Below are 576,716 nucleotides of genomic sequence, written 5' to 3' on the forward strand. Positions count from 1 at the left end.
GCACCCAGGAGATCCTTAGATGTCACCTTTGTCCTATTCCTGTGCTGTCTAGTTGAAATAGTTTGAGAGCACCACAGAAAGACAAAAGGCGCATGAGCCCTGGCCCTTGACGTGCCCTGCTAAGAGCATGATGTGTTTTCTTCTGCCCCCAGCCTTGTGCTCTCAACAGCTTTTGTCATCAACGCTTGATTAGGCCACAAAGCCAGACTGTAATTTCGGAAGTCTCACAGCTAAGCAATCCATCATTAGCATCCAGCCAGCTCTGCCACAAATAACACCGCGGATGTGTGGTTTCAGGTAGGGATCGGCAAGGTTGCTTCACAGAAACCTGAAGGCTGCTTTTGCTAACAGCACGTAGCTCTCCAAGGAGTTCCCTGCGTGAGTACTGGTGGTAAGATTTGGCATCTTTTCTGTAACTGTCTGCCCCCTTATATCTTCAACCTTGGATCCAGGTTCCCCTCAGCTCCACGTGGAGACATGTTGTTCAACATGAAACTTTCGGTCTTGTACAGTAACCCAGAGTGACCATGGCCTACTGCTAGTGCCAGGTGGTCACGTGGCTCTGCCACCTGACCTCATGCTCTCTCCACGTCGGAAGCACTGAAGGCCTTCAGCCCTGTCACAAGGCCATGTTCACACAGGATGAAGACAGTGGCCACAAGGATGCTCACTAATTACAGACTGAGCGCCCAGAGCATTGAAAATGACAACAGCAGGCTCAGCAGGTTCTGGCTTAAGTCATCAGCCCTCAGTCCACCAATGAGAAAGCCAGGCTATTTATATGTATCTTTTGAAAGCAAGCTCATTGTGAATGGACAGCAGCTAAACTTTAGTCCCCTCAATGTGTGTGTGTGTGTGCTGTTAACTGTCCCTAAACAAGCTGCCTAGTCACGGCCAGCTCCCTTTGGCCCGAGGCATATGGATTTTAAGTTCCAACAATGGAGCCCTTACCTGTCTTGCTCAGAATATATGGCTTAGTCTCTTTTTCTACTATTTCCATGCTAAGATGTCAGGGAGGCAACTTCAGAAACATCTGGAAACCCATGAAGTTCCTGACTGTGGTCCAATGAGCACATGAATGTTGCCTCTGCCCGCATGGATCTCTTGGGGTTCTGTGCCTACACACACACTGGCTGGGGGCCTGGTCCTGGCCACAGCCCCTGTGGAAGTTGGTCTCTCCCCTCCCCTAGAAGAGTTGACCCTCACTGGGTGCTCTGAACTTTCTTATCGAACACTGACCATCCAGCTCTTCCAGCCAGAGCCAGGCCTGGGGTTGGAGATGGTAAACAGGTAAGCACGGGGCACTGTAGAGAGCTGAGCACTCGCTGGGCAGTTGAGGGCTTGAGTCGGCCCCACACCCCAAGTGGCCAATGACTCTGCCTGACACACAGGCCTGGGCCCCGCAGTTCAGGCCAGTATGGGAAGCTCTATGTGTGGCATAGTGGGGTGAGGGCCTGGTGGCAGAAATCAAGAGTTCCATCCAACCCAGAGCTCAGAACCTTTGTCTAAGCAGCTGGCTCGTTTTATACTCAAGCTCTGTCAGGAAATAACCCAACCTAATAATACCCTACATGGCTCATACCCATGTGAAGATGAGACATCCCCATTCAGACTTTTTTAAGTTTTGGATTTTTTTTTTCAAGACAGGGTTTCTCTGTGTAGCCCTAGTGTAGGGACCAAGGAATGAACGTCTACCTCAACAAGACACTTCCCCTTGGCCTCTTAGGAGGCAGCATGTTTGAGGGCAGTTCAATGAAAGCGGCACCTCCTGGCCATCGACGCATTTCCCTGGCCCCAGGAACCTGGCTCTGCCTCATTCCAGGGCATGAGGCCCACGTGGAACCATGACTATCACTCACTGGCCAGCACTCTAGAGCTGCTACTAAGATCCTAAGTCTCACCTCACAATGCCAGGTCCTCCTTGGCCTTCCCATCTTACAGGTTCCAGTATCCACTCATCCCCCAAACCCATCCAGAAGAAAAGCATTCCTCAGTGAGAGGCTGGGGAGCACAGTGAAAACTTTGGTTTCTGCAGCCAAGGTGCTAATATTCAGGCATCTGCACTGGACTGCCCTTGGGGTCCTGGCAGGATACGTCCTCAGCGGCAGCCACTAAGAGCACCTCCTATGCACATTCGCTATGTTCCCTTATAAAAGGTGGACCTTGACCACCTCCCCATGTCTCCCTCTGTCTCTCTCTTCTGCCACTCTTGTCCCCAGGGATCTGTCTCCGTCCCCTTCTCTGTCCCCTTTTCTGCCCTTTCTCTCTCCTCTTCCAGTAAACCTCCCATGTGAGCCCTGTTGTATGGTGTGACTCCTGGCCATTTTTTACATTATAACACAAAGAGCCTGGACTTGAATTATGTCTGTCTTTTTACGGAACGTGTAACTTGGACCATTATGCTAAGATATCTCCAAGTTAACAAATATAAGCAAATGGCAGTGCCTGCCACGGTTCTCCCATCAAGAGAAAATGACAGTGGAGCTGAGCTCAGTCGTATCCTGAACTCCTAGTGTGTGGCGGGCAGACTTCTGGGCCTTGAGAGCAGCCCTGTGGAATTTGCAGTCCTTGAGGAATTTACATTTCTGTTATGGGCGTGATACACTTAATCGATGGCCCTGCAGTTGCCATTTATTGATACCAACTTCTCACGTTGTTGAGGCGTCCATGGGACGTACTTTTCTTTTTTTCTGTAGGTCAAGTAACTGCTTGGCTACACACTGATTGCCCAGTGTGCTTTCTGAGCCGTGAAAAGGACTGGGCACTCTGTGGTTCTTTTGAAGGTTATGTGTCTACCTTCAGTCATGCTTCTGTTTCTCACACCATCCCTGACGACCTCGGCTGCTTCTCCAACTAGAGGAAGCTTGTCCTCCCTCCACCTCTACCCCACAGCGCATCTGTCCAAAACCTTCCTCTTCCCACCCTGAATGTAGATGCTCTCCAGGGCTCTTAAACTGTTCGTGAGCAGGGTCCAACTCCCAAGTCTAAACTAGATCCTCCCTACCCAACAGCATCTGGTGAATACGATGTGTGCTGGGTACAACCTCACTTCTTTGTCTTGGTTAAATAATATGTATCCCAGTAAAAACTTGGGGAAATTCTGGGTTCTCGTGCTCAATGGCCTTGTGACTTTGGCTTGTTCGTTTGTTCTTAAGGCCTTCCCTTTGAGGAGCATAGTGGCCCCAGGGCTGTCTAATGTATGTGCCTGTTGTTCAGGATGCCACTGCTACTTTTAGCCTCTGAGCTCACCTTCACCAGTCATTCACCAGGGATGGAGAGGTTTTGCTCAAGACCCTACAAACCATTCTTAAAATCGGTCCATTCCATCTAGTGTTCTCCCTGCGTGACACAAACAAGGAAACCAGGGCAGGGAAATGACCTGGGTCACAGCAAAACTGAACCACCCACACAAGCACACCGACAAGTGGATCGCCAGCTTACACCAACACCTTTGCGAGTCAAGCCTTCTTCCTGCTTACGCTAATACATGCATGCCATTTCCTGTGACGTCTGCAGCCTGTGAGGGACAGCCTGCTGACAAATGTCGAAACCTACACAGAGCATCAGGGAGAATCGAGCCAACCTAAGAGGGGTGCGCCTGAGAGAAGGCTATTTCCACCAGATGTTACAGCCCCATCGTAGCTCTCAGGTCTAAAAGATGCGGTTATGGGGCACATGTACATATTCTTCATACATAGAGTCCAGGATGACAGAATCTGGATTAAATTGAAGCTGGCATTGGAGTGTGACAGATATGACAGGCTGTGGTCTCTGTAAGAAGCCAAGCTAAGGCCAGACATTCATAAGAAAGAATAAGCCTCCATATGATTATTGGGGAACTGAGTGATGAGAGCCCCAAAGAGCAAAGAGCCAAAAGAGTAAAAAGAACAACAACTACATTTAGGCTCGAATATCCCTAGGGTGTAGTGGGAAGCGGCAGGACTGCGTCCCGCCACCCGGCCACCGGCTAGCTTTACACCCGAAATAATTACACGGAAACTGTATTCTTTTAAAACACTGCCTGGCCCATAGTTTCAGCCTCTTATTGGTTAATTCTCATATCTTCCTTTAACCCATATTTAGTAATCTGGGTAGCACCACGAGGTGTGGCTTACCAGGAGAGATCTTAACCTGCGTCCATCTCGGAGAGGAGCAGCATGGAGACTCACTATGGTGAATGCCTGAAGAGTCTCCCCCACTCTACTTCCTTGTTCCCACAATTCTGTTCTGTCTACTCCACCTACCTAATTTTCTGTCTCTTAAAGGGCCAAGGCAGTTTTCTTTATTAATAATGAAAGTAACACATAGACACTCCTCCATCACTAGGGCCCGAGAAAGTTGGGGGATAAGCAAAACCAGATATGGCTTCTTTAAGAAACCATCGTACAGCAGAACACTTAAACAACCTTTTCCACAATAAATAGAAACAAACAACCAAACAAAAAGCTACGTAAAAATGTCTGCCACAGTGCAAGGTACCAGCATGCCACAGCTAGGAAGGTTGAATGCATTTCCTAGTCACACACATCCGTCCGTGCTGCGAGCATTAGGCTTGGCTCTCAGGAACCAAAAGCTGGCAGAGCCAGCTGACATAGCCATGGGGAGGACCCAGCTGTAGCTAAGCAGTTTAGAGTTTGCTCTCATGGTCAAAAAAGACTAGAGATCCACAGTAAAAGAGATCCAGAGGGGGGTGCAGAACCTCTAAACAGGTTCTAGTGTTTTTAAGACTGGTGTGGGCTTAAGAAAGAAAAGAAAACGGGTGTAGACAATCATGGAAAGAAATAAATAGCTTAAAAATAATGAAGTCTTGGTGTGGGACAATGGTCTGTATTCTGTCAATTATATTTTAAATAAATGCTGATTGGCCAGTAGCCAGGCAGGAAGTATAGGTAGAACAACAGGAAGTAGAGGTGGGCCAATGAGACCAGGAGAATTCTGGGAAGGGGAAATCTTGGTGTGTTGTCCTGTTGCAGCTACAGAAGAAGCAAGATGTAACTGCCTCGCTGAATAAGGTACTGAGCCACGTGGTTAACATAGACAAGAATAATGGGCTAATATAAGTTGTAAGAGTTAATAAGAAGCCTGAGATACTAGGCCAATCAGTTTATAACTAATGTAAACCTCTGTGTGATTTCTTTGGGACTTAATGATTGCAGGAACCGGGCAGGACACATAAGATGGGAAACAGGGCCGGGCGGTGGTGGCGCACGCCTTTAATCCCAGCACTCGGGAGGCAGAGGCAGGCGGATCTCTGTGAGTTCGAGACCAGCCTGGTCTACAAGAGCTAGTTCCAGGACAGGCTCCAAAGCTACAGAGAAACCCTGTCTCGAAAAAACCAAAAAAAAAAAAAAAAAAAAAAAAAGATGGGAAACAGGTATGCAGGGAGTCTGGATTCTGTTTGTTGCTATATTGATTTTGCATTTTTTGATTGCTGATAAGCTGAGAGACCTGGAATTGAAAGAGGGACTATTAAAATAAACCAGCCTAAATATTTTAGGAATGCCTTAACTTTAAAATGGAATTCAAAATTGTAAAAGATGCATTGCTTGGAGAAGAGGCTTTGTTTTTGTTCCCACAGGAGACAAGAGGCTGTGGGTTTCTTCCTGGTTACTATGGATCAGGTTTGATCAGGGGCGACCTCCTGAATTTTGGCAGGTGATACTCCATCAACAAAGATTACAGCTGGTCTCCCCAGGACTTGACCAATATCTCAAATTTTCTCAGGGACCCTAAAGATGCCTTCACTCACAGACAACAGGAAGCCATCTGGAGCACATGTTGCCCACATTCCCTAGAGATGGCGTAGGTGGTCTTTGGTTGTTTGGTGAGTTATGAGTGTTGGAGGGGGATAGAGGGATATAGGGTAAAAAGACAACTATTAATCTCAGATATTTTACATTGGCATGGATTTTGGTATATTGATATAAATTTAAAGTTATTTTTGTTACACTGTATGTATGTTTCTCCTCCTGTTTGGGGCATTGTACTTATGCAGTTCATTTAAAAATTCAATGTAGAGTTAAGAAATGAGGTGAAGTGTAAATCTAATTAATCTTTATCACTAAAATTTGGGAGTCAAATATTAGCGTAAGAACCTGAAAGAGCAGAGCATGGGGAACAGACACTAGGTGCTTCCTACCTCTTCAGTGATCCCCTCTTCACTCTGCCTTATCACTTCCTGTTTCCTGTCTGTACAGACCTCCAGGCCACTATGGTTAACCAGTGCCAGCTCTAACCTCTGACTCCAAGTAAAGTTTATTTGTCAGAACACAGAATATCCCACAACAATGAGGTTAGTAGTTAATCTATAATAATCAAACTTGTAGTCAGATTCAGTATGTTTTCAAGGTTAACAGATATATATTAGAGAGATAAATGATTTTCATACACTTCAAAGATCTGCAGATATGGCGTTCATGATGTTTTGTTAACTTGGGGTTTTATGTGACAGTGAGACACATCTGCTCCTGGAAGCACCAGTTTACTTCCTTTTATGAAGATGCGCATTGAAGAAACTCCATATGGAGTTTGCTTTCAGTGTGGCAAGGACACATGAAAGACTGTAGAACTTCGCTAAAACAAGGCAAGACAGTCCTTTGAGATTCCTGCTTCACAGAAGAGTCTGCCAGATACTCTAGGCCTGTAGGCTGGGATGGATGCCCCAATGTTGCAGATGAACTTTGGGTGACTGTCCAGACAGCCAGATGTCTCTGTTGTTAGGTATATTACATCCTTCTGGGGTCTTTGATGGAGCTAAAGATTAAGTAGTTAGACTTACACTTAGCTATGGTAGAAAGTAAATTAGATATAAAACTTTGGAATCACTAAGATAAGATAGATAATGGAGTATTTTCACTAAATTTGCTAAATACAAATGGACTGAATATTGTTAATAAATTCTTACTTGATAACTGTTTTTGTTATATATAGTTTTACTATTTAAAAATTAAAACCTTTCATTTTTATTTTGACAAAAAGGAAGAAATGTTGTAGAATATTAGTTAGAGATGTGTTACATTTGTTTATGCTGTGGAACATTTGTTTAATGATGCAAAGATGGGTTGCATTTTTTTAGGTTGCATTTGTTTAACTCTATGAAGCTGTATTACTTTGCCTGTCTAAAACATTTGATTGGTCTAATAAAGGCTGAATAGCCAATAGCTAGGCAGGAGAAAGGATAGGTGGGGCTGGCAGGCAGAGAGGATAAACAGAAGGAGAAATCTGGGAAGAGAAGATCAAGAAACAAGAAAAGGGAGATAGGAAGACTCCAGGGGTCAGCCACCCAGCTACACAGCAAACCATGGAGTTCGGAGTAAAAAAAAAGGTATATAGAATAGAGAAATATAAAAAGCCCAGAGGGAAAAGGTAGTTGAGGTAATTTAAGAAAATCTACCTAGAAACAAGCCAACCTAAGACCAGGCATTCATTCATAAGAATCAGTCTCCATGTATTTATTTGGTAGTTGGGTGATGGCCCCTCAAAGAGCAAAAAGTAAAAAAATAAAAGCAAACAACACCTCTCTCTCTCTCTCTCTCTCTCTCTCTCTCTCTCTCTCTCTCTCTCTCTCTCTCTCTCACACACACACACACACACACAGAGAGAGAGAGAGAGAGAGAGAGAGAGAGAGAGAGAGAGAGAGAGAGAGAGAGTTGGGCTGTTAAGAATGAAATGGTCTAACCTCTTCAATAACTGACTTCCCCTCTCTGGTTCATCTGACCACACCCATTGTAGCCAAGTCATCGGGGTAGGGGTGGGAGTGGGTGGCTCGTGTCTGTGCAATGCATGGATGGGTGTGTTCACACGTGAGGAGTGAAGCAATACCCTGCCTTTCTATACTTGCTGTCCTTTGGCCTTGGACAGACACTAGAGACCTTCTGAATGGCTCTGTCCTGACTCCTTCCAGGACAGCAGCTTAAAGTCCCAAGTCCACAACCCCTGTGAATGACTCAGAGATGTGCTTTTAAGCATCTTCATAGTCAAGATGCCTACTGTAGTCAATGGCAAAAGAACACCTTGAGTCGAGTGCTTTCCTTTTGGGACCCATGAGTTTCCCATCTTGGAAACTCAGATCAAAGTTGACAAGGCACAAGTGAGGAAATGTATTCCTGATGAGGGCTGTTGCTCACCTTAGTGTAGAGTCTACTCTTGGGTTTGGGACCAAGCCAGAGCCATTCAGCCTTTAATAATGCTTGTTTAAAAAAACAGCAACGCTGGGCCTGGAGAGATGGCTCAGAAGTTAAGCACACTTGTTGCCCTTGTAACAAGTTTAGTTCCCAGCACCCACACGGTGGCTCACAGCTATCCGTAGCTCTAGTTCCAGGAGGTCTGATGTTGCCTTCTGACCTCCACAGTTAGTCAGGCACATGTATGATGAACATATATATGCAGGCAAACACACACACACCAAATAGTAAATCTTGAAAAACAAGCATTAAACCTAGCACCTCTACAGCCATTGCTGTGCACACGAGAGTCGAGTGTAAGCCATGAATGCTGTAGCTTCTTGTTTTGCACACAGGACCAGGACATACCATGCCTCTGTGCCTTTAGCTGAAGAAGGGGCAGAGTTCACCAAAGAATGAGACCTCAGGATAAGAAGCCACCAAGAGTCAGACAGTGGTGGCACATGCCTTTAATCCTTGCACTCAGGATGCAGAAGAAGGTGGATCTCTGTGAGTTCAAGGTCAGCTTGGTCAACAAAGTGAGTTTCATGACAACCAGAGCTACACAGAGAAATCTTGTTTCCAAAAAAAAAAAAAAAAAAAAAAAAAACAAACAAAAACTAATACATACAGAGAGAGGAAGGCAGAAGTTTTCCCAGTTGTAATGCTAACCCACCACTGTGTGGTGAGTTATTGATCGCTTGCCCTGCTGTGGCTTAGGCAACTCCATCAGCAGGCACTGTCACCATCTTGGAAGTAGGGACTCTAAGTACAACATTAGTTCTTTTATATGAATTTCTCCATGTTTGGTACCTTAGCCTCCTTAATTTCAATCATTCTAAAGGTGAGTAAACATCCCTGGAAGGCAGTTTGGCAATGTGAAAAAAAAGAACCCTTTGGCCCATTCCAATTTCTAGGAACTTATACAAGAAAACTCGTTGGAAAGACATAAATATTTATGGACCCAAAATTATTTTAGGGTTAATTATTTTGAATCAGAAATTAACCTAAAGGTCCAAAGAAGAAGAAGTCTGTCCAGTATGCTATCCACCTACAATGAAGTGTATTCATCGTGGAAGCACATTTAAGACATGGGAAAGTTCTTAAGATGTAAGATTGGATAAAACAGTGGAAGGTGTGACCCAGTGCTGCTGAGCTCACTGGCACATGGTGAAAACAGTTTCAAATTACAGTAAAATATTAATAATGGTAAATCAGTAGAGCATAAGACTCTTAATCTCAGGGTCATGGGTTCATGTCCCACGTTGGGTGCCAATATGTAGGCAGAGGCTGTTATTTCATGACATCTCACTGACTCTGCCTTCTTTCTCCCAGCATTCAGTTTAGCTTTCTCACTTAGCTCTATTCTACCCTGTCATAGGCCCAAGCAGCTTCTTTATTAACCAATGGCATTCACAGCATACAGAGGGTAATCCCACGTTGGGTATCTCTAGATATTTTCCCCATTTTCTGCTGTGGGTGGAATCAAAGGTCCTACCACTGAGCTGTATCCCCAGCCATTAGGGGGTAAAGGTTTTTAGGAGTTTTGTTTGTTTCTGTTTCTGTCACTGATTCCGCTGACCACAGGAAGAGTGTTAGTGTCCCCAGTCACTGTGCTTAGGGAACCAGTCTCCAGGATTAGAAGAGGATTTCCCAACACACTTCCTCTGAAGACAAACTCTGTAAGTGAAAACTTTTCATCAAAGAGAAACTGGAATTTACAAGCAAAGGACCAAAAATGAGAATGGTGTCTTAGAGCTACTCTCACTGTGGTAAACACCATGGCCAAAAGCAGCTTAGGGAAGGAAAGCTTTATTTCATTCATTATTAAAATATCAGTTCATTATTAAAAGCAGTGAGGGCAGGATCCTGGAGGCAGGAGCTGGTGCAGAGACCATGGAGGGGAGCTGCTTACTGGCTTGCTTCCCATGGCTCACTCAGCCTGCTTTCTTTTTTTGTTTGTTTTCGGGTTTTTTTGTGTTTGTTTTTGTTTATTTTGTTTTTTGAGATAGGGTTTCTCTGTGTAGCTTTAGAGCCTGTCCTGGAACTCTCTCTGTAGACCAGGCTGGCCTCAAACTCAGAGAGCTACCTGCCTCTGTCTCTCAAGTGCTGGGATTAAAGGCATGCACCACCACACCCAGATATATCTGTTTTTAACACCTGTATTTTTTTCTAGGTTCAGTGTATTTTGTATTAGGAAGCAAAGACAGACTGTCTTTTATTGGACAGGATGATTTTCTAACTTGTTAAAATTTCATATAGATTATTTTTATTCTTCAAAAATTTCATACGGTGCATTTTGATCATATTCACCCTCACTTCTCCCCCAGACATCTGTATTTTGTTACAGGTATTTTCATATATAGTCTCTCATCTGAAATTCCTATATGAAATAGGCAAGTTACTGCATTTAAGGCTGGGGATCCCAGATATGGAAAAGGAATGTGGCTCCATTCAATACTTTTCTCATTCCTGTGACCACACGCCTGGACAGTTAAGGGAGGAACAGTCCATCTTTACTCAGGTCTGAGGATGCAGCCTGGCGGTGAGGGTGCTGTGGCAGGATCCCATCCATGGCAGCTGGAGGAGGTTTGCTCGCAGCTTAGCAGAACAGGAAGTGAAGAACGAGGAAGGCTGGTGTTGCTGTGATACTTTTTCTCTTTCCCCTTCTGTATGTGTCCAAGTCATCAGACAGTGCCCCCAACATTCAAGGTGAGCCTCTCTCTCTTCCTCAGTCAACCCTCTCTGGAAACACCCTCAGAGACAGGTGTAGAGGTGTCTCCTGGGTGATCCTAAATCTAGTCAAGTGGGCGGTCATGATTGATCCTTCCTGTGACTGATCCAAGTTCATGAAACCATCACTAATTGAGCTGAACCAGCTGTGGGTTCATCTCGGGCCCTTTGGCTTACGCTGTTCCCTGAACGCATGACTCACGCTCTCAGTAATAAAAACTGCGATCACTCTGAACACTGCTCCATGGGACCCCTAGGACCAGATGTTTGTTCCTCATTCCCTCGATCCTTGCCACCACCGTAAATAGCTCCTCAGCTGAATTTTCACATTGGACAAAACTGAAACTAAAAAAGGTTTAGGAATTTGTCCAATGTCACGTAATAAACACTGAACTTGAGACTCCAATCAATATTGTCTGTCTCCAAAGCTTGGGGCAGAGAGTTTGTCACCAAGAGTGTTACTAACAAAGAATGGGACTGGGAGGGGATTAATATCTATGCTGAACCCGTTGAGCATTCTTTCTTAATGCGAGGGTGTTTATGTGTGTGCAGATATCTGGGTATATTTATGGGCACACAGGCCTACACCTGTAGGCCTGAGAACAATCCTGGGTGTCATCCTCCGGAACACCATCTACTTCCTTTCAGACCAGGGCTCTCATTGGCCTTGAGCTCACCAATTGATCTAGGCTGACCAGCCAAAGAGCTCCGGCCATTCTCCTGTCTTCCTTCTCTGCACAGACATCGCAAATACACACCACCACGCCTGGCATTTTTACCTGGGTTCTGACATTGAATTCAGGTCCTCATGCCCGCAAGATTGCTTTACCAATGGAGCTATCTCTAACCCTTGGGACATTTTTAATAGTTTTTGAAAGGGTAAATAAAACCCTAGTGATCTGTGTGGGTCTGTGGCCTATGTGACCACCCACACAACACACTCAGAAGGTCCTGTACTTCACTATGGCTCTGTCCTCATCTTGGAAATTTTTAAAAATTTATTTATTTTTATGTGGGGTTTTGACTGTGTGTATGTCTGTGTGAGGGTGCTAGATCTCCTGAAACTCGAAAAATGCTCAGCTGTGAGCTGCCTTGTAGGTGCTGGGAATTGAACCTGGGTCCTCCAGAAGAGCAGCCAGTGCTCTTAACTGCTGAACCATCTCTCCGGTACCCCATCTTGGAATTCTTAATAATTTTATTTTTGTACGTATTTTGTAAGTGAAGTCTGGGGAAACATTGGAACAGGTCTGTGGGCAGAGGAGATAGGTCAATAGGCATGCCCACACTGTTCCGTGGTGCCCCATTAATGAGAAGTACTTGCAGTACTCATGACATGCAATCCCAGTTGGCCATGATATGTGGGACACAGTACCAAGTATGGGTCTGTGTGTCGTGGGGTATTCATTAGAGAAAACTGCTTGGGCATGGATTTAAACCCATAAAAAAAATCTTTGTTAGCTGACTGGCAACTTCACTAGGTGCTCCAGATCCCAATGCAGCATCCAGCCTTTCTCAGGTTGTGCTCTCAAGCACAAAACCCATGTTCTGGGTTGACACACTTCAGTTAAATAGAGCAGTTTGCCAGAAGCAGAGCTACAGAAGCTAAAAAGCATATTAAAGACCTTTGATGGGTTAGGTCTTTATTTTCATTCTTGGCACATGGTGCTGTCTATGTGCAGGGTCTTAAAGCCTGAATGACACTTCCATCATGGAGTCAGTTGTGTTAAAGTCAGGTCTGGTCCCTGTCACAAATGACTGGGTTACCCAGTAGAGGCCGCACTTTGGTTTCTAACCGGACCATTCTCTAATGAGGAGAGATGGTAGTTGTTCTGAGAAATGCATCCAAGCACAGAATCCTCTTATCCCAGCTTATGTCAATTGTCTGCGTCAGCCAATGACAGCCTGGAAGTGATGAAGAAGAAGAACAAATGAGCCACCCCTGCTTCCTTTCCTTTCAGGCCCCCGCCCCCTACTCCCTCGCAGACAGAAGTTGAGCTTTGGGAAAATACTCAGCAGAGTTTTAAACTAGCCCTGAAAGCCCAAGTGGTATTTTGACAAAACCCAGAATCTCGAATGTTCATATGGGTGATTTTTGTGGTTGTGGGCGTACACGATCATTAGAGAGAGAAGTGTACCGTGAACCTTGAAACAACACAGCGCCAGCTATCAGCATTACTCATTTACAGCCTTGTTTCTGCCCCACCGTTCTCTTCTGTTACCTGCCTGCCAGGGAGATTTGCTCCTAAGGAAAACAATTTCATCCTGAGTCAGTGAGTGCCTGGCAGCCCTTGGAGGTTTGTCCCATTCACCCTGTTTTCTTTCTGAAGAAATGACGTGGGTGACTGTGATCTGGGCAGGTCTACGAGAGGACTGAGTAGAATGGATCATTATATTTACTTGTAGAGTTTAATATGAGTACTAGATTTTTCTTTATAAAATATAAAACATGAAGGAAATAGAAAATCACACAGCCCTAAAATAATCCAATATGTAAATATTTTTACTCATAACAGGTTGCTGGTTAGCATCCCCACCCCTGCCACAATTGATGAAAAGACCAAGACCCCGTTATCGGTAGAGTGTTCACCTGCCATGGGTGAGGTCCTGATTCAGTAAACAGAACTAAAAAGACAAAAACAGAAACATAATTGCATAATTTTCTAGAAAAAAATATGTTTGCCATTTCATAGACAAAGGCTCTTGGCTGTGGCACAGAAGGGTGCTATGTACCTGGACTGACGAAAGCCAGGCCTGTCACTGGGGTGTCTGAAAGGGCTACGGTGTTAGCTGTGGGGAATGGAAGCTAGAACCTTACCCACACCATCCCCAGATGACACTGCCTTGTCAGCCTCTCATGAATCATGCATTAGTAAATCTTTAGCAGTGAACTCTCTGGGAGTTGAGAGATTAGGGCTGACTAGTATTGTTGGAGATCTCTGTGGCATCCACATGAACCCCCATGGCCCAAAAAGAATAGCTGGACAACCCTCAGAAGTAGGTGAAAGCATATATTTATTTTCTATCAGAAGAACAAACGCAGTTATGAAAAGGAAGAAAACAGGCAAGGCATAGAGGAACACATCCATAATCCGAGCACTCAGGAGCCTGAGCCGGGGGGATTACAGAGAAAACAGACTGGGCTGCGCAGCAAGACCCTGCTGAGGGCATGGATGAGAAGGAAGAGGAGGCAGTGGCGGAGGCAGCAGAGGCAGCAGCAAGCAGTGGCGGTGGTGGCAGAGGAGAGCGATCTGTTTGCCAGTGAATGAGGGCATTCGCTTTCGGCTGGCACTGGAATGTAGGGCTGAAGCCATGTAGGGGAAAATATGATCAGGTTCTCTCACTTGGTTCTGCCGTCGACATTTACATGAACCAAGTAAGATAATGGTGTGTGTTGGACATTGGTTTCTAGAATCCTCCTTTAATCCATTCACAGAAGGCTGTTATGAAACATAACATAGACACTACCGGCTCTGGTTATGCAGAAGTAAAGAGCAAGTTTCAGAGGTTCATAGATGAAAGGCCTCTGTGTCCTCTATTTGGAAAGGGGAAAATAGTCACAAGTATAAGTTAAAGTTGTCGCAGAGCCTAGTAGCAGATCTAAAAAAGCACCAGTAAGACCACTTAATTGGAAGAGGGGGAGAGAGGTGTTAGAAAAGAAGAATTTTAATCGGTATTAATGTCATTTCCAAACTGGCGAGTCAATACATATAATTTAGAGCCAGTACATCTTGAGGCAGAAGTGTTATTATATTATTTATAATTACAGAGGTTAGTTTCTATAAGAACAAATGACAAAAAAAGTATTTGCTATGAAAGAAGGCAGTCCCAGAAGATCCAAGGGCTGTCCAGAGACAACTCCATGGCAGCGAGAAGGGACTGGGGGAAATGGGGTGACTGAGGGTGGCAGCCACATGTACAGAGTCCTTCTGGGATGAGGGAAATGTCTAAAGTCAGATACAGTGACAGCCGCGCTGCTCCATAAAGAGCTAAAATCACTCTGTGTCATGTAAGTCAAATATTTTACTTTATTATTGTTTGTTTCTTAAGAATTTCATACAAGAGTATTTCATATGTATTTCCATCTCCTCTCCCCTTACTCATGACCACCTCTTCTATAATTATCATTACATATATGCATATATGTGTATAACATACAGAGAGATTCAACCTATTGAATCGTGCCTCTCACTACTTTTGGAAACTTCATATTTGGGAAGTGGACTAGTAGGGTTTTTTTTTTTATATATTATCACTTCCTTTAGTTCGCTGTGACCAAATTGTGCATTTGGGACAGGAATCCTCCAGGACCGGTATTGGGGCCTTCTTGGCCTGTCCTGTCTAGGACATGATGTCATCTTATTCTTGGTGGTGCTGGCCTGAGACTCTTGGTCAAGACGCCATCACTAATGCCAAGCATGTGAAACAGAATAGTTTTGTACAGTTAGGACAATTATATAAGTGTGAGCATTTCTTATATCAGATGATAAACAACTCCATATTACTGGCACATAAATCAGTAATGACTGAGGGATTGCCACTTTTTTGCTTCACAGTTGAGGATGCTCTTGACTTTATTTCCTCTCTTTTATGTGGGTACACACATGTGAAGGCTGGAAACTGATGTTGGGAATCTCCCTGACTTCACCACCATATTTCTGGAGACAGGGTCTCTCAGTTGAACCCAGAGCTCATCGATTTGGCTGATCTGGCTAGCCAGCTTGCTCTGTGATCTTCCATCTCTGCCTCTGAGTGCTGGGATTATGGGCAGGCTGCCATGGCCACCCAGCATTTATGTGGGCTCTGGGGATCCGAACTCTGGTCCTCACAGCCACACAGCAAAGCTCACCCAGTGAGCCATCTCTCCAGCCCAGCATTTTTTTTTTTTAAGGCTTCAAAGCAAACAGCAAATAAATAGCAAGGATCTCTGCTTCCTTTCTGGACTTGATGTAATTACCTTACATCAATTTTCGGGATTATTTTTCCTAGCTTTGTGAAGCACTTTGGGTGTGTGCACCGCTTGTTGGGCAGGCAGTGTGCGCGATGAGGGGGAGGTTGTCTTTAAGAATCTTGGGGAGGAAAACTTGTCTGAGGAGAACTTTTATTGTTTATTATTTGGACTTTCAACATGAAAAGGTGAAGAGTTATTTTGGTGCCCTTTATTTCCCACTCCTCCCAAAAAGTGATACATGCTTTTCTACAAAATGGTTTGATTTTTCATCAGTTTTTTATATTTTATTTAGTCCCTTGAGAATTTTCTACAATGAAATTGACCGTATCCACCCCTCCCCCAGCTTCTCCCAGCCCCTTCACCACCCCGGCTTCTCTGCGCATTAAATTGGGTCCTCTTTAAATGTTCTTCTCCGCCTGTCAAGTCCAAGCTGTGGGGCTCATATGCTCTTGGGAATGTGGCCTCCCGCTGGCATACGGTCAGCCTCTCAGTGGCAACAACACTGTTTTTTTTAGAAAACCTGATTCCACAGCATGATCTAACCTCATGTGAGACCGTAGAGACCCAGGCACCATGCACACGGCCTGCCTGGGTCTGCGTAGGGTCCTCTGCATTTGTTACGGCTTCCAGTTTAATAGTATGGGATTCCCGAGCATGCAAATGAGCGGGTTCTCTTGATTCTTCTGCTTTTCTTGGGCTATCTTCCTTTGGATTTTTTGTTTGTTTGTTTTCGTTTGGTTCAATTACTATGTGTTAGCTTTTGGTTTATCCTATTTTATTATTTAATTACTATTCCTTAGAAGCCCATTGTTTTCTAATGAGAGACAGAAAGGGAGTGGATATGGATGGGAGGGAGGTTGGCAGGAGCTGAGAGGAGTAGAGGGAGGGGAAACTATAATCAGGATATATTATGTGAGAAAAAAATCTATTTTCAATAAAAAGGGAAAAAAGAAGAAAACCGTGATTCTTCTCCCAGCAGCTATCAACTGCTAAAAGCTCCTCGGTAGCGGTGGGGCTTCATGCCTGTCTTCTCTCTCTTGGTGGGATTTGGTCAGGCTGGAGCTTGTATGGGTTGTATGCACGTTGTCCTAGCTGCTGTGCGTTCCTATTGCAGCTGCCCTGTTACACCTGGAAGATACTGTTTCTTTGTACACACTTACTGATACTGTGTTTCTTTGCACACACTTACTGATACTGTTTCTTTGTACACACTCACTGATATTGTTTCTTTGTACACTCTCACCAGCTCTGGCTCTCACCTGGAAGATACTGTTTCTTTGTGCACATTTACCAGCTCTGACTCTCACAGTCCTTCTGCCCTTTCTTACACAATGATTCCTGAGCCTTGAGGAGAGTACACAGTATAGATCTCTCTCCACCTTGGCCAGTTGTGGATCTCTGTGTTATACATCTACTGCCAATAGAAGCTTCTCTGTTGTGGGCTGAGAGATGCATTGATCTATAGGTATAACAGTAAGTCCTTAGGAATCAGCTTAATGTACTATGTCCACTCTGCAGAACAATAGTAGTAGGTTTTTCCCTAGGGCCTGTGAGCTGTGGAACGATAGGATCTTGGTCCCCAGCAATTTGTGAAGCAGAACTTAAATACAATCAGAAAATGACTGGTAACTCCTTCGATGTTTGTGCCACTGTTGCTCCAGTGGGTACTGGTTTCCTTCTTAACTTGAGGTAAGGCAGTGGTGTGCCCCTGGGGTGTTGACTGTCATTGTTGCTCTACCTCCAGAGTGTGCTCTCCCTGGCCCCCAAGCTTGCATCTCCACATGACTTTATTCATAGTTGCTAAAGCAGATGGTGATACTGAGTGAGACAGCTACAACCCATCCTTTCCCCTGAGGTGACGGCCAAGCCACTCTGTGCATAGGAGAGGCCCTGCAACACCATCTCAGAGACAAAACCCCAGCTCTGAGATATTCCTCTCCTCTCGACTTCATAATGAAGGTTTGTAAATTGGTGGCTTTTGCTTCCTCGGGTAAAATGGAGCTATTTTAAGAAAAGGGGTGGCTCCTTACAGCTTTACTCGGTCTGCTTGTGCAGCTGTAACAGAATGCCACAGGTGGGGGAGATTTCTGAATAAAGAGCCGTAATTGACTTCTACGGTTCTGAAGGATGGGAGGCCCAAGCCACTGGACCACATCTGGTGAGGGGGCCCCTCACAGATTCATAACACAGTAAAGGCCAGCACTTGGTGACAGAGTTCTCTAGCGAGAGAGTGAAATCACCATACCTCCTTGTTTAATAACTCCTCACTCCAGGAAAACAAGGGCATCAGCCCAGTAAGGGGAGCAGACCTCTCATCGCTAGGGCAAGGTCAGGCAGGAGCAGGGCCAAAGGGCCCTCCGCAGCTATCTCATCTGCCTCCCAGCTCCCAGGCATCACAGTCTATAAATAAGAATCCCAGCTTCCTCTCAGACAGAAGCATAACTGAGTCAGCGACCCTGTTCCATATGGTTTAGTCTGTGGTTCTGATGCAGACAGCAGGCGGGTCCCTTGTCCAGAAAGAAAGAAACGGTGATAAAGAGAAAATACTGTTTTACACACTAGAGACCAGTCCAGAGCCATAGGTAAAAATGCAGTCAGACCTGAAGACAAAGGGCAGGGATGCAGATGTGGTTCAGCTGGTACACTGCCTGCCCAGATGCACAGAGCCCTGAGTTTGAGCTCCAGACACACACGTTAGCAATGTTAGCACGCATCTGTAATACCAGCACTGGAGAGGTGGAGACAGGAGCAGCATCGAGAGGTCAAGGTCACCTCTGCGTGCACAGTGAGTTCAAGGCCACCTCTGCGTGCACAGAGTGAGTTCAAGGTCATCTGATGCAAAAACAGGAGCTCATGATGTATTTTTCTCATTTCTTATATTCTAGAAACTTCGCAAACCAAAACATTGAAAAGCAAAACAATGCTTCGAGGAAAGACCCGCCCAAGACGACAATGAATATTTTAATCATAGGACTTGCATATATTGTGATAAAGATGAATTACTACCAACACCAGGGGTAAGGATGACTGAGATCTAGACCTAAAAACAAAATCTGCCAAAAAATGTTGTGATTTTAAGTTCATTTGCTTAAGTTTAAAAAGTGTCAGTTAACAACGATATGGAGTACCCAGTTAGCTTGCTGCATCGTTTTAATTTTTTAATTATTATTGTATGTTATGTGTATGGGTGCTTTGCTTGCATGCATGTCTGTGCACTAGGTGCATGCTTTGTCAGTGGAGTCCAGAGAGGGCATCAGATGCCCTAGGACTGGGGTTGGCTGGGCCACCACATGGGCGCTGGGAACTGAACCCAGATCCTCTGGGAAAGCAGCAATGCTCTAACTACTGAGCGGTCCCCAGTCCCCATTTTGATGCATCTTGATGTGGTAAACAGGGCACCACAGTTTGGCACAACACAAGGGTAGAACCGAGTCCTCTAAGAACCATTTCCATGTCCTGGGTTTTGTTTCTTGATATTCTGAGGCACACACATTTCTTCTGCCTTCTCTTGGTTCCAGAGTCTCAGTGAGGGAGCCTGAACTTAGCTGCTGGTCCTCCACCGTCTGTTTTCTTATAATCCTTATTGGTTGGAGATGTTGTTCAGTGGTAAGCATTTACCTATTGCATGTGACAGCCTGGGCCAGATCCTCAGCAACACCTCCCCAAATGTGTTTTTCTCAGACCAAATGATTTTCATTTCCTACGCTTTAAATCTCTCCCTCCCTCATCACTCAGAACCACTCTTCACGTGGATGGCTGTGGAACTCACTTTTGCTGCTTATTCCAAAGGTCCCTTAACCATCAGTCTCCTGGGGACTGGAGTACCCTGGCAAGCAGCCTCAGAGGAGAGAGACAGAGAGCACAGCCTTCAGAGGGAGAACGCCACCCTACTTTCCTTAGCGCGCCTGCCTCCAGAGCCAGGAGAGAGTGCAGGTCTGGTGTTTTAAGCAGCTGGGCTTTTTAATCTGTTAGAGAGGCCGGTGCTAAGATCTGGAGGGGTGAGGGCAGAAAGCGAGCTGAAGAGAGGCCACACAGTGACTCCCCAAGTGGGTGTAGAGGACATAGACACCCCCAGATCTGCTGCCCCCTCCACATGCCAAGGAGCTGGACTGGGAAGCACAATGCAAACTCTGTGGACAAAGGACCGTGTTGTTTCCCCGTGTGCCTGATGCAGGCACCAGCCCTTGACCCTGGGGGTGATAAATGGCTAATGTTTGAGTGAAGGGTTAAACAAGCAGAGGAGAGACAGCACGGGCCTCCCACGTGCCAAATCACCAGCTGCTGCCCAGGATCCCGAAGTCTCTGACTCTGTGGATGCCGGAGAGGCTGCTGCTGAACCAGGACCACACTGAAACTCTGCTGGGAGCTGGGGTGCTTTGCACGGAGGCCCGTGATGTCGAGGCTTAGGAGCGCAACAACACAAAGTCCACCCTGCGGAGGAGACCAACCAAAGGAGGAGCCGGCGGCCTCACCTCTGTCCCCAGGGCTGGCTAACAGGAAGTGGTGTCTGCCCACCTCCCCATTGGCCTACGCCACCATCTGTGTCTTCACTAGTCTTCAGCAATGTCAGCTTTAGTCAGTGAGTATCAACTACTCAAGGGTGGAAGAAGGTTCTTCCTCCTGTGCCCACTGAAGGAAGGGGAAAGACAGGTGCAGCTGCCTTTGAGAAAGGGCTTTCCCTGGCTTTGCCCACACACCACCACCTCCCAGCAGGGTGGCAGATGATAAGGATGGGTGATCGGATAAACAAGGTGAGGCATGAAATACAATAGAAGACATTGCCCTTAAAGAGAGGGAGTTCTGACCTTGCCAGACAATGGCTGAGCCTTGAGAATGCTTTGATAAGTGGAAGAAGCCAGCCCCACTAAGAGTGGATCTACACAGTCTGCTCACACAGGAGGGGTCTAACTCAGAGAAGGAAAGCAGTGGCTGTCGGGGACTGGGGGGTGGGGGATTAACTGCAGAGTTGTTTAATGGGACAGAGCTTCAGTTCTGTAGATGGATGATGTTGGTGAGTGTACTTAATGCACTCTTTTTTTTTTTTTGGTTTTTCGAGACAGGGTTTCCCTGTAGTTTCTAGAGCCTGTCCTGGAACTAGCTCTTGTAGACCAGGCTGGCCTCGAACTCAGAGATCCGCCTGCCTCTGCCTCCCGAGTGCTGGGACTAAAGGCGTGCGCCACCGCAGCCCGGCTGCACTCTTAACTGCTACCTTACCTATATCTCACTGCCATTTTCAGGACAATTGCGGGGCACCTGTAACCTCAGCACTGGGGAGGCAGAAGCTGGGAACTCAAGATGACGATAGCTGCATTGGGGCTGGGTGGGGAGTTTCTCCTCAATAAATACCTAAATAAACAATCAGCAAATAGCTGAAACTCGCTTTCATTTCCATAGTAAAGCTTCTCTGTAGGCTTCCAAAGCCTAAACTTCCTCAAAGCTGACCAGAAGGAGAAAAATGACCCGACCAGGTGCTCCAGTTTTGTAATCCTGGAGCTGTGGAGGGGCGAGCTGGGGGGAGCCGGTCTCTTCGGCTGCAGAGCAAGTTTGAGGACCCAGACATAAACTGTTTTCAGTCAGTTTTGCTTTCCCACACAAAGGTAGAGCGGTTCTCTGAGCTGCTGTTTGCAAAGTGGGGTCCCAGGACCAGCACAAGCATTTTAGACTGTCAAACATGAAGGTTCCCTGCCCCGATTTGGCTCTTAGCAAATCTCAAGGTGGTGCCTGGCGCCACACATTTTAACCAGCCTCCAGGTGACCACTCACGAAAGGAGTCCTCTCCAGCTGTTATGTGGGACAGTTGCACCTGCCCTGTCCGACAGGGTCTGGGAGCAGCCAGAAACAGGTGTCCTGCAGCAGGGTTTGAGCGACATTAAACTCGTTCCTCCAAGGGTGGAGCCCCGGCCGGCCCCGCCTCGCACTCCTACAGCCCCACAGGTAGCCAGCTGGGCAGGGCCTGGAAACAAAGTCAGGGAGGCTGCACTCCGGCTCGCCAGTCGCCAGCCAGGAACCTTGGAGTCGCCACCATGGGTACGTGCGCATGGGTAGCTGGGGCGGGGTCTCCGGGAGCAGGGACACTTCTGTCGCGCGCCCCCGCGCGCGGCACCGGGCGAGATTGCGAAGCAGGTGCCACCGGACGGGGAATGACTCCGTGCTGGCAGCAGGGAGCGGACTGGCAGTAGGCTGGAAACCAGGCACAAAGTTTTGAAGTCCCCTCTAGGTGGTCAGACGCCAAGGATGGGGGAATAAATGCGATACCCGCCTCCCGCCTCCCGCCTCCCGCCCCACGCCTGCCTCTTAGAGACTCCGGTTTTCATTCTCTCGAAGCCAAGTGGCTGTGGTCTTGGAGTTGGGCTGAGTTCTGCGAGAGATGGCAGGAAGGGGCGGTGCTGTGGGGTTTTTTTTTTGGGGGGGGGACCGTGGGGCTTTGCTCTGCCCGTGCCTCTAGCTGAGAGAGTGACCCTGGAATTCTCTAGGAAATCCCTGGCCCCAGGGTAAGTCAAGCCGCTTCTCTGTGACCTTCTTCGGGTTCTACCACAGCCCTCAGATTTAAAAGACACACAAATTCAGTAGCCCATCCTTGAGCAGTCCGGAGTAGACCTGCTCTGCTTCAAAGCAAGCCGGCTCTGGAAATGACTTAGAACCACAGACGAGGCCCTGAGGCCACCGGTCCCCTCAAAGCCGGGATAACAACGTGACTCTTCCAAAGCCCCGCGCTCGCGTTGATGGCCAGTGTCTGCTTTTCGGGCTGCGCGGGCACAGGCCGCTGAGAGCCCACGTGACCTGCTGGCATTGTGTTGATTTTACCTCGCTACCCTTCCCCTCCCGCCTCACTTCCTACTGGACCACACCAGGAGTTTTAGAAATAGCAGCAAGGGAGTGGGTCACACGTTGAACGTTGTCTGTAGCAAAGTGCTGTTCCGGAAAGAGTTCTCCTGTCATTTTAGACGGAAGGCATCAGGCTATGTACCATACCCTGCTTCTAAGAGGAGCTCCGGATCGCACTCCTCCTGACGCTCTTGTTACTTTGCTGGGAGCCGCTTTGAGCTGCTTATGTTGGACTCTGATGTCTGGTGCCTGGGTTATCACAGGATTCGCTTTGTGGGAGATGTGTTTTGCCCTTCTAACAGATAGCTCCGGTGAGGACAATTCTCAGAAACCTGGAAGAAAAGAATATTAATATTAATTACTAGTTAATTAATGGATATTAACGACTTAATTATCGATTAATTATTAACGAATAGGGATGAATTGATCTTAATATTAAAAGCATAGTGCTCCAGAGGAATGGACGTTTCCTTGTTTGTAAACTTCCTCAACTGGAGTTATGCAGCAGGGGTTGGCGTGAGAATAGAAGCCAGAGGTTTATGTTCAAACCAGGGTTTGATTTGTAGACATCTCAGCTTTTCAAGATCGAGAGCAAGGAAATGGATAATATAATTAAAAAGTGGTTTTGAGGCAAAAAAAAAAAAAAAAAGCTGTAGTGACTTGCCGTCTTGAAAACAATTGTTGGCAGTTAGAATGGGTCAAAAATGTTTCGGGTACTGTGTGATGGAGGGTGGGTGAAATAGAGGAGAGGGGTTCTTAGAGAGGCAGATGTCCTAAGCTAGCTGGCTTCTTCGTGTGTGGTTCCGGCGTTCACACCGGACAGCCTCCCTCCCCCAGGAGGTCCCCCAGGAGAGGTCCGAATGAGGATGACCGGGAAAGAGGGACCTGTGACTCTATGGCACTCAGGCTGTGGAGGTGCCTGGACTGTGGATGTCCATGGCTCAACCTGGCCGGTGTCTGGTTGAAAAATTAAACCTCAGACTTGTTTCTAAGCAGAGATCGGCAGTCTTTTCTAAGCAGGGCCACGGTAGTGACAGCTGGGCTCTGTCCTTGGAGTGTAGAAACAGCCCCAGACACTCTGCCAACACGTGGGTGGAGCTGTCCCAATAAAACCAGTTACAAGTACTGACTGTCGGGCTTTGTATAGTTTTCTTTTCCCTTTTAGCTGACTTTAAAAAAAAATACTCCTTTTAAGTTTTTATTGAATTTTATTGATTTATTGTGTATGTGTACGTGCACACACCTCACCCACCCTTGTGGTTTTTGAGACAGAGTCTCATTCTGCAACCCAGACTGGCCTCACACCCATAGTAATCCTCCTGCTTCAACCGGAGTGCTGGGGTTGCAAGTATGAGCCAGCACACCTTGCATTTTATATAATTTTCCATGTACTCACAAAATAGACTCCAATTTTTTTCAATCACTTAAAAACAACCCATCATTCTTAGCTGCTGAGCTGGATGCAGCCTTGAACCCATGTTTGCTGATGGCTGACTGAAGGCATGCATGCTGGACGAGAGGCTGTTTCCACACTGGCCTCTCGGAGTGTCTGGTCTCTGAACAACAGAAACTCTCACAGACTGAGGAGCAACCTCAGGAGAGAGCAGCGGCATCGCCTTTGGGAGTTCACTGTTTCTAAGACTTGGTTCTTTCCTGTCATCTCTCTTACCTAAAACTTTGCAGCAGCCGAGGCTGGATTAGATGCTGCTATCAAACACGTTCCACGCTTCAGGTCACTGATGTACTTACATGGGCTCTGACAGTTAGAGTCAAGCTCCCACCTGTGTCCCAAAGCTTCAGGTTACTTGAGAAGTCGGCATCCTTAGTGACGCGTGCCCTTCCTCAGATCTCAGCCCCATGTGCATGTCTAAGGAGTTTTTCCAAGTCAGCCTCTTACTTGGGTGTGAAGGAATGCCCCAGTCTTGCCTTCCCTCCCACCTAGCCATTTAAAAGTCCTTCCTCATTTTCTCCAGTGTACAGGGCTGAAGAGGCAGGGAAGCTGGCATCCTGCTCCAAGCTGGGAGTGAGTAGCTGGCAGCTGAGGGTTCTATACATGGATGGAAGACCTGGCTAGCAGCAAGAAACGAGAGAGAGCTGCTAAGCTGGGCTCTTGCTAGTATTTCTAATTGTATTTTTCCTTTCTTAACTTTTTTTTGAGGTGGGTTCTCAATTCAAATGCTTTGGATCTGAAATGCTCTTGAGCTTCTCATCCTCCTGTCTCCACTTCCACAGTGTTGGGGTTACAGATGCGCTCCGCCCATCTTCTGTGGCATACAAGGTCAAATCCAAGACTTTGCCCATGATAGGCAGTCACTCTTTCCACGGTGCTCCATCCCTACGTGGCTTTCTAACTTTACACACATGAACACACCTGAATGAGCGCCACCCCTCAGTGTCTGGCTCCATGGAACTGGGATAGGAGCCAAGGATGGGCTTCTACACAGTTCTCAGGATGCCCTTGCTGCTGGTCCCAGGACCACCCTCTGAGAATGATGGCTTACAATGACTCTAAGTGATCGTGACTGACTGCTCCGTCTTCTCCTTGACCCTTGCCCATGTTTAAATGTTGCTATTGTGTTTTATAAGTTAGATGGTAGTAATAATTAGTCCAGCCTGTCCCCTGGGTATGTGTGAGGACACGTCCGTGGTGATGGGAAGATTTGTGGCAGTTTGAAATATGACTGCGGAGGCCAGGAGAATCAAAATGAAGCGATGGTCTCCCGGGCCTGGCAGAGTGGACCTAAAGTCCCTGATTTGCACAGATGCTTACTTCCCACAGAAGGCCATGGAGGAGCCCTCCTGGAGCAGATCATATCCTCAGGGCAGGAACCGAAGTTCTTAGAAACACTTCTGTCCTCTGAATTAACATTTCTGCTAAGATGTGACGGCAGGGGAAGCAGCAATGAAGATGGAGGAGCTGCCTGCCATCTTCCTGCTAGATCTTGGCTTTGCTGTTTACAAGTCCACGGTGCCTCCTGGGGGGGGGGGGGGCGGACTCTAGAGAGAAATCATGCTTCTCGTTTTCTCGGATTTTCCGATTTTTAACTTTCATTCTGCCCTTGAAATTCCCAAGGCATCTCAGGGGGAGCAGAGAGCAGGCTAGTCCACCTTCCAGGGAACCTCGCTAGCAGAAGGAAGGGCATGCTCCCATTCTCCAGGGAGAACCACTCGGGACAGAATGTCCACATAGCATGGGACTACACTTAGAGGCTGTGACTTCTCCACCCTGCTCTGTTTCTAGTCTGGGGCCAGAGCTCCGTCACACAGTGGCAAGTGGATTCTACCCCTTGCAGGAGGGAAAGTGGGTAGGTTTCTCAGGTGAACTGATAAGGGAATAAAAGCAAGGGCGAGTCCTGAGGGACATCTGCACATTCCTCCCCGGTGACAGAGAGGAGGAAGAGCATAGTTATCAGGAGCAAGTGACAATGATTGACTCAGAGAATCCTGTAACGCTGAGGTTGCAACACAAGGAACCGGAGAGTCTCTGTTTTGTAACTTCGTCCCTTGGTTTACAAGCGCAGCTGCTATTGGCTGTCAGGACAGAGGTAAAGCTCAGCTCAGTTTGGAAAATGCTGCTGCTGGGGCTAGAAAGATGGCTCGGCAGTGATGGGTACTTTCTGTTCTACAGAGGACCCAAGTTTGGTTCCCAGCATCCACATAAAATACCACCTGTAATTCCAGCTCCAGGGGCCTTACCTTCTGGAATCTATGGGCACCTGCACTCACACAGCATACATATGAGTGCGCTCTCTCTCTCTCTCTCTCTCTCTCTCTCTCTCTCTCTCTCTCTCTCTCTCTCTCTCTCTCTCACACACACACACACACACACACACATACTCATACATAAAATAATCTTTTTTTAAAACAGAAGAAGAAAAGGAAATACACTGTCCAGGGAGAAGAGGGAGGGCAGCTCCCTCACCAGATCGCAGGAATTCTCAAAGCAGGGAAGATTTCCAGCCACTGGATAGGAGGTGGGTAGAGGGGATAACGCACATGCGCCTCACTAGGAGATTTTGGTTTAAGAATCAGATTCGGGACTAGAAAGGATACAAAGTATTCTTAGGCAGGAAGACATAGGCAAGGTTCTGAAAGCAAACCCTTTAAAATGCCGGCAGTCTGCCTGAAGTGAAAAAGCTTTTGTAACAAAGGGTTCACTTGTCATTTGAAACATTCTTGAGGGAAAGAATCCTCTCTTCAAGACAAACACGTGAATTTACAGGATTGCCCCTTTCCCAGGGCTCCTGGAACTGAAGTAGCATAGTGTTCTAAAAGGACCAGAGTGTGTACTCACGACAGGGGAGCTCGGAGTTCAAAGTCAAGGTGCCGGGAGGTTGTGCTCTGTCTGAAGACTAGGGGGCGTTGAGGGGGCACTGATCCAGGCCTTTCTCTTGGCTTCTGGGGACACTGAAGCCATTGGCTCAAAGACATTGCTTCAGTCTCTCATTCCATTGTCACATGGTCATCTTCCTTCTGTGTCTCTTTCTCTTCTCTTGTAAGGACGACATTCACGTTGGATTAACAGCCTTCACCTAGATGATTCACCTAGACGAGTTACCCTTGCAGCAAGTCTGTTTGTAAAAAGGCCATATTGTGACATTCTGGAAAGCGCTATGTCACCCCCACCTAGTATCAAGGAAATGTTATAGCACATACATACGGAATTAAGTTGTAATATGTATAGCATGTAAAGATGACTGTATTGGGGTTAGCAGCAGCATCCTAGATGCCACATTGGGTGGCTAGTGTCTCCCCAGCAACATAGATAAACTTTTGTGTCACAATCCCAGTCAATCCTAAACAACCCATTTAGTAACAAAAGGGGGTGGAAAAATTACCCCCACAATATAGGTATCATCTGGTGAAATCTATGCAGGGTGTGGTGGTGCACACCTTTAATCCCAATACTCGGGAAGTAAAGGCATGCAGGTCTCTGTGAGTTCAAGACCAGCTTAATCTATGTAGAGAGTTCCAGGACAGCCAGGGCTACAGAGTGAAAAACCTGTCTCAATACCCAGGCAGAAATGTGTCAGTGAAATCAGAATCACTTGCGCTGACAACGTCAGCACAGCTGACTTAATCTAAAGCTATGCGTTATGGGGTAGCGGGGGGAGGGGTGTGAAGTCTCCAGACTGTCTTTGTGCATACCGGGGGGAGGGGTGTGAAGTCTCCAGACTGTCTGTGCATACCGGGGGGAGGGGTGTGAAGTCTCCAGACTGTCTTTGTGCATACTGTTCAATCATTCATACGCATTTTCTCTTCCTCCATGCTTGTTCAACCCCAGATTATAAAACTTGAAAAGGAAAAAGTTACTTAACACTTACAGAATTTAAAATGCACACATTTTACCAACATCTACTTCTAGAATTTTCTTATCTTTTTATATTGACAATGAAATGTGAACAATCTAACTGTCAGTAAGGGAAGCATTTTCATTCTGCCCGACGCCTTTCAGATTAATTTTGCCATAGTAAAGCAGGTTTGTATTTTTCTAGTCCTGATTTATCATCTTAAGAACAGAGCAAATGTCACATATGGAAGTTGTGGTCTCAGTTGTCTTCAGAACAAACTCTGCAAAAGACCGAAGGCTAACTCTCTTAAGTCAGCAATATATGGATAGTGTGGATCTTGTTCTCTGCTGTGAAAATAGACAGGATCAAGTGTGTATCCACCCAGCCCACACATCCCTGCTGCTGGTAGGCAGGTTTCTGCCCTGTTGGGAATCTCCAGCTTGAGCTGGAGGAAATGTGTGCTGGCAGCCACCCTTCTAATGCTTCCTCTGTCTCCCTCCAGAGGTCTCTTCTTTAATCAAGGAACACAGCCATCTCTTCTGTGTTTAGTCAGTGGTTAGACACACTGGCTCCACTGAGCTCTCTAGATAAGAGCATCTGGAGTCTAGATGTGGCCCTGATTGTGCTTACATCTCCAAGGGTTCTAGGAACTGTTCTGGAAACATCACTCCAACCTGCTGACTGAGTGTAGTAACCAGGACAACTCACCAATGGCCTAAAGTAAACAAGCCTTGTGGAAACTGAAATCTGAGTTCAGATCACATCGGAACTTGTGCCCCCTGGTTCTGCACTTGGCCTTTCTATGATAGCGGTCCTGTTGACATGGGTCCATTCAGATAAGAATTGCTGACTTTGGTGTGTGGCCAGCAGAGAGCTCTGGATTCTATAAAAAGAACTGAGCGACCTCTGCCCCAGAATGATGAAGGCAGTTCTTGGGAAGACACACCTTTCAAAACACAAAATGCTTCCCGTTGGATGGCTGGGTCCCTCATCTCAGGGTTTTGCTTGAGAGAGGTTGGACACTCTTTTTCCACGATAAAGTTCTAGATGTGATGAAAGGCCAGCTAAGGTCTCAGCCCGCTTAATATTTCCCATAACCACATAAGCATTTAATGTAAATCAGTGCTAGGTAATATTTAACCAAAATGCACAGCTCCTGCTGTGGAGATACAGGGCCCTCCCCTGTGAACCAGAGTGCCTAGGGACATGAGAAGGGTGTCACTGGTGAAACTCGCCCTGGCTCTGTGGACTCTGGGCTGACAACTCTCCCTCAGGAGGACATCCTGGGCTCTAATGTCAGTCTCACTCCCTGCTTTGTCCTTAGAAGGCCGTGGGGAGGCCATGAGGTTTAAATAAATAGAACATTAGGGGCACTGCTGTTTCCTCAAGAACACAAGCCACCCTGGGATAAATCAGGACGTTGATGAACACCCATAGCCTGGCTTGCCTCCTCTGTCCTGCTCCCCGGGCCCTGAAGAACACCCGTAGCCTGGCTTGCCTCCTCTGCCCTGCTCCCTGGGCCCCGAAGAATACCCGTAGCCTGGCTTGCCTCCTCTGCTCTGCTCCCTGGTGACTTAAGACTACTCCTTGTGTGCGGATGAACGCTGACAGTGGAGAGTGTCTGTAGCTAGTGTACCGTTTTACCGTGGTTCTATCAGGAATAAGGTGATGTAGGAGGTTATGTACCCCAAAGACTCGGCAAGGATGGAGAATGGGAAACCACAGAGCAGGTCGCCTTGGGAGAACCCTCAGACATCACGTGTAAGGGGGAGGAAGACACCGAAACTTGCAACAGTAATGGAGCAGTAGAAAGGGCTGACCTCAGAGAAGCAATGACCGTCACCTGAGGCTACAGCTACACTGGACTGAGCCCATAGGGGAAAACGTCCCCTCCCTCTGATCTACCCAGGGCTCCTCATAGGCCAAACACAGCAGAAATTGTCGGGTCCTGTGGATGAACAGAAGGAAATGCTTGTGGGGGGGTGGGAGCGTGGAGGGTGGGGCCCGGGGGTGGGAGCTGGTTACTTTTCTCACTGCTACGAAATAGATGAAAAGAGAAAACTTAAGAAAAGTTTGGTCTATCCAGGCTGAGTGTACAGCCCATCCCAGCAGGGAAGTCATGGCAGCCAAGGGATAGTCACAAGGCCTCCACAGACAGGAAACAGAGAGGAACGGCCTCTGGTGCTCAGCTTGGCTTCTCCTTGTTCCCTGCAGCCCGAGGGTGCCGTTCACACTCAGGGTAGGTTTTCCCTTCTCAGGTAAACCTTTCTGGAAATACCCTTGTAGCTTGCCTAGGGATTTATGCCCACAGGGACTGTAAATCCAACAGAGACAGAATGAAGTTAAGGCTAACCACCACTTAGCTCATGTATCAGGGTCAGGATCTGAACCGTGCGGGAAGATGGACACATCCCACTCTCTGGAGACTTGTTCCATGAGTGCTGGAGAGTGCCATTCAAGGTGGAAGATTCTAGGCCTTAGAGCCTCCATTTTACTAGTGCATGAAGCCGGGTAGAGAAACCTTCACAGAAACTCTTTTTCCATAGTGTCTGCGTGAGCTCATGTGTGCGTGCATGTTTGTATCAGTCACAGGAAAGCTTGCAAGAGCCCGTTCTCCGAGCCCGTGTCTTCAACCTTGACCTCAGTGCCCTTCCCCTCTGGGCCTCTGGGCAATCCATCTTGTTGGCCCTTTGTAAGCTCTTACAAAGCAGGGGGCGTTGTTTATCTTCATTTTGCTATTCAGTTACCCAGGCTTGCCCAGGACCCTGGATGTCAGCAGGCAGAACTGAGATTCAATCACAAGTCTGACTCCCTGGCTCTCATTTTATGCATGACACCTTCAAAGCAACCCTTTCCATCAAAGAACTCTTAACTGGGGGGGGGGGGGGAACCAGTTTGTTATGGTGTGAAATCTCTGACTCCAGCTTCTAGAGCAGGAAGAGCTGGGAGCTGGAGTCCTGAGAGACCAGGAGGGTGTTGTTTCCTTCCTTGGAGCAAGGACTAAAATAGCAACACACTCTGAAGTGGGCAGAAACACAAGACAGTCTGGTCTGATGTCTGGGGGTCACAGCTGAGCTGGGCAAGTGGAGAGGGCGCCCAGTTCAGCTGACAGAAACAGGAAGGGCTGTACCTGCCAGGGAGGTGAATGGGGGCTGGTTTGGCAGGGGAACTACATGGTCTAGGTCAAGAAAGGAGCTCCTCTTGCAGAACTGGGGTTTTGCTTGCTGTGGGACAGATGTGGGAGTCACACAGACTGACCGTACATGGTGGCAGTTCTGAGGAAAGATTGTGAATGGGGAACAGAGACCAAGACACGGAGCAGTAGCGGGTCAGTACCGGCCCAGCTTCTCCTTTGCTTCCTTCTCTGGGTAGTTAGCCGGTCTTCCTGGTTCTCAGGGCCAGAGGAGTGATGATCTTTACACACAGAGATCTGCCAGGCAACAATACCACAGCTGACATGCGCTTCTCAGAGTGTGAGGTCCCCAGACTACAGCATCCAAGTCACCTTGGAGCTTATTGACAGGGAGAGCCTCCCTATGTCTTGATACAAGGCACAGTGACCAGAGTGGTTTCCAGCAGAGCTGTCTCCAGAGTGTTCACCCTGCGCAGGGCAGGGTGCGGGGGCCACAGCCAGGGCTTCAGGGTCACTTCCAATTCCCCCGTGCAGCAGTTTTCAACGCGTGCAACCCTGCAACTGGATAGAAAATGCAGTCGCATGTGTCTGGCAGACCCACAGAGTCAGCAGCTCTGAGCTGGCCCAGCAGTCTGTTCCCACAAGCCCCCCAGAGAGTCTCAGAAACAGCTCAGTTTGTAACCCGCGACTGCTGAGCCATTGGCTCCTTAACAGAGGCAGGGAGCCTCAGGAGCAAAGAACTCTAAGATGAAGTCAATGGAGTCTGGGAAACGGGAAGAGGGTGGGTTCCCCTGAAAAGGGACACAGCAGAGAAGGTCTAGTGAAGACCAGAGACACCCCAAAATTCAGAGGAGGGATCTTGAGGAGCAGAGGTCTCTGCTTCTGAGGTCATGGGACTGAAGGGTGCTCCTCAGATTTAGGAAGTAAAATGCCACACTAAGTTTGGATTCTCATGGTTCTTGTTTTCACCATCTTCTAATTTGTTCTGCTGACAATAGCTGTTGTCACAGTGCGTAGCGTAAAAGAGACAGGGATGTTGAGGTGTGTCACATGCTTCTTCCACTGAGAGACTCAATCCCGTAGGGAGGTAAGAACAGGAATGACCCATCCTTACACCACACTGTGTGAAGGGAACGTCAACACCAAGGCTAAAACTTGAGTAGAAAGGGACACACTAAAGGGGGTAGGGCACCCAGCAACAGGTGGCCATCTCCTGTGTTATGAACTTTGAGAGAACACTCAGCATATTCAATGGATAAACAGTTGGGTTTCACAGGGTCATTGTGTGGAGAAGGGGCAGAAGGAAGGCAGGGTTAGGAACAGGAAAGAGTGGTTGAATCCTCTCTCTGAATTAGGCACCCCAAAGCACGCTGCACCTCAATGATCTAACCCTCAGAGGACTCTGAGGAGCCGTGAGGTCGTGAAGACCACGCTGGAATGCTTGGGTTTTATACAGAGGTGGCCTTTGAAGTGTTTGAGGAGGAAATGGTTTGGGCATGATTTTCTGAGCGCTGGTTCTTTTTCCCTCCTGAATGATCACAAGCATTGCCTGAGGACACCAGTCCTCACTGCAGATGTGATGGGAGAGTCCTGGCTTGGGATCCCAGAGGACACCAAAGCTAATGGTGAAGAGAAGCCAAGGGTGCTGAGTCGGACACGACTTTAACATTGGTGTTCTGTTTTTCTTTCAGGGATGTCCAAGTCGCGGGTAAGCATGCTTTGCCCTTTTCATCCTTGGAGTTGTGCAGTGTTCTGTCCCTCGGTGGCTGCAAATGGGCTTTGTTCACTTGACACAGGCTGTGCTTGGGGAGGAAGGAGCTGTCCTGGGTTCTGCCAATGTTCATTTCCTGCTCATGCTGGTTGATTTGTTTCACTGCAATCTATGTGGGGATGACGGTCATAGGCTATAGAAATCACAGAATTCAAGATTCTGGGTCTGAATGGCACTGAGAATTTATTAAGTGTGCCATGGATCTTTGTCCAGCCTCCAGTGCTGGTGTGTGAGTGTGGACCAGTGATGGACATGTCTGGATATTATTTTCCTTTTTGCCAGAGCTGCTTTGGGTACCCCGTGAGCATCTTCTTCATCGTGGTCAATGAGTTCTGTGAAAGATTCTCCTACTATGGAATGCGTGGTAAGTCTCGGGCTCACCTCGCCCTTCTGTCAGAGCGAGTGTTCCCTTCGCCAGCCCTAACTCGGTGCCTCTCTCCCGCCTGCCCCCTCGACAAGCACTCCTGGTCCTGTACTTCAGAAACTTCCTCCGCTGGGACGACGACCTGGCCACGGCCATCTACCATACGTTCGCTGCCCTGTGCTACCTGACTCCAATTCTCGGAGCCCTGATCGCAGACTCATGGCTGGGGAAGTTCAAGTGAGTGACTGGGACTTTCTCATCATGCAAGCGCAGACGCTCATTGTGAGCTTTGTGGTTTGGCAGGATAGGCGCAGGGAAGGAAGAGTCAAGGAGAAGAAGTTTGTGGGACATCTGTGGCCTTGTTTCTGCTTGCTATCACGTTCCTAACACAGCACTGTGAACTCAGGAAGGTTGTGCGTTTATCATGGTTTGGTTTGGTTTGTTTATGCCCAGCCCCAACCAAACTGTATCATTTTCAAATAGTGTCAGGGACACTGCCTGTCACTGGTGAGGCTCGGCGTGCAGAGACGGGACAACAAAAACTGCCTGACACTCGGGCCTTGCCACCGCAGGCTCGTGTGACTTGGTGGATGGAAAGTCACTGTGAGCACTCACCTAACCAGAGGACATCTCGTGGGACACTGCCAGGCTCTAACCAGAATTTCATCCTGTGCTCCTATGCTATCCATCCTGAGAGCGGGCGGATCCATGACTTTGCAGAATGGAAACAGACAGCTACCGTGCAGTAAACTAGCGTCCTCTCGCCCTCTCTAAACACAGGACAATCATTTCATTATCCATCGTCTACACTATCGGGCAGGTGGTCATCGCGGTGAGCTCCATTCACGACCTCACCGACCACAACCATGATGGGACTCCTGACAGCCTTCCTGTGCACGTGTGAGTCCATGCTACTGTGCCCCACCACCACCCCCTCACCCCCTCACCCCCTCACCTTCTCACCCCTCACCTCTCACCTCCTCACCCCCTCACCTCCTCACCTCTCACCCACTCACCTCCTCACCTCTCACCTCTCACCCTCTCACTTCCTCACCTCTTACCCTCTCACCTCTCACCCCCTCACCCCCTCACCTCCTCACCTCTCACCTCCTCACCCCCTCACCTCCTCACCTCCTCACCTCCTCACCTCTCACCCTCTCACCTCCTCACCTCTCACCCTCTCACCTCCTCACCTCTCACCCTCTCACCTCTCACCCCCTCACCTTCTCACCTCCTCACCTCTCACCCTCTCACTTCCTCACCTCTTACCCTCTCACCTCTCACCTCTCACCCCCTCACCCTCTCACCTCCTCACCTCTCACCCCCTCACCCCCTCACCTCCCAATCCTGAGGGAGCAGAGACAGACAGACCAGGGGGGCTCACTAGCCAGCCAATGTAGCCAGGAGGAAGAACCCCAGACCAAAGAGAGACTTCATCTATCTCATTTTAAATACTTTAAGCAACATTAGCAAAACATTGCAAAACTTCAGATTTATAGTACCTAACTTTGGACAAAATCTAATATCCTAAATGCTATGGGTTTTCCCTTTTCAGATAATTTTTTTTAGGTCAGCATACAAAGTAATGACGTCATTTCCATGTGTGTGTCTTTATACTTTGTTGTAATTCTTCCTCCTGCCCCATGACTTCTTTTTTTTAATTCAGGAGGTAAAATGTTTGCAGCTAACCTGGAACATAACAAAACTAAAATTGAAATAGAGAGCCCTTGGTCCCACAACCTAATCATAACCATTTCTCATTTGATCTGCTGCTCTCCAGCCTTTCCCACTGGCAGCAAAGGGAGGAGATCGCAGCGCCTGGTCAGGTGGTCTGCTTTGCAATTAAGTCGTGTTTCCAATGTCATTCCATGACCATCATGAGTCCGTTTTGATTGATACAAGGCTTACGTTGGTTCAGTTGGAATTTGTGTGCTTGTGTGTGTGCTGAGAACCACACCGTGCATACTAAGCATTGACTACCCCTGAGCTATGCCCTCAGCCCTTTAACGAATATTTTCATGTAATCTTTCTTTTATTAGAAATGATAAGGCTTCCCCAAAGTCCACATATAAATCTTTGTTTAGATTTCAAGATATTTTCAGTTTCATGGGTGAAAAATCATTAGACAAAGATATGACTTAAAGGCCCATGGTGTCTTCATTCAATGATCAGCCCGGGTTCCTGTGCATTATTGGGTTCCTGTGCATTACTTGGGTTGCTGTGCATTACCTGGGTTCCTGTGCATTACCTTCTTGTTGAGGCCGAACCTTCAGGTGACAGCCGCTGCACCTGGTCCTGTAGGGAGAGTGTGGGGGAGGCTCCCTCTCTGAGGACCCTACCCTCAAACCACTCCTTTCTCCAGAGCGCTGTCCATGATCGGCCTGATCCTGATAGCCTTTGGCACAGGAGGAATCAAGCCCTGTGTGTCTGCATTTGGTGGCGATCAGTTTGAAGAAGGTCAGGTAAGAACGTGAATTCTGCACGAGCCCCATTAATGACTGACAGCCCTCTAGAGATCAAATCTCTGGAACAAGTCCGATCTCTGTTCCATTCTTCTCCAGGATGCTTGAAAGTAGAATACTAACCAGTGAGTTCTGCTCTGAGCTCCATCGTCCCCCGTGGTTCCCAGCCGAATTGTCGTAATCTAATTTTGTCCGTTCCGTGACAGGAGAAGCAGAGAAACCAGTTCTTTTCCATCTTTTATTTGGCCATCAACGCTGGAAGTCTGATCTCCACGATTGTCACTCCCATACTGAGGGGTAAGAACGATCTATGAGAAAGTCGGGTAACGGAGGCCAAGTCTTCAAGGTGTGGCGGTGCACAACTTTAATCCTAACACTGGGGAGGCAGAAGCGGGTGGATCCCTGTGAGTCGGAGGCCAACCTGGTCTCTACAGGGAGTTCTGGCCCAGCCAGAGTGACTCGCTGAGACCGGGTCTCAAAACAAAGCCTGAGTTCTCGTCTTGTTGGCTTTGTTTTGTCCCTTTTTCCTCCAGTGGCCAAGCTGCCTCACATGCTGAGATATTTGTTAAAATCTAAACTGTAAACTTTCTTACATGTTTTAGCCCCTTCCAATCTCTCTTGACTCCTTATTCTAGGACCCCTGGAGGCCCCTAGTCATCCTTCCCACAGCATCGATTTTCTAATATAGGATGCGTTACATGGGGAATGATATCGTCCACAGCGTTTTTGGGAAGACATATAGCGGGCTATGGCTGACTTTTGGTCCTTGCCTCTTTATCCCCCTGTGGTGTTTCAGTGAGCTGGGAAGAACTTAGAGGGCAAGGTTTGTCCTTCAGTTTCTAGAAGAAATCCTCAGATGTGTGAGAGGAGTGTTGGCGTATGCATATAATCCCAGCACTTCGAAAGTAGACACAGGAAGCTGTAAGTTCAAGGCTAACCTAGGCTTACAGTGAGACCCTGCCCCACAGAACCAAGGGCAAGTAAAAAGAAATGGCGCCAAACCAGAGAAATACCAGGGATGAATATCAATAACTCTCAACCACAACCTAATCTTCGCTTGTTCATGCCCCACAGAGAGCTTGTGAAGTCTCCACGCAGAGTGGGAGGTTTTCTCCATTATACAAACTAACAAAGCCTCAGTGTCTCGGGTTGAATCTGATTAAGTTCTGAAGTTAGGATCATAGTTTAAAGATGGCAGACACTTAGCCCATCCTAATTTGGTTTTTATTCTTGAACTACAACTCCCTCACTTCCTCTCCCACTTCCAGGTTCTTCCGACCAATGTACATGTTTGAATTACAGAACAGGTCAAAGGAGTGGCTTCCTAAAGTAAAATCACGACTGCACATGCGTAGTAAACGGACTGTGTGACAAAGGTTCCTACCACTTCCTTAGTGATGAACTGAGGAACCACAACCCCTCAAACAGGGATTTGATTGACAGCGCTCGAAGGACAGGCCCTTCGGCTTTGTCATGAATGGGGACCACGTGTGCAGTCGTGAGCAGGAGCATCTACCCAACCATCACTTCCCAGTAGTTAACTATTCTCCACAGGAGTGTGAAACACCCAATTTAAGACAAGACCCAAATCCCTGTGGGATCCAGTCCTTCCAGAAGGTGCCAACATCCCATTAAAAGCATCTGTAGGAATCCCCTGTTGCCTTTACAAAACCTTAATGCTTTTGCTTACAAATCTGAGGGTTTTCTGCTCTCTGCCCTCGGTCAGAGTGACCAAGTATGGGTCACATCCAGGAACCTGGATATATCATCTAGGTCTGACTGCTTCCCCCTATGAAGGCAGAGTTGAGGAGCTGTGACCAAGGCCAGATGGACCTGAAAGCCTAAAAATTAGTTACTGTCTGTCCCTTCTTAGATCACATGGCCCTTAGCTACCATACTGACAGGACACTCGCAATATTGAAAGGTAGTGCCCTTGCCTTATTTCTCTGAGTCCCACATATTCAAGTTAAAGTGTCCAGGTCATGGTTAACTCCACTGGTGAGAAAATTCACTGGGACCAGTGAGGTAGCTGCACAGGTAAAAGTGCTGACAGCCTGGGTTTGACTCCTAGACCCACATAGTAGGAGAGAATGGAATCCTGTCCTTTGACTTCCAGATGCACGCCATCACATACATACAGAGAGAGAGAGAGAGAGAGAGAGAGAGAGAGAGAGAGAGAGGCAGACAGACAGAATAAATAAATGAATGAATATCAAATTTAAAAAGAAAACCCATAGAACAAGCTACAGAGATAGTTTACTCAGGTGGCCATGACATCATTGAGGCAAACAACTAAATCCAGAGCATGAAGCAAAAACAATATGGTGTAATCAGGGAGGGTTTTTTAAGAAATAGGATGTATATTAGAAATATTATATATTATTAATATATTATTATAATATATTAATATCAATAGAATATTAATATTCATTATTAATATATAGTATTAATATATATTAGGAAAACGATACATTTTAATCATTATTTCTCCTTAGTTCAGGAATGTGGAATCTACACTCAACAAGCTTGTTACCCCCTGGCCTTTGGGGTTCCGGCGGCTCTCATGGCTGTTTCTCTAAGTAAGTAAAAATCGGTTGAAGGGACACAAGCCCATGCCCAGGTCAGACTCCATATTATCATGGCTAATTTTTTACATCCATGTGCCAAGTTGTAAGAGAAAGTATTGTGAAGACCTGCATTGGATGTTTGGCATGCGCTCCCTCTAGGAGAGGAGAAAGTGAGGTGGCCATATTATAGGAGGGAAATGGGATCTAAAAGGGCTTAGATTTGGGTTCACCTAAGCAGATGAGAGGAGGTAATAAAGTCTAAGCCTCGCTAGCCCAAGACTGAAAGCTTCTATTGTTGCCAGTATGTATCAGCTTGAGTAAAGAATCTAGTTCAATGAATACCCTGCTAGGATCTAAGTTCCCATTGTACATCATCCCAAGGGTGTCTACTCCGCCCCTTTCCTGCTGGAAGGAATATGTGTACTTAGTAGTTATATTTATTTGCACGTGTGTTTTTTTATATCAGTGGTTGTATTTTTTTTAGATTATTTTTAGCTAGTATGCAGAATGGCAAGCTTCATTATGACAGTTCATACATGGCTGTCATTGACTCTTTCTATCTTTTTCATGGTCACTTCCGCCATTATCTATGCCAGTCCTTCCTCATCCTTCTGGCTGCTCCCCTTCCTCCCCAGAAACAGCTCCCTCTACTTTTGGGAGAGAGAGAAATGGATGGATAGATGATAGATAGATAGATAGATAGATAGATAGATAGATAGATAGATAGATAGGTAGGTAGGTAGGTAGACAGACAGACAGACAGACAGACAGACAGACAGGTAGGTAGGTAGGTAGGTAGATAGATAGATAGACGGATAGATCGATGATAGATGGATAAATAGATGATAAAGAGAAGATAGATGATAGATAGTAAATGATAGATAATAGATGATAGATAGATAGACAGACAGACAGACAGACAGACAGACAGACAGACAGACAGACAGATAGAATCTAGATTCTACACATGTGTATTAGTTTTGAGTATTTTTATTCTTAAGAAATGAAAAGATGTAACCTGGAATGTTCTGAGCTGAGAGTTAGTGTGAGAAAGACCTGGCCCCGGTCCTCTCAAGTCTCCTTCGACCTTTCTCCAGGTTTTGTTTCCAGGTCTTACTAGTATCAAATAGAACTATTTTTTACCTCTTTTTTTTATATTGAAACAGTTTTGCTTTGTTTTCCCATTATGAAACCACTGTCCTTACCCCTTCCCAACATCTCTTTTCTCCTATCATCCTTCAAAGATGGCTGCCCCCTCCAAAGGGCTTATGTATGCTTCCCTCAGTTCTGAGTAGAAAAAGACACTTCAGGTGAATTCTTATCTATTCCGTGTAAGTCATTCTTAAGAAAAAGATTCTGTGTCTTCTTATGAAAGAATTAAGACCCACAGGCATCTGAAGCTCTTCTAGAAATTTTTGTGCTTGAGTTAGGCTTCAGTTTGTCAAAAAGCCGAAAGGTTAAAACAGTGCCAGTATCAGCAAGTTGGTCATGAAGGGCATCTACAGAACAGTTTTGACCCTGAGGGCAGTGATTGTCAATGCCTCAGGCTTAACGAGGAGAAGCACGTGATCCATTGATACTCTGAGTTATCAAACTGTGGCATTGGGTGATCTGGAAACCTAATGTAGGATCTCCTACAGAACTGCTGTCTTCGTGGATCCTCTTCACAAAATGCCTATTGTTACCAAGCCCCACAAAAGAATAATAGCCTCACTGAAAAGGGTCTCTCGTATTTATCAAAGCAGCTGTAGAAGCAACTAATTATAGCCCTGCTTCTTCTGTACAATATTTGGGGGTGGGGTGGGGATTCCACCATTGATGATTAAGTAAACCTTTCAATCCCTTTCTCCTGAATATAAGAACAGGAAGAAAATTCCTCTTGCTATTACAGTAAAAAATATTAACGCTGTATTTATTTTCATTGTAGAATAATGTAAGCCGATGGCATGCAAAAGCTCCTGTGCCCTTGGTCTCCTTTAAATAGCTAGAACTTGTGTTCAGATAGCTGTGCTGAATGGCGGTGGGGGATAGAAGGCGTGAGGCTGTGGTTGTGTGTTGCTGCACAGGCATCCTGCTTCCCAGAGGCCCTGGGGGTTGCTCTAATCAGGAGCAGTTCTTCTCCTTGAGGCAGGGAAATGGCGCTATACGCAATCCCATGCTTCCAGACAATGGGATGGTGCAGATACATTAGCGTCTTTCAGACCACAGGGAGCCCTAGCGAAGGCCACAGTGACACCTCTTCCTCTGCCCTGTGCAGTTGTGTTTGTCCTCGGTAGTGGGATGTACAAGAAGTTCAAGCCCCAAGGCAACATCATGAGCAAAGTGGCCAAGTGCATCGGTGTAAGTGCTCTCTTCCTCCCCGCTCCCCGCTCCCCGCTCTCCCCGCCCCCTTCTCCCCCACCCCCAGGCCACATTAAATCATTCCAGAACTTTCCTCTGCCTTCCACCTCCTTCAAATCAAAGTTCAATTTAAAAAAACAAAGAAAAATTCAACAAAGTTTTTATTTTCCCTTTAAGATTATTTTTTAGGGCACTTGGGAGTTTTTTCTGTATACAACCTACCAAATAGAGCTAGGTGGTGGTGGTGCACATCTTTAATCCCAGCAGAGGCATGAAGGATCACGGAGGCAAAGGCAGGTGTATGTCTGAGTTCAAGGCCAACCTTGTCTACAAAGCAAGTTCCAGGACAGCCAGGGCTGCACAGAGAAAACCTGTCTGGGACTGGGTTTTATGTGTTTTGGTATTTGCTTGTTAATTGGCTGTAAGAAAACTTAAATACAAATGTGTTGGAACATTCCTATTGAGCATGCTTTTCTAGACAGACTGGGGGTAAAGTACTGACAATGGGGACCCAAACACAGGCATCTGGATTAAAAAGAGAACCTGTTGAACATTTCAGCAAATGCGTCATGCTGGTATCCATTAGTTAAAAATGGGCTCTTCCTCCCATGTTTGTCCATTAAGAGGGAATTCATTGAAATGTATTTTTCTGGTATAGTTGATTCTCTTTTTAAATTAATTTTTCTTCCTTTCTTCAGTTTGCCATCAAAAACAGATTCAGGCATCGAAGTAAGGAATTTCCCAAGAGGGAACACTGGCTGGACTGGGCTAAAGAGAAATATGACGTAAGTCACCATTCCCATCTACTCCAGTGGACCTGGCTGCTCAGGAAGCAGGAGTGAAAAGAAAGCTCAAAGCAGAGTGTTAGCTACGTGGGCAACATGTTCAGGGTGTCTGCCTCACACTTAATAGCACGTGGAGTACAACTCTGCAGGCAGCTTTGCAAAGCCTTCCAAACAGTGGTCATCATTCATTGGTCATGGTAGATGTGAGCCTGTGTAGCTGTCCATTCTGGTCAGCTTCCATTACGTGGAACAGAGGAGTGGGGGTGGTGGTAACCTAGGGATTGGCATGGAGTAAGCTCTGGTGGCTGAACCCCTAAACAGCTGTTCTCCCTCGGACGGTCAGGTGTGCAGAACGTTCTGGTTTCCTAAAGCCTGTGGCCATGCTCTTTCGACGGAATAACCACCCCCAGCTTGCCCTAGATGCAAATATCCCAACTTTGCAACAAAGTAGCAACTGCTTCTGACTCCAGCTGCGGCTGATTTGTCTACCTGCAGGAGCGGCTTATCTCCCAAGTTAAGATGGTCGTGAAGGTGATGTTCCTGTATATTCCACTCCCCATGTTCTGGGCCTTGTTTGATCAGCAGGTATGTGTGAGCACCGCTAGGTCACCTGGTCCCACTGCATGCTCAGTTCCAAAAACACTCTCTTCCAGTTTTTTTTTTTAAATTTTGCTGATTTAATTGTTGCATCAGATTGAGTTTATTGGTTAAAACATACCCTGAGAGGTTCCGTCCACGTGTTGTTGTGAATCAATGAAGAAAATGAGGTTTGTTTACATAGAGTAACCCTGGGGAGATTGCCTCAGAGCTTCTGGGACCCTTGCCAATCAGAACCGAGGGTAGGGTTTTGTTCTACTGACCCCGTATGGCAGAAAGGTATTGAAGAGATGTGTGGAATGTTCTACTTAAAGGGGCTTGATGAAGATCTTCTTAAAAACAGAACAGTGAGCTGAAAGCACCAGACAGGCTTGTAAATGGCTGGACCCAAGTCCTCCTACTCCAAGCAGGTGCCTGACCAGACCAGACTTGTGGCTTTGTTCTTTCTTTTGCATTGTTGAAACAGTCACACACTTATACAATGTATTTTGATCATATCCATACACAATTACCTCCTTCTAACTGACCCACCCCACGTCCCTCTCAGCTTCATGATTTCCTTTATTGTTGTTATGATAACCCAGGTCCAGTTAGTGCTTCCCATATGTGCACAGATGTGATTTGAGGCCATGTGTAGGACACACACTGGGGTCTACACAATCATGTCAGTTAACCCAGCATACAACAGTGGCTAGTTGAACAAGGAGATACTGTTTCTTCAAGAGACTGAACAACTAGGTGATATTGTACAGACAGGACTAGTGGAAGGGTGGGCAGTCCCTGGAGAACATTTGAGTGTGCACACACCTCCTTGTCTGTAGTGTGAAGCACAAAGCATCCTGGCAGGACCAAGGAACCACCTTGCGTGTTGTGTGGGAGTCTAACTGGGATCAGACTTGCATGAGAAATACAGGCATCCCTGATACCTGGGGGGTGACTTGGGCTCAGAACTCAGAACCTTTCTGAACACCTGACCACCCACCTCTGCTGTGAGGCCCACATTGGACATTGCATACCAGGTCCTCTGTGAGTGGGGCATACTAAGAACTCAAACAACACAACTCTGCTGTTTTCCTTGTCTTCCCCATGGAGTCGATGATCCACTGTGTGTTTAGTTGGCGGTAAAAATCATCACATCCTGTAAGAAACAGGTGAACTGCAGCTAGGCTGCCCAGATTTAAGGCCACCTCTGTCTTTGTTGAGACGCATTTAAACCCCCTCTGTAGCTTTCAGAAGATGGTTCTTTACAATTGTGATATTCGATACTGACGCCAGCATACATAGAACACCGTGTCCTGATGAGCTCACCCTGAGAGGAGATACCGTGTATTCACACAGCCTTGTACTTTTGCGTCCTCTGAGGATAGCTTAGTCTCGGGTCCTTCATGAATCCTAGGGCAGAGTTAGGTCTGCTGGCATACCACTGGTCTCTGTCTTCTTAGTATTGTGACAGAGTAGAGGCCAGCAGGATGTTTGTGATGACTTCAAATCCCATACCATCTTTGTCCTGACTTAGAAGGTTCAGTGGTGGATTATCACATTCTAAAAAGCCACACGCCCCCATGACGCAATCGACGTGCTCATTTTCCAGGGCTCCAGGTGGACACTGCAAGCAACAACCATGAGTGGGAAGATTGTAAGTCTGTCTGTCCTCATGGTCCTTCTGTTCTGGTCACCACCTCTTTGTATCAGTCCCCTGGCCCCCTTTCTCCCTCCCTTTTATGACATTTTTTTCCAGTAATATTTTCCTCCTCTTTTTTAGGGAAGTATTGAAATTCAGCCAGACCAGATGCAGGTAGGAGAAACCCCTGGGGTCCCTTTCCAAGGCCCACCTGCTTATTGAGACAGCGGTAACGGCCCCTCTCCACTTCCTCTGCAGACTGTGAATGCCATCTTGATTGTCATCATGGTCCCCATCATGGATGCTGTGGTGTACCCTCTCATTGCGAAATGTTTCAATTTCACGTAAGTACCTGCTTGATTGGGGTTGGTGGAGATGCTGTTTGGTTCAGGGTTTTGCAAAGACTCTGCTTCCAGAAGCGTCCACCTAGATCAGCGTTTCTCAACCTATGCATCATGACCTCTTTGGGGATCAAATAACCCTTCACAGGGGTCACCTAAGACCATCAGAAAACAGAGATATTCTTATTATGATTCATAACAGTAGCAATACTATGGTTATGAAGTAGCAACAGAAATCATTTTCTGGTTAGGTGCCACCACCACATGAGGAAATGTATTAAGGGTGGCAGTGTTAGAAGGTTGAAAACCATTGACCTAGAGGGGGGACATTTGTTCACTTTATTTTTGCGGTACTGGGGATTGAATGAAGGAGACTCATACGTGCCAAACAAATGTTCTATTGACGTAGAACCCCAAGCTTCTTTTTCCTTTCTATTTTGAGATCAGGCTAGTTTTAAACTCACTCCGTGGCCCAGGTAGGCCCTGAACTTGCAAACCACCCAGGGAGATGGGCTTACAAGCTGTTCTACAAGGCCTGATCATGGTGAAGACTTTAAAGAAATCAATTTAAGAGAGATCAGATGCATGGGGGATGTCTCATTGGGTAAGAGACCTTGCTGTACAAGCGTGAAGGTCTTTGTTCAGACCCCTAGGACCTATGTCAAAAGCCAGGCGTGGGCAGTATGCACCCACAACTTCAGAGCTGGAGGCAGAGACAGGCAGATCCCTCAAGTGTGTTGGCCAACCAGTTCAGCCAAACATGATAAGCTACATATCACTGAGAGATCCTGCCTCATAGAAATAAGGTGGCCAAGGTCAGAAGACACCTGACAGCCTATGGCCTCCTCATGTGCATCCATGGGCTTGTACAAATCTACTCATTTGCATAATGCACACATACAGTTTTAAAGGGAGATGTTTACATGCAATATTTCTGAAAATGCTCTATTAATGGAAGCCTGAGAAAAGCTGATCATCAAGGCTTTCATTTGTACATATGTGAAGTGTTAGTTGTGACCCCAGGATTTCTAGAAGTTAAATGTGCTAATACAGATAAGGGTTCTATTTGGCCTCATTAGTCTGGCCATGAATAACAACAGGAAAAAACTCAGAGATGGCTCGCTCAGCCATGAGGAATGGTTGCCTCTCAAGCACATGGTCCAGGGCACCCAATACCTGTGATTCCACTCCAGGGGATCTGACACCATCTTCTGGCCTTGAGAGTGTCCTCACATGCGTGTGTACATACACTCAGAGCATAATTAACAAAGCCCAGAGACAGAAATTGGGGTTCAACCTGAAGGTCAGAAAAGCAAAACAACCAGCCAATGGCTCTTACCTCTACTCAGTCCGAAATGGCAATCCTGCCTCCAGGAATCTCAGAATGAGACTGTGTGAGAGCTGCCTCCTCCCATCTTATATTCCTCTCTAGGACTGGGATTAAAGGCATGCACCACTACCACCTGGTTTCTATGGTAAACTAGTGTGGCTACTGGGATTAACGGTGTGTGTCACCACTGCCTGGTCTGTAAAGCTGACCGGTGGGCTTGTTTTACTCTCTGAACTTCAGGCAAGCTTTATTGATTAAAATACAAATGAAAGATCCCTACAGACACTCACAAAACAATGACAGCTCCAGAGGTAGCTATCTTTGCAGCGAAGTGGCTGGGCTGGGAGAGGCTGAGGCTTTCCCCTTGGGGCCCATCTTGGTTTGTCTGGGTGAGACAGGCTGATGTCCACTCTCCTCCTGTCCTCATCAGCTCCCTGAAGAAGATGACAGTAGGGATGTTCCTGGCTTCCATGGCCTTCGTGGCGGCTGCGATTGTGCAGGTGGAAATCGATGTGAGTTTTCTCCTGGACCCCTCGTAAGCTTTCTTTGGGGCTGGAAAGATTCGAGGAGACAAGGGGGCTCTCCCCATAAGCAGTAGGAACTGCTAGGGTGAAGAACAGTGGGAGGGTGCTAGCGGGGAGGAGGGCGCACAGATTGTCCACCAGTTAGCACTGTGGGTTCTGTCCTGGCAGGGCCCAGGAGGTCCTGGACTGATGGGCGGGCTTCATTAGTTGGAAAGACAGCGTGAGTAGCTTCTGTCTATAATACAGTTTCCCTAATGGGAGATGAGTTCACAGAGTTGTTCTGGACTCTTTGACGAGAAGAGGCTTGTCGTTCACAGACAGGCACTTCAGAAACACCTGCACCGTCCTCTTCAGGGAAAAACACATTTTGGATTTTAATATATCTACTAAGGGTTAATGACTAAACCCATCCTAAAACCTGTTGGGTGCACTTTTTCTAAACCAGCCCAATGCTGCCTGCTGGAGATAAGGCTTTAGTTCTAGAGAAAAGGATAACGTGATCCATAAAACTGGAAGAGAGACTCTCTCTCTTCTCTCACACACAGTTTATGGCAGTGAACATTCATAAATAAAAGTTCCCGTCTTAACCATTTCTAAGCACGCGGCTCAGTATATTTCCTTTACTGTGGATCCCGCCCCAAACATACTTCCAGAAATTTCCATCTGCCCAATGAAGCTTCTGTGCCATTCAGAGCTAACGTCTCGATTTGTCTCTCCAAGGCCCACCCCCCACCCCACCCCACCCCCGTCCAGGCACCATTCTACGGTCTATCTCTAGGATTCTGCTCCGAGCATCAAAGGATCATATTTGTTGTGCAATTTCTAATTGGTCTTAATAATAAAAACCCCGGGTCATATATAGGGGTAAATGCTGAAAGATCGGAGAAGCAGAAAATGTCGCTGATTCTTACCTCTACCGAATCCTCAGACCAAATGGGGTATCCTGTCTCTAGGGATCCTCAGACTGAATGCCGTGATTGCCTGTGTCCTCCCACCTTATATTCCTCTCTCCGCCCAACTGTATCCCTTCCTGTCTCCACCTCCCAAGTGCTGGGATTAAAAGCATGTGACTCCCAAGAGCTGGAATTAAGGGTGTGAGCCACCACTGCCTGGCCTCTATGGCTAACTAGTGGCTTAGCCCTGCACTCTGATCTTCAGGCTGGCTTTATTTGTTACAGCACAAAGAAAATATCACCACATATAATCATGGGGCATTCTTCCTTTTGTATTGGCTTCTTTTATAATGCCCTCAAGGTTTACCCTTTTTAGAGGATATAAAAAGATTCCCTTTGTTTTTAGTGCTAAATAATGTTCCATGCCTATGCCAGATGTAACCAGCGGGCTTGTCCAGCTGTTTGCCACGTCTCCCTGGATGCCGCTATAGACGGCAGAGGAGAGTGACTCCCAGACCCAGTGTGACAGTGGCTGTCCAGAAGTCCTCACTGTTGATTTCCTTCTCTCCTAGAAAACTCTTCCCGTCTTCGCTACAGAAAATCAAGTCCAAATTAAATTCTTGAACATAGGAAACAATAACATGAATGTGTATCTTCCTGGAGAGAATGTGACCCTTGACCAAATGTCTCAAGTAAGTGAGAGGCCATGGGGCCTCCTTGTTCGTCACCTCCCCTGACTTGCAACACATTTCAGAGGATCCATTCTTATGGGTCCTCGTATAAACGCCAGAGCCAGTCTAAGATTGGTGCATGCCGATGCCCACGACATACTGCTCTCTAGGCCGGCAGGCCTCTGACTTGAATATGGGCACTCATCACACTGGTACCCTGGAGGAGGCAGACTTGATCTGTAGGCCAGAACTACTGCATTTCTGTAACTTCCCGCATGCTGCTGCTCTAGGAAAGCTGCCCTTGCCATCAGCAGGGAGGTTCTGCGGCTCCAAACTGGGCTGGCAGTGTCCCTGAGGAGACTTTGAACAGTCTCCACAGACAGCTCTTTGTCGTTACAAACCAAGAGTGTGATGCTGGCATTTCACGTGTGGAAGCCAGCGGACGCTCAGCCTCCATGGGGAGGCACACACAATGCTGTATACAGAGGTATATCTGTCCTGGTGTTCACAATGCTGTTGTCGAAACCCTGCTCTTAATGTCATTGCCCTTGAATACTGGTTCCCAGCCTTGAGTCTGGTCACTTGGAGAACCTTGAGGTCCTAACCTCAATGATGTGGGTTCATCTACTCTCATTCCTGGTCCACCATACTTAGAGCAGTGAACTTAGACCTGACAAGCCGATGGCCTTGATGAAGGTGAACTTAGACCTGACAAGCCGATGGCCTTGACGAAGGTGTTGGAAGCTTGACTCCTGGTCATCAGGAAGCCATATTGATGTCACCAGAGCCATTGCTTTTCCTCTGGTCGTTTTTGTGTTTATTTTTGTTTTTGTTTTTCTCAATGTGTATGGGTATTTCGCCTACATATGTACCTGGTGCCCTCAGAGGCCAGAGGAGGGTATCAAAGCCCTTGGAAATGGAATTATACATGGTTGTGATCCACCATATGGATGTTGGGAATCAAACATAGATCCTCTGGAAGAACAACCTCGTAACCGTTGAGCCATCTCTCCATCCCCAGTTCCTGTACTGTTCTTTACATAGTTTTTTTTTTTAATGCCCTGGCAATGCTGAAGTATGCATGGGCAGCCTGTATATGGCAGTTCTGTTGAACTTGTCCATATTGGGTTTCATGGTCTAAATTGATGAGGACAACTGACCAGGTCTCTTCCTCAAGAGGTTACCGGATCTAATTACACCAGATCTCATTATAGACGGTTGTGAGCCACCATGTGGTTGCTGGGAATTGAACTCAGGACCTTTGGAAGAACAGGCAGTGCTCCTAACCACTGAGCCATCTCTCTAGTGCACCATAAATGATTTCACAGAATGAGCTTCCTTAGAGCAAAACAAAATAAAGTGTTTGGTGAATGATATAGTCCCTGTGGCAATACAGAAGAACCGTATGGAAGTGTCTGTGTGGGTGGGAGGCCAAGTGTGAAGCCCCTACAAGGTATTTTGGATGTATATGAACATGGATTGGCATGTAACATGGTATTACAGTGTTCAAATGCAGTGCTGACTCTACCTCCTCCCCCACCTCACCCCCATCTAGACAAAGGGTTTCATGACTTTTGATGCAAACAAGCTGACAAGCATAAACATATCTTCTCCTGGATCTCCAGTCACTGAAATTTTCCCTACGTTTGAGCCAGGCCAACGCTACACCCTTCTAGTATGGGCCCCCAATGGTAACCTTGTGGTAAGTAGGCAATACGTTCAGCTTTCTCTTGGCTATTTGCAATATTAGAGACACAGCTTTCAAGTTTAGATTTTATTCTGTGTTTGAGTATTTTATCTGTATACACTTTATGTGCACCACATGGGTACCTGGTATCTGGGGAAGAGGTCAAACAGGGCATCAGATCCTCTGGAAGTGGAGTTGTGGATAATCGTAAACCACTATGTGGGTGCTGGGAACCAAACCCAGGTCTCTGCAAGAGCAGCAAGTGCTCTCAACCACTGAGTCACCTCTCCAGGCTCAGGACACAACTTTTTATTGGTATGACATTGCTTTATCTACGTAGAGTACTATATTAGCCAATCTTCTTTCTTCAAGAACACAGGTTATTTGACTTCCAGTATAGGATTTGGCTGGTGGATAAGAAGGATTAATATTAATTATGATTTAAAAGGAAAAGTAGGAGCCAGGTGTGGTGGTGCACACCTTTTTCACCAGCTCTAGGAGGCTGGACTGTTAGCAAGACCCTTCTTAGATGGGCATAGTGCCACACACCTCTAATCCAAGCATTCAGGGCAGATACAAGAGGATTTCTTTGACTTCGAGGTCAGTCAAAGTGACACAGAGGGACCCTGACTCAAAAAAGCAAAAATAATAAAAATGTAAAGGTAAATAATGTTTTGCTGTGGTGATGAGTGTGTGCCCACGCTTATGTGTCCACACACTCTTTCGTGTACATGTGAAAACATCCCATGAATACATATGTACATGTATAAATATCGCATGGATACATATGTAATTCTCAGAGACGTTATGAGATAAATCACTTAATGTGTCTTTATTTGTATGAGTCTTTTAAATGTGCCCTTCATTAGAGCAGCCTTACAAAAGTATGGTGTGCATACCAAATACAAGGAAGAAAATAATTATGGAATATTTGTTGACAAAATACAGACATGTCATTTGGTATATGAATTGTAAAGATGTAGTTGAACAAAATAAACTTCAGTCAGTCTGAAGGGAATTTGAATAAAAACATACAAAAAACTCGATGTGCAATTAATGCAGTTGGCCATCTGCTTAATCAGGAAGCTGTTGAGGGGCTCGTTCTATCAGGGGAGTGTCCAGCCTGTGGCCCGCAGGCAGCACACACTCCAGGGTATCTCTGAGCGTGGCCCAGCACAAATGTGCGAACTTAAAGCCTTAGAAGAGTCGTTTTGCAATGATTTCCCTAATTCATCTGCACGACTCTCACACATGAACTTTGTGTTGACAACACAGTGTTGAAATGTCCAAAGGTTGGACAGTCTGAATTGTTGGAGAGTCATGCTCTTTGGAACCACTGACAGTCAGGGATCAATAACAGCAGAAGCATGTGTTAGTCTGGTGGGAACGCAGGGATGAAGAAAGGGAACCCTTATCTCCTAGGACAAGGGCCAATATCATGAACTCAAAGTCTGAAGCGTTAGTGTGAATTGATTCTAATGGGCTAAATATTAGGAAATCATTTTATTGTTTTATTTATGTATGTGTGTATGAGTGTGTGTGTTGTATGTGTAATGAGTCTTTTTCTGACCCACCAATCAGCTCCCAAATAACAACACAGAGACTTACATTAATTATGAAAGTTCAGCCTTTAGTTTAGGCTTGTCTCAACTAGCTCTTTAGCTTAAGTTAACTCATTTATATTAACCTACATTCTGCCACATGACCTTAACTCTCTTTCATCTTGCACTTCTGCTTGTTCAATGTCTTCTCCTGTCCCCACCTTTCTTCTTCCCCACATCCTCTCTGCCCCAGAAATCTGCCTAGCTATTGGCCATTTAGCTTTTTATTAAACCAACCAAAGTGACACATCTTCACAGTGTACAAAAAGATTATTCCACAATCTATGTGTTTGTGTATATATGTGTGTATGCATATGTATTTGTGTGTGTTGTGTTATGTGTGTATATGTATGTGTGTTGTATATATGTATATGCATGTGTGTTGTATATATGTGTGAATGTGTGTTCGTGTCTATATGTCTGTATATGTTTATGTGTGTATGTTTACGTGTATGTGTTTATTCTTGTGTATGTATGTGTGTATATCTGTATATATGTGTGTGTTGTGTGTATGTGTGTGCACATGCACATGATGGCACATAAGAGAGCAGAGTATGCCTGCCACAGTGTGTGTAAAGGCATGAGAGCACAGCTGTGGCCTGAGTACATGGCTTCCAGGAGGTGAACTCAGAGAGACAGGCTTGCACAGCAAGGCCTTTACACACTAACCATCTCACTGGCTCAGGAATATTTTTATATTATTTTTTTCTCTCTCTTAGGTGAAAGATGGGCTTAACCAGAAGCCAGAAAAAGGAGAAAATGGAATCAGGTATGGAGATTTCTTCTGAAACTGTGTTTTCAGCTTCTAGCAGAGCTTGGCACATTTCCATAATCAAAGCTAGTTATAACACGGGCATGGTAGTGCTCCATCTACAAGAGAGCCGGCTGCTTCAGCCAACACAATCCATCATCTTAATAAACGAGAGCAGAAAGTCCACTTAGCTTGTCAACTGATGTAGAAAATCAATCTGGCAGAATTTATGATTCATTCATCTCATACACACATTCTCTCTTACACACCACTCACACACATATACACACTCACATGCATACACTCTCACACACACATTCTCTCTCACACACTCTCACATACACATACTCTCACACACACACTCTCTCACACACATACTCACACACACTCATACACATTCTCTTACACACACACGCTCACACACACACATACTCTCATACACACTCACACACACATTCTCTCTTACACACACTCTCTCACACACATATACTCACACACACACTCATACACATTCTCTCTCTTACACACACTCACATGCTCACACACACTCACACATATTCTCTCTCTTACACACACTCATGCTCACACACATACATACACTCTCTCACACACTCACACACTTACACACACTCACACACACATACTCACACTCACATACATACTCTCACACACACACGCTCACACACAGATCTGCTCTGTGGTTTATATTTGGCTCTGAACTGGAAGCTCCTGTGGGGGTTCATTTTGTCCTCAGAGCATTTCCATTGCTTTGATTCCTCAGAAACGGCCCTAACACTGGAAACCTTGGACAATGGAGATTATGGTATTTAGGCTATTTGTTTATGTGTATATTTGTATGTACATATGTATTCATTTATTTATGTGAATGTGTGTGTGTGGTGTGGAGGCCAGAGGGCAACTTTCAGGAGCTGTCTCCATCTTACACCCACGTGGGTCCTGGGGACCAATCTCAGGCCGTCAGGTCTGAGAGCAGACGCCTTCACCCACTGAGTCATCACCTGCCAGTCTCTTTAAATCTTAGCTTATTTATTTAGTGTGCATGTGTTGGGGGGCATGCGTGTGCCACGTGCACGTGTCAGAGGACAGCTGTAGGAGTCAGTTTTCTCCTTTCACTGGTAGACTCCAGGAATCAAACTCAAGTTGGCAGCTCACTAGTACAAGGTGTTTAAAAGCTTGTGTGTGTGTCTGTGTGTGTGCGTGCACACATTTACTGGAAGTCAGCTGTTCACGAGTATAACTGAAGTTTTTAAAAGCTTGTGTATATGTGAGCACACACCAGAAGTCAACTGATCACTAATATAACTGAAGTGCCTAAAAGCTTGTGTGTCTGCGTGTGTGCATGCACACACTTACTGGAAGTCAGCTGATCATGAGTTTTAAAACATACGCACACACTTACCAGAAGCCAACCCTCGTGTGGTCTTCACGGGTGTCCACATTGTTTTTTGGGCAGAGCCCCTGGCTGGTACCTGGGATGCACCAGAAAGGCTGGCTGGCCAGTGACCCCAGCCTCTGCCTCCAAAGCTTCAAGTGTGCTGAGAGTTGAACTTGGAGCCTCCTGCTTTAGAGGCAGGCACTCAGCTGACTGAGCTACCTCTTCAGCCCCTAAAAGATTAATATAAACAGTGTCTTTGTGTGTAGTCTACGTGATGAGGTTGTAAATATAAAAATATCTTCAATGGAGTCTTGAATAAGAGAGATGCATAGCATTAGCAACATGCTGGCCCCTCCCACCCACGTGTGTGGTACTAGACAAATCACTTTTCTGTTAATAAGTGGCCCCTCCCACCCACTTGCGTGATAATAGACAAATCACTTTTCTGTTACCTGGCAACAGGACTGATGGTTTCCATGGTGCCCTGGAGGCAATATGGAAGGTTCTAGAATACTAGGAAAGGTTTGATAAGCAGAATGGCTCCATGAAATCAGACTTTCTGACTAATACATAAATTAAAGAAAGGAGACACAAAATTTCAAGCAAATGAGGTTTTATATTACACCATCAGCACATTGTGAAATTTAAATTGTCATGTTTTAAATAAATTGGCAAGAATTCATGCAAAAGTTGGGTGAGGGGCTGGAGAAAGAGTTCTCAGTCCAGAGCACACAGCTGGCAGTCCACAACCTCCCGTGGCTCCGACTTCAGGTGATCAGACATCCTCTCTGCCTCCGCTGACATCCACATGCACGTGTCACACACCCAAGGGCCACATACATAGACAGAAACAAAAAGTAAAAATAAATCTTTTCAAAATTGGTTGAGAATTTAATATTTTTTCCTCCTGCATTTTCACTAGATGTTGCTATATATTACATATTCATAACCAATGTGTTTCTTAGCATGCTTTTAAACATATAATAATATAAAAGTTATTGTCACCAGCATATATTGCTCTATAGTAATGCTACCAATAATACTATGTAACGTGTATAACTTTACTATTACATATTGACATCTGCGCCCCTTATCTGTTCCCTTGACCACACACTGGCCTTCCGTTGCTTAGATCTCTAGTCCAGGAAATTCAGCTCCTTCTCAGTCTCTTAAAACATAATCATAATCAGTATCCTCACCTCATTCTTCATGTGGATATAGTTTCTCTATGGAAGTAGTCCTTAAATTTTTATTATTTTTAATAAAAAATATTGTGATCCTATATCCACTATATATGAATATAGTATCCATGGGGCTGGAGGGGGCTCAGCAGTTAAGACGAGGTACCACTCTTGCAGAAGATCCCAGTTTGATGACCAGAACCCAATCCAGCATTTTACACCTGCCTGTAACTCCAGTTCCAAGGTATCTGATATCCTCTTCTGGTCTCTGAGGGCACCTGCATGCAAAACACACACACACACACACACACACACATTAAATATTGATATGGATTTTATAAAAATTTTTTTGGCCAGGTGGTGGTGGTGCACTCGGGAGGCAGAGGCAGGCAGATATTTGTGAGTTTGAAGCCAACCTAATCTGCAGAATGAGTTCCAGGATATCTAGGGCTGTTACACAGAGAAACCGTGTCTCAAAAAATTATTTGTGTGTGTGTATATATAATTTATATATACAAATAATTATATAACTATAAATATATATATACTATTCTATGAAATAAATGTCATGAAGCTGGTGAAACTGGGCCATATATTTTAGAGATACAGTGGTTAAGTTGTTCTTTATAGTATTTAGATGGCCATCATTACTTCTTGTTCTATGTATTGAACAATCTGCTATAGTCTGTCACCTAACTATTTGGTGGGCAAAACAAACAACTAACTCCCTTGGGGAAGCACCATGCTCATACATAGGGCAGTATAAGAATCTCAGGGTTTTCGGCAGCATAGAGTCTCTAGCCTATGTTATGGTTACATCTGTAACCGTCTGTTCTCGATGCAACATCCTGTACGGACCTAGGAAGGCAAGTAGCTCACCTGCTTCCTCCTGAGGTTTAGCAAGGGCAACAATGTCAAGGCTGATGGATATGTAGGGGCATTCATTAACTAGGCATGGAAACAGGGACAGGTTCCCTTACTTTCTAGAAGACAGCCAGGCTTTGTTGGTGCTGCTTTCATGGAAACTTTCAGAGTTCAACATGTGAAGGACCAAATAAATATAATCATTGCTGGGAGGGCATTCTCATGAATGGGTGGGCAGAGACAACCGTAAGATAGCTAACTTCCTGCCTCTAGACCCCAGGAATTTTCTGTATGCATCTCTAAATCCCTTCACAAAGGAACATAGCCTAACATGGGGTCCCAGACTTGGGACAGAGAAGAAATCATTCCATGGTTTGGTTATGCAACAGATGGCTTTCTGTTCCAGATTTGTCAATACCCTTAACGAGCCGCTAACCATCACGATGAGTGGGAAAGTGTACGCAGACATCGCCAGTAACAATGTCAGCAACTACCAGTTTTTTCCTTCTGGCGTGTAAGTACCTTTTCTGGGCAACTTGTTTCCAAATTCAAGGTTGCTTAGTATTTTTCTTTAAAAAAAAAAAAAGAAAGAAATGAAGGAAGGAAGGAAGGAAGGAAGGAAGGAAGGAAGGAAGGAAGGAAGGAAGAAAAGAAAGGATACTCTAATACCAAGAACTGTAACCTCTGTTTTCTTTCTTTTAATAGAAAAGAATACACAATAAACGCCACAGAGCTTGCACCGAACTGTCCAAGCGACTTTAAATCCTCCAGCCTTGACTTCGGCAGTGCCTACACCTATGTGATCACAAGGGCGGTTAGTAGCTCCTTCCACCACAGCAGATAGCCCGTTCATCCTCCTCACAGACACTCAGGATGTGCTCACGATTAACAAGAGGAATTAGGATCTGTAAATGGGCTTAGAACTAGTTCAAGTCACCACTAATTCTTTTTTTTGATTGTGCAAGAGTATGTGTGCACACATGCACGTGTGTGTGTGTGCATGCATGTGTGTGTGTGTGTGTGTGTGTGTGGTGTGTGTGTGCACGCGCGCATAGGTACAACCTTTAGGAATCCATTCTCTCTTTCCACTGTGTGAGTTGCAGGGTTCAAACTCAGGTCATTAGGTTTGATGGCAAGCCCCTTTCCCCACTAGTCCACCACTGGTCTCTAACTTATTGTTGACTTTAGTTGACCCAGCAGACTTAGTTACACAGTAGCTAAACGTTCCTTCCAACCAGTATTTGATGCTTCCTTATGGACTGTTGACTTTAGGGGGCACGGTTTTAACTGACTGGCTTCCAACATTGCATTTAAAATGGGCACTGGCTTTATAAGGTGTGAGATTTAACCTTAGAAGGTCAACTCAATTTGTCTGTACGAACTGATGTTAGTCTAAACGGTGCCCTTCTCAACCACCTGCTTGTTGCTTTGGTGGTCTAGAATGACGGCTGCCTGGAAGTGAAGGAATTTGAAGACATCCCGCCCAACACGGTGAACATGGCGCTACAGATCCCGCAGTACTTCCTCCTCACCTGTGGCGAAGTGGTCTTCTCCGTCACGGGACTGGAGTTCTCCTATTCCCAGGTCCTTGTTTCTTCCTCCCCTCTGCTGCCTGCTGACCTCACAAAACTGCTGCGGGAACTTGATTTGAATCTGGGATGTCCGCATGCTTAGAGCCTCTTTTGTTTGTTGGTTGTGTAATACTGGATCTTAGTATGTAGCTCAGTTGATGAGAGTCTTTTCTAGCACGCATGCAACCATGGGTTCAAACCCCAGCACTGTCTGAAACCAGGTATGATGGTGTCCTCCTGTAATCCCTGCCCTGGGGAGGTACAGGCAGGGAGGTCCAAACTTCAAGATCATCCTTGGCTATATAGGAAGTCTGAGGTCAGCAGAGATATATAGCACCCTACCTCAGAAAAATACTACTTTTAATTTTTTTTTTTTTTTTTTTTTGCTTCTAAGTATATTTGGCTAAAGTCTTATTTCGGATTTCTATTGTTGTGAAGAGACACCACGACCACGGCAACTCTTATAAAGGAAAACATTTCACTGAGGTGGCGGCTTACAGTTTCAGGGGTTCAGTCCATTATCATCATAATGGGGAGCCTGGCGTTGGTAGTGTGACAGCATGCAGGCAGACCTGGTGCTGGAGAGGAGCTGAGAATTCTGTCCACAGCTTGATCTGGCAACAGGAAGTGAACTGAACTAAGCGTAGCTTGAGCATAGGAGACCTCATAGCCCCTCCCTCCCCCCAGTGACACACTCCTCCAGCAAAGCCACAGTCACTCCAACAAAGCCATACCTCCTAATTTTGCCGCTCCCTATGAGGGGCCAATTACATTCAAACCACCACAGCTAATTAAACAAATTTTATTAGTACCCTAATTGGAGCTTAATATCTAAATATTTGTTGAAACTGCAGTCAAAGCCATTCCAACCTAGCATCTTTTCCTTCAGTATTCGTGATAGCCAGCATGGGCAGGTCACCCCTTTCTGGGATGACCACACTGTCTGACAAACGCCATGTCTGTGACATAGTTGTCAAGAACATGAGGAAGGACATGGCAGAAGGCTAAGTTTGCAGCCCAGAGAGTAGTCCCCTTTGGGGGAGAACATGCCTAGAAGTCTGTGAGCAAAGGCCGTCCACTATAGATCTGCTGTTACTAAGACACTTGTGTGTGGAGAGAGGCCTCTCCTCAGGAGGGATTTTGTGCCTCATCACATAAGCGATGCCCTCCTTATAGTAACATGACCTTGACCTACTTATACACATATTTATATTTAGAACAGGGCCGTGCTATGTAGCCAAGGGTGTCCTCAAATTCATGGTTTTCCTGCCTCAGCCTCCCAGGTGCTGGGTTATAGGTGTGAGATACTACACCTACTAAACCTGACTTCTAACCTGCCCATCCAGGATGCTGGGTGAAGGGAGGAGTGGGTGGGGCTCTTCTGGTCTGAAGCAGGACTCGGGTCCTAATCCATTCTGCTTTGGTCCCCCAGGCTCCTTCTAACATGAAGGCGGTGCTTCAGGCAGGCTGGCTTTTAACTGTAGCGGTTGGCAATATCATTGTGCTCATTGTGGCAGGGGCTGGTCACTTCGAGAAACAGGTATGAGGGGAAAGAAGGTTGGGTATGCCTATTTTTTTTCCTGTCTTTTTTGAGACCAGGTCTTACGTACACCACAAGGTGGCTTCAAACTTGCTGTGTAACTGAAGCTGACTTTGAACTTCCTGGCTATTAGTGGTTATCACCATGACCCTCCCTAGCTATCTATAAATAAGTATCCATTAGAGTCAATGGCTGAATGACATTACCAGGTCCGTTCGCTGCAGCTGCCGCACTGGTGCTGGGCAGACTCGCTGCTGACTCTTGTTGCTTGGAAACCGACACCAGATTAACCTGCCTGCTGGGGTCTACTATAAAAGGAAACACTCATTATCAATTCTGTGAATTCAACTCAAGAGCCCTAAACTAGACATGTGGACTAGGAGTGTAGCTCCACACAGTAAAGCACTTGCCTAGCATGCACAAGGCTCCAGGTTCTAGTCCCAGCATTGGTAAAAATAGTAAAGAAAACCAGAGTCCTTGTGCAGAGACGTCACAACAACTTAAAGGCATTCTTTCAATAGTTATACCTTCCCATTTAGAGTACAATGAAACACAGGCTTGTCTGATGCTCATAGTGTTTGCTCAGCTTGGTTGCCCACAAGGGCTACATTGTTTCCTTGGTGGGAATGGCCATAGGGCTTCATGCTTGGTCATTGCTGGTTCTCATCCCTCTGGCACCTGCCATAAACCTGAAGCATTTCAGAAAATTGCTGGGCAGTGGTGACACACACCTTTAATCCTAACCCTCGGAAGGCAGGGCCAGGCAGATATCTGCAAGTCTCAGAGGTCTGCAGAGCAAGTTCCAGGGCAGCCAGAGTTGCACAGAGAAACCCTGTCTCAAAAAATCCAACAACAACAACAACAAAAAAATCAGAAAATTTCTCTCATCTTCCCAAAAGATTTGCACACCCCATGTTAGTAGGAAAATGTCCCCTGTTTTTTGAACATTTGAGAAAACCCAGTGTGTCTCTGCTGGATACCCCGCTTTTTCTAGCTGTTTGATTTAAGGTGTCTTCCACCCAGAAGTAGCAAGGAGATGGGCATAGAGCACCATGTTAACGTGACCTGTGGTTTGTTTCTTTGTTTCCTTGCTCCAACGCTGGTCCTCCCAAGTGGGCCGAGTACGTTCTGTTCGCCTCCTTGCTCCTGGTCGTCTGTGTGATATTCGCCATCATGGCTCGATTCTACACCTACGTCAACCCCGCAGAGATCGAAGCACAGTTGGATGAGGAAGAAAAGAAAAGGAGCATAGGAAAGGACAACCCCCTCTCCACACTGGAACCTGATTCACAGACAAAAATGTGAAGGTCAGGAGGCAAGGGAGTCACACGGAGTTTACGGGGCACCCCGACCTCTGCCCTTGCAGAGCCTTTGATGCAGAAGACTTCAGAATCGTGAACCAAAATATTAACTAATAACAAAGCTGTTTTCTAAGCTGCCAGCGGGAGCCTTTTAATCTTTTTTAAAATTTTTTTTATTTTTATTGTTTTTGGTTTTTTAAGACAGAGTTTCTCTTTGAACAGCCCTGGCTGTCCTGGAACTTATTTTGTAGAGCAGGCTGGCCTTGAACTCAGAGATCCACCTGCCTTGGCGTGCATGACCACCGCCTGGTTTTATTTAAAGCACACACTTTATTTTTTTCTAACACTGGGCCATGCCTTGCATTTCTGCCACAGAAGTGAACTGAGTTCAGACTAACTTAATTTTGAAAAGGTAACCATCCTGTGTTATTTCTAACGCTTTTATGAAAACAATGTTGAGTTTACAGAGGGCTTTTTGAAAAAAAAATAGAAGATAGTGAGTGTCAGCAGTTTGAGGTGAAAACTATGCCTTAGGTTTTGTTCGTTTGTTTTTCTAGTTTCTTTGCCTTTCCTTTTTAAATTATGTGTCACTCAAAAGACCGCCCAGTGAAGCATAGTCATGAGCTGTGAAATATCACTGGTATGGAATAAATTCTTGTTCTTAAGGATATGTGTTTGTGTGTCTTCTCTGGCCATACTACTTAGTACATGCTCGTTAAGATGTCCTCAGAAGTTAATAAACACATTAACAAATGCAATACCCACATAGGGGAACCCCAGGGACATGAAACACCAAAGTTTATTTCTTCTGTGTTGTAGGAGGCTGCTTGTTTGTTTCCAGCTGAATGATCACACAGAAACCATATTATTTAAACCACTATTGCTTGGCCAATAGCTTAAGCATATTTCTGGCTAACTCTTATATCCTAAACTAACCCATCTCCATTAATCTGTGTATCGCCACATGGCTGTGGCTTACCAGCAAGGTTCCAGCTGACAGCTCGCATCTTTCCACTCTGGTTATACATCTCATTGTGTTTTTCTTGAATTGATAAATATTCTGTACTTAAAGTAGAGGTTCCTTCTAAGATATTATGCACACCTACTGCCTAATTCATCCTACAGATATTTGGTGCATTTTTTTTTTTGCTTTTTTTATTCCCAAGACAGAATTTCTCTGTGCAGCCCTGGGTGTTCCAGAACTTGCTCTGTGGACCAGGCTGGCCTTGAACTCACAAAGATCCGCTTGCCTCTGCCTCCTGAGTGCTGAGACTAAAGGTGAGCACCAACATCACCCAGCTTATTTGTTTGCTTTAAGCTCCCACTCTTTTCTTTATGGGCGTGTCTTTTTTATTGGTATTGTGTCTGCATCTGTGTGTGTCTGCCATGTGTGTCTGTTGTGTATCTGCCTGCCATGTGTCTGTATGCCTGTATGACTGCATGTGTGTATATCTGCTGAATCTATGTGTGTGTGTGTCTGTCTATCTGCCTGCAATGTGTATGTACATCTTTGTGTCTGCTGTGTGTGTGTGCTGTGTGTGTCTGCCATGTGTCTATGTCTGTATGACATGTGTGTGTCTGCTGTGTCTGTGTGTCTGTCTGCCTACCTGCCACATGTATGTCTTTGTGTCTGCCGTGTGTGTGTATGTGTGTATGTTTTTGTGTCTGCCGTGTGTGTGTGTGTGTGTGTGTGTCTGCCATGTGAGTATGAGTAACCTTAGCCAGGCAAGGATCTCATTGGAGCTGGAGTGACAGGCAGTTATAACCACAACACAGAAGCTAGGAACTGAGCAGGGATCCTCTGAGCAGACAGTGCTCTCACCAGCTAAGCCACCTCTTCAGCCCAGTTGTTTGTTTTGAGAGAGGGTCTCATATATCCAGGACTGGCCTCAAGCTTGCTGTGTAACTGAAGATCTTGAATATCTGATCCTCCTGTCTCCACTGCCCAAACCCTGGAATTATAGGTATGTGTCACAATGCCCAAATTTAGTTGGTTCTGTGGACAGAACCCAGGGCTTTCTGTGTGGTAGATAAGTGTTCCATCAACTGATTTTCATCCCTAATCTACTACATGGAATGGAGCTATAGTTTAATAATCCTTGATGCCAAGCCCAGGATGCCTAGCTTGTATTCCTGTACAAACAGGCCACAGTTCTTAGACTTCATGCAGGACATACAGGAAAGTGACCGTTAAACTTTGCCAAGATAAGGTAGAACAGTCCTTAAAGTTTCTTGCTTCACAGAAGAGTCTCCCAGATGTCCTAGGCCTGTAGGCTGAAGATGGATGCCCTAACATTGCAGAGGAACTTTGAGTGGCTGTCCAGGCAGTCAGATGTCTCTGTTGTTAGGTATATCCTTCTGGGGTCTTTGATGGAATTAAAGACTAAATAGAGTTATAGTTTTCCTTAGTCATGATAGAAAGTAAATCAGGTATAAAACTTTGGACTCATTAAAATAAGATAATGGAGAATTTTCTCTAAATTTGCTAAATACAAATGGACTGAATCTTCTAAATGTAATTCTTACTTGCTATTTGTTTTTATTGTATAAAGTTTATGTTAAAGTTAAAAACCTTTTCTTTTTATTTAGACTAAAGGGGGAAATGTTGTAGAATGTTAGTTGGAGATGTGTTACATTTGTTTATGCTGGGGAACATGTTTAGTGATGCAAAGATGTGTTGCATCCTTTTATGTTGTGTTTGTTTAACTCTGTGAAGCTGTGTTACTTTGCCTGCCTAAACCACCTGATTGGCACAATAAAGAGCTGAAGAGCCAATAACTAGCCAGGAGAGCAGTATAGGTGGGGCTGGCAGAGAGAATAAATAGAAGGAGAAATCTGGGAAGAGAAGATTGAGAAACAAGAAAAGGAAGAGGAGAGGAGGACACCAGAAACCAGCCACCCAGATACACAGCAAGCCACAGAGTAAGAAGTAAAGAATATAAAATAAAGATAAAAGCCCAGAGGCAAAAGGTAGACAGGATAAGTTTCAATTAAGGAAAACTGGCTAGAAATAAGCCAAGGTAAGGCTGAGCCTTCATAAGAAAGAGTAAGACTATTTATTTATTTGGAACTGGGTATCAAGGCTCCCAAAGAATAAAGAGAAAATAAAAACCAACTCCACACTCCAGCCCCTCTTCCTCCATTTCCACACCACTCCTTGCAAGAGTTTTGCTGATCTTGCTCCCTGACAGGTGTTGGTTTCCCAGCTTTCTTGCTCGGTTCTGGGAGCACCGTGTTCACCGTCTCCACCACCTACTGATCTTCCCCTAAGTGGGGCCTTCTGACTTCTCAGGCCTAGCTTTTTGCGTCTCTCGGCTCGTTCCTTGGACTTCAAATGCACCTGGCAACAACCCTAGTATGAAAGCCTAGACTCGAGGGGACACTAATTCTGCCGCTCTGACTTCACCTGGCCCTTCTCTCTTCCTGCTGCCTTTCTCTAAATTCCATGCTGATTGGCAATACCCCAATCAGTGCGCCATCCAACTGTGTAAGTGCTGTTCTGCATGGGGAGGGAAACGCTAGAACAAACCTTACGCTTTATCCCTAAAGTCCAGGACACTGTCAGTAGTTGATCCCTTTCCATTGCCTTGGTCCCGTGCTGTGTGTTTTGTTTGTTTTCGTTTTGCAGATGAAATTTGTCTCTGGGGGCTAAGTATCTTCAAGTCAGTTTTAAATTTTAAAAATGCTTGAGAAATGCTTGACTATTGTTGGCTATTTTAACCATTATGGACTCTGCAAAAAAAAATCATATTCTCACGTTATGACAACTGACAGATGCTGAACACACATGGAACGCTGGGCATGTGCAGACTGTCTCTGGACTCAGCAGTCTCCTGAATCACCCGCAAGTGTGGAATCCAGCCACTGTCCTGCAGTGGGAAAAGCGAGTGGCCCACTCAAGGCCGTCCCCACAGCCTGGCTCTCCAGCTGCCAGCCCCACATCTGCTACCAGGTTTAACCTACTGTAAGGCAGGCGTCAATCTTAATCCTGTTAACAATAAGGAAGGTCTCACAACCTTCATTTTGGAGATAAAGAAACTTGAGGAAGAGGGCTGGAGAGAAGCTAGTCATTTAAATCATTTGCTGCTCTTGCAGAGGACCCAGGGTTGATCCCAGTGCGGTTCAGGCATCTCTAACTCCAGTTCCAGGTAGTCTGACGCCCTCTTCTGGCCTCTGAAGGCCGGTGCACACATGCACTTACAGGTAAACTGCTCACACATGTAAAATAAATCTAAACACACACACACACACACACCACATTGTTTTAAACTGGGGAAGAGCAAACTTGCCTAATGACTGAGCCAAGATTTGAATTCAAGTATAACTGAGTCTTTTCCCAGGAGGCTCCAGCACCTGTCGCTTACCACAACCTGCCTGACCTTGAGGTTATTGCAGCTCTGACTCATAACACAGTAAACTCTATGGTTAAGGTTGTGGAAACGGAATCAGGGCAAGGCAGTGTGGATGACGGGGCCCTAGGGACTGATGTTCACCACCAGCTCCCTGGGATGGACACCCACATCCGCCTCGATGGCCTTCTGTGGGGATGCAAGACTGGAATGCTGGCTCAAAGGACTAATCAAGGAGGCAGGACGACCTTGACCGGCTCAGAGGCGGCTGGGGCTCTCCTTAGGCTGCTCTGCAGACACTAACTTCCTCCCCTCGAGCCTGATTGGAGACACTCATCGCCAAGAGAGGTCATGAAGGTAAACTCTGGCCTCACCATGAAGAAGGCAGTGGCGGAGAGGTGAGCTGGGGAGCAGGGCACAGGGACCCAGATGTGGGACCCGTGGGACCCAGATGTGGGACCCGTGAGACCACAGGAGGGGAATGGCAGTGTCAGTGTGGCTGGATCCCGTGCCTACCCGCGCAGATTCTTACAACTGTGGTGGGATACACAGGAAGTAGAACTAGTCCTTTTTAAGGGTCCAGAACCATGGCAGAAGTCACACAAACACAATTGTGCAACCGTCCCCTCCATGAGTCGTCAAGACACTTTTCCCTGCAGAACTGAAACCCTGTGTTCACTGAATCCTTCCCCCCCCCCCCCCCACTTCCCCTCTTCGGGCCGCCAGAGTGAAGAAACAAACAGGTCAATTCTCCTGCTGGCTTCTGCCTCCACTCACCTGTACCCTGCTTTCTGGAGAGTCCTGGGTGTCAGAGCTTCTATCTCAACCCTGATCAAAGGCTGCTAATGAGGAGGCCTGGGCCTCTAGGGCTTCCAGCTTATTATTTTTTTGTTTTATTTTGTTTTTTTTTTTTTTTTTTTCAGTGAGGCCAGTACCACCACTGTCTGCTATAAGCAGGGACTAAGAGGCTTTGATTTGACCCTCTAGCATCCTGTGGGTACTGGCAATTTCGGGGTCATATGAGTTTTTCATTTGATTTAATGTCTGGCTTCTCTAATGAGACTTTTCGGCTCCATAGTTTAAAGGCTCAAACAGAACAGGAACCGAGTGTGACAGCTGCTATTCTGGGGCCCCGAAACAAAGAGCCCCACACTTCCTAGGGCAGAGTGTCCCGAGAGGAAGAAAGGAAACCCTAAGAGCTGTCTGCTTAGTGGGAACCAAAGACAGGCCTGTGTGCTGGGGAAGCAGCCTATCCTCACACTGAGCCAAGCCTTCTTCCTCCCTGTTCCCAATGCTTAGGTCTCTTGGTCTCCAGTTCACAGAAAGGCCAGACAGCTCGGAACTGGGCTGACCGACTACGCAATTGACCAGCAGAGGGAGCCAAGTCTCTTTTCCACATGGTGCCTGAGCGCAGTAGGCACTTCTTTTGTTGTTCTAGTTGGTTTGGTTTGGTTAATCCCAATGGCGAGAATAAGACCACTACCACAATTTGAGTGGAATTTCAAGCAAGCATGATTTTTATTGGGGTGCACCCAAGAGCTGGCCAGCGACTGCCTCCTAAGTCGGATTAAAGAGAGCAGCCCTGAATTCATTTCTTGGGCCCCTTTTAAGGAGTAAAATCACTAGTAGTTTTACTGAAGAGAGATAATGGAGCAATAAGAAAATAAAAAAAATTATATACATCATGTGTTCACCCATCCTGTGATAAGGAGGGTCAGGGAGGGCCTGGATGGGTCAAGGTATTCTCAGAAACAAATCAAAGTCATAGGCTGGGAAGGTCGGGTTCCAGGAAACAGAGCTACTACACTCTCACGGTAAATAGAAACTTATTTTTAAAAACACAGCATAACGGCTCCTCCTTTACAACGGAGTCAGGCAGGTTCTTCAGGTCCCTCTGTGTAGCCCTGGCTGTCCCATCGCACTGTAGACCAGGCTGGCTTTGAACTTATAGATCTTCCTGTCTCTGTCTCCCGAGTGCACGCGCCATGGCCGCCAGACCTGATTTGTTGGTTTGTTGGTTTGTTTGAGAGAGGGTCTCACTGTACAGCCTTAGCTGGCCTGGAATTCACTAAACAGATGGATCTGGCCTCCAGCTCACAGACCTCTTCCTGCCTCTCTGCCAGCTGAGGTTAAAGGTGTGAGCTACCGTGCCTAATGAGAAGAGACTCGCCAGTTCAGCAGCCCCTACCGCTCAATGTCAATTTTAGCTCCAAGATAACTGACAACCAGTGGCCGACACACTAAAAAGACCACTGACCTTCAGTGGACCAAGCTTCAGAAAGCCACTAACTACAGTTTGACTTGGGTTCTTGGAACAGTATATAAACTAGACAGACTTCGTGACAGGTCCCACATGTGTATTCAATAATTATTTACTAAGAACCATGCAGGCATCCAGGAGAAAGGGAAGTGAAAGCCAGTCAGAGAGCTTAGAGAGAGAAGAGAGGAGGTGGGTGGGGAGAGAGGGAGGGAAGGAGAGGGGGAAAGAGAGTCTGACTGTCCCCAAAGAGATTGTCAACAAAGATGAAATAAGGATATACACGGAAGCTCTAGGTAAGAAACAGAAAGTACGCACACTGCTGGGGGTGTGGAGTGTGGAAGAGGCTTCCACCCCAGAGCATGGCCGGACCGTATGACACACGGAGGAGGCTTTCCCCAGGTAAGTGGAGTAGTCTGACCAAAGTGTAACCAATTTGAGGATACCTTGTGTGTGGGTTTGAAGCACTGGGGAGGCTGTGAAAGTGTTATGGAATAAGAGAAACACCACGCACACGCACAGACAACACACACATCACAAATGCGCACACGCACAGACAACACACATCACACATGCACACACGCACAGATAACACACATCACACATGCGCACACACAACACACACATCACACATGCACACGCGCACAGATAACACACATAACACATGTGTGCACACAACACACATTACACATGTGCGCGCGCACAACACACATCACACATGTGCATACGCGCAGATAACACACACATCACACATGCACACACACATATGCCCGCACACACACATCACACATCTCATGCACACACAACACACATCACACACGTGCACGCACACACACACACACACACACAAGGCTGGTCAGCCACGTTCCGAGGGCTGCGGCAGGGGGTGAGAACTGTAAATGTGACTCTGTGCCTTTGCACAGGCTGCAGAGATGATGCCATCGTGGGTAAAATAGAGCGAGGGTCCCTTGGGGCTGCTGTGAGGGGGTCAGGCCAGTTGAGTTCATTCTCCGTTCAACCATTGCTTACTGATCACTCGCGCTGAACCAACCCGGACTAGACACTCAGGGTACAACAAATATTAAAAGACCCAAGTCACTGTGGCAGCATGGACAATAATGTGATCAACAAGGAACCCGTGGGCAAGGGTCTGATACCGGAGAAGGTGTTGAAGATTTAAAGGTTTGGACCAGGCTTAGAGATGTAGCTTAGCCGATAGTGTGTGTCTGTCAAGAAGCCCTGGATTCTCTCTAAATAATAAAGATGTCACTGGTCGGTAGAAAGGGCGCTGAGATTAATTACCCTTCAGGGAAGCTTTGTGGGGATGATTGGAGCCGTCTGGGTCATGATGAAGGTCTAGAAGGGACATGGCCTGCAGTTCTAAAGGGCAAAGGGAATTTCTTGTTTTTGTTTCTATACCATGGTGAAAGTTCCATTCCATGTGACTTAGCCTGTGTACCAGGAGCCATCAGGCCCAAAGACACTAAATCAAAGCCAAGTTGTAACTCACGCTTGTCTTGGGGCCGGGAGAGGCTGGCTGGGCTTGCAGCTGTCATAGGGAGAGAGTCTGCATGGCCACAGCAGGTGTTTAGGATCATCCTGGACCAGAGCATGGAGGCTTCAGTGAGTGTGGTGGATGATTTGGAGGGGGGGGGGCAGCAACAAGAGGTTCTCTTATGGAGATCTAACAGCTTAGATCCCCCTTCACAGTAAAGCCATGCGCAGTGCCTTGTGCCTGTAACCCCAGCCCTTGGAGGTGGAGGCACAGGGGCCAAGAGTTCAGGTTATCATCAACTACAAAGAGAGTTAAGACTCGCCTGGACACAAAAAAGGGCAACTCAAGAAAGGAAGGTCAGAAAGCTTGTAAACCATCCACAGGGGGTTGAGGGCAGCAGTTCAGGTCTATCCTCTGAGCCAAACTACTGCCGCCTTCAGGAGTTCATCTGGGCCTGTTTGCCAAAGGTCATCAACACCTGGCAGTTAATGGTCCCTCCTGGAAGGAGGGCATTGTGAGGGTCATAAGACTTGCACCTGAGTATCCAGCGACCTCTCCCAACCAGCTGTCTGCAATTCTGTCTTGATTGCACATGGCCTCTGGGTCTCAGGGAAAGATTAGAGGATGTAGGTGGGGAAGGGTCAGGGGAGGAGCCCCTCTACATAGGCACTGGAGAGTCATAAGGCACATAGGTGCCAACCTCCTGTGCAGTCCTGTCTGTAGCCTTGAGCCCAGAAAAGCTAGTAAACCTTTTGGTCCTCAGAATGAACCTGAGTGCAGTCACTCTTGGCTGTCAGTGGGAGTAGGAGGAGGAGGTGGGGGTGTTTACTTCTCCCCCGTGGGAAGGCATTTTAGCAACAGAAGCCATAGCTGGGGGCAGAAGGTGGGAGAGAGGGGACCACTGTTGGGTGCCTAAAGAGGACGCGTTTAGGGTCTTTGAGAAGTTGCAGGAGGCCATCACACAGGTTGAGAGAAAGGGAAGTGGTCAAGGGTGGGAACAGAGGGGCTGTATTTGGTCACAGCTTTATATGACATGGGGAAGACACTAGTTTCTCAAAAAAAAAAAAAAAAAAACCAAACCCTCACACTGGCCAGTGCTGAGGTGGGATCCTGGTTGGCAGAAGAGGTCAAACGTTGAATCGGGATCCCTCATGGCATACAGAAGGGCAATTCAGACCAGGGAGGTGGTGGGCGGGGGCTGCTGGGACACTTTGAAGGTGAATGAGGCCAGAGGATTCTGTGATGGCCTGGATATAGGAGATACGAGAAGGACATTGGGACTTCCAGGATGGCCCACCCTAAGGGCTCTGAGTGTTTAAATACTCAAAGTTGTCCTCAACGGAAGTGGATCAGCATCTCCTGGCCACCCCCAAGGAGGCTGAGGTGTGAGACAGTCAAGCAGTGTGTGTGAAGGACCAGGTTTGCTCCTACAGAGAGATGTTCTATCTCCCCTCTCATCTTCCCTCCCCTCTCCTTTTCCTCTTCTCTCTCCACCGTCATTATCCTGTTATCTGCTTAATGAGTTTCGTCAGAGAGGACTAGAAGACACTTCGGTTCCCTTTTGTCCCTTCACGGTCTTGGGAGCAGAGAAGACCCTACAAAGACCTTTGGCCAGAAGGAGCCATGTCTACAAGACTCCGCATTTGAGCGCCAGAGACAGTATCAAAGCATGGTCACAGTTTGCATTGCAGAAGCCAGGGGCTCAACTTGAGGTCCATTTGCTTCTTATGAGTTGTGTCCTCCACAATCAGAACCATGAGCCCACGCACCCTGAAGTTCGTCTGGTCAGGCTGTAGCAATGAGGAAAGTAACTAACACAGGGAGTAAGCGCTTGCCATTCTGAAACTCAGATGAGAAATATGGGTTGCCTGGCAGTGTTGCCCTCAGAGAGATGCTGTAAAATTTTATATTACAAGGACCAACCATCCCCATTCGTCCAGAATTGAGGGGATCTGTGGACAGAGGTGAGCGGAGAGCTTGAATGAAATGAAACTGGAAGTAGGACAGTGCATGGACTTTGCACATAGGAGGTGCTCTATACGAGCTGCTGTTTGGCTTTGCACATAGGAGGTGCTCTATACGAGCTGCTGTTTGGCTTTGCCCATAGGAGGTACTCTATACGAGCTGCTGTTTGGCTTTGCACATAGGAGGTACTCTATACGAGCTGCTGATTGGCTTTGCCCATAGGAGGTACTCTATACGAGCTGCTGATTGGCTTTGCACATAGGAGGTACTCTATACGAGCTGCTGATTGGCTTTGCACATAGGAGGTACTCTATACGAGCTGCTGATTGGCTTTGCCCATAGGAGGTACTCTATACGAGCTGCTGATTGGCTTTGCGCATAGGAGGTACTCTATACGAGCTGCTGATTGGCTTTGCGCATAGGAGGTACTCTATATGAGCTGGTGATTGGCTTTGCACATAGTAGGTACTCTATACGAGCTGATGATTGTTTTATTTCTTCACCAACAAATACTTAGCAAGCACCTACTATATACTAAATGTGGATTAGTTCATGGAGATGCAAACTGGTTGCACCCTTGCCTGCTTTGGTAGATTTTAAGGCATTTGATGAGCACTCAGACTAACTCTTTGGGGTTTGACCATGATTGAGTGAATAGTAAGGACTGTATGACTGGACACTGGAGAGGTAGCCTTAGGCATGTTTTTCGCCTGGTCCCTGTAGATGCCATCAAGCATAACGGGCATCTCGGGGATTTCCTATTTCTGCATAATGGGCGTCTCAGAGGCTGGGCAAGGACCAGAGCAACCCCAGATGCCCATAAGTTTTGACTCAGGTCACCCTCATGTTTATCTGGGTCCCATTGTAGCCACAAGATGGCAGAAGAGTACATTTGTGGGTAGCAGTAACAACCACATTGTTTTGTAAATGTCAGACCTATCAGGACTTTTTCTTGTGTAGACATCAGAAGACCTTGTTAAACACTAAGCCTTTATGTTTCTAGACCTTTCGATCTTGAGATGTTGGAAATGTACTTAACTGGTCCAGGGATTCCAGCAAGGGTTGCATTGCTCTTTCTCAGGGCGGCACCGGGGTACAGGATGGCACCAGGGACTCAGGATGGCACCAGGGGTACAGGATGGCACCAGGGACTCAGGATGGCACCAGGTACAGGATGGCACCAGGGGTACAGGATGGCACCAGGGGTACAGGATGACACCAGGGGCACAGGATGGCACCAGGGGTCCAGGATGGCACCAGGGGTCCAGGATGGCACCAGGGGCACAGGATGGCACCAGGGGCACAGGATGACACCAGGGGTACAGGACGGCACCAGGGGTACAGGATGGCACCAGGATACAGGATGGCACCAGGGGCACAGGAGAGCAATGGAGTTTACTGAACTGGGGGATACTGAGGAAGAGACTCTCATCTGTAAGGCATTTCCCACACGTGGGTTCTGCATCAGCTCACTAATGTCTTACTCATTCGTTTTCATTCACTGTATATTGTTTTCCAGGCATTGATGCAGGCCCCATGACCTAGCAAATACGGAGACAATGGGGGCTGTTGATAAATCCTAATGAAAGCTGAGCAGGAGTTCAGAGAATAGTGAACGACCACTATCATATTATTATAAATGTCATTATCTACCAAAAAAATTTCTGTTGGTTTCAATATCTTGCAGTTTTTCCCAGAATCTTCTGCAAAATGCCAATCTAGGAACATATTCCAGAGTTCCAGAGATGTACTTTATAAACAATCTTGGTGTATCCATTGCTTTTCTGGTCTGAATCCTATTTTTGCCTTTCATCCTCCTTGGATCTCTCAAGTCTGGAAATATGCTTAGTTAGCTTCCTCTTCCTTTTGGTTGACGCTTGGCTGGGTACAGAAATCCAGATGGAGGTGGCTGTCTCTTGGGAATTTTGAGAGCACCCTTCCTTGACTTTCAGTTTCTGATGATGCTATTGAAAGCCCAGGCCAGTCTCCATATTTAATATTTTATTTGGTGTGTTAGCTACACATGGCTTCAACAAAATACCTGGCAAAAGGCAACATTGGTGAAGCAAGGTTTGTCTTGGCAGTTTGAAAGAACAGCCCACTATGAGGGGAAGGCACAGCAACAGGGGCCTCAGGCAGCTGCACACATTGTGACCGCAGTCAGGAAGCAGCGAGAGATGAACCCTGATGCTCAGGTAGCTTGTTCCTTTCTATTCATGTAAGACTCCAGCCCAAGGGGTGGGGGGGGCACCACAAACATCCTGGTTGGTTCTCCCTGCTCAGTCAATGTTTCTGAAAAAATTATCAGTTTGAAGAATCTGTGTATATAAAATGAGATACCTTAGGATGGAAATTCCTTAATGTTTCCTATACAATTCATGCACATAATCTGAGAGTAATTTAAATTTATTTATTTATTTATTTATTTATTTATTTATTTATTTTTGAGGTGGGGCCTCACTATACAGACCAGGCTAGCCTGGATCTCACAGGTATCCACCTGTCTCTACCTCTTGAGTGTGGAGATTAAAGATGTACATTATCACACCCAGCTCCCTGGAGAGCCATCTCCAGCCCCTGAGAGTCAACATACAGGATTTTTTTACACATTTGCATTCTGAGTGCCGCCTGCCATGTGAAGGCGGGTGTGGAATTTTCCATTTCCAGCTTTATATCAGCAGCCAAGAATTTTCAGATATTTAAGCATTTTAGATTTGACGTTTTGGATTAGGGATGCTCAGCCTATAATTTGAAACTTCATGGTGATGTGTCTGGTGTGTCATTTTTATCCATTATGTTGGGTGTTCATGGAGTCTTGCAAATGGAGAGCACATGTCCTTTGATTATCAGAAATTGTGATGATTTTATTTTTAATTTCCTCCCTTCCATTGCCCTGTTTGCAATAGAAGTCTTAACTCAGTGTTCTCACTCCTTGTCCAGCCTTGGGTACTCTTACCCTGCATGGTGTCCTCCTAGTTCCTGTGTTCTGTTTTGCTCTGAAATTGCCTCAGCTATGTTCCAGGCTTTCCCATAGATTTTTATTTTTATTTCTGCCATCATGTCTTTAAAGGATCTTTTAAATTCTGACTTGAAAGCTGGTTGTGGTGGTGCTCAACCATAATGCCCTGCAAGGTGGTGGCAAGAGGTTCAGAGACTCAATGTCATCTTCGTCTATGTGTCTAATCTGAGACTAGCCTGGCCCATAAAACCCTAGTTAAATAGATAGACAGGCAGATAGATAAGAATGGGTAATTTAGGTATTTGGGGGTCAGAGGCAGGAAGATCTCCTCAAGTTGAAGGCCAGTCTAGGCTACAAAGTAGCCTAAAGTATCACCATCCAGGGTGATATATCAGGATCCTGTCCCCCAAAAAGAAAAAATTCCACACACAATAAATTAATAAAACTGAATCTTTATCTGTTACAATACCCGGTAATATTTCATGGTTGCAACATGTGACATTGCCACAACCTGCTTAATAATCAGAGAGACTCAGAAAGCTGAAGGGAAGGGACCTGAGAGAGCCAATCAGCGCTAGAGGGACCCCAGACAGCCAATCAACGCTAGAGAGACCCCAGACAGCCAATAAACACTGGAGGGGCCCGAGACAGCCAATAAACACTGGAGGGGCCCGAGACAGCCAATCAACACTGGAGGGGCCCAAGACAGCCAATCAACACTGGAGGGGCCCGAGGCAGGCAGTCAACGCTGGAAGGATACAGGTCCTAGTCAAATAGCTACTTTGTCTACTGGAGCAGGGTTAGTTAGCATTGAGGTTTCTGATTCTCCAAATGGCCACAAGGGTGTAGGAACAACGAGAGCAAAAGCAGTGAGGGCAGCGTGGAGGAGAAATGACGGTCATGACGTCACCGTGGGTACGACCTCGATGGAGAGAGCCCCTGAGACTCCCCTGTGCTCTCCCCAGCGCCTCAGATCCCACGCTGTCCTAGGACCACTTCCTTCCAGAAAACTCTGTGATCAGGTTTCTCATCCTGCTAAGCAGTCGACGTTAGCTAGCTTTTGGTTTCTAGGTTAAAACAGTTATCTTTTTTTCCCTTTTAATAATATTTTATTTTGGGCCGGGCAGTGGTGGCGCACGCCTTTAATCCCAGCACTCGGGAGGCAGAGGCAGGCGGATCTCTGTGAGTTCGAGGCCAGCCTGGTCTACAAGAGCTAGTTCCAGGACAGGCTCTAAAAAAGCTGCAGAGAAACCCTGTCTCGAAAAACCAAAAAAAGAAAAAAGAAAAAAATAATAATATTTTATTTTAATTAAAATATAATTACATCATTTCTCCCCTTCCCTTTCCCCCCTAAAACCTCTCCGGGGTCCTCCCCCTTTAAACCTCTCCCCTACTTCTGTCTGAGTCAGTGTTCTTTTTGCTGTAAAGAGACTCCATGACCATAGCAACTCTTATAAAAGACAGCATTTAATTGGGGCTTACTTACATTGAGAGATTTAGTTCATTGTTGTCATGGTGGGAAGAAGGGCAGCATGCAAGCAGACATGGTGCTGGGGAAAGGAGCTGAATGTTCTACATCAGCAGGCAGCAGGAAGAGAAAGATACTGGGACTGGCTTGAGCATTTGAAACTCCAAAGCCTACACATCCAACTCTATGATACACTTTCTCTAAGAAGACCACACCTTCTAATCCCTCTCAAGAAGCACCACTCCCTAATGACCATGCATTCAAATCTATGATTCTATGGGGAACATTCTTATCAAACCACGACAGCCCCCAGATACTTACTTTAAAACCTACGACCTTTTTATTATTACATATAATATGCATAAATATGTAAATACAAGCTGCTGCACCCACTTATTGTTGCTTATACATAGGTGATTTCACAGCTGAACACCTGCTATTGGGTGGCCAATTAGGGGGCTCATCCCTGGGGAAGACTAAATCTCCCCCTCTCAGCAGCCACTGTAGTTCTTTATCTAGGTTTGAGGCTCCTTGAGATTACCCCTTCCTCATAAACATGCTTATTAGTGTTGACCTTGTCATGTCTGGCTTAGGCAGCCGTGTTGTTGACACATCATGAGTGAAGTTTCCCCGTCGTTCTAGAAGGCACAGCCTCACAGCAGACTCTGGTTTCTAAAGTGTTTCTGCCCACCCCACCCCACCCCACCCACCTTCCCTGAGCCTCGGGTATAGGAGCTGTCCTGTAGATGTAATACAACACATTGTATCATGTGCTGTAGATGTATCCATTGGGGCGGGATACATGCTCACTTGTTCTCTGCCTTTTGACCAGTGTGGCTTTCTCTAATTGTCTCTGCTGCAGAGACTTCTTAGATAAGGGGAGAGCCATGAATATAAGGTAAGTAGAAAGCACTTAGGTATTACACTGTCCCCTTAAACAATTCTTGTTGTTTGGAGACAGGGTCTCACTATGTAGGTCTGGCTGTCCTGAAACTCACCATGTAGACCAGGCTGGTCTTGAAATCACAGAGATCACCTGCCTCTTCCTCCCAAGTGTTGAGATTGAAGGTCATGCCTGGCTGGCCTGGCCACTTAGAACAATCTTAAGGAGCCACAGTAGAAACTGTTTTATTTTGATGGTTTGACCTGAGAGAGGACTTGGATTTAGATTAGGAGAACATGGCTTCTTTGTGGGACCCATGGGAATCAGCCTTGGCCTTTATTCTTGCCTCTGGTTATCCTACCAAGGGGTCTCTTAACATCACAGATATCTTTCTGTGATTTGGATGTAGGCTTTGAAAACAAATAAACCTATGGATGGTGACACACTTCTGCAATGCTAGCATTCCAGAGGCTGAAGTGGGAGGGTCGCTGTGAGTCCCAGGCTAGCTTGGACTGCTCAGCAAGACCTTGTCCCAATCAGTCAATAGATAGATAGGTAGGTAGGTAGGTAGGTAGGTAGGTAGGTAGGTAGATAAATAATAGAAGATTGATAGACAGACAGACAGACAGACAGATAAAAGTGGGCCAATGAGATGGCTCAGGGGGTAGAGGTGCTGACCATTGAACTTGACAACCTGACCTTGACCCCCAGAATCCCTGCAGTGGGGAGAACTGACTCCCAGAAGTTGTCCTCTGGCCTCCACACACACAACACACATGCACACACATGCACAATATATAAAATATTTAAAATGAAGGCTAGCATATTGTTATAACAATTACTGAAACATTTTATTGCATATGGCCTAAATGGCAAGGTGTTTAGTATTAAAATGAGACTGAGAATTGAAAAAAAAATACTTTGCAGTAAAAAAAAATATCTGAATTCCAGCATAACTGAGGACCACAGTAGCCTCGGCCAGCTTTAATCTACACAACCAACACTTCCAAGGACAGAGGACGAGGAATTACCACACCAGTTCTCCTCTAGAAGGAAGCCACCCACTCTGACCTCTCCGAATAATCAGGGCTTTTGTTCTCATTCTATTGTAAAATAATGATAATGATGATTAGGCAGCGACCTCTGTGAGATATGAAAAGATTCTTCAATTAAAAAGATAAACTTGAGGGCAAGGATTTTTATCTTTGATAATAACCACATTAGCCAAACTAATGAATTCACGGTCAGTAGGAGTCCAAGGAACCGTATTTCTGCAATGTAAGAATTGTCTCAAGTTTCTCACGAATTAGGGTGCTTGGAATTGGGATTTTGAAAGCCAGCCGAGGTGAACGCTCACGATCACACAGAAGAGGTGATTGTGACACGGAGGGCTACCAGCACGGAGCACACCTCACTGGCCCCTTGCGTTAACTCACTCACTCTTCCTACAGGGCCTGGAGTCAGCTGCTACCCCATTTTGCTGATAGAGCTCAGCCAGCCTTTGGGCATTCTAACGCCTCGAAGGGGTTTTCTCGTCGGTTATTTAAAGCCAATCTAAGGTGCGCTTTCAGGAAGCGTTGCTCAAGTGCAACCCAGGAAGGACCTAGATTATGAAATTGAAGAAGATTGTTAAAAGGAAGCCTTGGACAAGTAAGATGGACTCTCCCTACACTGCTGTGTAAAGTAACACAGGCAGACACACACCTCGCAAAGCTTTCTTGATTTGCTGAAGGACTTTGTTTTGGGATGAGGAATTCTAAATTTACATGGACAAATGAACACATAAAAATATGAGGAAACCTCTTTGGAGCACCAAGGGCTGGAGAGAGGGCGCCCTGGTTGAGAGTGCACTGCTCCTGCAGAGGACCAGAGTTTGGTTCCTAGCACCCCACACCCAAGCAGGTGCTTCACAGCAGCCTCTCACTCCACAGGGTCTGATGCCCTCTTCTGGATTCCACGGGCACTGCATCCACATAAGATGTTTTTTTGAGGCAGGGTCTCTTGCTGTGGAATAATCCTCTTGAACACTGTGAAGAGTTGTCACTCAAATTGGTTTAATAAAATGCTGATTGGCCAGTAGCCAAGCACAAAGTGCAGGCAGAGCGGCAGAACCAAGAATGATGGGAAGAGGAAGGGTGGGGTCAGAGAGTTGCTGGCAGCAACAGAGAGATCAAGATAGGCAGCTGAAAAGAGGAAAGGTAGCAAAGCATAAATAGAAATATGGATTAATTTAAGTGTAAGAGTTATCTAGTAACAAGCCTGAGCTATTGGCTGAGCATTTATAATTTACATTAAGCTTTCGAGTCAATTATTTGGGAAGCGGCTGCCAGGTGTTTGGGAACAGGCAGGCAGGAGAGAAATGTCCAATTACAGTCTCTCTATATGGTCCTAGATATTCTGGAGCTCACAATGTAGACCAGGCTGGCCTAGAACTCACAGGGATTCACCTGCCTCTGCTTCCAGAGTACTGAGATTAAAGGCACGCACCACCATGCTCAGTTTCTACACATTATTTAAAAATAATAACAATAAATCTTTTACAATGAAAAAGAAGAGCACCGAGGAAAGACTATTCTGTAAGGTCAAGGACCATGAGAAATTACAACATTTATCTTCCTTGGGGGCTAAGTTAGCCAGCCCCAATTTCATGGTGCTAGAGAAAGACACCACAGATGTGGGAAGAGGGGTGCAGGATGCACTAACAGACAGAGGCCTGAGGTCAGGAACCCAGATCTCCCTTAATGAGCATGACGTGCATGCTAGATTATTGCAGAAGGGACACTTCCTCTGTCTTCAAGGCTGTTTGCTGTATCTTCCTTAAAAAATAGGCTGGAACTGGGCGGTAGTGGCACACACTCCCAGCTCTCGGGAGTCAAAGGCAGGCTCTATGAACTTGAGGCTATCCTGGTGTGCTCGAGGCTAGCCTGGTGTACAAAATGAGTTCCAGGGCAGGCTCCAAAGCTACACGGGAAAGCACTGTCTCAAAAAACAAAAAGTCCAGAATGCAGACACTTTCATCTCAGCAACTGTGCACACATGTGAGTGAGACCCAGAGGTCTCTGTCAGACAGCAGATATCAGAGCAGACTCGTGAGGCAGACGTGTTGACACATGCCTGTAATCCCAGCACTGGGGAGGCTGAGGGTGTGCAGTTTGAGGCCAACCTGGGCTACATGTGAGGTCTTCCTGGGAGGGAGAGAGGGGAAGGAGGCCCTAGTTATATGGTCATTTAAAGTGTAGTAAAGATGTCATCGCAAATCAATTGGACAAAACATGGACTTTTCAACAAATAGCGGCAGGAAAATAGAGCAACTCTACGTAGAAAAATTAAATTGGATTCAAATGTTACTCAGAATGAGTTCCAAATGAATCAAAGATTTAAATATTTTGAAAAAGAAGCAATGTGAAATTACACACATCAATGTAGTAATTATATATACAGTGCCGCTGGAGAGCAGGAGGACTTAGCTTGATATAAAATGTCCTCCTTTTTTCCTTTTTCCATTTGTGTGTGTGCTATGTTCAACATATATATATATGTGTGTGTGTGTGTGTGTGTGTGTGTATACCCGTATATACATATATATCAACATATATACGTATATACATATATATATATATATATATTTCACATGGTTGTGGGCACCCATGGTTGTGGGTTTACATGTGTACTTGTGTGTGTAGGCAGAGACTGCTTGTTCATTTCCTGGCCACCCAAACCCAAAATAATCACACAGAAACTGTATTAATTAAAACACTCCTTGGCCAATGGCTGATGCATATATCTAACTAGCTTTCATATCTTAAATTAACCTATTTCTATTATCGTATATTTTACCACGAGGTTTTACTGGTACCAGCATATGAGCGTCTTTCTCCTTCGGTGGCTACATGGCGTCTCCTTGACTCCGCCTATTCTCTCTATATAGCTCTTCCAGCCTGGCTATATTCTTCCTTGCTATAGGCCAAAGCAGCTTCTTTTATTAACCAATGGTAATAAAACATATTCATAGCATACAGAGGGGAATCCTACATCATGAGTGTGTACTCATGTAAGGCCCAATGTGCATGTCAGGAATCTTCCTCAGCCTCCAATCTCCTTTATTCACAGAGGCAGGGTCTCTCAATCAAACCCAGAGCTCACTGATACAGCTAGTCTGGCTAGCTGGCTTGCTCTGAAATCCCCTATATGTTAGTTACTTTTCTGTTGTTGTAGTAACATACTGTGACCAGAAGTGAAAGTTTATTTGGTCTTGTGGTTCAAGAAGGTTTAAGGGTCCCTTGTGACAGAGGGGCGGGCACAGTAGCAAGCCCAGGCATGGAACAAGAAGCTTACATCATCAAATGCAAGCACAATGAAGGAAACAAACTAAGTGGCACAAGCCTTTTAACTCTCAAATGTGGCCCCAGAAGGGCTGTACTGCCCTATCACGGCCCCAGACAGCACCACCGCCTGGTGCCCAAGAGTGCAAAAGCCTGAACCTGTGGAGGATAGCTTTCATTCAAACCTGCTACACCCCGCCCCCCGTTTCACTTCTGCCTGGCTTTTCCATAGGTTCTGGGGGTTTGAACCCTGGCTCTCATGCTTGCTTGGTGAGCACTTTACCCACTGAGCCATTGTCCCAGCCCTGAAAGCTAATAGATCTATGAATAACAAAGTCAGAATCCTTCGCATTCCAGATGCCATCAGGACAGATGCTAAGACAGCTGGGGAAAGCTTATCTGATGTGATGAATAATTTGATGCCACTCAAGACTAACCTTTAGATTGGTGTGGTTTAAAGCCTATCTGCCTTAATGGGATTGGTGTGTGTGTGTGTGTGTGTGTGTGTGTGTGCACAGGGGGAGGCTCATCCAGAGAGTGTGGGGGGGTGCTCATCCAAAGAGTTGGAAGCCTTAAAGATAGGAATCTCCCAAGGAAAAGAATTTTACCCCCAGACTAAATTCACTTTTTGTTTGTTTTTGTTTGAGACTGACTTTTACATGCCAGCTCAGGCTGGCCTCAGACTTAGGGCAATCCTGATATAAGCAACCATGCTATGGTAGTTTGAATGAGAATGGACCCCCATGGACATAGATTTGAATGCTTGGTCACCAGGGAGTGGAACTATTTGAAAAGGATAAGGAGGTGTGGTCGTACTGAGGGGAGTGTGTTACTGGGGTGGACTCTGAGGCTACAAAAGCCCATGCTGGGCTCAGTGTCTCTCTTTCTCTATCTATGTATCAGAACGTAGCTCTCAGTTATTGCTGCAGCAACTGCCTCATGCCACCTGCTGCCCACTGTGATGATAACGGACCAGACATCTGGAGCTGTGAACAAGTGCCCCATTAAGTGCTTTTTTATTATGAGTTGCCATGGTTGTGGTGTCTATATTAGGGCTTCTATTGCTATGAAGAGACACCATGACTATAGCAACTCTTTTTTTCACCCCAGACAAGGTTTCTCTGGCTGTCCTGGAATTCTTATAGACCAGGGTGGCCTTGAACTCACAGAGATCCACCTGCTTTTGCCTCCAAAGTACTGGGATTAAAGGCTAAAGGCATGCGCCACAATGCCCAACCACAGTAACTCCTTCTTCCTTCCTTTCTCCCTTCCTTCCTTCTTCCTTCCTTCCTTCCTTCCTTCCTTCCTTCCTTCCTTCCTTTTGGTTTTTCGAGACAAGTTTTCTCTATGTGACAGTCCTAGCTGTCCTGGAACTCATTTTGTAGACCAGGCTGGCCTTAGACTCACAGAGATCCACCAGCCTTTGCCTCCCAAGTGCTGGGATTAAAGGTAATCACCACTACTGCCAGGCCACAGTAACTCTTATAAAAGAAAATCCTTAACTGGGGATGGCTTACTGTTCAGTAAGCATGGTAGTGTGCAGGCAGACATGGTGCTGAAGAGGTGTCTGAGAATTCCACATCTGGATCTACAGGCAGCAGAAAGAGAATGCCACACCAGGCTTAGTTTGAGCATCTGCAATCTCAAAGCCCATCCCACTTCCTCCAACAAGGCCACACCTACTCCAGCAAGGCCAGACCTCCTAATAAAGCCTCTCCTTACTGGCAGGGGTGGAGCATTTTTATGCAAACCACCACCACTCTGTCTCTTCATAGCAATAGAACAGTGACTAAGACGCATACTCAGCTTCTCTCTCTCTCTCTCTCTCTCTCTCTCTCTCTCTCTCTCTCTCTCTTTCTTTTTTACTGTTTTTTACTGTAAAGCCTGTCTCTATCTCATGGTAATCCTCCTGCCTCAGCCTCCTGATATTACAGACATACAGCAACACATTAGCTTAGAACTACTGGTGCTGGGTAATGGTGGCACAGGCCTTTAACCCCAGCACGTGGGAGGCAGAGGTAGGTAGATCTTTGTGAGTTCAAAGCTAACTTTGTTTACAGAGATAATTCCAGGACAGTTGGGGCTGTTACACAGAGAAACCCTGTCTCAAAAGACCAAAACAAACAAACAAACAAAAAGTAAACAAACAAGCAAAAGATAATTGCTGGCTGTGCTTTTTTATTACCTCTTTTGTGATGGTGGAACTTGAGCCCAGGGCCTTTTGCATGCTAAGGAAGCCTGCTGACACTGAGCTACGTCCCCTGTCCCCCGTGTGGATTAACTTCAGACTCAGGCTCCAACCCCTCCCTCACTTGCTTTCTCATTCCCCTGATGCATCCTCAAAGTTCTCCTGGCAACACATTGACTGAATGGAGAGGAAGGGGAACTCTGTAGTGGGGAGACCGTGGGGGCACCTGATAACTGAGCAATCAGTAGTGGTGGGACAGGCCTGTTGCCTCCTGATGTCCTGATGTCCGGCCCTGCTAAGGAAGTGGTAAACTTTAGGCCGAAATCAAACCCCAAGAGGGCAACCCAGCTCCAATCAAGAGGAATGCAGATTGCAATCATGGGAGGACGAGCTCAGACAGGGAGGCATTTTCACAAAGAAATGGCCCATAGTCTTCAAAACATGCCAGTAGCACTAAAGGAAAAAGAAAAATCAGGCTGATGAACCAGTCCTAATTAAGGGAAAATAAAAAGGCATGTCAAAAGACCAAATTCTGATCAAGGGGTGATAGTTACAAATGCCGTCAATGGGAAATCCGTTAGGTAACAGCATGTCACCATTATTATAAAATCCTCTAACTTCTGCTATAGTTAAAAAAAATGTTCTTGTTCTGAGAGACAAAGGGGGGGGATTCTCTTCTTTTTCCAGTGTCAACTGACAAAAATTCAGATGTATCTTGATATAGAACATATCTGTAATCCTGGCCCCCAAAAAGCTAAGGCAGAAGGATTATGAGTTGAAGGCCAGCCTGGGCTACATAGTGAGTTCAAGACCAGCCCAGGTTATAAAGTAGGCAGGAGGCCAGCCTGATTACCTAGCAAGACCATCACACACACACATACACACACACACACACACACACACACACACACATGCACACAGAGAGAGAGAGAGACATGTACAGACACACACAAAGACATATATAGGCACACACACACACACACACACACACGCACACACACTTTAGCTCCTGAACTATAGGTATGATAAGCAGGGAGAATGTCAAGTCTTGGCAAGATTCAAGAAGCAAGACCACATTGTCTTGGGTATGGACCACATACATTCTCACATGTTTTCATTACACCCTGATCTGGAACACTGATTCATGTTTGAACTACAGTTCGACACAATAAGTCTGCATGGTGTTCTTTGTTTGAATAACTGTTATTACTACACTCACAATTCACGGTAACCTACGTGCACAAAGTCAGTATGTCCCCAGGGATAATGCAGTCAACTGCTTGAGTGTCCAAAGGCGAGCCTGACTTCGAAGCTGACTCACAGACACTCGCCAATCACCATGGTCATGCTGGACCGTGGTTGGTCTGGTGACCGGATGTTTGCAGGAAGACAAGAGTAGCAGGACTCAGACTCCTCCAGGTGATGCCTGAGTCCTTTGGATTTCTAGATTCGCACCTGGCATTCAGTCCCCACTGTGAGGCCACAGAGTACAGTCTGTCCTATGTCAGCCCCATGGAGAGCTGATTGCTAGTAAGTTTCCATTGAAGGAATTATGCAGGGTGTGTGAATGAATGTTCAGTAGATTGGAGACCTGCTGATATTCAGTCATGGGTAGCTTTAAAGGCATCTGCAGTGACCTGTAGGGGGCAGGGTTGATTGTTCTTTGTTCTCTGTGTGTGTCTGTGTGTCTGTGTGTGTCTGTGTATATGTCTGTGTGTGTATGGGTCTCTGTGTGTGTTTGTGTATGCGTGTGTGTATTTGTGTGTCTGTGTGTGTATGTGTCTGTGTGTGTGTCTGTCTGCATGTGTCTGTGTGTGTGTTTGTGTGTGTATGTGTGTGTGTCTGTGTATGTATGTGTCTGTATGTGTCTGTGTGTGTTTATGTGTCTGTGTGTGTTTGTGTCTGTGTGTGTATCTTTGTGTGTGTTTATGTGTGTGTCTTTGTGTGTGTTTGTGTCTGTGTGTGTCTGTGTGTATATGTGTGTCTGTGTGTGTTCATGTGTGTGTATATGTGTGCATGTGTGTGTGTGTGTGTAGGTGCACTTGTGTATCCCACATGCAGGTAGAAACCAGAAAAGGTAACCGAGTGTCCTTCATGAGGGCCACCAGCTTTTCTTCAGATACAGATCTTCCACTGGGACATGGAACTCGCTGGTCAGGCTACACTGACTGGCCAGCAAACCCCTGTGTCTGTCTTCCTGACCCTGGGGTTGTAAGTACAAATGGCCATGCTCAGGATTTTATGTGGGTTCTGGGATCAAACTCGAGTTCTCATGTAGAGGTATCTCCCAGCCTATACTCCTTTTATGAGACAGGGACTCATGTAACCCAGGCTAGCCTAGGTCTTCCCATCTTCACCTCCCAAATGCTAGGGTTACTATCATGAGCTACCATGCTCCACACCCTCTGTAGACGGGTATCTACAATCAGTTGATTTAAGAGTCTTTCCTTTCTTTATCCCTTCCTTTCTTCTTCTGTCCTCCCCCCTTCTTTCTTTTCTGAGACAGAGTCTCACTCTGCAACCCTGGCTGGCCTAAGATTTGCTATATGCACCAGGATGGCTTCGGACTCACAGAGACCCCCCTGCCTCTGCCAGTAGAGTTCTGGCATTAAAGGTGTATGCCAACATGCCCAGCTAGAGATCCTTTTAAATTATTTTGGGATGGCACAGGCATCTGGGAATGCTTAGCAGAGAGGGCTGGGGTGGGTTTCCAGAAGGGAATATCTGCGTGTGTGACACTACCCCTCCTGCAGCTTCCTGTGCTCTGATGAATGTCACCCTGGAGAGCAGGGCTGCTCCCATCCACCCAGCGCTCTGCTCTGACTCAGCACCTGGCTTATGGGCTTGCTCTTGTTTTCCGTTATAGCAACCTTATCTGGTGAGTCAGGACCAGCCGTGGAGGAGTGCACTGAGGTTCTGGGGGAGGAGGCAAAGGCAGACTGTCCCCATCTTGGCCAGAAGGCTTCTCTGGCAATAGGCTACAGAGGGAATGGAACAAGGTCATTTCAAGGGTACAGTCCCTCTCTCTTTCTCCAGTAACATCCACTAGGCTTGCCACTCTGACAGATTTTCATCTAAGCGTCTGAGTCCTCCTGAGGCATCAGTCAGGGCAAATGAAAGGAAAAAAACAACAATAACAGCAACAAGCAAAAGAGCTGAGAGCTGACAAGATGGCTCGGTAGGTAAAGGCACCTGCCACCAGGCCTGATGACCTGAGTTCAATCCCCAGAATCCACACGGGGGAAAGAGGGGACTAACTCCCAACTGTGATCTCCATATGCGCACCATGGTGTGCGCGCGTGTGCGCGCACACACACACACACACACATACATACACATGCACACACACACACAGACACACACATACACATGCACACACACAGACACACACACATGCACACACACACACAGACACACACATACACATGCACACACACACACACATACACATGCACACACACACACACAGACACACACATACACATGCACACACACACACAGACACACACATACACATGCACACACACACATGTACATACACACAGACACACACACACGCACATACACACACACACACGCACATACACACAGACACACACACGCACGCACATACACACAGATATGCATACACAGACGCACACGCACACACAGACACACACATACACATGCACATACACACAGACACACACATGCACAGACACACACACACGCACGCACATACACACAGATATGCATACACAGACGCACACACACACACAGACACACACATACACATGCACACACACAGACACACACACATACACATATACACAGACACACACACACACGCACATACACACAGATATGCATACACAGACGCACACACACACACACTACACAAACAAATAATAAAGTAACAACAACAACAAAAAGAAGTGCAATTCCTTCGATTGAAAGGAAGGGAAGTCTCCTAACCTCTGCGCTCACATCAATCCCTGCAGTTAGAGGGTGAAAGAAGGCAGAGGTTTCTCCACTCTCTCAATCTCCCCATCACCTAGTTACAGATATTTCCATTGAGGAACACGACCTATGAGCATGAAAACACCAAATTGAAGTCCACAAGAACAGAGAGCTTCCTAAGTGACCAAGGACGATTGTTGCTAGCCCACATGCTTGCTTTTGTCTCTAACCTATAAAGCCAGGTAGATGGAAAAATCCCCGAGAACTATGCCACTCTGGGTGGCATCAGACCCTTGAGGTATATTGTCCTATCACCCAGAAAGCCTTGAGACCCCACTATCACACTTCCCAGAACAACAAATATCCCTGTGATATTTTCTTCCATCCTGCCTGGTGTGTTCCCTGGGTCACAAGCCCAGAACTCTCCTGATTGGAAACTCCCATCACCTTCTGCAGGCTCCCTCCTTAGAGCCCCCAGTCACAGGGAAGGAGCTGCAAGCTCATGTCCACCTCCATCACTTGCTTGTGCAATACCTCCACCAAGACTTCACTCTGGAGAGGGAAGAAGTCACCCCGAGGAAGGGCAGGTAAGAGAAGGGGACCCTGGAGGGAGGTCTTCTGGAATACTCGTAGTTGTGCATTCTGCAGCAAGGTCACCAACACACAGTGACAGAATCCACCCAATGCAAGTGTAATCAGGCCAGTCTGCCCGGCTCCCTTTGTTCCCTTGTGATTTGATAAAGGGACAAGATGTCTCTTTCACGCTTGTTCCTTCCTGAGCGTTGGTAGTCGCCAGGCTCTGGTCAGTTCTTAAAGACACCTGAAGCAATAAGATCACAGCCAAGAGTCTGACAGCTAATAGAGCCTCTATGAGAACAGAGTTCCAGAGGCTGTGACTTGTAGGGATTCAGCAACCAGCCCAGAAAGCTGAGGGATTCCCCTCTAACGCCTAGGACTAGACAAATAACCAACAACTCCTCAGTTTCTTTTCCCTCCTAACTTTGAACCAACCAGAGAAACTGTAGTTGTAAAGCTGTCCCATTGGCTGGTGAACACACTCCTGTGGGCTTTTTACCCAAATGACACTCAACCCGAGCAACTGGATTTCATTTTAGGACCTTTATGGGTCAGCAAGAATACTTTCAAGAAGCTTAAGACAAGACGTGTTGTGCATTATCAGAATCCCTTATGGTTCCATTATCTCCCAGCCCCTCTCGGTTGAACTGTAATGTTGGAGTCCATTACGGCCCTGGGAGGCTTTCCCAGCTGCCGTCATTTAGAACCATCAGCTCTCAAATCCAAGATTTTTCACATCCGATCCTGCTTTGTGCTTACTCATCCCGCTCCTTCCCGTCTAACCCTGAACCTTCGTCTAGCATTGAGAGGCTCTGGTGCTATTAAAATCGCCAGAGAGCTGCAGCACGCTTTCTAATGGAGGCTGCGAGACTGTGGAGCATGGCATTCTTCGCGTTAGAAGCGCTGAGAAGGGAAAAATAAGCCGCTTTGACCTGCATGCCAGGAAATTTCTCGGTGCGCTAATGAAATGAAGACGCTCTAGACCGGACGAATGACCAGCTGAAGAGCAGTTCATTGAGATGATCTTTTATTATGAAGAGTCAGGATAGTTGTTTATTATTATTATTATTATTATTTATTATTATTATTATTAATTAATCAACAAGGCTTCCCAGGCTAGGTCATGCTCCCTTCTCACTGAAAGCTGTGTGCCTTTGTTGACTGAGACTGTTCAAGGGACTCTGAATGATTAATGGGAAGGTATGGGGAAGGCCTGGAGCTGGGCCGGGCCAGCAGTGTCCGTAGGGAAAATGGCTGACTGCGCCTGACCTCGACTCTGCCTTCTTGATGGCTCTTCAGCACGGTGTAAAAGAATAGGGTGCACCTCTAATCCCAGGGCTCGAGGGCGGGGGTGGAGGGGCGCTGAGGCCAGAAGCCTGTTGCAAGTCTGAGGCCAGCCTGAGCCACATTGTGAGACCTTCAAAAAAAAAAAACAAAAAAACAAAAAAAAAAACAAAAAAACAAACAAACAAAAAAAAAAAACCCAAACCCAAACCAAACCAAAAACCCATGCTGGGGAGATAGTTGAGTTGGTAAAAGGCACAAAGACATGTGTTTAATGCTCACAACTACTTTTTTTTTCCTTTTTTTTTTTTTTTTTTTTGGTTTTTCGAGACAGGGTTTCTCTGCAGCTTTTTTAGAGCCTGTCCTGGAACTAGCTCTTGTAGACCAGGCTGGCCTCAAACTCACAGAGATCCGCCTGCCTCTGCCTCCCGAGTGCTGGGATTAAAGGCGTGTGCCACCACCGCCCGGCTTCACAACTACTTTTTTAAAGCCATAACTCTTTGTACTCAACACAACTGAGAGAAGGAGACAGATGCCCTGGGCTCCACCAGAACCTGGTCTGCGATGCCTGGGCCAGTGAGAGACACAGCAAAAAGAAAGAGAGGTAGAAACTACCTGAGAAATGGTACACGTGCATGTGCGCGCACACGTGCACACACTCAAGAGGGAGGGTGCCTCTTCGACCACTTCAGCGGTAGGAATGGAACCAGCAGACCTGATGCGATTGCTGCCTGTACACCAGCCAGGAACTTGGTGTTGTCCACCGTACAAGGAAGCTTTCGCAAGGAGTGTTTCCCACCACAACCGTTTCTCAAGAGCAATCTTGTACATCAGGAGGCATCATCAAAGTTTAGTTTTCGTTTTCCGTGGCACACTGAGATCTCCACAGGACGCGTCCTAGGGCTCAGGGCCCCTCCATCTGGCTTTAGTGATTCTCCTAGAGCTCAGGATATGGATTGAAGAATGTCCGTGTGTCAAGTCCTGCCTGAAGGTGCACTCTGGAGCTGACTTCCCTTCTCATAAGTATTGTTACAGAAAGCATGCTCTCTGCGGATCTTTCTCGCAGTGGGGACTGGACAGAGAGCCTCATGCATAGTAGGCAGGCTCCCTACTCTGAGCTGTCTCCAGGCCTGTGATCCTGGACTTGGATCCTGGACTTGGAGACGCTGCTGGACTGCCATTCCTAGAGCAGTTCTGTCCAGTCTGGGGGGGGGGGGGGGACGGGCACTACCTGCCTCTCCACCCATGAAGTAGCCTCACAGGACACCCAAGAGTCAGCGTCAGAAGGCTCAGGGGACAATGGCATTTGCTTATCCAGTCCAGTGCTTAGAAAGCATGGTCCCTGGGCTACAGCCTCTGAGAGACCCACCCGTGAGGCCCTCCCAACTTCACCGCCACAAGCCCACAGGTGATTTCAGTGCTGATGAGGAAAGAAGTCAGGACTTCAAGGAGGCTTTGTTGGCATATGCTGCTCTTACTCGCCTCCCGGAGATTCAGACTGGCTCCCTAGGAAGACAGAGGTGATCAAGACTCAAACTCCAGAGTGTCCTGCTGTATCCTGCCCCACATCCTAGCAGGAAAGCCACAGATCCCATTGCGGGGGGGCCTGTGCAAAGCTGATCCAGGGAATCCAGAGCTGGAGGTAAGTAAGGCTTTGGTTTTTAATTTCATGCATCCCGTAATATATATGCACATATATAATGTATATTTCACAAAGAACTTTATATTATCTGGAAAATTGTCAGAATAAATTTCTCCTCTAGTTGTTTTATATCTATTGGCTCATATGCCAGACATTGCCTGGTCGATCCTCAGAAATACCACATCAGAAATATCTGTTGATGGAGGGACCTGAGGCTAGCAGGAGGCTTTGCATTTCTGTTCTCCCACTGACCTGGGGTTTGCATAGTGCTGCATTCATGGTTTTGATTCTGATCATGAAATGGGAAAAATGCCAAGTAAGTACCTGGAAAAGGAATTTTGATTTGAATCATCACCCCATTTTATGGGCTCTGAGCAAAAATCATAGAGAAATCCACCTCAGAAAGTTCTCCACACTGATTGCAATCAGAACCACCTAAAAGGCTTTAGAAAGACCTTGGAACCCTTCCTACAACCGAGACCCAGGAGTTCAGTGAGCTGCAAGCATTCTTCGGCCAGGAGGTAGCAGAGACGGGTTCTGAACCAGATTGCTTGATAGCCAAACCCTAGTTCTGGTTCATGACCCTAGCTCACAGAGTTCAAAAGTCAGATGGCACCCAAGTCACATGGTAGACACACCATGAGAGCATGCTGGTCCCTACTGACTTCCTTCCCCGTGGAAATACTTGTCACAATAAGAATGGTGTTCTACTGGTCGGGCCACTTAGGATCCACTTTACTGCCATGCTGACCACAGAGAGGAACCCTTTAAGACCCTTCCCTAACCAAAGGGCTTATGTGACATTTTAAAAAGAAAGTGCAGGGCTGGGAGTGTAGCTTACTTGGCAGGTGTTGCTTGCCTCATATGCGCAAGGCCCAGGGTTCAAGTCCAGTGTGATGGCATGCACCTGTCTCCCTAGCGCTGGGAAGGTAGAAGCAGAAAGATCAGAAGTTTACGGTCATCCTTAGTTACGTAGGTTGAGGTCAACCTAAGCCATGAGATCCTGTCCCCAAAACGAGGAGAGAGCAAGCTCACATGTCAGCCAATTGCTTGTAGTTTTTTTTGGGGGGGGAGTAAGTGGTGGTAGGAGGGTTCGAGACATAATTTCTTTGTGAATCAGTCCTGGCTGGCCTGAAACTCACTCTATAGACCAGGCTGGCTTCAAACTCACAGAGATCCACCTGCCTCTGCCTCCCAAGTGCTGGGATTAAAGGTATGTGCCACCACTGCCTGACCACCTGTAGAGCTGTACTGCTAAGCTGGCCCTTGTTTTCTCAGTTCCGAATCAAAAAGTATAACTGTCCTTGTAATGTTTTACACGTATTTATCTTGCATATGTGTATGTGGGTGCGCCCATGCCACACTGCACACGTGGAGGTCAGAGGACAGCTCGTAGGCGCCAGTCCTCTCCTCCCGCCATGTGGGTTCCAGGAGTTAAACTCAGGCCATCAGACGTCTTAGTTACTATGAAAAAAAAAAAAAAACCACCATGACCATGGCAATTTATAGAAAAGAGTATTATTTGGGTTTACAGTTCCTGGGGGCTAGAAGTCCATCATGGGAGCAAAGCAGCAGGTATAGGAACTGGAGCAGCAAGCTGAGGGATCAAAATGTTCTTGAGCCACAAGCACGAAGCAGAAAGAGCAAGTGGAAATGGCTCCAGTGTCCAGACTCCCAAAGCTTACAAAACCACACCTCCTCAACCTCCACAAACAGTGCCACCAGCTGAGGACCAAGCATCCAAACACACGAGCGTATGGGAGGCATTCTTGTTCAAAGCCCACATCAGGCTTAATGGCAAGAACCATCACCTGCTGAGTCACCCCCCCCCGCCCCCCCGCCCCCCCGCCCCTTTCTCTTTCCTTTTATCTCTTTCAAAGATCAGCAGAAGGAAACCTCAGCCTTCTTTCCCTGACACACGGCTTCCTCATGGTTTCTTCGAATACCTCCCTAGCCTGTCCTTTCCACAGCTGCTTGCCAAACTCCATGACTGACTTTCCCTCTCTTTTCCATCTCCTTCTTCCTGGGAGCCTCCTGCATTTTTGTCTTGCCTGGCCTGTGTTTTCTTCTCAAATGCTGTTGTAATTGTTCTTGGGTTTCAGAAAGGAAAGAAAGGAAGGAAGGGAAAAGGAAAGAGAGGAAAGCTCTGCCTCCTGGCATCTGGTGGGGATGGGGCTGTATGTTGTCACACCCCTTCATACTTACAAACTCTGCTCCTTCCTAGTTCAATGTCCTTGGACAAATTGCTTAACCTCCCAGTTTCTCAATTTCCTCATCTGAACAATTGGGATGATGAAAGCGGCTGTCGCCAAAGGTCTGTGAAACACTAGGAACATGGTGATCACATGTACAATGCCCAGTCACATCAGCACAGCTTTCACACCACGCTGATGCTCAACATTTTACCACCAGTTACCAGCTAGTAATCCAGAGCTAGCAGAGAGCCTAAGTTTCCCAGTCTCTGTAGAAAGGTCCCATTGTTTGATATTGCCACTGAAGATGTCCTGTCTTCTTATCTGGGCCACCCAGTGGATGCCCAGCTGAGTCTATTTCCATGATCTCCACTAGATTATTTTTCTGTGTGTGTATCTGTGGTGTGCCTGCGTGTGTGTGTGTGTGTGTGTGTGTGTGTGTGTGTGTGTGTATACATTGCATGCCTGCCTAGTGCCCACAGAAGCCTGAAGAGGGTGCCAGATTCCAAGGGACTGGTTTTACTTATGGCTGAATTTGCCATGTGGATGCTGGGAACTGAACCTCGGTCCTCTGCAAGAGCAACAAGTGCTTTTAACTGATAAGCCATCTCTCCAGGCCCATTTGTATGTTTTTTTTTAATTATTGATTTTATATTTTGTTTTGATTCTTTACTTACTCTGTTTTTAATTATAAAACTAAAACTTTTTATTTGTAAAGGTAAACATAGTAATAGTAGGGCTGGAGAGATAACTCAGTAGCGAGTTTGTTTTACAAGCAGGAGGATCAGAATTCAATCCCCAGCACCCATGCAAGCATCTGGGTATAGTGCATGCCTACAAGTCAGAAGTAGGAGGGCCCTTGGACCTCACTGGTCAGCCAGTTTAGCCTAATAAGGTGAGCTTGAAGCCAATTAAAAATGCTGTTTCAAAGACGTGGATGATATTCCTGAGGATGACACCTAAGGTTGTCCTCTGGTTTATACATACACACCTACACACATCTGTACACATGCAAATACATACATGTGCATATGTAAAGCACATACATGCAATGCATATATACATACCACCTGACATGCATATACATATATGTACAATCCACACATATATTGGCATACGTATCATGTGTTTGTGTGCATCTGTTGGGACCATTTGGAGTCCTGGCCTCCGGCTGCTCTTCCCTGCTAGTGATCTTTATTTTCCTTCTGATTTGAGTTCTGAAAGCTGTGCCAAATTTGTTTACCCGCTCTGTTTCATGAGCACGTGTTTCCTTGCCTTGAGGATGAGAGGATAAGGTTTTCACCTGTTGGCCTACCTGACTGTTGGGTATATACGCCTCCATGGTGCTATTGAATAAAGGGCTTCTTACCAGTGATTAGAGGTCCGTGTCTCTCTCTCTGTCTGTGTGTCTCTGTGTGTTTCAACCTCCAGCCCCTTGCTGGAAGCTTGCCAACTGTATGGTAGCATAGAGCGCAGTTGGGCGTTGGGTGCTGCAATTGGAGCTTCCAACGAAATCAGGAATTAGGGAACGCTGAGAGGTCGCCCTCGGAAGGTGAGGGTGGATTGGGGTATGTGTTAATCCTGACGTCCTTTGCTCAGGTTTTGGTTCCAGGCCGTGCATGTAGCAAGTGGAAGTCCAACTGAGAAAGAGGGGTAAGCGGACAGGGTCATTTCTGGCCGGTGGAGACGTATTGAGAAATTAGGATGGGAATTGTTAGCAGTATCTTCTCTGCCTTGTTCAGAGAAGTCGCTAGGGAGGAGTTTGATAATTTTGAGTTTGTAGAGGATAGTGAGGAATCATCAGAAGATGAGGAGGAAATAATATGTAGAGAAATAAGAAATTTAAAATTTTAAAGAACCTGTATTATGCTTCCATTGGGTCGCATTACCCCAGGGCATGTCAAAGAGCCCCACTATATGCCAGTCTGATGTGGGAGCAGCACTACATCCTATTAGACAGAAAAATCCCGATCTTTATATAATTCATTATATGGATGATATTCTATTGGCCGCTAAATGTCTGGGGAAAGTGTGTGATGCATTTGCTGATATGCAACAAGCCCTAGCAGCTGCTGGATTGATTATTGCACCAGAAAAGTTTCAAGCCATGCCTCTGTATTCTTATCTGGGATATATTTTTCAAAAAGGAGAAATTAAACCACAAAAGTTGCAGTTTGATTGTGCTCATCTTAAAACCTTACATGATTGGCAATGTTTTTTGGGTGACGTGCAATGGATTATTGGACTCTATATTTATTGTCAACTGATGCAATAATTGATAGACACTATCCCCAACATTCATTGTTAAGTTTCTTTAAAAATCATCCTGTTATCTTTCCACGAATAGTAAAACCTAGGCCTCTGGTGGGAGCTCGAACAGTTTTTACAGACGGTTCCCCAAAAGGAAATGCTGTGGTAGTTTCTCAAGGCCTGGTATCCCAAACACCTGTTGGTAATGTCTCTGCTCAAGCAGCTGAAATAACAGCCTGAATTCTAGCATTACAAATGTTTCCTGATAAATCAATTAACTTATATACTGATAGTATTTACTTGTTTCAAATTACTGCTCCCTTAGAGACCGCTCCTTATATTTCTCCTGTGTCCCATATACAACAACAATTATGCTGTCTGCAATATTTATTATGGTCCAGGTGGGATCCTATTTTTGTGAGTCATATAAGAGGCCATACTTAATTACCTGGACCCCTGGCCGAGGGTAATCAACTCGCAGATGCATATACGTGAATATTATTTGCCAGCCCCGAAAAAAAGGCTTCTAAACTCCATAAAAAATATCACTTAAGGGCTGGAGAGATGGCTCAGTGGTTAAGAGCACTGACTGCTCTTCCAAAGGTCCTGAGTTCAATTCCCGGCAACCACATGGTGGCTTACAACCATCTGTAATGAGGTCTGGTGCCCTCTTCTGGCCTGCAGACATACACACAGACAGAATATTGTATACATAATAAATAAATAAAAATTAAAAAAGAAACTTCCTCTTTTAAAAAAAATCACTTAAATGCTCGTTCTTTGCAGCACCATACTGGTTGTTCCAGAGCCACTGCCTTACAAATTACCACCCAATGTTCTGCCTGTGTTCCTTTTCATAATACACCCGTTGCTGGAGTTAATCCTCGTGGTCTCAAACTGAATGACATTTGGTAGATGGACACTACCCACCTACCCTTAGCTGGAAAGCTGAAATATATGCATGTTTCAGTAGATACTTGCTCTAAAGTAGTTTTTGCTTCGGTGCATAGTCGAGAGAAAATTAAGGATGTGATAGCTCATTGCCTGCTGGCTTTTGCTTATATGGGCTTACCTAATGTTATTAAAACAGATAATGGTCCTGCATATACTAGTGGAAAATTTCAAACTTTTTGTGTAAATGATGATATTAAACATATTACAGGTATTCCATACAATCCTCCTGGACAAGCTATAGTAGAAAGAATGCACATGGTTATAAAACAGTATTTCACAAAAATAAATAGGGGGGAGTATATTCTCTCTCCCAATACACAATTGGCTTCTATTCTGTTTACTCTAAATTTTTTAGCTGTGGAATGTGAGGATCACTCGGCCATGGAAAGACATTGGAATAAAAGTCCTCAATCCTTGGGATGGGTACGATGGGAAGACCTTCTTACGGGACAGTGGAAGGAGCTCACGCCCCTATTGGCTAGGGTTGTGGGGAGCTGTTTGTAAAGAGCCCCAAACTTCTGCATGGACTTCTTAATGTACCCCTTGGTTTTGTGTTTCACATTCTCATTGCACCCCACGTCCTCGGGTTCTTACAGAACTTCAGGTCCTTATTCATGACTCCGTGAGTCAGCTTTCGAGCAAGGTTTGAAATCTTCAGCTGTGGTGATTCTGCCCCCCCCACCCCCCCACCCCCACAGTCAGGTTTGCGGTAAGGATTCAGGCACTGGACAACAACCTGAGGCATCTCCTTTCTGAATACTTTCTTTTCTTTGCCAGCTCGCTGGAAGTGTCTGCTTCTGCTGTCTTGGGCTTTTTTGATGTCTTCATGGGGTTTTCATCAAATGTTGGGGTTCCCAGGTCCATCTCAGCTTCATGCTCAAGAATTGCATCATCTCCTGAGCTTTCCCAAGTGAGAGGATCCCACTGAGTCTGCCTTGTGATTACATGGTAGTAATAGATCTTCCTTTCAGGATCTCGGGCTGTCTTCCAGTTGGGAGGTAAAACAATGGTTTTTGGTTTTTGGGTTTTTTTTTTTTTAAGTATTCCTTCTTTCCCAGCCTTCTTTGATCCCCCTTCCTGATCAGACATCCCAAATTTTCTTTGATATTTCCAATTGCCTTTTTATTTAGGAGATCCTCTCTCTCTTATGTCATTTTTCTCAAAGTTTTTTTTTGAAAAATCTTTCCTTTCATTCATAACTAAAGAAACCTTAGTTGAATTGCTGCTTATTTTCAGGTGTATTGAGAGGTGTGTGGTTGGGATCCAGTCCACAAAGTACGTAGGATCCCCAACCTGGCCACAAGATGGTTACTGCAGCAAGTACATTCACTGAGGCAGCTCCTTCCTCTGCAGGTTCTTCCTCCCAGTCGGCGGGTCCTCCAGGCTGAACCCAGAGCCTTCACCCACAGAAGAGGCACTCTCTGGATCCAGAATGCTCTGGTCACTCTTCTTACCCTGCTCCTGATGTATGGTCGGTATGGTGGCAGAGCTCAGAGCACCCTTCATCACCGATATGACTTCATCTAGGTTTTTCACCTGCTTCTTAAACCTCTTGAGCAGTACAGACACATTGGAATAATCCATGGCAGCCAGCGCCTGGTCAAGAGCTTTGTTCTCTCTGACATATTCTCACTCTACGTCACAGCTGTCTGCACCTTGGAAGCTACTTCATCCACACAGGACGCCATCCAGAGGCAACTGACACAAATATTCTTCTTTTTGAGAGCAAGTTCAGAATAAACTCAGGCACACATCAGGTTTTTTAGCTGTTGGGCCTTTCTTGTTGGGAGAAGTCCCACCCTGCGTTTCTGCGCTCTTCTGATGAGTGCAAGCCATCCGTACGGGAAATGTCACAAGAGGAAGAGACGTTCAGATCCACGTTTCCTGGTGCAGCTTCGTGCTACAACTTTAGCAATGAGAATGCAGGTGTCCTCTGGTGCAGGCTAGCACAATGAACTCCAGAGATTATCTCAGGCACCCTGGTGTTGACTCGATGGTTTTATTTATAACCAGCTTTTAGAAGACCAGTTTAACCAGGTTTACACATGGTTATGCAGCTTTCTTCCTGCTTCCAAAAGCCATGGAAATTCAGGTGAAGTTTGGCTATGGTAGTGTACTGCCAGTCCTTTTCTGGGGTACCATTTTTTTAAGTACAGGCACACTAGCCAAAGATGACATTCCCAAAAGGCAGGTATGCTGCAAACAGGCAGAGATTTCATTCATTTAATTTGGCACATGGAACTAAATTTTGTTCCCAATATCTATGTATTTCAATTTGTTGTGCAGATTTTTGTCCAGTTTTACTGAGGGAAGGGCATAACTCTGTACAGTTGGTGGAGTTGTCTGTGAATGTGGAGACGTCACACCATAGACAGTTGAACACGTCTGTCCTTGACAATGTATGGTTGCTTGAGACTGTGCAGGAGACGAGCACTGCTGCTGTACACTGACAGACTGTTGGTTTGAATCCCAGACACCATAATTCTGTCCTTGGACTGGGCCTGGAGCTTGTGTTGGCATTACAGGGACATTGGAGTCTTGGTGTGCCACACGTTCCTTCTGAGCTACATACTGTGAACTGGAAACTTCCACAGAGGCTGCCACCGATGGAGGGGCAGCAAGGGATCCACACACAGGCACATATAAAACAATGTGTACATATATGTACATATACGTTCTTTTTAAAGTAGCAATAGTGAAAACAGTAACGTAAGGAACATCTTTTACTAGTCAGACCCTTCAGTAATCCTACTACATCGGGCGCAAATCTTTGCTGTGGTTTGATGCTGGGAGCACACAGCACCACACAGTTCTTTGTCTGTTTTTTGTTTTTCGAGACAGGGCTTCTCTGTGTATCCTTGGCTGTCCTAGAACTCGCTCTGCAGACCAGGTTGGCGCCAAACTCAGAGATCTGCCTGCCTCTGCTCCCTAGTGCTGAGATTAAAGGCGTGTGCCACCATCTCCGGCACAGTCCTCGTCATGATCTGTCCCATCCTGCGAGTCAGAGAACTTATAAACTCAGGTTCCTGGCAACCCAGCTGCTTCGAGAGCATCACCTCTGAGCACCTTTTGGCTGCAGGGCTGCGATCTTGGCATTGCGAACATTCTAACCCTGTGCCAGGGCGCATTCTGAATAGGTAGCTTTCCTGGTTGCTCCATGAGATGCAAAGCTAGTCTGGGGCCTCCACAGTGCATCTCCCACCCACCGTCATGCTGTGTTCTCCTGCACAAAGCAGTACTACCTTTCCACTGGCCATGCTGACCTCAGAAGGGGCAGGGTCTAGTGGGTGAACACTCAGTGAAGGGGTGCCAGTCATGTCCGCTGGTGGAAACTTTAAATCCACTTAAACTGTTTAATCCAGGCAACTCTGGATGTGGTTAAGCCAAGGCAAGGATCCAGAGTGGAAAATTGGACCAAGATCTGAGCAGTCGCTATGCTCCCAACAAAGGCAAAATCTGGTGCATTGAAGTCAAGCCTGCAGCCATTCCAGAAGCTGGTGTTCCAAGCCTTTGGAAGAAGGCCCAAACCACTGCAGGAGAGGCAAGGGTGAAGGCAGTACTTACAGCACAGGGGTTAAAGACTGCTCTGTGGCACTCTGAGAGCGAGCTCCCCTCCGTACACCCGGTGCTTATGGCGCAGGGAGCCACACTGACCTTGACTGTTAAGAGTCCTTCAATTTTTTTTTTTTAAGACAGGGTTAAGACTAGCATCAAAATGAGATCCACCTGCCTGTACCTGCCAAGCGCTGGGATTAAAGGTGTGCATCACCACACCCGTCAGGAAACCAGCCTTATGTGTATTGATAGCATCCTGGCCACTTCCATAGCTCAAAAGGTCCTCCCAGCCTGGCAAGAGAGCAGGTGAAAGTCCTTGCTGTGTGGGCCTGACTAGCAGTCTGAGGCCAGTCCCACATCAAGATGAAGGAGAGAACGGAGAGAACCCGTCCCACAAATCAATCCTCTGGCCTCATACACACAGCTTGCACACACCCTACACACATTCCCCCCCCCCACACACACACAATAATAGTGTTCAGGCCCTCTCTTGTCTCCTACAAGGTTTCTTATTACTTTACTGTCTTCCTTAATTAACTGTCAGAAGTCCTTAGCTGGACTGAGACCAAAACCCTTCCACTGAGGAGAGAGAAAAGATGGTTAGGCAGACAGAAGTGTTTCCATTGTCTTTGCAACAATGTTGCTATCGGCTGGGGGTCGGACAAGGTTTTAGGGAGCATGACTGCTGTGCACATGTGCGTTCACACACCCCTTCTCACTGAAACCCTTGTTAAGTGCTTATTTCTCTAAAAGAGACTCCTGGCAGCTACAAGATTCCTCCTCTTGTTGTGGAGATTGCTAGAGGCCTCTGGCTGGGATTTCAGAACGCTTAATGTTAAAATTCCGATAACTCAGACTCAAGGGTGAACAGACCTTTCACCCGGGTGGGTCTCAACATCACCCAAAAGTTCTTGTATTCATTTATAGTAAAAGCGGTCTGTCTTCATCCTAACATGTCCACAGGAGAGCGCTTTCTCGAAAGAGCTGAGATCAGCATTGCGCCATTGATATAAGATTAAAGCAGAGGCCAGCTGCTGTAAGATACACTCTTGCGGGGCCATGGCCGGCCAACAAGTTCCCGCTCTTCACTATCCAGTAACAGATACTTTGTTTTTGTTTAGAGACCAGATCTCATTACAGCCAGATCTAGCCAAGGATGACCTTGAACTCTTAGTCCTCCATTTCACAAATGCCAGGATCACAGCTATACACTACCCCCACAAGGCTCAGATGTTATTTTTCCCATTTTATATGAGAAACAAGACCCTCTCTCTGCAATATCAGATTCACGAGACTAGAAAAGGCCAATAGTTCTTAATATAAGATTCTGCAGACGACGACTCCAGCAGGCCGTAATGGCGGAGGGCTGGTGTGACAGTTTGGCTTCAGACAGGCTTTTAAGGCTCCAAATTCTGTGAAATCCTTGCTCTCCTTTCCTCACAGGCTGGTACTTCAGAGAGTTACAATCCTCAGCTCTTCCAGCCAATTCCCTTCCCAATTCCCTGTCCCGTGAGATCAGGATGCAAAGCCTTATGGGATAAACATCCTGAGGCAGCAGACTGCCTGCTCTCTTCTAACTCTTAGACAATGGGTCCCAGCCCCCAGCCAGGAGGGGAGAAGCCCTGGAGTCTCCTGCTGCTCTGTGACTTTGATGAGTTCTAAGCGCACCTCACACCATGGACCATGACAGTGCATTTTTACATCCAGAATCCCTTCCTGGACTTTGGCCAGTTCCTTGCTCTTTCTCATCACTGTGCTTCAAGCCAAGGCTTAGAATGAAGCTCATGGAAACATCACGTCATGGCGGTTCTTTGGGTGGCCTTTGTGCCCACCTCAGTTGCACCTTCCTCCTTACAGCTTGGCCTGCTTCCAGGTCATTTCTGGTAACTTCTCTTGGGACCTGCTGCCAATTTCCCCTTTACCTAGAGCTCAGGCTCTGTCCAGACTGTCCTCTTGCAGCTCTGAGTTCATGACAGTATCAAGGATGAGATTGGGAAGCTAAGGCTGTGCAAACAGAGCTCTGATGAGGGTGAGCTGGAGAAACTGGCTTTGTAGAAGCAGGTGTTCTGGAGAGGGATTGACATGAAGCAAGTCCTGGGGTGGGAATGCACACCATGGTAACATTTGGGGACAAAGTCTGGTTCTTCCTGTAAGTGTGGGCATGTGTGTGCGTCGTGTGTGCATGCGTGTGTGCATGTGCATGCACATGCGCGTACATGTGCTTGAGAGTGGCTGGTCTTCATCCAGATTCTACATCTCCAGGAGCTGTTGATGCGGTGGGCAGAGTTGCAAGACTGGCCTGTGGCCTTCGTTAGACTTCCTCTGCCCTTTATAAACAACGCCCTGCAGGACTAGGGAGTGAAGGCTACACCGTTTTTTGCTTCCCTTATCTGCAAAGTATGGCTTCTCAACATGACTACTCTGGACATTTGGGACTGGATAATTCTCTTTGGGGGAGGGGGTTCTTGGTAAACTACATATCTGACGGAATGCCTCCCCTCTGCCCATTAGCTGCCATTAGCAGTTTCCTCATATATGTGTGACTGCAGACATCAGTCTGCAGAATCCGAGAGATTTCCCCGTGGACGAAAGGCATTGGCAGAGAAACCAAAGCTGGGAACCACAAATCTAAGAGTCACTGTGTACTCCCAGAGTGTCAGGAGGAGGTGTGGGAGGCTAGCAGCGACCTGGGACACCAGGTTGTCACTGGGCCACAGAGTGAGGCTGGAGAGAAGCACCTGCCACTGTGAGCAGCCATCTTGACACACAGGGCTCAGGTGATACCCTGCTGTGAAATCTCAAAACCTCATCTGTGTGGCAAATTATTTAATGTGCATGTGTAGAGTTCAGCCCTTCTTTTGTGTTCACTCACTCAGCCTAAACAAGACACTACAAAACTTTTGTATTCATTAATTTTATAATTTTCATATTAATTCAATTTGTCCTTTAATAATTTCACACATATGCATATACATACATCTACATACACATACACACACATGTACATATATACATGTATAATACATTCTGATTGCTCTCAATCCTCACCCTTTCTGCTCTCCCTACCACCTGTCAGGCCCCCTCCTCCCTACAAACCCATTTCTCACTTTCATCTCTGTTTTATTTTGTACCCTGAGTTTAACCAGGGGTGTTCTGTGTCCCCAGGGCTTTGGGGCTGTTCACTGGAGGCTGGCGGGCTCAGCAGCAAGTACACAGTTGAGACAGTGACTTGTCCCCGTCCTAGAATCTATCGGTAGCCAATGGTCTGGAAGGGAGGGGTGAGGTCCCGTGAGCCCCTCCCCAACCACGACTGACCCTGACAGGCTCTCTTGTAGGTCTTGTGACCGCAGCTGCTGTTGAGTCCATGGCTGCAACGGCTTTGTCATCTCTAGAAGGTAACGTTTCTTAGCCCTTCCCCATCTTCTAGCTCTTACATTCCCCCTGTCCTCTCTTCCGCAACACCATCCAGAAAAGCATCTTAAAAAGAATATCACACTGAGGACTGATCCCAGGATCTTCCCTAGAGCGCTAATCCGGCCCTCTACACTGAACTACAATGTTTGGGTTTTTTTTGAGACCTTTTGTTTTCAGCAACAGTGGGGCACAGGTCAGAGACAGCGCCTCACTGCCCCCTTCGTGGCCTGAGGGGTTGTTTCCAGAGACCTCTACTGAGGTGAAGGAAGGATTCTTGACCTCACTACAGAGAAAAATTTCAGAAAGCATTGCTATGCAGTATGAAGTAGAGTTAGGTTTACTAAGGGAATTTTAGATGTAGAGTTAGGTTTACTAAGGGAATTTTAGCATTACCCTGAGAAGGTTGGTGGGGAGTTTAGGGCAAGGGCTTCTCGGGAAAGAGTAGCAACCTACACACCCGCATAGCAGCCATGTGTGAGGTGGGTGGCTTCTGGTTACTCTCAAAGGGTTGCTAAGGAGCTCTTCAGTAGATGAGGTCACAGTGCAGTTGCTGACGTGTGCTGCACGGGGTAACGACCCATAAGGTAAAAGTCCCAAGTCACAAGGCTGCACAGGAAGTTAAGATGTTTTTAAGATTTATTTTTATTGGGCTGGAGAGATGGTTCCACAGTTCAAAGTACTTGCTGAGTTCCATTCCCAGTAAAGATGTCTGGTAGCTCACAACCATCTATATCTCCAACACCAGGCTCTCTGACCCTCTCTACTCCCAGTGCATGTGCACATGCATCACACAAACACACACACACACACACACACACCACATATGAAAAGAATAAAATCTTTCAAAAAGAGTTGCTTCGTTGTTTTTGTTATTTGTGCTTAAGTGAATGCCGTGTGTTGTGTGGGTGTCCACTGCAGCCAGAAGAGAGTGTCCGATCCTCTGGAGCAGGAGTTGACAGGCAGCTGTGAGCCACCTCATGTAGGATCTGGGAAACCAAACGTGGGTTCTCTTGAAAAACAGCAATGGCTCTTCACAGCTGGGTCATCTTTCTAGCCCCAGGTTAATTTGTTTTGTTTTGTTTTTGTATTTTTAGAGACAGGGTTCTCCATGTAGCTCTGGCTGTCGTGGAACTCACTCTGTAAACCAGGCTGGCCTCTAACTCACAGAGATCTGCCTCTCTCTTTCTACTTTTGTGAGTTCTTGGGGACTGGAAGCAAGCTGTCAGGCTCACCTGCAAATGCCTTTACCAACTTGCTGGCCTGTTTCAGCATTCCTATCCAGTTACATCTCTACATAAAATAAATAAACACTCTGTGCCAGCAAACTTGATGGCAACTGTTGTTGCCTGTGCTGAATTTTTTTTAATGTAAATTGAATGTATATTGGTATTTTGCTTACTGTGCACCGTTTGTGTACCTGGTTCTCGGTGCCTGCTGAGGCCAGAAGAGGGCACCAGGCACTGACTGGATCCGGTGGTTAAGAGCCACTAGGAGGGGACTGGGGATCAAACCTGGGTCTTCTGCAAGAGCAGCCAGTGCTCTTAACCACTGAGCCATCTCTCCAGCCCTATATGCTGTGAGTTCTTTATTCTTGGCTGGAGAAAGACTTCCATTGGACCCTGGAGTGAAGGATTCTTCTCTTCTCATGTCTCCTTGATCTTCTGCGTCCCTCTATGCTGTCTCAGTCTAACTATTGCCCAGGCTGGCTGATAAAACTTCCAATCATGCCTCAGGCTCCAAAGTGCTAGAATCATAGGTATGTGCCACCACATGCAGCTCGGATGTACCATTTTAAAAGCTTCCAAAGCTCTCAACCCCGGGCTCTTGTGACGAGTTACTGCATTAACAATGCTAAGGATACTTGGGAAACAAAAGCCTCTTGTTATTCCCCCCAACACCACAATTAAATGTTTTCACTTCTGTCTGGTCTTCACTAAATAAATACGTTTTTCTTATACATGCCATCTCTTCGATCATGTGCCTGCCCCCCACCCCCCCCAAACACCACCACCAACAGTGAAATACAGTGACCCTCCTGAGGGTCTGGAGATGGTGGAGTACTCAGCTGGTAGAGCGCTTGCCTATAATAAGCACACAGCCCTGGGTTCTGCGCCAGTCCTGGCGATACACACCTGCAACCCCAGAACGCAGGCGCTAGAGCAGAGAGTCAGGCGTCTGAGGTCATCCCTGACTGCATAGAGAGTTCCAACAGAGGCAATCTGAAAAATAAATAAATACGTAAATACCTCTGAAGTAGATCTAACCTTAGGTTTCTGCCTTCTAACCAGCATTTAGGGGCTGATGTTACCACGAGAGGCTCCTTTGGTGCGTGAGGATGTTCTGAGAGAAACTGTGCCGGATACAGTGATGCAGGGTTCAATCCCCCAGCGGATGATACGCAGTGGCCGACTCCCGGGGGTTCACGCCCCCAGCGGATAATACGCAGTGGCCGACTCCCGGGAAGACGGCTTCAGTCCTATCTTTCACACACATCCACGTCACTTACTCACCAAAGGACTTTAAACTAGAAGTGTCCTTAGGTACCATCCAGAGTTCACGCCTTACAGATAAGAGATACGTTGACTTTTCCAGATATCATCGGGAAGTGTCGATGATGAGGAAGAACCCCAAGCCTCCTGAGTCCCTGAAGCTGACTGATTTTCAGGGCACTCTTCCTTATTGTACGTCCGTAAAGTTCTCTGAAGCAGAATGAAGCAATTGAATTAGGAAGGGGGAGCTGGAGTGGGACTGTGTCCCCAGAGTTCATAGGTTGCAAACTGGAGTCTCCAATCAGTACATCGATGATGCTTAGGGTGGGGCCTTCCAGGGGGGCACTTGGGGATAGATGAGGTCGCGAGACAGGATGCCCCCGACCTCACTAAGCTGTAAAAAGAGCAGGGTGGAGAGATCGCTCAGCAGTTAGAAACACTGGCTACTCTTCCAGAGGACTCAGGTTTGAGTTCCAGCACCTGTAAGCGGCTCATAACTCCAGCTACAGTGTCTGTAACTGCAATTCCAGAGGATCCCCTGTCGTCTTCAGTCACCAGGCACCAGCACGCTGTACAGGCAAAACATCCACACATGCAAAGTTGAATTAAAATAAATAAGACAGAGCTGAGCTGTACCCTCACCACTGCCGTGTTGCGATGCGTCGAGAAGGCCTTCATATCATGCTGGCGCCTTGCCGTTGTACTTCCTGGCCTCCACGACCACAGAGAATAAACTCTGTGTGAATTACTGAGCATGTGTTATTCTGTCATAACATCAGAATTTGAGACAAGAGGCTCATATAGTTGATTTACTGCAAAGGTTTTTTTTTTTTTATTTCTGTTTCCTGTACTGCAAGTGTTTGAGTCTCAGTCTGTAACATTTAATGGGAAATTGTTCCCACCAAAAGTGAGAAAATATGGGTTTAATCTGTTCGCTACAGTTTATGAGTACCAAGCCCTAGGCTAGCTTAATTTCTTTGAGCCTTGGTTCTATTTGAAAAAACAAAACAAAACAAAACAAAACAAAACAAAAAAACCAGTAAAGTCCAAGAGTCAATGAAAACTTGAGACTAGGTATCGAATGTTCTGTCCTTTGACCCAGTATCCCCTCACTTCTGGAAATCAAAATAACTCTGTGTTGGATAAACCACATGCTCACCCCCTTGGATTACAGCTCCTGTTTTCTGAGCCTGCCAGTGTGTGTGCCCTAGCCGGTGTGTGTCATTGTGTCATTAGACATGGGCATTGCAGGGTTACAGGAAAGACTGCTGTCCACAGGAGAAAAACTGCCTTGTCTGGAAATATGCAAGGTGTCAGAGGCAGAAACAGGAGTTAAGCTCCCATCTGCCTCCCCCCACAGCCCATTTCTTTCTACCATGTGGTGTGTGTGTGTGTATGTGTGTGTGTGTGTGTGTGTGTGTGTGTGTGTGTGAGAGAGAGAGAGAGAGAGAGAGAGAGAGAGAGAGAGAGAGAGAGAGAGAAGGTTTAATTTAAGACGTCTGCTGTGGTAACTGGGGAGGTGTCTTAGTGGATAAAGCACTTGGCCATTGAGGACTGGAGTTTGAACCCCAGCTCCCACATAAAAACCAGGCAGTTGTCACTGCCAACCTGCAACCCCAGCAGAGACGGGATTTCCAAGACCTGTTGCTAACTAGACTAACCAATCATCAAGCTCTTGGCTCATTGAGAGGCCTTGTCCCACCCCACAACTGGCAATGGTGTAGTTTTTATTCATTAAAGTATTGATTCTGGTTTTGTTCTATTTTCCTTTCCTTTCCTTTCCTTTCCTTTCCTTTCCTTTCCTTTCCTTTTTCCTTTCCTTTCCTTTCCTTTCCTTTTTCCTTTCCTTACAGTTAAGATTTTACTTTGCAGTTAGGCTGGCCTACAACTCTTGCCTCATCCTCCCCAGTATTAAACGATATTTAAGCCACCTTCTGTGGCTTAAGTACCATTATCTTGAAGGTTTTTAGTGTGGATTCCTCAGCTAGTTCTGCTGGGAGGCACCAGGGTAAAAGGAGAGTATCTCTACACCCAAGACGTGAACACAGATAGCACTAAACGCGATAGCAATAGCGTTACTGGGCTTGGGACAGGGGTGGGCAGCAGCCACGTTCTGTGGATCAAAGAGCTAAAGTCTGTAAGTTCTGGTCTGTTCGTGAGGGTTTGATTCAGATACTCTAAAAGTAGAATCTTCTACTTAATAAGTGGAAGTGCAATTTTGTTTGAAACTATTTGCTTCTTGTTCATTAATTTCTGGGTTTTTTTGTTGTTGTTGTTTTGTTTTTGCTTTAAGATAGGGTCTCACTATGTAGCCCAAACTGACTTAAAACTCACTATCCTCCTGCCTCAGCTTTCTGAGGTGTACACCATGACACAGCTGGAAATTAGACTTCTTGCAGGACATCCCAGGGTTGTCAGAGCGCCTATCACCTTCTGTCTGTGGCTTTGGTATCCTCGACTTCTGTCCCAGTGATTGCTCTACCACATACATTCCAGCTAGGCAGATGGGGGAGGAATAGGGGAACACCTCTACTTTCAGGGCCACTACGCAGAAGTTACAATCAGCAGTTCTAGGCATATCATGTTGCCTAGAATTTGGTTACAGAGGATTCTGGGAAATGCAGTCCTTATTGGAGTCACCACACACTCGATAGTTAATCCCAATTCTATCAAATAGGGAAAGAACGTATTTGAGGAATATTGTACTAAGACGGCTTGTTTATTCCTGGCTGCCTCGCAACTCAGCCCTGAAATAATCACACAGAAACTGTATTCTTTAAAACACTGCTTGACCTATTAGTTCTAGCTTCTTATTGGCTAGCTCTTACATATTAATTTAACCCATCTCTATTAATCTGTGTATCACCACATGGCTGTGGCTTACCAGCAAAGATTCAGCATGTCTGTCTCTGGCAGCGACTCCATGGCTTCTCCTCACTCTGCCTTCTCCCAGCATTCAGTTTAGTTTTCCCAGCCTAGCTAAGTTCTGCCCTGCTAGAGGTCCAAAGCAGTTTCTTTATTCATTAATGGTAATCACAGCATACAGAGGGGAATCCCACATCAGAGGGACACTTCCCAGAGAAGACTGTGGTAAAGCAAGACAGGAGAGAACCATGGTCCTGGTACAGTCTCTGAGGACCAGGAAGGGAGTGCTGATTGTGGAACCCAACAATATATCCTCAGTCCAACATATTTCCCATGCTGAAGACTGAATCCTGGTCTCAGGGATGCTCGGAAAGCCCTCTCACTGAGCAACAACCTAGCACATTTTTTGAGACAGGGTCTCACCATGTAGCTCAGGCTAGCCCAGAATTCTCAACCTTCCTGCCCCTACCTCATCTCCTATATATTGAGGTGACAGTTGTGTGTCACCTCATCTGGTGTGTACCACCTCAAGTGGCTCCAGTCCGTCTTATGCTGCAGCCTCCCATTAAGGGCTCCTGTTAACCTGTGTATCGGTGCCCCTAACACTTCAGGATCAGTGAGTCAAACTCTGTATTATTTGCCTGGGCTTTTTTTTTTTTTTTTTTTTTTTTTTTTGGTTTTTTGAGACAGGGTTTCCCTGTAGTTTCTAGAGCCTGTCCTGGAACTAGCTCTTGTAGACCAGGCTGGCCTCGAACTCGCAGAGATCCGCCTGCCTCTGCCTCCCGAGTGCTGGGACTACAGGCGTGCGCCACCACCGCCCGGCTTTGCCTGGGCTTTTAAACGTCCTTGTGTGTTTTTACCAGAGAAGACACTTGGCTCTAGTGGAGGCTGGAGGGAATGTACATTAGATGGTTTGGCATGATCTATCATCAAATATGTCCTTTGACCCTGGCATATTTATTCTACATGTGCAACGCGAATAAAATCTAGTCAAGGTTATTCCTTACAGCCTTTTTCTAATAGCCAAAGAATGGAAACTAGCCAAACCCTTTCGGCAGGAGACTAAGTAAATCATGGAATGTAGCCATCCAATGAACTGCTCCAAAGCTATTAACAAGAATGATATCCTGCTACGGACACATTTCAATATCTAGTCACACAGGAAGTTTGGGCCAATGGAACACATATATTATAATGCTCCCACAAGATTATATTACCCAGTGTCCTTGTCACCATCTCAGTTTAAGCAAAGATATTTCTGGGCTGACTTTACACAACAATGATATTTCACAAGGACATACTTCTCAGGATAGGCTGCCCCTTTAAGTGATATTTTTAAAAAACCAGCCAAAGAAAACGGAATATGTTGTCTAAAATTTTGTGTAAAGGTAAAAAATATAGTGGTGGTGAAACCCTCCACAAATGAGCAGCCACACAGTAGAACGAGCAGACGCTTCCACAGCAAGCAAAGGGTGTGTCAAAGTAGCAGGCATCCTGAGCACGAGAGAGCAGATGGAAGCAAGGGTGGGAAAGGAGAAGACTGGGATGGAAATGTGGGATGTGGAACATCTTTAAGGTTCTGGGAAGATCTAGAGCAATGTTATGTCTGGATTCTCGTCTCTCACATGGAAATATGCAGGTTTGATGGGGTGGCTCAGTGATGCCCTGAGGACAGACTCGGGGACCCACATGATGGAAGGAGAGAGCCCATCCCTCAAGTTGTTCTCCGACCTCCACCAAGTGTTATGGTGCCTGAGTGCTATACATCAAGAGCTCGTCAAAGAAAGAAAGGAAGAAGCTGGTGAGAGAACTCCAAGGGGAAAGGTACCTGCCAACCAAGCCCGGCAACCTGAGTCGGCTCCCTGGAACACACGGTAGAAGAGGACCAACTTCCATGGTTGCCTTCTGAATTCCATATCCTCGCCGGGGCTCATACTTACTCCCCTGTAAATAAACAAACATAATTTAAAAACTTAAGGAAGAAGTCCTGGTCTGGGCTATAAAAACATGGATGAACCTTGGGGAAATTACGCTAAGTGAAGTGAGGCCGCCACGGAAGGACACACATGACAGGATTCAACTTAAGTGAGATGCTTCCTGTGGTCTGGTCCTCGGAGAATGAAAACGACAGAATGGGAGGAGAGACCAAAAGGAGAAAGCCCTAAGGATGGTGGGCGGAGAGAGGGATCGGATGAGGAACGAGAACTCATTTCCAGGCCAGCGTGTGATCCACATCTCTTCCCAGGAAGGAATAATTGGAGTCTTTGGGCCAACTTCAGGATTGTATGAAGGAGGAAGCCGAAGCCTGAGAGATGGAGAAGCAGCTTCCGGAAGGTTCTAGGGTGGTTCTCCTTGATATTTCTAATTTTTAAAAAATGCTGCCCAGTCATTGTATAATGTGTTCTCTTTACAACGGGAATACTGTGTCTGTTCATGGAAAAGTCTCTTTATTGAGTAATATAATATTTTTTTAAAATCACAGCTAGGGAGAAACCTAACAGTATATTTCAGGGCTTTTAGAAAAGGACAAGAGAGAACTCTCAGTCTCGAGTCAGGGAGCCAGGGTTCCAACAGGCTACAGTGAAACACGGTGGGAAGGAGAGACCTAGGCTTGTTTTTATTAGTTTATTTATTATTTATTGGGGGTGGCAGGTCCGTGCTCCACAGTGGAGGTCAGAGGGCAGCTTGGAGGAGTCAGTACCCTCCTTCACCATGTAGGTCCTGGGGATTAAACTCAGGACTTCAGGTTTGGTGGCAAGTGCCTTAGCCAGCTGAGTTATCTTTCTAGTTCTCTCCCTCTCTCCCTCTCTCCCTTCCTCCCTCCCTCCCTCCCTCCCTTCCTCCCTCTGTCCCTCCCTCTCTCCCTCCCTCCCTCTCTCTCTCCCTCCCTCCCTCTCTCTCTCCCTCCCTCCCTCTCTCCCTCCCTCCCTTCCTCCCTCCCTCCCTCCCTCCCTCTCTCCCTCCCTCTCTCCCTCTCTCCCTCCCTTCCTTCCTTTTCAAGACAGGATTTCTCTGTGTAACAGCCCTGGCTGTCCTGGAATTCTCTCTGTAGTCCAGACTAGCCTCGAACTCACAAAGATCCGTCTGCCTCTGCCTCCTGAGTGCTGGGATTAAAGTCTTGCGCCATCGCTGGTCTCTTTCTTTTTTTATAAATAGGCTTTTGAGTAAATGGTAAAGATATGTAATTTTCATTAAGTTTTTTAAAGCTCTTGGTTACAGTCAAAGTTTTTTTTCCAAAACAAGAGTGACACACATTAATATGTATATAAGCCATGCACTTTGTATAAATAAATATAATGTATATTTAGCCTTTGAATGTTTGGAAATAAACACAAAGTATACATGTAGGCTAAACCATCAGGAATGAGTGACAGGCAAGTTCAGATCCCGTATATCCTGAACTTGTCTGCTGGCAATCTGCCTCTCGCTTGCAGCCCCTGGAAAACACAGCTCACAGGGAAGGCACTGGAACTGGACAAGGGTCAGAGACAGTGACATCCGGAGCGAGTGTGGGTCCCTGGGTCAATGTGTTGGGGGTAGCGAGTAAAGGAAACTGGCTTGCTCAAATTTAGCCCAAATGGGAAGTGGGCTGACACTCAGAAGGTCACAGAACCCACAGGCCAGAAGAGCCTTGGTTTCCACAAGGGACAGAAACCAGAGGGAACAATGTCACAGGCCAGGCCACTCCGTTTCCCAGGACCTCCTGTTTCCCATCTGCTGCCTGGCATGAGCAATACCAGGAAAGGCACATTATAAAAAGTCGTGCACGCAGGAGACAGCAGAAACAAGTGAGTAAGAATTCTAGCACTGAGGAAACAGACCAGAAACCCAAAGACTTGAATACCCAAGCTCAGAAAAACAGGTCCAAAGAAATCAGACAGAGGCAAGTCAGTGCTTGCTACAGTGTAGCAATCGAGAGTGTGGGAAGGCTCTTCAGGTGTGCGCTGCTGAGAGGAAAGGCATGCTGGCGGTGCCTGCTGCGTGGTAACAGTGTGATTGTGCTGATATTTATCCACTTAAAAGAAGACATCTCCATGTTAAATTTTTATTTTTTCTTTCCTTTTTTGGCTCTTGGCGCTCTCTCTCTCTCTCTCTCTCTCTCTCTCTCTCTCTCTCTCTCTCTCTCTCTCTCCTCTAGCTCTCGCTCTCGCTCTATAATAGGAATAAAGTCAGGCAATGAGGCAACTCCCTGGAGAAGCCCTGACACTCTCTTGAGTATGTTCTTTGGCTCTGCAATGAACTTCTTCCCAATTTCCTTTTTGAAGAGTTAAGCAATGAAGGAAAAAGCGGAGCCGTACAACAGCAGTGTAGTAATGTAGTATTTTTTAAACAGTGAGAAATGCTCCAACAGAGTCCTCCAGACACTGAAAGAGCAGGCAGAGGCCTCTGCAGAGCAGCCGCTGAGCCGCTGGAGGGGGGCGGGGCCTACAGCTTCCGAGTCGGGGCTCTAGGCCAAAGGTTACAGCTCTTCCAGAAAGTGTCTAGCAGGCTTTCTGGTTCTTGGCAGAAAACCACCCCTAGAGTGAGGCGGGGGAGGAGCGGGGGACTCCAGGTCCCACAGACTTAGATTCATGTCCCTGGAGCCACTGCCAAGGACAGAGAAATCCAGAGAAGCTTCGAAAGACAGAAGCTGGATCAGTGAGTAAACATTAAGAGTCAGAGGTCCTGGCGGCACCAGCTTTAATCCCAGTACTTGGGAGGTAGAAGCAGGTGGATTACTGCGAGTTCAAGGCCAGCCTGCTCAACAGCGTGAGTACCCAACAGCTAGCACTATGTAATGAGAACCTGTCTCAAAACTTTTTTTTAAAAAGAGAAGAAAAAAGAAAGAAGGCTGTTTGCAGAACCAGTCCTCGGCCTTGGGGAACAGCCTTTTGCTGGGGATGGGGATACACAGGTAAATGTGGTAACGACCTCCATGGGCAGGAAGCAGAGCCAGAGCAGAATTCTCAGAGAAAGGTCAAGGCCTCTCTGTGGACCACAAAGTTCCCCTAACAGACCTAAAACTGCTGTAAACACAGGTCCTCGGACTAGGGGTGTGGCTTTGCAGTTCAGCGCTTGCCTTGCCTGTCTGAAGCCCTGGGTTCCATCGTGAGCCTCGCCGCCACAAAACAGCCTCCCCCGACTCTTCAAACCCGTCTCATTCTTACCTCAGTTGCTCACACCCAAGTCAGATGGTCATTTTACAAACGGCACACAATCCGCGAGACAGGACAATGGGTTTGGATATGTTCCTAGCGACTTTCTCTCCTCTGATCCACCAAGGAGGTGAGGTCTTTGCCACACCCCTTCCCGCCCCACACCTCCTTCCTCCTCTTCACCCCCCTCTTCCTCCCCCCCTTCTCTTCCCCCACCCCATCTCCTACCCTAGGTCCTCAGCAGAAGCTCAGGCTGCTTCATCTGAAACAGAATCTCTGAAAGTTGCCTTCCTCTTTGGTTTTGTTTTCTTAAACTGAAGAGACGATAGTTTTTCCTCTTTCAAAAAATGTTTTCTTTACTTTTGAAAATTTTATCACACGTGTATAATGAAATATGTGACCCCAATTCCCCCCTTCCTACTCTCCCCATATACTCTCAACTCCTTCTCCACTTCATGTCTTTTTTTTTGATAACCCAACCAAGTCCAGTTTATAAATAATAAACAGTTTATTATTAAACCAAGTTTATTCTGTCTATATATATGAGTGTCGAGAGAGTGATGGGCTTAATATGATAAATGACGTGCATGGAAATATCACAGTGAAACCCTTTGTTTCGTCTAATCGACATATGCTAAGAAGAAAACAAAGCGAACAGAAAGAGAAGCGCAGGGTTTCGCACGTTCGTGGCGTTTTCAGTTGCTGCCTGCCCATGCCGTCAGCGCCGGCTTCTCTGACTTGGTTTGACAGCGCCCTCTCCCAAGGGCTGGCCTCTGAAGTAGTTATAAATCTACAGCATAAATCCAGAGGGACAGCTGCAGACCAGCGGCTGCCAGAAGCAGGATGAGAAAGGATGAAAGGAGCGGGTGGAGGGTGGGAGACACATTCATTATCCCGGTGGTGGTGGTTTCACAGGTGTCTACATACGTCTAAGCCTGTCAGGTTTATATTTTATGTATGTGATTCATAATTGTATTTCTTACAAAGAAAGAGAGAAAAGGCGCTGGAGATGGCTCAGCGGACAAATGTGCTTGCCACTTAACGCCTAACCGCCTGAGTTTGATTCCCAGAACCAACAGGGTGGAAGGCGAGATCAGACTCTCAGAAGCTGTCCTCTGACTGCCACACATGCACTGTGATATGTGTGCGTGCACACACACACCACACACACACGCGCGCACACACACGTACACACACGCACACACATGTACACACACGCACACACACACACAAAGTAAATAAATAAAATGTAATTTAAAAGTGTAAGCCAGCCAGTGGAGAGGTTGCTTTGTGGTTAAGAGCATGCACTGTCCCAGAAGACCCAAGTTCTCTTCCCAGCAACCAAACTGGGCTGCTCACAACCCCGTAACTCCAGGTCAAGGAGATCTAACACCCTTTTCTGGCCTCCATGGATACTGGACACACAGAATACACCTATTAACTAAATAATAATACATAGTAAATAAATAAATAAACACATAATTAAAAATAAAATACGTTATGACCATATGAAAGTAGTTACCTGGAGAATACATATTTTTAAAACCAGAATAAGGGAAGCTAAATAAGTTAAATAAGCACGAACTAACAGCTGCATACAAGAAAATTTATAAAATAAGCAAGGACATGGAGAAAAATACTTACAAAGAATGTATTTGATAAAGGACCTACATTGGTTTGGAATTGGAGATACTGGTGTTGACCAATGTTTGTCCGATAGATTGTGTTTACCTGGATCTAATCCCCTCACTCATCTTTATCACCATAGTAACAACGTCAGTAGATGTCCTCAAGTAGAAAAGCACACACATCCGGATGCTAATGAGTGGGTGTGTCTCCTGAAACAGCGTAGGGTTATCTGATGACACTGAGATTGCCTGATGCACACGGCCCTGTGCAGCCGCTGTCCTCCGGCAAAGGAACCAGAACTCTTTAGAGAAATGGCTGAATCCGGGGCAGAGGCAGAGAAAACACAGCTGAGCCTAGAGTGTCTTACGGAAGCGCTCCCCAATAACAGGAACAGGTTAGAAGAATACAGAGGCCGGTTTGAACAGACATCTAGTGGCAAATCTGGTTCGATCCAAAACCGAAATGATACAGGTATAAATAATTACAGACTACAGAGGACAAAATGGGCTCCCAGGGATTTATCCCCATAGAACCAAAGACAGTTTACAGAGCCTCGATTCACCATAAACTATGGACAAATTACAGGAGCAGGCCATGGTGACTTGCAGCTTTCGTCCCAGCATTTAGAAGGCAGAGACAGGAGGATCGCAGCTTGTCCCAAGTCAGTCCAGGCTACATGATGAAACTGTCTCAGACAAACCAACAAATAAACAGATGGCAAATCCTAAGAGGGGGAAATGTACAGCCAAACTCCACAGTCTTCGCCTTAGCCAAGCGAGCAAAATAAACACCTTTGGAATCCAACAGGCTAGAAACAGAGCATCTCCTGTTTGGGGTTGGTCCCAGTTAAACTCAGGTCCTATGTCTCTGGCAGGAATGACACAGCTTCACCTGAAAAGTCAAAGTTTTGGAACCTGTTTCAGACATTTGAAAACGAAGGAGACATGATAGCTAAGTGGCAGGATTTCCCACTGCAACAGCTGTTGTTATAAAGGCCTACGTGGGTCAAACAAAGAACTTGAACCCAATCCAGGGATGACATCATAGTAAATATAAATGCTTTTGTTCAGACGTGTAAAAAGATCTTTGCTGGCCGGGCGGTGGTGGCACACGCCTTTAATCCCAGCACTCAGGAGGCAGAGGCAGGCGGATCTCTGTGAGTTCGAGACCAGTCTGGTCTACAAGAGCTAGTTCCAGGACAGGCTCCAAAGCTACAGAGAAACCCTGTCTCGAAAAACCAAAAAAAAAAAAATCTTTGCTTGTAGAAAATGTGTGTTAAGTTTTATTAACTGTGCTCCATTAAAAAACTTAGAATGATAGAGCATCCCCTCTGCAGTGTGCTCACTGTGAACTCTAGGAAGAAAGATGGCCTTTGCACTGTGGTGCAATGTTTCTGCATTTGAGCTTGTTTCCAAAAGGAAGGAAACGGACACCAGCTCCTGCAGAACAAGTAAGAAATAACTGCAGAGCCGGCCATGGTGGACTGTCTGTTGTTCCAGCACCTTGGAAATTGAGACAGGAGGGTTGGGAGTTCTAGGCTAGCCTGGACAATATAGTCAGTCCTTATCTTGAAATATAACCCAGGGTACTGAAGGTACAGTTCCTTGTTAAAGACTTGCTTAGCATGCCCATGGCCAAGAACCATATAAGAGCACGATTCGGTAGTTAGTGACAGGAACACGTGGAGGAGATACCGTGAAGGCCAGATCTTGGCTAAAGGAGCCACCGTGTGACCAACAGAAAGACCTATACCAAGGCATATCATGAATGGAGTCTCAGGGAACAAAGGACGAAGAAACACATTTTAAATGCCATATTCTGAAAGATCTGAAGAATAGCTATCTAACTGAAATATATCTATATATAGAAAACCTAACCAATATGACTACAAGCTTGACTTTTTTATTATTTATTTATTATCTATTATAGATGATTATATTATATTTCTTAATTATACATTACATTTTAAATGAACTGCACAATCATAATACCTTAATTAAGAGCAGAAATATATATATATATACCAAAATCTATCTTGTAAATAATCATATTATTATAAATGCTCAATTATTTTTATGCTTTTTATATTCTTGTTTTGGTTGGGTTTTGTTTTTCCAAGACAGGGTCTCGCTGTAGCTCTGGCTGTCCTGGAACTCACTCTGCAGACCAGGCTGGCCTTTAACTCATAGAGATCTGCTAGCCTCTGCTTTTTGAGGGCTGGGATTAAAGGCATGCGCCACCACTGCCTTACTTTTTATTTTCTTAAAAAAAAAAAAAAGTCAAGCAAAGCCCGTAAGGAACTGTGTTTTAGTAATGGACCCGAAAGACATAAATACTGCATATTGATCTAAGATTACAGTATGGCTGTGTGGGGAGGAGGATGGGTGGAGGAAGCGTATATGTGTGGGGTCTAAGTTTAAAAAGAAGCAAGATCTCAGTAGTCAACAGAAAGTCAATGGTTGATAGGAAACTTAGAAAAAAACTCAAGCAATAATTGAATGTGTACCAAAAGAAGTAACTTATTTGATATCTTTAAGACCGTTTTTGCCTGTCTGGGACATAATTTTTCACAGGATCATTGAGACATAATTCACACACCAGACGATTCATCTATTTAAAGCATACAATTCAGGGGCCAGCAGGATGGCTCCGGGATTTTTTAAGTCTGGTGACCTGAGTTCAATCCCCACAACCTATGTAAAGGTGGAAGCAGAGAACGGTAAAAAGCACGTTTTACCATGCACAAGGTACCAGGGAACTGGTAGTGAATAAATTGTCCTTATCATTTAATATAGCCTATATTTTACTGGGCAGAGAGTAAATGGGGTAATTTTATAAGTGTAAACACACAAAACTCATACTGGGATATGAAGAGGGGAATATAAGGAGGAAAGAGACAGGAGCTTATGCAGTCTGAGGTTTGGTGGAAACAGATGCACCTGGGATATGCAGTCTGAGGACAGGATCGCCCCTTCAGTCTGACATTGGTGGAGGTAAAAGAACTCTCCAGTGACTGGCCACTTTGCTTCTCTGATCTTCAGCTTTCCAGGTTTTATTTATTGAGACCATTAGAATATGAGCAGTATGGGTTCAATTCCTGGCACCCACATGGCAGCTCACAGTTGTCTGCAACTTCAGTTCCAAAGGATCTGATGCCTTCTTCTAGCTCCCATGAGCACCAGGCACACACACGGTACACAGACATGTACGTAGACAAAATATTTATACACATAAAAAAAGATTTTTTTGAAGACATATAAAAAAAGAAGGAAGATTGGGAGTGTCTAGAGTGGAGATCTGCATTTGTTTAATATATTGTACTTGGTTACATACAGACATTTCCATGAAAGCCTTTTTTTTTTAAAAAAAAAAAAGAGCATATCCCATCCCATATCCAGCTGCTCTCCTTTGTTGCAGTTTGAGAAAGACTCTCTGATGTGGGATTCCCCTCTGTATGCTGTGAATACCATTGGTTAATAAAGAAGCTGTTTTGGACCTGTGATAGAGTAGAACAGAGCTAGGCGGAGAAGACTAAACTGAATGCTGGGACTGTGATAGACTATAGGACTTTTGAAGTTAGACTAAATAAATCTTGTCCTATATAGAATATGGTCACAACCCTCTGGGGCCATGATGTAGGATTTCCCTCTGTATGCTGTGAGTATGTTTTGTTATCATTGGTTAACAAAGAAGCTTCTTGGACCTAAGGCAGCACAGAATAGAGCAAGGTGAAAACTCCAAGAAGAGATGGAGGACAGAAGCAGGCAGAGTCAGGGAGATGCCACAAAGCCGCTGAAGGAGGCAGACGCCCTGGAACCTTACCGGTAAACCATGAGCCTTGTGGAAATACATAGAATAATAGAAATTGGTTAATTTAAGATGTAAGAGTTAGTTAATAAGAAACCTAAGCTAATAGGTCAAGCAGTGTTGCAATTAATGTAGTTTCTGGGTGATTATTTTGGGTCTGGGAGGCCAGGAAATGAACGAGCAGCCTCTGCCTACAGGGCCAGGGAGTGGAATGTGGTGGTTTGAATTTAAATGGCCCCCATAGGCTCATAGGGAGTGTCACTATTAGGAGGCATGACCTTATTAGAGGAAATACATCACTAGTGGTGGGCTTTGAGTTCTTAGAAACTCAAGCCAGTTCTAGTGGCATTCACTTCCTGCTGCCTGTGGATCCGGATGTAGAACTCTCAGCTCCTTCTCCAGCACCATGTCTGCCTGTGTGCTGCCATGCTTCTCATCATGATGATAACGGACTAAACCTCTGAAGCTACAAGTCAGCCTCAATTAAATGTTTTCCTTTATAAGAGTTGTCATGGTCATGGTGTCTCTTCACAGCAGTAGAAACCCTAAGACAGAGACCATGATGCCAGAGCAGAGAGAGACGGAGAAAAATAGGGCAGAGAGGTCTTGGGAGCCTGCAGGGCTATGTAGTCCTTGACTGAGCCATGGGATTTCTTTTGTTCGGTTTTATAAAGTTCAGTTTGATGCGGAGCCCTAGAGGCTGTGGAGCAGCGAAGTGGAACAATCTGAACCTTTTGCAACTGCCTCAGTCTACTGAGACACAGACTCCGAGGAAAGAAGCAGAAAGACTAACCTGGGAGGCCACAGAAATGATTCAAGAACAATATGATAATGTCTTGGACCAAGTGGACATATACATCATGGGGGCCAAGAGTCAGTTCTGGGTTTAAAGAGCTGTGTGCGTGTGGGGGTGGTGGTGGATGTGTATGTGCGCGTGTGCATGTGTGTATAGCATAGCACATGTGTGGAAGTCAGCAGACAACCTTTGAGAGTCAGTTCTCTCTTCCTACCCTGTGGGTCCTGGAGAAGGAAATCAGGTCACCCACCAACCCCGGATTCTGGCTATATTCTGAAGGCAGTCTAAAGGTTTGCTGGCAGATATCTAGGAGAGAAAGAGTGAGATCAGCAATGCCTCCCTGGGGGAATGACCTCTCCATTACTGAAACAGGGAAAGTAGATGAAGAGCTTCGAGAGGGAGAATTGAGGACATGGTTTAAGGTCTGCTCATAGGTGTGTCATATGCATCAGGTATTTAATTCAGCCCCTAGTCCAGAGGGAACTCTGCTTTAGCTGTGAACCCGAGAGTCATCACTCCTGCATACTGATCTCATCTAAGATTACAGTACGGCTATGGGGGGAGGAAGATGGGTAGAGGAAGCGTATGTGTGTGGGGTGTATGTTTGTTAAGAAACAAGAGCTTAGTAGTCAACAGAAAGCCAAAGGGTGATAGGCAACTTTTTTAAAAAGCGAGCAATTATTGAATATAAACTATCAGAAATAACTTGCTTGGTATCTTTAAGACCATTTTTGCCTGTCTGGGACATAATTTTTCACAGGATCATTGAGACATAATTTACACACCAGACAATTCATCTGTTTAAAGCGTACAATTCAGGGGCCAGCAAGATGGCTATACAAGCAAAGTCCGGTGGCCTGAGTTCAATCCCCACAAAGGTGGAAGGATCTTTCCACCTTTGATCACCTGATGATGATGATGATGGTGGTGGTGGTGGTGGTGTTAATTTTTTAAAACCAAAAAAGGACAATTTGGTGCCTTTCATGTACTCTTAGATTGGTGCAACCAATATCACTATAACAAAACTGAGAACATTTTCATTGTTCTAGAGAAGAGTACTGACCATTAGCTGAAAGCCTCTAAATCTCTAACCCTTTGCCCATGAAGTATTACTTAATGGGGAAATAATACTCTGCATCCTATCCCATGGGTCTGCATCCTATCCTATGGGTCTGCATCCTATCCCATGGGTCTGCATCCTATCCTATGGCTCTGCATCCTATCCCATGGGTCTGCATCCTATCCTATGGGTCTGCATCCTATCCCATGGGTCTGCATCCTGGATGTTTCCACATAAACAAAATCACACAGCATGTGGTGCTTTGCAAACTGGCTCCTCCCACTGAACAGTTGTATGTTTTATCTTTCTGCTAGCTGCCCAGTGCTTCCCCTAGGACGTAACTTTTTGGAAGAGTCTCCTTCAGTCTTTCTCTGCACTCTGCTTGCTGGGAGCTGGGTTATTTTTGTATTTAAACCAGCATTAACTTTGTTAGTGTTTATCAGCATTCAGCTGGAGACACGGCACCATTGGAATAGCGTCTGCTTAACACACACAAGGTCCTGGATTTGCTCCTCATAACACATCACCCCGCTGTGGTAGCACACGCCTGCGGTTCCAGCCTTTAGAGGGGAAAACAGAAGGATAACACATTTAAGGTTATGGGTAGAGGGATGGCTCATTGGTCAAGAGCACAAAACTGCTCTTGCAGAGGCTCCAAGTCAGGTTCAAGAATCCGTGTTAGGTGGGGATCTGACAGCCCTTTTCTGGCCTCCACGTGGATCTGCCCTCATGTGCACACACGCACACTCATTTAATTCAAGGTTCTAATTGGCTACACGCAGAGTTTGAAGCCAGCCTGGGCAACACAAGACCTTGTCTCTAAAATAAAATATATAGGGTGACGTGTGGTGGCGACGTCTTTAATCCCAGCACCTGGGAGACAGAGGCAGGCCGATCTCTGTGAGTTCCAGGCCAGGCCAGTCTACACAGAGAGTTCTGAGCCAGGCATGGCTACAGTGAGATTCTGTCTCAATAAAATAAAATAGTAAAAGGAAGTTTATTGTTATTCCCTGTGAGCCCGGTGCACTGTATGAGGTGCAGCCCTTCTGCACTTCTGTTGAATCATGTATTAAAGTTTGTTGGGTGTGAGACAGGAAGACTCCTTGAAGCTCAGGCCAGCTTGGCATCAGAGTGAGACTTTGTTTCAAAAATACTGGAGAAAGCCGGGCGGTGGTGGCGCACGCCTTTAATCCCAGCACTCGGGAGGCAGAGGCAGGTGGATCTCTGTGAGTTCGAGGCCAGCCTGGTCTACAAGAGCTAGTTCCAGGACAGGCTCTAAAAAAGCTGCAGAGAAACCCTGTCTCGAAAAACCAAAAAAAAAAAAAAAAAAAAAAAAAAAATACTGGAGAAAAAAAAGCTCTGCTTTTGATCCCCAGAACTGAAGAAACCAGGAGTGGTGGCACACCCATAATCCCGGTACCTAGAAGGCAGAGGTGAAGGATTAGTAATTAGTAATTAGTAATTAGTCATCCATGGCTACACAGAGACCCTGCAGCCAGCCTGGGCTATATGCTTCAAAGCCAAAGCAACAACAACAATTAAACCCCACAGACTCAGCGGTGCTGTTTTTGTTTCGTGAGTCCAGAAGTTCCTGTGACACCAGCTTATTTTTAGGATGCGGGACATATTTGATACGTCAGATGATGGCCTTTTACAGAAGTGGCTTCATGTTTTGGACGGAGTCTCCCTCATAAAAAAACAAAAACAAACAAAACATTAGAATGAGTCTTCTTTTCTTTGCTTTCAACTTTCAGGTCTCCATCTTATCCATCCGAAAGGATGATTTATCGAGTTTGCCAAAGGTATTTCACATGTGTTTGTTACATGAAGAAATTATGTGAGCTGAAAAATAATTCTCCAAAACAAATATGACATTTACCCTTTTGCCCCTTCCTCCCCACCAAACACAGTTAACTACACGTGTCTTGAGTTAAAGCCTTGTTAAGACTTGAAGGAGAAAGATCCTCCTGCTCCAGCGTTCCGTGTTGAACAGCTGTTCCCCAGCTGGTGGTGGCTGTTTGGGAAGTGGGGGTTGACTGGTGTAGGGAGGATGGGCCTGTGAAAGACAGAGCCGAGCTCTGCTCTCTGTTCTTTTTCTCATCCGTTCCCTGATGGGGCCTCCTGTGTCTTCCCCACAATGATGGATCGAATTCCCTCTGAAACCGTGAGCCAAAAGAAAACCTCTTTCCTTAAGCCGTGCCTGTCAGGCCTTTGCTCACAGGTAATTACACAGCATATAATCACTTGTAACTCTGACACCCTTTTCTGGCTTCTCTGGGTACCACACTCTTATGACATATTCTCTCTCTCTCTCTCTCTCTCTCTCTCTCTCTCTCTCTCTCTCTCTCTCCTCTCTCTCTCTCTCTCTCTCTCTCTCTCACACACACACACACACACACATACACACACAGCTATTAAATATTTTTTGGTCTTAAAAGAGATACAGGAAAGATGGAGGACAAAGGACCACAATGTCCTGAGCCATTCTCAGAAAATGTTCTTTATTCTAAGAAGAATGGGGAACTGCCCAAGACTTCTGTATGAGAGCGATGAGGTGTTGGGAGCAGTGAGCCCCAAGATCCTGGATTTCTTGTAAACAACTGTTTTCCCCTGATCTGAGAGCCTACAGCTGCTCTGAGCACGAGACCCTCAGGAGTTCCTGATGGCAGGAGAGTGGTTTCTGGTGCGTTTGGCTGGGGCATGGCTATCTGTATATAAGCTGCCCCTGGACACAATAAAGGGGGCATTCTGGCTTCAAGGATGACCCGTGTCTCTGTCTGTGAGTCACTGTGTGCTTCATCATCCAGCCCCTTGTCAGGTTCATGAACTGTATGGTGGCGTATAGAGCACAGACGGGCATGGTGCGCCGCAATGAGGTACAGTAGACTGCTGGAAGATTCGGAGCTGAAGGCCAGGGAGAAAGATTTGGGGTTTGGAAGTGACACACAGTCCTGGTGTGTACCTAGTCAGTCGCCTGCGTCTTCTTAGCCCTGGGCTCTGGTCAGTGGGTTTGGAGTCTGGCTGGAAATAACTGTGTGGGTAACCAGCCCCCAGGGGAGTGGATGCTCCTCAAGGTGGGGCACGAAAACAGCAAGGCTTTAGAGCAGGGGCAGCCGATAGGTTAGAAAATAGGCCGACAGAACTGACTCAACAGGATAAAGGGCGGTGAGGGCCAAGGGTGCGTCTCTGGATTCTGAGCAGGTACACGAGTTAGACCAGGCCAAGGACACAAGAGAAGCAAGGTCATGTTATAGTAGCCCAAAATGGACTTCAAAAGATGCCAAAGGCAGGTCATACTTCAAGAAGGCAGCAGAGTCACCCACGTTAGGGTCTTAAATGAAGAGAAACACAGCCAGTTACCCATGAGCTATGTCTGTGTAGGTCTTAGTGAATGGAACACAGTTTCTGTGGGATGGTCTGCTGTGCACCAGATTGGATGGGTATGACAGTATGGACCAAAAAATAAAACAAAACAAAAAACTGTGAACTGACTGAGTGATGAACGGACGCTTATAAGAAATCCCACACTAGCTCAGAAATGAGAAATAGTTATTTATTTAGGGGTAAACTCACAAACCAGAATTCTCTGCTTGAACGGAGAACAGAGATGGAATCCAGCAATCCAACAATCTGAACGAGCAGCTGGCGAAAAGGAGGGAAAAAGGGTTGGACGTAGGCTCTGCATCCACGTACATAGTACAAGAGGCCACATCCCAGTAGGTGGGCAACCACAAGCTGCAAGCCTTCCTGCAGCAAACCTGTATAACTGGAAGTTTATCTCCCACCCACCAGTTCCCAAATAAACACTTAGAGGCTTATATTTGAAATTACCTGGTGTGAGAAGGAAATACAGAACATGCAACAAACCCAGTTAGGAGTTTATTAGAGGGAGCGTGTTCAGGCCTGAGGAAGTCAATGTGCAGAGAGAGAGAGATGAAGATGGTGCCTCCAGCTTTTAAGGGCTGCCTAGTGCATGTGCACAGGGAGGGATGGTGTGGTTATGTCATGCAGATGACGGAGCTCGCGCGCAAGGGCTCACGCAGCTGCATCATACATAGATGATGCAACAATGCGGAGGGGGGGTCCTTTAAGATTCCCAAGGCCATTGGGCACTCCTGCTGGAGGGCTTGTCCACACATGCGTGGCCCTGGAACACAGAAGTGTCAGCCATGTTGTGTGGCTGATTCATTACAGTATTAATAATAAAAGTTTGGCTGATGGCTCAGGCTTATTACTATATTGCTCTTACCATTAAATTAACCCATTTCTATTAGTTTATATTTTACTCTGAGGCCATGGCTTGTTACCTCACATCTTGTTTCTCAGGCAGCTGCTGGCGTCTCTTTCAACCCCACTTTCTCCTTGTCTTCAGTTTGGCTTTCGTGCCCAGCTATATTCTGCCCTATCATAGGCCAAAGCAGTTCTATTCATTAACCAATGAAAGCAACACATATTTGTAGCAAACAGAAGGGCATCCCACAGCAAACATAAGTGGGGCTGTAAGTGTGGCCTGAAGCAGATCAGTTCTCACTCCTGAAATGCCAGGTACCTGGAGGCCCCTTTGATCCTTTGTGGGTCTGTTTGTATTTTGTTGCCGCAAATAGGAGGCAAATCCACAGTCCTGAGATCTTTTCCTTCTCCCTCTGTAGCGCAGTTTCTAATTGGTCTTAATAATAAAGTCAGGTATTAGGGGTGAAAGCTGAAAGAGAAACAGACCAGCCAAGCCACTAGTTCTTATCAGTGAGCTAGGACTGCAGGTTTTTCAATTTAAGCGTTTTCTAAATAACAGAATTGTAATTTTTAAACTTACACATGTCCAACTATAAATAAACACGTGTTAATTAAATGATTCGTCTGCTGCCTCATGCCAGAATATTCTTGGATCACAAGGAAACCAAACCCAGATTTCTACCTTACAGGCTGCATTTTTTTATGTGTGTGCATGTGTGCGTGTGCATGTACGTGTGTGTGTGTGTGTGCAGTTTTGGGTGGTGTGGGAGGTCCTGTTTATGTGTTGCTTCTATTGTGTAATGAATAAAGAACTGCTTTGAGCCTGTGGCAGGGAAGAACGGAACTAGGTGGGGAAAGCTTGGCTGTATGCTGGGAGAAAAAAGGGAGGAGTCAGAGGGATGCTATAGACCTGCAGCCTAGAGACAGACATGCTAAAACTTTCCTGGTAGGCCATGACCTCATGGTGATACACAGATTAATAGAAATGGGTTAAATTAAGATGTAAGAGTTAGCTAATAAGAAGCTAGAGCTAATGGGCCAAGCAGTGATTTAATTAATACAGTTTCTGTATGGTTATTTCGGTTCTGGGCGGCCGGGACAAACAAGCAGCTCCTTGCAACACTTGGGGATCAGACCCAGGACCTCCTGGGTAGGCAGATAGTCTACTCCCAGCCCCTCACAGATACTTTCTGATGGGGAAGGACCATAGTTCTTGTCTGACACTGGCTTTGAACTCCTGATTCTCCTGCCTGCACTTCCCACATACTATGCATATGTCACCGCCCCTGCCTGTGACAAAGGCCCTCTGGTCATATTCCTAGAAGCCTGAATCCTCTCTGTTGGCAGAGGAGCTCTCTGTTGACAAGATCAGCTTACTTACTGTTCTTGTCAGCCATGTGTTTGGGACCCTGCCTTATCTTTTTTGGTTTTTCAAGACAGGGTTTCCCTGTAGTTTCTAGAGCCTGTCCTGGAACTAGCTCTTGTAAACCAGGCTGGCCTCGAACTCAGAGAGATCCACCTGCCTCTGCCTCCCGAGTGCTGGGATTAAAGGCGTGCACCACCACCGCCCCGGCCCCTGCCTTATCTTTAATGACTTTAATGTATTTTGGATCTATTTCTAGCACAGAAATGGCCTCGATCTTTCTGTTGATTTCCATGTAGCCCAGCTGTGGAATTAGTTTCTGTTTTCCTTATTTGTGGGCTTCCGTGAACCTATCCTGTTCAGACCACTTCTGTCACTCATCAACGCACACTACTCCCCAGAGTCATGCTGTAAACAGTTTTACCGGGATTCAGCCTTGCACCTTTGTGCATGTATTGTCTGCGTAGCTGACACAACTGTAGAGTTAATTCGTAAAATATTTTCTGTCTGTGCCTTTGATGGAGGAGTATGTTGTCTATGATTTAAGGCTGCCTACTCTTCTAGTTCTGGGAAATGATTCTGGATTTCCCTAGCATGGGATTAAGCAGACACCCTTAACCCCAACTGATGGAGGACTCTCATTGGTTAATAAAGAAACTGCCTTGGCTTTTTGATAGGGCAGAATTTAGATAGGTGGAGTAGACAGAACAGAATGCTGGGAAGAAGGGAAGTTAGTCAATCGCCATGCCTTTCCTCTCTGGGTCAGACGCCATGGAGCCAGCTGCCAGGTCAGACATGCTAAATCTTTCCCGGTAAGCCACCACCTTGTGGTGCTACACACATTATTAAATATGGGTTAAAGCAAGATGTGAGAATTAGCTAATAAGAGGCTGAAACTAATGGGCCAGGTAGTGTTTAAATGAATACAATTTCTGTGTAATTATTTCAGGTGTAAAGCTAGCCGGGTGGTGGGAAGCGGCACGCTGATCATACTACACCCAACTTCCTCAGTTCCAAGGGCACAGGACTTTTGTCTGCTAACTAACTCTTTATCTAGCCTCTGTTCCACCTCTTACTCAAAGAAATCACCCAGCCCCCTCTGTCTTAGCTACTGTTTTCTATTGCTGTGATGAAGCACCGTGACCAAGGTAACTTTTACAGGGAGCATTTAATTGGGGAATTGCTTACAGTTTCAGAGGGTTAGTCCATGACCATCACGGTGTGGAGCGTGGTGTCTGGCAGGCAGGTGCGGTGGTGGAGCAGTAGCGAAAGAGACTGAGCCTGGTGTGAGTTTTTGAAAACCTCAAAGCCCACCCACAGTGACACAGCTTCTCCAACAAGGCCACACCTCCAGATCCTTCCCAAACAGTTCTACTAACTGGGGACCAAGCATTCAAATACATGAGCCTACAAGGGGTATTCCTTCACTCAAACCACCCCACTCTCCAAAATGCCATGGCCTATCACAGCCCCTTCTTTTCTCGCCTTTTCTATTTTCTTCCTTTTGTGGTACTAGGAATCAAACCACCAAGGGCTGGGTGGGCTTCACATTCCAAATCTCCTCCTTCAGCCTCCCAACGGCCTAGGATTACAGATGTATATATACCGTCATGCCTGGGACTCTCAGACTTTTGCTCAGTCACAACTATGATTCTCTTTAGGTCAAGGCTCTCGTCCTGTTCTGATGATGAGAGTCCAGGACAGACAGAATCATCCTGCTCTCGTGGGTAGGGAGAAATCAGAGGCCGAAGAGCCTAGAAAGAGACCCAGAGTCCTGGTTTGAGTCTCTAGATCTAGTTGTCAGAGGCCAGCTTCACCTCTTGGAGATTTAATTTTAATTTTAATTTTTTTCTATTTATGTGACTGGAGAGATGGACTAGCAATTTGTAGCACTTGCTGCTCTTCCTGAGGACCAGAGCTCAGTTCTCAGCATTCTTATCTGAGAGTTTACAACTGCCTGTTAACACCAGATACCAGGAGATCCAAAATCCAACACACACACACAAATAAATCTTTAAATTTACTTATTTATTTAGAGATAGGGTCTTACATAGCCCAGGGTGGCCTCAAACTCACTGTGTAGCTATGCATGACCTCGAACTCTGAAACCTCCTGTATCTATTTCTCAAATTCTGAGATTACAGGTCTGTGCCCCACATTTGATTTATGTCACGCTGTAGATTGAACCCAGGGCCTCTTGCGTGCTAGGCAATCATTCTACCAATTAAGCTACATTGACAACCCAGTCCCTCACAATTCTAATCCTAATTCTTGACTGTGGCTAACTTTAAAACATCAGATCTCAGCCAGGGGTAGAAGTATGCTTCAGTAACCCCAGCTCTTGGGAGGCAGAAGCAGGGGGATTGTGACTCCATGGGCAGTCTGTGCTACATAGGGACAACCTCAGAATTACAAGGGCAGGGATGTAGGTCAGAAGTGACATGCCCAGCATGCACAGAACCCTGGATTTGGGTCCTGGCAGCACAAGACAGACAAGGAGAACCTGTATCTTTTCAGTTATATAAGACAATAATTAGTCTTCCTATTAAAGCTGGTTTTGGCAAATTTCCCATCATCTGAAATCAACAGTTTAGAGAAACAGAAGACCTGGATCAGGAATAGAAGGCGTCAGAGGAAGACTGGACTGAGGAACTGGCCTGGGCAATGTGGAAGGCAGCTGGAAGCCCTGGCTGGGAGGCTGGTGTTCCCTGATAGCCGTGAGACTCGGTCTGAAGCAGGCGTTTGTAGAGTTTGGACTCTGTAGGTTTCCTCACAGTGTCTCCATACCCACAAAGAGTAGCATGGCATTTGGAAGGCCTGCTGATCTAAGCAGACAAGGATGCTCCCTGCCAGATGACGGTGCTCCCTACCACATGAAGGTCCTCCCAGCCAGTTGAAGATACTCCCAGCCAGAAGAGGGTGCTCCCAGCCAAAGACAGTTGGCCAGGAGCTCTGGAACCTCAGGTGTTGTCCTGTTGCCTGGGACTACGGGCATGGAAACTACTTCCCGTTGTATCACAGCCTGACACTCAGGGCGCTCTTCATCTTAAAATAGTCAAGTGTGCTGCTTTCTTCAGTGTCCTTGAGTAAGTTGCAAAAAGAAACAAACAGCCCTCAGCCAAGTTGGTCATCAGGAAGCTCTGCCGTCTTGGAAGACAGCCACGCAGTACTGCTCTAGAGAACCTGCTGGTCCGTTCCAACAATCCCACATCTGAGGTGTGCTTCTTGCCAAAGGCACAATTACGTTATCGTGAGTGAGAGTGAGCCAGAAAAGCAGGCGAACACCCGGAAGTAAACATGGGTCCAGATGGGCACGTCACACGTGTTATCTCACGTGGTCCTGCTCTTAAGACAGCGTTTGGCTCCCTGCTCTGCTCTCACGGTCTTGACATCTCTCGTATGGGCCACGCTGCTACTCTGCAGCCTGGGCTGGCCTCCAGCTAAAGGCGACTTTGCTCTAAGTGCTGGGAGTACAGGTGTGAGCTACCACACCTGGCTTTCGAGATTGTGTCCCGTATGTGTGTGGTCATGTGGTGTACACATACATGCAGGACAGAAGTCAACATTGAATGTCTTTCTCAGCCACCACTCTGCACATTAATTAATCAGTTATTTGAGACAGGGCCTCTCAGTGAACGTGGAGCTCACCACTCCGCTATGCTGGTTGTCCAGTGGGCTGTAGAGGTCTGCCTGCCTCTGCCTCCCAGCTCTGGGTGTGCAGATACTCACTGTTTCAGATGGGCGCCGAGTCTCTGACCGCCGGCCCTCCTGCTTGAACAAGCGCCTTTCTGAGGATCTCCTCAACGACTTGGTGTTTATTTGTTCTCGTTGTTGTTTGCTTTGTTTTCTGTTATGTTGAGAGAGGGCTTCAGGTAGCCTGGCTGGCCTCAAACTCATGTCTGGCATTGTCTTGACCCTCCTGCTTCTACCTCCCAAAAGCTGGGATTGCAAGTGAGACAACACACCAAGCTTTTGAATGGTTGACACATTTTCATGTGGTATACCGCTTAGTACTCTGGAGAAGCCAGAGAAGCAAGTGAGCCTGCTCCTCCAGCTTCTTCAAAACATCCCCAGGTTCCTCCTTCTTCCTGCTGAATGGAGCCATAATTTCCCCCATGGCCAAGAGTCTCATCAGCCTATGTGTGAAATTTACACTGTAGTATCTTGACTCAACAGGCTTGGCCTTGATCTCTACTCGGTTTGTCTAATCCTTGAAACTCATAGTTCCTAAACTCTGATCCAAGGGGCTCTTGGGTACAGCTGAAGATTCAGAAGTACCATGTGATACCTTATGTTTTCTAGAAAATACAGCAAGACAGACATCTGTCAGACACCACACTGACAGGGACTAATACTGTTTCAACATTAGATCATACCATATTTTTTGCAATGAAGTCATGTCATTTGCAAAGTCAATGCTATATTTTTGGCAGTTTATGAGATTTAAAAAACACACAAAAAATTCAATGTGGACAAGAAATGAAGGTCGTGGTGTCTATTATGGCTCTATGGTTCAGACGTTATACAGTGTTCAACAGGAATACATTCCTTTCAGTCAGTGAGATGGCTCAGGAGCAGAATTAAAATCTTACTTTAAGAGACTGGAGAAATGGTTCAGTAGCCGGGTGTGTTGTGTTCTTCCAGAGGACCTGGGCTTGGTTCGCAGCACCCAGGGGCAGCTCACAATCCCCAGTGCGGAGTTCCAGGAGATCTGATGCTGATGCCCTCTTCTGGTCTCCATAAGCACTGTAATATATGGTGTGCAGATACACACACAGGCAAAACACACATACATATAAAATAAAATAGTAAAATTAAAAATGTTATTCAGATATTTATACTACTTTCTCCTGCTCTCTGTGTAGATATGCATGTAAGTATACATTCATGTGTACAGGCACATGTATTCTGTGTATATATGTGTGTATGTAAGTATGAATGTATTAATGTATATAGGTGCATTATGTGTGTGGGAGTATACATACATATATGCATTGATGTATACATTAATTAATAATTAATAACACAATGTAATTATATATGTGTATATAATTACACATGTCTATGTATACATTTATATGCACAGGTGCATGTATGTATGTGATGTGCATGTATATACACATTCATGTGTACAGGATAATGTATGTGTGTAGCTTTACATATGAATATTTGTATATATTTGTGTGTACAGGTGCATGTATGTGTGTGGATGTATTTAGGTATGCTTGTACACATTCATGTATATAAGCACATGTATATGTGTGAGTTTTTGCATACATGTACACATTCATGTGTACAGGCACATGTATTTGTGTGGATGCATATGTGCATGTATGTAAGCATTCATGTGTTCAGGTGCATGCGTGTGTGGGTGTATTTATGTATTCATGTGCATGTGTATGTGTACAGGTGCATGTATGTGTACAGGTGCATGGATGTATGTATGTATGTAGAGATTAGAGGTCACTCTTGGGTGCTCTTTTGTCAGAAACCATACACCTTATTGCTTTTCTTTAAAAAAAATCGATTTTATTTATTTATTTGTTTATTGTTGGGGAATTGCACATGACATGTATGTGCAGGTCAGAGAATGATTTTGTCGAGTTGGTTCTTTCCTTCCACTGAAGATCAAACTCAAGCTGCTGAGTGTGCACAGCAAGTGCCTTTGCTGGCTGAGCCACTTCACTGGCCCTCACTTATTGTCTGTTTGTAGGCAGGGTGTCTTACTGGGACCTGAGCTCATCAATAGACCAGGCTGCCTAGTCAGGGATCTTCCTTGAAATTTACAACTCTGTCTCCACGTTCCTGGGGCTACAGGTGCATTCCACCATTCCACCATGCCCTGACTTTTTATATGAACCCTGAGGATTGAGCTCAGGGCTTCATGCTTGTGCAGCAAACACTTTGTGAACTAAGCCATCTCCCCCTACAATATTAAGGTAGAAGTATTGTTATTTATACATGTTTTTTCCTCCTTCCCTCCCTCCCTCTCTTCCTGTCTCCCTCCCTTCCTTCTTTCTTTCCCATTTGTTTTTTTTTCTTTTTCCTTTCTCTCTCTCTCTCTCTCTCTCTCTCTCTCTCTCTCTCTCTCTCTCTCTCTCTCTCTTTCTTTCTTTCTTTCTTTGAGTTAGGGTTTCTCTGGCTGTCTGGCTGTCCTGGAACTCTTTGTAGACCAGGCTGACCTTGAACTCAGAGATCTATCTGCTTGGCTATACATGGTTTCTTTTTTTTTTTTCCTTTTGTTTGTTTACATGGTTTCTTAATTGGCCCTGTTAGGAATTTCTTTGGGCTAAAAGGTGCTTTGGGAAAAAAAATCAAGGCATTATAAGGAGGATATGTAAGAAAAATCTGTGACCTCTGTCCTAGAATAATAACCCCACATCCTCCCTAACCAGAGCCAGGGAGGCTCTTGTGCTTTGGTCCCCTCCCAGGAGGCTGTGGGGCTACAGAACAGGGGGCGTCCCTCAAGGAACGGAGCCGGCACAGTCTGATTCATGTCCCAAGAAGGCGTCACACAGACTGGGCTGACAGGACACCTGTTCATCTCCCCTTTTCCTTTCAAATGACAGCCTTTAAAGTGGTTATCACAGCCTTCTCCCCAAGGAGGAGATTCTGCTTCCCTTGGGTGATCAACTGCTGTCCTGGGAAGGGCCCACTTACGCCTGGAGTAACAGAGATGCCTGCTATTCAGAGACCCAGGAGATGGGACATTTCTGTCTACAGAACTGGCATTGAACTTGACTACTGAAAGGGTTGGCATGAGTCGGCTGCCCTATTATGGGATGGAGGCACACACACACAGAGTTACTATAATGTATGTGGAAGTTTCTTCTGGGTTGGATATGACCATTGTTATCTTATTGTTTTTACATTCATTCATTCATTCATTCATTCATTCAATCAATCACTCATTGTGTTTGTTCCCGTGTGTGGAAATCAGAGAGCAGCCTGTTGGAGTCTGACCTCTTCTTACCCTCTGGGATCGAACTCAAGTTGCCAGGCTCGGGGGCACCTCCTTTACCCATCTCACCAGCTGCAGACCATGGCCATCTCTGATTCAGAGCAGCTGTCATGACCGGCATGTGACTCTCGAGTTCCCGTCATTAGCATTCCCTTGTGTAGCATCAGAGGGGCTTACTGGGGTCCCAGGCCCACGGCCCACCATCCTGGAGTTCCTCAGGAGGAATCATACGAGCTGTACGTGTGTAAAGGCAGATTGTATGAGCAGACGTGTATGTGTCCTGTGTTCATACATGTGCTGGGTAGCCTCAGGGCGGATCATATCACGCCTAGAATCTTTTCCCTCTGCAGAATGGCCCCCCACCTTGCAGCATGGCAGGTCATCTGGATTGGTTTCTTCTGTCACTGTGTTTTCTTGCCCACTGGTCCTAAGAGTATGTCCCCATAAACTTCGGTTTATCTAGTGAGATTTCATCTATGCCCCCTCTTGCCCACTGGTCCTAAGAGTATGTCCCCACAAACTTAGGTTTATCTAGTGAGATTTCATATACGTCCCCCCCCACCCCGCAATGATACTCTTCTCTCTGGAACTACGAGGACCCCACAGAGTAGCTCTTGACATCACACGGAGAGAGTGGATGAGGATTGTACCTAGCGAGAACAAGAAAGGAGAGAAGAGAAAGGGCTCTGCCCTTGCCCAAGTCCACCCGTACTAGTTACGTCTGTGCTACTGAAACCAAAATGCCTGGTAGCAACAACTGGAGAAAGATTTCTTTCTTTCTCAGTGGATTTCAGTCCATTACAGACCAAAAAAAAAAAAAAAAAAAAAAAAAAAAAAAAAAAAAAAAAAAAAAAAAAAAAAAAAACATAAAGGCAGGGAGGCTCAGTCTGTGGCAGTAGGAGTGTCTGCTAATGGCTGTTCACATACCACACACAGGAGGCAGAGAGCTACTGGAATCGGGTGGGGATGACCTATTAGTGACCCCAGAGACCTTGCACCAGCTGCTTCCTAAAGGTGCTACAAACCTCACAATAGTCACCAGCTTGGGGAGAAATACTGAAAACATGAGCCTGCTTTCTCTGTGGTCCTTGTCTATAAAGCCAACACTTGGGGGTAGAAGCAGGAGGATAAGTAGTTCAGTTACATAATGAGTTCTAGGCCAGCCTAGACTATGTGAGATATTATTTTAGGCAGATATTACACTCATAAAGCCAAAAAAGGTGGGTCCAGGCGACTCCTTTACTAACATGGGCGGCACAGTAGTACGTACGCTCAAGCAGAAGTCAGAAGTGTGGCTTTTTGCAAGGTCAGAGGCTGGGGAAACATGAGGAGGGTTTGAGAACTGCATTGTCAGTGGAGAAGACCGGCAAGAGGAACGCAAGATTCTTGTGGGTGACAGGACAGAGAAGGAGAGGTGTCAGGGTACATCCAAGAAGTCATGTTGCAATCACGAGCTGAAATACTTAAGTGACCTACTAGTGCAGCCCAGCTGAGGGCCTCGGAAGATGCCGGAGAGCTGGGGAAGACTTGGAAGATGAAGCTGAGGGAGAATGTGAACAATGCAGTAGGGTTGGGAACTGTGTTATCTCTGAGGTTCCTAGTGTTCCGAATGATGAGTCAGGATGGGTATTTTTAGAATTTGAAAGAGTTGAATCAGCAGGTCGTTGATCTGAATGGGAGGTATTTTGGTAGACGGGCGGTAAAAGTGTGTTTCTAAAGTTCGGTTAAATTCAGGATCTTGGATCTGGCCCAGCAATTTGATTTTAAGAGCTAGTATCCCCTCTAGAGACCCTACGCTAACCACACTCTGGGCAGTGAGTTGTGTTGCTTCCCTGGCTGTGACATTGAGACTGGATGACCTTTAAGAAGAGTTGTTGATGATTTCTCTCTATTTTGTGTTGCTTTTAATTCAGTATAGAAATAGTTGAAAAGATGGGGGAGGGGCAACAGGAAGTTGGATAAAGTGTTTGCAGTGCAAGACTGAGGACTGGTGCCGGGCGATGGTGGCGCACGCCTTTAATCCCAGCACTCGGGAGGCAGAGGCAGGTGGATCTCTGTGAGTTCGAGACCAGCCTGGTCTACAGAGCTAGTTCCAGGACAGGCTCCAAAGCCACAGAGAAACCCTGTCTCGAAAAACCAAAAAAAAAAAAAAAAAAAAAAAAAAGAGGACTGGTCGATTGGCCGCGGTGGCACACCTTTAATTCCAACACTCAAAAGGCAGACACGGGCAGATCTCTGGGAGTTCAAGGCCAGCCTGGTCTATACAGTAAGACCCTGTCTCAAAACAAAACAAAACAACGCTCCTAAATAAATAAGTAAAAGGACTGGCGTGCAGATCCCCAGAACCTATGGAAAAGCCAGGCAAACAGAGTGGACATATGTAATTCCAGAATTCCAGAGGCTGAGAAAAGGGGATACCTGGAGCAAACTGACTAGCTAAACGTACTGGAATCAGTGAGCTCCAGGTTTAGTGAGAGACCCTTCTTCAGTAAGGTGAGAGCAATTGCAAAAGATGCCCATTGTCAACTTTGATTTAAAAAAGAAACCTAATGTCAACTTTGGGCAGGCATAACACACACACACACACACACACACAAAATACCAAAATACCAAAAACAACCCAAAGCAAAATAGGCCCCCAAACCAACTAACCATAAAACAATAACAAACTAACCTGTTGGTAACATTTCAGATTGAAACCATAACATCACTTCAAGTTTGGCTTTGTTTTACTCAAGTGAAAAATTCTCTCTTGTACTTGCTGAGGTTGGAGGAAAGTTCTTGGTACTTGTTATGCAAAGGGCCTCAATAGCATCACAAACCTAACTAGGAAACCAAATAAAAATGGGCTGGAGAGTCAAGATGTGTGCTACATATGTCTTTTTCGCAAGAGAATTCTTGAAGGCAGGGTCATTTCTGCAGTGACGTCAGGCTTACTGAAGTCATTTGTATTCTGACTTTGAAACTGTGACTCCTTGGCACATTTTACTTTGTGTGACTATACAGCGTTCTTTGGGCCCATAATTCTTCAGACCTGATTGAAGTGAAAATTAAAATCATCTTTTTTTAAATTGATTTTTATTGAGCTCTACATTTTTCTCTGCTCCCCTCCCTGCCTCTCCCCTCCCCTTTAAACCTCTCCCAAGGTCCCCATGCTCCCAATTTACTCAGGAGATCTTGTCTTTTTCTACTTCCCATGTAGATTATATCCATGTATGTCTCTCTTAGGGTCCTCATTTTTGTCTAGGTTCTCTGGGATTGTGATTTGTGTGCTGGTTTCTTTGCTTTATGTTTAGAAACCACTTATAAGTGAGTACATATGATATTTGTCTTTCTGGGTCCAGGTTACCTCACTCAAAATGATGTTTTCTAGCTCCATCCATTTGCCTGCAAAATTCAGATGTCATTAATTAAAATCATCTTCCACAATGTATTTCCCTTGTCAGGAGCCAGGGCCAGGAGGTTTTGAGCAGCGGAGTGGCAGCCTGTTCTTGTAGGATGAATGACATCACACTTTGGGGGGTGATTTTGTTTGTGTCCTTTCTGAGTCTATTGGAGAGCAAACCCAGTCTATTGGATGGAAACCCACACCCAGCCTCGAGAGGGAGGGAAACCCCCACACACAACACTCCATGAGGCTTTGTGTACTGAAGCCTTTAGAAGTTGATTGGCAGGGTCAAGTGGCCACTGTTCAGAGTGTGACAAGCCTTGTTAATTGGCTCTTTGCTGAGAAAAATCTCACATGAGAATTTTTCTAGTGAGCCTGTTCTAGTAGGCGCGTCTAAACTACCTACAGTTCCATAGGGGCTGACCCCCGATGCAACCAAAAGCTTCCCTGTCTGGATAAGGTTTTGAGACCCTGCTCTCCTGGGACATTGCATTTCCAAACTGTAGTCACACACAGGGACAGAGCTGGAGCTAAGGGGAAAGCTCTTATTTGAACAAGGTGGCCTGAAATCAGTGCTTCTGTGTCCCCTGGATCCAGTAAACTTTTTCCTGGGAGTTCCTGCTGTGCATTCCAAGTGATTTCTTTGCCTTGGGGGCACTCACCAGAGAAACTTTCTCAGTTCCAGGACAGAGGGTTGGTGTCCCAGCTTCCCTGCGTGATAAAACCACTGGCCTACACCCTAGGAAAGATGAAGCAATACCTGCCCACAGGCACAGGAAAGGAGAGTGGAGACTAGCTCATTCCTCCAGCTGAGACTGGGAAAACCTTGGAACAAACTCCAAGTGACAGCTTATGCAAACGGGGTTACGTTTGTCCTTCCTTGTAATTCAGAAGTCTTAACCCCCACCAACCAGAAAATGAGCAGAAATGTGGCTGTTCTTGGAGACAGGGTAGATTAGAGTGCCCCTTATCTAATCTATTCTGATTGCTGTCCTTAAAAAGAGATCAGGACAAAACACACCCAGAAGACAGGGAGCGGGAGGGGAGCCAGCCTGGAGCCTCGGAAGAAACGGCCTCTGCCAACACCCTGACCTCAGACCCAGCAGACTAATGCAGGCTGCGAGGAAAAGGTGATCCGGAGTGTGTCCTGTGGGAGCCTCCTTGGCCGCTGTATGATGCTTTACTCATGCCTGCTCTCATGTAGCTGGTGTCCTTGCTATATGTCATGGGACAACGATGGCATGTGTTCTTTACATAGATGCTAATCATTTGTCTCCAGGTCCTAGACACGTGTAAGAATTGCCAAGTAGCTATTGGTTACTTATCAATCTGCTTATCTATTCAATATTTCTGTTCTACCTTATCAGGCCAAGCCAGCTTCTTCTCTCTCTCTCCCTCTCTCCCTCTCTCTTTTGGGGGTTTCTCTGTATAGATTTTTGGAGCCTGTCCTGGAACTGTTCTGTAGACCTGGCTGGCCTCGAACTCACAGAGATCCGCCTGCCTCTGCCTCCCAAGGGCTGAGATTAAAGGCATGTGCCACCACCGCCCAGCTCACATTTCTCTCTTAAAATTCACTGTGTAAACCCCTTTCTTTAATCTGTGCATTTAAATTGCTAATGACTGGGTTGCCTAGCTGTTCTCTATAAAGGGGAGTTTGGGGTGTTTATCTTCGACTCAGAAAGTCAAGAGTTATTGTTGAATTCCTGTTTTATGCCTTGTTCTTCAAGCTTGGCAGAGACTAGAATTGGTTTAGGGGAGACTGATAAACGGGGAAGCCCCTTATGTGGAAAAGGCTCCATGTAGGCATGTGGAAGTGTTCTGTGTAGCCCAGAATATGTGTCAAGAGCACAATTCATTGCTCAGTTCATGTCTTTAAGTGAACATGAAAGGCAAAGAAAGGGATTAAAATAATTTGATGTATTAGTATCTCCATGGAGACCAGAGCCATGCATAATCTTTATGGAGCCCCTCACAGTTTCTTTTTGGAATTAGGGAAGTGTACAATCTGTCATAATTATGTATGGAGGTGCAGAGAAAATGATAGGAGGCAGAGATGATGATGGCTCCCCCACTTAGCTGCAAAGGCAGCTATTATAACCGAGTTATGGTATTGTATACTTCCAAAGTTAGGAACTGGGAGACTCGGTTCCCAGGGCATCAGGGAAGTGCCCAGGGTCCAGGGTTTGCATGCCCAGCCCTGGACTGCAGGCTTGACAGGTAGTTCTCATTCACAACAGGTGTGAGTGAGTGAATGAATTAATGAATATACGCAAGCAATTCGCCATTGGGCAGGATCTGATTCTGTGTGCGGGTCTTGTCAACCTTCTCTGCTCTGAGCAAAGAAGGGAAGGAGCCATCCACTGCCCTGCAGACACTGAGTAACACCTGCAAAGGTTGTTTGCGAACCGGCAACTCCCACATGACTGACTGCTTCTCTTTCCAGGAATGTGGTACTCAGGGGAACGTGGTACTCAGTAGTACGACGAGGCCTGAGAAGTGAAGCTCAGCCAGTGAGGGAGTCACAGCCATTGAACACCCGTCACTGTGCCCAGGTCAGTCAGATCCCATTGTGAGTGACAAGTTCACCCGTGGTGGGGTACAAAAAGGGACGCTGATTATGTTCTGTAAATTATGTCACACTGCTTCCTCAGTCTCTTGTGGCTTCTCTGCTGAAACTCAGCCCAGCAAAGGCATTTCTAAGTTCTCTACAGGCTCTCTAGCGTTCCGACTGTCTCCCTTCTTCCCATCACCGCCATGCTGTAAGGCCTGACTGTGCTGACCCTTGGCATGCATTTATTTTAGTACGATGTCTTCATAAGCTGGGGTTAGCAGTGACTGAAGAAATCATCTTCAAGTACAAGGAAAATCATTGCTAAATCTTAGTATATAGCAAAATTGGGCTTCTCTCTCTCTTTCTCTCTGTGTATGCATGTGTGTAAATATTACCTTTTTATTTTTTTATTTACCTATTTATTATTTCTGGTCTCACATAGCCCAGGCTGGTCTGTAGCTCTGTATGTTGGAGAGATTAGCCTTGGACTCCTGATTCCCTATTTCTACCTCCCAGTGCTGGGGTTTTGGGTTATGTACATATTTTTCTGTGTCCTGTATTTTTCCTGACAATATGTAAGGAAAATATCTATATTATTGTATTAGTTACGGTTTCGTTGCTGTGACAAGACACCATGACTTAGGCAACTTTTATAAGAAAGTGTCTTTTGGGGCTTGTTGTTCCAGAGGGACTCTGTCAAGTGTGGCAGCTGAGAGCAGGAAGTTGAGAGCTCACATTTGGGAAGGGCACCAGGCTCTGACACATGAAAGCCCACTGCCAATGACTACTTCCTTCAGCAAGGCTGAGCCACCTATATCTCCCCTAACAGTACCCACCACCTGGGGATCAAGTGTAGGAACAGACGAGCCTATAGGGGACACTATCATTCAGCCACCACAATTACGAAACGTGTAACCTAATGAAATCTGACTAGCCCTGGCTGTCTTGGTACGCTGTAGACCCAGGTTGTCTTTGAACTCAGAGCTCTGCCTGCCTCTGCCTCCCAAATGTTGGGATTAAAGGCGCGAACTACTCACTACACCCTTGAAACACGTCACAAGGTACTTTCCCCAAGGCTGAAGTCTCTTAGCAGAGACTCTCCTGTATTTCCTTCAAGTTACTCTAGGCAGGCCCTACACCCTGCCCCCCATATTCTTTATGTGCTTTTTTGTTTTGTTTTTAGGTTCGGACTGTTTTGTAACACATAAACTCTTGGGCATCCGGGTTCATACTTCCAATGCTTTTTAGTTCACTCTTGAAAGGTAGCAAAGCTTCTCAGGTGACCCGGCGTCATCCATCATCAAGACTTTTGGAAGTGTACTGGAGGATGCTTAGGCAGTTGCCCAGGTTTCCAAACAGAATCTGGTTGACATTCTCTCCTGATGCAGGGCCCCGAGGGAGCCTGTGCTCTTGGAACACGTTGGAATACAAGGACACCTCAGACAATAATCTCTTCCCCCACCTCAGTTGCGGATTTACGCGCCTCCTATTTCTGACCCTTGGGAACTCATTTTGCATGCCTAACATGGTGCAGAATGGCCATTCCTGAAGGAGGCCTGAGGGCTCCTAGACTGTGAGATGCAGCGATTCTGAAAGACTCTTCGGCCACTTCCTATTTGCCACTAGTAAATAAAGTACTTCCTGGAGGCGCAGGGACTCAGTCCATCCTTCCTTGTTGGCTGCAGAAGAGGCAGGGTAGAAGGAGGGCAGGACTGGTGCCCAGAGTGGGCCTGGCGGCTTTAGGAGCAGTGAAGCGAGGGGAGGGCTGGGTTAGAGTCTAGACGCGGTTTCCTTCTATTGTCTACTCTTCCTCCGTCACCCCTCCGCACCCCACTTTCCCCTTCTTGTACGCAGCTAAGAGATGGCAGGGGTGGAGGGGAGTGCGGGGAGCAGCCCTTCCTCCGTCCGGCTAAGTTTCCACACCCGGCGGCCCAGGCGAGGCTGAGTTCAGTAGCCAAGACACCGAACACCAACCCTCTCTATCTACCCTTGGGGTTTCCTTCTCGGTCTGGCTGGAAACTTCGCCCAGATAGAGACGCATCCGCCCGGGTCTTTGGGAACAGGCCCCTGGCTAGGCCACTCCGGGGACGCCCCGAGTGCAGACTCCGGCCTCTGGAGGGCCTGGGCGGGTGCAGAGGGAAGAGCAGGAGGGGGCAGTGCTCTCCGCTCCTCCACTCCGCGAGCGAGGCCCACCCGCTTCTGGGTCCCGAAGACCACCCCCAGCGCGCACTGCCCCGCGCGCGACCCGCGGAGCCCCCGTGGATCCCCGCCCGGCCGCCCGCAGGGAGACGCGACTGCGGCCTAGGGCGCCCGGCGGCTCCTCCTCTCCCCCTCCCCCTCCCGGAAGCGCGGGGCGGGGTCCCCGGCCGGGCCGCGGGGGCGGGCGCGGGGGCCGGGCCGGGGCGGGGCGCGGCGGGCTGTGCGCGCCCACTCGGCTCCAGGCGGCCAGCGTTCGCGGGCCCAGGCCGCCCGCCTCTACCCGAGCAGCGCGGCGGAGCAGCGGCGGGAGCCCCGGGAGAAGCAGCCGCAGTCGCGCGAGGCTCCCCCTCCACCCCCGCGCGCGCCCCTCGCCGCCCACCCGGGGCTCCGTGTATGGGGACGCGGCTCGCCAGCCTCCGTTGAGACCGTCCCCCGGGTACGGTGGCCTCGGGCTCCAGAGCCCGCCCCGCCACCCGAGGGCTGCGCGCGGCCCCGGGCCTGCTCGCTGCGCGGCTCTGCGCGTCCCGGGCCAGGAAGTGGCGGCGCTGAGCGCCATGGCCCACTCCCCGGTGCAGTCGGGCCTTCCGGGCATGCAGGTAGGCTGGGGCGGCCGGGCTGCGGCCGGGGCGGAAGCTGGCAACTTGACGGTGTCAACACGGCCGCCTACTCCTCCCCCCCCCCACGCGGCGGGCCCGTTTCCCCCGGGATCTTCGCCAGAGGCTCGGGCGGTGGGGCTCCCCGGTATGTGCACGTGGAGGGGTCGTGGGGTCCGCGGCCTGGGGCCGAGGCGGAGTGCAGGAGGAAGCTTTGCGCTCCCCAACTCCGACGCGCAGGCCGACGGCCCATCCGGGGCAGGAGTGTGAACTAGTGTCCTTGGAGGCCCCGCTTGGGTGCCCGGGCCCTGTGTGGGCCTGGGACGGGGACAGCGCGACTCCGAGGTCCCCAAGAGTCTCCCTCCCCGGACTCCTTCTCCCCCAGACTGGAGCCCCGAGTGCAGGGCGGGGAGCACGCCCCGGCTGCTCCCAGGCCGGGCGGGCCGCAGGGCGGGGTGCAGGAAGGTGTAACCTCGCTAGGGAGCCTGTAGTTCTGGTGCGGAAAAGTGCGAGGCTGCGAAGCAGGGAGGCGGAATCCGCACCTCCGCGTGTGCCCTGGTGTGCAGAGCCCCCGTTCGCCCCCCGGGTGCCAGGACTCCGCGCCTGAACTTCTCACTCTTGAGACCCGTTTGCTCCCCGGCTTGTCCCAACCCATACTTTGTGTCTTCTTTGCCTGCCCCGTGACTTTACTGTGGAAGGGATGTGGGGGGGGGTGCAGTGAGGGAGTTGAATTTCAAATTTACATGAATGCACGGGCATTCCCCCCCCCCCCCCGGTCATTGAGGACTGTTTTCAGTTCTTTGAAAAACAATCACTAGTCTGTTCTTAACTTGTGAAGTTTGTAAGCGCACAAATGCTGACAGAATGTTTGCGACTAAGACCGCGGGACCAGTCAAAGTTTTGCTTTCCCAAGCGAGTCAACGGAAGACTTGCTAAAACCCCGAATATTGACGATTATCGTTTTATAGATGCAACAGGCGCGTTTTCTCTGGTTCAGGATTGAGTTGCAGTGTCCCAGGCCTCGGCCCTTACTGCTTCTGCCCGCCTCTTCTGAGGTTATTACTTATCCTCCCTCCTTTTTAAAAAAATTTTTTTATTCATACCTTGAGAAGAAAACTGGATTTCATTGACCAGGTTTGAACTCTAGAAAAATAGAAACAAAGTCAGCACTTTAGTGACCACTAGAACCCTAGTCATTTTATTTTATTTTTTTTAGGGATAATAAAGTTGGAGTTAAGAGCGACTGGAAAGATGTTCACGGAGCCTCACCTTGTGCTTGTAAAAACCTTATGTGACGGTCATTAGTTAAAAGTCAGTTGTGGCCTCCTACAGCTTTGCTTTGGTTTGAATTTAGAGGCAAGAGATGAGGGTGGACTGAATGAGAAACACTTTCTTACCAGTAGAGCCAGGACCTCTTGGGACATTAACCGTTTCTTCAGTCTCTTCTTTTCCTGGCAACTACAGTGTCTTAATGGGGACCCACCATTGGCGCCCACTAACCCCAGCCTTTGTAAAAGAAAGTGTTTGAAAAGATGCTTAATCCTGGCACAGTGCTGCGAAGCCGGCTCCCTCCCTTTTGTTTTTAAAGAATGGGCCCAAATTCTTCATCCTAGGAGAAGAAAAATGTCAATAACTTTACCTCCTCACATATTTTCTAAGTGATCTTGTTTGTTGTTTTTCAGTATAAAGATAATAACTTTTTTCAGTAGATTAATTTTTTTTTTTGGTCTGTTTTGGTTCCATAGAGGAGGGAAAGTGGCTTTCTACAGTCATTCCTGCCCTTGTATACAACTTCGAACCACATGATAAATTTTTGGCGTCCTATTGGAGAAAGAGCATTCCTTCCCCTCCCCTCCCCCCCCAAAGTCAAACTAGCACGTTTGTTTGCAGCCTGGAGTCAGCAGCTGCGGCCTTTCTAGGAGCTCTTTGGAGGATTACATTAAAGGCACACCTGGCCTTGACTCTAGTCAGTATAAAACTGGGGAGAAATAGGCACCCCCATTGCGATGGTTCTTATGAGGAACCGCGATCTCACCTCTGGGCTAGGACTTAGGAGACGGGTTAAATTCTTTGTCAAACTGGGTGCAGCATTGGCTGTCTATAATCCCAACCCTCAGAAGGCACAGGCAGGTGACTCTTGTCAGTTGAAGGCGGGCCTTGTTTACTTACTGAGTTCCAAGCTAGCCGAGGCTCTGAGTGAGACCCTTGATCAAACAAGTTTGGCAAGGCCGCAGAGCAGGTTCAGACAGCTCAAGGAAGAATGTTAAGAAAATTAACCTGAATTCAGGAGTGCTTTAGTATAAGGACTTTTTTTATGGCCTGCTAATCATTTTACATCTGTTGATTATTACAGATGAAGGAAGACATTATCTCTGCCTTTTTATAGCTTTGTGAATCATGAGGTAGGAGTTGAATGGGCCAAGGTAAAGTAGTGTATCAGTGGGTGGCTCTTCATTGTCCTCAAGACAGCACCCATTCCCCATGCTCCGCCTTATTGTTCCTTTGGCAACTGTTACACATCATTTTATTTTAGGTTGTATTTGCTGAAGAAAGGAGAGATACTGGATGAGTGGTTTGTTCAGTCAGTAGCCGTGATTGACAGTTCTTCCATTGTCCTTGATGATGGGGTAGACAGTGGCACACCTGGCCGGTTTTTTGTTTGTTTACTTGCATTGGCTTTTTTTTTTTTTTTGCCTGCATGTGTGTCTATGTGAGGGCATCAGATCCCCTGGAATTGGAGTTACAGACAGTTATATACTGCTATGTGGGGTGCTGGGAATTGAACCTGGGTCCTCTGAAAGAGCAGCCAGTGCTCATGAGCACTGAGCCATCTCTCCAGCCCCAACCTGACTGTTTTGATGAAACTTTAGGGGATTTTCTTGGTTTTGTAGTGGAGGATAATTAGATTACAAGTTGAGTGTGACAGTTGAGTTGTGGCTGTAAGTACTCCTGCCGTCATTGTAGCGAGCATCCCTTTATGCGTTTGAGTTCCAGTGAACCTAAGCTGGAGGTGGGAGCACCCACTTCATGCTGGAGTTTGCATTAAATTATGGTGCAAAAAAAATTAGCTTTTTGCTTATAAAATTCTTTGGTAAAAGATATTTTGTGCCGGGGGTGGGGTGGAGTGGGAGTGGGGATGGTGGCACACGCCTTTAATCCCAGCACTCAGGTAGATCCCTGTGAGTTTGAGGCTATGCTGGTCTACAGGGTGAGTTCCAGAACAGCCAGGGCTACACAGAGAAACCCTGTCTCAAAAAATAAAATTTGTATGTATGTAATGTGCCCTAGGCGTGTGAAGGGTACTGAGAACCAGACTTGGCAGGGGTCCGTTTCTGCAGTACTGTATGGAATTCTGTAGCACTTTTAAGGCTTTCCTGGGCTGTGACCCTTGTAAGAGAGAGGCTGGAAGCTAAAGCTTCAGATCCTACTCCTTGTGTTAACATACAATCTAGCGTGTTAAGAAAAAGCTGGTTTGCACAGTCTACAGGTTCATGACCCCAAGTTTAAAATGTACTGAACTGGGGAAGTGACGTGTACAAGAGGGCTGGTGTGAAGTCAGCATGCTTGAGGTTTTGAGTTAAGAGACCCTGTGTTTGCAAGTATAGATGATCTAAAGGGCTGGTTAAAGAGTCTTAGGTTCTACTTGCTGGTGTTGTCCTGTGCCCCTTCTGGAGCTCCTGGACAGCCAGCCCTGCTGTGAGGAGACCTGTGCACTGGGTGGCCAGCAAGGGTGTTCACTAGCACGTTGGAAGTCTGGGACATAAGACATGAAGAGCATTGCAGTTAATTCTGGCTCTGGCCTCCCCATCCCCTCGTGTGGCGTATTTTACAGGGCTGTGCTCTCGCCTTTTCCCCAACTGCTCTCCTGGAGATACTTGCTCTTGTTGCCCTGCTTGGAACTGCACCTGGGGGTGGGTTGGGTGTCTCAGTAGACTTCAGTCAAGTGGAGAGGCCTAGGTTCCAAGAGCTTCATGGGTGAGGCTGCACACAGAAGGAGGTTTAGCACCTTCTGGCCTCCTGTCGATGAGTCACAGGGAACCAACCATACAAGGGCTCCAGATATGCAGGTCCCTGGCCTCAGATGGTCAGCAACCCTTGCAAGGATAAGCCCCAAGAAGGTTCCGGTGACTGGGGCCCAGGAGACCAGGCACACACTTTAGCATGGGCTTCCCGAATGCAGAGGCAGGGTGTCCAGGGGCCTGGAGCTGAGGCCCGGAGTTCTTTGTGTTGTCCGTGTTCTCAGGCGTAGGTGATGGGGAGAGTGGGTTCTGGGTGTGTGCCCGGTGTGAGGATGCCCAGAGTAGGGGCGGTGGGAACTGTGGTGTTCCTGAACCGCTAACCGATGCCCTGTAGGATTCTCACAGACCTTGGTGACTTCTGTCACACATTTTGCCTTGTGTGATCACAGAAAAACTGAGGAAAGTCAGGTACATACATCTTCCTGTTACTTAGGTCTTTTTCTCCCCAAGACAAGTTCTTCATGTTGTCCAGGTTTGCCTTGAACTCAGCCTCCTGCTTCCCTCCCCATTGCTTGGATTACTTACCAGCTTATACAGTGCTTGGCTGGAGCTTGACCCAATCTTTCTGTACCCATGTTCAGTCTTAACGTTCCCTCATCGCTAAGAAATTGTTTTGCTTGACCCCTTTGTCTGTCTAGTGCTATCCCACTGAGCCACATACTATTCCCATCCCTGAAATGTCCTCCCTACCTCCCTGTAGGGAATGGGCAAGGTTGTAAATTATTTTTTAATATTTATTTTATGTGCATATGTCTGATTGCATGTGCACCATGTGTTTGCTCTGTGGTTATATCCTCGGATCCCTGGAGCTGGAGTTAACAGGCAGTTGTGAGCAGTTCCCTGTGTGTGTTAGTGCTCATTACTGCTGACCCATCCCTCCAGCTCCGAGACTTAAAACAGTTCTGTGTGTGTACGGATGTGCATGTCCTCATGCTGTGACTTGTGTGGAGGTCAGAGACACAGTTTCTGGAGTCAGTTCTTCCTACCGTTTGCGAGATACAGGATGAACTCGGTGTCAGGCATGGTGGACCCATCTTCATGTTTTTAAACATTAATAGCTTTTGGTTCTAGTCCCAGACCAGGGAATGCACTTTTTTTTCTTTTGAGTCAGGGTTTCTCTGTGTATCCCTGCTGTCCTGAACAAGGGGGCCTCCAGCTAGGAGCTGCCTACCTCTCCCAGTCTCCCAGGTGCTGTTACCACCCCTGACTCAGGGAAAGTGATTGACAGTGATAGATACAGGCACCCAGTTACCTTCAAGATTGAAGACCTGATGTCTCTGAAAGTGGTGTTTCTGGGCATGGCGGCCTCCCGGTGTCCTGATTTGGGTGCGTTTTGTCCCCAGCGCTGCTGTGCCCACCATGGAGCGGAGCTGCCTCTCTGGTCTGGTGGAGTTCTGTGTTGGTCCATGGCCAGATGCAGTGTGAGCAGCTAGTAAGGGTGAGCCTGTTCCGTCTTCCTGTGGTTTATGGGGCACACCCTCCAGGCCGTGGTCCAGGAGTCTGGTCTCTTGCCACACAACTTTATTTGGGTGATTTTCCTCGTGATTCAGACTTGCCTGCTTGGAAACGGGTACCTGCAGGAAGTGGGCCCCACCCGGCCTCCCTGCTAATGCTTTCTGTGCTGCCTTAGCTGGGGTGATTACCACTAATGGAACCCTGTGGCTGGAGTGTGTGCGGGAAGTAGACCTGCATGCGTTACTCCTGCTGGGGACGCCGGCGCTGGCCTGGCGTCCGGTGGCCATAGCCACTCTCATAACTGATTTTTACAGTGGAATCTACCAACGTGTCTTGGTGTCAAATGGCTTCGGATAAGAACATCCGACCGGTAGGGGGCTGTGCCCAATCCTAAATTGCTCTTGGAACTGGGCATTGGCTCATGCCTACTGTTGTAGCGTTTGGAAAGCTAGGCGAGAGGTGTGCTGTGAGTTCAAGTCCTGGCTGCACGGTCATTTCCAGGCCAGCCTGGACTGGAGTATAAGACTTTCTCTGGGAAAATCAAGATGTGGCCTAGCTTGCTGCAGAGTATACCGGAGCCTCTGCAGAGGCCTAAAGGCGTGTGATGGATTCGGAGACTTTCCCCCATGTTTTCTCAAGGCTTATGGTCAGCAAAAGAAACTAGCGTTGAACACTACCTGGGTGTCTTAGTGAGTGGCAGGACACGGTAAGTTTTATGCAAACGCTTACCAAAGTATAGCTAGGGTTTATCCTGGTAGTTTACGTCTCTTCCTGTTTGTACAGAGGAATTTTAGACTATGAGGTTTGAAGGTCTGGTGGGGCTCCGTGCCTTTTTTGTTTTCAGTTACTTAGGTTTTACTTAGTCTTTATTGAAAACATATATTGGATGCACAGAGTTTTGCTGGGAAGGATGACATTTGCCCGTCCCCTGCTGCCAGTTCTTACTCCCCGAAGGCCTCCCTCTGATCCCTGTGCTGACCTGTGCCATCATTCCTTGGATGGTGTGGACTCAGTTGCTGCTTGTTGATAGTTCTAGGAGTGCTCCCTGGACCCAGGATTCCGCAGATGAGGATTTAGGTCTGGGTCTGTCACCCTCTCATCACAGCACCTCCATCCTGGCAGAGCTCCTGTCGTGACCTTGGTCAGCTCTGCCAGCAGAGCCTATGCAGCCCACAGCCTGGGCCGCAGTGGCGAGTGCTGCCTCGGGGTTTCTCCAGCTCTTCCTCACCAGGTATCCTGAGCTCCTCTGCTGGGCTGGGGCCCTCCAGCTTGGTCCACTGCTCCCCTCTGGTCTCTTGGCCGGGTTCCCTAGGTTCCTTCGCTGTTGTCTCCTGGTGGACACCTGTTTTGTATACCCTGTCTTTGCTGGCACCCTTGGGTGGGGTGGTGGGCATAGTGGCAGCGTGCGTTCCCCTAGTGAATTAGGGTGTGAGCTCTTTGTGTTTACCTGTCGTTGGTGGTGTGGCGTGGTGTGAAGTTGTTGGTTTTCTTGCAGAATTTTGTTTTCAGTCCCAACGAATGAGACAAGGTCTCGTGTTCTAGACAAACACTTAGCTACTGAGTTATATCTCCTTGTAGTTATTTTTTTTGTTTTGAGACAGGATGATGATCTGTAGCCCAGGCTGACCTCCAGCCCACTCTTCTGAGCCTGGTGATACAGGCATGTATGCCAGTGTCCTGCGGGCCTCCTCTAGGGAATTTGAAGTCTGCTGCGTTCTAGCTGTGCTCTGTTGGAGTGCAGTGTGCACCAGGACTGGTTCCACCCACACAAGCCCTCCTGCCCTTGAGTCAGGAACAGTTTCTTTGTGTTGTGAAGGGGCACAGCTATGTCTTGGTGTGAGTGTTGTCTTTTTAAATTTTTATTTATTTATTTTTTGCAGGTACTCAGGAGGCCTTTAGTGAGGCAGCTGATGTCTTGTGATGAGTGTTTTTTTTTCCTCCCTTTTTGAAACCACCATTTGGATGCTGTGCCTTCTCATCTGGTCCTTACCTGTGATCTTACCCTGTTAAAGCTATTTTCTGTCCCTTGTCTTTGTCACTGACTTTCTGGGCTATTGTTTCAACTTTTCAAGTCTCCCAGTGAGCATTTCTGCGCCTGCTTCCTTTTCTTTTCTTTTCTTTTCTTTTCTTTTCTTTTCTTTTCTTTTCCTTTCTTCCTTTCTTTTATTATTTGTTTTACATACCAACCACAGTTCCCCCTCCATCCCCCTACTCCCACTCCTCCCCTCCCTCCCATGGGGAGTCAACAAAGCCTGGCACATCAAGTTGAGACAGGATCATGTCCTTTCCCCCTGCATCAAGGCTGAGCAAGGCATCCATCCCACCATAGGGAATGGGCTCCAAAAAGCCGGCTCAAGCACCAGGGATAGATTCTGGTTCCATTGTCAGGGTCTCTCAAATAGACCAAGTTACACGACTGTCCCCTGTCTGCAGGGGCCTAGTGTGGTCCCATGGCGGCTCTACAGCTGTCAGTCTAGAGTAGCGAGCTCCCACGAGCTTGGGTCAGCTGTCTCTGTGTTTCCTCACCCAGTCATGATCTTGACCCCCCCCACTTGCTCATACGGTCCCTCCTCCCTCTCTTTGGACTCCAGGAGCTCCGCCCAGTGCTCAGCTGTGGATCTCTGCATCTGCTTCCACCAGTTACTGGATGAGGTTCTGTGTTGACAATTAGGGTGGTCACCAGTCTGATTACAGGGGAAGGTCGGTTCAGGCATCCTCTCCACCATTGCTGAGTGTCAGCTGGGGTCATCCTTGTGGATCCCTGGGAATTTCCCTAGCACCAGGTTTTTCCCTAACCCAGTAATGGTTTCCTCTATCAAGATATCTCTTTCATTGCTCTCCTTCTCTGTCTCTCCCCAACTCCACCTTTCTATTCCCTCATGTTTTCATCCCCATCTCCTCCCCTCTGCCGTCCACCCCCTCCCATGCTCCTAGTTTACCCAGGATCTCATCTGTTTCACCTTCCCAGGGAGAGATCCATGCACCCTCTAGGGTCCTCCTTGTTGCCTTACCTCTGGGGCTGTGGATTGTAGTCTGGTTTTCCTTTGCTTTACATCTAATATCCACTCATGAGTGAGTACATCCCGTATTTGTCTTTCTGGATCTGGGTTACCTCACTCAGGATGATTTTTGTTTTTTCTAGTTCCATTTGCCTGCAAATGTCATGATGTCATTATTTTTTACACCTGAGTGATACTCCATTTCTCCATTGTGTAAATGTATCACATTGTCTTTATCTAGTCTTTGGTTGAGGGGCATCTAGGTTGTTTCCAGGTTCTGGCTATTATGAATAATAATGCTATGAACATAGTTGAGCAAGTGTCCTTGTGGTATGGTTGAGCATCGTACTAATGTTGGGTCCTGAGGTAGATTGAGTCCCAATTTTCTGAGAAATCGCCATACTGACTTCAAGTGACTGTACAAATTTGTACTCTCACCAGCAATGAAGGAGTGTTTCCCTTACCCCATATACTCTCCAGCATAAACTGTCATCAGTGTATTTGATCTTAGCCGCTCTGATAGGTATAAGATGGAATCTCAGAGTTGTTTTGATTTGCATTTCCCTGATGACTAAGGATGTTGAGCAATTTCTTAAATGTCTTTTGGCCATTTGAGATTCTTCTGTTGAGAGTTCTTTGTTTAGGTCTGTACCCCATTTTTAAATTGGATTGTTGGTATTTTGATGTCTAGCTTCTTGAGTTTTTTTTATATATTTGGAGAGCAGTCCTCTGTCAGATGTGGGGTTGGTGAGCTGTTTCCCCATTCTGTAAATTGGGCTGTGTTTTCCTGTTTTCCTAGACTCTGAGAGCTTTTGTGATTCTCAGTGTTCCTCATCACAGTTGATTTTCCTTTTTGTTTGAAGTATGTTTTATGTCATGAGCATAATTCTTTCCAAATGTCTACTTTTTTCCTTTATTTTTCTCTTCCTCCCTCCCCTTCCCCCTATAGGGTCTCACTTTGTATCCTTAAAGTTGGAAATGTTGCCCAGGCTGTCCTTGAACTCACATCTTCTCACCTTCATCTGAGTGCTGCATCACACTGGCTGTGGGGAGCTGACTCTAGTGTTTTTGGTCACTCACTCCTGCTGGACAAGACCGGTGGGAATGGTCTTCTAAAGTTGTTACCTTTTCGAGGAAGCCTTCTGAACCTTCGGCCTGTTCTTTTCCCCCACTCACCTCTCTCTCCCTCTGCTGGGAGCCCCACCATCTTCACCTTAGTGGAGCTGCCTGGGGTACAGAGATAGATACAGTGTCTACAGTTGTTCCTGGAGGTCTGGGAGGGAGGGGCCTTTGAGCTGTTTGATGACTTCTTTGTCAGACTTACCTTGCTGGGTCACTGACTCAAGGCACCTCTGTGGGGAGTCTCTGCAGAGATATCTCTGTGGGGATGTCTTTGTGGAGATATCTCTGTGGGGGAGTCTCTGGAGATATCTCTGGGGAGTCTCTGTGGAGAGACTAGGACACAGTTATTGACAGAAGCAGTGTAAGGAAGGAAGGGTTTATACTTGAGGAGGGCGCCCATCATGGACTGGAAGCTGGTGTGGGGTGAGAACCAGCTGGCCACCTTGTGTCTCCAGACAGGAAGCAAAGGGATGTTGGTGTTGAGCTGGCTTTTTCCTTCCGGTTTCTAATCAGTTCTGGGCCCTGATGGTGCCAGGAGGTTCCGTGTGGGCCGGCCTTCAGTTAAACTTCTATGCAGACTCCCTCAGATACACCAGGATGTGCTCTTAGGTGATCATGCCTCCAGGTCAAATGGACAGAGATTGATGTCTGCCCACCGAATGGGGTGCCTCTGAGAAGCCCCCGCCGCCAGTTTCTGGTTGTTGGGGTCAGTGCTTTTCCCACTGAGCTCCTACTCGTCTTCTCCTGTCTTTCACGAGCTGGAAACTTGGTCTCAGATGCACATTTTCATGGTTAGGATGTAGCTTCTGGGGAGCAGGGCTTGACAAGATCATAGTACAGCCATTAGGATGGGGTGGATCTGTGGGGAGGAGACTCCTGGGCTGGCATGTCCCCATTATTGCATTGTGGTCCCTGGCCCTTGGACTTGCCATCCTGGGCTATGAGAAGTTGGCTTGTCCTGTAAATGACTGGTCTGCAGTGTCCCTTACGGTATTAGGACAGGTTCAGCGCTCTCTGCGCTCCCTAGCAGGAGCAGACTCCTGGCCTGGGCAGGTGGAACAGACAAGTCTTGCCTTTGGCTGGATAATAATGAGGATGTCGTTGAAGGGTCCACACTGAACCTGGCCATGGGGGTGGGGATGGAGAGAGGGAGCTTTGCACAAATGGCTGAGTTATGTAGGAATCCTGAGCTGGGGAGGGGAAGGGAAGCTCAGCCTGTGGGGTGGAGAGGTGTAGGGTAGGGGTGTGGTTAGAAGTGCTGGGCGGAGCCACAGGTACTGAGTGACACTGTGGCTTCTCCGAGACCTAGCATTAACCTTGCGGTGCATATATCAATTTGGAAATATTAGTCTTCAATGTGTGCTGCCTTTGTAGAAGCCTTGTAGGAGGGGTCTGATCTCCTTGAGTGCAGTACTGGGTGAGCCCTGGGGTGGTCAGCAGGGCTGCAGCGGGAAGGCTGGTGGCACCATTCAGCAGGCTCTAGGATGGAGGACTCCCTGGCTCTGCTGTGAGGAGAGCCTGGCTTTGGGTCCCGTGTTGTGTTCCTCTTCCAGGCATTGGATTCCTCTTGCTGTGCTTCCCAGCCCAGTGCAGCTGGGAACCCATAGTGTGCAGGGCTCTTTTTTCAATATGTATATACTTATATTTTTAGAGTTTTAGTGATGGGGACCCAGGGCCTTGTAGGGAACATTGTGCATCAGAGCCACACCCTAGCCTCAATATGCGTATACTTTTAAAGAGGAGGAGGAGTTTCATATGTGGTCATTGTTTTCATTACTTTTGATAGAACGTCTTCCCCAGTTAGAGTGATGGGGCCGCCACTCGCCATGGTTGGTGGTCTTCTGTCTGGGCTGATGCAAATTTGGTGGTAGTAGTTGTTCTTGTGAACTGTTTGCCTGACTGCTGATGAGGGGAGCCTGCCCAGGGTGTCCAGCCTTCCTGTAACAGTGCAAGGGATAGCATGGAGCTTGGTCTCTGCTGCTGCTCTCCAGCTATGAGGGAGTGAGTGCCCAGGCTGACTAGAGGATCTTCAGGCCCTCAGACAGTTGCTTTGTTCTTCCTGGTTAGGAGTCGAGCTCCAAGTTAGTTTCTTGGAATTATGGATTGAGGGTGTGGTCCCTAGGCCCCTCATCTCCTTTCTGCTGAGCCCTGTAGGTCTCAACCCTTTTTGAGGGCATTGAATAACTTTCACAGGGGGTCACCTTAGACCATTGGAAAACTGATATTTACATTATGATTCATAACAGTAGCAATGAATGAATGAACACTTATGAAGTAGCAGTGAATATAATTTTATGGTTGTTGGTGGGGGGTGGGGTCCCACAACATGAGGAACTGTATTAAAGGGTCACAGCATTAGGAAGGTGGAGAGCAATGCAATGGGCCCTCCAAAGCTGGCTCCCTGCACTGCCTGTCAGGTATTGTCCAGAGTGAGTTGTTGCCCACAGGGAAGAAGCCTTGGTGGAGGTTGCTGGGCTGCTCTCTCCCCACCCTTTGATTCTGAGGTCTGAGGTGGGGTTGCAGGTCTGGGCAGGTCTGGGCAGGTCCCAGGTGTGTTGCCGCCCCGCTGTTGTGTGCCTGCTTGGAGTCACAGTCACACTGGGAAAGCAGCACGTGTGGCTCCTGTTTGTGTGTGATCTGTGCAGTTCCAGGCCAGCCTGTGTGTCACAGGACAACCAGGTCTCAAAGAGCCAGAGCCAGAGCACCTGGCCGCTGAGTTAAGATCAGTGCCTGCAAGCCGAGGCTTGCATTTTATTTGGGAAGACTGACTTTGGAACCTCTGTTGTAGATTTGGGGCAAAGATACCTTTAAGCTGCACAGCTTGGCCCTTTCCTCTTGTAGCGTGTGCTTCCAAACTGCGGGCTGCTGCAATGTGTTCATGTCTTTTGACCCTGGAAACTTCTTTTTAAGGAGCACGTTGTTTGGAAATTGTCTGGATAGCTTATCCCGGCACCTCGTGTAGACTTTCATGTGATTTCCACTGAAGCTACTTTCTGGTTCTTCAAGATCTGGGATAACCCGGCTTCTCCTGGGCTGTTTTGCAGTTACCTCTCTGTTGGGTCAACTCAGTCTCCCCATACACCAGCCTTTGGCTTCCTGAGTTTGGATCTGTCCCTTTGAGTCCATGGCTGTGCCTCTCAGCTGGTGGCTCCAGATTACACAGCTGCACACGCCAGATCCCTGACCTTGTAGCCACCTCTGTTCTGCCTTGTGGTGATGCCCGGGAGAGTGGCTCGCAGGCACTTTTCTCTGCCATCAGCATTGACACTTCTCTTTTTTTAAAAAATATATTTATTTATTTATTATGTATACAATATTCTCTCTGCCTGAAGACCAGAACAGGGCACCAGACCTGATTACAGATAGTTGTGAGCAACCATGTGGTTGCTGGGAATTGAACTCAGGACCTTTGGAAGAGCAGGCAATGCTCTTAACCACTGAGCCATTTCTCCAGCCCCGACACTTCTCTTGAAGTTCATGTTTAACACCAAACAGAGCATGTGTTGTGCCCGCAGGACCCCCCTCCTTGCATGCGTGTGTGCGTGTGTATGTTGTTCCTCAGTACCCTCTAGTTTGCTTATTGAGCTGGAGTTTCTCCTGGCCTGAGCTCACACTGAGCAGGCTCGCTGACTGGCCAGCTGAACCCCAGGTCCCTGTCTACACCACCTGGTGCCAGGATCACACGCAAAGCATCCTTGCCTGCCAGCAGCAGCAGCAGCAGCAGCAGCAGCACCTGGGTCTGGGGAGCCAGCTCAGGTCCCAGCACTTTTCTTGGCTCCATCTGTATGTCAGTGTCTTGCTCTGTGCCCCAATCTGGCCTTGAACTTAATACCCTCTTGCCTGAGCTGGGATCTGCTGTTTTCCCCAGCATTAAATATATTTCTGAACTGAGAAAGAAAAACAAAACAGTCCAGTGTTTTTTTTATTTTTTTAACTTTTATTTTTTAACTTTGGGTTTTTTTTTTTTTTTTTTTTTTTTTTTTTTTGAGATCGGGTTTCTCTGTGTAACTTTTTTTTGAGATCGGGTTTCTCTGTAACAGTCTTGGCTGTCCTGGAACTCTTATTTTTTAACTGTTTGCGCTGTTAAGAGTAGTTCATGTACAAGCGACTGAAGTAACTGATTGATTGGCTGTTTAGTTCAGAAGTGACAGCTATGCTTGTATTAACTCTTCTGAGCTGGTTAGATTATACTTCCAAACTTTGAGGATTTTTTTAAAATTTTAATTGCAGTGTGACGGTTGTGAAATTTGTTAGAGTTGTTCATTATGTGTGTGTGTTTGAGCTCCAGGGCAGACAGCACAGGGTGGAGTCAGTGAATGCTTGCTGCACGAAAGCTGGACGAGCACCTCGTTACGTGGAGAGATGAAAAGCTCACATGACGTGAAGCTGCACGTTTCCCAGCAGTGAGCTGGCAGAGGTGGAGGCGCGGGTGTGTGGACAGAGTGGATGCAGTCAGCATCCTCCAGATTGGCCCGGGCTGCAGCAGGTGTGCCTGGTGCCAGTTCATTCCCAGGCCTGGAGCGGAGGCCTGTTTGTGCTCACACCGCTTGAAACAGTTCTTCCCTTCCCTGCATTTGATCCCCACCTGTTGGGCGTGTGACTGTTTAGATAGAGCACACGGTTTGTGTACAGGATTGAGATGGCCCTCCCCACTTGTGTAAGTTCGGTCTGTTTGTGCTCTTACACAGTGTGGGATGTGCCGGTTCTAGTCTCTTGTGGAGGTCTTTGCTGTGGTAGCCGTTCTGCTCAGAAAATGTGTCTTCAGTTCACCCTTGGCATCTCAGAGCCACTGGTGTGAGAAGTTAAGATGACGTAGGAATGGCAAGCTCTTTGTTGAGACTGGGCCTCTCATTGTGTAACTCTTAGTGTCCTGGAGCTTGCGTGTAGACGGACCAAATGTGGGTGGCACACCCAGCTCATGTCCCTCTCTTTATGTGTGGACTGTCGCACAGGTCTTTTCTTCAACGGTAGCTGTCCATGGGAGCAGCTCCGGTCCTCTGTGTACAGCGGAGGATGGGTCAGCCTGGCTCTGCTGTTCCTTATCTGCCCGGTCTGCTGGCCCCTTTCCTGCGCTGGCCTTGCAGTCTGGGCATAGTCTGTTTAAGCAATGTGAACTGGGTGTGGGGCCTGGGAGAGGCCTGGGCACTCCCTTCCCCCAGGAAACACCCAACCCTCAGCCTGTGTGTTCCTGCCCTGAATATGGCAGGTTTCTCTTTGCCCATCCCCTCCCCCTCGTGTACATGAAACTTTATGTCGTGGCACTCATAACATCGACACCTATCCATGGAACCATAAACACTGTCCTGAATTTCTGTAGACACAGGGAGAAGTAGTTCAGGTCCTAACAGGCTTTCGTCCGCCTGTAATGCAAGACCTGCCTCGTCTTCAGGCCAGTTGTTTTTTTTTTTTTTTTTAGAAGAAAATTTCTTTCTCTCTCGCTCACTCGTGTGTGTGTGTGTGTGTGTGTGTATGTATGTATGTGTGTGTGTCTATATGTCTGTGTGGTTCTACGGGGTGGCTCATCCACAACAGACTTGCAGAGGTTATTGTTCGGTACAGTGTGGGCCCCATGGATGGAGCAGGTATTCAGCCTTGGTGGCAATGGCCTTAGCTCAGTGAGCCTTCAGGTCAGAATTCTCACTAGAAACATTGGTGTGGTGTGTTGATGAGAAGAAACAAGTTGAACATTTTCTTTTGCCTTTGGAGAAAGAAACAGTTACCTCTCCCCACTGAAACATTGGATTTTCTGTGTTAATGGCTTTGCACACTTTGAGCAGCGACCCTTGTAAGGCTGGGCCACTTGCTCCTTGTCCAGCCGTGCTGAGCTGCTTCTAGGTTCTTGACTTTGAAACACACGCAGAGACCGGGTGAAGGCAAGCAGGCGGAATTGTAGGGTGGAGGTTTGGAGTTCTGTGCGTGTGATCCCTATGTGTGGATTTGCGTGCACGTAAGGGTTTGGGACTGTGAATGTCTTCCTCAGTCACATTCCATGTTACTCTTTGGGACTGTGATGTCTTCCTCAGTCACATTCCATGTTCTTCTCACTGCTCTTGGAGCGTGTGGATGTCTTTAGAATGAACTAGCCAGCTCTGGGCAGCTGCCTTTCACCGTGACCTCCCTGGTACTGGGAGCATGGGTGCTGGGCACCCTTACGTTTGCATGGCAAACGCTTTTCCTGACTGGATCATCTCCCCAGTCCCCACCCTCCCTCTTTGTACTAGTCCAGGCAGGCTTGAACTCTGTAGCTGGAGACAAGAGCTCGAGTCCTGCTTTCATCTCCCAAATGCTGGGCTTAGAGCAGCGTGTGCCAAGTGTGTGCACACCCAGTGTTAGAATTGTCTGTCGTATGACTATTTGGTGATTAACATTTTTGTTTTAAAATAGCCTTAAAAAAACCAGACTTCTATTTTATGTGTATGGGTCTTTTGCTTGTGTGTGTCCGTGCACCATATACATACAAGCTGCATGTGGGTGCTGAGAACTGAACCTGGACCCATCCCCCAAGAACAGAAAGTTCTCTTAACTACTGAGTTCTCTTTCCAGTCCCCAGTTGTTTCCCAAATTTTGCTCCTATTTGTTACCTTCCTTTCCTTCTTCCTTTCCGACATGATCTTACTGTGTAGTGCAGGATGGTTTCGTCTTGAACTGCTTTCACCGCCACAGTGCTGGGGTTAAAAGTGTGCACCACCGCTGCCCAGCTTTCGTGACTGCTTCTTTAGTTTTCAGAAATGAAAACTTTGCAGCATCCTGAGGGAGGTGGAGTTTGGGGGTTGGGGACAGCTGCTTGTGTCCCAGTCCTCGGGCTTTGGTGTAGGAAGCCAGAGGTCTGTACGAGCATGTTGCTGTTTGCTTTGAATTGGATCTCACTGTAGTCCAGGATGGCTCAGAATTTGTCATGGTACAGGAGAGCCTTCTGCTCACAGCGGTTTGTCTGTCTTAGCGTCCTGATGGCTGAGATGACAGGTGTGAGCCGCCATACCTGGCTGCAGAGAGTTTCTCAGAGTTTATTAAAGGCATTTGCCACCAAGCCTGGTGACCTGAGTTCTGTCTCTGGGATCCATATAGAAGAAAGAGAATCATTTCCCTTGAGTTGTTCTTTGAGCCTACCATGCATGCCGGGGTACCCCCACTCCATAAAGAAAGACTTTCTTCTTACTTTAAGAGGGAGTTCAAGCAGGTTGTACAAAAGCATAGCGACTTGAAGTGGAATTGAGTGCCCAGATACAAACAAGGAGCTGGATTTTCCTGAACTGACTGGAAGGAAGGAGGGGACAATGTGAAGTCAGAGGTTGTCCTGTGGTGTGGCTTGGTCTGTAGCCTGCGATGGTGGGAAATTCTTGGGAATTTTTTTTTTTTACTTCTTGAATTTTGAGGTGTTTGAATTGATGAGCAGCTGTGGATTGTAACAAGTACCGTGTGGCTGGACTGGGCAGGAAGAATGAGCTGTGCTGTTCCTGTCTTGAAGTAGGGAGACTGGTGGGAGGAGGCGGGTGCAGGAAGAGCAGGCATGGTGATGGGGTGTGCGTTGTCCTCAGAAGGGTGGCCATGTGGGTTAGCAGACATGGGCCCACTCCCTGGCACAGTGGAAGGTGAAGAACCTGTAGTGACAGATAGGGAATTCTGTAAGTGGACTGAAGCAGAGGGTGAGGACAGCCAGGTCCACGAATGGGTTTGGACTTGGGGAAGAGTCCAGGCCAGGGAATGACTTGCTAAGTAGGTCAGTGGCTTCAAGCAACATATGAATGGGTGTGACCCCCTGAGTGACTAAGAGGGAGGAGCCCTTGGGGTGGTCACCAGGCTTAACCTCCTGATCCTGGAGTTCCGCACTGAGACTTCTAGGCCGAGCCCTGCTGCCCCGCTGGCTACGGGGTGCCCAGGTGGAATCCTGTAAATGGAGGCTGCGCTTTCATTTCCTGGCCTCCCAGACCCGAATAATCACACAGAAACTGTGTTAATATTTGACCAATGGCTTAGGCATAATCCTAGCTCTTACATCCTAAATTGACCCATTTCTATTAATCTATGTATCGCCACAAGGCTGTGGCTTACCGGCAATGTTCTGGCTTTGTAGTGTGAAGTGGCGGGGCTGCATCCCGCCACCCGCCGCTGGCTAGCTTTACCCAAAATAATTACACGGAAACTGTATTCTTTTAAACACTGCCTGGCCCATAGTTTCAGCCTCTTATTGGTTAATTCTCACATCTTCCTTTAACCCATATTTAGTAATCTGTGTAGCACCACGAGGTATGGCTTACCAGGAGAGATCTTAACCTGCGTCCATCTCAGAGAGGAGAATCATGGCGACTCACTATGGCGACTGCCTGAAGCTTCTCCCCAACTCTCCCAGAATTCTGTTCTGTCTATTCCGCCTACCTAATTTTCTGTTCTCTTAAAGGGCCAAGGCAGTTTTCTTTATTAATTAACCAATGAAAGAAACATAGACAGATAACTCTCCTCCATCATTTCCCCTTTTTCTGTTTAAACAAAAAAGAAAGGCTTCAACTTTAACATAGCAAAATTACATATAACAAAACAGTTATCAAGCAAGTATTACAGTTACAATATTTAAATCTATTTTATCTTTTATCATAACTAAGGAAAGCTATAACTATCTATTTATTCTTCAACTCCATCAAAGACTCCAGAAGGATACAATGCTACCTAAGTAAACAAGAAATAAGTAACTTATAAAACTCTAGAAATGACAGAGACAACTCGCTGCCTGGACAGTCACCCAAAGTTCCTCTGTACCGTTGGGGCATCCATCTTCGGCCTTCAGGCCCATAAGTATCCAGCAGACATTTCCATGAAGCAGGAAATTCCAAAGACAGTTCAGTCACTTTCTGCTGTGTCCTGCAGAACGTCTCGCAGACTCTTTAATGAATCAGGAACCCCAAAAGGCCATCTCACCTTTAGGCAAGTTCAGCAGTCCTCTTTCTGTGGGTTCCTTGTGTCCAGTTTATGCAACAGTCCAGCCAAGAGCAGTTTCTTGCCCAAATGGCTAACAAACTCCATAAGTAGCCTCTTCGATGCCCATCTTCCTCTTGAAGTATATGGTGCTGCCAGGAGCAGACGTGTCTCATTGTCACGAAAAGCCCTAAGTTATTAAAAATCTTAAATGCCATGTTCTGTAGTCTTTGAAAGATATGAAGAATGCCTATTTAACTAAAATATATCTCTATATATCTAGAAAATCTAACATAACTACAAGCTTTACTATTATCGATGATTATCCAGTAACAACGTATATTTCCTAATTATACATTACATTTTTAAATGAACTACACAATTATAATACCTTAATCAAGATCAGAAATACATATATATATAACAAATTGACCTTAAAATCCATACCAATGAAAATTATTCATATCTATATCATATCCCCCTTTAAATGTAAAAGAACATTTATAAACAATATTTGGGAATGTGGGCGCAGTTATTTCTCTCCAAACTGCTTCCTGCTGAATGGGGGCGCTGTTATTTAGGTCTTTTATGGTATAACCTGTGTGCTAGGTTCCTCTCAGTTGGCAGTTGAGTGAAGTAATTTTTTGAAGATGTTCACAGCAACCTTTCAGGAGGGCGTGGTCTATCATACCATATTGGGATAGAAGCAATCCACAGAGTCTCGTCCTCTGTGAAAACAAAAGAAGAAACTCTTTTCCAAAGCATCATGTTCTTAGATCCAAATCCTAAAGTCATACCGTTAAGATGTCCATTCTGGTCTAGCCTGGCAGCCCATATAATGAAATGTCTCTCTGTACTTAGCTCCTTTACAGTCAAAAATTTCAAAGAAAACACAATAAAATACATAATCCAGACTCTCTGTGAATTTTCCATTTTTCCGTGGCTTATTTTCACTCTATCACTTTACTTTATTCTGTCTCTTTAAAGACTTTACCCTTTTTTTTTTAAAGGCATTAACTTTATTTTCTATATTTTCTTCTCTCTCAAGACTACATACATTCATCCAACATTGTGACTCATTTAAAAGTCTTTTATGTCTGAATCTGTCCTATTGTGAATCTGTAATTTTTTTACTGTCGAGAAACATGTTTGATTTGAGCCTTTACATTGCTAAGCGCTTAAGACTCTAAGCTGTGACATTCCTAGGTCAAAAACAGGTACTGTGAGCTTGCCACGCCCAGTCCAACATGGTGGAGCCGCTTATGACTCTGAATCGGTTGCACCTCTGAGCTGCAGAGCAGCATGCTGCACTGAATGGTGGCTCCACCTCTCTCCAATTTCAAAATGGAGGACGTACCATTTTCTGCTAGCTCTGGGGCTGCCAGGTAGGAGCCACACTCAGCACTTTAACTCTGAGACTGAGCGTGCAGCACAGAAACTCTTTTCATCCAAGTTACAATCAAATCTGACCGCAGAGCACTGTGCAGTCTGAAAACATCTCTCTGTATGGCGGCAGAAATCCGCCATGTTCTCCCGCTCGCCTAATGTGAGAATTAACCAATAAGAGGCTGAAACTATGGGCCAGGCAGTGTTTAAAAGAATACAGTTTCCGTGTAATTATTTCGGGTGTAAAGTTAGCCGGCAGCCGGGTGGCAGAACGCAGCCCCGCCGCTTCACACTACATGGCTTCTTTCTCCTTTGGTGGCTACATGGTGTCTCCTTGATTCTGTCTACTCTCGATCTCTGTTCAAATTTTTACTTTGGAGCTATTGGCCAAAACAGCTTTATTCATTAACTAATAAAAGCAACACATATATAGAAGGAATTCCCTCCCACATTAGAAATATTTTAAAAGCTTAAAAATTTGTTTTTATGTTTGTGGGTGTTTTATTTGCATGCATACCTGCGCACCATGAGCATGCAGTGCCCTTGGAGGCCAGAAGATGGCATTGGATCCCTCAGAACTGGAGTTACAAACTGTTGGAGGTGGGAATTTAGCCAGTGCTCTTAACTGGAGAGCCATCGCTCCAGCCCCCTTTGAAAGGTCTACTGAAGAAAATCCTGTGTCAGGGCTCCTCATACCTACCATATATATTTTGTTTGGCTCTGAATCTCTTCGGCAGATAGTTTAGTGAGGAGGTCACGGCGGGTTGGTGGCAACACTTAACAGGGAGGGTGTTTTAAAATCTTGGTCTTGGGTTCATCTTCAGAACTCTGCTGGTGTCTCTTACAGATTGTCACATAGGCTTTTATTGTGAGTGAAGTGTGTGATTTTTGTGGTCCCTGAGCTGTTACTTGAAGCTGGGTTTGGTGTTGCCCAGAGCACATGGGGTTTTCTGGTGTTGGATACTCATTACTGGTGATTGCGGTTTGCTGTGGTAGAGTTTTTCTTGCCCACTTTGGGCAAAGAGGAGACTAACTTGAGCACACCCCTGAAAGGCCAGATTTGATTTCCTGTGTCCTATTCCTGCTCACAGGGACCCTGTGGCTCTCCCATGTGTCAGATGGTTCTCGTACCTTTCCTGAGGGGATCCTGAGAGACAAGGAACACTGTCAGTCCTGCTGGGACAGGGTCTTAGTGCTTGTTGGCCACACAGTGTCCCCAACCCAGGGCAAACCCTGTGACAAGGTTGGGACCCTGGCCAGTTTCTTCCTTACCCCTTGAACCCAAGCCAGGTTACCAACTGTTCCGCAAGGTCGGGTAGAGAAGTCCCAACGGAGGGAGAGCTCTCCTTCAGGTTGCAACTTCTCGGGTGGCTTCCTTCCTCGTACATGGCCAGGGGATGCTGGAAAGGCCTCCCTGAAGAGCTCGTCTGTGGCAGAGCAAGGCCGGCATATGCAGGGAGTTGTTATTTGGAGAAAACGGCTCAGGAGTTTGCTGCTGGAGGCGGTTTTCAGCCCAGCATCCCTATTAGAGTTGCGTGTGTATCCTGTACAGGTGCCGGCTGTGACCGAGGAGGGGCCGCAGTTGTGGGCGTAGTCCCAGGAGAGGAAGGATGAACGGCAAGAGCAGTGTTAGAATGAGTGTGTTCTGGATGTTTTTCATATTAAATTATTTTTTGTCACTTCTGTTTAAAGGAAGCATTTTAAAATGTCAGTTTTAATGGGAAAGAGATTTGGGGCACCTCTTAACTGATTTGTTCTCTTTGTCCTGCAAGAGGCACTGTGTTGACAGTGATGTGGGGATGACAGTGGACAGAACCTGCTGCTCTTAGGAGATGGGCAGCGAGCGCGTAGGAAGCTGGGCTCTCTGGGGTTTGGATGGTGGCAGCGTTTAATGCCCTGGCCTTTCTTCAGGGAAGTTGTAAGTGTCCACCGTTGTCCTCCAGAGCAACCGAGTTACTGCCATAGGCACGGCTTCACGGTCATTGAGAGTTCACAGTGGGTATTAGGACTTGCTTTTAAATTCTGTTTTTGCTACATGTATGTATGTTGCATGAATGTATGCATGTTCATCATGACTCAGTGTGGAGGTCAGAGGACAGCTGGGGCAGGGAGAGGATTGGTTCTTACCCTCTACTCTGTGGGTCCCAGCGATTGAACCCAGGTTGTCAGGCTTGGTGACCTGTGTCTGCTGAGCCATCTGGCTGGCCCTTGAACTCACTTTATCTGTTTATTTTGGTGACACTAGGAATTAAACCCAGGACCTCACACATGTCAGGCAAGAATGCTAACACTGACCCCCCCCCCCCCCCAAGTCCAGAGCTAACACTGACACCCCCCCCCAAGTCCAGATCTCATTTTTTTTTTTTTTTTTTTTTTTTGGTTTTTTCGAGACAGGGTTTCCCTGTAGTTTCTAGAGCCTGTCCTGGAACTAGCTCTTGTAGACCAGGCTGGCCTCGAACTCAGAGATCCGCCTACCTCTGCCTCCCGAGTGCTGGGATTAAAGGCGTGTGCCACCACCGCCCGGCTCAGAGCTCATTCTTAATGTAGTCTGTGGGTTTGGACCAGAAGATAGTGACTGTCCACATTACTGTGTCCTCTGGAATAATCATGCCATCATGACACATAAATCATGCCTGCCGTTAGGTTCTGCGGAGCACTTTCTGTGTGCACCATGTTTCCTGGCAGGCTTTTTTAGTTTTATCAGGGCCAGAAACTCATCTTGGTGTGGGGTGATCCTGGCCCCTTAGCTCAGTGTGCCACAGAGAAGGCCGGTGTGCTCTGTGGAAGGTCATCTTGTGAGAGGCAGCCTGCAGACTGTTACTATGCCCTCAGAGGCAGGGCGGGGGGATTTCAGACACTCCTCAAAGCTACTCACACGTGGGGTCTGGAGGAGCTGGATCTAGAGGCTGAGAAGGTTGAGAGGGGTCTCCATCTGTGTGGCTCTGGGGAAGCCATCCTTCATGCGGGCGGAGACTTGACTGCAGCTGCCCAAGAATGTGAGCTCAGTGAGCGTGGGTTCCCCAGGGTGAAGCTGGGTTTGTTGTTGGAGCCTTAGAAGGTGAGGGCGAACACTCCTCTCTCCAGGTGCCGTGTGCCCTCCCGACCAGGAGAGTCAGTGGGGTGCTTCTGTGATACCTTCCGTCTCCTTTCTGTCTGTGTGTTCCCGTGGAGCTGGGACTGTCTTCTCACCTAGGTGTGCTCATGGAGATTGGGGCTCCTTTCAGCCAGGCCTCTTTGCTTCGGTTGGGCCCCCTCCAGTTTTCCTCATAGGACCTTCCAGAGTGAGTAAGGCAGGGGACTGGCTCCTCAGGGCTTCTGTACATGGCCTGCCTTCACCTCTCAGTTTGGTATCTAAACAAACAGGTCCCTGTTCTGTCCTGGTTCCTGTGATGGCTGTTGGTCTACATGGTGTCTTCTCCCCAAAGAGTTTGGCTCTTTTTAGGTGAACCTTTAGCTCCCGAGGCTGGAGCTGGAGGATGAGTTCGTGGTCAGCCTGGGCTACAGTGTTGCAGAACAAGGGAGGATGGTGTACAGCTCTTGCTTAGGATGGCTCTCTCTTCGTGTGTGTGTGTGTGTGTGTGTGTGTGTGTGTGTGTGTGAGATGTATGGTCAGTAGTAAAATGAAACCGTTGAGCTGTATGATTTTATCCTAATGCTGAGCTGCGGGGACTTTCTTTTCCTTTCCTGACAGTTTCCATTTGAGATTCACCAACCTCTGTCCTGTACTTAAACCTCTATCAGTACTTAAAGTGCTTTTTCCATCTTGAGATATGGTTCTTGGACCCACTAAGATTTATTGCTTGTCTGCTTTGTGTAACACGTGTGCTGGAGCCCAAGAATGCTCACAGGCCACACCCAATGCTGTGACTGACACTTGGCAAGCCGCCCTTGCTGGGGAGCATATCATGTGTGGGTGGAGCCTGGACTCGGTGACAGGCACAGAAGAGAAGAAAGCTCCACCCCCCCCCCCCCCCCCCCGACCGAAAGAACAGGTGTCAGAAAGGGGTAGAAGTGGTAAAAAGTAAATATGGGGGGTGGGTGTTGCCTCCTTGATCAATATGGTGATTTGATTCAGATCATCCCTGATGTGGCTTTGATGGCTACTTTGCTTATTTCCGATTTGCTTAAGGGACAGAGATGAAGCCTAGGTACGTCTCCATTACTATGGTCAGACCATAGTATTGTGTGTGTGTGTGTGTGTGTGTTTGTGTGCGTGTGTGTTCTGCCTGCATGCGTGTCTGCGCATGCCTGGTATCCAGGAAGAGGGAGGGCCTTGGGTTCTTGGGCATTGGAGTTCCAGATGGTTGTGAGCTGCCATATGGGGGCTGGAAACCAAACCCAGGTCCCTGGAAGAGCAGTCAGTGCTGCTCTTCACTGCTGGGCCATCTCCAGCCCTGCAGATATATTTTAAATTGAACTTAATCCTTATTGTAAATAGGAGATTGAGTGATGTCTGCTTATTGGTGAGATGTTAGAGAATACGACTGATACAAGACTGCTTAAATGGCTCGATTTTACTTGGCCGGAGTCTAGCCTCTGAAATGAAACATCTAATGCAAAAATAATATAAAAATGTAATTTCAACTCTGAGAAAGACTGGTTCATGGGATACCAGTGTTGGCTCAAGGTGGGTGTGGTGTTGCTGCTGTGTTGTGTGCAGGAAGATGAACCTGCAGAGGGACAGGTGTTTCTGCTTAAAGCAGGAAGTGGAGCCGCAGACTTTGACCTCATGTCAAGAGTTCTTTCAGTTTTGGGTGACTAGCAGTGGGATTGATGCCCAAACCTAGAATGTAGACCTATGGAGCGTGTACAGGACATAGGTGGTTTATAGTGTACTGTGTAGTCCTAGCATCTGTAGGACATAGGTGGTCTATAGTGTAGTGTGTAGTACTAGTGTCTATAAGGACATATGTGGTCTATAGTGTAGTGTGTAGTCCTGGCGTCTACATAGGTGGTCTATTGTGTAGTGTGTAGTCCTGGCGTCTATAAGGACATAGGTGGTCTATAGTGTAGTGTGTAGTCCTGGCGTATCGCCCTCACAGACCACACCTGCTTGGTCTATGGTCCAACAACCCAAAGATAAACAGGCGGCGTGTCTGTCTGCAGTCTCCACAATGGGCCTTATCCCACAAGCGCAGGCAGGGCCACCTCCATCAGAGAAAGTCTACAGACATAGGTGGTCTATAGTGTAGTGTGCAGCCCGACAGTGTCTCACCTTTAGGTGCTATAAATAAGCCATTAATGCGTTAGCAACATGCCTGAGGAAGGATGTGGAGGTATTGACCATGAGTCAGGAAAGGAATAGGTTGGCTGCACTGTGGTCTGTTTGTCCCCAGATTACATATCAGTCTCCAATGCTGACACCGAATCCCCAGGTCATAGTGAGGGTGGGGCTGTTTGTTACCTGAGCAGGCTGAGGAGAACCATGCTAGTTTGAGGCCAGCTTGAGCTATACATTGAGTGGGGAAGAGGCCATTTGGGATGTATTGGTGAGGGTAGAGACCTCACAGATGCGGTTAGTATCTATGTATGAGGCCAGAGGGGCTTGCTAGACCCTTGCCTTGCAGATCTGCCAGGACCTTGTGTTGAAGATTTCCATCCTCCAGAGCTGTGAGCAGTGTGTGTGTGTGTTGTTTGTAAGTTCCTAGTCTATGGCACTTGGTTCTAGCAGATGGAATAGATGAAGATGTGAGTCCAGCTGTGTCCATCAGCTGTGTGTGCTATCTGTACAGAGCTGCTGGTTACTGGGGAGAGTGCCTGGGAGAACTTATGTCTGCTTGGTGGAGTGGTTTATTTTTATAGAGCATCATGTGGCATGAGGGGGTAATGAAGTGCGTGTACGGTCACGTGTGTGATTTGGGGTAAACTCTGGAGATGGTCATCCTTTTGTCCCTTGCATGATTTATTGTCCCATATTCAGCCACCAGTGAAAATGTCCAGAGTTGTCTATGATTCTCTGCTATTGCAAATGTAGCTCAGGAAGAAAAAAATGCATTTAAAGCTTTGGAATAAAGTACAATGGGAACATTTGTTATTACCAGTAAAGAAAAAAACCCACAAACCATTTTGGGTCTAGTGAGATGGCTCAGGATAATGCTGCTCTTGACTCCGACAACTGCGTTCAGTCCTCAGGACCCACGTGGTAGAAGGAGGGAAAGTCTCAGAAAGGTTGCCCTCTGCTGATCTCTCCACATTTGTGTCCTTGGACGTCCAGTTGCATATGTATATAATACTTACACACTCATAAGAAGTGAATTCAAAGCCTTTGTGCTGGGTGTGGTGACTCACACCTTTAATTCAGCACTAAAGGGTCAGAGACAGGAGGATCTCTCTGTTTGAGGCCAGCCTGGTCTATATAGTGAGTTCCAGGCCAGCTAGGGCTAAATAATGAGACCCTGTTTCTGGGGGAGGGGGTAAACCACCACCATCACAGCAAAATGAAATTTCTTGAGGGGCAGCAGTGGTGCCCACCTTTAATGCCAGCACTCGGGAGGGAGGCAGAGGCAGGCCAGCCAGGGCTACACAGAAACCTTATTTCGAACAAACAAAAAACCAAAAAGTCCTTCCTATTTTATTACTGTGTGTGCAGTTTGTGTCTGGTTAACACACAGGAAGAGGAATGTTGAGAGGCAGATGGCTAGGAGGAGGGGCCATGGACACACATGTTGAACCCATGTGACACATGTTCTTGTCTCACACATGTCAAGTTCTCCAGAGGGGTTTGCCCGCCGGAGTGGAGAGAGTTAGGGTCTTAAGAAGCAGGGCACAGGGCCTGGTGAGCCTCGGCATGGTGGCGAATGGCTGAGAACTACAGCTTGGGCTGGGTTTACTGGAGTGTGCAGTGTGTGCGGTGGAGGCTGTGGTCCTGGGGTGTAGGGAAGACATGGGCCACGCTGTTCACCTGGCTGGGTGATTAGAGAGAGTTGGCAGCAAGGCCAGGCTACTGCTGCTTGATGGGTAAGTTGAGAGCCCCGCAGCGGAGACTGGGTTCATAGGCTGAGCCTCTACCATGGCATGCCAGAACATGAATCATGGACTGGAGAACCAGCCTTACCCCTCCTCCACCAAGTCATTACGTTCCCCACCTCCGTCATAGAAGTTGCCTTTAGAAACCTTTAGGGAGAAATGGGGACTTGAGACATTGGAGATCTTGGAGATGGGGTGTGAACGCCTCAGCAGGGCAGCAGGAAGAGTCAGTGTGTTCTGTATGTCTGTAGTTGAGAACACCCGCCTTGTTTGGTTCTTTAGAAGTTGCTGCCGCTTGCTTGCTCTTGGCACACCAGAGCTGGAGAGAAGTGGACATTTGACTTTCTCCGATGGAGGTGGCTCTGCCTGCGCTTGTGGGATAAGGCCCATTGTGGAGACTGCAGACAGACACGCCACCTGTTTATCTTTGGGTTGTTGGACCACAGACCCAGCGGTGTGGTCTGTGAGGACGATAACTGCTGGGGCCTAGGGCTGGTCTGGAGCCTGAAGCTGAAGAAAGCCCCAGCTCACCATAGCTCTTAGAACTGGGTCTCGTTCCCCGGTCTGATCTCATCATTTAAGAAGAGAAGAAAAGCAAAGTTCCGAGCAGCCCTTTAAAATGACCCGCTCTGGGAATGTCGGTTTGCCTTTGCAGCTCTTGGTGGCCCAGAGAAGCAGACCTTTGAAAATAGGAACACTTTTCTCATTTGAGCTCTGCCGCAGCTCCCATGCTGCGTGAATGTGATGCAACCCCTTCGTCTGTGTATGGCTGCAGGGGACCTGTGTGCATGCCTGCCTTCTCTGCCTTCATCATAGTGAATGTCTTAGTGACATTCCAAGACACACTGCCCACAACTTCTGTAGTCTTAGACCTTCTGTGAAGAGACAGAAGGCTTCAGGAGGGGCGGTGAGTGGCATCAGAGGGCCAGAGATGCTCGGTGGTTAAGAGCACTTTTTGCTCTTGCAGAAGACCTGCGTCTGGTGTCTGTTTGGCAGTCCACCATCTGTGCCCACAGTTCCTGGATCTGATACTCTGTTCTGGTCTCCACGGGCATTGAACACATGTGGTGCACATACATACATGCAGGCACTGCACACATGTGGTACACATACATACACGCAGGCACTGCATACACGTGGCACACATTTATATGCAGGCACTGCACACATGTGGCACACACATTTACATGCAGGCAAACACTTATAAACATCGAATTAAATTGCTGGATGTGGTGGCACAGGCCTTTAATCCCGGCACTTAGGAGGTGTGAGTTATGGCTGGCCTGGTCTTGCCTTACAACACTCTTGGTCCCATCTCAATAACTTCAGAAAGCCAGCAATGAAACCTAAACAGATACTTAGTGGGTTTGTTTGTTTTTTGAGCATTTTTATCTTATTTGTTGATTTTCCTCATGGAAAGAATTGTTTGAGAACAATACAAGCACAGTGTTTGATATCACACAATTCAAAACACCTAATGTTCTGTAGAAGATCACTCATCCAGCCTTGTTTAGGGTGGTGAATCTGTCTGCTCGCTGACCTCTGCACCAGTAGGGTTTGATCCAGGAATAAACAGTATTTCTGAACTCAACTCTGGCCTGTTATATCTGCCATTTTCTCTGTGTGTATGTATGTACGCACACGTGAGGGCAGTGCTGGCGGAGGTGTGTGGATGTATGCTTGCACACGTGTGAGGCTGGTGGAGGCCAGAGGTGTTGGATTCTCGGGAACAGGAGTCACAGGCAGCTGGAAGACAGCGTGTGACTGCAGAGTCGTCTCTCCAGCCCCAGCCTGGCCTTTTGATCTCGCATGTGCTCCTCTCCTTCAGAGCAGAAGTGTTACAGCCCTGCTTTCCCCACAGAATAAATGAATAAAAAACAATAGGTTTAGTGTTAACTATTGGGACAAGGAGAGTCGATAACCACTGCTAGCATTTTAGTGTCTGTCTTTCTACACTTCTATTCTGTAAGTGTGTATAATATGAGACAGAATCAATCCCTGTAATTAATGCTATCTGTCCCTCTCAGGCTTGTGTGGTGAATACCTATCTCTGGTGGCAGGCCTGTGTGTTGAATACCTATCTGTCTGGTGTCAGGCCTGTGTGTTGAATGCCTATTTCTGGCTATTGTCAGGCCTGTGTGTTGAATACCTATCTCTGGCTGGTGGCTGTGTTTTGGGAATTGTGGAAATCAGAGGTTGACAAACCTACCCGGAAGAAGTAGGCCCCAGGGCTGATGCAGATGTTTGGTCCGACCTGTCTGTGTTTTGTCTGTTCTCTTCCACATGTTCCCACTCAGTGATATTTTGCAGAACTGAAGACACTGAGGGGAGACTTTCGGGGAGCTGTGTTTTGTCCCTGGTGTACGGAAGGCTGAGCCAGGGCTGTACAGCAGACAGGTGCTTCAGAGCCTCATTACCCTGGAGTTTATCTAAACAGGGAGGAAAAGGCCATAATGTGATCAGACAAGTTGCACTTGGCACTTTGATTGACGTGGCAAATAGAGAAGTTGGAGAAGGCAGCATTTATGATCCATCCCAGAACCTGACTGAAGGAACAGCAGGCAGCTCACAAGGAAGGCCTACCTTAGCTGGGCCTTCGGAGACAGGCCAGAGAGGCCGGAGAAACTACAGCAAACCCCTCAAAGGAACAAAAAGCGTGTATCAAGGAAAAGAGCATGGGATTGATTTTTTTTTTTTTTTTTTTTTAAAAAAAACAACCTCTGTACAGCATTTAGCTTAGATCCAAACACTGAAGCTAACACACCCCTCTGGTACTTTGGTGAAAACTCCGTGGTAGACTCAGATGGAGCCCCCACCCCTGTAAGGTAGACTGACCTTTCTGAGTTATTTGATGTAGAGGACAGATTTGTCACCTGTCTGTCCTTTAGGCTCCCTGGGATGTTGATGTTCTGTGTAGCTGGTTCATCTCTTTCTCATGGGCTCCCTCCTGCCAGTCTCTGCTTTCTCCTGTCTGTGCTTCATCCATGTTGAATGTTGGTTGCTTTTTTTGCAAGAATGTTGTGAGCCCAGTCTTCATGGAAAATTAAATCAATTTCCAGAATTCCTGGCCAGTGTTTCCAGGGACACTTGACCCAGAAGTTAACTTTGAGGCGTCTATAAAGAGTGCACGGATCTACTAACGATAACGTCATATAAAGTCTAGAAATCAGCCTGTTGCCCGGGTCTCTCTTCTAGGAGGCTGTAGACACCTCATTGTCTGTCATATGTCAGAAGCAAAGTCCCCCTGGCAGTGGCTGTCCTGTGTCTTCACTGCAGGCCTGAGTGTTCAAGACAGAGAGTGGACGGACTTAGCTAGGTGGGTGCTGGTGCAGGGTGGGCTGAGTGCTCACCTGTGAACGCACATCCGAGCTAAGCATTTAGCACAGTGCTTTCGGGCCTCCCTGTCTGCATGGCTGTCCTTTCCTTGATGTGACCCTGATGGCAGATAGTGTCCTGTTCTTTTTTTCTCTGTGGCCTGAGGCCATTTCTTAGGGTCGGCACCCTGGTCTGCTGCTTCTCATCTGGCAGTTTCTCGTGTGTTCCTTATGAAGAACACGAAAAAGGGCTGAGGTCCCCTGTGCAGTGCTGAACATGAGAACTCACTCGGGTTTCAGGCGGTGGTTTTGTCTGGAGGCCAATTTTAGAACTTTGTCCTTGTGAAGGGCTGAGGTTTGTAGGGTCTGACCTCTGTCAGAGTTGAGTCACTATACCTGACTGACCGAGAGCTGCAGTTTAGTATGCGAGTGCCTTATGGGCCGGCCCAGGGAGCAGATTTGTTTTATTCATTGGGTTTGGCCTTCAGGGACTTAGGTCTTCTTTCGCGGGGGTGGGTAGAGGGGTTTTGTTGGAGGGTGGTGTTTGTAGCAGGGTCACACTTGGCCTCCCCCTCGCTGGCATTTTTAAGCCCAGAGGAGCTGAAGGCAGGCTCCTGTGCGTGCTGGCTGGAGGTTCTGAGATTTTGCTTTCTGTTCCGTTTTGCCCACAAATCCACCTGCTGTTACTGGGCTGCATATTTGGAGTTGGGCTGAGAGGTTGAGTTGTGGTGGCCATACATGGTTAAGTGTTCACGGTTGGTGTGCAGACAGGAAGTGTAATGAAGAAGCGGGGAGGAGGCTCTGCTTTCAGACCTCACTCTTGACCTCCAGGGAGAGGGGCTTAGCAGAGGGCTGTGTGGGGCGGAGGACCCAGGAAATCCACTTTGCCAGACTCTGCCATGTGGTTTAGTGTTTGATTTCTTAATCTGATATTAGTGAACCACCCTGAAAAGTTTCTTGGGTCTTGCAAAGCAACTTAAATGATGGTCCGCTGACAAGCAGCAGTGGACTTGAACCCCAAATCTGAGCTGTGGTTTGGATAAAGTTTGAGTGTATGCCCCAGGGCTTCTTATGTTGGAAGCTTGGTCCCCAGTGTGACTGTTAAAAAGAGGTGAGAATTGATTGCCCTGGGAAGAGATTAAGGAGGTCCTTCCAAAGTGACGGCTGTTAGAGAGGAACGAAGAGCCCGTCCCTGAAGTGTTCCCGCTTCACCTCTTTCCTTGTGCTTTCTGTGTGGCCCACGTGCCTGTGTGACACAGTCCAGGGAGCCAGCACTCTGCCTTTGACCTTCAAAACTGTGAACTGAATAAACATCTTTACTTTCTGATCCAACCTCAGGCATTTTGTTACAGGCACAGAAAACAGGCTTACATAGTTGATGGAGTTCACCTGTATTTCGGTTACTGTGGGTAAACGTGGGACTGGGGCTTGAACTAGCAGAGAGAGTTTTCTGGTGCGGTTGTTTGAAGGACCGCGTCATTTTAGTTGGGCCGTTTGTCCTTTGCCCAAAGAGGAAGTAGCCTGGGGACAGTGCTTGTTCCACAGTGTTTATCTAGCCTTGTGCCTCCCTAGAGCAACTCCTGTGTCCAGAGCTCAGTGCAGTCAAGCGTGGCCTTCGATCTTCAAGTGGGGTAGAAATATAAAGTTATAAACAGGCTGTGACTGCACTCTGTGGGGGTGCTGGGGAACAGTGGAGAGAAGGGACGGGGAGCCATGGCTCCTGATGCTGTTTCTGGGCAGTCTCTGGAGAGTGTGTCAAAGGCCGTGCTTAGAGGGAACTGAGTCATTCTCTTTTTCAAATGCAAGACTTTATTTCTCTGCTGCAATAGCACCGAGGCACCCACAGTGGACATGAACATGGGATACACTGTTGCACACTCTGAGAGTCGGTGGCTTTCAGGAAGACATACATCCTCATGCTATTGAGGTGTGGCCTCAAATCTTGTCTCTGCCAGTGCTTACTTCATGACCTTGGCAAGTCTTTGAAGTGGTTAGGATTAGGCAATTTACTTTTTGGCATAGGGCATATCTCTAGAGAGGTAAATATTAAATTGGCTATTAATAAGAAGTAACAAATATCTAAAAGGAAGTAATTTTAAATTTTCCCTTAAGCCTCCGCACCCTGGCCTGACCCTTTTACATCATGAGCTTTGTTTCTCCTTATCAAAACTTCCTCAGACCACTCAAGGGAAAACTTTAGGGAAGGGTGTTAACGTTAGTTAGCAGGGGCAGCCACTGAACTTCCCCACCGTGCATCAGGGCGTTTCTTTCATTTGGAGGTGGGATCTTGTGTGTAGGCCGGCCTTGAACTTGAGATCCTCCTGGCGTCAAGGTGTGTGTGGGGGGGGACCTCCAGTTGTGCTCTGGCCATGCTCAGAGCACTCCATGAATACGGAGCCTCCCAGTTGTGGTCAATTCCAGCTTTAGCACCTCTGCTGCCTGTTGGCTCCTGGTGAAGACTAGATGTGTAAAGTGTGTTTAAGTCAGCAAGCCACGAACCAACACAAAGCAGTTTTTTGTTTTGTTTCAAAAGTTCCTTCGTTCACTGGAGTTGTCTGCTGTCATCCTGTATTTTCCCAGAAGCGAGAGGGAGGCGTTTGCTCTTAGGGATGCTGCGGTCTTTCTGTGTAAAGATGGGTCAGGTTGAGTCACAGCTTTGCTGAGATGTGTGTATCCGGATGCTTTTCTTTCAGGTGTGCAGTTCAGTGGGTGTCCTCAGAACTTCAAATGGTGTGCTTGTTTTAACTCTCTGACAGTCTGTCTTCACATCCCAGCCAAGGTGACAGCAAGTCTACTTTGTCTACTGTGGATCTGTAACCTTGCCTTTCCCATCTCCACATGCCTTTGGCTCTTTTCATACAGTGTGGTGATGGTCTTCTGTGTCTGTGGTGCTGGGAACTGAGCCGTGTGCTTAACTACATAGGTACTCCACTTAGCACTTAGCCTGTGCCCCAGCCTCTTCCTCCTTATTTTGAGAGAGGTTCTCAGTAGTCTACAGCCAAGGCAGGCCTTGATTCATCTACTTTAGACCCCTGCAGAGCTGGGGTTGCAAACTCAACAAAGATAAGGCTACCCCTGCCTCACACCACCTTGATCACCAATGTTTAGGTTTTGAGAAATGACCATACTGCTTTCTGACCTTGCTTTGTCTTTGAACAGCAGGAGTTTGGGGTGGTCCTATTTCTCTGCACTGACCACCTGGTGGGCAGCATCTTAAACAGGGGTCTTTTGCAGGAATGACTTCCCTGTTTGCCAGAAGAGCAGAGCCAAGCTCAGCTGGACACAGAGATCTTGAGGCTTCCCAGGAGGATCCACGGGTCTGGGCCCAGCTGGAGCTGAGTAGATTAGCAGCAATAGCCCTCACTCAGCAGCCCCATGCTGTTGTTGGTAATTGTCCTCCCAGCGCCTTGCACTTACAGAAGAGGGATTGAGGCACAGAAAGTGACAGAGTTGAGAACAGATGTAGGGAGTCCGGGGTTGGTTCCTTAGTGTGTATCTAAGACGCGGTAGGATGTTCCAGGTAAGAAAGACTCCTTGCCTTTACTGAGGACTGCAGTCCCCCTGCCTGCTGGCCCTTCCAGGGTCCTTGTTCTGCAGACAACAGGACCAACACCTGCAGCTTCCAGGTCATCTTACTGTCACATCAGCCTGTCAGACTCTGTCCTCTTCTTTGAGCTCAATGTAAGGGACAACTCAAAGTAAATGGTGCGGTGGCCCAGAGGTGAGAGTCCATTCAAGGGTGGGGTTCCTGCCTCAGATGGTTGTGTGTGATGTTAGAGACATGGGGATGAGCATCCCTCCTCATCTGAGCAATCTGAGAGGACCAGCTGAGCATTCGGTGGATGGCTGTCACTGTGTGTGTGTCCTTGGTGAGTCTAGCTAGTCTGAGGGAGTCATGGTGACGTGGGACAGGAAGAACGCTGGCTTTAGAACTCACTAGAGCTGCGTGCCACCACTGTCCCCGAGTCTCTGGGGACTTAGGGACTCTCGGGTGGAGTTGCAGTGTGCTCACCACTGTGTTTCTCTCCTCTCGCCGGGCAGCTGGAGCTCTGGTAGTCTGACGACAGATGTGTTTCTCAGTGCTGGTGGTGATGCACAGAAGTGCTCTGGAGATCATGGCAGTTCCTGGTTGTCCTGTCCCTGATCCGCAGTATAATTGGTCACTGTCTTGGTCAGGAGATGGACCAGTGTTGCATCGGACATCTCATGAGCTAAAAAAGGGTGTGTGTGTCTGTGTCTGTCTGTCTGTCTGTCTGTCTTGTCTCTCTGTGTTTCCATCCTTGTGTCCTGAATTCTCTGAAGTGCACACTGAACCTCTTAAGAAGTGTCCTGACCCAGCCAGCCTGGCATGTCACCACAGAGTTCTCTTTCCTCCCAGGGTGGCACGGGACAGCTGGCTTGGTGCCAGTTGCCCAAGGGCTCCACAGAGAGCCTCAGGGTTTCAGTGAGAAGCAGGGCTTGGTTAACATGAATGCCTCGTGATCAGTGTCGCCCTTACAGCCCCTGTTGTCCGTCTCTTCCCCTCCCCGGAGCTGAGAGGCCCCTGTGTTCAGGAAATGGGCAGTCCTGGTTGGGCTTTTGAGGCAGGTGAGCTTCTTAGCGATCTTTAAAAGCCAAGCCCCCTTAGGTAAAGGAAATTCCTTATTGATTGAAGTCTGCATATCCCCAACTGTTTGGTCTGATTCCTAGACTGCTTGGTTTCTTGACACTGACTGTCTCTGCTTTTGTAAAATATTCATGGGCAGGTGAGCTGGCCTGTGAGGGTGTGGAGGCCGCATCGGATTTACTCCTGGTGGTGTTCTAGTGTGACAAGAGTGTGCTTTGCCAGGAGGCACCCCGTGAAGTGTGCTGTGTGGCTTACTGCACTTTGCTGAATTCTGCTTCCCGGCTGCGTATGAGCCTGAGATTGTGCAAGATTTGATCTCGGCTTTTCTGGGGCCTGCTATGGAGTCCGTGTTCCCTTTCTCACGGGATTGTTATGGAGCCTAGACAGGAGTGCTTTTAAGTCAGCCCAGCATGTTGCATTTTTTAAAAAAAAATTTAAATACTTATTTTACATCTGGCTGTGGTTTTACCTCCCTCCTCTCCTTCCCAGTCTTCCCCTGCCTCTTCTGTCCCCGCCCCATCCACTTATCTGCTTTTGTTCAGGAAAGAGGAGGTTCCCTAATGATATCAACAAAGCATGGCATATCAACTTCTCCTATGTATTAAGGCTGGACAAGGCGACCCAGTATAAGGAGTAGGGTCCCAAAGTTGTGTAGCAATCCGGCCCCCCCCCCCCCCCCGGTTTCTCAGTAGCTTTGGAGCCTGTCCTGAAACTTGCTCTGTAGACCAGGCTGGTTTGGAACTCACAGAGGTCCTCCTGCCTCTGCCTCCTGAGTGCTGGGATTAAAGGCCTGTGCCACCGCTGTCCGGCACGCTGCCTTCGTGAGGCAGCGGAGCTGATGTACTTAGGAACTATGTGCCCAGGCTGCATATGCGTGAACGTGGGTCTTTGTTGCTTTTCATTTTGGTTTTAATAAAAATTCCAATATTCATTTCCCAATGAACTATCTTTTATTTGGAAGTCCGTGTGGTTTTTCAAACGTTTGCCCAACATACTAGCCCTGACTTCATCTCTGGGCCTGCTCAGTGCCTCGGCAAAAATCCTGACCTCTACTCTCTCGGTCTCTGTCTCTGTTGTGTGTGTGCGCGCATACATGCCCCATGTGTGCAGTCTGGTACAGAGGCTAGAGGAGAATGTTGTAGCCTGTGCTGTCACCCTCTGTCTTACTCCCTGGTGACTTGAGCTAGGCTGGCAGCCATCCAGTCCAAGGGGTCCTCTCGTCTCTAGAGCTGGGGTTACGGGGTGTGCGCAGCCATACACAGCTTCTGTGTGGGTGTCAGGGTTTGAAGTCAGGTCCTATAGCACGCAGGCAGTCTAGCTGCAGAGCCGGCTACCTCCCTTCTCTGTTTAGGGAGACGTCCCGAAAATCCCACTGATGACCACTAGGGGAGCTAGGGAGCTGCAGAGGGTTCATCCTTGGGACTTAGATGGCAGTGTCCTCTGGGTGGGGATTTTGTTGGAGAATTGTGACCACAGGCTAGTTGAAGGCCAGAGCTTTGGGTCTCATTTTGATTCCCTGGCTAGTTAGGAACCCTAATGACGCTCAGGCTAGCCTTGAAGTTGGAACTCTCTAATGAAGACAGGTCTGATATCCTCTGCTGTCAGATGCTGGGATTTAAGGCATGCACCACCACACCCAATTCCCCTTAGTTTACTTGCCCTGAGTTTGTCTTGTTCCCAGTCGACGTTTCTTAAGTTATTCCATCTATCTCCTGCCTCTGGTCTCTTACCTCCACATAGACCTTTCTTGCTGTGTAGCTGGGTGACTGGCTCTCAAGTCCTCGTCTCCTTTTTCTTGTGTTTATCATCTCTGACTGCCAGCCCCTCCTGTCTTTCTCCTGCCTAGCTATTGGCCATTCTACTCTTTATTGGACCAATCAGGTGTTATAGACAGGCAGAGTAACACAGCTTCACGGAGTTAAACAAATGCAGCATAAGAGAATGCAAACACGTCTTTGCATCGTTAAATGTTCCGCAGTGTAAACAATGTAATATCTCCAACAGTCTCCTAGTTGTCTGGACACGGGTGACATTTAAAGCCTCTCTGTCGCACCTTTATTATCTGCCGAGTCAGTGGAATGATTAGTCAGGTGTTCTAGCCTACATGGTTGTGGTCAATGCTGGGCTGTGGGGCTGAGTTTATTCAGCGGAATATTGTGAGACAGCCCAAGGCGGTTTAGGTGAAGAGCCGCTGCTGACAAGAATAGAGTTCACCTCGCAGGGACTCACTGGAAAGGTCACCGAGAGCGAGGAGGGGCTTTTCTGTATGGACCCGCAGTGCAGGTCTCGTTTTCATAGTGGTCCTTGGCCAGCTAACTTAGCAGCGCCACTGACTTTGAGAGAACGTTGGTGACTGCAGCCGACTGCCGACTCTGTGAGCCTCTTTGAGCCAGTTTGCTAAAGATGAGATTGTGCTGGTACATGTTTTGTCAACCTGACATAAACTAGAGTCAGCTGGGAAGAGAGGCTGTCCCCGAGAAGGTGCCTCCGTTAGGCTGAGCTCTAGGTCAGTCCGAGGGCAGTCACCACGATTAGTGAGTGAGGTGGGAGGGCCCAGCCAGTGTGGGTGACGTTCACAACCCTGGCTACGGGATGAGCTGAAACCGCAGGTGAGTCTGGAGACTGCAAGATGAGAACCGAGCTGCCAGGCACCTTCCCTCTCTGCTGTCACTCACATGGGCTCTTTCCAGATGCCCCTGGAGCTGGGCTGGAAGCTATATGTGTCTTACTGGTGTGGGCTGCCTGCTGAGGTGAAGTCATACTGCTGAGCTAGGCCACTGGGCGCTCTTTGGCCATACTTCGCAATCTTGCAAGAGCATAACCTCATGGCGATGCTGTGTTCATCTCCCCAAAGGTTCAGATTCAGCTGACCAGGCTGAGACATGAAGGCGGCCCAGGTGGAGAACCTCTCCCTAGCAGGGAGGCCTGCTTGTCAGGGCATCTCTGTTCAGAGAAGAGAGCCCCACAGCCCTGGGAGGGTCCGTGGGGTGCTGGTGGTGATGTTCACCCAAGCCCACTCACGCGTTAGCGCGTTTGAGGATGAGGTCCAGGTCGGAGGAACCACACAGACCCACATGGTGGCCTGGGTCAGGGAGGGTGGCTGCAGCCAGGAGCTTCCAGTCCTGTGTTCGTGTCAGAATGGCCTGACAGGGGTCTGGGCACAGGGACTCAGGCGAGGGTCCCTGTAAAGTGGGGCAGCCCTCATGACGCTTCCTAGGGCAGCCAGGAGGCTGTGACTGTCTTTGTTAGCTGTGTTTTGAGAGCTGCAGAGACCTCTTTTGGCAGCGGGTTTCTCTGGAAAACTCCCTATAAGAGGACACTTGGCTTTTATGAGGTCTTTTGATTTATAACCTTTGTGTTGACTTCTGTGTGTATTGTCTGAGTTTATAAAAAGAACAGCTGTGGGGAAACTGTGTTTGAACTTTAACCCTAGCAGAGTGCGGGAGCTTCCGGTTGGCAGGCTCCACGTGTGCAGACTACTGCCAGGACTACCGTCCCCACCGAGAGCTGACAGAGACTGATGTGCAGCTTAGCCCGCCGAGTGGGGCTCAGGAATGTCTTTTGCTTGCCAGTTATCTTGAAGGTTTGTTACCCATGAGGAAAATCATTGTATTAAAAATTAGAAACATAGTATGAAGTTCACCTGGAAAAAATTCAGCCTAAGGAAATAGCCCAGTTGTGTTGAGTCTGCAGTGTGCGTGCATACATGTGCATGCGTGTGCGTGCTGTGCTCATTGTGTTGTTTGTTGCCTGTGTCCTCTTGTTGATCATTTTGACCAGGCCTTTGAAGTAGGGGGTGGAGGCCGCTGTAAAGATGGAGGGTTTGGAGAAGTCGTTTAGAACGGTGGTCATAGTTTTAGGTGTAAGGGTAAGAAAGGAATTGGGAACAGGGTTTCTGGTAGGTAGTCATGAATGTCATTGGCAGTCTGGGGTGGGAGAGCCAGGGACACAGAAATACCCCCCCATTTTTTTGGGGGGGGGAGACAATTTCTGAGTAACTATGGAATCTAGTTAGGGAGAAGTGTTGGAATATTATTTTCAGGTGTGTGACTTTTGTTTATGCTGCATTTCTTTAACTCTGTGAAGCTGTGATTCTTTGCCTTTCTAAAGGACCTGATGGTCCTAAGTAAGAGCTGAATGGCCAATAGTAGGGCAGGAGCAAGGCTAGGCGTGACTGGTGGGCAGAGAGAATAGAAGAGGGACTGAGAGCAAGGGGAGGAGAGGTCAGGGGTCAGCCACCCAGTCACCCAGACAGCCACAGGGAAAGAAGGAGGTAAGGTTTGCAGAATTAAGAAAGATAAAAGCCCAGAGGCAAAAGGTAGTTGGGGATTATTTAAGAAAAGCTGGCAAGAAACAAGCTAAGCCAAGTCTGAGCATTCACACCTAAGAATAGCCTCCATGTGTGAGTTACTTGGGAGCCGGTTTGTGGCCCCAGGAGGAAAAATCCAAAAGAGTAAAACAGCGGCAGCAGTGAAAGGCGGGGACTCTGTGGCCCAGTTCACCCTCAGGAGAGTGCGCTCTAGGCCGAGGGTTTGCCAGGTTCAGAGCAGTAGGTTGCCGTGCCCGCTACCAACTTACTTCCCTGGTCCAGACCTGTGAAGCATCCTGTAGTGACAGGGGTGGTGATTGACAGACCAGGCATTAGAGCATCAGACCTAGGCAGGGGCTTTGTTTTCGTGGAGAGACTAGGGGGCGCTTACACTGAGCAGAGTGGGCTCTCAGTGGGCTCTCACCGCAGGGCTTGTGAGGACTTCATCTTTCATTGCCAGAGCGGCTTGAAAGAAAATGGTAATAGCTGTTCAGGTTTACAGCACAGAGTACTTAAGTCATCATAGAACTATTTTAATGACTTCTCTCCAGGGGTCTGAAGTATATAGTAAGTGCTGTAGAAGCCTGGGCCCAGTGTGGTCGGGCGCTGCACACCGTGTTTTCTCCTCAGAGACCCCAGAAGCCCTAGGTGACTGGTGAGCTTGTCCACCAGCCTTCACGGAGAGGTCAGGCTCTGCTTCCTATTAGGGGTGTGTGTGTGTGTGTGTGAGAGAGAGAGAGAGAGAGAGAGAGAGAGAGAGAGAGAGAGAGAGAGAGAGAGAGAGAACCGAAGTACCCACTGTGCTTTCCCAGAGAGCACAGGATGAATATACAGTAGAGCAATGCTCTCAGATGGTCTTTCTTGTTTATGTGAAATCTGGTCACCTTCCTGGGTCAATGTTCAGCTTCTCCTGGATTTGGATGCACAGATTGTTCCTCTTGAGACTGTAGCTAGACTCTGTCTAACCTACAGGGCACCATAGTCGAGCAGCAGGGCTGCCAGAGAGCACCAGCTGTTTGCCGTTGTGACCAGAGATTGCCTGCCAGCTGTACTGTGTGCTCTGAGAGAGGATACTAGGATGTGTACTAGCTGCCAGGCCTTGCGTGTGCTAGGTATGTGCTGGACCACATCTGCGTCCCAGCAGGCCGTTTCCATGACACACTTGGCAAGCCAGGTGAGTCTGAAGTCAGCTCTCCTTTAGGAATGGCTGAGCTAGCCCCTCTGCCGCCACTGGGCTCTTCAGGGGGGCCTCTTGCCTGGATAACAGCCAGCGCAGCTTGGTCTTTATGAGTTGTACTAACGTCCCTCTAGGCTTTGGTGTGGTCTGAATATGTGGATGTTTGGTTTCCAGATGTGGCCTTACTGGAGGAGAGGTCACTGGGACCCCAGTGGGCTCTCAGGTTCGAAAAGCCCATGCCAGGCCCAGTCTCCCTCACTCTGCCCTGAACTTTCCAGTAAGATGTGAACTCTCAGCTGTTGCTCCAGTGCCTGCTCCCGCCCCCCCCCCCCCCCCCCCCCCCATGATGTTGTGGACTGATCCAAGAAAGCGGTGCCTGCCTTTATAGGTTGTCTGGTCATGGTGTCTCTACAGCGGCAGAACAGTAATTAGACAGGCTCATGACCATCTCGTCTGGATGGAGCTGACAGCTTTTCACAGTGAGAAAGTAAAGGGTTCTTGTGTGTGCACGAAAAGCAGAGTTGAGAGTAAAGGAGACGTAGGTGGCAGACATTTTATGTGGGAGTTGGCCACTTATTTTTCCTTCAAGGCTCATTGCTGAGCATCTGGATTTAGAGAGGCCTTAGATGTACATCGTGGCCGGGTCTTTCCCTGCTCAGCAGTGAGGCACCCATCCAGCCCTACAGCCCAGTACACTGGTGTGGTGGGCACTCGTTCTGTGTGCCTGACTGTTGTCCATACAAGCTTTTCTAGGGCGAGCCCAGGCTTTAGGTAGCCATTTGCTGTCCAAACCCACTGAAGAACTTCTATGAAGGTGTTGACTCCAGGCTCTTCTGGATGCCTTCACTGGGCATCTTAGGGTTTGAGAAGCTGGGCAGTGCTCAGTAGCATGTTTGAGCAGATGTGAGGTCACATTGAACAAACAGCAAGACTTTCCAAACCATCTTAGACCGGGTGAAAGAAAAATGGGGGATAGATTACAACCAACCCCCCCTCTCCATTCAGGAAACTCCCTCCCCAGTACATTTCCCCTACAGTGTTCTCTTTACACTACAGTTTATCTCTTAACACTGTTTTGTTGAGCCACAAGCCATCCAAGAACTTGGTGACATTCACAGTAGTGGTTTTGTGTGCCTCTCACGCTAGTTTCTTTTCTATCGCTGTGATAAAGCAGCTCACACACGTGCTTATTTGGGTTTACAGCTCCAGGAGACTGAAGTCCATGGTGGCAGGGACAGCTCACAGGGAATGGTAGGACTTAAACCCTGCTAGCCTCTGACACTCCTCCTCCAACTAGGCCACACCTCCTGATCCTTCCCAAACCGTTGCACTAACTGGAGATGAAGTATTCAGCCATATGCAAGCCTATGGGGACCATTCTTACTCAAGCCGCCACACCATTCTCCCACCCCGTCTCTCTGGAGTGTGGGGGTGTATGCATGTGCCTGTGTACCCTGTGGCTAGTGGCTGTGGTTAGCTGGAGTGTCTGTGCTCTGGAGGTGTGGACACAGCAGGTGGCTGGGTATCTGTCCTGTGCAGCTGCTCCAGGGGCCAGAACAGGCTTCTTTGTGTTGATGCAGGTGCTCAAGAGGCCTCAGTAGAGAACTGTGTGGTCCTTTAAGATGACCTTGTCAGCTGTTCAGGGTTTGAGGAACTCCCAGGCAGGCCCAGGTGCATGGGGTTGTGGGCCTGGAGCCGGTGACTTCTTGGGGGCACTCTGTTAGTTGGCTGCCTGCTGCTGCTAAGAGCTGTGTTCCACACACGCACAGTGTGCCCTTCTCCCTGCCCTTGTGGTTCAGCACCAAACTGCACGAGGCTGCAACTTCTGTCTCTTCAGGGGTCTGTGACCTGAGGTGCCATCATCTCAGCCCTCAGTGGCGAGATAGGAAGGTCTGCACGGGTCGTTTTCTCCTGAGACTAGGTGTGGGAGACGGTCCCCTATGGCTCTGCATGGGTCGTTTTCTCCTGAGACTAGGTGTGGGAGACGGTCCTATGGCTCCCATCCTCACTCCTGAGACTAGGTGTGGGAGACGGTCCCTATGGCTCTGCATGGGTCGTTTTCTCCTGAGACTAGGTGTGGGACACGGTCCTATGGCTCTGCACGGGTCGTTTTCTCCTGAGACTAGGTGTGGGAGACGGTCCCTATAGCTCTGCACGGGTCGTTTTCTCCTGAGACTAGGTGTGGGAGATGGTCCTATGGCTCTGCACGGGTCGTTTTCTCCTGAGACTAGGTGTGGGAGACGGTCCCTATGGCTCCCATCCTCACTCCTGATACTAGGTGTGGGAGACGGTCCCTATGGCTCTGCATGGGTCGTTTTCTCCTGAGACTAGGTGTGGGAGACGGTCCCATGGCTCCCATCCTCACTCTGTATTGTTTTGTGGAGTGACAGACAAGCCCGGCAGCTTCCAGTTTCTGCTTCTGTGGGTGCTGGACAGTCCTGGCTGTGGGCAGGAATGAGCTTGTGCACATGCCAGGGCTCCAGGTGGGTTGCACCACCGACTACGAGGACGCTGGCGCTACATTTGCAGCGATTTGTGCAGGGCAGGCTGGATTCTTAGGCAGGGAGCCTAGTAACAGTGGCTTTCACTGGCCTCTTCGGTGTTGGAAGGGTTTTCTGTAAATTACTATTATTTTTTTTAAAACCCTGCAAAGGAAGTACCAGCAATACACATGAGGATTGAGCAGCCAGCAGGCCAGCAGTTGGCATGCCCAGGCTGGCTTTGCTCTCAGTTCTCAGGAGCCCTCTCTAAGGGCGTCGGGCTATTCTGTGTGATTTCTAATGTGGGTCTGGTTGGTGTCTGCGTGAGCCAGGGGACATTCACTCTCAGTTTCAGGCCACCTTGGTGTGGCTGCTTGGGTATAGAGGTGAATGAGGCGTGGCCCCCAAACGTCCTCAGCTTAGTCTAGAACATAAGACAGTGCGGAAGAGGAGGGTCATGAGAAGACAGGTCAGTAGGGTGAGTGACAGTGTGTCTGGGAAGAGCTCATACCTAGGAAGCTCCCGTCCAGACTAGAAGCAGGAGTGGAGCTGACAGTGTGGTGTTGGCCTATGTATGGTGGTGGAAAGCAGTTCTCAGAATCTTCTGGAATGCTTAAAGAAGTGGATTGGATGCAACTCTCCCAACACTCGCTAGGTTTAGTGATTAGTGTCCCAGGTGATTCTGTTCATCTGGGTGGGGGAGTCACCAACCCACACCCTGGGCCCCAGAACTGGCTGACATCCCTGGGAGAAGGAGTAGAGAAAGAATGGTAGGATGGAGTTAGGTCCCAGTGGTTTCCTGGATTGAGGGCCAGTGTGAAGATTCCTTTGGCACCAGAGGCTGGAAGAAGAGCTGAGGCCCGGCTGTGGAGGCCAGGTTACAAGGGGCAGAGGGCGTGGCTGATGGGGCCCCAAGGAGGTTGCTGCATCATTGGGGACCAGCTTGCCAGACTGCGTGGATGGGGCAGGCAGGCGCAGAGGGCGTCAGGAACCTTCAGCAGAGAAGCATGTGAAGTGGGGGAACTGATGGGGTGCTTCTCGTCTGTCCGAAGTGGGAGGAACCTGAGTGTGCTGCCCGGGCAAGGAGCCAGTAGACAGGGATAGCTGGAAGGAGAGCTGCCCAGAGGGTTCCTGGTGAAGCTTTGCACAGAGATGGATTCCAGAGTCCCGAGATTAGCGTCAGCCTTGAAGAAAAGGAAGGCCACTCCCCTGCACCCTGGAGGGAAGGAGGTAAGAGGCTTGGGGCTGCTGAAGTGCAGCTTGCCTGGCTGCTGGAGGAGGGACGTGGATGCCCCCACTTAGGTCTTTGCTCCTGGCTTCTTGTGTGACGAGGGAGCGGGTGTACCAGCTGAGTTGGATGCAAGATGCTGCGCGCCCCCCCCCCCCCCCCCTCGTTCTCCAGCATCCTTTGGGGATATTCCCAGAAATGACTTTGAAGCGTGCTTGCCTAGTAAACCTGGCAAGTTTAGAAATGGAGGAAATTTTAGAGTTTCCTACCAGCTTTCAAAACAGCCCCCACTTCAGGAGACTACCCTCAGATCTGAGCGCTATCTCAGACTGTCTTGGAGAAACTCGTGAGTGTCTGAAAGGCGCTGGAGCTGGTGGCAGGACTAGAAACAGCAGCTGTTCAGGTCAGGGCTGCTCTGTCCATCACCCCGCTAAGCCACGGAGTGCTGTGTTTCAATTGCAAAGGAAGGTGAATGTGGGAGTGCATTTAGCTTCCTGTGAGCCAAGGAGGTCATGGCCAAAGCCTGTGTGTGACAGGGCAGTCCCTTCCATTGTGCTGAATGCTGAGTGACAGCCTTTCTCCATGTGTTCTGTGGTAACTCCACGGCACATTTCACATCGTGTGTACCGTGTCCAGCATGTAGATTTATTTTAGCTGTATGAGTGGATACCCTCTGCCTCCGTGTGATGATTAGTGCCTGGTTCTTGTTATACGGTGTAGCTCAGCAAGGCTCCCAAGTCACATCGCTGTAAGCCAGATGCTTGGAAAGCGTGTGAGTGTCTGGTGCCCATTGACAGCAAGGTCGTTGTCATTGTGTTGCTGGTGTTGGCATGTCCTGTGCCTTTGACCTACCTTGTCACTGCTCAGAGATGACCTTCTTTCATGCCTCCTTCTCAGGCCCCTTCTTGCTCTCTTGCGCCCCCCCCCCCCCCCCGAATGCTACTTCTTTGAAGGATTAATAATAGACTTTTAAGGATCAGCCTCTTCTTTCACTGGGAAAATGTGGTTACCAGACTGGCTTTGGGGCTTCTCACGGCCTTGGGAGTTACAGGTTTTGGGTGTCACTGGTATTTTGCTCTGGACAGGACTGTGTCCTGTCCCCTGTTTGATACAGAACACCCCCCCACACACACACTATTTCCAAATGTTACTGCCCCTGCTGAGAGCCCTGGGACCCAGCATCCAGATTATCGTTGGGACATGGGTGCTGCACGTAGTGGCTCCTTCAGGCTGATTCATGCTCACGTGCTCTAAATGTATCTCAGTGGTTACGTCCTTGTGGGCGGTGGGATCTGGCTGCTGTTCTGGTGAAGAGAATAGCTGTAAGGGACAAGTAGGGCTGTATTTATTTGGGGTGGAAACAATCTGTTAAAATTAGGCTGTATTCTCCCCGCCCCCCATTAAGCGAGAGCCGATTCACCTGTAGTGCAGCCAATGTTCATCTGTTGTTAGGATTTGCTGGAGATGGGCTGAGAAAAAAGTGGATTTTTTTTGCTTGGAGCAGACTAACTTCTCACCTCTTCCCTCCCCTGCCTACTGAACCCAGGGACTCATACATACTAGACAGCCTTCTACCGTGATCAGTGCTACTAGCCCAAGATCAAGTTTTTAAAGTAGCTAAATATTTACCCTGGTACATTTCAGTATACGCGTCAGGCTTTGTCGTCTTTATTCAAAGTTTGCGTTGTTCTTGTCCCACACTTGCTGTGTTTGTTTAACCCACATGCGTAGATACGACCCAGGCCTTCTAGATCCTGACCCTGGAAAACGTAGTCGCAGCAGCCTGGTCCTTGTCACAGAAAGCAGAATGTCCCTCCTAGGCCCTGGCTGACACACTCCATTCTGGGTAGAGTGAGTGTCCGGTTGTGACTCTGGGAACACACACACACACACACACAATTCTAGGTGGAGTGAGGGTCCAGCTGTAGCCCTGGGAATACTGACATCTCCTTCCTTCTCTCCCGCAGAACCTCAAAGCGGACCCAGAGGAGCTTTTTACCAAGCTGGAGAAAATTGGAAAGGGCTCTTTCGGTGAGGTGTTCAAAGGCATTGACAATCGGACTCAGAAAGTGGTTGCCATAAAGATCATTGATCTGGAAGAAGCTGAAGATGAGATAGAGGACATTCAACAAGAGATCACAGTGCTGAGTCAGTGTGACAGCCCATACGTAACCAAATACTATGGATCCTATCTGAAGGTAAGGCTTAAAAATAACGCTGCTTCCTTCCCCTTGTGCCACACTGGGCTGAGCGGGGAGAGGGACAGACGCAGAGTACTCTGATAACACAGCAGGTTTCTAGAGCAAGGAGAGATTCTTTGACCTTTGCGTTCAAAAGACGTGGCTTTGATGGCGCTATTATCATCGAAAATGCCACTCACTGGATTTTATTTTTGGTGAAAGCAGTTGGTGTTGACATTCTGCTTCAGAGAAGAAGCTGAGCGGGCTTTGTTGAAACTGTTGATTAATTTATGACAGTAGCCACTGATCACTCATAGGAGGCTATGAACCTCCTGCCACCCTAGCCCATGTGTCTTCATAGTTAATTTGTCGGCTGTGCTTTACGGTGGTGCTGTTTTTATGCTGCAGAGAGTTGATGGTGTTGATGAGGTAGCGGAGTAGCTAAAGCGTCTACCCTCGGCTCGTAAGAAGCCAGGTGAATCAGGTCAAGCAGAAGGGACAGCAGCGGAGCACTACGGAGGGTCCCTGGCCTGCCCCGTTCTTTCAGTGGTGAAGTTGTATTAATAGTAATATAATGTGGGTCTCAACCCCTCTGGGGGTTGAACAACCCTTTCACAGGGGTCGCCCCCGACCATGGGGAAACACAGATATTCACATTAGGATCGTTTCAGCAAAATTACAGCTGTGAAGTAGCATTGGAAATAATTGTTTGGTTGGGGTCAGCACAGCATGAAGAACTGTATTAGGGGCTGCAGCATTAGGGTTGGGAACCGCTGCGTTCATGTGGTTTGACCCCGCATAGAAACTGTCATGGTGGATCTCCTAGGGTCATCCCATCACTGAGAGCCCAGGGCGGCTCCTGTGTTCAGGCCCTGGACAGGCGGCTGTGTTGCTGAGCTCATAGAAGTGGAGTCCTTAAAATGGAGATGTATTTAGAACACTTAAGAACTGGTGCAAAACATCTCTTGATTTCTGTGGAAGCCAGAACTTCCTCTCCTATGTAGAAGCGAGTGTTTGCTAAGGCAGAGGTGAGTCCGTCCCTCCTCTGGCTGTCTGCTGGACACATCTGCTCTGGTGCGAAGGGGAGGGGAGGGATTGGTTCTTATGGAAACGTGACGGTTATCAGTCTAAGGTCTAAAAATTTTGAGACCCTTTGGTTCACCAAAATGAGCATTGGGAAATGAGAATTAGGACGTAATGCTATTCTCTTGTTGCTGTGAGAGAGAATGACAGTCTGTGTTTGCTGGGTTTATGCAGCTTTTGAACTGAAAATGGTGACTTCTAGGGTTACGTGGCACCGGGTTTGAACCTCATCAGCATTCATTTTTGTGTGGGGCTGCTAGTGCTTGTTTTCTTTTTAATCCCTGCTTCCTCATTTGTGAAATGGGAAAAAAACCAAACCAAACCATAGTAAGCACTTGGAGGTTGCGAAGACGAAATGTGGACTAGTAAGTGAAAGCTGTCCCTCCGCCTCCTCATCAGAATCACCGCCTCACTCCTGCGTGTGTGGTGACAGTGGGTGCTACCGCGAGAGCCGTGCTGTGGGGGCACCCAGCTCAGCCCTGGGGAATGCCCAGGCCTCTGTGTAGCCTTAGACGGCTCTGGTTGATCTCACGGAGGTTGCCGGTGAGGTGTGGACAAGTCTTACAGAATTTGGATATTTGCAGCTGGATGGTTATGGGTGACTGTAAAACCTTTTTTTTTTTTTTTTTTTTTTTTTTTTAAATCATTCTTTACTACTAATCCACTTAGCTTATATTTTAGCAAATACTTATCTAAAGTTAAGAAATTTTGGAGATAGGGTCAGAAAAAAGTGGAATTTTTGCTTAGAGTGAACCACTTTCCCTTCTCTTCTTTTTCCTGGGGATTGAGTCTAGAGCTTCTCGTATACCAGATAGTCTAGACTCAAGTCATAGAACTGTAAAATATTTTTTTCTTCCAATGTTAAAAATTATGGTCATTGTGACGGTTGATTTTAATCGTCAGCTTGACAGGGCTCACCCCGAGACCCTCACCGAGGCCCCTCTACATCACGCTGGCCTGCAGACACGGGCTCAGCAGGACGGTCTTAGAATAACTGACATGGAAAGACGCACCCCACTGTGGGCAGTGCGTTCCCTAGATGGAAGACCTGTGGATGGAGTTGGTTTCTTTTACTCTTTTGGGGGTGGGGGTGGGGAGAGCAGCCACCAAGCTCCCAGATAAATACACAGGTTTATTCTTACTTACGAATGTCCAGCCTTAGCTTCTTTCTAGCCAACTTGTCTTAAGTTACCCCGTCTACCTTTGCCTCTGGGCTCTCACCTTCCTCTAGGCTCTGTACCCTTGATGTCCACTCTCCTTTTCTCACTCCCTCTCCTCCCAGATTTCTCCTCTTATTTATTCTCTCTGCCAGCAACCCCATCTATCCTTCCTTCTGCGAGGCTGTTGGCCATTCAGCTCTTTGTTAGGCCAATCAGGCAAAGCACCACAGTAGCATAAGCACGCAGCATCCAAGCTTTCCCCTTAGGTGAATACGTAAGGCCTGGGAAAGTCTGAAAGGTGACAACATACCATTTCAACTGAATTCACTGCTGTTCAAGTATTTAATTTGGGGAAAAGTAAATCAGCTCGGATATTAACCAGACGCCTCTGCCTCCTCCTCCTCCCACGGCCACTGTACTAACCTTTGTACCGCAGTACACGAGGACTAATGGGATGGGGTGGGTGGAGGCAGGACCAGGGGCTGCTGTGGAGTTGCCAGATGGTCGGTGTGGTTGGGGTGCAGAGCATCCTGCTGCTGTATTTGGGGGAGATGGCCAGCCTACCAGATCTCTGTTGAGGGTCTCTCATGGTCACAGCTAGGGCTCTGCTTCCATCCTCCTGCAGATGCTCCACCGATAGGCGGCCTCTCAGCTGCCCACTTCTTAGAGGATTACTGCAGGGTCGGGGGGCCTGTTGGGCTTATCTCAGAGTTCATGTCTGAAAGCTCATTGTTAGTGTCCTGCTCTTCTGGAAACATTTCTCTGGTCTCTGCCATCATCCCAATTCTAAAGCAAGTCACATGTGAGACCCTGGTAAAGAAATTAAATGTGTGCCTTTCAAACCTTCAGTGCTGTGTCCTCTTGTCAGCATCACTATTAGGGACACAGCCACATGGGGTCATTATCTCATTTTGGGTTCAGATCCTGAGTTTACAGTGAGGGTTTTAATTTCTTTTGAATATCAGTTCCTAAAAGTTGTTAGGGTGTTTTACCCACAAGATTCACCGAAGTTAATACTGAAAAGGTCCCTGAGGAGTTCTGGGAAGGACCTATTCTGGTGAAGGGTCAGTGTGCCGGGTGCATTCCACACCTCGCTTTAGAGTGGCGTTACTCCGCCATATTCTTCCTTTTTTTTTAAAGTTGAGAAATAACTGAAATAACTTTATTCATGAAAGTTGGCCAGAGTCCTCTTAGAACCTCTGAAACTGCTCCTTGGCAGCCCTGAGCACATCAAGCGCAGGGCATGCGTGCTCCCATGGTGACAGTGTTGTGTTCTGCACATCCCTGAGATGGGAACAGGTGCACAGACACGTTCTCGTGATGCTTCTCAAGGCCATGGCACTGTGGAGGTAAGATAGTCCTAGCCCATGACAGTGTCCTCGGCACCAGATGGGGTCTGGCCTCGGATGGAGACGGTACCAATGAAAGGACAGTTCTTGTCTATATAGGTGTCCTCTGTGGCCTCCTTGGGTGTCTTCTAGAGCCTAGACCAATGTTTTTGTAGTACCGAGGGAGTTTCTCCTTCCCAGCAGAACACACTTCTTGGTTTGAAAGATGGAGGATTGCTTTTGGTAAGCATGCTCGGTTTGAATGCCCGTCATCTTCCTGGCAGGAGAGGGAAAGAGGTGTGCCAGCTCCCAGGTCTCCTCCTCACTGCCTGCCCCAGAGGAAGCGAGAAACCAGTCTTTATACTGCCCAGGAAAGAGACAGAAAGATGTTGGTGTGAGTGGCCAGTGTCTGTGAGTCTGTCCAGGTCTGGACTATCTCCTCCAGCATAGTACATGGCCTCTTTCTTGACCTTAGATATTCTGAATTAGCACAACAGAATGCAGTTATTAGCGTCTTTCTGTAACCTGTGTGCTGGCTAGTCTTAATGTCAGCTTGGCACATGGTAGAGCCATTTCGGAAGAGGTAACTTCAGTTTGAGGAAATGCCTCTGTCAGATTGGTCCATGGCAGTTGGGCATTTGATTGGTATGGGAGGGTCCAGCTCACTACAGACAGTGCCACCCCTTCGCTATTGGTCTTGGATGCTGTAAGAAAGCAGGCTGAGGAAGCCATGAGGAGCAAGCCAGTAAGCGGTACTCCTTCAACGCCTCTGCTTCAGTCCCTGCTTCCAGGCTCCTGCCCTGACTTCCCTGAGTGATGGGCTGCCAGCTGTAAGATGAAATGACCCCCCCCCCCCCAAGTTGCTTTTGGTCATAGTTTTATCACAGCAATAAAAACCCTAAGACACTCTCTAGGGAGACACGCATAGCGCACACACTGTGGCTCTCTGCCTTGCCGGTACTGTGTTACAATCAGAGGAACATTAGGTCCTGTTAGAACCGGACAGATATTTCTCTTCATTCGGACGTTCTTTCTAGCTGTTTTTCAGAAAGCCGACCCCTGGATTTGTCCCAGTTCCAGCACATTTAGGGATCCTGATGGCTGCTCACTAGGGTGTGCGTCTTGGTTCAGTTACAGAAATCGACACCTAGTAAGTCTCGTCAAAGTGCAGGCTTTCTTACTCCTATTTCTAAAGACAGAATCCCACCATGTTTTACTGGAGTGGAAGAAATAAAATACTGTTTTAATATTGGTACACGAGAGATGATTTGACATTTTTGGGGCTGGAGTCACTGTACCAGTTTTAAAGGGCCAGGGGATGTCGCAGCTCGCCCATGTGGAGGGTGTGTGTGAACCGTGGGTGTAGCTTGTGGTCCTGTCCCACGCATTGGTTCCCACTGCCCACTTGGCGGCCTTCCCTCGCTGGGGTCTGAGAGCCAGTTCTGTAGATTGCTCTGTTGTCAGTGCTGCTGGCTTTTAGTGAGTAGAGGTCTGGGATGGCCCCATAGTGTGTAGGACCACCCGAGTGCCAGAAGTCTGTGTGTGTGATGTAGCGGTGTATTTAATGTTTACTTGCTGGATGTCTTAGCCATAGTTGAGTTGTGATGTGGTGTCTGAGAGCCAACTTCAAAGGGAGGAAGAACTTGTTTTTGTTTCCCTTGTCAGGTGTGTCTTGAGTAACTTTTGTTTTGGGAAAACTATTTGTTTTTTGCAAATGGTTGCCAATAATGGTGAAGTATGATTTCTTGCCATCTGTTTGCTTTGTTTTAGATAGTCTCCAAGTGGCTACAGAACTTTCTGACTGTCTACTTAGGGTGCTCTCAAACTTGCCATCCTCCTGCCTCAGCCTCATAAGCACTGAGACTCCAGACATGTGTCACCATGCTGGATTCTCTCTGGGCTCTGATGATACCCTGTCCTGGCTATTGATGTTGAGCATGGTTTGCCTTTTTTTTAATTACTGCTAAGAAAAGTTTCAATTTTTCAAATCTTAAAGGCAGTATTTAGTTATGCTTAGCTGTGTTTTATTGTGAGCAGTCAGTTTGGCTAACTGTACTCACCAGTGTTTCTGTGAGCAGTCAGTCTGACTATGACTGTTGCTCGCCTGTGTTACTGTGAGCAGTCACTCTGTGTGTTCACCTGTGTTACTGTGAAGTCAGTCTGTGTCTGTGCTCACCTGTGTTTCTGTGAACAGTCAGTCTGACTGTGTCTGTGCTCACCTGTGTTACTGTGAACAGTCAGTCTGTGTCTGTGCTCACCTGTGTTGCTGTGAACAGTGTGTCTGTGCTCACCTGTGTTACTGTGAACAGTCAGTCTGACTGTGTCTGTGCTCACCTGTGTTACTGTGAATAGTCAGCCCGACTGTGTCTGTGCTCACCTGTGTTGCTATGAACAGTCAGTCTGACTGTGTCTGTGCTCACCTGTGTTACTGTGAGCAGTCAGTCTGACTGTGTCTGTGCTTGCCTGTGTTACTGTGAGCAGTCAGTCTGTCTGTGCTCGCCTGTTGGATTCTTTGTCCATATCGTCTAGGATGTGTTCATTCAGTTTTTCTGTCTCTAGCACTTGAGATGACAATTTAAACTACTTTTCTTTTCTGTCCCTGCTTCTAAGTGTGGTGTATTCTTTGTTGGTGAACATTCTTGATTTTAGTGAGAGGAAACTGTCGGATTTCTGTTGTGGGGGTGCTGTTTAGCGAACATAGCTGCTTCCTTGGGTTAGAAATTAAATTTTATGATTTACCTGTTCCATGTGTTGTGAGGCTGCAGGGCCCAGGGAAGAATCTTGCATCCTGCAGACTGCCAGGGTGAGCCATGCTTTCTCTGATATTGAGTATTATCACACATTGGTTTAAAGTTCCCTTGAGTGGGGTGCTTGTATTGATAGGACTTGGGGTGACTTGTTACAAGTTTAGATGGAAATCTACAAACTCACTTTTGGGGAACTCTTGTGGAGAAACAGGATAAGGTACACCTAGAAAGAAGAGGGGGAGTCTGCTGCTGCTGGCGATTTGACCTCGTATCCCAGAGATCTGGCGACCCACACCACAGACCTCTTCACCGTGTGTTCACCCAGCCTTGGGACCTGTTTCTTTTTCTGCCCACCAGCCGGGGTGAGTCTGTTGTCAGCTTACTTTTAGTGTGTGTGAGTCAGGGGCCACGAAGACCGGACAGGGCCTTCTGGGTCTTGTCGGTGCTGTTCTCTGGATGAAGAAGACGTGGCAGGAAGGTTGTTGGTTGGACTGGGCACAGGGGCAGAAGTGCCACAGTTGGTCCATAGTTTGTGGTTCTGACCCTGACTAGTGTCTCTCACTTTTCTGGTTCCCTTTCATTGGTGGTTTGTCCCCCTCTGTCAGAAAGGGTGAGGGGACGAAGAGGGCGTGTTGTTGGGGCCCCCTGAGAGGCACCCTTGATGGCCTTGTGCTGGGTTTTCTGGCCCTGTTTGTGGCCTGTTTTCAGTTTTCTCTCTGCTGGAGCAGTCTGCACAGCAGTGGCTGGAAGGTGCACCGCATCATTTCACACCTGCCTGCAGCCTGCGTCTGTCGCATGGCATCTTCAAACCACCTCGTGTGCCCTGGTGTGGAATTCTCAGTGTATTGTTGGGTGGCTCACCATGAGACATTGGAAGAACGGATGGATTTGTACAGTAGCCAGTGCTGGCTACATGTAGCTCCGGGAGTCTAGGCAGTGAATACATGGCTGGGGAGTTGGGCTCCTTCCGCTATGGTGAGATGCCCCTTCACATGCCAGAGTAGTGGTGTGTCAGTCGAAGGGAGTTCCTCAGGGTAGCCTAGCGCTGCCCTCCCTGTCCTGTGGTCCAGTTCTACAACACGGCCCTCGTCTCTCACTGTTCCGTGGTCCTGCACTTCTGCTTGTTGCCACTGCCTTGTTTCTTACCCATGGGTGGTCTCGGCTACCTTGATGGGGGGTGCTGACCTCTTGCACAGTGCCTTTTCATCCTTGCACCCTAGGGTAGCCCCTAAAAACATGGTGGGTTTTGTTGTTGTTGTTTTGGTTTTTTCTTGACAATGGAGACTTCTGGCTCTTGACTGAGATGGACAGACTTACTTTCTGGTCATCTCTAAAAAGTGTAGCAGAGTTTTGCCGTTTTAAAAGTTACAGGACCCAGTTTTATTGGTATGTTTAAAAGTTGGTTCTTCAGAGAAATAAAATTTATCTGCAAGTGATCCCCTCTGAATATATGAAACATCTTAATAAAACTTCGTGTGTGTGGTTTATATTTAGAGACAGGGCCTTATGGGCTGATGAAATTCAGTCTGTCCTTGAACCCGTGGCCCTAAAGTTTGTTTCTACACCGAAGTGCTAGAGTGTTCTTAACATTGCTTGTAGCAGGAGTCACCTGAAGACACTTGTCCACAGGGAATGGTGGTGCAGAGAAGGTTCTGCCCCTCGTGTAGCTGGGGTGTTGGGAGTGACTGCACTCATTTCTTAATCGCTGTGCTGTTCTTGGACTACGCGCTCAGCTTGGTGTGCTGAACTCAATTTAGTTGTTGTCAGATCGGCTCTCTGATGATTGGCTTCGGTTGGACCTGGTGACTTTTCTTGTTGTCAGACAGTGGAAATGGGCTGGTGGCAGGGTGACCCTGGTCCAGAAGTGGACTTTCTGCAGTGTGCATCTCTAGACGCTTCCCTCTCCCTTCCAGTCAGACCAGTGTAGGCAGCACTTGGATGTAGGCGGCCTGTGGAGTGCATGTTCCCAGTCCCTGTGGTGAGGTGGAAGGAGCTTCTGATGAAATGTGCAGTAGCCAAGTTCTGTAGACTTATTACAAGCCCTGTGGCTACCTCTGTGCCGAAGTGGGCCATGAAGACCGCTTGCCTGTCCTTCGTCTCCTCAGTTCTGCATCTGTATTCCAGAATGCTTTTCTTCCTGGAAGTTGAGCTGCTATTCAGAGCCGACAGGTTTGTCATGAAGAACCGGGACATGAGCATTCCCGTGTGAAGGCGCGGTGATTTCTCAGATTTTAGGGACGTTGGCTGGTGTGTGGTGAGAATGGGACTTGGGAAGGAAGAGCTTTGGTTCCATCTGTGGCTTCCTCTCCTCAGAGGATGGCAGCTCAGTAGTCGGTGGGCCCGGAGACCTGCACTTCCTCATGCATTCTAAACCTGTCTCAGTCCCTACCTTGTGCACGTGTGAGAGCCTGAAGCTGTGTCTGTAGCTTCCAGCTGAGGCACGGCTCTTGTTGGGTAGGGCTGAGAATCCCCTGGGCTAGCAGTCTTGAGTAGGGGAGAAGCTCGGCGAGTTCCGGGTGACTGCTGTGGTAGTTGCCACTACCTGAGCCTGCTGCCTATCTTACCACAGAAAGACAGTGGATCAGACCCTTGGTTTGAAAGAAAATGGCCCCCAAAAGAGTAGCACTGTTAGGGGGTGTGGCCTTGTTGGAGAGAGTGTGTCCCTGTGGGGGTGGGCTTTGAGGTCTTCTACACTCAAGCCATGTTCACTGTGTACTTCCCGTTGCCTGTGGATCCAGATGTATAACTCTCAGCTCCTTCTCCAGCACCATGTCTGCCTGTGAAATACCATGCTTCCTACCCTGATGGTAATGGATTAAACCTCTGAACCTGTAAGCGAGCCACCCCAATTAAATGTTTTCTTTTTAATGTTGTCATGGTCATGGTGTCTCTTCACAGCAGTGGACACCCTGAGACGCCTGTACTGAGGTTATGTTGGAAGAAGGTGGTTTTGTCTGTAATTATAAGACAGTCCTGATTTCCAAGTTGAAAGAGGACTAATTTTTAGAAAATATAGGAAAGAACTTTAATGTTGAGCATATAAAGATCGTACTCTGGAAGAGAATGTGTTTCTCACCTCCCTTTCCCTCTGCGATAGGATGGGGAGAGTCACGTTGGCACAGTAGTGGGCATTGTGTGGGGTGGGTGTTCTGCCTGCACGATCCCCTGTGCAGAGTGGTTGCTGGGCCTGTGGATGCTGGCCACGGCCAGCTGGAGTCACTGGGGTGGGATGAGATGGGGGTGAGGAGACTTAAGGGTCGTCACTGTGACAGTTTGTGTTCTTTCTGAAAAGGGGACTTTATTTTAGCCCTAGCAGAGGGTCTCAAACCTGTGCCCATGTTAGGGTTTGCCCTTATGAGACTCTGTGGTGTGGAAGGACCAGGATGGCTCCTGGCTTTGGCACGGTCTCAGTGTCCCACGCTGTATGCTTGTTTCCTAGGGGGTGCTGGAGCCTCTGCAGGCCTTGCCCTTTCTTTCCCTGTGCCACGTGGACTGCTTTGATCCATCACTCATGAATGCCAGGTTATTAAAAGAATTTACTATTGGACCGAATTTTCTATTATTTGGCCTAATATTATAAAAGATTGGTTATGACTTTTTCTGATTTTTGCCAAATGTGCCTCCGCTTTGTAGTCAGGAAATTGTAGTTGGCTCATTGGCAGGGCGGTTGGCCATGGGGCACATTGTAGCCCCTTTCTGCTACCTCCTGAGCAAACAGTTGCTGGGTCTTTAGCCTGGACTTGTCACGGATGCACACAGCGGAATCCGCTCGCTGCTGGGCTTATAGTTGAGGCTCCTGGGGTGCACGAAGCTGGGGGTTCTTTCTGCCTTACAGAAGATGTGAGGCAGATGTTCCCAGTGTGTTCAAGGTGTGCTCTTCCCCATAGGCAGTTTTTCTAGGCATTTGCTTTCTGAAAACTGCCAGGAGAATTTCCTGTGTGAAGAACACTCCCTCCTGGTAGGTAGAGCTGTGCACGATCACTGAGGTGGTCCTCTGTGACCCTTGGCCCTTGATGGCTGCAGGGCCCTGCCCCAGGGTTACATGTGGCTACCATGCAGGGAGAACATAGTGGCCTTGCCCCCAGAACCTCTTAGCTATAGTGAAGCAAAGACAGGTGACCTCAATCTGGGCTCTGAAGGCTGGTGGGGGCAAGGGCGGTCAGTTGTGCTTGGTGAACACAGCAAAAGGTCACATCTGGGGCAGGAGGGGAAAGATCAGGGCTAGTTTCCTGGTCTGCAGAGAGAGTTCCAGGACGGCAGGACTGTTGCACCAGAGAGACCTTGTCTTGAAAAACAAAAACAATAAAGAAGAAAAGGAACTGACTCTACTGGGTGAGGGGGAGGAGATACGCTAGTTTCCCATGGCGGTGTTGTAGGTGCGTAGTCAAGGTTCTCTGGCTGCTGCTGCTGCTCAGTGCATTAGGGCCACAGTGAGCTCAGCCACCCACATCCCAGGTCCTGAAAGTGGAACTCTTTCTCATCATTTTGGTCAGTTAGAGACTCGAGTTTGAAAGCACATGGGGTGTGAGTGACGGGATCTAACAGTGGCAGCGTCCTCTTCTTCCTTCTCTGTCTTCCTTTCAGAGTTGGAGCAGCAGTGTGAATGACCAGGTTGGTCTTAGGAAGACTGTGCCGGTGAATCTGATGTGATGTCCCTGTGTGTGGAGAGGAAGGGTGGCCACTGGAGGACATCGGGATGAACTTTAGAGGTCCAGGTGTGTGCGCGGTGTGTGCGCGGTATGTGGCGGTGCTGGTGATAAATTCCAAGACTCTGGAGACTGGAGATGGGCAGGAAGATCACATGTCTGAATCCAGACTGGACTCTTGAGAAAGACCCTGTACAAACTCACTCTGGGTGTGTTGTCCTGTGCAGTTTCTGGAGTGACGTGGCTTGTGGCTTATGTCACACCGCTGTACTGAGCTAGGCCCAGCACCTGACACTTCTCCTGGAGGCAGCTGGCTCTGCTGGCTGGAAGCTCTGGGCTGCCTTTGGAGCCACAGTGCTTCAGAGGAGATGCAGTGGGTGCTGCCCGATGAAGTAAGTGTGGTGTGTCTGGGCTAGCAGGCTTGATAGCATGTTCTCAAGAGCTTGCCAGGCTCTCAGGAAGGCTCTGTACGCAGCATTTCCTGAAAGGATTTAGTGTGTGACTCCATGTCCAGGTTCTAGGTCACTCCTAAAGTGATCTCTAGCCCGAGCACATGCACCGACCAGGAGACTGAAGCCTGGGTAGGAGCCCAGTGTGGAGAGGCCAGCTTAGCACCAACAAGTGTCTCTCTCCTGTCTGTCTGCTCCAAATCCATGGATCCATCTTTTCAATCTTGGGTGGTAGCAAACTGTGGGAGTGCACACACTTTACAGACCCCTTCAACGATGCACGTGTGTAGTATTTACATTGATGCCTGTCAGGTTGTCTAGCTATGAGAGACTGTCTATTATGTCAAATACTGTGTTGTACAATCTAAGGGGCTTGAGATCTCCCCTCGACTCTCCGAGATGGCTTGCTGTTGGAGCTTTGTGGTGGTTTGAATAGGTTCCTTGAATGTATGGTTTGTCTGCCATTGGAGACAGGGTCTTGAACTCTAGGCTCCCCTTGCTTTCAAATGTTGGGGTGACAGGTGCTTATTGCCACCCACCTCTGGAAAATGGTTTAAAATGTGGCTGGCAGGACAAAGGGCCATGAAACATTAAATAGACAATTACTGAAATTTTCTTAAGGTAAAATGTAGTTGTTTCCAGGGTTGTGATGCTGTGAGGTTTGTGTGTATTCTCCTACACAAGGGAGGTAGAGCAGTCTAGCACTCGAGAAACCCCAGGAGGTGAATGCTGCCGTGAGCTCAACCCTTAGCTGACTGGCATCTGGGTGTCTGTCACTGTGAAGCTTTTCCGCCAGACTTGTGTTGAATCTGTGTGCAGACATTTCTGAGGTTTCTCTGACCTTGGGTGTGGGGGCTTACTTTCCCTGCAGTTAGCTTGGAGTTAGGGAGTCATGTGATACAGTCCTGTCAGAGTGGTCTGGCAGTGTGACCTCTCATATCCACGTAGTCCTACTTATTGCCTTCCCTGGCTCTACTACCGTGGCAGGCTCACAGGTTCAGCACCTTGCTTGGCCTCAGGTCCTGGGGAGACAGCTTCTGCAGCAGCTCGCGGAGCCTCACCCCTGCTTTCGGTTTATTTTTAAACAAACCTTCATTTTGGACCCTGTGTTTTCTGCCTCAGTCTCTCCAGAGCTGGCACTGCAGGGTCTTTGCCAACGAGCTGGGCCTCAGCGGACCAGCTGGCCATGTCCGAGGATTGGTGAAACAGGGGTGGTCACTTTAACTCAGCACACGGGGGGCTGCAAACGGGAGGCTGCGAACATTGGTCCGCACATCAGTCCACAGGGACCTGCTTCACAGAGCAGACCTTAGAGGTTGGCTGTAGAGTAGTGACTGCCGGAGCTTGGAGAGGTGAGGGGTGGGTGGAGGAGAAACTCCCAGTGTCTCAGCTTAGGAGGGGAACTGTGGTTGGCCACAGTTAGTTGGAGTTTTCTGAATTGCTAGCAGAGAAGATTTTTGAATTTTTCCTAACCCGAGGGCGTGATGCCGAGTGAGGTGAAATACCAGTTACCTCGATGTCACCGGTGCCCTAGATGTGCTCCGTGAATGTGTGCAGTTGTGGCACGGGGTGGACAGGCCGAGGATGCCAGGTCCTTATTTGTAGCTGCTTTCAGGGGAACTGCTGGGAACGTCTCCCAGTGGAGACAGAAGGGGAACCGGCCACAGCCACAGGACCTCTCCTCACTCCTGGCGGCTTCTCCCTCCCTCTCTCCCAGTCCTGTCCTCTCAGTGAACTCACAGGACGTGTCAGGTAGTGGATACCCTGCCTAGGGGAGACAGCTCAGCTCGAGGGGTGCACTGACAGAATACTCTTCCCCAGTCTCGGTCTCCACCAGTAGGCCTCCTCACTCTCTGGGAACTCTGCAGGGTTTGGATGCTGACCTTCATCAACACGTTCTCAGTGTCTCCATTCCAGCTCATAGGATGCCACTCCTCCTAGTAGGTGACCTCAGGTTGAGAGCTTGCCTCGCGCTGTAGCCCAGCAAATCACAAGACTGCTCTTGCCTTGATTCTTGAGGCTGCAGGTCACACTGTCCCCAGGGCACACCTTACAGCACATACAGGCTGGTTCTGATAAACAGGGCTTGCTTTGATCATTTGCTCCTCCGTTCTTTTGTTCAGGCTTTAACCACAGCAGTGGCGGTAAACTGACGGTCATTTATCCCCTTCTCTCTTAGGAAGTAGCTTAAGAGAGTATCTAATTGATACCCAAGGCCAGACCGCTAACCTCTGAGAAGCTAGCTGTGCAGCGCTGTAGTGCTGGGTGAGGTGGGGTGGTCATGGAGACGAGAGGATCCTTGAGCATCAGTCAGCTTAGGCCAGTTGAGCTCCATCTTCGGTGAGAGACCCAGTCTCAGGATACGGAGGCCAGCCAGATAGCTCAGCAGGCAGAAACACTTCTGCTAAGTAAGTCCAGTTCTTGTCTGTTGTTCTCTGACCTGTCTGCTGTTGTGCAAGGACACTTGTATGCACATGGTCCTTCTGTAGACTGTGAATATATATTCCTCTTAGTGGTTATAATAAAACTGAATTTACCTATAGCTAGGCAGAATAAGGCTAGGCGGGAAAGCTAAATGGAGATCAGGGAGAGCAAAGTGCGGAATCAAGAGATGGGAGCCAGCTGCCAGGGGAGCACACGCTGTGCCTGCAGTGATCAGAGCGGTTCTCTCTTGCACATGGGCTGGTGGCCCGGAGAGGAGGATGAGCTGGCTCCCCCTGTGTTACTGTGCACTCAGCTACTTAAGGCTGACCAGGGGACCCCGTCCTCCCCGTGCAGCAGTCTGTGTGGGCGACCAGGGGACCCCGTCCTCCCTGTGCAGCAGTCTGTGTGGGTGACCAGGGGACCCCGTCCTCCCCGTGCAGCAGTCTGTGGGCTACCAGGGGACCCCATCCTCCCCCTGCAGCAGTGTCTTCTCCAGCACAAGCAGCATTCCAGGTTGTCTGGCACAGCCGCCATGGTTGTACAAACATGGTTGTTTTCTGTGTAATAAATTTCAAACGAAAGCAGTTGCCCTCGTCTGGGAGAAAATCAGAACGGCTTGTGGAATCTGTGATGTCATCACAGTGACGGGAAAAAGCAGAGACCCTCACTTGCTCCTGGTGGACCTAACAGCAGCCTGGGGATCTTGCTTTGAGATCACGAGGGAATGCTTACTTCACCGTCAGTTATGGGGGAGGCTCGGTGCCAAGGAGCTTATAAACTGTGCTGTCTCTGAGGCTGGGCCCAGAATTATTTCTCTCCCGAACACACTGTGCTAGTGTAATTGAAGAAGGTCCCTGGAGACATGTGGCAGTTCTGCTTGGAGTTTTTATCTAAAAGACTGAATCGAAATAAAACCCCACTTAGGCTAAATATTTTACAGAAATGCAGCTGTTTTCAGGGCGATATTACCTATAATAACTTAAATATTAATGAACTTTGTAGTTCTTTTTGTTCCAACACATTCATGTTTTGCATATGTAAACTTCAGTCTGGGATCTAAACACTGCTGCCGAGCACTCTCTATTCCAAAGCTGCTGTGCTCCTGAGACATGGTGTGTGGTAGGGAGTGGAATATTAACTATTATACAGTGGGCTGCCTGGTGAAGAGGAGGCTTAGTTCTAGGAGGTCCCGCAGCGCTGCGCTCAGGCTGGAGGCTGGATGACATCTGTTAGGAATATACTGAGTGGATCCCCGGGACAAGGCCCTTTGCCTAAGACTCCCCAGAGGCTCCCTGCTAGGTTTTCAGTGCTCTAGTGGTCCGTGGGCAATGTGTTAAGTATGGCAGTACTGACTGTAATCCCAGCACTAGAGACAGGAGGGTCAGGAGTTCAAGGTCATCACCAGCCACATAGTTTGAGGCCTTCCTAGGCAAGGTGAGCCTTTTTTTCCCAAAAACCCAAAAGCATATGGAGAAACAGACAAAAATCTCAATTCTAAAACAAGCTAAGCCAAACTTGAGAGGTAGGAGGTGGCTCAGTGGTTAAGAGTGTTGGTTTATCAGTATGTAATGACCTTATCTCCTCTTTATTTGTGTGTGATAACCCCGCCTCTTGTTTAACTGTGTGATAACCCCGCCTCCTTGTTTAACTGTGTGTGATAACCCCGCCTCCTTGTTTAACTGTGTGTGATAACCCCGCCTCCTTGTTTAACTGTGATAACCCCGCCTCCTTATTTAACTGTGATAACCCCGCCTCCTTGTTTAACTGTGATAACCCCGCCTCCTTATTTAACTGTGTGTGATAACCCCGCCTCCTTGTTTAACTGTGTGATAACCCCGCCTCCTTATTTAACTGTGATAACCCCGCCTCCTTGTTTAACTGTGTGATAACCCCGCCTCCTTGTTTAACTGTGTGATAACCCCGCCTCCTTATTTAACTGTCTGTGATAACCCCGCCTCCTTATTTAACTGTCTGTGATAACCCCGCCTTCTTGTTTAACTGTGTGATAACCCTGCCTCCTTATTTAACTGTGTGTGTGATAACCCCGCCTCCTTGTTTAACTGTGATAACCCCGCCTCCTTATTTAACTGTGATAACCCTGCCTCCTTGTTTAACTGTCTGTGATGACCCCGCCCTGTTCAGTTGTCTGTAGCAACTCTGTCTCCTTGTTTAACTGTCTGTGATGACCCCGCCTCCTTGTTTAACTGTGTGATAACCCCGCCTCCTTGTTTAACTGTGTGATAACCCCGCCCTGTTCAGTTGTGTGTAGCAACTCTGTCTCCTTGTTTAACTGTGTGTGGTAACTGTCCGTCTCCTGTTCAACTGTCTATAGTAAACAGAGGTGCTGAGGTTTCTCTATCCTAGAGCTCAGTCCACTTGACCTCAGCTTTTCTCTGTCCGTGTGTCTGTCTTTTTTTCATTCTCTGGTTTTCCCCATCAGGCTCATCTCTGGAGCTGGTCTAGACATGATTAGTTTGTGTAAGAAGTTCAACTGTACATTAAGAGAGTACAAACATTTCTGAGCTGCTCCCCCACCCCCGTACAGAGTAATCAGTGGCTAATGCCTGCCTTAGTTTGGGCTGCCACATCAGTAGGGTGTTAGCATTTTGTTAAACGGGATTTTTACAGTGTGTGTATATGCACACGCCCGTACACGTGTGAACCATTTCTCTGAGGGATGCAAGACACCACGGTAATTTGATAGTCCTGTGGTTGGCAGCTTGGGGGCCGTGGGTGGCAGGGAAGCTCCTCAGTGTATATATTCTTTGGTACTTTAAGAATAATTTTTGACTCCTAAGTTGACTTAGTAAGCAGATTGAGTAGTGATCTTATTTCCCTGAGAAGAGGGTCACTGATGGTTTACATGGAAGTTACCATAAAAAATTATTCTGTAAACTTTGTTGTCGTCACCGTTGACCTGCTTGTGTGTTTTCTGGCGTTCAAGTCCCACTAGGAACCTTTTTTTCTGAGGTCTGAGGTCAGTGGTCCTCCTGAGTAGTCTAGCGTGGCTCCTTCTCCAGCACAGGCTCCTCAGACTTCCTTACCCCGACTGAGGCCTCTGGTGTGAAGATGAGTCATTTTCAGGTTTCGTTTTGCTTTCAACCATTTGATCTGGTTAATTGGGCCAGTTTGGTTTCACCAGGTTATTTCCAGGCGTTTGTGGGTGCTGACGTGACTTGTGTTTGCCTAGTGAACCCCAGAGTGCTTCCATTTCATTATCTCTGGATCACACGAACTGTGAGGTTGGAGTTACTGAGGGAGGTAGGTGTGTGTGTGTGTGTGTGTGTGTGTGTGTGAGGGAGGGAGGGATGGGGGGAGGGAGGGAGGGATGGGAGAGAGGGGAGAACATCTCCTGCCTAGAACTCTTGCAACACAGGCTGGCCTTGAACTCGTGGTGGTCTGTGTGCCCGTCTCCCAGGTGCTGGCACTATGGGGGCCCAGGCTGCCTTCCAGCTCAGTTTGGCAGGGTTGTCCTTGTGTGGCACTGTAGGGATTGAGATGCAGTGAGTGAGGCTGTGGGGAAGGCGGCCCAGTGGCCACTCTGCTTGCTCACCTTTTGGTTGCCGAGACGGGTTAGCCCTCTTCCTGGTGGGGCAAGGAGACCCTAGGTGTTCTTGGGTGCAGCTGCTCTCCTGGGCCCTGTGCCTGGGCAGTGCCCTGCCTGATCCGGGAGGAAGCGGGGCAGAAATGGGGTGCTCATCTTTCTGTATCTTCTTGGCCTTTGACCGCCCGACCGTTAGGTCCCTGGTAGTCTTGGGATGACAGAAAACTGTGTCAGTGCCCCCTGTGTATCAGGAGAGTGTTTGGTTTCCTTGGTGGGCAGGTTTAGGAGGGGAGCTGCGGGGAACTGTGGGAGGTGGCGCTTTTTGAGGGGCAAGGGCATCATCACTGGGTTTTGTTTTTCAGGAAGAATTGGGGTGACAGCAGAAAGGTTGCTTCCCTGGGCACCATTGCACAGTGGGGTGGACACTGGGTAGGGTGGAGGAGGGGTTGGGAATGGGGGTGGGGTTAAGGCTGCCCAGAGCTTGTTTGGCGGCCAACAAACCTAAAGCCTGGGAGACAAAAGAAATGGGAGCTCAGTCAAACCAGTCCAGTCATGAAGCCATGAAGGAAGTGACCCAGAGCCACTTAGGAAACCAGGCTGCTCCATCTCTGTTCAGAAAGCAGCTTCCCTGCAGGAAGAGTGGGCTGAGGGACGTCTGCTACAAGCTTGTTTGCAGGAGGAGGTTCAGGTTTTCTTGAATGTGTTGGGGGATTATTTTTGTTCATTTGAGGACAGTTTCTCACTGTTGCATTGCTGGCCTATAATTTACTCAGCAGCCAAGACTATCCTTGAACTCACTGCCTCTGGTTCCCAAGCTGTGTGCCCAGAGCCACTGTGCCGCTGTCCCTTCCTCTTCCCCTCCTCTTCTGAGTCGGCGTACACGCTGGCATTTCCACACGGCATCATGCTTGTCCTTTGCCCATTCTTCTACTTAAGTTTCTGGAAGTCTGGCCAGATCCTTCTTCAAATAGCCCTGACAGGAAGACTTGAATAAATACCGTGTGTGTGACAGTGTGGATCCCAGCACGCATTCTGGGGCTTGGTGCTGCTCTCCAGCCTGGCCTTGCCTTCGTATATTTTAAGAAAATACTCTTCATGCACTGGCTTCAGATGGCAGACTTTGCTTTAAGTTCTACAAGGACCTTCTGCTCATGTGGTCTGTGCGTCAGTACCTCCCTGACAGTCACATACAACCCGCATGTCACCTCCCTGACAGTCACATACGACCCGCATGTCACCTCCCTGACAGTCACATGCGGTCAGCATGTCACCTCCCTGACAGTCACATGCAGTCAGCATGTCACCTCCCTGACAGTCACATGCAGTCAACATGTCACCTCCCTGACAGTCACATGCAGTCAGCATGTCACCTCTATGACAGTCACATATGGTCAGCATGTCACCTCCCTCTCATGGTGAGGACTACAGTCACCTAACTGTTCCCCCCGTATGCCTGGTGCCTCAATTTGTTGTTATGCTGAAATGGATCAGAAACAAACACCAGACAGATAGATGGTCATTGATTTAAGACAAGAAGAGAGAAGGCAGGTGAATTTTCCGAGCTTAAACCACTAAACTTTGGTTGCTGCTGGGGAAGTGGGGAGGGGACTTCAGTGGTGCAGCCCTGTCCTGAAGGACAGGAGCTCAGGAAGGGTGCTTCTGTGTGCACAAGTGCTACCATGATGGAGAAAACAGTGAAGGCTGCCGCCTTAGCTGTAGTCCTTGCTCTGGACCCTTCGGGCCCTGATTCAGGACCCTTTGCAGATGGCAGAGTAGCTTCAAGAGAGCCCTGGGAGGCAGAGTCACACACAGGTACGGCAGGGCTGAAGGGAGAGCATTTGGTGACTCTGGGTGTGCTAGAAACTGCCGGCCTTCCTACAGGAGTGGATCCGAAGCCACCTTAGGGTCTATGGGCCGAGCGCATGCTCTTCCCGTTGCTCATGGGGCTGGAGAAGCTGGTGGCTTGAGCTGCTGCGGTGATGGTGGACTGGAAGTGTCCTGTTCCTGACTGTGGTGCATACAAACTCTCACTTGGCTCCAGGTCCTCAAACTGGGCTGTGTGAGGGTGCCCAATGGGTAGTTTCAAGACAGAAGTGCTTTCTGCCCTCTTCTCTAGCAGGGTTCCTGGCCAGTGCTCTGCTCAAGGTCATAGTGCAGGAGGGCTTGTGTCCGATTGCCATTTGCACACTTGCTTTGGTGTTTATAGAAATGTGAGTCCAGCATAATAACGTCTTCTTTCCAATTGCTTAAATACTTTTTCTAGTTTTGTTTTAAAGCTAACTCCCCCCTCTTTGTTCTGCTTCTGTAGGACACTAAATTATGGATAATAATGGAATATCTTGGTGGAGGCTCTGCCCTGGATCTAGTAAGTATCACTGTAGCTGTGCAGCACACCTCAGCCTGTTCCCCGTGGCTGTGCAGCACACCTCAGCTTGTTCCCCCGTGGCCGTACAACATACCTCAGCCTGTTCCCCCATGGCCATGCAACACACTTCAGCTTGTTCCCCCGTGGCCATACAACACACCTCAGCCTGTTCCCCGTGGCCATACAACACACCTCAGCCTGTTCCCCGTGGCCATACAACACACCTCAGCCTGTTTCCCCTGTGGCAGTGCAACACACGTCAGCCTGTTGCCCGTGGCCATACAAGACACCTCAACCTGTTCCCCTTTGGCCACGCAACACACCTCAGCCTGTCCACCCCCTCCCCATCCCCCCATGGGCCGTACAACGCACCTCAGCCTGTTCCCCTGTGGTCGTACAACACACCCTCAGCCTGTTCTTACTCATTGTTGGTTTGAACAGGAATTCTTTATCCATTTCACTACTTTTCAGGAAACAAAAAACTATTCCTAACCTGTTTTTGTTTCTTATACAGAATTTAAAATTATAGTGCTGTTTTGAAAGCACTGGGGGAGAGGGTTGCTTTGTGATAAATCAGTAAATTAACCTGCAGAGCAATGAAGACTTTTTTCTGTAGTTGATTATTTTATCTTAGAGCTAGTGCATTTTTCAGATCAAAATCATCACCCTCTGGTTGAGTAGCTATTACTACTGTTTTTTTAAGTTTTATGTGTATGGGTGTTGTACCTGCATATATATGCCAGTATGCTTCTTCTGTGCCTAGTGCCTGCAGGGTCCAGAAGAGGGCTTTGGATCCCTGGGAACTGAAGTAACATGCACTTGTGAGCCTCTGTGGAGGTGCTGGGGAGGGAACCTTTGTGTTCTAGAAGAACAAGAGCTCCTAATTGCTGGACCGTCTTTGCAGCCTGCTGTCATGGTTCTTATGTTTCAGATGGGAACAGCTCCCAGCCTAAGCTCATCACATTTTCATTCCCAGAGTTGGGGCAGAATCTGATTATTGAGGTTGGGCATCAGGCGAGATGTTGCACACACGGCCACCTTTGATCTTGCCCATAGTGCACCAGCATGGAGCAGGCTTAACTCAGTATTCTCCTTCTGGAGAAAATAGTGCCTTACACTGTTGACTGAGTGTTTTCTGTCCTCCCACCAGGTCCCATAGCCGTTTAGCCCCAAAGAAATCAAACAGAGGTCTATATTAATGATAAACTGATTGGCCCATTAGTTCAGGCTTCTTATTAACTCTTATAACTTATATTAACCCATTATTCTTATCTATGTTAGCCACATGGCTTGGTACCTTTTTCAGCGGGGCAATCACATCTTCCTTCTTCTGTGGTTGGGACAGGACTGGGGAGGAATGGACTTCCTCCTTCCCAGAATCCTCCTGTTCTCATTGACCCGCCTCTACTTCCTGTCTGGTTGTCTTGACTATACTTCCTGCCTGGCTACTGGCCAATCAGCGTTTATTTAAAACATAATTGACAGAATATAGACAGTTGTCCTGTACCATTACATGCCAGCCCACAGAGAGGGCCATGGACGCTAGGAGGAGATGCTCTTTCGTGCTGGGCTTTGCAGAGCTTGCAGATGAGCAGCTCCATAAAGTGGAGCTTCTGTGAGGTGGAGCTTCCTTCTGTGTGTCTGACACACTTGCCCAGCGCTTGTCCTCCGTTTCTCTCATGTCCACGCAGTAAAAGTAGCGTGGCTGGGGGCTGAGGAGATGTCTGCTGGCGGCAAAGTGCGTGCCATGAAGCTCGAGGACCCGGATTCAGATCCCCATCACACACGTAAAAGCTGACACCAGAAGCCATGCATTGGCGGCATACTCCTCGGGAGGCAGAGTCAGGTGGATCTTTATAAGTTTGAGGTCAGCGGTCAGCCTGGTCTACAAGAGCTAGTTTCAGGACAGGCTCCAAAGCTGTCCTGTCTCAAAAAACCAAAAAAGAAAAAGCTGACACCAGAGATTGTATCTCAGGGTGGCAAGGTTCAGGCGGAACGAGCCCTGGCTTGCTGATCAGCTTAGTCTAGCCAAATCACTGTGAGACCTGATATCCAAAAAAAAGGATGGAGAACGGGCTTGAGGATAATATCCAGTGTGGATTGCTGGACTCCAGACGAGCGCAGACTTACACGAGCACGTACACACAGCACATGAATGCGATTGTGCTCTTCTGACCCCTGTCCGTGGTGGGCTTGTGAGTGGCCGCCCCCAGTTGGCTGGATCCTTCCCTTCAGCAGTGGAGGTGAGGGGAGGCTCAGCAGGTTCTCTCGGGAAAGCGGTCCCCAGCCCACCTCGAGAGCTGTTTCTTCTTATGATGTCACTGCCAGGTAGCTTCCTGAGAGGAAGATTACTAAAACGACATGTCTCCAGAAAGCTACTACACTGTGGGAATCCCACATTGTTGTTAACGATACGGATTGCTTAAATACTGTTCAGAGTGAAGATTTCAGGGAAAAGTTAATACACAATGGGAAAAACCCCAGCTGAATATATTTTATGGTCCTTTTCCTAAATACCACACAGCAAAAAACCCAGCTTTTCATTTTTTCACTCTTGGCGATGCAGGGATGTAGACAATCGCTTCCTTTTGTGCGGTTGGATTCACTGCTGCCCACAGTGGATTTGATTTGTGGCACACACAGAGCTGCTCTCAGGGACCCCGTCTCCCCGACAGCTGCAGACCAGTCCTTCGGTGTCTCTCAGTGTGTCAGCGTGTTCATTCGTAGTGCTGCAGTAACTGGTGTGTGCGCAGTGTAGAGATTGCTGGCCACTTTAAATTTTGCATGTGGTTTGAGAGTTCCAGGACCTACAAACATCTTTGAAGAGAAAGGGCGTTCCTTTATAGGGTCCCTGTGAGTGGGCGTGGACCGGCCGTGGCAGCGGGAAGGAAAACAGTGGTTCCACTGACAGGGCAGCTCAGACGATGAGATCCATGAGCGTAAAACAGGCATATATTTGATTTTGAACGTGCTCAATTGGTTGACTTTTTGTAAAGTTAAAATTAAATAATAAAATATTTGTAGGACCTTCACCCCCCAGTTCCACTCTTGAGTTCTTTGGCATCTACTCTGGAATCTTCTGTGAGTCATCTCTGACAGGTCCAGCTGCCTCCAGGATGCCTACCATGACTTAGAGAGCTGTTCATACCCTGTAATCCAGGCCTTAGCAACGTGCTGCGGGTTAGAGTCTCATAGCCCAGTCAGCACAGAGCAGAGCTGCTGCTTTTTGGAGCTGAGTCTGTGTGGAGATCACACACACACACGCACACGCACACACCATCCACCCCTCCAGCCTTCCTATGTAGAGCTGCACATGAGGACACACAGGGAGGGTGGAGCTGATGAAGGTTCGTGAAGCTCTGAGAGGAAAGGTTGTCGCTGATGGAAAGATGAGGCAGTCTGCTGCCAGGGAGCCTAAGAGCCAGTCCGGGAATCTAATTATGAAGGAACGTGGCTGTATAAGACTTACTTAATCAGACAGAGACGTTTGACAAACTTAAAAATGAATGTACAACATGGTTTTGAAAAGCAAGGTAGAATTTGGGGGATTTTAGGGTGAGCTACTGTCAGTAGCTGGAACAGCATTTCTGACAAGGTGGAATGGATTTCTTCCCACACACACTATCACTGAGGGCTTTCCATGGTCTTATTCAGAGTCAAGATAGGGAGTGGACATGTGTCTCGTTCCATGGTGAGAATGAAGTCATCAGGCCGCACGATGCTTCTGTAGAACCCAAGAAGATGGTCTGTAGTTGGGTAGATGTGTGATCTCTCCAGCAGAGGAAGAATGGAGGGTGTGTGTGTGGCGGGGGGGGGGAGGAATTAGGAGTCATCTATGGATGGGATAAAGCATTTGGAGGGTGGGTGGATGTGTCTGTGTGTGTGAGTGTGTGAGGGGGAGGTATTAGGAGTCACCTATGGATGGGATATAGTGCGTTTGGAGGCTGTGTGTGTGAAGGTATTAGGAATCACCCGTGGATGGGATATAGTGCATTTTCCCATTGTGGTCACCTTTCTCCCGCTGTGCTAAAACACCATGATCAAAAGCAACTTAAAGGAGAACACTGTGTTGGCTGATGGTTCCAGGGTACGAGTGCATTGTGGAAGGGAGGCCCACAGTGGCAGTAGGCGCGGGGGCAGGAACAGGCAGCCGAGGGCCTGGTGTGAGAACGACAGACGGGAGAAGCACCTCTGTCTTCCCTCCTCCTGAGGGGCTGGAGCAGTGTGTTTTCTTCAGTCTGAAGATTGAACCTGTGGATTCCGTGAACACTGAAGAGTAGACACGGAGGAAGCAAGTACTTGTGTGTCAGTGTGTTCCAGACTATGGTCTTTGGAACAGGGTTTCAATATGTTTTCCGAAGGAAAAAAAAAGAGGCTCTTGGTCAGATAACTGGAAAAAATTATGCTCTGTAGAGCAGCACAAATCGTGCTGTTCTCATGTGAGCACAGTATCTCGGCTAGAATTGGCAGTGATTTCCCGGCAGGCCAGTGGACCCCTCACTTTGATTTTCTTTGCATATATAATCTCATGAAGGAGAGCTGAGAGAGGCTTCTAAATGAAGGAAGCCAGAGAGGCTTAGGTGCTAGGCCGCCAGGAGAAGGGCCTCCGGGGTGAGCCGGAAAGCTGCCCCAGGCATGGTTGGACTGCAGTACAGGTGGCTCTTAGGGTTCTCTAGAGGAGGCCGCAGAGTGGATCGGCTGACCCAGCAGTGACTGCCTGTGTGTGGACAGTTGTTCAACCCCGAGGCTGGGTACCTCAGCTGGTCTTCGGTGTGTGCTGGACTCCTGGAGATGTAGGCAGGCAAGCAGCCAAAGAGAGGTTTCTGAACCATGTCCTTCATCCAGACTGCCAGCAGGAAGTGTGACTCCGGTTAGCGGTGGGTCTTTCCACCTCAGAGGCCTGGACTAAAGGTGTGTCTTCTCATCTCAAAGATTGGATTAGAAGTGGATCAAAATGATTTAATTCTAATCATTTAATCAAGTGATTTAATTAATCAGAAATCCCTCACAGGTGTGCCCAACCATTTTTGGGTTTTAGTTCATTTCAGATGTAGTCAAGTTGACAACGGAAAGAGCCATCACAGTGACCAAAGGCCTCAGTGGACACCCACACATGTCCTTTTGGGATGTCCAAAGGGAAAAGAGCCATCACGGTGACCAGAGGCCTCAGTGGGCACCCACACATGTCCTTTTGGGATGTCCAAAGGTGTCACAAGGTCATGAGACGCGCAGTGACCCCAGCTGTCGTTTCCTTGGGAGTAAGATACATGGGCTAGTTTTGTTTCTTATTTTATAATAGTTATTTTATTTCTGTATATGAATAATGCTTTGCTTGAATGTGTGTATATGTACCATGTATGTGCCTGCACAATTCAGAAGGCTTTGGATACCCTAGAGCTGGAGTGAGTGATAATTGTGAACCATCATGTGGTGGTAGGAGGTCCTCTGAGAGAGCAATAAACGGGCTTAACTGCTGAGCTAGCTTTCCAGCCTGGTTTTTAATTTTTGAGACAATTGGAGGACATCAGAGCCCAGGCTGGCCTGGAACTTGGGGCAGTCCTGCTGTTAGGACCACCTTTTAAAGGGCTAGCTGACCACGCAGGTCTGTGCTTCTCCTGGCTTAGGGGACCTGTTCTGTAAGAGCTGCTGTTAGGGCTTCTGTCTGTGGACTGTCTCGGTGCCACAAGTTCAGTGACCTTTCCCACGAGTGAGGATGGATGCACTGTGTCTTACCAATGCTTCCTGTCTGCTGCTTTTTCTGCTTTTCCTTTTTCTTTAGTTTTCCAAGTCAAGGTTCTGTCTGTTTCTTTTTAAACAGGGATGTGTACACATTACATTGCTTCCTTACAACTTCTTACGAGAATTGATACTAAGGAGTCAAGAGAAACAGCTCCTTTGAGTTTCTCAGAATTAAAGCAATTATTCTCCCAGTTAAAGCTAATAAATGTTTTATGTGTGCATTCTATAACACATTCTGAAAGTCTTGGGGATTGAGTGATCTGGGAAGTTCTGGTGAGGGGTAGTATCTTGAGGAAGGAGTGGGCTCACTCTCCCCACAAGGTGCCCATCCAGCCATCCTCCTCTGAGTCTTGGCCAGTGCTCTCCTCTTAACTGATTCTCAGGCTAGCAAACATTTTTATAGTCGTCCCCTCCTCAAATTTAAGTAGAGTTAATTTTTTCAACATTTTGTTTTTTAGCAACAGGGTTTTATTATGTAGACCCAGCTGACCTTGAACTTGCAGAGATCTGCTGTTTCTGACTCCCAAGTGCTGGGATCAAAGGTGTGCGAGCACCATGACGCCTGGCCCTTTAATACATTTCAATTGTTTAGACAAAATATCTGCTTTATGTGAAGATGCCTTTCATTTTGATTATGTTGTCTATTTAGCATGGATTTTGTTTCGTAAACCCTGTGTAAGATAGCTTCTAAGTGACTAATGATCTTTTTTTCTTGTTAGTTAGAACCTGGCCCTTTAGATGAAATTCAGATTGCTACCATATTACGAGAAATTCTGAAAGGACTTGATTATCTACACTCAGAGAAGAAAATCCACAGAGATATTAAAGGTGGGACCCACTCTTGTTTTTATTTATTTTTTTGAAACACCAAAGTGGTCAAACTCTCTGTACGTCTGTCCTGCCCACTCTGTCTGTCGGGGTTAGGCGGGCTGTTGTAAACCCCAGGGCACCTTGCTATAATGGGCCCTCGTGCCCAGTGGGGAGAGCGTGCGTGGACTCCCAAGGTGACCCTGAGTATAACTGTGTATGCTGATGTCCTGCTTGGTTGTCTTGCAGCAGCCAATGTTCTGCTCTCTGAACATGGAGAAGTGAAGCTGGCTGACTTTGGAGTAGCTGGCCAGCTGACCGACACCCAGATAAAAAGGAACACCTTCGTGGGCACTCCCTTCTGGATGGCGCCTGAGGTCATCAAGCAGTCAGCTTATGACTCAAAGGTGAGAGCCCGGCCCATACCCAGACATTTGTCCCTTTGGTTTGCATATGTAGCCTTCCTTTGTGGTAACTGGTAGGCCACGGAGGTAATTTTGTGACCTTGGTTCACATCAACTTCCTTCTCCACCTCCCCATGTGCCATTGGCGACCTTGTCCTTCTGGGCTCAGTGACTGTTTGATGTGGTGGGGACCAGGAAGGCGCGAGTATGAGAGTGGGCACAGGCGGCCTTCTGAGACTGCAGACCCTAGACATAGATAGTTTAGGGCAGGCAGTGCTGTGCACAGAAACACGAGGCGGGTGGGGCCTTGGCACAGTGGATGAGGGCAGGGCCTGGACAGAGCTCAGCTGCTCTACATAGGGCATCTGGAGAGAATCAGCGATCCCACAGAAAATCCCACAGCAGGATGGAGCAACCGTGGTTCTTTAGTGACTGCCACCATTTGTTCTTTTTTTGGTCTCAGGACTTTTAGTCCCAGAGGCGGGAGACTGGAGGTGTTGCCCATCAGGCTGCCTGCTTGTTCCTGTGTTTCTTGCTTTTGTCCTTTAATTCTCTAAAACCTTGTAATAGCTCATTCTGTTTCCTTGGGTCAGCGGCCCATGTGCAGTAAACATGGTCATGGCAGAGAATTGGCTTTCCTAAGCCCCAGACTTCTACACAAAAACAAATTTAACACAGAGACGAGCATAGGTTGGACATTGCTCTTTGTCTTTCATTTGTTTATGTCTTGTCTGTGTGGGTCTGTATGTACGGTGCTGGCGCTCTGGAAGGCGTGAGATCCCCGAGATGAGTCAGGCAATGTCAGCCTAGGGACACAGCTAGGATTCTTATGAGAATAGTATGTGCTCTTCAATGCGGAGCTGTCTTTCCAACCCCTCAAAAAAAGAAAAGAAAAAAAGATTAACTCAGTCCCCCTCCCCTTTGGAGACAGTTTTGCTCCGAGAGCCAAGCCTGACAAGCTGGTCGCCTACCCGCTTTGGGATTGCGAGTATGTGTTAGCATGCCAGACCCCGTATGTATGTGTTAGCATGCCAGACCCCGTATGTATGTGTTAGCATGCCAGACCCCGTATGTATGTGTTAGCATGCCAGACCCCATATGTGTTAGCATGCCAGACCCCGTATATGTTTGTTAACATGCCAGACCCCGTATGCCTTTGCTTTTCTTTCTTCCTTTTTTTAATGGGACCCTTCTCTGTGTGTAGCAGATTTCCTGCCTCATTAAATGATGCTTGAAGCATAGGATAACTTGCCTTTGGGACTCTTGTAAGGTATATGACATTACAGCATGCCGTAACGTAGAGGCATCTCTTGCTCTGGCTTGGTGAACTCAGAGAACTGTGGTGACACCGTAGCTCGGGTGGACGCTCAGGCCCCGGATCCAGCAAGCAGCAGACACCCTCAGGCTTCTCAGTTCTGTCTCTGCATTTGCTGCTCGCTGGTCTCGTGTCTTCTGGGGAGTAGATGACCTCATGGCTACTTCTCTGAAGTCCCATCTTGTCCTTTTCCCCGAGTTCTGTCATGTAGGAAGGTAGGTCTGTCCATGTCTGAATTTTGGTAGAAGAGAGACTAGAATAACTACCCTGGTCATTCTCTTTCAGTTGCAGTAAATTAGCTTTTCAGCCGTGGCCCTTTTCTGTTGTAGCCATGGGCACTCCCTTTCTTGTTTCCCAGAGAGCTTTCCTGGTCTTCTTGCCATGATGCGTCTCTGCGGTGGCTCCTTGGTGCAGTTCCACACCGGTGGTTTTGGATAAGGCTGTCCTCCCCTTACCTGATATCCACTTGAATCCCCAGGTGCGCATGTCCTAACGGTAGACACACAGTTATGTTGGCTGGGACTTGCTGTCGGTTCTTTATTTTGGAAACGTCATTAAGTTAATGGGTTGTTCTGAGCTGGACTACTTAGCGCTGCTGGTGGAGTGCTTGGGAAGGCCTCTTCTGTCTTCCTGCTCCTATGTATTAGGGTGGTGATGTGGGATTCCCCTCTGATGCTGCGATTACCATTGGTTAATAAAGAAACTGTGTTGGGCCTGCGCAGGGAATGGGGGGGGGGACACTAAACTAAATGTTGGGAGAAAGGAGGCGGAGTTTAGGGAGAAGCCATGTACTCCCCCCCCCCCCCCCCCAAAGACAGACACCGGAGGGAACTTTACCCAGTAAGCCACAGCCACATGACAATACACAAATTAATAGAGACAGGTTAAATCAGTATGTAAGAGTTAGCCAATAGGCTTTCTCTTCCGGTCTCCTTGGCCTCGGCGGCAGAAGCAAGATGAGGAAAGGAACGTCATCCTTCGGAAAGCGTCGCAACAAGACGTGCACGTGGTGCCGCCGCTGTGGCTCTAAGGCCTACCACCTTCAGAGTCTACCTGTGGCAAATGTGGCTGCCCTGCCAAGCGCAAGAGAAAGTATAACTGGAGTGCAAAGGCTGAGAGACGCAACACTACCGGGACTGGGCGGATGAGGCACCTAAAAACTGTCTACCGAAGATTCAGACAAGGATTCCGTGAAGGGACAACCCCTAAACCCAAGAGGGCAGCTGTTGCAGCATCCAGTGCATCTTGAGGATTTCAGTCTGTCATAAAATAAATGTTCTGGTTTCCAAAATGGAAAAAAAAAAGTTAGCCAATAAAAAGCTAGATCTAATGGGCCAAGCAGTGATTTAATTAATACAGTTTCTGTGTGATTATTTCGGGGCTAAGCAGCCGGAACTAACTAGCGGCCTCCTCCTACAGGATAGATTGGGTTTAAACATGGATCTTTATTGTGGTCTTTGATTATATGTCTTGATACTAAATGGACGTGCCAGCTCAGTGTCTGTGTTTGTCATTGGGTGCCAGATGCAGGCAGGGGGCTGCACAGTTCCCTGCGCAGGTCTGGCTGCGCAGGTCTGGCTGATGCTGGAGAGCGTGGGGACACTGGGCGTTACATCTGGTAGAGCCAGGGTCATGCTGGGTTGTTCTTGGTTAGGTTTAGGTCACCCCATGTGTGGGGGCCTGATTCTGCCTTTCTAGCCCCACTTCCAAAGTCCTCAGGCCTCTGGGTGCCACCAGTACACAGCTCACCTGAAGCAGAGACCTTCTCTGCCAGGCCTTGTGATGGGGTCAGCTGAGCTGATTGTGTGGTGCCCAGAGGTCTGGGTGGAGATTCATTGCCACAGGCCCTGAGGATACATGGTGCTGGATGCACGGTGGTGTCACGCTATGCCTGAGAGTATGGGAGTTGGTGACGGCAGTCACGCAGACTTCAGAGGGTACAGGCAAGAGACTGGCCTGCTGGGATGCAGCTCCCTTTCCTCTTTGTGAGGCTTTGTCGCTGCTTCTTGCTACCTTCATGGCTCGACTGGGGCGCGGTGGTGAGGGTTTCTGGTTGCAGAATGGCAGGTGAGTCCACTCCCAGGGGCTAAGGCTCAGGGATTGTCCTAGTCCTGTGACCACCTGGACTGGAGGAGCCATGGTAGCTGTCCCTTTAGGGCCTGCAGTGGTGATGAGCAGAGGGGCCTCCACTACAGTCCCCATGTCCTGCTCACTCTATAGTGCCCTGAGACTGCTGTGTTCCGTTCACTACAGTGACCATTTAAGGAACCCAGTGTGTGCACTGACATGGTTGTACGTGGGCTTGGGCAGCAGGCTGAGTCTCACGGCAGAGCCCACAAGACCTTATCTGTGAATAGATGTCACAGGGTTTAAACAGGGCTCTGTCTCTGCCACGACACTGGCCTCCCTGGGAGGAAAGGGCTTACTCCGCCTTAAAAGTCTACAGTCCTTCATGAAGTCAGGGCAGGAGCCTGGGGGCAGGAGCTGATGCAGAGACCACGGGCACTGTTGACTGGCTTACTTTCTTTCTCATATACCCCTGGGCCACCTGTCCAGGGGTAATGGCACCTTGAGACCCTGCTGTGTAGTGCTAGGATTTACAGTCACTAGTGTGTGTAGCTTTAGGTGGCCTTGGACTTCTGCAATGTCCCTGCCTCCGTCTCCTGAGTGCTGGGATGACTGGCCTCGAGGCCTAGTGGCTTATACGATGCAAATATGCAGTCGTATGGAGGGGCATTGTATTAATGTTTTCCATGTCTGTGTGTTTGACCATTTTTTAATAATAAACATTCTGTTGGGTTGGTAGAGCGTTTGCCTAGCGCACATGAGGTCCTAGGTTCGGTTCCCAGCACTGCAAAAGCAAACAGAACAAACTACGTTAAGTTCAGGGCACAGTGGTCAGCCCTTTACACACCCTCCTCTAGCTGCCTCTCTCTTGAAAAGGCAGCTGTCTAGTCCCATGAGACCTTGATTGTAGAGGTCTGGAGACCAAGGTGCCCACTGGACCTGCACAGCTGTGCGCCAGGTGCTGCTCAAGGGTTGACGACCATAGAGATGACAGTCAGGATCGCTCTGTATGTCAGTAAATCTGTCCACTTGTTTTCTGTGTTAAAATTATGCCAAGGGCTATATTTCTTATAATTTAAAATAATTGTCTTTTTCAGAACCTGAGATTGAGACACATACACACCATGCTTGTCTGAATATACTCTTGTTTGCTCTGGTCCTTACAGGCAGACATCTGGTCCCTCGGCATCACAGCAATAGAACTGGCCAAAGGAGAGCCCCCGCATTCCGAGCTGCACCCCATGAAGGTGTTATTCCTCATCCCAAAGAACAACCCTCCCACACTGGAAGGAAACTACAGCAAACCCCTCAAGGAGTTTGTGGAGGCCTGTTTGAATAAGGAGCCGAGCTTTGTGAGTGCACCCCTTTCTGTGGTCTCAAGCCGGTGCATTTGCCCTGGGGGTTGTTCAGTCGTTCTGAGTGCACCCCTTTCTGTGGTCTCAAGCCGGGTGCATTTGCCCTGGGGTTGTTCAGTCGTTGTGAGTGCACCCCTTTCTGTGGTCTCAAGCCGGTGCATTTGCCCTGGGGTTGTTCAGCCGCTGCTGGCTGTCACCATGACCTCATACAACTCTGCAGATGAGTTTGATTTCTTTAAATTACGGAGATTTGTTGTCATTTTCTATGTTAGGGATTTAAGTTGTAATTGTTTTGTTTAAAGTTTTCTAGCATTTCATACCCCGTTGCCCCTGAGGGGTTTTCTCCTTGGTGTGGGGTGGGATCACAGTTTTCAGTGTTTACAGACAAGGTCAGGCTGGGAACTGGGAAGCTGCTTCAGCAAGAGCAGACGCTGACCTGAAGAAGACGGAATAAACGTTTCCGTTGTCTGTGCTGGAGACAGACAGGATACCCGTCACCCACCGTCTCTGCTTCCTCTCTTTCCCTCCGAGTTTACTCTGTGATGACAAAGCCGGGGCATTAGCTACTGGGAGCTCTGCTTCATTTCCTGGAGAACTGGAACTTTCCTTTGAAAGCATTCTGTGTACCTGTGTCACAGGTAGCATCATGTGGGTTTCTGTGAGCAGAGTTATCTGGAGGCCATGCTTCATTGAACCTCAAGAATATTCATGAGGGGTCCCGTAAACCCTTGTCTAAAAGTGACGAGAAAAATAAGTTTTACAATAGCATCATGTAGTTCCCCCAATAGGGTACCAGTTCTGGCAAAGGAATTAATCAGAATCTAGAGCACCATGGGGGCTGCAGGCTGAGGGCAGCAGATCAGCATTTGGTTACTGGGTTGGGTGTCGGCATGGTGGGTGTGGTCTCGAGGGCAGTCCAGCTGTTTGTTTATATCACGTGCTTGTGTAATGCACAGGGTAGTACAATGTGCTCGGGAAGAGAGACCCAAGTGTGTAGCATATTCTTCTAAAGCTGGTCCAGTACTCATTTATTTTTGGGGTACACCCTCCGCTTTGGCTTGAGAAGGCTGCGAAACTGAAAACATGGCAGTTGGTTGTGCTTGGAGGGTCACGGGCAGCGGGTGGAGGGGGAGGGATTGCTGAGGCCACCCGGGTTCTCAGGTATCATGGTAGAGAACATGCTGTTCTTGTTAAGAAAAAACATAGATTCCTGGAGCAGGGGGACTGTGGTGTGCCGGGCTGCACCTCTGTGTCCGCTGCCACTGCTTGGGTCACTCTGCATGTTGAGGGAGCTTTGTGCTTTGTGCCGGTAGGTGGGGGAGCCACTGGCTAAACTGGGTGAGCTGTTCGGTTGGAGCTGTGCCATGTCCAGGTGGTTATCAAGCTGTTGGCCCCCGTTACTGGGGTGGGGACAGTAGGTTCACATGTCTGCTTTTCTAAACTGGGAGTGCTGGTGACCACGGGAACCTGGTTGGGTCTTTCCTGACTCCTGCCCTAACCTGTTGTAGATGAGTCGAATCATCAACTTCATTTTAGTTTGTGGTATTAGCCCAACCCTATAGGAAGTCATGAAGAACATGTGTTTCCCTTATTCAGCGTCTGTCATGAGGTAGTACCACGTAAACCAGAAGATGCGCGCTCTCGGGCAGTACTTAGAGTTCTTTTGTAGTGTTCTGGGTAGGCGCGTTCTTTCTTTGGTTGAATGGTTTTGGTAGACTGTTTTGTCCTTGTTGGAACTCCCTGTCAGGTCTACCTTGTGCAGGTAGGCTCAGGCTCGGGAGTGGTGCAGCTCCTCTGGAATAAGCCTGCAGAAGAAGCAGACTAAGTAGAACCCAGTGCTGTGTGGCGCAGCGGTCCGACATTTTAGTCCAGAAGCCTGACTGTTCAGGCAGAACAGAGTAGAATGAAGGAGAAACTCCATCTCGTGATTATTTGGGCACGTGTGTTTCCAGAGACCCACTGCTAAGGAGCTGTTGAAGCACAAGTTCATCATCCGCAACGCGAAGAAGACATCCTACTTGACGGAGCTCATCGACCGGTACAAGAGGTGGAAGGCAGAGCAGAGCCATGACGACTCCAGCTCAGAGGACTCGGACGTGTAAGTTGTCCCGTTGAGCTCTCCATGGTTCTCTGTGGGAGTTTGCGTGCCTGTGTGCGTGTGTGAGTGACTAGGAATTTGGGTAGTTTAGTTCCTCATGCACGCGAGGCCGGCCCTGTGCATTGAGCTGTATCCCACCCCTCCGGACTGATGCTGAGTTCCATGTTGTACCCATGGCCTTGTTTGGAGTCTTTGGCCCAATGCACTGCCACAGAGTTTGAGTGACATCTGTGTTAACAGAAGCTTGCGCAGGACTGTGGCGAGGCTTCCTGCTCTTCATTACCCCCTGCCATTAAGGTCCCGACAGACAAAGTCCTATGTGCAGTTCTGAAGAGGAAAGAAAGATTGCTTTGGAGACTCCCAGTGTTGTCAAGCTTTGTATGGGGCAGTTACTCACTGAGTGTGGGTTCCCCACTCAGCACCCACATTTGTTGACTGATGTGTGAAGCGGTTTGGAGCCCTGCTCTCCGTGCCAGGACAGTGGAGCGTAAGCCTCTGGGATGGACCCAGTCTGAAGGTCCGGGTTACTGTTGATAGCCCGGGTGAGACCACTGACTGGGAGTCACTGAGGTGCTGTTGCTGGGGGACTGGTGTCAGCTGTGGCTGGGCCAGAGCAGAGGGCCTGGGAGCCAGGCTGGGCCAGAGTGGAGGGGCCTGGGAGCCAGGCTGAGCCAGAGTGGAGGCGCCATCCCAGTCATCCCAGCGGATTTCAGATACCAGGGGCTTCAAGACTTAGAAGAAAGCTAGTGAAAAATACACAGAGTGGTGGGATTGTTGCTCAGTACTGGCTGGCATGTTAGCGGCCCGGGTTTCAGCCCTAGTGAAGGGTTTGCAGGAGGCAGGGGTGTTGTTCAGGTTTCGGCAGCACAGGGAGTACTGTCACAGTGGTGAGGTGTCAGAGATGGAGTGTGTAGAAGACGCATAGCTTAAAGTGTCGTTGCACCATGGAGAGCGGGCAGAAGACACAGACCTGTGACACTCGGGGTATAGGCCTTAGGAAAGGGGCCAGCCCCTGGGGTCAGAGTAAAGCTGGAACATGGGCGGCAGGCAGGCACCGGGCCATTGCCGTAAGGATGGAGCAGGCCCTGACATCTTGTGTCTGGCAGTCTGTAGAGCCTTGGTGGTGGCACACAGGGCAGAAGCGGGCTGTGGACTTGGGGACAGTGACCGAGATAGTGAGAGGAGGTGACTTCTCCACCGTGAGGCTGTGGCTGCAGTAGGGCAAAAGAGGACATTTTGATCCATGGCCAGAAAGAGGTTCTTGGAAAGAAACCAAGGTTCAAGAGAGACTGACAGAGAAGTGGAGGAGGTGGCCCCAGAATAGTGGCACTGTCTGCTAGTGCAAGGGCAATCCCAGGAGCCATGGTCCTTCCTGTCTGCAGTGCTGTGTGGCGCGGCTGCAGGTGATTGGTGTGTCAGTGGGCTGGGTAGTTCAATTCGTAGCCCAGCCCACGTTGGTGAACTTGGTGGGGTTTCTGTGTCAAGGGAAACAGATGGCCAGGCATCTGGAGGCAGCGACTCTGGGGACTGGATCTTCACAATCCGGGAGAAAGATCCCAAGAATCTGGAGAATGGAACTCTTCAGCCATCAGATTTGGAAAGAAATAAGGTACAATAGTGGCTCATGCCTGCTCCTATGCCTGCGCTCGCCAGCGGCACACGAGCCTGCTGCGGGAGTGAGATGCGGGACTGGGAGTGTAGGTGCTGAGCTGTGCCCCGTCTCCTCCTGACCCTCAGCCGCATGGTGGAGTTGGATGTGGAGTGAAGCTCACACAAGAAAGAGAGCTCTGTGAGCTCCTGCCGGACTTCAGCGTACCCTGATTTTATGCTGGCGCTTTAATTTTGGACCCCTTAAAAATGAGTGTTGTGTTTAGAGACTTAATTTTGATGGGGTGGTTTTCAGCCCACTTAAATGTACAAGAAGCTGTGTCTTAAAGATGTTGTGGAGCACAGAGGCCGTGTGGACCAGTAGCCAACTCTGGGGCCCACAGGTCTCCTGAAAGGGGTGGTGGGAACTGGGCCTCTTGTACAGGGACTGCGTGGAGTTCCTGGTGCTAGCCCGCCACAGTAATTTCCCGTGGGTGCCCAGCTGCACAGGTAGCCCCTTGACCATCTCCCTCACATAGTGAGCCCGAAGGGCTTCCAGGAGGATTGCAGAACCCTTGCCTGGTCCTGTTTCTAACGATGCCCTCTTCTTCCCCAAGGTGAAGGACATCCCAAAGAGGCCTTTCTCTCAGTGTTTATCCACCATTATTTCCCCTCTGTTTGCGGAGGTAAGATCCTTGGCTGCCTTTCTTGGGGGTGGGGATAAGGTTAGGAGGGAAGAAGAGGGGACCGGGGCTGTCGTTTGTAGGTGGCTACCAGTACGAATTGGGGGCAGAGGCAGGCTCAGCTTCTGCCTTGGCATCCATGCTGACGACTGGCCATGGGCCCCGCCTTCCATAAGCAAAGCCGATGAGTAGGGAAAGCCGTGTGGATTTCCTGATCTGTCAATGGCTGCGTAGGTTTTACTGGACTCAGACTGCTGTAATTATTCCTCAGTGACAATCTCAAATCCACCAGAATGTGATAATATTCTGAAGTCAGCAGCATTAGGGGTAGTAGGCCAAAACTAGAGGTGAGGGTTCAGTGCTTGTAATAGTCATCAAAGCTCCGTAAACATAACCTGTTCAACACGTGAGCACCGTCCACAGTGGAATGTCCCCATTGCTGCTACTCCGCCCACGTCAGGGACCATCGCACACGTTAGTGATGGGGCCATTGCATCCGCACTGCTGTGGTGAAAGGGGGCAGGGCTCTGGTTCTCCTGTCTCTTTGCTTCTGCTTTGAGACACACAGATCAGAGGCAGGTGAGTGGCAGGTTGCAGATTAGTCTCTAAATACTGTGCTTGGAAGTGGCAGGGGCTGTTAGCTAACAGACAATGCCACAATGGGCCCTGCTTCTGTGGGCCTCCCCAGTGTCAGCCTTGGCCATCTCTCCATGGCCCCTTAGAGACAGGGTAAGGAATCCCAAGCTCTTAGGACGACAGTGGTCTGGTTGTTTTCAGCATCCTCGGAGTCAAAGCTGAGTGTTTTCAGGCATGTTTACAGACATGGATGAGGGAGACTGGGGACCAAGCTGCCGCTGTCAGTGCTGGGAGGTCTGTAATCCTGAACTGAGCTCAGTCTTGCTGTGAGGGGCTCTTGTGCCTGTGTCCCATGCAGTGAGCACCTCCAGGAGAAGGAGGTGTGTCTAAGCACACAGTTGTGTGACTCACGGGAGTACAGGACAGTGTTGCCCGAGTCCCAGGACTCAGGGTTGCCACATGTTTATGTAAGAACACTTGACAGCGCTCTTGACCCCAAAGGCTGTGTGTCTGAGTTCTGCCCCAACCCACAGTAATCCTTAAGGAGTGAACCAGGGTTGTGTGTGGTCAGCATTGATAGCACTTTCTGGGGTAAGGTGAGGGCTGAGTTCATCGTCTGAATTGTATATGGAGGTGTGCACCATCAGAATCGTGTGTGGGGTGTGTGTGTGTATGTGCACGGTCAAGCTCGTGTGTGAAGAGTTGTGTAGAGTTGCTTGCCTGTGTTGTGGCCTGGTGGAGTCAGGCGAGGACCTTCTTTTGCTCTCTGTATACACAATGTTCACAGAGACCCCAGATGGCCACAGAGCTCATGCCTGATTCCTCATCAGCCTGGCCTGGCGGTGGGGGTGATGGCGTCAGGGTTGCTGCCCGGTCTGTGCACATTTGTCTCACTGCTCTCGTGTGCCTTTTCAGCTGAAAGAGAAGAGCCAGGCATGTGGAGGAAACTTGGGGTCAATAGAAGAGCTTCGGGGAGCCATCTACTTGGCGGAAGAGGCCTGCCCTGGGATCTCTGACACCATGGTGGCTCAGCTCGTGCAGCGGCTGCAGAGGTAAATGGCTCTGGGCTAGAACTGGGCTGTAGGACAGCCTGGTGGAGCTGGCGTGGCTTCTGGGACTAGACAGCTGACACAGGCTACAGCTGGGTGTCTCCTGGATGCTTCATTCTTGTCTGGTCCTGTTATCTCCCCAGACCCGGGCTTACAGCATAACCTCTGGGGAAAGGCTTGTTCTGAACGTCACACAAGAAAGAGGTGACTCCCGAAAGGACCCCAGAACCTTGCCTATATAGTTCTTACCAGAGAAATGCACGCTGCCTTACACACCTCTGCAGTGGTCTTGTGAGCAGAGAGGTAAAGCCCAGTCACACTGCTCACTGGGAACTGGGTTTGAAGCCTTGTTCAGATACCAGCAGCTTCGGTGCAGTGGACTCCGAGCCAGGCCTGGAGCCTTGCCTGTGGGTCTGTGCTGTGCTCTGCCTCGGCAAGCTTCCATCCCTGTTTGGTGGCTTTGGGCACATAGCCTTTGTGTTGAATAGATCTTACTGTTAGGGCTAAAAAATAAAAATGACTTCGTTGGTGGCTCCCAATCTTGAGGCCATTGAAGGAGAGAGAGGTCTTTTTAAGATAGCTCATCACAAAAATAAAGGAAAATACAGCTTAAAACCAGCTGTATGCTCATCCAACAGGTTGTTGTAAGTTCTTTAACTATATTTGATAATTTCCTTTGCCAACTTACAATCATTATAAACAATTATCTAGTGAGATATTTTGCATTGTTTTCTTTGGTATTAAACCTTTGAAATCTGGTATGAATTCTACATGGCTACATCTTTCTCAGTCCAAACTCAGATTTCAAGTAGACACCCATGGCCTTTGTGGTAAGTGGGTCCTCCTAAGTCATCAGATGAGTGGCAGGGTCCTGATCTTGTCTCTGTAAACATGGCTGTGGCGTTCCATTTTTCTCCTTGGTGTTCCTGAAGGCCAACCAGCCACAGGGTGGTCAGACAGTCTTCTCAGAGTGACTTCTGTACGGAGTGTCTTCAGTGAGAGCACTGCCTCCACCCACAGAGGGGAGCTCACCCCATCACGGGGCATCTGCAGTTCTTGATGTCTGAGTCTTGATGTGGCTCAAGTGTGCTGCTAAGAGCATCCTGTAGACCTGTTGATGTTCAGTGTATTATAAAGGGACTCTGGCTCTCTCCTGTGACATGATGGCACATTTGTAAACTGCTGAGCTTAGCCTCAGACTAGCCCGAGCGCTCCGTCTTTGGCAGTACCAGTTTTCAGAATAGGTCCTGGGCTGGAGCAGGCTCGGCACGTTAGGTGCATTCTACAAGCAGGAGTGTAGGCCAGCACCATACACCGGCCTCGCACACTGCTGTGGGGCTGTAAGTCCAGCCTGGGATGGGGAGTTGGCCACAGAGGCACCAGCCAGCCGGGTCGGAAGGGCAACCAGAAGGGCAAGCTCTAACCAGGAGGACAGGCTGCCTGGAGAGTGGTAGAGGGAGAGCCTTCAAGCGGGCCCTTGGCCCCATGTACAAAGGAGACAATCCTAGGTATCCTAGGTGTCATTTGCTGACTTAGTGACTGTCCTTTTCCACAGAGGCTGAACACAGGCTTGCTTTTTATGTATTATGAGTTTTTGTGTTAGAACCATCTGTTAACCTGCTGATTCTTGTGCTTGGGTTCTTTGACGTTTTGCCCTGGTGTCAGAAAGGATGTTTACTGGTGTCTCTTTGCTTTCCCTTAGATACTCCCTGAGTGGCGCGGCGGCTCACTGAAATGCCTTCTGCATCTGGGTTTGCTCTTTCCTTTCTTCATCTTCCTTCTTTTTAAAAGTCAGTAAGAGCCTTTGCTGACTCTGCGAAGAGGTGTCATGGAGGCCCACCCTCCTGTAGCCGCCAGCACCTGCCCAGGGACACAGTCCTCACCGTGCCACACCAGGTGGAGTCCTTCCGATGGGGTGGGGGGCTACTCCTTCAAGCAATTATTTTATTTTTTTATTGTTTTTAATTTTAATCATAGTGCACATATTCAAAGAAAGTATCTTTAACAAACCCTGAAATGTATATTTGGGCTGTGACAAGGCGGTTGGAGACTCGCGACCTCAGGTACCTGCTTTATGTTGCTTGCGCCTCCCCCGGGAGACGAGTTGCTCTGGTGGATCAGTGTACAGATTTGTATATAGCGTCATTTTTACAGAAAAACTTTTGGCGTGCATAAGGAATCACTGTGTACACATTGGCCAAGTGCTTCTGTAGATAATGTCTGTGGAGTAAATATTTGACAGGCCAGAACTTGAGTCTATTGCCTTGCCTTTATTACATGTAAATTTTGAATTTCGTGACCAGTGATTTGGATTTTATTTTGTATTTACAGGGTCTGTCATTAATAATAATTACCCTCCCCCCATGGAACACTCCTGATTGTACCTCAACAGATGCAAACTTCCCCCTGGGTTTCCCTGTGCCCCCTTTGGTACACTTGGAAGTTTTTCTTTCTCATCGATGGTACTGTCTCTTAGTGTTGCAGTTGGAACACATCTTGTCTCACAGAGCTTTAAATTATTCTGAGTTACTCCCGGATGAAGCGCGTTCATCTAATCTTTGTTGAGTTGTGCCACTGTGTCTGCACCAGATGTACCGTCCTGTCCACTCCTTTCTTTCCGTGGAGCCTTGTGAAATCTGCATATCATCTACCCCACCTGGAAGTGTCTGAATGCTCACACAAATAAATTTTATAACTCGCTCATTTTGCATACTCTTCTTGAAACATGGCACCGCAGAGCAGACGGGCACCTGCTGTGCACGTTTGTGGTTGTGTAAATGTGTGTAGAGACCCCAGGGGAAGTGCCCAGATGTCCAAAAGCCAAATGTCCAGGTTAGTGCCCTATGCAATTGTGTTGTGTGTTGGTCACTGAGGTGTGGCCAGTACTGTGGGTTTGTGGAGCTGCTGAAGCTCTTGCTGGGGACGTGAATGGTGGTTTCAGTTCTTTTCAAGGAGCTGGGTCTGCTGGTGATGTCTGCCAGCTCCCTGTTTCTTCATGTGCTACAAAGCATTGCTTGGCAGGGCGGGAATTAATGAGTTCTCAGAGCAGTTCCTGCCGGTCTTACTCAGGCCGCTATAGTTTGTGCTTTGATCCTAATTCTTGTCCTCTTGTTGGAGTGCTAGGTCTCGAGGAAGATAGTTGTTTTTGGAGCAGGACCTGTGGATGAACTTAGGGACCTCGTGCCCGGTGTATGATGGCCTCAGCGCTACAGGAAGGGCGGGCCGGTGCTGGAGGTGCTGGTTGTGAGGACCGCTTAGAATAAATGGGGCGGGGCTAGGATTTTAGACTTAAATCGTGATAGTCTAAGCGTAGATTTGGGTTGGATTAATAATACACTTTGGCTAGGGGAAATAGAACCACCTTGTTAGTTTTTGGATTTTTTTGTTTTTTGAGTCTATGGGTGTTTTGCTTGTATGTGTGTCTGTACATCACATGTGTGCAATGCCCTTGGAGGCCAGATGAGGGTGTTGGATCCCTTGGGACTAGAGTTGTAAGCTGCCATATGGGCGTTGGGAACAGAATCCACGTCCTCTGCAAGAGCAGCCAGTGCTCTTAACTTCTGAGCCATCGCTTTGGCCCCAGTACTGTTAATCTGTACCAAGAATGTTACCTTGAACAATGAAGTTTGAGACTGTTTTATGTTTTCTGAGTATTCTGTACTGCAGTGCTGTGTGCTTTCCTGTATGAGGCTGTTGCAGAGTCAATCTGTTCTGCGGATGAGCATCCTGAGGGCAGCAGGCATTTCTAATGTATGGAGCCCTGCAGTCTTACAAATGGATAGCAATATAAATCTTGATAGCGAAGCCAGTCTCTTCTTCCTTTGTAGCGCTGGGACATGAGCCCAGGGCTTGGTATGTGTTGGGTGAGGGCTTTCCTTGCAGTCCCTGCCCCGTCTTCAACACGAGCCATTGTGGTGGAGCTGCTGAGGGGACTGGGTCTTCGTTAAGCGTGATGTGTGTGTTGTGTGACTGTAGGCAGATCCTCTGCAGTCCCTAGACTATATGTAAGGCACAGCCTCCTTGTGAAAGCAACACATGATTCTTTGGGAGTTTATTAGAAACTCCACTGGGGGTGTGGGGTTTGACAGTTTAAAAGTGGATTGCCTTAGAGTCTCCTGCAGGTAGCCCTGTGCTCCTCCAGCACAGAATCAGGTGAAGTGTTCCACGGACACATTGTGTTTTCACTTGGTCCTTTGTTTAGAGCAGGGCCCATCTCAGATCTGCCACCGGTGCCTGCCTGGCATCACAGGCTGTGGTGGGCGAGCTCAGCATCTCCCAGAAGTCCCTCAGTGCTCCCTGCAGGCTGTTCACAGCTCACGGGCGCAGTTTCTGACGGTGACGAGGCCACCGTCTGGGAGAATGAGGCTTCAGGTCTGGCTCATGAGACAGACGGTCATCTGGGAGCTGCAGGATGGCTAGGAACTCAGGATCCTTTCGCCTTGGCCTCCTGAGAGCTGGGATTACAGGTGTCCCCCGCCATGCCAGCTCATTGATGGCTCTGTCCCAGGGGGTAACAGCCTCTTGAGTAATCCACCAGTCAATATGGGAGATTGTGGGTTCCTGCGTGGAAGAAGCCCACTGTTCTGTTCCCGAGTTGCTCATCAAGGTTCCTGTTTGGTTCTCTGTGTAGTGTTTTATACTTTCTTGGGCAAAACCTGTAATTGGTTTATATGCATTATATTTCTTAAAAAACCTGGCTTCTGTGTTTCTGCTAAGATATGGCAATGAAGGTGGAAACACTCTGGAGTACCATGCTGTCATCAGAGGTCAATAAAGTTCTCAGAAGTGACTGTTGTGTTTGTGTTTTGGGGCCATCAGACTCTCCTCTGCAGCTGTATGAGGCCAGAAACGCCTGTCACACAGTCTGAAATCACACTGAAGAAAATCATCTTGTCTCCAGCCCTCCAGGAATTTGGTAACTCGGGGAGCCTGTTCCCAGCACTGCTGGTGCCTGGTGATGGGAAGACTCACCGCAGAGTCTGGATGGCCATGACCTCTAACCCCCCCCCACCCCCCCCCTTCTCACTTGGGTGTGTTTTCATCAATGTGCCAGAATGTTGTATTGCCTCAGTACCATGCCTGGTGGGTGTCCTATCCCCTTTCCCACCCACCAGTACCCCCCTTCTTCCCACCACACAAAGACAAGACAAAGCTGTTGGTTTTGCCTTCAGACTTTCGTGTGCTGGATTGTGGCATGAGGTATTTTATTCCCTTTTGTTAGTATTTAGAACCATCTGGTACATTGTAAGGCAAATGATTGACACATCTCACTCCTTGTCCATCTGTGAGTCATGGACACAGCCACAGCCCCTAGACTCGGGGGGGGGGGGGTCTGCTCCTGGGATGCAGGGCACTGGGTGAGGACTGTGCTGATCTGGCCAGCTTGCATTGTAGAGGGCTCTGTGCATGAAGGGAATGGAAGCCACCCAGTCACCCTAGGGAACAGGCAAACAGTTTTCCACTGGGAGGCTCAGGTTGTGTTTGGCAGCCAGGTTCCCAGAAGACTCTGTACAGGACGTGGGCTGTCCTCCTGTCCGTACCCCATGCCCAGAAGGAATGAGTATAGAAGGAAAGACTTGAAGACAGGCACCATAAGAGACTACTAGAGAGTGTGCAGGTTCAAACCATGGCGTCAGGAGGAACTGGGTCCAGTTACCAGGGCTGGGACTACGTACCATGACCATACAATGCTTCTCCGGGAAGCTCACTCAACGCCCCATAACGTAACAGCACAAATGGCCCCGGTCAACAACATACAGCTTCTCATGCTTGTGAAACAGACAGGAAAACATCACAGCCTAAGAGCCCCCACTGTACACACCACGCACGGACAGTGACGCCCAGGTATTGCACTGGAAATCCGCTTTTCTTAACAGAAAACCCCACTACAGTTTGTAAATAGGAATCACAAACAATTTGGTCAGCTTCCACCAAGAAAATGGGTCTGGTAACCAGGTCTCCCTGGAGCCAGACCCCTCTGTGGAATGGAGTGCACCACAATTGCTCATTAGTCAAGGAAAGTGAGTCCTACCAACGTCCTATTATTATAAAAGTAGAAAGATTGGAAAAGAAATGAAATCCGAAAATGATCTCATTTGCTTAAGACTGCGCCATGTGTTGTAGACACTGGAAAAAAAATCCATTCTGGAAAATAGCAGTCCACAGGTGAAAGACCACGCAACCCTTCCCTAGGAAGAGAAAGCGCACTTGTGTCTCAGGTGAACGGATGCGTGGGCCCTGCCCTGGGGTGCGCCTGCAGGGCAAAGACTGTCATTTGGCACTCTTGATGACAACATCTCAATACTGGCACAAGCTAAAGCGCCCCATGAGAATGGCAAGACAAGCCCTCCCATCCCTAGGCCTGGAGGGGAAAGACTGCTGAAGGAGAGATCAGTATTGGAGAAGACAAGGTTTGGAGAAAAGCCTGTGGAGGGAGGTGGGCGGGAGCTCTGCACATCTGTGCTCAGACTGGTGTGGATTTCGCTAGGCTTCCTTGTATCTCCCAAGAGAGCAGCCATGGCTGGAACAGCCAGTGTGTCCAGCCATCAGTACAGGTGAGATTCTTTGTGACTCAGGATGTGGGCCCGGGAGGCTGAGCTGGTAGCACTTCGTATGACTTCCATCCACCTAAACAACGGAGGGGACATTTTACCTTGGGTGTCTATATGCCTATGTTAGTTTATGCTAATGTTTGAGAACCATAGCACACTCTACATGAGGCAATTCCAAGGGCCGTGTAGGGCTACAGTCCCACATGACACACCAAGTCTGGGCACTGCTAGTTGTCACAGTTGGGGGTGTTACTGACACCAGCTCCCAGGGTTTATCCCAAGTGACTCTGTTCAACATGTCTTGGTGTATATATGAAGGAGGCCACTGCTCTTAGGATTCAGCATGGTAAGGCTCTACACCTTCTAGTTGGTGATGTAGACTGAGAATCACTGCCTTCTGGGCCCATCTGCAAGCATTACTAGGGTCTCCTGGTGGATCTAGAAATGCTTTGGGCCAGGGAAGAAACAAGCAGCAAGGCCAGAAGAGAACTTGCTCCCAAGGTGGGGAGCTGGCACGCTGGGGCCCCTGGTGGTGCTAGGGGATGCTCTGACATGTGTTCACGTCCGGTCATCTGGCCACCTGCTTCACTGCTGACTTCTGGCTGGACAACGACCACTGCACCAACGCTCAGCTCACTAGGTCCACTGGGATTGCGTGTGTACCAGCTTCCTGGCATAACGTGCACACGGTAGGGGACCCGGCCGTGTTGGCACGTGCTCACCACGTGTGGTAAGGACTGACGTCACTGAGGAGTTGGGATGCCACACTGTCTAGCCAGGACTATATGAGGCAGGCCTACAGAACACACACTAACTTCCCTAGAGCACACCCAGGAGGGGCACCTACCTCTCGAACGTGTACTCGCTCTCAGCCCTGAAGTAGTACACGTGGGACTTGAAGTGCAACTTAAACACATAGTCCTTGTGGATGCTCTCAGACTCCGAGGGGATGGTGAGCGAGTAGCCCAGTAGAGGCAGGCTGGCGAGGGGGTGATTGTCCTGCAAACAGAGGTGGCTGTGAGGAAGTGGGCAATAGTTGATCAAGGGCTAATCTTGAAAGCCAGTCTTGGCCGGCGTGCCATGGTCCCACTAGTGAGTCTGTAAAGAACATGGTCTCCCTCTAGGAGAAGACATGCTCTGTCTCCTCCCTTAAGAGCCAGACACTTGGCTAGGAGGCCCCCCCTAAAGACAATGTCTCCCCATAATGCAGTGCCTGGAGTCACCGTGAGGTCTGCCTTCCTGAGTCCTCACTCAGAGAAGCAGCATCAGTCCTTTGGGGTGTTGGCTAGAGCCTAATACACTTTTAAATTCCCTACAGTGCTTTAGGCTCCCTTGCTCTTTGGGAAAACACCCCGGCCCTCCCAGCTGGTGGCTGGCCCGCCCTGGGCCCCCCGGTATCGCCCTTTTCCTCGAGTTCCCACTTGGGTCCGTTCTTCGTCCCTGAACATCTGTTTGTGTCTACTGTTAAATTCAAGAACAGCAAGAGGGACCCCGAGTCTTGTGTTTAACACCCCCCCCCCCCCAGCAGCAGCTGTAAGGGAGAGCGTAGAGGCCATCTGAATAGATGGGCAGTGTCACTGTCTTAGAGCTGAAGGTCTCGACGGATGTGGCTGGCTGGAACCCCGCACTGCCCGACATCCGCGTGTGTTTCATGGAGCAGGTAGACCCCAGGTCAGGGCCAGCTGCCCTGTGGGCACTCACTTGGTGTGATTTGTAGAAGAACAGGCAGAAGTTGGTGAACACGACCCACAGCTTCTGCCACCCGTTGCTGTTCTTGAACTTCCTCAGCAAGTTCCCAGACAGCTGGTTCTGAAAGACAAGTGGGGGCACTGGGAACACAGATCCATGCCATCCACTGCATCTCAGGAGCCTCTGACGTTGGCTCCTGAAAACCTAGCACCAAGAGCAGGTTTCTCACAGCAAGATTGTTGTGTGCAGAGGCCATCGGACTGCATGATGAATTCCTGTCACAGATCATGTCTTCACAGGTGTCCTTAGCTGTCGTCACCCTTGAATATGACCTCGTTAGGGAGTGGGGGGTTGCAGGTATTGTGGTTAGTTACAATTAGTCATGCTAAGAAGGGCCCTAACTAAGTGACTCAGGGGCACCATGCAACAATAGACTGTCAGGAATGGCCAGGGATGCTGGTCTTTTCCCTGGGAGACTAAGGATTGAAGGAGTCCCTTCTGAGCAGCTCTATGCTGCCACCTAGTGGGGATGTCCAGAAGCCATGCCAAGCCCCTGATTCCTGTAGGTTCCTGTAACAATTCTACTGGGCAAGGACACAGACTCCTGCACAGGCTCCCCTGACAGGACAACCTTTCCTCCCTCTGTCAAGCTGCCACGAGCAGAGGGCGGTGAAACAAGTTGGAAGGGTAATGGTAGTGAAGGCTAATTAGTACCGCCCACAGTTCACCAAAAATAGGTGGAATTATTGCACATCTTAAACAACCAGGCTGGAGAGAGCTCAGCCGCTCAGAGCACATTCTGCAGAGGACCAGAGTTGGGTTCCCAGCACCCTCTTGGCTTCCACAGGTATGACACATTCACAGAACCCCATACCCCGCCATACTTCAAAACCTTGAAGATAACTTCACGTCTGATTTACTCCATTTTCATAAATGCCACTGTCGGTAAGACCCCAGTGGCTAGGAACTGGTATCGGAACAGCCGCTCAGCCTGACGGAACAGTGCGAGCTGAGGGGTTCTGCTCACACCACAAAGTGCTTCAGCTATCCATCCAGCTGCCACTGCTGTAGGAAGGGCACGGGGAGGTCCAGGGAGTAGCAAGCCCCTCACAAACCCTTCTGTCTGGCCTTCCTCTTAGAACTCGCCCTAAACAATGTCACTGCTTTGTCCTTGTGGTGTCTCTGGTCACCACCCCAGTGAAGGTTCTAGCAATGTCTGGCCTGTCAAATGCCACCATGCTGAGCCCATGTTCATACGGATGGCTCGGCTCAGCCTCCAGTTGTTGGGGCTGGATTCTGAAACAGTGGGCACCCTAACGTGGTGCTGTTGAGGGACTAACACTACTGTGTCCTACAACCTCTGCCTCTAGTACAGCTTCAAGTTCAGGTCTAATGTCCCCACCTCCAGGGCATGTGATCTATCACAAGTGACAATCCTACAAGCAGATACCCGGATGCAGGCCAGAAGGAAGGGCAGCAAGCAGCCTCATCTGGCAGGGAGTTGGGAATGTCACCACAGGACACCAAGGCTATACACACACACACACACACACACACGAAGAAAGAGAATGTATGGGAGAGCTAGGGCCTTGGGTCCCCTTGAAAACGTCTTTAGGTCACAGCTGCTGTAGGAAACTCAGTGAAGGCCACTTGCAGAAACACAATCCCAAGACTAAGAGAGCTTAAAGCACATCTCCAAACTGCTGTTGTCCTGGCTCACATTCTATGACCCAGGCAAGTCACCCCCGTGACTAAATCCTCGTGCTGGCAGGTGGCCTTGGCAACACGATGGGCCAACTTTGCCAGGCTATATGTGGTGGCTGCTTTGCCGTGGGATTTGGAAAGGTCTAGAAGTAATCCAGAGGGAAGGCTCACCTTCAAAGCAACTATTCAGGCATGAGTCACAGCTCATGCGGAGGGCCTGGCCCTGCTAGAATCACCTCACCCGCTTCAGAACTGGCTGTCCCCGGGCGTACCCCGTTTCCCAGGTCACAGCTGCTGAGGTGTCTGGGGTTCTTGGTTCGATATGGGCCATGCTGCTGTACCTGAGCACACTTCCCCATTCTGAGTCCATGGAACAAAGGGAAACGTGGAGAACAAAGGAGGCCGGCATCTACAGGGAATGTGCCTACTCTGTCCCAGTGGTGGAGACGGCTATCGCAGGCTCACACGGGATGGGTTCTCCGCTCCCACGTACCTCCACCGCGATGCTGAAGTCCACCATGGAGACACTGGTGTTGCGGTGCCAGCACACATGCACCATCGTGTTGCCACGGTGAGGGGCCTGGCGCTCCAGTGAGGTCCGTGAGGCGCTCAGATCGTCCTCGGACTCCTGGTCGGCCGCTGTGGCCTCATCTGGGGACTCTGCAGGAAGTCGTGAAGGCGGTACAGATACCATCGTCCTCACACCCCAAGTGCCGGAGAAGGCGGGGTGGGGGTGGGGGCTCCCAGTATGGCCCAAATGCCCAGTGGGTCGGATTCTACTGAAGCATCCTCCCAGTATCCTTTGCGGTGGCTGGGAATCCTTCCTGCCCGTGGCCTGTACCCCGCTCCCCTCCATAAATACCGGCTGATACATGGCACCCCCACCCCCCGCTTGGAAGAGGTGGTGTACCCGCTCTCACAGCCACTAGGACACGGATCCCAAAGGCACGGACAGGAGGCCTACCTCTCTGGGGTTCTGCCTAGCGTGCCCTGTCCCCTGGGAAGTGGAGCCCCACCTCTCCTTGTGGCCTTGGGCACATCCCCACCCTTACTGTTGTCGGGAGGACTGCTAGCCAGGAGCTCGGGGGCGGGCCCATTGCTTTTCTCTGCCAGGTCAATGGCCGTCTGGATGTCCTCCGTCCACTTTTCCATCTCCGACCGGGAACTGCAGACAGACATGGCGTCAGCGTTTCAGACCCCGGAAGGTCAGAGGCAAACAGTACGGGTCGGGTTCAGGAGTTACCTGGCGGCCACGATGATGGACTGCCGCTGGCCGCGGAGGGTCAGGCAGTGGGGCACACCCCACTCCTCTTCACTCTCCTCGATCTGTGGAAGAGTCCGTCACGTCACTGCTGAGCAGCCAGCCAGGCACCTGTGGCATCTCTAGACACCAAACTGGCTACCCAGCCCGGGCAAGGCGGAGCTCAGAGCCGGCCTCGGGCCCACAGGAGCCCCTTCCCACAGTCAGGGAAGGTCTCAGAAAGGCTAAGGGACATTCTGCGTTAACTTCTGGAAGCTCACGCACTTCCTCTCCACCTTCTGAGAAGGTTGGCATAGCCAGGCGCCTGTGGACATTGCCCACCAGGATGTGGGGCCCTGCCTCGGTGAGGGAAAGTTGGTTTTGTCTTCACTGAAGGGGCGACTAGGGTTGGCCATGAGACACAGGCGAATTCGTACCGTACGGCTCGAGTTGACTTGCCCTGGAGTCTAGAAAGACCATCCTGTAGCCCATGTGTGCAGAGGAGGTAGTGTTTCTAGGGTCCTCCTCGCTAGTGAACACGGAAGTACCTGCTCTTCATGGGGAGGGCTTGCAGGGCTGGACACTTACCGTCATCCCGTAGAGCGGGAGCTGTCCATGGACTTTAAACTGATTGGATGCTGTTAGCCCCCGGCTGGTGTACAGCAGGACATCGTTGAACTAGAGGGACAAGCAGAAGTGTGTGGGGAAATGGGTCCCTCTTACCTCTCAGGGCCTCCCCAGCCGCGGGACCTTCCTCGCCCACTGGCCGCATGGCTCTGGGACTGTTGAGGACGCATGGCTTGCCCCACTCACCAGAAAGAACATTCGCTGCTGGAGCCCCTTCCCGGAGAGCTTGCTGAGGCTGCCCAGGCGGATGAACTCCTGTGGAGCACACAGAGTGTGGGAGGCTGAGCTGGTGCCTGCATTCTGGCCTCCGAACCCTGACCCCATGATACGTATGGCACTAAGTGGGCAAGAGAGCGAGTTCTGATCGGGCAACACTGAGACAGCACTGGTTACGAGTGGTGGATTTTATGTGCGTTTTACTCCAATCTTAAGCTGTTTCTCAGCTGGACACTAGTGCATGGCTGTAATTCCAGATACTTCAGAGGCTGAGGTAGGAGAATCAGTCAAGCCCGGGAGTTGGGGGCCAGCCTGGCAAGACTCCCATCTTAGGCCAGCATGATTGCACCTCAATTCCAGTATTTGGGAGGCAGAGGCAGGTCAGTCTCTGTGAGTTCAAGACCAGTGTAGTCTATGTAGCTGCACAGTCTCTAAGGGCTTCTCAGTTGACTCTGTGTATTTAGGGCGGCAACTTGACCAGCCAATGGTTGCACTCGTAAGGGCACTGAAGTTGGTGGGGCCATGCCGATTCCACCCTCACACGTAAAGCATTCCCTCTGCTGAGCCGGTGGCACACGTCTGGCACACGCCATGTGTCCCTGTTAGCGCCATACAGGAGCCTGAAGTTCCATGCTAATCCCATGTTCAGACACATGAGCAAAATGATTAAGAAATTTGCCCTAGAGCACCTTGGAGGCTCTCACCCATGACAAAGCCTGTGACGCTTGGCTGTATGGTTGCCATTCCAGGCTCGCTCAGAGCATGGCTGTTACTGCCGTGGGGCGGGCTGGGCTCGGAGCATGGCTGCTGAGCCCTCCAAGCAGGCCCGATGTGGCACACAGACAGTCACTGCAAGCCCCAGCTGTACTTGTCTTAGGGTGTTCTGACACCCTAAGGAGGAGATTCCTACTTTAATGGGCAGGCAGGCCCAGAGCATCTGGGGTCAAGAAGATCCCTATTCCTCAGCAAAACAGAGCTGTCTGCCCCACAGGGGAAGCCCACCTGACAGGATCTAACCTAACTCCTTTCTCTTTAACCACCACAGAAAGTCCCTCTCCCTGGGCGGAGACTCACCTGCTGACTTCAGTTCACCTGCCCTATGCTTATTCTGGTCAATTGTTTTGACCTACCGAGGGCAGCCCCTAGCCTTCCAGATGGTGTCCACACTATGTCCAGTGGCAATACACTAATCGAGGAGACAGTGTGCGCCCCGTTGTTTCTATGGGGTCTCATCCAGTCTTACGGACCTCTCAGACCTGATGCGATCCTCATCCCACAGAGTTCCACCCCTCGCTACAGGAGCTAATCCGGAAGCCACGGCAGGAGACTGCGATCCAGTGCTCTCTCCACAGTGAGAGACGTCTCTACACCGGGCGCATAGTATGGTACGTATTTTATAATGCTCAGACAATATAAATGACACCAAGTCCACTGGGCTGCCCAAAGGCTGCAGATGAGGCTGGTGTGGGCTCGGCCCCGGTAGAAGGAGAGCACACACTCATGACCATGGTCTCACATGTGACTGATGGTCTCTCTCAACTTGCTTCCCAGACACTTTCTTGGCGAGGTTTGCTGACAAATAACTAAGGCATCTCCTATGGGTCACATGGATTAAAAGCCGCCTGGGCAGGGGCTAGGGGACTCTGTGGGTACAGTGTCTGGCTGTGTGTGCTGGGGGACCTGAGCGTGGACCTAGAATCCAGGTAAGCAGGCAAGCGTGGTGGGGCGCATCTATGATTCCAGTGCTGGAGGGGTGGAGACGGGGAGGGGGACGGGGAGGGGGACGGGGAAGGAGTGGACTGGGGTAAGGTATCCCTAGGACGCAATGGCCTCCGAGCCTAGCCTACCCTGTAAGGCCCAGGCTAGTAAAAGGTGTCTCAAAAACACAAAAATAGCCAAGGTGAGCCACACTGGAGAAAGCTCTTTAGAGATGAACTCTAGCTAACACACACACACACACACACGCACTTGCCCTGGCAGAGCTGAATGTGACAAATCATATACCCTAGTACTCAGGACCAAGAGTTTGAGAGCAGCCTGGGCTACATTAATATTCCTGTCAAAAATTTAAAAAGGCAACTAGCAAACTTGTTTTCAGGAGAGCAACAGGACATGGCTAGATAAGCCCTCAAGGCCCCAGCTGCCTGGAGCTCTGTCTGCAGCAGATCAGGAAATGGGCCTGCGGGGGCAGGGGAGGAAGACAGCCAGTCATCCCACAGAGAAATCAGGTGAGAGACAGCAAGCAGCTGAGTAATTGTGTTTCCGGCGACTTCCCCTGAGGGGCACCACAGAGACACAACGAGGGTGGCTTCCTACCTTGCTGTAGGCGCTGGGCTGGAAGGAAAGTCTGTGCAACATTAGCTGTATGAAGCCCGTGCGCCCGCGTCCGACACGGGGACAAGGCGGTAACAGCAAGGACGAGTGGGACTTGCCCAGATCATTTTCCCAGGAGCTAGACCAAGACGTGTGTCACCTGTCTCTGGCATTTTCCCGCCATATGCCAGTGAGAAATTTCCATTTTCACTTACATAAATTTAAAAAGCTTTCTGAAACCCTCTTTACAATGTGTGTGGGGGCGGGGAGGAGGACAGGGGCATAAATAAGCACACTGACCAATCAGGTGGCTGGAGCTGAGGAGCCCGGAGCCTACAGCTACACTAGAACACACACGGCATTCCCCACTCCCCACCCTCTCTCAGGGGCTGGAGGAGACTGAGGCCCCCTCTGACGTTACTCCAACACCTTGAGCTTACCCTTCCTGGGATCACAAGATTGTCAATGCCAATCAAATCTTTCTTGAGCTCGTGCAGCTTCTGAAAGTTCTCCATCTTGATCATTGTCCCGTGCAATTGTGCCACCATCTCTGTGATCTCTGCCAGCGCAGCTGAGGAAGGGAGACAGGCTGCGGGTTAGCCCAGGCAGGACCTGCGGGTTAGCCCAGGCTGGACCTGCAGCCCCGTGCTCCATGATGGCCTTGTCATGGGATGCTTTGTTTCAGCCGGTGTGACAAGCTCCAGGCCTGCTCCATCCTCAGCCATGACCGCCCAGTTTGGTCCAGCAGACATTTACTGGGAATCCAATGGTCAGCAGGATGGGAAGAAGCTGTGGTTACAATGATGGTGTCGTGGCCCCATGGTGCTCACGCACAGAGGGGCAGTTTCTATCAGCATGGGATTCCGCATCCTAGGCCCTCATTAGCAAGGCCACCTATGTCTCAAGTCAGGTAGCACTTTTAGTCCACTGCCAAGGACAAATGAGCCCCAGCAGTACTAGCGAAACAGAATGCAAGTTAGCCAAGCCTGCCCAGGGTAGCACAGTCTTCTCCTCAAAGCTGGAGCGGCCTTTAGCCATCCTACGTTGGCACACCTGACCGGTAAAACCGGTGTCACGAGACAAGGAAGAAGAGAGAGCAAGAGCAGCCCAATACAAGGGTCAGGCAGAGGTTAAGGCTCTCGGAGGAGGAGGCTCGGGATTCGCTATGTAGATCAGCCTGTGCCACCATGCCTGGCTCTCTAATACTTTAGGTAAGAGCCAGGGCCTTGGCATGATGGTGGATGCACACATTCATATAATGTGTTCCGGAGCCACCGCCACAGGGCCCACGCTGTGCAGTCAGTAGACCTGGCCCTTGGCGGGACTGAGGGTAAGCTCAGGGCATGCAAACTTTAACAGACTATATATAACACGGGACAAAACCAGCTTGGGTCAAATGAACCCTGGCTCAGTGAGACAAGCGTATGTGGGATTCTAGCTCTGACCTTGTCCTGAATGACACTTGCAAGTCCCCAAGCCTCAGTTTCCTTCCAAATGGGCAACTTCAGTGATCTCCTAGCACCGTGAAGGGAGGCTTGGTACAAGGCTGGGCACTGCGCCAGGCAGGGGGCGTGAGAAGCTCAGGTAGAAAGCACGAGGGGCTGGGCTGAGGGAACAGGGTGCTAGGTCTGGGCTCTAACTGTTTGCTTCCCCACTGTGTGACCCTGCACAGGTTTCTTAGTCTTTCCGGCCTATAAAATGAGCTACCCCGAGACTCAGGCTGTGTCCGATGCCCATAAATAACAAGCAACCTGAGCCTATCAGCTATTTCCTCGGCAGGCCTGAGGTGGGAGTACTAAGTCTCACGTAGACAGGTGGAGGCTGGCTTCTGGGGCTGGCTAGAGATGAAGTTTTCCCAGGGTCCTTTGTTCCTGACCACCTGGCTGCAAAGGAGAGGAAGTGTGCAAACAGGGAAGGAAAGACATTTCAACTACCAGTATCCCCTTCCCATAGAAAGATCAAGATGATGGAAACCAGACTCGCTAAACAGCAGGTGGTCCACAGAGACCCCAGCAGGCACAGCATCCTGTCTGCGCACACTCACTGCGGCAGTGTGGGCAGTCAGGCCTGCATGTGCGTCCTTACCTCGGCAGTCCCTAAAGTCGGCATGGCTCGGAGGGTGGTGCTTGCAGAGCCGCTCCAGGACCTGCTTGTAGTGCATGAGCCGGTGCAGTGGGCGCAGGAGGAAGGTGTTGAGTGGCAGGTAACACACCTTCTGCAGCTCGAAGTCTCGGCAGAAATGCTCCAGCCGCCGGGAGCCCTTGATGGACGTCTCCAGCGCCTCCAAGGCTTCGCTGTGCTTCCACAGGTGGGCTGCCAGGTGCTTGGGGAGGAAGGGGAGACCGTCCTGGTCAGCACGTTCACACCAGTGTGACTCACAGAGACACACCAGTGTGACTCACGGAGACGGGCAAACCTTTGTGCTCACTATTTTATTACAGTTTATTTATTTTTTCTTTTCCAGACAGGGATGCAACTACAGGTCAAGCTCTCCTGTTATGAAGAGGACCCCAACTTGTGCCAGGACTGTGCAGAGCTGAACGCACCCAGTGAGGGCACACTTGACGGATTCCATCTGGACACGCGTTCCTGCGTGCTGGCCAAACGAACCAGCTGAGCTTGCTTAATCATGCACAGATGCATTTAGTGCCTGGGCTGGGAGTGGGGCAGGAAAGACCCTGCAGGCAGCATCGTGCTAACCCAGGATGCTGCATTTCTGGAAATTGCTGCCTTCCACACTGTATAAAGTCTTTAATGCCAACAATAAAACAAAATGAGCAAACTAACAAATGTAAAGTGTAACTCAATTCGCTCCTCAGAGAAAGGCGGCAGTGCACTCCCTAACCTGTTTTGCCTTCGCAGAGCCCCAGGCTGCAAACCCTTGCGGTGCTGGCATGGTGCTGTAATGCCATAGCAGCTGAGGAGGCCGGCAGAGCACAGAATGCCAGCCTGCATAAAGTGGGAAGAGGCGCTCAGAGGCGCAAGAAGGTATATTTTTAGGTCTTCCATGCTGGTTAATCGGGGAAGGCAGTGGGAGAAAGGCACATGGTGGCTGGTGACCAGTAAGTCAAGGAGATGTCCCTGGGATGGGGAGGGGCCAGATGCCTCCCCACCACTCTCAAGGCCCATGGTAGGGTCTTGCAGGCTATGCTCCCAAATAAGGGGAATTTGATTTTATTGTTTTTCTGGAAAGTGAAAACTAGGGTGGACTAAGAAAACCAAGTGGCAGGAGGAGAGGCATCTCAGGAATGGGCAATGACCGCAAGTACCACGGTAACCAAATCACTCGTGGAAGAAATGAAAAGCCCACGGGATGAGCGAGAGTGAGCTCCATGCGGCCATCCCATACAACCACAGGGCATCCTGGGAAGGATAAACTAGGAGGTGGTGGGATCAGTGTGGGGACAGAGGCGAGCAGGGGAGCAGAGGGCCTGGGCGGGGTCTCATGAGCACAGCCCAGACCGGTCTTGAGGATTTCCTGCCTCAGCCTCCTGATCAGAGCAGCTGGGATCACAGCCTCTGCGCCAGGCCCAGCTCCATGGTGTTTTTTATTTTTTATTTTTAAAGGCATTACTTAAAATGATTCTGTATGGTACTCTTATGGTGGATGCTTGTCTTCCCACTCAGAATGTCCAGTACCAAAAGTGAGCTCCAGGATGGACTGGAGGCTTTGGACAATGATTACACAGCAGTCCTGGGTCCTCAACCTTAGCTGCATTGTACCCATGAGAAATGTTAAGATTTGTGGAAACCACGAGTGGTGTGTGTGTGGGCCCCACACACTGACTAAAACTTAACATTTCACTGCAAAATCAAAATATATTTTAAAAAAGACTCTCAAGATGCCTGTTACTACACCCCTGAGTTTGGTGCATCTGCCTTGCTGCGCTGAGACTTGGCTGTGGAGCCTGCCAGGCTATTCTTGCTTTGCTAGATCTGCACCTAACTTCACAGTCTGCCACAGCTTCTCACTGATGCTGCCCCACACTGCCACATGGTGTGCCTTGGACGTGGTGAGGCAGCGAGGGATGCTTAGGATCCAGTAAGTTACATCTCGGTCTTAGTTAAGAAGCTGGGGAGAGCCAGGCGGTGCTGGGGTGCACCTTTAATCCCAGCACCCGGGAGGCAGAGGTAGGCAGTCCCTATCTCAAAAAAAAAAAAAAAAAAAAAAGGAACTGGGGAGGGCTGGAGATGTGGTTGACAGGTAGAATGCTTGCCAAATATCTGTGGGGCCCTAGGCTCAGTCTCCCAACACACACCTCCACAGATATGACATCCCCCCCCCCACACCCACACACTCCACAGCAAGGTGACTTGAGTAGCTCTTCATCATAACCCAGCAATGTAGCCAAATGGATGATGGGAATGAAAGACCCCAATCTGTGAGAGCCCTCCTACATAGTAGGTTCTTGTTTAAGCTGGACATACATCACAGTAGCAGCGTGAGTGCCTGCCTTCTTGGGGATCACCCCTTTTCTGGGAGGGTTATTGGGTCCTGAGGTCCTAACATGCCCCAGCAGCTGAGATTTAACAAGCCCTCTTAGGAATGCAGACAAAGATGTGTTCAGCAGGTGAGCAGTGTGGATCAAAGCCTTCTGTACTGCAGGCGCTGCTAAATGTGTCCAAATGAACAAGAATCTCAGACATTTGTAGCAGAGGCTTGTGGGCTAGTACTCCTTAGCTCCCTTAGGAGGAGGGAGATTTCGTTGTTTGCTCCTGTTTAAAGAGAGATTTGCCTTTGATGGGTTTAAAGACACAGAATTTACTGGAATGCTCAGATATTCCAGCATCTACGGTTTTGTTATGCCAAACATAACAAACAACGGACTGAAAATGAAATGTGCAGTTTTGTGTGTGTCGGTTTTTTAAAATATTTATTTATTTATCATGTATACAATATTCTGTCTGTGTGTATGTATGCAGGCCAGAAGAGGGCGCCAGACCTCATTACAGATGGTTGTGAGCCACCATGTGGTTGCCGGGGATTGAACTCAGGACCTTCGGAAGAGCAGGCAATGCTCTTAACCGCTGAGCCATCTCTCCAGCCCCTTGTGTGTGTCGTTTTTAAGGTCAGGGATGACCCTGTATAAACTGTTGCTTGTCTGCATTGTGGAGCTTTTAAATCAGGGAGCTACTATGCTCTGTCCAGTAACACTCCTTAGAACGGTGGGAGGATGGTCGACAGGCCAGGCAGTGCACGCCCACAGAAGGGGCTCCTACCCCTTCCCTCCACCCCTAACCGGCTCACCTTCATGCCCTGAATGTTCTTAAGCATGACATCCCCGATTCTTTGGTAATCTCCTCTGATGTGGGCATTTGAGCGGCCTTCCCTGGGGCAGCAAAGGGAGAAACACAAAGTATTAGCAATAAAACACCCACTTTGATATCTCCCTTCTGATCACCCATCTGGATCCCTCACCAGTGACTCCTGGTGCTGGAAAGAAGAATTCCTTTTGCATGCACTGGGGAGGCTGTGGTAGGAAGATCTGTCTCAGAAAACAAACCCACAGAACTCCATGTGTGTGTGAAGGAGAACCTTGGTTGGATCCGGTAGAACTGTTTCCCTTCTACACACGGGTTGGGGGATCGGTCAGCATAAAGGTCACTTACACCATTGGCTTCTGAACTGATTCAGTCCTTGAGACTAGCAGATACAGGCAGAGAGCAAGGCACAACTCCTAAGTCAGGGCTTCTGTCCCAAGAGCCCTCAGCCAGAAGGAACAGTGACTGAGGACAGTCAGGAGAGCCATTCCTGAAGAGGAGGGGCAGATGACACGGAGCGGGCAGGACGGGTGGCCAGCTGCAGGGGAGGTGGTGAGGGGCCTCCCTCACTTGGAGTACTAGGGTACCGCCTTGGCACCTCAATGCCTGCCTCAGCACCTCAGTGGGCATTCCTAACTCAGGGTTCAACCAGCAAAGAGAAAAGGTTTCAGTATTTACTGAGCATTCCCACACGCCCAATGATATGACCATGACTTAGGCGCTGGCTCAATTCAGTCCTCAAAGCAAACTTGAGAGACAAGCGCGGACCAGGGAAGCTGAGATCCACCCCGCCCCTGCCATGAGGCAATGAGCTTGCCCTTGGCCACGCTAGCTCGGTCTCTAGGGCGGCACCGCCACACCAGTGCATCTCCTAATTTAGTGGTAAGAACGGAGTTGATAAGGCTTGCACTGACACCCACTGCTGAGGCTACCCCGAAGCCACTTACAGCGAAGAGATGAGCTAACAAACGAGACGGTGAGAGCCAGGCACGGATGTCAAGTTGAATATACAGGTGCCCGGAAGCAATAAATGAGCCCGTGGCTGAAGTGACAGAGACGGGAGCCCCTGATCCCCCGGCACTGAGAAGGGACTTCTGGGGCTGCATGTGACGCTTTCTCTAGTGGGTGCTTCCGTCTATGGCTCACCAGAGAGCTGCAGGGAACCAGAGTGGGGGTGGGCAGGACCTGTGCACAGGTCTCATAAGTCCAGGAGCGTTCGTGCCAGTGGACTGGTGACTGCCTCCACCTGAGCCCCGGTTTCCGCACCGGGCACTCATGGACACTGTTTTACCTGCACACACGTGGCACAGAACATGAATGATGCTGACAAGGACCAGGAACATCTGGGTCTCTGAGGCAGCAAGAGAGTGTACCTGCTGTGCCCTCCCCAGGAGGCTGTACCTGCTGTGCCCCCAGTCACTCCCTCCCATCCTGACAAGACTCTGGAAAGATGTCTGTTAACCCCTCCGCTGCCTCTCTGCTCCCCAGGCTACTCCCAAGATGCCTGCATCCTTTGGGACTCCACAAGGAGCCCCCTTCCCTTCCTGCCTCTCTCCTGCTCCATCCCGCTCTATGTGGTTTCAATCCGTGATGCCAGCTCTACACTTCACTGTTCTTCAAACCTCAGGGTCCATGTTTCTCAGACCTTCGGACGGCTTTCCAAGGGCCACTGGGGATGGATGACTCCTGCCCCTGACTCAGACCCAGGCTCTTCCCTGGTAAGCCTTGGCCTACAGCCAAATCCTGCTTATAATTCCATCCCTCAGATGCAAGTTTGTCATGTCCCTGGTGTTTCTGGTTGTTAAATGCCCACTGAGTATACGGGCCATTTTACTGATCCAGACTTGGTTGGTCATTTAATGTTTGCTCCACCTAAACACTTGACACAGAGAAGGAATTAAATTCGTAGGACGTCTAGCCTAGAGGATGCCTTCCGTTGTTCCGAGGCATCCTGCTGCTCCTTCATCTGGGTGCCTCACATCATGAGGTTCTGGTCAGAGCTGGGAAGTTCTTTCCTCTCCCCCCACCCTACATAACAGAACCGAGAAGAAATTCCACTCAAAGGAAGACTCTTCTCTCAGCCGGATGTTCAAGTTTTTGACAAAATGGCATACACTCAGACAGAAGTGAGCTCAGCTTACACATGGGGATGTCCTGGAATCTGCCTGCATAGATGACCTAGAATTTACAAATGTGTGTGCCATTTGGTGGCACACGTATGAAGTCTCCTCATGCAATTAGTACCAGCTTAAATAAAGCCCCTCGTTCAAGACAAAATCAAATTCAGATATGTAGAGGGCAAAGAACAAGAGTGGAAGCCAAACTTAATTATTTCATGCCCTCCATTTTGAGGTGTGATCTCAAACTTGTGGTGACCCTTCTGCCTCAGCTTTCCAAGACCGCCAAGGATTACAGCCATGCGCCCTGGGCCTCCCATGTCTGCCAACTGTTTACTTTAAAAAATCTACTACTCTTAAAACTTTCAGCAGAGGACTTTCCTTCTTACGTCTACTTGTTATCAGAGCTCTTTCCCCTCCCCCTGTGCCATCTGGATTCTTGCTGTACAGTGAACACTACGTGGGAAGCAGTGATCAGTCCCCATGTAACACGGAGCCACTGATACTGCCCCCCCCGTTATTGGGCGTCAGCTCTGGATGATGTCATGGGAACAGGCTGCAGGCATCTAGCGTCTGCCCTGCCCTCTCACAGCAGACAGAGCCCTCGGGCAGTGGGTTCAAATACGGGACAAACCCCTGGGACCAGGGACAAGCCCCAAAGTCTTGCTGCCCCATGTGAGACTCAAGAGTGACCACTCTCCTCCATTGGCTGCCTCTAAGTCTACAAATCTAAGGCATGTGTCTTACTAAGAACAGCCCAAAGGTCACTTGATTATCAAGATCATGAAAAAGTCATTATAACTTGTCCAGAACATCCTCCGGATGTTAACCCCACAAGAAAAGGGTCCTTGTTTGGAAGGCGGGGCCACATAGCTGTTGTCTGAATAGTTACCACACACTAACAGAGTTGAAAATTCTTTTGACAATTTCACTAGGAAAACCAAGGCTCACACAATGTAATTAATTTACTTCCAAGAGCAACTACATGTGACCTCAGCAAAGGACCTTGCATGCAGACACACGGGGACAAATGCCACACATTTCTGAGGCTTTCTGGTCCCGAAGGGACACTTCTTTCACCAATGTGAGCTGGTCAGTCATTTGGCAGCAGACCAACCAGGAAGGGACTCTTGGACATCTCATCTGATCCTGCACTGTTTTCAGGGGGACCCTAACCTAGTTTCTACTCAGCTGCCCCTTCTTGGTAACTGTGTGTGGCATGCACAACCTAGCGTGATGGTGTTCATATGATCACCCATGGCTCTCAGTTCCCTTCTGCCTGTCTGCACACTGGCAGGATTTGCCCACCGAGCCTCGGCACCAAAGCAGAGTCCCCGTCTACCTTGGGGGTGGGGTGCAAATGTTTTCCAAGTCATCTCAAACATGAAATCTCAAAGTTGGATGGAATGCCCACCCATCCGGAGGCTGAATCCGAGTGGCTTTCTCTGAGTGTGTTTAAGCAGCTGAGTGAACAGTCCCTAATGTTTAAAAGGAAAAAGTATTCCAGCCACTTTTCAGAAGTCAACAAACTCGTTACTATATTTGGGGATGGTGTAAGCTGGTTTTTGCCAGCCTGAAGCAGCCCTTGGTCCTCCACTTCTGCTCAGGTGTGATTGTACGGCAGTTGACATTTGGAGAGGGACAGGAGTGTTGTCCAACTGTGTGGCCTGCGCATCCTAGAACATTTCCTGGTATTGGTTCTGCCTGGGAAAATCATGGTGACCACCACACATGTACCAACTCTGAGGAACTTTTGATGCAGGGAAAACTCTAGATTTCTTTCTTTTAACAGCAGTAATTGAAAATGGCAATGGGCTGGTTGTGGTGGCACATGATTCAGTCCTAACACACAGGAGGCAGAGGCAGGGGGATTGCTTTGAGTTTCAGGCCAAGATGGCCTGATCTACAAAGCAAGTTCCAGGAAAAAACAAAACCAAACCAAAAAAATCCCAAACCTAGAAAATAGCACAAAATAAAGTCTAGAGTTTGATACCAGCAACATGACACCATTGATTTCTTTGTTTGTGACCTACATGGACACAAATATAATGCTTACTGAAGGAGAAAAGAGGGGAAGAGGTCTGTGCAGGAAGTCTACCACATCAGCAAATCTAAAAGTATTCCAGAGTCAGTCAACGTTTTAGAAAGCTTAGTTTGGGCCCAGGAGATGGCTCAGTGGCAAGGTCAGAAGCTGCCAAAGCCTGAAGACCCAAGTTCAACTCCTGGGACCCATGTTAAAAATGCTGGAAATGGCTGCTTGCATGTGTTAGTCCCAGACAGAAGGTGGGGGCAGCAGCATCGCCCAGAAGGTGGGGGCAGCAGCATCGCCCAGAAGCACGGGGGCCAGTTAGCCCGGAGTGCATGGCACAACAGACACAAGAGACTCCATCCCAGTCAGAGGGCAAGAACCAACCCCTAACTTTGTCCTCCGTCCTCCATACATCCACCACGGCAGGAACCCACCCACCCTATGTATCATGCATACATATACAAAGTAACAAATTCAGAACGCCTGCTGTCCTCCTTCCTCTGTGTGGAGCACAGAGCTTCTCTTGTATGAAACAGTCCTAAGAGGACAGACCCCGACGCATAGTTTAGACGCGAGCACATACTGCCCTGCCATGGACGGCTAACCGTCTACCTGACTCCGCTGTGAGCGTCCAGCTGCGCCAGGGGCTGAACTCAGGGCCTCCTCCTGTGTATGCTAGCGAAGTGTTTTTACAATGGAGTCGTCTTCCTGGTCCCCACGTTTGTTCCCTAACTATCTTAATTAACACGAGCCAACCTGTGTTTCCCATGTCACAATAAGTCAAAGTATAAACCCCTACCTAAATCGTGTGTGTGTGTGAACAGCTGTGCAAATTGGCCTCCATAGGAAACTCGACTGTGCCCCGTTCTTCTTATCGACTGTATTCAGTCTGAGGTTGTCTGTTTTATGCAGGCATTATTGCCTTTCATGTCCTCCAAAGCCAAGCTGGCAGGAAACGGTTTACAGAGCAGTTCAAGTAGGTTCCTGGCTTTGGGCCTTGGGTAGGAAGACATGGCAATGATGGGAATGCCTGTTCTAACACCTCAAGCCAGGAGGCTGACTGGACAGACCCCGGGGCCCACAGGGTCTGTACCCAATGACCTAAGAAGCTCCCACAGACTCCGCCTCCCAGAGCTCTGCTGAGCCTTTCCAAGAGCTCCTTTGGGGATCAATCCTTTAACAAGCAAATCCGAGGTGCTCAGTCATTCCTGCAGTCATGCACTTTTGTCACGCTTGTAGACAGAAGGAAGAAAAATAATCCCCTCTGAAATGCATACCAAAGAATCCCAGATTCAGCATCTTCCAGAGGCACTGGGTAGGGGTACCAACCGTTCCCCAAATACAAATCTCATCCCCAAAGTTCACACTAAGCAGGGCTGACAGGAGCCCAGCAATCTTCATTTTTCAAATCCCTCCATGGCCTTCATCACTGGCCATACTTGGAGTTTGCACCGTGGATAACTACTTTCCGGAAATGGACAGGCGCCCTCTGCTGGAGAGACAGAGTGGTGGTGTGCACCGCTAAGGTGTCTGCTGGGCTGCTTCTCAACTCTTCCCTCTGGCACAGAAAGGACAGTACTCACGCTTCTCACAGGACTAGCCTACAGGCACCAGAACAGTTGTCATGTATTGGAGGCTGAGGCCCCTATTCTTCCAGTCATTTCATTCTGGATGGGATACAACCTCCCTACTTCCTTTTTTTGGGGACAGGGTCTCTCTGTGGTCCGGGAACTCACTGAGATCCATCCTTACCTCCCGAGTGCTAGGATTAAAGGCCTGCGCCACCACCGCCTGGCACTGCCTCATTTCGAATGTGAGCCTCAGGTTGAATGTTTTGGCTTCAGACTGTCAGCAATCCTCCTGCCTCTGTCTGACAAGTGCCAGGATGACAGGGTGGAGCCCCTACCGTTCCCACTCCCCATCTGCCTTCACAGGAGGCAGCAATGAAGTGAAGTCTGGGAATGCCTCACGCTGATGGCGATGCTGGTTCTTTCTTGCTCAGCCCCTGTTGAGTGGAGTTCTACATTTCTCATTCTCAGCGAGGCCAAGGGTGTACTCTTTGTGTTCATTCTGATTGTACTCTTCCCATCCCACCACCACCACCCGGGCCTCTTAGTAAAGCCTGCCACCTCCCTCTCAAAGGGAGGCCATTTTATACCACTGAGATATAAAATGCTACAAAGCCAGGCACCACTTAGGTCATGCTGGACCCACCCGCTGGTCTCACAAAGACCCCAGTCTAGCACCATGAGAGGTACGAGCCACAGAGCAGGCTCCTTCAGGACCCACAGTCACCAAGTGCACCCTCCCCGCCTGCCACTTCTGGTCAGAAAGCAAGGAGGGCAGAGCACACAATGCCTCTGTGGCTGCACACCACACAGCGGCTCCACTGCAGCAGGAGCAGCCCAATGCCTGCTGCACATCACATGACAGCTCCACTGCAGCAGGAGCAGCCCAATGCCTGCTGCACACCACACAGCGGCTCCACTGCAGCAGGAGCAGCCCAATGCCTGCTGCACAGCACACAGCGGCTCCACTGCAGCAGGAGCAGTCCAATGCCTGCTGCACATCACACGACAGCTCCACTGCAGCAGGAGCAGCCCAATGCCTGCTGCACACCACACAGCGGCTCCACTGCAGCAGGAGCAGCCCAACGTCTGCTGCACACCACACAGCAGCTCTACCTCAGCAGGAGCAGCCCAATGCCTGCTGCACACCACACAGAGGCTCCACTGCAGCAGGAGCAGCCCAATGCCTGGTGCACATCACACTGTGGCTCCAATGCAGCAGGAGCAGCCCAATGCCTTCTGCACATCACACTGTGGCTCCACTGCAGCAGGAGCAGCCCAATGTCTGCTGCACATCACACAGCGGCTCCACTGCAGCAGGAGCAGCCCTTTGCTATCTTTCCTGCATGTTCAAATGCATGCTTGGCAGACAATCAACCCTCCCCACCCCTGTGCATAAGCCTGCATATAACATCCTTAAAAAGCTTCATAATTTTTTTTTCTGCAAAAGGCTCTATTTTAGGTAAAGTTTTATCAGATTTTTCCATTCTACAGTATGCAAGAAATTTCCAGTTTATATATCTTCATCTCCCAGTTCAGGATTTTATTTGGTATTTAGTGGAGAGCTTCAGTGTGATTTTTTAAAATATTTATTTATTATGTATACAATATTCTGTCTGTGTGTATGTCTGCAGGCCAGAAGAGGGCACCAGACCTCATTACAGATGGTTGTGAGCCACCATGTGGTTGCTGGGAATTGAACTCAGGACCTTTGGAAGAGCAGGCAATGCTCTTAACCGCTGAGCCATCTCTCCAGCCCCCCTCAGTATGATTTTTAACTGCTTTTTTATTGGTGATATTTAGGTCACCTTAATGTTTTAATTTTGTGATGATGTCTTTGCTCATGTCGTGATATTAAAATATATCCTTATGGGGCTGCAGAGATGGGTCAGCAGGACAGGGTGCTTGCTGGACAGCCGTGAGGACTGGAGTTGAGGTTCCAGCTCCCAGGCATCCACTGACATCTTCCGTCCTCCCTCTGCTCACAGGTGACTGCACTTGCACACAGACATGCATGTAGACTTACACAGGCATGTGCCTGAGTGTGTGTGCATGCGTGTGCGTCCACACACATGCACGCACCTAAAAACATTATACCCTGTGCTGTTAGGTTGGCTCAGTGGATAAAAGTGCTTTTCGCGTGTCTGGTGACCTGCGTTTGACCTCCAGAACCCACATAAAGGTGGGAGAAGCAGTTCTGCAGCATTGTCTCTGAACTTCGCATGCACACTGTAGCCTGTCTACCCACAGATACCATGCACATCTACAGTAACAATAAAACAAAAATATTTATATCCTTATGATAAGGGAAACTGTGTGTGTGGCACAGGCTTTGTATTTTCAAAGCATTCTTTAAACTCTTAGATGCAGTACAGCATTTTCTATGTATATGTATGCATACAACATACACGCAACATATAAAGCGCACGGCAGTGACATGTCAGCTCACAAATCCTTCGCATCCCTCCCCACCCCACGGTCGCCTAGAAGCAAGCACCCCGACTTCCAAATAACTACGGAATTGGCAGAAGAAAATGCAGTGATATTTCATTTGTATTTCAATAAATACAGCTTGCCTGAAGATCAGAGAGTAAAACAGCCCCACAGGTCAGCCTTACAGGCAGTGGTGGCACACACCTTTAATCCCAGTAGCCACGCTAGTTGCCATAGAAACTGGACGGTAGTGGTGCACGCCTTTAATCCCAGCCCTGGAGAGGAACAGAAGATGGGAGGAGGCAGCTCTCACACAGTCTCATTCTGAGATCCCTGGAGGCAGGATCGCCATTTCGGACTGAGGTCAGGTAAGAGCCCTTGGTTGGCTGTTTGCTTTTCTGACCTTCGGGTTGAACCTCATATCTGTCTCTGGATTTTTATTATTGTGCTATATGAACATATGGTTTGAAGAGTTTGCAATCAAAGGTATTTGCTTTTTTTTTTTTTTTTTTTTTTTTTGAGACAAGGTTTCTCTGTGGAGCCCTGGCTGTCCTGGAACTCACTCTGAAGACCGGGGTGGCCTGGAACTCAGAGATTCTCCTGCCTCTGCCTTCTGAGCGCTGGAACTAAAGATAGTACCACCACTCCGTGTTGTTGTTACTGTTTCCCATTGGAGATATTTTAAGGATGGCTTGCTTCAGGCCCATTTGACTTCATCTCTGCTGCACACATGGGACAAAGTGGAACTCAGGGAGGACGGAGGGAGCAGGGTGCAGACAGACACACAGACTCAGACTTGTCCGTACTCACCACAGGGCAAGTCGCTGCTCGATTTCCTTGAGAAAATTAGTATGAAACTTGTGCAAAGGTTCAAAATTCGGGAAAATGAGACTTTTCAAGGCTTCGGGCATGGCGTCGTCTTTGCTGACCGTGCTCTGAAACCACTGGGGACAGAAGGGGGACAACTCAGACGCATGCAGGGGGTGAATGCTTAGGGAAGCAGGAGGCCACGCACCTTCCCGTGGGATCCTGAGCACTCCAGGACTGTCCCAGGGAGGCAGGCCTTCCTGATCCCCCCGACTCCAGGACTGTCACAGGTGGGGGGGGGCAGGCCTTCCTGATCCCCCCTCCTCTCCAGGACTGTTCCAGGGAGGCAGGCCTTCCTGATTCCCCCTCCACTCCAGAGCTGTCACAGGTGGATGTGGCCTTCCCAATTCCCCCTCCCCACTCCAGGGCTGTCACAGGGAGGCAGGCCTTCCCGATTCCCCCTCCCCACTCCAGGGCTGTTACAGGGAGGCAGGCCTTCCCGATTCCCCCAGCCCCCTCTGACGGGAAAAGCGCCTATCTCTTTGTGACTGCTCTCTCCAATGGTTCCCCATGGCTTGGTCAAGCCTGGGCTGAACTCAATGAGCAACTACTTGAACCAAGTCCCCTCTCAGGCCAGCTCACTAGGGAATTGTGAGTTCGGGATCATAGGTTACTCTTTGTTCATCCCGTAAGAAGCTGCCCCGCCCACTCCTTCATAAAAATGCTGGGCATGGGGTGGCACAAACTACCTGTCCACAGCACACACATCAGCGACATGAGTGGGAACCGGGTCCCAGTACTTGCAAAGCACCAAACACAAACCTCATCCCAACCGTGTGGGTGTATCCCTCTTTATGGGCTATATTCTTCTGCAAAATCATGGGGTCCAAGTGCCCAGGAGCCCCCAGCTTGGCTCCTAAGACTGGAGAGGCCAGAGGACAGCAGTCAAAGGCTGCTATAAAGAAAGATAACCCGAAGTCTCCCTCAAGCAAACACGATCAGTTACAGACGATGGGCAAAACCCAGAAGACAGCAGGCTGTCTACTTCTGTTTCCTCTGCTTCAGGAACGTCTTTCCTTTGCGCTCAGAAACCACCATCATAACTTTTTTAAAGAGAAAGTTCCAAATTAAATACACGATTGTCATCAATTGCCATGCCCATGATCAGGATCTATTATAATCCTCGCAGTCAGGCAGGCAGCCTAACTCCTCAGCGCCCCGCCTCTCCCAGCAGCGGGAGCCGAGAACTAGTTTAACCGCGATAAAGAGCTGTACACACCGAAGCGATGACCTCGAGGTCCTTCAGGTACGTTCGCTCAGTGGTGGACACTTCCTTAGCAATGAAGTAGGCCTTGTCGGTCGGGAATCTCTGCGAAATCCAGAAGAGAACAAAGACTGAGCAGTCACGTTTGCGTGGCAGTCTCTGAGAATGCCCTGATTGGAGATGGTGGTTCACTGACAGGTAAGTAACGGGTTAGCTACGATCAAATCTAAAGCTTACTTCCTGTGGGGGGTGTGTGTGTGCGCACACGTATCTGCGTGTGACACGTATGTGCATGTGTTCACTGACAGGTAAGTAACGCGTAGGTCCCTTGTTAGCTACAATCAAGTGTAAAGCTTACTTCCTGTGGGGTGTGTGTGCGCACGAACATATCTGCGTGTGACACGTATGTGCATGTGTTCACTGATAGATAAGTAACAGGTAGGTCCTTTGTTAGCTACGATCAAGTCTAAAGTTTATTTCCCTGAGTGTGTGTGATGTGGGATGTTCTTCTGTATGTGTGTTGCTTTTATTAGTTAATGAATGAAGCTCCTTTGGTCCATGGCAGGGTAGAATATAGCCAGGCTGGAAGAGATCTATGGAGAGAGTAGGCGGAGTCAAAGCAGATGCCGAAAAATGCAGAGGCATGTAGCTTCCCAAAAAGCAAGAGGTAACAAACCATGAGCCTTGTGGTGAAATATAAAATATTAGAAATGGGTTACTGTAATATGTAAGAGCTAGCTAGAAATACACCTAAGCTATTGGCCAAACAGTGTTGTAATTAATATAGTCTCTGTGTGATTATTTGGGTATGTGCAGCCGGGAAATTAACAAACAGTCTCCGTTTACATGGGCGTGTGCTGAGGGAGCAGGCTAAAAGATGGCTTTTGATATATAAATAGTACTAGAGGACTCTTAACTATTTAGGCAAGGGTTACGCAATCTCCAAGGAAACTCAGCCATGAGAAATCAGCAACCCGAGACCTGGTGCCATGAGCTGGCAGAGCTGTGGTTGAGGTGTTACAAGGTGGCATTTGCAGTGAGTGTCAGTGGCTGGATCAGGAGATGGGGATGGCAGTGTGCCTTGGCTCCCTGGCGCCTGGGACTCAGATGGGCAGAGCAACCCAAAGTGGGCCACTATTCACGTCTTGTTTTTTCCTTAAGCAGTAAGCAAAAGGAAACCTTGACAAGTGTCATGATAGATTGTTTGTAATCTAATAAGGCTTGCCTGAAGATCAGAGAAGCAGAGTCGTCAATCACTGGGGAGTTCTTACCTCTACCAAAGCTCAGACCGAAGGGATGATCCTCTCTCTACTAATCCCCAGACTGCACCTGTCGAGCTCTTGTGTCCTCCTGCCTTATATTCCTCTCTCCTTCCAGTCACATCCCTCCTCTCCACCTTCCTAGTGCTGGGATCACCTTCGTGTGAGCTCCGTTTCTCTTTTAGACAAATTCAATCTCGTGTAGCCCAGGGTGGCTTTGAACTCACAGAGATCCATCTGCCTCTGTCTCCCAAGTGCTGGGATTAAAGGTGTGTGCCACCACTGCCCCACCTCTATGGCTAACTAGTGGGTTAGCTCTGCACTCTGATCTTCAGACAAGCTTTCTTTGCTACAGCACAAATACCGCGACAGACAAGACTGGGGGTATTCATGTTCACAGCGGTGTCATTCACAATAGCGACACACGAGACGAATAAAGACTGCACCCCGAGGGCTGGGTCAACAAAGCGTGCTCCATCGGCACGATGGCTCCAGCCACGTGGAAGGAGGCATTCTGATCCACGCCACAGAACAGGGATGGACCCCAAGGACGTGAAAGAAACCGGTCAGAAACAGACAGCTGCGGTGAGCAGTCTGGGTGGGTTGTCAAGGAATGGGGAATTATTAGTAGACAGGACAGAGGTTTTCTTAGGGGCCATGAAAAGGCTATAAAAACGGAGTCCTAGGGCAGCTGTATATTGAAAGCCGGCATGTTTTACGTTGTGGTTATTTTCCTACCCCCCCTTCCCCACGGATCTGCACCTTTCGCCGGCCCTCATCCTCATCATCGGTCCTCGGGCACGCTTGGTCATTCAGGAGCGGGCTGACCAAGGGGGAGGCCTGCTTGGTGTCGGGACTCAGGCTGGGAGACAAGGTCGCGTTGGTCGGGGCGGCTCCTCCCTGGGAGTTGACGGACAGCTCTGAAAGGTGAGGACTGCCAGTCAGGGAGCCTGTTCGGGGAGGAGAAGTTTTAAAAGAAAAAAAAGAGTAATTTCTTCTGGGATTAGAGGGTCCTTTCCAACGGTTACTTCTGTAAATCTTAGAACATGGCTACCACATTGCAAACGTAAGGCACTGCTTTCTAAGTTTCCCGCCCTCTACGTTGCAGCTGCCTTGAGAGGAAGGGTACCCGGAGTCCGCCTCCCTCAAGGCAGCCCCAGTTACGTAATTAAAGGTAAGACAGAGAGACCTCTGCACAGGTCACAATTAAGGGTGCTTAACAGCATAGCACAACCCTATTTTCATCTCATAACTACTACTTCTGCTTCTAAAAACTACTCCAGGGAGTCGTGGTATCTACGTCACAGGGAGACACAGAACGAATGCTTAGCACTAAGCTAACAGGCATCTAAAGCAGCTGGTGTGATCAGGACAGGGCCACATCTGGTGACGATGCGTCACAGCTAACAGCGGCCAAGCAGCTAATTCCCCACGCTACAGAGAACAGAAGCAAGCTCGGTGTACCTGGTGATGTCACTCCAGTCTGCTACTGTTTGGGACAGAAACACTAGCATTACACGCAACGGTGGTCATTTAAAGACGCAAGCTGGAGATCCCATTAGCATAGTTTCCCTTTGTGAATCAGGAGTGACAGGCCGTAAGTTAGTCCTCTAGAAAGGATAGTGTGTTAAACAACAGGAAAACGCAGGTTACCTATTACAGACAGTCGCAGACGTTACACACGGGACGCTCTGCCGATAATCATTTTGCAAGGATCACGTAGCCTTTGAGGCTACGTGAGGTGTTTCAAAGCACACTTCTAAGTTGTGTATTCAGACCTGATGTATTGGTAATTCGGATGCAGAGTCAACACTGGGTGAATGATTTTCGATGATACGGGAATGAAGGCAGTGCCTGCCCCCACGTTCAGTTCCGATCCATCGCCCCTTGCCACCCACTATTTGGTTAAGGATCTCCACAGGAAAGAGTTTTCTGGGGATATCCTCACGCCCCTGACATGATTTTCTCCCTCTTTAGTTGTTCATGTGGATTCTGGAAGTACAGGATACAGCAGCCTAGAGCGGGGCTAAGGCAGGGCGACAGCGACTTTGATCCCAGCAGGTACAAATCATCACGAAATCACTGCATCTCCCCTGCTCCCAGGTTGCTCTGTGAATGACATCACCCACACAGAGGTGAGGAGCCACCGCACCCAGAAAACAACAAAAAGCAGCTGCCATGCCTACCAACAGCTGGTCAGTCAGTGATCCTTGGAAAACAAGATTAGAGAAGGTGAAGGCTTGCAGAAGTCTGAATTTAAAAAAAAACATCCTCACATTTGAATAAACCTCATTGAAATGAAGTCCTGGTGTTAGATACAGGCCCCAGCACCCCCACACACCACCAGATCCCAGAAATCCCGGAGAAAAAGGCCAGAAATCACTTCACAAATGTCAATTTTATTGACACTAGTGCACAACTGCATACAATGGTTAGGAAAGAACGGAACTTGTTAAATAGAAATAGTGACACACTGGAATTGCAATTCTTTTAAGATACTACACTACTCCCTTAAAAAAAATTCACAGAAAAATGTTAGAGAAGCAAAAATTCTGGCAGTTTGTGTCAGATCGAAACATCCCATGCATTTGTGAGTGGCTGAGAGTCACTGATTTGTCCACCAGTCACCTAGTACATGTGGGGCTTACCGTCAACTCTCAGGAGAGCATGCTGGGCCTGGGGCAGCAGTGACACGTACAGAGAGAGGTGGAGCCAAGGACAGAGAGTTGTTAGAGAGCTGGCTTCAGATGGGGCAGGCTGCCAGGAGACGGTTACCGGGCTGTGGACAGCTTCCAGTGACAGAGAGCAAGCTGTCACGCGGAGAGAGATAAGGTGCACACATTCAGAGATAACCACATCCACCCTCCACAGGTGAAAGGGGCGTCCCCTGGCTAACCTCCCCCAGGCAAGCTTGCAAGTTAGCTGACTGGGCAGACTGGAAGCGCATAAGGCTACAGACGGGTTCCTGGAGAGGTGACCTGATACCTTTTAAAGAAGAGAGTTGGTTAGATCTGGAAGAATTCCCATTGGATAGGATGATGGAAGGCCGGACGTGGATGCTCTGGTCACCGAAGGTACAGATAAAAGCTGGCACAGCTCAGGTCTGCCCACAGGGTTCTATACACACGGCCTAACCACGTCTGATCATCTGATTTAAAATAAGGTGCAGTCTGGGGTGGTTAGTTCCCTTTTCCCAAGAGCAAGAGTGCAGGGTGTGTAAGCCGCCAGACCAAGATGTAGAGGAATATGGACACTCTGACCTAGGGATCCACCAGGAAGGCTAAGGAAGGAGAAGGCCCAAGTTTCTGCAGTTCCACTTCACAAATACCAGCTGGACCTATGGAGACGAGAGGTTTTGAAACTTTCCAAGTGCCTTAGGGCCCCAAGAAGAAGTCACTGCTCGCCACTCAGAAACCAATGAGATATGCTGACAAGAGCAATTGGTGAGTCATTACAATTCCCTTATTAACCTCGGGATGGGATGCTTACAACCCTCTGTGCAAACCGGTGTCCAGAAGCAGGCGTGAAGGGTGTGTCTAAAGCAAGCCATAGTTCAAGGTTACACAGAGTTAGTGCGGCTACACAGAATTGGTTTTTGGATGAAGTTGCCCACGTTTCCCAGGGAAAGGGTTAACAAAGCTTGTTCAGCCTGCCATCTGTTTGGATGGCACAGTCCCAGGGGATGGGAGCAGGGAGAACAAACACAGCAGCCACCTTCACCCCTGCTCAGTGCAATGACTGAGCTTGGGCTTTTTTTTTTTCCGCCAAATGACTTTTCCCTGATAACAAATGGACATAAGGTAAATTTCTTTATCAGTGAGCTACAGGCAAATACATCCACAGGGCCCTCTGAGGAAGCGCCTGGACAGTAAGGCAAAAGGTGGGAAGAAGTTTAAATATATTACGGAAAAGATCAATTGCTCACTAAACCTCTGGAAATTTCGAATGGCTTAAAATTTTTTTTTTCCTTACTTCTAAAAGTTGTCCTGCATTATCGTAGGCACTCAGGCCAGTAACTCTCAAGCCCCTATATCTCCCAACGATTTCATTTCTCCTCGCACTAATCTGGACGAAGAGGTCCGAGTTTATGTCATCCCCAGTGGACAGCAACCCCAGCCAACAGTGCTCTTGAGGCGTGCAGTTCCGGCAATTGCCTTTTCAATCTCCTTAAATGGACACTTCGCCGTCCCACAAATAGTTATGTGACTTCAAATTAGCCCTGCTGTATTCATGGATTTCAATCTATCACCCAGCTCACAGCCTGCCTTTATAGCTTTATCGTTTTCATTTAGAATACATTCATAATTCTTTTCCTGGCCTACGGGGAAGCTGAGCTCAGAGTCTTGGGACAGGCTCTTCATCAGAAGAGATGAAATAAATGGCCGTGGGCAGAAGAGGGGTAGTGGCTTCTAGAAGTGAGCCAGCTTCCTGCCTGTCCCCTCTGAGGACTGGGCACAAGCTGCCTTTTGACCATCCACGTCTTCAGCTGTGCCAAAGCCTTGTAAACAAACTTACCTGATTCTAGGAAAGGAGAGAGAGGAAAAAGAAAATCTATTTCTCAGGTAGTTGAAACACGGAATTTCAAATACTTCTAGACCTGTCCTGTCTTGTAAATGGTCAGTAAGCTAATGTCCAAGTTTTAACTTGATAAAAAGGTTTTGTGTGTTTTTCCTATAAAAGAGAAGTAGAAAATCTCACAATTTAAACACTAGAAGCTCACTGTTTGTTAGGCACCAAAAATGAGAACGTGGATGGCCATATATATAATCTCTACTTTCAATTTTTCCTACTATTCCCTCAGATAAACTTACTTCTTTTCCAAGTTTCTAGATCCTACGACCCTTTCTCTTGTTCATGACTCTAAAATAAGAGAGTTTACCTAGGTACGCGGAGTATGTCAGAGGCATGCGTAGGAAAGATAGCAAAAAAATTCACGGCTCTTTTAAAACTCACAACCTCTCGCTAAAAGAGAAGATAACAGAACCTCACTGGCGGTGGCCGATTCAGAGAGCTCACCGTCACACCGAATCACAGATGGCTTGTGGTGGTCGCGTCCCTGCCCAACTGACTCCATGGGAATAGCTAGCAGTACCCGCCTGAAACAAGGCTCCCACATGGAAAATCAGATCAGTTGACCAAGGCTAGAGACGGTATCCTCTTCTTGATACCCCTTAGGTGGCTGGGGGTAAGTTACATGTGCCACGCAGACCCAGTGTCTTCTAAGGAAAGCAGCTAAGCACACCCCTGTCACAGTTCACCATCAAGCCATTCAGAAAAGCAACCGGGACACAGTGATGCCCGACTTGCAGAAATCGAGAGAAATGTCACTAAGGGTCAAATGGCAGCGGATGCACATGGCTGTTCTTACTTATAGGGCAAAGACGCAGGAGACGTCCTGCTTTGTTTCAAGATGGCAGGGAACTGGTGAACTTGGTGGCGCTGTTTGGGATAAGGAACACGGAGCCTCATACCAACAAAAAAATTACCATCGTGTATGAAGGACAAAGACTCAGCCATCAGTGGGAAGGAGCAATTAAAGTTTTTTGTTGTGTTTTTGTTTTACAGCAAGATGCCTGTTAGAACAAGGTTATAAGGCCTCGAGTTTAGATTAACATGAGATATTAATATCATGCAAACAGTTTACATGAGTTTGGCCTTCCATGCGTGGTCACCAAACTCATGGTTCTGAGAGCCAACAGAGCGCTTCCTGGTGATAGAATCCATGCTTTGCCGAGGCCGTGCGCTGGCCCGCAGCGCAGAAGGGCAATCAGAACGCATCCGTGCGAGCATGCAGTGAGGGTGCCCACTGAAAGGACGAGGGGCTTACCCGCTGGAGAAGCTGCAGCCCACACACTACTCCCCCCCAACAAAGCTGGTCCACACCAAGGGTCTTACTCCCATTGAGAACAGCTGTGTGAGCCCCCAGTGCAAGCTGCTGTCAGGGATGCGCTCTGCTCCCGTGATGCCGTCCCCCCTTTACAGCAATCCTGCTCTCTTCCAAGGGCTGGCCCCACCCCCACAGCTACCCTCGTCTGTCTACCTTCTCCCAGCACCCTTATGAATATGTTTCTGTCTGCCATCGAGTGAGCAGGATTGCTGTGTTCTAGAAGAAATGGGTATTCCAGGTACAAACCGGTATTTAAGCAGGGTTTTGGGTTGTTTTAAAGAAAGGACACCAAACAGTGCTCCAACAATGCAAGGGACAGAAGGTACCGCCATGCTCCAAGGATCAAGACAGAACGTTGTAAAGAAAGGTTTCTCCCCCAGGTAGGTACATGCTGGCAAAACACTGTGTACAATGGACAATGGAAAGAAGGGTTTCTCAGATTTATTAAACAAATGACAAAAATGAGAATGAAGTCCCCAGCCTTTCTACTTGAGGATTAATTCAGTGCATTAGAAAATTTTAATACAGCATATCATTAGCTCGAGGATTCAGTGCACATACAGAGAGAACAGGAGGGAACTGTGTTATAAACACGGGCCAAGCTCGTGAGCGTTGGTTAGTTAGGCCTGCAGCAGCTTCCCAAGGCAGGAGGAGGTGAGAGCAAGGGTGACCCTTTATCCACTCTGGGTGCTTCTGGAGAGAGAGGCTGGGCATCCTTAATAACCGAAGGGCTAAGTGTGGCCTTCCTGGAACCCCGCAGGCAGAGGGGTCAAAGGAGCTACAGGTGCCGTGCTCATCAGTGAGTGACGACAGACGGGTCAGCACTGCACCACACACTCCTAAGTGACCTTCTAATGTGTGCTACTTGAGAGCCGGCTGACCCAACGGAGACTCGATGCCTCAGGGCTCCCTGTACCCTGCGTGCCCCATGCCCACTCCAGACTCTGTACGCGCCTGCTCCAAGCTCTTTGCGTTCTGCAGTTTCCCACTACCCTTCCATATCCTGCGCCGGCTCCTCCGGGCCCCAGCAGGAAGCATCACTAGCTTGGCTCCGTCAAGCTAACCTTTCCAACCCCATTTTCAATCGCGCTAGATCAGGTTTCCCAAGCCAACAGCTGAGCTTCAATCCTCCTGCTGCCTGGAGCCATGGCAGAGCAACCAACCTGACCGAGAGCCTTCATGAAGAAATGCAAGTACTGCCTTCAGGGGAAGTCACCATCCAATACCACAAGATGGATGCAGGGGAGCCCCTTTTCAGGCTATGCTGGGAGGCCATCATGGGCTTAATGTAGTCATCCTGAACAAAGGAAAGCCTAGGCTATTTGGAGAGTTTGCTTCCCTGGCTTCTGGTCAGGGGTTTAATTGTTTCCTGTGTGACGGGCTTCACCCATGGCCTTCTGGGAGTGCTATGCTGCTCATTCCTAAGGACCCGCACCCTTCCCTGCCCCTGCCACAGCTGGCCCACGTACAAACCCACACTTTCAACCCTTGCTGCCAGGAGACACACAGAAGTCTCCCTAGGTTACTAAAGGAAGAACCACACAGCTTTCTGTCTGATCGTTGGCAACCAGGCCATAAGGATCTTTGATCTACACTCCGTGTCTGAACTATTATGAAACTTTAAAAACACTTTTCACTGTTACCTCTTTAAGAAAAAAACTGATATTAAGTGGCATGCTAACTGTGGTTCGAAAGTCAGGACTTCCTGCTAACAACCAGCCCCTGGTAGTCGGTCCCAGCAAACTCATTTCCTTGTCTGACATTTCGGCTGATCCCACGGAAAGGGGCGGATAACCAACGAGAGCAGTGACAGTCAGTGCTGAGACGTCACTGAAGTGATCTTTAGTCGGTCACTGCTCTGAGAAGCCAGTGCCCCCTGATCATGCCTTTCCCTCTGTGTGTTCCTCTGGGTTTAGCCAATGTGAAGCCATAGTCTGTTCTTGATCAAAGGGACTGGCTCAATTATAATGACGTTTATGAAAACTCCTGCATTTCATTTTCAGAATGTGCAGCAATAACAGAACAGACTGGAGCCAGGCCATGGGGTGAAGGCCAGCCCTGAGGGCTGAGGGATATAGAGGAACAATGTGTGTGTGTGTGTGTGTGTATGTGTGTGTGTGTGTGAGAGAGAGAGAGAGAGAGAGAGAGAGAGAGAGAGAGAGAGAGAGAGAGAGAGAGTCAGGAAACAATTTCCTTTGGGAAGGTCACAGCGAGGACTGGAAATTCTGGCTAACCAAAGTACAGGGCCCAGGCAAAGCCAAGCCATCAAGACAAGAACACAGAAAGCAAACTACACCTGCCTGGTTCATTCCTGCTCAGCCTACCTGAACTCAGAGGCTCTGCACTGAGGACTGAGGGCTAGCGCTGCCCTTGGATGCCCATTTTAAGTGGGAAAGCCGACCACAAGCACATGGTCGGCAAGTCCAGACAGAGCAACGACAAAACAGACCTCTCGGCACATTTGATATCATTTTACCAATGCTAAGAATGTTTCCTGTCTGGATTTTATCGCTTCTTCAGAAAAGGGATGCAAGGCTAATGCGACCCCTCCAACTCCAGGGGACCAGAGTGGCTGACTCTGCATTTTTGTTATTCAAGCCTGGCTTTTCTTTTTTTTTTTTTTAAGCGTGACACGGTTTAAACCGTCAGCGATGTTCTTGAGCAGAGAGTGGTTATGATTCACATCTGAAGCGCACTGCGTGAGGAACCCCTGGACATGAATCCGCTGCACAGACTTCCTCTAATTAGATGCCTGTCTAATAAAACCCCACCGATGGCACCCAGATGACCGTTCGAGGGGGCTCTGGAACTCATTAAATGCATCTCTTCATGCTAAAGGAATCTCTTCCTTTTCAGTTTGCTCTTATGGAGAATCAACTCGGGAAACCACAAACGCGTCTATACGTATTACACAATAAAATCCTACAAAATACAGTTATCTCAAGGGGCCCTAGCATAGGAAGCCCCCTGGAAATCCGAATGATCCTCCATCGCTAGTCTCTGCTATGTATTTTTTTTCACGGCCAACCCTATTGTTGGATTCCCTTACCTTGGTTCACTTTACACAAAGGTAGGTCCTTTGTAAGTCCCAGCTGAGACTCTGTGGGTTTCGGAAAGCCTCGGAGCCCGATCTACAGTGGGCGCACAGAAGGGCTGGGAAGGGTGTTGGCTTTGCTGCACTTCGCACGGGGACAGTGGGGAGGGTACATGACCCAGCAACCCTGCTACACTCAGCTCACTGCAGGCACGCATTCCCGGACTCGTGTTCTGGAGTCTTTATGAGTGGAGGATAAGGCTCCATTCTCAGCATGACAGGGTACGTGGCTTTGGAACAAACCTGTCCCTAGTTCTTTTAGGCACTAATAACTTGCTGGGACTGTCGCCTTCACAAATTCTAGCCAAGAAAGAGAAATTAAATTGCTCAGCTGGTACGAAACCAGTGAAAACTCTGCCGTACACAAGCAAAAGGTGATGCCAGTCACCTGGGCACACAAGGACAGGTCAGCCATTTGAAAACACGGAGGTAAAACCACTTCTGTAGGAAAAGGCAAAGCAAAAAGACTGCAAGAACATGCTTGGCCCTTAAGGGTCATAGGTACGATTTCTGCTATATTCACACGACAAGATCAACAGCACGCATTCCTGTTTCAGTACAGGAGAGATATGGAGAGATAAGGACAAGTCCTCTAGACAAATCACGGTCACAGTTAAACCAATCAAATGACTCAAGCTCAACCCCTAATGGACTTCAGTTTTCCTACGGCAAACTGATAGCTCTTCTTAAGACCAGACAGAATATACAAAAACAAGTTAAATCTGAAAGCACCCTAGAGTAGGAAGAGTGGCTATTCATATATACCTATCCTTGTCATTCAGAATTTTCACATCTAATTTTAATGAGAAATGCAGACAAGCGTCTCCAAAATTAAAATGTGGAGCCTGGAGAGTCTGAGGGCATTTCCTATCCCAAGAGAGAAGAGCTGACGTCAGGTGACTAAGGGGATGATCGAAATTTTGAGGCACAACACTTGGCGCCTTGCGAAGTCGCCTAACCCCCAGGAATGAGCTTGCTCACCCACAGTGAAGGTTTGCCGAGGTGAATGCCGAAGCCTCCACCAGGCTCTGCAAGCTTTCTGAACGTACAGGTTATCTACGGTAAGGTCGGTAAGGTCGGGGGAGACTGCCTCCACGAACAACTGCCGACCCCTCTCCAGTCACGTTAACTGAATCAGCTGATCAAGGAAAAAGCAAAAAATGCTTGCATTAAAAAAAGAAGTCTTCTGAATATTTAAAACTTGGCTTCTCAGCATTCCTGCTGACAAGATTCTGAGACCTACAAGCCAAGCTTGGCCTCACTTCCTGAACAAGCTCGGCTTTCCCCCTGCGATACAGCTGCGTGAGGGGAGATCTCCTAACGCCAGCAGCCTGGCGGCTCACGGAGGGTGTTACAACTCTTCTCAAAAGTTTGTCGTTACTTCAGATCTAAAAATGTTTTTCTATGATTAAAAAGTTATCAAAGACTGAAAAATACGAATGGAGGCATTTTTAAGACAGCTCTTCATTTGTGGTGCGGTCCTCGTTCTCCAGTGAGCAAGGCAGTGACCCCCGCTAACATTCTCACTCCACCCTAGGAGAGTCTCCAGGGTCGTCAGGTCTGACAGAGAACGGACCCTGGCTGTCCCCACAGAGCCGCCTGGGAAGTCCAAGCCAGAACCCTGGCCAGCAGATCCAGTCTCTGGGGTGAGAATCAGGCACTACTTATCTGAGAATGGCTCAGGGGACGCCACAGGACAGTCAAGGAAAGCCAATGAGAGAGTTGAAGCCCCAAGCCCCGTGATCTACAGCGCAGAAAGGCTGGGTGCCAGGCAGGGGCCTGCACGGTTTTGAAGAAGTCACAGAAATATCCAGGTGGGATGGCTGTTCATCGGAGTACAAAAGTCAAGGGCAGTGTGTGACAAACAGGCGGGCAGGCACGTGGCTGTTAGAGACAACAGTGCCCATGGCGAGGTACTGATTTTCTCTACCTTACCACGCAGGAGCATTTCTGCTTCACCAAGAGATTCTGAGAGTCAGAGATCCATTTTCTAAAAAGAAGCCTAATGATTTGACCCAGTAATGTAAGCCCCAAACAAATGAGCAAACCCAGGTAAATAAATGGCCACGTCTGGGGATCTGACAACATCTATAACATTTCACAGGAAACCAAAAGGACCCACGGTCTTCCTTGAGATATCCCCTTACTCTCCAGAATGATTTCACCAACACAATCTCAGCTACCAACCAACTTCCACTTGGCCTCAGATTTGTCCAGGCCTCCTTACAGGTCCCAGAAGACGACCCCCCCCCCCCCCTTTGACAGAGGGGAAAGACATGTGAAGGTCAACACTTTTCTGTGCCCTCAGTGACATCTCAAAACTCTCAGCCAACAGGAAGGGAACCTGCACACACAACTGAACACAGAGAAAACGACCATGTCAACACGATACACTGTTCACACTATCTGACCCATCATAAGCTAATTCCTGCTCCCTTCAGCCAGCAAAGCAAACCTTCAGCAACACCTTGCACCACGCTTTCTAGAAAGCAAGTCACGCGTGTGACGTTTGCGCTCCTTAAAAGTAGGGGGAGTCAGGCACGACCCATAGAGGTGTGCCTATCCCAAACTTCATCTAACAAATGTTGACTAGAAACAAACAAGTCACTGAGACGGACTCTCTGTGCGGCAACCCTGGATTCTATGACTATTTAATCAACAGCTGGCCGCCTGCCTCCCCTTCTTCCTCACTCGTCCTCCCCTTCTTCCTCACTCAGCCGCAAGCCATGCAAGCCCTTCTGACTCTTCCTCTTGGATGCAGAGCTTGGACTGGTTGGGCAGCCAAACGCCAAGGACTTCCTCGAGGGGCTCACCATGGCGGAGTCCGAATCACTGGATTCAGTCCCACTGCCGGTGGAACACTCGGTCACTTGCAGAGGTGCCAGCTGACCTACCACACTGCCGGCGCACACAGCCTGCTTGAGGGAAACCTCTGAGGTGAGGCCTGTCCCAGAGGTACCATTGGCTAGCATCCTACCCTGGGGAGCAGCCACGTTGGCCAGCCCTTCCTCTTCCTGGTCACCAAGCCTCTCCATGGCCTCTGGGGTGGGGGCTGCCTGGCTAAGGATGAGCGGATCTGTCTCTGACTTGTTATACCTGCTGGGAAGATTCCGCAGGTAGGGCCTTTGCAGGGCAGGGGAACAGTCTTCGTAGGGAGGACCCTGCTTTGGGGTGGTATCTTCTCCCATACTCTTTCCCCTAAGGTCATATCCATTTTCAGAAACATAGCCTTGGGACCCAGTTCTGTCCCAGCTCATATCTGGACTTGAACTTCTGCTGCAGGGGGACAGTGGGGTGGCCAGGGGGCTGTGGCCAGCGGAGGCCCTGAACATTTCATCTATCAGGGAACTATGTCTTGGGAGCCCAGGGCTCCCACTCAGATCAAAGGTAATATCGGCTGAGTCGTCATCAAGGAACTCTCTAGAAGGAGGCCGGGAAGACTTCGTGGAGGGAGGGGACGTCCTGTGCCTAGCCTCTGCTCGCCTCTCGTCCCTGGACAGCAGGTAAACGCCACTGGTCAAATCACCCTCATTGATGTCATTTGTTTGGGAGCGTGACTGGGACCCTGGTTCTCTGAGAAGGTCGTATTCACTATCTACATCACTACAGTCAATGAAAGGAATGGAAGCACTGCTGCCTCCGGCAGCCCGGGATGCTGGACCTGTGCTTGGCTGTGGGGGCTGTCGTTGACTTGGCTGAGCGCCCTCCTTGCCTCCCTCCTCCTCTTCCTCTTCTTCGGGAGGCACCACGGCGGTTCCGTCTGCGGCTCTGCTCCCTGGAGAGCTCTTGGACGGAGGAGCGGGGCTTTGGTGTGGTCCCGACTCCAAGGTAGAGACTTTCGCCTCCTTGGCTTGCTGGCAGCTCTGGCCGCCGGGAGACTCAGACCCTTCTCCAAATGTAAGGCTGGCGCTCTGTGGAGACTGGGCAGAGAGAACAGGGGAAGGGCAGAGGGAGATGGTTACACGGGGGAGCGGAGGGCAGAGAGAACAGGGGAAGGGCGGAGGGAGATGGTTGCACGGAGAAAAAGTGAGGAAGTGCGGTTTAATTTAAAAGTGTCTCCTTCGACTTCCAGAAGCTGGAAGGAAAGGCACAGAGAGGCCAGCGTGGCCTCCTCAGAGCAGGAACTGTGTGTGCTCAGGCAGAAAGCGAAACTCATGACCTTCGAGGTGGAAAATGCGAACCAGGCTGGGTCCCCAGCACATGAGCTGTACACTGCTTTCCAGGACCCTGATCTCAAGTGGGGATTCTAGGGGGTCTATGTAGCGGATGGCTCTTTCAGCCTATGAAAGCCTCCACAGGGAAGGGCCAATGGGACAGCAGAGAAAGCCATGACGAAGACCCCAGGAAGTCACAGGCAACTGCACTTGAGAGAAAGGCTAATATGACGGGTGAAAGTCTGACGCCAGAGTCACACAATGAGAACACCTTCTCATGTTCTTTCTCAAAAAAACTGCTAGTCTCTTTGAGAGAAAATCCTGAAAACAGTGTACAGAGACACCAGCGCTGGGTCAGTGAGCACTTGCCACACTCGGGGTAAGAGTGACCATTTCTCCTGCTGTTGCCTGATCACTAACACAAGTCCTTGGGATTCTGTCAAAAGAGTCTTCTCAGCAGGAACTATACCCAGCATTAGCTCAACAAGTGCTTATCAGTCACAAAACATTTAGCTGGTAGGTAGGCTTGGTCTCATGAATTGCCATGTGTGTTTCAACCCTCAAGCTCAAAAGATAAACGAGCAGCTGAAAAGCCGTACAACAGGCTTGCTGTGCACAGCCAGGCTCGGTTCAGAGCCCAAAGCCATCTTAGGACCAGCTGAGCCAAATCCCAGAGCAAATAAAGGAGACAGGACCAGAAAATACTATCAGCAAGCCCAAAGCTCAAAGAATTGAGGAAAAGAGCTCCGATTGTCCATGACTACCCACTGACCTGTTTTGGCACTTCTGAGTTCGATGCTGTGGGCTGTGAAGCAAGGCTCCTAGTGGAATGGATCTTGCTGTGTTTTCTGAGGGAAATCATACAAGGTAGCTAAAGTTAGGACAGCTTTGATCAAATGAAGCAAACATCTTCTGTTTGACACATTAAGTCCTTTTTCAATCAGTAAGGTACCCAAAGCTACCTTTGTGTGTGTGACATACGCACAGTATCTCAGTAACACCTGTGTCACCCGGGGATTATACTTCACTCCTCCTGAGCATCCTGTCCTAGCTGCTTAAGGACCACAGATGCCTGAGCTCTGACTGTTAGTCATGGGGAAAGTCAAGGGACAGGAGCAGCCACCAGGCATCTGAGACGGAACTGCAAGCATGAGCATCCACTTGTGCCTTTGGTTCAAAATTTTCTAGAGCAGATCTATGACAGGGGTAATGATCATATAGCATCTTATTCTTAGAAAATGTAAACCTAGGAGACAAAGGTTACCCTGCAGGGAAATGGAGACTCAAGGGAGGGACTAGAGGGCCACCGGCACAGGTCCTCTATCTTGTCCTCTGTATCCAATGAACAACTCATGGGATGGTATAAATACACCCAGTGTACACTTGTCTCTTCTTCACAAGGGAAGGCCCAGGGCATCTATGGACAGAGCTACCTCCTGTGTGGTCTTCAGCATTGCGACTGCTAACATCTAGGAAAATGGCCGAGCATTATCCTTGGATATATACACAAGGCAGTTTCTGGTGAGCTAGTGGATACACAGAGGCAAAAGCTTCCTGATATCCTGAAACACCATGAGGGATTCATGGCTTATTTTAGCAAAATTAGACTAAAGCATCAAAATGACTTGAACATCTGTTAATAGGGAGTGAGATCAATAAGATGTAAGCACCCTAATTCTCTAGACAACAAGCTAACAAAGCAAATGAGTGTTGCATGTATTCTATGCATGTGCTTATATAAAATGACAGCATGTATATAAATGAGGTACCACACACCCAGGGCAATCCTCCATTTTTTTTTAAATGAATAAGTATTGAAACTCAGAAGGCACATAAATCCAGAGGTTTCTTCTGGAAAAGAGAGATAGGAACTAAAAAAGGTTGTGACCCAAGGTACTTCTGCTAGCTGTAGTAGCAACAAACAAAAAGGACCAAATATATCAAATACTAACACATGTTGGTATCCTGTCCTCTGCAGTTTAGAAGCAGGTGTGCTCTCATACGAGATGGCACAGAAACGGCATCCTAGTCTGAACGTGAAATTAACTTGTTTCTTATGCACTTTAGACACACAGCTTGAAGGTTATTTCATATAATATTTATAATTTTGTGTATTTTTGACTGGGATCAAGTGTTGAATTTTCCACGCAGGAGTTTTAGGGTGGAGTTCAAAGTTCAGATTTCTCCAGCTCTTGTCAATGCCAAGTCGTAAGAACTTGAGTCTCCACTACGTCCTGGGGTAAATATCTAATGCACTAACACGGAAAACAAAGATTAAGAACAGACACTCACAGGCGGTGGAGAGGGCTGAGGCCATGATGTCATTCCTCACCCTTCACCTTAGTCTGGCTTGGGCTCCGCTTCTCCCTTGGGAGGCCGAGAAACACCGACAGGATCTAGGCTCTGGAGCTCAGGGAATCTGTGCTACTCACTCTGTGTGTTAATCTCGGGGTCTCCATGTTTAATCAGAGAATAAATGACCAACGACCATGCAGGGCCAGCATGAAGCCAGGAGCCCTGAGCAGAGCCTGGTGAACACCTGAAGCCAGGAGCGTCTGCTGCAAACAGCGATAGCCATAAATCCTACGGGTTCTCTCCCAACCTTACCTAACTAAAGTTAACAGAAACCTTCTCAAGCCACATCCTCAAGTGTGTCCTCTGGAGCATCAGGGCAGGCCTGGGGGACACTGTCGTCTCTACACTGGGCCCACTCGGCTCTCTCTCAGCTCTCCCCGGTCACCTGCTACTGTATTCTCTCCTCACTGTACCTTGAGGGAGCACCCAGGGTCCTAAAATGTGGTCCAACCCTCGACTTGCTGAGGTTGACTATGCGGTTGACTGGCTCACCCCAGGCTGGATGATGGAGCATTAGCTCCTCAGAGAGAGCGGCACTGGCTAGAAAGGGCTCCTTACCTTTCAAACTGCACCTTCTTGTGACCCCCTTCTTTAACATAGTCAAGAACTTGCTTCTGAGTCCGACCACTGAAACAAAGACCAGGAAAGCAAAGGGAGATGACAGGAGGCATTTGCACTTAAGCACATCTTCTTGCCCCGAGCCTTTAACCCCAGTAGAGGCAGGCAGATGGCTGTGAGTTTGAGGCCTGCCTGGTCTACAAAGTGAGTCCCAGGACAGCCAGAAGCCATACAGAGAAAGAATCCCTGCCTTGAAAAGAGAAAACCAAAACCACATCTTCTCAGGCAGGTAAGAGCAAGAGCAATTCTAAGAACCTTCAGGTTTCTGTCCATTTGACCTCTTGCTATTTTCCTTATAGATAATAAGACAAAACAGCCAACTAAATAGACCCACGTAACCATGGTTGGTTGTGAGGCTGCCGTCTTGGGAGTCTGTGCATCTGTGAGGGTTGAGAAAAGGAACACTGTACTTAGACCAGTGCTCCTCATAGCACAGTGTCAGTATTGTTTGAAAAATAAACAAAAAAACGTGAACCTAAGGTGGCTAAGTCTTTGCCTGTTGACGCAGTGCCCGAGGCAATGACACTCTTGCCTATATAAATAAAACGCTTTCTGCAGGCAGGAGAGGGGTTAGGAGATCGGCCCAGGGGTGAACGCTGGCCTGGAATGCACAAGGCCCCTGGATTCAAGCCCCCAGGACTGTTAAAAACCAGACTCACATAGGAGCTACAGGCAATGGGTGGAGGAAGAGTCAGTTTTCCTCGGGTACAGTCTCTTACAGGTTGTCCTTGCTCCAGTGGACTGTCCTACACCCAACCACATAGGGGCAGTACTAAGTGGACACAGTGGGCTTAAGAGAGAAACGAGAAGCTGGGAAGGGAAACTATAGGGGAAAGAGTAGGCATGGGTTCGAACAGAATACGTTGTATTCATGTGTGAGATTCTTAAATGATATAAAAAAGTTCATCTAGAGACTTGTGCTGGGATTTGACTGTGAAGGAGAGATGGCTGAGAAGTTCCCAAAAGCTCACACAGAACCTCGAAAGGTGCCGTGGAGGTGGCTGGGATAAGCAAGCCAGTGCCCCCCCCTTGGCCGTAGACCCAACCGTGGTTTGCCTTATCCGTCTGCGTGAACCGCAATAGCCATGATGGGTGGAGTCTCAGGAAAACATCCACATGGCGATTACACGGCTCGTGAAGCTGCACCCTCACCTGAACCGGAAAGACGACCCTCGGCTGAAGAGAACTGGCTTTGGTTTCGGCTTGGGTTCTTCAAAGAGTCTAAAAAAGGCATGATGCTCCACACAGATTTTCCAGAAGGCCTTGCAGAAGTCTCGGCCGGCCATCAGGAATTCCAGGGTGTCTTGGTATGAGCTCTGAAAAGAAATATAGCTTTTATTTTCCCTGCACTGCTCATAAGCATTCTGCTGAAATGTGGGAAAAAAAAAAAACAACAGAAGTTAATTTCTTCAATAAAATAGGAACTGTGTATTTAATGACAAGATCATTAATTCAAAGATTGAACAAAATATGCTCATTCCCAATGATGAGGCAGGTCCCCTTCCTGCCACCTTCTCTGCAGACTTACAGGAACTAATGGGAACAGTAGTAGACTCCATAAACAAACTGCATTTTCTTGGCTTCTGCTGCCTCCTTAAAAATAGTTCAAGTATAAACACACATCCTTTCCTTCAAATATCTGACTTGTGTCTCTTTCTTCTGTTTTCTTCCTCATGGCTCCTGTCCAGGTTGACCTTTTTCCTCATTTTATAAAATGGTGGATGTCACAGGCCTCCAAGTGACCCCAAGAACCACAGAGAAAATGAAATCCCCTACTTGTGTCTCCAGTACAAAAGTATTAATGACTCTCAGATAACGAACTTATGTCTTTTGATTCTGGAAGGAATATAGCAATTTTCTACTCCTACGCTCAATGTTTCCAACTTCAATGGTCATGTTACATAAATAAAAGCTCCCAGAGTCATCAGCATTCCCAGCAGCTCTGGCTATTTTGGGGGTTCTCAGAGTTTGCACAGACCCAACTTACAGTGTATGCTGTGGCCGTTCCCACATAAATGGGTTTCTGGAACTGTAATTGCATTTTCCCACTGAGAATCACTTATTGGGGGGTTTGCTTCCCAGTCAGGCCACTCAACACACTGTATCTGAATTCTGAACCTAGACCGCCCCAGTCAGCCCCTGCCTCACGGGATAAAGGGTTCAGTTTTGGATGGGGTCACACATCAGGAATGTATTATGTATGCATCTCCTGTGTGGCTTTTGGCGGATGAAGAAAACACTCTTCTCTTTCCGGAACCCATCCCAAGGTAAGTGGCAGTTTTGGGATTTCTGGGGGAACTGAAAGAGATATGTTTAGTCCACGAGAATGTGCTTCCCAAAAGTGCAAGGCAACAACAGGAATGAGCAAGTCAGGACTGCTTCTGAGCAGGGGAGGATAGCCAGGACATGGCAGAACGCTGACTGGGGTCCCAGGGTGGGGCCACAGGTGGATGTGCAGCCACAGCCTGGCTCAAGTTGTTTGTCAGGAAGGTGAAGGGTCTTCTCCTTTAAGCATGCATCCTTTTATCCCTCCTCGCAGAACCCAGATGACAGCGAGAGCATCCTCAAGCTCTTGGATACACAGTTCTCCCCAGCCCATCCTTACAGGCCAGCCACGGGGAAAGCATGCCTCATTCACAGTTCGGTGGTCCCCCCCCCTCCCCCCTTACTCCTGAGTGACTTACGTTCACATCTGGTCGGAGCTTGATAAGAAAGCGCTTCCTCTTGAAGCTCAGTTTCCGCACCTTGGCCCAGTTAAAAGCATTGATTTTCGTGAAACCCTAAGAAGAAAGAGCAACCTGTGAGCCTGGCCATACACAGGAGGCCCATGGGAACCCCAAGCAGAGAGAGGGCGGGGGGCCAGGTCAATCGCTCAGGAAAGGCCTTTGATGAATGATTCCCAGGCTCGGGGTCTACTGGCTGCCATGCTCTCTTACACTGTTATTGTTCACTAATTATAGAGTTTGGCATTCAAACCATGTCTGCCTTCATGCAGGGAAGACACTGGTCAAGGGAATGAAAAGAAGATAAATAAAAATGAAACCATGAACAACCACCATACCCATAACGACCTTCTCTCGTGGAGGTGGAGGACCAGGTATCGTATTAAGGGATTTTAGACTGCATCTCATCAGACCACACACAAAACTCAGCGAGACAGACTTATTATCTTCATTTCACAGAAAAAGTGAAGCTGGAAAATGTCTCTGAATGTAAACAGAGCCCTAAGAACGCCATGCCCAGCCATCAGAAGTGGTGGGAACAGAACAGCAGGCGCAGGCCAGGGGATCCATTCCACAACAGTCCTTTCTGCACACAACTTAACTGCCCAGCAGCGTTCAATATTTAGATCATATTAAACACACACAAAGCACATGAATTCAATTACGGTACTTTTTTTTTTTTTTTTTTTTAAAGATTTCTTTATTTATTTTGTTTACAGTATTCTGTCTGCATGTGTGCCTGCAGGCCAGAAGAGGGCACCAGATTTCATTACAGATGGTCGTGAGCCACTATGTGGTTGCTGGGAATTGAACTCAGGACTTCTGGAAGAACAATCAGTGCTCTTAACCTCTGAGCCATCTCTCTAGCCCCTAATCACGGTACTTCTTTCCTCTCTCCGTGACCTTTGGAAATGCTTAAAAGCTTGGTTTTGAAATTTAATGGTCATGGCAGAACACTAGGTTTTACTGTTCTTTTATCTTTCTTTCTTCTTCCTTTTTTAAAAAATTTTGTTTTGGGCTGGAGAGATGGCTCAGTGGTTAAGAGCATTGCTTGCTCTTCTAGAGGTCCTGAGTTCAATTCCCAGCAACCACATGGTGGCTCACAACCATCTGTAAAGAAGTCTGGTACCCTCTTCTGGCCTACAGGCGTACATGAAGACAGAATATTGCATACACAATAAATAAATAACTTAAAAAAATTTGTTTTTCATGACAGGGTTTCTCTATGTAGCCCTGGCTGTCCTAGAACTCACTCTTAGACCAGGCTGGCCTCAAACTCACAGAGATCCACCTACCTCTGCCTCCTGAGTGCTGGGGTTAACGATGTGCGCTTGTTAAGTTTGTTTTATTGCTCTTTAAAATCAGGTATTCATGGATGATCTGTGCAGGTGAAAACTACTTCCTCAGATACCATCTTGCTTTTCAAAACATCCTTCCTACGATACCCAAGTTCCAACTGTTAAGGATGTGGCTGTGTGACAGTGTGTGCCGTAAACAGATTCTATTCACGAGCAGGGGACTGCTACAACTCATGTGTGTAAGTTTGTATGTGAGTTCGTGTGAGTGTGTATGTGTGAATTTATGAGTCGGTGTGTGAGAGTATGTATGAGTGTATGTGTGAGTACATGTGTGTGGTATGTGAGAGAGAGAGGGAGAAGGAGGAAGGGAGGGAGAGAGCGTGTGCATGCGCTTGCATGTGCAGGCCAAAGGTCACAGAGACAGGGTTCTGCTGAACCTGTAGCTCACTGACTGGGATGGCTCCAGCAACCCTCCTCCTATCTCCTCCCCAGGGCTAGGATTTCAGCTGCATGACACGAGGCTCAGCCTTTTAAGTACATGCTTGCGACCTCAGGTCTCCATGCTTTCCCGACTGAGCTGCCTCCCTCTCCAGCTCCTTTTGTAGCTCAGGAAATAAGCAGAGCTGTCTGAGCTCACAAAGGTATTTATGGTGCATCACCCTTACAACTTTAAACCTGGGCAGACTGAGCAATTTATGATACATAAAAACGGGTATCACTGTCTAAGCAACCACTCACATATAGACTACCTACTTATGCTAGTTTTTAATTTTAAAATTGCATTTATTTACTCTCGTGTGGGAGGGACACACAGATGTGGAGGCCAGCGGACAATGCTACTGCGTACCAGGGATTGAACTCTGGGCCTTAGGCTGGAGGGCAGGTGCCTTTACCTATGGCTGATCTCACTGTTCCTGTCCTGCTCTGCTTAAAGAAAAGCACTGTGGAAGGATTGAGGTGGGGAGGTTGTGGTTTGGATACAGTCTAAAGTCTACAGGTTCACATGTTGGGGGTTTGTTCACCAGGCGACATTAAGAGGTAACAGGATACAGAGAAAGGAGTTGGGGCTGTGGTGTGTGCTTTAGCCCGTGAGAGAGAGGGGTCGGGATGGTGGTGTGCTGTGTGGAACTTTAGTTCTCCACCCTGTGACTATGGAAACTTTGTTCCTTTCTGCTAAGTAGCTCGGGTGGTTTTGCATAACAGAAAAGGGGTTACCAATACAAGGGTGGTCATCATTGTATTTTTTAAGATTCAAATTCTAGATAAATGCATTCGAGAAGCTGCATGGTAACCATGGACAGGCATGCAAATCAGACCTGCAGGAAGGAGGCAGAGAAAAGCGGTGCTCAGAGAAATGCATCGCACAGCGCAGGCAGGGGGATGAAGACCACGCACATCAACGGGCAAAGAGTCACAACGCCTTTAAGGACAGGACAGGCTAACAATGCAGGGCAGAGTCTGTCTCACTGAAAAATTATTGTGGTGCTGTTCTTTCCCAAAAGCACATCAGCTTTTAAAACAGGGTCTATTAAAGTCCCAAATAAGCTGATCTAACACAAGTTAATGTGAAAGGGAAAAAAAGGATCAATTTTTAACTAAGTGTCAAGATGTCACCTCTGAGTACGGGAGGCGTTTATTTGGGATCTGAGATCATCGTTCCTGTATGCTGTGTTCTCAGCACAGGCCTATTGGGAGTCCTTAGGGTCTATGCTCTGAAAGATCTATTAAACCCAAACAAATCTCTAACGTGGAGTCTCCAAGCAGGACAAGGAGAAATGCAGAAACAAGCGGACAAACACACAAACAAGTCTAGAAACCGAAGGCTTTCTTGTTCACTTGGAAATAACTACCAGAGGCCTAAGCCTGGCTACCTGCATGAACGGGGGTGGGGGTGGGGGTGGGGAAGCCCACTTCCCTCCCTCCCTCCCTCCCTCCCTCCCTCCCTCCCTCCCTCCCTCCCTCCCTCCCTCCCTTCCTTCCTCCCTCCGCAAGGGAAAGGTGCTGTGTTCTCCACACCTGAAACACTAGAATTCCTGTGTTGGCGACAGCTAGGTTGATCTTGGTGCCTTCCCTGTCCTTGGCAGGGTGCAACCGGATTCCGTACATCTCCAGCCGACGGGCCACCTCCAGGAGCTGGAAATCTGACTCTGCCGGGGTTTGTCCACTGACAAAGCAAGGGAGGAAGAGAAAGGCTGGGGGATTTGAATTCCCCTTGTCTATTAATTTCAGATTAAGCGGCTCCTCCTGGGAAATAAAAGGCACTTCATGGCGAGCCGCAGGGCTGCCCGATCAGATGGCACCCAGCTTCCACCCGCTCACCCCAAAGCCTCATGGTGAGGACAAAAACCCTATTGCCAGGGTAACATGAAACCCCACAGTCCATCTCCAAGCCAGGCAGCTTTTTAGGATCTCAGTTTCCTCTAGGTCACACAAAAGTAAAACGCTACTGTGTTAAGCAAGTTGAACTTGCGAGCAGAATGCAAGGCCCCTCCTAACTGTCGCTGGGTGCAAAGGCCTCGGAACCACAGGAGAAAAGATGTTTAGCGTCCTTCGAAAACATTCTCCTGACCAAACCAAAAAACGGGCATGTGAGAAAAGCTCTGCTGCTTCCCCACATTTAACAAGATGCCTGGCTCGACACACACATCCTCATTTTCTGTTGAGATGATTATCCGAGGTCCTCAAGCCTAATACACTCCCCTACGTTCAAGGGTCATTCTGTCTCAGAGCGAGGGTCTCAAATACTCAACTCTGTATTTTTTTTTTAAGATTTATTTATTTATTATGTATACAGCATTCTGTCTGCATGGATGCCTCCACGCCAGAAGAGGGCACCAGATCGCATTACAGAGGGTTGTGAGCCACCATGTGGTTGCTAGGAATTGAACTCAGGACCTTTGGAAGAGCCATCTCTCCAGCCCCTCAACTCTATATTTTTTGAGCGCCCAGAATGGACCACAACACCCCAGTGAAACTCTATACTCCTTCCTTCAGCCTTTGGTATATGTCGCTCAACACGTGTGTGCATGCATGAGTGTATGTGTGTATATGTGTGTGGGTGCATGTGCACACATGCACACCCATGTGCCAGGAGGCAGAAAGCTAGAACTGGAAGGCAGTAGGAACCCAAGCACGTAACTCACATGTGGCTGTGGTGGAACTCCACGATTTTGTCTTCGAGTGCATCCTGCTGAGGTACGTACTTATTTTTTGCTAAGTGTTCTCTGTCCAAGGCTTCATCAAAATCCCCAATCTCGGCTACGAAGAAACAGAAAAGAAAATGGGCCACACAGGACAAACCGTTCAGAATGTGCTACAGTCCTGGACTGGCAAACCCAAAGGTGACCCTGGATGAGCACAGCTGGTGGGGACCGTGAGGAGAGCAACCTCAGAGCAGGGATGGGAACGCTTCTCACAGGTAGAGCAACATGGCAGGTGACTTCCGCTCCTTGACGCTAGGAGCTGTGAAGAAAACGTCACGATTTTCCATCTCTTAGCCACACATATGCTGGTTTCTTCTTTGTTCTAACGCTATGCTGACACACAGTAACTGCACACACCAGCAGGGCACCGTGTGGCCTCACACACGGTAACTGCACACACCAGCAGGGCACCGTGTGGCATCGTGAAACAGATGCACAATGTGAGGTGGGCTCCTCGGGCTCACTGTTGAGCCCATCAGCTTAGACATTCATCATTCTTTTCTGAGAAAATCCTATCTCATAGTGACTCTGAAGGGTTCCATTGTCAACATATCTACTCAGCTGTGCTATGGGAAACTGGGAGTTCTTTCTTTCTCCCTATTCATCTTATACATGTAGGTGATTGCTGAGTGATTCAGTGTAAACAGACCTAGGATTTTCAGGACTTCACAAAACCAACTGTTGAAACTCTTACATGTAACAGCCCAAATCCACTGTCACAGAAGAGATGTCAGTAGGAGGAAAAGTAGACAACGTGGTTTTTGTTGTTGTTTTACCTTAAGAGTTTACCAAATTTCTCACACTGTCAGAAGTCACAGGTCGGAGTGCAACCGTGTAGACTTTCACCCACAGGCAACCCAATGGGTTTTCTTGGGCAATCTCAACATTGTCTGGAAATTGCTGCACCATAGACACGCCTGCTGGGCCTTAAAGAATAATTGCGCTCGAGCACCAGTGAGCAAATGTCTGTCGGACTCTGGGAGGCATGCCCTTCCTGTGCACCCTATTACCAGTGTAACAGACTACTAGACTGTGGGGTAATGACCAGGGCCCTGAACTAATGGAGCAAGAGTGTGGTCTCTATGACAGCTACCTTTTGTTCCGTCATGTGAAGCAGCCCGTCACATCTGGCCCACTCACCCACTGTCACCAAGAACAGCCTGTATGCTGGTCACATCGCTCTACCGAGACTATCCGTCCTGCGCTAAGCCGTGCTGACTCACCCAGCAACACTTACCGGCTGCCTCTGCCACAACAGGTGACCTTGTTCCCTAACTACCTCTTCTGGATTACATTTCCATCCCAGCACAGAAAACGGTGCCCAGAGCTGAAGGGCGCCCAGGACTGCAGACATGGTTATCAGTGGCCTGAATGGGGGCTTTGATCTCTTGCTATGGCTTCTTTTATCTGGTTTAGAAAGCACAGCTGATTCCCAGTATTCAAGATAGATCCGGGGGCTGGACAGATGGCTCAGTGGTTAAGAACACCTGCTGCTTTTCCAGAGGACCTGGGTTCAGTTCCTAGAACCCATAAGGTAGCTCCCAACCACCTGTAACTCCAGGGAACCCTCTGCAGTCTTGGTCCCTCTGTGTGTACCTGGCACACATATGGTCCACATACACACATGGAGGCAAACACTCCTAAAATAAATGAGGGGTTGCTCAGTGGTTGAGAGCACCTGCTGCTCTTTCAGAGGATCCGAGTTCAGATCCCACATCGGAAGGCTCACAACCACCTGTAACTATAGCAGAATTTATGCTCTTTGACCTCTAAGGGTACCTATATATGTGACATATACATAAACACATATAAAGTAAAAAAATCCAATCTTCAGAAAAATTAATCATGAATTAAAAAGTCTCTGTGAACGATGAATTAGCAATCAGTGCATGTTGTTCTGAAGGGAAATTTGAGGTCAGAGTCTTGAAAAACTTGACACGTTGTCATGAACCCACTTTGGTGTTTCTGTGTGGCTCTATTTAAACGTGCTATCTAATACACACTTCTCCTGACTCATCCACACAGAACTCATGCCCGAATGAAGCTCATTCGGTACACATATGTTCTTTACAACATATATCACAATGCACTTAGGAACAAAGGCAGCACTTCAGCATCATGTGAGGGGGCAGCCAATTTAGAAGGTGAAGTCCCCAAAGAGTGTAGCACCAAAGAAGCCATGGAACAATGTGACATCAGAAAGTGAAGGCAGAACTTCCTCTTGCTGGGCCTCTGCTGGAACACGTGCACAAGGCGACCAGATTTCCACCGTCCTACATGTGTCTGCAAAGGACGCTGAAGGCACAAATGTATTGGTTTGGGGATACATTTCAGTACCCTGGCAGCTCTGAAATGAGGCTATCAGAGCACTGAAGACAAGGTCTAAACTTCGTAGGGGACTAAGTTTGGGCTTCTTAGCTCTGAGCAAACTCTCTTCCATCCTGAGGATAGAAACGTGGTCGGTTAAGGGTTCAGGTTTTCCTTTGGCATCAGGGTTAACACGCACCCTGGTCTCTTCCAGATCACTTATTTGTGGTCCTCCTCAAATGCAATGGCTGCATGGGCAAATGCAATGGCTGCATGGGCAAATGCAATGGCTGCATGGGCAAATGCAATGGCTGCATGGGTGCAGAATAAACTTACTTCCGGAGCGTTCCCCTCTGCAAATTACTTGGGACAGAAGTGAAGTCTGCAGCAGTCTTGTGTCCTAACACTAACGACAAATATTGGAACACTAGATCCAAGGACAGGACAGAGTGGATTTGGTGCACTTGTCCACTGTCCATCCAAGCTTGTCCTTTAAGACAACTGAGATAACACTGTATATCTGTCCTTAAAAAAAAATCTAAGCCGGGCAGTGGTCGTGCACGACTTTAATCTCAGCACTCGGGAAGCAGAGGCAGGCGGATTTCCATGAGTTGGAACCAGGGCTATTACACTGAGAAACCTTGCCTCGAAAAACCAAAACAAACAAACAAACAAACAAACAAATAAATAAAATCATTAAGTGCACTCAGTGTCTCCGCTCTACTGAAGGCATCCACGGTAACACAAAGACAACACAGATATTCTTGACTGTGCCTCTGTGTGCCTGGGACTCCTCCTCCATCAGACCACGGTTGGTCCAAGAGGATTCGCAAAGGAATCCCAAAGAACTTACACTGTACGATGTGTGAGATCAGGAGGGCGGCGCTGGTGTCGTTACAGGTCAGCCTGCCCTGAGCCAAGTCCTGCTTCACCTGCAGAGCGAACAGGTACCTGTGAAGTCAACAGAGACGCGGGTTACACGGCGAAGCCAATGGGAGGGAAAAGCCAAGGGAGGGCCGGCGTCCAGAGGCAGCTTCCTCCTGGCAATCTGAACACACAGTAAGAAATTAGAGAAAGGTACGCAAAACCAGGTAAAGAAACAGCCTAGAGAAGCTGAGGGGCAGTGAAGTAGGGGCGTGGTCGACTGGTATTTAGTGAAGGGAGCAGGTGAGCTCAGAATCACTGGTTTTCCATGGAGGCACGTCCTCCTAATTATGCTGTATTGAAGGGGCCTCCAAAGCCAAATCTGTGACAACCTGACCACAACAAGAATGATTAACAGAGACTAAAACATACTAAGTTATATTTGTGAATTAGTAAATTATGAATTAATGAAAATTCATGAGTCCACAGTGATTGGGGGTTGGTGAAAGAACAAAAAAATTTAATATATCATATTCCACAGTCCATGCTACACAAAAGGGAAGAGGTATTTCTAGGGCTTTAGTGTTGATTATTATTCTAACTTTCTATAATGTACACCTACTTTGTAAAACAAAAGACTGCTTTATTACATTTTTAGGGTGTTGCAGTGGAACCTCAGGTCTCACACATGCGAGGTGTGGTGTCCCCCACAGGCCCAGATGCTTGAATGCTTGGTCACCAGTTCATGGTGACGCTGGGGAGGTTTAGGAGGTGTGGCCTTTGGAGGAAGTGTGTCACTGGGGGGGGGGGGGGGTGTTGAGAGTTTAAAGACCACTGATATTTCAAGTTCACCATTTTGGCCTTCTGCTTATGCTTCCAGATGTGAGCTCTCAGCTTGCTGTTCAGCCACCACCCGCCCTCTGTGACCTCTGCTCGGCCATCCTGGAACCATACACTCTTTCCTCTGAGTTTTCTTGGTCATGGTTCTGTATCAGAGCAACAGAGAGGCACCTGAAACAGCAGTGCTCGGCTGCTGAACCACACACTAATTAATTCTAAAAAAAGAAAAAAGCCCTTAACAATATCAGCCACGTAGACTTTCATAAGAACTAAATGGGGTACAGTGAGAAGCTCACCAGGTTCGCCATGCAGATGGAGTGTTCCAAACCCATAGTCACATGGACAACCCTGGTTAGCCTTGGTGTGTGTCGCGATGGGGGAGAGGGGTCTCTGTCACTCATACACATACACACACACACACACACCACACACACACACACACCAGGCAGGAATGCCCCAAATGACACAAATATGGAACAGGGACTTGGGGTGCTGGACTGACAGGAGTAGGAGGGATATAAGGCGGGGAGGGAGAAGAAGTCACAATGTGTATTTATATATAAGTATGAATCTGCCAAAGAACAAATTTATCAGACAGGATAACCCATGGGGAGGAAGTAGTTGTAACAATTCAACAAATATTAACTTAAAAAAGTAACAACCAATCTTCTTTAAATTGCTTAGGGCATTTCATGGTTAACAACTAAAAATGCAAAGGATAAAATAAAAAAAAATACAGAAAGGGTGACCATCACATAGGCAGAAAACAAAGTCAGCAGCAGCCGACAGAGGGGCTTCCCAAACTTCCTTCCTGCACGTGTGCCCTGACCTGTGTGTGCCCCTACCACCTGCTATCCTGCCTCGAAAGCCACAGGGAAGAAAAGTGGGGAACACGGAACAACCGGCTCATGAGCACAGGGTTTCCTAGAGAAGGGCTGGCCTCATCTTTCCGGATCCGGCAGTGGTGACGGCTCACTGAACCCAATACTTCACAGAGCTACGGGCCTTAATTCTGACCCATACTGTAGTTAATTTTCAAACCACTAAGAGGGTTTTATGTTTTAAAAGCATTGCACTTTGAATAATTCATCAACGCAGACACAAGGTCCTGTGTCTACAGAGAAGTGTTTTGGGACTGTTTCTGGCCAGAGTCTAGCAGGCTGTGTGGGTATTGGTGACAACCCCAAGAGGCCAGCGTGACAACAGAGGGCCTTGGACGTGTCTACACGTGTGGTGGGTACATGTTTTCCGAAGGCTGCGGGAACTTGTCACCTTCAGCCATGCTCAGTCTCTGTTCTCAGGCCGGGGTAACATGAGAAACAGCTTCCTGGGCCTGACTCCATGGCCTCTGCTAACCGCGTGGGCTGCAAGCGGAAGGGCACTGGCTGTTCTTGCTTTCGGAACTTAGCAACACCTCCGGGGCTATAAATGGAAGCAATCCAGTCAGGCCCAGGAGCCAGGCTTACTCTTTCCCAGTAGGCACTGAACACACTTAAACGCTGATAACACAAAATGCTTCCCATGGGATGGGCTGGGTCTGGGACAGTGAGACAGGAATGGCCAAAGGGCCTTTGCTTCTGGAGATGGCATGCCCACATCACACACACAATCCCCCTGCCTCATACCCTGTTGGCAGTACACTGATGCTGTGGTTCATTTCATTTGGAAAGTCTTAATAGTGTTCCTATTCGTACTAAGTAAGATAATTCAGCTTTCCTGGCGGTTAGCAGGCAGTCTACGGCAGGATTCTGGTAGAATCTATCCTGCTGGATGAAGACAGACAGACGGACACACAGAGGAAAAGGGAAAGGCAAAGTGGCTCCGTGCACCAGCACAAGGGATAAGTCTGAGCTTTGCCATGAGGAACGCTGGGAGTGGGGGCAGCTAAGAGCGCTGGCTGCGCTGCCCTAGCAGAGGCCCCGGGGCCAGGTCCCACACAGCGGCTCGCAACCATCCGAGGGCACCGGACACACGTGTGCTAATACATGCATGTAGGCAAAACACTCAGACATGTAAAATATCTTTAGATGGCAGAAAAAAGAAAAACTAGGAATCTCTTACTCAAAGAGTCTCTGGTTACTGTTTTCAATATGTACCCCCAAATCCAGTCTCCTCTCTTCCAGAAGCCTGGGCACTAGCGTCTATACAGCTGACGTTACAGTTCAATAAGCTGTTGAATAGCAACGTGCAACTTCATCTCTGTCTATAAAAACGCTATTCCTGGAGGCCCCACGTCTTAAGCACAAAGCTAGATTAACGTAGGTCCTGCTAACAGTAGCAGCTTTGCTGGGTCCTGGGCTCCTGTCCACATGCCCCTCCCCCAAGGCTCTACCACCCTTCCTTACCATCCCACACAGGCAAGTGTCTGAAGTCTCAGTAGTCACCATCATGGTAATTCTGCTTCTGTGGGAATGTGAGGGTGTGGGAGTCTCAACACAGTGGGTTTCCAAGATGTCAGACTGCTGAGCACAGTGATGGCAATTTATAGAAATATCAGATTGAGCCGGGTGGTGGTGGAGCACGCATTTAATCCCAGCACTCGGGAGGTAGATCTCTGTGAGTTCGAGGCCAGCCTGGTCTACAGCGGGAGTTCCAAGACAGGGTCCAAAGCTACACAGAGAAACCCTATCTTGGGAAAAAAAAAAAAACAAAACCCAAAAATCCCTTAGATTGGTTTTGTTCAGTATCAAGCCAAAAGAATGGGATTTCTGGAAAACGTCCCTAAAATATTGGTTCATGTTGGGAACCAAAGCCAAAAATAGAAAATGAAAACTGTGGCACCCATCCAGCGGAGATCACGTGGCTTGAAGAGTTTAGCAGTCTTGACAGATAAGTTGGAAAAAAAACCCCACCAAAACCAAACAAAGATAAACCCAAAATAACAACAAAAACCAACTAAATTAAAAACAAAAACAAAACCACACAGAGCACACTTGGCTTGACGGCAACAAGATGCACAGACTTTTAGAATGAAGATCAGAATGATAACAACAACAAACCCCTGAAACTCTAAAGATGACACATTAAATTAAACAGAGACAAAATGACTGTAAAATGAGAACTTCTGATGGGAAAGACAGATTCATGCCTCTGATTTTCAGAGCAGGAACGGGATCCGTGACTGACAGAGAACTGAGCACACTATCAACCGACTACAGCTGGGGTGGCTCAGGGTTATTTCCGCCTGTGCTCCTGCCCTAGAAACTGGGATACGGGAAGCCGGAAGCCCGGTGAAGACACTGCGCAAGGCTCTGGGTGCGACAGATGTGGGTTCTCAGCCCTGGCTGCTGCTCCTCTACCAGGTCTATCCACCATTGTTCCCAGGGGGCTGCTGGCTTCAACCTGCTCAGGGTACTTTCAACTCCTTCACTCACTGTGGATGTCAGTCAGGGCAGACGGGGCGCGTGTGTGTGTGTGTGTGTGCGTGTGCGTGTGTGTGTGTGAGAGGGAGAGAGAGAGAGAGAGAGAGAGAGAGAGAGAGACAGAGAGAGAGAGAGAGAGAGACTGAGACTCATTCACAAAACCTGAATCAGCGGGAAAGGCCTGTGTTATACTTCTCTGTGGAAATCCAAGACACCTATGTGGTGTCCTTCTTGAAATAGCCAGGTGATGGGTCACCTGGCCGAGCCAGCCCTGACTTCCTGCTCTCCTGATACGCCACGGCTCTTTAGCCCTTGCTTTCCTGTTTTAGTGACCACCAGTACCACCCACTTAGCTGCTTAAAAATCTAAGTGCCCCTCTGCCTTGCCAAGACTCCACCTCTACCCCATCATTGTGCCCCGAGGGTCCTGCAGCCACCGCGCATTCCAAACGCAACCACTTCTCGGCACTTTAGCTGCTTCATCTCACAGGTGGGCACAGTAACTGCTTGCTCACCTGGATCCCACGAGACTTCCAGCCCCACACTCCAGGGCAGCCATTTCTCAACACTACCCATCACTGGGATGCTTTCTCACCTCAATGTGTATCCCCCACACCCTGGCCTCTCTGGCTTTCTGCAAGTGTTTGGAAGTGTACAGTGTTTGTTCCTGCCATGGGCACTGTCAAATCCACCTACCTAGAGCAAGGAAGATGCAGTCTTTATTTTATAACCCCCCATACCGTGTGTGTGTGTGTGTATGAAGGTACCCAGAGAAGCCAGAAGAGGGTATCAGATCTCCTGAAACTGGAGTTACAGATGGTTGTGAGCCACCCAATTTTGTGTGCTGGGAACTGAATTCAGATCCTCTCAGGCACTCTTAACAGAATTCAGAATGGCTTCACAAAAGAGACCCCTAAAACTGACTCGGGTTATAACAGATGGGGCGGGGGATTGACACTGACGGGGCTAAGGCCACTTTCCTTCGTGGTCAGTCACAAAGAAACCAGGTCGCAGGAAGAGCGTGGCCTTCTCCTTCATCTTGTAGGAAGAGATGGAAGAGAGACGTGTTAAACATCTAAGCGCTGAAGAGATACGGTCAAATAAACATTACGAAAAATATTTGGCCAATAGAAACTAGTTAGATTTTCCTCTTTACACTACAGGGAAAAATGTCCAGTTGACAGCTACTAACCTTGTGAGTTCCTCTTGGAGTTGTGTGTGGTCAGGTGGGAAGAATTTCACCACAAACTTCAGAACAACATGCTTTGGCCCTGAAAAGAACAACAAAAATCATTAAGGTGTGTAGTCATGAGCATTTCCCAGATCACCAAAGAACGAGACTTTCGGAAGCTCATCACTGCCCCTCCCAGGTTCCCAGAGTCTAGCTATAGCTGCTAACACACATCTTCAGGTAACAGGAACTCTGCTTTCTAAGACAGGACTCTGATGAGAACTCTACACACGGTTGACGGTTCCACTGATCCCTCTGGAGCTGAGTTACACTTGGGTTTTTAACCAGCCGGCTGTATTTTACTGGATACTTTAGGTTTGTTGCTTGTTTTAAACAGGATCTTTGTAGCTCCAGCAGGCTTCACACTCACGGAGAGCTGCCTATACTGAGTCCTGAGGGCTGGGATTAAAGGCAAATGCTACCACACTTCGCAGACAAGCTACCTCTTTTCGTGAGCAGGGGAGACAATGAAAATGTAAAACACAGTTGAGGGTTGCATCTGTCTACGAAGCCTGGCTGCTACCGCTTTATCCAGCATGCTGCTAGCTCCTGAGCCCTGAGGAGGAGATAAAAAAGGGGCTTTACGGTCTCATGCCTATTTCCAAAGAGTTGAGACAAAATCAGGAAGTAGCTGGGGATTGCGGGAAGAATGTGATGAAGAACTTCGGGATTAAAGCACTGGGCGTTGCACGCAAGGAGTGCAACACACTGTACACACTTTTTATTTAAGTCAAAAACACAGAAAAACTGATGCTAAGGATCTTGAAATATTCCCCACTTAACTCTAAAAATGAGGGGAATGGCGGCACAAGCTGTCTCTGGCCAGCCTGGGGACGGGGAGAGGGAAAGAGGACGCCTGCCCTTTCATGTTGGTCAGTCACTGACTGAGCACAAAACAACCACAGCCGGACGAGTCAGACAGAGGCCACTGCCATTTCCACACCCACGGGGCCATTCAGGTCCAAAGGAACCCAAAGCTGGGAAAATCTTTGTGTCAATGCCAAGTGATGGCTTTGTCACACACAGCCAGGATCCAGTTATGACCTCACAACTGCGGATGCTGTGCCATCACTACGAAGATAGGGGACAGTCTAGAAGATCCATGGAGAGAAGCATGAACACTCTAGGGCCTGCCAGTCATGGGGGCTGTTCTCGGTAGTGTGTTCCCCAGCTCCGCTTGCTATATCACAGAAACATGAGGGAACATAGCCTCTCGTTACTTAACATGAGTCAGTGCTTACTTTAAATGCCTGGAGATGAGCATCAATTCCAATTGCAGGAGCCCCAACGCCCCACCCCACAAGACACCCCTGCAGTCTTTACTCCACAGCAATGGCTAGGAGTGGCCCATTGCTAGGGGGTTCCTAATCAGAGAAAGCGCGTTAGGGTGTGGGGTGAGCTTCAGGAGCAGCTACAGCCTGCAGCTCTGGTCTCCCCGACTCCATCTGGGCCATTTGGGCCGACTTTAAGATCACAGCTTACCTCAAAGCAGTAAGAATGATAAGCCGGGGCTCAGGGTCAGGAAACGGAGAAGGGAAAACAAGCTTCCTCTCTCCCAATGTTTTCAGGGCCCTATTGATCTCTTCAAATATGCACTCACATAGAGCTCTGCTCGTCAATCACACACACACACAATCCATCCCACTAACACACACCCTCATACACACAAATCACTCACACACCCCACACATACCACATACACTCCACACACTATATACACACCCTCACGTGCATACCATCCCCCAACCCACACTACACACACACCACTTACACATACCACATACAGCACACACAACACCCCACACACTTACACACACAACCACACACATACACACACACAAACACATTAAGCACTCTCCTCAGCCAAATGCAGCATTCTGATTTCACAGGCTTTGCAGAGGGAGATTAGAAACCCTCAAATCTATTTTATGAATACATGGCTCCACCCTTCCCCGGGGAACACGACAGTAACACAGAAACCAGCACAGAGCGGACAAGCTCAATTATTCCGAGGCTTAATAGCAAGCATTAGTCACTAATAAAGTTTGTTACAAAGTATGATGTATGAAAATGGCAGACGTGTGGGTTAGCGGGTGGTGACAGGCTGTCACAAGAGAAAGACGAGTCTGCATCTCTAATGTTTCATGTCACAGGCAGACACCTCCCCGTGGGGGTCACCTGGCCTTACGTCTGCCAGCAGCGTGAGCACGAAGGATATACTTACTTCGGATCTGTTTCGCAATGGGCTTCAGGAGGTCCAGCCACACCTAAGGAGAGGAAGAGCAAAAGGGGGCTTCAGTGGGAAGTGCAAAGATCCTGAGACCACGCTGAGCTACTGAAATGAAGACCTTTCGAGAATCTCAGGTTGTGAGCGTTGTTTTCCCCTCTAGGATATTTTACACTGCTACTTCCTTTAAAACGTTTATATTTTATCACATACACGCAGTGCCCCTAGGAGTCAGCAGGGGGCGTCGGATGCCCTAGAACTGGAGTTACAGATGGCTGTGAGCCATCATGTGTCTTCTGAATGCCTAACCCAGGTCCTCTGGAAGAGGACCGTCATTCCAGGCTCTGCTAGCTTCTTCTGTATAATCCGCAGAATCTATGCCTGAATTTGACAATTAAAACCGTTTTAAGGGGATGGGGAGAGGCAGAGGTTAGAGCACTGATTGTTCTTCTGGAGATTCTAGGTTCAACCAATAGCCAGTAACTCCAGCTCAAGGGGACCCAACACCCTCTACTGGTCTCTGTGTATAATCTATGGATGTGGTACACTAATACATGTAGGCAAAACACATATAGAACACACATACAAAATACTTACATAGAACATAAACACACACACACACACACACACACACACACACACACCTTTCTCTAAGTTCAGGTGAATAGCTAACAGGGGTAGACAGTGCCTTCCACAGCAGAATGCCCGCTTAGCAGATACGAGGCAGTGCAAAAAAGTTAAAACACTAAAAACTAAGAAAGTTTTGGGGCTGCTGAGATGGCGCTCAGAGGACCCAAGTACAGTGCCCCATGTCAGGCAGCTCACAACCATCTGCAACTCCAGCTCCAAGGGCTCTGATATTCTCAGCCTCTATGGACTCCTCCACTCCTTGTAGACATACCAACATGTAGACACACACCTACACAAACGGAAAATCCTAATAAAAATAAAGATTTTAAAGGACGAAGACATTTCCTACTCTTATTTGTGCTTTTTCATATTTCCCCATTAGCGAATGAGTGATAATGAATGATCCGTGGTTCCTGGTTGAGTCTATCAGGCACACTTCTTTGAGAAATGAAATCCGCACATGGTTATGTATACACAGAATAGGGAATCCTTGAGGGACAGGAGAGGGGAGTAAGCACTTAGAGACGATCATACGTCGCATGTTCCCGAAACCTCGGCAAACGAGCCAATGGCATTCCTGTTATCCAGGAGAGAAACCTGAGCCGTGTGTGGTGCAGAGGCAGACTGAGCTGGGTTCACCCACCCCCAAGCCCTAGCCCTCTTCCCGCCCCTCCCTGTGTAAAGTTCAAATCAGCAAAAACAGCTGGCCGTGTTAATAAAACGTAAGTTAAGCACACAAGTCTGTTTTATGGATTCTTTTTTTTTTTAAAAAAAAGAAACTCTCCTTGAACTGACAGGGATTCTCTTTGCATATCGAACAGAAACAAGGTTAACATCCTCACAGTGAGAGGAAAGGTTAGAGAAGGGAGCCGCGCGGAGAAAGCGATGTCAAGAATGACAGATATTTGCAAAGAGAAAATTTCAAAGGCAAAGAAGAAAAATGCTGACAAGAGGGAGCGATTTGTGCTGGAAATGCAAACCGAAACAATGAAATGCCACCTCAAACAACTAGATATACCACATGTGCTAACCGTGTGTGCGCGCGCCCATGCGTGTGTATGTGTCTGTATGCGCGGTGGTCATGGAGGATGACCAGGGCACAGGGAAGCATCCCCTTACTCTTATGGCCAGGCGGATGTATGGGTATGTATGTATGTATGTATGTATGTATGTATGTACGTACGTACGTATGTACTGGAGCTGTTCCAGAAGGTGACCCTTCGAACCTTCCTCTGTTGAGTCCTCTGCCTCCGGAAACTGTGCATTTATGCACACAGAAATGCATACCTAGAGAGCGCTAATTTTAACATTTTTATGAATGAAAAAATTCTCACAATAGTCTAACTGAAACAAGTAAATGGAGTAAGGTACATCTGCATGATGCATTGGCAGGTAGGCACTAAGAATTATGGTCTGGATTGTTTGAGACAGTCTCACTTTGGGGTCTTGCCAGCTTTCACTACTCAGCCTCAGGTGGGCACATGAGAGAACAAGGCTGTTATCGCAGACGTGAGGCTGACAGAAAGGAGGGAATCTGCTGGTTCCTGTTCCATCAGGCAGGCAGGCAGGCAGTCTCCTTATCTAAGAACGAATGGGACTTATTGATAAGCTACAGATGATGGGTAAAGGAAAGGACAATGATCAGAATGACACCAAGGTTTCTGCTATGAGCATGTGGCTAGTCGCTGACATCATTCCTAGTCCTGGGAAAGGGCCAGGGTTTGAAGAACTGAGAGATGCTCCTAGATCAGCTGAGAAGGGGTAGGAAATGGGAGGGTGGGTGTGTCTGGAGCTCAGGAGAGGCTGACAAGTAATTTCTCATTTGGGATTTGTTCTGTGTTGACTCTACACCTGTTGAGCCCTGAGAGTGACACCACACACACGGGTGAACACCTTTGAGACCTGTCTTAAGCTACCTGGGCTGCTGTAACAAAATGCTACAGGCTGGTCGGCTTATAAACAACAGGAACTGATATCTCATAACCCTAGAGTCTGGAAGTCCCAGAGAAGGTCCAAGTCCTGGTTCATGGCATCTTTCAGTTGTACGCTTACATGGAAGACAGGGTGAAACAGTCCAGCGTCCTTGGTCCTCCCTCATGCTCCATTCCTTTCTGAGGTAGGATATTACTGTGGTCCTCCCTCACGCTCCATCTCTTTCTGAGGTAGGATATTATCTTGCAGCTTTGTCAGGCCTGGAACTCGATCTGCTGACCAGGCTGGTCTTGAGCTTAGAGATCTATCCAGCCTCTGCCTTCTGAGTGCCAGGATTAAAGGCATGAGTCACTAACACCAGTCTCCTTTTTAAAATAGACCCTACACCATCCACAAGGGGCTCTGCCCATGGGATCCAATCACCTCTCACATGCCCTGGCTCCTACAATGTCCACTCGTGGCTTAGGCTTGTGGCACACGAATTCTGCAGACGTGTAAATACGCATGGGACATTCAGGATCAGAAGGTCTTGTGAACTGGGGAATGGCAGTGCTTTCAGAAGGATGAACATGGCAGCTGTCAAGCCAGAGGTATTTGCAGTACACGTGGGAGACTCTCGGTTCAGCAGTGGCCTGGAAGTTCAGTGGGCAGTGAAGGGGTGTGAGTATTCCTGAGTGTCTCTGCTGAGAGGGAAGGGAATGGAGGCAAGGGTGACCTGCAGTTTGTAACTCAGAAAACACTCAGGTAAGACTTGCTTGGATGAGGGGTCGAACATACAGGGAGCCTGCGGGTGTGAAGAGAGGACGCCCAAGACACTGGCACGGACCAGAAAGAATGTTTTTCAAGCTGTAAGAGGAAAACACATCTAAGGCAGACCCAGGAAGGTGACATTGCTAATCTATGTGTCACTCTGCTTCCCTACGAAATCAGAGGACCCAAGGCTCAGGGGAGAATGTTCCCAACAGTCATTGAGAGAAAAGGCTTTTCTGGGACCCTTCTGTGAACCCTGTGACCCTCAGTCCCTGTAGCTCCACGGAGGACCCGTCACCAAGAGCTCTCTTGCTGCTGACGCTCAGAGAACACGCCCACCAGACTTCTGCAAAGGGCAGAGCTACCACGTGCTGGCAACAGAGTCTCCAATTTTATGAATTGTTTTTAAACATCCCTCCCTCTGTTTTTGGCATTTCTCTGGAAGCATCAAATTCACATGGTGGTTTGAGCCAAATCGAGCATGTGGCTTTATAGCATACAGGTCTGTGAACATGAGCTCCATGTGAGTTAATCAGGCTTGAGCTGAGGAGCCCTGCGGTGACAGCACCCCAAGGCATCAATCATATCCCAGCTGAGCTGAGCCAGGGAGAGGTGCCCGGCCAGCCTCACAAGCAACAGCTGAGGGAGATGGGCTCACCTACTGTCTTAGGGTTTCTACTGCTGTGAAGAGACACCATGACAACGGCAACTTTTATAAAGGAGATCATTTAATCAGGGCTGACTTACAACTCAGAGGTTTAGTCTATTATTGCCATGGCGGGAAGCTCGGTGGTGTGCAAGCGTTTACGGTGCTAGAGAAGGAGCTGAGAGTTCTACATCTTGATCCCCAGGCAGCAGGAGAGGCTGTGAGACACTGAAACCTCAAATCCCGCCCCCAGTGACACACTTCCTCCAACAAAACCACACCTCCTAATAGTGCTACTTCCTATGAGCCTGTGGGGCCATTTACTTTCAAACCATCACACCTGTGATGCAGGACCTGCGCCTCAGTGAATGAATGAGCGTGGAACAGTCGGATGTTCTGGGCACTCTCCACCGAAGCAAAGTGAGCTGGACTCAGTCCCGGACTGGTCCCAGGAGCCCACACAGAGCCCCTGCTCGGCTTCACACTCCTAACTGCCCTGCCGGTGGGTCTCTGGAGGTGGATGCCTGGAATTCTCTGACCTCTCTGAACTTGGTCCTGCTGTCTCCTGGGCACGTCTGCAACCCACAGGGCTGACTGGGAAAGCATGCATCTCCAACCAGCCTGTGGGACTCAAGGAGGAACTTATGGGGTTGAACATCTTTGCTTGTTGAGATCTGAGGCCCTGCTGCTTTAGTTTATCCAGGCTGTGGTAAGAACTCAAACTACTCCTGATGCCTATAAAGATAGTGCCAGGATGGTGATGCACCCTCCCCTTTCCTCCCCTCCCTTGCCCTCTCCCTCACCCCCTCTTGACACTTGAGTGTGAAAGCACTTCCTACCACAGTCTATGCATTCAGTGCACACTCTCCAAAGTGGGAAAGGAACCTTAGAGACAAAACAGATTTACACAGAAATTGAGAACTGACTGAAATACAGGCAAGCCAGGGAAGATGGGCTGGGAAGCCATGTTGAACTGACCTGCAGAAACACACTCTTAGGTGGCTCTGTTTGCTGACATTCCAGAGCCCAACACCCAGGGCCTCTGCATGGAAGTGCCCTTTGGAGACATGATCTTTAAAATGGTGGCTGGGTTAAATTGAGGGCACTAGTGTAGACCCTAATCCAGTCTGTCTCTATACCTTTCTAAGAAGAGATCCTGTGAGCACAGAAGGTCACAGTGGGGTAGCACCCGTGAATAAATCAAGGAGACAAAACTCATATGCCTTCCACAGTTAATTGTTTAGTGATATGGTTCTCAAGGTTGCGTGTCAAAATCATCCTAAGGGCTTGGGCTTCTTGGTTGTTTTTAAATTTCTTTATGCAAAGCTCCTCCCCCACCTTAAACGTGACAGGGTATCACTGTGTAGCCCTAGCTGTCCTGTAACTCTCCAAGAATCAGGCCTCCTGGGTGAAAGTCACTTTGGAGATGGGAAGTGGACCCAGGACGCTGAGCAAGCAAGAAAAGAGCTCTGCACGGTAGGGTAGCTCTGCATGGAAGGGTAGCTCTGCACAGAAGGGTAGCTCTGCACGGAACTGGCCCCTGAGTCCTTGAGATGGGTCCAGATGTGTTGACTGGGTGGCTCCTGGACTCCTAGACTCAGCGATATCCTGTATCACCCTTCTAAGTGGAGGAATAGTAGGGGAGTGTTGCTGACCAGGCCCTGGGACACGCTTAGATGTGCACCCTTGGCCTCTTCTCCCTGAGTTCCTGCAGCCTGAGCACCCGCATTCAGTTTCTGGCCCTCGTGGCCGACCGCTCTCAGGATAACATTTGAGAACCCTGGCCTCGGCACAAATTTCCAGGTCTCTTGTTCGGTTTAACGTTTGGCGCTACCAAAGTGCAGACACTTTCAACACTCAGTGAAATCACTGTGTTTCACAACCGGCTTCCCACTCACCAATCATTTCTAACTTTCCATCCCGTAACCTTTTCCCACATCAGACACGCCCACCAACGTTTACATTCCTCTCAGCCAGTGAAGAGCATGCGTGCAGACTCCTGTAAGGACGAGCATCCAGCCCAGGACTGTGGCTCGTGCCTGGCTCAATTCACTGGACTCTTTTCGATCTAGACGAAGACTCAGACCCAGCACCCAACACTGACCTGTTAGAGGAAAACTGAACACCTGAACTACAGATTGCAGAGTGTGTTCATAGCAATTTACATGGAAAGCTTTAAATGAAAAGGCAAGACAGACCTGTGAGCTGAACCACAAAGCTATGGTACAGGCTTGACCTACGCAGCTGGGTACCAAGCACCTTAAACAGGTCTTGCTAGTCCAGATCTACGCAAAAGGAAGTTCTATAGTAAGGGCAAGGCATGCCTGAGGCAAGGCAGAGGCGGGGTTACTGGCTTCCTGGGAACCTTAACCCCAATATTCTATTAATCTATATTCTATCAGTCAATTCTATTGATTCATGTGGCGGAGTGCTGGGGACTGAAGGCCTGGGGCATGCTAGGGTCTACCATGAGGATACATCCCCAGATACCAAATCTACTTAAGATGGGGTCAGTGTCGGCCTTGGTCACAGCCCTCATAGAACAGGGTTACCTGTTTGTAAGTCACCTGTTTAATTTCATTACCATTGAAAAATTTCCCTGTAAAAGATGTCTTTTGGATATTATGGCTAATTTTATTTAATGTGTCAGGGAGCCTCAGCATGAGACAGGCCTGCCACCTCAGCATATTCTGAAGTATGGAAAGCCTGACCGCTGGGGCCTGCTCTGTCACTCTGTGACCACCTGTTGGCACGGACAGTGCCAGATGCTGTGGTGACAGAGCCACACACCCTCACCTCCTCCGGCTCACCTCCTGCTCTGGGTGCCCTTCACCCTGCGGTACTGTTAACCCATACACCTGGCATGTTCTTCACGGGCCCCCATCTCACCTCAGATCCAGCCCTTGGGGAAGAAGCAAGGTGAGGGACGGTAAGTATTCATAAATAAAGGACATCCAGCAAGGGACACCTGTCATGCCAAATGACTGCAGTTTCTGACACAAAAACCATCAAAAGCACACTTGCTGCGGGCATGCTTTTCTCCCGGCTATAAGGGACACAGAAAACGAACGGCAAATGTCAGGTTTTTCTTCCCCCATGGGTACCTATGCTGGCTTTTAAGAAATCAGATCGGTCCATCAGACCCAGAAACTATGCCACTCAAGACTGGCGGGCTAGTCAGAGGCATCTTAGTTATAATTCAAGGACAGAGTCCAAGAGAGAGCTGAGGGTCTTCTATGTGGCAGGTGCCTTACTGGGCTCACCCACTGCCGGAGGAATGGATGTTACCCACCCAGCTGTCTGGGTTGGGTGGACTAGCATCCTTGACGCGAGGTCTGAGGAGAGGCAGTAAAGGTAACAAGCAGGACACAGGGCTTGGGCTAAGCAGACCGGAGGCGGATCATCTACCAGCTTCATTGTGAATGGCTGGGTAAGAGTGTCTCTGAATTTGTCTGCTGTGATGTACAGATGGGAGGATACCTACCCGGGAGGAATAAAACCAAACAGAGATTGGTAACTGGGGTGTGCATGCATCAAATCTGGGCCGTAGCCTGTTTTGATATAGTTCCAGAGCAAATGGGTTGTTTTAAGTAGGGGGAAAAAACGTCAATGAAGAATTACATCTCATGATATGTAAAAGCCACAGGAAATCCAAACTTTCATGGCCACAAACAAGGTGGGTTTTCCCCATATATGCGCTAGTGCAGGCACACACGTGACGGCCAGAGAGAGACCTCAGGTATCATTCCTCAGCCGACAGCCTACCTTACTGTTGACACCAAGCCTCTCACTGGCCTAGAATTCAGCCGTCAGGAGAGGCCGGCTGGCCAACAAGCCCTGGGGACCTGCCCATCTTGCCTCTACATGGGACACGGCACACCCTTTTGCTCACAGAGTCTGTGGCTGTTTCTGTGTGGCCAGGGCAGAGGTGGGTCCATCAAGGCCTTTCTTCTATCAGACCAGCCAAGTTCTGCTGGGCCCTCCTGGTCACCAGGCCTCCACTTCAGGCTTCTGGGTCCACTGTTATCAAAAGCTACCTTTGATCAGCCTCAGACCCAAAGTACAAGGTCTTGATGCTTAGATCAATAGCACTCCAGGCAAAGACCCAACCATTTTTTTTTAAGGCTGATAAAAAAGACTTCTCTGCTCTACAGAGAGATTCCTTCAGGTACAGAAACTGCCTGGACTAAAGGGCAACAGGAAGCACACTCAGGAGGCCACAGCAATGACCTCTGCTAACTGAGAAACTACAGGGCAAGCCTAATTAAGAGTAGAGCCCAAATGACTACTTAATAATCACCACTTTCTTGTTGACAGCCTCAAGAAACATGTCTTATACTAAAGAAAGTCTTCGTTTTCCTTCCTAGGAAAACAAAGTTCTGGGTTGGAGGTGGAGTTCTGTGGTAGAGTGTCTTCTTAGCATGGGCTTGGCCCCGGGTTTGATATGATGTGAGGGAGAAAGGGAGGGAGGGAGGAAGCAAGGGAGGTACTTGGCTTGAGTATTTAAAACAATGAGAAGAGAGGCAACAGGAATTCAAATTGCCCCAGTCTGACACCTTCTCACCCAGGGTCAAAAGGCCTAACCCTAGTCTGGCAGGGACCCCGAGGAACAGCTGAGAGTTCCCCATGTATCCTACACAGAAAACTATGCAAAGCTAACTGAGGCAGTCCCAGGATTAGGCAGCTGTGAACTGCCTTCCGTTGGCGGCTGTGGACCCCCAGACCCTGAAATTCCTGTAAACAGTTTGTTATGCTTACAGCTGCTCTGAGCAAAACAACTGGCTAGCCTGTGTTTGCAGCTGCTCTGAGCATGAGACCCTCAGGAGTTCCTGATGGCAGGGGAGTGGTTTCTGGTGGATTTGGCTGGGGCATGGCTATCAGTTAAGGATCCCTATATAAGATTACCTGGAACACAATAAAGGGGGCATTTTTGGGGAATTGAAGGATGACCCATGTCTCTGTCTCTCTCTGTGTATGTCTCTGTTTCTCTCTGTCTGTCTCTGTTTCTCTCTGTCTGTCTCTGTCTCTCTCTCTCTCTCTCTCTCTCTCTCTCTCTCTCTCTCTCTCTCTCTCTCTCTCTCTCTCTCTCTCTCTCTCTCTCTGTGTGTGTGTGTGTGTGTGTGTGTGTGTGTGTGTCAATCTCCAGGCCCTTGCCCAGCTTGCTAACAGTCCTGTAATGCAGGCTGTATGCTATAGGCATAGTATTGTAGTATAAGCAGTACAGGTGCTACAGGACCGTAGTACACGTAGTATATGCACAGGACAGCCTTCAAAAGGGAACCTGGCCAAGGTGATATCACAGCTTGGTATCATAGTGATGGCGAGCCCATGCTCTTTGTAGTACCACTCAGAGCAGCCCAGAGGAAGAAACACCCCACATATCCATCAAAGGAGAAACGAGGGCACAAGATATGGTGTACATAATACAGAGACGATACAGCATTAAAAACATGAGACAAATCCTGCTGTATGAATGACCCTTGGGGTGAAATAAGCCCAGTTATAGACAGGCAACATAGCTAGGTAGATAAATAGTGCAGGGCGCCAGATACAGACATCTGGAGGAGTCAGCTCTTAGAAACAAACAGGAAACTAAATGGCAAGTGCCAGGGTAGGGAGATGGGGCATGGCAAGTTGTACAGTTGGTTCGGAGAGGTGTATGAAACAACTCTCGTCTGTACACACACCGAATGGCTGCGTGCAAAGTCAGGACCATGAGACATAGTTAAAGACTGCTTGTGACCACAGACCTCAAGTTACCCATTTGGTACACACACAAAGACAATGGAGTAGACTTCCCTGTAACCCATGCTTTCAGAACACATCCCTAGGGCCTGTGCTTCATGCGCACAGTAATGAACATGCCCAATCCTTTGGGATACTTTTCTCTCCATTTTACACATGAGGAAAGATGCCACAGTGTGCCCAATCTTCCCATTGCCAAGAGGGCTTGGCAAGGAGGCAACACTGAGTTTAGCTGCCTCTGGTTACTCAGCCTGGCACAAAGGCAGGAGGGAGCTCCACGGCTGGGAAGATGCAGATAATCATACTCCCCAGGCCCCATCAAGACTGTGCTCAGGGGCTGGAGAGATGGCTCAGCGGTTAAGAGCATTGCCTCCTCTTCCAAAGGTCCTGAGTTCAATTCCCAGCAACTACATGGTGGCTCACAACCATCTGTAATGAGGTCTGGTGCCCTCTTCTGGCCTTCAGGCATACACACAGACAGAATATTGTATACATAATAAATAAATAATTTTTTTTTTTTTTTTAAAAAAAAGACTGTGCTCAGTGCCTCCAAGACGATGCCACCAGCTACAGGGCACATTCGGGCCATCAGGCTGTAACCACACCGCGAGGCCCACTGTAGCCAATGCACACACACAGCGCATGCTGTATCTGCACAACTCAGTGAATTTCCAAAGGATTGTACATGAAACTCAGCATCCAGGCAAAGAGATGGAGGCACAGCCAGGTCCCCACTCAGAAGCTGCTGTTCTGAAGAGATTGAGGCACAGCCAGGACCCTACTTGGACCTTGAGAGTTTGTTTGAAGGTTCTAGCAGGGGAGTGCAGCAATTCATATACCCTTGACCAAAGACTGGTTCTCCTCTATTCGGGGAAGGTCATCCTCTTTGACTGAGCATGCGGTTTCAGGAGGGATGCACATGGAGCAGTGAGGGAGGAAGGGGACACCTGCCTAGCCAGCCAGATCAGCAGAATCAACCCTGGCGATCAATGGGGTGACAGATGTCATAGCCAGATTGCCCTCACATCCCAGGATCCCACTAGGACATCGCTGTTCTGAAGAGATGGAGGCACAGCCAGGACCCCACTAGGACACTGCTGCTCCCTTACAAGGTCCCATTCAATACTGCCGATCAATTTTACGAGAACAACTCATTTTTACCATTCTATGAAATCAGCTCCTAGGCAGACGCTGATGGGGATAGAACACAGAGACAAGACAGAACGATGACAGAATTCCAGTCCTCCATCTCCTGCTTCCTACCAGACTGTCTGCAGAACTTCCACAGCCTAAGCTCTGATACCAAGACAAGGAACTAATGAGATGCTGAGGATAAATCTGAGAAGGAGGGGGGCATGTTGTACTACTCCTCAGGGCAGGTACGTGCAGACGGCTGCTTCTGTCTGTCACATGCTGTTTAGAACGAGTCCTGTCTGCCATTGCAGCAGAATGCTGTGGCACACGGTAAGTGCACGCATACTGTTATGCACTGTAGTATCTGAATGGGTGGGGAGTCTGGGAATCGAACCCACAGCCTGCATGTTTGCTACCGCCGAGTTATGCCCTCGAGTCTCATGGTTCTGTTTCCATTATCTACGAAGTTGGCACTTGTCTCTTTCAACCATCACCGATACCTTTTGTTCTGCTTTTGTAGGTGTGCACACTTTTAAGGACGATCGTGAGTCATAACAAGCTGCATTACCCCCTTAAAGGAGTCCGTAAGCCTAGCATAGAGATGTTCCTATGGCTACACAGAAAGGCACTGAGTCAGTCGGAAGGGTGTGGCTGGATCCCGGTCTGCCATTAGTGAACTGACATCCCATGCGTGGAGCCGCTCGCAGACTCTCATGCCAATGCCAACTTCAGTCACAAAAGGCAATTCTGGTAGACAAGACTTATATACTCCTAGGGACAGGAGAGCCATTAGGACTATGCAGCATTTGGGCTTAGCAGGTTTGTTAGGAATAACAAGCTAGCCTGTCTTTGGGTGTTTGGAGAGCCATTATTTTAACATAAAATGGGCTTATGAAACAAGCCTGTAGCCAATGGCAACGCTCCAACCTGCCTACACGGTATTCGCTTGTTTCTGGACTCTCATCCGAAGCCTTACACCGCTAATGAACGGGAACTCAGCCTCTCACCATCTGACGCCTCAACTCATGTTTCTTCTGTATTAACGACTCAGCGGAGACACAAAACTGTCAGGGAAATGGGGACTTACGAGTTGGCAGGTCTGGAGCTACTTGCCACATCAAAGAAAGGACCCGGCCAGGGAAGCGTACAATTATGGTCCAGACTAAAAAACAACAGCATGGGCTGGGAATGAAGTTTGCGTAGCCTAGTGTATGAAAAATCTTAGACAAGGCGCGGCTAATTAATAGCAGGCTGTGTGGCAGTGGCATCAGCAGAGAGACATCACCTGCCTCACTTTAGGTTCCCAGTTCACGTGCCAGTGGCTGTGGGCAGAGCACAGGACAGCAGCCAGGGCCTCCGCATTGCCCATATCTTTCCCTGGGACACACTCCTCTCAGGGTTTGACTTTGCCGGCTCTGGCTCCCTCTAGCTACCATCGGCTCTGCCTTTCAGCGGCTTCCTTCTGTCTCAGCCTCTCTTCTTACCTCTCTGATCTTGTTTCAGTTTCGGTTGATTCTTAAAATACCGGTTGTCTAGACTCCAAACTTCTACTCCTATGCTCTAAGGAATTCACCATCTAGTCCTGCTTATTGGCCACGCCCATCAGCGTGGGACGGCTGATGAGCCCTAGCTCAGGTCTGGTGAGATCTGTCATCTCCCAAACAAGGTTCTCTGTTAGGCTTCCCCTCTTCCACCAACAGGCACTGTGACCTTAGATCACAAACTGGGCCGCTCTGAGTCCTGCTTCCCTCACTGCTCCAACGACCCCACGTAATCCTAGTGCCAACGTACCACGCTTCAGGATCCAGGCCACACTAACACAGCAGGTCCCAGTGGCTGTCCTGAGCCCAGACTGTCCGACTGTAGTTAGATGCAGTGGCCTTCTGAATCCAGGAACCAAATCGTGTCCCACGCTACCTCAAATGCACCAGCAGCTGCCCAAGCCAGCAACCTAGCACGGCCTTGGACATCCAAAGTGACGGCCCCTGAGCACTGCAATCACAGACAGGAGGGACCCACAGGAGCTGACATCAAACACACAGGTAGGATTTGACAACTGGGTATGGCAAAAATGACAATATGAGAATAACTTATTTATAGTTACTGAGATGAGTTATATATTAAATGATAACGCCTTGGATAGAAACGTAGATAAAATACATCTTTTTTTTTTCTTTTTTCTTTTTTTTTGATTTTCGAGACAGGGTTTCTCTGTAGTTTTTTAAGAGCCTGTCCTGGAACTAGCTCTTGTAGACCAGGCTGGCCTCGAACTCACAGAGATCCGCCTGCCTCTGCCTCCCGAGTGCTGGGATTAAAGGCGTGCGCCACCACCGCCCGGCTGATAAAATACATCTTAAAACGTATTCCTCCCAGTTGATTACGATCTCCTCTTTAAACTACAGAGGAGCTAGAACGATGTGGGGGGAGCGGGAGGGGTGGCTCAGCAGTGGAGAACACTGGCTGGTTTTCTGGGAGACCTGGGTTTGATTCTCAGCAGCCACATGGCGGCTCATAACTGTCACTCTAGTACCAGGGGATCCAACGCCCTCTTCTGGCCTCCACAAGCATTGTATCCACATTGTAAACAGATATGCATACAGGCCAAAACACCACCCATATACCTGTGGGTCGTGACCCCTTTGGGAGAGGAAGGCAGGGCAGAGGGAGGCTGTTTCCAGCCTCAGACACTGCTGGCAGATGCACAAATTACCTTTACATGTATTTTGGACATTTAATCAAATATATATTTAAAATACAAACTAGTGCTTTCTGGGAGTTTTCCTTCTATTTCCTTCTGTATGGCCAGAGAGGTAGGGATTCCTCCCCACCCCTGAACAGTGGGCAGGCAGGGGTGTTCAGCTGGCATCCCGGTGTCTCCTACCATGATCTTTTTGTGGTCAGGGAACTCCAGGCCGAAGTAGTCGCCCTCCACGAGATTGAGGTGGCTGCACACGGCGTCCAGCAGCACCTTCCCGGGAGCCCGTTGCTGTGGACAGAAAGAACCGGCGTTAGAAAGGCACACACACCACACTGCTCCCGGTTCCTGCATCAGCAGGGCTCACAGGGGCACTCAGGACTCGCCACCATCCACCCTGTGACACCCTGGGTGCCACTTCTGTGTCTGTGTAGTTGCTGACTCCAGACCGAGATAAAGTGATTTCCCCCCACCTCAACCCCAGCCACAGCATCTTTCCTTTTCTTGTAACAAACTGCCTTCGGTTTTGAGAAGGAGTATGCTGCTGTGTGTTATTGTGTGTTGCTGTGTTGCAGTGGGTGTGCCGCTGTGTGTTGCTATTTGTGGCTGTGTGCCCCTGTGTGCCGCTGTGTGCTTCTTTGTGCCACTGTGTGGCCCAGCCTGGTCTTGCACACACTGTCCTTCTGCCTTAGCCTCCTGAGAGCTGGACAGCAGACGCAGAAGAACAGGCCTGGCGTCTGTTTCTGAGAACAGTACTGGGTTTGCTGCATACAGAGCAGGGAACTGAGTTTTTTCACCTGCCGCGTGCAATTGTTACACTAGGGCAGGGGAGACAGCTCAGCAGGTAAGAGCTTGCCGCCAAGCCTGGCGACCGACCTGAGTTCAGTTCTCAGGTCTGCATGACAGGAGAGAAGGGGGTGACATGGAGAACACCCCAACTTAGAACCATGCCTCGGTTTCTCTTCGTAACTCCATGGACTCCTAAGACCTCGCTGGTAAGATGGATCAAGTCCTACCGCACACGCCAAGCCTCAGCAGGCAGGTGTGACGAGGTCACTGGTTCCAACACACACACAACAGTTTAGGAGCCGGCTAGCTCGAGATGCTGAATGACAGAGCGGGCTGGGAGCTGACAGGCACCGTGACGGCGTGCCCATCAGCCTGTCCTCACAGGGCCACAGGGGCCAATAAAGATGGCTCAGTGTGGGCACCACACTTCCATGGCTCTAACCAACGCCCCTTTATGGCCCCATAGTTGCCGTCATGGTATCTAGAAGATACCCACAGCTATGTGCAGCAGCACAGGGTCCTCTGTGGTAGATGTCAGGTCACGGGTCATGGTCCAGCTGTTCCACACGTACAGTTGCCGGGAGTAAGACGTGGCTACCAGAGACCCCCTTCTTCCCCATGACATGCATTCCCACGCACATTTATCCAAAGAGAGAGGCGTGAGGGAGGACGGTGGGCTACGGGTCACCAACCCTGCTCTCTGTCACCATGTTATCTGCTGTTTCTGACACGCTACGTGCACACAGTCATTCCCAGTTAGGGAGAAGGTAACCTGCTTATACCCAACCCTTCATTCTAGGTTCACTTCTCACACCAGGATGCAAGAAGCCACACGATTAGCTCATGGACAGTCACATCTTCTAGAACCTCTTTCCTTCAGTAACTCCAGCAAAAGCCAGAGACTTTTTTTTTTAATATTTATTTATTTATTATATATACAATATTCTGTCTGTGTGTTTGCCTGCTGGCCAGAAGAGGGCACCAGACCTCATTACAGACAGTTGTGAGCCACCATGTGGTTGCTGGGAACTGAACTCAGGACCTTTGGAAGAGCAGGCAATGCTCTTAACCTCTGAGCCATCTCTCCAGCCCCTAGCCAGAGACTTTTAACAAAAACATTTAAAAATGGGCCCAGGAGTAAGACTTGCGAAAGAATTCCTATATTGTACAATGTAGAGTTTCACAACCTCCAACACTGTCTGTTTAAAAGAAAAAAAAAAAGGATTCGCCAATTATCTGCCCAGCTGGCGGGCACTCATATTTCCCAAAGAATTCCTGGAACTAAGGGAATCTGATAACCTCAACTAGATTTACAGACTCTGAGAAATGAGACTTCACAGTTCAGCACTAGAAAGTTAAATACAAGCAGAGAGAAGTCAGTATACAATGGATGTTTTTAGACAAGGGCAATAGACTGATACTCATCATAGAGCGGTGGGGAGCTTCTGTTGACACCGAGGCCTTCATGAGTCAGTACAGGTGTCCACGGGCACAGCTAACTTCCTGCTCAGCCCCAGGCTACGCTAGGTCCTGCAGCCTTGCCTCAGTCTTGCAAAAGCCACCTGCATTCTGGCACAGAGCAGTGGCAGAAGTGACTGCCTGCCTGCGGGGTGGGTCATACATGCATGACCAGAATCTAGTTAACAGTGGATCTCATTCTTTTTTAAGATTTACTTGTTTATGTATATGAGTGCTCTATCTGCATGTAAGCCTGTATGACAGATCCCATTACAGATGGTTGTGAGCCACCATGTGGTTGCTGGGAATTGAACTCAGGACCTCTGGAAGCACAGAGCTCTTAACCACTGATCATCTCTCCAGTCCCTGGATCTCATTTCTTAAAATATTCTGAAAATTTACTTTTTTGTGCACATTTACATACAAGCCTCTTCTGAGGTACTGGAGCTGTCGACTCAGAGCCCAAGTGACTGCTTTCCATCCACAGAGGATGGATGACCAGGAAGCATCCTGAGTCCCCTGTGAATTCACAGCATCTTACAAGTAAATGATAACCTGATGTCTTCCAGGAACTCACCATCAACATTCCAGTGGGTAGCAGGCCACTACAGCCTAAAATGCCTACGGGTAGCAAACCATGGCAATTTAGAAGAGTCTTTTATTGAAAGAGAGAGGTGGGAGGGAGAGAAAGAAAGAGAAAAAGAGAAAGACAGAAAGACAGGAAGGAAGGAAGGAAGGAAGGAAGGATAGGTCATTACTTCCTTCCGTCCCTCTCATACGCCTCCCAGCCCTCCCCCGCCATCCCCCCTCCCTATCTCCGTCTCTCCCCTCCCGCCCCCCTCCCTCCCCCTCCCTCAAAAAGAAAGAGAAAGAAAGAAAGAAGGAAGGCAGCCAGCCATATTGGGGAGAAGGCTCCGTCTATACAGCACCTGCCACACAGGTGTAAGGGACTGAGCTGGAACCCCAGAACCTACACAGAAGCTGGCCATGATGTCATGTCTCCACCCTATTGCTATGCTGCTGGGGGGGAACAAAGACAGAGGAATCCTCCGAGCTCATTGGCCATGTCCTCTAGTCACTCGTGAGCTCCAGGTTCAGTGAGAGACTGAGAGTATTAGAAACCCAACATCAGCCTCTGGTCTCCATGCACACGCACGTGCAAACACACACGTGTGCACACCTGCAAACAGTCTAATCTGAGTAGCGGACTGGGGCGTAGTTCAGTGGGCAAATGGCTTGGCTAGCACGCAGTGAGCCCCCCACCCCCGTTTAATTCCCAATCTGTATAAAACAAATGTATGCCTGGGATTCCAGCACTTGGGAGGTAGAGGCAAGACAGCCTGGGCTACTTGAGACACTGTTTCTAAATGGACAGATAAGGTACTGTGTTGGGGGCGGTGGTGACAGCCACATCATTTAAGAAGGCAAGACACAAAGACAGTGGTGAGATATCTAGAAAGGCATTTTCTAAGAGCGGCCTTGTTATCAGGTGACATGTCTAAGTGCGACAATAGGGATTTAATATGACAGTGGCCTGCTATGGAGATTTTATCTGTCTGTCTACCCACCCATCGACCAACCTACCTACCTACCTACCACATACCTACCTACCTACCACCTACCTACCTACCCACCTACCTACCCACCTACCTACCTACCTACCTACCCACCTATCGACCAACCTACCTACCTACCTACCTACCTGCCTACCTACCTACCTACCTGCCTACCTACCTACCTACCCACCTACCTACCCACCTACCTACCTACCTACCTACCCACCTATCGACCAACCTACCTACCTACCTGCCTACCTACCTACCTACCCGCCTACCTACCTACCTACCCACCTATCGACCGACCTACCTACCTACCTACCTACCTAACTACATACTGGTTTTTCAAGATGGGGTTTCTCTGTATAACAGCTCTGGCTGTCCTGGAACTTGCTTTATAAACCAGGTTGACCTCAAACTCAGAGATCCGCCTGTCTCTGTCTCCTGAGTGCTGGAATTAAAGGAGTGTACCACCACCTCCCAGCAACATTTTTTTTAAATTTTTATTTTATGTATACGGGTGTTTTGCTTGCACGTATGTTTGTGCACATGTGCAAGCCTGGTGCCCTTGGAAGCCAGAAGAGGGCATCATATCCCCTATAGCTGGAATTACAGATGGCTGCAGGCCACCGTGTGGGTGTTAGAAATTGAACCCAGGTCTCCTCTAAGAGCAGCAAGTACTCTTAACCACTGAGCCATCTCTCCAGACCCCTGTGGGTGTTTTCTCCATATGGTTGTACTTTTGCAGATCACTAAGGTTTCCATGGCCTATAAAAATCTGAATCCAGCCAACCCCATATTCCAGTAGTCTTGATAAAATATTCTAGAAGTATTTCCCTTATGAGAGGTCAAAGCCTAACTATGATGTTTCATTCTGGAGAACAAATTGGTAATTGATGGAGGAGAGTTATCTGTCTATGTTACTTTCATTGGTTAATTAATAAAGAAAACTGCCTTGGCCCTTTAAGAGAACAGAAAATTAGGTAGGCAGAGTAGACAGAACAGAATGCTGGGTAGCAGGAGCGGGGAGACGCTTCAGGCAGTCGCCATAGTGAGTCTCCATGCTTCTCCTTTCCGAGATGGACGCAGGTTAAGATCTCTCCTGGTAAGCCACACCTTGTGGTGCTACACAGATTACTAAATATGGGTTAAAGGAAGATGTGAGAATTAGCCAATAAGAGGCTGAAACTATGGGCCAGGCAGTGTTTTAAAAGAATACAGTTTCCGTGTAATTATTTCGGGTGTAAAGCTGGCCAGTGGCCAGGTGGCGGGACACAGCCCGGCCGCTCCATTCTACAGGTAATAAATGAAACCACATAATCAAATCTCTTTCATTTTTTTTTCTTACTGGCTACTCTTAATTAAGCTCCAAGAGCATTTGAATTTTAATCTACTGCACAAACAAGTTGGCGGACTCTGCACTGTGGTCCCCGTTGCCTTCTCCATTTTAAATTGGACTTTCATTGGGCCCTATGAAATCACATTAGCGGGGCGTTCACAGGCTTGGGAAGCGATCCCTGAATCCTGAATGGTGCGCGTAGTCACAGACACGGTCTAGCACACAGAACCTTCACACAGTGCTGCACCTTCCTCCTGTGCTTGTGTTCTCAGGTTATCCTATTCTTCCAGGCAAGGACACTCTGCTCCCCAAAGACTAAAGCTGCAGTCCTGCAGATGAGGGGCACAGCCTCTCTTTTCCTCACCTCCCTAAAGGACTGACTGAATGAATCTACTGGAGAAAGCTCTCAGGAATTCTCTCACAGACAGAAATCTACAAACGTAACATCTGACCAGGCTTACAAAATTTCCATCTGCTCTGGTTTTGGAAAGCCATTTATGGGAGTGTTGCCCCTCCTCTTTTGAGGTTTAGTGTAACCATGGCAACCAGGGCGCGCGTGCACACACACACATACACACACACACCCAACAGAAAGAAATGGCTTCTCTCTAAAGCCTTGCCAGTCTTCCTAGCAACAGGACCTTTGAGAATACCGTTCTAAGTCCCGTATTCCACTGTCTACCAGTCTGACATAGGGCACTACAACTCCCCGTGGATTTTCTTAACAGCCTTATAGTCTTCTTCCTTGGACCATTTCTAAATGGGTAAATAGAGCTATTAATAAACAGTGCAGCTTGAGAAGGCTGAGATATTCTTACTAAGGGAGTGAAGTCAAGTGTAGGCATTATGTTATGAATAGGAAAATGATTTCCACTAAGTCCCTGATATAAACAAATAATTAGGTAAATTAGAGCAGACGGTAAGTGCTACTCGCTGAGTTCCAGGTCAGTGAGAGATTGTCTCTAAAAATAGGGTGGACGGAGCCTAAGGGACGGCATCTGAAGTTGTCCTTTCAGTACATATTTACACAGGCAGTGGCACACATGCATGTGAGCGTGTGTGTGTGTGTGTGTGTGTGTGTGTGTGTGTGTGCATGCATACGCACAGTGTTAGAAAACAGAACAGCTGGCTACTCTTTCTGATGGTAGAGCAATCTGAGAATAGAATATCCAGGAGTTTAAAAGAAGCCCAACTGAATGGGTCTTGACAAATGAGATTGTCAGATGAGCACACATGGATAGACATTGTATCACTCAGCAAAAGGGACACAGCTGATGTCATTACAATTCAAACTTGTTAGTTTTTCAGCTCTACAGGAAACAAATTCTGCAGTGATAGTGTTAGGTCCTGATGAGGGCTGTTAGCGGCTTCCGTGTGGCTGGCTTCTCAGTGATCCCACATGGTGGAGTAGGGAAGAAACGATTGGCAGGCTCTGTAGGTGACGAAATAGCTTAGCCGACCACGTGGGTACTATTCAAGGAGAGGGCATGAGTTCCAATCTCCAGGACTCACAGAAAACTTGGGCACAGTGATGCTGTGCTGTGGGACAGGGACAGGCGGACCCCACGGCCCACTAACCATCAGCCTAGGCAATCAGGGACAGGCGGACCCCACGGCCCACTAACCATCAGCTGGTGATGCTAGTGTTGTGGGACAGGGACAGGCGGACCCCACGGCCCACTAACCATCAGCTGGTGATGCTTGTGTTGTGGGACAGGGACAGGCGGACCCCACGGCCCACTAACCATCAGCTAGTGATGCTGTGCTGTGGGACAGGGACAGGCGGACCCCATGGCCCACTAACCATCAGCTAGTGATGCTGTGCTGTGGGACAGGGACAGGCGGACCCCACGGCCCACTAACCATCAGCTAGTGATGCTAGTGTGGGGACAGTGACAGGCGGACCCCATGGCCCACTAACCATCACCTGGTGATGCATGCTAGTGTTGTGGGGACAGGAACAGGCAGACGTGGGGCCCACTAGCCATCAGCCTAGGCGAATCACTAAACTCCATATTCAGTAAAAGCACCAATCCCAAAATATTAGGTGGAAAGCGACTGAGAGGCAAGCAGTAGCTCCCACACACAGTGGCCATTCAAAAGAACATATACCACACACACACACACACACACACACAGACAAAAAAAAATTTAAAATCAATAAAGGAGGATTCTGGCCTTTGATCTTATTGCAAAAATAGTGGCCTATGAGAACATGCACGCGGTTTTACCGCCTCATTCAGTATTAATTACTGTCTCATTCCAAACACAGCCACAGAGAGGCTTACGGATTCAACAGGTAAAGCATGGTTCAGTCCTCCCACGGGGAGTTAAGAAAGAATGAGACATTGTTACTTATTCTTCTTGTTGTTATCGTTATTGAGACAAGGTTTCAGTTATTTGCAAGGGTTGACCTAAACTCACGCTGAACCCAGGCTGGTCTTAAATGTCCAGCTCTCTGATTTCCCAGCAGCTGAACCACATACTCGTTGCCCCTTCGGACAGGTGTGATGCTAATATAGAAGTATGGTCACAAAACGGACCTTTTCAAAACTGTGTGTGCATCCGCATGTGTGCCACAGGTCAGAGGAGAGCTTGCAAAACAGCCGGTGCTTTCATCGCCCCATGTGGGTTCCAGGGATCAAACGGAGATCAGGCTTAGCAGCATGTGTCTTAAGAGCCAACCATTTTGTCCCGATCCCACAAAACGCAACTATGATCACAAAATGCCCTGCTCCTGTGGGAGCGATGGGTGGCAGGTGAGTGAGATCCATACCGGAAGGCAGGTTCCTGAAATGTCCCTGGATTTAGAGCTTAGAGCCAATGATACTCTGCCTCAGGGGATGGAGTCCATGATGGATTCACACTTGTATCTGCTTAGAATTCGGGAGAAGGTGGCCCAGCACTGTACCCCTCTATCTGAATATGCTTACCGATTCCCTGGGGACAGTGAGGAGTTACAAGTGAAATCTAACAATCTGTAGGGTTCTGGGGTCCCACAGATGGACTCTGGTGGTCCTACAGGTGGTTCCGGTCTCTACCTGAGACTGATAATCAACCTGAAGATTCAACAATAGCAGCAAATACAAAACCTGCTCCACGGGGCACAGTTTAACCCACCAGTCCAGTGAGTCTGGGAAGCAGGTCTTCACAGACATAAAGCGAGGCGACTGAGTAGTCCCAAGCCCAGCATGAGTCGGTGTCCTCGGAAGATAATGATGGGAAGGGCGGGGTGACAAAGAGGCAGAGACTGAGGGGGCACAGCTGACGGCCACGGGATGCTGAGTTATCAAGGTCAATGCTGGAAGCTGGAGGAGGCTGGGAAGGACGGAGCGCAGCTTCTCAGAGCAAACAGGTCCTGACGGTACTCTGACAGACTGTTGTTAGCATGCTATCCCGTGTCTAGTGTTCTACCATCCGGTCCTGATACACTAACAGCCACTTTAGGGCCTGGTTCTCAGCCACATGTACACAGAAACAATTCATGTTTGGCACTGTTCCCTTTAGGAGCCAGAGGTGACAAGGAGATAATGCCTCGACAGGCAGACTGGGGAAAATCCTTCACAAATCCTACACCTCAGGTTCAAGCACACCTAGCACACAAATCCTACACCTCAGGTTCAAGCACACCTAGCACACAAATCCTACACCTCAGGTTCAAGCACACCTAGCACACAAATCCTACACCTCAGGTTCAAGCACACCTAGCACACAAATCCTACACCTCAGGTTCAAGCACACCTAGCACACAAATCCTACACCTCAGGTTCAAGCACACCTAGCACACAAGCTAACTACAGGAGGTGATTTATTTTTTTCTCATGGCTAAAAAGCCCCCACCCCTTTACTGCCATTATTCTGTACGCAAATCATGTTCCACAGTTCAAGATCTCCCTATTTCATCATCTCTTCTGAAAGATTCACACCAGGTCTCGGCATCGCTCAGCTAAATTCCCAGGACGCCCATTAATTCAGCTGGGATCCTTCCTATGCTCCTACTCCACAGCCCCCAGCTCCAGACCAGCTATCCTTGAAGTGCAAGCCAAGGAGGGCACAGACTGAGAAGTTCCACAGAATCTGGATCTCTGTGTAAATGCCCACGGGTTTTTTTTTTTTTTTTTTTTTCCTTTTCCTAGAAGGATTAGCACGAGGCCACTGTCAGTCTGGGCTTAAAGCAAACTAGGGGGAAACGTCAGACTTGGGGCTAAATATAGCAAAATGAACACATGCAATGTGTCAACCGTCTCCAGACACCCTGAGAAAATGACAGTTGAAGAATAAAATGAAAAAAAACATTTTTTTAATTTAAAAAAAGGAACAAGTTCTTAGAAAAAAATGAGAGGGGGACATCAGGTGAGAGATTTCTTCGGAATTCTGGGAGATGACAGAGAAGCAAGCGGAAATCTAATTACAGAGGAGAGGAGGAGGGGAGCCCAGGAGGAGGGGAGCCCGGGGTCAGGAGCAGTCAGAGGAGGCAGAATGCTCAATGCTGGCAACGGAGGATGCTGCGTGTCTGGTAGCTTGGGACTGGGGAAGTTCTCTCCAAAGCATGCGTGCTCACAACCCTGAGAGCCTACAGGCTCCTGAACACTAATGACAGTGGAACCTGGAAGGCTGTAAAGGAGGGTGAGTGGCTGGTGACCATGAAAGAGCTCTCAGGACTAAACGAGGTGAGGCAGAAATAAAATCTCCTGAGAGTCAGAAGGTAAAGCCAGAACGCCCAACAGGAGAGAACGGGAACCAGGCCAAGCATTAGATGCCAGAGCTCGGGGCGGGCGACACCTCGGAGTTTTGAACCTGAGCTCCACGCCAAGGCCACAGAGAATGGAAATCAGCTAGCAGGAAAGGAGACACATCAGAGAGGAATCCCAGAGGGCACATCACAGAGTGGAGGAGCGAGGCTGGTCTCAAAGCCGAAAAGCTTGAGAGGAAAGAAGTGTCCAAACTGGTGTGGGAATTCTCAAAAGCACAGCTACACTGACCGCTGGATGAGAAGTACCCAGAACATGTCTCGGGGGCTTTGACATAGTCACAAAACACCACAGAGTGCACTCAGTCAGCGTATGACACGCTCCATGACACGCCCCACCCACACTATGAATACTTTAGCAGATGGCGTACAGTTATATGTATTTGGTACAGCCCACTGCCAAGTGCACACAGTATATACATGCTACTATGTCTCTTACTATCACTGTTGCTATGCCCCGTACACAGTTCCTGTGCTATGCTTTCCTAACCCTGCAGTCAGTGGCTTGGTTTACACGGGCATTACCACAGACCACGAGGTAAGTGTCACGGCTCTCCTGTCACAGGGCACCAGGAATCCTTCAGCTCCATTATAATCCCCTGGGACCGCCATCGTGGCTGGCAGTCTGTAAGGGAGAAGGTGTTTTATGTGGTGTGTAGCTATTGAGTAGGAACAGTCACAGGCCTTGGCTGAAGTTTTCCCTTTGTAACAGGCAGTGATGCCTGTGTAATTAGACACTTGACATCCGCAGGGATCCATACGTGGACCTCATCTATGTGTCACACATGGGCCATTCCGGTATGGAGGTCGTCACACCACGGCTGCACTCACGCGAGCCAAGCTACTCCGCCACAGGGCTGGGGACCCTGGGCACCCAGAACTAAGTATACTAACTCTACCGGGTCTCAGCTACGGTGACGGCCACGATGCCACGGAGGAACAAAAGACAACAGATAACCCAGGAATCAAAGAGCTGTCTGGTAGCCAGGACAGGAAAGAGTGTGATCACTACAGACAGGAAATAAGACTTCACACCTCAGCTCCGGGGAGCAGGGACAAAGCTGTCATTCTGAGCAGATGTAGCTAGATGTTTAGGTCTGCCCATTAGTCTGCACACAAACGCTGCCTTTCTCCCCCCTTAAGGAGGCTCTGGGGTGGCCACGCCGCCTGCAAGGACACACTGTCTCCTTGTTCCCCTCGGCACTGAGCCTCAGTGTTCAGAACACTCATTAAACACACATCGGATTGGGTTTCAGGGAGTCCCCGAATCCAGGACAGGAGAGAATGGGCCCTTTCAGCTTCACTGTATGTAATTCATGGGTGTTGTAACCAGAGTGCTGGGCGCAGAACTTCCTTCTCTCTGCATCCCAGGGCTATGCACAGAACGTGTGTGCACGTAGAGCTGGGGATTTCTTCTGCTCTCCTGAAAACCTGCCGTGAGGAGGGGCTGGGGAGAGAAGCCAGTCTTTCAGGGCTGTGTTAGTATGCTCCTCACATGAGGGCTTCATTGTCCTTGCAGTATTAAGAATGTCTAAATTTTATTAACAAAAAAAGATCTTGCTTAGGGGCTAGAGAGATGGCTCAGAGGTTAAGAGCACTGGCTGCTCTTCCAGAGGACCTGGGTTCAATTGCCACCACCCACATGGCTGCTCACAGCCGTCTGTAACTCCAGTTCCAGGGGACCTGACTCCCTCACACAGACATACATGCAGGCAAAACACCAATGAACATAGAATAAAAATAAATTTAAAAAATCTTGCTTGACATTTTAGGGCTTCATCAATAGTTAGGGGACAAAAGAGCACACCAAGAGTGATTAAGACAAGGAAAACCAGGCTACAGCAATCAAGGAAGGCAGGACCTCCAGTCGAAAACTTGTTTCCATGCTTCTGAGGGTCTGTCAACTCTGGCAGCTTTCTCTTCCAGCTCAGCGGTCTAAGCTGTACATGCATCCAGCCTCCAGAACCGAGTTTTCTGGGGGACGGGGTAGGGAGATAACTCCTGATATTAGACTTGCCCTCCAAAGCCTTGTTCTGAAGGAAGGTAGGAAGTGGCTATTTGTCTGGACAGAAGTGAGGGCTCTGTAAAAAGCCAACAGACAGCGATGCCCCTGGATTCTCATCCTTCTTCACACACTGCCAGAGGTTCCTGTCCTTGGCTTCCTCCAACTTTCCCCCAGGAGCCAATCTCTACGGACATTATCAGCTTGAAGACAGATTCTTCTGTCCACAGGAGCTTTCTATGGAAACAGTTCAGCCTGTTTTTAAGTTGTCAGTGGTAAGAACAGGAACATTTTCTCAACCCTGAGAAAGGGTTTTAAAGTCCTTTTTTTAAATAAAAAAAAAAAATGCAAAAGGCTCTTAAATTTTAAATTGCATCAGTTGGGGTCTGGAGAGGTGGTATGTTGATTAACTTTGACCTCTAGGTGGGGCTCATGAAGGAGAAGTGAGCAAGCCCAAAGCGATAGTTCCCACAGAGAAACTGCCATGGCACACGCTTTAACATACACAACCATAAAACACTCCGAATTCACACCTTCCAAACGCTGTCTGTGCACACTACGGAGAAAAGGCCCACCACAGCTGAACTGCTCAAAAAGTCCCCTTGTTTCCTTGTCCCAGTCAGTGGTCACCTCGCCTGCACCTTACCCTTGGGTAGTTCTAGGGATGGACGGCATCCATGAACATGGCGGCACACTGGTTCCGGGTGACTAGGACTGTCAGGGGATTTGATGACCAAGGGTTCCGTCACCCATGGTGCCACTGTGGGACTGCTTAACCATACTGGAGAGGAGTGTAAAAATGTATTAACATTTGTTATGTACAAGCACTTATGTGACATATAAACATTTCGTGTAAGTCTCGTGATTCCACTCAAAAACGTTATCTTCAGACGTGATTTCTCATCTTCCTTCTTATTAATGTTATAATCTATAACTTTCCCCGGGTTACATTTTTTAATCTTTTGAGAATTTCACACATAACTATGCTGTAGTCCCATAATTCCCAGCCGCCCTCTCAGCTCCTCCCACATCCATATCATCCCCTCTAGAACCTATGACCATCTATAAAGACTACCTTGCCATACATATGAACACTCACACACACCACACTGAGTCCGGGGACCCAGCATCTCCTTTGTTAATTCACAGTGGTTTGCAGCTCCAGGCTCAGTGTCCTTCCCACAGAATGGACACCAGTCATGGGAGCAGGAACACTGAAGACAGATGGCAGACAGGACAAACACCAAGGCTAGTGTTTACCGCCTTACATGAAACCCCACCCAAACAAACCACACACAGCAGCATGAGCCGCCCGCAGCGGTCCAGCAGCAGCACTTACTCAAAGGCTGTGTTAGAAAACAGGGATGTTTCGGAGGAAATAAAGCCAAGTGGAAACTGTGAGCTTTAAAAGAACAGAATCTCTCTAAGTCTTTCATGTTTGGGCTGTGGCGAAGCGCTCAACACCGCAGCGAAGGCTCAACACGCTGGTTTTCCTCCTCCTCCTCAAAGGCATGGCGGGTCCAAATGACATTGAAAGAGGAGAAAAGCCTGGGGATCAAACACGGTTGCAAAAGAACAGCACGGAGCAAATCCATAGCAGCGGAAAAAGCGAGGATGGGGGTGAGAAAGGGGGCACTGTTGAGCAGGCATGGAGGTCAGAACTGCGGGGTGATGAGGTCCCAGAAAAAAACACAGCAATGAAGGTTAGTTGTCCATCCACGACTGGGCCTCTGAAAAAGAACGTTGTCGTAATAAACGCCAGTCGCTTGGAATGAAAAATAAGAAAAGCAGAAACAAACACAACAGGTACTAGGCAACACACCTGCATTTGAACATCTTCGCATTTACTTTACCCGGCAGAGAAAGCCATCTGTTCCCCGAAAAATCCACTTTCCTCCACCTTTCAAACCCGCCCCCCATGGACAGACCTCCCCTCCCCCAAAAAATAAACAAAAAAACCCAAAAAAATCCAACACTGCATTCTAGAAGCTGCCCTGCCTCCCAGGCAGGGGGCTGTGTGGCCACTGCAGGTCTGAGCACACAGCGGTGCCTTCAGTTCCTACTGGCTTTGTGAGGTTTGAAATGTTTTATAAAACACAAGGCCCAACTTTCACCAAAGTCCCATTTTTACCAGGTCCTCAGCCACACATGCATTCTGTGCAGCACCCCCAAAGACCAAATAGGACAAGCTAGATGTATATTAAGATAAATATTCTTGGGAAATCTTCAGACTACAAGGATTTGTGTGTGTGCCTCTCTGGTTTACTAATGTCTTTAAAAATATTGTAGAATAATGGATTAAGAAAGCAGATTCTGGGGCATGGGAGATACTCAGTGGGTAAAGACTCAAGTTCGAATTCCAAGTACCCACATAGAAAACCAGCCATGGTTGTATGTTCCCGTGACCTGGCAATGCAGGGCTGAGAAAGGGAGATTTTGAGAGTGTGCCCATGAGCCTGCTTAGCCCAGCCAGTGAGCTTTGGTTCAGTGACAGGCCCGGTCTTAAAGTACACTCTGTGCTGTCGTCCTTCACAGAGGCACACAGCTGCATACTGACAGGTATACCATGTAGTCAACGGGAAAACACTACCACAAACAAACAAACAACAGCAATGAAAAAACAAAAGCCAAAAAGCAGCCAGGTGGATGAGCACTGAGGAGCTAGTCACCCTGGGCTCAGCAATGAAGAAACTGGCCCAGTGCTGCAATGGGTACCTATCTAATGCTATAGCCTGCCCAAGCTTACCCTGCAAGCTGATGCAGCAGGCAGGAGCCTCAGTGTTAAAGACAACCGAGTACATGAACAGTGTATAAAAAAGACCACCGGTGGTTGCATCAATCAAACCAGTAACGCAGGGACCATGGAGACAGACTAACACTGTTGTACAAATGATTAGATGTGTCTAGAAGCTGCGCCTTCAATTATCATGGAGACATGGCTTGTTGAAATATAGAAACAAAAGTTCCTTCAATTTTGACATCAAGTGCAAAATTACACTATTCACGGCTCATTTCCACAAATCTTCCTCATGAGCTAATTGCTCGCCTACACGGAAAGCTCTGTAATTCCCCACCTGTTCCCGGCAAACGTCTGGAACAGCTTCAGCGGCATCCACTTCACGTTCTCGACTAATTTGCCGAGGAAAGTTCAATTATTTTTGCCTCAAGGAAAGAGTGCCACGGAGGAGCCAAAAAGCATGGCCCCCAATGTTCACCATCGACACGAGGTCAATGGCAGTGGAGGAGAGGTGGGGCCAACGCATCTGTACAACTTCACTGGACGACCCATGTCACACACACACACACACCCCGTGTCTCTCTCTCTCTCTCTCTCACACACACACACACTGAAAGACACCAGAATCAAAGTTCCACAAACTCAGCTTCAGAAGAGTCCAGGGGTCTTTACTGATCTGAGTTAACAAGCAGAAAAAGGACAGGAATTTGACAAGGGGAGGGTGGGCTCAAAAAGGACACGAAGCAGTCAACATGGCTAATCACAGAAAATATCCACAGGGAGTACCTTTTGTTTCCTCCAAATTAGGAAACCTTTTCTTTAAGTCTAAAGACACTAAGGAAGAAAAAAAAAAAAAAAAAACTCCGCAAGGGCCCAATTTCAAAGGGCAACTTTACAGCAAATGTCAAGTCTACCAACTGGCAGATCAGGAAGTGAGAGGTTTGGCAACAACCTGCAGAGGGACAGATGTGAAGACTTTAATGCCAAGGTTACAAAATAACGCTCACTCAGGTGAGTGGGGAGGAGGGAGGGACAGCGAGAACCCAGCCTTGCTTGCCCCTTCCGCCAGATCCTGAGGACCGGCTACAGTGCTCCAAGGCTGCCTCATGGAAAGGGGATTTCCTTCACTGGAGGCTGGGGATATAATGTGAGAGTATCTTTAGCTGATTTTTTGAACCCTTTCTCAGCCACAAATTCAAAGGCAAAGAAAACCAAGAGCCATCTGGGATGGAGGAGCCATTTTTGCAACAGGCATTTTATAAAATTCAATATGCAAATTGCTGTGGGAGCATATTCCACTCCTTCAGCCAATAGCATTTAAGATACCAGCCCACTTGTGCGTGGTCTCATAAATGCAGCTGTAAAGTGTGCGCTCACTCTCTTGCTTCTGGCTGCTAGACTCTGTTCCTGTTCCCCATTAGTGTGAGGACTGTTATCTAGGACAGTGATCTGTAAGTTTCCCCTAAATAAATAATCCTTAATTGTTCATAATTCTGAACTAGTGTGGAATTATTTTGTGACTTCCACCTTCAACAAATGAAATGAGGAGAAAGGTTCCTGGCTCAGGGTTGAAGCACTGGCTGCTCTTCCAGAGAACCCTGCCTGGGCCAATTCCTAGCACCCACATGACGGCTTATAATTTTCTGTAACTCCAGTGGATCCAACGCCCTCTTCTGGCCTCTGGAGGTACTGCATGCACCTGGTGCAGAGACACAGAGGCAGACAACTATACACATAAAATCTCCAAAACAAGTGAGACAGGCTGGTTTAAGTCAAGTCGCAAACGCATTTCTGTTTATTCCCTTCAGATATGACTCAGCTGCGCTGGAACTCAGGATGTATATTAGTTATAAATATAAAGATGACTAAATTCTATTTCGGTTCAAGTATTTAAGCACTCCGGAGTTGACGCCCCTAACACGGATTCTGGGGAAAAAATACTGTTGACACTCAACAGAAAGACAAAATTATGTGGCTGTGGATTCTGGAAAAGATTCCTGTAGTGACTAAGCAAAATTCACTGCAAACAGCATGCAAATTTTAAGTTATTTTTGTAGAAAAAGACAAATTAATTAGACGTATGTTTTCTGTTTAAAGATCTATTTTTGTAATTTCCTTTAAAAGTTAAAAAAAAAGTTAATATGTCAGTGAGGCTCTCAACACTGTAATTAAATACCAAGAGGAACAATTGAAACAAAGAGAAGATTCATCTGGGCTCACGGTTTCAGTCCAAGGTTGGTGGGAGTCACTGCTCGGGGCCCTGAGTCAAGGCAGAATTACTGTGACATTGGGCATCTGTGGGTGTGTGATTCACGACAGCCATGAGGCAGAGACGTGGGGAAGGGGTCAGGGCAAGATGTGGCCTTTGTGTAAGCACTTCTTTCATTTTTAAATGTTGTGTATGTATGTACCTGCGCGCGCGTGCACAGGGACCCATGGAGGCCAGAAGAGGGCAGCAGATCCCCTGCAGCTGGAGTTACAGGCAGCTGTGAGCCACTAACAGGAATAGTAGGAACAGAACTCTGGACCTACCTACTACACCATCTATCCATTGCAGATATGCCTGCCCCTTGAAAAAAACCATTATTTTATTTCATGTGTATGAGTGTTTTCCTCGAATGTATGTAGGTGCACTATGTGTGTCCCCAAGGCCAGGAGAGGGCACTGGATGCCCAGGAATAAGAGTGAAGAGAGCTGTGAACCACTATGTGGGTGCTGGAAATCAAATTCTGCTCCTTCACTGCTAAGATCTGCCACACGATGTCCGGAGACAGCTTGTCAGAGCTCCTCCTCATCCTCCAGGTCTTGCATTCTGAACCCTCGGCTATGATGTTCTGAGTCTTGGGGAACACAGGGTGGGTACAGACGACCCATTCAAGGCTGACCAGTTAGGAGTGCGCATTAACTGCTGCTCTCTGCAAACGAAGACTTCTGACAGAGGTTACAAGCAGCACAGATTTATGGCGAGACCTGCTGGACCGGCCGCACCGAACAGAAAGGTGACGTTCTCCAATCCCTCCGGCTCCAGCAGGTTAGAGAGGAGCAGTTGGTCTGCTGCGTCCACTCTCTGTGGGGTTCTGCAGTGCCGACGTGGCTGCTGGGGGCTCGAACTCAGTTCCTCTAGCTGCAGAACAGGGGCTCTTAGCCAGAGTCGTCTGCTCAGTCTTCGTACTTTTTAAACATAGACAAAACTGAACTCAGGCACAGAGCCCTGACAACCGGATGTTAAACAGTATAAACCTATGGCTGATGTCCAATATAGCAGCTGGTGGTGGTCCACATCCCAGTGTTCCCGTGAGAAGTGGAAATGGGTCAGCGCTAGCCTGGTATCCAAGCCAGGCATAGCTGTGTCTACTAAGCATGCCTTACATGGTATTACATGGCATTACTTCTCATAAAGATCCTTTCATGAACAGCACTAACTTTAAATTAGATTTAGATGCTGGTTGAAAAGTGTGTGGTATATGGCTCAGGAATTCTACCAGAGGAATCGGATGGGCAGGGAAGGTGGATAATCTTAGCCAGGCAAAGATGCCGCCTCTGTGAATAATCTCGGCTTCGCCTAGTTCCAAAGCTTTGCCTAAGCAGAGGCTGAAATGTAGCTCTTGGATGACTACCCAGATCAAATATTTTTTTGAGTCCATAAAATTTCCAAATGCCTTCTTTTAATAACGAGGAGTTTAGACAGGAAAGCTAATGAGGCAAGGAGGTTTCCCTTAACCAGTCTCTGAGATCGGTCAGCCTTGGATGGCACGGTTGATTTCTTTCCCATCTCACTCCATCTCAACGGTAACACATTTCTTCTCTGCAGTGACATGGTGTCATCTTCTCTGGAAGGTGATAGGCACTGTGGCTTTTGTCACACACCTAATGGGCTGCCACCAGCTTGTCCCAGGTCCTCACTGTCCTCTGTCTACCCCGTCCTGTGTCCTCACTGTGTCTACCCCGTCCTGTGTAGCCACTGTTCTGTGTCCACCCCATCCTGTGTCCTGTGTCTACCCCGTCCTGTGTACCCACTGTGTCTACCCCGTCCTGTGTCCTCACTCTGTCTACCCCGTCCTGTGTCCTCACTGGTCTACCCCGTCCTGTGTCCTGTGTCTACCCCGTCCTGTGTACCCACTGTGTCTACCCCGTCCTGTGTCCTGTGTCTACCCTGTCCTGTGTCCTCACTGTGTCTACCCCATCCTGTGTCCTGTGTCTACCCCGTCCTGTGTACCCACTGTGTCTACCCCGTCCTGTGTCCTCACTGTGTCTACCCCGTCCTGTGTAGCCACTGTTCTGTGTCCTCACTGTCCTGTGTCCACCCCGTCCTGTGTCCTGTGTCTACCCTGTCCTGTATCCCCACTGTGTCTACCCCGTCCTGTGTCCCCACTGTCCTCTGTCTATCCTGTCTTGTGTCCTCACTGTGTCTACCCTGTCCTTTGTCCCCACTGTCCTCTGTGTCCATCCCGTCCTATGTCCTGTCTTCACTCTGTGTCTTCATCGTGCCAATACTCAAGGACTAAGAAGTTGATTTTGGAGTTTGTCGCCTGACCCATTTTATTTTAGATTTTTGTTTTTAAATTATGCGCATGTGTGTGGGTATGTGCAAGACAGCGCACGTCCCAGTGGAAGCCAGAAGAGGGCAACAGATCCCCTAGAGCTGGAGTTGCAGGTGGTGGCCAGCTGCCTGACACAGGTTCTGAGAACTGAGCTGGGGACCTTGGTGAGAAAGGCGTTTGCTTTAACTGCAGTGCCATCCTCAGCCCCATCCACCCACTTCTCAAACTTTTAAAGACATCTGCTTTATTTCTCAGTTGGTTCTCACTCTTGCTACGTGTTCCACTGTTCCTAGCAAGAAGAGACACTGCATCCTGACTTGTCCACTGTAATGAGGCAAGGGTCCCACGAGCCCTGGTCGGGAGCCTGCAGCTCTGTCCGTCCAGCCCATCTGTTACTTGCTCCCCAGCTTCAGGGCTTGCATCTTCTGGGTTCCCCTATGAGGGGACTGGTACTTTTCCCAGGAACTGGCTTTGCTTCGAGCTTCCCAACCATCTGTTGCTGCCTGTAATGGCCCAGGAAAGCTCTCTTTCACCAGCAGTACCCACAACACTTTAAATTCAGCTTCCTAATTGGATCACTCCGCATCTCCAGCAGAGCCCTAGGAAGTGCCACCTTGGGGGGTCACTGGGGCTGGGTTATTCATGAAGCCTAATTGCCTCAAACAGAAACCACCCACTGAAAGGCTGGGGGAAGGGGGTCTTCATTAAGCAGATTCCACTGTCATGTCCGATTGTGTGGGATTCCAGCAGACTCCCTCCTCCTCTGTGCTGGCCTCAGAGCTGTAGAAAGGAGCAGCAGTGTTTGGGAGAGCCCAGTGCCGTCTGTCCAGCACTTATCCCTATGTGTGTTATTTGGTTTCTCAGTCTGCCAATTGGAGAACGGAAAGCTACCATTTATTGAGCACCCACTGAATGAATGCCTGTGGGTTGGAATTTGGCACATCACCATGGTGACTAACTCTAACGGTATCCCGAAGAGGTAGGAATGACTCTGGGAAAATTTAATTATTAGCAGGTCACTTGAGAAGTCTTGGGGTGTCACTGTAGTCCTGAAATGCTTTAAAAGATGAAATAAGACAAATTTTCATTATCTGGGTGGTTGGTGCACGCCTATAATCCTCATGCTCAGGAGCCTGGAGAGTAGGAAGCCAAGTAAAGAAACACAGCAAGTCTCTGCCTCGGAACGAGGCAAACAAACATCCCAGTGCCTACCCGAGTACCAGGATCACAAGGGGCTCTGGGCAAAACACTAATCCTTTCCCCTCCCATTGAGAGAGAATGACCGGCACAACTAGCTTCATGGCGCATCTGAGACCAGAGCCAGGGCTCAGGCCCAGGTCCACCTGGCTCACTGGATCCACAAGGGTCGCATTTACCAGAGGGGCACTTACACCCCCTCCTCCCATCAGCCCCTTCCACACATGGGCAGCTAGAGCCTCAGGCTCAGCACCTGGCCAAGGAGCCACGAAGGGGCGGATATCCCAAGTATCTGCTTAGAGCTGAGGGCTTTCAAGAAAGTTTGCTCCTTTGCTGAGCACGGAGGAGAGGGAGATTGGAGCCGTCCTTGCCTCTTGTCCCTTCTGGATGTCATTTCTGCTCACATCTTTCCCCAGGGACACTGCCCTCTTCACCTGCGGGGACAATAGATCCCGCATGGGTCTCCGTTTCGGAGGTGCAAGGGAAGCCTCACAGGGACACAGTGAGTTCAGCCTCCCCAAGTGCCAACTGCATGGGCTGACATGGCAGACACTCATTCTGCACTGGCTCACGAGGCAGAAACCTTAAGGCAGGCTGCCACCACAGGGCTGGTTCCACCCACCAGGAGGTCCTGACAGAACCTGTTTGGCGTCTCCTCTAGTGGGGGTTTGGCTGGCAGATGTACTACTCCAATCCTCCCCCACCGAGCTGACAACTGGATTGGATTAAGGGCCCACCAGACCCAGCCCGGCCTCATCTTCACTGACACCTTCTTTATACTGATGATGTAATTTCCATCCCTCGATAACCCAAGTTTAGAACTTGGATGCATCTTTGTTTTAGACTGTTTGCTTCTGTTATTATTTTGTGGGGTATTTTATTTGTTCCTGTTCGAGATAGAGTCCTGTGCTTTACCCCAGGCTGGCCCAGGATGAAATCTTCTAACCTGAGCTCCCTCCAAGGTGCTGGGATAATGGGTGTAGCCACACCCACGGCTCCTTTGAGGAGGTAGAGATCCAACCCACTCCTGAGCGCTGCATGAAGGAAAAACTGCTCCACTCAACCAAGTTATGTCTCCAATGAAGTCAGAAATTAAGTCTTAAAAGCAGCTGAACAACTGCCTGATGGGAGGAGCTTGGAGCTGGTGGGAAGAGCCCCAGCACAGGACAATCTAGGGCAACTTCTCTGCCCTGACTGAAGATTTACTCTTGGTCTTGGGTAAGAAATGATTTTCCAACTTGTATCCTTCCCAACCCTCTGTACAAAAAAGGGGCTCTGTCTTCCAGAGCCGCCTCTATTTACAAAGTCACTGCCCCGCGGGGGCTCATTATTCCACTGAGTTCCTTTACCCTCTTTTCAAATGAGCAAGAACATTCCACAATTTCTTCCCACGGGGTTAAAATTAAAACCAAAATGCTAGCAGCAACCTGTCCCTTTCTCTAGCTCAGACCTCCACAATGCCGAGAGGAAACACCAGCCTTGGCTACTGAGCAATGGTTTTGGCAAGGGAGAGCTCATCACCCAGGAGGGTAGGTGTTTGAGCAGTGCCAGTGACCCAAGCCCCAGGAAGTGGAGACCGGGACTGCTTGGGCTCCTTAACCAGGCAATTGGGGTTGAATCGGCAAGCTCTAGATTGAATAAGACCCTGTCAAAATTAATTAATTAACTAATTAATTAAATGAGGAGCTGAAGAGATGCTTAGTGGTGAAGAATACTGGCTGCTCTTGGAGAAGACCAGGTCTTAGCTCCGAGCACCACAGCAGGGAACTCACAACTGCCTGTAACTCCAGTTCCAAGGGGCGACTGACTTCTGGCCTGTGTAGGTATCTGCATGCTTATGGTATGCATATATACACTCAGGCTCACACACACATACATGCACACACTCAGGCTCGTATACACACTCATACACTTAGGCTCACACACACACGTGCACACTCAGGCTCACAGACACATACATACACACACTCAGGCTTGTATACACATGCACACACTTAAGCTTACACACACACACACACACACATGCACACACTGAGGCTCGAACACATAATAATGCATCTTTTTGAAAAATAAGGTAGAGCTGGGTATGATGGTGCATGCCTTCAATCCCAGCACTCAAAGAGTCAGGCTGATCCTTTTGAGTTCCAGGACAGCCTACTCTATATCATGAGTTCCAGGACAGCCTAGACTATATCATGAGTCTTGGGATAGCCTAGTCTATACCATGAGTTCCAGGACAGCCTAGTCTATATCATGAGTTCTGGGATAGCCTAGTCTATACCGTGAGTTCCATGACAGCCTAGACTATATCGTAAGTTCCGGGCAGCCTACTCTGTATCATGAGTTCCAAGACAGCCTACTCTATATCGTGAGTTCCAGGACAGCCCAGTCTATATCGTGAGTTCTGGGTCAGCATAGTCTATATTGTGAGTTTCAGGCCAGCCAGAGCCACAACAGACTCTGTCTCAAAAAAAAAAAAAAAAAAAAAAAAACACAAAAAACCAAACAAGATGGGAAGCAGCTGAAGAAGAAGATTCTGATGTTAACCTCAGACCTACACATACACAAGCATACATGTGCATATAATTACATGTACACAAGCTTATATGTGCATATAGCTACATATCCTGTAAACCAACTTAAGATATGCTTTATGCCCATCCTATTTTTTTATTTTTTTTTAAATTTTTACTTATTTATTTGTTTATTTATTATGTATACAATATATATTATATACATATATAATATATGTGTATGCCTGCAGGCCAGAAGAGGGCACCACACCCCATTACAGATGGTTGTGAGCCACCATGTGGTTGCTGGGAATTGAACTCAGGACCTTTGGAAGAGTAAGCAGTGCTCTTAACCTCTGAGCCATCTCTCCAGCCCCCACATCCTATTTTTAGAAGACTAAAAACCATAAAGAATGTGTGGGAATCCCTGTGTCACATACTGAGACACGTCTACCCTAGGCAAGGAGAAGTGGGGCTGATGGACTGACCACACTAGCCTGCTACTTTCTCCAAGCACGAGCCAGGCCCAGGAGGCACAGGGAAACCTGGGCAGGACGGCCCTGGAAAGGACACTCCGGGCAGCACGAGGGCCAAGCGGTGAGTGAATGCTGATGAACAGCATTTCCTTGTCAAAGCAGCATGATAAATCAACTTTGATCAGCCGGTCACGCACGGTCTCAGAATTCTTAATCATCTGCCTTTCTTCCTGGTTTCTGTTTTCCGGTTCTTAACCTTTAGAGTCCTTTCCGAATGGGAGATTATAGAATTTCACACCTTTTAAACCTATCGATTTTACTAACTTGTACTGAACACAAATATCTCAATTGGCGTGGCTTTCACGTACATTAAAATCTCACATCCTACACACGGGAAAGGTGAGTGGACACACATATTAGGTATTTCAGATGGTGAAAACGGAAGTCACGGTGTCTACTACTGTCGGGATGTAAGTTCGGTTCAGGACAGGACTTCTGTGTTTAAAAGCACCACGTCTGAGCAAGAGAGAAAATCCTGTGGGAGCGACTGCTTGTTCCGCAGGCACGTGGAGCAGAGTACTAATCCCTGGCTCCCACGTACATGGTCAGGCATGGCTACACATGTCTGTGATCCCAGACTGGGGGTGGGGACGAGCGGTACTGAGAACTCGCCTGAGCAGCAAACCTGGAATGGTGAACTCCTCCCACCTCAGTGGAAGACCCTCTTTTTTCCAGGGCAGCAAGGCAGAGAGCAACAGAGGAAAACAGTCTCAAGTCGCGCCATAGCCTGAGTGTGCGGGTACCGGCATGCTCACAATCATCCTCACACTCACGTGCATTCGCTGCACACAGGCACGCCACACACCCCCAAAATAAAAATCACAAGTAAAAGTTCCAAATCTTGCAAGGTAAGAAAGGGGACTACAGGGTAGAGAGTGGGGAGGGGGAGGCAGGAGGAGGTGCTGAGTAAGGACAGGAAGGGAAAGGCTGTAATGGAGCCTGAAACTGTATACAAACAACATGGATCCAGCTCTCCAAGTCCTATCAGTGTCCTTCCCAAGCATGCTTCCCCAACCCAGAATGAACACGAAGGATGACCTCATCCCATACAAACCTTTCTGTTGGTCTCCCACCCTCGCTACGAACCCTACACAAACTTAGAAGTGCCACACTAACAGCTTCACTGGAGCAAATATACATCCAGCCAAATCCAACCCTTAGAAATATACAAAAAATTTTTAAAGTAAGGTGGTGCAAACACCCCCACAGTCAAGTGCAAAAATACTTCGGTCTCCCTTGAGGCAGCCGGAAGGTGAGAGACGCCCCTCCCAAGCCCAAATAACTACCCATCTAGCTGCCTGAGGCCAGAGCACTTCTCATTAAGAGTCAATCAACAGAGAATCTTTCATGTCTGACTTAAAAAAAAAAACATACTTAATTTTTTTGAGAATTCTATACATGAGTACAGTATTTATATCAATTTAAGACCCTTTTAAAAATTAGTTACACTTATGTATACATATGTATATATAAATACAACCCATCGGGTCCCTTTAGTGTTGCCTGTATGGACATATATTTAGGGCGGACCACTTGGGATTGGATAACCCAGCTGGGAACTCGCGCCTGCAAAGACTGGCTTTCCCTATCACTGATTGTGGCCTTTCATCTAGGGGTGGCGTTTTATGGGATTTCCCTCATCAGTACCGGAACGACAACCAGCGTTGCCTTACGCAGGTCTTTTTAGGCAACGATCTTGAGATTTCAAAACTCCTGCCACTTAGCATACTTCTGAGGTCTGTGAACACTGAACACGGCACATTCATCAATACAAATGTCATTGTGATTCCCTTTACAATCAAAGAGGCCGTGCTCCTCACAAAGCACAACCGTAAAAATCATGACGACTCCCTGGAGCCCACTAATCACCTCCTCCCTACCAGAAGAATCCAGACCCCAAGCCTGTGCCCGGGCTGAGACTCTTCACCTGGTAGCTTGCCTGACTGCTTGCTGCTTCCCTGAGATACAGCTAAGGGAATCTGCAGGGGCTGCTCTCCAGGGCAGAGGGGTAGCATCAAGCTGACCTCACTCCCTCAGCGTCCCTGAACTGGTCACCGCGGGCTTCATTTCATGCCAATGGGATCTAAGCAGTCGCCTCGTCTCTACGTGGACCACCACGCTAAGGGAAAGCTGCCCTAACACAGAGGCCGTGGTGCCCACGGACCAGGGAAAAGGTGACTGGCACGTGGATGATCACCATCAGGAGGAAGGGCTACAATGACACGCATCTGTGCCACACCGGGTAACCTGTCCTTGGAGGGTGGACGACTGACCGAACACCTATGTCTATTCTGGTCCTCAACGCTTCAACCAATGAAGGTAATGGGAGCTGAAAATGGAACCAATGAGAAAGCAAAAGGATGGCTGTGAGCGGCAAGTTCTCCTGGAGGGCACAGCACCGGGCACAGCAGAGATGGAGATGAATTTCTCTACCTGCTCTCATCAGACCTAACTATGGGAGTAACAGTCCCTTGGCCAGTGAGTTTTTATGCCAAGGGGTGGCGGATGAACTCAAAGCCCCTCTCCACTTCCTTCCTCACTACAGGGGAGGTGAGGAGGGACTCTGCCTAGATCTGTGCAGGGATCAAAATTAAGGTATCCCTACAATCAGGCCTCCTTAAAATAGGAATCCAGCTGGAAGGAAAAGGATGTTTGCCTGTGAATTTTAATGGCTATAACCCTGCTGATCTGTTTTGTTTGTGAAATTCGGTCACTCTAATTAATGAGGTTGCTCCAGGCAACCTAGCCGTCATCTCCTCCCCCCTCCTCCCAGCCCAGACTCCTCCTGCTTGGAGAACAGCCTTCATCTGTGCTTTGCAAAGAGGTTCAAGCCATGTGATACCACGGATGCATGCATGAATACATAGACAATACAAACACCTGTTTCTTTCTCATTTTCCTCTGTGTGCCGATGCATGTTCATGTGGCAGGCATGAGATATGCATGTGCCAGAGCGTACATGGAGAGAACAGAGCATTACCTTCTATTTCACAGCGCCGGGCTAGCGGGCCCGTGCTGCCTGTGCTGGGCTAGCAGGCCCACATGCTTCTGGGGAATCTTCTGTCTTCGCCTCCCATCCTAAGTAGGAACATGGAGACTGCCGATGTGCACATGTCCGGAAAGCCAAACTCAGTCTTCATGCTTACATGGTAAGAGCTTTACCCACGGAGCGCTCCCCGGCCCAACACCTGCTCTTAAGGAACATCAAGCATCCCGTGTACGCATCATTCTTAGGTCTAATTCCTGCCAAAAGGCAAGAGAGTACTACAGTCAGCTTCACTGGTTTGCCTGGCCTGGCTCTCTTAGGCATCTGGCTCTAGAAAGGTTGAAGGAAGCCCTATCAACAACGTATGCAGGAAAACATACCTCGACTATGCAAAGATCAACAAATGTCAGGAAAATCCTAAAACAAGAGAAGAAAATGGGTCCACGTGCATCCGCCTCAGAAACCTACCACACCACAGCAAGAACGTGGTGTTGGCTCCTGCAGTGGCCTCACCCAACAGAAGCTGTTCCCTTCCAGCAGGTTTCTCTGACACCCGAGAACCAGCAGTGAACAGTGTTAGCAGTGTTAGCAGGGAAGCCTTCCAAACGCAGTAGAGAAAAGGAAGTACAGTCAAGCAGCTGGAGCTGCTGTTGCCTGTCCAGGCTTCCTCTAGCCTGGGGTCTGTGTCACCACCACATGGCTGACCTCTAGGGTCCATGGTCTCTGCAGCCAACCATATTACACACTGTTGGAGCTCACTGCGGGGTGGTAAGCATTGTCCTGGCCTCTTCCCGGATGTCCTTAGAAGACCCACACTGGCTCCGAGGTGCTGACCACTGGTACACACCAACTTCAGAACTGCCAGTCTCGGGTTTGGAAAGAGTAGGGAGATTATCTAGGCCAAGACCAGTCACTCAGGGTGCAGTAACAGACTCCTCTATGGTAACTCTCTAAGCTCTCTAAGGTCAGAGATCTGAAGACCTGAGCAGGCCAACTGGAAGGCGTCTCTCCTCAGGACTTAAGAAACTGACAGTGTCTTTCAAAGAAATGAGAAACAGAAAGAGCACCACATAAATCTGAAAACACAGCATGTTTTTTAAAATGGCATTAATGATGTTGCTCTTTTTATTAGAAAAAAAATGGGTGGATAAATGGGAAGGGGATCAGTCCTTCAGTTACAAGGATGAGATTTCTAGGGGAACTCTGAAGAATGCAAAGGTGCCCTACGTGTTTAGAACACACGTGTACACTCATGAATAGTGTTACAGGACACAACACTCCTGTGGAAGTCAATCCATCTGAGAAGCGCCGGGTACATACACCCTGGGTGCTGTATGCCTCCTTCCACAGCCTTGAAGCAGCCATGAAAACTCCGTGACTTGGACTCACTGCTCAGTGATGGGAAAGACACTGACCCCACCTCTTCAGTTCAGTACCCTGAGCAGATGCTGTGTCATCCGCAACCCACAGAGCCAACTTAGCCAGACAGCACAGACGACCATCCTCACACCTCTGGAAAAAAGTTCTGGACCAAAGTTCTCAGAGGTTATGAACTGACGTTTTGAGGGATATTTTGGAACAAAGGCTTTAATGTAGTTCTTTAGCAATTATCCTGCCGCTCGGGATCACAATGCTATCTGCAATGCTCAAGACTTCCGAGTCTTCTGTAGACTGAACGGGGGAAGAAAGAATTTGAATGTATAATGTCAAAGCTCTTACTTCAACAAGAAGCCTACACATCCCACATACACCTGCTGGGAGTCATCTACGGAACGGAGCCAGCCGAAGCATGCTTTTATGTCTCCTAGCTGGGGACTGACCTGTTCTTAGTGCATAGCCGAGGTGGTGTGCAAACAGGGAGAGAAAAGGCAGAATTCAGCAAAGGTCAATATTAACAGGATATTCAATGTGGAGAACACACAGACACCGAACTTATCATAATGGCTAGCTCTGCATGGTAGAATTCTTTTCTACTTTCTTTTGTTAGGTTTGTGTGAACTCAAAAAACGTTTACAGGGAATGCAGTACTTTCTTTGCCAGAACTCAAAACAATTTAATAGCTTTATCTTTTTTTTTTTAAGGAGTTTAGTTGATAGTTTCTGAAATCATGCACCATGGAGCTGCAGTGCTCAGAGCTCTATCACTGTGCGCCCAACAGCACCACTTTCTGCCCTCTGCCCCTCCCCCCTAGACGGCTCTTAGCAACGATGCTTAGCTACCGGTCTGCAAAGCCTGATCATCACACAGTCTACTTCCTGTCTCCGCGAGCCAGCAAGAAGCCTGCTACTCATTCCCTGGTGACGGCTGAAGCTCATCTGCATCCCTACAGGAGCCGACTTCATGCTGCTCCGAGCTCCCACAAGGATGGGGACTGTGTTCAACTTCTCCTTTGTGGTGTGTGGACATCAACAGCCAAAGTATTAGTAAGCACAGGATGAGAATAAGCCTCTACAGGAAGGGGCAGAAGTGTTGACACACAGAACCAGCACAGATAAGGACTTCTCGTATTCCCAGGAACAGCTGGCAGACAAAGCACAAAATAACCCGCGGCAAAGGTAAGCTGCAAGGAGCCCAGCTGGTGGCTTCACCCCCACCAGGTCACACAAGCAGGTGATGGAAACAGGCAGAACCTGTGGGAGTGTCAACGGTCATCCTGGGCCAGGCTCTACGCGACCATGGAGCCCACAGTCAGAACCATATTGCAGGCCAAGTGAGCTTTGTATGTGATTAAGGATGACTTTGAACATACAGGTGAACGCCACCCAGGAGATCCTAAAGTAGCATTGAATAGAGTTTGGGACAGGGTGCTGAGGGAAGGAAGGCGCCTCCTCCAACCGTACACATCACCCCGGTTTTGCTGGCATTCCAGAGAGTTCAGAGACACTACCCTCCTTCTGTACCAGAAAGGCTTTAAAGAGAATTGGGAAGATTTTTTTCTGAGGATTTCATTTAAAATTAGAGCAGGCTGACATGCTAAAATTATTATATACAGCTGGCCACAGCTGCAGTAAGTGTCTTTCCTTCCACCCCAGGTTGTGTTAAATTCCAAACAACTGGTATGAACAAGAGCCTGGGAATAGCACGAAGCCGGTGCTCGGGTCAGAATGCCGGCTGTTTCACCAAATAATTAAGCTGTGACGTCATCCCCATCGCACACCTGCAACCTAATTGCTTCACAAACCACACACGCAGACGGCTGTGAGAGCTGCGAGCCCACATCATGAAGTCTGAGGGCATTATTTGAACAAGGTTTGGACCTACAGAACCCCTGCCCCAGGCAAACACATCCACTAATTAACTGCAGTGGGCTCTCTGTGCTGCCAGCTTCCACACGGACTGGGAGACTGGACATTCTGTTCCCTCTTCACGGGAGGCTCCACAGCAACCTGCAGGGCGATTAGCCAGTGCTCTAAATAATAAATAACACACCAGGGTCCCCAGTCTGACTTGGACTCAGGAAGGTAACAAATGGAGATTCATCTGCTGTCATTTAAAAACCATCATTTAAAATCATTACAATCAGTGTCCTCGGAAGCCATTTAAACCACTTTACAGCTGCGACACTGCTTTATAGTCCACGGGAACTTTAATGGGGCTCAGAGGCAAAGGCAGCTGCTGTTCCCTGCCACCAGCTCATCAGCAAGTGCTGTCTGAAGACGATTTGTATGAGGAGAAGGGCAGGAACAGCGTCCTTGTCTGCAACAGCCCTTGGGATATAAAAGAATTCCCATGTTAGCCCAGCCTGGGGAGGAGTGCTCACTCTAATCCAGAAGAACTGTAATGTTATCCAGAGAACTGGAATGCAAGGGCCGGGGAAATGGCATTGAAGGCAGAGAACAGAAAGTACAAATGCCAAACCAGGAAGAGGAGCCTGAGCATGTGCAGGGAGGAGCCTGAGCATGTGTATGGAGGAGTCTGAACATGGGCAGAGAGGAGCCTGAGCATGTGCAGGGAGGAGCCTGAGCATGTGCAGGGAGGAGCCTGAGCATGTGCAGGGAGGAGCCTGAGCATGTGTATGGAGGAGTCTGAACATGGGCAGAGAGGAGCCTGAGCATATGCAGGGAGGAGCCTGAGCATGTGCAGGGAGGAGCCTGAGTATGTGCAGGGAGGAGCCTGAGCATGTGTATGGAGGAGCCTGAGCATGGGCAGGGAGGAGCCTGAACTTGTGCAGGGAAGAGCCTTAGCATGTGTAGGGAGGAGCCTAAACATGTGCAGGGAGGAGCCTGAGCATGTGCAGTAAAGAGCCTGAGCATGGGCAGGGAGGAGCCTGCATCTAGGAAATCCGGAAAAGGGAGGGCGATGGGGTCCAGACAGGAGGAGTAAACTCCAGGATGTTCTTATTGGTGGTTAGAGATGAGGAGAATAAAGAGAGACACAGCTAGAACCGAGATTTTCTCAGGCCAGGGCTTCCTTTATGTCCATAGGTGTCTGTCACGTGCCACCTGGACATCCCTATTCAGTCAAAAGCTCCCCAGGGACTCCAAGGACAAACAATGGGCCAGAGACTAGGCAGTTGCCTAAGGTCATCCCAGTTCATGGCCCTTTGTTGTGCTGAGAATAACCGCAAGTACGTCCTGTGTAAATTCTAAGCAAAACACAAAAGTCTCAGAACAACAAATACAGATACTCTAACATCGCAGAAATAAGTATTATTGACTAAGAATTTTAACATTCATTACGTCTCAGGGTAGACATCCTAACTAACACAGTTAGTTACCCAATTGGAGCTGACCTTTACTTCTGGGCTGCAGTTTTTAGCTTAGATAAACGGTACCCATCACCCTGGAGTGGGGGGAACCATTCAAAACCCCGCTGAACACAACCAATCAATCGAATGTCCCTACCACCTGACTCACCTAACGTGGACCCCCAGAGGGGCAGCCAGCAGATCAGTCTTACCAAAAGACTTCCAGAGCTTTCAAGTCTCTCGCAGACAAACGAGGACTTTATGAGCAGTACCGGTGACTCACTCAGTAAATAGTCTATAACTCCTGGCTGTCTCCAGGGAGCAAGGACGTCAAGACTGGGCCATCTATGACGACCGTTCTCCCCTCCTCGTGTCTGCTGAGAACTCTCTGAATGGTGCTGTCTGCTCTATATCTTACCAAGGAGTTGCCTCGGCCACCACCTATCAACTGACTTGGCAGAGGATTCAAACCAATGTATGAAGTTTGTGCCGTAGTTTAGAAAAGAGACCTGCTAAGACAGCTTTGCAAAACTACCTGCTTAGACCAGGCGAGATGCCCAAAACACCGATCCTACCCAGCACCCTCAAAACCCAGTCCGTCAGATAAGTACATACAGACCTGGAAGGAAATAAGTCTTTAGGGACACGAAGTTTAGTTGTGTTTTAAAGAATGATATGCTTTCTGCTCCTGCCAGGACACCAATGAAACCAAACTCTCTGGAACTGACTTCTGGGCATCTGCTCCAAATGTAACGATTTGGGGTTGTGTCTATCCAGCCCGTCTTTCCTCACGGAGGAGGAAATAGTAACGGGCGGATGGGTTTCTATCTACTCAAGTATACTTGTTGGCAAGGAATAAAAGACAAGTGGACCAATATAGTGTCACATTTAACTCACAGCCCAAGAGCGGCTGGAAACCTAATCCTGATCAAAACAGGTTGTGGACTCAGCTGTAGGAGAAACCTAAGACCTGGATACGTGAAATGGCTGCTTGCTATAAAATGGCTGTCTCCACTAAACAGTACTGTGAAACCTTCTGCCTTCTGGACAGCAGAGAGCACCTTCTGCACCCGAGGAGGTCATCTCCCCTTGCTGCACCTTCTGTGCCACAGCAACATCCGGGCTTGATTTCCACACATCCAGGCAAGTAGTGAGCATGGGACTCACCCGTCTCTTCAGGCCACTGGAAGGCACACTCGAGCATTTCTCTGGACTATGAGGCCTACAATTCTTCCCACGAATTTCTAAGTCACCACTGAATGTTTCTTGGTACCTGAGAGCAGGGGCCACATGTTTTGGGGTTATTTTGCCTTTTCTGTAAGCAGCCTCTCTTCCCTTCCCCTGAAATGTAACTTGGAGTTTCGTGGTTTGGCTGGCACCGACTGCATGAAGCTATGCTCAGCTATGAGGAGAATGCTACCCCCTCTTGGGCAGCCACAACCTGTTCTCACAGGCCTTGTCGGCTTAGTAAATATTTATCCAGCATGCTGGGTCTAAGCGAGAACAGAATAACCACCTTTCTCCTGCTCCTCACCAGCAAAGGAAACAACTTACTCCGATTGCCAGGTGAGTAATCCAGCCACGTTTACAAAGACCCTCTCCTGAACCCGGATCAGCGCACACATAGAGAGCTTCAAGGGGTGACACCGGCTCGGCTTCCAGTGTCTTACCCATCTCATGCATTTAAGACATTTCTTTCATTTCTTATTAAAGCCATTCCTATTCTCTACCTATATGTCCTGCAAGACAGCAACCATATTGCCTGAACAGGATTATGTATGACATAGTTACTAAGCTCAAACTAGAATCGGTATAAATGATAAGAAACGAAATGCAAAAACATTGAGCCCCTGAACTACCCTGGGATGGCCATCACAGAGCAAGATGTTTTTGTCTCTCGGTGATCGGACACTGGATGACAGTGAATAACACCAGTCTCTGGTGATTCTTTTTTTTTTTTTTTCCCCTCTGGTGATTCTTAAGTTGTATTTTATACCAATGGTGTTCCAGGATAAAGGGAATGCTTCAAAGCTGAGCTGAATGAGTAGAGGCTCCCACATACTGTTTCTACGCTCTTGAGGATGGCTAGTAAATTGTATTTGAGATTTTACTTCATTTATAGACTGTGAGCAGGCACCGAAGGATGCACTTCTAGAGCCTGAGACACATTTATTAGCTTGCTGTTGAAGATAACAATAGTTTAACAAATTTCCTCTGATGGTTTCTTCTACCCAATATGTCGTTCTTGTTAAGTACTCTGCAGTGTCTGCTATGACTCAGGGACCCCATTTCTTTAACTTAAAATTACAGGGTTATTCTAAGGGAGAAATAGAGGTATATTAAGACTTTGGGTTAAAACGCTAAATTCAGTGGTTCTCGCTACCCCAAACTTGCGTACTAAATGGCTACTTTTTGCATTCTCTCCAGCATGTGTGCTGTGCTGTGACAGCTGTGGATGCTTCCAGAACCCTACACTGAAGGGCACACACACAGTACACTCTGCAGACCAGGAAATGCAGGGGAAGATAATTACACTCTGCTTCCTACTCTTGGGAAAGCCTTCCAAGGTCCACCCACTCAGTTTAGTTTGGGCTCCAGAGAGGTTCTTGTAAGGAACACAGAGGTTATTGTTTTCTGTAAGGACTCTCCTCAAGGGAAGCTTTGTCTCCTTCTTCTTCAAGACACTCTCCAAGAAAATATGGAGGAAAATCTGGGCCAAAGGCGGTCAACTTGGAGCTGTTTACACAGACCCTTCTCTTGAGTAACCAAGATGGAACCAGGAGGGGCACTCACTCTGAGGACTTAAGAGACCTGGAGGTCAGGAAAGTCACGCACACAAAAGGCTGAGAGCAGCTAGCTTTGAGAGGCTGAGGAGGTGTAGGGGGTTCTGTGCTACCTCAAGTGTGTGTGTGTGTGTGTGTGTGTGTGTGTGTGTGTGTGTGTGTGTCGGGGGGAGGGTACCACGAAATTGTCCCCACAAAGGCCCACATTCTAAAGGCCAGGCTAGCAGCCTAGGGGATTGTTGGGATTTCTAGGTTAAGGCCTAGGAGAAAGAAGTTAGGTCACTAGGGACTATACCCTTGGGATACTAAAGACTCTGGCCCTCCTTACTTTTTCTCTCTTTGCTTCTTGTAGCCATAAGGTGACTAATTTCCTCGGCCACATGCCCCTTGCCCCATGGTGCTATAGGCCCAAGTAGTTATGGACAGAACTTCTCAAACCCTGAGACCAAAGAGACCTTTAGCTCAATTCTATTGATAATTATCACAACGATCGGAAAGGGAGCACGGTGAGGGAGGCTCAAGAGAATGTTCCCAGTACCAGGAGGCAGACTGTGACCCTACTAAAGGCACCTCCTGCAGAAAGCTGCCTATGGTGACAGTTACTTGGGTCCACGGGATCTGCACGCTCAACAAACCATTTTGTTGAAGAACAAAAGGAAAACCTTGGTCAGGTCCGTGTGTTAGGGAGGAGGTGTGCCGATAGCGCTGGTCTCAGGGCCTGAGGTGAAGGTCCCACCTATTCAGCCATGGAGAGTGGGAGAACCCTCTAGAAGCAAAGCTTGCCTGGTGATAAGTCACCATGTGCTAACCTCATTCCCCCACAGGAAATTTATTTCCATCCACCCACACCAAAGGTTTGAACTAGATTATAGGATGAAGGGGGGAGTGTAGGGAGAGAGAAACAGGGGTGGCCGCTTCTTTATTCTGTTACAAAGGCAGACTTCTCCCAGCCCTATCCAGTCTAATCCCAATCCCATCTCATGGGTCCCTGTAGTGACAGATGCTGATGGTCTTAGATACAGGACCTTCAGGGAGACAGCATCAGCTTCCTCCCTCGGGACTAAACTCAATGGCATCCTCCAGGATGGGGCCGGCTCTTCTTCAGTCCCATGAAAGGAAAACCCTATTAAAAATCACAGCACCCGGAAGCTGCTTGTCTAGAAGGGGATCCTTTGAGATAATTTCACCTGCTGCTTTCTCTGACCCAGGTGTCACACACCGAACCTGAACAGAGCAAAAGCAGAGGCACCTCTTACAGGCTGCTTGTGAAATGTCCCCATGGATGCCTTTGTCTATCACAGGAAACCGACATTATAGGCAGGACACTGGGTATAAAACTCACAAAGGTAGGCATAAAATGAATGAAATTGTTTTCCAGGGCAGGGCTAACCCCTTAAGACCTCTCCTATTGTGCTAACTTCATTCCTTACCACTAGTTGCCTTAACACTAACACTGAACTTTTCTTTTGGGCTCTGCTGGACTTACTGCCCTTGTGGATGAACTCCAGGCCGAGCGCACGGCTCCTGCTGGCCACGGGATTCACACCAGGTCTTGGCGTGGATCTCACCTGGCACGAAAGTAGATTTTGATGGTCCGAGGGATAGAAACCAGTGACAGCAGACAGCCGGCAGTAAGTATTTTGAGTGCACAGTACCACAAACATTGATGAGTTCCAAAATACCATCCCACTGAGAGAAACGGTGCAGACAGAGGGGAGGAAAAGCAGTAGGAACGGCTGTTCCCACAATGTCCAGAAATAGAATTCATAGCATATGACGGGCCTAATTAAGACATTTGGGAACCTGGTAAAAATAAATAATTATGTAATGGAGACTGTGATGACTTAGAACAAGCATTTAAATTCCACGCCAGCCAATGACTTGCCCAACACATACACCTCATCTACTGGATCTCTGGCTGGGACTACTCTGAACACTGCAACCAGGTGCTGCTACCTCCACTGAAACAAAACAATGCCTGCCTTTGTAAGCACTTGAAACCGTCAGGCGGACACCATGTGCCAGGAACCATGAGAGACATTAAGGGTAAAATAAAAGAAGGCATCATATCTCCCCCCAGCTGTCTTGAAATCTTTTCAGAGGAGAAAACAACATAAGCCAGGCACACAATAAAGTGAGCACTGAGGGACACGGGAAATAGCCACAAGAGACATGGGAAATAGTCACAAGGGACATGGGAAACAGTCACAGGGGACATGGGAAACAGTCACTGAGGGACAAGGGAAATAGTCATGGAGAAACACAAGATATAGCCACTGAGAGACATAGGAGACAGGCACCGAGGAAAACAAGAAATAACCATTTGGAATAGAAAGGCTCACTGGGAAGTGCTAGCTTTTAGGTCAATACTGGTGAACTTAAAAGGAAGTGACAAGTATTTCATAAGCCTCAACCAGTTCAAGAAGGCCTGGTGGGCATGGTAAGCTATTTGCATTTTGCTCCAAAGATGAAGGAAAATGGCATGCAGATATGCATGAATGGACATATGACTCACTTGCTCTTGATGTAATGCCATTCTTCCTCTGGCTCCAAAGACCTTAAGCTCTGAGAGGAGAAAATTATAGAAGTTTTCTTCACCAACATATTCATTCACTCCTAGTATTAAGTGAGGAGATATTAAGCAAACACCAGATAATCAATCGGCCAATCGGAGGAGTGAAGTAGGATAAGGGAGGCGGGAAGACACGCTGGCCATGAGCAGGGCAACGGGGAGGCTGTGCTAAGGGAGAAGGGCAGAGGCAGCAGGAGACAGGATCACAGATCTGACGACCCCCTGCTGATGGAAGGGCTACCAGGGCTCTGGTACCGAGACAGTACAGAAGAAACAGCAACTCCAGAACAAGAGTACCGGAGACGGGAAAACCGAGTAGCTTCCGCTGTCCACTTGTTCATCTAAGCGTTCATGAACCAGCAAGGGACCTGTCTGGTCTACATGTGTCTGTACTGACATCATCCAGGGGCCACTGCAGACACCGCCTAAGGGAGCTCGAAACCTCGGGTGACAATGGAGGGTGTCATGGAGCCTGGCTTCAATCTACGTTACCAATAAGATCAGAGTTGTCCTGTGTCTGACGATGGCTTAGGTCAAGCTGAGTTACGACCATGAATTGCAGTAGGAAAGAAACCACTGGTCCCATTATACCATCTGTTGTATCAGTTTCAGCTCTGACAACTCTCTAGAGCCAAAGCATGAGGAGGTCTCCATGAAGGGAGACCGGGGGAATGAGGACTGGCATATTTCCAAACAGTTGAGGCTGAAGGCACACAATGAAATCACCCAGCTCTCTGAAGCGCTGCTGACTCTTTCTGACAAGTGCAACCCACATGGAGTTTGAATTTCTGTGGGAATGAGGAAACAGATTCGAGGACGGATGCAAACACATCCGAGTGCGGCGTGTGCACCTGCCTCTCTCTGTCTGCAAGGGACGCCACTCAATTATCATCCTTTCTTCCTTGGGGTTTGGAGATGAAAATACCAAGAGTTCTGAATGAAATAAACTGAGCTGAGCCAGCAAAAGAGAGAGGAAGTTATAGAAAGCAGCTGCTATCCAAGACAGAAAAACAAAATTCAAAATTCATTTCACACCAGTTCTTTTTACTTGTTTTTATGTATGCAAGTTGGTAGCATGCACATATGTGCTTACATCTGTATAGAAGCATGTGTAAGTGTGTGAATGAATGCATGTGTGCATGCAGAGCCCACACTTTTATTTATTGAAGCAGGGTGTCTCTCTGAAGCCAGAGTTCACCGATTCCAGCTGGCCTAGCTGTCCAGTTTGCCTAGAAGATACCATTTTCAGAATGTGGTGCTGAGGTTACTGGTGGCTCCACACCTGCCTGGTTTACTCCAGTTGAGGACAAGGAAGATGGCTGGTCTACAGACGCGTGGAAGGGAGGGCTCTTCCACATTAATAACACATTTAGCAAAAAGCAAAAATACAAACACCATTTATATTTGCCTTCAAAATTAAAAAAATCTTAAATTCTGTAAGGATATATGTGCACTGTTGCAATCTGGATTACTTTACTTCACCAAATGAAAAACAAGAAAGCAAGCATTGTGTTATGCATCAGACACGAAGACAGCAATATTCACACTTATTCGAAAGGCCTAGCAACATGGACGCAGCAATCCAAGCATCTCATTTCAAAGTCGGGTCAAGAGGCAGATCACGGGCGAGAAGAGCCCTGTGTGGCTTTCAGGATCCCAAGGTACTCATCTCTGTCCCTACTGTGACATTTTCCTTCTGTCCAATTGAAAGAGAGTACCAGGCGCCTCAGCAAGATGGAGTGTTCTAGCAGCTGAGAGACCCCTGAACTAGAACTGAGAGACTGGCACTGAGAGACCCCTGGGCCTCGAGTTCATCCCATGTGCTCTTAAGCAGAGCCATCTTCTCCTGCCCAAACGGACATGTTAATCACATTTAATTTAACTGTAAGGACTACATGCAACTTATGTACTGCCACATGGAATACTACAATTTAAAGGACCCTGTAGGTGGAAGTTTCCTGTCCTGACTGCCCGCTTCCAAGTAATCACTCAGAGGCTTAATATAAATTATAAATGCTCAGCCAATAGCTCAGGGTTGTTACTAGCTAACTCTTACACTTAAATTAACCCACAATTCTTATCTGTGTTTAGCCACATGGCTTGGTACCTTTGCTCAGTACAGCATTCTCATCTTGCTTTCCTGCGTTTGCCAGCAACTCTTCTTCCTTTGCCCTTCCTCTTCCCAGAATTCTCCCAGTCTGGCTCTCATGCTCAATCTCTTCCGGCCCAGCTACTGGCCAATCAGTCTTTTACTAAGCTAATCATGGCGACATATATTCATACAGTGTAAAGGACTGTCCCACAGCAGAACCCAGCCTACCTTCCTTGGGAACTCCTTCCCAAACTGGAGATGCTGTGAGCTTTAGCATTTGTTTTATTATGTTAAGTGAAGCTCCTTGGATGTAGTCATCAAGAAGATAAATGCGGGGTGGTCTGTCCAACAAACAAGCTACCTCATGTTATGGGGGTTCTCCTCACAGTCCTTGCTCTGCTCTCTGAGCTTATGGTGAAGCAGAATATTATAGTGGCACAAGATATAAAACTCAAAGATACACCTCCAAAAGTCATTTGAAGGTAGATGGTGTGGGATTCCCCTCTGTTTGTTATGAATATGCTAATTGCCACTGGTTGATAAAGAAGCTGCTTTGACCTATGGCAGGGCAGAATAGAGCTAGGTGGAAAAACTAAGCTGAATGCAGGAAAAAAGAAGCCAGAACCTTACTGGTAAGCCACAGACTCATGGCGATACATAGATTAATAGAAATGAGTTGATTTAAGATATAAGAACTGAGCCATTGGCCAGTGCTGTAATTAATTCAGTTTCTGTGTGATTATTCGGGTCTGGGTGGCTGGGAAACAAATGAGCAGTGACCATTCACAGAGCTAACCTTCTAGTCTTCAATCCCCCTGTAATGCTATCATATTCATAAATTCATCATGAGGTTAACATGTTGATTACATCAGAGCCATCAGGACCCATCACTTCCACCAAACTCCATCAATTGGCAACCAAGTATACACGAGCCTATGAGATACAGTGTAACACTAACTGGACACATTCTAGGCTACAGGAATTTCCAGGTAAAAATGTAGCTCCTTAGGAAAGGCAAGACTTTTAAATCCATCTCCCTCAGAGTAGGAGCAGATGTCCTGAGAAACGACAGAGGACTTGCTGACAGAGTGAGAGGGGCTGGTACCAAAGATATTTCCAGCCTTAAAAACGATGTGAATGCCACCCAACTCAAGACTCAACACTGCCACTTGGGAGGGCTGCGAGGCTGTGACAGTGTGGGATTTTAGCTTCGATTTGTTACCTTCCTTTTCTGTGGGGTCTTCCAGCCAGGTGATTTCATCAGCACCGTCATGGACCGGAGTTTTCTTACGCACTTACAGGAAACACTCATGATCTGTGTGTGTGGCACTTTCCAGAATGATATTTTACCCTCAAGAAGTTGAAGACAGTCACAACTAATCTCATAATTCCAACTCTTTTTTGATGTTAAATTCACACAAACACCTTCTTCTAGGCTTCTCTCTGACTTAATGAGATGCCCTCATTTTCCCCTTAGGACAATACCAAAACAAGTAAGATTACAAAAAAATTGATTTTTTTTCCTCCCCCAAAAATCTCAGCTCCAGATTACAGCATTTGTGTAGTCATCCTGCTTAATCAAGTCAAAAATGACCTCTCTGTCAAAGTTCATAAAGACAAATCCTCCAGGGCACATAAAGGCTTCCTTATTCACACACAAAACATCATAACAGAGACGGATAAACATCATTACTTCAGAGAAGTCTATCTTGACAGCTCATGTTTTTCAGAAATGTAAAAAAATTCATTAGAAAAAATTTTCTAGAAATTATTTAAGATTAAACTTTTTAAAATCTTCTTGGAAAAAATGTTTCAAATCAGTTATATATTTCTTTACGTTTTAAGTAGGAAGTGGGTTGTGAACTTTTTACAGAACCTCAATGGCTGTTGCTAATCCAGCCACAGTACTGTGAGCCTGTGTCAGGCTGTTCATGCTCTCTCGACTTCCTCAAACACAGAGCTGAGCTGTCATCCCTACAGCTTGTACTGTCCCGTGCTGGGGCTCCCATTCTGCGGGTCCTGGGAATGACAGCTGGGCTGTGTGGGTTAAATGAGTTAATCATACTCTTAGTAAGAGCTAAGGGGGCAGGCTTGTGGCTGGTGTGTACAGTGCACCTGCTAGCACGGGGTTCCCAGCTCCTTGGGCTCCTCCTGGAGCCTTCTGCATGCTTGAGGTAGGACAGCCCAGCAGCATGCCTTTCAAATAACTGCTAAAATCCAAGTCTCAATGAAAAAGGAAGTCAAGTGAGGGGTTAGGGAAGAGCTGAGCCTATCAAGTACTTGCTGCACACGTGTGAGGGCCTGAGTGTGACCCTCGGAAAGCACATACAAAGTCAGATGTGGTGGCGCATACTTGTGATCCCAGGGCCAGGGTTTGAGAGACACAGGAAGATCCCTGGGGCTCAGTGGTCAGCCAGTGGAGCCTAATCAGACAAGCCACAGGCCAGGAAGACCCTGTCCTAAGCCACAAGGTGAACAGAGCTGAGAAATGGCAATCAAGGCTGTCTAGACACGCACAGAAAGGGGGGGGTAGGGGAGAGAGAGAGCGAGCAGCAAGAGGCACAGCTCACTAACGGCCGCATAGGCCTCTACCAGACAGTTTCAAATGTCAGGGTAACTCGAACGCTGGTCCTGCCACAGCTCTCCTCTTCGCAGCTGACACAAGTCAATTTTTACTCCTTAAAATTAGCTGGTGCTAAAAAAAGATGTCAGTGCTCCACTTTGAGGGACGCCCATGATGGCTTTACAGGAGAAACCTAGCAGCGATGACAGAGATCAGCTGTAGGGACAGTAGATGACCCTGCAGCAGGGCAGAAATCCAGTTAGAGGGTGAATGACCACATCCAGACTTCAGAGGGCTGATGGCAAGGACTGCGGATGCCACCGCTTTCCAGAACGAATGGCTTTTATTATCGGTTGTGATTAATCTGGTTAATTTGGTTGTGTGGTGTATCTATTTATTTACAAGGTTTTTTTTTTAAAAAAACTATTTTAAAAAATGAAATTTAAAAAGTTGTGATTAATATTTATTTTTCCATGCATGTGTTTACTGTTTGTCATGTGTAACTGTCCATTTGCTCTAATTGTCCAAATGGTCTCCACGCTCAGATTTGCTCCACACGAAAGCAACCCAGTCTGTTTTATTAGAAGCCCAACCCGACTACCACACGTTTATACACAATGAGTGTGAAGTCAATGAAACCGAGCAAAACATCCACTGACACGTTTGAGAGGAAAAAACTCCAGGCACTTGGGTTTTCTGTAAAATGCATTTGTTTGCCAAAGTTAGGATTTAAAGAACTGAATGCAAATAGCAAGCAAAAACAAAACAAAACAAAAATCCATCCCAAGTCTGAGCTTACTGATTCAGTTGATCACACTGCTTATTCACCATAGTCATGGCATGCACTGGTGCTCCAGAGTCATGGGCGTGCAGCAGTGAGCCCTGCACCCAGCTAGATTCCACGTGGGTTAGTGGAATCACACAGAAACCAGAGGGGAGAGAGACTAGGGGTTACAGTGTGGGGTCCATGAAAGAAGGACACGGACACCAACACACACACACACACACACACACACACACAAGTCAGCCATAAGTCAAGGCAGCAGTGAACGGCAGGTAAACTGTGGCAGAAAACTCGGGAAATGTGTCAAGGCCTGGGAGCTTGTGATTTGTGGAGTGTTCTGGGGCCTAAGGAGAAAAGGTGGAGGTAAACCAGATGGACAATCCTACACACTACACTCCTAGGACACCAACAAGTCGGTGTGCACCAGATGAACAATCCTGCACACTCCTAGGACACCAACAAGTCGGTGTGCACCAGATGAACGATCCTGCACACTCCTAGGACACCAACAAGTCGGAAGAAGATGCGCCTGGAGGACTAGCTCAGTGGTTAAGACACTGGCTGCTCTCCCGTTGCCCCAGGTTCAGTTCCCAGCACCCATGTGGTAGCTCACATCTGTAACTCCGCTTTCAGGTGGTCCAATGCCCTTTTCTGCAAGCATGAGGCGTGCACACGGTGCACAAATATACACACAGGGAAAGGCATACATAAAATAAGGACAATTGTTTTTTGAAGCAGAGGGTAATAGGGTGTGGAGCGCACTAGAGTAAAGGGAAATGAGGCTAAGAGGAAGGTCATGTGGGCTAGCTCCAAGGGGATAGGGTGACGGGTTACAGCCTACAGAAGTAAAAACCAAGGAGCAATGGATATGGGTAAAGGATGTCACACAGAACAAGATGCCTTGGGGACAGGTGAGAGAGGGCAGGGGACACTAAGCAATTCAAACTGCATCTGCTCCCTATAGAGCCACAGATTCAGGCCATATCCGCCTTTTCTCAGATCCTCCTGCTTCTACCTCCTAAGTGCTGAGATCACATGTGCCACCATGTACAAACACACACGTGCACACACACATGCATGCACACACACATGTGCACAAACACACACACACACAAAACCCCATTCCCTTTATCCGCCCATGTCTTCAGAATGGGCTAGGCGAGGCTAGTGGGGATATCTATATGTATAATGAGCCCCTAAGGAGAGTCTCATTATGCAGGCAGGGCAGGAAGCTTCCATTACATTTGATCCAAAGCTTGTTCATATTCCCTGCGCTCCATACCACAGTCTCACTGTGGGTTGGGAAAGAAACACCACCCTCTTAACGGTCACAAATGATGTCTCCCTTGAACTCAATCTAAAAGAACACCCTACCTGCCACATGCAAGCTCGCAGGAGTTTTGACTCTGGCTGGGACTGGAATCTCCTGGGAACCTCTTGGAAAAATAACCATCCTAGGCCCCTGTTTGATCAATTCAATCAGAATCTGGCAGCAGGAAAAAGGGACTGAATGGTGTCACTAGACTTCTGGGTGACTTAGCAGCACGAAGCTGGGACCCAGAACCGCTGTACTAGAAGAACCGAATGTCACATGGTGGTTAATTTTGTTTGTCAACTTGATGGGAATCACCATGGAAACACATCTGTGGGCATATCAGTGGCAGATGATCAGGTTAACGGAGGTGAGAACTGCCATGAAGGCAGCACCGTTCGACACGCTGTGGTCCTGGGCTGAACTGAGGGAAAAGCATGTGCTTGTGCTGTGCATACAGGCTGAGACCAGAGACAACTTGGGGGAGTGGGCTCTCGACTTCACCATGTATATGGGTGCAAAGGATCGACACCTGTCTGCCGCCTGTCTGACAGTCACATACCAATTTTATCATCAACACAAAATACAGCCTTAAAATCAACAACAGAACAGGAAATGATCCCATATATGAATGGCCAACTGCAGCTGCTTCTATCACCTCCCACCCCAGCCCTGTGTCCCTGCTGGGACATAACAGCCATCAGGTGAGGAGCCTGCCTCCTCTTCCAACTGAGAGCATCATTCAGGCCTGTGGGAAAACACCAGGATTTCTAAACCCAGCATAATTAAATTATGGACTCATTTCTTCTTCCTAGGAAACTAACACAAAACCACTTGCGAAACAACAGGAGGAGAAAAGAAAAACCAAACTTTCTGAATACAAAAAGTTGATTTATTTTTTTCACACAGTAAAGTTCTGTTAGACCAAGAGAAAAAAAAATGTTTTTATTCCAAAGTCAGATTTCACTGTTCTTGCTCTGACAATACTGTCTTCAAGATTTATAAAATGTCATACACATTGACAAATAACTGAAAACAATTATGCACTAGTTTAAAAAAAAAAAGAACAAAAAACACTTCCACAACACATCTGACACAGTCAAAGTTAAAAGCAAACAACAGAGAGTCAGAGACAGGACTTAGCGGTTAAAGCCATTCGCCACCAGCCAAACCCATGACCTGGGTCCAACCCCTTCATCCCCACCTGTGAGTGATATAGACCTGACTCCTGCATTCCAGGTGGTAAGTGAATGCAGAGGACACGCACACACACGCACGCGCACACACACACACGCGCACGCACACACACACACGCCATTAACATGTTCCAGACCATGTCTAAAGTGTCAGCTTTAAACGAAACCTTTTAGATTACCCACCCTCATTTTGCTCTAACCTAAGTGGATGTAATTTATTTATGCCTTCTGCTTTGTCTGCTGCACAACACCACACCACGTCTACAATCAAGGCACACCTACGATCTTGTATTTTGTTTCTCTCAGCCATTGCTATGACACAGTACTGTGGAAGAACATCCCTGTAATGGGCAGAGTAACACGTACTGCCCGGTGGGAATTCTTGCCCCTTCTCACTGCTAGCTGTGTACAAATCCTGAATACACGGGGCAAGACTGCAGGCACCGACAGAAACTTCAAATGCCTTTTTCAGTGGATCTTGTCCTTGGCATTTTGGTTCCTCATTTCATCGGTTACTTCAGTAGTGGGAAGGCTAGGTAGAGAAGTACCCCTTCCCGCAATGCTTAATGTCATGCTGGTTACAGGCAAAGAGCCATAGGCTGGCCAGGGAGCCAAGTGGGTGCTTCCAGAACAACAGAGCCACCAGCATAACCCCCACACCCATGCTAGAAAGCAAGCCAAATTCCTAGGGCCACTTATGACCACCCCCACTGTTGATGGAGCGGCGTCTCCCACATCACCCTACCAGGACATTTCAACAGCCGCTTCCTACCACTGCTGGTTCCACACTGCAGATCAAAACAGGAGCAGTGTCTCAGTGAAAATGCTTGCAGAAGGCAGCAGAAACCCATGCAGTGAAGGGTGTTTTCTGTTCCTCTGCTAATGTTTAAACATCTAAGATACCACATAGCTCTCCCAGCCTGCAGAGAACAGGTCACATGCCAGTCCCTCATCAGCCAGGCTTTAGTCTCTTCTCATGCCTGAAATTGCTCAACCAGCTACTCACCGGGAAACTGGAATTTTATATTAACTTATTATAACAGTCTCTCAGAGGGCTACACACCCACCCATACGTGCAAACAGGGAAGGGAGACCACTTTTAAGTCCTAAAAATGTAGGGAATTGCTTTGACATACCAAACATTTTCCACGCAAGAAACTTTTGTAGAATTTGTTTTTTAGAAAATACAGTTTGATTCATTACAATGCTCAATTATGGAATATTTTAAAACCAGATATGCCTATGTCTAGTTTTATTATCAATGCTCAGTTCCATCCTGTTTCGATGCATCACTACAATTAACAAGAGCTGGAGAGATGGTTCAAAGATGAAGATCACATCCTGCTCTTAGAGAGGCCGTGAGTTAGGGTCTCGGCACCCATGTAGGGCAGCTCATGCTCATGCACCCAAAGATAGATGCCTGCTTCTAACCTCTGCAGGCACCCACACTTGCACCGCACAAACCCCACACAGACAGGGCATACACACCCCTACTTCTGCTTATATGCAGAAGCAAATTCCAGGTAGCCTTCATTTCGTGAATATACTTTTCACTGCATTAAACCCACTGGTGAGAGGCAATAGTCTGCAATCATTTGCTAGTGTTTTACATCATTCTATAACATTAAAGTCTAAGTAACGGCGTTAACTTAATCAGGGTCACATAGAGGAAAACCAAAACAAAGTCCCGGCCTTGGCTGCACACAGCTGTCACTTCTGAAAACCATTCATCAGCAGCCTGGCTCACATGCGAGCCAGCCACTCGCTCAAGGCTGGTAAGAAGAGGGCCAAAGGTTTTTTGTTTTTTTTTTTGTTTTGTTTTGTTTTTTAATGAAATGATATTTATTATTTGACAAATCACATCAGAGTCAATAGCTTGTAACCTACTCAAATTAACAGCCTGCAAGAGACGTGAATTGACAGGAAAACCCGGTTTACCTGGGGACCCTGACATAGAGAACAATGTTTCTCTTACTTGAATGATACTAGTTTCTGCTTCTGCCAGACTTTGTTTCAAGTCATCCACGACCAACCAAAGTGGCTGGTAACCATTCTGCTAGGACCTCAGATTAGACTAGACGCTTGTCCTTAGAACTGTCCAGGCACTTTTACTCAATAGAGAAGGGGAGGATGCAAAAATGGAGAAAGAAAGCCCGCGAGGGAAACTACTATTTGGCTAACACATTTGCTTCTTTAAAGAAAGAAACAATGGGGGTTGAAGTTGGGAAGATGAACTTTTAAGTGCCTCCCCTGGAAGTACTCAGTGAGGTAGGTCAGATCTTCCTTCCTCCCCAGGTCTCCCCTGATCCCAGGAACCTGAGCTCAGCAGGTCAGTGGGAGGCCAGCCCTGCAGACAAAGGGGAACTGGAGGAGGCTGCCTGCTTTCTACCCCAGGGCTGGCAGCGAGCACCAGAGCACGCTCCAGGGAATGGGACTGAATCACCCGAGGGGTCTCATGGCCTCATTTATCCTGTCTTGATCTTCTGCTGTAAAGATCACTGGGACAAAACTGGAAAGGCTACCCAAGGTGGTGAGGAGAATGCTGAAGGCAATGGCATCCGGCCAGTGGGGAGGAAGAGCCTGTCTATTCGGAAGAGGCCGCCTCTAGCAAACTCTGTTTATGCCTAACCAGGTCAAACCGACTTTCCTCACTTTTGAAACTGCCTAGATGTAACTCCACCCACTACTAGCTAGGCATTCTCGCCTTTCCTTTCGAAGTCTTACTAGTTTTTTAAATTTATGTGTAAGTGTGCGTGTGTGCATGTGTGTGTGTGTGTGTGTGTGTGTATCCATGAGTTTGTGTGTACCATATGTGTGCAGGTGCCCACAAAGACCCAGAAGCTGGTTTCAGGTGCCCTGGAACTGGAGGTATAGGCAGCCGTGAGCCATCTAATGTGGGTGCTGGAACCAGATGGGGTTCTCTTCAAGAATAGTAAGTGCTAAGCCAGGCGGTGGTGGCGCACGCCTTTAATCCCAGCACTCGGGAGGCAGAGGCAGGCGGATCTCTGTGAGTTTGAGACCAGCCTGGTCTACAAGAGCCAGCTCCAGGACAGGCTCTAAAGCTGCAGAGAAACCCTGTCTCGAAAAACCAAAAAAAAAAAAAAAAAAAAAAAAAAAAAAAAAAAAAAAAAAAAAAGTGCTGTAAGTGCTTTTTTTTTTTTAGGCCACGTCTCCAGCTCCTCACTCTCTTAGTGGAGGAAGAATGAGCACGGTCATGGGGTCAAGTCCAAGTTCAAATCCCTTATCCATCTTTATTAACTGGTGTAGGAGTTCCTTCTGTCTTTGTGTTGCTTTCACTGGTTAATAAACAGGCCCTATGGACCTGTTGATAAGGCAGAACTTAGGTAGGCGGTGAAGTCATGCAGAGCTTAGAAGACAAGACCAGAGCAGGAAGAGTAGTATGACCTAACAGCCCACACCCAGGAGGAAGGTTAGCCTGGTCTACACAGAGAGTCTGAGGGCAGCCTGGGCAACACAGCAAGATCCTGCCTTGAAATAAAAACAAAGCCAAGCCCACCAACAAAGCCCATGTGCACACATCTAACACTGGACGCGCAAAGCTAGAGTGTGGCTGAGTATTCAGAGTGTGTGCCCAACATGCAAAAGCCCTGGTCGACCCCGGCACACACGCCTGTAATGTGGAACACCAGCACTCAGGAGGACGAGGAGAAAGGATCCAAGTCCAAAATCATTCTAGGCTACAGAGCAGCTGTTCAAGCCAGACTGAGCTACGTCAGATCCCATATCAGAAAAAAAACAGGCAACCTAGCATTGTCCACGCAAAGAATTCAGGGCAGCCTGAGAGTGCACTCAGAAAACAAGCATGAGTTGTTCTGCCAGGAACACTTGTGTTCTATGAACGGTGTGTGAACAGCTCCGTCTCCATGGAGACCAGTGAGGCCTCATACCTGTTCCTCTCTGTGAACAAAGGTAAGAAGTACCATCAGAAAATAACCAAAAGCCACCTAAGAAAAGTGACTTTTCTTTGTAGTCAGGTTGAACCAGAGACTCCAGACAATCTCCCTTTCTAATGAATTAACTGTTTGGGGGCCAAGCGTGGTAGGCCATGAATTTAATCCTAGCACTTGGGAGACAGAGGAAGGCAGAGCTCTGGTCTATATAGAGGTTCCAGGCCAGTCAGGACTATATAATGAGACTGTCTCAAAAACAAGGGAGGGAGGGAGAGAGGGAGGGAGGAGAGAGGGAGAGAGGAGGGAGGAAGGAGAGAACTGTGTTCTCAGGCTAAGGGCATGGGTTGGTGGTAGAACACACATGGAACACGCATGAGTCCAGGCTCAGTCCTTACCATGCCATAATCCATCAGTTAACCAGCCAACCTCGGAGTCTTTGGACTGGATCCTAAGAGGGTGAGTCTTAACCAACAACTCACTGATCTAACCAAAACAAGGTAAAGACAACCGTGCACGGTGTGGCGATCAGACAGGTCCCTCACGGCTCATGCGTTTGAGCTGCTGGTACTCAGGTGCTGGTGCGGTTTGCGCAGGTCTCACAGGTGTGGCCTCAGTGGAGAGGGTGTCACTGGAGTGTGTGCTTCATGAGTTTAAAACCCCTGCATTTTTGGTTCTCTCTCTGCTTTGTTCTCATGGTAAAGGATGTGGCTCCTTGCCTCCCATCCAGTAGCCGTGCCTCCTGAGACAAAGTGAATCCTACCTCTCTAAACTGCCCTGGTCATGGTGTTTACCATGGTGATAGGAAGTAACTAATACATAAATAATGGCTGGGGGAAACTCGCTAATCATAATTTAAATAATAAAACAGTGTATCTCATGTTGCTACACTTCAGCAGTGAACGCCACAATCGTGCAGAGTTCCTTCCATCTGTGGTCAGCACAGTCTTGCTCTGCCGAGCGGGAGGTCTCATCCATTAGCTCTTCTCCCTTCCCCCAGACCCCACTGCAGAGCCCCACGTCCAGCAGTCTACTTGGCGTAGACACCCACCCACTCCATGTAGTATATAAAGCTCCAGACAGCACCCTTCCCCAGCTCTGTCCACCGTGAGGGTCTCTGTAAAAACCAACTCAACCACTACAGCACAAAAGTCACTGCAGGTCACATGCAGATGAACAGGCAGGCTGTGTTCCAAGAAAACTGTGCACGGCACGCAGTGAGTATTACACGGAGTTGTCACGTGACTGGACTGTCTCTATCTCTTGTTTTACAAGCACTGAAAAGTGAAAATGTGTGTCTTGTAAGACGCTTGCCGCTCTGGAGACGGCTGCAAACTGTGCGCACACTTACTGCCGAAATGAGCGCCTTAGAGTGGTTAAGATAGTGAAGCTGATATCATATTTATTTTGCCACCATTTTATTTTTTTAAAGAAAAGCATCAAAACTCTCTTATCTCACTGACTGGACTGGCCTATGAGCTATGTGTGGCCTCCTGACGTAATCATACCTATCAGTTTCATTTTAAAAACGGGCGTGAGATGGACTGCAGGCCACCCAACCATTAAAATGTGAGGAAAAAAAGAAAGAAAAACCGGAGAAACAATCATTTATGAAAACTGAGGTGAACATGGATTAGCCATGTTGTGAGAACTGCTAGCAACAGCTTCCCCGCATCGTCAACCCCAGCACTCCAGAGTCCTTTGAACGGTGGTGACGCTGAGTATCCAGGGGTACTGGTGACGGCGGCAGGCATTGCAGGGATTCAGGCCATGTTTCTGCCTACCTTGCCTGAGGGCTTTTGAACCATGAGGCACATCCCTTAGACTGTGTGAACCTGCTGGATTAGGACCCCTTTAACAAGGAAAAAAAATTAACTAGAGTTGACGGCGATCTACAAGTCTCCTTGACAACCACCCACAGGCTAACATACGACCAGGGTGTGCAGGCACGGGCAGGGGCTCCCCACTTCAGAGGCCAAACCAGAGGACACAGAAAAAGCCAAGTGCAGATTTGACCTAAGAAGTTTGGAGCTTGGCAGCCGGCAGACCTTGAAGATCCTTCCTCTGTTAGCAGGGGTGAAAATGGACAGGATTTACTGGCCCATGAGGACACCCTCGCCCACACAATCTGCAGAGGGGCGTGGGTAGGCTGAGATGAGTCAACTCTCCAACTGACATGGGAAGGTGAATCTCTGAAGACCACTGCGGTCAGCCCACAAAATCTACGAGTTACACCAGCAGAGCACAGCCAAGCCTTACCATTTACCGAGACTTATTTTCTTCCTGTGACATTCACTTGCTTAACACCTAGGTGACATAACTCTTTCCCCCAAGTGCCCCATGCTTTCCTTTCCTGGTTTTCCACGGTTTTACTGGGACTCGAACAACATCTCTTTAATCTGGAAATTTCACAGACTGCTTTGAAATCTGATTTCAAGCCACCTTCCAAGGACAGCCATTGAAGACAGGAATGCCTCATGGCTCCGGCCTCCTACCCCTTCTTCTGCAGCGGGCCAGTGAGTGAGTAAGCATGTTAATGTTCAAACTTCATAACCAGAGCTGGCATTCATTTGCCGAGCACAGCAAAATGGCCCTAGAGCTTGACGGAGGCCTTCAAAGGGCAAAGTCCAGTGTGAGCATCCCGCTTTCACAGAGGAGAGGCTCAGAGCAAACCGCCCGAGGCCACAAGGCAGGTGAGAGGCTATCCTGGGAAAAGGGCCCAGATCTCGGACATGAAAATTAATGTGTCCTGTCCCATCCATCTCCCTACTCCCACCCCCATCCTCCCGTTTCTGTCTTGCTCCTCTTTGGACTGATCACATAGGAAAAGTCTCAAATAACGTGAAAACTCTTGCTACAGTGAGCTGGGAAAACCACTTGGGTGGAATGCTAAGCTTTCAATCACCCAAGCTCCCTGGCTCACCCTCTGTATCAGAAAGGAGCGGGGCTGGGAGTGACAGCATCCATTCATTTTGTGACCCTTGACATCCATTTTGCCTAGTTAGTCTGTCACCCTTGGGAGAAAAAAAAATTAAAATGCACTTAAAAGTCACGTGACTGTTTTATCTTAATTTTGCTGTCACATAGAATGATCTACACCACTCCCGGGATGCCAGAGACTACACCGGCAAGGCCGAGAACATCACAAGGGTCACAGAAAATGGACTAGTCCCAGCACACCGCCCGACCCCGCAGGTTTACACATGGAGTTAGCACTGCTAGGGCTGTCTCCCCATCTGAGGACAAAGCCACACAGACACAGTCCTGCCGACGGACTCAAATTCTTTTCTGAATAGAGCATCAAAGGCGTAGGGCCAGCTCAGAAACGCACAATGAAATTAAGTAATTTTAGGAAGCTAAGCGGCTAGAGGAGATGCTGTCCAGGTGGATGCAGATCCACCATGGAGGAAGCGTGTGTCATGCACATGTAGGGACCAGGGCCTCTCACAAAAAAAGATGTGGGACGGTAACTGACTATAACCAGGGATGCAAAGCAGCACATTGGCACATGGTCCGTGATGTGCGTACTTCTCTGGTGCCTGCAGCTCAGCTCATTTCTGCAAACTCTTTATGAGGTCCTGACACACACCAGGGCTTGTCTGCCACAACAGGGCTAGAGTCCTGCTTAGATACTGGTGGCATTTATCACCAATCTCTAAAAACGGAGTCACCTAAGAGTCATGTGACTGTCACCTTTGGGAAGCTGGGTCCTACCACCCTGACAAGGTTTCACAGAATCCAGAGGCAGGCAAGGCATGAGGGGAGGACGGGCGGCATCTACTCCTGGATCGCGTCTCCAGATGGTCCCTGAACTGCCAACGGGAGATAAGGAATTATTAACTAGGGCAGAGGGAGGTGTCACAGGCTCTGCACTGTGACGTTCTGTCCCTATCTAATGTTCTGGTTTGGGTGGAAAATGTCTCCCATAGGCGCACATGCTTGAGTACTTGGTTTCCGGAAGATGAAGACCATTGGAAAGGTTGTGACATTTCCTGGAGGTGGAGCCTTGCTGGAGAAAGTGAGGGAGGGACCTTAAAGCCTGACAGCCAGGCCCACTTCCTGTTCGCTCTCCACTTCCTGGTGCAGATACCATGTGACAGGCTACCTCATTCTCCTGCTGCCATGGTGGGTTCCTTCTCAAATGAGAAGCTCCCTCAAGCTGCTGGTTTCCTGTGGGGTTTCTGGACACCACGGCAAGAAAAGCAGCTGAGGCTACCTGCGCTCGGCCACGTGCTTGGGCCTCAGCCAAGGGAAGCCCAAGGCCACAGTAAATTAGTCACTGCATAAAAGTTGGAATCAAGATGCTCCCGTGCTTATCACAAGTCCTCTGAGTTCCAAACCAGACAGACGAATAAAAAGTGAGAGAAAAACACCGTAAAATAAAAAGCAGAAGGGAAATTAAGAGGTGTCCGTCAGAAGGTTAAGAATCCCATCCACTCATGGGTGTAAAACCAGGAAAATAAAGAGCAGGGAAGAACGGCTTGCTTTAGGATGTGTTAGGTTTACCCACTCCCACTCTGTCGGATTCCAGAAATCTCTGTAGAGCATCTAAGCCAAAGTCCTCCAAAGGACAATGACCGATCAAAGAACTATGGGACACAGTATGTATCCGTTCACAAGTGACAGTTAGGGTTAGTGACTTATTCATTGTTGTAGGAACTCTTGACAATGAACACACATTTCTCTCTGGAGGGAAAACCTTTAAACACCAAGCACAGGGGTATACACTTAGACAGGGATCTACCACCGCAAACTGACATATTACCACATTTGTTCCTTTCTCTAAAAATGAAAATTGTGGATAACATTATTGCCATTCCTTTGTGTAATAAACCAATTGCTGTCGTGTATTTTATGGATTTTTCAATCTTTTTTTTTTTAATTTGTAACTCTCCTGCCTCAGCCTCCTGAGACCTGGACTCATAAGCATGTACCATGCCCCTTACCTTGAATGTTTTTGATGTGCACACCATACAACTATGGAGCATCACAGTATGATCTCCGAGCTCCCCATGCTCACTTCAACCTTTGCTGCTGTCAGGAATCTGACATCAATTCTTTGCCTTCTATAACAAAACGTCTTCCAGTCACCAAAACCTGATTATAAACGTTTGTTTGTGCCTTTTCCTCTAGAAAAACCCAACAACTAACGGTTGTCCTTGTACCTGACTTCACCGAGAGAGCCAGAGGGGCCCGCACAGATAAATACTGTCGTGTATGATGGTGAAACTCGCCAGGAAAGTGGCACCGGGGAGGTGGCTCACGGCAAACCCGTCCCTATGATGTCACGATCCATAGACATCTACACTACTCTAGCTAGAGCAAGGCTCAGATCTCTGACCAGATCGAACAACCCCCTCAATCTACTGAGCAGAAGGAATGATCCAGAGAGGACAGATGAGTTCTGGCAGAGAACAGGAGTGGTTCTCATTGTTCTAATGCTACTTCTTGGAGGAAAAGGTAATTGAAAATTGGGGGGCTGGTGAGATATCTCCATAGGTACAGGCACTGTGCCTGATGACCGCTGAGTTTTCCCAGAATCCGCAGAGTGGGAATAAAAAGCTGACTCCAGTAGAGGTCAGAATATTCAAGGTCATCCTCAGTTATATACCAAGTTCAAAGGCAACTTGAGACATCAGACACTGAGTCACAAACATAGACAGACAGACAAATAATAGACAGTGCTGAAAGAGAAACTAAGTTTTAAATGAAGCAATGTTTTACAAATGAACGGGCCACAGACAAATTTGAGCATCATGAAATATAGACAGGCTTCATGTCTTGTGAACATCTAGATGAGTGCTGTGTAACTAATATATCCATAGCTCAGATGCAATGTGTAGTTTCTATGATGCCCAGACCCCTTATGGGACAACCAGTCAGTGGTCAAAGTCATAAATAAGAAAGACAGTCAAGAGACAGCTTTTTGAGTATTCTGATATACTCAATCAAGTGACAAGAGGAATATAAAAAACTCTTCTCAGCACCAGAAGAGGCCAAGTATTTTGTCAAAATTTAAGCGTCCCCTCCAGACAGTAAGAAATACAGACAATAGCAGCCAGTGCAGCAAACGTGATATCATGAATGTGACTCGGAGGAGTGGAGGCCTGCAGCTATTCAACATGAGACTTGGCTACTGAGGTCACAGGGCTACACACACACACACACACACACACACACACACAGACGAGCATGCACACACACACGCACATGCGCACACATGCATGCGCGCACACACACACAGACAGACGAGCATGTACACGCACACACACACAGGCACACGCGCACACATGCACGCACACACACACAGATGAGCATGCACACACACACGCACATGAGCACACGTGCATGTGCGCACACACACACATACAGACGAGCATGCACACGCACACACGCGCACACATGCACGCACACACACACACAGATGAGCGCGCGCGCGCGCGCGCGCACACACACACACACACACATTTCCCAATTTTATGGGCTTGGTCTTTTCTGCGGCTAGAACACAGTATCACAAACTGGGTGAGTTACTGACAACAGAAGTTAATTTGTTCATGGTTTTAGATGCTGGAAAAACCACAGCAATGACGGGTGTGGAAGACTGAAGTAGACATGCAGCCGAATTCATCCTCTTTAACCAGGAAGCCACCCCTACATCTCGACATGAATACATTCGTGAGAAACACAACCACCTCTTAAAGGGGTATTTCAGTTCAGCATTGGGGCACCTGCCTTTAATTCCAGTATTTATAAGCAGTCAGGAAATTCTCTGAGTTTAAGGCCAGCCTGATCTATACAGCAAGACCAGCAGGGCTAAAAGTGAGACCCTGTCTCCAAATAAAAAGCAGCAAAGCTTCAGGGCACCGAGTCTTAAAGGCAACATTCAAATCACAGCAAATCCCCAGGCTATCTCACCGTAATACAACCCAAAATCCTTGAGCCTAAAACCTAAGCCAAGTGCACTTGGCCTCCGCCACGCATGATTCACCCTTTCTGATGCTTTCCCGAGGTAGGCAAGGAGTCACGAGTTCAAGTATCCATCTTAGAAAACAAAGCCAAGGGCTGGAGAGATGGCTCAGTGGTTAAGAGCATTGCCTGCTCTTCCAAAGGTCCTGAGTTCAATTCCCAGCAACCACATGGTGGCTCACAACCATCTGTAATGAGGTCTGGTGCCCTCCTCTGGCTAACTGTATACATAATAAATAAATAAATTAATTAATTAAAAAAAAAAAAAGAAAACAAAGCCAAACGCTATTAGCAGTTTTTGACTTCTGGTACATGGACTTTAAAGTTGCAAGACAGACTTTCATGATCAAATGCTGTGAGAGCAGTAAGGGTTCACAAGCTCTCTCTCCTGCCCTGCCTATTATTATTTCTTCTTCCTCCTCTTCATCCTCCTCCTGCCCTTCCCTCATTCTTTTCTTGTTAATTTTTGCAAGTCTCACATAGACAAAGCAATGATACTTTGTAGCCAAGGGTGACCTTGAACCTGTGATCCTCTAGTCTCTAATTCCTAAGCGTTGGGGCTGCAGTCTTGCACCTGTGCATGGGTCTCTTTGTCAACTTTAGTTTTAATTCATAGTTGAAATGCTACATTAGTTGTGTACACTGTGAATACACGGAAGAATGGCTAAATCAGGTTCATTTGGCATCTACATTACTACATCACTTCATAGCTATCCATTCTGTTTTCAACACAGGATGCCAGTCTCTATAATACAGCAAAGGTTTTGGGCTTGGCCGTGGTCATCACGCTGTCTGGAAGCAGGAAGAAGGGTTCAGGATGATGCTAAGGGAAGGCAAACAGGAAGAATTAGGTGCTTTTCTTTTCATGTGATTGGGCTACAGCAGCAGCTAGGGGTATAGAGCTCAGAGGGGCCAAGTTTGTCTACCAAAAAGGAGGTTCTGGATTTGATCCTAATTAGCGTGTGTGTGTGTGCGTGTGTGTGTGCGCGCATGCGTGTGCGTACACGTGTGTGTGCATGCGTGTGCGTGTGTGTACGCGCATGCGTGTGCCATCACTCCCCTCCCCACAGAACGAGACATTTCCACCAGCCTCCCACCCTCGCCACTCACTGCAAGCATCATTCCACAGTTTTTCTCCACCACGCGTTCACACACTTGCTGGTTCTCTGACTTCAAAGTTCTCAGCTTGCAAATACTGATGGTTTCCATAAAAATACACTACACTACATCTGGGGGCCATTGGGCCATTCCTGCCGTTTTCAGTCACACATAAGTGTGTGTGGGCAAAGCCGCCCATGTGTGACTAAGCCGGCCCTCCAGAGGATTTGTGATTCCGGTTTATCATTAATCCCACGCTCCTGTGAACATCGGTGAGTGAGCATTTTACTCTACTATCTCTAACAGCCCTTCCAAAACCAGCTAGAACAAAGTTATGCACATCCTTAGGATTTCTGACGGCTCACCAGAGGGCTGCCATTCCGTTTGCTGATGCTTTATCTATCAATGTTTCTAATACATAGACGGCTCTAGATCTGAGGCGCGTGAGGAGGCCGGCTATGCCCGAACAGTGGCTTACATTCTAGGAAATGCTTGCACTTCCTTGTTCTCATGCGAGACTTTCTCACGTGAGTTCTGCCTGATGAGTCGTATGAGAATCCCACAGAGGTTAGGGATGTGAGGAGCTGGATGTCCATAGAGGGACTTTCTAAAAATGAAGTTGAAGGCCTGATATCTCCTTAACTCTTAAATCTGAACCATGGAAGGAGCATGAAGAGGCAGCTGAAGTTGGCACATAAGGTAATCCCTATACTCAGCAGACCAAAGCAGGGAGGTCACGAGTACAAGGCCAGCCTGCGCAGAGTGAGACCCTGTCCTGATGAGGGAGGGAGAGAGGGAGGGAGCGAGGGAGCGAGGGAGGGAGAATGCAAGGGCAAAATAATAAGAGAGTAGAAATGATAAATGAAGCATATCATCATTAATACAAACATGTTCAAAACAGGTTATAAAAGTAAATTTATTTAAAGTAGTTGTCATTTTATGGCATTTTAAGATATCAGCAAGTCAGTACGTAACATGATTATGCAGCAGCTACTTTGGAATTTACAAAAAAAAAATTACCAAAACTTGGATGGTATGGTTCAGTCAATACTTCCACATTTATGAAACAAAGAAAGTGTGGTGTGATGTTTGGGATTTGTTATAGCGGCGCTGGGGAGGCAGAGCCCAGCAGAGCCCTGCTACTCTCTGGGACACTCTCCAAACCAGTGACACTCTGTCTTGCAATTAAAAAGAAAAAAGGTAGATGGTACCTAAGGACTGACTCTCAAGGCTGTCCTCTGTCCACGCTTCACACACTCACACACACACACACACACACACACACAGAGGCACAAACGCACACATACATTTACACACACAATCCACCCACCCACTCACACACTCACACACACACACACACACAGGCACATACGCACACATACATTTACACACACATACATTCACACACACAATCCACCCACCCACTCACACGCACTTACACACGCGTGTCACAGATATACACATAAAACGAAAAGAAAAGAAAGCAAACAGCAACAACAAATCGCTTTCCAAACCAGCATTTCCTACATTAATTTTAATGTCCTATGTTTTTATTTTTTAAATTTATATCTTATTTTATTTTGAGACACGGTCTTACTATGTAGCCTTGCCTGTCCTGGAACTCACAGGGTAGACCAGGCTGGCCCCACACTCACAGAGATCCTCCTGCCTCTGCCTCTAGAGTTCCGGGATGAGAGGTGTGTGACACAGAGCCTGCTTTAGTGTCTTATGCATTGGCAGAGCTCACGTGGAGTGGCCAGGAGCCCCAAAAGAGCTCTGTTCTTTTTATTCATAGCCCCATTTAAGACAATTACAAAAGCTCATTGTTTATTTTTTTAAAAAAAAAATCATTCTAGAAATAGAAAGAAAAAATGCTATCCTTTGCTTTTCAATGCATAGAAAAAAAGTAAAACCTCAAGGAGAAAAATAAAAGGAACTTTGTCTTAAATGTCCTTTATTCTCTGCCCGGCTGTGGCCAAGCCACCATCTCTCCTCTGTGAGGTCGCTCCTGACTGTCCCGGGGTTCCTTCTCCTCCCCCATCTCCACCGCCATTATTCTAACATGTGTTTTCATTTATGGTGTTATGGATAGTCTCTAGACAGTCCGTTGGAGAGAAATTGATCCCAGCAGTGAGCGGTGATCCTGAATTCTCAGTACTTTCCCGTGGAATCATGGGAAGACTATTTATACAGAGTCACGATGTGCAAACAGCTGGGGGGGGGGGCTTGTCTCCTACATTAAGAGCAACAAAGGCAGAGACTGCAGTTCTCAGCTAGATCAGTTCACAATTCTACAGCAGTTTCCTGTTGGTATCAATGGGAGAGATCACCCAGCGCAGAGCAGGTCCCAGGAGTGGTGGGGGCCTCTTCACATGCACCACCCGGTTCATCAGGAACAGGCACTATCACTGACTCAGCAGGAGACAGGTTTTTGTTTCCAACCACACTCTCCAGGGGATGTGATTGAGAACTAGCAAACGTAAAGATCCATTCAGGATCCATGATGGCGTGTGGAGTGCAAAATAATTGTCCCCCTCTATTCTCTCATTCCAACCTCAAATGCGTCACTGCTAACAACGCCGTGAAAGGCACGCATCGGCACAGCGCTGTAAGGCCAGCATCTAGAGACGAGGGAAGGAGACAGAGCCGCAGGGATGCCTACGCACAACCGTCACTCACACAAGAAGGAAATCTGTGGAATGGCCCCGAATATAAACAACTAGAATGACCTGGACAGGAAATAGAGAGACTGCCATTTTCAGAGCTCTTTATAACTGTTTGATAAGCCCCACTGGATACTGCCAACAAAATGGCCCATTCATTTGTTCTAAAATCTACACTGAAAAATATGCATACATATCCACAGACTCGGGCAGACAGAAGGACCACAGCCAGCTATACAGACAGACCAGACAGACAGACAGACAGACAGACAGACGCGCGCGCGCGCGCACACACACACACACACACACACACATACACTCCAAGGATAGACTCTAGCCTCAAACCAGAAACTCTGCCTCCGTCCATTGTTCCTTCTTTTACTGTGAATCTAAAACCAAACGCATGGCTCCGTTTACACCAGATTCTTGGGGAGTAAGAAGCTGGCAGTGTGACCTTGGATGGAAAACCGCAAAGCCAGAGAGAGCTGGTATTCATTGTGGCCTCCATATGCTTGAGTGTTATCTCATTTAACCTCACAACCATGTTTCCAGGTCGGATCTGCTACCCCCTCTTGCCGAATGGCAAACCCGGAGTCAGAGTTTTCGTCTGCGGTGTGACCATAGCCCGTGTCTGTCGAGCAGTGCAGTCTAGGAAGGAAGTCTTAGCTTCCTTATGGGTGCATATCACTGGGTTCGGCGGTCACTCTGAGCACTCCCTGAGAATACAATGGTGATAGTCTGTGTGGTAACTGCAGTGACCGACATTAGCACACAGTCGCACCGGCACCCACACCAGCAGCGCCATCAGCACCGGCACCCACACCAGCGGCGCCGTCGGCCTTGCCATCCCGTTTCAGAGGTCCAGGCGGCTAACCTCGAGTTACTGCCAGTGAGTCCGACAGCCATTTTCCTTTCCTTCAACACCTTCTCAAACACCAGAAAACTAGAGTTTTCCTCACTGAACAACTTGGCTTACAGCTGCCGCTGTGGCTGCCTAAGTCAATATGGAGCTATGAAGTCACCACATGCTACACTCTCAGCACCGATCCCACCAGGACCGCTCCAACCGTTGGAATTCTCCTTCCTCGGAACCAAGTGGTTGGCATTGTTTTGTTAAGCTTTAAAAACATCAGGGGCCCATGGCTGCCAAAAATCAAACTGAAAAAAATACCAGTACCGCACCAATTGAACGAGTTCTAAAAATAACACCCTGAGAATACTTGGCCAGTCACATTTTTCTAGAACTTACATGACCACCTCACAGGCACAGGCCAGGAAGAGCATAGGAACAGCTGACAAAGGTGTTCAGAAATGCCTAGAGACCAAAGAGCACGCTTGCGCCAGCCTGCACCTCCTGCAGTGCCCATGCAGCCCAGCACTGTACCTCATTCACAGGGTTGTCATCTTTGGGCTACACGTTAAAGCAATGTAAGAGAGTCACCTTCCCTTCTCAGGTAAATAACTCTCTGGAGCCTACTAAGTCTATAAGAGTATCAACCAAAGGGTTAAGCTACGGAGTGGTGCCACAGGCACCCATGTTCCGTCAGCTATAGGACTCTCACAGTGAGTCATCAGGAAGGTTGGGCAGACCAAATAACTGTTTGCAGAAGTCCAAGTACCAAAGTCAGCGTAGATTTTAGATTCCCACCTAGTACTGTTGCTGAACGCGCGATTCAACTCGGTCTGCCACAGACTTTGGGAAACTGTGATGTGTCAGAGCCTTCTGTAGCTACTGGACCCTCTCTCTGCTGAGGGGGACTTCTCTATACACTTAGATAAAGCCATCCAGACTTCCTGAATGAAGACACACTGGCAGGGCCATGGTGTGTCCTTGCAGAGTCCTGGGCAAGGTGAATGACACAGGCCAGACTAGCTGATCACAGGCAGGGCAGCCACCCTTCCAGCCTCTCTGTCTCTTCTGAAGAGGGGCATGTGGGCAGATTTCCAGGAGCCACCCTGCCAAGTGCATGCACCAAGAGCAAAGCTCAGCACTGCCCACAAAATAAAATGTTAGCACATCCTTCTTCTACCACAACGCAAACACACACACACACACACACACACACACCACACACATTGACGTACCCATAAAGTATAGATGAGACTTACATATCACAAGTTAGTAATTTATTTTTATAAAAATAAATGTGATTCATTTAATTAGTGCACAAGCGTCCTTGTCAGAGCACTGGGCTAAGCTACAAACGAGACAAAGGGCAGGACCCACGGGGATCAATTCCTCTCCTCAGAGTTAAGTGCGTGGGACAAGCATCCAGTAAGGAATTCAAAACCAAACGCTGTGGTTTTAAATTAGCCATATGTGTGTTCCCGTGCAAAGAGAAGCAAGTCAACGATCAACACAGAATCTGACCTATGGTAATGAGAAATGGTGAAGAGCAAGGCGAAGGGGGTCGTGGGGCGACAGGGCACAGCGCCGTGCTATAGTCCACGGGATGTCTGTGTTGAACGAGTTTATTAAACCCTGTAGACTTCTTTATCCTCTTCACAGAGTGCCTACTTTTCTGATTAGGTCGCTGGGCCAACCTGATGTTACTTGTTCAGAAATCATGGTGAATCTCACAAGGAAACATTAAGGTATGACCAAATACATATAAAACACTCTTTTACCAAACGCACACCCAGGTCTGAGGCTCAAGGGCATGGAAAATCTAAACATATTGAAATAATAATAATAATAATAATAATAATAATAATAATAATAATAATAATAATTTGTCAGAAAGGTCAGTGGCCTCAACGTGTTCCGAAGACTTCCAGCAGGAGTCTGTGGAAGGGGCATCCAAGATCATGCACGTATCTTGAAAGAAGAGCTGAGGGGTGAACAGACTGCTCACTCCCCACGGAACCCCTGGAATCCACCACTAAAATACAGCGTTTCAGCTTCCTGCTGCTCCTTCTCGTCTGCATGCTCTCTCCTCAGTAGACAAGCATCTGGTTGCTTTTCTGCCTCCTTCTCAGATGCAAACCTGTGTGACATCAATCATTTTGACAGCTAAACAATTTATGTGTCATCAAAGGACCTCCACTGGGGGGTGGGGGGGACGACTAAGATTTCTTTTGCTAAAATGTCTCCCCATGGCCACAGGTCCAGAATCAAACTGACTCAGCTCAGTTATTTTTAATGATGGATCCCTTGAACAAAAATAGAAACATCTTTTTCTTTCAATAAAGGAGTCAGGCTGACTCTTATAAAAAAGGTTTTGGACTTATGATATAATAAAAATCAATCAAAAAGATTATTTTCCAAAAATTTACTAATTATTTTAACAATAGAATCAGTTTTCTGAATCTGTAAGTTTGGCGTCTAAGGATTCCCCACTCAGACAGGACGCATGCATCTTAAATTATCTCTCTGTGTGTGTAAGCTTCTGTGGTGTACACATGTGTGTATGCCATAGGATGCACACACATTTATACACACACTTCTACAGGCCATCAATAAATGTCTTCATTTATTGCTTTCAACCTTATTCTTTGAAACAGGGTTTCTTCCTTCCTTGCTGCATTGGCTAGTGTGGAAGCCCAGAAGCCACCGGGATCTGCCTGTCTCAACGGCACTCCTCCCATCCCGGGGGTATCAGATGTGCACCTGGTTTTTACATGAGTGCTGGGGACCCGAACTCGGGTCCTTATGATTGCACAACGAGCACTATAGCCCCCAGCGTCTCTCCACCCCAAATGAAGCTAAAACTTCATTTTTAAAACTTAGGTTTGGCCAGGAGGTAGTGGTACATGCCTTTAATCCCAGCACCCAGGAGGCAGAGTCAGGAGGATCTTTATAAGTTCAAGGCCAACCTGGTCTACAGAGTGAGTTCCAGGACAGCAAGAATTGTAACAGAAAAAAAAAAAAAAAAAAAAAAAAAACCAAAAACTTAGGTGTATCGTGCACATTTTCTCCTTTTCATTATACCATAAGCAAATCTCTTTACATACTATTTACACTGGGTTAGGCATTGCAAGTAAACTCAGGATGGTTGGACATGTACAAGAGGATGTGTGCAGCTTAAAAGCTGATACCTTTGCTGTTTGTAGAGAGACTCATGCACCCATGAATCTGTGTTCATTCTGAACCAATCAGAGGTTAACAATGACTACATTTGAATATTTCCAAAAATAAAGTCTTGACAGCAAAACAGTTTAGTTGGTGTACCATCTGATTTATGCCCGTTTGTATGAAAGATGTATAACACTTTCTGTCTCTGACTATTAAACAATCTATAAAAAAAAACTGATACAGGAAGTTAATCCCTTAACTTGGGTTTCCACCTAATAAAAATGCAATTCAGTCTTGTTAGTTGATGCAATTACAGTCTATGAGGTCATGACTAAATTAGTGACTGAACCATCGCTCCTATGGGAAATACAGGGCCAGGCGCCTGTGAGCCTCAACTCACGTTTTCATGGATGGATCAATACATATCTCATTCTGTGCATGCTTCCACTGACAGACATGCTGCTGGTTTGTTAGTACAGGGCTCACTGCGGCGGCATTAGTCCACACCTAACGGAGTCTAATACATACCGTTCGTATCCTTGGGAACAGCGGGTAGGTACTACATTAGCGCTTGCGAGGGGTGGGGAAAAGTGTTTATAAACAGTGAAATCATTTTTAAAGGCATGAAAATGCAAAAGAAAAAACCCACAGCACTACATAATCAGATCTGAAACAAGGAGGCCAGGCATGGCTCCGGCACGCACGGTCCTGTGTACGTGGCCCTGTTACATGTGGTTCTGGTCCGCGTGGTCCTGTGTACGTGGCCCTGTTACATGGGGCTTGTATACCAGGCCACTCAGATTGCCAGTGCTCTACGGTGTTTGCAAATGGCTAGGAATATCTTTGAGGGCCATGGAAACAGGTAAGAGATGGGGAAATGGGCAAAGAGAACATGTTAATAATGGCAATGGACTGCAGGCAACAAGGGGCAACGACTCGGTCCATCGTGACTGCCACTTCCAGCTGAGAGCTCCTGCAGCCTTTAAAGGATTGCTAAGACTGCCAGGCACTTCTCCATCTTATAAAGGGACAGCCCACCACGTCCATGACCTCAGTACAACACGTCCTACAGTTACCCCCCACCACACACACCTTCAGTTTCCCCAAATCCACTATGAACTTCCCACCACCCCAGTACAGTCAAAGCAACTGTGTCTGAAGCAGAATGACGGGTACTCTCTCCCAGCTACTGAAGATGGCTGCTGTTTACTGCCTGTGAGGTTCCTTCTACCATGACTGATGGCTATTTCTTCTCGGGAGGTATAGGCCGCAGGCTCCTCCCTCTTTGATGCTGATGTTGCTGGGGACACTGCTTTATTGCATCCTGTTCTTTCTCCAGGATTGGTTCAGACTTGGTCCATGGTGTCGGAAGTCTACGACTTCGGTGGCCAACGTTCTTCAGTCTTCACAATGAGCTACAGTTCACGGAGACACGGAAGCACACTGGCCCTCACTCCGGGAGCAGGCCTCATTTCTGGGCTGAATTCTTCTTATTGCAATGTGCCATCTCTACCCACAGGGGCGTGGGGGGGGGCAATCCTCTCACCTTTGCCGGCTTCCCAACTTCCTCGGCTGCTAGGACTACAGCGGATCCCAGAACTTACCTCTGTCTTTCCTGCCTCCTTCTGTGTTGGCTCAACCTGCTCTTGATCTTCCACATCCACCCTCCCTCAGGACCCACCCTCCACACCGCAGGGCTATAGGTGTTCCCCCCTGCCCCACCCATGTGAGGCAGGCTGAAGTCTGGTTGTCTATGATTAAAAACTAGGCCTTGTCATTTGAGGCCCGGTATGAGTGGATTGACTCTTAAAGAAACACTAAAGAAACTGTACCTGGAGACCAAACTTCTCCATAGCAGCCAGGGCAGCAGGCATCAGTCAGCAGTGCACTCTGGGGCGGATACTTTTGGCCATGACAGGAGGCAGGGTACAAAAATCTCAGAAGGTTCTATGTACCAAATACACAGGGTGAATCACGGACCCCTGGGACAGCTGGATTCTTTTCATTTTTAAGATGAATTAACAACTACTGTTCCATTTCAATGCTCTGGTCAGCTAAGAACAGACAAAGGCCCTCTATTTATCAAACGGCCATGTTCGTAGGTGACATCACAGCGCATGTTTGCAGTTTAAGTGCCTGGTTAAAATTAAACTTCGTTAAACACCTCTCTTACAGCATTTCCACATCCATGACAAAGACCTCTGAGCTGTTTATTTCCAGATATAAGGAATACAGTATGTAAACAACACACACACACACACACACGCGCGCACACACAGAGGCACGCACGCACACGTACCTACCAACAACAAAAATAACTGTTACCTTTCCCAGACAAGCGCCACGGACTCCAATTTACACGTGTACGTGCATGTGTGAACATGAGTGGAGTCCGGAATTCAATGCTGGATGTGTCTTCTTCAACTGCTCCCCACCTTGTGTAGACAGGGGTCTCTCGGAGAACCTGAAACTCATCAGCTAATCCAGAAGGTGTGATCGCTGAGCTCCGGGGATCAGCCTGTCTCCCCATCCCTGGGGCCACTGTGCCGGGCTCTGCTGGGTGCTGGGGTCTGAGCCAGCTCCTCGGCCCAATAGAGACAGCTAAACTCATACCTCTGATCTCCCTTCAGTAATTAAGATTTTTTTTTTTATCTCAAAAGTCACTGGAGGAGGGACATGTCTGTCTTTTCTGTACTACTTGCAAGGTGTCACTCCGGGAAGCCACATAATAGCCTGTGATTACAAAACTGGTGTTTCTTTTTGAGGAACTGCCCCAGGAACCCTAGGAGATTGCTCAAGTGTGAATAATGAAATAAACACCTGGCATTTAAATTTTCCTCTGGGCCTCATCTTCCACTTACTCTCAGAGGGGAACCGAAGGAGGCTTTGTGACATGAAGCCTTGAGCTATGTAAGAACCAAATGTCCCACGCCTGTCACTCTGTCTCCAAGGTTTCCTCCTCCCATCGATTAGGGACCATATGACTTTATCTTATAAAAAGCAGAATTAAGCGTGGGATCTCAAAAGGTGTGCTGTCATCAAAATGAACTGTTTGCACACAAACACCCTGCAGAAAACATCTTCAGCAGGTAAGACAAATGTGGGTTTAAATGTAGACATTTGGTTGTCTTAGTCACCAAATGCATTTGCAATTAATAATCCATTCTGTTAATTTAAAAGCACTGCACAACGCCCACCACGGAACACGGTAATGCGGTAAATGAAGAAGTTCCTTATAAAAATCTAAACCTTTCAGGAATTAAACTTCAGCAATTCCAATTAACATTTAAGAACTAATGAATGTAATTAAGAGACCACTTGGGAAAGGGAGACGGCTTTTAACTTCTACACTAGCAATAAACCAGATTCCTCTCTTTGGTCCAATTTACAACTACAACAGACGTGGATTTTCCCTGGAAGCACATAAGCCAGGACAAAAAGCCGCCTTGTTCCCTTTAAGAGGTGGAAGGGGACCACGCAGAGCAGAGCCCAGGGACCTAGCCAGGAGCAGGCCTGCTCTTGTCCAGGGCTTCACACACCTGCAGGAGCTCCCACCCCAGAAAGGGAGTGAGATGTGTTGCCATTCAATCTGCCTCCAGCCATGGCTGATCAATTTCTTCCTGGGAACAGACCTCTCACCACTGGGCCAGCAACCTTATCTCCGCTTCCTCACTGACTTCCAATTCCACTCCCACTGTCAGCTGTCTGAGAGGACCTTAAATCCCGACTCTTACACAGAGAGGGCGGCTCCTCATCAAAGGCTAAGCTCTCACTTCTAACCCAATTTACAGGAGGAACAGAAAGCCCTTCTCTTGGAAGAGCTAAGCTCTTCCCAAGCTCCTGCAAGCATGGCTTCACAGTCTGGCAAGACAGGCAGCAAGAGGACCGGGATCCTGAGGTCCCAGGGCAGAAGACCGGCAAGGGTGGGCACTGTCCTCAGGAAAGGGCACAGCTCCTGTTGTTTATGGAAACGACAATTTTCAGTAGCCTCGGGTACATCCATTTCCTTGCTGGGTGGTGAGGGTGGAACAGAGTTAAACCTATGCCCTGAACTACCTGTCATGTATATTAAAATTATGTCACTTTTTTCTATACAAGCCAGACCACAATAAAGTTAAAAAAAAAGACGTAAGAAAAAAATTGGACCCTGTGTGGTGGCACACACCTACAAATCCCAACACTTAAGAATCTAAGGCAGGAGGATTGCCACAAGTTCAAAGCCTGCCTGGAATTCATAATAAGGCCTTAAGGGTGGAAAACAGAGACCAGAAGATAAAGACAGGGCACTTGTTGGCTAAATTCATCACAAATGATACGAGAGGCAGCCCGTCCATCATTAATTATATCCAATTCTCTTTTACTTTACAATTACGCAGAACTCTCTAGAATTTCCCGACATGTATTTTAATCAAGGAGGCATCCCTGAACTTTAAATGAAATTCAAATAGCTCAGAACTAGATCATTGATTGGCATTCCCACCAAGAGATTATGGGAGGGATAAGAGGAATACGGGGCATGACGCCTGTTCCTTCTGTTATTTTATGCTGGGAGTTGTAGGTCCTTTTAGGGAATCTGTACCCTGAAATCTAAAGTGGTTGGGAGAAGCAGAGAGGTAAAAACAGGGTGGACTCAAAAGGGATAACTGCAAATTCAAACTTCAGGTCCAGTTTTACCAAGAAAGGGACCGACAGTCAATACTGACAATCTTTTAGAGAGAGCAAAGGCAGCCAGACTGCTGGGCTTCTTACTCAATGTAACACAGGCCTGATAATCAGCGCTTCATAGCCACCCTCAAGGCTGCATGCCCGCCACCTGTCTGGTAGCAGCCTAAAGCCTACACTGGGCATCAACACGTGCCCGTCATTAGTAATTTTGGTGCACCTTTATCATTCCTTTATTTTACCATGATTTTTTACATCACTTTTTTTCACACTAGCTTCCCAAGGCCGTGCTCACCAGCCTCTGCCTGGAGGAAAGAGACAACAGTTCTCGCCCACACACAAAGCACAAGTTTTTATGTGTGATGTTTAAGCTCTCTCCCCCGGCACTGGAGAATGAACAGTAGGTTTGGAAACAAAAATAAAAAAGTCAAGCCCCACCTCCTCCTCCCTCCGCCAGCCTCCTCCCCAAAAGCCCCTCTCCAGCTGGGCCCAGAAGAGCAAATCTGTAACACCAGCACTTAGGAAGCAGAGGCTGGGGGATGTTGCAAGCCCAAATCCAGCCTGGTATACACTAAAAACAAAAGATCCCATCTAGCAAAAGGCATGTCCTTAACTTGTTTTCTATGACCAAAAGCAACTTGGAGAGAAAAGGGTTATCTGGCCCACGGTCCGTCTCTGAGGGACACCAAGGGCTGAACTTGGAGCATGGACCACGGAGGAACCTTACCGTCCTCCTCCTGGACCACGGAGGAACCTTACTTACTTACCGTCGTCCTCCTCGCTCATTTGCCCAGGCCCTTCTGCATCAATTTGCAATTAAGAAGATGCTCGCAGACACGCCCAGAGGCCAATATGATGGAGGCAGTTCCTCAGTTGAGATCATCTCTACTTTAGTTTCTGTCACATTGGCATATATGATAAGCCGTATCATATGCCACCCGATAACACGAAGGCAACAGCTCTCAACTCAAGGGTCGCGAGCCTTTGTCAAACCTCTATCTCCCAAAAACATCTGCATTATGACTCATAACGGTAGCAAAACTAGAGTTATGAAAGAGTAACAAGACAATCTTATGGTTGGGGTCAGCACAGCATGAGGAACTGTGTTAAAGGAGCAGCGTTAGGAACGGTGAGAGCCACAGCTCCGAGGCCTCTCCTGAAGCTCCCCAGCCTACACGGCCTCTCTTCCAGTCTGGATCCTACAACAGAACCTTACAGCCCTGCTTACCTGCCTCGGCCCTATCCAAGCGGGAGGACCAACCCTCTACTGTCTCCCCTCTGCGACCTTCTTTACATGGGGGCAGGGAGAGCAAAGGACGCATGGGACGTGAAAGAGGAAAGGAACACGCATGCTGGGCACAAGGGAGGTTGCAGGAATCACAGGAAAAGGTGAATCTACCAACACACTTTGCCCCAAAATGACAATGATATCTACCAAGTTATAAGCTAATTTTAAAATTTGTTAAATGGCTAAGACAGTAAATTCTGTTTTCTCCATGATTAAGGGAAACAACTTTTAGTGGGTAGCACCTGGTATGAACCCACCATGGGATAGTCTGCTTTCTCCCACCCCTCACCATGGAGTGGGGGCATCATTCTCCAGTCTTTATATGGTGTGCTCACTTGTAGCGAATCCTTCCACCTCACAATTGTGTGTGTGTGTGTGTGTGTGTGTGTGAGTGTGTGTGTGGTGTGTGTGTGTGGGGGGGGCCATGAGCACACATACACACACACACACAAAGACAGCTCCATCAGAATCTAAATTTGTGAATTAGTAAAATCTGAATTAATAAACTTTCACCACAGGAGAAATATATAAATTGTAAACTCTATCAGCACTTGCTCCATTCTTTTGGAAATATTTTGAGCAGTAACAGATTATAAGCATTTTGAGTCAAAACAATGGTTGCTGAGTTGCATCTTCTGTTTACACACACACATTTACTGGTGAAATGCAAACAACACTCTGCCATCAGTCTCTGCGGGCAGACTGTGCTTGGCCCTGCAGCCAAGCAGCTGGGTTCCTGTGGTTTGGGATGGAGCCCGGGGGGTCTGCATTTGTAACCCGTGCTCAGGTGGCATGCTACCTGAAGGTTACAATCTGAGATGAGACTCATTAGCTCAATGCCACACATGGTCTATAAGGCTCAGTCTCTGGAGTGGTCCAAAGCCAGGGTGTTCAGACTCGGGGAGCAAACATTGAGGTAAGCTGCTTGGTTTACGGGTACCGGCACTGCTGAACATGATGGATCACCTCTCTTAGCCAGCATCCGGAAGGCTGAATCAGGGCTGCTCTGAGTGTGAGGCCAGCCTGGGCTGCACAGTTCCTTGGCTAGCCTGGGCTACTATATAAGACATTGACTCAAAACACCTAACAGGATAAACAAAATAAAAATAAACAGATAAACCAAGTGTGTGACTGCAATCCAAGCACTCTAGAAACCGAGGCAGAGGGACTGAGGGCCATCTGAGACCAGCCGGGGTTAAACATCAAGCACTAGGCCCGTTTTAGACACAGACTCAAAAGGCAGAAAATATTGCTATAACCCAACTTATCGTAAGTATCAAGTAAGGACTAAGTTTTTATAAAGCAGGACCTGTAGGCAAACATGCCAGCCAGTCAGCGGACCCAGGGCCTGGTATTAAACCTCCAAACCAGGCTTACACTGTGTAGGGAGGGAGGCATTGATTGCTCACAGGGAAGCAAGCCTTTTGAAAACCCAGCAGCTCACAGAACGAGCACTAGCGTCAAACAAGCGTCAGCGCGCACAGGACGTCCGTGTGAGAGCTCACTGTACACGATGGCTTGTGACATGGCTCTCACAGAAATGAGGGTTTCCAAAAGCCGCACGGGCAGTTAGGGGCGGGCTTACAGGTGTGCCAGCGTCACGGCTGCACAATGAACGCCTCTACAGCAGAAAAGTCCATGCGGAGGAGTCTCCTGAACGTCCACAGGGGACAGTGCCTCCATTCTATTGGTGTGGCAGCCACCTCCAGCTGACTCTAAAGATGTGGACTTTCACATCCCAGCGGACTTCAGACTCTGGACAAATTTATTACCCAAACCCACTAACAATACTAGACCGTGAAGGGGCAGGAGAGAATAAACAGATATCACGGTTGCTAATGATACTATAAATATAACAGATCATTTTTAAGGGTGCTTGAGATTCAATCCAGGGCCTCATGCTTACCATAGTGTTACACTTCAAGCCCAGATAGAATTTGTTAATAATCTCTTCAACTACTGTTGGAAACAAAAGTCCAAACCCAGAAGAAAACAAAAATGAAAAAAAGGTCTCCAAGAGCCATCTCTGAGAGCTGCAGAGGGTCTTATTATATGGGCCCTCCAGACCAGCAGCCCCGAGATGCTAAGGGAAGGGCTTAAGGATGGGCAGAGAAGCAGAGGAGGAGAGAGAACACAGGAACAAGAAGGTCCCTACCCACAAACTCAAAGACTCCAGCCATGTCTTTACAATGTTTCACTCCACATCCCTGAAGCAAGAAAGCCTTCTCACCCTATTACTCCACACTGGCAAACCCTGAAGGTGCAGAGCTAGATGAACTCAGCTTGAGAACACCCCAAAGTCTTTCCCTCCTCCAATGTGCTGACGGGGTGCTGGGCTCAAGTTAGCATTCATTCCCTGCCTGGACCAAGTACACCCAAGAGCTCCTACACAGAAAAGGATGAGCTACTCCCGAAGTCCTACATTCTAGCAGATGCCACTGCTTCTCATGGTCATGGACTTGTCTCCACCATCACCCCAAAATCCAGATGACCACCCTGGATACAGGGCCTTCAGACCCTTGACTCACGCTGAAAACTATTCATGTACCATGGTGTTATGTGTGGTGGGTGGGAACCCCAGAACAGATGAGGGGAACAGAGAAACATCCCCACCTTCAAAATGACCTTCTCTTCTAAGAGCAAACCAAGACCAACAGCCTGGGGCCTTGTGTGGTCCCTGCACTAGAAATGGCTCCCCAAGGACAGTCACACAGTGGGCACAGTTACCCTAAGAAGGCAGGAATGAGATAAAGGGGCAGAAGGAAGGGGTGGGATCCCAAGCTAGAGAACCCACGCCACCCCAGGAAACAGGTGCATGTTCTGACTTCCCCCTCCCCAGAGCCACAGTCCTCTGGAATCCCACACAACTGAAATTACAACGTCTCATTATTCTGAAGGAAGGGGGCCAAGTAATTAGGGCTCACATTTTCTAATAGAATGGGTGCAGCTATGTGCATACACACACGCTTTCCTTACTCCGAGAATTGCTAGGCAAAGGACAAATATCTGACACATTCCTCTGTTGGGCCTATTTCAGCCCCTCTCATCTCCCACTCTTGTCCACCCCCCAAAGAGTAAGTCCAGCACAGCAACATCCAGGAAGATGACCGGATGTAAATAGCAGACATACAGGCTAGAAGGCTAGATGGGTCTCTCTCTCCCTCCTTCCCTCCCTCCCTCCCTCCCTCTCTCTCTCTGCGTGTGTGTACGTGTGCACAAGCACATATACTTGCATGCCATGGCACATGTGGAGGTGAGAGGACATCTTAGGGGAGCCAGTCCTCTCTCCATTGTGTGAGTCTCAAGGCTTAAACTCAGGCCATGCACTTTGGCTGCAAGTCACCTGTCTCAGTGGCCCCACCTTCCTCTTAGAGACAGGGTTTCAACGAGCCTGGACCACAGTGATTAAGCAGGACTGGCTTGCCAGGGTCCAGGGCTCCTCTGTCTCTAGCTCCCTAGAACTGCTATTACAGGTACAGATCGCCGATGGGGCTCTTCAGTGTGGCTTCTAGGGATCAAACCCAGGCTCTCATGTTAGCGTGGCAAATGTTTACTGACTGAGCTCTCTCAGCCCCCCCCCCCAACTCGTTTTTAAACCCAGAACAGTTCCTATCCTCGGCTCCACCCCCTCAGTTTGCTCCCCGGTGCTGCTGCAGCTTGCCAGATACTTGTGGAACCTGTAATGGCAGAGCAAGTTCCTGTAAGAGCTCGGTCCCGCCAAATTCTGCAACTCCCCAGCAAAGTGCTTCGAGGACATGAAAGGGAGCATTTAATGGCAAATTTAGAAGTAATTATTATAAATATAAGCTGATTAGCACTCCCCGCCCCCGACAACATGCCCTGACTCAACCCAGCCTGGGGTGTTTGCGGGACAACAGTCTAAATTAGACTCAACCCACAGGAGCCCCTCACAGGAAAAGCAAAGAAAGAATGGAGAAGCTGGACAATGAATGACTACTGCCCATCATCCCCCTCCTTATAGCCCCAGAGTTTCCTGCACGGCCCGGGCCGTGTGAATTGTTCACTACATGTGTTTTAATGTCTTTTTTATTTTTGCACTTACAGCTAGAATTCTCATCTGTGCATCTGTCTGAAAACTGTTCCTGTCTCTTACAGAGAATGGAAAAGTTGAGTTTCTTCTTCCAAATTAACGGCATAGTGTGTGAGCATCATTTACCAAAGAAAAAGTTTATGTCTCCCACTATAAATTGTGTGTGTGTGTGTGTGTGTGTAGAAGACAAGCTCACTATGTAGACCAAGCTAGCCCCAAACTCAGAGAACCTCTTGCCGCTGCCGCCTGAGTGCCAGGATTAAAGACGTGTGCCCTCACATTTGGTTTCAATCACTTTGTACTTCGCCTTCCAGATGTTCCTCCCACGTGACCCTGTATTTCTGCCCCAGTTCCCACGTCTTACCACACTGACTTGAGGCTACACCAGCTGAAGGGCAGGGCCCACCCAGCTCACAGGTATAGAAATGCCTTCAGTGTTTACACATTCATTCTTTCCCATGAACTTCAAATTATTTTTCTGGTTCCCTGTTTTCTCCCAGACTCTGCCCCCACTCCAATCCATGATTAAAGCATTAAATGTACATAGAATTCCTTTGGGAGAGTTAGTATTTCAAATTGCCCTCCCCTCCTGCCTAGGGGATGGTATATTCATTTCCCATCAGCTAAGTCTTGCTACAAATTGTTTTTAACAGTGTGTGTGTGTGTGTGTGTGTGTGTGTGTGTGTGTGTGTGTGTGTGTGTGTGCGCGCGCGCGCGCGCGCACATCATGGTGTATATGGAGGTTAAAAGACAATGTGTGGGCTGGCAAGATGGCTCTCATCAGGTAAAGATGTTTGCCACCACGCCTGATGGCCGAGTTCAATTCCTGTGACCTAAATGGTCAGAGAATGGACTTCAGCTGACCTCTACATGTGTGCTGAGGTAAAGACACACACCCACACCCTGTGCAAGTGGGTTCTCTCTGACCACACAGGTCCCAGGGACTGAGCTCAAGGTTGTCAGGCTAGACAGCCAACTCTTCACCCACTGGGTCATGCCACCAACCCATTCAGTCCCGTGCCACCCTCATCCGACGGGTGCCTTCCTAGTTAAGCTCATTTCTAATTCTTTTACTCTTGGGTATCAATTTTGAAATGTCTTTCTTATACCTGTAAGATCACTCCAAGTATACATGAAAACCAACTTCTATATATTTTCTTTATGCACTTTTTAAAAGGATCTTGTTTCCAAAAGGATGGAGAAGATTATTTTTTAAGGTATAAAATAATAACCTTTGAAAATACAAATGATTTGATCTTCCCATTTCCTTTTTTCCCCCAAAAGATTTATTATTTATTATTTATTTTTTAATGCAGGCAATGCTCTGCCTGCATGTGTCCCAGCAGGTTAGGGGATGGCACCAGATCTCATTACAGATGGCTGTGAGCCATCATGCGGTTGCTGGGAACTGAACTCAGGACCTCTGGAAGAGCAGTCAGTGCTCTTAACCACTGAGCCATCTCTCCAGCCCAGTCTTTCCATTTCTTACTACATAATAAGTTGAAACCTTGACATTGACAGTGTGCATCAGCTCATCCGAGAATGGCCGTGAATCTGGCTGGCTGGATTGAGAACGTCTTCAGTAGTTCAACCACTGAGTTGAGTATCTGCCGCTGGGTTTTGGCAGTTAGTCTTCACCATATTGAAGCCATGTCCTCTTGCTTTGCTCAGATATTAAAAGGCATGTTCAAAAACATTCATAAGCTTTTAAAAAGATTTTCCCCTTTAATTTCCTCTATTACTCTGAAAACTTCCCTGACTGCTGACTCATCCCTGCAGCCATGGACTAAGCCTTAGTCTCAATGTGCTCCTTCAGCCGAGCCCTAGGCCGAGCTCAGGAGTCCAGCTGAAGAGAGGGAGCAGGGATTGTATGAGCAAGGAGGGTCAAGATCATGATGGGGAAACCCACGGAGACAGCTGACAGCTTGTGGGGACTCACAGACTCTGGATGGACAGCTAGGCGCCTGGCATGGGACCGACCTAGGCCCTCTGCATCTGGCTGACGGTTCTGTAGCTTGGTCTTTTGTGGGGCCCCTGGCAGTGGGACCAAGACCTGTCCCTGATGTATGAACTGGCTTTCTGGAGTCCATTCCCTATGGTGGGATGCCTTGCCCAGCCTTGCTGCAGCAGGGAGGAGCTTGGTCCTGCCTCAACTTGATGTGCCAGGCTTTGTTGATTCCCATGGGAAGCCTGCCCCTTTCTGAACGGAGATGGAGGAGGAGTGGATTGGGGGAGGGGGGATAAAAAGGAGTGGGGGAAACGGGAGGAGAGGAAGGAGGGGAAACGTGGTTGATATGTAAAATAAATTAACGAAATGATGAATAAAAAATATGCTCCTTCTTTGTGGTTTTTGAGGGGAGGGAGTATTGTTTGGTTTCTTTGCAGGCAGAGTTTTGCTGTTTAGTCCAAGCTGGTCTTGAACTTACAATCTTCCCATTCCCAGCTCCTGAATGCTTGTTTACAAGCATGGGCCTAAGCTTCCTGACTCTAATTCACTAGTATTTTACTTGCGATTAGGGCTCCTATATTTGTCAGTATATTTTCCGTGCCCACGGCATCGATTAAGTTTTGTGGTTATATCATGCTCCTAATAATATAGAAAATACCTGGCTCGTTTAAGGATTGCCTATAAAACTGTGTGGGCCTGGTGCTCTAGAACAAATGAATATGGGTGAACTCACCCTGCAGAAATGTAAGCATTTATAGACATGGTCGCTTGTGCTGGCATGAAACCTGGAAATATCTCAAATGTCTATCAACAGAAAATAAATTGAATAAATTATGGCTTATCTAAACTATGAGTTACTATGTAGCTATTAAAAAGAATTAGATTGCTATCTGTGGATCTGGAAAGGTGTCTATAATGAAAGAATGAATCCACACACATACGCACACGCTGACAAGAAGGGGCCACTCTGAGGGAGTGCGGGCAGTTGTGGGGAGGGAGAGCATTGTATTAGAAGGGAGAGAAATTCTAAAAGAATGACACAAACGTACATCAAATTCTTACAATAATCACCTCAGAATGATGGGACTACAAGCGGCTTCTCCCTTCCATAATTACGAGTATTGTATGAATCATACTTGAAATTCAGTGCAGGGGAGGGTCCATACCCTTCACTCTTGTCTTTAAGTGTCTGCAGGGGGTAAGCAGCAAGCAATCCAGCCCTCGTGCTTCGTGTTCCCTCCTCTAGGGTGAAAACCCCTCTACCCACACCAGTCTGCTCACTAAGGATTTGCTCTTTCTGATCAGGAGCGCGAGCGAGTGCCCAGACACCCCCATCCCTGTGTTTCTCCATGTATGGTCAAGAAGTTTCCTTTCCGGTTTCACACACTGCCTATTTACTCTAAGTCCCAAAGCCCAGCTTCCTGATCCCACCCATCGGCTGCTAGACACCTGTCACTTACTGGTCTGTTCACAGGGTACGTGTTAGGATTCTGGGCTGAGATACACTATGTGTGCTAACGTGATGTCTGTAAGAGGCTTTTTCGGTCATTAGCTTAAAATCAGTAAATACTACGAGAGGAGAACAGACGCGTAGTGTCCAGCGGCTCAGCGAGCACAAGGGTGCTATGTGTTGAGTCCTGACTCCTGGGATGCACTGAACACTGCTGGTTCGCACCTGGGGGGTCACACAGAACCCAGTTCCAGACTGAGAGGAATTTGGCATGTCTCTAGGCATCAAAATTCATAAATAGTGACTATCAAAATATAAACAGATTTTAAAAAACCGAATGAGTGATGTCCAGAGCATAAACAAATGCCAAATGAACTATGTCAGCTACCTTCCAGATGATATTTCTACATGACATATTTTTCGTGATTTTAATGAAATAACATGAAATCTACCATCTTGCCCATGTTTGTACCAAGTATAACCACACTGGTCCCCATAGATCTGTTGTAGGAAGCGGCTTATTTGTTCCCAGCTGCTCAGCCACAAAATAATCACACAGAAACCATATTATTTGCAATACTGTTTGGCCAATAGCTTAAGCGTATTTCTGGATAACTCATATCTTAAATTAATCCATCTCCATTAATCTATGTATTGGCACATGGCTGTGGCTTACCAGGTAAAATTCTGTCCAGCATATGTCTCTGGAGGGGCTACATGGCTTCTCCCTGACTCCACCTTTTTTCTCCCAGCATTCAGTTTAGTTTTCCCCACCTAGCTCTACTCTGCCCTATCATGCCAAGCCAGTTTCTTTATTCATTAACCAATAAAACCAACACATAGACAGAAGGCCCTCCCACATCTCCTCAGCCTGATATCTTCTGCTGGTTATGCAGGGAGTGCATCTCGTACACTCCCCTCCCCATAGAGACCACCACTGCACTCCTTTTTCCCTACAAATCTGGCTACATTGGGAATTTCTGATAAGTAGGATCCTACTAAATTGGTCATTCTTTTATGAATGCTCCCTCTGTCATATACACACCACATGTTCCTTATCCATTTATCTGTGAATGGACGCTTGGGTTGCTTCTATGTCACGGCCATTGCCAATAAGGCTGCTATGAATGGGCAACTGCCTCTTCATGATTAGCTTTCTGCTCTTTGGGGCATAGTCTACTCCCCCAAGGTGAGATTATAGGATCTTAATTCTCTGAATGAAGTTATGTCATTCCCAGCCACAGTGGGCAAAGGTCCCAGTTTCTGCACTCCCTAATAGGACCTGTCATGTCCTGTTGGATTAGTGGATGGGTTTGAGGCCCTTCTACTAATGCCGTGCGAGGTGATATCTCCTTGAGACCTCCATCTGTACTTATCAAATAATGAGTGGTGCTCTAGGGTGCTTACCAGGCATTTCGGGAAAATGGGGATAGCAGCAAGATCTTGCTTTTCTAGCACGGCAGACACACTGAATGGGGAGGAGGAATTTGCTGGCTACAGTGAATACAACAGGCATATCAACTTGTAGTAAGACTAGACACTTCCTCTCCTATTAAGGCTGGAAGAGGCAACCTAGTAGGAGGGACGGGTCCCAAAAACAAACAAGAGAGTCAGAGACAGGCCCTGCTCCCACTGTGAGGAGTCTCACAAGAAGACCAAGTCATACAACTATAACATGTGCAGAGGACCTAGGTCAGTCCCATGCAGGCTCTCTGGTTGGCAGTCAAGTCCTAATGAGCTTCTATGAGTCCTGGTTAGCTGATTCTGTGGGCCATGGTCTTCTCCTGGTATCCTTGACCCCTCTGACTCCCACAACCCTTCTTCACCCTCTTCCACAGGATTCCCCAGCTCCACCTAATGTTTGGCTGTGGGTCTCTGCATCTGTCCCATCAGTTGCTGGGTGCAGCCTCAACAATACATTTCTTTAAGAACTTGAAAAAGGAGTCTAGTGGCCTGGTCATTGGGTTAAGTGCTTGCCAGAGAAGACTGACAGCCTAAGTTAGAACCACATAAAGATGAAAAGTTTAAAAAAAATTAAGCCAAAAATTCACCCCCAAAACAAACTTGAAAAAGGAAGAAGGAAGTGCTTATGTTCGGGCTCAGAGTCTGAGTGCAATCCATCATGGCGGAAAGGACACAATGGCAGGAGGGTCCGACAGCTGTCACTGTACACCCACCGTCAGGAGAGAGAGGTACACGGAGCTCTCAGCTCATGTTCCCCTTTCTACTCAGTCCAGGACCCCCAACCACAGAAGGGAGCTGCTCCCATTCAGGACTGGCCTTCCCACCATGTTTAAAAACCCTTCACAGACATAAGCAGGGTTGGGTCTCTGAGGTGATTGCAAACGCAGTCGAGAGTGACCGTCACAGCCAGCAAAACCCCGGAAGCTGAGAAACACGGGCACATCCCTCCCCACAATCCTCCGAGGAACCCACTCTGTGGACTCTCACAGAATGCCAGTCTGCAACACTTTCTGAAGCCATTAGGGTAGTGATACTTTGTAACAGCAGCCATGGAGACTAATGAATACACGATCCATTCATGGCAGCCAAATTAAACCACGACTCCATTGATGCCAAAAGAAAAGGAACCACAGCTCAAGCCGCACCTCAATGCCCCAGCGGAAAGTGGTGCCAGAAGGGTCCCAAGGATAGAGGACACAGAGAAAAGGTACTTGTTCTCATCTGGTACCCTGTGTCCTGCCAGACAATGCCCAGAAAGCCAACTCTCAGAAGCCCCAAAGGACAGCATTTCTGAGCCTGACTAAAGGGCAAAAAAGCAAGTGTGGAAGCTGAGCCAACATGTGGCGTGTACCCACTGAAAGGCTCTCGCTCTAAGCAGCCCTGGGTTGGCAGAACGCTAAATTGTCGCTGGCAGCATCTTGGCTTCTATTGAAGATAATCAGAACATTATTTTGGAGCCTGTACGCCCCTTCCAGAGCTTTCAAAGAGGAGCCTGAAGGAAGGCAGTAACGGAAAGGTCCACCTGACAGAAACTGTCTGGGAAAACAGGAAGAAAGGAAAGTTCATGAAGACAATTACATCAGGTCAATGTGGTCTAAATTTCCTGTGAGACCGAGACATTCCACCTGCAGGGAAGCTCCTTAAGCAGGAAGCTAAACAACTCAGAATAGCTTCAGGAAGTCCTTGAAACGGATCAGATTCACTAGCCCCCTCTCTACCAGAGAAAGAAGCTGAAGATGCCATCTCAGGCAATCAATCATCAACCAATCAATAGAAGAAGCTTTAAAAGAAGATTCCGAGACCGGCCAAGCTGCCTAGAAGAGTTCTGGACCAACAGAAGCTCCTGGAAGGGATAGTTTCCACCCTATTGAGTGCCTGTAGACTGTGCAGTGTGCTCCAGGCTCCTAGCTTTGTGAGCTGTCACTAGGGCTGGGGTGGGCTTTGGTGATGCAGCTGTATTTGGGTCATTTCTGTTCCTTTAAGTAACCGCAATAAAACTTTTGGTTCACCAAGTGGACTCCTGAGGTATCTGTACTTGGGTCGGTCACGGGCTCCTCTCTGGGTTGGGTACACGTGTGTGCTGCTCCTCAAAAGTTTTGTCACCACACATCAGTCTTCTCCTCAGTCAGTGAGAGCTGAACACACCAAGAGCATCAGCAGAACAGTGGTGTGAACCCCAGCAGCTTGTCATGTGATCAACGCACAGAAAACCAGCATCTTTGTTAGCAAATTTACCTGGAACTCAATGAGCAATTACATATGACAGAACCTGAATTAATAAAGGCAAGAGCTTTTCATGAAACCAGAGACCCCTCCTTCCAATGATTTGTGTCTTCTAGTTGCTCACAAAAGTAATTTAAACCAAGTGGCAATGAGAAGACCGTTCAGAAAGTATCTGACTTTTGTTTCAATGCCTTTATTCAACATCTGCTATAGTTAATCAGGAAAATGTCCTGTTATTATTGTCACTTGAATTTTGCCATTGACAGGGGCCACAAACAAGCATCTGCCTGAGAGTCAGGGGATTTACATGAACAAAAGGTGTGTTCTGTTGGTCCTACCAGTGAGGCCTACAGATGACAAAGTTGAAGAGTCAAAGGGGAGGTCTTCAATGTTCTGTGGGTTCCTTTGATCAAAAACAGCTTAGGGAGGAAAGGGCTTATTTGGCTGACTGGTTATGCTCCAGCCTCAAGGGAATGTGGAGCAGGCACTCAGCACAGGGATCCGAGGGAAGACCCGAAGAATGAAGACGAGCCCGGGGAGGAACACTGACTGGCTCACTCACCTTTGCTTCTTACGTAACCCAGGCACTTCTCACTGCCCACAGTGCACCAGGCGCCTCCTCTCCCATCCATCACCAACAAGAAAACGCCTTCCACATAAGCACACAGCCCAACCCAATGGAGTCAATTCCTTAACGGAATTCTCTACTCTCTCTTCCAGAGGACCTCAGTGTGTGCCAGGTTGACAAAAGCTGCCAGCACATTCCTCAGGCATTCTTGGCTTTCTCCTGAGTGCACGTGTCCTGTGAGCGACTGTCTAACTGCAGGACCCCTCGGCTCAGCTCCTCTGCTCTGGGGCTGCTGTCTGGAGTCAGCAGATAGTAGGCATGGGTGGGTAGAAAGAAGGGCTGGCTCGCCATCTTCCCATTTCCAGTGGTAGTCAGGTCTATGCTGTTGGAGTTACCCAGCGGGCAGCAGCTGTGAAGACATCGTAAGCAACTGCTCCAGCTTTTAAGTCAGTTTCTCCTTTTCAGGGCTTGTGACTGCCTGGAAACTCTGAAAACATTCTCCTAGTGTGTCCAGATCAAAGGTAATTGAAATTTCACCCTCAGCCTATTTGTTGACAGAAATCCATACAGATGAGCCACCATAACCTATGTGATGGCTCATATTTCAAGTGAATTCCACCGAATTACATGACAAGCTACGCAATACAAACCATGAACACAATCCTTGGAAAACTGGATCGAAGCATTTCCATGTTGGACTTCACTCAAGTACGACAAGCCAACATCGGTGGTTTCTGGGATGATGAGGATATTTAAAAGGATTAAACCTTAGTACCCAACCTCTATTCGCTACATCTAGTGTTGTTTCTAAAATCAGGAGGCTGAGGCTGGAGCCGTGCATTCAGGTAGGCATGGATAGACTATAGAGTGGGACTCCGTCTCAAAAATAACTAATGATACTGGAGATATGGACCAGTTGCTACAGTGCTAGTTACCAAAGCATGAGGGCCAAGTTTGAGTTATATGAAAATCAGGCACAATTATACAGGCCTGCAGTCACCACACAGGTGGAGACAGGAGGATCCCAAGGGCATGATGGTCAGTTCAGCTGAATCTCCAGGCTCAGGGTGAAACCATGCTCCAAAATTAAGGTGGACAGCAAGTGAGAAAGACACGTGACTACAACCTCTGGCCTCCACAGCCACAAAGACACACGCACACACACACACACTTGGCCCTCCTTACCGACCTCAGCAGTGTTTCTAACACGTACCCACTAAAAGAAGACAATCTCTGGCCTCCACAGCCGCAAAGACACACACACACGCATGCATACACATTCACACACACACACACACACACACATGCACGCACGCACGCACACATGGCGCTCCTTACTGACCTCAGCAGTATTTCTAACACGTACCCACTAAAAGAAGGCAATCTCTGGCCTCCACAGCCACACGCGTACGTGTGTACACACACACACACACGCACACGTACACACGGCCGCACACATACACATGGCCCTCCTTACCGACCTCAGCAGTGTTTCTAACACATGCTCACTAAAAGAAGACAATCTCTCATGACATTTGTCTGTCACTTGGTCCTTGGTGACTGCATGGGGCCGCCCAAGCTGTAAACTTAGGGTCTATCACCTATGGTTTCCAGGCAGTGGGAGCTCCTTGCTCCCAACCCATCCACTGCAGTCTTTCAGTTCCATCCCCAAGATCTCTATTCCCGCTCCCTGACATTCATCTAAAACCTAACTCAAGCTCGAGCTGGGCCTTTACTGTTACCACTACCCTGTGCCACCGGCTACTAGCTGTCACGGCATCCTCCCACAGACACGGGACCTCCTCTGGCACAACTGATAGGCTGTGTCATCCCCATGGCTCCTGTGGCCTCCGATAGCAGGTGAAGTCCAGACTGAAGGCTGGAGGCCCTGGAATAGGACTCTGACTCCCTCACACCTCTCTTGCGCCCCACCCCAACGCTTGCGCTCCCCCGTGCAGACTTCACAGATTAGCTGAAGAGAAAACAACTGTCCCTTTCATAGCACCTAGAGGAAGACATTTGCCAGACGCTTGCCTGTGCCAGCTCACAGCCCACTCATAAATAATGCCCGTCCTTTCTACAAAGACCAGTTGTTATTTTCTCCACGTTCTTATCGCTGGCAGCACCTTGCCGCTCCTGTTGATAAAACTTATGGAACCTGGATCACGTTTCCAAGGTCACAGTCCATAAATAAAACCAGAGCCACAGTATCCCACTGTGGGTATCTGGTCCAACTTCCTGTTCATACAGAGGAGGAAACACGATCCTAAGTGTGTGAAGCTCTCGAACACAGTTTCAAAGTTAGCGAGGGCTTTGAGAACTGTTCTTTTCCACGATCGTCTATCCACAACTTGAGGGAATCATTCCATATCCTCTTTAGGATTTGCAGCTACCACGCCCAACTCAAATGTTCAAAGTAATAAAAATAAGCACATGATGAAAACACACGGCTGGATCGAACAGTCCAACTTGTAAGCACCTGTCTTCGTGTCTGCAATCAAAGAGAAGAGCACCCCTTCCACGGACATACCAAACCCACACCGAGAGAGGGATCTCAAAATCCTAAGACTATCTCAGATGTGTTTGTCCAGTCTGCATGAGACAGATGCAGGGGTCCTGTCGGACACCCAACTCTAGGAAAACAGACATGTCTTGGAGATCAGAAAATAAAACAAACCAAGAAATCAACAAAGCAAAACTGTATATAAAGTTCTAAGGTGGAAAAATCCCTGTTTTATTTTTTTTTTCTCTTATTTTGTGCTCTTTGAGAGCATTTGTTGAGCAGCTCTGGCAGGCCTAGATAGCCTAGGGGCCTCAGAATCACTGCAACCTTCCACCCTGGGCCTCATGTGGGTTGGGAATACCACCCGTGTGTGTGTGTGTGTGTGTGTGTGTGTGTGTGTGTGTGTGTGTGTGTGTTTGCGCGCGCGCACACGCGTGTCACAGACCCCAGCTTCCCCTCGAGGCCCAGGGAAGCTTCCGTGGGTCCAGGACACAGTGGCCCACCTGCTCAGCAGAAACAGAGCTACAGGCACACTTGGGTCTCACAGACCATCAGAAAACCAACAGGACGCGTGACTAGCTTAGGTAAACACTAGCACCCATCTAAAGAAAGCTCCAGGCCAGTGTAGAGCTGCCCGGAAGACAATGACCCCGACATAGTGCGCCAGAGTTTATCTTTGAGAGCTTGTGCATGCTTTTTTATGCCATTCACCCACGCAGCAGCCCTGACGTAAAAGCCTCAACCAGGCTCCATGAACATGAAATGCCAGTTACAGCGAGAAGGGCAGGCTCGCCCTCCTGGGAGCAGCGTGAGTCTCTGCCACACATTGTTCCACAAAATACTCCATGGTAGCTGACACTCAGTCCTGAAGTCAGTGTTCCTCGTGTGTAGATGACCAAGCCACACAGCTGGTGAGCGATGTCAAGTCAGGCAGGACCCAGGGGCCTCCACATCCCCCTTTCCCAGTCTTCTTAGATGTAACTATGAAATTTCATGATTTCCATTTAAAGGAAGAAGAAGAAAAAACAACTCAAGCTTCCTCCTTGTGGCTGTTTTAATGTCGGAGATGAGCATTCTTAATTATCATCTATTCTTTTATTTATTAGGCTCTACTGAGTAAAACTTTTTTCTTTGGAGGAAAATAGCAAACAGCTGTTAGAACACGACCACATCCCTTCTGAGCTGCGCGAGTGGCTTTGATCACCAGAGCCACTAAAACCGAAAGGCGAGCACGCAAGCGTTTCAGGCCCACATTTCAACTCAGCTCTTTGCATCTGAGGAGCAGGGAGGGAAGGTTAAACAGTATTTATCTGGAATGATTTATGAAAAAAAGAAAAACATTTTTTTTACTCCATTAAAATAGCCTTTCAATTTAACCTCGGGAGGCTAGACCCAGACAGGCCCCATTTATCATCCTAAGTTAAATAACGCACAGAAATGGCCAGGCCCAGCGGAGTGGGCTTCAGAACTATTTCAGAAAGTTGGCTAAAGAGCCAAAAGCAACATGGATAAGGAGAAAGAAATTCTGGCTTGTTTTTAAAGAGCCCAGCGGACCTGTGAAACTCCCTTCGCTTGTTCTCACGGAGGGCTGACACTTAAGAGGCAGCGTGTGCTCTGGGCCTTGGCTTTAAATAGCCAATTAAATTTTATGTAGGTCTATCCTGCTCCTCCAGGAGAGCCAGAAATGCGGCACGCGGGAGGGCATGCTTTCCCAACACAGGTGGATTTCATCTCTCCGAGGGGCGCGTGGGACTCACAGGCGTACAGGGGCTTATCCACCAGGACTCATTCCAGAGAAAGAGAAATGGAACTCCATGAAATCCAAAAAGGACGAAGACTCATCGAATGTTCGGCCTGGGCTCTCCTAGGGCCATGAAGACAAGACACGGGGTTGTCTCAAGAGGACAAACAGAGCCCAAGGATCGGGACGGTGGCTGTGACCACTAAGGCTCTCTCTACAGCCAGACAGCATGGATGAACAAGCCTCCACCGAGGACCTGCCCAGGTTTCTGTGAGGGTGATAAAAACCTGTCTCGTCTCACAAGGAATGAAAACCCTGTTTAATCACTGAGGGCCTTACTTCAGAACATTCCTAATTAAGGCTCCAAAATAGCTTGGGCAATTTTGCGACCAACAAAGAAGTAGAAAATTCGATGTCCTCTCTTCTGTGATTTCCAAAGACACGTGTAAAAATCCTCTGTAGACTCAACAGACTTGCTGGAGTTTTTATCAGCAAGGTGTTCCTGGGAAAACATGCGGTTTATTTCAGTCTCTTATCTTCCACTGCCAAGGGATTCAGGGAGCGTTAGGGCAACCACCCCACTTCCCTCGGCTGCAGTTCCAGGACTCCTGACACCCTGTAAGGTCTTCTGTGCCTGCACTCAGCAAGTCCTTTTCCCTTAGCACTCGCTAGGCACACCGTGAGGATTGGATCAGACCTTGGGCCTGCTGTTTGCTTTAATAACCCCCAGGGGGAGGTGGCACAGACCTGTCTCAGAAGTGAGACAGAAGATTTTTAATTTGAGACTAGCTTGGGCCACAGAGCTCTGTCCCAAAAACAAAAACAAATCAAAAGAACCAATAACAACAACAACGAGCCCCACAGTGTTTACCATCTTGCCGGAGAATTCCAAAATACAGGCACAAAAAGCTGACTCATCTACAAGAAGGTCAACATCGCATCCTGACTTCCAAAAAGACAGAAAAGGAGGACAGGCTTTTCTATCTGGACCGAACACCTCATTTTGCAGATTAGGAAACTGAGTCTGATCTCAGGGGTGCAGAGGCTCAGAGTCAGATGGGAGACAGAGATTTCTGGGTAATTAGAAGGGCAGATGCTGGGGAGGAAGAACACGGCCCTCTCTGATGGAGCCTGGCCAGGTAGGGCCTATGGGTGGCATTTTGATAAATGAGGTAGGTGGGCGTTGGGGTTAGAGAGGAAGGGCGGTGACTCAAACAGCCCAGACTGGGAATCTGCGGTGGGGTGACCGGCTGAAACAGGGACCTCCTGGCAGATAAAGCTAGAACTCCAGAAGCAAGATGAGGCAGGTCTCTGTGGGTCAAGGCTACCCTGGCAGAAACAGTGAGAGTCCAGGCTAGCCGGAGCGACACAGTGAAATACTGTCTCACAAAGACTAGCAGGGGCTGGAGGGCCCCTGTGTACCGGGTGCCATTGCCACTGGGCCTTGGTGTAACCTGAGGAAGCACCGGAAGATGACTTCCCAAGCACCTCTCGGAACCTGCTGTGAGAGTCCAGAAAGGGTTGTGAGAAACAAAGCCTTGCCTACAAGCTGCTCCCATTCTACTGCCAACCTTAGTCAGGCAAACAAGTCCGAATTCCCCCACGGTGCGCTAATTCAAAAGCTAAAGTGGAAGCCCATGGCTCAGAAGTGTTACAGAGACCCTCAGGGGCCAGGGTTCTGCTTCCTCCCAGGATGCCCAGGGGTCAAGATAGTCACACTTAGTCTGCAGGCAGAGGCGGCAAGCTACACAAACTTTGAGAGCTAGACAGCTTCTAAGGAAATCAAGGAGAAGACGCAAACATAGTTTAGAAGCCAGTCTGATTTCCTGCCCTGACCACTGGAGACACTGCATCCTGCAGACTGCCCACACCACCACTCCTGCCAAGTAGCGTCTTCTAGTCACCTGCTGAATTCACCCTAGCAAGACCAGGCCTGATCGGATGGAAAGCCCAGGTTCTGCTTTCCTCCATGGCTCTCCCAGATCTTCTTACAGTGACCCGCTAAGGAGAAGCTAAACACTGGGAGAACTGGCCATCTGCCTCTCCAGCGGTCTCCCCTGGTGGAGCAGTGTTTGTTTACCAGAAGGGTCAGGAGAACCAGACACACAACCCCTTCTCAGGGACCTTCACAGAAGGCGGCCTGATGGGGGAAGGGAGCCCCAGGCCTCACACGTGATCAAGGCTGTCCAAGGCCTGGGACCCACCAGGCTTTACAACCTTCAGGAGAAGAGAAAGCTGTGTTATCAGAGAGGTGTGGTTTATTTGCATGCTGTTTTCAACATCAAGAAGATAAAACGCCAGGCAAGAGCTTCCTATAAATGTTGGTTTTGAACTTTCCATTGTGTAGAGGAAGTACCCAAAAAGTCATCCAAGTTCAACAGTACCAGAGGCTCGCCCAGCTAGCCCTGAGTGGAAAAGACTGGTATCTACTGCCCTGGCTTCCCAAAAGGCTCAACTCTTCATTAAAAATTTTCTAAAGGGTTAAAAAAAAAAAAAAGTCGAAAACCATCACTAAGAACATGGTTTGTTCTCCTGTGCAGGAGCTGGAGCTGGCCAGGGAGCTTGTGTTTAAAATGACTGCTTTGCCCATACCCATACTTTAACACAAAAGTAGTAAGAACAGGCCCAGAAGACCTGATCCCCAGGGAAAGACAGGGCTCATTAAAGACAGATCACACACACACACACACACACACACACACACACACACACACACTGCCCCCGCTTCCCAAGGAAGTTGCAGAAACCTCTGGCTTCATGCCCTGCTCGTTCTCAGGACAAACGCTTCCGCGCAATGAGACTATGCCCACTAGGATGCCCCATCCTGCCCTTGTGGGGGAGGGTCAGACGGTGCCCTTGGTGAATTCTGAGCCAAAAGCTTTGAAGCAAAGATAGTAAAGCAATTATCGGGAGCTGGTCTGGTCCCTACAATTCCCGAAGCCACTGTCCTTCCGTCCTCCCTTTCCATTCTTGGAATGACTGAACCACCAGGAGGCCTCACTGGCTTGCAGCTTGGGTCTCTAGCTGTTCTTAAAGAGCAAGCGCAAGGCGGAGACCTAGAATCTGCTCCAGCCAGGGAATGCTAGTCTATCCATCTGCCTTTCCACAGCCAGTTTAAGGAAAACATCTGTTGTCCATGGGCTGAGGAGGCACACTCTAACCTAAACAGAAAAAGACAGATAAAACACGGGTGAAAGAGACATGTTAAAACTAACAAGCCCTACCTGTCAAACAGATTTGCTGCAGCATTCCACCGGCAAACACTGGATGACCACCAATCACCCATCTCCCTGGCTACACGGGGGGCGAAGGTGGGGCCCTGAGAAGCCAGCAGCCAGCGGCAAAGGCATATATATAAATGCCACAAATCCTACCTACTAACTACCCAAGGCGCACCCAAACCACTGTAGCTGTTTTATGTGAATCATCTTTCTAGTCAGGAAACAAGAAGCGTTGTTTATTATTGCCTCACTTTACAGATTTGAAGGCAGTTTCTAAGAGGTTAAGAAGGCTGCCCAAGAGAAACAAACTAGTACCAGTTGGAGAAAGTGGAATTTTCACCCTGGGCTCCACCTAGACAAGGGCACAAAGAGGCCTGCAAAGCCCGGAGGGAACAGCCACTGCCTAAGGCAGCAGATAAACTAACAGGGCCATAAAGGGCACAGGAGTGTGTGTGTGTGGGGGGGGGGGGGGTAAAATGGAAAGAACGGCCATCAAAAATCATGAAGGTAAGTACCCCTGTGTGTGCACATGTGTGTATGTATGAGCATGTGTGTGAAGGCCAGAGAACGACCTCAGGGCACCATCTACCTTCTTTCTTTTGAGACAGAATCACTCACAGGCCAGGAACTGACCAAACAGGCCAGGAAGGCTTGCCAGTGAGCCCAAGGGATTCTCTTGTCTTCAAGTCCTCGACCCTGAGGTTACAAGTACACTGCCCAGACAGGGTTTCTTTTCTTTTTTCTATTTTTAAACATGGGCTCTGGACATTCAAATCAGGTCATGTGTGTGCTTTTATTTACGATTTATCACTACATAGTGCTTGCGCGGTTTATTACTACATGGTACCTTTGCCTTCTGTGAGGAACCACAGATAAACACAGCCGCATCTGAGAGCCCTCTACCTCAGCCTGCACAGGACACCGTGTAACAGAGAGGTCACTGCAGCCTGGGCTCCTCACAGGACGAAAAAGCAAAGAGAAATGAATACTTCACCAAACTGGTCGGGCAAGGCAGAGAATACTGGGGGGAGGGAGAAGGAGGGCCACTCCTTCCAGAGGGCAGAATTCTCAGCCCATGGCAGGTGCTTTCCCAACCTAGTCTACAATTCCAGAAATCAGCAGTAGCTTTGCTCACTGGAATAGGAATAGGAAGTCCTAGGCCAAGTCCTTGAAAGATGAATTCCGCAGCAAGAAAATTAAAAAGGGACAAAGGCCATTCACAATGTGCAATACAATTGGCAGTTTTAAAACACAGCCAGCCATTGTGAGGTTCATCTTTCTCTGAGACACTTAATTCACACTCCCTGAACAATGTTCTGTGAAATAAATATAATTTACTGAATCACATCCCATAAATGATTAAATGATGGGTTACCACCGTTAATGCCGACTATTAAATTTCTGACACTCTAGCCAACAGAAATAATGAACGGATTGCCTTCACATGAGAAACAGGTGTGTTCCAGAGGGCTGTCTCTGTCGTCTGCTTAGAGTCAAGACCGATTTTCTTCCTCTACAATCAATGACCAAGGTGAGATACAGGGTTGAGAGGTCAAGAAGGGCAATCCCTGTTCTGGAGACCTCGACAGGCTACACCCCCATAATGGTGGGGCGCCTTAGTCTCTAGCAACAGAAGCTTAGGAGCAGGGAAGACACTGAGGCAGGGCTCTCCACAAGCAGCAGGGGTGCTAAGGTTCCCTTCCTGCCCCCTAGGATGTGGGGGTGGAGCTCTTGCTTCACTTGGAAAGTTTGGGAGAAGGCCTTCCAACAAAGTCCTCATACAATAAGGCCAGGAAGCTCACTTGCTCCCAACTTCCTCATGTAGAATTTTGATGGCTTTCTCAGGATGATGTCCATGGGCCCAACACAGGCTCACAGCAGTGAGAGAACTTCCTGGGATAGCAGCAAATTAAACCTCAATCCACTGAGAGTACCACCCTTTCCTCCAGTGCCACTGTGAACATATATATTACACATCTTTAGATGCAGTTATACTCAATATACATAGGCATGCTATGTGCAATATATAAAACACACACACACGTGATGACACCTACTTTACTGTGTCTGGGAAGTCACAGTAAAACTACAGCTAAGCCATTCATGTCACTATACGTACACGTGACTCATGCACAGATCTGAAAAACAGATTACTCAGAACCAGAATGATCGATGATGCCCGCTGGGGGTGAGGAGTGAGGTGCCTGAGCACACAGACCCTCTCTGTAGACCTCACGTCACTGGGCCATCCGTGACCTCCCCAGTGCCTGCTGGGAGTTAGGATTGAGGTGCCTGAGCACACAGACCCTCTCTGTAGACCTCACGTCACTGGGCCATCCGTGACCTCCCCATTTCCAGGTGCCCACACCCTTGAACAAACCCCTGGCTTACTGGAACTTCAAAGGTCTCCTGGGTGTCATCCAGCATCTGGATTTTGACGGTCATGAGTTTTCCTGAAGGTGTGGGCGGCGGTTTCTGTCCTCGTTCCAAGGTGCTGATCCCCGAATTCTCCGGGGCCCCCAGACGTGATGCGGGGGTGGGCTTCTGTTCTATTTCTCCCATGATGAAAGCAGCTTATATGATATCTGCAGAAAACAATAAGAGAGATGGATCAGAAGGAAAGACTCCTCCAAAGCTAGCAATGTAACTCTTGCCGCGTCTCCTCCTGCGTTGAGACTCTGCACCAGGTGAGAGACCCTCCACACCTTCTCCACACAGGAACCACACACTACAGCCCTCAGTGTACCTGCTGCCTGAAATGTCACAGTTAGACATTCAGGTCTTTCTGCATGGGGTCCATTTGCATTTCTGCATACTGAATGTCGTATTCCTTCCTAGCTTCATGGTCCGTTCTCAGTCACTCATGAGACAGACTCAGCTGGGTTCCACTCTGCCATTGGCTGTCTCCAATCACCAGGTCTACTTTCTCTACCTTTAAAGTCGGGTGGGAAGATGCAAACAGGACTTGGGCTCTATTATTAAAGCCCACTAATTATCTTGTAAGGGACTCGGTCCCATACTAAAGAATGTGGTCATTCTGCAGACGAGAGGGCCACAACCAAGGATCCCTAGCTGGTATACTGAGGAAACAAACACACGCAGAGAGGCAGACGAGAAGGAAAGGAAGAGATGAAGAAAGGAAGCAGAGGGGGAAAGGAGGGAGGGACAGAAGAAAGAAGGGGAAGGGGAAAGAGATGGCAAGTCAGAAGGATAGTGTGAACCAAGACTAAAGAGTGAGAGGAAGGATAGTGTGAACCAAGACTAAAGAGTGAGAGGAAGTTTAGTGTGAACAAGGACTAAAGAGTGAGAGGAAGGATAGTGTGAACCAAGACTAAAGAGTGAGAGGAAGGATAGTGTGAACCAGGACTAAAGAGTGAGAGGAAGGATAGTGTGAACCAAGACTAAAGAGTGAGAGCAAGGATAGTTGTGAACCAAGACTAAAGAGTGAGAGGAAGGATAGTGTGAACCAGGACTAAAGAGTGAGAGGAAGGATAGTGTGAACGAAGACTAAAGAGTGAGAGGCAAACTTTGTCAATTAGACAACCGAGACCCTCACGCGCCTGGCTGAAAACACAGTCGGCAGCACTGAGCCACAAGGGCACCACAGAGACAAACTTCATTAGGAAAACGGGGCGGAAGAGGACATACAACATGGGAACTAAGGGGAGGGTGGAGGGAATCCAACTGCAAAGCAACTGTAATAACGCATACGTGAGGTAATTACTCGGACAGAGAGATGGGAATAGAAAGACTGCATGGTGTGTTTGCTTCTGTGGACACAGTTACGTGGCTAGCAACTGGGAGAAGGGGAGAGATTGGGACGTCGGGGCACGAGGGAGGCAGAGCACGGGAGTGGGCCCGTCTTGGGCTTCCGTGGAGGTAGGGATGGGCACAGGCTCCGGCCTCAGCTTTCATCTTACTTGGTTTTAGTTAGGGATTCTAATGCTGTAATGAAACACCATGACCAGAAAGCAAGCTGGGGAGGAAAGGGCTTATTTGGCTCACACTTCAGCATTGTTGTTCATCACTGTAGAAGTCAGAACCGGAACTCAAACAAGGCAGGAACTAGGAGGCAGGAGCTGATGCAGAAGTCATAGAGGAGAGCTGCTTACTGGCTTGCGTCCCATGTCCACCTTCTAATAAAACTCAAGACCACCAGCCCAGGGACAGCACCACCCACCACTTGCTGGGCCCTCCCACACTGATCACTAAGTGAGAAAATGCCCGACAGCTGGATCTCAAGAAGGCATTTCCTCATCCGAGGCTCTTTCCTCTCTGATGGCTCTAGCTTGTGTCAAGTTGACACACAAAACCAGCCAGTACACTGTATAAGTAAAAATCATGGGTATGAACAAACGGGGTGATTACAGAACCCCCAAAAGCAGAAGCCATGTCTCATCATGAGGGTCAATGGAGGACAAGGAACCAGAAAGAAAGGAGGGAGGACACAGAGACACTGAGTGACAGAGACGGCCAAGAAGGGGGCGTCACAGGGTCACGAGGTGGCAGGCATGGAGCAGAGGCTGCATCTGCCGCCTCTGAGACAACCACGCTCCAACTCTGAACCTTGGCTGGTAAGCCTCATTCCAGTAGGTTCCCTGCCCAGCTCATCCTGCTCCCTCTCCTGTAGAGGCAAGTCCCCAGAAGTTTCTCCAGAGCTTCCTAACGGGGCTTACATCTCTTCACGGTAAAATCCTTCACAGTCTCAAATACATAGAGAGTGGTCAAGAGACATCAGAGCAGAGCACAGAGCCCCGCCCACAATCGATATCATTGACCCCTTCATAATCTCACAATACACAGAGTGGTCCAGAGACACCAGAGCAGAGCACAGAGCCCTGCCCACAATCGATATCATTGACCCCTTCATAATCTCAAATACACAGAGTGGTCCAGAGACACCAGAGCAGATCACAGGGCCCTGCCCACCATCTGCATCACTGACTCCAATGATTAGGATCTACATCCCATGACCCACCAGAAAGGGACATGAGCACATTTTAGTAAGTTCCTTGCCACTTGCTTGTCCCACCCCCATCACCCCACAATGAAAACAGGTGAGAGGCCACTACTGATTTCTAATAGAACCCTGAAAGGCTGGGTCCCAGGATAGGGAACAGTGAGTTACAGACTGGCTTTAGGAGGACAGGCCACTCCTTCCTACACACCCACTGCAGATTCTACTCAGCAGATGTCTTTTCGTCTCTGACACAAATAAACGTTCACCAAACTCCTACTTTAATCTGCTTGGTTGTGCGGCCTAGGCTCTAGCAGCTCACTTCAATGTACTGCGAGACATGACTGCCAAACTACCGTTCTGAGCATGGTATCTTCTGTCGAGTGGAAGACAGAACACCCAAGGGTGCTCAATGAGTCAGGTGTGGTTGCTGATGTATGAAGTCAATTGGGCTCAAGATTGTCTCCATTAACCATGCAAAATGACTTCCACAGATGTGTTCTTATTTGGTCTTGTGGTTAAAAAAAATATAATCTGAGCAGACTACACTTGCAGTCAAGTGGTTCTTCCCTATTCCCAGCCTCCTGTGTGTGTGTGTGTGTGTGTGTGTGTGTGTGTGTGTGTGTGTGTTTACTGAGTGCTGAACCCCAGCCAGGGAGCCGAGGCCAGGCAGGAAGGGAGGGACCCTATTCTCCCACATCAATCCCCCACCCAAGCAAGGTGCTGGAGTTAGAGTCCGACCCTCCCAGCTCTCCCATCCCCCCCCCACCCCAGCCCTGCCTACAAACACACACCTTTTGTCCTTATCTCCTGAGAGGAAGGCATTCATTCCCAAGACCCTCGGTTGTGCGGTTGTGCGTACACTCTTTTAGCACGTAGGCATCTAAGCCTCTGCTAGAGTCTGTGCTGAGGAGACCTGGTATCTTATCTTTCCTTCTCTACAGCCCTCAGCTGACCCCACTCCTGTACTACTTCTGAGTATCTTCACTTCCCTTCCGTTCACGTGCTAGCATGTGGATTCACATGGAAACCCAGGCAGGTTCCAAAGACACAGGCTAAGCGAGCCCAGAGAACGTCACAGGGTGCTTCAAGTGCTGCACATCCAAACTGAGAAACCCACAATCCTGCAACGTTGTCTTCTGGGGAAACAAGCCTGTGCATACGTTAACTCTGCTGACTTCTCAGCCCCAGAATTCCCCGAGGGACCATCAACAGAGGACAAGTTACCAGGACTGTGGCATTCCACATCTGAAAGTTAGGAGCTTACAGAGCTGCCTTGCTCCTCACGGCTCCTTGAAACGTTACTTCAACTGAGTAAAGGAACAAAAGGTTTGTCTGGCAGAGAAACAAGCAAGAGCTGCCCTGCCGCAATATCCCTGCTGAAAGAGTTCCTCTTGGAACTCACCCAAAAGTAATAAGGAGCTCAACATAAAACACACACTCCTTCCCTGAGATGCGGAGACATCTGGACTCCCAAGGGGTGGCCAGACTTCAGGGAAGGCCAGAGAGATGGGACGTGCCTGCTGCAGATCTCAGACCAATGGAAAGCCTGGTTTTCCTAAACAGACAGAACACCCCTGGCTACAGGGGCAGTGGTGTTCTCAGAGTGGCATGAGCAGGTGTGCAGAGCAGCTTCCCTGGGCATAGGCAGGAACCCCATAAGCAAGCCATATGGAGAGGGGAAAATCTCACACTGAGGCAAGAGGAAGGCTGAGACCACAGGATAAAGACTGCCAGTCTTCACCAAGTGTTTCTATAATACACACCAGAAGGCAGAAGAACACCCATTAGTAGGGACAGAGCCCTAGCAACCTCCTGTGTGTGAGATTCCTACAAACAGCTAGCTGTTAAAACAACAAACAAACAAACAAAGCAAAAGGAAAAACAAACCCTCCTCTATTAACCAAGATGGCTCCTGATAAGATTCTGGGAGAAGAAAGCCAGGGCGGAACACACCTGAAATTCCAGCTTTTGGGAGGCAGAACCAAGAGCACAGTTAAGTTTGGAGCCAGCCTAGGGCTACATAGCAAGACACCCTGTCTCAAAATGAAACAGAAAGCAGTCATAACAAATGTCAGGATGTCACCAATAACTGAAATGTCACTTGCAACAGATTGAAATTTTGCCCAGAGTGGACTCGGTGGCACACAACTGAAATCTGAACACCTGGAGGCAGGGCAGAGACAGGAGGGTCTGCGGCTCGAGGCAGCTCCACCCGCTAAACTGCCCAAACACACCATCATAAATCCATGAAGCTTCATAAAGTGAATGAGGTCACACACAAAAGCAGATAAGGACCTAGCAGAAACCAAGACAGCAGCAGGAAACAAGCAGAGGCACACCGTGTGGTAAAAACAGGAATAAAACTCCCAACCCCAAATCTGAAACATTACCAATCCAAAACTTTGGTAGACAGCATCTCACTAGGTAACTCTGGCTCCCCTGGAACTTGCTAGGTAGACCAGTTGACCTCAAAATCACTGCCTGCCCTGTCTCCTAGCAACAGGACTAACGATGTGCAAGAACATGGCCCACACCCAAAACTTTCTAAGCACCATGATGGCCCCAGTGGAAAATTCCAAATTGCACCCTGTGTGACAGACTAGAACACTCAACACTTACATTTGGGCTATCCACATAAGATGGAACGGCAAGCCACCTTGTGTTTGGAGCCTAAGAGCTCATCCCAAAATATTCCAGTATCTAGACAACCCACGAGCTAACCCACTTGAAGTCTTGGAGATTTGGAATAAAAAGTCTCCAGCCAGTATCCCAAAAATGCTGGCCAAATGGAAAGCCGGAAAGCCACTAAGAGGAGCTGTATTCTGATGAAATCGTGGGCACTTACGGGAAGTGCTTAAGGGAGATAGAAGGGCTGAAAACAAGAAAAAACAAGATACAGAAGACAAGGTGTGATCTGCATGCCCCAGAAGACTCGGGAAAGAAGGACCAAAGTTTAAAAAAAAAAAAAAAAAAAAAAAAAAAAGTTGTTTGGGGCATGATTTAGGAAAACATTCCAGAAATAGAAGATAAGTTTTCAGTGTAAAAAAGCACATTTGAGGATGGGAGACAGCTCAGTAGGTAAAGCACCTGCCACCAAGGCTAATGACTCGATTCAGCACCTGGGACACACAAGCGTGGTGAGATTGTGCTGTTAACAAAGCCTGCCTGAAGATCCGAGTGCAGAGCCAGCCACACTCGTCAGCCACAGAGGCCAGGCATTCGGTGGAGCTAAGAACTAGTAGCTGGCTGCTCTGCTTCTCTGATCTTTCAGCCGTTTACCCCTATATCTGACTCGGAGTTTTTATTATTAAGACCAATTAGAATTCATGCTCCACACAGGCTGGTGGGAAAACTGACCTTCACAAGACATGTTACAGCTCCAAACATACAAACAAATGCAATAATAGGAAATTTAAAAACTTCTTCAAAAGCAACCACATCCTAATAGTAAGTCAACGACCACCACCGAGACACTTCATGGGTCTTCGAAAATGAAAAATTATTTAGGCACCTGAGCAAGAAGCTCAGAACAGAGAACAAAGGCATGATTTCTCCACAGCCACATCTAAAGACTAAGTGCCAAAAATAACCTCAAACATTTGAAGACTCAAAAATTTAAGCAAGGGCAAAGATACACTCACATACAATCAGCTTAATGTGCCAAATGGGTGAGAACTCCGAGGAACGTGACTCACGCCCTCTAAAAAGAAACTACTAGAAGATAAACTTCAAGAAAATAAGTAGCCACAATCAATAAAAAAAAAAAATCATTCATTCAGAAGTCACTTACACTGTCAGAGAAAGGCTGAAACAATTATAACAGCTGTAAGACCTCAAAACTCCTGAAATCAAAGAATACAACTAAAACCTGGTAGGAAAAGTAGAAACCAAAAACAGCGGAAACTTCATGTTTTAAAACGGCGATAGGGTCTGTCTCCAGAGATGTATGATGGCCAGCACCATTAATCATTAGGAAATACAAATTACACCACGGCAGGGTATACTGTATATCCACTATAATGGCTCTAATTTTAGAAAGACAATAGTAAGTGTTATCAAGAATGTAAAGAAATGGGAACTCCTCCATACTGCCAATGGGAATAAAAACAGCACAGGGTGAAGAACATTTTGGAAGCTTTTTAAAAGTTTGCTCATAAATTTAGCATCCAATCCATAAAACCCTTCCCCTAATAACTCAAATTTCACTCCTAGGCATCTCCCCAAGACAAAGAAACATGGATGGATGGATGGATGAATGGGTGGGTGGGTGGATGGATGGATGGGTGGATGGATGGGTGGGTGGGTGGATGGATGGATGGGTGGGTGGGTGGGTGGATGGGTGGGTGGGTGGATGGGTGGGTGGGTGGGTGGGTGGATGGATGGGTGGGTGGGTGGATGGATGGATGGGTGGGTGGGTGGGTGGATGGATGGATGGATGGGTGGGTGGATGGATGGGTGGGTGGATGGGTGGGTGGATGGATGGGTGGGTGGGTGGGGGATGGATGGGATGGATGGATGGGTGGGTGGGTGGGTGGGTGGGTGGGTGGGTGGGTGGGTGGGTGGATGGATGGATGGGTGGATGGGTGGATGGATGGGATGGATGGATGGGTGGGTGGGTGGGTGGGTGGACCCAAATGTTCATCAACTGGCTTGGTACAGAAACAAAAGTGTGGCAACATCTACACAATGGGAACATTATTCAACAACAAGAAAATCAGTGTTGATATACGATGTGGAGGAACCCCCACGGCCCCCCATAAAAGGTTTTATAACATAAAGGAGGCCAGAGACAAAAGATGATACACACGTCATCCTATTTTCCTTCTAAAGCAAAGGCTCAAAGGCCACCTACATGTAATAAGCCTGAGCAATAGGCCAAACAGTTTATAATTAATATAAGTCTCTGTATGTTTGGGACTGAATGGTTGTGGGACTGGGTGGGACAGAAACTTCTGTCTACACTGGGAGGCATTTTACGTCTAAACCGTAGGAGTCTGTGTTGGTTCCTACGGACACAGAACCCTCTAGATTCTAGAGTCTAGAAGAACAGCAAAGCATTAGGAAGCAGGCTGATGCACTGCTGCAGCTACCTGGTTGTCTTACTTAGGCTTTCTATTGCTGCAACGAAACACCATGACCAAAAAGCAAGTTGGGAGGAAAGGGTTTGTTTGGCTCACACTTTCACAGCACTGTTCATCCCTGAAAGAATTCAGGGCAGGAACTGAACAGGACAGGATCCTGGAGGCAGGAGCTGATGCAGAGGCCATGGAGGGTGCTGCTTACTGGCCTGTTCCTCAAGGCTTGCTCAGCCTGGTTTCTTATTGAACCCAGGATCACCAGCCCAGGGATGGCACCACCCACCACGGGCTGAGCCCTCCCCCACTGATCACTAATTAAGAAAATGCCTTACAGCTAGACAGTTTCTCAATGGAAGCTGCTGTCTTTCAAATAACTAGTTTGTGTCAAGCTCACACAAGACTGGGCAGCACACTGGTGAAGGCTAACACTGGGGGGGGAGGGGATGGGGTGGGGTAGATTTGAAACTCATTCTTTATTGTATGTTTTTCCTGACGTTTTGAGTCTTGTGAAACAGAAATGGGAAAATGGCTCAGCGATAAAGAAAGCCCGCTACATAAACGTGAGGATGTGAGATTGGATCCCAAGAACCCACACAAAGGCCAGGCACGGCAGCCCCAGCAATGGGTGGGGGAGGAGACAGGAACCAAGTAGATAAAATAGCAGGCCCCAGGTTCAGCCAGAGATCCTGCCTTAAAAATAAAAGATATAGATAGATAGATGATAGATAGATGATAGATAGATAGATAGATAGATAGATAGATAGATAGATAGATAGATAAAACATGGTATAGAGCAATAGAGAAAACTATTTTCAGTCACCCTTTAGCCTTCGTATGAGCACCCACATGTGGGCACGCGCGCACGCGCGCGCACACACACACACACACGCACACACACACACACACACACACACACGCACGCACGCACGCACGCACAGCCAGGACAATGAGACGCGTCATCAGGTAAAGGTGTTTTGCTGACAAACTGTATGATTTTCAGGACCCCCATGAGAGGAGAAAGTCGACTCCTGACAGCTGTCCTCTGGCCACACACACACAAACAAATGCAATTAAAAAAACCTCATTTTTGCAAAATTATGCCCTATATTACCTACTACGATATACGTAAATAACTTTTCCTTTCTTGGTACTGCTGAGGATTCCAGCCCTATCTAGAGCATCAATCTATGACATAGAATCAGTGAAGAGAGACAATAAATCAAAATGGTGGAAAGGACTGTTTACACACAGCAGTCCTCCCCGTCTAGTTTCAAAAGTAAGCGGCTTACAAGGTCCAGCTTAAGACAAACGCATCCTAAGTTGTTCCTCACAGGAGAAACCCCAGAGGAAGATTGGCAGGAGCGGAGAGGCTGCCACCTGGAGCCCCTGGGACATCTCTGGAAGCCACACATGGAGAGCACAGGAGTGTGCAAGTGCCATGCTGTGGGACCAAAGTCAGGTGTGTCAGACACCTGGCAGCACAGAGTGAACAGAGAGCGTGTGACCGTCCCCAACAGATCAGTCCATCTGCTCTGCCTGTGGGAGCTGGGAACTACCAGGACAAAGACACCCTGTATTACTGATCCCTTTGCCAGGCCCCAGGAGGAGGGGGTGGGTGGAAACAAACCAGACCTCTGCCTGCCAGGGACAGCACCTCCAGAGACCACACAGCTCAGCTTGGCTTCTCCTGGGCACTTTATAACGGCATTCTGAGAGTGCTCAGCAGCAGCCATGGCAGCTGACAGATTTTCCTATATGAGCAAGAGAAACAACTGTCTGCCACCCAGGTGGTTCAGAAGGGAGGGTGGCTCTGAGCTGCTGATTGTCCAAAAACAGGGTCATCTCTGCGAGGCATGGTCTATCTCAGCAGCTGGGAGGGAAAGATGGACTAAGAAAATACAACTGAAATCAGCGACCAAAGCAAACACTAAGAACAGGTAATGTGGTATACTGCTTTAAACCAGTGCCGGGTGCATTCCTGCAGGAGAAGCAGAAGCATCAGAAGTTCAAGGTCATTCTTAGCTACATAATGACCCTGCAGCACACGAGAGCGTCTGGGGAAAAATATTTATTTTAATTAAATGTAAATTAAATACTTGTGGGATAATGCTCTTGTACACTGTAAAGATTTGTTACTTGTATAGATTTAATAAAACAATGGCCAGTAGCCAGGTCCCAAAAATTTCTAGAGAACACTTCTAAAGAAACTGAACAAAAGGAACATTTCTATTCTTTTAGTGTTTTCACACATTATTTCAGAAATCAAATTTTGGGTCTCCAGTACTTGTACCCTAGGGAAGAAAAAAAATTCAAATGTCCATGTCCTTAACTAAAAACCTGAGTCTAATCAATGCCAAGTAAAACGTCCAGAAGCCCAGCTATGCACCTCACGATTCTTCAGTCATTGTTCCACTGGGCCCTGTGACATGACACTGTGTGCTCGCCCCTCCCTCCTGCAGGGCTGTCCCCACCTCCAGCAGACCCCTCCTGATTCCTCTCCTCTTTCCCTCACTCTATTCCCCTGGAGTTAGGTGTGTATTACTAACTTATATTCACACGCTGTCAAGGCCCTTCTCCTCTTCCTGCCTTGACAGCAAGATTCCAGGTACCAGGGGCACAGAAAGGGCTCTACGTCTCCTGTGATGTGACATCAGGTCTTTTGTTTCAACGGAAGAGTGGACCTGGACTCTAAGTCAGTGGGGCAGGGAGTCTGGGCACTCTGGACTCCCTTCCTCACCTGCCATCTCTGCAGAGCCACTCTTGAGTCAGACAAGAGCAGTTCCACCTGAGAGCCCATTAGACACACCAGTTCTTCATCTCAGCCAGAACCCACCCATGTCTGTGTTTTAGGAAGCCTTTGAGAGGTTCAATGCAGGCTCCAGCCTAGGACTCACTGTTCATTTCTGCTCTATTGAGACAGGACCCCACAGTCCCTCCACTGGCTTGGAACTCATGATACAACTGACAATGACCTTGAACTCTCGACCCTCCCTTCTCTCTCCCAAATGCCCCATGTGGTGGGATGGCAGGTATACGCCACCTCCCCAGCTGGGAATCAGTCTCGATGCCACAGCTCTGATGCTCAGAGGGTCAACGCGACACAATGTGTAGGCCCATCATCAACACAAACTGACCGCCAAGAGCTCACCTCTCTGCCCGGGAAACCTCCACACACGCTGAAGAAAGTGTCTGCTTCCCACAGCTCATAGCATGAAAAGAGGCCAACCCACGCCAATCAATTCTCAATTTACACTCTAATCTTCTCTCAGCGAAGATGCTACCTTTGTTGACACTCCCACTGATTCGAGTGCACGCGTGGCATTTCAAGGATGTGCAATGGCAAAAACGCAACTGGACAATGAAAGCCCCTTTCTCCCCACAGGGGAGCAGGAAACCAGGGCAGGAAAAGAAAAACCCAGAAAACAACCAAACAAAACAATAATTCAAATTCTGAAGATAGTCAGTTGCAGATTCTGATTGCCAAACATTCCTTCAGCCCTATTTCATCTCCATGTAAAAAAGTCAGTGTTAATCTGCTACCTACTGAAATGACCAAAAGCAATCCGGAGGGGGCGCGGGGAGAGCTCGTTTCTTCTTTCATCTATCTTAGAGTTTACATTCCATCCATCATCAAAGAAAGTCGGGGCAGGAATCTGAGGCAGGAACTGTTGTAGAAACCATGAGAAAATGTTGCTTACTGGCTTGCTCCCCCAGACATACTCAGCCTGTTTTCTTGTATACACCAGGACCACCTGCCAGGGTTGACTTCTCCTGTAGCAGAGCCCTCCCCATCAATCATTAATCAAGAACATGCCCCCAAAGATTTGTCCACAGGCCAGTCTGATGGAGGTTCCTCTGCCCAGATGACTCTACGCTGTGTCAAGTTGACAAAAAAAGCGAACCAGGACAGCCAGGGTGAAGAGAATGTCAGGTGCAAGCGGATTCCTGTAAGGGCGCCACAGCTGCGGGCCCCTCTCAGTGTCCCAAGAACAAAGTCCCAACAATGTCATCTGGGCACACTTCTTAGGCTGAGCCAAACTCGCTCTCTAATCACAGGCTCTTGCCAAAAAGTCCTCTTCCTAAATGACACAGGACAGCCTCTCCAAATGTGGGGAGAGCCCAACCCCTGGCTGCCTGGCCCACAGTGGAGGCAAATCTGTTTCCAGATTCACTCACTCAGCATCTACACAGACAGTCACCCGACATCTAAGGTATACTGTCACCTGAGGGTCACCGTGATGGGCTCATCACCATTAGCAGGTATTTGCAGGGCTCCCCGCAATGCAGCCATTGCACGGGTACTTTACAGGATGGGCAGCCGTGATTTGTTTCCCATCAAGACGGCTCTGTCCTTATGAAGGTGGAAGAGAGAGGAAGTGAGGGAGGAGTAGGTGCTCCAAGCTGATTGTGGAGCCGCACGCTTACTTCAGACACAGGGCAGTCCCTGAGGATCTGCCACCTGAGCTGGACCCTGAAAATGGGAACAGGTTGGATGTAGGGGTCCACACCTGTAATTCTAGAGCCTGAGAGGAGATCACAGGATCACTGTGAATTGGAGGCCACCCTGAGCTACGTGGAGCAGTGCTATATGGGAAAGGGAGAAACACAAATGTTTTTTTTTTGGGTTTTTTTTTTTTTTTTTTTTTTTTTTGGTTTTTTCGAGACAGGGTTTCTCTGTAGCTTTGGAGCCTGTCCTGGAACTAGCTCTTGTAGACCAGGCTGGTCTCGAACTCACAGAGATCCGCCTGCCTCTGCCTCCCGAGTACTGGGATTAAAGGCGTGCGCCACCACCGCCCGGCCACAAATGGTTTTTAAGGATCAGTGGTGGCCCAAGTGTCTTCACTAAGCACGCTTCTGTGCTCAACTGTGTTCACTAAGCACACTTCTGTGCTCAACTGTGTTCACTAAGCACGCTCTGTGCTCAACTGTGTTCACTAAGCACGCTCTGTGCTCAACTGTGTTCACTAAGCACGCTCTGTGCTCAACTGTGTTCACTAAGCATGCTTCTGTGCTCATCTGTGTTCACTAAGCAAGCTTCTGTGCTCATCTGTGTTCACTAAGCACGCTTCTGTGCTCGTCTGTGTTCACTAAGCACGCTTCTGTGCTCATCTGTGTTCACTAAGCACGCTTCTGTGCTCATCTGTGTTCACTAAGCACGCTTCTGTGCTCGTCTGTGTTCACTAAGCACGCTTCTGTGCTCATCTGTGTTCACTAAGCACACTTCTGTGCTTGTCTGTGTTCACTAAGCACGCTTCTGTGCTCGTCTGTGTTCACTAAGCACACTTCTGTGCTTGTCTGTGTTCACTAAGCACACTTCTGTGCTCAACTGTGTTCACTAAGCATGCTGGAGCTGGCCAGGTGCTAAATCCAGGTGAAGAGAGGCAAGAAAATAAAAACGTAGAGACTGAGAGACAAGGGAAACCTATCTGGAATGGAGGACAAAGAGTAAGAAAGTGCTTTAGCTCTGGTGCTACATGTTCCCACCCAGCAGACGGTCACACGGACACCAAGTACCTCAGTCTGTACTGAATAAAGAGACTTTTCTTTTCATAGCCATTGTTTATAAAGACTGGACAGACAGGAGCATTTCCCATACACCCTTTCTCTTTATATGGCTTCCCACCTGTTCATATCTTTCATGAGCGTGGTACATCTTTAACAGGTGGTAGATGGACCAACAGTGATTATTAACTATGGTGTGTTGCTTGCATTGGGGCCTCATGTTTGTGCAACACACGCCACGGGTTTCACAACTGTACAATAAAGCCACCACTGCAGGGACATTCAGAAGACTGTGCCCAAACATCTGTTCTCTGTTTATTCATCCATCCTTCCCTAATCTTGACCCAGACAAGCACTCTGTGCCTATCTATCTCTTCTCCTGATGAGCATCAATGAGAACCACAAAGTGTAAAGCTGTCTTGGCATGCCATCGCTGTGAAGAGATACCATGACCACGGCAACACTTATAAAGGAAGGCACTTTGCTGGGGAGGGGGCTCCTTACCGAGACTTAGTCCATTATCGTCATGGTGGGGAGCATGCCTCGTGCTTAGGCAGGCCTGGTGATGGAGAAGTAGCTGAGAGCTTTACATCCTAATCTAATCCTCAGGCAGCAGGCACAGAGCCACTGGACCTGGCCTGAGTTTTTGAAACCTAAAAATCCACTTCCAGTCCCACACCTCTTCCAACAAGACCACACTTCCTAATGGCAACTATGAGCCTACGGGGCCACGGCCACTCAAACCGCCTCGCGGCCCTCTTACCTAAGCCTCATAGTTTTAAGGTGTCTGTGACTTGATAGCTCATTTCCTTATATTGCTGAGTACTGATTCCACTGAATGGGTGGGTGTGCCACTGTTTGCTTAACCATCTTCTACTGAAGGACAGCATGGTTGCGTCCAGGTTTTTGATTAGTTTGAGAAACTTACCAGTTAAGTGGAAGGGAGTAGATGTGACCTACAGGGGGGCAGGCTCCACCTGAGGTTAGAAATGATGGGCCAAGCCTGAGGGTTCAGTAGGCAGACACTGCTCTATCAGCTTCTAGCTCTTCCCAGCTCAGATCTCGCTCCCAGCCAGTTATTAGCTGTCCTGACTTTTGAGGTAATTGAGCTTATCTCAGAGGTCCTGGGAGATAAGATGTCTCCTTCAGTTCGTGAGAAAATGGAAGACTTAGTAACGAACTACAGAGGTCCGCACTAAACAACGACAAAACCCACTAGGTATTTCCTTTAATAAAGCCACAAAGCAAAGTTTGCTTCTAAATCAAGCCAATATATTCCCAGGAGTCTCATTATTTAATAAAGAAGTATCCAATAAAAACTTTGCATGCCCTTATGATATCTAAGATTCTCTGTTGAGGTTGCATGCTCTCTGGAATGAATACTTAAGAAAAATCAATGCCTGGTTACCTAGCTCAGCTGGTGCCTACCTAGCAAGCGAGATGCTCAGAATCTACCCAGTCACTGTATAAAATAAGGGTAGTGAGAGAGACAGGGCTGTAACCCTAGCACTTGAGAAGTGGAGGCAGGAGGATTATAAATTCAAGATCATTCTCAACTAAATAGCAGGTTCAAGGCCAACCTCAGTTCCTGAAGACCCTATCTCAAAACAGTCAGTAAATAGCACAGTGACCAACAGGAAAGTAATGCCCAAGCTGAAATGTTTCTATAGCTTGTGTCCTATTCGCTGACATAAAAAAAAAACACTTGTGTAAAGCTTGCCAAATCACAAAGTATAAATGAGAGGCCTCCCCTCACCTCACGATGAAGTCACTAAAGACAGACTGACTACTCCGCTCTCCAAAGGCTTCACTCCTACTTGAACAATCAACTGTGCTGTATTACCATAAGCCAAAGACACAAAAAAAACACAAGTGTAAAGGTAAAGGGTACCATGTCCTTCCTTGAGAATCGATGACTAATTACAATAGTGAAATGTCAGGGAATAGATATATATAATAAGAAAGCCAAACCCCTCGTGAAGTAGTAATGAGGGAGTCTAAACGTCAGCCTGGTTGACACATGAGGTATTCAATTAAACACTGTTGTCCATGTTAAACATTAATGACTAGGAATGGCACACTCTTGTAGTCTGCTTCACGGGAGAAGCAAAGACTGGAGTTCACCCAACGGAACAAGAGATGAAAGCTGGGCTACCCGGCTCACTCCCGATCAGGACCATCTGGAATGTAGCATAAAGCTAACTTAATCATTCGTATAGTTGCGGGGGGTCTTAGTTAGGGTTCCTATTGCTGTGAAGAGATACCATGACCAGAGCAAACTCTTATAAAGGAAAGTATTTAACTGGCTTACAGTTCAGAGATTTAGTCAGCAGCACGCAGGCAGACAGTGCTGGAGGAGTAGTTGAGCATTCCACATCCAGATCAGGAAGAGAGACTGGCACTGGGCCTGGCTTGAGCATTTGAAACTCAAAGCCTGCCCCTCAGGGACACACTTCCTTCAATAAGGCCACACCTACCAAAAACAGGGTATATTAATCTAACCTAACCAACCAACACTTACGTTGTGCTTTCTCCAAGTAGTCTTAAGGGCTTTTGAACTCCCTAAATCCTCACAACATCCATCAGATGAGCTGAGTCCCTGTGACAGATGAGGAAACGGAGGCAGCGCTCAATGAACCCCCCAGCTGGCACGTGGCAGTCAGGGAATGAGATCCAGATGTGCAGGGAATGAGATCCAGATATTCAGGGCGTTGTAACCCACTGCCCGTGCGGGATGGCCACTCCAGGAATATTAAGATTCAGCCTCTCCAGGTGCCATCACACAGCTTCCTGAATGCTCTCCTTGCCTCTCACACAAGTATCAGTCAAGCTTGGTGCCACAAAAACCCACTAAAAACACTGTGGTGAGAATCTTTCCTGGAGAAATGTGAATAAACTCACCAACGAAAAAGCAAACTAGAATCCAACAAAGTCCAACTCAGAGAACTGGGGAGTTTCATGGGCGCACGGGACAATGGGTGACCCCCAAAGCAGCCACCCCAGCACGGATGGAGCCACACCAGCCAGACAGTGCCATCCCAGCTCGGATGCAGCCACACCAGCCAGACAGTGCCACCCCAGCTTGGATGCAGCCACACCAGCCAGACAGTCCCACCCCAGCAGGGATGACAGCTGTGTAGATGGAGTCACCCCCCCTTTAGTGAAATCTTCTACACTATACTCTTAACACTGCCTCGGACTACGAGGCCACATGCCACCTGAACAAAATTACATACAGCTGGGAGACAGGTGCAGGAAGGAATGGCTGGACTCTCAGGTGAGGGACTAATGACCCTCTCCCCTTTTCTACAAAGAAATGTCAACAGGCAGATCTTGGGGGTCTCTTTCCAGTAGACACAGCTACGGTGACAGAGGTGGCAATTTAGCATGTTATGTATTGTACAACAGACACCAATGGAAGAAATCTGGCAATTGTCAATTTGTTTGCTGGATGACTATTACATTTACATAGTGTTTGGTAAGCTATTTATGATTCTAAACCAGGAGCTTCCAGAACGTTTGAAAATCTTTCTCATGTCTATTGGCAATATGATAAAACTCCATGAACCCAGGGTCAGGGCCACACAGGCCACAGGGCACGTGTGAATTAAGTGTGTCTCCTTGGAGCCTATTGGCCTTCTGTCCGTGAGCCAGAAAAAGAGCACCCAGAGCCGGGCTGTGGTGGTGCGTGTCTTCAATCCCAGCACTCAGGAGGCAGAGGCAGGTGAATCTCTGTGCGTTCGAGGCCAGGCTGGTCTACAGAGCTAGTTCCAGGACAGCTAGGGCTGTTCCACAGAGAAACCTACCTCAAAAACCAAAACCAAACAAACAAGAGCACCCAGCTAGCACTGTGGAAGGCCCTCCTGGCCTGAGTTAGTCTTTGGACAACAATACACAGGTGAAGTCACTGTCCCGCCGGAATCAATGCTGCAGGCTTCAGGAAATGCTCAGAGACACAGCAACACCGAACAGATAGTGTCCAGAGTCACCAAGATGATGCCTCCTCCTTCCCAAAGTCAAACTTGGTACTACTGGACACCGGCTATCACAGAGAACCAGGCAATGCTGCCGTGTGGGGACTGAGCTAAAAATGGCTCTGGGGTGAAAGAGCAAGCGACCGAGCACTCATGCAGACATCAAAGACCTGCAGCTGCTCACATCTCATCTCCCCACAAACCCTGCTACCCACGCGCAAACGCCATTCACCAAACGCGTATGTGTTAGTTACTAGTCAGATTCTACACTGGGACTCCAGGCGGGTGCTCAGAGAAGACACCGTGTCTGGGAGCATTCCTGAAAAACTAGAAGCATAAAGGGAAGGCCAAGGAAACTGGTCAAATGCCAGGCTGTTGAGCCCTTCACAAGCAGGCCTCCCGGAACAGGAGCCACTGCACGAGGTTACACCCAAAGATGAGAACATCTACTCCCCAGTACTGACCAGAGAATTCCACCACAACACAACTTGGTAAACCGATGAATTTTATCAAACTCACTTGCAGAGCAGGGTGAGGGCTTACTTACAAGAGCTTGGGGGAGCCAAATGCAGCTGCATCACCGAGAAGCTTCACACAGGGCGGATAACAACTCCCCTTAGCTGCGTAGATGGAGTCCGCGCCCAGTTAAGCTTCCACACGCTATATATGCTAGTGCCTCCCAGGAACCACGAGACCATGTGGTTTGGGCAGAATGACACACAGCTGAGAGGACCATGTGGGAAGGAGGGCTTTCTGGTGCAGGACTAGCAACCCTGCCCACCCACTGCCCACCCACTTCTAACAGCAAACATCAGATGGTACTGGTGTTACCCTCGGAAGACAATATAGGGCATACTGCCAGCACTCAGGAGGCTGAAGGCAGGACGCTTGCTCTAAGTTCAAGCTCCAGCCCAGCTACAAAGACCCTATACCAAACAAACAAACGAAGGTGCTACCAGTCTGCAAGCCACCTTTACAAAACTCAGACACAGTCGGGACAGGAAGTGGGGTCAGAGGAGACAAATGATCAGACCAGGGAATGCCAAATAAGAAAAATGCATGCATTTCCTTAAATTATATTTCGGTTTTTCAAGTAATAACTGAGCTTTAACACTTACCTATCACACCACAGCAGTCCTAGCTATGCATGAGTTAGACATTCTCAGACCATAAAGCAGGCAGACAGGAACAGGAACACAAAAGCTGGATAATTACTTGCAAATGAAAACACCTATTTTAGAGAAATTCATTGCTTGAATGAGCATTTTTTAAAAATAAGATCACTATGAATATTTGGGAGGCTGAGATGAAAGGGTTGCATCAAGTTCGAGGCCAGCCTGAGCTACATAGCGAGGTCCAGTCCAGCCTGGTCTAAAGAGTGAGACCGTCTCAAACAAAACTAAGTCTCCCACTGAAATGGCCTCCTACAAAACCCTCCGTGAAGTAAACGACTTTTCTACATGAGCAGAAAACAATGAACAAGGACCACAAAGAAAAGACAAAACCAAAATCAAGAGCGGGCAGAAATTAAACAACAAAGAAATTTACAATCTGTTACAGAAAATACAGAAAGACCAAAAGGAAATACAAGAGAAAACAATTACAGAATTTCCCTTTCATCTCCATCTATGTAAGTAACTATGACTAAGAATTTTTTCAAACTTCCAAAAGTTTCAGATAAACAGTCTTTAAAAAAAAAAAATTCTGAACTTATTAACTTCAGCCAAAGCAGAACAAGAGTGTTTTAAAAGAATGTATAAAGTCTGACTTGACCCTGGATCAGCCTATCTCCTCTTAAAAATCGAAGGGAGAAAAAAAAAACCCTCCTAAGGGAACGGAAAACACTCAGAAGGAGTATTACTGCACAAAATGTTGGACTTGGGGACTTTATGCACCTGTGGGAGGATATATGTACATGGGTACAAACATGCATGACATGCACAAAGAAGCTCATACCAGGCGTCGTCTTCTATTGCTCCCCATTGATTCTATAAAGACCCCTACAGTTCTATATTCATTAAGACCATACTCTTAAAAATTACCACCCTAACAGTTTTATCCTATTAAATGTTTGAATTGCGATTCATAATTATCTTGACCAATGCTCACAACCAACTGTAGCTAATCAGCAACGTAAGGATGGCACAGGTAAGAAGAGACTACACTAGCCAGAAGGAACCAAGATGGTCCCTCTAGCCACGATCGCAATTCATGATGCGAATTTGCAGCAACGCACATGCGCACAGGCATGTACAAACATGCACACACATGTACACACATGCAATGATTAAGTGGACAGCTACTTGAAGAATGTGCCACAAGAGTATTGAAGGAAGACATCTTCCTAAATTTGGTTCTTAAAAAAAACAAAACAAAACAAAACAAAACAAAACTCTATTCACTGGGCAGGGGTAGTGAACACCTTTGATCCCAGTACTTGGGAGGCAGAGGCAGGCAGATCTCTATGAGTTCGAGGCCACCCTGGTCTACAGAGTGAGTTCCAGGACAGTCAGAGCCACACAGAGAAACCTTGCTTGAAAAATCAAAAAAATAAAAAAAGACTCCATTGATGTGGGATGTCCTTCTGTATCTGTACTGCTTTATTGGTTTTTGTTTTGTTTTGTTTTTTTTTTTTTTGTTTTTTTTTTCGAGACAGGGTTTCTCTGCAGCTTTTTTTTTTAGAGCCTGCCCTGGAACTAGCTCTTATTGGCTGATGGATAAAGCTATTTTGGCCAATGGCTTAACAGAATAAAGCCAGGCAGGAAATCTGAACAGAGATATAAATAGAGAATGGGCAGAGTCAAGAAGACGCCAGCCAGTCATAGAGAAAACAAGACATGTAGAAAATGAGGGAATGCCATGACCACATAGCTATACATACACTAATAGAAATGGGTTAATTTAAGAAGTAAGAGCTAGCTAGAAATACGCCTGAGTCATTGGCCAAACAGTGTTGCAATTAATACAGTTTTTGTGTGGTTATTTGGGTCTGGGCAGCCAGGGAACAAAAGCGCTTCAACCTTGTAACACATCAGCTCTCTGACCACCTGCTTCACTGACTGCTGACAAACCATATCACAGAGACCACCAGGAGGAAATGAAACAGGGATACACCAAGCCCCACACATCCCATCTTCCCACTCTGACAGGTCGCTCTAAATAAAGGAGGCAGCTGGCTGTTCCCTCTGCCACGCGCCTGCGTGAAGGAAATGAAAACAAAGCGTGTTTTCTCATGACTCAGCATCCATAATTATCAGGAGACAAGAGTGAGCTGTTCGTCTCCCTTGTGAAAGGCTGCTGAGCCTTGGTACACACATACACGGTCACACACTCATACATGCACAAATACATATACATGCATATGCTCACTCACCCACACGTACATACAAGACACATATACATACACATGCACACTGGCACTTAAGTATATACACACAGGCTTAAACACATAGGCACTTGGACAAACATAGAGATCTCTTAAAATTCATCTCACTTGATAAAAATGACAACTTAAGCCAGGCATAGTGGCTCACACCTGCAATCCCAGCAGTCAGGAGGCCACGGTAGAAGTGTTCCATGACCAAGGCTAGCCTGGAATATAGTGAGTTACAGACCAACCTGGCCTAGAAAGTATGACCCTGTCTCAAAGCAAAACAACCTGGAAAACGGCCAGTTTAAGATTAGAGAGCAACTTTTACTTGCTGACAAGTTTTGTATTTTGGTTTTGGGGTTTTCTTTGGGTTTTGAGGGTTTTATTGTTTTGTTTTTTGTTTGTTTGTTTGTTGACTTGGGTCATCTGGGAAGAGGGAACCTGAACTGAGAATGCCTACATCAGGTTGGCTTGTGGGCATTTTCTTAATGATTGATGTGGGGGAGCCCAGCCCACTACGGGTGATGCCATCCCTGGGTAGGTGGTTCTGGGTTAGTGATATTTCATTTGTATTTTAATAAATAAAGCTTGCCTGAAGTTAGGAGAGTAAAACAGCTACACTGGTCAGCCTTACAGACCAGGCAGTGGTGAGACAGAGTTTCTCTGTGTAGTCCTGGGTGTCCTGGAACTCACTTTCTCAACCAGGCTGGCCTCGAACTCACAGAGATCTGCCTGCCTCTGGATCCTGAGTGCTGGGACTATAGGCGTGCGCCACACCACCCAGCTCAAGAAAGACATTTTTAGTAAGCAAGGAAATACCAAATACTCTTTGTAGAATATGAATTTAATTTAAATATATATTAGATTTGTTAGGGAACTTTTATTCTTACGACTTACATAATACAGTTAACTAATTTACCATTAACCCGAACCCCTTTCTCTGCTGCCTTTTATAACACTGGGTCTCTTAAGAGAATCCTTAATTACTCGCTCATCATCAAAAGCAGTTTTTGGGCTTTCTAGCCCAGGCTCGAAGATTCCAGCAACACCTGTGCCACAGACCGTGTGGCAGGGGCCAGGGGACTCAACGGACCGGATGTCAGCCAAGGTTGCACCTCGCCTGGGCAGCACAGTAGAGCTGACCCGGCGGGCGGAGGTGTCGGGGAGCCAGGCCCGATGTAAGCATGGGAGAGCGGTCCCCATTGCTCATCTGTCTTGTGGTGTATGAGCAGGAGAGAGATGCAGGCACACACACATTGACGTCTGAGGTCATAAGAGCCAGAGAGCTGTTCCTGCCTCTCACCAGCTGCGGCCCTCAGCAGAACAGGCTCCCGCACCTCACCTTAGCAGAGCAGGCCCTGAAGGTATAGGTGTGGGAAAGGAGACACCTAGGACTAGAAATCCTGAGAATTGGCCCCGCCCCTTGTTCATTGCAGCAAGGGATGAACTAGCCAGGGCGATGCTGGAGAGCTCACCCTGGTGGTGAGACAGAGGAGAACTGGCAAGCTGGCCAACCTTGCTACCCAGGCTCAGAACCAGGGCTATGTGTTGGCGCACCCCAACATCCACCCCAGCTGTGATCTGCTGGAGCACAGGGTGGGGGTGTCAGTCCTGTGGACCCAGGGTTACAGGATCTCCGTGACACAGGTCAGCAACGGGGTGTCCAGGAAGAGTCCCAGTGAGGGCCCAGCGTTGATGGGGCAGCAGAGACCAGGGGCCTCGAGCCAAACCGATGATTCTTTACAATAAGCGCCTGAATGTAAAAATGTGTGGATAAAATGATTCACTATGTGACCTGCTGTGTCACACTGTAGCTTCCATGAAGAGATTTCCCCCTTCTTCCTTTTGTTCCCCCTCTTTTTCTCTCCCATTTTATTTTGCTTTGTTTAAGGATTGGGGAGGGAGATGGGTGGGATCAAAAGGCATGAGGTGAAAGACACAAAGAATTAAACAAAGAAAGAAAGAATATCTAATTCATCAGGTGGGTTGTCAGACCAAATATTTATTAAAGCACTTAGGAATTCTTCTCTGGGGGAAAAAAAATCAGTTTTCGTCTGACAAAGACAAGGCACAAAAAATGAGCACGCATCCTTTATGACTCAACCTGAACTAGACCATACTAATTTAGGCAGACAAAAGCCATTTAAGAATGTATGTCACACCAGGGTTGGGGGCATATATCTGTAATCCCAGGACTCAGGAAGCTGAGGTGGGAAGTTCATGAGTTCAAAGCCAGCCAAAGTCAAACCTGATGAGTTCCAGCACAGCCTTGAACACGTGGAGGCTTGTTCTCAAAACAAAATCAAGAGGCTGGGGAGATCATTTCTTCGATAAGGCACCTGCTGCACAGGTATGGGGAATCAAGTTAGGATCCCAGAACCGTATTTTAAATGTCAGGCTAGGTGGCACCTCTCTGTGACTCTGGTGCTGGGGAATAGATGGGAAAGACAATCAAACCCCAAGAGTTCTCTGGCCGGCCAGCCAACCCAAACAGAAAATATGTTTCATTGTGACTCAGTGAAAGGCTCATTTTGGAGCTAGAGAGATAGCTCAGTCAATAGAGAGCTGTACGACGCAGAGGCACGAGTCCAAGTCTCAGAAGCCTCAACAAAACACAGGATGTATCAGTACACGTTTGCAATTCCAGGATTGAGAAGGCAGGCAGGCAGATCCCTGGGGCTGGCTGGCCAGGCAGCTGAGCCCACTGGGAGAGCTCCAAGCCAAGATGAATGGATGCTAAGGAAAGACACCTAGGCCAGCCTCTGACCTCATACACAAATGGCCACGACGGCACACGCCTTTAATCCCAGCACTCGGGAGACAGAGGCAGGCTGATCTCTAAGTTCAAAGACTTTGATGTGGGATTCCCTTCCATATGCTGTGTATCTGCTTTATTACCATTGGCTAATAAAGACGCTGATTTGGCCTATGCCAGGACAGAATATAGCAAGGCAGGAAATTCAGGCAGAGCTAGAGGAGAAAAGAAGGCGGAGTCAGGCAGATGCCATGTAGCTGCTGAAGCAGACTCACTAGGAAGACGCCCGAGTCATTGGCCAAGCGGTGTTGTGATTAATATGGTCTCTGTGTGATTTATTCGGATCTGGGCAACGGGGAAACCAACATGCAGTCTCCGCTTACAGGACTGTGGATCCCTTCATTACATGATTAAGGCCTTGAAGAGGAAAGGCTCTGGCCACAGTCTACCTCAGTTTCCCTCCTCTTTGATGAGCACCAGGCCTATACGCCAGCACCCACCAGGCAACCCAGCCACGCAGTGTGACTCTCATGTCTCTCCTGTCCTGTAGCCAGGGATGCTTGGCAGTCTCAACACCGGCAGAGCGGCTACACACCAACTGTTTGCCATCAATCCAGGGTTCTACCCTCACGGACATCAAGGCAAGCTCTTCCGCTCCTACCCATGGGACAATGTCAATCAAAGTACACCTCCAGGCCGACTTAGTGTTTGTCTTGGATAACCAGGACACACAATTCCCGCTAAAAGCTTCACCCGAGAGTCTTCTGTAGAGCAAAGGGACCTTTGCCTACATCACAGTCACAATGAGGCTGCAGGAGGCTCTCGGGTCAACTCAGGCAGGTCAGGAGACAGTCAGGGGTCTAGAACATTTTCCAAGCTTAATTCATGTAATAAATATTTATTAAGGTTTCGTTCTTCTCACAGTAACTGGGCTGGGACTATGTGGTGGGGACACTCACAACATGACAGGGATTTAGTCCCAGAAAACACACTAAGGGGTAAGCCAGTCACTTCACAGTGGTAATGCAATGAACCATTGCTTAGCAGAATAGACGCTGCACCAGCTGCAAGATCTTCAGAGCTCAGACTAGCAAATGCACCCACTCTTGATGATTTCATAGCGTCCCTACAGACACACGCACACCAGCACATCATATGTCAATCAGAACATTATGTTTTAAATGAACATCACCAATCCCGAAATGGAACCACATTCCAAATGGTCCCAGAAATGACACCAACAGGAGAGAAATGAGCATAGGGTGCTCACATCACACCTGCCTTCAGACCCCCCCCAGCTCACGTCACACCTGCCTTCAGACCCCCCCCCCAGCTCACACCACACACCTGCCTTCAGACCCCCCCAGCTCACGTCACACCTGCCTTCAAGACCCCCCCAGCTCACGTCACACCTGCCTTCCAGACCCCACAGCTCACGTCACACCTGCCTTCAAGACCCCCCAGCTCACATCACACCTGCCTTCAGACCCCCCCCAGCTCACACCACACACCTGCCTTCCAGACCCCCCAGCTCACATCACACACCTGCCTTCAGACCCCCCCAGCTCACGTCACACCTGCCTTCCAGACCCCCCAGCTCACACCACACACCTGCCTTCCAGCCTCCTCCAGGTTATTTCAACACCTCGTGGGCTTTGCCCCTCCCATCTCCATCTGTGGATGGCAACCCACCTATTGCTCAGCTCAACAGCACAGACGCGGCCTGGTACGGAAGTATTTATTTCACCACCTACAAACAAAGTGGACACTAAGCCACCTTTGGAGATATATCTCTATCTCAGGACATACTGCCACCTCAGGACATACTGCCACCTTGTCTCTCGGCCTGGATTGTTTTCCCAAACCTTGAAGCACGTTCCTCCTTTCTCAAAGCTTATCTTAAATGCCACATCTTTCATGAACCTTTCCATGTTCCCTTCCTTCTATTTGACAGCCCAGAACATCCTGCATTTCCCTCTGGCTTTTTTCGCAGCCTGTCCCATCTCACATCTCTATAGACTTAATTGGGCTGGAAACGTACATCACAGTTTAGACATTCAAATCTGTTCAAAGACTATGATCACAAAAGACAGCGACTACAGAAAGATGGTCTCTGCCTGGAAAAGGATCTATCAAAATCAGTGCAATCAGTTTGAAAATACAGCACTGGTTTCTAGGCAAGAAAAAAGAAAAGAGACAGAGAAAATGGCCCAGCATGTCAGGCAGTGGTGGCACATGCCTTTAATCCCAGCACTCAGGAGGCAGAGGCAGGCAGATCTGAGTTCAAAGCCAGCACAGTCTATGGAGTGAGACAGAGAAACACAGAGAAACGTTGTCTCAAAATTCAAAAACAAAAAAAAAGAAGAGAAAAAGAAAATGTCCCAAAAACACTTTAAAAATGGAACACAGAATTAGCATTTGAGGCAGCAATTGAACTCATGGTTCTATAGCCAGTGATCACACTCATATGAGTACATATTTGCACACTCGTGATTACTGCGGCTTTATTCACAATAGCCAGGGTTGGGAGCCACCCAAATGTTCACTGGCAAACAGTGGGACAACACAGTGTGGCATATGTACAATGGACTACAATGGACTACTATGCACCTTACAAAGGAAACTAAGATACATACTTACAGCACAGACTAACCATGGGGCATTACAGTAAGTGCAATAAAGTTGTCACCAAAGGATGGATATGTATAACTTCACACACACACACACACACACACACACACAGAGAGAGAGAGAGAGAGAGAGAGAGAGAGAGAGAGAGAGAGAGAGAGAGAGAGAGAAAGGTTAAAATGTACATACCCTTTAGACATGTAAATAGTTCTGTCTTACGAAGATTTAAAAACTTTAACAACACAAACCTGATGGACTGTCAAGAGAATCAGAACCATCTGCCATCTAGTCAGCCTGTCCTGAAAGAAGAGACGCCACTGTCCAGGAACGGAACCCAGAGAAAGGCTGAGGCACTATGCAGTGGGCATACAAATGCAGAACCTCAAACAGAAGAGCAACCCTCAGTGGGAGACGTCTGAGAGTGCAACAGCTCCTGGGCCCACCGCCTCGTCCTTCCCTCGCTTCCTGTCCTTGTCATTCTTAAACAGGAGGCTTCTGCCCAGTGACACCAAGCTGGCCGGCTTGCAGGAGCCAGTGTCAGATTTCCAGGAATTACTGGCCATTGTTTAATAAAGCCATAATTCAAGTGTGTGGGGTATGGGGTGTGTGTGTGTGTGTGTGTGTGTGTGTGTGTGTGTGTGGTGTGCACGTGTGTGTTCACTCAAGATTGCCACTCCATGCCTTTTGTCTGGGCGGCTTCACTGGGCTGCCTGGAATCCCTGATGCTGTGCCCTGGAGTTCCATCTGGACTGAACCTCCACCTGGCGATAGACGAAGAAAATGACTGAGCCCCATACTGGAGCACCGGACTGAGCTCCCAAGGTCTTGATGAGGAGCAGAAGGAGAGAGAACATGAGAAAGAAAGTCAGGACCGTGAGGGGTGCGTTCACCCATGGAGACGGTGGGACAGATCTAACGGGAGATCACCAACTCCAGTTGGATTGGGACTGATGGAACATGAGACCAAACCGGACTCTCTGAATGTGGCCGACGGTGGAGGCTGACTGAGAAGCCAAGGACAAAGGCGCTGAGCCTTGACTCTTCTGCATGGACGGGCTCTGTGGGAGCCTTCTCAGCTTGGTTGATCACCTTCCGGGACCTGGGGGGAGTTGGGAGGACCTTGGTCTTAACATAGAGTAGGGAACCCCGATGGCTCCTTGGCCTGGAGAGGGGGGGGGGGCATGGGGGGAGGGGAGGGGAGGGAAGGGGGAGGAAGAGGAGAGGAGATGGAAATTTTTAAATATAAAAAAATGGGTTTTCAACAAAAAAAAAAATTAAAAAAAAAAGATTGCCACTCCACCATTATTTTACTTTGACCTACGACCTGAAGGGTTTCTCCTTTCTTCTTGTCTCTTGTTCCCTAATAGTGAAATTCTCAAGAATGTAATGGTGCAAGTATCTCTGAATTTTCAGTTGAACAATACCCAACATTCCCGTTGCCCAAATGGCTCATGGGCAGAATGGCTACACCATGGTGGGAATTGGTAAACAATGGGACACTAAGCTTTTTGTTTTTCAAGAGAACCAGACGTAAATCCTGTCTCCCCATTCAACCTAGGCTATCAATATAACCATTTCCTTCACAGGGTTAATACAATCAATTGTGTGTGCCTTCAACAAGCTAGAAGCATATGGTAGACAGTCTCAGGGTGGTTGGCCATATATGTATGTAGTATTTAGCATGTGCGTTCAATCCCCTGATGTGGGAAGTCCTTCTGTATATGTGTTTCTTTTATTGGTTAATCAACAAAGAAGCTCTTTTGGCCTGTGATAGGGCAGAGTAGAGCTGGGGGGGGGGGGGGCTGACTAAACTGAATGCTGGGAAGAAGAAGGTGGAGTCAGTGAGACACCATGTAGCCTCGAGAGGGGAAAGGCGTGAACTGCCAGCTAGAACTTTGCTGGTAGGTCATGCGCCTCGTGGTAAAATATACAATAATGGAAATGGGTTAATACTAGATGTAAGAGTTGGCTAGCAATACGCTTAAGCTATTAGCCAAACAGAAAGACTTCTAGCAGTCAAATACTGAAGGAAGATTTTTCCCTGTTCAACTGAACTGCTCAAAAAAAAAAAAAAAAAAAGCAAAGAATATGAAAAATGGTTTCACAATCTTCTTGCTATAGCCTTTCGACCCCTCAGCACGACTGGCTTCTGTGATAGACAGCTCAGCTGCATTCAAACGTGAGTTATCACTGGGTGTGAAGGCAGGCAAGGGAAGATGATAAATACATGGTGGCTGTGATCAGGAGGTGTTGATGGAATGAAAATGAAGCATCCACTAGAGAAAAATTAGTAAGAATTCAAAACCGATGGCTCAGTATTCATTAACTCAGGAACAGGCCCTTTATAAATCAAGTGGTGGGGACTCCCAGACCAGATCTGGAGTTCCAAAGAACCTGATAAACAGTGACTGTGGACCTTTAAAATGACTGACAGAGCTGGCGAAAGGGGCCAGAAAGGACCAGGAGAGCATAGAACAAGCACCTGTAGACACAGACGCAGGAGAAGGAAGTGAGGGGTGGTAAATCACTCAGAATTAAACGAAAGGAAATGGAGATCCATAAACAATCACAGAGCAGGGGCTGGATCAGGAGACTGAGGGAACAGGAAGCAGCAACGCCAGTCCCTGAAGAGTAAACAGCATTCAAAACATATGCAAAAATATTCCAAGTCCACGAGACTCTCCCCTACAAAGCCAGGCTTGCACCCACAGGTATCACAGAGCAGTAGAGTCTCAAGAAAGTGGCCACCTGGATCTCCAGACCTGCTGAAGTGTTTGAACTCTGAAAAGAATGAAAGAATTACATCCAATGGAAAAGGCTGGTCATGTACAGGCAGAAAACACACCGACTGGGTCTCTGCTTCCTGCTCCAGAACTATCCCACGTCAAAAGAGAATCCAAGATTCTGGCGGCTAGAGCGCCTGAACCAAAAGCTCGCCAAATGGGCCGGCAAATACCAGACATGGCCATGCATGACCACAGAACTAGGAACCTCAAGATGACACTCTCCATCGGGACCTCAATAGAAAAGTTTAAAATCCAGGCCAACCCAGAAGTGGATCAAAATAAAATCTCGGAAATGGCAGAATTTCAGTAGGACAATTGGTAATGAATACATAGAATGTTCCCAGAAAGGGCACCAAAATGGAGGTTGGGCTGGAACACAAACTTTCCCATCGTACAACTTGGGATTAACTAATAAAATGTTGGGAGCAGAGGAGAAGGCCGAGCCTGGAGTTGGAGCTTTTTGAAGACTTCAAAGGAGAAAGCTGGTATCTTAATTTATAACATGAAACTTATGAGAAAGAATTATAATTTCTTAAGATGTATTACCCTTTTCTTAGAAGTCTGATCTCTAAAGGATACCTGGAATCTCCCTTGATGCCAGAAACCCTTTGTCTCACTTTAGCTTTTCTTTCCCAAGTCCGTTTTTGCATCTTTATGTAAAACGTCATCATCTTTCAGAATCTGTGTGTGGCGAGTTCTAAACGGAGTTCCCAAAATATTAACAAACCTGGACCAGAGAGAAGGCTCAGGGAGTAAAGGTGTTTGCCACCAAGCCTTACAAGCTGTTTGAACTCAGGTGTGCACACACGGGTGCACATCCACACACATGTGCAAATAAATAATAAATTAATGTTAACAAAATTGCTTGTAAATGATGGGATTTAGGATGGCTTTGTTTTAAATTTTTTTTCTCTAGCACTTCTTTTGAAACCAGATCTCCTGTAGCCCAGGCTGGCCTCACATTCCCTTTGTAACTGAGGATGGCTTCAGACGCCTCATCTCCTGCCACCATTTCCTGAGTTCTAATTCCGAGGGTTATAGGTACGCAACGCCAACATGGCTTCTTTATACATAGCAAATTGGTTCTGGTTCGTTTGGTTGGTTGGTTTGGTGTCTTGGTAGTAAAAACACAGCATTTCCATTCCTCCCCAGATAAGTTACTTTTAAAGAAGGCCATTCATCATTATTACTGAAGAAACCAACAAAACTCACTGGCTTTCCTTTTCTTCATTCCTGCCAACAAGGCCAAAATCTAAACTTCAGACACTCTGCATGCACTGCCCTTATCCCCTTACACTTGTGGGGTTGACGCTCAAGCTCAGAGTGGCTAAGTCACTGGATCGAGGTCGCTCAACGAGGATGGGGCCCAGGCGGCCAGGCTTCACAACACGTGGTTGACAGAACTTCTTACATCCACTGGTTCACCCCATTGCCCTCCCACATCACCTGCTCCTGCCACCCATGTCAGTGGCACATTCTGTACGGACTGGCAGATGGCAGGGTTCTCCAACCTGAGTAGTTCCTTCCTTGTCCAGGGGACAGGGTTTCTCTGTGTAGGCCTGGCTGCCCTGGAACTCACTCTGAAGATCAAGCTGGCCTCAAACTCAGGGATCTGCTTGCCTCAGCCTCCTGAGTACTGGTATTAAAGCTGTGTGCCACCATGCCCTGCAATAGAGCACCTTCAAAAAGGGAAGCACAAAGACGTATTCTTTATCATGCTTGTCTACTTAAGTATAGAAAGTCTATTGTCTAGGAATTTAACCTAAGAACACAACAGTAAAGACAGAACTACACAGGCAAAGATATTAAATGGGAGGTAATACTAGAGATAATTTAACAACTGGCTGAGTCAGTAAGAATTTGAAAACCCATCACCATGAAGGCATGAAGACATACATCATGGAGAAACAGGCATCTTGGGAAGATGCTAAGGGACCGCTTAGCATCCCAATCCAGCATCTTACACTCGGGTATTCTTCTCCAGCCTCTCCTGGAACTCCTTAAAATGACAGCCATCAAGCTGAAAGGGAAGTATCCACAAAAGAGCGAGGCTCTACAGAAAGCAAGAATATAGTTGATATTCTAGAAGAAAGTGAACTGAAGGAAGCTACCAACTGAGAAAGAAGCTAAACTGGAATTGCAGAGGGGACTAACAAGAAGCTACAAAAACAGGGCAAGGCTCGGCAGTGAACACAGTGTGAAGACCAGGACCTGAAATGACAAGGGGGAAAGGAGGCAGGAGGTGTGGCTCAGTTGGTGCAGTGCTGGCCTAGTCGTAGGTTCAATCCCCAGCACTGCGTAAAACCTGGTGTGGTGACACCTGCAATCCTAGCACTCAGGAGGTGGAGATGGGAGAGTTGGAAATTCAAGGTCATCCAAGGTCATCCAAGGCTACGTAAGTAGTTCAAGGCCACCCTGAGATACAAGGGACCACATCTCAAAACTCAAAAGCAGGGATGGTTTGTAAGGGTAAGTTTTATATTATGCAATTTTTAGCCACACTCAAGCTTTGTTTTTCAAAAACACCAAAACAGAAGAATGACCGAAAGGGAGAGGCAAAGATGGGACTCAAGACCTAGACAAGAGCTGGGAAGGAGCAGGAGACAGAAGGACATCTCATTGACAGCACGCTCCCGGTCTGTCCGGCTGACATTGACATTCTCTAACTGAACACAAAAACCTCCGCATCTCCCAGGACAAGTCCAGTTAAAAAAAAAAAAAACATAGTAGTGAGCCACTAAGGAGCCCTTGTCAGCCGTGACCCCAGCACCCACTGTGCACTGCACTGCCCTAAGGAGCCCGTGTCAGCCGTGACCCCAGCACCCACTGTGGACCCCAGCCGTGACCCCAGCACCCACTGCGGACCCCAGCCGTGACCCCAGCACCCACTGTGGACCCCAGCACCCACTGCGGACCCCAGCACCCACTGTGGACTGCACTGCCCTAAGGAGCCCTAAGGAGCCCGCGTCAGCCGTGACCCCAGCACCCACTGCAGACCCCAGCCGTGACCCCAGCACCCACTGTGCACTGCACTGCCCTAAGGAACCCATGTCAGCCGTGACCCCAGCACCCACTGCGGACCCCAGCACCCACTGTGGACTGCACTGCCCTAAGGAGCCCGCGTCAGCCGTGACCCCAGCACCCACTGCAGACTGCACTGCCCCACCCACCCGATTTGGAACCAATCTACCACTCCCACCCCGCAGGTTTCCATGAAAGGCAGGGTTGAGGCCAAGGGCACAACGGCAGGTGCCCCCACTGTTCTCTAACAGCTGTGTGGCTCTGGACAAGCTACTCTGCTTCTCGGTGCCTCAGTTTCCTTGTGTGCAATACTATCTACCTCCCCTCAGATTTAGGGAGGAACCAATTAGCAAATGAAAAACAACATCCGCAAAGTGCTCACTATCGTCCACGAAGGGAAACGGCAGCTTGACTAGAGACGAGACAGTTCACGCACCCCATAAGTGCGAGCCATTCATCTGATGCTTCACACCGAGAGCTCGCTCCAAGAACGGCCTTTGCCAAAGCTAACGTACAATGCTGTGAACAATGGCTGGCTGGGCACTTCACCCATCCCTCGCTTTCTGTTGGTTCTGTCAAGGGGCTGTTCTGTTCACTACGGCCTTCTGAAAGCTTCTGGAATGTGTGCAGAAGAACTATGAAGCTTCCAGACATTCAGAAATAAAAATTCTAAGGCTCCACTCTAGGGTTCTCTGTGCAGTTCTCACTGTAGTGTGATCATCACCCTCTGTACATTTTAAACTCCTGCCGTGTCCTACACAGACATCATGAACCTGATTACCAAGACCTCTGAGACATCAAGTCTCTGAAAACATTCTGACCAAATGCTAACATATGACGAGAGAGATAAACAAGTCTCTCTGTCTGTCTCTTTCTCGCGTGTGCATGTATGCACGCGCACATGCACATATGTGTGTTTCCATTTTAAGTAACATGCAGACTCAATCACTGTGAAGCATTGCTAAATCTGGTAATTTGGTTTCATGATGTCTAAACCAAACAGTTAACATATTGGTCAATTTCCTCCCAGTCTTTTCTGTGTGTACTTCTGTGTGACACATGCACACACACGTGCATGCATGCGTGGATGCATACCTGCAAGTGCATGTGGAGAAAGCTCAGTCTCAAGTGTTGTTTCCCCAGCACTGCCCATCTTGGTTTCTGAGACAGGGTCTCTCATTGGCCTAGAGTTTGCCATGGAGCCTACGCTGGGGGGCCAGTGGGCCCCAGGGATCCACGTGTTTCTATGTTCCACCTCCCCAGCACTAGGGCTACAAACCCGTGCCCCGTGCCTGGCTTTGCTTCTCTTTGCTGTTGCTTCTGTTTTGTAATACAGGTACTGGGGACAGAACTTAGGTTCTCAAGGCAGCTACCTGAATATTAAATATACAAAATAAACATTCTGGACTTAGAAGAAATCTGGGCAGGCTAGTAGACACCTGTAATCCCAGCACCTGGGAGGAGGCAATATCTGACGCCAGCCTGAACTGCATGAGAACCTGTCTTGGGGCAGTAGGGAGAACGAGAATGCCAGGACTCCAGGGAACTCTGCCACCTTACCCTAATATCACAAAGCTTCAGTGAACCCCTCATAGCCCTTGCTTAAGTCACTATGAACAAGATGGACAGTCATCAGCACGGCCCGCCTCATCTGCACGCCAGCTGGGAAGTACACCCTGGGTGTGGGAACAGCTGGTCTTCGGTCACTAACTGTAGTGTGCTTTATCCTATCTGGATCTAGGTCCCCTCACCAGTCTCCACCTTGCCCACCCCATGCCCACCCTCTGTGCATAAAAATGCAGCTGCAGCCTGAGTTCCCTCCCGTCTGTTAGGACATGGGACAGGATGGCGGATGGCTGCATGGTGCGTCCTCCGCGCTCACTCAATACCCCATCTTTTCTTGAGACGGGGTGTCTTACTGAATCTGGGCCTCAGTACTTGACAAGACTGGCTGGCCAGGGAGGTCCATGGAGCGGCTGTTCTGCAGCCCAGCACTGGGCCGCACATGGCCATGCCCAGCTTTTGGTGTGGGTTCTGAGGTCAGATCTTAAGTCCCTCGGCTGGCACGGCAGGCGCTTTACCAACAGCCATCTCCCTGGCCTCCCACAGGCTGCTCTGACCCTGTCCTTGGGCTTTGAACTGAGGCAGTGCCCGCTGACACCCCAAAACACCTCACAGATCTCATCCCAGGATCACAAACGACTTAGGATTCAAATGCTCCAGGTGGAAAGGCAAAAACCCACAACACAGCCACCGTCCCAGGCTGGTCGCTATCCCGAGGACATCCCAAATGCTTCAGGAGCAATGTCACCCAGTATCAGCTGACATTACAGCAAGTATAGGACTTTATGGGTGCCAACTGCCCATAAGAATCCTCCCTTTGCTTGGCAGTGCAGGGACAGAACTCTCAAGAACAAACGACCTAATTAAGGCTGAGCTGTCCAGGCTGAGAGATGCCCTAAACAGCTGCTGAATTTGGAGGTGATGATCAACGCCGGGGATAACACGGGGAGACTGGCAGACAGCCCCACCCACTTTTATTTATGAAATAACCAGAATCATGCCCCCCCCACGCTCATCGACTGCACATTTTTCCAAATGTGCTTATGCAGCACAATGAAGGCATCTTTTTGGCAGAAGGCACAGGTCTGCCTTGGCTGCTGGGCCGCTGCCAGCACGATACAATGGTGTGGATCTGTCGGCGCTCATCCCAGCTTTGTGGAATGCGCTAAATTATCCCACACTCTCTCTGGGCTCCAGACCCCCACCCTAACAGATCTACACAGATGTTCAAGGAGAAAGCTTCTCTCCCCCACCCACCTGGAACACACGTCAAGGGCCTGGCAAAATCCTGTACAAAGAAATACAAAAGTCAGCGATGTCTTGAAAAGCCCGTGATGAGATCACTTCCTCCTCTCTCCAGCTCCCCCACTCACAAACACAAACAAAGAAACGGTCCTGCTCAGCACCACCTAAAGCAAAGCAGAGTGGACAGGTGAGCAGCCCAAGGGTAATCTCTCTCTGCTCCTTTATTTGATGCCACGGGGCATATCGGTGTCTCCACAGCCCTGATTCTTATTCTTCTCATTAACAAGCCTTGGGGAGGTGAAGTTATGGGGGAAATCCTGAGGTCTGGAAACCAGAAACCCAGAACCACTCAGTTGCCTGTCTGAGCCCAGGCAGCTCCAGGGCACCTGCTTTCAGATCTGGCCCACCCTACTGGCTTCTCCTTCCACCCACCACTTCTAGTTCAAAGTCACCAAGGCCTCTGTGAGCAGTAGCCACACCCCACTTAATGGGAGGTTAATCAGAACTGGAATTCTCAGGCTTTTTCCTATCCCAAACAGCAAAGCCGTGGAGAGACGGGAGGATTCCAGCCTGAATCCCCAGAGGATGTCTCTCTGTTTCATTCAGAAGAAACACGCCACGCTGACGTGAGGCTGGCCAACACCCGCAGAGGGAGCGGAAACAGCTACAGAGAAAAGACTCCTTGGGCTACAACTGATGCTCCAGGTGACGAGAGAAAGGGGCAGAGAAACGGGAACCCGATACACATTCAGGGGTACCTAAATGGTGAACCCGAACGTGTCACCCACAAGGAATGCTGTTTCAAAGATGCAGCGAGTGGGGTCAGGCATGGCTAGTCTAGCAATAACTGCAAGTTTGGCGTAGATTTTATTAATCAGTTTGATAATAAACTACAGTTCTAGAGTAAACCTTCAAGCTGCCCTACCGCAGACCTTGAGAAAATAAGATGTGCTTCCAACTAAACCTGGCGGATTAACCTCACGGCTGTGTCGTTTCTCCCGCCAAAACTGTGAAAATGTCAGTGGAGTCTTTGTTTTTGAAAGGATGAGAAGAGAGCAGTAGAGGCGAGGGCAGAGCAGAGATGTTAAAGGCGGATGCTTGGTACCCTTAGTGGAACTCTAAGCCACCCCCACATTATCCCTCGCGGCTCACCTCGGTGCAGACACAGAATGGGAGTACTTCAGGGCACACACAAAAAGCTGGGTGCACCCCAGAGCTCCCCTGGAGCTACTTACCCTCAAAAAGGTTTATTATTCAGAATAAAAATTGAAGCAGAGAAATCAGAAACTCACATATACAAGACAGAAGAAAAGAGGATATGGGATTCGGGGCTGAAAAAGAGGCAAGATATGACAGGAATTATGGGGAATCTACTTCACTACACCACAGCCCACAGTCCCCTCCTCTGGGCTGCTTCTAGAATACTTGAGGCTTATCCTGGCTTATCCCAGGCAGAGCGGCCAGAATCACTCCCTATGAACACTCAGCCTCACATCTGAGTTTCCTGTAACAAAAAGACCAGCGAGTAGCTCCTATCATTGAGGGGGAAAAAAAGTCAATAAGACAATCCTGGTTTGCAGGGGAAACACTCAAATCTGATTTTGACAGCTTTAAATACCTATCCCTTGACAGAAGACAGCCAGGAATCACATTTACACGTTTTGCAGAAGAGCACGCAAAATAAGTCAGAAAAAAAAAGAAGAAAGAAAACACCTAAAAACACGACATCGTAAGGAACAGGGAGTGTTTATACTAACACAGAATGCCCAGAGAGGTTGGGAGCTGCCTCTGCAGTGCATCAGGAAACCAAAGAACAATTAGCCTTCCACACGGACGGCTCCTGTCATACCTATGGTCTGTCCAAGAGTCAGCGAAATCAGACGGGAAATCAAGGAAAGACTGATAGATAGAAACCTTATAAAGCAGAAGACCCGGGACTCAAATGATAGGAATTAGAAGGGACAATTAAACAAGTCAGTTGGAAAATTGGCTGGTTGAAGTTATTTAGGAAAGAAATACACAGAAAAAAAACCAAACACATACCCATCAGTTTTCCATAATTAACACAAAATACCCGAGATAGTTAAAGAAAAAAGGTTTATGAAGCTCATGTCTCTGTAGATTTCCATCCCAAGACTGGGGAAATCCCTGGTAGGACAGAAGGGCCACCCACATCCCAAGCCAGAAAGCAGAGAAAGGTTGAGATGGGGTCTACTGCTCCTCTTTCAGGGGCTGCCTGCCGCAATGAGCTGAGACATTCCCAGGAAGTTCCACTATCTGCACACAGTGTTGTCCTGAGGGATTAAGCATTTTATAGCTAGTGGTATCTTTGGGGACACTTTTTCTTACTACAGCATCAAAAAATTTCATCACATTTGTTTAATGAGTGTGTGTGCACGCGTGTATGCATGTGTGCATGCATGCATGTGTGCATGAACTCATCCCATGCAAAGACCAGAGGATAACCTTGCAAAGTTGGTTCTCTCCTTCTACCATGTGGACCACAGGGACTGACCTCAGGTCATTACCTACTGATCCATCTGACCACCACCATCCCCCCAAACTTTTTTAATCAATTATATCTAGGAAAAAAATAAGTTTTTAAGAGCAGTTTCTGAGTAGTTCACCCATGAACGGCTCCACACAGTCCCAAAGACAGGCTTGCAATACTGACTCAACCAAGGACTGCACAAGAACCACTCTGTGAAGGTGCCCTGTGGACAGTCACTCCTCCTGCCTGGTGCTGAAGCACAGGGAACCTGGACAGTTTAGCTTCCTCAGCAGACTTCTACTAGCCATCCTGTTCCCAGAGACCCTCAGCTCAGAACACTCTCCAGCCCACACTAGAAGGGTCTTCTCTATGACAGGGGAACGCAGAAACCTGGGGCTGCAAGAGACAAGACTGCAGGAGCTGCGGGCAAGGGAACTCCACCGTGAGACAGGACCAGAATGACAGCAAGGGCAGCCTAATGCCACCCAGCCCAGAGAGCAGCCCGACCCCATCAGGAGAGGTTCAGAAGGCCTCAGGACCGGGGCTCTCCGAGGACGATGCCAGGAGCCGGAGGATCTGAGGAGTCCTGGACAGACCGACAAGGACTTGGGCCTCCGCCAGAGCTTTGTGGTAACTTAGCCAAGTGCTCCCAACGTGAGGAAGAGAAAAGCAAGACAGCTATGGACTCTGGTGAAAACCAAATTGGGCAACAAGGAAAATTAGTCATGGTGCATTCACGAGCCACATGGCTCCTGATACAGCCCAGTGATCAGTAGGCACAGCAGAGTCATAGTGGCAGCGTGGCCATCGATTGGCAGCCTTTACTGGGGAGCAGCAGACATCATTAGCCGCCATTATTGAAAGGAAAGCCAGGTCTAAGGGCCACTCTTTAAACTGACACATACTTTAAATAATAAGCCATAAAGTTCTGGCAGAGCATACGGCTTCCTTTTACAGCACTGTCGTCCTGTGGACGGTCTCTCCACCCCTCCAAACCTGGCTTTGATCCCAAACTCCCTAAAGAAAAGGCCGGTGAGTACAAAGCCAAACGGCACCCCACAACAGCAAACCTGGGGTGCACGGCGCCAACGGCAGACTCTCTTCATATGCAAAGGAACCCCTAAAATTGATTAAGAAATAAAACATCTAGTAGAAAAAAAAAGGGCAAAGAACAGACATATAAAAAAAAAAATCCCAACAGCTGGGAACGGTTGACTATGTGTTCAATTCCAACTCGGAAGGAGTAGAAGCAGGAAGGTGAGGAGTTCATGGTCGCCCTCAGCTACTGAGGCTAACCTGGGACGTACAAGAGCTAGTCTCAATAAAAGGGGAGGGGGTTATGAGTTAGAAAAGGAAAACAATGCCAGGAACGCTTAAAGGCGCACAGGCCTTTAATCCCAGCACTCTGGAGGCAGAGGCAGGCAGATCTCTGAGTTCGAGGCCAGCCTGGTCTACAGGGTGAGTTCCAGGACAGGCTCTAGAACTACAGGGAAACCCTGTCTCAGAAAAGACAAAACAAAACAGCATCTTCCAGGTGTAGCAGCTCATACCTGTTATCTCAGCACTGGGAAGACACAGATGGGAGACCTGAGTTCAAGGCCAGCCCGGACCTGAGGTGAGTTTCAGGACCATCCGAGATGCACTGCGAAACTTTCCTCAAAGGAAAAGATAGGGGAAGGGGAGAGGGGGAGACTGGTATCTGACTGAGCGGACCAGGAAAGGTGAAGCCACCTCACAGCGCTGTGGGGCCCTGAGGTGTGAGAGGCAGCCCTGGTTAGTAAGGGCAGCAATACAACTGCTTGAAGCTCACAGTGGAGCGGCTGAAATCTGAGCTCATCCCTCTGAGGAGAGGCGGAGCTGGTAAATTACTTCCTCTTACGCTCTGCAGTGCCAGCTGCAGAGCTTGTGGTGACCCCCGAGGAACGCTGAAGAACAAACAACGAATTCTTTGTCAAGTCTTGCGAAACCTAGTGCACAGCAGTCCGTAACACACACACACACACACACACACACACACACACACACACACGAGTATCATCCTCAGAGAGAAAGGATCAAAGCAGACCCTTAGGACAGCACAGCGGTTCCTGACTTTAATTACAGAACTCTGAAGGCAGAGGCGGGTGGATCTCTGGGAGTTCAAGGCCAGCCTGGTCTACACAGAGAGACCTTGCTGTAGCTCGGTTACACAGAGTTGGCCTAGCATGGTTAAGGCCATGGGTTCAACACCCAGCATAGAAAAAAGGGTGGGGGAATAAACAGGTGTCATTAGCAAAACGTCTGAAGCTGTATTTCCCCTTGGCTCCCAGTCTGAGGGATTCTCTGACTTGCTTGACGCAAGACCGTTTGTACTTTTCCTCTCCATCTCCAGCTTCTATAAAGACTTAATTAACTCCACTCCAACCAGAGACTTGGGCTGGAGAGAATACTCACCAAGGACGGGAGGTCCTGAGTTCAGGTCCGCAGCACTTACATAAAAGGCCAATGGTGTACACTAATAACCCTAGTGCTGGAGAAGCAGGGGCCAGAGGACTCCTGGAGCTCACTGGCTGGCTGAATCGCTGAGCTCCGGTTTCAGTGAGAAACCATGTCTCAAAAATAAAAAAAAAAAAAAAAAGTGGAGAGAAGATACCCAATGATTGACTTTTGACCTCTACACTCACAAGCACACAGATGCATGTACACAGACACAATGTACGCACATGCACACCACAGAGCCCTGCAGGGACCTGACCTCCTAGCACCGGTCTTGCTAGTCTCACATCTGGGCTCTGCAGTGGCGTCCCTGGGACATAGTTCTTAGAAAGAACGGTGGCTCCCTTCCTCCACTCTGAGAATTCTGCTGCTTTCATTTTGCTTCCTGAAAGTCAGGGTTGGCTCGTGAGACGCTGCTCACAGGACCCCGAAGGTAAAGTGGCAGCCCTCGCCTGCCCTTGTGCAAACTGTACAGTGCCTTTCTGATCACACGGTGGGTACAAGACAGGTGTCTGAAAGCCCTTGTCTACCATAGATGGTTGTCTGCCATGTCCTGCCTGAAACCTGAGTGTCGCTTGGGGAGAAAAGAAAAAGACCTGCAACAGAGCCTCTGGCCACTGACATGGCCGGACTTGTTCTTACCAGCTGACTGTTCCAAACAACACAGACACCTGTCAGTAGGACTTACGGATCATCTGATGGTACCCACACAAAGAATGAGAGAGGGAGTTCAGAATGTAGTTCTGTGGTAGAGAGCCCTTGCCTAGCAATGAGACTGGTCCTAATTGTCCATGTCTAGCACAGAAAAAAAGACTAAAGAGATCTGAAAACTGTTTGCTCTACAAGCCTGAAGACTTGAACTTCAACCCCAGAACCCTGCAACTGCAACCGCAGCACTGGGGAGGGGACCACCAGCACCCATGGGCAAGCAACTGTCACCCAGCACTGGGGAGGGGACCACCAGCAACCATGGGCAAGCAACTGTCACCCCAGCACTGGGGAGGGGACCACACCAGCACCCATGGGCAAGCAACTGACACCCCAGCACTGGGGAGGGGACCACCAGCACCCATGGGCAAGCAACTGACACCCCAGCACTGGGGAGGGGACCACACCAGCACCCATGGGCAAGCAACTGTCACCCAGCACTGGGGAGGGGACCACACCAGCACCCATGGGCAAGCAACTGTCACCCCAGCACTGGGGAGGGGACCACACCAGCACCCATGGGCAAGCAATTGACACCCCAGCACTGGGGAGGGGACCACCAGCACCCATGGGCAAGCAACTGACACCCCAGCACTGGGGAGGGGACCACACCAGCACCCATGGGCAAGCAACTGTCACCCAGCACTGGGGAGGGGACCACACCAGCACCCATGGGCAAGCAACTGTCACCCCAGCACTGGGGAGGGGACCACACCAGCACCCATGGGCAAGCAACTGACACCCCAGCACTGGGGAGGGGACCACCAGCACCCATGGGCAAGCAACTGACACCCCAGCACTGGGGAGGGGGAATCATAGGATCGCTGGGGCTTTCTGAACAGCCAGTCTAGCCAAGCCATGATCTCTATGGTCAGTGAGAGACCAGCTCAGCAGAAAAGACAGAAAGTGACTGAGAAAGACATAATCACTGTGTGTGTGTGTGTGTGTGTGTGTGTGTGTAGTGTTGTGTGTGGTGTGTATGTGTCGTATGTGTCGTATGTGTGTGTTGTGTGTGTCCTGTGTGTGGTATGTGTGTTGTGTGGTATTGTGTTGTGTGTGCTGTGTGTGGTGTGTGGTGTGTGTATTGTGTGTGTGGTGTGTGTATTGTGTGTGTGGTTTGTACTCAGGCCATCGGGCTTGGCCACAAATATCTTCACCCTCTGAGCTACACAGCCAGTCCTAGAAGGATAATTTTAATGACGGGGAAATACCACATTAAAGTGCCACTGGGCTTCTCTTAATGGATAAGACCGGCAAAGCTGCAAGGGTGGGAAACCAGTCCTGCCTCCCATCAGCTTCCCAGGGGTAACTTTATTTCCAACAAGTCTTTTCTCCACGGCATTATGAACAGCACTTTTTCTCAGAACTGTTTTATTTCCTGTGGGCTGGGATGATAAGACCTTGTTACCCAAGTGTGAAGACCAGAGCTCAGAGCCCCAGATCCCTCACAAAAGCAGACACCCAGCATCCATGATCCCTGAGCTCCTGCAGGAGATAGGAGGTGGGGACAAGAGGACTTGTGGGCTAGCCTGACACACACAGTGGAGAAACACATAAAAACCCTGTCCCGCGTGGAGGGTGAGGATCAACACTCACCTGACCTGCCATACTCAACAATTACACACACACTGTATGTGAGATTATACAGCAAAAGTAAATTTCTAAAGAGAAACTCAAAAGCAAGCCCAACTCTGTCAAATATACCGACTTTCTAGGACTTTCGAGACCCAGGACAGCACAGAGCCAATAGCTACATCTGCACTAGGGACAATTCTGACAAGCCCTTGGCCTAGCTCTGTAGCTCTCCCCTCAAATGGTAAGATCACAGACAAGACACAAAGCTGGTAGGGAAGCTTGTTTCCTATTAAGCAAAAATCTGAGTTCTCTAAAAGACCAATAAATCTTCCCCCTCCTCCCAGAGGTCACAGCAGGAGGTTAGAGACGCAGGGAGAAGGCCAGATGTGTTACTTTGTTGTTTAATCAAATACAAACTGCAAGCTTTAAACCTCCAGATTTATTCAAGCTGACCCCCACCGTTTGCTTGTGCACATCTGCAGAAGGCACCCAGACTCCCCAATCTTCCCATCTAGAACAAAAATGCCCCTAATTTCTCTCCCCCCAAATGAGTCCCAGAAACACTGCCCAATGCCTGTCAGATAGACATAGTCCAGGTGCTCAAGGACCCTCTGCGTGGCTCAAACCAATGCTCCTATCTGATCAGCCAATCGGCTAAGACCGCACGCGTGCACACACACCAGTTCCCTGTGTTCTGGGGGTGCCATTCCCTTCCCAGGTATACACAGGGGCTCTGGCCAGCAGAATGACTCATAAAGGTAGCCTCCAGTCGGTAGTCCAGTCGGTAGTTTTCTTGGAATGAAGCTGAAGGCCGTAATCATGGGTGTTTATAGAGAGGTCATGCTAAGTTGAATGTCTAAGTCACTAAAGCATGATATCATAGGACCAAAGAAGCATTTTCTTTTTCTCTGTCTAAAAAGGGCATTGTTTTTAAGCGCTCGAAGCTCCCAACTTGAAGATCATTGCTAAAGCCCTCCTGACTTTGCCAGAGACCAACCTGGCCTCTGCAGTTGAAAGAAAGACTTCAGAGAGAAGGAGTACACACACACACACACACACTGGAAGGGTTAAGAACACAGAACAATGCGGATCTGCCACCAGTGTGTGTCTCCACGTCTCTGGCTTTCATAGGCTGAGGTCAAACAGCTGCTGAGGTCAGCTCCCCTCTGAGAGGTTTGGGGTCCTTTTTCCAGAAATTCCGAAAGGGAGCCTCCCTTTTGCTCATTCAGGAGAGATTTATGAACGTGTGGCCTTAGCTAGGCAGAAGTTTCTCTCTAATGCACCAAAAAGGGAAAACACTTGTTGACGCCCCTAAGAAAGCAGTCCCCACGCCAAATGCTGCCCAGCTATGGTTCTGCCCACAGTGTCCGTAGAACTGCAGTCCCCAGGCCCAACGCTGCCCAGCTACGGTCCAGCCTGCAGGGCACAGGAGAGTTAACTGCAGCCCATGCCCGGCTCTGACTTAGGCAAGCATTCACATTTAAGACCGTGCTGGAAAAAGATTCCTGCTCTGGCTCTTAACTCCAGAGGAGACCAAATGCTTGACCCCAAGTGAATCCCAACCCCTACCCCACTACCAAAAAGGGGCGGGGGAGCAGCTTCAGTGATAAAAGAGATGGGAGGGGCCGAGCCCTCCAGGGCTTTAAGTGCTTCTAAACTTACCCTGGGAATCTCCATGTGATAAATATCACAAACCAAGCCACCCCTCCCCATCATGTGAACAGAAGGCAAATTCTTCCGAGCAAAGGTCAACAGGAAATGACCTGAAGAGACCTTTGACCTTAATCGTGTTGATTTAAGGATTACTGAGGCAAGATTATTGGGGGTGGGGGTGAAATTCACAAAACATATGTAGACTAGATTATAATTGAAAAAAGGAAACGCTGTTTAAAAAAATTTAATTAAGGAAAGAAAGTACAGGATGTTTATAATAAAAGGGTGGAGGGCAGATATGGGAACTAACTTCTGCTCCATGTTGCTGTGAACCTAAAGCTACTCCAAAAGACCACCACCTATTTTTAAACCTTTAGGGAACAAAAGTTAAATCCAGCAGACAGGAAGAAAGGGGTCTGGGTGAGGGGCTGGGCAAGTGAGCATGCTATGTATACGTCTTGCCTGATTACTTGTCTTCATCTTTTTAGGCCTGTTCACAGTAGCTTTATTATTTTTGCATTTGAAAATAAATAATGGAGTCTGGTGTGGTAACCAGACCTATGATCCCAGCACTCTGGCAACTGAGGCAGGAGGATCGCCATGGTTGAGGCCAGCCAGGGCTGTATAGGAAGACCCTATCTCTAGCCACAGGGACTCTTAGCACATGGGACACATGGGACCGGGAGGCAGGAGGATCAGGAGTGGGAGGTCAGCCTGAGTACCCGCTCAGGTTTAGGAATTACTTCCACCTCAGAAGCCAACACATCCCACTGCTTTGAAGAAAAGATCTCTACCCTTCAACTTCCAAGCCACAAAGAATTCCTTGGCCTAACCACCAGATGAAGAAACCGGGCCCTCCCCAAGCATGCTTGGACAAGCAAAGGGGCATTGGTTCCCATGGTACGGCAGCAATAAATGCGCAATGCCGTGTGTCCTGTAAGCATAACTGTGTCACATTCGATTTGCTCTCACGTGTGCAAACTCAGCCCAGCCCTCTAATAGAGGAGGAGGAACTCTACTATAGTCCCAAGTCTCCAGAAAACGTTCAGTCCAAAAGTAGAAACCACAGTGAAACGTGGGTGCACGCACCTTTAATCACAGTCAGAAGGCAGAGACCGGGGAGCTGTGTGAGTGTGAGGCCAACCTGCTCTAAACAGGGAGTTCCAGGCAGTCAAGGCCACATTGCCTTGTCTCAAAAGCATAAAACAAATATTTCATCAAAATACTGATCAGAAAGACGTCACAAGCAATTTATGTACAACACATGAGTCACACTTCAGTGTGCAGTGCACCTCAGTGTACAGCACATCTCAGTGTGCAGCGCACCCCAGTGTGCAGCGCACCTCAGTGTACAATGTACAGTGCACCTCAGTGTACAGCGCATCTCAGTGTGCAGCGCACCCCAGTGTGCAGCGCACCTCAGTGTACAATGTACAGTGCACCTCAGTGTACAGCGCATCTCAGTGTGCAGCACATCTCAGTGTACAGCGCATCTCAGTGTGCAGCACATCTCAGTGTACAGCGCATCTCAGTGTGCAGCACATCTCAGTGTACAGTGCATCTCAGTGTACAGCGCATCTCAGTGTGCAGCGCATCTCAGTGTACAGCGCATCTCAGTGTACAGTGCACCTCAGTGTACAGTGCACCTCAGTGTACAGCGCATCTCAGTGTACAGCGCATCTCAGTGTGCAGCGCACCCCAGTGTGCAGCGCACCTCAGTGTACAATGTACAGTGCACCTCAGTGTACAGCGCATCTCAGTGTGAAGCACATCTCAGTGTACAGCGCATCTCAGTGTGCAGCACATCTCAGTGTACAGCACATCTCAGTGTACAGTGCATCTCAGTGTACAGTGCACCTCAGTGTACAGTGCACCTCAGTGTATAGCGCATCTCAGTGTACAGCGCATCTCAGTGTACAGGGCACCCCAGTGTGCAGCGCACCTCAGTGTACAGTTTAATCAGTGTATAGTACAGTTACTGGCTCTGTTTACAGCACACCCCAGTGTACAGCACACCCCAGTGTACAGTGTACCTCAGTGTGCAGTGTACCTCAGTGTGCAGTGCACCTCAGTGTGCAGTGCACCTCAAGTGTACAGTGTACCTCAGTGTACAGTATAATCAGTGTATAGTACAGTTACTGGCTCTGTTTTAAAATATGAGTAAAAGCTGCCACTCCAAAATGAAAAATTTATTTCTACTGGACTACAGGAACATGGCTGAGCCAGCCGCTACATCCGTGATTTCTCAGGTGGCTGGAAGCCAGTTTCCACGATCACACCCATCGGGTCCTGCCTACTGGCGCCCACACTCTGTGAGATCACCTCCCACTGCATCATGGCTGGCCCGGTGACCAAGCACACTGTGAAAATGGCAGCTTGGACCTTCCAAGACTAACTCATAAATGTCACAACAGCCTATCAGGGCTTCTTGGAGGACTCTCATTTCACCACAAGCTGCACCCCATGTTGTGGGGAGCACCACCCTGCCCATGGAGCCCCTTGAGGTTCCTTAGGAAAAGATCTTACAGCCCTCGCTGACATCTTTATTGCGAACGTCTGAGCCAGAACTGATGTCCAAAATCCACTCCCAAGCTCTGACCACAAAAGCTACAAAAGGTCATTTACTGCCACTTTCAGCCACTAAGCTTGTTGGAGGCCATAAGCAGCAATGGCCCAGGCCTGTGTGCTTTTCCCCAGGACACCTATCTTACAGCTGCTTTGTAATTTGATCAGCACTGAAAACTTATGTCAGTCGAGAAAATTAACCTGTATCCCTAAGTACCCTCAGGAGTGAGTTGTTCCTGATCCCTTCCTGCTGACAGCGATGTGGGGGACGGGACTCTGCTTCTGCATTCCGCTGCCCTTCATGATGTGCCCTGCTACCTACAAGCAGCAATTCTAAGAGGTTCTCTGCTACACTGACCAATAAGTCAGCTCCTAGAGTAAGCCCCTCTGAAACTTTCCTCTGTATTTTTAGTTTTAAAAATAACCAGTGGGGGCTGGAGAGATGGCTCAGCGGTTAAGAGCACTGCCTGCTCTTCCAAAGGTCCTGAGTTCAATTCCCAGCAACCACATGGTGGCTCACAACCATCTGTAATGAGGTCTGGTGCCCTCTTCTGGTCTGCAGGCACATACACAGACAGAATATTGTATACATAATAAATAAATATTTTTAAAAAAATAACCAGTGTAAGATATTATTACACACCATTTTAAAAGGCTAAGAAAATAGGGCTGACGATACTAACTGCTGGCAAGACATTTACTCCTGCAACACCAAAACCATGTTCATATGAAAATTTGCATTCATGGTAGCTCTGCATTTACAGACGACATACCCAGAACTGCCCGAAGGGAAACGACCCCAATGCCCTTCAGCAGGTGGACGGCCAGACAATAGCCACTACTCAGAAGGAAAAGCGAAGTCTCTCAGACGGTTCGGAGAGGCCAGCCTCAACAGGCTGTGCTGTGTCTTAACGTGTGATATCCCGGACACGATCAAAAGACACTGAATGAAAAGAATAACTAGCAGGGGCTGAGGGCCCACAAGGCCCCACAGGGAGATTTCAGAAGACAAGGAAACGGCCCACGTCTGGACTGTGTAGTTGATGAGGCCGTGCTAGGCATGTGTTAAAACATAGTGCTGTGGACTTAATGCGGAATAAGTCACTTCGATAATATTAACATACAGTTCACATTAATATTATATACATTATATATACATACATACTATATGCTTTTTAATGTTCTACAAGAGCATATATATCCTCTTAACCACTGGGCCATCTCTGTAGCCTTTACATATACTTTTCTGAGGATTCTTTAAGTGAGGGAGGGGTTAGTTGGAAGTTTTTTTTTTACACTATGTCATCCTAGCTAGCCTGGAACTTTCTGTATAGACCAAACTGGCCTCAGACTTATGGAGATCCGCCTGTCTCTGCTTCCTAAGTGCTAAGATTAAAGGCATGCACCACTACACCCCATTATACTTTCTTTCTTAAAAACAATTTCAATTATATTCTGCTTTAAAGAGAAATATGTTCACTTCTTAAATTGCCTTCAGGGCCTATGGCTTGTAAAATGCCAGCTCTAATCTTTACAAGCAAGCTATTTAAATCCATCAGGTGTATCTCAGGGGTTGCTAATAATTACCACTCGTCGGCTGACTCTGGAGACAGAACTCTTGCTGTGTCCCCTAAGAACATTCTTCTAAAGGTCAAAGGTGATTAAAGACCTGAGATGTGGGAGAGTGCACCCCTGGCATGCATGAGACTCGGGGTTCCATCTTGCACGGGTGCTCAATAGAAAATCTGCTGTCAGAGAAAATGGATTCACTCCTGAGGTCACAGGTGGTTTTCTTTACCTGTTTCTGGAGCACCTAAGAGCACCTGTCTGAGGGACTCTGGAAGAAAGAAAACAACCAACACGATTAGCAAGGCCTTTCAACATCAGAAATGTCTCGACCCATTTCTACAAGGACTTTTGTCTGTTTTATTCACTGAGGCAAATAAAAATCACTTCCTGCCAAGTGCCCCCATCTTTAAGATAGCATCCTTCCATTGTTTGCAAATCTGTGCAGAGTCCTGGAATCTAAGGGGTTCGGACTGCCAGGTTACTCGTGGACACTAACCAACCAAAGCACAGAAAAACTATGGCTGCAGTTGGAGACATCACGGTTTCTGATATGCAGGAACTAACTGGCAGGAAAAGAAAAGTTAGATGGAAGGGAATAGCTGTGCATGATGACTGTGGTTGCCCTGAACTCTGCACAGCGCTCTCCGAACGAACGGCATCCCTGGCCGTGTGTCTGTACTCTTGAACAGTGTCCTTCCAAGGTGTGCCAAAGGGAGAAACAGACATCATCTCGGCCAGGACTTTGATGGATGGCCAAGGCTTGGGTGTGCCAAACTGAGTATCTTTCTGTCAACAGACTAGAATTATCACTCAAGGGCCCCTGCTCACTGGAGATGGATTAGGGCTGAGAGCGATAGCAACTTCAGTCACTGGTGCCTGTGACAAATGGGACAGCAGGGCAGGGGATGGACCTTACCATGTGCTCTAGGCACAGCTCCCCTTCCCAGGATCCCGTAGGGCCACAGGCAGTTACACTGACTGCACTCCGCCTTCTCCTAGATACACGGGGATGCCCTGAGTGGGTGACCACTCTTCCCTTGTCCTCAACAGTTGTGTCTGGTCATGGACAGGAAGAACACGGCTATGACAATAGGTCAGAAGAGCAGCAGGCAGGTATGGGGACACAGACCTGTGATACCTGTGATCCCAGCACTTAGCGGGCAGAGACAAGAGGCTCGGGATTTAATAAGGGTACACTGCTGATTTACTCAGCTACACAGCAAGTTCAAAGCCAGAAACGGCTACATGAGATCAATTAATTATTAATTAATTAAAAAACAAAAAAGCAAGGATTGATGTGCCATGAACTTCCCCAGCTTCAGCAAGCCCTAGCCGCTGGGGAGAGACTCCTGCTGAGCCATTTTCTGCTCTCTGCTTTGTTTTCCCTTTGTGCGTAGGTATTCTGTCCATCTTCTTAAGCAACTGAGGTCAGGGCAGGCCTGTGATCTGGCTCAGTCTCACACCAAGAAGGCCCATGCCTGGATAACCCTGGGCGGACAGGGAAGGGTGGCAGTTCAGACGCATTATGGGATCTCATCCCAGCAGGACTGGAGTTTTCTTCCCAGGGCACTGAAAACACAGGAAGTGAGCTGGACGACGGCTCGGTAGCCAAGGGCTGCCCCTGCCCCTGCAGAGGACCTAAACACAGTTCCCACGGCCCCCATCAGATGGCTCACGACAGCCCGAAACGCCACCCAGCTTCAGGAAGATGCTCAGTTTTGTCATCTGTGGGCAACTGCAAGTATGGACACACACACACAGAGACACACAGAAATAAAAAATAAACCTTAAACAAAAGAAGCTGACGTCCAGGAGAAAGCAGGGACCAGATACAAGGTCCCATGCCACAGGGCTGGAGGTGTGTGGCAGCTCTCAGGCCCCAGGATGCCTCTGCTCCTTCTCTGTTTGATCCCACGAGCTAAGGAAGAACTAAACACTCTCGCACCCTGCTGCACAGGGCTCAAGCTAGGCTTTTGTTCTTTGGGGTGAAAATAAAAAACAGAGGGAGATGGTCACCCCACGGTTATGCACAGCATTGCAAAGGCAAGCAAACCAAAGGAAGGGGACTCGCAGGCTGGCCAGGGAGCCACGGGGCCCTGCTTGCCTCCACCTCCCCAACGGCAAGCTCTTCACCAAAAGAGCCACCCCCCAGATCCTTAGGAGGTTTTCTTTTTTTTTTTGGGGGGGGTGTTGGTGATGCGAAGGCTCTAACATAGGGCTTCACACAGGCTCGGCAAGCGCTCTACTACTGAGCTATGTCCCTAGCCTCCTCCGACTGCCTTTGAAAGATTGTATCTATTAAATGAAAAGATAAGAACATTGTTGATCTACATTCCACAACTGTCTGCACACATGGTTTTTATCTGCAGCTGCTGCTAAAATTCCTTCTCAGGAGAAGACATAAACAATATCTACCCCTCCTCCTAAGGTCACAAGGACAGGCCAAGGCACAATTCCACCAAAGCTCACTCTGGGGGAGCCAATGAGTTTATTGGGCTTACTTACAGAGCAAGGTTAAGGGGTTACCTACAGGGGTGTGGATACTCCTCCCTGAAAAGGTCACACCAGAGCTTTTATCCCACAGGAATTAGGGATTCTCCATAACCATATAGATGGAGCCCCTCTCTCCCAATCTTTCTTGGCCTTATACTTAGCCCCTCCCCCAAAACCCTAGCAAGCGGGGCCGTGTGGTATACCAGGTGCTATGAACACTGGCTGTACACTCAAGTGAGGGTCCCCTAACCTTCCCCCACCTTCTCTAAGTAGGGGTGAACCGTCAACAAGCCCAGCCAGTATGAAATTTTACAAGTGAGCATAGCAGAACTCTCCAAGATAGAGGGTGGTTGGCTTAGAGAAACAGATCCCAACCTGTGGGTCTCTACCCTTTTAGGGATTAAACGACCCTTTCAGGGGGGTCACCTAAGACTATCGGAAAACACAGATATTTACATTATGATTCATAACCATAGCAAAATTACAGGTATGAAGCCTCAATGGAATAATGTTATGGTTCACCACAGCATGAGGGACTGTACTGAAGGGTCACAGAGCCAGGAAGGTTGAGAACAGCAGATCCACTCTCCGCCAAGCCTTGGAGGGTAGTTTTGTACAGCAGTAACTCATGGGGTAAATATTAGGGCTCTTACTAAGTCAGCTTTCCTTCACAAATTCAACAAGATCACCATCTCCTGGAGTAACCTCTTCTGCGAAATCCTTTCCTTGTTGTGGGATCAAATGCCAACAGGAAGTAACTTCAAGAAGGAGGGGCTTATTTTAACAGGAAGCAACTTCAAGGAGGAGGGCTTATTTTAGCCCACAGTTTGAGGGGACAGAGTCTATCCTGGGAGGAGGTAGCTCCGTAGTAGCAGGGGTATATGGGTAGGCTCCTACATCTTGATAGAAACAGAAATGGGACACCATGCAGGAAATACCCCTTAACAATCTCAAGGGCCAATCATGAGTCTACTTCCTCCGGCAAGTCTCGCCTTCCAAATGGCCACCAGCTGCAGACGGGGAGTTCTGACACAAGAGCCCATGGGGGATGCTCTGCATTCAAACCACACCAGCTCTGGTTTTCCCTGAGTGGCCTTTCTCCTTCCCAGAGTCCTCTCGGTCCCTAGAAGTCCTGCCTAACCTCTTCCTGCCTAGCTATTGGCCATTCAGCTCTTTATTAAACCAATCAGAAGGCACCTTGGCAAAGACACATCTTCACAATGTAAGCAAATATTCCCGACTCCTCTTATAGTCAGGAGTTCCTTCTACTTGGCCCCCTCTAGAATCTGATGCTAGACATTTGAGGCTCTCACTAAAAGAAATTATATCAGCCCCCAGATGATCGTCCTCACCAACTCCCTCAACAATATAAACGCTCATGCCAATGTCGTGCTGGGTGGAAGAAATGGCAGGCACCACCTCTTTCCCTTAAAGGACTCAGGGGATGGTCCAAATGTGATCTAAACTGCCGAAGGTCACTTCCAAGATGATGATGCCACCTCCAAAAAAGACCAAATTCAAGGACAGCTAGCCAAATGGTTTGCATACTTGGTCAAACACTCCTTGAACAGTTTGCTTCTCAGACAACTTGACCTGCCCAATGTCTTAAGTTCCTTTTCCCACTGCCATGATAAAACACCCCAACCAAAACTTAAGGGGGGGGGCTTATTTCAGCTCACAGTTCATCATGGCATCCACACGGGGGGGGGGAGCCAAAACAGTAGCTTAGAATGGCTGATTATGTCACATCCACAGTGAGGAAGCAGAGAGAAAGGGACCCCCAGCAGCTGAGGGGCTCCTCTCTCCAGTCATCCCAAGGGCTATAGCAAAGGGAATGGCACCGCCAACAGTGGGTGGGTATTCCCACCTCAATTCACATAATAAACATAATCCCCCAGAGGCCATCTCCCTCCCAGGGGGTTGGGGATCTACCATCACATCTACAAAAATCACTTTCCACAGGAAAAGAAATTAGAACACATTTTCCCAAAAGACTGTGCTATATGGCAGATGAAAGATAAACTCTTTCAGTGATATTTTGAATGGGAATCTTCCTTATAAAGGACAATTCCAGGAGGAGCAGAAAATACATAAATGCATTATTTTGTACAGGTTAATATTATTTAACCAACTAGGCATGGATGCGTGGAGCCCGTCAGGCCTCTACAGTACACTCACAGGCTCTGGCTGCATCTCTGTTCTCCTTTTGCCCAAACCACAATACAGCTGCTGTGGCCACAGGCATCCAATCTAGTCCTTGAGGCTCTTTTTGAACATTTCCAAGAACCCCCATCAGCAACCTTCCCAGATGCTGGGGGCTTCTGGGAAGGAATTTTCTCAGCCACCAGGGAGCTTCGAGGAGCCTGAGCCATGGTTGCTTTAACAACACCGAAGTGACAGTGTGCAGTAAGGAGTTGCAGGAGCCAACGGCTACAACAGCTAATTAGGCTGCAGCATCTAATTAACCGGAGGTAACAAGCCCAAGGGCAGAAAGCAACATGCTAGGAATGACAGGGTAGGGACAGAAAGCTCCTCCTCCTCAGCAACCCTGGACACTGTGGGAGCCCGCCTACCATTACTGGAGGCCTCTATTTGGTAGGTTAAAGATCTCATCAGCCAGACGTTCTGCCCCTGGCATCCAGGGATTCTTACGTGTTCCCATGAAGTTTGTGAAGTTTGACCTGCCCGACAGGACAAAGAAGGAAGCCAGTTACAAGCGGGTCCTGCTAAAGGCAAGTCCTGCTACTTTGGTACCTCTAACCCCAGCTTCAACTACCTTGGAAGGTACCTGCTTGTTTAATAAGTTCTCAGTCCAGTTAGTCAATGTCTGCCACTTATATTAAATAGACAGGACACTCAAGAATTAGGAGGATGTTTGTCCTGGCCTCATGTTACTCTCCTGATCTAGGCTTTGTTCCCCTAAGGTGGCTGTGAAAACGGAAGCCAGGGAGCACCTGCAGGCACCCGATGCACCTGGCTGCTCTAGTTAAGGAGCTGGAGGGACGCTCAGTGTTGTAACGGCATGCATTGCTCTTGCAGAGAACCCATGTTCAGTTCCCAGCACCCAAACTGGGATGTTCACAGCTGCCTATACCTCCAGTTCTGGAAATACCGAACGCCTCTGGCCTCTGTGGGCACCTGTACTCATACACGCAGACACATAATGCTTTCTTCTTGCTGTTACTTTGCTTGTCTTATTATGAGACAGGGTCTCTATAAAGCCCTGGCTGTCCTGAACTCACCACTATGCAGACCAGGCTAGCCTGAATTTACAGAGATTCACCTGCCTCTGCCTCTAGGGTGTTGGGATTAAAGGCACATGCCATCAAGCCCTGCTACGAAGGAGTTTTTGAAAACAGAATGTTAAAACTTGCTTTTGCCCAGGGTCCCACCAGTTTGTTGTTCTTAACTGATTACAAAACTGTTCTTTTTCCTCATAATCTTTACATCTATGAAATGACACAACCTAATTTGAATTTTATTTTTAAATCTATTTACTTGCTTGTAGTATTAACCACCCATTTGTCTCTATTTTCAAAATAACCGGGATTTTTTTTTTGTCTCTAATCTTCCACGTGAGTTGACTTGGGAAGAACAAAACTGTCCCAAGAAACGCAAGGACCGGAGGAGCACGGCCGTGGTAGCTTCTCCCGACCGGAGGAGCATGGCCGTGGTAGCTTCTCCCGACCGGAGGAGCACGGCCGTGGTAGCTTCTCCCTTCCGTGCACACCAGAAAATGTTTCCTGACTGTACAACCGGAGGAGCACGGCCATGGTAGCTTCTCCCTTCCGTGCACACCAGAAAATATTTCCTGACTGTTCATATATTCAATAATCAGATTGTGTAAAATTTTGCCAAGAATGTCTTCTCTTCAAAAGATACCAACAAAAAATGAAGAGGGGTTGGCAAGATGTCCCAGCAGGTGAAGGCGCTTGCTGCCAAGCTTGCCAGCTCACGGGGACGGGGAGAATCCGTTCCCGCAAGTTGTCCTCAGACTGTCATATCACACTGTATCCACACACACACCACACACACACACACACACACACTAGTACAAAAGACACACAAGGAATTAAAGAGTGACGAGAATAAACACATGAACAAATGAAAATATTAACAAGACACTGGTGGAACAAAGGATGTGTATCTAGAGATGGAAAGGATCATAGCTATAGGCAAGGAGGGGTTGGGTACAAGCTGTTTACTCGTGACAACTGTACTCAGCACAGCTACAGAACACACACACACACACACACACACACACACACTGTGTGTGTGCATTTACAGAAAGCAGACAGACAACTGACTGAGAAACACACGGAATGATCCCAAGAGTCATCAGGAGAATACAAACTAGAACCACCTCACACAGTTACTACACGCTCCCCTAAAGGGCCAAAATGAAAAAGACAGACCATTTCAAATGCAGGCAAAGAACAGTCACAAACGTTTCTGGAGCCTAGAGGGTGGAGAAGCCCCTCAGAACACACATGGCAGTTAAGAGTCCCAGCACAAATGATGGGAACATACTTCCACACAAAGACCTGTCTACAGGTGTTCTTAAGACCTTGGGTCATGAGCACCAAACTCAAAAACGACCTGGTGGTCACATCTTGGGATCACAACTCCAGTGCTGTTAAGAATCACTGAGAAGAAAGGAACTGCCTGCAAGTAGAGGAGGGGAAAAAGACAGAAATGACACCTGCGCCCATTATAGTGAAACTGCAGAACTCCAGAAAGAAAAGCCAGGCCATTCACAAATAACAAATCACTGGTTGAGTAACAGGAGAACCACCATGAGAATTCCAAATCCTGACAATCCATCCTTTTGAAACAAAGATATCTAAGGAGATCAGAAAGGGAGGTTACCACGGACAGGTGTGTGAATGGAACTCTAAGAGTCGATGCTCCCAGGAAGGAAAGCATCTAGAAACCTCTATGTGCAAGGAGCACAGAGCTCAGCGGCCCTATCCAGCAAGAACAGGAAGAAACTGCAGAAATCTACTCAAGTTAGGGGAAACAGCCAAATGAAAAGACGGATCAGACGACACCAAAACATCAGCGGAAGTATCTGGCAGGAGGCGGTAGGTTACAGTCCAGTCTGATGTCCTGTGTTTTCATTGCATCATCTTTATGTCCACGTAAAACATGACTGTGTCTTTTTCACGTCAGCCAGCTTTAAGGCCCAAATTGCTCAGTTACAAAGAAATGATATATAAACTCAAATATCAAATTTTCATATCCCCAGAACTGCAACCTATTGCTGCTAAGGTCAAATCTCCCATATTAAATCTACAAGAGCTAGTTCCAGGACAGGCTCTAAAAAAGCTGCAGAGAAACCCTGACTCGAAAAACCAAAAAAAAAAAAAAAAAAAACACCACCAACAACAACAACCCAGGAACTAACTTAAAAGAGCCTTAAAATGCTAGGCATGTTAATTCACTCAGCAAACATTCATCAAGGGTTTGCTATGTTCCGGGCACTATCCTAGACCCGGAAATAACAGGGTGAGAAGGAAAAACTGAAAGTTTCATACTCCTGACTTCTAAGTCTTCCTTTGAAGTTGATAATAAATCACCGTTATAAAAATATTTCTCCAAAAGTCTTCAGGCAAAACTAAGTGACCTGACCATGGCCATACTGGGTTTATTAGCACTCCACAGCGTGCATTAAAGACAGCCTAGTTGGGCTGTGGTATTTGTGTTTTAGTGTATGCACAAGTGACAGTTTAACACACGAAATTAATTCCGTGCAAGTGAAGAATCCCACACTAACTCCAAACGCTGCAGTCTATAATTTCCATACCACAGCAAAACTGCAACACCACTGTAAGCTCTTGAGCCTGCTCCCAACGCTGGCGAGTCAAATGGATGGTTGGTCCTTGTTTTTATTCCACAAGTGGCATGCTCAGAGTACCATGTTTAAGCAATGTATCAATCATCCACTTCTTGAAAAGTATCCCCTCCAAAACATTTCTACTGACTCAAACAGAAAAAGGATATTCCCCTGGTAAAAACTAATCTCTCTCCACTGAAACGAGCGTTTTGCTGGGGGCTTTTTGATTTAAAAACGAAAGCGACAATTGGAGTAAGTGGGTGGAGAAGTTGGCATTTTCGTTTCTTAATGGAACCATTTGGCTCACCTTGGCCACATGAAAGTGGTTAACAAGGGTTAACAACCAAATCTGCGTCACAGAGGGCCAGAGGACTATGATGGAGTAATGCCTCAGCACAAATGTTAGCCATTAAAGGCAGAGAACCGCAACCACATATATTCAAGAGTCCACGGGGAGAGCTCTCCTTTATGTGTGTGTGTATATGTGTGTCTCTGTGTCTGTGTCTCTGTGTGTGTCTCTGTGTGTCTCTGTGTATCTCTGTGTGTGTCTGTGTGTGTGTCTCTGTGTGTCTGTGTGTGTCTGTGTGTGTATGTGTGTGTGTCTGTGTGTGTATGTGTGTCTCTGTGTCTGTGTCTCTGTGTGTGTCTCTGTGTGTGTGTCTGTGTGTGTGTCTGTGTGTCTGTGTGTGTGTCTGTGTGTGTATGTGTGTGTGTCTGTGTGTGTATGTGTGTCTCTGTGTCTGTGTCTCTGTGTGTGTCTCTGTGTGTGTGTCTGTGTGTGTGTCTGTGTGTCTGTGTGTGTGTCTGTGTGTGTATGTGTGTGTGTCTGTGTGTGTATGTGTGTCTCTGTGTCTGTGTCTCTGTGTGTGTCTCTGTGTGTGTCTGTGTCTGTGTGTGTCTCTGTGTGTGTCTGTGTATCTCTGTGTGTGTGTGTATGTCTCTGTGTGTCTGTGTGTGTCTCTGTGTTGTAAGTCTAATCCAGGCTAGCCTTGAACTCATTACACGAGCATAATCAAGGACAACCTTGAAAACCTGATTCCCCCCACCTCTGGAGTGCCAGTATTGTAGGCACCTGCCAGCACAACCGGCTTATTGGCGGCTAGAAACAGAACCCAGGATGAACACTCCACCAAGTTTACACCTCCTGGCCATCAAATGCACCAAAACACAGGAGAAAGGCAGCCAGGAAGACTCCAACCTCCTGAGGCCCTCCTCCTCACCCAGGCAAGAGGCCACCAACACTGGGAATACTTGCCAACCCTTGGAGAAAGGACTCCGAAGGACTATGTCACAGGGCTGTGGGGGCCTCTTTGTTTACTGTTAGCATCTTCTTTTAGAGAGGAAAGTGCAGTTCTCAAAAATACTCATTTATTCTCTGCAGCAAGCAAGGCAATTACAAAAGATTGGTAAAAAGAGGCCGGGAGCATCAAGCCAGCAAAACACAAGGTCCCTATAAAGTCAGTCTCCGTGGTCCTCGGACATATCCCCAGGCTGGTTTTACAAAATAAAACCAACATGCAAAAATTAGGTTTTGTCTTTCCTATCTAGAGTTCATCTACTCATTTTTCCAAATGAAATAAACTATTAAGCATTCCTTTTCCTTTTTTTTTAGCCATTCTGTTACTGGGATTATAATAAAGTTAAGGCTGACCTTGAGTTAACTATACAGCCAAGGCTGGCCTGTAACTTATGAGCCTCCTGCTTCTGCCTCCAGAATGCTGGGGTTACATATGTGGCCCCCACACCTTAACCTTTTCAATATTACTTTTAATCTTATCTTCATTTTAAAATATTTTTCCCTTGGATAATTCCTTTAATGAAAAAGAAGACCAAAAATAATCCAAAACAATGAACCCAATATCAATGCCCAGAAAGAGAATATCAATGCAGAAAAGTACATTATAAACAGGTGTCGATACATGCACACCTATCTATTATCTGGCACTTGGGGAGGCTGAAACAGGAGAATCTCCAGTTGGACCAGCCAGGGACACACTGCTGTATCCTACCTCAAAAGGAAGTGGGGGTGGGAGGGTGATGCTTGTAGTGCATCTAACTTCAGGAGGATCCCCAACATACAGAACTCATACATCTAACAGCGAACCCCGAATCAGAGGAGCACACCAGAGTTCTGCATTCACCCGGAGGAGGTGGTTACCTCATTGATGACCAAGTATTTCTAGCTTCCTGTGGGCTTGGCAGACATCTGCTCGCTATCTACACCACCAACTCCCCCAGTAGGCCAGTCACTGCCCAATAATGCTTCTATTTATTTTACCCAGAAGCAGAGCTATTAGCCAGACATACTAAAAACACAAACCTTTCGTTGTGCTTGGAGTAGGTCCAATATTAGTGTCTTGCTGCAGACCGATGCAGCAGGAATATAAAGTGAGCCGTCTGGATGCCATACCCACAGAAGACACGCATTGGCAGGGACCCACCCACCTGAAAAGCTGAGGAGAAGGCCCCAGCGAGAACAGTGGGGCTGAGCAAAGACAGCGGGGATATGAGAAGAGCCCCACCTCATCCTTAAAAAGACCAAACCAATTTTTAGGGCAACTCCCCACTAGAGCTTCCAGAACCCAAAAGGCTTTTTTCTTTCTTTCTCCATTCCTTGTTCAAATGGAAAAAGGAAAGCGAGAAGACAACGCTGGGGTAATATTCTGAAGTGGGCTTGGCAAGTCCCCACGTGCGAAGCACATTAACATGGCATGGGTCGAGGTTAGGCTCAGAAATCGCTGCCTGCTGAAAGGAGAGGATGGAGGTCTCAGGGGTACCCAAGGTCAGGGGCCAGAGCTAAAGGAGTCTAACGCGGGAAACTAGCAAGGAGGAACGCTGGAACAAAAATAAATGAAACAGCCCGAGGCCACCGAACTCCGGAGAGGGGGGGGGAGGGGTATGAGAGGCTGAGCACTGTAAACTGTTCCAGATGAGAGGCAGTCACTCGCTCTCCCACATCTCCACCAGCAAGCAAGTCTCAAAACCTCGTTTCTTTGTGAACCCTACCTCCCTCTTTTTTTAGACTACAAAATCCCCACCAGCAGCTGGTCTCCAGGTCCCATCAATGAAACGCGTATTCCCCCCACGACTCCGAAGTATAAAACACTCACTCAGAGGGGTCCAGATGGATCACACGGCTAAAGTTTCCCGAACTTAAAATCGTAAAAATCACAACCAGAAGTTCTAAAATGCCTCACGCACAAAAAAAAAAAAGAAAAAAATATATACATATTCTGTGCTTTCAAAAAGAAAAAAACTTTCCCCTCGATAAGGCATGCAGCAGAGAGAAACAAGATCTAACTTAAGAGGGTGTGTTCCTCTTTGTCACCCACCGGGAAGCTCTCGCCGCGCGTGGGCGAGCTGCGGGGACCCGGCGGCACGGCGGCACCCGCGCCTCGGCGGCCGGGGAACCGACCTCCAGGGCCGAGATTGCAGCCCTAGGTCCGGAAGAGGCGTCGGGGTCGCTGTCACCCGGCAGGGTGGGAAAGGAGGAAGCGGGGGAAGGGCGCCCGCGGAGTGGAGGCCGGGGAGGTTGGGCGGGGAGGTTGGGGGGGGGGGGTCCACAAGCTCAGAGCCCCGCAGCCCAGGTCCGCGGAGGTGAGCGCCACGGGTGCCCAGGGGAGCTCCGGCTCCGGCTATTGTTGCGGGGCCCTGCGGCCGCCGGCTACGGGCGGGACCGTCCCCGCGGACCCCGCAGCCAGCTGGGCCCGCACCCGGGGCCGCGGCCGCAGGGACTCGCACAAGTTGCCGCCGCGGCCGGGTCCACCCCGGCGGCCGCCCTCCAGCCGCGGTCATTGTTCGCCGCGCGTCTCCTACCTCGGCGGTTCCGGCGGCTCCGGGTCCGGACTGCGTGCTGCGAGCTGCAGGGCTGGCGAGGGCGCGGCGGCGGCGGCGAGCGAGGGGTCCCCGCGGGCGGCGGGCGCGCGAACTAGGCAGGCGGCGGCCGGCCGAGGTCCGAGCCATCAAAGGTGGCGCGGGGCGGAGGGGAGGGCGGAGCAGGCGGGGTGGGTGGGGAGCGCGCTCCGGGTCGCCGCGGCCGCCTCGACGCCCGGCCGGAGCGCCACTCGCACGGAGAGGAGCGGCGCAGAGCGGGCGGCGGCCGCGTCCCCGCCCCGCGCCTTCTTCGCCCCGCTCCCCGCTCTCCGCAGCTGCTGCGCCCGCGCCCGGACCAGCCGTCTCCGAGGCTGGCGAGCGGGAAGTGCGGGGCACCACCGCCCCTCCCTGGGCCTGGGCCGGGCCCTCGGCAGGGGGAGCCTGGGCACAGCCTGGGGACAGCGGAGAACCACAGCCCCCTCCAGCGTCCGAGCCGTGACCTGCGCCGGCGCGCCCGGCCCCGCCCCGCTCCGCTCGCTCCGCCCGGGAGGCAGGTGCGCAGAGAGGTGGCCGGCAGGCAAGGCCGCGCCGCCCAGCCCAGAAACGGTACCTTACTTGTGTTTGCCGCCGGAGCCGCTCTCTGAGCTGCGCCACCGAGCCGAGCGCGGGAAGAAGAGCCACCGCCGAGAGGCGAGCGCTGGTCCCTGGTTAGTGGAATGCCGAGGGCCGCAGACGGGCGCGCCCGAGAAGCCAGCAGCAGATGGCGGGAGATCCGTGGCACCGATTCCTCAGGTCGCTTTGGGAAGCCTGGCTAGGGCTGCGACGTCGCGTGGAAAACGTTGTGCAGAGACACCTTCCCCGCCCACCCCCCTTCGGGCTACTCGCGCAGGCTTCCGGCACCACCCTAAGCTGCACCGGAGTCTATGCCAGAGGCGCAGGTGCCACCTCAGATGCTGCCTAGGCCCAGAGTCCGCCAGAGCGAATCCCACGATAGTGATCACCCCCATCATCCTTAGGTCAGGGGACAGCAAAGCGCCCCACGAGGGTGGCCTGCTAGGTGTTTGGTCCTCTTCTTGTTTCCCAGAACTTGGTGATAAAGAGGGAAAAATCAGGACAGAGAAGGCCCTGGACTCTAGGTGACTTTCGGTCCCTGCCCCCACCCACCAGGTGTCTTTTTTAAAAAATTGTTTTGTTTTGTTTTGTGTTTTGTTTTTCCTTTTATCCCCCTTCCCAGCTTCTGCTCTCTGTCCACCACTGGGAAAGGTCTTGGGCCATTGAACATATGAAACAGGAAAACCCCGTTCTGCTGGATCCAGAAACTGGTGTGTCCCCACCTCTAGCGCCAGTCTGGCTCTGAATCTGGTCACTTAGCGCCCTGGAGCAATTCACTGACCTCAAGCCCAAAGGACACACTGTAAAGGAGAAGCTTAACCAATGGGAACTGCCCCTGTGGGAAGGGAGGCTTGAGATGAAAAAGCTCGGTTACCCAGAGAGGGGCACCTTTAAGTCGCTTCATCATGGGGCTAGAAAGCCGCCTGCTGAGGATCAGGGCTCTTTCTTTCATGATGCACACTCGAAGTTCCCCTAGCTCGGGAAAACCAGGAAGACCTTGGGCAGTTTGCTGAAAAGAAAATGGGTGTGTCGGAAGCCGGCTCTGTGGCCGGACTGTGTGTGGTTTTACAAGTACGGATGAGCTATTTTCAGCCAACCATTTTCTTAAGGGTAGTGGTTGGACCACCAAGAGCAGCAGCAGCCACTCACTTTTAAGGAATTACTCTCCATCCCTCTCCAGAAAGAGGCTCTTTATGTGTCCAGGCTGGTCCATATGACTGTGCCCCTCAGGCATTACAGTCTCAACCACTAGGCGCAGTGAAGGAATGAAATTAACTTCTTGGTAATCGGCCACGGTCCTACCAAGCCCTCACATCTAGTTACCGTACCTGGAGAGCCACTGTGTTAGGGCCAGACCTCAGATTCACGGAGTCTCCTCACAGAAACAAGGTAGCAAGGCCCGGACTGATTGCTGAGCCTCTGACATGGCATCTGTATTTTTAAAGTTACTGCAGGTGATTCCCAGCGTGGGGCCCAGTTAGCTAAGAACCCTTATAGCTGAGGTGGAAATCACCTGGGAGTCTTGTTCCAGTGCAGATTCTGGATCTCCCTGGTTCTAACACATTCCAGGTGGCATGCTTTGGTTGATCCAGGGGCAGCTGTAATGTGCTGTGTCTCATGAATAAAAGCAAAATGGTAGGTATTATAAAAAGGCAAACAATAGCATCTTCTCAGTCATCCTTATTGAAGATCAACATTTTCTTCTTTCCTTCCTTCCTTCCTTCCTTCCCTTCTTCCTTCCTTCCTTCCTTCCTTCCTTCCTTCCAATTTGGGTTTTCAAGACAGGATTTCTCTTTGTAGCCCTGGCTCTCCTGGAACTTGCTCCATAGACCACACTGGTTTCAAACCTGGAGATCCACCTGCCTCTGCCTCCTGAGTGCTGGGATTAAAGGCCTGTGTTACCATGGCCCAGCAAAGAGCAACATTTTCTACATGCAGTTTTTGGCTCAACTGTTTTGCATTTCTGGCATAAGAATGGTTTGGTTTTGCTTTTAGAGCTATTTGTTGGGTGTGTGAACGTTGGGTGTGTACATGCTGAGTGGTGTGTGCACGTGGAGTATGTGCATGCTGGGTGGTGTGTGCACGTGGGGTGTGTGCATGCTGGGTGGTTGGGTGGTATGTACACGTGGAGTATGTGCATGCTGGGTGGTGTGTGCATGTGGGGTGTGTGCATGCTGGGTGGTATGTGCACGTGGGGTATGTGCATGATGGGTGTGTGCATGCGTGCACTGTGCATCTATGTGGAGGTCAGAGGGCAACTTCTGGGAGTTGTTTCTCCTTCCATGAAGTGGGTTTCAGGGACCGAGCTCTTGTCTTCAGGATTGTTAACAAGCACCCTGACCCGCCGAGTCATCTCATGGACTCCTGTCATGCTGTTTTGTTATCTCAAAATTAATAACTAAGAAAGTAACTTTTGCTGGAGGCAGGAGGAGAACCAGAAGACTGAGTAGGAGCTGATACAAAGAGGATGAGTGTGGAAAGGAAGAGCAGGGGAATTGGGAAGAAATGAACAGGCTGGCCCAGAGGACCTGCATGGTGTAGAACGCACACTTTAGGTTGTCTCCATTCCTTTAGCCACCGGAAACTAAGGTGTTCCTTGTCACAGTGACTAACTGCTGCCTCACTTTCAGAATATAAATATTTACGGCTCCTCAAACTGTAGGTAGAGCTATTTAGTCACCTATTACTGACCCTTTTATTAAATTTATTTTTTTAATTTTTAACTATTTACTGTGTACACAGTGTTCTGCCTGAAGAGGACACCAGATCTCATTGCAGATGTTTGTGAGCCATCATGTGATTGCTGGGAATTGAACTCGGGACCTCTGGAAGAGCAGCCAGTACTCTTAACCTCTGAGGCATCTCTCCAACCCCTAATTTTACCTTTTAAAAAGTGGTTCATACCTATAGTTCTGTGACAGACTTTTCTGGGGAGACACAAAACACAGGTCCTCTCTTCCGAGAAAGAGAACGGACCAAAGTGATAGCTGCACCAAGACACAGCTTGGCGAGCGAGTGAGATTTTGCTACTGATCACAGTATGGGTGAGGAGCAGGGGTGGCTTAAAGCAGCTACGTGATCGAGAGCACACCCAGCACAGATGACAGCTGATGAGAGCTGCCACCCCGGAGCTTTCTGCAGGACTGGCAGGACTGATGGGAGAAGCAAGGGGCCGGTAGTCTCCTCTCGGCTTCGCAGACCTCAAGTGCCTCCCCCTCTCCCTGCTGGAGGGAATGTTTCAGCTCAGAGAAAACTCCTGACCAACAGATGGCAAGTTCAAGACTAGCCTGAATTTCATAGTGACACCATGTCTCAAAAAAAAACAAAAATAACAAAAACAAAACCTCCACACGAACAGGATGTTTTGTTTGTGAAAAGCACATAACTGTTCTTGCAGATGACGGTAACCAGCACCCATATGATGGCTCACTGTCGCCTGTAACTACAGCCCTTCTGCACATACACATATACATATATCTTTTAAAAACAAAAAACAGGTGGATATGTGTTGACCGAGGTTTTCTGTCCTGCCCAGTCCTGCAGCTGTTAAGTCCTAAAGAATCACACAGAGGTCTACATTAGTTATAAACTGATTGGCCCATTGGATCAGGCTTCTGATTAACTAAATCTTATATCTTACACTAACCCATAATTCTTGTCTGAGTTAGCCATGTGACTTGGTACCTTGTTTGGTGAGGCAGTCACATTTTCCTTCCTCTCAGGCTGGGTCACGACTGCCGACTGAAACTTCCTCTTCCCAGAATTCTCGTTGCCATGCCTCTACTTCCTGCCTGGCTACTGGCCAATCAGTACTTTATTAAAAATAATACAAGTGACAGGATAAAAGATCATTGTCCCACAGGAGGTATGGTGGTGTGTACCTTTAATCCTAGCACTAGCCAGGTAGAAGCAAGCGGATCTCTGTGTGTTTGAGGGTAGCCTGGTCACTATAGTGAATTTCAAATCAGTCAGGCCTACATAGTGAGACCCTGTCTCTCTCTTTCACACACACAAACCCACACAATTATGGAATAATCCCGTGTTCACATGGTAAAATGTAGTGCAGAATAGTGCCAAGCTACAACTCCCTATCTGTACCCAGTATCATTTCTCGGAGGTAGTTTTCCCGTCCATTTTTAGACATCTGAAATGTTCTGGCATTATACAAAGGGGAGGGGCACTGAACAGTTGGCTCAGCAGTTAAGAACACTTGCTGCTCTTGCAGAAGATCAAGGTTCAGTTCCCAGCATGCATGTTGGCTCATGACTACCCATAACTCGAGTTCCAGGGGACCCAACACCTTCTGACCTGTGCAAGCCACAGGAATGTATGTAATACACATGCAAGCAAAACAATCAGAGTCAGATATTTTTAAAAATGCTTGTGCACAAATCTTTACTGTGAAGAGCTCATGTGTTACTTTGAAGACAAACTTCTCCCATAGTTAGCACCTACTCCCTGGCAAACATCACTGTTCTTTGGTTGGGAATCTCTGGGTTTGGGACCATGACGTTTCCTGGACCTGCATTTTTTGCAAGGTCAGTACCTGAGGAGCCTGCAGCCAGGCCCTCGGCAAGAAAGAGGCTCTGCTGAAGCCCCTGTGGACGAGAGTTCTGGTTTACTCATGGTCTATACATCCTACAGATGTCCTGGCCTTCAGGTCACAGTGACTCAGTGCTGTGGCAAAGAGAAAATTGAAGAGGTCACGTGTGTGGTTAGGTTACAGCATATGCGACTTCCTAGTTAGGGCCACCGTTACTGTGCTGAAACACCACGACCAAAAGCAGGGTGTGGAGGAAATGGTTTATGTGGCTTCCACTCTCACAGCACTGTTCACCACTGAAGGAAGTCAGGACAGGAACTCAAACAGGGCAGGAACCTGGAGGCAGGAGCTGATGCAGAGGCCACAGAGGGGTACTGCTTACTGACTTGCTCATTATGGCTTGTTCAGCCTGCTTTCTTATAGAACCAGCACCATCAGCCCAGGGATGGTACCACCTACAATGGGCTGGGCCCTCCCAGATCAATGGCTAATTAAGAAGATGCCCTGCAGGTTTGCCTACAGCCTGACCTTATGGAGGATCTTCTCAGTCAAGGCTCTTTCCTTTCAGAAGACTCCGGCTTGTGTCAAGCTGACATAAACAGCCAGTTTAATGATGTCCATTGTGTCTGTTCCCTATTGCTGTGATGTATACAAGAAGCAACTTCAGGGGGAAAGGCGTTGGCTCGAAGTTTATGGGCATACAGTCCATTACAGAGGGGAAAGCAGGGTGGCTGGTGACTCCATGGTGGCAGGAAGGTAGAGCTGAGACTTAAGTTTATTTCTTGACAGAAGAAGCAGCAGACAGCTGATTGGAAGTTGAACCTACCTGTCAAAACTCAGGGTCCATCCACATGACCAACTCTCCTCAGCAAAGCTTCATCTCCTAAAGGCTTCAAACCCTCCCCAAACAGCTCACCATCTGGGAGCCAAGCATTCAAACATGTGACTCTATCAGGGTCACTTGACATCCAAACTAAAACCACCATCTTGTTTGCATTCTTTTTCTAGTGACTTGCCCTTACCCGCTCTCTGGCTTCCCTTTTAGCATGATGTCAAGGTGGGAGCTGTTTATCCAGAGTTCATAGACAACAGAGGGGGCTTTTCCTGACAAGAGCTCCTAAAGAATTCAGAACTTAGTCCAACAGCCTATGAGTTGTGGAGCCTTGTCATAATTCATGTGAATGGACCAAAGGGGGGAACATCCCAGGCGAGCCTTGAAATAATTGCAGAACCAGTGGACCCAACTAAGCAATCCCTGTGTTCTTGACCCTTGAAATCTGTGAGATGAGACATGTCGTTATGGGCCTCTGTATTTGGGGGTGACTTGCTTTGCAATACTTAGCTGTCATATCGTAATGTGGTAGAAACAAGAGTGTTTAGTGTTCAAGGTCATATTATCTGGAAGAATATGAGTCTCTCTGTCTAAATGGCAGCACATCTTGGGTGTTGGAACTGAATTTGATTTCAGCAGCTCACCCTACAAATTCTGCCCCTTTGGGGGGCCCTCCTGTAGGCCCATATTTCTACATGGTACGGAGTCCAGAATCCCAGGCCACAGTTTACACCTGCCACACACGAGGTGGTCACCTAGTCTGTCGCCATTCCTAACAAAGTGTCAGGATGTTGTTCTGCTCCTTCTCTGTAATTTGGAGGATGCCTGAAAAGAGATGCTAATTCGGCCTACATAACAGAGCTAGCATACAGAGCAGGAAGATAGGGAGACGGGACAAAATGGGCATTGAAAGGTGTGGTCAAAGGTGTGCACGTGACCAAAGACATTCGCCTGGTTACCTAGGAAACAGAATGCTAATGAATTTCCCCCTCAGTTCATGTTTTTGGTATATAAGGCTGGAGAATAAACGGAGGAATTTTCAGAATGTGAACTCAGGATTTCATGAGGGATCACTGAGAATCTCCCTCCCGATAAAACCATGTGAGTTGTGTCTTTAATCCCATGACTCCCCACTGGTCTGGAGAAATAATTTAGGGTCCGGGCTGGCACCGGACCCCGACACCCTCCTGTCTGTGGCATTGGAGTTAGCAACTCCTTAATCGACCTAATGAAGCTAAGCTGCCGAGAGAGCGACTGGCATGCTGTGGACCCCTGGGGCTGGAGAGCTTCAGGGCTGCTAGGCAGTGTCTGGAGGTGAGACCTCGGATCTTCTGCAGGGAGAATTTCAGACTTGAGAAGAGGAAGCCACAGCAGTGACAGACCTGGGAAGAGGGGTGGGAGAGCAGAAACTGGGGATCAAAGGAATGCCTGTGGGACTTCTCCGTTAGTCACACTCCAGTGAGTGTCCAGTCATGTGTCCGTCCACTCTGCAGATCTCAAACTTGTCCGCCCTAGTGAACATTCCACCACTGCTCCGCTCTTTGAAGCTGGGCCAGCTGTCACTCTGTCAGTCAATAAAGGATAGTAGAGTCGGTGCCATGAGACCTTTATGACCAACTCAGAAAGACCATGTGGCTTCTTCTTTTTGTTGTTGTTTGGTTTTGTTTTTCGAGACAGGGTTTCTCTGTAGCTTTGGAGCCTGTCCTGGAACTAGCTCTTGTAGACCAGGCTGGTCTCAAACTCACAGAGATCCGCCTGCCTCTGCCTCCGAAGTGCTGGGATTAAAGGTGTGCGCCACCACCGCCTGGTTGACCATGTGGCTTCTAACTTGTTCTCAGTACAGACTTTCTCTAGGAGACGCTCCACGTCACAAGTCCAAACTCTCCCAAGACTGCCATGCTCAAGCTATCTGAAGGTATGCTAGGCACAGTCCTAGGAGCCTAGAATTCATCCCAGCTCGTGTGGCAGGGTGTGAGGGAGGCAGGTGTCTCAGAGTAGCTTCACCCTACTGTCCCCAGGCTCTCCCACCGTAGAGCAGAGAAGCATCCCAGTCACACCCTGTCCAAATTCTTGTTCCCAATGTCTTAGTCACCTTGCTGATGCTCTGATAAGACACCATGACCAAGGCTACTCAGAGAAGAGTCTAATGGGGGCTCATGAATTGTGAGGGTTAGAGCCAGGACCTTGATGGCAGAGAGGGTGACAACAGGCAGGCAGGCCCTGGAACAGTGACTGAGAGCTCACATCTTGATCCACACACATGGGTCAAAGAGCACTAACTGAGCATGGCATGAGCTTCAGAAACCTCAAAGCCCACTCAAGGCCACACCTCAAATCCTTCCCAAACAGTTCCACCAACTCAGGACTGAGCATTCCAATACATGTGGTCGGTCCTGTCAGGTCTGTTCTCATTCGATCTCCCACATGGCACTTAACATCTGGATGAGGTGGGTGTTTTATGTCACTAAGCTCTGCATGGTTTGTTATGAGACAGTAGGTGACAGGAATGTCCACAAACAGAGATGGCATGGCAAATGTTTTTTTTTTAAAAAAAAGATTTGTTACTTCTGTGTGTGTGTATGAGGGTGTATCTACACCTTGGCGTGCAGAGGTCAGATGGGAGAGGTGTCGGACCTCTCAGAGCTGAAGCTGTGCACAGCCAAGAGAGGCAGTTCCCAGGATACCTAGTTTGCTGTGTGAATGCTGGGATCCACGCCTGGCCCTCATGACTGAGAAAACACTTCTAAGCACTGAGCAGTCTCCACATACCCATGGCAATCTTCTAAATCTCGCCATTCTAAAAATTAAAATTAAAAAAAAAAAGGCTGGGGAACAATTTCCTTAGCGTTTTAAAAAAAAAAGTCCCCGGGCAGGCAAACTGTAAATCTCAGCAGCCACCCAGAGGAGATAGACGAGGAGGAGAAGAGAGAGAGAAACCATGTCCTATGTGAGGAGGGGGCATCAGAGGCAGTGAGAGAGCCCAAAGCCCGGCACAAACACACGGAAGCTCTGGCCACGTGTCTGAAGGAAGGAGACACCCAGAAGAAATGGTAACACTTACGGTTTTCCGAGTCCAGCCCCAGAAATGCAGAACTTCACAGCAGCTCCATGGTGACGACAGTGCTTGTCGCTGCCGTAAGAGAAAACAGCGTCATCGTCTTACAATTGTCCGGTCATCTTTCTTTGTAGTTATTTCCTTATTTTACATTTTTTTTTTAAATTTTTTTTTTAACATTTATTTATTTATTATGTATACAATATTCTGTCTGTATGCTTGAAGGCCAGAAGAGGGCACCAGACGTCATTACAGATGGTTGTGAGCCACCATGTGGTTGCTGGGAATTGAACTCAGGACCTTTGGAAGAGCAGGCAGTGCTCTTAACCGCTGAGCCATCTCTCCAGCCCCTACATTTTATTTTTTGAGACAAGTTCTCACTCAGTATGTAGACAGGCTGGCCTAGAACTCACAGGGAGAGCCACCTGCCTCTGCCTCCCGAGCACACAGCCACACTCAGCTCCGTTCACCTCCTCTGTGAACCGCCTTTGCGTCCCTCGTCTTGCCGTCCAGTGGGTCACTGGTCCTTCGCTTTCTCTCACATGGTATCTTTGAGGTGTTGAGACCCCAGCCCTTGAGATCCTCTGGCTTTGGTTTATGTCACATCATCTAGAAAGCTCCCACTCTTTCTTGTGTCATGGTTTTCTGATATTTGCTTTTATGGTTTCATGGTTTTACTTGAGAAAGCCCTCCTTACTCAAGTCATTTGAAAAACATCCTTTCCAATTCTACAGTTTTTAATCTTATATTTTATCATTGAGCTATACGGCATTTATTTTGACATGAGAAATAAGATGTGGAGCCAACTTTTGTCTTTTTCCCCCATAGCTCTATAGACACCATCTGAATATCCCATCACATCCATGATTCTTTAAGATGCCAACTTTAGGCAGGAGGGTGGCTCAGTGGGTAAAGGGGCTAACTGCCAAGTCTACCAACCCGAATTCAATCCTTGGGCCCACATGGGGAAAGGAAAGAACCAAACAAGGAAATACCAAATATCCTTTGTTGAATATGAATTTAGTTTAAATTTATATTGGATTTGTTAGGGAACTTTTATTTCTATGACATAATCCAGTTAACTAATTTACCATTAACTCGAACCCCTTTTTCTGCTGCTTTTTATAACACCGGGTCTCTTAAGAGAATCCTTAATTACCCACTCATCATCAAAAGCAGTTTTTGGGCTTTCTAGCCCAGGCTCCAAGAAGATTTCAGCAACACCTGTGCCACAGGCCATGTGGCAGGGGCAGGGGACTCAACGGACCGGATGTCAGCCAAGGTTGCATCTCACCTGGGCAGCACAGTAGAGCTGACCCAGCTGGCGGAGGTGTGGGGGAGCCAGGCCCAATGTGAACAGGGGAGAAAAGGTACCAAGTCACATGACTAAACACAGATAAAAATGATGGGCTCCTTGAAGTTGTAAGAGCCAGATAGTAATAAGCCTGAGAAATAGGCCAAATAATTTATAACTAATATAAGTCTCTGTGTGTTTATTTGTGACTGAATGGCTGCAGGACTGGGTGGGCCAGAAAATTCCATCTACAAATGAATTCCAGTCTCAATAATTCTACTCCAGTTTAGTTAGAATCTCTTTCAAGTTGTAACTGTTAACTTCAACTCCTGGAACTTCTTCCTTTTTATTCAGAACTATTAAAGTAGGCTTAGCTTTTATGGCTTTAGTGGAAATTAACTCACTTGACTGAAACATCACCCTATGAAATTGGAGCTATATTATAATACCTGTTTTATAGAGGAAGACTCAGACACAGAGAGGCTAAGTAGCTTACCAGCAGTCACACAGCTATTTAGACACAGGATTCCAACATGGGAGTTGAGTTTCAGAGGCCATTCTCTTAGGCTAGGTCTTCAGAAATCTCAGACAGATGGGAAAAGTCCTGGAATAGAAAGCAGAATGGGATAAAAAGATACAGTTTAAGTGTGGCTCTCACCTCTCCTCAAAGATGGTTATGGAGATCCAGAACTGGTCATACTGCAGAAAAAAAGTGGGCGTGGGGTACCCAGCTCCATCTGAGAAATCTGCAGTAGAACTTCCTCCTCCTCTTAAAGCTCAGGGGAAATCACAGAAGAGGGAACAGAAAGATTGTAAGAGCCAGAGGACCCTAGGCATGACGGGGAAGGGCACAAGCCCTTCACAGTGTGGTTAACCTGAACAATACCAGCATAAAGCTGACCTGGCAATGTGGACAGGGAAGTTCCACATGGTCACACCCCTAAATGAAGAGCTATAGGCGGCCCATGCCTGCAGGGAAGGAAGAGTCAGTCCAGGGATGAGTTTCCACACAGACTGTCCAGTCCAGAGTGGACAGCCCTGAACACATACATACATGCAAGTTAAGTGGACTTGGTAGGTTATATGTATACCTGTGCATATGTACGAACATATATGTGTAAGAATAGTTAAGAAATCATGGATTTAGGAGGGAGGGACAGGGAGGAGATGGAGGGGGAGAAGAAGGACGGATTGTGCATGTACCATGCTTGTGCAGGAGGTCCTCAAAAGATAACTTTTTAAAGAGCAAGAACTTTGGATTATTTTCGTTTTCAACTTCACTGTCCCTACTTGAGCCCTAACAAATTTAGGAGGACCACAGACTGCACTTGTCTGGAGTCTGGACCCCATCGTGTCCTTAAGGAGAGGGTACACCATGCCTGAGAGCTGTCTTCTTGACAGCTTTCACATGATCTCACCGCTGTGGAATGGTAACAAGTTTCAGAGAAGCAAAGAGCAGAACAGGGGTTTCTAGAGTCTGTGGACAGGGGCAGTGAGGACCAGGAGGGACAGGGAGGCTGGCCAGTCCTGTGACATGCTAATTCACAGTACAATGGCTGTGGCAAATTGTAATATACTGTTTTTTTAAGGTAGAAGAAGAGTTTTGAATGTTTCACCATGAAGAAATAGCAAAAGCTTGAGGTAATAGAGTGTCACTCAAATTGGGACAGATTTTCTCTCTCTCTCTCTCTCTCTCTCTCTCTCTCTCTCTCTCTCTCTTTCTCTCTCTCTCTCATGTGTATATGTGTGTGTGTAGAGCACATGCTATCCTATAAACATACACAGTTTTGTTTATGTCCGCTGAGTTTGTTCATGCATGGAATATGGCATATCCACTTAGACAGCTAAAACACTTTTTAAAGTATTGACAAAGATGTAACCAGGCCTACACCAAAAAAAGCCTGTCTCAAAACACACACACACACATGCATACACAGACACTCACTCACACACACGCATTCACATACACTCTCACACACACACATATACATATAACACATCACAGAAACACTCATACACACACACCACACACACAGACACTCACACACACACACGCGGGTGCATGCACACACACAATTACTTATTTGAGCCTTCAGAGATGGCTTCCTGGTTAAGAGGGCTTACTCTTCCAGAGGACCCACATTCGATTCCTGGTACCCACAGGCAGCTCACAACTGCCTATAACTCTAGTTCTGGGGGATCCAGTGTCCTCTTCTGGCCTTTGAGAGTATCAAGCATGTTTGCGGTGCACAGACAAACATACACATATATAACTTGAAAATTTGTAAAAATTGTTTATTGATGGACATTTAAAACGTTGCTAGTATACCAGACGCTCCTCTGACCAGCCCCACCCCCACCCATGTAATTTTGCACACGCAGACGTGTAATTGTAAGATAAATTCTTAGACGCAAAACTGTAGGGTCAAAATGCTGTGCTTTTTAATTTTGGTAGATTTAACTTAATGAGAAATCCCTGTCATGTGCGGTCAGGCATGCATCAGGCAAGGACCCTCCTCCCCGTGGACTCACCACACACAGAACTGTCATATTTCCCTTTTCTTGCCAATATAACATTTAAAAATGATTCCTCAGTTTATCTCAGGTCTCTTCTCCCCCGTTTCCCCTCTAGGACGTCCGCTCCTCCCCCTGTGTTTAGCATCCTAGGGTATATGGTATATGGTTCACCTTCTATAAACAGACACCAATAGGTTAGCCATCCCCCTAAGGTCCAAACACAGGCGTGGACAGGCAGGCAGACGATGGACACCCCCTCTCCTGGGTAGAATAAACTCACATTGGGGCTGGAGAGAGGGTTGGCTGCTAAGCATTGACGTCTGGGCTCAACACATGACAGACACACATGCACAGGTACCCACAAGCACAGCTCACACAGATGAGCATGTAAATACACAGAGAGACTCACATGGTCCACATGCCCTTGGGGGTCATTTTACCACCTTCATTCTGCTCATGTTCGCTGAATGCCTACAATCTACAAAGTTATCCTGCGGATGAAAGAGCAAGGGGACTAGGGATGTACAGCTACGTGATTGCGGAAGTCTTTCCAATCCCTACACATTCCGTTTTTATGAGTATTGATGGGCAATTATAACATCGTTAGCTGTAATTAAATTCTCATTTTGTCCTTTTCAAAATTTTCTTACTTTAAGCTACACCAATAAGAACTAATTATCTAAAACATTCCTTGGAACTATTCCTGTACATATGGACCTTTAATACTTTGGACATCTTGCACATTTATTTTTGATTTTGTGTATGTGTCTGTGCACACATTTGTGTCTGAATGTGTGCCCCACAGTGAAAGGGAGGAGTTCAGAGGACAGCTTTCCTTCTGCCAGATAGGTCTGGGAGATTGAACTCAGGTCACCAGGCTTGGCACTAAGTGCTTTTAATGGATGAGTCATCCCAAAAGCCCCTGGGCATTGCTTTTCTACAATCTAAAGGTGGTGTCTGGTGTCCCAGCAAAGTTTTTTTTTTTTTTTGGTTTTTCGAGACAGGGTTTCTCTGCAGCTTTTTTAGAGCCTGTCCTGGAACTAGCTCTTGTAGACCAGGCTGGTCTCGAACTCACAGAGATCTGCCTGCCTCTGCCTCCCGAGTGCTGGGATTAAAGGCGTGCGCCACCACCGCCCGGCTGCAAAGTTTTTTTTTTTGTGACTAGAGAATTCCATGTCTCTAATTCTCTGTTTAGTTTGTCTTCTTCCCATGTAAATCTGAAGCCTTGAGAAAGATGCTCTAGTGGCATCTGGTTGGTCCAAAGGCTTCTTACCTGGACCAATATGATCAATTTTCTCTGTTTTTAAAACAGCTGCAGGGCTGGAGAGTTGGTCAGCAGTTCAAGAACAATTGCTGCTCTTTCAGAGGGCCCAGCTCAGTTCCCAGAACCTGGTGGTCCATAACCATAACCGTAACCGTAACCGTGATTCCGGCAGATCTGATGTTTTGTTTCTTCTAGTGTCTTTGGGCACCAGGCACTCACATGGTGCACAGATACACATGCAGGCAAAACACTCACACACAAAAACAATTTTTAAAAACCAACAATGCAAAACCTAAAATAAAATTTCCAAAAAGGTTCTTTTTGTCAGCCATTCTTCCATCATGGTAATTTTCATCATTCCACTAAGATACCCCTTCCTTAGCTCCCATTCCCATCTCACAGAGGTCTCACTGGTCCCATCCCCCACATCACGGAGGTCTCACTGGCCCCTGCCCCCCATGTCATGGAGGTCCCACTGGCCCCTGCCCCCCATGTCACGGAGGTCCCACGGGCGATCTAAATGAGACTGGCTGCTGATTGTACCTTCCTGTTTCTCAGTTCTGTGAGTTAGTCATCACAGCAGATTTGCAGTATAATTAACTCCCGGCTTTGATTTTTTTTTTTTTATGGCAGAATTAAGAGTGAATTTTTTCCATGGTAGAACCACACTCTATATTTATTTCTTCTTTAAATAAATGTTTCCAAATTCAGGAATGCAAGATCTATCACTTAATTTCTATCCCAAACCCTGTTCCAAAGCCAAGAAGAAACTCAGCCGCAGCCGCTGGTGGCTTGGTTCTCTGATCTCCCGCAGTCCGGATCCCAAGCAGCACAAAGTGTGCAGAGACTGTGTTACTCAGACGTTGTGTTGTGTGGCGAAGACCCCAGACAAACATTCAAAAGAAGGGAAGAGCTGAACTGGGGTCATGGCTTCAGTCTGTGGCCGTCGGGTCCCCTTGCTTTCAGGCTGTGGTGAGCCATAAATGTGGAAGGACACAGAAGAGAAAAGGTGCCCACTCCAGGGTGCAGTGATCTTTTGTTTGTGTTTTATCAAATAAAGCTTGGCTGAAGATCACAGTGCAGAGCTGAACCCCTAGAGGCCAGGTGGTGCTGGCTCAGCCTTTAGTCCCAGTACTTGGGAGTCCCAGGCCTTTAATCCCAGCACGAGGGAGGTGGAGACCGGAAGGATATGGCTGGGCAGAGAGAGGAATATAGGAGGGAGCAGACAAGAGTGTGCTGCAGTCTGAGGACATGACTGTCCCTTCCATCTGAGTATCAGTAGAGGTAAAAGATCTCTCTAGTGGCCTGCGCTGTGCCTCTCTGATCTTCAGCATTAACCCCTACATCTGATGCTGGGATTTTATTATAAGGACCAACTAGAGTTCATGCTACATCATGGCCCCCAGGAAACAAAGAGGAGAAACAGGAGCCGCTATAATGGTTCAACCGAGAAAGATGCTTGTTGTCAAGACAGACAACCTGAGCTTGATCCCGGAACCCACAGGGTGGGAGAGAACCGACTCCCAAAGGTTGTTTTCTGACCTCCCTATGCCCAGCACAGTGCTAGCACATGCACACACATGCACGCACGCGCGCGCGTGCGCGCGCACACACACACACACACACACACACACACACACACGCACACACACCCTCGCGCGCGCGCACACCAAATAAATAATGTGTAACCTAAAATTTAGACAGTGGGCCGGGCGGTGGTGGCGCACGCCTTTAATCCCAGCACTTGGGAGGCAGAGGCAGGCGGATCTCTGAGTTCGAGGCCAGCCTGGTCTACAAGAGCTAGCTCCAGGACAGGCTCTAGAAACTACAGGGAAACCCTGTCTCGAAAAACAAAACAAAACAAAAAATTTAGACAGTGGAAATGAGAAGTGATGCTTAAATGAATTGAGCCACTGATGAGGTCAGCGCCCTCTTGATCTGCACCCTAACGCACACGCCTCAAGCTGTGCCGGACAGACCTCCTGTCTCTCCAGTCAAGCTGACCGGCAAGGTCAACCATCACAGAGACCCTGTCCACACCACCGCCCAGCTATGTGTTGGAGAGTGCAACCGTCCCCTGATTGCTACGCTCTGCTTCTGCAGGACGAGTCCCTGCTGCTTGCTGGACCACAGACCCATCTTTCCTTTCGGTGTCAACAAAACCTCTTCTTGTTCTCTTCTTTGGAGGCGCTGCCTCTGCTTCTGTTTCAGCTGTAGAACGCTGAACGTAGGCTCTGAGCTTCTGAAAACCTGATGTTGCAGGGAAGGAAGGGAGGGAGGGAGGGAGGGAGAGAGAAAGGGAGGGAGGGAGGGAGGGAGGGAGGGAGGGAGAGAAAGAAGAAAGAAAGGAAGGAAGGAAGGAAGGAAGGAAGGAAGGAAGGAAGGAAGGAAGGAAGGAAGGCAGACAGACAAAAGTCCACCATCTATTTTTTTATTTCCAGACACACATTCAAGTGGAGAGTATCTAGAAGATCCTGGACTAGGAGGTGACAGCATCCAGAAAGAGAGAGATCAGCTCTGGACAAGTGCTTGACAAGCAGGTATATCTACCTGGGGGGAGAGGGCAATGGCAACCTTCTGGACAGAAGCTATGTTATGAATAGACAGGTAAAAGTTGTGAGCTTATCTGACAGCAGAAAATATGGGCCCAGAAAGCTCGAGTTCATGGGTGCTCTAGGCTCAAGTATGTGTGGATGGAGCACATGCTAGCCAAGCCCTAGGAGCTCTGAGAACATCTGAGTTTTTGACACTACATTTTTCCAGAAAGTCAAAAAAGTGATACCACTGAGCTTGGAGAGACTTTTCTTTTCTGTCCAGTTGAAGTTTCGGGGTGCCTTTTAATATAGAACCATACTCTGAACTAGAAGCTGGGCCTGAGACCCATGGAACCCATTTGGTTGGTATCTGTGCCTCAAACTCGGAAGTGGCTGTCAGCAACGGCTTCCTGCATATGGACTGGGAAACTGGGGTCTCTCGTTTGCCACATGAAGAAAGTTGAGAAGTTCAGAGGGAAGCAGAGGGCAGGACAGAAAGGCTGCTCAGCTCCCTGGGCTGCTGAAACAAAATGCTGAAGATTGGCTTTGAGAGCAGTGGCTGAACCCCTCTCAGGTTGGAGGTCAAGATGTCAGAGGGGCTGCTCCCTCTGCAGGCTCACAGAGCTGATCAGTTCTGTGCTGTTGGCAGTTCCTGGGGTCTGAGGTGATCCCTGGTGCCCATCTGTTTACAGACACAGCTCTCCAGCTCTGCCTTCGGGTTTGCGTGTGCCCTTCCCTCCTTTGGCTGTCTGTATCCTCCTACAAGGCCACTAGCCATGCTGAACCAGGCCTGTGTACCTGAGTGTGGCTCCATTTCAACTTCACTAAATCTGTGAAGAATTTACAGATAGTCTTCAAATCATGATGAGGTAACATCACCATAAACTGATGAGACTTATTTGTAACTGGTGGTCATAAATCAAGACTATCATAGATAAAATATAGCATGCAGCTTATCAATACTATATATCATAGCCAGGCATAGCGAGTACATATCTGTAATCCCAGCACTCAGGAGGCAGAGACAGGAAGATCTCTATGAGTTTGAGGCCAGCCTTCCACATAGTGAGTTCCAGGTCTGTCAGAACTACACAGTGAGATCCTGTTCCAAATAACAATAATAAATCCCACAGCACACTGTAGAGTGCCAGTCCAACCTTCCACCTATGGCTGCATGCATCCAGGGATAACTACAAATGTTGTCCAGTGCACTTATAGATGGTAGTGTCATGTCACAAATGTCAAAAAGTTTGATACCTGACCATCACTGGGTTACCATACCCAGTGTCCTGAGAAACAATTATACCACACATGCTATATGGAAAAAGTACCACTCCAAGTCAGAATCACATTTTCTATAGACGGTATCAGTTCACACCAGCACTCAGTCAGAATCACACTTTCTATAGACAGTATCAGTTCACACCACCACTCAGTCAGAATCACATTTTCTACAGACAGTATCACTTCACACCATCACTCAAAGTCAGAATCATACTTTCTACAGACAGCATCACTTCACACCACCACTCAGTCAGAATCATACTTTCTACAGACAGCATCACTTCACACCACCACTCAGTCAGAATCACACTTTCTACAGACAGTATCACTTCACACTACCACTCAAAGTCAGAATCACATTTTCTACAGACAGTATCACTTCACACCATCACTCAAAGTCAGATTCACACTTTCTACAGACAGCATCACTTCACACCACCACTCAGTCAGAATCACACTTTCTACAGACAGTATCACTTCACACTACCACTCAAAGTCAGAATCACATTTTCTACAGACAGTATCACTTCACACCATCACTCAAAGTCAGATTCACACTTTCTACAGACAGCATCACTTCACACCACCACTCAGTCAGAATCACACTTTCTACAGACAGTATCACTTCACACTACCACTCAAAGTCAGAATCACATTTTCTACAGACAGTATCACTTCACACCATCACTCAAAGTCAGATTCACACTTTCTACAGACAGCATCACTTCACACCACCACTCAGTCAGATTCACACTTTCTACAGACAGCATCACTTCACACCACCACTCAGTCAGAATCACACTTTCTACAGACAGTATCACTTCACACCACCACTCTCTCTGCTGCTGTTGTTCCTTTCTCATTAGTGGTAAGAAAATTCAAGGTTAATAAAGCATTATGCAATCTTAAAAAAAGACAGCATTTCCCAAATATCATATAAAATGGTGTTTGATGAAAAAAATAACAACAAAAGTAGAAATCACTGCATTTTAAATCTATTTTTTAAATGGAATATATGCCCTCTTCTGGCCCCCACAGTCACCTCCAAACATGTGGCACACACACAAACACAGAAGAGGAAATGAGGCCTAAGGAGACTTTACAAGTTAAAACAGTAAGCCTGGGACCAGGAAGATGGCTCAGTCAATAAAAGTCCTTGCCACACAAGCATGACAGCTGGAGTCTGGACCCTAGCACTCACACAAGCTGGGTCCAGCAATGTGCACCTGAAATTCCAGCACTGGGAAATAGGATGTAGGAAGAAGAGGATGCTAGAGCTAGCCAGCCAGTCTGGCTGAACTGGCAAGGCCAGGTTCTGTGAGAGATTTTGCTGAAAGAAACAAGGATGGTTCAATGGTAAAGGTGCCCGATGTCCTGCATCCAATCTCCAGGCCCCCGTGGTAGAGGAAGAGAAACCACTCATGAAAGCTGTTCTGTGAGAAGGCTGATTGTGGTGGTTCATGCCTTTAATCCTGACATTTGGAAGGCAGAGGCAGATGGGCCTCTTGAGAATTCAAGGTCTCAGAGATTTCTAGGTCAGCCAGAATTACACAGTGAAAGCCTGTCTCCACAAAAGGAAAAAATAAAGTTATTGAGGAAGACACTGATGTAGACCTCTGGCTTACACACACACACACACACACTATGTACACACATGTACACACACATTTACATACACTCATACACACATACACACTTACATACACACACACACACACTTACATACACACATGCGCGCGCACACACACACACCAGCGAGCCAAGATTGGAAACAGTTCTTTCTCCCATTTCACCAGAAGACCCATAACTAAATTTTGGCAGTCACATTCAGTAGTCACACACAGAATTGATACTTTACTGCAGACTGTCTACCTCTGAAATTATCTAAGCTTTCAGCCATCTTCAAAGGACCTTCTGTGAACCAGAGCTCCAGCCACAAAGGTGATTCCTGTACCTTGACCTCAGCCTGTCAAAACGCACAAGCTCAATCATTATCTTTAGGAGCACGCGTTGACCACAGTCTATCAGGATCCCACACAGCAAGTCACATGAAAGAAAACAAGATGCTCCCTATTCCCCAGTCCTGTGTTTCCATGCATTCTTGCTTTGTTTTTAATGTTTAATTTACTTTTATGTGTACGAGTGTTTGCCTGAATGTGTGTATGTGCATCCCATGTGTGCCTTGTATCCACAAAAGCCAGCAGAGAGTGCCAGATCCCCTGAAGTGGAGTTCAGGTGGTTGTGAGCTGCCATGTGGATACTGGGCACCACTGGGTCCTCTTTAAGAGCAACAAGTGCTCCTAACTGCCAAGCCCTTTTAATTTTTAAATTACTTTTTATTTATTTATCTACCTTTCTAGTTACTTTTGTTACATTTAGAGGCTTCAAAACAATGTGTGGGAATGGGTTCTCTCCTCCTTCTTCCAGGTAAGTTCTGGGAACTGAACTTAGGCAGTTGCGCTTGCGACAGACATTGTACGTTCTGAATCACCTTGCCAACACGCCATGTATTTTCGGCAAGACTATATTTCCTCTGTTTGTGCGAGTTTAATTTTTGTTCTCTCATTTGTTCTGATTTATTTTTTTGAAATAAACAATTTTTAGTTTTAAAAAAGTATTGCACAACAAATGGCATGGGAAAGAAAGGAATGGAGCTGCTCTAAATTTTAAGAGAAATGATATCTAGCAGAAGGCTATGTGTGCATAATTTGAGGAGATTCAAGTAAAACAAACCTAGAGTGACAGCCAGTAGGTTCTGATTGTGGATTGCAGATGATGGTTTCAAGAATCAAGTGATTCAGAGCTGGAGGAGTGGTTCATCAGTTAGAGTGCACTGCTCTTCCTTCCTTTCCTTTCTTCCTTCACTCCCTCCCTTTTTCCTTCCTCCCTCCCTCCCTCCCTCCCACTCTCCTTCCCTCCCTCTCTCCAAGAGGTCTTCTCATGTCACTTCCCATGAGAAGTGAGCAGAGCACTTTCCTGATGCTACAATATTAAACACAGCGAAGGAAGATGAGAAAAGTGTCCCCAAGATTGTAGGGTGTGCTCCTGGGTCTGGTAGCGACAACATGAAAAGGGAAAGACTTCCAGACCAGAGAGCCACCAGGGTCAAATGAATGTGCCTCATAAATGTTCCAGGTCCTTCTTAATCCCAAATGGGGAATGCAGATTAGCCTTTGAAAGAGCTGCTGAGCTTTAGAACAGGTAGTGAGGGTAGGGTTCTCAAGGATGGTGGGATTAGTAAGAAACGCCTCCCCGCCTCCCCGCTCACCTCCCTCCCTGCTGCTCTGATAAAATACTCCAGAGCAAACTATTAAGGGAGAGGAGGCTCAGCAGCAGGAGGCCGGCCTATTATACTTCCTCTGTGCTCAGGGAGTGGGGCTGGGCTGTAAGACCTTCAGACCCACCCAGGGTGGCTCACTTCTGCCACTGATGTCCCCTATCTCTCCCAAGCAGTGCAGCCAGCTGGGGATGAGGTGATTAACATGTAAGTCTGTGAGGGACATTTCCTATGTAAGCAGCAGTGGCTTCCCGGGAGTTGGCTCCCGGACTGGAATACCCACACAGGGGCTGGTGCTTCAGTGTTAGTCTCTGTCCACGGAAGAGTTTGGGGAGCTTGTGAGGCTTTACCTGACTGGATGAGGTTCCTAAGCCAACTGTGGACAGTCACCACAACTACACGTCTTTAACAACACCTGAGTGGATGAGGTTCCTAAGCCAACTGTGGACAGTCACCACAACTACACGTCTTTAACAACACCTGAGTGGATGAGGTTCCTAAGCCAACTGTGGACAGTCACCACAATGACACGTCTTCAACAGCACTCACTTGGCTGACTGGGTACGGCAGCACAGCCTGACCTGGGTGACACAGAACTATCCACTTCCGACAGAGCAGAAGTACCCACCGTTGAGGGGAAGAGGGTCCAGACTCCATGTGTACCCCCATTTACCCGGCATGGTAGAGGTGAGCTGTACTCCAGTAGTCAAGCCATAAGTGCTGTCCTCGCACGCTGGGTCTTCTGGTCAGTGCTGACCTCACATGATCTCAAAGTACGACCCCTTCTGCCCACCAGCACTACCACTGGGTCTCCTATAACTAAGGCTGTTCTTGGACTTGGCCCCCCCCCCCCCCCGCCCCGGTCACCTTCTCCCAGAGGACCCAAGCTGGGTTCCAAGCACCCACGTCAAGCGGCTCACAACAGCCTGTAAGTCCATTAGAGGGGAGGTAACACCCTCTGGCCTCTGCAGGCACCAGGCCCACACACATACACATTAACAACAATAAGCACACAAATATTTCTCAATAAACGAATGAAACGTGAGGAACTTTTGTCAAAGGTATTTTTGTCAAGGTGCTTATTTCTTTTTAAAGAAACAGGCGCATTTGTTGTGACTTAGGTTCCTCTTCGCTGATTTTTGACATAAGCCGCAAATGTTGGTAATAACATTGCATGGTACGGCAGTGGAACTCGTTCAAGGCAAAGATGTAATTATTGATGAATCGTGTGAATCGTGGCATAATTCTCCCAGCGTGTTCGCAGAGCAGACTCTAGACGGTTATCAGCATCAAACCATGACAACTACCTACACTTTGGAGGTGCTGAAAAGGGAAACCGCCCCCCTGAAGTTGAGAATTTATTTTCATCAAATTAAAATACATGAAGTATTAAGTTCTCTCATTTCTTTCAGCCTCTACTCCCACTTCAGAGGCAGTAGAATATTTTAACATTCCCCGTGAATGTTTAAGTTGGAGGGGAAGTGTGTTAGTTAATATGTACTTACGGTAAAGGAATGGATGTCACTTTAAAAATAAAATTAGACTCTAAAAAGACTCAGGCACTGGAAGGGCTGACACACGCCTTTGATCCCAGCACTTGGGAGGCTGAGGCAGGTGGATCTCTGTGAGTTTAAGATCGCTCTTGTCTGCATATTAAATTCCAACCCAGCCCAAGCTATATAGTTAGACTCCGCCTTATGAAATAAAATTTAAATTAAATTTTAAAACTTTAAAACCCCATAAGAAACAAGGATTTAGCCGGGCGGTGGTGGCGCACGCCTTTAGTCCCAGCACTCGGGAGGCAGAGGCAGGCGGATCTCTGTGAGTTCGAGACCAGCCTGGTCTATAAGAGCTAGCTCCAGGACAGGCTCTAAAGCTGCAGAGAAACCCTGTCTCGAAAACCAAAAAAAAAAAAAAAAAAAAAAGAAACAAGGATTTAACTGTCAATTCAGTGGTTAAAAAAAAAAAAAAAAAAGAAATGAGCCAACTTTTCTTTCTGTTCTGAACCTGTAGTTCTCTTTCTGCCCTAAAATGATGCGGCAGCAGACTGTGAGACCTGGCTCCGGGGCCCTGAGCAGAAGTCTAAGAAATCACAGTGCTGGTTCCGTGACAGCAAATTTAGTCAGAGCCCTGGAACCTGCCTGGAAGAGAGCACTGGCAAGGATTAAGTAGGCCAGAGGCACTGGTGTGAGCCACACAGGGAGGAATAAAAATCAGCCCCCAGAAGACAAGGGCTGACCTAATTTCAAGGCAGGTGGATAACAAAACATTGTCGTGCACCCAGAGAAAACAGCGTCGGTATTCAGACGAACCACAATGAAAACAGTGAAGATTTTTAAGACCCTGGGAGAAGAATATTAAATATTTAAGAATGACCTGCTATTTAGGAATAGATTGGTTCTGCTCGGTAAAACGCATGCTTGATTGTTCTCAAAGGCTAGTGTGGTTTATCAATCTAGACTTCTGCTCTGATTTGGGAGACTTTGGCTGCTTCGGGAGTCTTCTGAGAGAAGCCACATTCCCCAGCGAGATGAAAAGTAGCCAGAACCACGTGCTGTAGAACAAGGAAGGGGCGGGGCTGTCGGGGGGGACTGGGCCTTTTCATTCTGACCTTGCACCACCTCCAGCACAGTTACCTGCACGCCAAGAGCGTCTATTATGGTAATGTGGCCAAAGGCGCAACACTTAATCACGCTGCAGAGTTCTTAGAGGACGCGTTATCCTCTAAGATTGACTGGTGTGGGCTCTAATCTGAGACCTAACTTCAAATCTATTATAGACGAACACCTTCGCCTACATACTCACCCATGTAGACAGGACGTATGGGAGACAGAGAGCACTGGTTCTCAACCTGACGGTCGTGACCTCTCCAGGCTGCCAAAGACCATCGGGAAACACAGACATCTATCTACATTGCAATTCATAACAGTAGCAAAATTACAGTCACCAAGGAGCAACGAAAATAACTTTATGGTTGGGGGCCACCACAACACGAGGAACTGTGTTAAAGGGCCACAGAGTTGGAAGGTTGAGCAATGCTGGCACAGAGGGTGTGTTTGCTCATTCATCTATTCTGCTTTTCGTTTATGGAAATTTTCAGACGTACGCCATATCGGAGAGAATCACGAACTCCCGCAATCCAGCTACACTTACCAACCGCCCTACCCTGCCACCCGCACCCCGTCCGGCCCCCTCCCCAGGGGCACACAATTATTTTGAAGAATACTCTAGATTTTGCCTATTTACATCTGTAAATACTTCGGTTTATTTTAGATGTACCTGTGTACATGTTGGGACCATTTGGAGTCCTGACCTCCAGCTAGCTGCTCTTCCCTGCTAGTGATCTTTACTTTCCTTCTGATTTGAGTTACTGAAAGCTGTGTCAAAGTTGTTTACCCGCTCTGCTTCACGAGCACGTGTTGCCTTGCCCTTGAGGATCAGAGGATAAGGTTTTCACCTGTTGGTCCACCTGACTGTTGGGTGTATAAGCCTCCATGGTGCTATTGTATAAAGGGCTCCTTACCAGTGACTAGAGGTCCGTGTCTCTGTCTCTCTGTCTCTCTGTCTCTCTGTCTCTGTGTGTTTCAACCTGCAGCCCCTTGACCAAAGCTCGCAAACTGTATGGTAGCGCATAGAGCACAGACAGGCATTGTGCGCTGCATGTACGTACATGACAATTTTGAGATATGATCATAGTATCATCTTAACTAAAAAATATTCACATTATTCCTTTGCTTGGTGTTTCATAAATGTTTTGGATAGTTGGCTTGAGGCAGGCTCTAAACAAGGTCTGAATGTTATACTTCATTTATTTATTTTTGTGAGTCTCAGTCTCTTGTAGGCCAGGCTGGCTTCAAACTCGCTCTGCAGTTGAGATGACCTTGAATTTTTGACCTGTAGTCTCCACTGCCTTGGTGCTGGGATTCCAACCATGAGCCACCATGCCCAGACAGTTTACTAAGTGCTGGGGATTGATGGCCTCCTAGACAAGGATTCTGCCATGTGAACTACATCCCCAGTCCTGAACATGGCTTTTTATTGCCATGTCTGTTCTTCAGCATTGGGGTTGAACCAGGACTCTGTACTTATCAGGCAAGGACTCTGTCTCTGTGCTGCATCTCTATTTTCCATATATCCACATATCTATATATCTACACACACACACACAAACACACACATACACACACACATATCTTGTCTTTTTCTAAACTATAGGTTCTTTCTAATTTTCCCCTTACAGATTTTTTTTTTTCAGTGTGAGGAAACCAGGCCATTTGCCTTGGAAAGCTTCCCACATTTTTTATTTTGCTGACTACATTCTCATGGAATAGCACACTCTTCTGACTCCAGGATTTCCGGTAACCAGCAATTAGATTCAAAGACTTGCTCTAATTCAAGCCAGTCTTGGATGCAGGAAGGATATTGTGATGTCCAGCAGGACCTCTAGCCTCTAGACCGATTCTGTGTCCTTTGGAAATTCTTCATTCGAATTTAACTGTTTATTTTTAGATGTAGTAATTTAATTCCATGCATTTAAAAATCTTACTGATTGATTGATTCATTTGTTGTTTTTATTTTTAGAAAGATTTATTTTATGTGTATATATATATATATATATATATATATATATATCACATACTTGCCCTGCATCTGTGGAGGCCAGAGAGAGTGTCAGAGCACATGGGGATGGTGTTACAGATGTGAGCTACCAGGTGGGGGCTGGGACCCAAACCTGGGGTGATCTGCCTCTCTAGCCTACAGAAAGTAAAATGACAGTTTGCTCTACAATAGTGAGTTCCAGGGCAGCCAAGGTTGGGTAGAAAGATTGTCACAGAGAGAAGGGCAGGGTAGACTATGATCAGCCATCAAATATAAGACTCTCAAAACTGGAGGACTCAAAGTCCTGGAAATAAACCTCATAAGGCCACTGCAGACCTTTATTAAGTGATAATTAACATGTCCTAGCAAATGCAAGGCATTAACAATTTATAAGCATCAAATTTTCTAATTCCTAGTAGGTGATTTGGTATGTCCTTAGTGAAGCATACAGGGCAAGGCTGTGGGCACACAGCTTTCCAGGGAAAGACAGGTCGTGGTCCCGAGCGTGGCCATGGGAAAGTGGAAGGAACCTTAGAGGGCCCAGTGTGTGGCTGGTTTGACCCCTGGATTGATCATAAGTTTTGTTTTGTGTCTTTTAGGATGCTTAGATCTCCCTTAGGGGCCTTATGGGTCTGGGGACAGTTGCTCCTACCTGAGATGACTCAATCCTGGGGAAACAGCTTGCCTGGTGGTGGGAGGAAAACTTAGATTGTGCAGCTGGACCTAAGAATCAGTCGAACATCAAATAGCTCAATAAGGAACATGCAAATGTATTTAATATTTTTATGCACACATGGGGCTTTTTGGGAAGAAATGTGACGATAAAAATAAGAGACGAGGCTCAAGAGTTTACAGAGTTCTTTTCACAGTGAGTAAGAAGCCGTGGGGATAAGACAAGACAAGCTGTGGACGCTAACAAGTATATACACGAAGGGACCCCGCGGAACATGTGGGTGGTTTTAGAGAACAGACGTGTATAGATCCTGCATTAGTTATATTTCTATTGCTGTGATAGAACCACAGGAGCTGAGGGTGCTTACAGAGGAGAGCATGGAACTGACAGATCCAGAGAGGTAGGCTCCATGGCAGAACACAGGTACTGGGGACTGTGTGAGGCTTTTCGAACTTCAAAGCCTGCCCCCCATCACATACTTCCCAATCCTTCCCAAACAAGTCTACCAACCAAATATGAGCCTGTGGGACCATTCTCATCCAGTGCAATTCTCACCGCATCGGACTCCCTGGCATCCAAAGGCTTCTGGTCATATCATAAAGCAAAAGGCATTTACTCCAGCTACAAAGTCCCCATATTCTTTAAGTCTCAACATCATTCAAAAGTCCAAAGGTCAAAGTCTCTTATGAGACTTAGGGACCTCTCTTAACTGCAAACTCTTGTAAAGTCAAGAAACAAATTTCATGTTTCCAACATACAGTGGCACACAATATACATTACCATTCCAGAAAGGAGAGAAAGGGATGGGGTAAGAAATACTGGCCCAAAGCAAGACTGAAGTGCAGCTGGGCCAACTCCAGATCCTGAGGTTCTATGTCCTGCGACAAAGGGCTTAGATGGCTCTGTCCTTCCAGCTGTGTTGGCTGTACACACTTCTCTCTTGGCCTGGCTCCACTCTCTGTCTGCCTCTCTCCTTGGCATGTATCTCCCAGCTCTCACGTCTCCAGACTCTCAGAGTCTTCGACACAAACCATGCTGCACTTTCACAGCGGCTCACAATGGCCTCGCCCCAGGACCTCCGTGCAGGGACAGCCCTGTCACACATCGCTGGCCTCAGTGGCTTTCCATAAACACAACCCTTCACTTGCGTCCTTCCTGACTCTAAAGTCAGAGCCACACAGACAACACACCCAAGTCCTCCAGCGTCCTTGGGATGGAGCCTGGCCTTCTTGAGTCTCATTTGCAGCAGCTTTTCTTTGTTGTTAATTTTAGGAGCAGAGAATTCCTTAAACATTTACCTCTTGGTGATAGAAGCTCAGCTGGGGTGTGGGCTTGCCCTGAGGGTGCACCTCCCTTTATTCTGGTCCAGATCAAGACATGCCTCAACCCCTGTAAATGTTTCAGTAGAAGCCTTGACTCCAACACATTACCAACATCTTTTTCTCTTCAAACTGTACACTTTTTATTTCTTTTTGCCCCAATTGCTCTTCCTTCCTTGTAGACCCACACAAGAATGATTACTAACAACCACGAGTCAGAATCGGCATTAGGGCTGTCTCTAAATCTCCACCAAAGGAATTAGCCCATTACTTTCTAATTTTAGACTCAGGCAAGTTCTTAGGGAGAGTGCAGGAAGCAGCCACGTTCTTTGCCAAAATCCTACAAGAAGAGTCCTAGCAAAGATTCTCATTGTTCTCTTTAGAAGCCACTTGAGCTGGGCCTCCAAAGTCTGGATAATTATCTACACTAATGTCTCCTACAGGATGTTTCTGGTCTGAAGCAACCCCAAAACAGCAATTTTTTTTTCTGTCAGAGATAGCTCACTCCCTGTTGAGACAAACTGTGGACCTGACAAGGAAACACATTGGAGGAGTTGGGGGAAACAAAGCTTACTTTAGAAAATAAACTTATATTGGCCTTTCAAGTGTCCACTTCCAGGCCCTATAGTCAGAATGCCCTTTAAAAATTATTTTAATTTAAAAATGTGTGTGTGTGTGTGTATGTGTGTTGTTGGTGGTGGTGGTGGTGATGGTGGTGGTGGTGGTGGTGGTGGTGGAGGTGGTGGTGGTGGTGGTGGAGGTGGTGGTGGTGGTTTATGTATGGAATGCAGGTACCCGCAGAGTCTAGAAGGGGGCATCAGATCCTGTCTTAGTTAGCATTCTATTGCTGTGAAGAGACATCATGACCACTACAACTCTTATAAAGGAAACATTTAATTAGGGACTTGCTTACAGTTTCAGAGATTTAGTCCGTAATCATCATAGCAGGAAGTATGGCAGCACACAGGCAGACATGGTGCTGGAGAAGGAGCTGAGAGTTCTAGATCCAGATCCACAGGCAGCAGGAATGGACTTTTTGAAATCAAAGCCCAGCCCCAGTGACACACTGTCTCTGAAAGGAACACGGATCACAGGCCCTCTCAAGTAGTGCCACTCCTTGATGACTAAGCATTCAAATAGATGAGCCTATGGGAGCCGTTGCTCTTCAAACCACCACAGTCCCCTGGAGCCAAAGTTACAAGCAGTTGTGAGTCTCCTGCCTAGGTCCTGGGAACTAAAATCAGGTTCTGCAAAGGCAGTACATGCTCTTAGCTGCTGAACCATCTCTCCGGTCCCTGTTCTTTTCATCCTGGCACAGAGTGGGTCCCTTCTTCATGAGTGAAGGGAAGAGAGGGGAGGCCACAGAGGTCTCTGTGCTCTGCTGAGGCTCAGGTGCCTTCTGTGCTGAGGAAATGGGGGCCAAAATGGTGTGGCACAGGGTGGTATACGGACGTGACAAAGTCTCTCAAGTTCAAGGCCTGCCTGAGCTCTGTGAGTTCAAGGCAAGCTTGGGCAACTGAGTGAGCTCTGTCTCAAATAAAGAGGAGGCAGGTTCTCTTGTGTAGCATGGGTTACACAAACACATGGGTTCAAACCCTAGCACCACCACCAAAAGAAAACACAACCCCTTCCCCAAAGTTTTCAGATTTCCCCTTACATGCCACAGAAGTCAGCAAAGGATGGATTCCATTTTCAACCTAGAAAGATCCTCTCATATGCTCAGGACTGTAGGCTCAGTCTTAAGGTCACCTGCACTTCAAAAGGCACTCTCAAGTCCAAGTTGTTTACATGTGCTTTTGATCAACTAGATGTAAATAGGGGTTCACACAGCCCCCCTCCTCAAGTTCAAATAATCTGCTCAACATGCTCACAGAATTCAAGAAAACATGTATGTTTCTGATTTATATTATCAAGGGTATCTCAAAGGACACAGAGGAGAGAGGTGTAGAGCTATCCTGTCTCCAGGTGCTTGACCCTGTTTAGCAAGCTGGATGGTCCCTGAACCTCACTGTCCTTTAGAAATGTCATGGAGATGTGGCTGCTAAATAACTGGATGGGGAGATCCAGCAAGGACTGTCTGGATTCTTTTTGTGCCAGAGTCCCTCTCTTCGGACACAGGAAAAATCCCTGAAGGATGAGGAGAGCCTTATGACCTACTGCCATACACGGAAGTCAGAGCCTTTCTTTATGGCCACCTAAAGTTGAAAAAAGCAGAGTAGATGGCCGGGAGGAGGAGGTCATATGCAAGGAACCGTGGACAAAGCCGATGAATACACACTGTGATATAGGACACAGGTTCTCAGCCCCTTCACCCAGAACTTGCCTTCTCACAGGAAAAAAATTGTTCCTCCTCCACCTTTCTTCCACACACCAGGCCAGGATTTCTCCCACCTGCCTTAAGCCACCCCAAGGACCTAGTACCAAGTAGCTAGAGACGTCGCTATATGCCTCCTTTCTCAGAGTAGCAAATCCTAAACTCCTCTCCCTCCTACCTGTCTCCATGGAAACCCAATGAAGATGTTGAGCAGTACCCTCCCCCTCTCCTGCTTCTGTCTCCTAGTCTCCTGACTGGGATGATGCTGTGGGATAATCCTGTAAAGATTTGTCACTCAAATTGGTTTAATAAAACACTGGCCAGTAGCCAGGCAGGAAACATAGGTGGAGCAACCAGATTAGGAAAATCCTGTGAAGAGAAAAGGCTCTGTCTGCAGTCACCACCCAGATGCAGAGGAAGCAAGAGCAAAATGCTGCACAGAGAAACGGTACCAAGCCATGTGGCTAAACATAGATAAGAATTACAGTTTAATTTAACTTGCAAGAGCGAGTTAAAAATAAGCCTGAGCTAGGGGGCTGGAGAGATGGCTCAGAGGTTTCTTAACTGACTGCTCTTCCAGAGGTCCTGAGTTCAATTCCCAGCAACCACATGGTGGCTCATCAGCCATCTATAATGAGTTCTGGTGCCCTCTTCTGGCACGTAAGCATACATGGAAGGAATGTTGTATACATAATAAATAAATAAATCTTAAAAAAATAAGCCTGAGCTAATAGGCCAAATAGTTTATAATTAATATAAGCCTCTGTGTGTTTCTTTGGGACTAAACGACTGCAGGACCAGGTGGGACAGAAACTTCCATCTACAAATTAAAAACAGAGTCAAACACAGCTTCTTGGTAACCTTGGTAACCATCTTTTCTCCAGTAGGCTCTGTTTCCTAGAGGCAAGCAGAGGCGCCGTTCCTTTAAGAGAGGCTTTCTAGTCGGGCAGTGGTGGCACACAACTTTAATCCCAGCACTCAGGAGGCAGAGGCAGGTGGAGCTCTGTGAGTTCAAGGCCAGCCTGCTCTACAAGAGCTAGTTTCAGGACAGGCTCTAAAAACCTTGTCTCGAAAAACCAGAGAGAGGGGGTCTTCCCGACTCAGTGTTAGCAGCAAAAATTAAATGGTGTTTATGAGGAGCTGACATCAGGCTTCTTGGTGGTGTCACAGCTCCAAGGTGCATGCCTGACTCTGCCTTCTTTCTCTCTCTGCATTCAGTTCAGTTTTCCCGTCTAGCTCTATTCTTCTCTGCCACAGGCCCGAGCAGCTTCATTATTAACCCATGGTAATAAAACATATTCACAGCATACAGAGGGGCACCCACATCAGGATGGCGGGTCGCCTTCTCAGCAGTGGTCTCTCTGTGTTCTCCTCTCCGCAGACTGTAAATCCAATCCCTAAATCTCCAAGTTGGAGCTGGAGGAGCAGCCCAGCAGTTAAGTGCACTCACTCCTGTTTCTGAGAACCCGAGTTGGTTCCCAGATCCCACACCAGCTTCACCTGTAGCACCAGCTCCAAGGACCCAAAGCCTCTGGCCTCCGTAGGCACCTTTCCTTACGTGTACATAACCATATGTAGACACACATATGTACGCTTAATTTTAAAATGTAAATAAATCTTCAAAAATACCCAAGTGGACAGTCTGAAAGATAAAGAAAGGAGCAGTGGGGGATGGACCTAGGTGCCCCTCCCCTCCATGATGCTGATGAGGAGGTGAACACGGGTGTGTATTTAGTGATGGTGGGTAAGGTTGCTATTAAAGCTTAGATTGATTACAAATAACGTGAATGCGTTCATGTCCTTTGCAGCATTATTCACAATAGGCAAAAAGCAGAGAAACCCTCGTAGGCACACAAATGTGAGGACCCGAGTACAGACCCCAGCATGCATGCAGAAAGTTGGGAATGGTTGTATATGACCGCAGCCCCGCACTATTGAGGGCAGAGACAGGACAATGGATCCCTGGGCTTTGTAGGCTGCCAGTCCGGCTCTGGGTTCAGTGAGAGACATTGTCTCAAAGATAGAGCTGGGGAGTGATAGAGCAAGCCAACCTTCTGGCCTCCACACACACACACAAACATAGGAAGTTTCATCATACGGTACAACATGGATAAAAGGTGGGGACGTGATGCCATATTAAAGAAGCTGTAGTGATATTTTGTTTGTGTTTTAACAAATAAACCTTGCCTGAAGATCAGAGTGCAGAGCTAAACCACTTGAGGCCAGGTAGTGGTGGCTCACACCTCTAATCAGAGCACTTGGGAATCACACACCTTTAATCCTAGCACTAGGGAGGTGGAGACAGGAAGGGATATGGCTGGGCAGAGAGAGGAATATAAGGCAGGAGGAGACAGGAGCTCAGGGCAGTCTGATGTTTGGTGGAGACAACTGTAAGCTGAGGATGCCCTCTGAGGCAGTGGTCTAAGGTGGTTGGTCAGAGGACACAGTCTGAGGACAGGATCGCCCTTTCTGTCTGAGGACTCTGTAGAAGTAAAAAGCCTCTTGGCTGCGCTGCTTCTCTGATCTCTCAGTGTTTACTCCACAACACCTGACTCTGGGTTTTTATAATTATATTATAATCTCAAATAGAAAATAACATGCAAAAAAAACAATTAGAATTCATGCTACAATAAGCCACTAATAAAAAGACATTGTGATTCCATTTTAGACAATTATTGTTACATTATCCAGGTGTGTACATGGGCAGCTGGGCATGCACATGTGAGGTCAGAGGACAACTTGTTGGGGCCGGTTCTCTCCTTCTACCATATCTGTCCCAGGGTCAAACTCAGGTTGTCACGTTAGGTGAGAAATGCTCCTACCCTGTGAGCCATCCCACTAGCCCATGTGATTCCACTCAGATGAAGTAGGTGAAGTAGACACATTTACAAAAAAAGAAAATTTTTAATTTTTAATCATGTGTTTGTCTATGTACCTATATGGGGTTATGTTCCCATGAGTGTAATGCCCACATTAATCATGTGTTTGTCTGTGTACCTATGTGGGGTTATGTTCCCATGAGTGCAATGCCTACAGAGGCCAGAAGAGGGTGCTGGAGCTCCTGTTGCTGGAGTTGCAGGCAGTTGTGGGTGCTGTGCAAGAGGAGTGCATGCTTTTAACCACTGAGCCATCTCTGCAGTACCCAGCTTCCCAGTTTATTAAGTCCGCACATGACTCTGCATATTATAGTTAAACACATGTTGTTTAAGGAAATACATATATAACTGTCATGAGCCTCGGGATTAGGCTAAGATAAGGTGGGGCTTAGAACCAGAAAAGCAGCCAATGATTCAGTAACTACGATAACTGGTTTGAACTGCCCTGTCCTGAACCCTCACGAAGAAACGAGCAAGATCTGCTCCTGGGCAGAGTGTGTGATGCACAGGGCATCTGCTGGAAGACACTGTGAACCCTGAGGAAGCAGACAGCCCCATCCCAGCGCACACCTTTCTAGAGTTAGCTCTCACCCGCCATCTTGTTGAATCAGGGTTTTTCTTGTTTGTTCTGCTGTGCTGCATCCTCAAGGGTAGCTGCCCCCCCCCCCCCGCCTTCCAAGGACTTGCCTCCATCTTGCTGTAGGCTGCTGAGTTCACAAACGCGCTATAATAGCTGTTTTTTTCTGGGTCCCAGGTGTGGGAAATGGGTTGTCTGCCTTGTGCTAAGCCACCTCCCTGACCCTTACAGTGAAGTTGTAAGGTAGTGTTCTGGGGTGCACGGTGTATTGTTTGATCTAGAGACGGGCTGACGCACTTAGCTTGGGGTTACAAACACTGTAGCCCTAAGTAAGCATGGGCTGTCTAACATCCTTGCCTGACAGGTAAGGAAACAGGTTCTATCTCCATGGTCGATCTTGGTTTTATCAGTTATCTTGAAGTTGCTTGACTTAGCAGGAAATACAAGCTAGATTCCAGAGCGAAGGGCTCCAGAGTGAAGGGTGTCTCTCCCTTCCACGCCTTTTAAAATTTTTCTTTCTATTTTATCTCAGGCTGAAACTGAGAAGTATGCGGCGTGTTAGATGGTGTCTGGCAGAAAGATGCATTCAGCTCCTCACGGTATTTGTGAATGGAGCCTTGAAAATAGGAAACCGGCCCTAACAAGAGGCACAGACTTGTGAGCAGCAAGAGTCAGAGAAGACTGATGTGCTCTGTCTGAAGATGGCTGTCACATCTCCAGGAGCTGGAGTCGAGGCCAAGGGCACACTGCACTCAGAGCCTCTGCAAAGAAGCCAGGCTTTAGCCTCTATCAGTATGACAGAATACATTTCTGTTAACACCACCCAGTTTGGAGCACCTTTTTTGGTCTACAGAATCTTTTCAAATTTTTGGTGGTTGATGGGGTTTGAACCTAGGACCTCATGAATGTTAGGCAAGAACTCTACCACAAACCTATACCTCTAGCCCTCATAGTTTCCACACAGTGAACTAAAACGGTGTGAAGTGCAGAAGGTGCCATGGAAGGAAAGCACTGTGTGTCCTCATTGTGCTGTGTTTGTCTAGGAGACTGAGGGAGGCTCACATTCTTCATGGCTGTATCCTGAAGAGTGTGAGCCAAACACACTGATGGCTAACTTCGATAGATTCAACTCTCCTACTTTGGCCAACATTCCCTCTTAGGAATCCTAAAGCCAGATTGCAGTAGACAATTCTTGATCTCTCTAGAACATTCCAGGAGCTGGGAAGAATTAGTCATTAGCTGAAAATATCTGGGGGGGGTGGTTACCTTTCCCTAGAAAGATAAAAAAGATAAGATACAGGAAGGCCATCAGTAAGAACCCGAGTGCTCAGATCTGGCTTCAGTTGTGGCTTTTCCTCTGTCAAAACCAATACAACACAATTTTTCTCAAAGTAAAAAACTGAGGAACAATGAAAGACAAATTATACAGATTGAGGAGAAAAGGAGTACCAGGGAATGGAATCTGTGTTCAAGGAGATAAACAGATTAAAGAAAAACCTGATCACAAGTGGAGTAAAGGGACTAAGACATCTCAGGGCAGGACCCCACCCAGCTAAGCTTCCAATTCACAAAAAGGAATTAAAGAAAATCTTAGAGCTGGGTGTTGCACACCTTTAACCCCAGCTCTCCAGAGGCAGAGACAGGTGGATCTCTGAGTCCAAGGCCAGCCTGGTCTGCAGTTTGAGCTTCAGGACAACCAAGCTCAGTCAGGAAGGAAACCACTGAAAACAGAAAGCAGGTGAAGATGTAACTGAGTGAGGGGGCCATGGGCCAGCCCCAGCAAGCAGCAGAACTTGGTGGCTTCAGCCACGGGGTTCTGAGTTTAGAGTCATGGAATCTCCCTCTGTGACTAAGGAAAGTCACTGAGACCAGGAGTCTCTCCATGGAGGCCTAGAGAGGCCATTGTTTGAAGCTGTGAAGGTGAAGCCTGGATTGTCTTGAAGACCCTCAAATGTTGGAGATGCCAGAGCCATGGGATACCTGCCGAGAGCTGCTAACAGGGAGAGGAACCAGCCCAAGAGAGAGAAGTGTGTTGCAGTCAACAAAGTTGAATGGAGGTGAAGATCGAAAGAGCATTTGTGGTGTGTCTGTGTGTATACGGTTGTGTGTATGTGTGTGTGGCGTATGTGTATGTGTGGTGTGTCTGTGTGTGTGGTGTGTGTATGTGGTGTGTCTCTGTGTGTATAGTATTGTGGTATGTGTGTGTTATTGTGGTATCTGTGTGTGTGTATGTGTGTAGTATGTCTGTGTGTATGGTGTGTCTGTGTGTGTGGTGTGTGTATGTGTGTGTGGTGTGTCTGTGTGTGTGTATAGTATTGTGGTGTGTGTGTGTTATTGTGATGTTTATGGGTGTGTGTGCATGTGTATGTGTGTGGTGTATGTGGTATTGTGGTGTGTGTGGCGTATGGATATGAAAGCCAGGGGAGAGGGCCAGGCATCCTCTATCGCTCCCCACCTTATGTCTTTGGGGGTCTCTCTTTGGACCTAGAGCTTGCTTTTGGGGGGGGGGGTTAGGCTTGAAACCCCTCTGTCTCTGCCTTACTCAGGGCCCAGTGCTGGGGTGACAGGTGTGCGTGGGGTCACACCCTGCTTGCTCCATAGATGTTGGGATCCGAACTCTGGCCACAAAAGAGCTGTGCAGCAAGCACTTGTACCCACCAACCCATCTCTCTAGCTTGACAATCCGTTTTGGGTTTGTGGTTCTTGCTTTTTGTTAGTCTGGTTTTTAATTTAAGGTCATTCAGAGCAGACAGCTAAAAGCGGCACTTGGAGTTTTCCCTCTTCCATTGCTTTGCAGACCATCCTGGAGTATGGCAGCTTGCTGATCTAAGAAGAAGAAAGGGGAATGCAATGGCGGTCACCTCCCGCAGGGTTTGTAAAGGTGAGACAGGGCCATCTGTGCCCTCATCTGAACACACTGAAAGATGAAAGAAAATCTGAGGCCCCGGCTTTTCCCGTTCTTTTGAGGCATTTGCAGAGCGGACTGTTGGAGTGTTTCTAATGGCGAGGCGAGGAAGAAGGAACAATGGCTGCATCTTAAAATCAGCTTGAGGAGGGTCAGCCTGCTGGTCTAGCCTGCCTCCCCTCCATCATGTATCACCAAAGAGAATCTGACTGCCATTTCATATCCTTGACAGCAAAACTGGGGACACTGAGGTGGCTCAGTGTGCAGAGGTGCTCGCTGCCAAGCCTGGTGACTGGAGTTTGATCCTCAGGGGTTGTAGAGTGGAAGGAGAAACTGGGCTCTGGAAAGATATCCTTTGACCTCTTTACCCATGCAGTGTCACGTCTCTGCACACACACACACACACACACTAAATAGATATAACTTTTAAAATTAGGAATAAAAGCCAATTGTATCATATTCTGCAGCTGCTCAGGCCAGCACAAACTGAACAGGAAGATTAATGCTTCACAAATCCAAATGCCAGAGCACTGATTTATGATGATAAACCAGCTGCCTTGTTCAGTTCCCATCAGCCCGCTCTGAGAGGGTCAGGCATCCTAGCTAGTTCACGCCCTGGCTGTTCATTGCCAGGTACTGAGGTTCTAAGGCAGCCAAATCAGAGGCCAGAAGGATGCATGCTTTTCCCACTGAGGGGAGGCCACAGCAACTCGCTCCTGAGGAGACTGCTATCGTCCTCCGGAGCAAGTATTGCGTGGTGCACAGATTCAGTTTTGTTTTCTATCACAGCCCTCAATCATGATCAGATTCGTTACTATTTCTTTTGAACCCAATACACTTAATATGAAGTTAAGGCTTACGAGAGAAATAATAGAAAGTAAGACTTCACAAACACAACAGAAACATTTGCACACATACATACATACACACACATATGCATATGCACACACATACATTCACACACCTATTAATAGGTGAATGACCACCCTATTAACTCTTCATGGATCTCTGTCTGCTTCTCTGACTCCGCGAGCTGGGCAGAAACACACAACCTCTCTCACACTCCTTCCATCACTGTCATTTCTGCACATTTTCTCACGCCTCGCTGTTTGAGTCTTTCCATGGATCCACATGGTGTGGGACAAATGTCTGTATTCTGTCAATTTTATTTTAAATAAATGCTGATTGGCTAGTAGCCAGGCAGGAAGTACAGGCGGGACAACCAAACAGGAAGTAGAGGCGGGTCAAGGAGAACAGGAGAATTCTGGGAAGAAGGAAGGCCGTTCCTCAGCAGTCCCTGGCCCAGCCACAGAAGAAGCAAGATGTGACTGCCCCGCTGAAAAAGGCACCGAGCCATGTGGCTAACACAGACAAGAATAATGGGTTAATGTAAGTTATAAGAGTTAGTAAGAAGCCTGAGCTGGGCCAGCTGTGACTCTTTTGGTCAATAAAGGACAGTAGAGTCGGTGCCATGAGTTTGACTCTGCCTACTCTCTCTATATATCTCTGTTCAGATTTCCAGCCTGGCTTTACTCTACTAAGCCATTGGCCAAAACAGCTTCTTTAATAACCAGTGGTAATAAAATATTTTATAGCATAGAGAGGAGAATCTCATATCACTGAGCAAATAAAAATACAAAATGTAAAGATTGAGAAAAAGGCACCAGGAAGTGGAATAGAGCTAAATTCTGTGTTTAAGGATTAAGAAATGGATTAAAGGAAGTGATGATCACAGATCACAAGATCCCACCCAGCTAAGTTTCTAACTGTGAAAAGGAATTAATTAAAGAAATTAATTAAAGGAATTAATTAAAAGTTATGAATACCTTTATCTCAGCACTGGGAAGACAGAGACTGGCAAATCTCTGAGTTCGAGACCAGTCCAGTCTAGAGATCCAGTTTCAGGCAAACCAAACTTAGGCAATGAAGGAAACCATGGGAAACAGAAAGCTGGTGAAGATGTAATTGAGAAAGGGGGCCATGTTCCAGTCCCGGTAAACAGCAGAACTTGGCAGCTTAATATAGCAAGTTAAGGATAGAAGAAAGGGACTGTGGAATTTGCTCCTGAGACTAAGCATATGTCAGGGGTGTCCCTGAATGGAGGCCCAGAGAGGCTATTGCGTGAAGCTGTGAAGATGAAGCCTGGATTGTCTTGGAGACCCCAAGACGTTGGACATGCCAGAGCCATGGGATACCTGCAGAGGAGAGCTGCTAACAGGGAGAGGAACCAGCCCAAGAGAGAGAAGTGTGCTGCACTCAACAAAGCTGAAAGGAGTTGGAGATCTGAAGAGCACTTTGACAGCAGACAAGCTCAGAGACATAGAATTTTAAACTTGCCCAGCTGTTTTTCAGTCTTGCTCTCATCCGGTTTCCTCACTGTGCCCCGTTCCCTACACTCTGGGGTGGTAATGTCTATTCTGTGTCGTGATATGTTGGGAGTGTGTGATCTGTTCTTTTGATTTGATTTTACAAGGGATTACAGTTAAGGGATTGTATAAATCTCACAAGAGACTTTGAACTACAAAGGACTACAAGGACTTTTGAAGTTGGACTAAATGCATTTTTGCATTATGATATTGTCAAAAGCTTAGTGGGGGCCAGGAAGTAAAATATGATAGTTTGAATGTAATTGCTCCCCATAAGCTCATAAGGAGAGGCAACATTAGGATGTATGGCCTTGTTGGAGTAGACATGGTCTTGCTGGAGGACATATGTCACTGTGGACATAGGCTTTGAGGTCACATATATGCTCAAGCCATGCCCAGTGAGACAGACCACTTCCTGTCGCCTGCACAAGATGTAGGACTCTCAGCTCCCTCTCCAGCACCATGTCTGCCTGCACACCTCCGTGTCCTACCTTGATGATAATGGACTAAACCTCTGAACTGTAAACTGTGACCTCAATAAAATGTTTTCCTTTATAAGGATTGCTGTGGTCGTGGTGTCTCTTCACAGCAATAGAAAGCCCAACTAAGACACATTGTAAAACAAAAAAGGCTGTCGTCTTACCCTGACCACTGCTCAGCTTAGTCCCCATGCATAGTATGTTTGTTGCTGCTCAAAGTTTCTTCTACTTAGTCAATAATTGGACTTTGTTTTCCAGAAATTTATTTTGTTTTATTGTTTTCAAAAATATTCCTTTTATTATTTTTAAATATTCGTGTGTGTGTGTGTTTGTGTGTGTTTGCACCACATACATGTAGGATTGCAGAGGAGTCCAGAAGAAGGTGCTGGATGCCCTGGTGCTGGAGTTACAGGGTTTGTGAGTCGCTGGACATATGTGCTGGGAATTAAACGTGGGTCCTCTTTAGGAGCACCGTGAACTCTTGACTGCCAAGCCACCAATGACTGTATTTTTAATAAATTCTGCCCTTTGCTGATCTATAGTTCCTCATATTCTTCTTGTTTCTAAGAGCCTCTGGTCAATCAGTATTAAATCTTTCTCACAAATCTTCTTGGCAGGAATCAAAGCTATAGACAACTCTATAATATTAAATAACGAACATCCAAGTTGCAGACGGCGAGGGTTCTAAAATCAGATGTGGTTTTGAATTTGCAGTATTATATTCAGCTGACCTGGGGCAAGTAATTTAAACTCTCCAAACTTCAATTCCCACAGCCATAAAATTGTGGAAATATACCTTTTGAAGGTCCCATAAAGAAACAGTTAATATCAGCCAAATAATTGCTAAATGCCAGGCTCAGATTTAAGGGCTAAAAGTATTAACTCATTTAGGAATTTACAAGCACCTCAGGAGAGTCCTGGACTACCATCTTTCTGATGATGAAGACCGTGAAGGGGCTGGAGAGATGGCTCAGCTTGGTTCCATTTCCAGCACCTACATCAGGTGGCACCCAACTGCTCCTAACGCCAATTCCCGGGATCTGACATCCTTGTCTGGCCTCTGGGCACTTACATGCGTGTGGTACATGTCATACACTCAGTCACACATACAATGAAAATAAAAAAAAAAACCATTGTTTCTAAAAGTGAGGCTCAAAGGGGATTTAGAAAATAAATCAGTGGAATTGTAGAGACACACGCTGAACCAAATTGCCTGACTGCAAAGCCCGAACCCCAGAGCGCTGATCCTTCCACCACCTGCATGGAGGACTGGAAAGTGACGGGTGCAGAGGAGCCATCGTTCAGTGTGGTACATTTCACATAATCCTTCTCAAGCAGAGGTACCCAGCCTGTGATCCAAGGCATCATGGGATGTGCTTCAACATGTGTGTAGGTGTAAACACCGCATCTCCATGTCAACAGCTTGGGTACCCCCGATCTAGATGTGACAAGGTACATCATTGAGTCTGGTATAGGGCATTTCATTCTTTGTCTGCCTACCTGCCGCACACCGCACCCTGTGTCTTTGTTCGATGCGCTTTTACCCAGTTACCAAGATTTGGGCAAGGAGCTGGAGGTTAAAATACACAGACACACAGACAGAGAGACAACAACACGGGTCATCCTTGAATTCCCCAAGAATTCCCCCTTTATTGTGTTCAGGGGCAGATTATATAGAGATAGCCGCGCCCCAGCCAAACCCCACCAGAAACCACTCTCCTGCCCTCAGGAACTCCTGAAGGTCTCACACTCAGAGCAGCTGTAGGCACTCAGATCAGGGATTACAAGCAATTCAGGATCTGGGGTCTCACTGCTCCCAACACCTACACCTACCAGACATGTCTCTAGTGACGGACAGGTAAGTCAAAACTCTGTTATACAGAGACAACCCAGACCAGCAAGTTGTACATTTGACAAAGCAACAAAAACCAACTGGTGGGCATGGTGGGTCACACCTGTACTGGATATGTGACTCAGTTGGTGGAGTGCTTGCCTAGTGCAAAAGCCCTGTGTAATTCCCAGCACCTCATGAAACCTGGCATGGTGCCATATGCCTGCGATCCTAGTTCTTGAGCAGTGGAGGCAGGAGGATCAGAAGTTCCAAGTCAGGGTTGGGGAGATAGCTTGGTCAACAAAGTGCTTGCTTGCTGAGGGTCTGAGGGTGACTCCAGAACCCACATCCAAAAGCTGGGCGCAGTGGCATACACTTGCAGCCCCACAACTACGCAGCTAGAGATGGGAAGCCAGCCATCAGGCCAGCTAGAAAGCATGTCTCAAACAAACAAAACTGAGGTGCATGGCTCATAAGGAACAACACCTAAGTTTGTGTTCTGGCCTCTAGGCACATGGACACATGCATGAACACACACACACACCACACACACACACACACACACACACACACACACATACACACATGGGGTGGGGGGTGAGGTCCTGACTCATCAACAGCAAATGTAAATGCAGTTTATATATAGATTGCAAACTTTTGAGTTCTACCACAGAGGAGCCTAGTTTCTGATAAGGGACCCAGCAATCTGCCTCAGTGGCAGTACCAGAACCACCCCCGGGTGGTTCGGAAGAGCAGGTGGATTGTCTTGCCTTGAAATCCAATTCCAAGAATCCCCGGGGGACAGCCGCATCCTGCCACTCCCTAGAGACTCGGCAGGCTCAGTGGCCAGTTCGGAACAGCTCTCCACTGTCTAATTGCTGTATCGTTCCGGCAGCTCATTTTATGAGAGACTTTTATTATTCTCTAGGGAGTGTGAAAACCTCCTAATGAATATCTCATCCAGACACCAGAGGCAAGATTGACTCAGCAGGGATCTGTGGCAGACACAGTTCTGTGAGCTAGGAGGCTAGTTGCAATTATTTCAGGGGTCGACTGGTTGTCATCACAAACCAAAGAAAACACAGGCGTGGTCACATGTGCGGTGCTTTGGTCTCATAGGTGTGAGCAAATCCAAAACCTCTCTCTCGACCCAGCTGCATCTTGTATCACACTGTGGGCTGAGTAACTGGCTTACATAACCGAGTCTCACCCCCATGAGGACATAAATATTTTATTTACCACACGGATGTTGCAAAAGCCACTCCAGCGCTGCCGTTTTGTACTGGGTAACCAAGTGCAGCTACCTGCAAAGATCCACTTTCTCAGGAAACTCTAGTTTCTAAAACAAGATTTATTCATTTATTTTTATTTTACGTGAATGTGTGTGCCCAGGTGTATGTGTGTACATGCAGTGCCCATGCCCTCAGGGACCAGACGAGGGCATCAAAACCCCTGAAACCGGAGCTAAGGTTGTCCAGTGCATGTGGGTGCTGGGACCTGAACCTGGGCCTTCTGCAGGAGGAGCGAGTGCTCTTAGCTGAAGAGCTTTCCCGTCTCCAGAAATTCTTTTTGCTCAGAACTGTCAGCACGTTTCTGGGCTATAACAGAAAGCCCCAGGCTGGGTGACTTATGCACAAGAGGCATCATCTTATCTTCTTCTCCACTGTCTGGACACTGGGAAGTCTAAGATAGAGGCATGGGCTTCACTGTCCAGGGAGGTGGCTCAGCCGGTAAAAGCACGTGCCACCCAGGCTGACGGTCTGAGTTGGATCCCTGGGAATCACGCGAAGAGCTAGATGCCGGTATGTGCATCTGTAATCCCGGACGGCCTGTGGTGAGATGGGAGAGGAAGTAGGAGTGGATCAGGGTTTCCACCTGTGGTGAGATGGGAGAGGAAGTAGGAGTGAATCAGGGTTTAGTTAGCGTTTCTGTTGCTGCAATGAAACGCCAAGACCAAAGCAAGCTGGGAGGAAAGGGTTAATTTGGCTTCCACTCTCACGTCACTGTTCACCACAGAAGGAACTCAGGACAGGAACCCAAACAGGGCAGGAACCTGGTGGCAGGAGCTGATGCAGAGGACATGGAGGGTGCTGCTTACTGGCCTGCTTCTCATGCCTTGCTCAGCCTGCCTTCTTATAGAACCCAGGACCACCCACCCAGGGATGGCACCACCCACAATGGGCTGGGTCCTCTCCCATCAATTATTAATTGAGAAATGACCTGCAACTTGCTTATAGCCTATAGCATGGAGGTATTTTCTTAACTGAGGTTCCTTCCCCTCAGATGAGCTCAGCCTGGGTCAAGTTGCCGTAAGGCTGTCCAGCACAGTCACTTAGCCTGAAGTACACAACACAGCAACCACATCTCACAACCATGTATAATGAGATCTGTTGAGTGGTCCTCATCAACTTAGACCATGAAACCCCATCTGGGTAAGTTCAACAGACCCGTCATATACTGGCTGCCCATGCATGCTTCAGCATTGTCAGGGCATAAATTTCATTCATTTCAATGAAAAATAACTAACACACATCACATATGGTTGTTAAACACCTGTAATTTCATGAGATTTTAGCACTAGGGAAACTGAGTAAAACCTACCCAGAATTTCCCTATACAATCTCTTATCAATCCAGGCAAATCAGAATATCAAAATAAAAATTTCCTTTTTAAACAGTGGGGGCCGGAGAGATGGCTCAGAGGGCAGGAGCCTGGGGCTCCTCATAGGGTACAGGAACATATGACATCATTGCTAGAGGACCAATGTCCAAATCATAAGACCCAAGGTGAAGGGTCTTCTATTAAACCACAGCCTAGCCATATGCAAATGTGTCGAGGCCATAAAAGACTAGAGGACAGTCACAGGACTTCAGTGATGGCTCAGAGGTTAGGAGAGAATGCTGCTCTTCTAAAACCCAAGTTCTATTCCCAGAATCCACATCAGGCAGCTCACAACTGCCTGTAACTTCAGCTCTAGGGATCTAACATGCCCTCTTCTGGCCTCCACAGGTACTGCACTCTTGTGCACATTCTCACACATAGACACACATTAGTTAAAAATAAAATATTAAAGACAAACACCTACTGACAAATAAACAAGCAAAAGTTTTAGAAGCACTGGACAGAAGACTAACAGATGTCTGCAAGGGAGTGTCAAAGGAACACGGAAAATGTTTCTCAGCATCTCCATCATTAAAGAGGTGCAAATTAAAACCACCGAGAAAAACCAGAGTTGATTGGCACCTGGCAATGAGAATGGGAGTTCTTTCAATCTAGATCATATATGATTTATTAATCTTCTTCAAAGGTAGTCGGAGATACATAACTCTGTTTAGAAATCTCTCCATCTGAGTGTGGCAGCTTAATCTTAGCACTCAGCAGGCTGAGGCAGGGGGATTCAGAGTTTGAAGCCGGCATAGACTACAGAGTATAAGCGTCAGGAGTGCTGGGCCAGGAGAGGGCAGAGTGGCCCGAGAGGGGATCTCTGAGGCCAGAGGTCTTGGGAAGGCTTTGACGAGGCAGGTGGCCGGCTGGAGACTTCTACACGGACCATCCCTTCACAGTGGGGGACTAAGGTGGGGCGCTGTGCAGGTAAGGAGATGGGAATGCAGTGGGAATGCTGGGGACCGTGGTTTGGGTTGTGTTGAGGACCATCCACTGGCCTGCAGAAGCAGCTGCCGCCAGCGTGATGACCTGCTCTGAGGAGCTGTTCTCAGCAGTTTACCAGAAGCGAGTACTTATGTAAAACCAAGGGAACTGGTGGGAAGAAGCCAGGTTGAGAGTGGGTGGAGGGCTACAGGACCTTGAGTTCAGGAACACTCAGCTCATTTCCTTTCTGTGTGTCTTTGCATTTGAATGGCAGGTTCTTTCAGGGACTCTTCTTTTTCCAAGGAGACTGTGGTCCACAGTGTGACAGTCATGTGATGCTGTGGCTCTCTGTTGTGTGGGGTTTTACCTGGTTGAGGCATTCTTTGTGTACCTAGGAGGTGGCATGACTTTTTGACTCTGTGACAGTGTTACGGGTTGTTTGTGTACTGCCTTAGTGTAGAACTCACCTGGTCCCTCCCCTCCCCCCTCTCTCTCACTCACACACACACTTTTACATAGACCCCCTTCTTCCTCGACAACCCACAAGACTGTCCTCCCAGAAGACTAAGGACACAGGATGGAGCCAGTGTCTCCTACCCACATCCCAGCCTACTGCTGTTTCTTTTTTTTTTTTTTTTTTTTTTTTTTTTGGTTTTTTGAGACAGTTTCTCTGCAGCTTTTTTTTTTTTTAGAGCCTGTCCTGGACCTAGCTCTTGTAGACCAGGCTGGCCTCGAACTCACAGAGATCCACCTGCCTCTGCCTCCCGAGTGCTGGGATTAAAGGCGTGCGCCACCACCGCCCGGCTGCTGTCTGTTTCTTTTCCCATCCAAGACAGCTCCACCCTCTTAGAAGCCCATGTCTACTACCATTTCCGGTCTCATCTCTCACCCTGAACACATTTCTCCAAAAGCAAGTCTTTGAGTTTATTCCCCTCCATCTTAGTATATTTGTAGGATTAAATTTCAGACAATCTAAAAGGAGTATCTTTTTTTTTCCAGATGAGATCAAGAAAAATTGTTCTGGGAGACTAATGTTTTGCTTCTCAAAACACAGTTTGTGGAGCAGTGAAGCCCAGTACCTACCCAAGGCCAGCATCAGCTGTGTGCTGGGACAGTTGCTTATGCATTGTATTTAAACAGGGTGGCTTAAAGACCTCTTCTCAGGGGATTACAGGCACGCACCACAGTGCCTGGCTTATGGGGCTTTGGGTGGAACCCTGTGATTTGCGCACACTAGGTGTGCACTGCACCTACAGAGCAACTTTTGTGTGTGAATTGTTTTTAAAAGATTTATTTACTTACTGTGTATACAGTATTCTGCCTGCGTGTATGCCAGCAGGCCAGAAGAGGGCACCGAACCTCACTACGGATGGTTGTGAGTCACCATGTGGTTGCTGGGAATTGAACTCAGGACCTCTGGAAGAGCAGCCAGTGCCCTCAACCTCTGAGCCATCTCTCTGGCCCCTTATGTGTGGAATTTTAGAATCAGTTTGAAGTTCCTTTGGAGGGACAATTGCTTCATGTGTTCCACCATATTTTGTTAAATCTTTCATAGGATTCCTTTCCAGTCTTTTCCTTTTTTTTTTTTTGGATTTCATTATACACCACAGTTTCCATTAAGACAAAAGATAATAATTTGTCCTATCAAACTTGCCCCATTTGTTATCCTGACAAATTTATCTTTCCTTTGAGTCTATGTTTGAAATGCAAATTAAATTGTCCATTTTTAATGATCCCTGAGACGGATGGTTTTTAATGGTAACCTTCCCTGTTCTTACGATTTCTAAATGTTATTTCCTGTATTTTAACTTTTGAAACCAAGCAGCCTCACCGGGTGGCTGACCCGAGCTAGTGACACGTGGCCTTAACTCCTCTGCAAATACCACGCCTGGTGTTTGGATGTGGAATGGAGGCTGCTGTTCCCCACATCGTGAACGGCAGGCAGCTCCTTTACTCTGCGGCCTGCAGTGACCTTTAAAAGCTATCGGTAACATAACGGTAGAGACGAGCAGCTTGTAAGAGCCGTAGGAAAGAGGAGCCGCAGCAGAGTGAGAGCCGCTGTAAGCACTCGGGCGGTGCGTGTCACCGCATTTTTATTTATTTATTTAGACAGGCCTCTATCATAGGCTGGACTCAAACTCGCTTCGTAGCCAGGAACGGCTTTGAGTTTCTGACCCTCCTGCCTTCACCTCCCAGGCTCTGGAATGCTAGGCAAGCGCCACACACGCAGTCTTAGGTGTCACGAAGGATGGAACCCGGGCTTCCTGCAGGACTCAGCCAAAGGAGCCGCACCCCCAGACCCTGCCTTGATCTCCTGGAACCCCACAGGAGGTTCACCGTGCTCACCCATGAGACTCCTTGAGCCCCACAGGAAAGCTCCTCCCAACTTTTTATCGATATTATTCGTCTGTTTCCATTTCCCGTTTTTCTTCCCATCTTTATTCAGACAAAACAGCCTCACTGGAGAGCAGGGGTCATGGCAGCTCACACTTCCCGTACACCCAGTCTCCTGCCACTCCGCCTGGGTCACTGCGCTGGAGTGGCTGACTGCTGTGAGTTCATGGGTCCCTGTGATGGGTGTGTCCACCTCTGCTGGCCACTGTCATGTGCTGCCTAGGGTGGGGACCATCTCTTTTAGAACAGGGTGGACAGCAGGCAGAAGGGCAGACAGGTGCAAAGTTCAGACAGGAGAGATTTCAGACAGGCATGGTCATGCTTGCAATAACCTCAGCACCCGGCAGAGGCTATGGCAAGGGGACGCTTGAATGTGAGTTCCAGGCCAGACCGGGTGACATGTCTAAAACAATAAGCAAAAAAGAAAAACCAAATTTTTTAATTATTCCCAAAATACATACGAGTAGACTTAAACAAGATATTCTTTGGATAACTCAACATTTTAGGGTTTTTGTGGGTTTGTTTGTTTTGTTTGTTTCTTTGAGACAGGGTTTCCTCTGTGAAACAGTCCTAGCTGTCTTGGAACTTGCTTTGTAGACCAGGCTGGTCTCGAACTCCCAAAGATCCGCCTGCCTCTGCCTCCTGAGTGCTGGGACTAAAGGTGTGTGCCACCACCGCCCGGCTAACATTTTGTTTTTTAAGTTTGAAGAAGACTGATTTTCATTTCACGTGTATGAGTGTTTTGCTTGGATGTCTGTGCATGTGTGTTGCATGCATGCGGTACCCACAGAAGTTGGGGGCTGCTGTGTGGATGCTGGGAACTGAACCCAGGTCTTCTGCAATAACAAGCGCTCGTAACTGCTACGCCATTGCTCCAGCCCCAGTTTATGGTCTCATGGATCCCAGGCTGGCCTCAAACTCTTCAGGTAGCCAAATATGACCTTGAACTCCTGATCCCTCTGACCTCACCTTCCGAGTTCTAGAATTACAGACACTTGCTCTCACATTTGGCTGACTGAATATTTTAAGAATTTCAATTCTTATCATTATGGTGATTTCTCAGAAAATTAGGAAACAACCTATCTCAAGACCCAGCAATACTACTTTTGGGTATATACCCAAAGGAAGCTCAATCATACCACAAGGACGTGTGCTCAACTATGTTCATAGCAGCATTGTTTGTCATAGTCAGAACCTGGAAACAACCTAAATGCCCCTCAACCGAAGAATGGAGAAGGAAAATGTGGTACATTTACACAATGGAGTACTACACAGCAGAAAAAAATAGTGACATCTTGAAATTTGCAGACAAATGGATGGATCTAGAAAACATCATATTGAGTGAGGTAACCCAAACCCAGAAAGGCAATTATCATTATATTAAAAAAATATAAGTGGCTTTTAGACATAAAGCAAAGAAAACCAGCCTACAAATCACAATCCCAGAGAACCTAGACAACAATGAGGACACTAAGAGAGACATACATGGATTTAATCTATATGGGGAGTAGAAAAAGACAAGATCTCCTGAGTAAATTGGGAACATGGGGACCTTAAAGAGGGTAGAAGGGGAAAGGGGGAGGGAGGGGGCGGAGAAAAATATATAGCTCAATAAAAATAATTTAAAAAAAGAATATCAGTTCTCCTTAAAGTAAGTGACAACCTCATTCCCCCTCCCCACCACAAGAGTACCACCAGGAAAGGACAGAGAAAATCCACAAAGCACCACAGAAAACTGTTCCTATCAAGTTAACATCACTTAGTAGGTTTATCCCTCCCGTTGCCTCTGAGTAGGGCGGCGCAGTGCATGTTTGTATGCACACAGGGTGGCGCAAGCCTGGCGTGGTGGCCCCAGAACTCAGGAGGGTGAGGCAGAGTGACGTCAGGCCAGCCACAGCTAGATAGCCACGCCCTTTTTAAAGCACTCAAACCAAATAAAAACGCTTTGCTTCATTAAATGATTGAGCACTGTGTGTGTGTGTGTGTGTGTGTGTGTGTGTGTGCTCACGTGAGGGCAGACTAGACACGCCTCCCTCTTTTGGCGTCTTTACATTTTTTCATAATGAAAAATCAAGGGGTGGGGGCTTGTGATTAAGAGTGCTTGCCGCTCTTGCAGAGGTCCTGAGTTTGGGTCCTGTTAGAGGCTGGGACCCCCTTTTCTGCCTTCACTATTGACTTCAACATGGGTTAGATAATTTACTTCATCTGGTAAAAAAACAAAAGCCACAGAGCCTCCGTTCCCCCATTATTCAGCTCCCAGGCTTGCTTCCAGAATCCTGATGTCTGTGCTTGTGTTTCTAGGGTGAAATGAGATTCATGCTCCTATTGTGTAGACTTTTTCTCAACCAACAGACCACAAAGACCGTCTGAAAAACCAGGTCGACTTGACGAGGCTTTCTGGAACTGACCAGTCGCAATGACGTCAAAAACTTTAACAATGTGTTTGTGCTAAATGGCAACAGGAAGAAGTTCTGCTTTTGCTGAAGCTTTGCTGGCCCACAAAGGTCACGAAAGACCTGTGTAAGATTCTCCGCAGCAGCCCAGGGCCGCTTGCATTCTCTTGTTCCTGTAAGTTAGGCCCAGCCATGAATACATTTTCGCCTGCAATGTCTTGGTGTTAGTTCCTGGTAGTCAACACCATAAGAGTTCCCAGCATGAATACGGTGCTTTACAATCCCGTAACTCCCGCCAGGAGATCTGACATTCCCTTCCGGCCTCAGTGGGCACTACACGTGTGAACTCACATGTAGCGTGAGTTCTAATAGGGTCTTAATAATAAAAGCCTGGAGTCAGATATAGGGGAAATTGCTGAGAGATCATAGAGACAAAGGCGCAAAACCACAGCCACCTTACCTGTCAACTTCCCAGCTGAAAGGAGACTGAGACTTCCCCTGCCTTATCCCTTCCTGTCTGTACAGACCTCCAGACCTCTATGGTTAGCTAGTGGCTAGCTCTGCCCTCGGATCTTCAGGCAAGCCTTATTTGCACAAATAAGATATCAACACAAGTACACATGCATACATGCGGGAAAACACATGTACACATAAAAGCAAATAAAGTTTTAAAGATTTTAAAGATGTAAGATGGCTCAGTCAACTCAGACATGTTTAATAATTAGCTTATATGTCTGTTCTTACACATTTATACATTGTATACACACATACACACCACTAAAAATAAAGAAATAAAAAGCTAAGACATTCCTGGAGAGACAACCCAGCAGTTAAGAGCACTGGGTGGTCTCGTAAAAGACAGGATATCAGTTTCCAGCATCCTCACTGGGTAACTTTCAACACCACATAACTCCAGCTCTGGGAGCGCACCCACACATGTGAACTTACATGTGTAGGTATATGTTCACATATATAAGTAAAATTACTTTTAAAAATAAATAAAAAAACAAAAATAAAAACAAACTATCACCAACAAGAAATTAATTCACTGTGAACACTTCAAAGTTAAATAAAAATGCTGATGTGTCTTCCATCATCTGTCGTGTTTGGATTTGTCGGTTCTGTATCACAGGGCACTGCGAGCTCATGCACACGTCCCACTGTGTAACCTTGGAACTTACGGCGGACACTAGGTTGACCTTCATAATCCTCCTGCCTCAGTGTATTTCCTTTTCCTTCCTTCCTTCCTTCCTTCCTTCCTTCCTTCCTTCCTTCCTTCCTTCCTTCCTTCCTTCCTTCCTGCTCCCGCCCCTCCCTCCCTCCCTCCCTCCCTCTCTCCCTCCCTCCCTCCCTCTCTCCCTCCCTCCCTCCCTCCCTCGTTCCCTTTTTTCCTTTCAGCAGCCTCCTTGGATTTCAACCCCCCTCAAACTCTGGACCGTCCCTTGCTAAAGGCAAACATAGATCGTTTCCCACCTTTGATAGACAGAGCTTTCCATGCACTGAAGAAGCCCATGGGCCCGCGGAGGCCACTGACACCAGGGCTCAGCTCTGGAACTGGGTTTCGGAGTGCCCTCTCCTTCCAGGGTTACAGAAACTTGGCCAAGGCTCAGAGCTCATTATCAAAGCCCATTCCGCTCTTAGAGCAGCGATGGTGACTGGCACTTCCTGGGATGGAGAACGTGGTGCCGGCATCCTAGGCCTGTAAACCGAAGACGAGCCCGCTTGCTGGCTGCAGGCAGCCTCAGGAAGCAGCTCCAGCTGGAAGTGATTTCAATGAACACAAAAGCAAACGGTTTCCTGATTTCCTTACTGTGTATGTGCCCTGTGAACCCAGCAATTCCACCACTAATGTCTTATCTTGGAGGAAACTGAGGAAAGCCGATTCCATTGAAATATAGAAAAAGAATCTTTTATTTGCTTCCGGAGACAGTCTTGGTTACCAAGGCCCGTGGGAGAAGGGAGCCTGGCTTCACAGCTAATTATTTCCAGGCCCTGGTTGTCTCCTCAGCTGGAGAGCTGTAGTAATGAGACTGAGACCCTGGGCTGGTTCTCACGTGGAGAAGTGACCTTGGCTCCTGATGTTGCCCTAAGGAGCTCTTTGACTTCACTGTCCCAGTATGCAGGTATGTCCCTGGCCCAGGGATGTTGGGGGAGGCTGTTCGTTCATTCCTGGCTGCTCAGACCAGAAATAATCACTCAAACTATATTATTTGCAATACTGTTTGGCCAATAGCTTAAGCATATTTCTAGCTTGTTCTTATATTTTAAATTAACCCATTTCTATTCATCTGTGTATCGCCACGTGGCTGTGGCTTACCAGGTAAAGTTCTATCAGGCATCTGTCTCCTGCAGGGCTACGTGGCTTCTCTCTGACTCTGCCTACTCTCTCTCTAAATATCTTTTCCAGCCTAGCTATATTATGTTAAGCCATTGGTCGAAGGCAGCTTCTTTATTAACCAATAAAAGCAACACATATACAGAAGGACTTCCCACATCACCCAGAGGACCCAGATGGGATAATATGGTATATTGTCAATCACAACTGAAAAAAAAAACAATTTAAATGTACATGACTTATTGATTTTTGAGTTGTCAAGGCCCTCTTTTAAATGAGAGACAGAATCAGAGGGTACATACCCCACACACCCAGTTTTGAGTTCTAGTGTGTAGTTGGCATGTGTGTGCTCGTGACTGTGAAGACCAGATGTCCATTCTGGGTGTCCTCCACACCCCAATGATTATTACTGAGTCAGGGTCTCTCTCTTTCTGAATCCAGAGGCTACCGACTGAGCACTGCCAGCTTTCTGGAAGATCCTGTTTCTGCTTCCTGGTCACTGGAATCAGCTGAGCACACCTGCTCAGTTTCTTAGGCAAGTTCTGGGCATTCAAATCCAGTTGTCCTGCTAGCACGGCAAACGCTTTATCTGCTAGGTCATCTCCCTAGCCCTCTGCTTCTTGTGTTCTTGGCCAAGAACAAAGGCTTCCTCAAACATCCAGTCAGTGCTTGGTCTTGCTATTGGTTGCATAATTCCCAAAGGGAAAAGGAACCAAAGAAGTATAAAGACCATTATCCTCCAGTTAGAAACCTATTGGTACGGTTCCCCATCCCCAACCCAGGATCCACCTCTTTCCTAGACGGCAGAGACAGAAATGCTCAAACTGGGAGGGAAATTTCCACGTTTACTAGGGGGATTATCTTTGTTCACGAAGACGATCACCATATATTTTAGCGCACACAGTTTGACTGTCCAGGAAGCAGCAGGTGGAGTGCTCTCACTGTGTGCTTTGTGTAGGAGAAGTGCACACATCCAGATGGCACACAGGACAAGACATATTTTCATCGTAAAAGTTGATTTTTTAAAACAGGCGTATGTTGGATTTCTAACCATGTGAAACACTTCCACCGGACAGTACACGATTCCTTTGCAGAAATGTGTTCCATGCTGGGTGGGCTGGCTCACATCTGTCTTGGGGGGGAAGGGCTGGTGAAGGGGGACTGGCCAGAGTTGGAGGCTAGCCTTGCCTTGGGGGAGGGGCTGTTGAAGGAGGCTAGCCTTGGTTAGAGCGAGACCCTGTTCAGCAGATAGAGCTAGCTTCTACATTTGTTACATCTTCTAATGTTTCGCTTTGATGCTTTCTTTGAACTAGTATTTTATTACTGTTTTGCCACGAGAACACCCATGATTCTTCCCAATTCCTATTACTTCTTTGCTTAGCCATACCACTCCAGACTAAAACTCCGATGAGAATTACACATTGCCTTACAGGCAACAGGAGAGGGTGGGGTAGCTTAGCCGTGGAGAGCTGTGCTGCATTTACAGAGGACCCGGGCTTGTTTCCACACCCGTGAGAGGGGGACCTGACTGCAACCCCGTTCCCGGGGATCTGCTGCCCTCTTCTGGCGCCGTGGGTGACAGGCGTACACATGGTGCACAGACATATGTGCAGGTAAAGCACACACACACACACACACACACACACACACACACTAACAGAGTAACATTAGGTCATCAAACAGCACGAGTATTTTGGCACATAGCCAAGGTAGCTGCCACTTACCAGACACGGGGTAGAGGAAACGGCCATTTTTACAACTCTTCTGATGGCTATATGCAAATTCAGTCCCTAGCTCACCACCTTTAACTTCCTTCGATGTAGAGAATCAGTGGATACAATACAAACAGGCAACTACCGCGAGCACCTGGGCCAGAAGCAGGTGTGTACACATCTGTGTGGTCACAAATCCACAAGCTACAACTGTTTCCTTGGTGAAATTTGGAAGTAGTCTTCCCCTCCCCCGCTCTATCGCTGGCAAACACAGGGCATTTTACTTGAATCTTTAAAAAATTATCCTCTCTGCCCACCAGTCCTGCCTGTCCTTGCTCCTGCCTTGCTATTGGCCGTTCAGCTCTTTATTAGAACCATCAGGTGTTTTAGTCTGGCCAAGAATCACAGCTTCACAGAATTAAACAAACGCAGCATGAACAAAAGTCACACATCTTAAAATAATATTCCCGACATGAGACTGGTTCAGAGGAGCCCCGAAGGCTGTGGTTTCCACAAAGCTAACCCGCCACGCTAGGCTCCACAAGCTGAGAAAGCCTCTGCTGCTCCCAGAGACACCACAGGTTTTTCCACACCGCTTTGAAAAATTTAAAAAGATTTATTTTTAAGGATGTGTATGGTGTGGGTATGTGGACATGAGAGCAGTGCCCTCAGGAGCCAGGAGACATCAGATCTCCCGGAGAAGGAGCCACAGGCAGTTGTAGCAACCGTGCCTGACACGGGTGCTGGGAACTGAATTCTGGCTTTCCCAGAGAGCAGAGCAAGCTCCTACCTGCTGAACCATCTCTGCAGCCCCTCTCTTGGCCTTGCTTAGCACACCTGGTGGCTGAGAAGTGGACTTCAGCTTTGCAGTATGCAGTATAATCTGTAATAGATTTTTCAGAAACAGCCTAGCCTTAGCATGAGTTAGTGGTGTTAAGTGCTATTGTTCCCAGACTTATTAAAGCAGTCATGCTCCTCTACTGCCCTCTCAAGGCTCTCCACAGCTTTCTCCATCAACAAAACCTGAAATCACCCAAACAGCGTCTTAAAACCAGACCTAGGCCGCTCATCATATAACAACTGTGGCTCTTCACCTTTTAAAGAGCTTCAGCGACATTACCTTTATCTCAGGTAGGGTTTCGATGGCTGTGAAGACACCATTGCTGTGGGACAATGGTTTTACCCTGTAAAGATTTGTTTCTTGTACTTGTTTAATAAAATGCGGATTGGCCAGTAGCCAGGCAGAAAGTATAGGCAGGGGTGACCAGGCAGGAAGAAGAGAACAGGAGGATTCTGGGAAGAGAAAGAGTCAGTCTGCAGTTGTCACCCAGACACAGAGCAAGCAAGATGTGACTGCCTTGCCTAAAAAGGTACCAAAAGGTTAATGTAAGATGTAAGAATGAATAAGAACCCTGAGCTACTAGGCCAACCAGTGTATAATTAACGTAGACCTCTGTGTGTTTATTTGGGACTAAATGGCTGTGGGGCCTGGTGGGACAGAAACCTCAGTCAATACACCATGGCCATAGCAACTCTTATAAAGGAAAAACATTTAATTAGGGCTGGCTTACAGTTCAGAAGTTTAGTCCATTACCTTCTTGCTGGGAAGCAAGGCAGCCTGCAGGCAGACATAGTGCTAGAGAAGGATCTGAGAGTTCTTACACAGACAACAGGAAGTGGTCTGAAATACTAGGCATGGCTTGAGCATATATGAGACCTCAAAGCCCGCATCCGCACTGACGCACTTCCCCAAACAAGGCGACACCTTCTAATAGTGCCACTCCCTTTGGGGGGTATTTTCCTTCAAACCACCACAGCCTTCTTCTTGCTGTTTATGAGGGTGACTGTTTATATTCCAGTAAGATCATTTGGGGGTATGGCTGGAAAGGCGGTTCTGTGGTTAAGAGAGCTTGCTCCTTTTTCAGAGAAACTGGTTGAGTTGCCAGCATCCACACACCCACACAGGGTGGCTCACAAGCACCTGGATCTGAATATGATACAGCTCTGAATCTGATGCCCTCTTCTGGCCTCTGTAGGCACTGTGCTCACATGCACAAATCCCCATGAACACATATACATAACTGAAAAAACCTATTACTCAAGGACTTTTGAATCGTTCAGTACACAACAAAAATACTTTGCATACATATTAATAGAAAGGAGCAAAAATCCTCCCTTAGACATAATTCTAAGGTTTTAAATCCTAACACTGCTGATCTCAGCCACACATACACAAATTTGGACCAATAGAGAGCAGCATGGCCCCTGTGTAAGAATGATATGCAAATTCCTGTTTGATTATTTTAAGGCATTTATTTTACAATTTGTGCACCTGTAAGGTTTATCACCAACAAGATAGAAAACTCAGTGAGGGGGCTGGAGAGATGGCTCAGTGGTTAAGAGCATTGCCTGCTCTTCCAAAGGTTCTGAGTTCAATTCCCAGCAACCACATGGTGGCTCACAGGCCATCTTTAATGAGGTCTGGTGCCCTCTTCTGGCCTGCAGAAATACACACAGACAGAATATTGTATGCATAATAAATAAATAAATAAATATTTAAAAAAAGAAAACTCAGTGAACATAATTTTGTAGGGAAAAATAATCTACTTATCATTTATATTGTGGTTACCCTTTTTCTTGATTGTGGTTATATTTTTATTTTTTTAAATATGTGTATGGATGTGTGCATATGTGGAGAATATGTGTACATGAATGTATTATATTTTATTGATGAAAAATAATACATTTTATTATATGTATATTATATACATTTTATATTTTATTGATAAAAAACCTACGTTAACAGATTTATCTGTTTAGTTTTGGTTTTGTGAGACAGGGTCTCTCTGTATAGTCCTGACTGACCTAGAACTCTCTCTGTAGACCAGGCTGACCTCAAACTCACAGAGATCCGTCTGCCTCTGCCTCCTGAGTGCTGGGATTGAAGGTGTGTGCCACCACCACCCAGCATATTGGCAGTTTTAAGGAATAAAAAAGAAATATGAACTGTAAAAGTCTTCTGTTGGCTGTGATTGGTCTACTTCATAAAGACAAATCAAGTTATACATTAAGAGCATTTACTATTTTTGCAGAGGACCTGAGTTCATTTCTGGTGCTCACAAAGGCCTCCAGCTGCAGGGGATCTGATGCTCTCTTCTGGTCTCTGTGGGCTTTTGCATTCATGTACACATACCCCACATATACACACAGTCACACACACATTAAAGTAAAAAATATAACCACAGTCAAGAAAATGGGTAACCACAATATAACTGACCAGTTCCGTTATTTTACTGTATTTACCCCCAACCTCGCTACTGAATTTGTGGAGATATAACTGTCGAGATTCAGTAAAGGTCTCAGCTAATATAACTCCTTCCTGCTGCTCCCTGGACAAAGGGGGCACTCACGAGAGGGGAGGAGAGCAGGTCTGGAAATCAGCCACACCTGCCATGGCAGCACTTGGGACCTGGAGGCAGGAATGCCCGGAGTTAAGGGCCACTACGTAGTCACTACGTAGTCATTGTGGAATTTGAGGCCTGCCTAGGCTGCATGAGACAGTTTCAAGACAAAACAAAATCCCCAAATCTAAAAGGGCAGCCTGGGAGGGGAGCTTAAGCTGGCTTCCTGATTTTGGGGGCACTAGGAGAATGAACTCAGGACTTCTGTATGGTAGGAAAAGGAAGGACCCCGAACCCTCTTTCTCCTCTAACACAGGGTCCCACCAAGTTGTCAAAGCAGGTCTTGGACTTCTAATCCTCTTGCCTCTACTTCCCTAGTGGCTAGGCTGGTTTAAAGTTAGCTTTCCCCATCTGCACAATTTTTGTCTCACCTCCAGAACTGTGGCTGTTTACATTATAATTTTTAAAAAACCAATCTGCTGACATTTATTTCCCTATTTTTACCTCCCAGCCACCATGTGCTTGTGCTCCTTTCTGGGCTGCAGTGTGGTGCTTTGGTGCAGGTGCAGACTGTGCAGCAATGTAATCTCGGCATGTGACATTTTCGGTACACGTTGACCACTTATTTTACTACTAGTATTGTGGAAAGGGCTGTGGAGGGGAACGAACAAGAGCTGCCCCCGTAGGCTGAGTCACCAGGGAGTGGAAGATTAAAAAGATTAGGAGGTGCAGCCTTGTTTGAGCAAATGTAGCCTTATTGGAGGAACGTGGCCATTGGGGTTTCAAGAGTCATACCAGGCCCAGTCTCTGCCTGAGGATCAGGGTACAGAACTCTCAGCTACTTCTCCAGCACTTGTCCGCTTTCATGCCTCCACTTTTCCCGCCATGATAATAATGGACTGAGCCTCCGAAACTGTGAACAAGCCCCCAATGAAACCATTTCCTTTATTCAAGTTGCCTTGGTGGCTGGGGAGAAGGCTCAGCAGTTGAGAGCACTGGCTGCTTTTCCAGAAGGCCTGAGTTCAATTCCCAGCACCCACATGGTAGCTCATAACCATCCGTAGTGGGATCTGATGCCCTCTTCTGGCAGGCAGGTGTACATGCAGACAGGGCACACGAGCTGCCTTGGCCATAGTGTCTATTCGTGGCAGTGGAGCTCTAAGACAGAAGCTGGCGCCAGGGCGTGGCATATTGCAGTGCTAGAGCTGACTGTGCTGCTTGTTGGGGGGATGTGGAAGGCCCTGGAAAAGCAGCTGACTGACTCAAGCAGGGTTGGTAGGCTGTCCTAGAAGAGCATGGGCAGTGGTGCCGAGGGCCATGTGAACTGGGGGTGGCCCAGCTCAAGAAGTTTAAGAGAGCCGGGCGGTGGTGGCGTACGCCTTTAATCCCAGCACTCGGGAGGCAGAGGCAGATGGATCTCTGTGAGTTCGAGGCCAGCCTGGTCTACAAGAGCTAGTTCCAGGACAGGCTCCAAAGCCACAAAGAAACCCTGTCTCGAAAAACCAAAAAAAAAAAAAAAGTTTAAGAGGGAAAAATACTAGCAGCTGGCTTAAGAGACCGTCCTTGTTATATTTTGGCAAAGAATGGCTGCTTTTTGCCATTGCCCTAAAAATCTGCCTGAGGTTAAATTGGAGAATTCTGGATTAATGGTGTTGGCAGAGATTTCCAGACAGCCTAGTATTGACTGGCATGTGGTTACTAGTTATCACTAGTATTGACTTTCTTCATGTGGTTACTAATTATCACTAGTATTGACTGGCATGTGGTTGCTAGTTATCACTAGTATTGACTTTCTTCATGTGGTTGCTAGTTATCACTAGTATTGACTGGCATGTGGTTGCTAGTTATCACTAGTATTGACTGGCATGTGGTTACTAGTAATCACTAGTATTGACTGGTATGTGGTTACTAGTGATCACTAGTATTGACTGGCATGTGGTTACTAGTAATCACTAGTATTGACTGGTATGTGGTTGCTAGTTATCACTAGTATTGACTTTCTTCATGTGGTTGCTAGTTATCACTAGTATTGACTGGCATGTGGTTGCTAGTTATCACTAGTATTGACTGGCATGTGGTTACTAGTAATCACTAGTATTGACCGGCATGTGGTTACTAGTTATCACTTTTATGCAGATCTCTAATGAAAAAGGACAAGTGGGACAAGAAGAAATAGAAGATGTTCAGTTTGAGGGGGAAAAGGAGCAGGAAGTATAATGGTGCCAAGTCCTGTACTCAAGGAGATAGAATTAGAAAAGTCTGATGCTAAATGGGATAAAGGGAACGGTCTCAGGGAAAGACTCTGCCAGCTAAGCTTCCAAATTGTGAAAGGGAATTAAAGGAAAGCTTAAGTAGCAAAACCAAACCAAAACAAAAGACCCAGCAAGAACATAGAGGTTATGAAATGTAATTCAGGAAGGGGCCCAGGTTCCGGCCACAGCAAGCAGAACTTAGCGGCTTTGGCCTCGTGGTCCTGCCTAAGAGTCACAGAGACCTTCCTTTGTTCTTAATGAAAACCAAGGCCAACCAGTTGGCAGGGCAGTCCCTGCATGAAGACCCAGAGAGGCCATTGTATAAAGCTGGGAAGGGTAAGCCTGGATTGTACTGGAGACCCCGAGATATGAGAGATGCCAGTCACAGGATGCCTGCCAAGAAGGGCTGCCGACAGGTGTGGAAGCATGAGAGAGAAGTGTGCTAGTCAGCAGGAGTTGGAAATCTGAAGATCAGAACAACTTTTTACGTTACAGTTATGACTGCCATCTGGGATTGAACCCAGATCCTCTGAAAGAGGAACCAGTGTCCTTAACCTCCGAGCTCTCTCTCCAGCAACCAAGATAAATCACTGGTTGTGCCCAATTCAGCACCCGAGCTAAATCATCCCAGTTATCACCAACTCTGCCACACACCGTGACCAGGACACCTTTGGAGGCCCTGATAGGGGAGAACTGCCATTGTTCTGGACCCCACAGGAGAAAGTATGGCTGTGGTGGGGTATTGTCTAGGCAACGGGTCTAGGCAGCTTTGGGAGGAGCATAGTTCCTTCATCTGCAGTCAGTTATGGGACAATGTCTAACTACAACTGGATGGGACAACCGGGACCCCACTTGTCACCCCTCTTGCTTTGTGCTCCTTTGCCAGACTTCATGGAGTTTACCTTTTAGTGGAGATTGGCAGTCCACCAGCTGGGCACTTCATTTGGCTTCCCGTGGATAAGATGGCCAGGCTCTGTCTGCCAACCTTCTGAGGGCCGTGTCCCTCGTGAAGCAGAGGGAGCTGTGGCAGCCAGCAGACACCGTCTATGACGCATGTTCAGGATCTGCCACCTCGCAGGCCAGCCAGGCACTGCTCCTTACAGAGCATCTCCCCTCAGTTAATTTCCATATTTTTGCTGGCTCATAGTCGTTATCTTTAGCCATCTATAACAATGCAGGCATCTGGCTTTTGCTATATTTGTTGTGGCAACCTTTTCCCAGGATAAACAGTTCATGGAGACTACTGATGGTCTGTATTTTGCCATCACTGGGAATACACCCAGGGTCTTGCACGTGCCACTGCTGAAATACCCAGCAGGAAGGACAACTGTGGCACTGGGCCACACCTGCTCGGGTTCCCGAAGACCAAACCCAGGGCTCCACACTTGCTAGACAGGCATCACTGGACCGTAGTGCCAGCCCTCCTCCTCTTGAGTATGGAGACAGGATCTCATGTAGCCCAGGCTACCTTCCAATCTGCTATGTAGCCAAGGATCTTAAATTTCTGATGCTCCTGTCTCCTGACTGCAGCTATGTGGTAATATGCTGGTTTTACATGATGCTGGTGACTGAAGCCAGGATTCAGGCACGCTAGACAAGCACTAAGCCAGTTGAGCTGCTTCCCCTGAACCTGTAGTCTTAACAGCTGGCAAGATGGCCGAGTGGGTAAAGGTGCCTGCTGCCAAGCGTGACAGCCCGAACTTGAGCCTAGAACTTACACAGCGGAAGCAGAGAACCTGCTCTAGCAACTTGCCCTTTGCTTTCCATACAACATGCATACGAGTACATATACTAGAATAACTAAAAAAAGTCTAGCAACTTATCCTGACCTCCATACAAACCACAGAACATGCATATTAATACATTTAATTAAAAAACCAAAATAAAGACCTAGTAGGAGCTTAAGAGATGGCTCAGCGGTTAAGAGCATGTATCGCTCCTAAAGAGGACTGGAATTTAGTTCCCAGCAACCACCCCGGACGGAGCACAACACCATCTTCAGTTCCTGGGATCTGACGCCCTCTTCTGGCTTCCTCAGGACTGCACGCAAATGGGATCCAGACACCTAAGGCAAACTAACCCTCAAGAGAAGAGGAAACTAACAGAATAATCTAGGCAGATGGGGCAGGGCTAATTGAGGGGAAAATATTTAGGTAGCTACTCAGCCCTTTGAATTATCTACTTGTAACTTCAAATGGATAATCCTGTAAGATAAATAGGTCATAAGATCTAGCGTGCCCCCCCCCCATTTATTAGATCAGTTCCGCTACAACCCGAGTTGTGATGGTGACTCACGTTATCCATCCAGTTACCACTGAGAGCATTAAATACTCAAAAGTGAGTTATACTGAGTGTGTACTGTTACAAAATTTCCAGAAAGGGGGGCTGGAGAGATGGCTCAGAGGTTAAGAGCATTGTCTGCTCTTCCAAAGGTCCTGAGTTCAATTCCCAGCAACCACATGGTGGCTCACAACCATCTGTAATGGGGTCTGGTGCCCTCTTCTGACCTACAGGCATACACACAGACAGAATATTGTATACATAATAAATAAATAAATATTTAAAAAAAAATTTCCAGAAAGGGGGGAGCCATATGCTTTCTCCCTCCAAAAGTTAGAATTCATAGAATGTATCACTCACTGGCATGCAAGGTCTCTTAAAGTGGTCCAGACAGGGAAAACCACCGGTTCTCATAGTCCAAGTGCATATCCAGACAACATAAAGAACTTAAGTTCCTGGAGCATCCCAAGTTGGTGGTGCTTCACCTGCAGACAGTGGTCCCTCGTTTCTGTCTCCCCTACCTCAAATCAATTCGTCTTCTGCTTGCCAGTCGGCACGTGTGCCGCCAATGTACTTCTCAGGGCTCGTGGGCCTTGCTATTGCTTAATTTAATAGGGAAGTGCCTGTTCTCACAAGTACTTACCCAGAGAGTTCACTAGCTCTCCCCCAAACATGACCTCACTACCACCTCAACTTGGCAGGTGGACCAAGTTTTTCATGAGTTCCTTTTCTGAAAGTGCAGCCACCGAGTGAGTCCTGCTTCAGACTGGAGTACAGAGGGCTCCGCTGTCTCTTTGCCACGAGGCCCGACGCACCAGACAAAAGCACTGACTGCTGCCGAAGTCACTGACATGTTTCCAGATCTGGAAGCATCCTGACTAACCATGTGGTGGTTAGAGGCTGAACATATATCCTAAGCACACGTGCTAACCAGTAAGCCATCTACATAGAACTCATTACCTTCCATTTCATTCCAAATTTTGTTTTAATGAAGTAATGCAAATCATTTAAAGAAAGAAATGTTTAATTTTAAATTCTGATTTATGCATAAAACTCATTTTTGTATCACAGTTAATTTTAGTACAAACTATGAAAATGTTAACACTGAGGTTTCCACAGAAATCTATTAAGATCCCTTAGAAAATTAAAGAAACAACAGCTAGTCACTTACTGTTCTGAGATTAATACATAAAGGAAAAAAATTTCACACATTTTACTGAAATTTTCAGTAAATAATTTTAGCCATAATACTTGTAAAATTAAAAATTCAAATGCTGTGTGTTGCTCTAAAGCAATTACAATCTGCAATGAAAATACTAAGCCGAAATCTTTTTGACCTATCAGAACAATTCTAATTTTAAAAGCTGATTGAATTTGCGAACTTGAACAGAACAGTGGCGTCATAACTGAGCTTAAATAAGGTGGAGACGGTGAGGACAAACACTCTCAAGGCTGCGATGCAGAGAGAAAATGTGGAGGTAAGACATTCAGGGCCAGAACGATCACCTTAAAAAAATATCAGATCCCTCTTATATTAAAACATGAAAGGAATCAAAGACAGACAGTACTGAAGTTTTACACAGCCTCTTGGTATTTCAATGCTGTTTATTGAGGAGTGAACGAGACCACCGCAGACATGCCAACGGAACTTCACATTCAAGGGCCGGACGTGGGGCAGCCCCACACCGGGTCACTGCATGAGCCTCTGGGAGGAAGCAGCAGTGACATCAAGTGACAGCCTCATGCCTGTCACCAGTCGCTCTCAGCTGGTTGCCGTCCCCCACACTCACTCCCATACACAGAATGAACACTAGGTTGTCTCCCAGTCTCTGTAGCACACACCTATGTGGATTAACTGATCTGAAAGCCGATCTTACATTTCTGTAGGTGTAGGTCTACGAGAAAAAGGAACCGTCTCCTCTGTCCCTTCACACGGTGGGCACAGCAACAGGAAAATACCCTGCAGTGCTACCGTGGGACTTACGGGACCTCTTCTGTGGGTCAGATGAGACCCACGGCAGTTCACTCTACACACAGCACAGGGCTGCTTTCCTGTGGCTCCGGAAGAATGGCCTACGCACAACACTACTGCTCTCTTGCTCAAAAACAAAACAAAGAAACCTAAACAAAAGGGTAAACGTTTATTTGGAGTTAGTTTTCTGGCAGGTGGTAGTAAGGCCGGTCAGGCAGAGTTCAGGAGCTCCTGTATGGCGGCCTGCTGCTCCGGACTGAGCTGTGCTATGCACTCAGTCCACAATCCTCCAGAAGTCTAGGGGGTAAAGGACATAGTCAGTCGTCACTCTAAGTATAAACAGCACACACAGACTCCAACAATGCCCAGACTCTATTGCTTAGTCTGATGTTATTGTAAAACCACTAAGAAATCTGTTCATTTCTTCAAAGTCCAGTTTATTTACAGAAAATTCTGTTTCTAAATCAATAAAACTATCCCATCAGCTGGCACCTTAAATCAGTCTATATACTACACATGTCTTTTGGATCTGAGAAATTACTGAGCTCTATCAGATGTCCACTCGGATGTTCTGAGAGCAACACCAGGACTTGATGCACTCCTGGTGCCTGACGTGCTAATAACCCATCTCAGAGTCCTGATTTAAAAACAATCCACAGCTCATTAAATCTAAGTTCCTCCTGTCTATTAAAAGCCAGCAGAGCCCCTGGCATTGTGATTTACTTGTCCCCTGTCCTTTTCCAGTTCAGCAAAAGCAGCTTACCTGTACTTGGCGAACTACATTGGCCAGGCGCTTGGCACAGGGGTCTTCATGTTTAATGGCCTCATGCATTTCTCCTTCCGCAATTATACTGAATATTTTGGGTAGATTGGTATTGTTTGGGCCAAGAACAATTGGGTGATTACTGAAAAAAACAAAAAACAAAACCGCTTTACAAATGGAATTTGTAAAGATGAATTATTCCCGACCACACTTCACTTCCCTGTTCTTTTGCACACAACAGTCATGGAGAACGAATGGCCCAATGTTTAGTAGACTCAGCAGGCCTGCAGTCTCTTCCTATGTAACTCAGGAAAAAACACTCATCTTTCAGAATTCTTTTTTAGAGTCAAACAAGAACTAAACGCTTGGTGTTAAAACAATCTGCATCGTGTCAAACACAAAGCAAACAAGTCTCAAGACAGTGTTGTTTCAAGTCTGTAAACCCAGCTAAGAGGAGGCTGAGGAGTAGGGACTGCCAAGGTCAGGCCGGGCAACTTAGTGAGCCCTTGATTCAAAGACGTAGTCTGCTGGTCTAGTTTCTGACGCACACAGCTTCAGGAGGGCTACTCGTGTGTTTCAAGAGTGAACCAGGGATAAACTTCAGGCAGGCTTAATGGGATCCGAACGGAAGCCACTGGCAGTTGTCACTTCAGACCCAGGACAGTGCAGTCTGAGGTGACATCGACACACAGTGAGGTGACACACAGTATGAATCTGAATCAAGGAGGCATGAAGGAATACCCTAAAAAATTCCAGGAATTCCGCTGGATTTATGAATGAATAAACTATACACTATAACTAAACATATAATTAACAGTGAAAGTCAAGATAAAAGTCATGGTTAAAGGCTGTGGAGTAAGAAAGACACCAAGGAATTTCTTCAATCCTGATGTTTCTAAAGCCACTATGATGCTGCAGTCTAAATACCCAGGACACAAAACTGAGTGAGTGACATCACAGCTCAGGGCCAGATCCCAATGGCTGCCTGGTGAAATCCTCTTAGAGAAGATCTGCTAGCCCCATTTCCTTCTTGAGACAGGTGATCTTGTTATGTAGGCAAGGATGACCTTGAACTTGTAACCCTCTTGACCCCTCAAGCTCCACAGTGCTGAGATTCTATGTGCTACCATACCTGGCTGGCTACCACTAACTCTTGCTCCACAGTAAATGGAGTGGGCAGCAAAACAGTTGATGGTAACTTTCCTGATATAATAAATGCTAACGTGATTCCACAAAGAACTCCACAAGGGCTAACGAGTGATATGACTAACATGCCTTACGTGCAAGCATTACTTCAAATACACACAACCCCACTGGCCAAAGGTGCGGTTCACCTTGTTTTAGTGACAGGAAAGAGACAAAACCAGCTGGTGCTCGCGTACCTTTCAATCAGGTCACACAGATAACTGAAGGTCTGGACAGCTTCTTCTTTATCTTCGTGTAGTGGAAGCCAAGACAACCAGTGTGGTAAGACTTCTTCAACGTTTACACAGTCAGGCTTGAACTTCATGATTTTCCCCACCGCAGAGATGCAGTTCTCTGTAGCATTGACGTTTTCTTTGGTCTTAGAATCTGCAGACTGAATAACTCTTACAAGCAGCGGGAGTGCTTCTAAAATAAACATGCAAAAACAGATCGGCTAAACCTCATGTTGATGCAGATGAACAGTCACTAATGCTCTCAAGTGTAAAAAATGTTTTTGGATTCATTGGACAGAGCTGTGTGATGGAAGGGACAGTGAGCATGGGCAGGAGCTGCAGGGCTACAATGGAGTGCCTGCACCACAGTTACTGCCGACACCCAAGGGCCTATGCTTAACACTGCGAACCTCTACCCCAGAAGCTCTTTAAGAAAGGGTGGCACACGCTCAGATCCTACGTCGCTCTCATGCCCATCTCTATGAGAAGAAGCACAATGCAGTTTGTGTTATAGATGGGGGAAGGAGAAGAAGATACAAAAGGAATTTAAAAAACAAGATAGGGGTGTGTGGGTAGAGGAGAATAAAGCAGCAACCAGAACAGAATGCGTACTGGTGCAGTAAGAGTAAGGTTGGGTAAGAGGCTGCTGGGAGCCTTGCACAAGGCGGAGCACAATACCTGTACAGAAAGGGCGGTAGCTGTCTCCACCATACTGTGCCATGACGCCAAGGCCGTACGCCGCAGCCTGCCTGACTTCTGGGCTGTTGTCACACACATACTGGAGCATTGGCCTTAAGAAATATTCTGCATACTTAAATGAGGCTGGACTACAGTGTTCTATAACATCATCGAAGATACACAATCCCCACTGTCTGTCTGGCCATGGTCTATGTGGACACTAAAAGAGAGAGATTCCCTGTAAGTACTGAATACTGGTACAAAAGATGTAAGCAATTCACTATGGACTACTTGCTTACAGACTGTACCCACTTTTCACAGTGACAACATCAGAATGGAACACATTTAAAGTAACTTCACAATACAAGACTTGTGTGATTTGTTACAGAATCCCACATATGACCATGTAATGCTGGAGGAACTGAAAGGGCAGAGGTGCTCATACATTTACTTCAAAGAAAAAAAGGTGGGGGTAGAGGGAGCAGTCAAGTACAGAGTACTGTGCAATCCCTGCTACCCAGGAGGTTAGGTCAAGAGATCACTCGAGCCCAGGAGTTACTGACCCTCCAACTGGGCCTCGTGGCAAAGGCCTGCAGACCCAGCTACTCAGGACGAAACAAGAGGATCCCAAGTGTCACACCAGCCTGGGCTATGCAGCAAGACTGTATCTCAGGACAAAGTGACAAGGTGATGTGTGCGCGCGTGTCTGTGTAGGAGGCAGAAGAAGGGGGGCTGGCAACAGAATCTTGAAGCTGAGTGCTTGCCAGGCATGTGAACAGTCCTGCACTCTACACCCTACCATCCGACTGTAGCTGTCGGGGGACAGGAAGCTGTGCCTGTGTGGGAGCGGACGTAGGCGAAATCTACTTGTGTTTACTCTGTTAATCTCAAAGTGTTCCAAAATGCAATGTCTGTAAGGTATTTAAAAGTCAAGTAGATAAGTTATCAGCCACAGGTCACTACTGCAGACTGTGACAGTAATGCCATTCTGTTTCAGGAAGACAGAGGGCAATGCACCAGGCAGATAGTATGATACGAGTCCATTTTAAGTATAAGAACGACATCATTACACACAGCAATTAGAGTTCCAGGCTAACACTTACAATCAGGTTGACAATCAGTGGAAGCAGCTGTTCAAACCATGGCAACACCTTTTCTTTGTAGCTGCTGAATATCGAGTGTAAAATATCTGACACTTTGGTCAGAATATAGACATCATTATCATCCTAAAACAGAGGCAGAACACACAGGCACATGGTTAGAAACCATCTCCTTGAGCAGCAGTAAACCTACAAACCCAGGAAATGACCATCAGGGGTCTCCCCATTAAGACCCCTGAGAACCTGGGGCTGAAGGGACCCGCGGTCTGACTCCAGGCCTCTGCCTGGAAAGGAGGCGTTGAGAAGGCAAGGCTGGGCTTGCTGGAGCAGCCTTGGCCTGACTTACTTTGGAGTGTGATGGTGGGGGACACAGGGACAGGGCAATGCAGGTCTACGCATTGGAAGAACACGCGCGCGCGCACACACACACACAGACACACACACACACACACACACACACACACACACACGCGCGCGCGCGCGCACACACACACACGAGTGCAGCCCACTCAAGTGCTGGCTCTGCCCATCTTAACAGATTAGGATGGAAGAGATAACTGAGAAACATGGTAAAGAAAGCAACAGCCGAGCCTGCTAGTGAGGCAGGCTTGTGATCCCAAACACTTGGGAGGCAAGACTCCAGTCTGGGCAACTGTTGGAAACAAAACTTCAATCATCAGCCACCTGGGGGTAGAACGCTTGCCCACGGTGCACTAAGTCACTCTGGACACCAGTGAACATGGAAAACACCATTAACCACAATGGTGCTCGCAAGCAACAGCTTCTAACCCATGGCATTTGATGTGTGAGATACTGGGGGAAAGTTCATTTCAAAAGACTTGTTTTATAAACACCAGATTCTTCTGCTCAAAACAACAGATTCTATCAGAATAGGGAAGATGAATGAGAAACTGAAGCTTTAGAAACATGTAAGATGCAAATGGCCACAACCGAGGTTCTGAAGGAAGAATTACCTCATCCTGTAGAGACTCCTCAACCTGCTCATCATAGTCTTCATCTTGTCTTTTAACTAAAACATACCCAAACACACATTTTTAAGCGATCATATTGAGGCCACTACTTTGCTCAGAAATGAAAAGTACTGAAAACTTACCTTGCCGCAATTCTTGATTTTTGAAATGTTCTTCAAGTTTGGCTTTCAATATACCTCCCAGCTCCTCAAAGTGCTCGTTGTTCAGACATCCATCTCCCATGACTTCTATGCACTGAGGGAAAGAAAACACTCGAGCTGTGAGAAATGGTAACAATGTCACCCCGAGACTCGGTGCACACTCCAGCGGGGACTTCCAACAGGAGTCGGACTCATCATGTGTCATGCTGATGGGTTAAAGCCAAAAGAGACAGCGTCACCTCCTACCACACCCATACACTTCTGGTACCAATAGATGAAAGGGGAGAGGACTATAGGCCTTCACAGGACCTAGACAAAAAGGCACAACATTTGCAGTTAGAAGCATCAGCCTTTCTGTGATCCTGGAATGCACACCAACTGCTTGATGTGACGGAAGCCACAACTTTCCAAGAATGATTTAAAGTCCCCTATGTAACTCATCTCTCCTCCCCCTGTAACCGTGCTCCTACCAAGTCCACCTCTCTTCCACCTGTAACTGTGTTCCCAGTGTGCTCCCACCAAGTCCACCTCTCCTCCCTCTTGTAAACGTGCTCCCAGTGTGATCCCACCAAGTCCACCTCTCCCCCCATAACTGTGCTCCCAGTGTGATCCCACCAAGTCCACCTCTCCTCCCCCTGTAACCGTGCTCCCAGTGTGATCCCACCAAGTCCACCTCTCCTCCACCTGTTACAGTCCTCCCTGTCTGGTCTCCCTATTTCTTAAAAGCTTAACTTCCCAACCAACAAAAATATTTCAGAACAAAAACATTTTCAGCAAAAAAAAAAGATTGCTGTCTAATATATGGAAAACCCCTTTAAAGCCTCCTAATTTGCTCAGCAGAGAATTACACAAACATGCCTTATAAAGTGGAGGGAGACAGACATCCCGAGAAAATGCTCACCTTTGCGAACGAGTGCATGATCTCCGAGAGCACGTCCGAGTCAGGCTCCGTGCCGATAGCTTTGATGAGCGCGTCGCACATGAAGTGCCACATCTGCGTGAGGTACTCGGGACCCCGGACTCGCGCACACTCCAGCAGAAGGGGCATAGACTCTGCTGCTGCCACTCGGACCCGTTCTGTAGTTAAGGAAATACACCACCAAGGGACCTCTGGAGTATGCCAGCATTCCACTTACATGCTTAGGAACACGTTAGCAGAGACTGGGGGCAAGCCCGGCTTATGGATGTCTGTGTTAATGTGGAGTGGGCACAAAACAGCCCAGCTTCGCCAACACAGTACAGTAGTCTGTCCGCTAGCAGAGTGAAGGGTCCTCTCTCTGCTCGGCCTGTACGGCATGCAATGGAATCTGCAGCTTTCCTAAGAACTACTAAGGACTCCTATGCAGACCACCCTGTTTTCAACCGAAGCACACTTCCCTGTCTATTACCATTTATAAAATAAAAAGCCCTGGTAACTTCCTCCTAAAAGCAATCTCCTAAAAGCTGGAGAGATAGCCCAGTTGATAAAAGTATTTGTTACTTTTACAAAGGACTGGGGTTCAGTGCCCCAATTCACATGGTGGTTCATAACCATCCCTAACTCCAGTTCCAGGGGAATCTAATGTCTTCTTCTGACCCCCCCAGGGAACAACACACATGGACACATTCATTCAATTTTAAATATAAAACAAAATAAGTTTAAAAAAATTCTAGGGCTGGGCTGGCTAAGTGGTTCAGAGCACTGCCCTTCAGAAGCCCCAGCTTTGACTCTTAGCACCCACGCGGAGGCTCACAACCATCTGTTAACTCCAGTACTGGGGGTCTGATGCCACCATCCGGCCTCTTCTGGATAGGCAGCGCACAGAAGCACCTACACTCATATCACAAAGGTAACTGCTTCCACTCTGGAGAGGATACCAGACAGAAAACTGTCTGAGAAAAAAAGGGCTTTTTGGGTGGTATGGTTTTCTTTTAGCTACTTTATGCATTAATTACGCCTACCAGGAACTCGAGGATGAGAACATGTATTGCACATTTACCAAGGCCATCAGTGGTGTTACCCACATTAGCGTGATAGGAGTCTCCCAGAAAGACACCAGGAGGTATCCAACAAGTACTGTGGACATCTGCTCATAAAATGTCAGTTGGTACAGTTCTCATAAAGGTCACAGGAAGCTGACTCTTTGTCTTTCATGCTTTTGGTAAAAGATGAAAGAAATGAAGGCACATGGAGGGCGGAAGCAGAGAGCTGAGCTACAGCAAAGGAGCAGCGATGAGAATGCACAGTTCAGGTCACAGCGCTACAGCCTACTACATCCACGGTACATCCACACGGGTACATCCACATGGGTACATCCACACGGGCTTTACACTCAACACTACAGCCTACTACATCCACATGGGTACATCCACACGGGCTTTACACAACACTACAGCCTACTACATCCACGTGGGTACATCCACACGGGCTTTACACTCAACACTACAGCCTACTACATCCACGGTACATCCACATGGGCTTTACACTCAACACTACAGCCTACTACATCCACGGTACATCCACACGGGCTTTACACTCAACACTACAGCCTATTACATCCACACGGGCTTTACACAACACTACAGCCTACTACATCCACGTGGGTACATCCACACGGGCTTTACACTCAACACTACAGCCTACTACATCCACACGGGTACATCCAGGCAGGCTTTACACTCAACAGTACAGCCCTACTACATCCACACGGGTACATCCAGGCAGGCTTTACACTCAACAGTACAGCCCTACTACATCCACACGGGTACATCCAGGCAGGCTTTACACTCAACACTACAGCCTACTACAGTCAGCGGCTGAAGGATATCATCATGGAAGTAAAACTTGAGCAGAGGGACCATCAGTTTGACAACCTGTTCAGTGTACTCCACAAAACCTTCCTTTAACTCCTTAGCATAGCAAACCTGGAAGAGAAGAAATCAAGGTCCCTGTTACAGGCTTCAAAGGACAACACTGACCCTCTGACCCTGTTGTTTTACACAGCTGAACCAGACTAGCTTAGCTTTTCTTTTAACACCATAAGCACATTTCTGTTAATTTATTCCAATGATATTCTTAGCCACCTACTACAGAACTGCCCAAAATAGACAAAATCCACAAAATTCTTTCATTCCCAAACATGGGGATGGCTCTGGGTGCAAGCACTTGCTATGCAAGCTAATGAGCGAGGTCCTCTCGAATTGTATGGTGGAAGGAAGAGATGTGGTCACAATGCTTAGTGAAGATCATTACAGTGTCATACCAACATCTGGCAAGCAGTTGACTTTTCTTCTAGTCCTGCGGTTTTAATACCAAAGCTCTGCTGGTCTCCGAGGTTCACAAACTCCCAGCCGTCATCATCGCTCATGCTCTCCATGTCCTGGGCTGTGAGCGCGGAAGAAAACAAATGAGCTCAGAAGGAAAAGCAAAGGGGCTGCGGTCGCCACGGCCCAGGGAAGGCACTTACTGTCGAGAAGGGCTACTTCGGGCTTAATTGAAGCGGTCTTCATCAGCGGCCCCATGACCACGGGAAGGTACTGCTGGAACTCTTTCCCAAGGATTTTGCACATTCTGGCCCATGCGGAGATCATGTAAGAGATCTGGGAGAAAATTCCAAACAGGCTGTAAGGCAATGGGTAACTAAGACAGCCATAGCTGTTTTTCTATCTTGAGGAAACATGGACTCATGGACATATTCATGTATTTCCCAATGTCACTCAAAATGCTACAAATCAGCATTCAGGCACCTGTGACCCCCATAAAGGGACAGAGCTGGCTGGGAAGGCTTTCCTACGTTCTCTGTATGACATAAATATAATTTCTTCTCTCCTAGCATCTGTATCACTTAACTGAAAACAAAGTCTACTTTTAGGCCCTGATCTTTTGGAGGAAGAACACATACTACCTGGCATAGCATCCACAAATACTACTGAAACTCTACACACCACCCCATGCTTAACATCAGCATAAGGAACAGGTTTCATTACGGCATCTTCATGCTGTCCAGTGGTGGCCCTTCACTTCCCCCAGGCCAGCTGCCTGTACCCTTCTACCAACAGTGTACCCTCCTTTCCATTCCTGTCCTGTTCTGCACTCATTGTCATCACCCACTGGTGTGCTGACGCACAGCCAGGCTGGTTCTGTTTCTCCTTGCTACCGTTACTAGAGATATGGTAAACATGGACGCATGAATTACCTATGACACGAAGTCCTTTGTGTATATGCCCAGGAGGAGCATACAGGTAGGTCAGGTCATACAGCAATGCAGCAGCGCTAGTCTTTTCCTTCTCACTGGATAGCCCTGGCTGCCCTGGAACCCTTTATGTAGACTAGTCTGCCAGGCCTCCCAGTGCTGGGGTTAAAGTCGGGGCATGGGTGACCATGACAGATTTTTCAGACAGAGTTTCTCTGTTCAGTTCTGTTCAGTCTCTGGAACTCAGAGGTCTGCTTGTCTCTGCCTCCTGAGTGCTGGGATTAGTGTGCCACTACTGCCTGCCCAAGCTTAGTCTTTTAAGAAACCTTCACACTTATTTCCATAGTGGCTGCACCATTTAATATTCCCAAAATGAGTGAGGAAGGACTCCCAACTCTCCATAGCCTCTAGGTTACTGTAATCAGCAGGCCGTCATTGGTTTTCTTGATGACAACCACTCTGCCCGGGGGTAAAAATGAAATGAACTAGTGTTAACTGTAAAGCCCACCCGCCACTCCACAATTCCAGTAAGAAGACAAACAGCCATGGTCCTTCCCACCTTCCTCGGTTCCTTACAGTCCCTGAGTCTATTCATCTGCAAGTTCCCACTCAGTGAAGAAGGAAGAGAGGGTGCTGTGCCTTTGCACAATGGTGTTCTCCCAGTCAAGGAAACCAGTGTAGGTTTCAGTGCTGCGTCAGATAGACGCTGTCAGCACCGTCACAACTAGGATAAACACTAGTCATGCCACTATGGTAATATAAGTACCACTGAGAAACACACAAGAAAGCTTTCCAAAGGGGGAGACGGAGTGTGCACACAGGTGTGAATATACACCTGCTCACGTGGATGTGGAGAGTGGTCATGTGTGCACTGAGGGCTGAGACTGCTGGGTTTCCATGTCTCTTCCAACAAGGGGAATAAGTCAATGGCAAATGGCCAAGAGACACCCAACAGAAAAATTTCAGTGAGGTAGTTGATAAATGAATCTTTGAGAAAGATCGGAGTCCTAAGTCTGTAGGAGAATCTACAGCACAATCAAAAGCAACAAACCTGAGAATCAGAGAAACCAGGAGCAACCAACAAAGGATGGAGAAAGCCTGGCTCCAGAAGAACAGGCTGTGGCAGTGTCTTTAGGACTAGAGATTAAATTAAGAGCATCTGCATGAAGCTGTCACTCATTTAAAAATAACAAACATTTGGGCTGGATATAGGGCTCAGTGGTTAAGAGCACTTGTTCTTGCAGAAGACCTGGGTTAAATTCTCATCACCCACATGGTGACTCAACCTTCAACAGGCATGCACAAAGTGCATACGTATAGACAAAATACGTAACACAGAACACACAAACACAAAACCAACCACCCACCCACCACACACTGTATGGGGCATTCAGTGCCCTGCTCACCTGAGGGTCATCGTCTTCCATGTCACTGAAGTCTGTCTGGGTCTTCAGCAAGAGCTGCATCACATCTGAAGCGTCCTGCATGAACTAGAGTATGTGGGAAACATCTGTGTTATTAATGCATATCCCAGAGACACATTTATTCTTGCCACTCAATTTTGTTTCTTATGTAATAATAGAAAGGCAAAGCAGTAACTATTGTCCCCCCATACTCCCTAAAACCACAGACACCAAACAAACCTGTACTCAGGGCCAGCAAGATGGTTCAGTAGGAGCTTGCAGCCAAGCCTGACAACCTGAGTTCAATCCTCAAGAGTCCACAGGATGGAAGGAAAACACCGACTCCCAAAAGTTTGCCTCTGACCTTCATATGCATGTTGTGATATTTCCCCATCCTCCCAAAAAATAAAGATTGATTTTTTTTAAAAAAAATCTGTTTCTTTTGGATTAGTCATTCAGATAAAATTATTCAGAAAAATTCTTATCTGTATTATATAACTAGTATAACGTTCTTTCTAAGAAAGAATACTTCAAGCAAGAAAATTCTAATGGCATTAAAATTTAATTTACAGATAATGTTATTTCAAGAAGTAAAATTTAATTCAAATCTAGGGAGAAAATTTTAGATCATTTTCTAGAAGCCACTGCATAAAGATTTTGTATGATTTCTATTTGACTACAGCTTTGGCAGTTTTCACTGTAATCAATCATGCAGTGTTTCAAAGCTAGTTTAAAGCCAGATATGCAGAATGAGATACACACAATGTCAGATTGGGCTGAGTCCTTTAGAGAACAACCCACAAGGTAAGTAATGCTATGGGCTTTGGAATGGTTAAGACAGTGAATGAGAAAGACAATGAGGTGGGGTGTGGTGCAGACAGGCCTGGAGCCCCAGCACTCAGGAGGCTGAGGCAGGAGGAGGCTGAGGTCAGCCTGTACTCGGGCACTGGCCAAGGAGCCCTACTATTTTTAGAAATGTTAGGTACACACAGCCTTCCCGTCTTGTGGTAGCTGACTTTGGAAAACCAGGCTTGCTTCACAGCACATGTGTAAGCGAGACAAAGCATATGGGTGTGGCCTCCAAATAACTCACGATGCAGGCTGCACTGTGGAAAGAAACAGGCGCCGGGCGGCGGCGGTTCACACCTTTAATTCCAGCACTCGGGAGGCAGAGGCAAGTGCAGCTCTGAGTTTGAGGCCAGACTGGTTTACAGAGTGCCAGGACAGCTAGTACTACACACAGAAACTGTCTTAAAAAATAAACCAACAAACAAGAAAGAATCCTAATAGAGTAACAAACAAAAACAATCCAGCATTCAGAGAGAACCATTGCCAGCCAATCTAACAACACAGACCACCCACCTTCTCCTTCCCTACGGCCAGGCCGATGAGGCTGACACACTCGATCGTCTTCCCCCTCAGGAGCCTCAGCTCCTTCTGGACTGCGTTCTCCACGATGTGCTTCAGGGACGGCATGAACAGGTCATAGTAGGGAACGAATTTCTCTTCCGCGGTATCTGCCACCGATGCGATGGACGTCACAACCTGCTCCAGGACTAACTTGGTGCCTTTCTGGATCAGCTGCAGGAAGACACGCGTCACTTCAGCAACTACGACTCTCAGCTCTCCGCCTTCCAGGTGTCGGGGTCACAGCTCTGCTCCACCGCAGACAGAAACCAGCTTCCCCTCACTGAGTTAAGTAAGTATTCTATTTTGTGCTACCCCACTGTGTCACTGAGAAAAACTGTGAGACTACTCCACCATCCCACCCCAGAGCTGCAGCCACTGCGCCAGGCCTACTCCTTGTTGTTCTAATCCATCCTTCCTGGACGATCCCTCAAGGGAACGCTTGCTTTTCCTCCTCCACGTTTCTTTCTTGAAGAAAAATGACACTTTGCTTGCATCAGAGACCTAACCAGAGCTCGCCCTGTCTGCTGGCAACATTCTACCGCAAGTAGGGTCTCCAGAGTCCCTTTATTTCTCCTGTCAATGGCAGGCAACAGTCTTTCTCCTGAACACTGTCCTCGTCGTGATACGCCCGGCATGTGGGCCCTCTGGGGACTGACAAGGCTGCTCATCTTTGCACTCAGTTCTAGCCATACGCACTCCCAGAGCCACGCTGGATCTATTTATCACTGACTTTAGCAGCATCTTGTTCATCATCACTGAGACTTCATCTTTCTCCCATCTTCGAATCTGTCCGCTGTGATCTGACACAGAATGCTAAGGCTGCTGAGACTTTCATTCCTCCCATCCCTGCTCTCTAACCTGTTGCCCCATGTGCACGCTGCTCCCATGGTGGGTGTGTCATGGGTGGTCCACTCTAAGTACAAAAGTTGAATTGTGTAACCTTGTGTGGCAGTGAGTTCAGGTCTGCTGAGCCCAGCAGAGGGAAGGAGTCCTTTATTTCCTGTGCTTAGCATCCGTCAGAACAGGGCCAGTGGGGCCTTGTACTTGTCCTTGCTCCAGTCTCCCAGCCCAGGCCTGGCTCTTCAGCATAGAGCCCTTTTCTAGTCTGCCCGCCTGCCTCTCACAGCCAACAGCAGGCAGCAATGCTGTCTCTCAGCTGTTCCCTGTTGCAGCTTGCAGTAGCAACTGTAACTATCTCCAAAACTGGCCACTCCTATAATCCCAGAGATTGCGAGGTGGGCACAGGAAGACCAGAAATTATTGTTGGCCAGAGAAGCTAACTTGAGGCCATCCTGGACTTGATTCAGTGACTCAAAAACAAACAAAATCATAAGAAAAAAGGGCATTGTGGTCCAAATGTTTGCCATTTCTGGCACTCTGGTTAGTCAACATTTTCTATCTGCCCACGCCCCCCCCCCCCCCCCATTCACACATTGATTAAACTTTAATACTTGCCAATGCCTCTACCAAACCAAAATTACTTCATGGAGAGCATCCTGGAGTGCCTTCTAACACTAGCTTTCTGCCCCCATGGTCTTGTTGGAAGCCCTGTCTCAGGTCTTACCCTAGGTAATCTCATCTCACGTGAAGAGGCTCTGACCATCTGGAGACTTACCTCCTGAAGTTTGAGGACCATAATTGAATGCAGGTGCTTCACCAGGTTATCCAAGTATGGGATGAGCAGCGACTTGGGACAGTCTTCAGTGAAATTTATGAGAGCAGCCGCTGCATGGGCCTGCACCCTTTGGTTGCCTTGATCTTCCATGGTTTGAAGCAAAGCTGCAATCACCTAGAAAATGGAAAGTGTTTTGAGATGCGAGCCCTCCCTTTGAAAGGTAGCTGAGGACTTGTTACATACCTTCTCATGGAATTTCTTTTGAAAACCAGGTGCAAAATCCGTAGCCATCTGACCCACAGCGTTGCAGGCTGCGTACCGGACTCTTGGGTGCTGGAAGATGGTCCCCGTGTTAGTGATGGCAACATTACTTAGTCCCAACAGGAAACTAAGACAAGGTTTGTACAATACTTATTGGTACTTACAGGATCCTGGAGAAAAAGCAGGACAAAATTCACAATCTCATTCAGAATTCCCTCCATTTGCTGATGGCACCCTTCACCGATGGCAGATAAGGCCATTAATCCTGCATGCCGGTATTTCCAGTCAGCTGGGAAAAAGAATTAAACACAAAAGAACAGTAATTAGACACTCATTCTAATTCTGGTAGACACAAATGTAAAAAATTATTCATACTTGGAAAAAATATTAAACACTTTCCTATGGCCACACCAACCTGAAGGAGCCCCGTCCTGTTTGGCTTCAGACTAAGCGGGGCTGGGCCCCCTTAGAACAATGTCACACACACACATATATGAATCATATATAATAAACCTCGGCCTAACTGGCTGCTTCTCTTTCCTCCTGTCACTGTCAGCCTGGGCCGGCCACCACCCTACTTCACCCTCAGCTGACGCTGGGAGACAGGTGCGCCACGGCGCCCACCTTACTGTCTGATTCTCCTGGGGTGGGGCTACAGCCTCCTCAGTGGTAGAGTGCACACACCATACAGAGGCTTTGGGTTCCAGCTCAGACACCAAATAAACAGAAATGCAAAACAATTTTTCCTACAAGATTCACTGTAAACAACAAACACTGGGATGGGGCTTCCATGTGACGAGCTGCCATGTTTACTCATTAAGAGACTCGCCGATGCCCATAATCACAATTCTTTGGGAAGTCAAAGGGACAGATACTCTTTCTACAAAAATTGCTACTGGATAAATCTTATTGTATTCTAGCAGTAATAATGGCTAGCTGCTTTTTGGTTAACGGAACATTAACTCGGCACTGTTTATTCTAGTGGGCCCGCATGTTTGTTTCTGGGGTTTATTAAATACGAAACGTAGCTGGGCACTGTGGTACACAACTTCAATCCCAGCCTTCCAGAGGCAGAGACGGGATCAGGAATTTAACTAGCCAGTCTTAGCTATACCAAGGCCTATATCAAAGATACAATGACAGTCCAACAAGATGGTCCAACAAGCCCAATCGACCTAAGTTCGGTTCCTGGAGCCCACATGATGGAAAAGACTTCCACTAAAGTGCCCTCTGTGCCTACATAGGAGGCACATATTCACCAACACAGAATTAGCCATCCTGATACTTAACTAAGTAAGTGGAATTAAATTTTAAAAACTATTGAGCAATGGAGGGCAGGAAAGCTGTACAATGTAATACACGCTATAACTAGATCAGTAAGTGCTACATATGCTAAGTGCTCTCTACCCTGAGATACACCCCTGGTCCATTTCTAAACACTCCTGTTTATTACAGTATAGCAATACAGGCTTATGTAGCTTCAAATTCTTTGTAGAAGAAAGTAAGGTACACATAAATATCAAGATTATAGCAATGCTAAGGATGGTTTAGTGCCTAAGAACCCCTAAGTTCTTTCACAAGTGGTTTTACAAGGTCAGACCTATTTCCATAATATCATTTTGCTCTCCCTTTGAGAAACAAAATACAACGTTCCAGAGATGATGTGTGAAACCTGACCAGACAGCTATGGTAAAGAACAAGAGAACTCACCTAAAGTATTTACGAATATTCACATAAATGCAGTAATTTTTGCAGCTCTCCTTTTGCTTTATTAAGTTATTCTTTACAATAATAGTATTTGTAGCAAGGCCTAGTGTTGAATCCTTTACTTCCAGAGGCAGAGGGATTACTCTAAACTCAAGGTCAGGCAGCCTGGTCTACTAGCAAGATCCAGGCTTGTCAAGAGTGCACAGTAAGACCCTAACTCAAACGCGCAGTTATTTCCATGAACAGATAAGGAGCATGCCGCCACATCCAACTTGTTAAATATATTGTGACAGTGTGGTCAGGTGTCCTTTCATCCTAGCGCCCAGGAGGCAGAGACAGGCAGATCTGAGTTCCAGACCAGCCAGGGGTTCAAAGCTAGACCCTAGCTCCTTAAATAAAGCAGTTCAGGGTTGGAACGAGCTGATGGCCAGGCCTGATGACCTGAGCTGGAACCTAGGACACACATGATGGAGAGAACCTCCACATACGATAGCAAGCATGTGCAAGTACACTACGTACACACTCAGTTCATCAAAGTCTAGGCTGGGAGAGGTTGAGGAGCACACCATTTAACGGTTTTAAGGTTTTTTTTTTTTAAAGGATCTATAATTTCTCTCCCTGTGTTATGTTACTAATTCTAGAGGTAAACTTTGAGGCAGTCTTGTCATATAGTTTAATTTGGCACTGAACTTAAGACCTCCTAGTAAGTTCCTAGCTCCTGTAAAGATATTCTTTTTCTAAAAAAATTCATTCATTCATTCATTTATTTATTTATTTATTTATTTACTTATTATGTATACAATATTCTGTCTGTGTATATGTCTGCAGGCCAGAAGAGGGCACCAGACCTCATTATAGATGGTTGTGAGCCACCATGTGGTTGCCGGGAATTGAACTCAGGACCTTTGGAAGAGCAGGCAATGCTCTTAACCACTGAGCTATCTCTCTGGCCCCTGTAAAGATATTCTTTAGCTTTAGACTGGAAAGAATCTCATCAGTAGAATATAATTAGGTTAAGCATTCCATGAACAAGCAGATTGACTCAACAGTACAGACACTGTCAGAGACTATCTTAAGCTTCAGAGGGCATACCACCACTACACCATCTGAAGCACAGGAAGCTTACGGTTTTGAAGCATCTGCATAATGTGTTCCTTGATCATTGGCAAAACAAGCTTCCCACCAAGTCCACAGGCCATCCGGTCCAAGGCACTCTCACCAGCAACTGCATTGCTAAACACAACAAAACAATGTGTTCAACACAAATGGAATAAGCACAAAAAAGTACAGAGACAAAACATGTTATTAGACCAAAGCAGAGAAAAATTAAAGCCTTTGTATGTAAAATTGTAGCAAAAATCCTTTGGTAAATAAAAACTGTGTGTGCTAAATTAGGGACGGACGCTGAGGCACTGTGCACAAGGCACGCGTCCGAGGCTGGCCTGTGCACCTCCAGTCTATTTTCAGTGCTCATTTTTCAAGAGTTAAGCATAAGCAACTACCGAGGAAAGTCGTGTTTCTCTCTTCCCAAAAACACATTCAGCTCCCCTGTGGCAGAGGGCAAACAACTAAGCAGGAGCGAGACTACGGCTCCCCGGAGGTCTCGGGTACTCCCAGGAGCACACCGCTACAGACCACAGGATACTCCTCCCGCAAGCTCTCAAGTGCTGACTGGGGCACTACACATTTTCAACACATGCGTGCAAGTGCTGTGGAATACTGTTTTAGCTAGGCAAAGATGCATTACATTTGTTTATGCTACAGAATATTACTTTTAGCTGGGTAAAGGTGCGTTACATTTGTTTATGATGCATTTGTATAACGATGTAAGGTCATGCTTTTGATTATGCTACATTTGTTCAATTGTGTAAAGATGGGTTGCATTTGTCTCAGCTTGCCTGCATAAGGCACATGATTGGCCTAATAAAGAGCTGAACGGCCAGCATGCTACACAGTAGAGGGCTAGGCAAGGCTGGTGGGCAGAGAATAAATAGGAGAAATCTAGGTTTGGAAATGAGGAACAAAAAGAGGAGAAAATGAGAGAGGTGCCTGGGGCTAGAAGCCAACACTAGAAGAAGTGAAATTAAGGTATTTGGAAGAAAAGGTAAAAAGCCCAAGGCAAAGTTAAGAGTTAGCCAATTCAAAACTAAGTCTCTGTATACACACACACACACACACACACACAGAGAGAGAGAGAGAGAGAGAGGAGAGAGAGAGAGAGAATTTAACCGAGTCAGGTTTTGGGGGCATACCCATTAATCCCAGGTGGATCTGTGACTTTGAGGCCAGCCTGGTCTACAAAAGCTAGTTCCAAGACAGGCTCCAAAGCTACAGAGAAACTTCATCTTGAAAAACCAAACCAAACCAACAACAACAAAAAACAAACAGAAACAAAAATAAAAAAAAAAAAAAACAATCTTATCATTTCCAGAAAAAGCAGTTTGGTGGTGCCAGGCTTTTATCCCAGGATAAAAGCAAGTGGATCTCTGTGAGATTGAGGCCACTACAGAGTTCCAGGACAGCCAGGACTATAAAGAGAATCCCTATCTCAAAAACAAATAAACAATAATATTTTTTTTTAATAGTTGGGTAGTGGTGGCACACGCCTTTAATCCCAGCACTTGGGAGGCAGAGGCACGTGGATCTCTGTGTGTTCAACACACATTCCAGGATAAGCCAGGGCGGTTACAAAAGGAAACCCTGTCTCAAAAAAAGCCAAAACTAATTTTACAAAGCAGTTTCTTAAATCAACTAAACATAAGTGCTACTCATAGTGCAGGTAGAAGGCCAGCAGCAACACATCACAGACACGGAGAGCAACACGGGCTCTCCGTGCCTTGGTGCTGCTTCCCAGCCATGCTTCCTAACAGCACACACTCTGTGAGTCAGACATGTGGAACTCCGGTTCTGTTAAAGTGGCAGCTTATACTGAATGATGAACTAGAAAGAACAAGAAAAATGGCTATGTGACCCTGAACAGACCTTTCAATACTGACTTCCCATTTTTGTCTGAATTTGCCATATGAATTCTTGGTGGCATCCAAAGCCAAAATAAATCATGGCAAATCTGGTCACCCCTGCATCACTATGAAATTAACCTTACCTTATAATGGGAACTATGGCACTTCCTGGGGAATTCTGCTGAAACTATTGTAAGTGAGCACTAGCTTTATTACAACACACACCTATACCTCCAACCCCTACCTTATCCCCTCCCCACCCCCACAATCTTAAACTTAATTCAGAAATGCCCAGACTAATATAAACACTTCCGTTGCCATGGATATTTTTCATGATGAAAAAATATTTTTTTAAACTGCTATTTACTAGTTTTGGGAAAACCCATTAAAAATGTAAACTTTATTAACACACACACAAGCAATACACTACCTCTGTGATACAGAAATGCATCTAGCAGAAAGCCTGGGCGGGGGTGCTCACCTGTCGAAGTCGTCGTCCTCCAGCTCGTCAGCGTTTGCCCAGTCCTCGTCTTCCTCTAGGTCGACCATCATCGCCAGCATCTGAGGAACTAAGGTCAAGAACTAATCTGTAGATCAAGACCGAACTTTCACTTTAAATGAGACTGACTTTCTCCAAGGGAACACATTTCCAGCCAGCCCTCCATAAACACAGGTTTCACATGCTCGTGTGTAAGCAAACTCAGTCGGGAACGTTCATGATGAGCTGGCGAGACAGCGGGGGAGGTGTTGGCCCGGAACCACACACTGTGGAGCGGTGACAGTGTGGTGTCCAGCAGTGCTTTAGGTGAGAGGACGCGAAGGGGCTTTCCATCAGCTGTCCCACGTGGGCGCCCAGTGCCTGTGAGTGCTGCAAATCACTTTCGTGACTACCACGGTACAACAGCATGCGTCCCCAAAATAGGTTTTGTTTTGCCCTCCAATTTTAACTTTTAGCAATAACTGTTTTAATGATTCTTTTATTTGTTTTTTTTTGTTGTTGTTGTTTGTTCTTGTTGTTTTCTTTTTCAAGACGGGGTTTCTCTGTAGCTTTGGAGCCTGTCCTGATTCTAGTTCAGGCTGGCCTTGAACTCACAGAGATCCACCTGCCTCTGCCCCCAAGTGTTGGGAATTAAAGGCGTGAGCCATCACTGCGGGGCTAATTCTTTTATTTTTTTAAGAGGCTGTAAGGATAATCAAACTGTCCTCCAAACTTCCCCAGTTCACAAGACAGAAGTTGAAGAGACTTGTCCTCCTAGCTCCCTCCTTTTCCATCATCATCAACTCTTAAGACATACTTCATAATCATTCTTGTTTGTATTGACTTAGCAGCGCTAAGCCAGAATCTTGTCTTATAAATTTCCATCTCTAGAAATTAAAGCTTTTTTGTTTGTTTAGCTTATGGTTTTGCTGATGTTGAGAGAGGGTCTCAGGTAGACCAGGTAGGCGTGCAATATGCTAGTTTTGAACCTTGTCTTTTGATGGTTGATCAAAATTTTTTCTTAGAATTTGCAAATATAGCAATGTCTGTATTTCTGGCTTGTAACTAAATCTTACTCCCATTAAACATTTACTTATAAAACCTATCTATATTTAGGCCTTTCATCAACCCTGAACTTTTTTTTAAAGCATATCTGGGGTTGAGATTTTTCTTCTACAAATACAGTTGTCCCAGTACCCCCAATGAATTATCTCCCAGGTCAGATCTGCTTCCATGTGAGCCACATACTCTGCTCTTCCTATCCCACCCATTGGTGCCTATACCTCCACCAATAAATCCTACGTTCAACTCAAGCCCAATGGATCAAAGACCTCAGTATAAAATCAACCACACTGACCCTCATAAAAGAGAAAGTGGGAAGTACACTTGAATGCATTGGCACAGAAGACTACTTCCTAAATATAACACCAGTAGCACAGAGTAGACACTGAGAGAAACAATTAATAAATGGATGGGAACTCCTGAAACTGAGAAGCTTCTGTAAAGTCAAGGACAGGGTCAACAAGACAAAACAGCAGCCTACCGAAAGGTATACCAACCCCACATTGGACATCTCCAAAATATACAAGGAACTCAAGAAACTTGATGTCAAAAGGAGAAATAATAGTAGTAATAATAGTAATAATAGTAATAATAATAATAATAATAATAAAGGGGTGGTACAGACCAAAACATAGAACTCAATAGACAAATCTCAAATGGCTGAAAGACACTTAAGGAAATGCTCAACATCCTTAGCCATCAGAGAAATGCAAATCAAAACAACTCTGAGGTTCCATCTTACACCTGTCAGAATGGCCAAGATCAAAAACACTGATGACAGTTTATGTTGGAAAGGATGTGGGGTAAGGGGAACACTTCTGCATTGCTGGTGGGAGTGCAAACTTGTACTGCCGCTTTGGAAATCAGTATGTCAATTTCTCAGAAAATTAGAAATCAATCTACCTCAAGACTTAGCAATATCGCTGGTGGGAAAGATTCTCAATCATACCACAAGGACATGTGCTCAACTATGTTCATAGCAGCATTATTTTTAATAACTAGAACCTGGAATCAACCTAAATGCCCCTTAAATGAAGAATGGATAAGGAAAATGTGGTACATTTACACGATGGCGTACTACACAGCAGAATAATGAGATCTTGAAATTTGCAGTCAAATGGATGGATCTAGAAAAAAACATTTTGAGTGAGGTAACCTAAACCCAGGAAGACAAATATATATGTACACATTCGTAAGTGGCTTTTAGACATAAAGCAAAGAAAGCCAGCCTACAATTCACAATCCCAGAGAACCTAGACAACAATGAGGACACTAAGAGACACATATATAGATCTAAATACGAAGGAGAAAAAGATAAGATCTCCTGAGTAAATTGGGAGCATGGGGGTCATGGGTGAGGGCAGAAGGGAGGGAGGAGAAAGGGAGTGGAGCAGAGAAAAATGCATAGCATTTAAAGTGAAAAAAAAAAACTCCTATATGTTCATCTAAACCATTAGGCTACTCAGGACTGTGTTCCCCCAATCAGGTCTACTAGCACAGGCTATTAGAATTCTGACTGCAGTGTTCAGAATGACCTGAGGACAGTACATCTTGAAATGGTGACCAACTGGTTCTCATCCACTAACGGATTATCTCTAATTGTGTTTAGTGTTCTCACAGCAGTGACCTTAGATCAGTTCAAACACCACATAACAACCTGAGTATGTTACTGTCCCCTTTGTCTGGAATTGTCAATACAAACGCTAACAGTGAGGTTCTTTCCTTGTTCCTACAAGTTTTTAAAACTCATCACCCAGTGTAGAAACTGCAAATGTCTCGGGTAGTCACTTCCTAATAAGTCTAGCTCAAACACCTACTAGTTTATAAAGAAAGGACCAGGCTCTCTCTAGCATAATTATGGACACGTGTGCCTCTCCTGTGAGGCTGTGTGTGAGCAAAGCCATGCTAAGGGCACAGGCAGCCCTCCCTGATCCGTGTGCTGTGGTCCTGCCTTCCAGCTTGCTGTCATTCCTGCCCTTTCTGCACTGCCTCTCACTCGAGCAGCTGGAGATGATTTGAGAATGCCAGTTTTAATTCTAATACCAGGATTCAGGGATCTGCAAAGTCCTAAAGGCAGATCCACAAGATTAGGTTCATGCAAACATGGACAGAATACTCCCCAGATCCATCTAATCCTCAACACAGTCTCATATTCTGAGAAACCACACAAACCCTAGCAAATTTACTCAACATTTTTTCCTCGTTACTGAAGTATTTGGAGAGTTTTGACTTACTAGTCTGTGCAACAATATTGGTATGCTTTCTTAACATGGCAGCTGCGGTCTCAGACAGGGTCACAATCACTTCGAGGGCAAGTTGGCGCTGCATATTGTTGAGGTTGGTGTCTCCACACAACTACGAAGACAAATTTGACACATTCAGTAGTTCAGACAATCACTCACGTCTGCCAACACTTACTGAGGGTTTAACTTGCCTTCAGACTCAGCTGTAGCGTTGCTTCTAAATGAGGACGCAAATACTTTGGAACAGTGTCCGCAATCTCCACCAGAGACTTGAGGACCGAGTCATCATTCTGGTAGCACGAGTCATTGACAGCCTACAACGACAGGACAGAAAGAAAGCATGGCGAAGGGACGCCCCATTAGGCAAACACAAATATTCCACCTGGAGTCAAAAGGATAGCTTTTCAAGAATGTTAGGCACATTCACAAAATAGGCTGAAGCCCAACTCATGGGAAAAAGCAAACAAAATCACAAGAAAACAGCACCTTCACTGTGTAAAAAGGCTTAACAACAGTAAGACACTGGTTGAGACTTGTGGAGTTTTCTCAAGACCAAAACCACAACACTAGCACTACCCCGTTACAGTCTAGCAACCCTACCACTAGACATGCATGTGTATGCGTGTGTGTGCATGTATGTATATGTATATATAAAGAAATTAAGCATCAGTGTGATTAAGGCACGGTCCACAGTCCTAGCACAGTGGAGAGGCAGGAGGATAAAGAGTTTGAGGCCAGCCACAGCTACAGAGACCTCATCTTTCAACACCAACAAGCTACGGGAGGACTGTGCCTGAGGAGAGATGCCTAGGGCCCCCTGCAGTGCACCAGCACCTCCAGCCTCAACCAGTCAGTATGCAGATGGCTGTCTGCACTGCATGGTTACTGTAGCCTACTCAACAGCGAGGGCTGAGACCGTCACTTCCGCAGCATGAATGAAACTGAACGCAGTAACAGTGAAGGCTGAAGATGTAGCTCAGTGACGAAAGGCACACGCTGTTCAATCCTTGGTACTAGAGCCTGCACTGGGAGTCACAAACACTCGTGACTGCCCCTCGAAGGAACCTGACATCCTCTTCTAGCCTCTGTGAGCACATGCAAAGAAAATTAAATAAAATTAAATAGATTTTAGTCACAACAGTCAGGATGCAGGAGCAGACGGATCTCTGTGAGCTCCAAAGCAGCTGTGGTCCTTGTAGAGCAGTGGTTCTTGACCTGTGGGTGGCAACCCCTTGGGTGAACCCCCACCACACAATATTGACATTAAGATAACAGTAGCAAAATACAGTTATGAAATAGCAATGGAAATAATTTTATGGCTAGGGCTCACTACAGCATGAGGAACTGTCTAAGATGTCGCTACCTTAGGAGGGTTGAGAGCTACTGATGTGGGTGGTTACAGGCCAGCCATGGCTATGTAGTGGACCATATGATGTTATCCTTTACCCACACGCACACACACACATGCACGCACACACACACACACAGCCATGGCTATGTAGTGGACCATATGATGTTATCCTTTACCCACACGCACACACACACATGCACGCACACACACACACAGCCATGGCTATGTAGTGGACCATATGATGTTATCCTTTACCCACACGCACACACACACATGCACGCACACACACACAGCCAGGGCTATGTAGTGGACCATATGATGTTATCCTTTTACCCCCCCCCACACACACCCCGACTCCTGCCTAAAAATAAAGCAAAAAAATAAAAACACTACCTTCTCACTTACATGTGAGAGTGCAGAATAGAAGAGTGGCTGTCAGAGCCTGAAAGCTGTGTAAGAGGTGACAGGGAGAATGGCTCATGCCTGTCACTGGGCAGAAGGATTAAGTTCCAGGTTCTACAGTGTGATGGCAGGGAGACTGTAGCAAACTGATGGCATCTGTTAGTTCAAAACAGCTAGCAAGGAAGATAGATTTTCAAGGTCCCTACTACAGACAGTAATAGTGACCATCAGTGTGCACACGCACGGACGTGGCACACTGCAGCATGAGCATCTGTGTCAAGCTAGGTGAAAAGTAAAACCACTAACAATACAAAACCACAATGAAACCGAAGATGGCCGTGAATTCTTTTCAGTCTGTCTTTTCCTTATCCCGTGTCTTAATCTTTCTCATACACACAAAAGCTAGTTTCTGAAACAATCCAAGTACCCAGGTCAGAGCTGTCTCAGTAGACACTGATGCCAGGTCTGACAAGCCAGGAGAGAAACAGTTCTCCATCTATACTTGGCCTCCACACGCACGGTGTGTATGCACAGACACCAATAACAGCATATGGAAACATTACCATCTGATTTCTAGTTCACTAAAGTTTGGTCCCTGTAATACTCATTCAAATTGTGTATATTTTTTTTTATCTACTATCAATTTCTGCTGAATAATCTTTACTTACTATAAATTCACAGGCTCAAGAAGTAACCTGAAATTTCAGATCACCACAGTAACAATAGCATGCTCCAGCAAAAGCTGATGCTCCTGAAGGTGTCTCCGGTGAAAATCTGGAGGAAGTCACCAAACCCTGTGACTTTGTCATGTGGAAACCTTCGACTTCTCCAAGTCCTAACTCAGCACTCCTCGATCAGAAGGCAATTTCTCCCTAGGAGACAGCTCAAGGTCCTACTCTCCATGTGACCAAGGTCAAGAACAGTAAGGACAGGCGCAGGGCCTCTGGGACTCACAAAATTTTCTCATCATAGATCTCCCGTGATCACAAATGCCGACTATCTCTAAAAATGGGAAATCGCATGATCTGAGCCTAGACTCTAGCAACTTATTTTTAGCTTTCATTGTATCCACAGGTTGAGCCGTTTACAGCCAAAAATAGAGGGGAAACTGTATGTGGTGAACATGCATGAACTCTGCTTTGTCTCCCAAGTGCAGAGACGCAGCAGTGGGGCCACTGCACCCAGCCCAGGCTTCTTACCACTCCTTCCTAAGCAACACAACTGTGGATGCAGCACTTGCTTCCTGCTAGGTATTAGAAGCAACACAGACTTCAAGGACACCAGATTACACAGGGTCACATGCAAATTCAAGAGCATTTAACCTAAAGGACTTTGGTGTCTGCATGGAGTACTATATACACGTAGACTCACATATATGGAGGCCAGAGGTCAACATCGGGCATCTTCCCTTATCACTTCTCACCTTAACTTTTAAGACAGCATTTCTCACTGAGCCAGACTGGTCATCCAGTGAGCCCCACAGCTCCACCTTCTCAGGGACACTGTGGTGCATTTTCCTGGCTGAGCCTTCTGCCCTGGCCCCCTGTCAAGAAATCTTACCAACCATAAAAGTAAAGTGGTGCTTGACTTATCAACATTACTTTTTTGTTTTGGTTTTTCAAGACAGGGCTACTTGGCATTAAGAGTGTTAGCTATCCTGGAACTAGGTTTTGTTGACATGGTTGGCCTTGAACTCATAGAGATCAGCCAGCCCCTGCCTCCCAGGTGCTGGGATTAAAGGTGTGCACCACCAACTCTATCTTTATCTTTTATAGTGCTCTGGGCACTGATCGCAGACTTTTATCTTCTAGGGTAGTTGTGCCTGAGCACTTGCTGGAGAAAAGCATTGCTCTGCATTTGATTTCTTTTTCATATTAGTACAGGCATATATACGGCATTAAGATGTGCACTTGTAGGGTGACACCTATTTGCTAAAATACAGGAGCTTGGTATTGGACAAGACTGAGAATCATAGTGACTTGTGACTGAGGCTGGGGGCAGCCTTAGAACAATCACCTGTCACAGGGAGCTAACAATGCAAACTAATCACAAGCTTGATAGTTTCCGTGCGGCCGAGCCAGCAAACATTCCTTCTGTAGGCCTGTTATTCTCACTTCTTAGGACGGCACTCTGGAAAAGGTGCTCTTTCCACCTTAGCCTCTTGTACGCATAGGCTATCTGGAAACTCAGTAAGGAGAGTTTATACTACCTCCACAACAGAAAATGCTGCAATTATTATGGACTAAAGAAGTCTTTTAGGGGTTGGAGATGTAGTTCATCTAGTGCTTGTCTAGTATGGAGGGAGGCCCCGTCCCATTCTCACTCCTCATACAACCAGTGTAAACTCCAGGAGTCAGGATGATCAGACGTTCAAAGTTATCCTTGACTACTTAGCAAGTAAGAGGCTCATAGAGTCTACCTTGGATTCTCCCTCAAAAAAACCCCGAGGAACAATCAACAACAATCCAAAGGATTTGAGTCTGAGGTAAAGCTAGGCTAGCAGACCCCATTCTCAGAAAACCCTCCAAGGGGCCGGAAAGGCTCAGCAGGTAAGGACTGGATCCCCATGTGTCCTCTGATGCCCACGCCCTTTCGAGGGCAGTGAGCACAGGCACAAGGGGAGCCATCTCCTTGCTCACTGCTGTGTGGCTGATGCCAGCACTTACAGGCAATAAACGCTGACTGAAGAAACGAAGCAACAAACTATACAACTAATGAAGACAATTTCTTGGAAAGCAACACGAGGCAAGATTGTCTGTTTGAAGGTGTTCTCTTACCTGTAAGAACCCAGGTAGCAAGTCTGCAAAGTGTTTGAACAGAGCGACATTATGCTCGTTGGCAAGTATGAAGGCGGCTGTAGCTCTGGCTGACAACGTCCGGATCTAAAGCGGAGGGGTACGAGGTCAGATGAGAACACATGTCAGACTCCAGCTGAACCGTCAGTGAACCCAGCGTTCACATCTTTAAGGTACAAAAGTGAAAATGGGGGTGGGGTGCTGGCAAGATGGCTAAGGGGTAACTGTGCAGCGCAAGCCTGGTCCCCAACACAAAGGTGGAAGGAAAAAAATCAACTCCTCAAAGGTGCCCCTTCTTATTGGCGTGGGCATGCCAACACTCACACACCCATGGGAGGGGGAAGAAAAGTTAATGCAGCCTTTACTGCATTAACTCAGCGCACAGCTTAGACCCAAAGCAGGCAGTGACAGTGGCAGTGAACTCTTTACCGAAGGATGCTCTTGATCTTGCATACACTGAACTAACATCCGCTTGATGACATCCAAATAGTGCTGCTGTTGGTTCCCAAAAATCCCAGGAAAGTTCCTAAAAAGATTCAAATAAGTCTTTAAAACCTCCCACATCTTTGCAGTGTGGACTAAACCCATTAAACCGTGTTAGCCACGCCCTGAGAGTGCCCACACACTCTGTGGGCGCCTTCTCTCGGCACCTAGTGGATGCAAACAGCACGGTGGTTGCGGCTGCACATTCCAGGGCCCTGTGCTTGATCTTCACCCACCTCAGCTACGAGATCTCTAACGTGTTTCCATCTCTGACCACCTCCCAGTCTTGGGGACCCAGGGCATGTGAGCTGTTCTACTTTACATTTTTACTCAATCTGGATAAGGTAAACTCACAACTACAGCAGTCACGTGGCTTCTAGAAGCTGTTGGGGTGTATTTAAACAGCCACGTAACAGCAGAGCAATCAGTCACCAAATGCTGAGCTCCAATCACTGCTTCTCCACACAGTTTATTATAAAACATGACCACAAAGACCCAGGAAACATTTTCCAAGCATTCCCATCAAAGTATCTTCATCAAAGTGCTTTTCTCAAAGTTACAGTTGGTCCTGTGTTGAAATAAGTGAGTGGAAAGACCAGAATTGTCAGACACACAGCTGCCACGTGTGGCACAAGCAGCCACTTCTCCTTCAAGCTTGTTTCTAAACAAATACAACTTAAGAAATTATTTCAACTCTCAAAGCTGCTGGGCTAAAACAAGGAGCTAAAATGTTTTAGGTGTTAATGACATTAAAATCTTAAAAATATTAGGACAAATTATATACCAAAATATGTGAAGGGCAGCTTCCCGGAGTCCCATGCTCTGCGAGCTGACGGAATCAAAGAGGAACTTCAAACCCTCAGGCCACTGGTTGTTGCCATCCTCATCTACAATGCAAAGTCCAGGCATGAAGTGTGCAGCTCAAACTTCAAAACATTGTGTCTGGATCAAAATACATTCTAGTGCAAATGCCCCCGTGCTATTAAGAATCCACTAAAGCAGCCCTCTAACCATGAAAACAGCACTGCAGGTTGAGAGGACAACCGTGCATTTAAAGTTCATGTTGAGAAATCACTGCTTATGCTCAGACGATAGAGAGGCAGGACTTTCATTTGCTTAAGTATTTGGTAGCAAATCCACGCACAAACGCACAGTTAGGCAGAGCCAAACTTGAAATCAAAGTAATTATCACTTTCAATGGAGAGAGCAGCTGACACAGTTGTTTGCTGCAGGCAGGGCCACTATACAGTCCCAGCCTGGCCTCTGTCCTCTGTTAACAGTCATGGGGACAGCATACCCTGTACAGTCTAAGTGCTATGGGGGGCCGTCAATGTTTACTTAACAAGACTGAAAAATACAAATTTTAAGCCAGATCTTGTGGTGCAGGTCTAAAATCCTAACTATTCAGGAGGTTTACAAGTTCACGGTCAGCTTAAGGCTAGTGGAATGTTTTGCCTAGCATGTATGAGGCTGGACGTTGAGAAGAAGACAGAACTGCGCTCCTGTTTCTTCCTTCCATTTGTGGTCCAAGACATTAAATCCTAAGCCCTGATCATCCTAGTAATTACTACTCCTAACAACAATACACAGACAGTAAGACAGGCACAAAGGACAGAACAGCCCACCACACACACACAGTCTTCCCAGGGGGCTTTAGTTGTAGCTCAGTGGTAGAATGATTGTCTGACATGTACAAGGTTGTACTCCAAACTCAGGGGGAAAAACCTTAAAACATTGGCATAGCAACACATGCCTGGAATCCTAGCACCTAGGATACGGAGGCAGTTAGCAAGTTTAAAGCAAGCCCGTGCTACATGAAACCCTGAATCACAAAAACAAAAGTCTACATTGGTACTTTGAAAAGAACTTGCTAAAAGCATTAGAATTAGATTTCATAAACATCTGTCATTTTTGGCTTTAAATGCAGAGTCTATAATCATTCATTTTGGATAGAATAAACAGTTCTTTGGTATCTATACATATTGTAAAATATTACAGTTTGGGGTGGGGGAGGCTCTCACCTGCTGCCCCAGCACTCAGGAAGTGGGGGCAGGACTGGTGGGAATTTGAGGCCTGCCTGGCCTATACAGATCCTGTCTCAAGAGGTGAAAGGAAAGAAGAGAAAAAAGGGCCAGGCATGTTGGCACACACTTGTAACCCAGTACGCAGAAGGGGCAGGGAACTGTGTATTATATGTCAATCTGAGCTACAGGGATCTTGTCTCAAAAAACATACGAACCAACAAACACAACAACAAATACACCTTCCCCCGACTGTGCACACACCTATTAAATTCCTGGCCAATTCTGCAGCAATATCACAGACTTTCTTCCTCATGCTAGATTGTGTCTCCATCTGAATGATCATTAGCAGTTCACTCTTGATGGCAGTCTGGACATCTGATGGCAGAGTTGGATAGACTTCATCAAACGCCGAGGACAAAAGACGCCTTAGGAGAACAGCGGCCATTTGTCTAGCCTATAAATAGATAACACTGTTATTAACCTTATGTCTTACCAGAGAAAACATTTCCGACCCTCTGCCATGGATGGTCTCCCTGTCCCACTTCTACAGTTCATTTCAAGGCACCTTTTCTACAGTCACAATAGTCTATCTAGAAACCCCAACACTCGATTGAGGGTTCAGTGCAACACCCCGCCTAGATACTCTTACTAGAACTATAATCCACCTGTCCAACCTGGCTTTGCTCTATAGTAGCAGCCTTTCCTACCCAGCCTTCTGCTCAGTTTGGAGTACTCACATCACGTAAACTTCATTTAGTCTCTGGTAAAATGTTATGAAATCCATATCTCTATGATTCTCTAGTGTGAGTAAACCCACAGGGTTTACAAAGTTGATTGATCTCATGTGTATGTTCTTAGTTTCACATTTAAAGTCTGTGGAGTGTTTTTTATTTAAGATGGCTTCTGTGGAATATTCCCTGAGTTTAGCAAAGAAAAGCTGAGACAAATGCCACAATCAAGACATGGAGGCTAATTCACAGCTACTGTCTACTCCACAATGTAGGAGTTACTCCACAATGTTAGGTAGCTATCTTGTTAACCAAGCTCACCTTGTGTAGAAGCACTAGCTGTCACCTATTTTGTAGGAAGGGGAGGGGCTATCTTCTACCGTTTTCTAAGTGTGACAAACATGACCAGAAGCATTTATGTGGAGTGTTTTCCAAAGAGGCCTCTGTGACTGCTGTGTAGGCGGGGGGTGTCAATCAATACTTTCCAAGTAAGAGGAATCCAACACTATAAGGATATTACTTTATGGTAGGAAACAATGAAAATTGGGTACTAACCACTCAAGAATAGCAAACTATAAGAGCCCAGTTTAATAGCTCCATTTTACCACAGGGAAAATGCAATAAAATCCAAGTACATCTGGATCTTGTACACTAGATAATTCACTAAGAGTTCCTGCCTAGGCAGATACAGAAGACTGTCATAATTAAAGCTGGCTTGGGCTACAGTGGGAGACTTTTTTTTTTTTTAAAGAAGGTGGGCTGAGAAGAGATGGCTCAGTTGGCAAAGTGCTTGTAAAAAGCCAGGTATTTAACATATGCATATAATCCCAGTACTGGGAAACAGAACCAGAAGAAAGTAACTGGCTCGCTGACCAGGCAGTCTAGCCAAATCATTAAATTCAGGTTCAGTTCTCAAAAGACAGTGAAATAAAATTGTGAAGAGACCCGAAGTCAGCCTCTGGCGTCCAAATGCACATGTACATACAGGAAGACACAATTATTCTAAAGATCCTCCAAATGCACATACTGCAAAGAAAAGGATCCCAAACGCACACGCACACGCACACGCACACGCACACACACACACACACACACACACGCGCGCGCGCGCGTTAAGACAAGGATCTGGGGCGTCTCTTTTTGGGTACCCTTCTCTTTTGTGCTTAAATCTACTCCAAAATGGGCCTTCTAAATGTATATGTATATCAACAGCTGGGTGTGGTGGCACATGCCTTTAATCCCAGCACTGGGAGAAGGGGCGCAGAGGCAGGTCTCTGCATTCGAGGTCAGCCAGGGCTACGGAGACGGCCATATGCATACATTTTATAAATTTACTTTCAAAATACATGGTTAACATTAAAACGCTATGTGAGGGCTGGAGATGGCTCAGCAGTTAACAGCACTTGCTGTTCTTGAGGAAAACCTGGCTCCATTCCGAGCACCCCCATGCTGGTTGGTTCGCAGCAATCCACGGGCACATGTGAGGTGCACAAATATACACGTATACAAAACACTCATGTACACAAAATAAATCTAAAAAACTTCTCCTAAATGCTTTGTGAATAGAACTTTCTTCCTTTATTTGAGATAGTTCAGTGAAAGAAACCAATTTTTATAGCTACAGAAATTATTTGCTGTGTATGTAATGCCAAGCACTTAGGTAGAGACAGGAGGATTGTGAATTCTGCAGGTCAGCCTGGGGTACACCGATCCCCATTTCAAATTGAAATAAAAATTTAAAAAAGTAATTATGCATAAAGCTACTAACTTTCATCTACCTTAAAAATATCTATGTTGTAAAAAGGAAATTCTCATATTTAGTAACAAATAGTTAAAATTCTTGTTAGGACTCTGACCATAACCTAACACTACCATTTATTTCATGAGAATTATTTTCAAACCAAATATTAAAGTGTTACCTCCTCAGCAGCTGTTGTATTTCTGATGGCTTGTAAGAGGAACGTGATCTTGGATTGGCCTGGGATATTCTCATAGGTTTCCTGCACGAGACAATGCAAGGTTGGAATATAATGTCAGAACCCAATGAGCAAGTCAGTGAGGAAGTAAAGACTGGGTGCAGACGGTCGGCTGATGCTGAGCTTCTCGTGACAAAACGCGTTCTCTAGACAGGTGAGCAGGAGCTCTCCACTCACCTCTTTATTTTGTGTGTCTTCAAAATTTACGTCTTCTGGTCAACAAAAACTGACATCCCACAATCATAAAAAAAAAAAAAAAATTGTCAAGTCTGGACCTAGAAGGCAACTTAGAAGTTAGAGCACAGACTGTTCTTACAGAGGACCTGGGTTTGATTATCAGCATGTACACTGTAGGCCTCCACAGTCAAGTCCAGTTCCAGGAGATCCAACATCCTCACATCCTCTTCTAGTCTCCATGGACACCAAGCAGCCAGATAATTAAAAAACAAAAACAAAAAAAACCAACCAAAAAAACCCAAAACTACAGCTTGAGTATAATAGAACACCACAAAATACGTGCTCTGCCGCCACTGTAGGGAACTGTCTTGTCAACACTTCTGTTGACTATGGAGCGCTGGTGCCAATCACAGTTATGACGACATCAAATCCACACCTTACATACAGCAACAGAACAGGGAAAGCATCCAAATCCTTTATGCTGTGTTTTCAGGGAAGGATTATTCTAATACCTTATTATATAATTAAAAACAGATCAAATAATTGTAGTCCAGAGAGATATTTGCCCCCTCCCAACTCAAACACCAGGATTGTATCTGGGTCTATTTAAAAAGGTTTTGTGAGTCCAGAACGCTTTCCTTTTCCTCTTAATAGTATCAGAACAAACTTGCTGGCAATTAAAAAGGCAGACGACGCCGGACAGGTGGTGTGCGCCTTTAATCCCAACACCAGGGAGGCAGAGGCAGGCGGTTCTTTGTGAGTTTGAGGCCAGCCTGGTCTACAAGAGCTAAAAGGCTCCAAAGCTATAGAGAAACCATCTCAAAAAAAACCAAAAAGGTAGATGACATCAGTCAAAAGCAGTCAGCCCTCAGAACATACATACAAGTAACACAGACACTAAGCAAGTCCTATTTAGGAATATATATGCACATACACATTTGCATGCAGCAACAATTTTTTCTTTTACAGTCCCAAATGCGAAGGAGAAGCAGGAAAGGGTACATGAGTGGGTTTGGAGGGAGAAATGTAATTATATTAAAATCCCAAACAATAAAAATAAGCCAATTGCTAGACTAGATTACAAACAAGTCTTAACTTAGGTTGGCAAGAATTCACATGCAGAGCTCTGCCTGACAATGGGCCTCTTCCCCTGGAGCCCTAGGTCATATAGGCACATCTGGAACACCTCACCTGGAAAAGCCTTTTGTGATGATTTTAACTTCTTAGCAGTCTAAGTTTGGAGGAGATCTTGCCTGATGTCATGGGGTTTTAAACTCATGAAGGAGGACAACAAAGCCTACGGCGAGTCTCCCTTACACCCTTCTAAGGGTTTCCCATTGCCTACTTACTTAGTACCTACATCCCGCGTATCTACCTTACTGCCGTCTAAGGGCTTCCCACTGCCTACTTAGTACCCATGTCCGCATGTCCCCTTACGCCTTTTAAGGGCTTCCCAGCACCTGAGACACTGACAGACAACGATCACGTCTCAGAGACAAGATGAAGCAGAACAAAGGCAGAAAGCTCATCCTCCAAGGCAACCATCCTTTGAATCTGTCTGGTACCGAGAGCTCTGGGTTCATTCCAGGGGCTAGCCGACTCAAAGAGTTCTGTTTATATAGACTCACACCATTTTTAAAGTCCTTGAACATTTCAGTCTGAGGAAAAACAGATCTTTACAAGGGAAGGTGGGCCTACCCACAGCCCCACTGTAATAAAACATGGATCTATTAATGCTGAAAACTGTGCTCAAAGGTATGCACAGCTGAGAAGCTGGGCTGAATTTATTTATACAAAAAATGAGATAATTTATGTAAAAGATATTCACAAGGCTGATTACAAAAATGGATATGTATCTTGAAATTTTTCACTTAATTTTCACCAAAGCAACTAAAAATCCAGCAAAGCTGTCACTAAAGAAGGTCTCATGGAGCTGGTTATGGTGGCTCATGCTTGTAATTACAGCACTTGGGAGGCCAATTCGAAGGTAACACTGCCCGGAGTTCAAGGCCAGCCTGGGTTACAGGGAGAGACTCTAAAAGATGCCTAAAAAACAAAAATACAGCCGGGCGGTGGTGGCGCACGCCTTTAATCCCAGCACTCGGGAGGCAGAGGCAGGCGGATCTCTGTGAGTTCGAGACCAGCCTGGTCTACAAGAGCTAGCTCCAGGACAGGCTCCAAAGCCACAGAGAAACCCTGTCTCGAAAAACCAAAAAAAAAAAAAAAAAAAAAAAAAACAAAAAAAAAAAAAAAAAGTAAACAAGCGACAAAATCCCCCCCAAGCCCCACAGAACAGTAACAATGTAATAACCATCTCTTGATTCCTTGCACCTAGCACTCAGACCCTCTGCAGAGGCTACCAGCAACATGTAAATCTCCTTGCTCTGTTAAGTTATTGAAAACAATTTCTTCCCTGGGCAATCATTCTTAAAAAGCCCAGCATAATTTGGGATTGCCATCTTTACCCAGGTGGGCTATTGGTGTCACTGTGTCAGTTTTTACACAATATGAAGACAATTAGTCAAATAGTCATAGTGCCAGGAAAATTCAGTATGTCATCGAACTCATGAAAGAGGGTCTGTCCACTGTATGTCCAACGGTGGGAAACATGTTACAGCCAATTCAGAGCAGCAGAGTAAGAGCTTGGCAAAGGAACAAGCTGGGTCAGGCCTATCTTCTTAGCCCAGACCAAGCTACACAAAAGGCAGGCATCGAGTGTGCTCATTTTTCTATCTCAAGTGTCCAGGACACTGAAAGACAAGAACTATCCTGGCGTTACTCTGCCATGCTCAGTGTTCAACCCTATGATTCCACCATCTATACCTCTGTATGGATGACATGATGTGTATACAACACATCAAGATATTTGTCTCCCCTCCCTGCTCACAATAGAGAGATGCTAAGAAGTATCTCAGTCACTCCATAAATATTTATGACAGTTCTGTGCATGAGAAAATGCAAGAGGGAAGGAACTTCTACTTTATAAACTTGGCTCCTTAATCATGTATATTTTCCAATGTTACCCTTCTTCAACATAAATAAAACGATGAAGAATACTAAGAATTAAAATCACAGCTGGATTGTGGTGGCGCATACCTTTAATCCCAGCACTTGGGAGGCAGAGGCAGGTGGATCTCTGTGAGTTCGAGACCAGCCTGGTCTACAAGAGCTAGTTCCAGGAAAGGCTCCAAAGCTAAAGAGAAACCCTGTCTTGAAAAACCAACAACAACAAAAAAGATTAAAATTCACATGCAATTAACAAATACATTATATGTCAGATAAAAATGTTCAATTATGAATACCATGGATGCCTTTCAATTAATTGTTAATTATTTAATTGCTTATTTGTGTTAATTATGTATTCTGAGACATTCAGGAATTAAAAAATCTTTTTTCTTTCTTTTTGCTTTGAAATAGGGTCTCTATGTAGTCCTGGTTGGCAGGATTGGAACTCAATAGCCCAGGCTGGCCTTGAAAAGAGATCCAGCTGCCTCTGCCTCCCAGTCCTGGAATTAAAGGTGTATGCTACCACACCCGGCTCAAAATCATTTCCTTAAATATGAGAAACATTTTCTGTAAAGTTGGAAAGACCTTGTAGATCTGGGGAAAGTTTATTGAACGGCTGTACAAATGGAGAGACATCCTAGAGGATGTAAAGTCTTTCAACAAAGCACAACAATATGACTTTCACTGTACTTGACTTGATAGATGAGTAAAAGTGACCTCAACCAAGACTTCTAATATTTTTATTTTGGAGTAAATTACAAATATATTCACAGAGCCCATGCCAATTTTTCAGCTGCAGCAAAGCATTTCCATATTTGTTTTATCAGACTTAGTTTTCAATTTTGTTTAGGCTACCTATAAAAAGGTTTACTTCCCCAGGCAAAAGGGGGGAATTTTCCCTCCAATATTTGCTTTTCTGAAAGCTATATTTACCACTTCGTAGACTATCTGGTGTCAAGGAGCCCCCCCCCCCCAGATTTACTCTTTTGTCAAACTAAGAAGAATTCTGTATCACAGGACTTACTCTCTATGTAAGTTTGCTCTCAGATCTATTGAGCAAAAGCGCAGTATCTGAATGTTTTCGCTAGGAATAGACAGACTGAGTACTAACAGCACTTATTTCCGATTGTTCTTTATGAGAAAATGTGCTGAGTGCTACTGACTATCCCTAAAGTGATGTAAAAGATAAAGGATTTACAACAGGCACCAAATTGGAATTCAAGCTGAACCAGACACTGGTATTTAGTTCAATAGAAGAGAGATTCCCCACCAGGCTTGACAATAGAGACTTAAGCAACTGGAGGGAAGGGGGAGAATTAAACTAGCTTACTAATTACAATGCAGTTCTGCTCTGCAACACAGGGAAATTTCTATTATAGGGTGGGATTAAGAACTTGCTTTGGTTTAAAAAAATTTCCTCGAGTTTGCAGAAAGTATCAAAATGTTTAGTATCATCATATCCCAAATGCAAACTGTTGCACACTACTTCTAAATACCTATGTCACCTTAAAATAAACCTTGCAAAGCATGCACAGACAAGCATGCGTGGACTTCTATGAGCAGTACTCTTTGAAGACACTAGAAGCATCAGTTACCCAGTCATAAGGAGATGCTGATATAAACAACGCACCCATCTATATAATGTAACGTCTTCGAGGTGACAATGTAAAACGAATGTTTATTAAAATACATTCCCAAGGAAGACTCATGAAATAGTAACGTGGAGAATGGGTTAAAAGCTGCGCTGTTTTCATTTCATGAATAAGGCAGGCATGGGGAACGCAATCCCAACACTCAGGAAGCAAAAGCAGGGGTACTGTCATAAGTTTGAGGGCCCGGGTAAACTACAGCCAGCCATCTTCCCTCCCCCAAAATTATTTTTTTTAAAAAGGCACAGTTTAAAGTTCCGTTTCATACTGAATTAAATTTCTAACACATTTACCTACTAAACTACTAAGTGACTGGAATATCCTTTCTACTCAAAAGCAGAATGAACTTTAAAAGACAGCTCTCAACCTGAGATCGGTAAATGTAAAAGACATGCCAACTTCACTAGCTCCACGTAAAATACATCTTCGCTGTGCAAAGGTATCCAAACACTTCAGGGAGTCTCCAAAAAACTTCAGACACATGGTCGCGAAGAACACCACGTATCAACTTTCCTAGAAGTTACCTAACAAAAATCCGGGTCTCAAAATTAACAATGTATCTACCCGTCTTCTATTGAACCAACAATCTTACTTACAAATGGGCTGACAATTGCATCAGAAATGAAACTCTCTTACAACTAAGACTGAGAACGATATGGGTTCTATGAAAAGACACGGTACTGGCCCAGTTAGACAGCCACAGTCCCCAGTACATCCCATTTATAAACCCTAATCTCTAGAGATCAGACAAAATTCGAAGGAAAAGCAGAGAGAGATGGTTAACAAGAATCCCTTAAAGGCAACTTCCTACGAGCTTGGAGGCACCCGCTTGTTGCAGTCCGTTCTAGAAACCAGAAAGGGGCTTTAAGGGGAAGCCGCCGTCAGGCAGCGACAGGCAGGACACACGCGTTTCCCAAGGCCGGGCTGTAGGAAGGCAGCGACACCGGTGGGGGGAAGCGGGACCGGGCCCGGGGCTGCCGGGGTCTGGCCGCTCCGGAGGGCCAGGCGGGGGGAGAGCGGGAACGGGGTGCGGGGCTCGCCGGCGGCCGAGCGAGCGGGCGGGCGGGGCGGCGCGTCAGGCGCGGCGGCACGTGTGCGCGGGGCGGTGGGGAGGCAACCGGCGCCGCCGCTGCACGGGCCGGAAGGGCCGGGGCCGGGCGGGAGCGGCGCACGTGGGCTGCGGGGCCGCTGTCCGCCCAGCCGGGCCCGACCTGCGCCGCTCGGCCGACGAGCTCCGAGGGCCACCGGGCCGACGTGGTGGTGGTGGTGGCGGGGGAGGAAGGATCGGCTCGCCGGGCGGCCGGGGCCGCCGATTGGCTTACCTCCGCCTGTTTCCGGACCACATTGTCGGGGCTGAGCAGGTTTCCCAGGAGCAGGTAGAACTGTTGCTGCTCCGCCGCGGCCGCCGCCATTGCGCTAGGCGTGAGAGAGAGAAGGAGGGAGCCGTGAGGCGCGCTGGCGGGCCGGCGGGAGGGTTGGGGGCGGGCCCAGCGCGGCGACCGGCACCAGCGGCGGCGCGGGGCTAAGGGGCCGGGCGGGCAGGGCGGGGCCGAGGGGGGGGCAAGGGAAGGCCGGGGCGGGGCCTCGCGCCCTCTCACCCCGCCGCGGCCGCCGGCGCCGGCGTCTCATTGGCTCGCGGCTCCGGGAGGGGAGTGTCCAAGACGCCCCCCCCGGAGGGCCGCGCCGATTGGCCACGCACCCCGCGGTGTCGTCACTCCAGCGCGCGCCGGGAGGCGGGGCCGGCGGGTGTGCAGCGGCCCGCGGGGCGGCTGCGCCGCTAGGTTTAGGGGGGTTCTGGAGAGCCGCGGGGCGGGTGGGGCGGAGCCGGCCGGGCCAGGCCGCCTGCGAGGGCGTGAGGCCGGGCCTGGGAGGAGGGGCCAGCTCCTGAGCGCGGGAGATTTCGGCGCCGCCGCCTGGAGTCCCTTCCGTGCGTGGCCCGGGCTGGGGCCGCGCCCTCGGGGTTTGGAGCTACAGGGTCCCCCCCCATCCCGATCGCCCCAGCAGCCGGCCCCTCCGGCCTCCAGCCTCTCCAGACCCCTACGTCCGTCTGTCTCTCCGATCTCCACCACCCCCGGGTTGTGACTCAGGCCGCCCCTTCCCGCAGCTGCCCTGTGACTCACGCCCCGGAGCTGCCCCATACAGGGGTGGCTCATCCTGGGACTCTCCCGCCACACCCCTCCGCCCGCGATCGTCGCACACGGGCTTTCACGCGGCCTCCGCGACCGATCCCGGGGTTTGGGGCTTCTTGGCTCTCTACGGTTGGGAGAAGTCGTGAGACAACCCCTAACTAACTGATCTTAGGGAGAGTTGATGCGGGCCAGCTTGGAGGGGCTCAGAGAGAGTCATCTCTCCGTCTACCTCCCCCCAGCTTCTCTCTCCCTCCCTCAATCTCTGTCTCTGTCTCTCTCCTCTCTCGACACTAGCCTCGGTCTACCTTTCTAGCTGGAGCTGCCTAAGCCGGGGAGAGCAGAGCTCAAATCAAGGAACTGGAGGAAGACGCCTACTCAGAATCATGACCACCATTCACAATCGCAAATATTCTTATCAAAATAAAGAATCGACTCCCAAATTAATGTATGAAATGGCCTGATATTGGAAAAAAATAAAAATAAAAAGATTATCTCAAGTTGGAAACTAGTTCTACAAAATAGATGTGCTAGCTTCCTGTGGAGAAAGAACCGAATCAGGGTGGTGGAACTTTCTCCAGAAATCAGATTCTGTTGTAAAAACCTTGGCTGGCTCTCACAGCTACAGGATTATTTCGGGGCTATTGCCCAGACTGCTGAGAACCTACTGTGTGTCCAAGGCATTGCTTAGGCCGAGGACGACAGTGGGTGAAGAGAAATCACGTCCTGTCGAAAGGACACTACCTCCCCTAAGGTACAGGTTTCCCAGCCTGTGGCCTGCAGGTAAGATCAACAAAAGGACACTACCTCCTCTAGGGAACAGGTTTCACAGCCTGTGGCCTGCGGGTAAGATCAGCAACTCATAGGATTTAACTTGAAGTTTTTATTTCTTGTTGGTGATTCTGCTCTTTGAAAATCTTAAATATTTTCTCTTGGGTGATTTTAAAGATTGCATCACCCAGACCCAGGGCTTGCAGATTCTGGCCAGAGGCCCCAGGATCCACTTGGAAATGTGAGAGCCAACCACAACTTTTACAATGGAATTTGGTTGATTGATTTCTGGAGAAAGTTTGCTCCTCTGGTTTTAGCTGCCATGCTGGCAGAGTTCTTTCTCCACAGGAGGCCAGCACAACTGTTTTGTAGAACTGGTTTCCTCAGAATTCATTCTTTGGCCACATTATTTTTTCGGACCATTTCTTACGTTAATTTGGAGTCGATTTATTTTGATAAACACATGTGTGTGTGTGAATAGTGAATTTGATTCTGAGTAGACGTCTTCCTCATTCAAAGTTCTTAAATTTGGGAAAATTACATACTGATTTTTTTTTTTTAATTAACTAGGGTAACAATGAAATAAAAATTATGTAGAGACTTGCTCAGGGTATGCCTGATTTCAAGTTTTTGCTTAGTATCTGCTATAAATAAAATATAGATACTTATTACATAATATGTTTTTAATTATATACAATATAAAATATATAGCTTATATTATATATTATAAATATATATATTTTAAATATTGATATATATATTTAAATGGCAGTCTATCCATTGCACGTATGCAGGGATTGGGGATATAAGTCAGTTGGTAGCATGCTTGCCTAGCATGCACAAGGCCCTGGATTTTATAACACCGCTTTAAAGGAAGTCTGAAGATTCATGCTTATAATCCCGGCACTCAGGATGTGGAGGCAGGAGGATCAGTTGATCATCCTTGGCTACACAGAGAGATGAGGGCAGCCTGGTCTACATAAGGCTTTGACAAAAACAACAAAAACCAACCAAACAAATATGCAGTCATTATTAAGCAATAGATGCCCCGGTGTCAGTTTGTATGTCAAGAAATCTGTGCTAGGAGTGGTAGTTGTGTTATCTGTGCTAGGAGTGGTAGTTGTGTTATCTGTCTTAGTTGTATTTGTTGTGGCAGGGTCGGATTGTGTAGTTCTTGCTGGACCAGAACTCAGAGATCGACTGTCTCCCAAGTGCTGGGCTTACAGGTGTTTACCTGTTGGTAACACAAAAGGTGTCTAGTTCAAAAGAAGATGTGCCTTCAGTTTAAAATGCAGAATGTGCGGGTGTGGTGGCGCGTGCAGGTAGGATTTGCTGAAGGAGGCGGAGGCAGGAGGATCTCTGTGAGTTCAAGGCCATCCTTGGCTACAGAAGGAGTTCCCCGGACAGGCTCCAAAGCCACAGAGAAACCCTGTCTGAAAACAAAAAACAACAACAAAAAAAAGGCAAAATATACATGAAAATTTAAAGGCAATAGGACATTAATAACATTTTATATTGATAACATGTACAAATAATATATTGGGTTAAAGGCTATTAATCAGATTAACAATATTGATCATTTTGGCTGTTTCTCTTATTAAAGTGTGACTGGTTAGGAACTCAAATAATATGTGGTTTGCATTTTTGGCTTATATTCTACTTCTATTGAATAGCGCCCTGCGAGAGAATAAAATGAGTAGAAACAAAGCTGCCTCGTGTGTTCTCTCAGTTAGATGAACTGAAGGACTTGAATAAATCAGTTACCCACAGTGCTTTCTGTTGCTCCCAGTTCTTCGACTTGATTCTCAGGGATTTGGAGACATGGCACAGCACTCTCTGAGCGGTGTTCCTTGCTTAGGAATTTTCTTTCCCTGCTGGTTTGACAGAAACAGAAGACAGTTGGCTCAGGTCAAATCTGATCTTGTAGAATAAAAGCTCACGATTGAATTTGGGGCCTGGTGGTGCACTCATTAGTCCTAGCACTAAGGATGACCTGAGTTTGAGCCCCAGGACCTACATGAGAAAAAAAAACTGACTCCCCCAAGATGTCTGTTGACGTCTACACACAGATGCACACACACGCGCGCACACACACATACACACACACACACACAGAGTATAAAAATGTTAAAACAAGTACTGGTCAAGAGCTAAAGAAAAATAGTTTCCTGGATGATGACTTCATTTAAATGTGGCAAATGGATTTAAATAGTGTCCCTTTGCTGCATTTTAAACATGAAATAAAAATAGACTTAACAGAAGGATTTCATTTTAAGATTAATGTTTTTACTTAGAAACAAACATGTTGAATGTAAAAGAATGGAAAAAAACACATCATATAAACAGTTTCCACAAGAAGGCTGACAGGACGGCACTGCATCACACAAAGGCATCTCCGGGAAAAAAGGTGTCTGGAGAGCTGGGTGGAGTGGGCACCTGAAGCCTGGGGACTTTGAGTTCCAGGTCAGCCAGGGCTCTACCTCAAAAGGCCAAATGAGTTCAATCCTTGGAACCCACGTAAAGCAGGAGAGAACCAACTTCTCATAAAGTTGTCCTCTGGGCTGGGAGGTGATGGTGCTCGCCTTTAATCCCAGCACTTGAAGGCAGAGGCAGGTGGATCTCTGTGAGTTCAAGGCCAGCCTTGTCTACAGGGCTAGTGCCAGGACAGGCTCCAAAGCTACAGAGAAACCCTGTCTGGAAAAACAAAAAAAAAAAAAAATGAAATAAAGTAAATAAAAAAGTTGTCCTCTGAACTCTGTGTGTGTGGCACACTTGCATCTCACATTTTTAAAAACAAAATGTCATGTGTGAAGGGTTATTTTGATTACAAAAGAGTCAACCAATCAGAAAGATACAGGTTAAAATTTTATGTTAATTTATATGTAAAAGAAACAATGCACACATATCTATATGGAGCAGATAAAGGATCCGTGTGTGGAAGTCAGAGGACAGGGAGTTGGCTGATCTATTTTGGCAGCCAAGACACAGAAGTTTTAAACATACATAAGCATTAAAACCCAAATAAATACACAAAGTGAAACCTGCCCCACTTAAAAAAGGAGACAATTCAGTGAGAGCAGCTTGGGACTTTAGACCCCACTTGCAGCAACTGACAGGTTAACAGGCACATAGCCAGAAGACAGAGTGGAGACGAGACACCCTGCAAACCCAGTGCCTCTACGAGATTTGCACAGGACGTGCCACCCTATAACAGCTATGGACACACATTTTCCTCCAGGGCATGCACAGCATGGTCCAGAATGGATCCTATTTTTAAAAGGTTGGGATCGTAAGAGACTGACCACAACAGACTGAGATTAGATACAAGAAATCAGAGAGCTTGACATGTATGTGAGATTCACCAGTACAACCTTCAGGGGCAGCTATATTAACGAAGTCACAAGAGGAATTAGGCAAGACCCGAGAATAACGATAAAACCTTCAGACAGCAACACTGACGGAGCGCCATGACCGCTCACAGGAAATCAGAGCTGTAAACACCGATGTAGGGAAAGACGCGAGATGCTAGGAGGAATGGTTCCTTCCAGTAATCCCAGCACCTGGGAGGCCGGGCTCCCGATTCTCCTGCTGCCATCTCCCCAGTGCTGGAATAACAGGACTGTGCCATCATGCCTAGCTCCCGAGTTTTGGCAAAGGTCCTGTGATGGTTAGTTTTTTTTGTTTTGTTTTGTTTTCAAGTTGGCTACTTTGCGGTACCCAGTTGTCTGGTAAAACGCAAGGCCACTGCTGTGAAGGGTTATAAGGAATGTGATTTAACATTTGTAATTAACCAACAGATTACCCTCCGTGAGGTGTCTTCATTTTCTGCAATTAACTGAGGCCCTGATAAGAACCATCAGATGAACTCACATCCCAAGGAGTGGGTGAGCTTTAGGCTCATTCTACAAAGTGACATCAGACACAAATACTCAGATATTCTATGAGATGTGCAGAATGCACGATTGCTGTGTGCCTGAGGATGGGACGGGGTGGGGGGGAGAAGAGGTGAGAGAGTAGGGTACTACTGACACTTACGTAGCTTCTTTTAGGGGTGCCATAGTTACCTCAAATGTCTACTTATAGGCACAGCCCTTAGCCACCAGGGAAGAGCGAGCTGCCACTGAGGAGCTGCCTGGATCAGACAGCCTGCAGGCAAGTCTGTGGGGCATTTTCTTGGCTGTCGATTGGTGTGGGAGAGCCCAGCCAGTGGTGGGAAGGTTGAAAGCCAGTAGAGCAAACTGTCAAGCAGCCACTCCCCTTTGGTTTCTGCTTTAAGGCCCTGCCTCGTTCATACCTTGGTCCCCCTCTTATGATAGACTATAATTTAGGAAGTACAGTAAACTCTTTCCAAGTTCCTTTTGGTCATGGTGTTTATTCTGAGTAGCAGAAAGCAAACTAGAACTGGGGTGATGAAGAGGTTCATGAAGACAGCAGTGGTCACGATGTACAATTCTGAATATCCTAAACTAGTAGCTATAAACTTTAAAAGGTTGAACTTGGGCTGGGGAGATGGTTCAGACCATAAAGGTGCTTGCCAGAAACTCTAACAACCTGAGTTTGATCCCATGGCCTACGTGGTAGAAGGAGAGAACTGGCTCCCAAAAATTGTCCTCTGACCCCCACGGGCACTGAGTCACATGAGCACCAACATTTATGTGCAAACCCATACCCATGCAATAAATAATTAAACTTTTAAAGCATTCTGAACCAAGACACACAGAGGAACACATTAGTCCCAGCTCTCTGGAGGCAGAGGCCAGCTGATCTCTATGAGCTTGTGACCAGTCAGGTCTACCAGGGCTAACCAAGGCCTACAGTAAGACCCTGTCTCAAAAAAGCAAAAAACAAAACTCACCCCCAAAAACCCAAAGCAAAAACTAAATGAAAAAGTTCATTTTTATGACACATGATCATATTCCAATAGTTATTTAAAAATACATTACAACTCTGAAGGCGATTGATCTTGACCTCAATTACTGAATCTTTCCCCATCATTCATCAGTATTTTTTTACTTGTGTTCAGAATGTATGGATGACAGACAGCATTCATGACTCTCAAACCTCTGAACATTCCTATGCCAGCATTTGGAGAGAGAAAGGACAGGGTGACTCCAGCAGGACTCAGCCTTCTTTGTTATTCACAGAAAACCTCACCATGGGGTGGATGCTCAGATGTGCTTAGCCTTGAACCCTGCAATGGCACACCCAGGGAGCAGCACCAGTGTGACGTCACGTCTCACTCTCACGGCTACTGCAGCCTTTCTGTCCTTTCTACTCTCTTCTGTCCACTCTTCTGTCCACCCTTCTGTCCCCCCCCCCCCCATGCACTTTGTACCATATTTAACTAATAATTAGTATTTAATGAGCATCCTTGTCATTTGTGTATGGAATAGATATTGGATGGGCCCCATCTCTATGCTGGGGGTTGCCATGCTAGGGAGGTTGAAGACAGAGATTCCCCCCCTCCTTTTCTTTTTCTTTCTGAGGAGGTCTTACTACAGAAATCAGGTTGGCCACACAATCACTCTCTTCTGCCTCCACCTCTTAGTGGTAGGATCACAGGCGTACCCTACCACACCCTCAGGCTCACCGTCTTTTGAAGGGAATGAAACAACGGGCAAATGAACTAAGAAGACAATTTCCCACAGTGATAACTGAAGGACAGGATCAAGACTGATTGGAGGGCGAGTGGCTACGTTAAGGTCATGGTGTTCGAGAGATTTTATGCTGAGAAGGAAGAAAAATGAGAAGAAATGGAGGTGTGGAGAAAAGAGCCCAAAGCTGTAAGGTGAAAATGATTCATGTATTGTAGAGAGGAGAAAAGCATACAGCCAGGATGAAGCAAGGCAGGTGGGGGTGGGTTGGGAGGCACCTACTGGCCTGGCCGCCACCCAGGCTTTGTCTCAGTTTAGCCCTGTGACTTGCTCTAAGGAAAACCACTGGACCATGTCACCCAGTATGGAGGCTGACATTTGTAATCCCAGGACTCGGGAGGTGGAAAGCCAGAGGCCCAGAGTTCAAGGCCATCTTCAGCTACGGGACCTCTTGAAAAGGGCCAAAACAAAGCCACAGAGCTCTAGAAGTACAAATTGGAGAGAAGGAGGGAAAGTCAAGGTGCTGGGGGCTTTGGGAGGCCATTGCTATGTGGCATGGTCTACTAGGGTGAGTCAACAGCAGTGCTCAAAATGGTCAATTTTTGCTGGTTTTTTTGGTTTGTTTTTTAATCTCAGCTGAGCATGGTGGCATACCTTCGATCTCAGCACTCAGGAGGCAGAGGAAGGTGGACCTCTGTGAGTGACTTCCAGGCCAGTCTGGTGTGCTCTCCTTTGTAAGTTCCCTGAGAACACAGAGACCCTGTCTCAAAAAACAAAGAAAAAGCCAGGTAGTGGTGGTGCATACCTTTAATCCCAGCACTCAGGAGGCAGAGGCAGGCAGATTTCTGTGAGTTTGAGGCCAGCCTGGTCTACAAGAGCTAGTTCTGGGACAGGTTCCAAAGCCACAGAGAAACCTAGTCTTAAAAAAACAAAAAGCAAACAAAACAAAAAAAACCCACCAAAACAAAGAAAATAAAGCTGGACACAAATTCATTTTTTTGTGATCTTAAATATGATTTGAGGATCCTCTTTAAAAATTAAACAAACAAATAAAAAACCCACTAAGTACAAAATGTAGTAGAGAGCCCCAACTGGATAGGTCCTGAGCCAGGGAAAGCCCTAAAGAAGATTCACGGGATTCACGTTAAATCTTCCTCTGGTTAAGTTTGAAGCTTGGGGTTTGATGGCATTAAATAAATGAGAAGAAGGTGTATGTGGGGTGTGTGTGTGTGTGTATGTGTGTGTATGTGTGTGTTACGTGCATGCATGTGCCAGTATGTGCAGTGTGCATGTGGAGGCCGGAGGATGACCTCTAGTGTCCACTGCCTTTGCCCTGAGATCAGATCTCTTGAACCAGAACAGAAACTTTCTGGCTCACCTGGCCAACAAGCTCTCAGCAGCTGCCCATCTCTGCCTCCCAACATTTAAATTACAGACTACACAGTCATGTCTGGCTCTTTATATGGGTGCTAGTGGTTTGAACTCAGGTCTGCACACGTTAAGAATGAGAGTTTTTAGCCCGTGAGCACCCTGACCTCAAATTCTGTGTAGCTAAGGATGCTCGTGAACTGTGATCCTTCCTCCACCACCTTTCCCAAGTGTTGGGATTATATAGGTGAGCTCCACCACGCCTGGATTTCTCTCCATTTGTGATCACAAGCATTTCTTTAGTACTTAGAACTCACTAATGACTGGGAAAACCTTTGTATGGGCAAGCAGGTGCAAGAGTCATTCCATTATCTTGACAAAGTTTTTTATTTTAAATCTTTTTCTTACATATCAAGAGAGGTATTTTTAATGTGTTTTTAATATTTATTATTGTTGTGCACTTGTGCACGATGTATGTATGTGGGCACATGTGCCTGGCAATACGAGGTTACAGGACGATTCTACGGAGTGGGTTCTCTCCTTCCACCATTACAATGGGGTCCAAGGTGGCCAAGTTTGGCAGCAAGTCCCTTGACCCGTGCGTGAACCGTCTCACTGGTTCCAGTTTTCTTTAACCGTGAGCTCTCCTGACATCTAATCCACTTCACCTCATCTGTGTTTCGGGAGGGTTAGACCAGGTCCCTGGGGTGTCTTCCTGCGTTTGAGCATTGCCAAGTCAGCCACCCATTGTGCTGTAACAGAGCTTCCTCCAGAGCAGCCGGCTCCTCAGAGCTCTTCGCCCTGGGGTTCCAGACCCGTGTTCCTACATCTGCCCTGGTTTTTAGAGGGGGGGATGGTCTTTCTCTATCGTCCGCTGTCATTTGTGGTAACTGCTAACAAACATGGCAGCAGTCTTAGTCCGTCAGCTACGTGCTGTCTGGTTTCCTGTGTGCTCTAAAAGCCACATACCAACAATTATTTGGCCACTTATATTCTCTCTCTCTCTCTCTCTCTCTCTCTCTCTCTCTCACTCTCTCTCTCTCCCTCCCTCCCTCCCTCCCTCCCTCCATCCCTCCCCTCCCTTCCTCCTTCTCTCCCTCCCCTCTTTCTTACTTGTCTATTTGAGATAGAGTTTCAGGTAGCCTAGACTGGCCTTGGACTTATGTAGCTGAGGATAATTGAATGTTTGTTAGAGGGAAGAGGGGATTTCTTGAGACAAGGTTTTGCTCTATACCCCTGATTGGTTTGGGATTCAACATATAGACCAGGTTGGCCTCGAATCCAGAGCGGATCTTACCTTTGCTTCCCTAATGGGGTCACAGGCATGAGCTGTCACATCTGGTTTTATGGATTTTATTCGATGCTGGAGACTGAGCTCAAGGCTCCAAGCCTGCCAGACTAGGACTCTACCCACGGAGCCACTCTGCCAGCCCCACTAACTTTCCGTCTTATAACTGTGCCCTGGTGCTCTCTTCTCTCTAGAGACACAATGTCCCAATCCAAAGCCATCTTTCCTACCCGTGTCACCCACCGTTCATATGCAGGAGGTGACAGAACTGTTTAGGGAGCTCCATAGAGTGGAGATGTTGGTCTATTTGATCATTTTCTTTGCAAGGTGACACTGGTTTCACCCTGGTGAGGACACTCGGTTCTCTAGGAAGTGGCTGAGTAGGTGGTTCATTATGTAAGCCGTTTTGGCTACTGAATGTTTGATTTGGTTTCCCCACAATGAAGATGAAATATTTCCCCTCATTTACTCCTAAAAGGACACAACCATAGTGTCTGGGAGCCCAAAGTGGGGGCTCCCGAGACTTCAAACAGAACATGGTGAGATGCTTGAAAACTCATCCCGCTGACAGCCAGTCTGCCTTGGAATGGGGGGGACTGCATCCTGGTGGGTTTCATTTAAATTACTTGGTAAATATGAAGTGAAGAAATAAAAAATGAATGTCAGAATTATAAAGGAAACTAGGTCTTTCTGTCACTTAGAAAATAAAGTGTGGCCCAGAGAAAAGCCGATCGACCTAGCATTGACTTACGTGGGTGTTGCAAAGATCCTGGTCAGGAAAAGTGGCTGTGCTCATACATGGGCCCTGGTAAGGTTTCTCCCCGGAACCACCTGTGTAAGACAAAAAAATCATGTCTTATGGTTCCGGATGTGACACACTGCGGGTCGTGAGGCCAACACTGCTTTAACCAATCAGTCAAGTTCATAGAAACAATGGCCACTCTTCTTCAATCTTTCATCCTTGGTTTCTGTTCCCTAGACTTTCAAATTCACTTCCTCTGACATCCCCTCCCCCAAGATGCTGCACCTCCAACCCCAGGGAACAGGAACCTCAGCCAGGAATACCTCCCCTCTGTGAAGCCTGCAGGGAGCTTGAGGGCTACTCACAGTAGTCAGGGCTGTTTTCGGCACTGGGCTTGCTGCAGTCATAGGATGGCACTAACCCTACAGTTCTGACCTCACAGCTCAGAGAGGTCACCATGGAGACATGAGGTTGCAATTGTGACCTCCTGCCTGTCAGCCACCAGTGGCCATTTGAGTTGGCCCACCCACCAGCTGCAGGGGCCTGGACTGTAAATTTGGATAATACAGGGCAAGTATACGTGAACCCATAAAAGGGAAGAGTAAGCTACTGGCCCTGGAGAAGAAAACTCAAGGAGTCAAGGGGCATCGGGATAGGGCACAAATACACCGCCAACTTCATCTTTTAGCCATGTGAGGAGTCTCTTTACCGGTGGATTTCAATGCTCCTTTTTATTCTGCACTAAGCACTATCAATCTCACAAACATATATAAAATTATGTGGAAGCAATAGGAAATTCCATATTAAGTCAGGCTGACACTTGGTTTTGTAATAAAATTCTTACATGACATATGCACTTTAGTTGGGTTGTATATTTTCCTTAATGCCCACTCGGGTACAGTTATTGCTTTTCTATTCTCTTTATTAACTCAGAATTAAACAGTACGTTGTCAGCTTTAACACTGTCTAAGGAGACTGCCGGATCCTTTCTGTGAGTTTCTGTTTTTTCTTAGTAAGGCACGTGTTCCCAAAGGAACTCCCAAAAACTTCTCAGCACCCATTCCTTGGTCCCTCATCTTCATTATTTTGTTTTGTTTGTTTGTTTTTGTTTTTTGTTTTTTCAAGACAAGGTTTCTTTGTAGCTTTGGTGTCTGTCCTAGAACTAGCTCTATAGACCAGGCTGGCCTCGAACTCACAGAGATCTGCCTGCTTCTGCCTCCCAAGTGCTGGGATTAAAAGCATGCACCACCACCGCTGGGCTTCATTTTTGTTTTTGTTTTTTGAGACAGGGTTTCTCTGTGTTGCTTTGGAACCTGTCCTGGAACTCACTCTATAAACCAGCCTGACCTCAGACTCAGAGCTCCGCCTGCTCTACCTCTCAAGTGCTGGGATTAGGTGTATACCACCACCTGGCTCTTATCTTCATTTTCCTCGCGTAGAGCTCCTAACGTTTTGGTTCTTAGGCTGGTATCTTCTGGGCATTTTTCTCAAGGATCCTACAAGGAATTTAAAAGCCAGTTTTCTGTTTTTTCAGTAAGAAGTCTCAAGTAGTTCAGGCTGGCCTTGAACTCCAGGTAATAGAGGCAAGGCCTTGTTGGAGGAGGTGTGGCTTTGTTGGAGGGGGTGTGCCACTGGAGGCGGGCTATAAAGTTTCAGAAGCCCATGCTAGGCCCAGTGTGGTTCCCTTTGCTTGAAACTTGCAGGCCAGATGTGAGCTCTCAGCTCCAGCTCCAGCATCTGCCTGCCTGCCTGCCTGCCTGCCACTATATTCCCTGTCATGATGTTCACGGACTAAGCCTCTGAAACTGTAACCAAGCCACTAATTAAATGCTTTTCCTTTATGAGTTTCATTGGTCCTGGTGTCTCCTCACAGAAGAACAGTAACTAAGGAGAGGTCCTTCAGCTATCCCGGAAGCAGCCCTGATCTCTCTCAGACTCCCAGACCTCAGCCTTACATCTGCCCACTCACACACGGGCACACGCTTGCTTCCCTCCTACAAGGGCTAGTTATATTTTAGGGAATGTTGAGCCGTGTACTTGAAAAATAACTAAAAAATAGTTCTGAAATGTTCACATTTAAATGAAGTAACGTACAGCTCGTTACAGAGCTGAAGGGAGGCCAGGAAGCCATGCTCTTTCCCTAGCCTCGCCTGCACCGTTTGTGAGCCTGATGCCGTGGAGAACCAGTATGGCGCTCTTCCTTTAGGGGTGCGGCTTCAAACTGCCTCACAGATCTGGTGAGACCACTCAGCTAGTGTGGAAGCTGGACCACCACCTACCGTAATCCAGATAAAAGCCGACTTTCTTCTTACTCGTCTACTTAGTTTTAAATTGTATTTATCTATTCTTTGAGACTCTCATACATGTATACAGTGCTTTTATTTGCTTTGGAGACAGCAGCTCACACTACAGTGTGAGCTGTCCTGAAACTCACTGTTAACCCAGGCTGTGCTCACACTTGAAGCAGCCCTCCTGCGTCAGTGTCTCCCGGGTGCTGGGATCACACATGGCTGGGCTTTATTTATTTATTTTCCATCAGTAGGCTCTAAATGCCACTTGAAATCAAGCCCGACCACATTCGTGGGCATCTCCTTCTGGCTTGCGATGGTATACTTCAACATGGAGAGCCAGCTCTGCCGATCTTGTCCCTCAGAGGACCAGTCTGAGGCGACCCTCACAGGTTTTCACAGTCCTTTGGCTCAAATATTCATGTCTGTGGGGAAGGCAGACCTTTGGTCGCATTATGTCGTTGGCCTCCGTGTGCAAGACTCAAACTTGTAGGGGCTGAGCAGATGGTCCAGTTCTTAAAGTGCTTGCCTTGCAAGTACAAGGACCCAAGTTCAATCCCCGGTACCTACCTGAGAAAAGGAAAGAGCTGGGTGTGGAGACATGTGCTCACACTCCCAGTGCTGAGGGAGTGAAGACAGGTAGAGCCCTAGGCTCTCGGGATAGCCCGCCTGTCTGTCGTCCCTGTGAATTCCAGGCTGGTGAGAGAGGGGCTGCCTGTGTCTCAAAGAGAAAGGAGAAGAGTTCCTGGGGACACTGGAGAGCATCCCTCTGCCCTTCACTTCACTTGCACACACCTGCCCTGGCCCACACGTGTACACACACACACACACACACACACACACACACACACACACCTATACACAATTGAACGTCTAGTGGAGAAACCCTGAAGGGACCACGGGATTCCAGTTTACCCTGTTAGCGCTCATAGAGTTCGCTTCATGGAGGATGAGATCTGGAGCAACCCGGAGATTAATGATTTAATCTGCAACTGAACCTTTCAAAAAAGACCTTTGTGGGTGAAGGATCGGAACAGACAGTCCTCCACAGAACATGTACAGTTAGCCAACAAACACATGAAAGGTGTTGAGCATTAGTCATGGGGAAATGCAAATCAAAGCCGTAATGAAATGCCTCCTCACCCCCACCTAAGTGGCTGGAGTGTAGGAAGTAAGAATCCTCTTATACTGTTGGAGAGGACGTGAAGTGCTGTAGCAGAACAGAAAATGGTTCAGCAGTTAGTCTTCAAGGAGCCAAACAGAGGCCAGCAAGATGGTTTCTCTCTCGCACACATACACAAACACACACACAGAGTTTCACTCTGTAGCTTAGGGTGGCCTCAAGCTCACTATGTGGGCCAGCCTAGTCTCTAACTTGTAGAAACCATCTTGCCTCAGCTTTGGGAGTGTTGGGTTTATAGATAAGAGCTACTATACTGAGCTAAGAAAATTAATAAATTCTGATACATGCTATAATGTTGGATTAACCTTAGACTCATTTTGCCAGGGGACAGAAGCAACCACAGAAAATGGCACTGGGTCTATTTATATGAAATAGCCTGAAAAGACAAATCTATAGAGAGCGAGCAGATTGTGGATGTGTAGGGTCAGGGGAGAATGTGAGATGAGAATTTAAGATTATTTTTTTAATAAATAAGTGAAATGTTGTAGCATGATTACTTTCGTGATTGTACAACTATAAAGAAACTTACAACCACTGAATCTTACAGTTTAAATGGGTAAATTGTATGGTATATGATTATGTCTCAAAAGAGGAAGAAAGGACTGGGGATATAACTTAATAGCAGAGGTCTTATTTTGCATGCATATGGTTCTAGGTTTTATTCCCAACATTACACACACACACACACACATACACACACACACACACACACACACACACACACACACAGAGAGAGAGAGAGAGAGAGAGAGAGAGAGAGAGACAGACAGACAGACAGACAGACAGACACACACACACAGAGTTCTATCTCAGTTTTTAATGATCTTGGCTGCCAGAATTTTCTTTCTTATTTCTGAATTTCTTATTCACATCTTAGAGATGTGAGCTCTGCTCTCATGACTCAGAGTTTGGAGAAGTTGAGCTTCCTTCCTATAACAATGGCATCGTATGACCTGCTTATTACCTCTCTCTCTAAGGCATGTTCTTGTGAACTGAGTTTTGCATGAAGCATTAAACTATGACACTATAAACTACATCATTCAAAACCAAGGTATTAGACAAGCATGGTAGATCACATTTATGATCCCTACACATGGGAGGCAGAGACCAAAGGTTCAGGCGTTTAGGGCCATCCTCAGCTACATAACCAATTGTGGGGCCCCCTTTTTCCTCATGGTCTGTTGGCATGACAAAGGGCAACAGAAAGCTTGTATGTGCCCTGTGAACACAGCAGAGATAGCTCTCCAGGAGACAAGTTCAGTGAGCCAGCTCTATTCCAGAGTCTAGGGGGGGGGATACAGAATAGGGGCAGTGGCTGGGGTATCACCTGATTTGCATTAAACAGCACCTTCCTATCATAAAGCTCCTAGCACAATGTCTAATTATCATAATGGCAGGGGGGCGGTAGGAGGTGGGGGTGGGGGTGGGGGGTGTAAGTTTCTGTAGGGAACTGTGTGAAGAGTCACACTAGAGATAAGTCAGGCATCCCAGCCTAGAGACATCCTCCAGATAAGGCTAGGTAGAGAACAGGAAGCTGTCTGTTTGGGGAGAGGGAGTCCTCCATACTGCAGAGCTTGGATTGAGCTGCCAGGCCATGGCAGATTGCCTCCTCTGACCAACAGGGCCTCCAAGAATCCAGTGGAAAGCCAGCATGGTCTACATGAACCCATGCCTTCAAAGAAAGAAAGAAAGAAAACAATAACAATGCAAACCCACTAAAACTTTTCCCAAAAGTTGTAATCTTTTTTTTTTTCTACATTTTGAGTCATTTCTCTTTCAAACTTAATGAATGAGACAGAATGATATTTGAACATAAAAAGTCTTAATGAAGTCATGATTACTATGAGTAAGGCTAAGAACATTGTGATGATTAATTATCATTATCGACTTGACTATATTTAGGTGGGTTCACCTTGGAGACTCACCTCTGGGCATATCTATGAAGGACTTAACAGAAAGACTGTACCAGGAGAAAATGCCCACTTTGAACTAGGTAGCATAGTCACATGGACTGGACTCGATAAAGAGAAAAGGAGAAAGCTAGCCAGCTAAGTACTAGCGTCATCTCTCTGCTTCCTGACTGTAGATGACTGCACACAGTGTGACCGCTGCCTCATGCTGCTGTCCCCATGCTGTCCCGCCGTGATGACTGCACACAGTGTGACCGTCTGCCTCCACCGTGATGGACAATAACCTCAAACTGAGACAAAACCAAGTTTATCCTTCCTTAAGTTGCTGTTGTTGCAGCAATGAGAACATTAATAAAAAAACATTTAAAAATCCATAAAAATTTTACCTTTCAAATTTAGCATTGTGAAACTGGAGCACTTGCTGCTCTTGTAGAGGTCCCAGGATCTGTGTGAGATAGCTCACAATCCTCTGTAACTGCAGCTCCAGAGAACCCGATACTCTCTTCTGTCCTCCGTGGACACCAGACATGTATGTGGCGCACATGCGGACGTTCAGGTGAACACACACACACATTAAAATAAAAATAAATGTGAAAACCCACCGTGAAACGCTCTTTAGTTGACCCTTCTTTATTTCTATATTAATCCCTCTGCTAAGCTGTTTTTGTGTACTGGTCGGATCTCAGAAGCCAGAGGTCAAAGAAGCATATTTAATCTACCTGTTACAATACCTCAGTGCCCGTAGCAATGCCATGAACCTGTGTTTACCCAGTACATACTGGGGTTATCTGTTGCCTGGTAACAGAGGAGGCTAAACTGATAAATGGAAACAGGACAGTGAGAATGTCGAGGGTCATATTGAATTTCGTGAGAACAGTAAAATTAATGTGAAGCATCTTGGGCAATGAGTGATGTCTACACTCTTCATAAGGTCAAGGACACGACCAGGAGGCTCAGAGAAGTGAAGAGGAGATGTGGGAGCTCACACACCTGCTGCTCGATGAGCCTGCTTCTTGGCTGAACACAGCATGGAGATTCTTCATTTGAACTTTGGTCCAGAGTCTGACGTCATTCTGCAAGGGGATCTGCCTTTACCACTTACAGCTGGTAGTGTTTTTCCTTTTTCATTAAAAATTCTTGATCTTACATTATATCTTATCTTATTTATCTGTGCGTATTAACCCACCATGGTACGAGTGGATATTAGAAGACAGCTCTCAGGAGCTGGTTGTCGCCTACCATGTGAATTGCAGAGATCAAACGCAGGTCGTCAGGTTTGGTAGCAGCGGCCTTACTTCCACCCACCTCACCAGCTCTGTGGTGTTCCGATTGTAACTGGGCCCCACAGCCATAGGGAGTGGTACTGTTGGGAGGTGCGGCTTTGTTGGAGGAAGTGTGTCACTATGGGGGCGGGATTTGAGGTTTCCTATGCTCAGGATACTGCCCAGTGTCTTAGTTGACTTCCTGTTCCCTGAAAGCCAAAATTAGTCAGCACCATGTCTGCTTACATGCCGCCATGCTCCCCACCATGATGATAACGGGCTGAACCTCTCAAACTATGAGCAAACCCTCCCCAACACTTTATAAGTGTTGCTGTGGTCATGGTGTCTCTTCACAGCAATAAAACCCTAAGATGCACTCCATTGTGTGTGTGTGTGTGTGTGCGCGCGTGTGTGTATGTGTGCGCGTGTGTGTATGTGTCTGTCCAGAGGACTGCTTCCAATGTCATCCTCAGGAATACGGCTCATATCCTTGAAAACAGAGCCTTTCTTTGGTGTGGAGCTCACTAATTAGGTTAGACTAGCTTACTCATGAGCCCAGGGATCCTCCTGCCTCCACTGCCCAGCACTGGTATTCCAGGTGTGTCCCATCCTATGTGGTAATTTTATGTGGGTTCTGGGTAACAACTCAAGTCCTTGTTCTTATAGGGCAAACACTTTACTGAATAAGCAAGCCCCCTCCCCAGCCTTGGGGTTTCCCCTTCCTCTCTTAGAAGCTGTTGAATCATCAGGCAAGATGCCCAGGAGAGGTAACAGTGTGGTAAGATGCCCTTTTGAGGAGTATCTGGAGTTAGATGCAGCTCTTAGAGATGAAGGGGAACAGCTCTGCTTTGGGGTTCTTTCTAAAAAAACAAAGCCCAGGATTTGTCTCTAAGGTAATCATCACATGCTTGGGTCACTTGACTGTGGAACATTTGACTGTGGAACAGGAGCAAACATGTGATCAGTAGTGCAGATCACAGAGCCACAGGCGCCATCATGGCAAGTGTGGGGAAGATGCTACATTTCTTCTTCTTCTTCTTCTTCTTCTTCTTCTTCTTCTTCTTCTTCTTCTTCTTCTTCTTCTTCTTCTTCTTCTTCTTCTTCTTCTTCTTCTTCTTCTTCTTCTTCCTCTTCCTCTTCCTCTTCCTCTCCTCCTCCTTCTCCTCCTCCTCCTTCCCCTCCTCCTCCCCCTTCTCCTCCCCCTCCTTCTCCCCCTCCACCTCCCCGTCCTCCTCCTTTTTTCTTCTTCTCTCTGTGTAGCCCTGGCTGTCCTGGAACTTGCTCTGAATACCGGGCTGAGCTGGTCTCTAATTCAGAGAGATCCTCCTGCCTCTGCTTTCTGAGTCCTTAGATTACAGGAAAAGCCACAGGCACTGCCACACTGTGCACCTGGCTGAGATGGGAGATTTTTTTTTTACTTGTTTTATGTTGTTAATGATTTCAATGACCACTATTTCTATATTCCTAAAAGTTTTTTCTTAAAAAAATGACAGTACTGGTGTTTTCCTTTATAATACATATACAACATAAAATTTACCACCCTTTTTTCTTGTTGTCCTTTTAAAGTGTTTTATTAATTCCTTGAGAATTTCATGCATGTGCACAGTATATTTTGATCATATTAATCCTTCCTGCCCCCCCCCCCCTTTTTGGTTATGGAACCTAGGGCCTTGCACATGTAGGCTAGATCACGATAGGCTAGATAGGTAGATCAACTACCATTGAGCTAGATCCCACTTCCTCCTTTTCTCTTGAGAAAGGGTCTCAAGATGACTTCTGAAAGGGTTAACCTGGAACCCGTCTCTATCAGGCAGGCTTTGAACTCACGATTCTCCTGTGTCTACCAAGCCTGGCAGAAGTTACCGGGTGCCATTAAGTGTGTGCCATTGCCTCGAGGCAGGGTTTCTCACGGAACCGAAGCTCACTGTTTAGGCCAGGCAAGCCACGGAAGTCTCAACACCCACCTGCCTGCCCTGCCCAGTGCTGAGAATATGGGCAGCTAAGCCACATCCAGCTTCACATGTGGGTCCTCAGGCTGGCATAGCAAGCGTTCTCACTGAGTCATTACCCAGTCCCATCAACATTCTTCTTTTTAATTATTTTTCAAGGCAGGGTTTCTCTGTATAATACTCCTACCTGTCCTTGAACTAGCTCTGTAGACCAGACTGGCCTTGAAGAGATCTGCCAGCTTCCGCCTTCCAAGGCGTGTGCCGCCACTGCCCAGCCCCCACCCTCATTCTTTCTGTCTCTGTGAATTTGACTTTTCAAGGTACCTGATATGGCGTTTGTCTTTCTGTCACAGGCTTGCTGAATATCTTGATTTTGTTTGTTTGTTTGAGATAGGGTCTCTCAGTGTAGCCCTGGCGGTCCTGGAACTTACCCTGTAGATCAGGATGGCCTGGAACTCACAGAGATCCTCCTGCCTCTGCTTCCCAAGAGCTGGGATTACAGGTGTGCACCACCACGGCCAGCCAAGCCCTTCCAAGGTAAACAATTAGCTTCTATTCAGAAACAGGGCTGTCCTTTCAGAATCGACTTTGAATTCATCTCAAGAACTTTGAATTCAGTCTTTGTATATACTATAAGAGAATATCTCAGCAGTTAAGAGCACTGACTGTTCTTCCAGAGGACCTGGGTTCAAGTCCCAGAACCCACATGGCAGCTCACACCTGTCTGTAATTCCAAGATCTGACCCCCTCGTATATGCAGGCAAAACACCAATGCACATCTTTTTTTTTTTTTTTTTTTTAAGGAATAAGTCACTTACACAAGTGACTCTCGTCTACTGCCCAGCTCCCTACTGTCCCTTAAAGGCCAGCGTGCTTGCATGCTCTGGGCTGGAGATGACTCCCCACAGGTATTGGGTGTTTTGTGCTGCTGACTTTCGTGAGTCAGTTTTGAGTTTAATTATTAAAAATATGTTCTCTTGGAGGTACTTACATACATCTAACAACTTGCTAAGTTGCTAGACTGTTAAATGTACTAATGATGCGCTGCTCACCCTCTGCGTCATCCCGAACACGGCTGGCTCTGGGGTGTATTTCTCTCAAGTCCCGTCTGCTCCCTGAAAGACCAATTGGAGAGGCAGCAGATCCTGCCTGAGCTGAACATTCCTGAAGACATGGCTCACTGGCAGGATAGCTGTCATCTTCCAGAAAGACGCTGCCGTTCATCTGCAGCGCAGGTGCCAGTGTGTCCCTCGTCCCAGGCACGCTGCAGACAGGCTGTTTCCTTTGCGGAGGGATCCTCACTCAACAGGCGGGGGCAGCTCTCTCCGCCCTCTGATGAAGCATTTTTACTCTAGATCCTGTCTTTACTTCCATCCTAATCTCACATATGGTATCCTTTGCTGACTTTATATGCTATGAATGCCTTCAGGAAAGGCAACGCATTCGCTAGGGATGATTTTATTATGTAAAATGGTGTAGCGTGGCGGGGGAGTCTGTGGTAGACGAAGACGGATTTCACTTCATTTTTGCACAGTAGTAAAACCTCAACCATGCCTGTATTTTACACATATAAAGAGATATCTGGGTTTAAGATGCCATAATACGGGGCTGAAGAGATGACTCAGTGGTTAAAAGCTCTGGCTACTTTTCCAGGGACTCTGGTTTGATTCCCTAGGATTCACAGGGCAGCTCACAGCCATCTGTAACTCCAGTTCCAGGGGACCTGACGCCCCTCTTTTGATATCCAGGCACTCACACGGTGCACAGACATACATGCAGGCAAACACTCGTACACATAAAGAAAAAAAGAAAAAAGAAAAAAAAAAAGAAAGAAAGGAAAAGATGGCAAAATAATAACAGTCTTCTGATCTTCTCTCTAGAAAGGCCTCTAAGCAGGCGTGAAGAGCGAAGGCGTCTCTGTCTGAATAAACTAGGGGCAGCCCCAGTGCAGGGCTGCAGTCTGCAAGGCTGAGTGGCCAAGCTCCGTGCAGATGCCTAGCTGCAGCCCTGGTGGAGGCTGGAGAGCAGATTTTTCACGCCGTCAGCAAAGCAAAACCAGCCGTTCCTGACTCAGAACAAAGGGAACACAGAGCACCACTGTGTTCTCTAGGAGCCGTTTGCCACCGAGGAGGAACGGGGAGAGAAATGTACTTTATGCATCACTGAAGTTACAGCTCTGAATTGTGCGTGCATGCATGCGCGCGCGTGTGTGTGTGTGTGTGTGTGCGTGTGTGTGCGGGCACACTTGTGCGTGTGTGTGTGTAGATAAACACCGTAACAAACATAAACAGACAACTAGAAGATTAGCCCAGCATTTACTCATGGGAGGCACAGGTTTTAAGGACTGTGAACCGGATCCTCTGGACTCTCCCATAATGTTTCTACAGTCTCCGTAGTGTGAGAAGAGCTGAGGGGCTAGGGATGGTCCTCAGTGGCAGAGCACTCACTGGCTTCACGTGTGTGAAACCTGGGTTTCATTTCCAATGCTGGGAAGAAGGTGGAGGAGGAGAGGGAGCAAGACGAGAAGCTGGAGGGCGGGTTCAACAATGAGCAGTCATAAAATTAGTAATTCATAGCTTCGCATATAAGATACGTTATAACAAATAATCGTTGTAATCACATAGAGAAGCAGGAGAAAGAACGAGAAGAGGTAGATGAAAAAATTTCTTATTTTACTTTTTTCTCAAGTGCATTTCACTTGCGCTGACTTCAGCAGCACAGACACTAAAATAAGAATGACACAGGGAAGATTAGCATGGCTCCTGCCCAAGGGTTCTGTCTTAAAAAAACAAACAAAAACATCTTATCTACTTATTTTTTTTTTTGGTGTGTGTGTGTGTGTGTGTGTGTGTGTGTGTGGTGTGTGTGTGTGGACTTGGGTCTGCCATGTTGCATATGTGGAGGTCAGAGGTCAACTTGAAGGAGTTGGAGTTGGTTATCTCCTTCCCCCATGTGAGTGCCAGGGCTCAAACTTGGGTCATCAGGCTTGGTGGCGGGTTCCTTTACCTACTGAGAGAGCTCACCCACCTCTCTCTGCTTTCTTTTTCCCTCTCTAGTACAGCTGGCTTCCTATTGCAATGATGGCAGGATTACAGATGGCATATTCAAATAGGTTTATGGACGATTTTGTGGAGGTGTGTGGTGTATACGCACGCATGATTGTGCAGGTGCACAGACAGACAAA

General features: G+C 47.7%; 4 protein-coding genes, 1 long non-coding RNA gene, 2 other non-coding genes and 2 pseudogenes across 10 annotated transcripts; 6 read left to right on the forward strand and 3 right to left on the reverse strand.

Annotated features, from left to right (window-relative positions):
- The first annotated feature begins 21,776 nt into the window (after positions 1 to 21,776).
- Slc15a1 (solute carrier family 15 member 1) lies at positions 21,777 to 59,920 on the forward strand. The gene is made up of 23 exons (XM_038310150.1): positions 21,777 to 21,870; positions 32,784 to 32,800; positions 33,146 to 33,227; positions 33,323 to 33,464; positions 34,008 to 34,127; positions 35,590 to 35,689; positions 35,896 to 35,986; positions 38,185 to 38,268; positions 40,514 to 40,596; positions 41,295 to 41,381; positions 41,877 to 41,966; positions 43,570 to 43,614; positions 43,741 to 43,773; positions 43,858 to 43,943; positions 45,701 to 45,782; positions 47,260 to 47,379; positions 48,914 to 49,060; positions 51,366 to 51,415; positions 55,245 to 55,352; positions 55,544 to 55,652; positions 56,279 to 56,422; positions 57,842 to 57,949; positions 59,063 to 59,920. The coding sequence occupies exons 1-23, from the start codon at positions 21,867 to 21,869 to the stop codon at positions 59,252 to 59,254; spliced, it is 2,124 nt and encodes a 707-aa protein (XP_038166078.1). The 5' UTR covers positions 21,777 to 21,866; the 3' UTR covers positions 59,255 to 59,920.
- Positions 59,921 to 94,380: 34,460 nt separating this feature from the next.
- On the reverse strand, positions 94,381 to 95,062 carry LOC121676986 (annotated as a pseudogene).
- A 15,687-nt stretch (positions 95,063 to 110,749) lies between these two features.
- On the forward strand, positions 110,750 to 110,812 carry LOC119800561. The gene has a single exon (XR_005283053.1). It is a non-coding gene; the product is annotated as a U7 small nuclear RNA (small nuclear RNA).
- A 28,850-nt stretch (positions 110,813 to 139,662) lies between these two features.
- Positions 139,663 to 230,885, forward strand: Stk24 (serine/threonine kinase 24). Of its 3 annotated transcripts, none has more exons than XM_038310315.1 (12): positions 139,663 to 140,011; positions 183,801 to 183,978; positions 185,944 to 186,174; positions 205,846 to 205,902; positions 212,361 to 212,469; positions 212,698 to 212,855; positions 217,401 to 217,586; positions 219,542 to 219,687; positions 221,173 to 221,296; positions 221,892 to 221,960; positions 223,449 to 223,585; positions 228,401 to 230,885. In XM_038310315.1, exons 2-12 carry the CDS (start codon positions 183,901 to 183,903, stop codon positions 228,420 to 228,422), a joined length of 1,317 nt encoding a protein of 438 aa, XP_038166243.1. In that variant the 5' UTR covers positions 139,663 to 140,011; positions 183,801 to 183,900; the 3' UTR covers positions 228,423 to 230,885. The 3 variants fall into 3 exon arrangements, with proteins under 3 accessions (XP_038166243.1, XP_038166242.1, XP_038166244.1); XM_038310314.1 differs by lacking the exon at positions 228,401 to 230,885 and adding an exon at positions 225,285 to 226,285; XM_038310316.1 differs by lacking the exons at positions 183,801 to 183,978; positions 228,401 to 230,885 and adding an exon at positions 225,285 to 226,285.
- On the forward strand, positions 215,124 to 215,497 carry LOC119800197 (annotated as a pseudogene).
- Farp1 (FERM, ARH/RhoGEF and pleckstrin domain protein 1) lies at positions 228,738 to 452,713 on the reverse strand. Of its 2 annotated transcripts, none has more exons than XM_038310311.1 (27): positions 452,584 to 452,713; positions 392,912 to 393,105; positions 302,542 to 302,646; positions 288,821 to 288,863; positions 286,558 to 286,636; positions 281,154 to 281,251; positions 277,934 to 278,048; positions 276,807 to 276,954; positions 273,454 to 273,549; positions 271,922 to 272,085; positions 270,710 to 270,778; positions 268,569 to 268,644; positions 267,304 to 267,562; positions 255,424 to 255,611; positions 253,418 to 253,507; positions 252,142 to 252,275; positions 243,171 to 243,252; positions 240,008 to 240,245; positions 238,363 to 238,493; positions 235,580 to 235,648; positions 235,355 to 235,444; positions 234,770 to 234,852; positions 234,579 to 234,691; positions 234,020 to 234,186; positions 231,835 to 231,942; positions 230,981 to 231,132; positions 228,738 to 230,209 (listed from the first exon to the last, which is right to left on the reverse strand). In XM_038310311.1, exons 2-27 carry the CDS (start codon positions 393,080 to 393,082, stop codon positions 230,128 to 230,130), a joined length of 3,150 nt encoding a protein of 1,049 aa, XP_038166239.1. In that variant the 5' UTR covers positions 393,083 to 393,105; positions 452,584 to 452,713; the 3' UTR covers positions 228,738 to 230,127. The 2 variants fall into 2 exon arrangements, with proteins under 2 accessions (XP_038166239.1, XP_038166241.1); XM_038310313.1 differs by lacking the exon at positions 452,584 to 452,713 and adding an exon at positions 408,372 to 408,388.
- LOC119800198 lies at positions 230,949 to 240,686 on the forward strand. Its single transcript, XR_005282991.1, has 4 exons — positions 230,949 to 235,883; positions 236,655 to 236,994; positions 240,016 to 240,230; positions 240,387 to 240,686. It is a non-coding gene; the product is annotated as an uncharacterized LOC119800198 (long non-coding RNA).
- Positions 452,714 to 516,208: 63,495 nt separating the features above from the next.
- Ipo5 (importin 5) lies at positions 516,209 to 554,573 on the reverse strand. The gene is made up of 26 exons (XM_038310147.2): positions 554,374 to 554,573; positions 548,163 to 548,243; positions 545,777 to 545,969; positions 544,276 to 544,378; positions 543,438 to 543,534; positions 542,991 to 543,095; positions 538,652 to 538,774; positions 538,452 to 538,572; positions 535,159 to 535,246; positions 532,844 to 532,950; positions 530,175 to 530,299; positions 529,993 to 530,082; positions 529,750 to 529,923; positions 528,087 to 528,305; positions 526,728 to 526,811; positions 524,596 to 524,728; positions 524,392 to 524,513; positions 523,957 to 524,053; positions 522,051 to 522,223; positions 521,132 to 521,243; positions 520,992 to 521,047; positions 520,021 to 520,143; positions 518,918 to 519,137; positions 518,204 to 518,432; positions 516,822 to 516,963; positions 516,209 to 516,355 (listed from the first exon to the last, which is right to left on the reverse strand). The coding sequence occupies exons 1-26, from the start codon at positions 554,461 to 554,463 to the stop codon at positions 516,269 to 516,271; spliced, it is 3,294 nt and encodes a 1,097-aa protein (XP_038166075.1). The 5' UTR covers positions 554,464 to 554,573; the 3' UTR covers positions 516,209 to 516,268.
- Positions 554,574 to 576,232: 21,659 nt separating this feature from the next.
- On the forward strand, positions 576,233 to 576,339 carry LOC119800551. Its single transcript, XR_005283045.1, has one exon. It is a non-coding gene; the product is annotated as a U6 spliceosomal RNA (small nuclear RNA).
- The last annotated feature ends 377 nt before the right edge of the window (positions 576,340 to 576,716 follow it).

This window comes from Arvicola amphibius, chromosome 13 (assembly GCF_903992535.2).
Source record: "Arvicola amphibius chromosome 13, mArvAmp1.2, whole genome shotgun sequence".
Taxonomy (NCBI): Eukaryota; Metazoa; Chordata; class Mammalia; order Rodentia; family Cricetidae; genus Arvicola; species Arvicola amphibius.

Excerpts from the sequence above, each read along its gene's own strand:
- Slc15a1 (XM_038310150.1), top strand. Across the intron at positions 55,653-56,278 it reads CCTATGTGATCACAAGGGCG|AATGACGGCTGCCTGGAAGT; the intron begins GTTAGTAGCTCC and ends TTGGTGGTCTAG. Across the intron at positions 57,950-59,062 it reads CTGGTCACTTCGAGAAACAG|TGGGCCGAGTACGTTCTGTT; the intron begins GTATGAGGGGAA and ends GGTCCTCCCAAG.
- Stk24 (XM_038310314.1), top strand. The coding sequence starts at position 183,901 with ATGGATTCCAGAGTCCCGAGATTAGCGTCAGCCTTGAAGAAAAGGAAG. Across the intron at positions 183,979-185,943 it reads TGCACCCTGGAGGGAAGGAG|AACCTCAAAGCGGACCCAGA; the intron begins GTAAGAGGCTTG and ends TCTCTCCCGCAG. Across the intron at positions 221,961-223,448 it reads TTTCCCCTCTGTTTGCGGAG|CTGAAAGAGAAGAGCCAGGC; the intron begins GTAAGATCCTTG and ends GTGCCTTTTCAG.
- Farp1 (XM_038310311.1), bottom strand. The coding sequence starts at position 393,082 with ATGGGAGAAATAGAACAGAAGCCCACCCCCGCATCACGTCTGGGGGCC. Across the intron at positions 268,645-270,709 it reads AAGAAGGTGCAGTTTGAAAG|AAAACACAGCAAGATCCATT; the intron begins GTAAGGAGCCCT and ends GATTTCCCTCAG. Across the intron at positions 230,210-230,980 it reads AGCGAGTACACGTTCGAGAG|GTGGATGGAAGTCATACGAA; the intron begins GTAGGTGCCCCT and ends TCCGTTGTTTAG.
- Ipo5 (XM_038310147.2), bottom strand. The coding sequence starts at position 554,463 with ATGGCGGCGGCCGCGGCGGAGCAGCAACAGTTCTACCTGCTCCTGGGA. Across the intron at positions 545,970-548,162 it reads ATACAACAGCTGCTGAGGAG|GCTAGACAAATGGCCGCTGT; the intron begins GTAACACTTTAA and ends ATCTATTTATAG. Across the intron at positions 538,775-542,990 it reads TGCTACCTGGGTTCTTACAG|GCTGTCAATGACTCGTGCTA; the intron begins GTAAGAGAACAC and ends CTGTCGTTGTAG.